A 576716-nucleotide genomic window follows, 5' to 3' on the forward strand; every position below is an offset into this window, starting at 1 on the left:
TAAAAAAAAAAGTATATATTTAGTACTTTAATATTGTGAAAATGAAATATTGAATCTGATAACAGAATCGTTTCGTTGGAAAATGAATTGGGTATGTACGTGTAGCCTGTATAAAAAATTTGGAGATGCAAAATGCACAGAAAGTACTGTTGACAGTAATTTCCAGGTATACTTGTATCTTTTTTGTTTGAAACTTAAACAACTTCTATAACATTGCGTCTTATAACGTGGAATACATTTTACTTACATGTGCAACAAGCGTCTGTTTTCAAAAACTTTTTATCTCGACGATACAATAATTTTGCACTTAGAAAACTTGCGGCTTATGTAAAATTGCTTTGGAAAACTTAGATAAACTTAGACTTCCGCCATGTAGGTTGCTATCGATCCTATCTAAATATTAAGATAGTTAGAAGCTAGAGCAAAGAAAATACGAACAAGCTGTACATTCGAGAATTTTAGAAACTTCGATGTTATGAAACATACCACACTGTAAAACTGTAAAACTGTAGAAAAGTTATTTATGATTATTGCAGATCGGAAACTCCAAAGACATATTGTCAACTTATTTGATTTTCATGGAAAAAAATATTACTCAAGTGAATATTACAGATTTCGTTGGAATTCAATAATACGCATTTCACTGCACTCCAAGTTCACAGAAGCCTGTGTTCAATAAAACAAGAAACGTCGCGAAATTTAACTCTGTGCAAATTCAAAAAAGAATATTCACGCATACGATAAAATAATATATTTCATACTTACAATTCGGAATATCGATCTACCATAGAAATTGTTTTTAGCTATTTTTATCTTTATGTTATACTATCATTTCTCGTCATTGCATTCGTTAACGCTTTAGGCAAGTGGAATCTTCGCAATGTACGTCAATACATCAATTTCATAGCAGAAGAAGAATAAGAAGAGAAAATATAGGAAAACACTGTGCTGTCAACGTGATATGACACGACGTGATGACGATCCTGTTCGATTTATCCTAAATCGACGCAATGGTGCTTAATTGGCCGGACCAAAAATTCCAGGGCTAAACGAAAATTCAGTTTAATTAATACGAATTAACGTGTAGCCGACGCACAACGACGATGAACGGTGAAATAGTTTCCAGTAAATTAATTCAAGCCAGTGTCGGGAATGTGTCCGCCGCGTGTTTCACGGCGAGTCCCATTTTACTCCGCGATTCAACGTCAATTAAATTTGGTTCTGCGCGATTTTCGACGATCTGATTAGCGTACGTTGTAATATTCTGCATTTTTCACATGTTAATAACTGTGAATATCTTGGAATGCTTGGATTTTGCGTAGTTGAATTGAGCCAGTGAACAAACCACAGATCAAAGGAGAAAAATGTGATGCGTGTATTTTTATCAGTTCCCGGATTCTAATGTCGTTTTATTGATAGTATTTTAATACGACATAATTGAAAATGAAAATCACTTGATGGTTCGAATATGTGAGTCTTTTAAAAACAGCTGATAATGAGAGCCAACGACATAAATATTAAGATACGTGCTATTTTAATGTCTTCCGTGTTATAATACAATGACGAGCAATATTTAAAAAATGTTGGAGAAAGAAACACGTGTTTATTTCTTGTATCTAATACTGTAAAATTTCATCAACGAAAATTAAATTACCTTCTAGAAACTCAGAAAACTTGAACGAGAGATACATATATATATATATATATACCCATACTAATAAAAAAAAGAAAAAAATACAGAGTAATTGGAAAAAATGTAATTTGTTAATTAGGTGTTAAAATTTTCAAAAATGGAATTTACACAGTTTAATAAATATGGATAGTGCCTTCACGTTCTACCAAAGCTCAACTAATTTCAGTAATATTATACCGCTATACTACTAGTATAATACCGATACGGATTCCCTTTTTAATTTCGAAGTAATAGAATATCATAGCGTGTTTGTGTGTGACGTTCACGCTTTCGACAGTTTATATTCCGGCGTCAAATTAATTATCTTGGTTTACTCGTTTTGTACTCGATAGTAATGCCATGGTTTAATTCGTTCGCTTTAAATGGAAATCCAATTGATCGTTTTTGTGCTTGCCCTTCCCGCTATCGTACACGTTGCAATCATTTCTTTTTTCGATTATCCTGAAATTTGTTCGGTGTTCAATTAATATCCTCGAAATGTTTTACTCGTTGTACTTTGCTAGAAAGACGTTTATTGCAACTGAATAAATATAATCGAATATTACTGGGCAAATATGATAAGCTCGTTTTTTCTTGATTTTCTGGTCGTAATATCGTTTTATAATTTGGTAATAATAAAACAATAACAAACAACTACATTAACAAATTAACATCAAGAACATATAGAGGAAAGTTAGTCCGATAATAATGTAAACTTTCTACTTAGAAAGTTCTCTTCTCTACTAGATGATAGGACGGTTGTCTCGCGCCGGAAAATTGCTGTCGTCTTATGTATATCAAAGAGGAAGGATAGACAAAGGAAGATAAAGAAAGGATAGAGACAGAGAATAGGAAGAGAAAGCGAAAATTTAGAAAGTTCGTAACTGGGTCTGCTTGGGTCTGGTCGCCAAATGTGTAATAACGAGAGTAACCAGACACGAGCGAATCCTGAGAAAAAATTCAGAGAAAGGATAGGTAAGAAGTATTTAGAAAAGAAAAGAAAAAGTTAGGAAGAGTTTCTTATTTTTCGACAAGAACATGGTAACAAGATAAAATGAAGATAACGTGGTACAAAGCTGCATACTTTTAAAAATAGCTGAAGAATTGACAAAGCTTAATAGAAGTCAAAGGTATAATTATTTAGACAAATACTATTTGAGTATCTTTGATAATGATATATTATGACGAATAATATTTTTAAATTTATGAGAAGGATACAACAAATTTTAATAATATGAGATTGATCAACCACGTAGTGAATTTTTGAACTGTTTTCCTGTAAAAGAAAAAATCACTGTAAATTCAACTTTAACAAAACACAACTAAGACCTTTCCACAATTTCCACGCACGTCGGGAGGGTGAAAGAAGACCGTGAAAGGAAACAAAGGACAAAGAAGCAAGTACATTTGCATGGCGATCATAAAGAGGTCAGATTGAAGCCAGGCAACTCACGAAACAGGTAAAACCGGCGAGGTTAAAGATGACTTCAAAGGCGAACAAATTGGAGAAAGCTTGGGAAAGAGAGAAGATACCAGAAAATTAGAGAGAAAGATACAAAGGAGGGGAAAAGGTTGAAGAGAGTGGTTTAGAGAAACGAAAAGGAAGAGAGTAGGTCAAATGCATGCAGGGATGAAAAGGAAAAGGAAGGCAAAGGGGCGAGAAGCGCGGAAAGAAATCAAAGGGATAAGGAGGAAGAACAAAGGTAGGGAACGAGATCAGGAAGCGAAGGTAACTATTTGACCGTGCAAACGGTGGATAGAATTCGATATATATTGGAATGAGAAAAGGGTATCGGGTTAAAGGCAATGGGATCAGTTCGATTGCATTGTATCCAGACGGTCGAGTCAGATGCACTTATTGTCTGTCGCGAACACGTTCTATTCGTGCTTCTCTTAGCCTCCTGTGCACGCGCGATATCGTGTACACCTACGTGTAAAAAGAATCGATCGAAAAATAAACAGATCGAACAAACAATAGGAAGGATGAATCGATTGAAAAATATTATCGATTTTCTCGCGTTTTACGATTGGTTTTTGCTATATCTTGTATGTACAAGCGTGGTCAATTTTTATCTTACATGGTCAAATTTTTAGAATGTCTATAGACTGTGGATTTTCATGCACATATGGAAATTTCGTCATTAGGACTAACTAACAATTAGAATGTAAAACCTTAGTGTCGAAATACCGAAGAAATGATGAAGTATGTATATGGTAATATGTATATAATTACACTATACTATATATGATATGCAATATGTATATTAAAATATAATTATGTCTAATTCTTCTGTTATACTTATTTGAATGTATTTATAGACATTAACTGAAACAAATACTTAGAAATGTTTTGAAATATCTTAAAAAATAATATTTTTATATCAATGACATTATCTATGTCTTTAGAGATTATACTGAAATCAAAGAAAATCTACATATATATAAATATATCTTGGTATGATATTGATCAAAACATTAAAACATAAATTATTATTTACAATTATAATGACCATATTAAAATGTAAAACTTTAATATCGACATACTATGATGTAAGCCGAAGTAAATACATTTTCCCAACTAGGTATTCAACCAGATCGAATTCCAAATGACGAGCAAAAAGCAAGTTACGTATCTACAAGATTCGCACGACCAGGAACTCGATACATATAGAGAAACTTCATCCAGTTGAACTTTGCTAAACGACTTAGCAAACGTTCTCTGCTAACGGTGACACGAAATTATTTTCTGTTACAGTGGTCAAAGGTGCAGCTGGCGAAATTCTCAATTCTTGAGCATCAAATGGATCCGAGCAGCAACTTTAGCAGCTATCGCAGCACCCTGAAAGCAGCGATGTGGCGTAGCGCCGGCGCTACGGACGAACGACAGAGGATCGTCGTACCCTTCTTTAGTTTGCTGGTCAAGGATCTCTACTTCCTGAATGAGGGATGCAGCAACAAGTGAGTAAAAACCTTGGACTCTAGTATTGATTATTTAAAAGCACTCGAGGAAATTTCTGGTTTCATCAAAGTTTCAGAGATTCGTTCTGATTTCCGATCCTTAAGTAATTAGAATTTCGATCTCGAAACAGAAACGACCAGCTTCAGTGCTGTCTATATGATAATATAACAGGATCAAAGACTTACCAACAAAAATCATCAAACCCATAAACAATTGTATACACTTTATAAAAGCACCATCTCCAATTATAGTACACTTTCAATGGAAACAACAGAAGAGCAAAAAAAAGATAGTAAACCTTTTGTAAATCAGATAAAAGAAGAAATATTCAAACAAATCCACTTCAAAAAATGTCATTGAGCAATTAAGAGGTAGCAAAAGATCTTCATTACAAAGAATTAAAGGTTCTAACATCGCTCGCAATTGCTTATAATTTAAAATATAATTATAATAACGTAAAATTTAATATAAAGTTATACAGAATTGGATACTCAATTTAAACATTGATTAAAATTATCAAAGTACAATCTGCGAATCCTTAATTGCAACTCAATTTTCGATTAAAACCCATTCTTCTCCCTATGGCCCTTAAATTTCAGTTTCAATTATAATCGCCTTTGATCAACGATTTTATAATTTCGCGTTTCCACGCTGGAATATAAAAACTATCCTGAAAATCGTACCAGGTGGAATATTTATAAGGTAATTTAAGTTGGCGATTGGCATGGATGCTGAACGTAAGCTGAGCGTTGAAACGCGATCGCCGATTTCCTGCCGGGGGCCAATACGAACTTTTTGCCGAGTTCTTTTCGTTTGAAGGTTCGATAATTTTGTTCCTGCGGAGGCGATACGTTGACAGGAAGCTCGTTTTCTCGCGAAGTGCCCGACCTTTCGGTTCTTTTTGTCGGCCGTATTTATCACGACGACGAATGTGCCGTGCCATTTCCTTCGCTTTTCTCCGCGCGAGAAACATCCCCTCCGTCTCCCGACGTCATCCCTTCTCCCAGCTGTACGTGTAAACTTATTAAACTTGTAATAGCAAAAGTTGTTTCCTCGTAGCTTGACTGGAAGTTGTTGAAAAGAAAACAGGAAGACTGAGGGAAAGAGGGGTATGTACTAGAGAAAGGAACGGAGCCCTTTCCTTTTCTCGGAGTCTGCTTTTCTATTACGAACTTATAAAAAGACCTGTAAAGTGTGTGCAATTGTTTATCTATAATGATTTTTGTTAATAAGTGACGATATTTCTTAAAATGAGTTAATTTGAATATCTCACGTTTGTTTCTGTCAAAAGATTTATTATTTCTTTTTCTTTTTCATAGTTTCTATTGAAAGGGTGTCTTCATTATAGTGTTGCATAAAAATGTACAATATATGACCAGTATTTCGTAACATGTGTACGGTATAGGCATATTTAAGCGACGAAAGAATATATTGAAGAGGAATGCTTCTAATGTCTGACTAATTACTGTCTAGTACTACTTACAGATTTTGTTTTACGTAAAGTGTATAAAATAGAGAAGTATTGCAATTTGTAGCATGTATTATTTTACTTTATTGATATGTTTATATATTTTAAAATCGAATGTATGAATTTTCTGAATTCCTAAATTTTATTATAATTTAAAATACGCAAAGCGAATTTTCTCTTCTCACCAAGCGAAAGAGGCAGGTATTTAGTAACCGAGAAATACTTGTACTATTTGATTGAATGCTATGTAATGGAGTATTCAGCCGAACAATATTATCGTCAATATTTAACGTATGTCAGAGACCCTCTAAGCGTCAGACGATCAATATATATTGTCAATACAATATTGAGAACTTTACACATTGGTAATGATATTGATCCTCTGAACGCTACCTAATACTACGATCAATCAAATTATGGAAATAAACCAATACAATATACAGTCTCCAAATATTATATACGATATTTCAGAAGTTAATATTTTTCTTCGTTTTTTTAATAATCCGTTAAAATCGTTCATTTTCCATGCCATGTAAAGATTCTAATAATCTCGGTTCACGACGATCGTTTTATGGGTCAGCTCTGATTAATCATCACAATGATGGGCATCTGAGGTAGAACGTTTTTTTCGTTCAAAAAGCTCATTACGCACGCGATAGCAAGGTGAAATGAAACCGTCTCTCGAAAGCGGCCACAAGAAGTTTCATTAGAAAAACAATTTCTATTCGAGCAGAGTGGTTCCACTACTTGAGACGATATTTACTGAATACTCGCGTGTATAATTCTCCCAGATACGCGACTCCACAAAAGTTGGGATTTAATGAATTTTTCACTTATATGCAGATCAACTACATACTCTTATATATATATGTAGGATTTTATATATTAAAGTGGGATTTTTTGTCAGTTTAAAAGTAGAAATATCTCGTATACATACACCTATACATGCACTTTCAGCCAGAAGTACTCATTGAGCAATATTCTTGCTGTTCTCTGTCTAATTAACTTTAAATTCTTTCAATAATAAGATTTAAATAACTTAAGTCGTAACAATGTACTCATATAACTTATGACAATATTAGACAGTTATTATCTATATAACTTTTGCAAAAGAAAATAATTTCCACAAATTTTTTCTTATGTACATTGAATTAAAATTTTCCGCAAATGTAACGTCCTTATCAATTATTCATAAATTAGTTAATCATATCATCATTAATCATATCGACTGATCATTATAATTTGGAATGTGAGTGGAAAAGTTTTAAAGCGGATAAACTCAAGCTTTTGGCTAGTAGTGTACACGTATACATGCGCATGCCCATACAACATATGTACATTAAAATCATAACGGCGTATATTATGCCCGGAATGGCGGACGCACGGTAGAAAATTCGCGGAAAATGCGAATTCGTGCAGACAGGCAACGTCTGAACAGTACGGGAACATTTCACTGAATCGCGCACAGCAGATCGTCGCACAGAGACACGCTGTTACAAATCACTTCAAGACGTATGTATGCAGACTACAGATAAATGTCCACGTATTATGCATTTTGGCCCGATCACATAATACGTAGATCGAGAACTGTGGCTGATATTGGCTCAGAGAAATAACGGGACGCATTGTAATGGCTTCGAAACAGTGACACATGTGCGTGGTTATTCCAGCTTTCCTTCCATTTATGGACGATTGATTCGTATTTTATTTTGGAAATTGTTTTATAAAAGAGACTAAAGCTTCTAACGTCACTATCACGCATTCTGTGTGCTTTGATGCACGAATATTGTGACAGTTTTTTTATGTTAAACCACAAAGTTATTGGGATTGAAGTCAAAGATGGACTAACTTGATAGTTAGGTCGTTTTTCAATCAGAAAAATTTGTTGCGCGAGATTGAAAATTAATAAATGGATAACTAATTGAATTAATTAATTTTACCCAAGTTAGTTTTAATCCTTATAAATTTAAAGAAACAGAGACACAAGGTTTAATATAAGAAAACTGGTTGTTGTATTATATTCTGTTTATTTAAATTCTATTATATTACCCTGATATTCTTATCTGCATATTATTACAAATACGAAATGCTGTATTATATCTCGGCACAAAACCATTCGAAAATTTTCTATCTAAAATCCATGCACGTTGTCACGTTTCCATTGCAAACACGATCCATGTCTCAGTCATTAACGCGTTCACCCTTAATACGAAACGACTGTTCCGGCAAACCGAATCGCGTTATAGTATCAATTTCCTTAGAAAGCGGCACAGCTCCCAATACGTTCGACGGAGTTTAATAAGGGAAAAGAGCCTCCTTCCCAGCAATTATCCTTCCTTGTCGTCCGTGGACCGAATCTGTAATAGAATTTCGATTCTACATAGGACGAGGAACGAGAAAAGGGTAGACGGAGGAAAGATAGGTTTCTCGAAGGCAACGGTGGATGGATATTGACCGATCGAGGCATCCACGAAGACGAATGGCTGCGCGTATGTAAATGTCTGTTACGTGAACGTAACGTGAACGTCGTGCAGCCGGAAGCGGCCGCCGATGCTACGCGAATTCGCACACTTCCGACCCGCACGATAAATTGCCCAAGTTCGACTCGTAATTTCACCCACGCTTTCGCGCACACGTACGTGTCTTCGCGCGTTCCCTCGTTGTATCGTCACATGCTCCATGGTTCGTCACATACAGTGTACAGTGGCTTACGAAAATATTTCAATACCTATTTATAGAGACGTTTCATGAATGTATTATGTGTGTTATACAAAACATTTTGAAATTTCATTAGCAGTATAACGAGCCGCGACTCATGATACGTTGATAACATTTGAAATTAATCTGAAAATGTATATTATCGATTTGGATTATCGAAAAAATTTTCGTAAGTACATTTTCGAAAGTATTTGTTAACCTTCGTTGCAAATTTTTCGCGCAATCTAATAGAAGTTACGAGATATTTACTCGACTATCATCCAACTTATGAATGATACTTCTTTAAACATTACGTTATTTGATAAAAATTCATAATAAAAATACCACAAACTTTTTTGGAAGAACCTAATATACACATTTTCAAATTGGTTCCAAATTTGGCCAATATAATCATGACAGTCGTGTCTCGTTACAATGCTAATGAATTTTCAAAATGTTTTATATAATGATATATCTTCATACAATATATACATAAATATTTTCCACGGTAAATGTTCAAATGTATTCCTGAATCATTACATATACACATACTATGTCTGCTAAGTAGGACGAATTATTTCCTTCTTCAATCGAACTCGTGAGTCGGTAGATGGTTGATGAATTCTTAAAAGTTCTTTTGGAATTGGAAATTTGGTTGAGCAATAGCTGATATTACGTGCATGTATTCGGAGATTTATATTGAACATGATTTGTGGATGAATAGCGTTTTTCGTTTAGTCAAGCTTCGTGAAATTCGTGAACGGAAAATATTACTCATTTTATGTCGATAGAAGGTTTTGATAAAAAGTTTTGGTAAGTTTTCTTTTAACTTTCTTTTAAAAAGTTTCTCTTCGTTGTGATTGCATTTTACTTCGTTCGAAGCTGTCTTACATGCATTTTTTAAGATTTGTATTCGTATAATTAATACATTAAAATGGCTTTTATCAGTATGATAACGATTTTGAAGTAGCAATTTTTCGTTATGATTCATCTTCGACATGGCATTCTCTCTCTTTTCTGCTCGCTTCCTCTTTTCCCTAAGAAAGATCTTAACAAGTTTCAAGATTGTTTGCACGTAAAATTACATTGCTTTCGAAGAGTACATAAAACTTGATGGGACTACTCGGAAACTTTTTGAGACTTCCTCGCGAACTGACCACTTTGAGCCCACTTCTTGAAATTACAAAATGAAGAAGCGTAGAAATACCCTCTTCAAATGAACTTCCCTTTTACCGAATAAAATATTCAGTTTCAATATTACTTTCTTACAGTAAGAATACACGTATCGAACAGATTATTTTAGAGATTCGTTAAATAATTAAAACGATTTTAGATCCACGTGAAACCGTGTACTTTCGTTATGTGTGGATCGACTTCATCCTTTTCCATTATCCTTTTCATGCTATTATTAAATAGGAGATAATTAGCTTTTGCCCATTTACTCAAATGAATAAAATATTTGAAAATGTGTTTCAGAAGAATTACACAGATTCTAACAAATGATAATAATAAGGAAATAAAAAATACAATTCTTCAAATTTAACAAAACTTCATTTTGATAATAAACTACGACTCTTGTAATGTAATAACTTCTGTAATAAAATTGTCTGTCATACTCCTTCTCAACAATTTTCTCTGTTTCAACTTACTTCGTACCGTGCAATATGCATTAATTTCATAAAAAATTAGCGGCTATCAAAATATTGCAAAACACATCATAATAAAATACGACGTATGCGAAGATAAAATAAGAAAAGTCTCAGATAGTAGCTTGAACGAGTTAAATATTTTTCCAAACTCGAATGTTAATTTATTAATGATAAAATACAAATCCAAAAGAGCGAATCAAAATTGATTAAGTCGGAATTAATCAAAGCGTGCATCAAACCGAAGACTGATTGGTGCGTCCTAAGCCTGAAATTTATAGAGCCAACCATTAACTTAACATATCAGCGTATCTCTCACACGGGCTAATGCGATCAGGATTATCCGAAATTAATTTAACAAAATAACAGGAGACCGTTATTCCGCTCAGGACGGCTGACACTGTATAAACACAAGCTAACGTACATTAAAGGATGTAACGTTGTTGCTATCGATCCACGATACTCTGAAGAGACCATTCTTAACCGACAGTGAAACATTCACAAAGCGTTTGATAGCAGTGAAACTTTTAATGATTACATGCGCAGATTGCCATTTAGATCCACGATACTGTGTTGAAAGTATTCTTAACTACTAGTAGAACATTGACGAGCTACTTTTCAATATCGATAAAATTTTTAATGATCATAAAATAGATGAAATTTAATAAATTGGTTAAAAGCTTAAAAGGTTTATTATATCGAGTCACGATACTCTGATGAAAGTATTCTTCATCGCTGGTAGAACATTGACAAGGTTTTAGACGTCAATGTCGACATCAATATTAACGATTATAAAGCAGATAAAATTAGATAAACTTATTAAAAGCTTAGGAAAAAATTTTACCGAGTTTAAATTGACCTACGAGTTAAACATTTCTTAAAAATATAAATACTTTTCATTACGTTGTGCCACGTAAAAGTTATACATAGAATTGTTGAAAGAATATTAAAAGATTTGTCGATTCTTTTTAATTTTTAAGAAACGAAGAACAACAATTTTAAACGCAATGTCTACCATTAAAATAAAATATAAGAACTCTTCAAGCTTTTGATTAAAGGATTCTTAATTCATGATTTAATATTTATACATATTGTATTTTTTTATATTTATTTATACATTAATCCTGTCGTGAAACTGTCGTTTCAGGTTACCAAATGGACACATTAATTTCGAAAAGTTCTGGCAACTGGCGAAACAGGTGACAGAATTCATTGCCTGGAAACAAGTTGCTTGTCCATTCGAGAAGAATCCGCGTGTCATTGCTTTCCTTCAGGCGAGCCCGGTGCTGACTGAAAATGGTAAAACTTTTTAACCTGTTTTTATTCGATTCGTAGATAAGAAGAGAATTAACGAATTGAAAATACAACAGAGAACAAAAGTAATTAAATGAAACGTGAAATTGCTTTTAAATTAATTGGTAAAGAATAGAATAATATTTAAAAATAAGATGTTACTTTCGAGAGCTCGTATAAAGTAAAATTGCATTATTTCGCAGTAAAATTAGGACGAAATTACAATAAATTACGTCGAACGAAATTATTCAAATGCTGTTATAATATTTCAGATTATTTCATTGGAAACTAAAGTAACCTTTATTTTGTAATTAATAAAAGAAAGCTATTTTTAGTTGTTTAGATATTAACAAATATTTTGTTCGTTGTAAGCATCGCCAGTATTGCTCTAATTTATTTCTTTTGATAATGTAGCTTTAGCTCTGGCGTCTTTCGAGTGTGAACCACCAGACAACAATCCAGAGAAAGAACGTTACAAAGCATTGAAGTAAGTGATCTCAATTTACGTTTAATAAAAGTCTTTAAACTTTAAATTTTTATCCGATACTATGCGTCTAGTAAGAATTCAAAATGATGAAATTCAAAGTACTTTTTCTAATATTAAGTGAAATAAATAGATGAAATTTCTACTTAAGTTCCATCTTTTTATTTACATTCATAAAGAAAAGAATTTGCATAAGCATCCGTAGTTCATAACTTACAATTTACATAATGATAATATTAACAAAATGTAATAGAAGAATTTTGATGGTTTTTATTTATTTAATATTTTACTCGACAAAAATCTGACATTTAATTAAAAACACAGCTTTCAGTCGCACTAAATCACGTTCCTTTTCTTCAACTTCCTCTCGGCAGGTCTGAACTGAACGCTCAGTGAAAAAGAGCAATCATGCAACGCGTCGAATGGGAGCGATACTGAGATAGACGCACTCTTCTAAACTTCGTTCCAAACAATAAAACAACCACGAATCTCTCTTACGAAAAGGGAAAACGAGCTTAAGCAAGTAACATCCAGCGAGAAAACAGCGAAAAAGGGAGAAGAACATCGAAGTCGTGAACAGGAGACACCCGTACGTTGACGAGACGTAAGGAAAAGAAGAAAATTCAAATTGCAGCGATTTGCTCGCGAACGACAAACGAGAAGAAGAAGAACAATGATTCGTCGTAGTGATCTCGCGTCATTTAAGGACACCCTTTAGGTGTACTAAAACGATCAGTGCAATCGTCTCGACACTTTCTATAAAATGTTCTCAACTTCGAATTCCATTTCTCTTAACCAGCAATTTATCAAATACTTTATTACACTTTTCAGTCGTATATTACGTAAAACAATATTATACGTATATTAATACGACTTAAATTTTATCGAAATGAAATCTTATCAGACCGAATCTTCGAATCTAATGTAGAAGATCGAAATAAATATTCGATCGTGTTCTATTCATAGTGTTGTTACATTATTATACATAAAGTAAAGTACATCGAAGCAAAGAGCGCTGTTCAAAGGAAGAGACATCATAGGTAAAAACTGCTCGAAGAAGCGACTCTAAGATTCCAAAGTTCGAATATAGGAAACAGAGATCGATTGCACCGATTGAAATCGTCTATCGATCAAGCGTACTTCAGTGTACACTGAAAACGAAGCTGATCTGTTAGTACGAACATGAAAAAAAAAAATTCATTGAACAGTATCGCGTAGCAGTAAGTATAGTTCCTAAGCCCGAGGCCAAACGAAGAATCGTTCCTCGATCGCGAAAACTTCACAGTTGTGGCACAGCCTCGTGAACATTCGTTTTCGAGGAATCGTTTCGTACATTTTGGCCGACCCTTTTTGTACATAGTCCTTTTGATATACGCTAACAAAACTCCTAGGTGTGGAACAGAGGATAATGGAAAAATAATAAAAAAGAAGAAAATAGGTTCGTTCCTGTAGAGTAAGCTCGAACGTTGTCGTTTTTAAGGTTCTAGGTTACACGTTAGTAACAGACGACGGTCGTCGTGCACGTACTTAACGAACGAGAAAGACGAAGAGAGGAAAGGGAAAGATAGAGAGGAGAAACGTTTGACAAGATCAGTAAGAGAGGACACGACCCGGTAGTAACGCGCGCGGCTTTATGCCGTTTGCAGCTTTTCAAAAAGCGTTTCCATTGTCCCAATGTTGACGATGTCGTTTGGGTTTTTTCGAGTGTTCACGCGGTGACGAGCGCGAGATTACAATTTCTCTTTTTTTTTTTTTAATACGTTCGTCTGTACTTTTTTCGCGAATAAAAAAATCCTCGTGTAAGAGTAAATCTTTTTTAGTCTCAGTGAACCGTTTTATTCGCGTCTACCTAATGAAGATATGTTCGTTGGAATTTTTATTTTACATACATATGTATATTACCGCTGAGAAGTATCCAGATACCTGGTTATTTTCAACAGAATATATTTTAATTAGAAAATTACGGATAAATCAATCGGCCATGGTTTTATCCTTTATAATTATTATAGCTACGTACAATATGCTTCGTATTAGCATAGTGCTGTAAGTCAAAATTTTAACGATCACGTGTTTTAGCTTTTAAATGTATTGTCTCTTTAGTTTCATAATTAATTAAGTTCCAGTTTTATTCTCTACCACGATATACTTTCATAATTTAACGAAATACAATCAAGCTTTTATAAACTAACAGTGAACTGACTTACATCATTATGCTCCTTGCTAATCGATTTTTGGAAATCGTTAAAATATATTACTGTCATGTTTTTTAATGGATAATTTAGATTTATGCTGATTATGGTGATTTCATAAAAGGTAACAAGTGCTGCTTCTACTTACTAATATAATAATTCATCATTAATTTGTATACTTTGATTAAATTCATGCACTGTTATCACAAATCGATCAAAGTATCTGGATACTTATGCACGGTGATGTAAATATTAAATCGAAGCAATTTTGGAACATCGTTAAAAGCTTAACGATAAAAGTTTCATTTGGCTTGTGGTAATTTTAGCGGCGACGTTAACGCGCACGTCGTTTGATAGATTGATTTTTAGCTCGCTATGTATGCTATAAGTGATATATTATAAAAAGTTAATCGAAAGTTCAGCGTATCGAGAAAATTTCACTCGAGAACTCATTTTTATTTGTATATGAAAATCAAAAGGGAAAAATGTGGTAAATCTATTTCTCCGTTAGATATTAGCAACGAAAGTTAAAGTTTAACAACATGGAATGTTTTTCCATGATGTTAAGAAAACTAAGTTTCCCCTTCCTATAAAACATCTTTTTCACGACAGAAGAAACCTGTAAGAATTGTCTCAAGGAATACTTGGCTAAGTGAAATAAGCTTTTTAAAAATATAATTTCGAAGCTACTCTTCGAACTTGAACGGCTATTAAAAACGAGAAATACGACTTATCACGTTTTTCACCTATGGTGTCCATATATCTTCGTGTGCTTTTACAAGAATCGAAAAGCTCTTGTCTCTCTACCGAATATCGGTTAAAAAAGAAGAGAAAACATTTGGAACGCGCGCGTCACCGTTAAAATCTAACTTCGTATTTTTGAAGAAGTTTCTCTTCCTGAACAAGTTTAAACAGAGTATGATCGATCTGTCCGAAATCGAGCCCAGTAATAAGGTAATGACTTTCTCTTTTCCTTTTATTTGTTCTCCGAATGAACTCGCGATACAAAAGGAAGAAACGCAAAGATAAATGGACGAACTGAGGGCGAAGGTGTTTTGAGAAAAATATAGGGACCAAGAGTTCGTTTTTTCAAGAAGGTAACCGAGAAATCGTGAATCGTAATCCAACGATCGCGATCTAAATGGAGGAAACGCAAAGGCAGACTATCGAATTTTCCGCTCGCTAACTCGTAGCTTCGCGTACTGAGAGAAACACCTTTGCAGTCATTAGGCATTTAAGGCTAATCTAGACGATTTGCGTCTAGTTATAATTACGAGCTGCGTACAACGTATCAGATAATTTGTTATTTTTATTTAAAATATCTGCAAGATATATGATGTATCTAATTATTCGCTTGATTAATTATTTTGATCGTATGTAAAAAACTGTTTCGCAGTTTAAAAACTATGAAAATACGCATTCACACGCGATAAAATGTATTTGTACATTGTTCTATTTTAATTTAATTATTTATACGAACGTACTGTACGTTTTCTTTTGCACTCCCTGCACGGCGAGTTCTTTAAGACAAGTTGAGCTTGTGTTTGAATAAACGAACTATTTCGTAGGAGTTTTAAATAACGTATTCAGTAAATGTGTACAAATCTTTTGTTATATGTTTGTAGTATTATTTTCGTGAGTTTGTTGTATAAATATTGGGTGAAAAGTATTTAAACGAATCAGAGGCAGCTCTTCTTGCCTTCAGCTTTTAGATTGTAGTCTAGTGTATCTCTTTTCTACTGTTCCTGTGTTATTTATGCGATCGTATCATGGATATAGAAGGAAAATTCTGTAAGTTCTAAAACTGAGGTTTTGAGAAAAATGCCTTTCTATTTTTCACAAGAAATATAAAAATTTCTGTTCTATTATTTTTCATTCTGGAAGAATGGGAAGATTACGTCGAATTACAGGTTGTTGTATAATTTGAAACTATGACATCCTCTTTCAAAAATACGATTATCCATCGTTATATTATATTTTATACAATTTTTCAATTTCGTGCAATCTTGTACATCCTACAATTTCAAAATGAATAACTTCAACTAAAAATAAACTTAACAGATTTTTCTTAAATAGCCACGATGTTATACAATATGTAATATTTTATTATCGCAGAATATTTTTCTATACTTATCTAACGCACGATGTTTATCCGTTTATTTATAACGAAGTATCTTTAACGCTCTGTTTCGTGTTACAATAAACAGTAAACGTTTCTCGTAGGTGTTAGCACCTTCGATAAGTGTATCTCGCTCGCCGTTCTCTCAGTACGAGAATCAGAAAAAGAGAAACAAACGTGTATCATATGCAACAGAGTAGCGTCGTATGTACGAGGACGAACCAGAGTCTACGCGAAGATCGCGTAATAAAGAAAGTATAATTCATTGATCGAGCCACCAAAATCGGGGATATATTATACGCCAGACTCCTTTCTTTAGAAATTGTTTGATAAAAATCATCATAGATGTATATTCCGAGGAATTCAAACGATATTACAACATTCGTTCTAGCGTAGGTTTTTAGTAATATTTGGATAATTTAATTTTGACGAAAATTAATGTACGTGTTGCGACGAAAGTGTTGGAAAATTAGAGTTATAAACATTTAAGGATATTTAAATGATACTAGAACATTGTCTCGATTCTACATTTTCATTAACATTTGGATAATTTAATTTTGACGAAAATTATCGTACGTGTTAATGAAGGTGTTCAAATGTTAAAAAGTTACAAAATCTATGGTGGATGTAATGGAAAAATTTTTACTTAATATTTTGGTGGATTAATTCGATTATAGTATATTATATTAATTTATATAACAAAGTTCATAAAACATTTAGTGACCAGACATAAACCAAACCCAATTTACCCCTGAATCTAATCTAGATGTAATTCAGTCCTAACTTACACCTACCATCCAACATAATCCAGTCCATCATTCGACTTAATCGAAATGTAATTTAGATAACGAATCGATTTGATCATCCCCTTGATCTAGTTCAAATTGAACCTCTAGAACTATTAGGTGTCTGTGTAAATATCTATTTAATCTTATAAACACAATGGTCATATGAGAATATATGTATATATTTTAAATTGTGTAATACAATGTTGCTTTTATCAGGAATACTACCGTAAATTTTATTCCATTTGTAAAAATCGTTACTATCTTTTAATATTAAAACGCTCGTATGAATCACTTATTTGACATGTAACAACAAGAAAAATAATAGACAAGTGTTTACTTGAATAATTTGTTAACAAAAGGACTAGATTACATCCACGTAAAATAGTAACTATTTGAAGTTCTAAAGTAATTCAATACTTCCATCGCAACACGTACATTCGCTATCAGAATCCACTGTTCCATTCGTAAAGTATCACAATTTATTACAAAAGTCACAATTGACTTTTACAATACTTCTTTCACTAAAATGACGTTCACTTTTTACAAAATTTTCTTTATAAACACTTCACCACACCTGTAAATATTCACGACCATATCTCATCTCTTTCTCCATCGATTTTATAAAACTAACACAAAAGTCAACTCTATACAAAAAAAACTCCATCTCAAAAAATATCGCTCAAATAAATCAAGGAATGAGTCTGGCCATCCCGAGAACGTTCTCACGTTAGAATTGTAACGAACAGTCGACAATTATCCATGCACGTTTATCATAAATCATAACACGATTAATCTGTCGAACTTATCGTAAGGAGTAAGTAGCTAACGAGTGTTATCCGTGTAAGCGCATCGCGTTGTCAATATTCCAAGAGAGCAATCTCTGTAATACTACACACCCATCCAAACGATCATTAACTTGCCAAGGTCCGTGATCCATGTCGGAGACGTTCACGTTCTCCCCGAACAAAATATTATAACTAAAAATTATATGCAATTCCCCTAAACGAAAGTATATGCGATACCTTCTTATACAAGGTGATTTTTTCGTTAGTTGAATAAAATTCAAAGGCAGTGATGCCAATCACATTGCGAATCGTACACTGTCGCATTTTCATATTATATGTATACTACATGTATAAGTCGTTTGTACCCTAATCTAGGATCTATGGATCCTAGAAGGTCGATATTGGGTTCTAATCACGTACACTCAGTGTTAGGACATATTTTTTTCTCTTTTTCTCAAATTTGTTTAATCGTCTGTCAAGACCACTTACTCTTCTGGGACTGCTTTCACATTACTTCAGGGTAATGGCTTTCAACTCCTTATCTTTAATGAGCCAAAGGCTTAAGTCGTTACATGCATATAAAATACATACGAAATCTGATATCTCTGACATATATAAACACATATACTATATAAAAAAAGACATTTTATTTATAATATCAATTATAAAATTGTAATCATCTTCAAACTGCTTAACGCTTTCAATGCTGCAGATCTCATCGGTGACACGCAGTGACACTAACTGAAATGTTTAAATTAAAGAAACAATTCAAATTAGGTATGCTAAGTATTAACAGTATCCTATTACGGATGGCAATCTATGCACGTTATGACTTGACTAATTAAAAAATCACCCTGCATCTTATACGTATAATAAGAAGGTACCTTTTGCTTGTATCAAGGGAGAAATGTACGATGATCTCGTTTCGGCAGCCAGACGATTCTTTTTCGCAGCCGTCTCGACTGATTTCGCGTGGACTTAACTTTGATTTCACGATGGAGCGAATGGTCGTCGCGATATTTTCTAGCGATCGCTTTTTTCTACGATTTTTCTAGCACGAAAGTGACGAAGGGAAAGCGTGTTCGAAACGACGACGAGGCGAATTTTCGACGACCAGAGCCAGGGAAATCGATCGAGCGTCGTGTGAAATCGATCTTCAAACGAGAGATTAAAGGGATAATTATAAAAAGGGTGGAGAGTATGAAACACGCTGGCACGCGTCTTTCTGCTCCGTTTTAATGAATCCGCAAGGACATTGAACTACGTAACGATTAACCCTAATAGTTGCGATTCTGTACATAAAAAGGAAAGTCGTGTATATATATATAATTATATGACACATAAACATATGCGTATATCTATGCGTTATCTAGGGTGTAAGGTTGGATAGGTCGTAACCGAATTTAATGGAGGAGCCACGGCGTGAGGAAAAACGAAGGTATCACGTGAAATGTGGTTCCTTCGTGTCTTCTTCGATGCCGTCGTGCGTCGACATAGAGAATCGAGGCCTGTCGACCACGTTAATCGCCGATCGATCGATCCGAGATCGCCTAACGATACCTTCTAGTACACAAGAACTACATTCACCCTTGAATGATTGATTGATTGATTGATTCGGAGAGAATACGAACACACTTGCTTACTGTCTAGTCACTAGATCGTTAGTCGGAGGTCCGTGATCGTGATCGCGTCGCGATTCGAAAACACGAGCACTTGTGTTACGATGTTTTAATTAAGACTTCTTTGATGATATATTTGTGATTCTTCGAGTTGAGAATTTAAAATTTATGTAAAATTCTGTTTTTATTTTGCTTCATTTTGGATTCCTTTTGTAGCCTCTTTGAGAAAAATTTTTACGGATCGCCAGAGGAGAGACTTTTATTTAATATTCTGTTACATATTGATTGTAATATTGGAATTTAAATTAAAAGTATACAGTCATGTTAAAGCTTAATTAAAACTGTATATTTTTGTTTCAAAGATCTGTGCAATTCTGAGATTAGTTTACTTGGAACAGTGTTTTTCAGTGTCAGGACTTTTTATTACATCTTTTACAACGCAGAATTTTTTATTATTTTATTTTTCTTAATTTATTTTTCAAGTACATCATGCAGGATGTATGTAAACTGTAAATGAAGTTGATAAATGGTTGACTGTAAACCAAGAATAACGATTAATTTAATAATCTTTTTATAAGTGAGCTATTTTATGGATTTATTGAATTATTTTATGAAAATTCTACAACAATTACAATCGGAGAAAATTCATGGGATATTCAAAATTGAATTTTTTAAATATCATTCAGATACGATGATCTTAAACATCTTACTACATTTATTTATTTGTTTTCGCTTGTTATTAACTTTTAAGGAAACAAATCTACATCCAAAATGTTGTTTTAATTTCCTTAGATTAAAAAAATCTTTGTATTAAATAATCTTTAAATTAAAATAAGTGCCATGTTTTCTTATCGAGTCAGAACACGTATCGCGTTATGCCTAAATTAAGAGTATTCGAGTTAGAATTAACGTTAAGTTTCGTGTTAAGCGTATTTTTGGTCGACATTCCCTTAATTATAAGGCGTTTATAATTGCACGATAAAGAGTTTTATGTAGGTCAGCGTGTTATTTCATTCGCCGATTTCGCTTGCGTGTAATTTTCTTTATTATATTTCCCCGTCGATTCCATCCAGAATAATCTCGTGACGATCGTTGTTCCTTTCCCAGTGAAGGGTCGAACATTTAAAAACTGAATCCTACTATTAAAAAAAAAGAAACAGGAAAAGTAAAAAAAAAAAATTAAGGAAAATAGGAACAAAATCGATCGTTGCAGATTTTCATCGATCGAATTTAACGATGTTTTTTTAGATTCGATATTGAAATGAGAAAACCCATGTAACTAGTTGAACAATCGACAGCTCGATTCTCCCTTTTTTTACCATTTACGATTCTATAGTCGAAAGTCTTTAAAATAAGAAAGATACTCGTCAATATATTTAGGATATTCAATTTATACAACTAGTTGGAACTTAGTTGGAAAGTAATCGAATTCATAATGTATGGAGAAAATATGGAATGATGCGTGACAATTTGTCTTTGTTATCTTTTCATTCGTCAGTTGCCATTTCTTTCTATTTAAATCTATCTTACGTTGAATATCTTTAAATTTTGTATTCCCAATAGAGAATGTACAATTATCACATTATTTTCCAATTTCATTATACATAGTTTATTCTATAATTCAATATAAAAATCATTGTGATAAAGTTCAGTACATATACCTAATGAAAGTGGAAAAAATATTCATCATCATTGTAAAATTTATAATAATCGTACAGTCCTTTTTTATTCTAGTATTTCATCATCCAATTTCCTGTGATTTCTCGATAATTATTATCTCTATCTAATTTTACAAAGACAAATGTAGTACACAATGACAAGAAGCGAGAATAAATCCATACAACTGAATAACTGCCAATGTTGCGACAAAGTCAATAAAACAAGAATTGTTTATAGATGATCCAGCTGTCGATCGATCAGCCTGAGTAGATTACGTACAACGATTTCGTACTAATGTTACATAACTTTTTGCAAATCTCGTAACATAGATTACCGAAACCTTTATACCATTTTTCTTTCTTTCGTATTCGTCTCATCGTTTGTACATCGATTTTTATTATCCAAAATACGTGGAAAATTTTGCTTTCAGCGCTTTTCGTTTTCATCAAACCGAATATGTTGGGACTATTGTACATAAATAGGCTCAAACATGTAACAGCGACAAGACAACAATTACAATTATTGTAGAAACGATGATGTCTTACGAAATAAACTACAGATTAATGGACGTTTCTCCAATGAGTATTCTTCAAAACACCACCACACCAAAACTATGTTAAATACGACATGAATATATTTAAATAATCGAATCCGAATTGCTTTGTTAGACAATTTTAAATTATTTATAGCGATCAAAACTTTTTAAAGAAATTTAATTTATACTAGTCTTTTCAATTTTATGACCAATTTTCTTCTGAATATTTTCATACCGCACTTTGTCGATGCGAATTCCTGCCAAACTTTGCAACAGATAAATTTGTTTCTTATCTTATAAATGTTTGTTGAAAATTAATATTAAATAATGAAGAATTAATATATTACACAAATTGTACAAATAATTATGGAAATTCTTTATTGCTATTAAGGTCAGACTACTTAAATAACTAATAACGTTTAACGTAATAATAATTATCCTGTATAATAACTTATATCTACAATGTTAATAAGTGTACGATTTAAATATCGCAGACATTTTGTTCGGGTATTTTACAGAACAATTTCTGTCAGTAAAATCGTGGCACAATTTCAGAAATTCCCAATTAGTTTCTATCTTCCTGCAAGAGAGTCTTTAATTTTTCGATCGATCCAGTGACGATAATGAGAAACCCGAACATAAACACCAGGCTTATTGGCTCTTCCACAGTGTTGTCCCCAACTCGTAAGTCCATACAACGTGAAAGCTCCTACATCGAAAGAAAAAAACAAAAAGAAGAAAGATTAATAAATATATTGTTTTACTAATGTTACACGGAATTCAATTTGACTATATAAAATATTGATTCTACTATAGTGATTGAATGAAACAGGATAATATTTCTAATAAAAGATTCATTCCTTAAAAACAGAAGACTCGAATTAAACATTGTAGATCTTTTAATATTCAGTTAGCTTTGATTTAGCAGAATACATTTTCACTGATTTGTTGTTCATAAACCACACAGTGGATTGACAATAAACATTCAACTAGACGTATTTACTATTAAAAATATTACTTTTAAAACGTACTTTATAAATGTATGTAAAATACGAACTTTTTAAATAGTCGTTTCGCTCTATATCGGATACAACATGGAAAAGTTTCATTAATTTGTCAAACTTTCGTAACATTACCGTTGTGTAAGCACACCAATGGTCCACCAGAGTCTCCGTCGCAGGTGTCAATACCCTCATCGAGGTATCCGGCACAAACCATTCCATCGCTGATTGCACCCTCGCCATAAACGTGTCCGGCACGACACACGGACTGATCTAATAACGGTATCCAGCCGTATCTCAGATCTTTGGAATGAGCTATACAACAAGCGAGCAACATATTACAGTCTCGAAGGAAATCCTCGAGTTCGTAGAAAATTATTTTAGACTCAATTTGAAGCTGATTATCCATTGAAGCGAGAAAAAATAATTTCGTATCAATAGTTAAAGGATTCACGCTAAAATTTTCTCTGAATTTTCCTTTGATATTACTTCGTACCTCTGGAATTTAATTTAATAGCAGCTTGATGATTTTATTTTAATCGTTAACGTAATAGTTGATCCATATATTATTACCAATTCTAATATCTTATACCATTTATAATACGTAAATATACATTATAGCAGTCTTAATATACGTATGCTTTTTAAATAATTTTTATTTTCGAACACATAATATAATATAATATAAACGTATTTTCTCTATATTTTATATTTCTATATTTGTTTTAAATTGCATGTTACTGAGCATTTCAATACTGAAATTAATTGACTGTTATCTTACTGGTATATATAGTTCATCATTAAGAATGAAGGCTTACGATAGTCTTGTAAAATGCTAAAAAATGAATTATTATCAAATATTGAAAGATAGATTATTTCGTCAACTGATTTATTATTATAATATCGTGAATCTAATAATTTATTCACTTTTTATTTACATTTTATTTCGTATTTATATTACTTGAGTCCAATGTAACTAAAATTTATTTATTTTTGATGGTAAATCTAATTAAGGAACCATCCACTTAACAGGCTATTGATATCTTTAACGCGCCACTCACTTGATTTCCCAGTCTCGATGCTGCCAAATCCACTAATGCTGCAATTAAGACCTGCCGGATACTCGGTGTTCTCGGATGGCAGGCAAATTGGCATAACATTCTTGCCAAGAGGAATTCCTCGTTTCTTCAGCAACACGAGAGCGATGTCGTTGTTCATTCGATGCCCTTTACGGAACTCTTCGTGAACGTAATAATCTTCGATATCGGCGTCGATTTCAGTTCCTTCCGTAATCTTTTAGTATTCACATAATCATTACAAAACGTATTTATGATATATTCCAACGTGATTTAAACGCATATTTTAACATGAAAGTTATTTAATTAAAAGATTGCGTAGTGTTTCTTTCATGATGTTAACACTGTTAATTTTATATTTGAAGAATTATTAAATACGAAAGTATTTAAGTAATTTTTCTAATAAATAATTTTTACCTAGGAAGCACTCAGAATGAAAGATTTTAATTACCTCTGTATTGTAATCGCCAGCACGAACGAAATAGGTCCCTTTATTGTACCCTTCCAAGCAATGTGCGGCGGTGAGCACATGCAACGGAGAAACAATCACCGCTCCACACCAATGATTCGATTTACTATGTCCTCGTACACGTATACTGGCCTACGAATATTGACAAAAAAATGTTAAAAAGTTACAATAACAATATTCCACTGTGTATAAAAAGATTTATTTTTATATCTGTGGTTAATCCTATAAATTCAGATGTTCGTAAGTGGTATTCGAAAAACAGCGAAAAGAAAAGAAATTTTAAGGGGAGAGAAATCGATTATTAAAAATTTGTGACGCGCAAATTCTATTTAGAATTAATCTGTTTTCATAACTTAATAATGTAAAATTATTCAGAATTATCCAAATTTTAATCGATTCAAATTTAAAATCGAATACTCTATCAAAATGCGAGTTAGTTGACATTTGTTAGTTTTAACGTTAGTAAAACGTAGCTTCTTTCGACTAAGGAAAAAGTCCAATGTACCTGCCAAGGATAGGATCCTTTCGGTGCAATGTTACCTCGCACCACCTTTTCGAATATAAGATCCTCATCCTCATTGAAGTCTTTAAATCGCCTACCGCAATTGCTCGGAAGTATATCATTGATGTCCTTCTCTGGCAAACGCGACACAGTCTCCCAGCGCAACTGCAATTATTTATTCGGTGATTGCATTCGTGGATTAAGCGGACAAAGGAGATAATTAAGGTCAAGGATTCAAGTAAACAAGCCTCGTAATCGTTGCGTAAGCTCATCATTTATTGAACTAAGATTAAATGTGCTATCGATCGTTTACAAATCTCTCGATAGTATACTATTACAACATAGCACCGATTGAGCCATTGAGTATTTTCTTTTTAAACTTTAAAAATTATAATAAAATTACATCATAACATTAAAAACAGAAATATGTCAAATTAATTAATAATTAACTAGTATTACATTATACAAAACTAAGTTTCATTATTGAACTAAGTATTAAGTAACTTTAACATTTAACCTACTATAAGAGTAAATGTTTATGAAATTACTTTTATACAATCCAAGTTTCCTTCTGATCGTATATGAAATTTGTTTTTTTTTTTTAATTAAATCATGAATGTTAGTCTCTATGTTAAAGAATAAAATTAAATTAATTTTCTAATCTTTAATTTAGCTATTGAACCTTGTCTACGCAAGAGTAAATGTTTCTGCAGCCACTTTTATAAAATGCAAGTCGCAAGTTTGATTGTACAAATTATTAATATAAATTTAACTTTACGTATAAGTCTCTACACCAAGAAATAAGATTAAATTACGAATTGATTGACTAATTTTTAATTTGTTCGCAGCACAGCCATCACTTTAACGTCTACAGCCAGTAAAGGATTTGATTAAATATACATCGAAGGAAATTACGATCTGACTTAGAATTTACGGCCTCTGTCGAGAGAGAATGTTTCAATTTACCTTGGAATCGTTAACGTCTCCAGGTGTACAAATCACACCTGCGTCCTCGTCGTGATTGCAATTATGTTGACCCCAGTGATTGTGCTCGCATCGATACAGCTGGGTCTCGTTTCCGTAACAGAAAACCTTAATCCGAAAAATGTTACACTTAAATAAAATTAAACACGAACGAGAAAGTGTAAATTGCGAATTTTTACAATTTACAAACTAACAACACCTTGCACTAACATGGAGCAAATTAGTAACAACGAAGAAATATTCCTATCTTTTAAATTGTACAATTATGTAAGTGACGATAAGAAAGTAAAAATTTAAAAACGGTAGAAAGAAAATATAAATATATGTACACTGAGATGAGTGAAATTATTCTTGAAAAATATTAACTTAACAAAGAAGCTACGTGTTATTAGTACAAAACGAAGGACTGCGTATTACCTAAATTAATTGATAATTGATAGAAATAAATGTTTGGAATTTATCTGATATATATTAGAATATTGTGATAATTAAAAAGCTTCCAACACTGTTCTTCGTTTGACAAAACTTACTTCATCCAGCCAAATTGGTCCTTCTCCTGGACCAAAGTAGCCGTCTTTCTTTGAAGTTGCAGGTCCACCGTATCCCAAGGATCTACAAATCACCGTTGCAGTTGCAATTGAGAAATCGTCGTCACAAACGGTACCCCATATACCATGATGACGAACTTCGACCCTTCCTTCGAGTGGCGAACTTCCATTCGCCAAACGTATCTCGAATGGAGCCTAAAATGAACATTTACGCAAAAGATTTTAAGAGTTACGATTAATACAATTCTACAAAAACATTATTAATATCCGTATATACAACATGAATATTTTCTTTCTTCTTATTTAATAGAATCTCAAATCTGGTAGAATCATAATTCGCTGTCGTGTTGAAATATTGTAAAAAACATTTAAATTAAAACTCTTAATACTCTAAATTGAATATTTTCAAAAACGTATAGATAATTAATAAAACCCTAAGTGAAAAAGAATCTTAACTCCTTATATACTCCACTACCTTATTTAAAGCGAATAAAACTCGTCTAAATTAAAACTTCCACCTAGTATCCCAATCTCTACACTTACAAACCATCATGGTACAACATATTTCGCGAGAACATACACGCGATCCATATTTCTCGCAAATATTACCCTCAAAATTGATTCGTCGTACCAAATCATTCGTAATGTCAAATTCATTTTTCAATCACCAGCCAATTTCACGTATAGAGTCACAGAACAGTGCCACCAACGTTGCAAGAAGCAAAAAAGCTTTCACTTTAAAATGCTTTTTGTTTCAAGTCGACAGGTCTTTCCATTCCTGAGATATCGCCGTTCAAAGCGAGGTGTAATTTTTGTCGCTTTATGCTTCTGCCTCGCTCGCACTGTCGGACCTCTCACTCGCACGCTTCACTGACCTGACCCACGAGTGGGCCACGTGCGCTGGTCAGCGACAGACGTTTAGCCCGCTTTTTTTGCTACTGCCGGCCGGGCGTACGCATTGCCACGAAAAAAAGTAGGTCACGCCGTCTCCAAGAATTTTAAATCCCATTCATATCATATGTTTTGTACGGTATACTTTAAAACGTTATATCTCCGGAACGAATTAAAGTATCGATTTGAAACAAAATGGATTTTCAAGAGCATATCTTCCTCTATCTGCTGAGTATGATAAGTTATTGGTTTTTTATCTTTTTATGAAGGTTTTTCTATAACCTGGGTTAATCTTATATCGAGGGGTTATATCTCCGGAACAAATTAAGATATCGATTTGAAATAAAATGAGTCTTCTAGAATACATTTTTCTATACCGGAGGACGATAAGCTATATTTTTTCTTTTTTTTTTTTTGCTTTTTATTTTTGCAAAAGTTTTTTATGATCGCAGATAATATTATATCGAAAGTAGGTTTACCAGTATTTTTTAACGCGTAAAGTTTCTGTGCTGATTAAGAAAATTGCTACGGGCAGTAAAGACCTTTACAGGCTGTATTAACAATAAAATTATCGATGAATGAAGCGTACAATTTGTACGAAAGAAGACAAGACGAATGAAGTAGGAAAAAATAAATAACGCGAAGGAAAAAGGTATCTTCGTATAAATAGTAACTTCCAATAAACGTCCAAATTTTTGAATATCAAAATTTACGTTTACAAATTCCCTAATTCTACTCACGTCGCAATGTCCAGCACTCTCATCGGAACCATCTGGACAGTCGACAACCTCGTCGCATATAAACGCGGTTGGAATACACGCCGGACTTTTGTCGCACTTCCAGTGACCCTCCTGACAAGTATTAACTGCAGTCTTACAAACGATACCTACTGCTTCTTCTGGTTGACAATTATGCACACCCCAGCTATAAAATGAATCAGAATTTTTATTTAGAAATTCAAACAATTGAATTTTTTACTTAATCAAATTTTCTAGAGTTTCTAAGTGATTTATATAGGGTATGTTTTAAATTAAAATTACCCATCAAAATCGCATTCACGTAAAGAAGTCTCGTTGCCTCGACATTTCAATTGGTCTACCATGAATCTGGTGGCTGGATTCATATTTCCAAAGAATCCTCCTGGGGTAACTTCCAGAGCACCAAGACCAAAACCAAGCTCTTTGCAAATTACCTCGGCATCGATCATTCCAAACCCATCGTCGCACACTTGTCCCCAAACACCCAAAACTGTAAATATTTTTTTTTACGTATAGTGAAGGGTTGATTTTAAAATAGATAAATCTTGTAGGAAATATTATTGTTTGTCATTTTTATACCTGATCATCTTCGGCGTAAAATTCAGTGCACAGTGATTTACTTACTTTTAACTTCAACTCTGCCTTCGTAATCATTTTCCGAGCCAGCCAGCCGAATCTGATAATCTAAATTTTCTACGGTACAAATGCTTTCATCGCTACGATCATTGCAGTCATTTTTTCCATTGCACACTTGTGTTTTATTTATGCACTTGCGGTTCTCACACACGAACATTCCATTGCAATCGATGCTTCTATCCTTCATTTCATAGTAATTATATTCTTTGTTAGGTTGCAAGGATCCTGTCATTCCCACGTTGCTGTCGCTTAACAGACAAATATTTCCTGCCGCCCTGGAAGTAAAATATATTTTTAAAATATTGAAAATTGTACACTGTATGTTTTTGGACTTAACGGTTAGTAACCTTGTACTTACTTATGTGCAAAGGATCGGCAGGTAAAATCAGCCTCTTTGCATCTGAGGGCGCACGTCTTCAACGGTGTGTTCAACCACTTTTGAACGTCGTACCCTTCTAATTTGTGCTCGGAATACTTTTGAAAAAAGTCCATGTGCGAAACGCAATCTCTCTCGTCTGCTCCATTTGTGCAATCCTTGAAATATACCGAAGGTCAATATATATTGCTAATTCATACCACTGTTACTTAATTTCGATTCTATTTTAGTATGGTATATTATGTACTTCTTCTCCATCGCAAACCCATGGTGAAGGAATACACTCTTCCGGCATACATTCGAAATGCTTAGGCTTGCATCGACCCGTTGCAACTGATCTCTGAGAACCTGGAGAAATAATTGAACTTAGACGTTAAAAATAAGACGTACAAAAAACCTGACATATGGAATTATTAAACATAATATTAGCAATGAAAATTAAAAATTAATATAATTACGAAATTTTATTATACAAAGCACACCTGTATTTCCACAGGGTGGGATATCACAATGCTCTTGTTCTCCGCGTGATCCCGTGTAACACCATGGCCTATTTTCTCTGTTCGGATTTGGATTTCTACAGTAGTTGTGGCTTTTCAATTTTTCTCGTACATCTTGATTAAGAACCTAAGACACACAATTTATTGTAACTCCCACGTACGTTGTAATCATAAAAGAAACATAAATCGTAATAGAATGTAACGTATGATTAAGTATCTAAAATAATCATTTCTTATTTCTCAGATTTAGATGAAGAAGAGTAGAAAAATATAAAATAGCGTGGGAGTAGGTGCAACGAATATAAAAACTAACACGAATTGCGAGTGAGTGAGCAACTCTCGGATCACTCCATGACAAGCAATCCTTCCCTGACGCTGACACATTCGCAGTTCCAGCATACTGATTTCCTTTTCCATAAATGCAACCTAAAAAGAATGAATAAAAGCTAAATACGATCGACAGAGAAAAATAATTAACGAACTGAAGTAAATATTAATTTATAATAATTCATAATAATAATAATTTTATTTTAATTAAGAAAGTCCTCTCACTGTTACAAGCATAAAATTTCCGTATACATCTTCGGCTAAATAGTTAATTGAGAATCAAAAGGCCAGTTAATGTATTAATTAAAAAGTAAAGTTCGTACCAATGTCGTCGTAGGGCCTCTCGCAAATGTAAGAGTGACCTTTAGCAGAGGAAGCACAGTCCTCGGCATCCCAAAAGAAGTAATCGGCAAGGCAAGTCGAGTCTGGCCTCTCGTGACATGGAAATTTGCGCTTCATTACGATACAAAGAGGGCGAATACCCGTGAACGGAGGGTGTTTCTTGTCCTCCATCCAACCAGGCCACCATTTCGTAAACCTAGTTACAATTAATCGCTATATGATGTCGACAACTATGGGTACAATGTTCGTATTTGTGAAATAGTTGAATTCCTCGTTTCAAAATTAAATAAACATCGCAACATCGATTTTTAACTTATGATCTTAAAACATATCCATTTAATTTTGATTTGAATTTCACGAATGATAAGACAACGGATTGACTTGATAACACAAGTTGTACAGTGTACTTATACAGTTGAGAAGAATTGCAAGCCATTGCCAAGAAATACCTGGCAAATAATATTAAAATATTGGCAAATAATTGACAAAAATTCAAATTTTTAAGGAAGAAAGCAAATGTATATAAAGAAAGTTTTTAAGATTTTAAAACTTCAGGCAAGAAAGCTTGATGAGGATTCAGAATTCGAAAAATTGCAAACTCTTACAAGAATTTATAAACTGTATCGTAATTCGATGTAAACCACGTTCTCGAACTTAGTCGTTTGATGGAAGAATATCGACCCTTATTGGATGAAATGTAATTTTAAAAATCAAAATAAATAATGTACCTAAATTTCGCGCGAGAAGAATCTTCCCAAAGCCACAGGGTACGATTCAGAGTAGTCAAACCAATTCCGGAAGTCATTATCGACGTGACTTCCGGTCGCGTTTGCAAGACCCATTCAGAAATGAAATTGTTCTCCGCTTGACTGGTAATATCGATGAGTCGTGACTGTCTCTGCGTGCAATAATCGAACGCTTCCTGGTGGTTTAAACCACTCTCCGGTTCAGCTAAGTGATAACATTGTCCTTCGTATGGTATCTCATCCTTACGACAGTGAGAAACTCGATTTAGTACGCATCTTACACCAATCGCGTCCCTCTCCACGCGACATTTTTGCTCATGAGTAAATCTGGAAGACGAAGAATAAAATTTTTGTGTTATTGGTTCAAAAAATGTATATTTAATAATAAATGTTCGGAGATCATAGAGAAAAGCAAATTGTAAAAATCTTGGATCAATTTGATTGATTTAGAATTATATAAATTCTTTTAGACATATTGATTATATGTAAAGTTACCTCTCGTTTATTATAATACCCAAAATTAAGAAATTTTTTTAAATAACGCCAGTGATCGTTTGATTTTGTAGAGTTACCCTGATAATATGATTTAAATATTGCAATATGCTGTTAAGACGGATATGAAAAATTAATTTTATCTTCAAGGACCAACTTCAAAAATGTTCCCAGTCTTGATACTGGAATAACTAAACATATTGCATTTACAATTAAAAATCATCCATAATTACTATTATTATCGCATCAAATCTAAACAGAGAATTTTTAACGCAATAAAACGTCATAAAATCGAAACAAGTACTGTAGACATATAAACTACAAGCAATAAATCTGTCTTCTAAATAAATATTTTTTGTCGAAATTCACAACTCAGCGATGAAATTTCTCAATTCCAGATTACATTTTCAAAAATGTTTTCTCGAAATTTCTAAGAACGTATCATTCGTAATACGCTCCAACGATTTACGCAATATTTGTTTGGAATATCAGCGACGTCAGAAGTTTCTTATCTGAAAAAGATAGCAAAGAATCGTCATCGACATGGCGCCTTACTTGCACGATTGAAATTTGCCCTCGTTGCCTTGACACGAGACAGAATTTGCGGCGATCCAAGTTGGCACTCCGTTTCGAATATTTCTCCCTTGCCAAGCCATCTCGGCGCCTCTGTAAAGAACAACGGAATTTTTATCACTTCGTGTTCACGCATTCATGTATTCCACGTTGTTGCAGAATTTCATATGAGCAACATACATTTTAACAAATTATTCTTATATGGTACATCGTTATACTATATGTGATATATTGAAGAATTTTTGAAAACGGAGAATGTAAATGTAAATCGAAGATATACGTACGCAATATAAATGAGCGTGATAAAGAACGCGAAATATAATCAGAGTTCTTATAGAATTCTTATAAATGCAGAAGTAATTTCCACTGTCGTGCAACTTATATTAGTATAAAGTGAAAGATAGAAAATAAACAACATTTTTATAGAATTATAAATTTAGGAATGTTTCTCAGTACCTTAGAATTTAAGTAAATATAAAAGGAGAATGGGAAATAAATTTTGTCAATTTGAAGGTATATTATAAAATACCTGTAATATCCAAGTTGTTTGCATACAACATGCGCTTCCTTCAAAGTCCAGCTGTTTCTCGCATCGCAAACGATTCCCCAACCAGGATTCGTACCTTGAACTTCAACGTATCCATCGTGAGGACCAGAACCCCCTCTAAGTCGAATCACCTGAGAATACGCAAATTATATTACTAAGAATAAGATACATTCACAAGTTGAAAGACATTCGTAGAATTTGAAGAAAATATTTTCACTTGACCATACAGTAACAAAACGCATAATAGAAGCAAATATTGTTTTATTGAAAATTAATTACATGCTGTATCTCAAGAATAAAATATTTATGTAATAATGATTGTAATGTTGATAAAAACACTGCTAAATCATACCTGGCCGGAAATTGGTGTTGGCAAAGTAGTCTTTTTGGAGTGATCTATCGGTTCTACTGGTGGAATGTAGTACGATGGGAATGGTGGCTCTTCTGTAAAATAATATTTCCATTTTAAGTATTGCATTGTGATTTATAAAACTTTGGGACAACAATACCTTATCATTTTTAAGAATATAATACATAGTCGAAAGTTTCTGTATTTAAATTAATCGATAGTATTATTTAAGATATCCCATAAGTATAACGAGATATGTGTCAATCTTTTCTCTTTCTTTTTTTTTTCTCGGTACATTAATTGAGAATAAAATTACCGAAACCAAAAAATTAAATAATCAACTTATAAACTATCATATGCACTAGAATGTTATTAAAATTTCAAATTGTTTGAAGCGCAATGTCAAAAGATCATTCCGAAAGCAACTCATGCCAAAAGCCAATCAATTATTTAGGAAACTCAATTGTATAAAATGTAAATCAAGAACTTACCTATATCTTGCTGAATTTCTAGTTGAAACGACTGTAATCTTCTTTAAAAACATGAATCAATAGATTGCGGACTTTTATACAATTTCATTTTTGTTTACGAATAGAACTAGTGAAGTGAAACCTACACATCAATTTGTTTCGTCTATTAGAAATTATGACGAATACTTCGCTTTGGATATTTTATACATTTTTGTATGTTACGTGCATCTCTGAGTTTTTACGCTGTTAAATTCGTCATAAATGCATAAAAATCCGCGACCTATAAATCAACGTTAAACTTACTTTCTTCAAACGGGGCGGCCTCGATATTAAAAAGGTCTAGATCCAAATTCTTCTTATTAATTTTCATAACAACGGTAGACTCGGTAGCAGCCTGAGTTTTATTCTCATAAACCAATATCGGCTTCCAAACTTTCTTATCGTCCAACACGTCCACGTCGGGTTCGTAATCAGGCTCAATGATATCTGGATAATCGTTGCTCGGAGGATTTTCATTTTCTATCCACACAGTAGGCAGGTTCGAATCGGTCGTCGTAATTATTTTATCTTCAGCTGCATCGGTACTCTTCTTTTTCTTCTGCGGTGGAGTTGGCGCGTACGTCTCTGGAATTCGTTGAGTCGTACTACTGACAGTGGAAGGCAAATCACTGGATCGATCACTGGATTCTTCGTACGGTGGTTCGAGATTACTCGATGGAACGAGTGGATATTGGCCAGTGACGTTTGGTATGAAATTTGGAGGAGTCAGTTGATTTCTGATTGTAAAATTTGGATTAAAATCGTGGTCTGTTGGTTCGACGAGCGGTGGCTGAAGTTCGAAGGATGGAGCAGGTGGATGTTGCCAACCAATGGAAAACGTTTTGTTTGTCTGAACAGGTTCATATGGCGGTTGCAAATAGATAGATGGTACTGATGGATAATAATTATCGCTTCGTGAGAAATTTACTAAAAGAGGAAAGAGCAAGGACCAGTTGAGAGTTGGATATGGTGGCTGAAGATTCGATGACGGCACGAACACGTGGTTGTAATTAGTACCTGTTAAATAGAGGCCATTTGTTACCATGTTTCAGGTCTTTTGACGTTTCTGTATCGTGTTATCTTTACAGCAAGAGTGCAACATGAGAATTAAAAATAATAATCTACGAATTCTATAATTCTAATTGAATTTCGACAATAAGGAGAAATCACGTTGATTTATATTATCGTCAAAAGATTAACGAATTAAAAATAAATATTACCGGATCCTGATAAATCTCTAGAACTCGTAAAATTCATGTAATTCGTCAATTTTGGACGTCGAGGATTATTCCCGTAAGAATATGTATTTTGAGTTTGTGACTCGTCATTGGATTCAGGTGGACGATTAACTGAAGTAATAGGTGGTGGTTGAAGAACTGCAGGTGGTATGTGATCAAAATTCGTCATTTGAGAGTTAACGTAGAGATTCTCATCGTTTTTGCTGAATTCATTCGGCCCATGAAGATCATTCGGTCTGTAGGTTCTCGTTTTCGAATGGCCTTGATTCACTTCGATTTCTTTCGTAATAAAATGGCCTCTCGTGCCATTTATATTCACGTATATGCCATTTGGATAAGCAAGTTTCGTTGAATTGAACGAAACAGTTTTTACTCCTACAATAAAAATTGATAAAATTATACAGAGGGAAGGTCCGTTTTGTTACGAACTGTTCAAATGTCAAGTGCTATTCGAACTTCAAAGGGTTAAAGTACATTAAAATGTACCCTACCTGGCCCATGTTGCCCTTTACCATGCAGAAAGATATTCATTTTCGACGCCCATGCATCTAACTTTGAATCTGCTTGCTTATCAGCTGTGCTCTGATAAATATTTGTTCTAGATCCCCAATCACGAACTTTGCCATCCTCGTTAGTAAGACCTGAAAGAAAAGATATTCTTAAAATTGTTTATTATTTTATGTTACTTACCCAGAAACAGTAACAACTTCAAAACACCCAGCAAGGCAATATATTGACAAACACGTATGTTGTTTGTTTCCCCTCTTTCCGACATCTTCATTCAATCGCGTGATTTGTTATAAAAAAAAAGTATAAATACAGTTTAAATAATTATATTATTTTGTTATAGTTTGTTAAAATATTTACCTGCTTTATGGCAATCGTAAAATCGATCAACATCTTGATTCGCCCGAAATAAAGATTATAGTAATGAGTTATAGTATCGTAATTTTACTTACGACTTATTGCAAGAGAATTCCTTTATTCCAATGTTTTTACCTAAACTTTTTAGTCGTAAGATTTTTTTATTTTAGTGGATGACTAATAAATCAGTATGATTCAATGATAAATAAGAATTGAACGCTCATACTCATAATACAACAAAACATGCTACAAGAATAATAACCCTCATGCATCAGGCCCTATGTGGATTTTTATTTCACTTAAACATGCTTCATTCGAAAGCTTCAGAAAGCAAAATATTCGAGCAAAAAGTGAATAAACAAATGATCGTTAAGTAATAAACATAACAATGCCGAACAAATATTGGAACAATTAATAGAAAATAAATAAAATATCTCATATATGTACGCAGTATCTATATGCGTGTAACTTTTGTATACATTTTTAAATTCGTTTTAAAATTCGATATAATCACGATAATCGTGTCTAGAGTGCGAATGTTTATGGATTTATGGGAAATTTCAAAGTGTACAAATGTACAAAACGATAATATACAAAGATATATAAAATGTCCACAATATACTTAGTGGGTGACGAATTTAAAAAAAAATGTTGTATAACGTACGATGTATAGTCATAAAAATTTTCTATAGTAAGCATACAAATACTTTTACGAGTCACTGTGTCAGTCAATCAACCCACATCACACAAAGTTTGAAAAAAAAAAGAATTAAAAATCACCTTGATCCCAGCGTCGATTCTGATTCTGATTTGGCATCTGTCCTGGACCGTATTGACTCCAACTGCTAAGATTAAACCTATTTCCTGTTGGCACTGGTTGCCAGCTTGTCCTATTCTCCACAGTTTGTACATTGAATCTCGAATTGTCATCCACTGACGACTGAGAGTTACCATCAACGTAAAAGTTTGGGATGACCGTTTGATCAGATCCCGACTGAGGGAATTCAGGACTATTTCTCCCATACTCCTGCCTGTTAGGTGTGAACTCTTGGCCTTGATTCACATTAACATGACCTCTATTAGGTGAATAATCAAATCTTCCATCGAAAGTCTTATGGTCCTCAGTCTGATCAAAAGGAGGCCGTTGCGTCTGTTGACCGGATTCTTCTCCATGCCATGGAAAACTAGGAACAATCTCTGGTATACCTTTGTTATTATGATGATAATGATGATGCTCGTGTTGATATCCGTGATTAGAAGGCCAGTTTCCAGTCTCACTTTCTTGGTCTCCAGGTCTTTGGGGAAACGAGTGACCGTTTGGAGGCGCAGGCTGCTGTGATTCAGTGTTTTTATTGGGATCATAAATTGGTCCGTGCGGATAGTGATGGTGATGATGATAATGGTGATGAGGCCTATTATTATAATTGTTCTGATCAATCGGTCCGTGATCGTGATGGTGCCATTGGAAGTATGGGTAGCCTGAAGTTGATGTATGTGCTTGAACTTTGTGCCGATGGTGTTCATTAGAAGATCCATAATGTGTGTTGGTATTAGTAGGAGGTTGGCCTTGAGAATAGGGTGGCATGGCAGTCGTCCAAGCACCTGGTTTCCAGCTTGGTATCCACGTCGGTCTTAAAGAATCCCAATCTGTTCCTGAAGGAGTTATTGTTACTGGATGATTGGAATAACCGTGTGAGTAACCTGGTCTGTAATGACCCTGTGATGTATGGTTGTGATGGTTAGTATACTGCCAAGTACTGGAGTCTGTGGAACCGTGGGACGACCAGGGTTTGAAGGTGGTTTGTGAACCGACTGAGTGTTGCGTTTGCGATGGTTTATCTGCGTTAAAATAAATTGTATGTTTATTGTACTTTATAGGAGAGTATTGCTTACTATTAAAAAGAGGGTTGAAATAGTTTTGAATTAATGAATTAAGTAATATAATTTTATTAAATAAAATAACGATAGGTAAAATAACAAATAATAATTATAAATAAAATTAAATAGTATAACTTTTAGGATCAATGCTAACAAATATCTCGAATTTGACAATTTTCGAAATATGCCACTCTTCTAATAAACAGACCAATCCCTTGTGAATACTAGGATGTCATTGCATTAATATTGGTATAATTGATATAGTGGTATAATATTAGTATAATACCAATATGGAATAATATTAAAGTACTTATAATATGGTTTATAATAATATAGTATACCTTTGCTGCAACCAGGTACATTGTATGGCCAATCGCAAACAGAAATTGCAGGATTGAAGGCTGTACCGGGTCCACAATCCATGATAAATGTTCCACCTTTCATACATTGAAGAAATTTCTTACATGTATCTGGATGGGGCAGCAATCCTGTATAATCAACAGGACAAGAGATTTCCCTCGGCTGTTCAGTTGTATGGGATTGCAGTCTTCCGTTTTCATAATCTTCGTAATCGGGAGGAACCATTGGTGTCGTAACCTCTTCTTTAGATTTTAGAGCATCTATTTGCCAAAGGGTTATTGATATTCTTGAATGAATTCTTAATATTGATTCATTGCCTATGTTATTGAGTTAATACACACGAGAAATGTCGTTTCTCTGAAGTTCCAAACTTTTATATTTAAATTTTTAGTCTAATATATTTTTATAACTGTATATTTTATTACCTTCGCAGCCTCTTACGTTGTGTGGCCAATCGCAGACACTTATGGAAGGATTGAACACAGTACCAGGACCACAATCCATAATATACGTAGCCCCGTTAATACATTGTAAGAATTTTGTGCAATCCGAGGCATGTGCTATCAAACCTGTTACATATGGTGGACATCGTGGTTCCTGTAATTAAAATTTAGCATCACTTCCTAATTATTTAGAAATTATATTCTGAAAGTAGGCGTTTCAATCTTTAATTAATTATTCCTAAATAATTTAAATAAATTTTTTTTTAATTTTGCAGTAAATTTTCGTAAACATAATCAAAAGTTCTATTATTACTGACAGATATAATAGACTAAATCTTCTCTCCTAAAACAAACATTATAATTAATATTTTGTAATTTTTAAAGTGACTGAAATACGCCTTAGTTAATTAATTTTATACTAATATTTTTTTCAAATTAATTTGAATAATTCAGCAATCATCGATAGCATTTTTTACCAACTAAACGAATTACTTATTTAGAGGTGTTAATTACCGACCTGTGGTCTTCCGTGCCCGCTGTAATCCTGATGACTACCGGACAACAATGGCTCGCGATTTCCTGAAGAATCCAAATGCTCATTCGATGGAAAATCAGCCACTTCTCCGCCATAACACTTGACTTTGTGCGGAAAATCGCATTCCAAGGTGTCTGGATTGAAAAGAGTACCAGGAGCACATGGTTGAACAAAAGCTCTACCCTTCCAACAGTTTACGAAGAATTTACAATCAGGAGGATACACGAATTGCCCGGTGGAATCGAGTTCCGGACATTGGACACCCCGTTTAACATCGTATCGAGCCACTGTAGATTTTTGAATCGTTGAAATAAGAATTTTTTCTTTCCGGGGTTTCTGGAAAAATTATACAAAGTTTGCAATTATACTCTTAAAGAATATATTCCTCTTTAGATGTTTCTTTCTGTAAAGAATTTAATGTTTTAAGAGAGAAAATAAAAAATAGATTATAAAAATTGTAGAGAGTTTGACTCCAGAGGAAGAAGATAATATTTCAATATCATTAAGAGAAGGGAAGATTCCCTAAAAACTAGAGTCTTTTTGCAATGTTTAAAATTCAGAATGTAAATAAGAAAAAAGTGAATGTATTACCGTGCTATCAGGAGGTACTCCTTCGTAAAAATCCTGGTCATCCTTTATTGTTGTCTGGAAATCATTTCCTTTCGAGGCTTCCTGTTTCTCCCCTTTATCCTTTCCCTCTTCCAAACCATCAGAATCCGGAAAATGTTTTTTATTTTCTTGTTGCTCGAACTGACCGTACTCGAAGGAAGAACCAGCATGTTGATCAAAATTTGTCGTACTTTGAGAATCATCTGCGACCTCTGTCCTTTGCTCGATGTCACTTCCCTGATTTCTTCTCCAAGGACTCCACGTTTTTGCTTCAGCGTCTATCACATACGGTTCCCTGGAAGCAGGATTTTCTCCATCTTTCTGCCATTTTGGAGAACGCGATAAATCTTCGTTGGAATCGACTTTGCCAGGTGTATACCAAGGAAGCACTGACTCTCTTCGTTTCGGCGGTTTTGTCGTTATTTCTCTGCGATCGTAGATCTATTTGTAAATGAAAAATTAAGGAAAATGTGTGAAATAAATTATGAAATATCGCATTAACACTGCTGCGGTCCTTCGACGTTTATGTTGCAATTTAGCACTTGTTTTGACATGGGAAATTTAATCCTTTTAAGATGGAAGAAGCACGTAATAAACGTAGAATGTATTGCCATAAGAAAGAAGATATACGCAGATAGTAATATGCCTGAAATTGTAAAATCGAGAAAATATTGATGAGTAATAATCCTTAGACCAAATATTAATCTCATTTAATCTGATCAGCTTGAATCTTTTATTTTCCTAAATTAATTATTACATGTATAATGTATTAATAAGAATTTGATTTGACATTAAGACAGATATGTAAAAAAATGTATATATTGTTATTAAAATATTTTGTAAACAATGGTAGATTTATGTCAGATAATAATGAAGTATTTTAAGAAATTACACATCAAATACGCCACATTATACGATTTACAAACTTGATGAATTTCGAATTAATGTCACTTAATCAATTTCCAGCTTTATAACGATTGTTCACAACAAGAGACAATATTATGTGAAATCAAATATTATTACACGATTACTATATTTCACTTTGCTTTGAATTTTTTATTAAACAAATATAATCACAGAGACGAATAAAGTGAATCATCATTGAGATTCACTACCAGAAACATCTCATGTTATATTTTTCTGTTTTAATCGTTGGAGACTACATTCTTTACTTTTATCGTCCACCTTATCAGCGCTTATCTCGTCAATACACATTAATAAGCTACTTCTTTTCTACGACGATCATCAGTGCGAACGAAAAACAGGAACTGCGTAGAAGTATACGTAAAACAACACATTGTCGTGATTTAAATCTCTTTCAAGAATGAAATTTTAATTTACGCTACGTGTATTTTAATTTAATCGTTTAATTGTAAAATAATCATTTTGTGAACATCAGATTTTATTCTTTGTAATATTTTCGCTCGTTATTCGGCAGAACTATCACATTTGTCAATTCTTGACTTCAAATACAACAAATACACATTCACAGGAAAACACCTGACTATTAAAACATCATAAATTGCTCATAACTATTTTTAAAATTTCAAATTCATTCTTTGCAATATTTTTTTCCTTTCCAATAAAATCCTTGATAAACTTTTTTACCAATCTTTTACTACTTACAAATTATTTTAAATACTTTCTCAAAACTGACAAGAAGAAGAAACCGAAAGAAACTCCTCCAAAACGAGCCAGAAAAAAATTATTCAACTGTACCAGAAAAAAATGTAGGAAGAAGACAGGAATAAAAAATCTTTTCTTAAATCATACGCAATATTTATACATTACGGTTCATAATTATTCGAACGACTTCAAAAATTAATGGGCATTGTTTAAATAATTGATGTTTAGGATGTTGGATAATTTTTAACCAATGATACGACCAAAATAGAATCTAACAATTTTACTTTACAGATTACGAAAGTTTATATAAATTCATATTTTTACAAAGGAAAATAACAAAATGAAGCCTAGACAGGTTTGTTTCATCCATTGAATTTTGTAACAAATAACTGGATATTTTATATATTTTTTTATATCGCGTTGTTGGGAAAATTCGTAGAGAAATTTAAAAACAATTTTAGATACAATAACTCCATTAAACGCAACACAAAATATGTATATCGGTTGGCAAAAGTATTACAAATTTTCCAAACAATTCAGTACCCTTAAATTCCCCATAAATGAATAAACATCCGCGGTCTAATAATTATATTATAATTATAACACACAATCACGTCACGTTACAGCAAAACATGAATGCATTATTTATCATGCGTTACATTGTATACAATAATAATATAAGAATAAAAAGAAAGTAATTTATAATTTAATAGGCGTGTCGTTCGAATAATAACGAGCGGCACCGTACACGTGACCACGTCAGAGAAAATCGGCTCTTGGAACAGACGACGATCTTCCGGTGAGGTGTTAAAATCACGTGACCGTCCAAGTATCAATCCAATGGTAAAGAACAAGAGAAGAAGGGAGAAAGAGCACGTACCGCGTGTGTGACAACGATGACAAAACAGAGAACAGCTAGAGCAACGAGAAAACGACCGGTATACCGCGACATCATCCTCGACGCTTTGACGATACTGCTGGCATTACGGCAAGCTGACCCGGTTTTCCTTATGAAACTGTAGTTCGCGTTCACAATTGCGTCCCATACTTACCCAGAAGCTGCACATAGTCGGCGTTCTTCGGAGAAAACGAGCTACGCCACGATGAACGGGAAAGGTTATCGGTCGCAGAGGTCGAGGGTCAATGCAGAAATCAGCCGCTGGGAAAAAGAATCTCAAGCTGACGCAAAGGAACGAGCAAGATGAGGAATAATCGAAACGGTTCGAGTGAGACCGGCTGACACAACTGGAGGAAAAGGGAAAAGCTTCATTGCGTTGGGTTGAAGGAAGACGAACGAACGTGCTTTTATCAACATGCTAATAAAGCGAGTGCACACAGAACTGTTTGCCAATTGACTGCAGAGTGAACAAATTGGCCCTCGTTGACAACGATCAGACTCGAGGGCCGATAAAGAGGCCGACTGTGTGGCTGCAAACACTACACCAGCGGAAATACGAAAGGAGAAAGAGATGGAGATGATGATTCACTTTTACTTTTTAAGGGTTTATTCTAGTAGTATTACATTTTCATGAAGCGGATGTACGGTAGACGAACGAATGATCGTTCGAGTGAATCGATCTTTTAAGCTTCTTCGGTGGAAATAGAGAGCCTGATGATGAAATAGCTAGGTCGCTAATTGTCGTGTCATAGACAAAGATATATCGTAGAGTACCTCGAATCCATTGAAATATGATTCGATTCTTGGAACGTTTGAAAATCATGAACTGTAGGTCTTTAAGATTTTGATGAGTCTTGATTATTGTTCTCAGTGATTTTGAGAGATTTAGCTTCAAAGACTCGAAAGCTTAGTGGTTACAGTTAATACTTTATACGAGTATATTATACATGGCTTTTCGATATATCATATTTTATATAATATCGTAAATTTATTTTCGATATTATAGGTATATAATATAAATACTATAATACTATTAACAACATACAATTGAAACGTTTTAAGATTCATCAGAACTGTGAGGACTGAAAACTTGATATAACTTCGGATCCTCAGACTCAACATTAAAAACTGACAGGACTCGAAAATGTTTTACATATCAAATTATATACAAAATGATTCGCATTTCGTTTCCAGCATTGAAAATCTTCGAATCTCGTCGAAATTGAGATTTAAACTTGCATCGATAATGGATCGATGCCACTCCCAATATCTCCCTTAAAATCTTTTAAGTAGCCGTTTCCTCAGTCGAAACATTTCTAATTTTCTGCTCGACTGATTTTACGGCCTTGCTATTTCACCAGGAGGGGCTATACTTCTTTGGCGAACGAAGACCACAATCGACGAATCCGCGTGCTTGATGCGAACAGGTGCCGGCCGCAGGGTCGAACACGTAAGTGGACATACAACTTCCTAAGTTGCACACGCCTTTCCGACATACCAAATATTTCGTACAGTCTCCTGGATATGGCAGCACGTCGAACTCTTTCCCTTCCTGTGAATGAACAAGTACAATGATAGAAATTGTGGTTGGGGTTAAAGCATTAAAAATATTCGTGAGAAGAAATAGTACGGTAGAACTCCACTTATCTGAACTCTGTTTATCGAAACAAAATTTTAATTAATGTTCGATTACTTGATCCAATCGTGTTTTTTATTCGGAACAAATTTGTATAATTACAAATATGTATAATTTCCCATCTTATGTACGTATATGCGGAAGGATTTCTTAAAATATTAAGAATTTTTTCGCCTGTTAAAACAAGAGATTGACAATTAAATTGCTATCAGTTATATCTACTCGTTTGAACTTCTATTTATATGTGAGTGTGTAAAAGAAGAGTAATAAATAATGTAGGAAATAAAATTCAGTCAAATGAACTGTTCTTGCTTCAACGAGTTTACATAAATGGAATTCTGCAGTAATATTATCTTGATTATGTCCTGCTTCAGCACTGAAACTGAAAAACACATCAAAATGACAAATTACATGTCTTTTTGGCAAACATTTAATTTACATTTTAAAGAATTATTAAAAATTATTGCTAGAATATTAGTAGAGATTATTATTTACGGATTACATACATATATACAGGTGCATTTAGAAAAATTAATATTGACATTATAATTAATATTATTCAGATAGGAATATATAGAATTATATATACGTCACACTACTTTAATTATAATTATTTATGTATAATACATATATTTGTTGTAAGTATAATTGGTGAGAGAATTGTGAGGTAGAACTCGTCAAAAAGCAATTATTTATAAATAATTCCTACACATTCGTAAATCCTAAGATATTTTTATAAATTCGTTTACCATATGTAACAAGTGGAAAAATTCAGAACAAATGATTGTGACAGTTAAATATATTTGAAAATTAAGGCGTTATGAATAATTCATGGCATAAAAACATATGTAGATAAAATCATGTTGAAATAAGAAAAACCAATTACTAGGAAATAACTTTAGGTCTATGCTATCAGCATAACGTAGACCTTACGTAATAAAAAATCTGTGATGTAGGAAGAAGCTGATAAATATTACTGAATTATCAATACTATAGTATGGTATATAACAAAACAATTTTTAATGATAATTTTGTATTTCTATTCATTGAAGAAATTAAAAATCTTGTAACGTCGAAATATCATTAAAGATTTGATTAGCACCTTACCCGAGTATAATCGTTTCTAATGGTTATAAATTCATTAATATATGGTGAATATATTTTACAAATAAATAAAAGGAATAGACAGTAAAAATAATGAAAAAGGCTACGAGATAAATTCTATAGTGATATAATACCCTGAAATAGCAAGAAATAAACGTCAAGATTACTCTAAATACCCGGGAATAAGATAACAATAGCAGTTGCGAAAAGGAATGAACATCAATTTGCTTTTAAAGCATAAACAGAATTAGATATACAGTTGCATGAACACAGTGTAAATTTGTACGAGTATAAACTAAAGAAAAGTTACAATCATATCAGCAATAATTATTAATAACAAAAAGACCTTCATTACCACTTTCATTCTCCTAGCAGTGGACACAGTGAAACAGTAACATAATACACACAGTAAGATCAACGATCGAGATGTCATCCTCTTGCATGCAAAATGACTGTTGTATTTGTTATATTTAATTGTACAGTACACTAATGATCAAATTGTTTCGGATAAGCTGTCAGCGTGGAGATCACGTTTCAGTGAATAAACAGTAAAATTATTTGACAAATATTTTTTCCTCTTTCTTTTGTGTGCTATAAACTATTTGGTCGATTATCTACTTGATACGCGAACGAAGGTCGTCTGTAGACTGTGCGCTCTTTGCGAGCAGTAGCCAGCGTGCATAGCACTTCCGGCACTCGTTGCTAAATTAGTAATTGTCAGCGACAGATACTCGTATTATAATATTGCTCATCGATAATTATATTTAATCGTTGAAGATATGTGTAATATTTGCCGAGACATTGAAGTTTTATGAGGTAGATAATTATCTCTAAAGCAATATATCCTAATTAACCGAAAGTGTATATATATATATATATATATATATATATATATATATAGGTGTATATGTATATAAGTAAATACATACACACGTTATACATAAATTTTGTACGATTTAACTGTTGAAAAATTTGTAACCATAATAAGAATACGAAATAATTAATGATGTGAATTGAAAATAAATTTTATTCAATTATTCCACTTCTTCACATTCTCTCGCTGGTACATTTGTTCGTAAAAAAGAAATATATATATTTGATATGGCGATATATTCTATAAATATTTCAAATTGTTGTTGCACAAATTATCCACGTTGCATACAATCCTGACGATTTTGGAGAGGATAGTCGCAGGTGCCGATGTTTGGATTAAATTCCGTCCCTGTGCCACACTCCAAAACGAAACAACCGCTGCCATCGCAATGTTGGTACTTTCTACAGTCGCCTGGGTAAGGATAAACTTCCCCCTAAAAATAATTAAGTTAGAACATGCTGTCATATGTACTCTACGTAAATTAATGAACTCATTAACGCATATGTCTATTTCCTCGACTCATCTGGCATAGCAACTTGTCTATCTCTATCGTCTTATATATTATACTAAATTACAAAATTTATATATGACAGTTATTAAAATATTATGTATAATTGAAAGTATTCTAACAAAATACGCACAGCTACTAATCCACAAAAGAAGATGATACAAAGAATGCTGCACAGCAGGACTAGAAAGAGCTTGACAACAGCCATGACTTCCGCCTGTAATTCGCTCCTCGAATCTGTTGAATCTACTTTAATCCGTTCCACAAAGTACGTTATTTGCCAATGAAATGGATTTTATATATACTGCATCATGCAAGCAAAAATAAAGAACGTAATTTAATACGTTATCTCGATATAAACTATTTCGCCGACTTCACATCTATTTTCATTATCGAACATACGCATGATACATTTTTTCCGACCTTATCGCCATTAAATAGCCAGGATCAAGGATACGAATAACAAGTTCAAATATAATTACATTATATTATGAGAAAAATTTTAAAATGCGATAGGAAGAAATGAGATAGAAGGAAATAAAATAGAGATAGAGATGGTGATACTAAGCGAAAGTACTGTAACCTCTTCATTTGTTATACAAATAAAATACAGTTACTCACAACAACCGAACAATATTTAAAACAGAAAAACTTTTTGAAAATTGGGTCGATCGATTTGAATCTTTTTGGGTAGTTGAGAGGATTAGCTTAATAAGTGACGTGTAAAAAAGATGCGAAAAATTGCAATTAATCGAAATCGCGGAGAAAATAGTAAAAGTCTCTTTTTACAACTTTTTTATCTGTACCTGTAATTTACATAATTTAAATACCCTTTACATGCTTATGTCACATGCCGAGTATTTCATCGAAATTGGTTAATGTCTCTATGAGCTAGAAACGGTTTAAAATAGTGAAAATCGCAGTTTTCCACGACTTTCCGGCCTAAAGTCTAAGAGTGACCTCAGACGATGGATAATATTGTCGATATTTCAACTTTTTCAACATCATCGCGGTTTGTCAATAAATACTGACAATATTGACAAACGATATTTCCCTCGCACGTTCAATATTTATTGACGACACACTCGGTTTCAAGTTAGCGTTTATTCAATGATATCGAATAAGAAGAAAATTTGTGTAGCCATTATTTCAGCATTATCAATGCAGAAACCAAGGAAGAAAAGGACTGGATATGGACTAGGAGGTATTTTTTAAAAAGAGACATGTCTTCATGTATAAATTCGCTAAATGAAATTCGAATATTCACTCCAAAAGGTTTTCAAAATTATGAGTAACACGTTTCCCACTCTCTGATTTTCTAAAAAAGGATCGTACGAGCGTATAACTCATCACATCCTGGACACATCGATAACTTCTTTGTCTTTTATTACCTTCTTCTTCTCCATTGTTAATATTTTTTTCTTCTCTTCGTCTTAATTAATAATAAGACGCTAGATAAAATTTACAGGAAACATTTACGGGATAAATTTGTTATGTGGATAAATAATACCAAAATAACGTGAAGACATAGAATTTATTTTAAGCCACATGTGATATTCAATTCTAGACGCTTATAAACATCCCACGGAGTTTCGATCTTCGATATTACAATACAAATTTTTACATTTCATCAGAAATATTACTGTAATCTCAATTTGATAACGATTATGCATGATTTATTCTAATTATTGTGTTTACGTGTATTAATAGTATGATTATTGTTTATTCGATTTCACTTTATTAAATTTCTTCATATTTAAGCTTGTGTATGTCCTCGTCAAAAGAAAATATATTTATAGCCACCTTTTCATCAAAAAGGAACGTCCTCTGAGAGTAATACAGATATAAGAAGCAGGATAACGGGTTTTACAATCGTTAACAACACAGGATATTGAACAATCATCCACATGTGGACGTAGACCAACTTGGGTATCTGGACCAACCTGAGTTTCCTCCTAAAAATGATCGTATTATAATATGTATTATTATTTTCTATTAATATTTTCTTTCTATTCATTTGCTGGCATATTTTTCTTTCATGTCAATACTTAAGCAAATACCTATCAATTAGAAATATAGCATTATTATATTTCCATTGATAGTTATCAGTTATATTTACCAGAAGTACAATCTATCAGAAAATGACAAAACTTATAAGTAACAGTTATTAAAATATTAACAATAAATCTGTGTAATTATAAATATTGCAACGATATACGTACAACTGCTAATCCACGGATGAAGCTGGTACAAAGAATGCTACAGAGAAGAAATATAGAGAGTTTGATAAAAGCCATTACTTTCTCTGTAATTCGCTTCTCGAATCTGCTAGTCCATTCCACAAAATGCGTTCTCCGTTAGTGAAATGCATTTTATATGTATGTACTATATCTTATAAGAATAAATTAAAAAAAATAAGTCATTTAGATAGGAACTTTTTCACCGAATATCATTGTCTCCACAATATGCCCAATGCAGCTACTCAAATTAGTAAAAGTAAAGAAAATATTCTTGTGCTAAGCACGCGATAAATGTAAGGGACTTCGGCTATTGGTTGAAGAACGATAATCAATTGTTGAATTCAAGAGGGGACTTACTCACCATGGGGCATTGTTATATTATAGGACTTGCTTCGACTTCTCGAGTTTATGACACAGACGACGCCCAGAAAATTATAGTATCTGAAGATTGTGAGTACGCCCCTCCGTTTACTTACTTGGATTGATTTTATAATCACTAATTAAAAGATAGACACTAAAATATGTAATTTTTAAAGATTAATACTTATCGCTTTTGCAAAATCTAGGTTCGGCATGCCGATGATAAACGTACACAAGAAATATAAAACAATGAGTGCCCTAAAAAAAATTCTTGTGTATCCTGCTGCTATATTCTAAAAGATACATCGCATTGATACAATGATATTCACATCTGAATTAAAGAAAGTAAATGTTTCTATATACACCTCTATTGTAAATAACGCGGTTCCATCCTTAAATTTAAATCTCTAATTTTAATGGAACTTATGCACGATATATGTAGGTCCCGAAAAAATATTTCCTACGTTTTTATTTTATGTGCTGATATTTTATGATGATAGTTAATAACACATTGATAATTATTCTTCTTTATTTGACTTCGTACTAAATGATATTACATTCAACATAGGAAAAAAATATTTCATCTTGTTTCTATGCTTTTGCTACGGTTCGCTTTAAAGAAAATTTACCTAATAACCGTTTATGTAATTCTTGATACGGATGCCGAAGGTCAGAATTAGTTTTAGGTATTCTGAGTAGCTTACGGACTTTTGGAGATAGGAGTACTAAACTTTGTAACAGTCCATGGCAATTATTGGTAATCCAAAACAAGGATAAACACTAAAACATTTAATTTGCAAATATTAATAGAATGAATAATAACACAGAATAAAGTAATTATTCATTTTGTCAAAATGTAGATACAACATACCGATGGTAAGCATGCGATGATAAACACAAAACAAACAATGAGTACTCTACAGAAATTCTTGTATATTCTGTTAAATCTTGAATCCTTTATTTTAAATAATACGTAATTTACCTAAAAAAAAGTATCATGTTGATACAGAGATATGTAAACTAAAGAAAATAAATACTTGCAAACATACTTCCATTGTAACTAAGTGAGATAATCCAAAAAGTATAGGTAATATAAAAAAGTGATCTATGTCTACAAGATTTTGTATCCATCCAAAACCACCAGTAGTCAATTCTTGGAAATCCTTTACAGTGGCTAGCATTACAATTTTTAGGATTTAGTTTTGTTGCTATTTTTGTATTAAAAACACTATATACAAAATACATTACTCACCAGGATTTATTTGAGGCAATACATAACACATATTCCTTACTGCAACTGAGAAACTTATCCATATCGGTGCTTGCAATAATACCATTGCAACGCTTTTAAATGGATGACAATTGTCTCTTATATATAATCTTTTTTGTTCGTTAGACATCTATTATGCAAAGCAAAAAATTGATATACTTGATATAAATAGAAGAATATAATAGTGTGTATCCAAATACTTTACATTTAAATACCTCGCGTGTATATAAAGCAATCGCACCTACTGGACTCAATTGGGACAATACTACTTCCCTATCTACTTTCCTTCTTACTTTCTCTGCAATATCCATCATTTCACCTTCCAAGTTTTCCTGTTTTGCCCTATTGTGAAGCTATATAAAGATTACTTAAGAAATATATATTCCAATCTTAACATTAACTTAACTTAATTTGATAACGTAGTAATGATACTCACATCAAGTATATTTAATGGTAGATTTATAAATGTTCTTGTAATAATTGAGGTAAGTATGATACTTGCCCACCATGGTAAACCTGTTTGATAATGCATGAATCTAAAAGCTTCAGTGACCCATTCTACACATATACTTTCAGATATCATTTGGAAAATGCCACCATTGTATTTAATAACTTCATTTACAACTGTGGGTCCTGAATTTGAATATTGTCTAATACTATTTACAGCAGTAGGATAACAATTGCTAGGAATTTTTGAAGTTAATACTACATCCTTGTTACATAGTAATGATCTTTGAAATACTTTTGGATGGAGTTGCTGATGCAAAACAGCATTTTGTGTATTTGAAAAATTCCGCTTATTTGAAAAATATCCCATTAATACTTTACTATTTAAAAAATGATTCTTATACACATTTAGGGGAGAAGCATTGGAAATATAATGAATAGAACGAGGATGTTTCACAAAAATACTTCTATTACATTTAAAATCCAATTGAATTTTTTTAAATATTCGTACATTCATGGTAACACAATAACAATGAACAATTGCTGAATAAGTTTAAAAAGAACCTAGTTTTCTTTCGTATTTACATCTATAAATATAATGTTCCTATATGTACATGACAATTACGACGAATAGGTTAGATACTAAACTAACCTCAAATCGATCACGATTATACATGATTCCTTCTATTCCTTGTTTAAATGTATTTAATAATATAATAAGAGTTAGAATGTTTTATATATTTATTTATTAAAATTACAATACAAATTACATACTTTGGAGAAAATAGGTACTACGTGAAAATAAAAAACCAATAAATATATAACCAATAAAAATCAATCTTTTAACATTTCTACAATTCATTAAAATAGATTAACATCACTGTAGTATCATTATTGTTAACAAACCTAAAAACAAACAAAATACTTTAAATTATACCATTGACGAGGTACAGAATAGATGTGATATTCAATACTTTTTCGTTATCGATTCAGTATGGTAGTGATTTGAATTAAAACTAAATTTTCCTATTAAATTATTTAATTGTAAAAATTATTGTATAATTCTTTAAATTTAATAAATAGGATAGATCAATAAATAGGATTTCTGAAGCGAATTGGAATGTTTTATAATTTATTTTTAACTTTGTCCACCTTCCATTCGCAAGTTAAATAAATTATAGTTAAATAAAATAAATGTAATTAAATAACATTGCGCGTCTTATAATATCCTTATAAATTAATGATCTATACAATTCTATTTAAAAATTGTTAATATTTCCAAAAATACGACAATCTCTAACCTATATACATAATGCCGCAAGTTTTACTATGGAACATGTCGGTAAGCTGTTATAAATGTACGTGTATTCTGTACCTTCTTGGGGATAATTCTTATGTTCGCCATAGAAAATTATAGAGGGCGTAAGAAACACACCGGTTTACTATCTGTAGATAATAATAGTAACGGTGTAAGTTATATGCATACGTTTTACGTAATCTAATAAAACTATAGTTCCAGTAAATGTTTTAAGTTTATAGAATAAAATGTAGTTATAAGAACAATTTCATCTTATTTTAAAGTTATCATTTATTACTGCATAATTATCATCTGTGATAACCGTTTGCTACTTAACTTGCAATGGTAACAATATAGTTTCTTATAATAATGCGACATTTAAAATTCCTTTAAATTCGAATAATATATCCCAGTTTTAGGAAAACTACAAAAATTTGATATGATTTTACCGCGTCATTGTAATAATAGCTGTATATATTACTATCGATGGTACATAATAATATTTATCAAATAATAATCATCAGCGACAAATTAATAACAATTTTGTATGAAATAAAAGTTACAAACATTATGTAATATTTTTTTAAATATATATTTCTTACAATAGACAAAATAAACTGCATCTTTGATTAACCATATCCTTATCGATAAATATATCCATGTAATTATATCATACATTATACCGTTTATACGTATATTATAAATGGCGATAAAATAACTTTTAAAAGCTAAATTAAGAAATATAAATGCGTATATAAAAAGCGTAATTATCGAATGTAAACAATTTTACTTCGATAACGCGTATCATACATGTAATTTACAATTCGTGAAAATGATACCCCATAGAGGACCCAAAACATTGGAAGAAGAAAAAGAAAGATGAGACTAAAGGATCAGGACATCGACACACACACATATATATAACACATCCTCGACAAAAGTTTCTCGAATCGAAGCACAATGTTCATTTCACGGCTTGAGGATTGGAGGGAGGAGGTCGCGCGTCGAGTATCTTTGCATTAACATTTACCATCCCTTCTTTTTCTGTAAACCGCAGTTCTCGCATCATCCTAGCGATTTCCAGGCATCCCCCCGTTCCAGGAACTGGAAGAAACGTTGGCATACCATTTCAACGACAAATGGCATCGCAGCCCTAACAGCCACCAACGACGTCGGTCTAATCTCGAAGCAGCGGTTGGTCGTCGAGATCCTGGCTCTTTTCCCTCGTCGAATGGGCGTGCTGGAAACGCCCATCCACCCTTGCTACATAGATCTGCACCCCTGTGCCGTCTCAGGGGTGGAGTCGACCAATGACACGGTGGTAACGTTCGTCTGACAACGTGGCCTTTGGAGCCGCCCCCGCATTTCCCGTGGCTAACTAGCACTACCCCACTATAGTCGCGTCAGCCACTCGGCCAGCAAGTCCCCGGGCCGTCTAGTCGCCCGTTGGAATTCCCCACCTATCCTCCTGTCACCTTCCTCTGACCCCTCTTCATCGATGCTACCACCCTCCAATTTCAGGCCAACGTACCAGCCACATTGAAGAAGTGGTGTACATCGTGCAATAGCCTGACTAAAGCCGCATTCAGCGATGGTTATAACCTTATCCCTCTTTCTGCGTACGATGACCGAACAATTTCATTTATATGTATAAAAAATTACGTTCATTACTTACGTGATTTAATCAAGCTATAGAATTCAATATCATGTTGTAATGATCCTCTGTTAGGGAAAAGCTGTGCACTTACAAATTCAAAAATCGTAAGTCTCGTACAACAATCCTCCGAATTTTAAAATATATATCTTTTATCCTGCACCGCTTTGAGGGCTGATGCAGCTACGAAATAATTAAGAAATCTGGAAAATTATTATTCCACGCACAGAGTCTTTTGTTACATATAGATGCTACAGAAAAGATAAGACAAATATTGCAATTAATAATAAATATTCATAAATAGTAATTCATAATTTGTTTCGCATAATTATTAATAATTACTCTATATATAAATGACACGATGAATCGTCTCGGTTAACTGTTTAACATTAAATATTATACACAGATCTTTTTCAAGATAACTTAAATTTTCAAGTTAAATTGAAAAAACACCACTTTTCACGATCGATGGGCTTTCGTTCCTTATTAATATACAAAAGCAAGAATGTACGTATAAAAAAAGAAAAAAATGAAATCAAACAATCATCACCAAATAAATGCAAATAGTAGTAAATTCACGTCATCTCAACTTTAACGCTTCCAAATCGTCCAACTGCAAAATCCCACGAAACAAACACCTACATCGCGAGACGATCAAATCTTTCGCTATCCCCATGTCGACGTCATAGCTACGCCGACTCGCGGCCGTTTAGGAACTTCTGTACGTGTGTTAGGGATCGCCCACACCCTGGCCAACCATCCTCTCCTAGAAGCACGTCGAGCGTGTTGAAGAACGACCCGTGATTCCAGCTAGTATGGCTACGGTCAGGGGAGATAGGCAACTCCGACAGCCAATCGGGCAGCAGCCCCTATATACGTGCGTATAACGAACGTACAGACGCACTGTGCACACACATCGATACGAGCAGCTCGTACACACGAACGCGAATCGCGGTACCCGCCCTTCCCAACGAGATGAGTAGCTACGCCGAGGCTCGAAGCCACCTCGTCACGGAGAACGCTTCGAGACTTCGCGCGACTCCCTCGGCGTCGTGTCGGAACGACCACCGGTCCAGTCGTCCGTCTGGGGATGCTCGACTTTGATCAGTCGCGAAGGATGGGCACAGGTCAGTTCGATAAAGCGTGCCTCTCTTGCTTTTCTCGCCAGTGATACGTTGGAGTGGTTCGCCAACCCCCGATCAGGGCACGCGGTACTTAGAAGACAGTGACACACGTGCCGCTTCGTTTCTTCCTTCTTTTTTTAATTATTCTTCGTTTTTATTTATGCACAACATCGGTAAGATGAGACGTTGGTTCCTGTTTTTTCTATATTTGTTTTTCAATTTTTCTTTTTCAAATTTGTTTTTCATCGGATGGCTTCGGAGTTTCGATGACCTGGTGACTTGACAGGTTTAGTTTGAACTTTGGCATGTCGACGTTTGACCGTTTTGGGTGCGCGTTAAAATAGCTTGTATCGTCGGTTTCGTTTACTTTAGCTTCGGAGGATCTCTTTTTGTTTTGATTTTGGTTTTGGACGATTGGAAGAGTTGAAGTTTTCGTTTTAAATGTGTGCGATTATTGGTTGTTCAATTGGTGGCCTTGCAATGGTTTTTGGTCCCGGTGATTGACTTCTGGGACCGATGGTTTGGGATTTGTAATTGAACGGAGATTAGAAAGTTTATTCTGGATAGAGGAGCGGTTATCTTCGGTTCGTATTGTATGGAACTATGCTATTTGGTATTTTGAATTGTACTTTTTGTATAATTATAGTTTAATTGGCTTTTTATAGAAGTGAGATAACGAAACAATGGTTTTTGAAAGCAAGATTGGGTCGCTATGTATTTAATCGGAATGATTTAATTTATATTTTATTAAAAATTGTATCAAATATGTTTCGAAAATCTATTAATTTCATTTTTCGAGATATTTATATGAAAAATTAATATTTATAATTCTCCCAAATTATTTGTCTTTCAAATAAAACAAGATACATGAAATCTAGTTTAGATTTTACGTTTTTTTGCAAAGTATAATTTTTTTTTAATGAAATACGATATGAAATAAAGAATGTTGTGCCTTGTTATTAAAATGAAGTGTTTACTCTCATTATTATTCGTTTCAAAATTACATTCAATGAAAAGAATTGGTAACCAAAGAAACATTGCCAAAGTTTTGTTCGCGACTATTTAATTTTGCTAACTCCAGAATAGATCGCTTTAAAATTCAAGGAATATTATTTGATACTACTTGATATAAAACAATGATAAAACAAATATTTCTAGGAAGATTTATTTTTCTCTTTCTTTTTAATCGTTCGATACAAATTCCCAAAATTGTCCAATTACATAATTAACTTTGTTTAAATTACAACTCGATTTCATAGTAAAAATGAAAGTCTAAATATTAAATTCTAATGTTCAAATACTTCAACGTTCATCCTTCGATGTCATTTAAAAAGTTGCACATCATTTTAAGTTTTCTTTTTCTTTCGACGTAATGTACATTGCGTTAAATATAAATTTATTATTAATAATTTACTATTTTCACAATGTAACATAGCAAATCTAAGCGTTGAACAAAATTGAATGCATAGCGATCTTTTAAACTCTTCCACACTTTCGAAGAAGATACTTCAAATTCAAATATAATAGGATTGCATAAATTTGTAACTATTATCCTCAGATATACTTAATCCCCCTTGTTATTGAAATCGTTTATAGTTAATCGACGCGTAGGACACATAAGACGACGATGTCTAGATATAAGCGTAAACGTCGAAGGAGGTAATCTGTTGGGGTTGAAGCAGCTCGACTGATCGGGTTAGGTTGGTAGGTATTTGGTGTGAGAAGAAGGTGGTTGGTTCCCCAGGCCAGAAACGGAAGCTTTGGTTGGCTTAGGCATGGCTGTGTTTTTCTTGCCGCGGATCATTAGGACGATTAGGGTTCCTCCAAAAAGGGGGAGAACAGATTAACGCTCCAGCTCTTCTTGCGGTCCGCTTTGCTTTCTTAAACGGAGTTCTCTTTCCGCCAGCTTTTCACTTCGTTTTTAGGTTCTCCGGTTTATACGAGTGGCTCGGTGGTATCTCTCACGTCGGATTAATCGCATGGTCAACCATTTGTTCGAGAGATAAATTAAGAAATTTTATTTAACGCGTTTGAAAGAGTTTTCCACTTTACTTGAAGATAAAAATGTAATTCTTTTATTTTATCTGCGTTTGTTTAGTTGTTTATAGTGTTCATCGATGGAAGGTATATCTCAGAAATTGGTGGTTCTTAACGAAACTGAAATTGTATAAAACAGTGAAAATATAAATAAATATTCGTATTTTTATCATTACGAAGCTGTTAAGAATGGTATAGTTTGTAAAATGTACGTAGTATACATGAAACAAAGGTTTCAGAGAAATTTGTTCGAATACATGATGGAATAAGAATTAAGTAGAAATATCTGTATACAGTCAGACACGTTGGACGCAACTTTCTTTTAGCTACAAACGTAATCAATGAATTTGTTTTATCATTTCAATTTCTCGTATCATTGAGAGAGATGTCAAGTAATTGAATTATGGAAAATGTAATTTTTTATAGCTTTCGTTGTATAAAATTTGGAAATTACGCTGGTTCATAAATAGAACACAATGCACAAATCTTCAAAGAAGATATTTTTAATATTTTTAATAATTGTACTTTAACTACAATTATATCTTCATTATCAACTCTTTAATTTCTAAAAGCATTATAAACATATATATTCAATTTACATAATACATATTAATGCATTAAGTATTTTTTGAAAAATTTTCTAAATAATTGCATACTCAATAAATACTGAATATTCGTATTATACAAAAATCAAATATTCTTAGGAATTAGAAACAATTGAACGTTTAATTAATTAATTACAGTTGATCGTAATTTAAACAAAGTTTAAAAACAGAAAGTATATTAAACAAGGCTTTATTTCTGAAAAACATTTTGCTTTCAAAAACAGACAAATACAAAGCGAAAAGAAACAAAGCTATCATTAACAATTGCTAGATTTTCCGTTTTTCCATTAAGTCAATTTCTGTTGTAGGGGACAGATTACTTGATATACCGTGTCTGGTATGCGGTGACCGTAGCTCTGGAAAACACTACGGCATCTACAGTTGCGACGGTAATTATCAAGCTCTTCTGTACTTAAATTTTTCATTAAAAAAACACTCCGACAAACGTTCGTTTATCTTTTATAAGAGACAACAGATTCGTTGATTACAATCCACTTTTATTTAACGATTCATTCTCTTGACAGCTAACCGAAACAACACGTATTCACGATAATTTTCTGACTAGCTTAATGCTTTAGATTTAGATTAGATTCGCTCAAAATGTTTAGAGAGAGAAGATTGTTTAATTATCAATTAAATAAACCATAAAGGTTAAATCTACGTAATGATCGTAACTTATCCGACGGTATAGGGTGTTCTATCAACTCTGTTCCAATGAATGTTGTACAGTTGAAAAAAATATATATGTAATTTGGTGATAGCGGTTTCGCAGATGAAGGAATAGGGGAAATCTGGAGATTAGTTTCGATTTTTAATAAATTTACTTTAACAATCTTACGCATCAATCAAAATTGGAATTCAGGGTTCTCTTGCATAATTAAACTAATATCATTAGTTCGATTTTACACGAATCACAAATTATAAATCACTAATATCATTCATAACAGAAACGACTGAAATTTTACACATTAAAGATCATCTAATTTTTAATCTAAACGTAAAGTTATAAAATTATAAAATATACTCCTATAATCTATAACTTGTAATATATTGTTACCAATATTATTACTCTTTAAATTTTTATGCAAATGTCTACCATCTCGTTACGTATCTTCTTAAGCCTGCAACTTTCACCTATTATACCAAATAGACAGAATTGATAAGACACCTTGTATAAAATTGATTTTTATTTAGCGTACTTCTCGCTAAATTATTTTACGATACAATCGATCGATTTTTAACAGAACGTTCGAATTTTTCTGTGCTGTCCAGGTTGTTCAGGATTTTTCAAGAGGAGCATTCACAGCAATCGAAGGTACATCTGCAAGGTTCAGGGTGCCATGAAAGGGCGCTGCCCCATCGACAAGACCCACAGGAACCAATGTCGTGCCTGCAGACTCGCCAAGTGTTTCGAAGCCAACATGAACAGAGACGGTAAGTGATGAAACTTTTTTGGAAATGTTTACATAGCATCGTGAGATCAGATACGTCTCCTATAGAAAAAGTATCGTAGGTGTGATTCCGCGCGAGGAAAGAATACCACGATATCATAGGACATCGGGAGCGGTCTAATGGCGTGCTTGCTTGTCAAGAGGAAGGCCTCGAAGAGCTCCCAGCAGAGCAGGCTGTGACCGCCTCTGTTTTCCCCGCGGACTCTACACCGTTGTTAATTATAGTAGAGACGAAAGAAATAGGCTTCAATCTTCTAACTACAAGAGTTGAGCTTTTTATAAGATTAATCGAAAGTTTTAACAACTATTTCTCGATAAATACGATGTTTGATAATATTGATAGTATATATAAGTTCTCGTGTTTTTTGGAGTGAACTGGATATTTATTGGTATGAAAGAAACGATAGGAGAATTTTAATCAACTTGTTTTCCCTTGGAATCTATTGTTCTTAATTAATTTTAAAGAATTAGATTGCATTAAAATTAAGTTAGAAAAACAGATTCGTTAGTTGACAATAGATTGATTTTTTTTTATCGAGTTGATTTGTTTAACGATTTTCTCCGTCTCTAATTATGAAAAATACAGAGAACTGACTATGGTGTAATTCTTAAAACGTTGGACAGTCTTCCCATTAACAAAAGAATATCACTGTACCTTCGTTAATATTACCGATACTTGACCATGGGAACTTATTTATACTCCTAGTAATTGAAGGAGAATTTTATCTTCCTCTTTGAAGGATTAATATACCTGGGTTGTTAGATAAAAATAAAAATCTAAAGTGGTCCGAGCGATAAAGTAAAATAAAAGATATTCTATTATATTTGACGAGATAGTTTTTTCGGAAGTATTAAAATAATCTTTAATAATATATTTTTTTTTATATTATTCTTCTAATGGTAATAGCTCTTGTAACGTGTTTTCACTGTTCATGAAGTTTGTTACGACTTTAATAATGTTGTAAATGTTAATTAAAATGTAAAGAATCTCATTAACAGAAAGATGTAATATTGAAAAATTTTTTAAACCGAAAATAAAAATAAATAAAAGTTATGTAATAAAAAAATGTAAAAGATAATGATACCTACAAAATTAATTGATTTTCAAATAAATGGACTTGAGATATATACATATTCAGTTTATTGGAATTTATTATAATTCAACTAATATTCAATGGGATACATCGATAGCAAAGAAGTAGCGCTGATCTTGGATGGTCTATTTCTTCTGTCTGTACTATAGTAACAAAAATAGCTTGTTTGCCACATTTTTTTATGTAGTTGCTTTTTTTAAATCTTACATGACAGTTCACGACAAAATGATTGCACGTTTCAAAATTTTCGTAAACAAATCTAATATTAAATAAAATTAATATGAAAGAATGTACGTACAAAGAGATATTAATTTAAGTTAATATTTTTGAAAAAAATTTAACTTATTCTTAAGATTCAATACAATTATTCATACTACTTCAATAGATAAATCTAATCTTTTAATACTGTAGAGATGTGCTATCATTTTGTGGTGAATTTCAGTAGAAAATGAAGTAGAAGTTGTAACAATTGAATGTCTCTTTGATTTCTTCCAAAGTGTAGTTTTGAGCAAATCAATTATTATTTTGCTAGACTTTCTTGAATCTTTCGTCTAAATTAGCTGGATTTAGATATTAGTAGTCTAGTTGCGATTCTCTTGTGGTTTCACGGGACAAAGATTTTCGAACCGCGAATGCCCCGCAAAGACAGTGACTTCAGTGGCTATTGGTCAGACAAACCCTCCTAAGCAAACGTAGTCGTGGATCTAGTAAAACAGTAATCATGGTTAAATACTCTATTTGTCGTTGGTTTTACAACTAATTCATCAAAGGATTCATTTGATCCATGACGTATGTCGTTACATAAACAAAAGATTGAATTTTGTTAAGTACGTAAATTACAAACTAAATTCTTCAGGTACATTCAAATTGCTATGAGTATCAATATACTGAATATTCCTAAGATCTATAAATAGACCAAAAGAGTATTTTTAAGTTTTACTTAAACATAAAACTAGAAATACATATATGTACTATACATTAAATTCTTTAATTATTCACACAATTAAGCAAGGACTATAAACTAAATTTCTTAAATGTTCAAGTTCCCATAAATATTATATTCATTCTACTAAACATTTTTAACTTAAAAACATGCTCAAAAAATGAAACTGTTTTGTAAAAGAATATCGTAATCCCTCATTCAAGGTTGATTAATTCACGGAAATTCGAAACTTATTACATTGTTATAATTAATATGTTGGAAACAACTTTTATATGAGGTGAAACGAAACTGCATACGACTTTTTTCCCGACAATCTCTGAACGACTGAATTTTTCATCCAACAGTATTAAGTTTCATCGAAATTGCGTTATCACACAGCATGCTGCGTGTCTCTATTAATCGACGACACGGGAGACTTCAATAGAACTGGTTCGAATGTGGAGACTCAATAACGATTTTGCACCGTCATACCACGTTTCGCTTTTCCATGATCTCTCACTTGATCGTTACTTCCAGCCCTCGATATTTCGCCGCAAAATTCACGGATACCAGCGTGTATACTTCTCGACCAACGTTGCTGACCATTTCCATTTAATTAATTAATCGATCGAAAACGTGTAATCTTCTTTCAATGTAGCATTACATTATGTCCCCGATGAAAGGTCGGACAGTAATTAACATTCGTTTGCTGTAAATTTTATCACTCTCCTTGTATAACACGTAAACGTTATGTTTCTTCTACAATGTTTCACCGCGGAATAAATTTTTTATTGTAGAAAAGGAATCAACAATAATAACAGTTTCAACGATGTACAGGGATTCAATATTTCAAATCTCTTTTGTTAGCCTCAAGCATTCGAGCATGTATTGATTTGAAGGTATACATATATTCTGCATGCCAGGGCAAATCGGATTTGATATCGATAAGTACACGACTTTGTGTAATCCTCGTTTGATATTTCAACTGAATACCATGTCATGGTTATATGCGTAATTAATAGGTTCTTGTTAAAACCCGCGATTTACACGGTATATGGAATTTCTGTAAAATATTAATTCCGTGTTATTGTTCCTAAACGAATGCAAAATATTATTCTTAAACTCTAGAAACGTCTAAAATTTAGATTTATTTTTCGCTACTTTCTCTAAAGAGCTTTTCTGTATTTCACATAAGTTTTGGATAGTTTGAGTTTTGAAATAATTCCTACACTTTAAATCACAGCAATATGTAGCTCTTTATTTCGAGTTGCAGAATTGCTTCCAAGAAATTTACTTTTAAATACGACTGAAGTAATACATTTGATATTTTAATAATTCAATTTAAATTCTCATGAGCAACATGCTTCCTCAGAAAAATGAAAATCTTTTTTTAAGCTTTTAAATTAACTTTGAGAAAGTTTAATTAAATGTTAATATGAACAAAAACATGAATACATAAATATGTATATAATAAGCTGACTTTGCTGTATATATATTTTATTCACTCTCTGTAACCATATTTACCGTTTATCATACATCATGTTCATATTAATTGCTCTTCTGCCTTAGAAATATCAGACGATATTGATACCCTGCTCACACTTGAAGTGAACTCTATCGAGTTCTGTTAAATACTGTTTGACATTTGCTAATTGTTATCACGTTGCAATCGGTTCTGGACAAGAAAATATAATACTAAGAAAATACTTTGAAATTATAAAAAGCGCCTTATATGCTAAATACAACCGTTGAATTAAATACTAAACGTGAATTCGTTGCGAGTATAATAACAGTTAAGCGAGACACGGTTAAATGAAACTTACCTTAATAACGAGCTACAATATCATGATCAAAACTTGAAAAAACATTTCTCTAAGTTTCATTTAAAGGAGCGATATGGCCAGAAATAACATCGCAATGAAATTAAGTATTTGTACTTTAAATTTTTCGTTAAACACCAAAATTTTCGATGAGTTGCGAAAAAATGTTCAATATACATATAGCCGTAAAAGGGAACCGCCGTACTGCGAGAAAATGACCAAAGAAGAATGTTATAAAATACTCGGGCAACTCACGCGAGCTTGAAACAAAAAAAGAGGAGAAGATCAAAAACGTTCGAGAAAAGTAAAAAAATCAAAGAAGAACGAGCAAAGGAGGTTTCGAGCGAAGAAGCCCGATCAAGAAGCAGTAACATGAGAGGGAAATGGTACAGACAGTACCAGGTAAATATAAGAAGAAACAGAAATACAAAGAAAGACGAACGAAAATAAGAAAAGAAAGACGAAAGGAAGAAGAGCGAGGAAGGCAGAGCATATTCAAAGGAAGGCAAAGAGCGGGAGGAAAAGCGGCGGATGAGAGATAGAGGTACGTATCGAAAGAGAAAGGCAGCCAGGGGCGGACCAGACCGCTCGATGGGGATGAGGGTGGCCAGGGTGTCGGGGGGTGTTTAATGCAGGACGGGTGCTCTGGTTCCCAGCGGTTGCGGAGGCTCCAGACGCGAGTAAGAGAGGAGATTCAATTAGTGGCAGAGCTTCCTAACGTTAAGGAGGCTCCACACGAAGTGAGGTGAGCCTCTAGTTCTTGCGTTTCTCTCTTACCCCCTTGTTTTTCTCTGTCTCTCGTTTACTCTCTCTCTCTCTACATGATCATCATGCGCGAAAAACGCACGAGTATGTGCTTGTTACGAGACTCCTTCCTCTGCTTGCTCTCACAATTAGTTTCACGGAAATTAACAGCAATTCATGGAGATTATCAACGGTGAGAAGACTTTTGTGTTCACGAAGGAGATGATGGTTGTTGTGGCAGATAAAGAGAGTGGTGGTATAGATAATTTAAAAAATGTCGATTGTTGTCAGATCTGTACATATCTTTAATTCAGTATATAACTAATTGGCTAGATATGAGTAATTAGATAGTTAAAGGTATTAACGAAGACAGTTTTCTTTTGAGCGCAGTAGTATATCGAGTTTCATATCTAATGCTAGAAATAAAGAATAAGAGGAAATTCTTTCTTTGATACGACTAGGATTACCATATAATCAAGCAAATATCACTATACACCGATAATACTGCCAATACTAAGAAACGGATCTTTCACCCTCTATCAGAAAAGAAAATGATAACAATTCTACTTTATCCAAGGACATCAGATTCTCAATTCTTTTATAGAAAGAATTTCTATTTAAGTTGTACCTTATCTTGCATCCTACATCCGACTATCGTCTTTCTTGGATTTTACAAATCTCTATTTAGATTCTATTTCTTTACTTGCATTCACAAATTTACACAGTCTGCGTCATATTTTTCCTTCACACCAACACCTTACCTTATTGCCATTTTTACCATTCTTTTTATCATTTTGCCATTCTTACTCTACATCCTACGTTATCCTTGCGCTATTACCATTTTATTGGCGCGCTTTTACGACGGACCGTGCAGATCGCATAACGAAACATTGTGAAACGCCCATAAGACGTAGGTGACCACTCGGTAAGTGGTATATATTATGTATGCGGTGCTCGGCGCTTCGCGAAACGCCGCCGCAGGCATGCAATCATCCGCCGCCTGACAACCCGGAGATCTCTAACCCCTCACACCAGCGTATACCAGCACCCTTCGCTCGTTCCACGGAAATTCATCCCTCTCGGTGTCATTTGCTCTGCCCGTCTACCTTGCCGACGAAATGCCCCGCACAGCGCGGACCCGTATATTTTGCGAAATATGGCGTTAAACGATATCAGAAGATTACCAAGCGGCTTACCGCGTGGGATTTGTAACTTGTAAAGGGAAAGAGAGGATCCACGGCGACCCATCGAATCTTCCTTCCGCTTCTCGCATCTCGCGAGGGAACCTTCAATTTCTTTTCGCTTTTTTCGCGTATTTGCAACCAGCGGACGAGTTTTCAAGCTCTGCTGACGAAATTATCGTACGGTATATCGAATCATTTTATTCCTTTGCGATCGCTTCTTCTCTTGTTTTCGGTGCTTTTGTTCGATATTCGTTTAAGTCAAAGGAAAATTTACTTTTCTTTACATCTATATGCTTCGATAGTGGTACTTATTCCTAAATGGTATTATATCTTTATAATAATAGTTCGTGATGGAGATATAAGGAGATAAAATTTTTAGGTCAGGAAGTATAAGAAACACTGTTGGTAAAAATAAATATACTGATACTACCGAAGATATATACATATATTATATATTTTGTTGATTGTTTTCATGTCTTAATGTTTTGTTCGAAACTTGTTCCATTGTGCTGATGTTTAAAAAGTTGTTTGCATAAAATTTGCTTCATTGTCTTGTTGTCTAGACTTCACACCCGGCATTTCTAATAATAAAAAAGAAATTATTATGATCGTTTCCATGGGGGGAACGTAGCTATAGTTAGAAATTAATTGAAAGAACTCGAGAAATTCGATAAAAGTTATATTACTCTTCATATTCTCGTCTCTCAATCTTCAAATATAGTAAAGTCAAGATCTTCATTTTCAAATCTTATCACACATTCCTCGTGGATCCATTTTAATCCAAACAATGCTACGAAGCTTTCCAATTAACAACAAGGTGTGAGAGGTTAAGTCTTGACTTGTTAGAACGAAATAAATGAACCGGTTAGTCCTCTCTGGCCTTACGGTCAACATCATTTCCAGTGTACACATACAAATCGAGGCTAGGCCGTTGGATTCCGCAAACTTTGCCTCGTTTCATGCCCAATCGATCGCGGCTCGCAACTTCCAAGTTTAAATCTCTTTGTTTCCGTTCATAATTCGAAGCCACCCTTTCTCTAGAGGTGGCGAGCACTCTGAACCGGAATTAAACCGGCGCGCCCCGTGTTTGCCCCTTTCGTCGGTGGAAAATCGGGATTATTTCCGATACTTCGTTTCCAGGATAACTTTCCAACGTTCACAGTTTCCGCGTCTACGAAGAAGGAAATAATTAGAATGACTTTAATCTCCGTGATGTTACGATTCGATTTCGCTACGCTTTTAATGCAGAATGCTACATACACACGGAATGCATATAACGTGCAAAAACGTACAAAGTATTCAAAGTGTTTATTACATTACTTAGTAGATAAAACAAATTTTTATTTAGATTCTATTTCTTTAGTTATTGTCCACAAAAATATAAAATCGCATAAAACATCCGCAGTCTATCTGTTGCGTTCCTTTGTGTACATTCCGTTAAATTAAATTCTTTTAAATTAAATTAAGTTCTTTTAAATTAAATCCTTTCATATATAAATATGTCATTGCATTAGTTTGCTTTTAAAATATTGAAATAGGGGAAAATTACACGATACTGATCTGGCAACAGTGGCTGACTAAATCAACGCGAACCTATTGGAACGAAACGCAAGGGTTCAGAAATACCGCAAGGTGTTTATGATCACAAGGTGTTTATGATTGAACGATCGTAAAACCATCGACGGACCTTCGTTCGAAAGAAAACCAAAGCATCTTTCAAAGAGCCAGAGAAACAGAAAAGGCAACTGGAGCCAAAGGAGCGAGCCTACGGCGTTACTAGGGTTTTGCTGGCCGATCGGTCGACCGCGTGTTGGCGTCGACCACGGTCGGCGACGAAGAAAGGCGGACGCGGGGGTGAAAACCATAGAGCAGGGGTGAGAACGATGGATGGGGGTTGCGTGGGAGTGGACGGCTGGTAACGCAACGAAGCGAGGCGTGCCGTACACGCGGCCGGCAGCATCAATCCATCCACATAAACGGTAAACTGTAAAGCGGGTCTCTCTGAAGAGAGAGATGCGAGATCAGGGTGAGCCGCGAGGGGCTGAGCGTGCGAAGCGGGCTGACAAGGTTGAAAAGAGGAAGACAGGAAGCGGACGCTCTCCCTCTTGCGGTAGGACGCGCGATGTGTGTGGACGGAACGGGTCGTTGCGTTAAGCCGGGCTTTGATCGTCACCTGTCATAGTAACGCTCAGAGGGACCCCGCAACGGATACGGTTCACGTAACTGCGAGAATTACGTCCGCGAGCTTATGCATCTCGCGAACGAGGAAACGCGCCGTTCCCGTCCCGCGAATGGATCATGTTCGTTTCCCGGCCGCTTTGCTGGCACGTTCGGCACGTTTTCACGGATGCATAATTTTGTAGGATTCTTGCGAGAAAAAAAGGTTCATTTTGAAGATTATGGCTCTTGGCTTGAATTTTATTTGTAGCTTTAAAGCGTTTATCGTTAAAATGGAATGTTAAAGGTACAGTGAATGTACAGTGAATGCACGTATAATATCGGATGTACAACTAGGGATATTTTAATATGTTGAAGAATTGATATTTGCATATGTACATGCTGTTATAAATGTATGATTTTATAAGATCCTTCTGAAAAGAAGAAGGCTTTATTATAAAAGCTATTGCTTGTACCTTTTTTATAAAGCGTTTGATAAGTGAAATGATCTTTTTCAATATATTTTTCACATAATTGATTCGATTTATGCGTAAATGGAGTTCGGTGTAAGAGGAACTTATGAATTTTAATTTATGTTCCTCATAAGTAAGCAAAATTCTGGCTATGGATGGTGTAATTATCAACGGACACATAACTTGTGTCTGAATTTATACGACAAGGAATCTTCATGTACAAGGTCCCTTACACAGGTTCCTATTGGACGCATAATCCTGTTGGACACTCCATTAATCGTTGGTCATCTCATTTACACATATGTGAAATGTCATGCGCTAACCCTCCTCTGTTAATCTGCATAACATACATACATACGTATTCGCCCCGTGAATCGGACAACAATTTCCCGAAGAGACAACAGATCATACCCTGTTAATAGCATACATACATCAAAGAATATAGACAATTTTTAGTTAATTTTCGTGTTGAAATTTATGATTCAAATACACTGTTCATACACTGAACAGTTTATAATTCAATCCGATAATTTGATTTCAAAACCTGGTGTTAAATAATCGACTCGAAGGATTATAATAGCGATTTATGAGATTATAAGCATTTGTAACCCTACCGTTTGAATAGACTATATTATGTTTCAATAAAGACAGTAGTATAAGTCAATAATACAGACGATGTTAGAATCATTGACCATAGCTACTTAGGGACACTACTTTATATCTTTACAGAAACAACTGTAATAACCTATGCCTATAATATGTGTAAAACACTTTAGCATAACTATTGAGATATCTTATATTTATACTTTAATTAATTCAATAAGCAGGGAATGCTACCAACAATAATGTAACTGTTGCACATAAACTCCACAAATTTTCTTTGGACGTTTTCGACTTTAATCTTGCATAAACACAAAATTCTGAACAATTAATCATTTTGTTGATAATCTAAATTGCCGTGTTTTATAAGAGACTAGTAAGTGCCCTGATACATATGAACACTAATATACGTACATTTGAAGTGCAAATTTAAAGTCTACCAGTGATATTCCATATACACAAACCTGATACATACTATACTATTTCAATACATCCCTATATCCTCTAAATACACACAAACCTTTCGATCTTCTATAAACATACCCTCGTGTTAGAACATTCATAGCATTTTCCAGAAGACAGAAAACAAGTTCATAGAGGGTCGGCTCCCTTTCCCGGCATCCGTTTGACACAACACACCTATACGTTCGTGCACTCCATGCATATACACTGGGAGCGTCCATATGAATCTCTCTGGAGCGATAACACGTGTACGGACGCGTCGTACACGCGAGTCCGACACACGAATCGTGAATTCGGCCCCTCCAATCGGCTGAATTCGACGGCACGGAAACGTTGATGGCGATGCTGATGGTGGTGAAGGCGAAGCCTGGTGGTGGTAGTCGATGTATCAACCCCACTCACTCGAGGATTAGCCTTCGAGATCGCTGACTGCTGAAATGTTCACAGATCGGTTTACCGTTTAGCAGGATAGAGAGTGTGAGCCCTCGTGATCCATGGCCCGTGTGAGCACCAAACCCACGCACAAGCACACACACATACACACACACGTACATATACACCATATAGAGAAACATATACAGATCGTAGCGTTCGAATTTCGTTCTCCCGCATACGTAGATCACGCGCGCTCGTTCTCCGATCGTTTCTATCGCTTGTACACTTGTGCTCCTTTATCCGCTTGCTTTTTTCACCGTTCGCTCTTCCGTTTCTCTACTTTATCTTCTTTTCCTTGCTTTCGTTTTTCCTTCCTTGTTATTCTAGTTTCGTTAGTTAACTCGTTAAGTACTCTTTTAGATTCTTCCTTTCCGAAGGACAGAGGAGCTTAAGTTGATTGATTTCTTTAGGGCTTCTTTTATGTCCAAGTTTTATTCCATTTTGTTTGATTCTGGGATAGTTGATTTAGTTGGTTTTATTGAATTTCTAGTACAGACAGATATCTATTGTTCGTTCTTCGATTTGATTTAGTTTGGAAAAAGTAAGGCAATAATACGTAACATTTATATTTTTCGTACACACAACAAACGCTAAAATACTTTATTGTCGTGTTAATTAATATGTAATTTAGATTCAGTCTGATGATTCTGTAAAAAAGTAACAAATGTTGCTTCTAACTACTAATTCATCATTCGTACACTTTGGTAAAATTCTTATACTGTTGCTATAAATTGACCAAAGTGTTCGAGCATTTACGAACGACGCTATACGTGGACATCGTTCTCTATTTTACTTCTAACGATGAATGACAAAACGCAAAGGCTTGGAGGCCTAACTTGGCCACGTCGTGCGTACATAGGCCGAACGCCACTCAACTGTGGGAACTCGCATTGTGGACCGCACGTGGTATGCGAGTATTACGCTGGCTCGTGGCTTCTGTGTGCACTGGATGTAGCATCGCGGACGTGCAATAGAGACAGAAACAGAAAGGAAGAGAAAGGAAAGAGAGGGAATGGGTGGATGAAAAGGGAGCAGGGCGCGGTCCATTCCAGCGCATGCGATCCTAATCCCCGCGTCCATTCGACGTCCGGATCGCGAGCACGCACGTACTCGAAAATCGTCCCCTTAAGCCCTCTAGGCCGGACGAAAAATTGTCCCGGCGAATTAAGAGGAACGTGCGCTCGTCCGCTCGTCGGATCTGTCGAGACACGGCCATCGGGGGTGAAATTGGGGGTCTGTTCTTCAACGACGATCAACGATGTTTATCCACACACGGATTTTCTCGCCTGATACCACTACTCGTGGATTTTTAACCTGTTCTCTGGCACATTTTTCGAGCGAGGAATATTTTTGAATGGGTGTGTAAATTAATTCAGAAGCTTTGTTAAAAGAATTGGAATGCTATTTATGGATTATATAACGTACTTTTAATCGTGAAAATAGACTTCATTATTTAAGTATTTACTAGTGTGACATTTACATTTTTGAAATTTTCTATTTGATAATTCAAGATATTGATTTACGTGCTTCATATTATTATATTTTACATTAAAGATTGGATTCATGCAACTTGTTTATGGTAAAATAATATGTTACTATATCCAAACATATAGCCCTTTACATTTTGAAGAAAATTGAAACTCATGTCGATCTACATTTCAAATTGATATGTTTATTTTAAAAAATTATTTTCTTTGTAAAAATTCTCCAATAAATAGATTAATATACTAAGAACAAATAAAAATGTGGCCTGTATCAAAGAACGAAAAAAATATCCGCTCTATAATTTTGCGCATGCGAAGTAAAGTCGTCAACGCTAAGAAAAATGATGTAAGGTCGTTATTTGTTAATTTATTAATTCATATATGATTATTGATGATATATGACACATGGTAATATTTTAATCTTTCTAAAAATAATCGTAAAATTTCTATATGTATTTATAGTACATGATACGATATTTTACTTTTACGATTCACAATTTTAATAAACTCAATTGAAATTCGTTAATAAATAAAGATTAAAATTCGTTAAAATATACATATAAAGTACATTTATATAGTTCATATATTTATAATTTCAATCGCATTGAAACTTTTTGTATTATATATTATTGTATATTCTTACATACTGCACAGTAGAAGGAATTAACTAACTTAGATTTTCTAATAGTAAGTGATATTGAAAGATTTCTTTAAGATACATCCAATTGATTCGCAAGTTATTGACCCCGAGGATTCTATATATATGTGTGCGCACTTCATTGAATGTTACTGAGAAATAATCAGAAATATATTAAAAAATAATAATCTACGTATTTCTAATATTCAATTCTAGATTACAAAGCAAAATACCGCGACTCATCACGTAATATTGGTAAAGTTTAAAGACTCTGTACTGTTATCGATAATTTAAAAATCAACACGATATATCGAAACGGAGAATGGCTAAAAAAAGAAGGAAGAATGCTTTTAAAAATGAATTTTATATTCTAATATCTCAACTGCGTGTGGCATACGAAGAACTTTGCTTACAAAGCAAACAAGCTCGCGGCTCTCGCTGGTTTTTTCGCTCGACTGAAAATTCTCCGGTGAAAAAACAATTATTACTCTCGGAAAATAATAATATTTGTACCTGTTCCGATGCACGGCCAATTTAGTTGATAAAGCAAATAGACCCGAAGCGGATTTCACCTCGCCTTACTTTCTAACTGATTGCATGCACCCCGTATTTGTGCTTACAATGCTTACAAAGCATTTCGCTTTTAATGAACGTTCTGTGATTCTTAGTTATTTGCAAATTAAGCAAGCTATGGACTACATAGAGAAAACAACTACATATTATTATAAACCAAATAAAACCAAATTGTCCATATTTTCATAAATACAACTAAAAATATCGAACCTAAGTAAGAATTTGTTTCACCACCTAAATGGTATAACAGTACATAAGTACTTTGGCTATTTTATATATTTTTGCATACTTTTACAATATTTTGGATATTTTAGGTTTCTCGGAGAGATATTAACATCCGCAATCTCTTAATTAGGTATGTTGACATTGTGTGAACTACGTCCTTGAATATATACATAATTATACATATTTTCAATTTCGCGATACATTGCAAACGTTCCTTAAAAATCTGAAAGTTTCTTAATAATCCTCAAAATAATTCTCAAGAGCGATAGTTTCATTAACGTTAGAAATAGTTCTTTCATAAGAAACCACACAAGACCAAATTTTCCAATACGTAGCTAAAATATTCACCGTAAGAAACCGAGCTTGGGGAGCGTTAATTGCTCCGAAAACAAAAAGAACGAACTTTGACCTCCTTCTGTGCTCGTTCCTTCCAGGATGTATGCACGCGATCCCATCATCAGGCGGATCAGAGAAAGATATATGTACTTACGCCGCCAATGGTACAAAGAGAGGCCGGATAAAGCGCGGATATTGCGACGCCAGTGCGAACGTGGGAATCCACGGCTGCGATCCGCTCAGCCTCATTAATGATGATGTGCTTGCCACCCAGTTGCAGTTCCATTCTGTCTCTATCTCTCTCTCTCTCTCTCTCTCTCTCTCTCTCTCTCTCTCCCTCTCTCTTCCTGTACGCATACATCCACACGTTCTACATATTTCAACGTGTGTAACGGCTATGTCTACCAGAGTCTATCCAGTCTTGCACCTGTCTCTTTCTCTATCCTTTCTCGCGATGCCTTGACAAGGAGACCCCGTGGAAGCTGACGCCCCGGCCAGCCATCGCATTCACCCTCCCATTTCTATCTTCTTCTCCCTCACACTTGGTAGATTCAACCCTCCTACAGGCTGCTCGACCTACCTACCCACCATCGTTGCTCCCCAACCAGCCAAGCCACGGAAATACAGCTCGTACATCTCGAACAGTACCACTCCCCCTGAACTCAATTCCGCGCAACCTGCGCGGACTTTTTCGCTCCCACCGTTAAGTTCTTAGGCGATATTAATAGGAAACCGCCCGGAGATCGAGCGAGGGGCCATCCTATCGCGAGATGATTTGTGATTCTCTCTATCGTAGTTGAAGGTATATTTGGTTTCTTTTTCACGTTTGGTTGTCCGAAGCTGATGATATTCTTACTCATCTTCTTCTTTATTGGCTTGTAAATGAAGTGAAAGATCGTGACAGGATTCGTTAGTATTGTGTAATGTTATTGTAATATTCGCATAATTCCTGCGGAAGGCATTAACGAGAATCATTGATATTAATTCTGATTTAAATCGACATTAATTGGCAATAGAGAAATCTGTGTTGATTGTGTTGATATAATATTTAATATGAAAGTTTTAATATTGCCCCTGATCTGGATTTCAAGCAATCTGCGCGGACTTTTTCTATTTGAAGTTTGGTTTGGTTTCTTTTTCGCCTTTCGTTGTTGAGGAGGGATAAGGGAATGGTTTGATCACAAATAAGACGCGACTTTTATCGATGCGTAAATGAGGTGAAAAATCGTGACAGGATTGTGTACACAGGAATTTCATTCGAACGGTCTTTTAAAGACGGATGGATGTGGAAGTTGGTTTTGTCGATGCTCAGAGTTTGTTAGGGGTGCTATTAGTCTTTCCTGGGTAAAAGATTTGGGGAGAATTCCTTTTTAGGTCGTGTTCTTTTTGTTATTATATAGGATATGTTAATACATTTATTCAACGTTATTGAGGAACTCAAAACATGGAATTATTTATGTAATAATATTACTATTATGTCATTATATCCGAGAACATCTTTTTTAATACATTAGATGATGACCACAAATAATTTATCATCAATTCTCCATCATTTCTTTATCAACATCCTTTTATTAAAATGTTTAGGAAGTAATTTTTATTCGAAATTTCTTCGAACTTTCATAAAATATTTAAAAATATTGTAAATAAAGTAGTTCATCTTATTTGATGATAATATTTCAAACGATGTGAATAATTCTATAAGGCGTATTAAAGATTGACCCTTTTAACGTGTAATTTATCGTATTTAAAGAAATTTAGAATCCCGTATTCAATCCTTCGCCAGCCTTTTTGCTCCCCCTATTAAGCACTTGAGTGGCATCAATAGAGCCATTCAAGATGATACTCCGGCATTAAGAGATCACTCATGGTTATATCGAGAATGTATTTCGTAAATCAATCATATTGATGTGCTTCAGAGAAACTGGAAAGAACATATTTGAAAAACAATTAACATATACGACTAATAAACAAAATTATGAAAGTTATGAAAAAGGAGAAGGAATAAATTTTTATGTATTTAAATAAATCTACCTTTTTGTCAATTTAACTTCTTTCTTTCGGATTTTGCTACTGATTAAATATCTTGGAAATTTTTATTATTATTAAAAACACTTAAATTTAGGAAATGCATTAGGAAAGTTTTTTAGTAATGAAAACTACATATTATACATGGATAATCATTAGACAATGAGAATCCAACATGAAAATAACACATATTCTTTATAATTGATGTTTAGCTGTACAACACGAACGAGGTCCGAGGAAGCCAAAACAACCTCAACAACAATCACCGATCGCACCACCTTTACACAATGATCGATTAAGAACTGGTCTTGGTTCCCCTTATGTTCTTTTGCACCAAAGGTGTGTATGAAGTTCTTATTAAAATCTGTACTTATATTTGTACACATTAGTATTAGATAGTAAATATCGTAACTTAATACGCTACGTTATTGTTCTGTTTAAACACAATGTCTGATTCATCAATGGCTCATACTACTTAAATTGACGAGGCTTATGAAGGAATAATTCAATTTCTCCTTTCGATGTTGAAGAATTAAAAGATATACCATATTATCTTCTACACATTCTTAAGCCGATTTTAAAATCGTGCCAGAAATATCATACAGGCTATCAAAGATATGTTATTATTCATCCTATACTTTATACATATCATTAATTATTCTATATTTTATTGCTAAAAGTATTTTCATCGTTTAAAATATAATTGAGAAAAAGATCATCTATGATTTTAATCTAAATATTACTGCAAAACCTTACTTTTAGCAATTAGAGATTGATAACTCAAATAAAAGGACGCTAAGGATAATGTGTGCAGAAAGTTCAGGTGCGACCAGAGGTTCTCGCCTTATCCACGGCCAGTGGCACTGGTGCAGAAACCACCGGAGGACTCTTCGTCCCCGGCACCATTGGCTCTACCGCATTCTCCTTCGACCACGACCCTCTACTCAGCACCCCCGAGCGTCGCTCTGACACCGCAGCCACCCCTTCTTCAGATACTAATGTCCGCGGAGCAGTGTCAGGTAAGTAATTCAGCTCAATTTGCTCGAGTCTGGTGTTTCCCCTTTGCAAACTTTATAACCGTCAATCCGACAAATCCTGCCGGTTTCACACTCTGGACTGAAACTGAGCGATCGTGGACCCTGTGTTGACGAGATCCTCGTTCCTTGTTTTGGATTTAGTTTCGTGAAATTAACTTTCCGGTAACACACAGGGAGAAGTTTAGAGAAATGTTTTAAATGTCTATATGATAATTTTGTAGAATACGAATGTAATGTAGATTCATACTATACGAATACGACTGAAAAACTAAACTAAATAGAGATTTTACCTTTCGTGATATTACAATTAGTTACTGAGGATATCTTCTTTATTTTCGCATATTATATGCATTCTTTACATTTTTAAATTTTATTACAGAGTTTTTGTTTAGAGCTATAGCTCAATGTTGCAATATTGACATAATTTTTGGGGATTAAAGTATTAACAAAAGGAATTGATAATTTTTTTTTTTTTTGAAAGAATAGAGAAATTTGTGTTGATTTTTAATAATATAATATTAAATATTTGAAATATCTAGATTATCAAATTGCTTAAAAATAGCTTACAAATTTTTAATAATAATTTATAACATCATAAAGTTATGTTATTCTTTAGACAAAGTATTTTAGTTTTAAAATATTATTCTTAGATGCGTATTATTTGTTTAAATACATTTTCATATTTATTTATAAGGAACTCGTATGGAATGCACCACTGCAATCGGAAACAGAATACTCTTTGGAACAAACAGAAGCTAGTCATAATTCCACTGGGACATTAATAAATCCCAATCCTACGCGAGAACTACTACAGGTAACTATACCAAAAATTTTACGATAATTATTTTTATAAAATATAAAATCTTCAAAATAAAATTAATGACAAATTGATTTATATATATATGAAACGGTTCATTTTCTAATCCGATATAATTTTATTAAAGAGTTTGAAATTGAAAATATATACCTAATGTTAGAAAGCAATTTAATATATTTTATTATTTTACATTTCTAAATATACAAAATGTGTAATTAATAAAGCAGATGAAACAAAAATTTCACTCGGAGAACGAAGCTTATTAATATGTTTCAGGAAACAACTGCGCGTTTACTATTTATGGCAGTAAGATGGGTTTGTTGCTTACCACTATTCCAATCCCTTTCGAAGAACGATCAATTATTGTTACTCGAAGGCTCGTGGACACAACTTTTTCTCCTGCATCTAGCACAGTGGTCTATATCGTGGAATATTACTGGCTTACTGGAGGATGAACAAGTACGAGCAAGATTGCCAGACGAAGCTACAACGAATCAACAATTAATTACTATTCAGGTAATAATTTAACTTATATAAAATTATATTAATTACTGCATAGAATATGAAATATTTTGCAATTTCATCATAAGAAAATGAATAAATAATTAACATTTTCTTTAATATTTTGGACAAATATGAACGAGAATATTTCTATAATTTTAAGTAATAAAAAGTAATAGTGAAAATTTAAAAAAAAGGAATTATTTACGATTTTATGTATGCCTGCATTTCAGGACACGATATGCCGTTTTAGGCAACTCTCACCAGATATGAGTGAATGGGGATGTATGAAAGCGGTAGCACTGTTTACTCCAGGTAATAAGAAATTTTAATTTTTAATTTCGAAAAAGTTGATAAATATATTTCAAACAAATTTCGTAATTTGAATTTATGAAAATATTTTTACTTAAATAATTGAAATCAAGGAAATACTTAAAACTTCGATCTTTCTCTTCTCTTACCTTTAAGCGATATAAAGTAACGAAATATTTTACGTTTCGATCTCGATTGCTGTGTGTTTCTAAACCGCAGATTAAACCGATATTTAAAATCCTGTTTCGATATCGATATGTTCCTTCACAGAAACGGAGGGTCTTCACGCCAGCGAGTCGATCAAAATGTTACAAGATCAGGCTCAATGCATTCTAGGGGATTACACGAAATCTCGTTATCAACGACAACCAGGTAGAAGCGGGACATTAATGCACGTTGTCGGACGTTTGACGTCCATCTTCCCAAAATTGGTCGAACGTTTGTTTTTTCACGAAACCATAGGCGAAATTCCGATTTCCCGTTTGTTGGTTGATATGTATCAAATGAAAGGACACACAAACTGAGATTTGTGACGATATAATCATGTGAAAAATCCCTGTGGCTTTCCAAAACACTGTCGATTCTTTAAGCCAGATACCGTAGAGATCGGGACAAGTTTTTGAAACCTGTAGCTAAAGACTGCAAAATTATACGAAAGATCACTGGTTTTGGTGAAATGGTTATGATCTATGAACATATTTGATTAAACAATACCAAAGAACTATTCAGTTAGCTTTACGTATCATGATTTTATATAATTTTGTATTACAGTGCAATACATTGAATATATTACTTATAATATATTGAGTATATTCAATTTTGTTCGATAATGAATTTCGTTTTTATGATCAATAGGATTTGTTGCTTCTAGATAAAAAGACACGAGAGTCATAAACTGTAAAAATCATTTGATGAAGTAGAATTTTGTGTAAGTACTACTTGTAAAACATTTGTAAAGAACGATTTCATTGTGTTTTATGTTCTTATAATATCTTTGCGATAATACTACCGGGTACTACAAAGACACATTCTTCGTAATGCTGTACTTCGTTCAATTTAATATATGCGCGTCGAAAAAAATGTATATTTATTCTAAATATTATCTTCCTTTTCAGTTTCTATTAATTTGACAAAACATTTCGTATTTCTAATCACAATCGCTTGACTCAGTAGAAGAAAATTTAATCAAACGCATAAAAAATTGTTTAACATCAAAATAAATTTAATAATGTTTGCAGGTAGTATAGAACAAGAATTAAAAATACGTAATTATGGGAACATGAAACACTTTCATATGAAATAAACCACATTAAATTTAATGTTATACCAACAATTTCCTAATTCGTTATAAAAAAGAATACGCTAAGAAAAATCTTATTCGTGGATGTAAAAATTATATAAGAATGATAAGCTTCCATAAGAAATAGATATCTTATTCATTTGTAAATAATTGAATAACCGAGAGTTAACAATGTAACATTAATTATTTACTATTTACCTATAGTCAATTATACATACATATACTTTGCTTTCAATTTTTGTAATATATATTTATATTATTTATATGATATATTTTTTAAACATACATATATACATATAGTATATTATTTATCCATATATCACATATCAATATACAATAATTGTTTTTTTTTCCAAAAAATTTGTAGATAATATTATCTAAGTGTTATTAATTGTAATTTAATACAGTTACATCTTATATTATATATATAATATTTGATAGGTAGTAATATACAATCGTTTTAAAGTTGTATGTGAGTTTACTTCATCGTATTTGTTATTAAATTGTATTTAGTACTCGCTAATATTAACATACATATTTGTTATAAAAAGTATTTGATTTTATAGAATAGACACTATGTTTTATACATATATGTAATGTATATTAGCATACAAATGATTTATATGAACCCGTGGAAATGACGGATAACTGAAACGAAATTATAAAAAAATACTTAGTATTAACAATTGTTTTCCTACTCCATTCCTTACCTATATAAGAACTTAATTTTACTATTTATTAATACTTCATTTAATAAATTAATTGTTACTTACGTACTTGTTGCAACATATTTAAGAATATTATAAATACAAAACAATTTTTTCTACAAATTGTTAAATCACTGCTGTAACAAAAATATAAAAATTTTAGCTTTGTTTCGTCCAAGCAAATAATTATACTAATGATTGCTTCAAATAAATAAGAAATTATATTATTTAATAATTTTTGTTTCTTTATTTTATGTACGTTTCAACAAAATCTAATTAACATTGCATAATATTTGTTTTTTATTGCATTACATAGAAAATTAAATTATACTGTAACTCTATAATTTATAAATGAAGTTTATATAAATTTAAAATATACGTATCAAAAACAAAATCTTCAAACAGTAAAAGTCACTCTCATTAAAAACATAGTTTATGCTTTCCAACATGGACGCACTCATAGGTATACTATCTCAAAAGCATGGCTGTGTATTCTAACGTTATTCTTTAAGTGTATAAAAACATCAGTTTCGTCGTAAAGTAAAGAAAGACAATGGAACACAGTAAAATATTTTTCAAGAATCGCGCATTAGGATATGTCAGTAATCACATTCCTCTTATAACAAGATATATTACAAGGCGAAAAGACAATCTTATAATAACATGCGTCGGTGATACGTTTCTTACGTACAGCTGTACACATTTCACGCTTCTTAACGTATCAAAAACGCATCCAGGCGAAATTACATGTCTCGCGGGAGACCCTTATCACACTTTTACAGCATGTGGAAAAGAAATATACGCTTGGCGGAGAGGAGGAGAATTAAGACATACTTATAAAGGACATGACTACACAGTGCATATTCTGTTACCTTTTGGTCTTTGTTTAGTATCTATTGATGAGAACAACATTGTTAAACTGTGGAATATTAATACAGAAGAGCTGATAACAGAACTTGATTTCAGTGACAAACATTTCAAAATTACAACAATAATACATCCTAACACCTATATAAACAAAATATTACTTGGAAGTGAACAAGGTCAACTGCAGTTATGGAATTTAAGAGTTCTAAAATTAATTTACACGTTTAAAGGCTGGAATACACCAGTAACTGCACTTGAACAGGCACCTGCAATAGACGTTGCAGCAATAGGTTTAAGAGATGGAAGAATTATATTACATAATTTGAAGCTTGATGAAACACTTTTTGAATTAGTACAAGATTGGGGTTGTGTAATATCCATTAGTTTCCGAACAGACGAGCATCCGATAATGGCCACAGGAAGTTTAGAGGGTCACATTGTATTTTGGAACTTAGAACAACGTAAAGTAGAAAGCCAACTCCTTAAAGCTCATTCTAAGGGTGTAACAGGACTAAAATATTTACCCAATGAACCATTGTTAGTATCTTCTTCTTCCGACAATTCTATAAAGTTATGGATATTTGACTTAGCTGATGGAGCTGGAAGACTTTTAAGAATTAGAGAAGGTCATTCAGAACCTCCTAATATTGTTCGTTTTTATGGAGATGAAGGTAACAATATATTAACAGCTGGAAATGATTCTTCTTTGAGGATGTTTTCCACAATTACTGAAATGTTGAATAGAAGCTTTGGAAGAGCATCATTCAACAGAAAAGCTGCAAAGAAAAGAGGAAGACTTATTGAGGATCCTTTATTAATGCCACCAATTACTAATTTTGCTATAGAGTCAACAAGAGAAAAAGAATGGGATAACATTGCAGCAACACATTCTGGTTTGGGTACAGTCACTACTTGGTCTTCTAATAAGACAAAAATGGGAGAACACAAATTAATCCTAGAAAAGTTTAAAAGCAATCGTAACATTATTGCAACTTGTGTATGTATAACAAAATGTGGAGATTTTGTTGTTATAGGATATAATAGTGGCCATGTAGAAAGATTTAATATACAATCAGGAATTCACAGAGCTAGCTATGGTACTAATAAAGGAGCACATCAAGGTCCTGTGAAAGGTGTAATGGTAGATCTTTTAAATCAAATTGTAATCACTGCTGGCACAGATGCATTTATAAAGTTTTGAAGATTTAAACCAAAAGCAGGTAAAGAAATAACTATATTTTATGATACACATGTGAAAATATAATTAATTGCATATTATAATTTTAAGGAGATACTGAACCAGTAACAAAAGTGATATTGGATGAACCAGTTGAATGGTTACGATATCATAATGATAGTTCCCTTATAGCTGTAGCATTGGAAGATTTTACTATTATATTAGTAGATCTTGACACTAAAAGAATTGTTCGACGTTTCGAAGGACATCAAGCGCGATTAACAGACGCATGTTTTAACCCTGACTCTAGATGGCTAGTAACAGCATCTATGGATTGTACAATTCGAATATGGGATATTCCTTCCTCTAATTTAATAGACATTTTTCGGGTATATATAATATATGTTAGTAAAACTTAATTATTGATCTAATTTAAAAATATTAACTGAATGTAACGTTTTAGGTACCAGAAGCATGCACGTCATTAAGTTTTTCACCTACTGGTGAATTTCTTGCTACAATACATGTATGTAACTTAGGTATATACTTATGGTCAAACCGTACCTTGTATTCCCACATTTCTTTGAAAGGAGTAAACAAAGACGATCCGATTCCAACGATTGGTCTACCTGGCTCAATAATAGAAGTTACTGATATTAATGAAGATGAACTTACTGAACCAGAATTGGATTATGTTTCTCCGGCACAACTTCAGGAGGATCTTATTACAATGTCCGGTTTACCACACTCGAGGTGGCAGAATTTGTTAAATATCGATATCATAAAAAAAAAGAACAAGCCGAAAGAACCGCCAAAGGCATCGGAGAGTGCACCTTTCTTTCTACCAACGATTCCATCTTTAGAATTGAAATTTGACCTTTCGGGTGTTAAAGATACCGAAGTCAATAAGAAACTGATTATTCATCCTGAGTTACAAAATCTTACTTTGTTTGCCAAATCCTTACTGTCTATAAAAGATTCACAATTTGAAGAAGTTATTAAAAAATTAAAAAATTAGTCGACTACGTGATTGTCGTCGACCACCCGGGCGACGTCTAATTGCGGTGGATCCTTGTTTTCGTCGTAAAACTACGCCATCCAGCTAGAACGTATTACAGATATGCATATACAGGGAGAATAATAAATTCAAGACTATAATTATTAAATATCTCTAGTCCACTGTCGGTTGACATTGTCATGTTATCATCTTCTCTAAATTGTAGAGAATTTACAGAATTTGTATCGCTATCAGTTCGATGTCTTTGAAGGCAATCAGGTCCGGACATCGATCGATTTAAACCTTTTTCTATCCAACTGTCATCAGTGCTAATAGATCTATTACCGGACATATTTTTCTCCAAGTTATCGAAATATTCTACCCTTCGAAGCTCCATTTCGATTTGGTGTGCCATGGTAAATAGGCGTATCGGTACTGGAAGAACTACCTATACTGTGCGTTGGTGTACTAGTTACGCTACTATCGTTACCACGATTGCTTTGATGGTTCGGACTATCTGCTTCTGAATTTTCGCGAGAATCAGATCTATCAAAACTGGATTGAGAGGAAAGAGGCAGTGGGTCGGAAGTGGTTTGCGAACTAATCGAAGGTAGATTTTCGGGCATCGTTTGGTATAATTTTTTTCCATCTTCAATTTTACGTTCAACCTGGATAATTAAAAATCAGATAAAAATAAATAAAATGAAAAATATTTAATAATCGGAAATTTTAATAACCTATATATTACCTGAAGAAGCTCATCTATTTCGTCCCACTCCATGTTCTTAACGTCTAGTTTCATTGGTAAAGTGAGGCTCTTAAGATGATCAGGTGAGGTTGGTACAGACTTTGTTTCAGTTTCTGCGTCTTGTTCACAAGTTTCTTTTACACAATCTTCCTCCTTTTCTTCATCTTCTATACTCTATTGGCAGAATTTACAAGATATACGAACATATAAAATATTTTAAGTATACCTTTTCATATAAAAATATATACACACATCAGAAACACTACGTCTACAAGAATTTCTATTACGAGCTGTAACTACTGTGCGTTGATCATCATCTTCTTTCAAATGAATCACTCCTCTGACACCCCAATAAATACGAAGTGCACCTTCCAGTATCAATCTTCCATTAACCTGTTAAAAAATGATATTAATTATATGTTGATCTATATTTTCTTAAGCATAAATATAAGATAAATACCTCACGGCTTCTTATTCCACCACTTTTGCCTTCATAATACTGGTTGAAAACCTTCAACTTTGATTCTAAGTGTGATCTAAGTACGAAAAATTATAACAATATAAAACTTAATGTAATAATATGTTTAATAGTATGGTATTAAATAAAACACATTGTCTTGAACTATATACCTGGGTAATGATGGCCGAGCTTCTTTTTTCCCAAAACTTGTATGTGATTCAACTCTTGTTCCATGACCAAACAATTGCGGCCCAAAAAGAGCTCCGTAACATGGTACATGACAATATGGTACACCTTTATGCTACATAATAATTTTTAAAAAGAAAATATAAATTTTTTTGTACAAATATTAAGTAAAAGTTAACAGTAATACATTAAAAATGAAATATTTAAAGTGATGACACAAAATTAGATAGATTAAATATTTAAATATGACTAATAATATTACAATATTTAATTAACAATTTTATAAAATATGCAATGTTGTACCTCTGCATGCTGGCCTGGATTTAAGCGTTTCCCACATTCTTCGCATCTTAAACATGCTGGATGCCAGTCATATCCCAATGATTGCTTGCGTTCAGCTAAAGTCACAGTTTTTCAAACTATTTTGTAAAAAATAAACAAATATATTTATTATCTATTTGTACAAAATACTCACTTTATTTGTAAAAATTTACAAAAAAGCACATATAATTTTATAATCAGTTAAGATTTCACTAATCCTTTAATAAATATATTTTCTTAAGTTTTATTTAATACATGCATTTTGTTTTTATAAATAATAAATTATTAACGTATAAATTAGCATATTAAAATATGGGTTTAAATTAGTATATAAAATACGTAAACAAATTTTTATGTTCACCTGAAGTTTTTTTTTTTTTTTTTTTTTTTTTTTGATATTTCAAATATTAAAACCGTTACTTTAAACGTTTAAAATATTAAAAACGACAATAAATAATCTTTTAATTTAAAAAATAATTTTTAATAATAACAAAGAGCGTGGTTAAAATGCAGAAAAATAATAATAAAATAATATTTCTAATAAAATATATACAAGTAACATGACAGTTATACAGACAAAAAATTGATCAACTCATTATAATGACAGGAAACGGTACTTGTCAAAATTATTACGCCTTTTTAATATATGCGAAGATTGAAACTAACCGAAATATACTGGTTTCCCACATTTATGGCACTTCCACATGACGGCAGACTCTTGTAATATCCATAAAATAATAGAAATTAACTCTGACGAGATTCTAATCCATTTTGTTTATACTATATGAATAGGCCTATTGAAAATGACATGCGGGTTAATTAAAGATGTTACTAGTAAGGCAACCTTCGCTTCGATAATAAATAGTTCCTCTGCGTGTTCGAAAACTTATCAAACACTTGATTTACATTTTTTTTACTAAAATCATAGAGTACAAAATAGAAAGGAAACTGAAAGTATTAAGTGATCGTACACCATTCGTTCATGGATCTTTATTAAATATTCTGATATTTGGATAACTTTACAATTTAAGTACTCTATTAAAGAATTATGTGAAACATTTTTAAGTAATATATTTCTTCTCTTATTTATTAATTGTAAATAGTAACATATACAAATACAACGTAGAATTGATTAATCGGTAGTGAAACTATATTATATACATAGTTACATTATAAATTACATTATTACAAGTACAAAATACATGCTTCGATTCTTGCTTTCTAATGCATTAATATTATAACCTTTATTTGCAACTTTTATAGCACTTTTATTTGGAGCATATTACATAATTCACATTATATTATAAATTACTAATTATTACAAATACATGAAAGAAACTATATAGTTCATTATGGCGTGTTTTTATATTCATATGGTATTTACATAAATTAGGGATCTAAATCTAAACCAATTATTTCATATGTTTTTGGTGAAATAGAGGGTGGTAAAGTGTGTCATATTTTATTTAATGGACAGACGATAATCTGGGCTGCGGATGCAATTTCATCTTTAGCTGTATTATCATTAAATGAAGATTCATATGGAATTGCTCAAAAAGATCTACCACTTATAATCAATACTTTACTTGCATTGAAGCAAGCTCTTGATAAATTACAAAAATCAAATATTATGACAAAGAAACAACATGGAGATGATAAATTTATTAAACAAATCTTTCATTCTTTACGTGCTGCGGCAAAACGAAGTCTTTATAGAATAGTTACATGTTTTGAAATTTATATAGGAGATTTAGGATTAGAAACAACAACAGTGGAACAGTTACATAGTTTTCTTGCTTATAGGGAATAAATTCTCATCGTTCATTGTAAACTTTGATGTATGTATATATATATAAATAACTTTTACTTGTATCTACATAAAATATTTTTTGGTATCAAAATATGTCAATGATTGTAAGATTATTTTTGTAATTGTTATATTTATATACACAAACAAATTATACTTGTGATTAATCTTTCCTATCTTTTCTATTTAACTTTACTTAACTATGGTTTACTGTATAGGAAACTAATTATAAGTTTAAGATTGTAAATGCGCTGAAATAATTTGTAAAATGTGGCAATAAATTATTTTTCAAACATCTATAATTATTCGATCAATGTATTTTAAAAAAATGTTTTGTGATGGTCATATTGCAAAAACATTTAAAAATTACGTAAAAAATAACGTCATTTTTATTACAATAAAATAATTACATCTTCTTCAAAGCTTGTACAACACTTAGATTATGAAACAATTTATCTCTCAATACAAACCAAGACTTTGATTGTATTTCTTGCAATGTGTCTAAATAATTTCTTAACGTTTCGTCTTCTGTTATTGTCGTCCCGTGGCATTTCAAAAATACGGCTAGGTAAGCTTGTGCTAATTCAAAATCCATTTTCTTTTCTATCATATGATATATCATTTTCATAAACTGAAGTAATAAAGTATTTGATGTTCTTTCATCCGCTGAAAGTGATTGAATTTCGAAATCGATAAAACTAGGATTCATATTTTTTAATTTTTTAACAACTTCTTCAAATTCTGAATCTTTCATAGACAGTAAGGATTTGGCAAACAAAGTAAGATTTTGTAACTCAGGATGAATAATCAGTTTCTTATTGACTTCGGTATCTTTAACACCCGAAAGATCAAATTTCAATTCTAAAGATGGAATCGTTGGCAGAAAGAAAGGTGCACTCTCCGATGCCTTTGGCGGTTCTTTCGGCTTGTTCTTCTTTTTTATGATATCGATATTTAACAGATTCTGCCACCTCGAGTGTGGTAAACCGGACATTGTAATAAGATTCTCTTGAAGTTGTGCCGGAGAAACATAATCCAATTCTGGTTCAGTAAGTTCATCTTCATTAATATCAGTAACTTCTATTATTGAGCCAGGTAGACCAATCGTTGGAATCGGATCGTCTTTGTTTACTCCTTTCAAAGAAATGTGGGAATACAAGGTACGGTTTGACCATAAGTATATACCTAAGTTACATACATGTATTGTAGCAAGAAATTCACCAGTAGGTGAAAAACTTAATGACGTGCATGCTTCTGGTACCTAAAACGTTACATTCAGTTAATATTTTTAAATTAGTTCAATAATTAAGTTTTACTAACATATATTATATATACCCGAAAAATGTCTATTAAATTAGAGGAAGGAATATCCCATATTCGAATTGTACAATCCATAGATGCTGTTACTAGCCATCTAGAGTCAGGGTTAAAACATGCGTCTGTTAATCGCGCTTGATGTCCTTCAAAACGTCGGACAATTCTTTTAGTGTCAATATCTACTAATATAATAGTAAAATCTTCCAATGCTACAGCTATAAGGGAACTATCATTATGATATCGTAACCATTCAACTGGTTCATCCAATATCACTTTTGTTACTGGTTCAGTATCTCCTTAAAATTATAATATGCAATTAATTATATTTTCACATGTGTATCATAAAATATAGTTATTTCTTTACCTGCTTTTGGTTTAAATCTCCAAAACTTTATAAATGCATCTCTGCCAGCAGTGATTACAGTTTGATTTAAAAGATCTACCATTACACCTTTCACAGGACCTTGATGTGCTCCTTTATTAGTACCATAGCTAGCTCTGTGAATTCCTGATTGTATATTAAATCTTTCTACATGGCCACTATTATATCCTATAACAACAAAATCTCCACATTTTGTTATACATACACAAGTTGCAATAATGTTACGATTGCTTTTAAACTTTTCTAGGATTAATTTGTGTTCTCCCATTTTTGTCTTATTAGAAGACCAAGTAGTGACTGTACCCAAACCAGAATGTGTTGCTGCAATGTTATCCCATTCTTTTTCTCTTGTTGACTCTATAGCAAAATTAGTAATTGGTGGCATTAATAAAGGATCCTCAATAAGTCTTCCTCTTTTCTTTGCAGCTTTTCTGTTGAATGATGCTCTTCCAAAGCTTCTATTCAACATTTCAGTAATTGTGGAAAACATCCTCAAAGAAGAATCACTTCCAGCTGTTAATATATTGTTACCTTCATCTCCATAAAAACGAACAATATTAGGAGGTTCTGAATGACCTTCTCTAATTCTTAAAAGTCTTCCAGCTCCATCAGCTAAGTCAAATATCCATAACTTTATAGAATTGTCGGAAGAAGAAGATACTAACAATGGTTCATTGGGTAAATATTTTAGTCCTGTTACACCCTTAGAATGAGCTTTAAGGAGTTGGCTTTCTACTTTACGTTGTTCTAAGTTCCAAAATACAATGTGACCCTCTAAACTTCCTGTGGCCATTATCGGATGCTCGTCTGTTCGGAAACTAATGGATATTACACAACCCCAATCTTGTACTAATTCAAAAAGTGTTTCATCAAGCTTCAAATTATGTAATATAATTCTTCCATCTCTTAAACCTATTGCTGCAACGTCTATTGCAGGTGCCTGTTCAAGTGCAGTTACTGGTGTATTCCAGCCTTTAAACGTGTAAATTAATTTTAGAACTCTTAAATTCCATAACTGCAGTTGACCTTGTTCACTTCCAAGTAATATTTTGTTTATATAGGTGTTAGGATGTATTATTGTTGTAATTTTGAAATGTTTGTCACTGAAATCAAGTTCTGTTATCAGCTCTTCTGTATTAATATTCCACAGTTTAACAATGTTGTTCTCATCAATAGATACTAAACAAAGACCAAAAGGTAACAGAATATGCACTGTGTAGTCATGTCCTTTATAAGTATGTCTTAATTCTCCTCCTCTCCGCCAAGCGTATATTTCTTTTCCACATGCTGTAAAAGTGTGATAAGGGTCTCCCGCGAGACATGTAATTTCGCCTGGATGCGTTTTTGATACGTTAAGAAGCGTGAAATGTGTACAGCTGTACGTAAGAAACGTATCACCGACGCATGTTATTATAAGATTGTCTTTTCGCCTTGTAATATATCTTGTTATAAGAGGAATGTGATTACTGACATATCCTAATGCGCGATTCTTGAAAAATATTTTACTGTGTTCCATTGTCTTTCTTTACTTTACGACGAAACTGATGTTTTTATACACTTAAAGAATAACGTTAGAATACACAGCCATGCTTTTGAGATAGTATACCTATGAGTGCGTCCATGTTGGAAAGCATAAACTATGTTTTTAATGAGAGTGACTTTTACTGTTTGAAGATTTTGTTTTTGATACGTATATTTTAAATTTATATAAACTTCATTTATAAATTATAGAGTTACAGTATAATTTAATTTTCTATGTAATGCAATAAAAAACAAATATTATGCAATGTTAATTAGATTTTGTTGAAACGTATATAAAATAAAGAAACAAAAATTATTAAATAATATAATTTCTTATTTATTTGAAGCAATCATTAGTATAATTATTTGCTTGGACGAAACAAAGCTAAAATTTTTATATTTTTGTTACAGCAGTGATTTAACAATTTGTAGAAAAAATTGTTTTGTATTTATAATATTCTTAAATATGTTGCAACAAGTACGTAAGTAACAATTAATTTATTAAATGAAGTATTAATAAATAGTAAAATTAAGTTCTTATATAGGTAAGGAATGGAGTAGGAAAACAATTGTTAATACTAAGTATTTTTTTTATAATTTCGTTTCAGTTATCCGTCATTTCCACGGGTTCATATAAATCATTTGTATGCTAATATACATTACATATATGTATAAAACATAGTGTCTATTCTATAAAATCAAATACTTTTTATAACAAATATGTATGTTAATATTAGCGAGTACTAAATACAATTTAATAACAAATACGATGAAGTAAACTCACATACAACTTTAAAACGATTGTATATTACTACCTATCAAATATTATATATATAATATAAGATGTAACTGTATTAAATTACAATTAATAACACTTAGATAATATTATCTACAAATTTTTTGGAAAAAAAAACAATTATTGTATATTGATATGTGATATATGGATAAATAATATACTATATGTATATATGTATGTTTAAAAAATATATCATATAAATAATATAAATATATATTACAAAAATTGAAAGCAAAATATATGTATGTATAATTGACTATAGGTAAATAGTAAATAATTAATGTTACATTGTTAACTCCCGGTTATTCAATTATTTACAAATGAATAAGATATCTATTTCTTATGGAAGCTTATCATTCTTATATAATTTTTACATCCACGAATAAGATTTTTCTTAGCGTATTCTTTTTTATAACGAATTAGGAAATTGTTGGTATAACATTAAATTTAATGTGGTTTATTTCATATGAAAGTGTTTCATGTTCCCATAATTACGTATTTTTAATTCTTGTTCTATACTACCTGCAAACATTATTAAATTTATTTTGATGTTAAACAATTTTTTATGCGTTTGATTAAATTTTCTTCTACTGAGTCAAGCGATTGTGATTAGAAATACGAAATGTTTTGTCAAATTAATAGAAACTGAAAAGGAAGATAATATTTAGAATAAATATACATTTTTTTCGACGCGCATATATTAAATTGAACGAAGTACAGCATTACGAAGAATGTGTCTTTGTAGTACCCGGTAGTATTATCGCAAAGATATTATAAGAACATAAAACACAATGAAATCGTTCTTTACAAATGTTTTACAAGTAGTACTTACACAAAATTCTACTTCATCAAATGATTTTTACAGTTTATGACTCTCGTGTCTTTTTATCTAGAAGCAACAAATCCTATTGATCATAAAAACGAAATTCATTATCGAACAAAATTGAATATACTCAATATATTATAAGTAATATATTCAATGTATTACAGTGCAATACATTGAATTATAAAGCAAGCATTGATTGCAGCATTGATTGAAGCAAGGATTGATAAAGCAAGAAGAGGTGTATTATTTACACTCAGTCAACCTGGGGGTCATCCTTACAATTGGAACTGTGTTGTAGAAAAATGTACTGGTCTCATCAAAAAATTTTCTGATGATCTTAGCACAGCATGCATTAAACCTCAGGAACCAAAACTACCTCTTGGTGTTCCAAGTTCAACAATGACAGATGTTAGTGCATTTCAGAAACAATATATATATCGTATGCGCAATTTACTAAAAGAAGAAGTACAAACCTGTACAGAACAAATTGATATAAAAAAAGATGTTGACAATGAACTGTTTATTCAAAAATTCATAAAAACAAGATGAAACAACTTCCTTGCATACTTACTTTCTAAACCACTTATTTCATATGTTTTTGGTGAAATAGAGGGTGGTAAAGTGTGTCATATTTTATTTAATGGACAGACGATAATCTGGGCTGCGGATGCAATTTCATCTTTAGCTGTATTATCATTAAATGAAGATTCATATGGAATTGCTCAAAAAGATCTACCACTTATAATCAATACTTTACTTGCATTGAAGCAAGCTCTTGATAAATTACAAAAATCAAATATTATGACAAAGAAACAACATGGAGATGATAAATTTATTAAACAAATCTTTCATTCTTTACGTGCTGCGGCAAAACGAAGTCTTTATAGAATAGTTACATGTTTTGAAATTTATATAGGAGATTTAGGATTAGAAACAACAACAGTGGAACAGTTACATAGTTTTCTTGCTTATAGGGAATAAATTCTCATCGTTCATTGTAAACTTTGATGTATGTATATATATATAAATAACTTTTACTTGTATCTACATAAAATATTTTTTGGTATCAAAATATGTCAATGATTGTAAGATTATTTTTGTAATTGTTATATTTATATACACAAACAAATTATACTTGTGATTAATCTTTCCTATCTTTTCTATTTAACTTTACTTAACTATGGTTTACTGTATAGGAAACTAATTATAAGTTTAAGATTGTAAATGCGCTGAAATAATTTGTAAAATGTGGCAATAAATTATTTTTCAAACATCTATAATTATTCGATCAATGTATTTTAAAAAAATGTTTTGTGATGGTCATATTGCAAAAACATTTAAAAATTACGTAAAAAATAACGTCATTTTTATTACAATAAAATAATTACATCTTCTTCAAAGCTTGTACAACACTTAGATTATGAAACAATTTATCTCTCAATACAAACCAAGACTTTGATTGTATTTCTTGCAATGTGTCTAAATAATTTCTTAACGTTTCGTCTTCTGTTATTGTCGTCCCGTGGCATTTCAAAAATACGGCTAGGTAAGCTTGTGCTAATTCAAAATCCATTTTCTTTTCTATCATATGATATATCATTTTCATAAACTGAAGTAATAAAGTATTTGATGTTCTTTCATCCGCTGAAAGTGATTGAATTTCGAAATCGATAAAACTAGGATTCATATTTTTTAATTTTTTAACAACTTCTTCAAATTCTGAATCTTTCATAGACAGTAAGGATTTGGCAAACAAAGTAAGATTTTGTAACTCAGGATGAATAATCAGTTTCTTATTGACTTCGGTATCTTTAACACCCGAAAGATCAAATTTCAATTCTAAAGATGGAATCGTTGGCAGAAAGAAAGGTGCACTCTCCGATGCCTTTGGCGGTTCTTTCGGCTTGTTCTTCTTTTTTATGATATCGATATTTAACAGATTCTGCCACCTCGAGTGTGGTAAACCGGACATTGTAATAAGATTCTCTTGAAGTTGTGCCGGAGAAACATAATCCAATTCTGGTTCAGTAAGTTCATCTTCATTAATATCAGTAACTTCTATTATTGAGCCAGGTAGACCAATCGTTGGAATCGGATCGTCTTTGTTTACTCCTTTCAAAGAAATGTGGGAATACAAGGTACGGTTTGACCATAAGTATATACCTAAGTTACATACATGTATTGTAGCAAGAAATTCACCAGTAGGTGAAAAACTTAATGACGTGCATGCTTCTGGTACCTAAAACGTTACATTCAGTTAATATTTTTAAATTAGTTCAATAATTAAGTTTTACTAACATATATTATATATACCCGAAAAATGTCTATTAAATTAGAGGAAGGAATATCCCATATTCGAATTGTACAATCCATAGATGCTGTTACTAGCCATCTAGAGTCAGGGTTAAAACATGCGTCTGTTAATCGCGCTTGATGTCCTTCAAAACGTCGGACAATTCTTTTAGTGTCAATATCTACTAATATAATAGTAAAATCTTCCAATGCTACAGCTATAAGGGAACTATCATTATGATATCGTAACCATTCAACTGGTTCATCCAATATCACTTTTGTTACTGGTTCAGTATCTCCTTAAAATTATAATATGCAATTAATTATATTTTCACATGTGTATCATAAAATATAGTTATTTCTTTACCTGCTTTTGGTTTAAATCTCCAAAACTTTATAAATGCATCTCTGCCAGCAGTGATTACAGTTTGATTTAAAAGATCTACCATTACACCTTTCACAGGACCTTGATGTGCTCCTTTATTAGTACCATAGCTAGCTCTGTGAATTCCTGATTGTATATTAAATCTTTCTACATGGCCACTATTATATCCTATAACAACAAAATCTCCACATTTTGTTATACATACACAAGTTGCAATAATGTTACGATTGCTTTTAAACTTTTCTAGGATTAATTTGTGTTCTCCCATTTTTGTCTTATTAGAAGACCAAGTAGTGACTGTACCCAAACCAGAATGTGTTGCTGCAATGTTATCCCATTCTTTTTCTCTTGTTGACTCTATAGCAAAATTAGTAATTGGTGGCATTAATAAAGGATCCTCAATAAGTCTTCCTCTTTTCTTTGCAGCTTTTCTGTTGAATGATGCTCTTCCAAAGCTTCTATTCAACATTTCAGTAATTGTGGAAAACATCCTCAAAGAAGAATCACTTCCAGCTGTTAATATATTGTTACCTTCATCTCCATAAAAACGAACAATATTAGGAGGTTCTGAATGACCTTCTCTAATTCTTAAAAGTCTTCCAGCTCCATCAGCTAAGTCAAATATCCATAACTTTATAGAATTGTCGGAAGAAGAAGATACTAACAATGGTTCATTGGGTAAATATTTTAGTCCTGTTACACCCTTAGAATGAGCTTTAAGGAGTTGGCTTTCTACTTTACGTTGTTCTAAGTTCCAAAATACAATGTGACCCTCTAAACTTCCTGTGGCCATTATCGGATGCTCGTCTGTTCGGAAACTAATGGATATTACACAACCCCAATCTTGTACTAATTCAAAAAGTGTTTCATCAAGCTTCAAATTATGTAATATAATTCTTCCATCTCTTAAACCTATTGCTGCAACGTCTATTGCAGGTGCCTGTTCAAGTGCAGTTACTGGTGTATTCCAGCCTTTAAACGTGTAAATTAATTTTAGAACTCTTAAATTCCATAACTGCAGTTGACCTTGTTCACTTCCAAGTAATATTTTGTTTATATAGGTGTTAGGATGTATTATTGTTGTAATTTTGAAATGTTTGTCACTGAAATCAAGTTCTGTTATCAGCTCTTCTGTATTAATATTCCACAGTTTAACAATGTTGTTCTCATCAATAGATACTAAACAAAGACCAAAAGGTAACAGAATATGCACTGTGTAGTCATGTCCTTTATAAGTATGTCTTAATTCTCCTCCTCTCCGCCAAGCGTATATTTCTTTTCCACATGCTGTAAAAGTGTGATAAGGGTCTCCCGCGAGACATGTAATTTCGCCTGGATGCGTTTTTGATACGTTAAGAAGCGTGAAATGTGTACAGCTGTACGTAAGAAACGTATCACCGACGCATGTTATTATAAGATTGTCTTTTCGCCTTGTAATATATCTTGTTATAAGAGGAATGTGATTACTGACATATCCTAATGCGCGATTCTTGAAAAATATTTTACTGTGTTCCATTGTCTTTCTTTACTTTACGACGAAACTGATGTTTTTATACACTTAAAGAATAACGTTAGAATACACAGCCATGCTTTTGAGATAGTATACCTATGAGTGCGTCCATGTTGGAAAGCATAAACTATGTTTTTAATGAGAGTGACTTTTACTGTTTGAAGATTTTGTTTTTGATACGTATATTTTAAATTTATATAAACTTCATTTATAAATTATAGAGTTACAGTATAATTTAATTTTCTATGTAATGCAATAAAAAACAAATATTATGCAATGTTAATTAGATTTTGTTGAAACGTATATAAAATAAAGAAACAAAAATTATTAAATAATATAATTTCTTATTTATTTGAAGCAATCATTAGTATAATTATTTGCTTGGACGAAACAAAGCTAAAATTTTTATATTTTTGTTACAGCAGTGATTTAACAATTTGTAGAAAAAATTGTTTTGTATTTATAATATTCTTAAATATGTTGCAACAAGTACGTAAGTAACAATTAATTTATTAAATGAAGTATTAATAAATAGTAAAATTAAGTTCTTATATAGGTAAGGAATGGAGTAGGAAAACAATTGTTAATACTAAGTATTTTTTTTATAATTTCGTTTCAGTTATCCGTCATTTCCACGGGTTCATATAAATCATTTGTATGCTAATATACATTACATATATGTATAAAACATAGTGTCTATTCTATAAAATCAAATACTTTTTATAACAAATATGTATGTTAATATTAGCGAGTACTAAATACAATTTAATAACAAATACGATGAAGTAAACTCACATACAACTTTAAAACGATTGTATATTACTACCTATCAAATATTATATATATAATATAAGATGTAACTGTATTAAATTACAATTAATAACACTTAGATAATATTATCTACAAATTTTTTGGAAAAAAAAACAATTATTGTATATTGATATGTGATATATGGATAAATAATATACTATATGTATATATGTATGTTTAAAAAATATATCATATAAATAATATAAATATATATTACAAAAATTGAAAGCAAAATATATGTATGTATAATTGACTATAGGTAAATAGTAAATAATTAATGTTACATTGTTAACTCCCGGTTATTCAATTATTTACAAATGAATAAGATATCTATTTCTTATGGAAGCTTATCATTCTTATATAATTTTTACATCCACGAATAAGATTTTTCTTAGCGTATTCTTTTTTATAACGAATTAGGAAATTGTTGGTATAACATTAAATTTAATGTGGTTTATTTCATATGAAAGTGTTTCATGTTCCCATAATTACGTATTTTTAATTCTTGTTCTATACTACCTGCAAACATTATTAAATTTATTTTGATGTTAAACAATTTTTTATGCGTTTGATTAAATTTTCTTCTACTGAGTCAAGCGATTGTGATTAGAAATACGAAATGTTTTGTCAAATTAATAGAAACTGAAAAGGAAGATAATATTTAGAATAAATATACATTTTTTTCGACGCGCATATATTAAATTGAACGAAGTACAGCATTACGAAGAATGTGTCTTTGTAGTACCCGGTAGTATTATCGCAAAGATATTATAAGAACATAAAACACAATGAAATCGTTCTTTACAAATGTTTTACAAGTAGTACTTACACAAAATTCTACTTCATCAAATGATTTTTACAGTTTATGACTCTCGTGTCTTTTTATCTAGAAGCAACAAATCCTATTGATCATAAAAACGAAATTCATTATCGAACAAAATTGAATATACTCAATATATTATAAGTAATATATTCAATGTATTACAGTGCAATACATTGAATTATAAAGCAAGCATTGATTGCAGCATTGATTGAAGCAAGGATTGATAAAGCAAGAAGAGGTGTATTATTTACACTCAGTCAACCTGGGGGTCATCCTTACAATTGGAACTGTGTTGTAGAAAAATGTACTGGTCTCATCAAAAAATTTTCTGATGATCTTAGCACAGCATGCATTAAACCTCAGGAACCAAAACTACCTCTTGGTGTTCCAAGTTCAACAATGACAGATGTTAGTGCATTTCAGAAACAATATATATATCGTATGCGCAATTTACTAAAAGAAGAAGTACAAACCTGTACAGAACAAATTGATATAAAAAAAGATGTTGACAATGAACTGTTTATTCAAAAATTCATAAAAACAAGATGAAACAACTTCCTTGCATACTTACTTTCTAAACCACTTATTTCATATGTTTTTGGTGAAATAGAGGGTGGTAAAGTGTGTCATATTTTATTTAATGGACAGACGATAATCTGGGCTGCGGATGCAATTTCATCTTTAGCTGTATTATCATTAAATGAAGATTCATATGGAATTGCTCAAAAAGATCTACCACTTATAATCAATACTTTACTTGCATTGAAGCAAGCTCTTGATAAATTACAAAAATCAAATATTATGACAAAGAAACAACATGGAGATGATAAATTTATTAAACAAATCTTTCATTCTTTACGTGCTGCGGCAAAACGAAGTCTTTATAGAATAGTTACATGTTTTGAAATTTATATAGGAGATTTAGGATTAGAAACAACAACAGTGGAACAGTTACATAGTTTTCTTGCTTATAGGGAATAAATTCTCATCGTTCATTGTAAACTTTGATGTATGTATATATATATAAATAACTTTTACTTGTATCTACATAAAATATTTTTTGGTATCAAAATATGTCAATGATTGTAAGATTATTTTTGTAATTGTTATATTTATATACACAAACAAATTATACTTGTGATTAATCTTTCCTATCTTTTCTATTTAACTTTACTTAACTATGGTTTACTGTATAGGAAACTAATTATAAGTTTAAGATTGTAAATGCGCTGAAATAATTTGTAAAATGTGGCAATAAATTATTTTTCAAACATCTATAATTATTCGATCAATGTATTTTAAAAAAATGTTTTGTGATGGTCATATTGCAAAAACATTTAAAAATTACGTAAAAAATAACGTCATTTTTATTACAATAAAATAATTACATCTTCTTCAAAGCTTGTACAACACTTAGATTATGAAACAATTTATCTCTCAATACAAACCAAGACTTTGATTGTATTTCTTGCAATGTGTCTAAATAATTTCTTAACGTTTCGTCTTCTGTTATTGTCGTCCCGTGGCATTTCAAAAATACGGCTAGGTAAGCTTGTGCTAATTCAAAATCCATTTTCTTTTCTATCATATGATATATCATTTTCATAAACTGAAGTAATAAAGTATTTGATGTTCTTTCATCCGCTGAAAGTGATTGAATTTCGAAATCGATAAAACTAGGATTCATATTTTTTAATTTTTTAACAACTTCTTCAAATTCTGAATCTTTCATAGACAGTAAGGATTTGGCAAACAAAGTAAGATTTTGTAACTCAGGATGAATAATCAGTTTCTTATTGACTTCGGTATCTTTAACACCCGAAAGATCAAATTTCAATTCTAAAGATGGAATCGTTGGCAGAAAGAAAGGTGCACTCTCCGATGCCTTTGGCGGTTCTTTCGGCTTGTTCTTCTTTTTTATGATATCGATATTTAACAGATTCTGCCACCTCGAGTGTGGTAAACCGGACATTGTAATAAGATTCTCTTGAAGTTGTGCCGGAGAAACATAATCCAATTCTGGTTCAGTAAGTTCATCTTCATTAATATCAGTAACTTCTATTATTGAGCCAGGTAGACCAATCGTTGGAATCGGATCGTCTTTGTTTACTCCTTTCAAAGAAATGTGGGAATACAAGGTACGGTTTGACCATAAGTATATACCTAAGTTACATACATGTATTGTAGCAAGAAATTCACCAGTAGGTGAAAAACTTAATGACGTGCATGCTTCTGGTACCTAAAACGTTACATTCAGTTAATATTTTTAAATTAGTTCAATAATTAAGTTTTACTAACATATATTATATATACCCGAAAAATGTCTATTAAATTAGAGGAAGGAATATCCCATATTCGAATTGTACAATCCATAGATGCTGTTACTAGCCATCTAGAGTCAGGGTTAAAACATGCGTCTGTTAATCGCGCTTGATGTCCTTCAAAACGTCGGACAATTCTTTTAGTGTCAATATCTACTAATATAATAGTAAAATCTTCCAATGCTACAGCTATAAGGGAACTATCATTATGATATCGTAACCATTCAACTGGTTCATCCAATATCACTTTTGTTACTGGTTCAGTATCTCCTTAAAATTATAATATGCAATTAATTATATTTTCACATGTGTATCATAAAATATAGTTATTTCTTTACCTGCTTTTGGTTTAAATCTCCAAAACTTTATAAATGCATCTCTGCCAGCAGTGATTACAGTTTGATTTAAAAGATCTACCATTACACCTTTCACAGGACCTTGATGTGCTCCTTTATTAGTACCATAGCTAGCTCTGTGAATTCCTGATTGTATATTAAATCTTTCTACATGGCCACTATTATATCCTATAACAACAAAATCTCCACATTTTGTTATACATACACAAGTTGCAATAATGTTACGATTGCTTTTAAACTTTTCTAGGATTAATTTGTGTTCTCCCATTTTTGTCTTATTAGAAGACCAAGTAGTGACTGTACCCAAACCAGAATGTGTTGCTGCAATGTTATCCCATTCTTTTTCTCTTGTTGACTCTATAGCAAAATTAGTAATTGGTGGCATTAATAAAGGATCCTCAATAAGTCTTCCTCTTTTCTTTGCAGCTTTTCTGTTGAATGATGCTCTTCCAAAGCTTCTATTCAACATTTCAGTAATTGTGGAAAACATCCTCAAAGAAGAATCACTTCCAGCTGTTAATATATTGTTACCTTCATCTCCATAAAAACGAACAATATTAGGAGGTTCTGAATGACCTTCTCTAATTCTTAAAAGTCTTCCAGCTCCATCAGCTAAGTCAAATATCCATAACTTTATAGAATTGTCGGAAGAAGAAGATACTAACAATGGTTCATTGGGTAAATATTTTAGTCCTGTTACACCCTTAGAATGAGCTTTAAGGAGTTGGCTTTCTACTTTACGTTGTTCTAAGTTCCAAAATACAATGTGACCCTCTAAACTTCCTGTGGCCATTATCGGATGCTCGTCTGTTCGGAAACTAATGGATATTACACAACCCCAATCTTGTACTAATTCAAAAAGTGTTTCATCAAGCTTCAAATTATGTAATATAATTCTTCCATCTCTTAAACCTATTGCTGCAACGTCTATTGCAGGTGCCTGTTCAAGTGCAGTTACTGGTGTATTCCAGCCTTTAAACGTGTAAATTAATTTTAGAACTCTTAAATTCCATAACTGCAGTTGACCTTGTTCACTTCCAAGTAATATTTTGTTTATATAGGTGTTAGGATGTATTATTGTTGTAATTTTGAAATGTTTGTCACTGAAATCAAGTTCTGTTATCAGCTCTTCTGTATTAATATTCCACAGTTTAACAATGTTGTTCTCATCAATAGATACTAAACAAAGACCAAAAGGTAACAGAATATGCACTGTGTAGTCATGTCCTTTATAAGTATGTCTTAATTCTCCTCCTCTCCGCCAAGCGTATATTTCTTTTCCACATGCTGTAAAAGTGTGATAAGGGTCTCCCGCGAGACATGTAATTTCGCCTGGATGCGTTTTTGATACGTTAAGAAGCGTGAAATGTGTACAGCTGTACGTAAGAAACGTATCACCGACGCATGTTATTATAAGATTGTCTTTTCGCCTTGTAATATATCTTGTTATAAGAGGAATGTGATTACTGACATATCCTAATGCGCGATTCTTGAAAAATATTTTACTGTGTTCCATTGTCTTTCTTTACTTTACGACGAAACTGATGTTTTTATACACTTAAAGAATAAGGTTAGAATACACAGCCATGCTTTTGAGATAATATACCTATGAGTGTATTTTATTCCCACATTTCTTGGAAAGGAGTAAACAAAGACGATCCGATTCCAACGATTGGTCTACCTGGCTCAATAATAGAAGTTACTGATATTAATGAAGATGAACTTACTGAACCCGAATTGGATTATGTTTCTCCGGCACAACTTCAGGAGGATCTTATTACAATGTCCGGTTTACCACACTCGAGGTGGCAGAATTTGTTAAATATCGATATCATAAAAAAAAAGAACAAGCCGAAAGAACCGCCAAAGGCATCGGAGAGTGCACCTTTCTTTCTGCCAACGATTCCATCTTTAGAATTGAAATTTGATCTTTCGGGTGTTAAAGATACCGAAGTCAATAAGAAACTGATTTTTCATCCTGAGTTACAAAATCTTACTTTGTTTGCCAAATCCTTACTGTCTATGAAAGATTCAGAATTTGAAGAAGTTGTTAAAAAATTAAAAAATATGAATCCTAGTTTTATCGATTTCGAAATTCAATCACTTTCAGCGGATGAAAAAACATCAAATACTTTATTACTTCAGTTTATGAAAATGATATATCATATGATAGAAAAGAAAATGGATTTTGAATTAGCACAAGCTTACCTAGCCGTATTTTTGAAATGCCACGGGACGACAATAACAGAAGACGAAACGTTAAGAAATTATTTAGACACATTGCAAGAAATACAATCAAAGTCTTGGTTTGTATTGAGAGATAAATTGTTTCATAATCTAAGTGTTGTACAAGCTTTGAAGAAGATGTAATTATTTTATTGTAATAAAAATGACGTTATTTTTTACGTAATTTTTAAATGTTTTTGCAATATGACCATCACAAAACATTTTTTTAAAATACATTGATCGAATAATTATAGATGTTTGAAAAATAATTTATTGCCACATTTTACAAATTATTTCAGCGCATTTACAATCTTAAACTTATAATTAGTTTCCTATACAGTAAACCACAGTTAAGTAAAGTTAAATAGAAAAGATAGGAAAGATTAATCACAAGTATAATTTGTTTGTGTATATAAATATAACAATTACAAAAATAATCTTACAATCATTGACATATTTTGATACCAAAAAATATTTTATGTAGATACAAGTAAAAGTTATTTATATATATATACATACATCAAAGTTTACAATGAACGATGAGAATTTATTCCCTATAAGCAAGAAAACTATGTAACTGTTCCACTGTTGTTGTTTCTAATCCTAAATCTCCTATATAAATTTCAAAACATGTAACTATTCTATAAAGACTTCGTTTTGCCGCAGCACGTAAAGAATGAAAGATTTGTTTAATAAATTTATCATCTCCATGTTGTTTCTTTGTCATAATATTTGATTTTTGTAATTTATCAAGAGCTTGCTTCAATGCAAGTAAAGTATTGATTATAAGTGGTAGATCTTTTTGAGCAATTCCATATGAATCTTCATTTAATGATAATACAGCTAAAGATGAAATTGCATCCGCAGCCCAGATTATCGTCTGTCCATTAAATAAAATATGACACACTTTACCACCCTCTATTTCACCAAAAACATATGAAATAAGTGGTTTAGAAAGTAAGTATGCAAGGAAGTTGTTCCATCTTGTTTTTATGAATTTTTGAATAAACAGTTCATTGTCAACATCTTTTTTTATATCAATTTGTTCTGTACAGGTTTGTACTTCTTCTTTTAGTAAATTGCGCATACGATATATATATTGTTTCTGAAATGCACTAACATCTGTCATTGTTGAACTTGGAACACCAAGAGGTAGTTTTGGTTCCTGAGGTTTAATGCATGCTGTGCTAAGATCATCAGAAAATTTTTTGATGAGACCAGTACATTTTTCTACAACACAGTTCCAATTGTAAGGATGACCCCCAGGTTGACTGAGTGTAAATAATACACCTCTTCTTGCTTTATCCTTTTGTGCTATTGTAATTAAATCTAAATAGCCTAAATGTTGCATTATTGGCACTTTGTCTGTAGATAATGCATCAGGAAGTGTCAATCCAGATTCAGCAGTATTAAATACATTACTTTGTTTGAATTCAAAAGGAACCCATTCTGTCAAATATATTTCAAATAGTAAATACATACTGTTAATTGTTAATACAAACATCAGCTGGTACAACCATAATTGAAAAATCAATGGCAGATTTAGCAAGCTAGGAATGCTACTCAATGGTTCACTTTCTAATTGTAAGGATGACAAAAATAATATTGTATAACAACAATAAGGACCCAAGAAATAATAACCAATTAAATAATATAGAGTTGGCCATATGCATTCAGCCATTAATGATGGAAGCAGGGAGCTGATTCCTGCTTTAAATCGGAAAAGCTTTGATGAAGATATGATAGGAAATTTTAAATATTTCATATGAAAGATACTAATCTTTAAGAAGAAATATAATCCACTCCAAAATCCACTTAAGAATAAAAAGAAATGTTCTTCCATTAAACACATTCCATAAATTATGTTACATTCTGTCATTAAAAAACCATATTTGCCTCCTTTGATTGATAAATGCAACCAAACAAGGAGACCACCAATGATAATGTGCAGGATACCCATCAAAATATTTTGATATGTGAATATCCGAAAAAATTTAATAAACCTACTTTTTGAGTAGGGTGGAATGTTAGAGTAACTTTTGCTACAAATAACTCCTTGAAAAAATGTAACGGTAGCAAGAACACAGAAATAACTCCACATTTGAAAAGAGGTTATCGCTGTCCATGTGTTTTGAATCCATGACATATAATCTGTATTTAAATTTGTAATTAAAAGTAAGCAAGTCACAAGTAAAAATTGTACTGTTATACTGGAGATTATAGCTAAGAACATTCTTTGCATTAGCAATTCTTTGCATCCTTTTTTATTCATCTGTATCATTTTATTTACTTGTAACGGTTAACCTCCACTTTCTTGATAAAACCGCACGAATTGAGCAATTCAAAATTCTTGCCAACAAACTTAACGTAATAGTTAAACTTTTATATTTTTAATAATAATAACATTTACGTGAATATTTTATACGTTCTCAACTATTTAACTTTTCAAATATGTATTTTTATCAAGGAATAAAAGTGATATACATAAATTCCTCGTTTCAAAAAGCCGGTATGATTACGAATTTTCTATTAAATTTAAGCGCGCCAACATGGCAGTCCTCATGAAAAGAATATAAAGGATGATATTTATCACTATTATCAAATTTGAATTATCTTCTTGAACGAAATATATTACTTATCGAATCATTATCAACAGGATATTTAACATTAAAAGTTTTATGTATTGGCTTTATTAAAGAAATATTTGGAATTGATTTACATCTATAAAGTTTCCTTATTTTCCAAATCAATTTTTGACAAATTTATTAATACTTTTAAACAGTATTTTTTGTATTGTTTTAAAAATAAAGTTTGTTATTTATAATAATTATCATACTATATTTCATATACTAAATATATATATTTTAAAAAGAGACTACTAGAAATACAATCAACTTTCAATAAAATTCTAAACAATTATTCATGAAATAACAAATTGTTGAAGTTATAATATATTATTTCAAACACTTGATGAGTTTAAGAAAGCGGGATCCCTAATTTATGTAAATACCATATGAATATAAAAACACGCCATAATGAACAATATAGTTTCTTTCATGTATTTGTAATAATTAGTAATTTATAATATAATGTGAATTATGTAATATGCTCCAAATAAAAGTGCTATAAAAGTTGCAAATAAAGGTTATAATATTAATGCATTAGAAAGCAAGAATCGAAGCATGTATTTTGTACTTGTAATAATGTAATTTATAATGTAACTATGTATATAATATAGTTTCACTACCGATTAATCAATTCTACGTTGTATTTGTATATGTTACTATTTACAATTAATAAATAAGAGAAGAAATATATTACTTAAAAATGTTTCACATAATTCTTTAATAGAGTACTTAAATTGTAAAGTTATCCAAATATCAGAATATTTAATAAAGATCCATGAACGAATGGTGTACGATCACTTAATACTTTCAGTTTCCTTTCTATTTTGTACTCTATGATTTTAGTAAAAAAAATGTAAATCAAGTGTTTGATAAGTTTTCGAACACGCAGAGGAACTATTTATTATCGAAGCGAAGGTTGCCTTACTAGTAACATCTTTAATTAACCCGCATGTCATTTTCAATAGGCCTATTCATATAGTATAAACAAAATGGATTAGAATCTCGTCAGAGTTAATTTCTATTATTTTATGGATATTACAAGAGTCTGCCGTCATGTGGAAGTGCCATAAATGTGGGAAACCAGTATATTTCGGTTAGTTTCAATCTTCGCATATATTAAAAAGGCGTAATAATTTTGACAAGTACCGTTTCCTGTCATTATAATGAGTTGATCAATTTTTTGTCTGTATAACTGTCATGTTACTTGTATATATTTTATTAGAAATATTATTTTATTATTATTTTTCTGCATTTTAACCACGCTCTTTGTTATTATTAAAAATTATTTTTTAAATTAAAAGATTATTTATTGTCGTTTTTAATATTTTAAACGTTTAAAGTAACGGTTTTAATATTTGAAATATCAAAAAAAAAAAAAAAAAAAAAAAAAAAACTTCAGGTGAACATAAAAATTTGTTTACGTATTTTATATACTAATTTAAACCCATATTTTAATATGCTAATTTATACGTTAATAATTTATTATTTATAAAAACAAAATGCATGTATTAAATAAAACTTAAGAAAATATATTTATTAAAGGATTAGTGAAATCTTAACTGATTATAAAATTATATGTGCTTTTTTGTAAATTTTTACAAATAAAGTGAGTATTTTGTACAAATAGATAATAAATATATTTGTTTATTTTTTACAAAATATTTTGAAAAACTGTGACTTTAGCTGAACGCAAGCAATCATTGGGATATGACTGGCATCCAGAATGTTTAAGATGCGAAGAATGTGGGAAACGCTTAAATCCAGGCCAGCATGCAGAGGTACTACATTGCATATTTTATAAAATTGTTAATTAAATATTGTAATATTATTAGTCATATTTAAATATTTAATCTATCTAATTTTGTGTCATCACTTTAAATATTTCATTTTTAATGTATTACTGTTAACTTTTACTTAATATTTGTACAAAAAAATTTATATTTTCTTTTTAAAAACTATTATGTAGCATAAAGGTGTACCATATTGTCATGTACCATGTTACGGAGCTCTTTTTGGGCCACAATTGTTTGGTCATGGAACAAGAGTTGAATCACATACAAGTTTTGGGAAAAAAGAAGCTCGGCCATCATTACCCAGGTATATAGTTCAAGACAATGTGTTTTATTTAATACCATACTATTAAAAATATTATTACATTAAGTTTTATATTGTTATAATTTTTCGTACTTAGATCACACTTAGAATCAAAGTTGAAGGTTTTCAACCAGTATTATGAAGGCAAAAGTGGTGGAATAAGAAGCCGTGAGGTATTTATCTTATATTTATGCTTAAGAAAATATAGATCAACATATAATTAATATCATTTTTTATCAGGTTAATGGAAGATTGATACTGGAAGGTGCACTTCGTATTTATTGGGGTGTCAGAGGAGTGATTCATTTGAAAGAAGATGATGATCAACGCACAGTAGTTACAGCTCGTAATAGAAATTCTTGTAGACGTAGTGTTTCTGATGTGTGTATATATTTTTATATGAAAAGGTATACTTAAAATATTTTATATGTTCGTATATCTTGTAAATTCTGCCAATAGAGTATAGAAGATGAAGAAAAAGAGGAAGATTGTGTAAAAGAAACTTGTGAACAAGACGCAGAAACTGAAACAAAGTCTGTACCAACCTCACCTGATCATCTTAAGAGCCTCACTTTACCAATGAAACTAGACGTTAAGAACATGGAGTGGGACGAAATAGATGAGCTTCTTCAGGTAATATATAGGTTATTAAAATTTCTGATTATTAAATATTTTTCATTTTATTTATTTTTATCTGATTTTTAATTATCCAGGTTGAACGTAAAATTGAAGATGGAAAAAAATTATACCAAACGATGCCCGAAAATCTACCTTCGATTAGTTCGCAAACCACTTCCGACCCACTGCCTCTTTCCTCTCAATCCAGTTTTGATAGATCTGATTCTCGCGAAAATTCAGAAGCAGATAGTCCGAACCATCAAAGCAATCGTGGTAACGATAGTAGCGTAACTAGTACACCAACGCACAGTATAGGTAGTTCTTCCAGTACCGATACGCCTATTTACCATGGCACACCAAATCGAAATGGAACGCTTCGAAGGGTAGAATACTTCGATAACTTGGAGAAAAATATGTCCGGTAATAGATCTATTAGCACTGATGACAGTTGGATAGAAAAAGGCTTAAATCGATCGATGTCCGGACCTGATTGCCTTCAAAGACATCGAACTGATAGCGATACAGATTCTGTAAATTCTCTACAATTTAGAGAAGATGATAACATGACAATGTCAACCGACAGTGGACTAGAGGTATTTAATAATTATAGTCTTGAATTTATTATTCTCCCTGTATATGCATATCTGTAATACGTTCTAGCTGGATGGCGTAGTTTTACGACGAAAACAAGGATCCACCGCAATTAGACGTCGCCCGGGTGGTCGACGACAATCACGTAGTCGACTACGGCGTCGTTGTTCAATTAACGGACATTTTTATAATCGTGAAACCAGTTTTTTTACACCCCCGCATGGATCTCAAATGTCCGTTTGGATTACAAGTTTAGTAAATACTCAGGAAGTTATCAACCTTATGTTAGACAAATATAAAGTTGATGCTAAACCAGATAATTTTGCGTTGTTCGTCGTCCGCGATAATGGCGGTGAGTTAAATTATTTTAGGAAACACATATCTACTCTTAATCACTATTTGAGAAAGATAATTTTCTCTTTTATAGAGCAAAGAAGATTAAGAGACGATGAATATCCGCTGGAAGTTCGCGTAGTATTAGGTCCGCACGAAAATGTCGCGCGACTTTTTTTGGTAGACAAATTGTCGACTCCGGAAATTAGCTCTGACGTTGCGCAATTTCTTAATCTCTCTTTGGTAGAGTGTCACGGTATATTGCAGCGTTATTATTACGAAGAGGAGCGTCAGATTCTTCTTCTAAAAGAAAAGTATGTCTTTTTAAATATGTACATAATTCTTAATTTTGATTATTTTATTCGAATATTTTAGACACGTTTTATTTATCTAAAGAGTTATTTTTTAAAAAATACTGTCCTCTTATATTTCTGTATTAATATCCATCTTGAAATCTTTCAAAATAAATGAATCTATTATTTAAATTAGGAAATAAAGAGTTAATTAAAGTGAAATATATTGAAATTATATTCTCTTTTTTGTCTGAATTTTCAGATATAAGGAGATGCGGCGAAGAATACGGCAAAGAATGGAAGAGCTAAAGGTTCGACTATAGTTAGTACGTATTCATAATAAACATTTAAATATCCATATTATTTTTCTATTAATTTTCACTCGAAGATACATATGCATATATATAATTCCTTCTTTTTTTATGTAAATTATTTGTCGTAAAATGTGTTATCGTAATTGTCCTCAAACATTCAAACGTATTAAAACCACTTACTGTCGTCATTTCTTTTAGCTCTCTATATTTATTTATAACTTCAAAAAATAACTTCTGGGAAAGTTCGATTTTCTGCTTTGAACATTTTTAAACGCGAGAAAGAATAAAAGTTTCGGAGAATAAAATCGAAATAGATCAATCAAAGTCTTTGTTGAAATATGCAATAAAAATATTTGATTTCATAATATATCTGTCTTTTAATTAATTAATTAATTAAAGAAATATATAGAAGTTTATAGAAGATCAAACTTTTGTATGAATTTGTTTTTTGAAACTGTTGTCAATAAATGTCGTGAGTTATAAAATAGCACCGCGACCATGGAAGCAAATCTTGCACGATTTATTGCGGAATGACTCACTATCGGAAAAGTGATTTACGTTTGAATGTGTCGAGCGATAACGTACTAACATTTTCTAGATTAACGTCTTATGGTTACATTATTCAATTGTACTCATTACTTCTGCATATTTGTTGCATTTATCTGTAGTCATTAATGCGCAGCTACTATTGAGACATTCAGTGCAATTTAACTAGAAATTCATGTATCAAATTAAGTGATATATACATATATTGTTTAAGTCTCGACTGTGCATCAAACGATAATTACACAGTCACGCGAACCATTCTTTAACACGATATCTTTTAAATTGTTCACTATAAGCTAATTGTTGTATGTATAGCGTTTCATTTGATTTTTTAACATTAAAAATGAACACTGTCATAATTTATTAAGGGCGATCAAGTATTGTATCTGTGTAATAGATAGACACCGATGTCAAGTCAATGATTGATACAAGAGATGAACATTTTATGAAAGGGAAAGAGAAAAGATATTGTTCACAGTTTAGATTGTACGATTGTTAGAATCTCATGCAAGGCTGTCCAACTTCTTACCTCGTGAAGTTTTTCTAAATTTTCTGTTCACGTAGGTGCCAAAAGAAAAACAGAAATAATGAAGATAAAAAAAAAAGAGGAAAATGAAAGAAATTATTATATATTAAACAATAAATGGAAATAGAATTTTAACGAAGGAATTGTTGAATGTAAAATGGAAATGTTAGAGAAAGCAGAACGTTTTAAAAGCTATATGTAGATGTATATATCGTCTAGATGAAAATTACTATAAACGATTGTACCTTGAATTACAGTTTTAGTTGGACAGCTCCGAAAGCCATAGATAATTGTTATTAACCAATAGCAATTTTCGACACTTATCACTGCCGTAATTGCTAGATCATGAATAAATATTTTATCTGTAGAATATAGTACGAAATATTGAAGAAAGGATTGCATTGAAGGTAACTTGGATTCTAGAATTTGTTCAAGACGTATTTGAATCGATACAATCAGATTATGAGTAGCTTCATTTGAATGGTATTTTCGGGAACCAAGTTGTTATGGTTAGCAATTTCGTGACATTATTGTCGATGATGACTATAGTTAAAATTTAAGAATTTTAATTCGACAGATTTTGAAAAATCCTTTCTGCATAGTAGAAAAGAATCGTAGTATGATTACATTTTAGATTTAAATTAAATTGATAGTTACATTTACTTCCGCGAGATCGTTAGTTTTAACTTTGAGGAATAATTAGATTTCCTAGTTTGTTAAAGCATTTTCAATATAACAGTGTAATATGTGAAATGTGCTTTAGTCGAAATAAAAGAAAAAATCTGTTTGTTTTCATAATATAAAAATTATGATATTTTTATTGTGGATTTTTTTACATTAAAAATATTTCGTTCCAAGATAGAAGGAACTTCAAATTCTATTGTGATGATCAAATTCTATCAATTCTATTATGAAGTTCCAAATTTTATTACACAGTTTAAAAAGTTTCGAAACAAATATTTTACATGTCTCTTATCCACATTGAAAATCATAATTTAGGTGCAAAAATTATTTTTTAGGATTGATTACTAATTCGATCGAAAAAATAGATTTTGACTTACATATTACGAAAGTAGATATTAGAAATGCATATCACATACTACACCTACTGACGTTAGGATTTCATATTAAATTTTAAATTTACATGGATTGATCGAATAGATCCATATTTAAATAATTCTTCTCATTGAAAACATCAAGTAAAACATTTTACAAGAGATAACACTTAAAATAGTTTAACTTTGTTAAATAATTTTGGTGCGGAAGGATCTTCCAAAATTTTTGTTATATAAAAATTTTCGCGAATTTCTAAAAATCGTGCACATCGCAATAAAACCATGACATTTAGTTAGCATTTTTCAGCATTCCGATTTCTACTCAAGAAAATATCATACTGATCGTATTTTTTGAAGAATTTTTAGAGATCCCTTTCCAACGGATGCTTCGAAACAAGTGAAATATATAGTTGCTAAATGAAAACAAGAAAAATTATTAGTTCCTAACAACAGAAGAAATTCTCATAAAAATGATACATTATTAACAATTTTAACGAAACATTGAATTAAACAAAGAGCACGTACGAAGTAACTTTTAAATAAATTAAAAAATAACGAGAGCAGAATGCCCTTTGTAACAGAGAGAAATAACGAAAAAGTTTCATTTAGCAATTATTTTGTGTGACATTTACTTTGAAGCATTCTGTATATCTATGTATTTCTAGCAGTTGTTATGTATTTGAAAGATTTCTAACTTCTGTGTGTAGACGTGGTCCAGAGAACTGGAGGTATTTGCGCACAGTTACGATTGTACAATCACATGCTTAATATTGCACAGTATAACTGGTTTCCAGTGAGAAAGAACTGTACAGTGAAGAATATACATACAATGGTATAAATAAATGTTCGCCGTTGTTTATGACAATAGATATCGATCATATAATCATAATTTTAAGCTAGTCACATTTCATAAATAGTCATACATATTATACATAATGTATGTTACGAATGCGTTCGCGATTCGAGTGTTTAGACAGATAAATATCATTGTCGTGAACGAGGATTCTTGAAATTATCCAATTTGTTAACGGTGTCTGTTTCATTATAGGAAAAAAAAGAAAGGATAAAATATTGGGTGAACTGTATTAATTTGTCAGTTAATTAATGAAAATTTAATTATTTCTATAAACTGAGGTGTAATTTATATTTATAGTTTTATCGTTGTATTTAATTTTTTGATATAATATTTAGGTGGAAACATTTGTTTATGCAAGTTTTAATATTTTAAACGATGATTAAAAATATCATAATTTTCGTGTTTTATAGAAAATCGATTCTTTCCTTTTAATGGAAAATTACTTACATAAATATTACTTTAATTACTTCATAAGCTCTTTTTATTCCAGTAGATTATTTAACGTAAACAAACTTTAGTTCGGTCCAATAGCAGTGGAAACAATCTAACATTATCAAATTATACAGTTTACCTTGTCTTTCATTTCCGTCCATTGGTTGTTTGTCGATCAAACATTGTACAGGGTGATTCTACTGTAACTACTGTCACCTTGGTGTTTTTAAAACTATGCAAGTCCACGAAACGTTTGTTCATTAATACCAAAAACGTCACTATGTAGCATATCCACGATAAGGAAAAGATGGGAAGTACAAGTAGAGAGAAAAAAATTGAATCATCTTCGACTTTTATATTTCATTAAACATCCGATCTATATTTTTTTAAACATTGAATATTATCTCTTTTAAAAATTAGACATAGTTATGATTCATTTACTTGTTATTTCTTTTCCCAAGAAAAGCAGACAGGAATAGGTAAAGAAGCGAATTCTCTGGCAAAATACGTAGTGTCTGACCATAAGAACGCTGAAACTACTTGCTCCGCTATCAGACTAATATCTTAAGTGCTAGATACATACTTGTATTTGTTTAGGAGGTGTTTCAATACTATTTCATGGATAGAAACGTGGATAGATCATCGTATTAAAACAAAACAGAATAAAATGTAAAAATACTGATACTCATATCGTGATAATAGGTTTATTAATAATATTTTTTGCTCTGTTAGCGTATCTGAGTGTACTAAGGGTCTCGCCGTAATTATAATCGGACTAATAGGAGCATCATAATTGTCTTCGAATTAGCTCCAAGTGAGTCCTTCAACAACCATGTCAGTACGCTATCTCGATAAGGTATAAAGACATTACGCTTAGAAGAGGAAGACATGTCGCCTGTGGAACTAACTTCCGAAAGAGCTGATATTACAGATCCTAATGTTACGAGTGACTTATTAATATGCGCACCTTCTTTCAGTCGTTGACCTGTTGCACCCGTTGCATATGCATATTTGCTTTCAGCCAATCGATAAGATGCACTTTCGAAACGGTTTCCGATGGTATATTGCCTTCGGATAGTCCAGCTTGTACGAACGTGATCGTAAAAATTGCATGGCTTCTGTTGCTCACATCGTTCATATTCGTACTTGCTGTAGTTCTGTGCGCGTTACCTCTCATCATGCATTCCTGAATGTTTGAACAATCGTACGCGAGGTGACTTGATAAATCTTGCACATAAGGTCCTCTTTTAGGATGTTCACGCACTCGGAGAGAATGGGACTATGACTGGTCCAGTTTCAATAGATCCCTCACCCTTTCATTGTGTATTTCTAGGAACGATACCTCGGTTCTGTATGACGCTCCGCTCTCTTTACCAGCTGTCATTCTGGCAAACAGCGTATTACAAATCCGTGGTATCAATCCTTGTGCTTCCGGTGTGCTCATCATGGTGAAGGTCTTTCCAGACCTTGTTTGGCCATAAGCGAAAACGCAGGCATTGTAGCCCTCGAAGGCACTTTCTATTACATCCGTACCAAGATCGTAGAAGACCTCTTCTTGGGATGCATAGTTATCGTCATTTGTGTCGCAGGATCAATAAGAGTGATCAAATGTGAAGTCTTTGTATTTTTCTCTATCCATTTCCTTACAGCTGCCTGGCGTCTTAGTGTTGAAAATCGTGTTTTTTTGCCATCCATTTGTATAATCATTTTCGCATTCATCGCCAACTCCCTTTTATTAAAGGGTCGAACTCTTACGGCTACCTTCACTGAAGCCATGGCTATAAGAAACGCATAGATTTTGGCTAGAAATGTTGATGTACCGCGATATATTTCGTCACTTTTACGTTTTTACAACTCGCGTTACGCGAACATGAAGTATTTCGCGGTGCTGCGTAGACAAGGCATCGTCGACGGGTGCCACCGTATTACGGATGTCGTCGTCGTCGTCGACTCTCGCGCGTAATGAACAACATCATTCTCAACACGGTCTTCACAGGCGGACGACTCGATAGTAATTTTATCCATAGGAAAATAGTGCAATTCTTATTAATCCTCTACAGATTCTCTTATTTCTGGAAGTTACGTAAAATTCTAGTTACAGTGAATTAATTAAGCTTTCTTTTATCTTGCATAGTTTCAGAAACATTAAAAATTGGTAACTTGAAGATAATAGTAATTAATAATTAATTGTATATAGAACAAACAAAAACATAGTCATTTGCGTAAAATAAAATGCTTTTACATTAATAATGTCGTAACGGTCAAAATTAATGTAAATGGATTTTTTTTACATGACCAAACGTGATTTGTACAGTTTCCGAATTCATCTCTCTATAACCTCTCTGTCTGAAACACGTTGTTCTCTGAACATTTGACATGACACTCGAATTGCATCGCGGTATCGGTTTTTGTCAAATCTTGAAATAGATTTTAGCCAGAATAAAGAGAAAGTAAACAAAAAAATACAAAATATAAAAAAAAGCGTGAAAAAAAAAAGAAAACGAAAACCAACATTGACTGGGCCATACGAGACTGTTCGCAACGAGGCGGTACATGTTTTGATTTTTATTGTTTTACAATGAAAAGTGAAAAAGTAGAAAAACGTATTCGAAGTGCAGCAATAGCGTAACAATAACGAATCTCGAATTTTTTCTCCGAGAGCTATAACGATGGATTTTAATCGATTGTAAGGCAGCTTCTGCTAGGTATTATATCAAAATGAAGTTGTAATAGAGATATTATGTAAGAGCGCGTCATGATCTGTATCGCACCTGTCTCTCTTTGGTTTTCTATTCTTGAATGATATTTAATAGACGTTATGCGAAATTCTGTATGCGAATGCGTGAGATGCGTTTCGACGAATGTAAAATGAGAAAGAAACTGGCGAGATAGAAAAATAGGGACAAGGGAAAGAATAAAGAATGAGTGTATAATAAAAGCGATGGTGTTTGTTCAGAGATTAAATAGATTTAAAATACTCCGTACCATGACATATTGAAGCGAATATCGAAAGGGCACAGTCCAAAATGCGAAGTATATTGAATGTGAAATTGTAAAATATGTAGAATGTATCTGAAATATGGAATCGTTGAGGAAGATAATAAAGTGATTGCTTCTTTTCATTGATTTTTCTTATTCTGTATGGCTATTTCTTTTCTACGTGTTAGCACATTTTATAGGACATCCACGTTATAGGACATTTCTTAAACAAGCTAAAAATGTTCTAGCGTTTTATAAAATTGAGATTGACATATTCGAGTTTATTTATTTCAAGTTGATGATATACAATCGTTTATTTTTTATATATTTTATATTTTTAAACTTCACGCTGAATCTTTTTCAAATATAGCTCCGGTCATGGATAGGTTTTCAAGTATATTTCATTTATGAATTCGTTTCAGTGGATTTATAAATACAATGCATTTTTTTAGATTTTATATTATCCTCCGTTTCCCCTAATCTATTGTAATATTTTTAAAAAAAGATCTTGAAATTTAATTTATAATTGCATTATACAAAGAGTCTACCTGTTTTGTAATACTTAACGATCTTTCTTCTCTTTTTATTTACTTCATCAACGCTGAAAAAATAAAATTATACAGATCTTTAATTTACTTATCGAAACCAATACCTACCTTATATATATATATAGTATATTCCTTTATTTTCTATTTTTTCCAATTAAAACAGGAAAAAGCGAAAACCAATTTCAAAGGAATTCTTGTCTTACCTATAAAGGATATGTGGAAAAAAATCGAATACCAGCAATCGTTGAGATTGGACAGAATGTATTTATTTATCTTTGAAGTACGTAGAGTAAAGTAGATCAATGCAATGTTATGAGTAGTGTATCGAGTAGTAATTGTCATACGAGTTGCTAGGAACGAGTATGTATACCCACAACACCGAGGAGCTCAGCCGCTCAATTTTTTTTTTTTTGCACGACACTGATATACATTAAACGTTACAAGATAGCAATAACGATTATCACCGTTGTTTATCGTTATCATTGACGTTACCATAGTACCTTAGCCACAACTTTATTACATGACTTACATCTTTGGCATCGTGGATACCAGGATTCAACAACAATACACGCGTTCACGCACACACGTACACACACGCACGCACACACACGTACACGCACCAAATCTCAAATTCAATATCGTTTCTCGCGGCTTTTTTTTTTTTTTTAAAGTAACGCGAAACGCGGCATGCTGCTTACAATTAGTAAACTTAGGCTTCCTCGCATACCAGTCTCACCGACTGGAAATAAGTATAGTTTCGACTTGTTTCCTCCGTGACGATTCTCTCCTCTCCTTTTATCGTTTCTAAGAGACATTCTTTTCTTTATTGGCGATTCTTCGAGTTTACTTTGCTCGGGTGTTCAATTCGCTGAAAAGTATTGCCCTTTCAACATATGAATACGAAGAAATAAAGATAGATTTCAGTAGTAAAAAGTATGGAGTCTGACACATTTTAATCATACTTTTGATGTTTCTTTCATTTCGTGGATTTCGGTAATTAAGATTCTTGGAATTTATATACTGTTTGTGTAATAATAATTGAATGAATAATTTCTAAGGGAAGTAGTGTACGATTCTATTAATTATTGTATAACAAATCGTAAGTTTATGTAGGATATTGCAAAGAAAAAAAGACTAAAAATTTAATTGAATTTCTTAAACTAACGAAACTATTAATTTTATAGATTGCTAACGAAACTTCGAGTCTTAAAAAATCCCAAAATTGTACGAAGGGAAGAAAACATCTTAGTGTCTTTGACAACACCAAGTTCCAACTCCATGCTTTTCACGATACTAATTACACGTTGCTTTAATACGATTCTTTAACTGCGACAATTCAAAATTATTTAAAATAACTTCATTAAGGAGCAAGATAAAATCGTCGGATCGCAAAGTACAGAGATTTCTCTTTTTTCTTTTCTTCCACGGAAGAAAATCGTCACGATTTAAAAGAACTCAAGCGATCCCCCGTGCATCTTTCGTCCAACGCTCTGTCTAATCGACATTTTGTTTCCCTCGCGCCGGTGGCACGCCGGCCCATCGTCATCGTCCATTTAATCGAGGATGCCGCGGACTTGGCTATCACAAATCTGGCACGAACGAGCCTTACAAAAAATACAATACACGCCCGCGACGTTTTGTTTCTTTTTTTTCACATTTTTTCTATTTTTTTTTTTAGTTTTTTTTTGTTTTATCACAGACCAGCGCGCCGCCCGACATTAGCATTCTTTTGCTAATTACGCGTCGCTACCGCTTTTGTTTCGCCTCGCATCATCCATCTACGAAAGCTCAGGGCTAGGAGAGGGATTAAGGAGAGGAGAAGGGTCTGATCTATCAATTAGTCTTTGACGGCCATCGATTCGTCGATCGTCGTTTCTGCTACACGACATTTGTCCTGATAAATAAATCATTTTTCATAGGATTTCTCCTTTGCCTTTTTCCTTCATATTTTTGTCCGCTTGTATTTTCTTTTCGTAGAATATGATACTATTGAACTATAATTATGGCGAAGGTAATAAATAAATGGGAAGAGGATAGATATAATTTGCAGAAAATTAGACTCTTCTCTTGTTATATGTTGCTTTAAGAGATTGGTTGCCAGTAGTGAAAACTACGATTGGTCAGACTTCTGTCAAGCTATGGTGTCTGTCTATTCCGGCAATGTTCTACTCGAGTGTATAAATGTTGCCATCTGTGGTGTACTTTTTATTGATTTTCAAGCTAAAATAATAATAATAGGAAACTATGCGCGTTTATATACACGAGTTGTATCAGATTCGGGTTATAAAACACGAACAATAAATCGATAAAATTAATTTATAAATTTCCAATATTTGCCAATCAAATTTCCTTTAAAACGCTTTCATATTATAAGACGTATAAATATAAAAAATTTTAATAATTTTAATCTTCCTTCTATAAGAAAATATTCCACAGTAACAAGTACCTATACTTTACAGTCATGTAGTTCCAAAATAAATTATATAAAGCAAAAATAACACACGACAAAAATAATGGAAAAATGAATTGCACGAACTCTAAGGATATTGCCAATTACGAAGACCAATCGAGAAAGAGAAAAAACGAGACATGAAATTATAATCACGCAGTAAACGAACGATCGGAAGGAATGGCGGCCGTATCGGAAGTAGCATCAGGAGTAAAGGTGCAAAGATGTGCGGGATCTACGCATACAGCGGCCGCCTGCTAGGTTCTCTCTCGCTTCTTCTTCCCTAAAAATTCTCGTGTGTGCCCTCGTGTTTGTCTCTCTCACGCTTTCTCTCACCCTCTCTCTCCCTCTCGCTCTCAACGATAACAATTGAATATGAATTAGAAAAATAACATTATATCGTAGACAACAATTGGTTACAATGTATATAATAATGTACCAGTAATAGTGTATTATTAGTTCCTTTTTTTTCTCCCCCTTTACACAGTATTTTTTATCCCCCGTTATTTTTTTTCACCGTTTTTTTTTCTCTTCTTCCTTCTAAAGCGTGCCATTGACGTGGGGCGCCGTGACTGGCGGTTCATGGTAACGCTAGAATTAAATTTTACACGCCGCTTCGTAGTCGTCGTACCGTCAGCTTGGTCGGTCGATCGATCGCCGATCCGTGATGATCGACGATCTCGCGGTCGATGGGATCGGATTCAGATGAGACTCGCAGCTTTGTACCACACACACAACGGCTATTTATACATACATACGTAATATATCGAACGCGGTTACCGTGAATGGGCTGACGGCATCCTGTTGCCAGTTTTGACGTCTAGCAAGAAATGGCACGAAGAAAAACACGCGTGATATTCTTTCATTTTGTTTTTAATAGCTAGCCGACAGTTTTGTTAACAAGTTGGAAAAGAAGAAAACATAAATTCGTTGATAAAGAGTCGCGTATCGTAAGCAAGTTTGAATATGTAGATGCTGTTATAGACATTTTTTAACTCTTGAGGGATGCTGACATAATATGTATATTAGCGTTAAAATTTTAGCCAGGATTATAATAAATTATAATATGAATATTAAGTGTGTATCTTTAATTTTTGTTTAATCCAAGCAAGGTTTTTAAAAGATAGAAAAAACACGATAGGCATGTACTTTTAGTGAACGTTATTCTACTCAGAAATATTTTCCAATATTATTTCTGGCTTGGTACTGATAAATGAGAAATAATTCTTCTGGAAGAGGTCAGAAAAGTTTTACTAGAAACAGAATTGATCTTACGATTATCATTGTTCTCTGGCAATTTTACATGTCTCGTTTAGTACGTTTTACAAGCTTGAATTTAGAAAACTAATTCATATCGATGAGTTAACTCGTCTCAAAGTTTCAAATTAGATCTAATCTAGACAAAAATCGAATAATATTTACAAAATTCGATAAAAATTTTTAAGACAAGACTTAATCTCGAGTTTATCGCGCATCGATTTTCCTCTATGTAACTTGCGCGTATAAAGGCAATTCAGCCAATTATGCGCGTGCATGATATAAATTTAAGTAACAAATAATTTCATTAAAAATTTGTAATCGAGTCACGGTTAAATTAAAATAGAAGAAAAGACATGGCTGCAGTTCGTTCAGCCCGTTCCGGCCAGTTCCCTAATTAATTAATTAATCGATTAACCAAGAAGCGAGCGTGGCACGTATCTCGAAGACAGCGCCCAGCGTCATTGGAAAAATTCGTGGACAGATTTCGAGACGGCCTGCGATATCATCACCACTGTTTCCTCTCTTATCGCCTCTTTTTATTTTCTTCCCACGCGTTTCTCTCTTCTCCCCTTTGTCTCTCTTTTTTTTCGAAGTTTTCTTCTTGTCTTTTTTTTTTTACTTATAAGCCTCTCGCTTGTACGTTACGTAGAGAAAGAAACGTCGTTCGTTCGCTCGACATGTGTACAATCAATCAATTAAGCTAACACGTAACTATTTACGGTAAAACCTATTCACGGCTTGTACAACAGACACGTATTTATAATATATATATAATATATATATAATATAATGTTTATATATATATTACAGTTAGATTGCTCATTGTCAATTCATCGGTTTATCACATTTAGTACAAGTTGAAAAATATCTCTAACATCCACGTGGAGGGGCGGTATGGCCACGTGCGCCGCGTCGCGCGTTTCCAATTTCTAATTCCTCCTGGTATTCACCCGTGGCGCACGTGCCGCCCCCCTCAATTCGTCAAATTACGCTAATTATTACAAGTTACAATCATTAATATCTAACAGTAGGTACGACAAACAATTACGACAGTACGGCCACGAAATGTGTGTATGTGTTGTGTGTGTATTCATCCCATCTTCGTCTTCTTCCATTCTTACGTTTTTCATTTTTCATTTTTTCTTTCTCGATCGCGCCGTATTACTCAAACATCCTCGCGAACCGGCTAAGTGTGATTGCAAAATCGACTTTCGTTAAAGCTTCGACATAGAAGGGTGAAGGCGGGGGGTGGGTTTTATCGACGGGTCGGTAGAGGGTTGCCTCGGATTTAAGGGGCAGAGACGAGTGTGAATTTCGGCGGGGCTACTCGAACGAATCTCACCGAGAACGGCGAAACGATTCTTCTTTCGTCCCCCTTATCGAGTTTCATCTCTTTTCAATTTCTCGTTTTCTCATGGATCCTCGTACTCTTTACGCTTCCACGCACCTCTGTTTCTCTTTTCTCCTTTCTACTTGGCGGCAGGATTAGTAGTGGGACGATCTCTATTTCAGCAAAATTACACGACGAAGCGGCGGACATTCGTGCCATGGATTTACAAACAGTTCCAGCAGCGGGAAGAACGTTCGCTTTTCGAGGACGAAACAGCGACAGCCGTAATCGTTCGTTATTGCTAGGGTAACGAGAAGTCGAGAGAAGATTAGGAAAAAGGTTTAGCGATACATCTACGATTAATTTTGCCGAAATAGCGTGGGAACCGTGGCGTGCACGCGCGCCGCACCGCTTCCGCTTCCGCTTCCGTCGTTGTCAGAAGATCGGGATCTTCTTTACATCTATGTTTCGATTTACGAAGCTTTTCGACCGCCTCAACAAATTTTGTATATAATTTTGGCGGAACAGTCGAGGATTATTACGCTTTTGGTGCAGACGCGCGCGCGCGCGCGCACGCCTCGTCGGAACGTGGATGTGTTACGTTTTGCAACCACGCCGTGCGAACGGGTTCCAAGGTATCTTTTTTATACGTTACTCCATTCTCTCTCTCTCTCTTTTTTTGCTTTTTTACTTTTTTTAGCGTTTCTTGAATCTCACTTTATTCTTCGAGACATCGTACGTACTATTACACAGACGAAGCTAAACGCTGAAATCGTTCGCAGGGTTTTTTTTTTTATCCTTGTCATATTTATATTTATATCTATTATATTTATATATTTTTATATGTACTATTTAATTATTTTTTTTCGCTTAAATCTCTTTAGAATAGACACCGAAAAGACATCGAGAGACTCGAAGGAAGGTTTGAAATAGGAGATTAAAGTTTCCGTTTCCGGCTATTACGTTCGAAAATTGTCTGGCTACGTTAACGAGTCGAGCTAGCTACTACTTCTGCTGTTCTCTATACACGAATTACACGCGCGTGCGCGCGCGCGCGAGTGTGTGTGAATGTGTGCGGATGTTTGTACCGGGAGAGAGAGTGCGTGTGTGTTCTCGTTTTGTGTATGTGTGTGTGTGTGCGCGCGTATGTGTGATACTCCGTGTGTGCGATCTGTCGTTGTATCTGTGTCGTGTATGTATGCTTCGTTTTAAACCTACGAGTAGTCGTTCCGTACGGACGGACCGACGGACACCGAGGATTGAGCAAACTGTTATTGCACGGAACGCATAAACTCGAAACACTCCCCAATTGTTTCTGCTTCTTTCTTTTCCCTATGAACCTGCACGGTTCGCTGTGCTTCCGCGAGGAACTGGTCCTCGTCACGAACGATCCGATTTTCGCAAACCCGATCGAAACGCTAGCCTTCGGGTCGGAAAATTTTCACGACTTTGACTTTCGTAGAAAGACGATGATACTTTGAAGGATGATTTTCGAAATTTTATTTCAAAGCGTTTTTATGAATCGAATCATGTGCTGCATTTTGTTTGCACGTAATCGATAACCGAGAATGGATTGGTAAATTAATATTAGTAATTTTATGTCGTTGCTTGAGTTTGAGTAATTTTTTAACATAAAATTTCGAATGAAAAATTGACGAAAATATCATCACGCGTTTCGATGTAACAGGGTGTAGTCCGAAGAATTTTACAGCTTCCCTTCTTACGATTTTCTTTACTATTTTCGTACAAACAAACTTGAAACGCATTCTGCTTGTCGAATTCGTTTTATGAATGAAACATGATTCATTATTGAAGGAGAAAACTGATACATAAAGGTTCGATAAATTTCGAATGATTCGGAAATGTGAGACGGGTGACGCCTCTTTGAGAATCTTACATAAAAATTACAGGTGAAATTAATATTTCCAATCAACTATTTTTCTGCTTTCCGTTCTACTTCGTACAATTCTAAAATCTCTGCAATTGTTAAATTTGCATTAAATGGATTTCTCTGTTATTTCTGGGCAACGTTTGAAAGAACCGTCGTCTTCCTGGTAGCGAGACCTGAACAAGAAACCGATATATAATTAAATAATTCAGAGGAACAGTGGTATTTTCGTCGCGAGGACCGGTTCGTCGCGGTTTTAATCACTTGCGTGGTCTCTATCGATTAAACATTAACGCCGAGAGACCTTCTTACAACATCCTACCTAAATACACTTAGCATATATCCTCGGAACATAGATAAACCAGTTAAAAACATTGTATATGTTCCTATCTACCTATACACAATATATAGATATAATGTTTGTATATCATAACCATATTAATAATATTAATTACATATATATATATACGATTGGAGTAAATAATTATTAATTAATCCTTATGCGTATATCACATCTGATCGTTCAGTCAGTATAGGAAGACCCTCGCCTCGTCACCAACACACACAAACCCGCTTTCAAGCATTCTTCCTCTAACCTTCGTCTAATCTCAAAATTACACGACGATCGATTCGAAATTTCGAATCATCGAGGCTCGTCGCGTATTTTATATCGTTTCTTCGTCTAACCCTTCTCTATCGTTTGCATCGATATCATTCTTCGTCGCGTTCACTTCTTTAGCCTTTCCCTTTCTCTCTACCTATCTCCCTTTTTTTTTTTTTCGTTATTTTTCTCACTCTCTTCCGATTCATTTAAATTAACCCGATAGTACGGCTACTATCTAAACAGACATTTAATTTTTTTATTTTGTTGTTGCTTGGTAAAAACCTGAAATCGCCATCGAATATCAATATAATACACTTAGTATGTACTTATAGTATAAATATAGGAACATTCATTAAATATATTTTCATATATATATATATAATATTATCATCGTCATATATATATTTATATATATATTAGAATTTGTATATATATATATTTATATATATATATATATTACTTGGTGTTGTATAGGTAGTTATAATTTTTAAACGTGGTTTAAAATGCCCAATCCATTCCATAACGCCTGGCCATGGGTGCTGCTTTGTTCTAGGATAATGTACGGAATTAACGTTACTCTTCGTTCGGGTAAATCGGGTTGTTTCAGTTCGAACGCGATTAAGTTCGAACGTGATCATCCATCGGTCCGCCGCGAATTGCCTGGAATTTCGAATTCTTCCGCATCCGAATTAATACGCGTGATCGAAGCTTGCATTCTGTTAACGTTGTTTCGAGGTCCAGACGAGGTGCCCGACTTTATACGTTTCAGTAACATGCGTATTTCCACGATTGAAAATAACAAAGATAGCCGTTTATTAGAAACTGTAGCACAAGTTGTTTAACAAGAAGTAACAATTCTTTCTTAGAAGTCCCAAGGTTTATCCATGACATTTAAAGTTCGACGAGTTGTTTAAAACAAGGAATAAAAATGTCGTTCTATAAGTTCGAGGATTTATCCACTTAAACGATTTTTTAATCTGTATTTCTATATTCTAATCGTATCATAAATTTACTATAGAGTGACGATGTCTTGTTAAAGATCGAAATCAAATGTACAGTTATATACTTATCTATTCAGTTTCAAGTTTCTCTATAGTTATGCTCTAAAAGTTTTTAATAATAAATAATAATTTATTGGAAGAAAATCACGATCGTAAGAAGTAAGAACTATGTGCGCATGCAACGTCGCATAGTATGGTGTACTGACAGCAGGCTGTGTGTACACGAAAAGCCAATAATGCATCATCAATGGTGTGCATCGCAGCGAACATGTTAATTATCGACACCGCTACTTAATGCGAAACAAACATTAACGTGTTCGCTCGCTTTGCAGCTTGCCAGAATACGGTAATGTACGACAGTGAACGGTATTAAGCCTTCCTGAATAAATAAACACTTAAATTCGTAATATTATCGGTCATCGAAAAATTCAACCGCGAAAACAATTTTATCCGCGGCAAAGGTTCCCCTAAAACAGAGACAACATTTCGCTCAAATTCAAATAGGTTCGTCAATATTATTTGAAGCTGCTGCTAAATTTCAATGATGAAACAAGTACAAACATAAATATACCGAAAGGAGTCCCTATATAAATACGGTCTCTCGCGCCATCGAATGACATAAAAAATTCGATTAGTACAATTAATTCTATAAAACCTATAAATAAATAGGTTCTCATCATTAATTCAACGCTAACTCGCATAGTTCGGTGAAAGTCGAATGGGCGTATCAATATTACCTCAAGCTCGTGTTAAATATCAATAATGAAACAAATAGAGTCGTAAATACAGCGAAGGGAGTGCAAATATTTATATATTTGAATAAAAAATTAAATCAATAGAGCTTGTTCGAAAAACGAAAATGAGTAACTTTTAATCGTTGATTCACTCTGTATACCCTGTCCGTACTCAAATATTGTTACCGCGTGTCCAAACATCTACAAACAGTATTTCTACACAGAAATACCAACACGAAACAAAATGAAATACGAGATATTCGAAATTTCGACCTCGTAACAACGTACTTAGACAAGATACCTAAGAATCGCGCGAAGGCTTTCGACTCGCGGTTCCCGTGTTCCTTCATCAACACCGATTTCCTCCCTCGCACATTGTTCTCGTATAGGCCATGAAATAGACGGATCGCTTGGCGTAAATATATCCGTAAATATAAATATCACTCGTAGGTAAACTATAAAAAAATATCACGCGGATATATTCGTTAGTGGACGTATGACGGAAAAACCAGCTTCGCCCCACCCCATTGGGCTCGGGAACCGTGCCGAGGCCATACGCGCGCTCGCGCGCCCCTGGAAAACCCAGGTTTGCTCCATTCCGTTTTGCTCGCGATCCCTTTGTGCCGGGACACACAATCGCGTTGAATATATTATGCCGTGCACATTTCGGAGGTACGTTTTACCGACTTCGATTGAAAGACGGTTGGCTATCACGCGAACTAACGTGATGCGGAGTCACACGCTCGGTCTATCGCGCTCTTTCCCTCTTTCCACTTGGCCTGCGTTTCGTACTCCGCTTGGTCTGCCCTCCTCTTCCCCTCTTTGTTCTCTATTACCTTATTCTCTCTGTCTCTATCTCTCTCTCTCTATCTCGCTCTCTCTCTCTCTTCCTCTTTCTCTCTTTATGCACACTGACGCAGAGTTGCACATGAACGCGCACCGCGTCACGATTAATTGATTCCTGGAATCCCAGTCGTAAGTTCGGGGCGAACTTAAAACGAGGATCCGATGCATTATTTCGCGATATCGATGCGACCTCGCTCGACCAACCCTGCTTCGGCGAAAGGAAGATCGCGAGGTTCGTGGACTTTTAAGGTTTCTCGCGGTGCTGGCTCGATAAAGAGCGGAGTATAGAGTAAATTTGGAAATTGGCGAAGAGTAAAGATAGCTGGCTTTTCCTCTTCCTTTTGGAATCGAAGTTCGCTAGGAGTCGCATTATCGCATTCTTATTTCTTAACGTCAAGGTTGTTCGGCGAAAGGAAGGTCGCGAGGATCGTGGACTTTTCGCGTTTCTCGTGGTAATCATCGGTGGTCGTGCTTTGGTGGAAAACGAACGCGTTGGAGAATGTTAGAAAGTAAATTTGGAAGTTGTACTTGTGAAATAGAAATAGGTGGTTTTTCGTCTTCTTGTTGCAATCGAAGTTTGCTAAAAGTCGCGTTACTGCGTTATTTCTTTACATCGAAGCAACTCCTGCCTTAGCAGAAGGCAGATGGTAAAGGATCATGAGACCCGCGGTATTTGTCGCGGTAACAACGCGTATTGGTAGTTTGATGGGAAGTTAGCAGAGAATAAAGATAGGTGGTCTATGGTTTTCTTTCTGCGATTGGAGTTCGGCAGAGGCCGCTGAGGATCGTGCGATAAATAGGAAGAAAGACCGTCTTACTCGTGACGACGAATAGAATTCGACGCTAGAGGTGGAGCGACAGAAAGTTTAAACGAAGGAAGTTTAAATTATTTAGAATGGTGGGTGTTACGCACTAACTTCCGAGTTTTAGTTCGTCGTAGTGAAAGGAAAAGCTCGGCTTAATCGTGTTTTTCTAACATTAAGAAGCATCTCAAGTTTCAACAAAACACGAACCAATTGTTATTTACTATATTACAATTGAAACATTACAGGTGTTTATAGATAAGACTGTAATAAGACGAAGATTAAAATATAAAAATTCGAGAACAGCGGTAGAGTAAATCGTAAACGTTGGAATCCATATTTCGTTACAGTAGAGGACGGTAATAACTGAAGGACCAAGAAAAAGGATCTCCTTTTGTACGAAGGATAATGACGATTCTTTGAAGAGAATTGTGAAAAGTCTGTAGATTCCCTTGAGAAAATCCATACACGTCTATTTTAAAATAATTCTAACGATATTATGTAACGTTTGATCGTAGGAAAAATGAGATCAAATGGAATTAGGTAACCTAAATTTCACCTAGACGATAGATATTCATGAGCCTCTTTTGGCATGGGAAACTCGAACTACGAGACATTCGATTGGATATAACACTGTCAATGGAAAGATTGATGGCATTTCACAACGGGACGTGTCGAGTGTCTGTTTTTGCTTCTATTCGTGGAAATTTTTGGCTCGACGCGGTGTCAATACTTCGTGATCATTTTTTCAAGAACAGAATGCAGCTACCTTTATTTTCTTTGTTACAAATCGGTGCATCGCGCGTATTCGATCGAATCGGATTGTTCCGAATCACAGGCATCGTTGATAGCTATGAATATCGTAAAATGATATTATTACTATGAAAATATCGAGAAACAAACCGTATGAATTTAAAAATTAAAATTTCAAGGTCAGAAACAATTATCACATCAAACTCGCTGATATTATTAAAGTAAATAAATTATTTCAACATTATATTTTGTTCGTAAAGACTATAAAAATTAAATTTATTTCAATTATACGTTTTTCCTAAATCTAAATACTAATCTCAATTCGACTTCCGAATAATCGCTTAAGATATCGTCTGAACGGTTACCGTTCTATTTTTCGAACAATCGTATTTTGAGAATAAAAATTTCATAGAACAGAAGCAAAAATGTTGTAAACTTACGAAAATTGAAAGCTTCCTATTTTAAAGAGAAATGTCTTGTATTTTCTCTAAACTCCCCTTTCTTCATTTTTTATCTGTCTCGTATTAACATTCTTTTTATTAATCATCAAATGACACAAAAGTCAGAAGATTAACGAAACCTGACTTATCATATTCTTCGCATATAATCTTAGACCAAAAATAGACATGAAAATTTATTGGATTTAAGTCAACGACATTTTTGACGATTTTCTTCTTGCACTATATCATTCCTTCGTATATCTTTCGTTAAAATTTCACTAGTTACAAGATTTATGCTTTAGTCGTCGATAGTTTTATATAGTAGCGTTAAATTTCCCATAAATGCAGAAACACATCCTCAGTTTAATTATTACCAATATTCTCCCTATAAGGCCATGGAAAACAGAAAAGGTAGACTTTCGAATGTGTAAATTGACGATTCCCGTAGAATTCCTACACTGCACAGAAAGAATACATGAAATTTCAAGTGTAAAACCGGAAGTTTTCACGTCTGTGAAAAACGTGACAACGCGTGGCTCATCCTCTTCTCCGTGACATCTGTTTTTCTCGTTCCTCTTTTGCCGGACACACGGTCCCGCGGGAATGTTTTTTTCCGCGGGATATGAAGATTTTACCGCGCCGTCACAGAAGAGTTATCGGAAGAATCTTTGTGGGCTTTTGTTTTCTAGGTCGAGTAGAGAGACCGGCGAAAAAATCGCTCTCGTAATTTGGACGGGCTGCGAAACCTCGACTAGAGCACCGTTGACGATTTTAACTTTGTGATTTGGCAAATTGGAAGAGTGCGAGGCGACTTTCGCCCTTTGATTTTCTCCCGGTCAAAGGACTAGTTTTCGCTATCGATTCACTCGATAGAAACACAACTGTGATCGAGTTTCATCCACGGTGGCACGTGAAAGTATTCCAACATTTATAGAAACCCGTTAGAAATATATTGCGTGTGTTATACGTAATATTTTGAAATTATATTGGCGCTATAAAGAGATTCGAGTATTACGATTATATCTGTCAAGTTTGAAATAAATCTGAAATTGTAAATGAAAGTTACAAGATACACATTTGGTACAGAGATTATGTACAGAGATGATACAAATATTCGAATGGTCAATTATTCGTTATATTAATAAGCCTCGATATTCGGTGGAATACTTTTTAATATTTATTATACGCTTAAGACATTTATCCATGCTGCATGCTAATTATATTTACCAAATATATGTTTAATGTAAATATTTCGTAATACCTACATTTTTCAAGTTGCTTTTAAATTTTATCAATATAAACGTGACTGTTGTGTCTCGCTGCAGAGCTAATGAAATTTCAAAAAGTTTTACATAATGCATACAATAGGATGTCAAAGTTTTCTATGATAAATGGTCAAATGCTCTCGTCAGCTGTATCTTTTCTTCTTTATTCCACTTAAATATTACGAATAGGCTCGAATGAGTATAATTAAACTTTATTAACTAAGGTTGAAATGATAGTAGGTAGTTTGACTATGATCGAAATTTTCACGCGGTTTCTAGTTATAAATTAACACATTGTGTAAATCAGAGACGAATTATATAATCAAGTGTTGTAGACTATTGACAGCTAGCTATGTTCGTTTTAACGTTAAAATACGTTTCGTGTTATCTTTTGTAAAATTCGTAAACTTATTGGTGAATTACCATTCAAGATTTCCGCAAGATAACAAATGATTTATCTTTTTAACCAATTATAATTTCCCTTCCAAATTACGCGACACACAGTATACTTTAAAATATATTTTGCAAAGAGAGAAGTAATTATCAGCTGTGGTATATCTTCTCGATATATTCTGCTGCTTTTGCTTCTGAAACATGTAAACTTTAACATCTGACCTGTTTGATAACCTCACTATATCGCTTCCATCAATTATATATCTACAAACCATGCGATGTCCTGTCTCGTCAAAGCATTTACTTTACTTTGTATATCTGACCATATTTTAAAGAAGCATTAAATAATCGCGTATGACATTTATATTTACACAAATCCCATTAAAATATATGAAAAGTAAAGTAAAGAAATTAATTTTTAAATAGACAAGTGCGTAGAATTTTTATTAAAAATTCTTTGAAATACGCATTATTTGAAAAATATCTAACTTCGATACACAATGTGTTATTTGTTATATAACATGAGATGCTGCATCTATCGTGCAAGGATACAAAAGTGACACGCGTGTTTTTAAATGAAAAATTGCTTTCACAGTTGGTGAATTAAATTCTTGTAAAAATTCTCGTACGACCCCTTTGTTCTTGTACTATTTGATATTATCTATCATGTTATCACAGTAAATCAAACGTTTACTTAGTACCTTGATAATAAAAGCTAGCTAAAATTCGAGTCGATATTTCGATATCACATATGTAATAGTAATCGTTATAAAATATTATCACTGTTGCATATGTCGTTATTACAGATTGTGCTTGTAAAAAATATATATATATATATCGTTCGTTGTCAATCAATATCAAATTATAATAGTTACGCAACTATCAAATTAGTCGAAAGAATCGAATTGATCACGTGAAATGTATTTCGGAATTACGATATATTTAAATAGTCGATATTTAAAATAAATCGTAAACAAAATTTTCTCGAAATTAATAATGTAAATTACTTGTTATTCTAAGACCAATCTGTATGCAAGAATAGAAAGAGTAATTCAGTTAGTGAAATTAATAAGAGAAAACGAACATGACTAATGTAAAGATAAAGACATAGATCTCTTCTGTATTCGTTGATAAGTTTTCTGAACACGCTATCTAATGCATAATGGTGTTCATGTTAAGCTTTTAACTAAGATGATAAATGCAATTTCTTATCATTTTACGTATGCACGATCGAATGGCATAATTGCTATTCGTTTAATATCTAACGTTCCATTTCATTGCAATATTTGGCACTGTTGTAATACCAAGTTTGTCAGAAATTCGTATCGAGCAATTTTGAATATAAATCAGAAGACTGCGGATTTTTATGCAAGTTCGTATTTTTATAAATACGCTTAACTTAAATTCAATAGAACTTAGAGCGTCATATTTTGACAATTTTCTTATATTATTTGCATTCCGTGCATCTTCGCACTTTCGCCTTTAAATCTTCCCATATATTCATAACAATCCGCACACTGTAAATTTAACGATAAATCCGATAATAATTATCCAATAAAAATACTCCTATTCGTTTCATAATGTTGTATCTCGACAAAAATGAAACACGCGATCGGGGTGTTCGTTTTATCGGACAATTTTCGAGCTGTTTCCTTAGCACGTTTCATTTATTTCCCGTTATTATCACTATATATATTTCCATACCAAATTCTAGCTGTCTAAATATTTGCACGAGTATCTGTCGAAAATATTTGCTAATATAACACCGTTTTGTGTTTCGATTTTTGTAATCATAACTCTAACACATTCATTCCCACACCGTTTAAAAGGACGGATGGAAATAAAGGAGGTGACGAAGATAAAATAATGCTACCAGATATGAAACTCATTTTTCAAGCTATACAGACTAAACTGATCTAAATATTCGTTAGTCATTCCAGACTGAACGACACTAGTACGCTAAATAAATATTTCTTTTATCATTTAAAGGTATCGATATCACAGTTTAAAGAATATACCTATAGATAGCTTTCGTTGCACAAGTAATTTTTAAAAATCACTCGTTTCTCTTCCTAATATCGTTACAACCATCGTTCGATATTCGAATCGAAGATCTACGGAATCTATCGAAATTCAAGAAAATACTTTCTTATTCAAGATACCGGTATCACAGATTAAACAATATCGTTTTCATCACAAACGGTGTAGCTTAAGAAGTAAACGAAGGAACTGGCGTTAAAATGATCACGAATTCTCGAAATATTTGAAGAATACACGAACTTCAATCTCAGTGAAATCTTATCGATATACACACTGGTAGCCGACACAGTGTTAAAATTAAATATCCTAAAATTATCCTCAAACTCTGTTACGGTAATAACCTACGACCAATGATTCGAGTTAAGATCAGACCAGAGTTAAATAGGTCACCATGAACTCTATCACACGATCACCTAATCTATCAAATATTCGGCAAACTCGCAAACTCGCAAATTCATAAACCCTTCGAATCTATTAAAAATATGTTAAAAAAAGGAAGGTAATCGGATGACGTAAGGAACGCGATCGCGAATTGCAAGGGGTAGTTTCTCCCGTACAGAGAACGATCCTCGAAGCACGGTCGGTCGTACCACGGCGGAGCAGGAAACGTCAAGCACAGTCGGTCTTTCAGTGACAGAACGATTTGCAGCTTCCCTCGGCCGTCCATAACGCAGTAAATCTGGCGTGCAGTGGAAATGGAGCGGCAGCGGGCGGACGTGGCTGCCTGTATAAAAGCTAACAGAGGCATCAGGCGTCATGGAACTATTTTCCTTAATCCTTGGATCGTTAATCACGCGCGAGAGACGGACACGATACGCGGTCCTGTCGACCGGCGCGTTTTTTTTTTCTTTCTTTTTTGTTCTTTTCGAGAGACCGCACGAGATGGACAAACCAGCGTAAATTAAAAGTCTCGCCGTGTTTGTATCTTCTATATTCGCGCCTCTTCATTCTCCTTCTCCTTCGTTCGTTTTATTTTTCTTTTTTTCTTAGTTTATCATTTTCCTCCGCTACTTTATCTTTTAGCTTCATTTTAATTTCCTCTATTTTTCTCTTTTCTCCCTACGCGCGCAAATGCTCTTATTTTTCTTCGTTTCCTTTAATTCTGTTTATTTGTTTGCTTGTTTGAAACTCGTTGACATTCGTTGGACATGTTCTCTATTCGCTTATATCCGCTTCTTTCGTTTATTTTCTCTTCTTTAATAGTTTCTCCCTTTCGGTTCACTTTTTCAAGTCAACCTAATACGTTCGCCTTCCTTCGTTCATTCGTCCATCATGGGACGATGATTATATTCGCTTCGCGTTGTAAAACTTACACCTTTAATCGACTCGACTATATATATATATAACATAATATACGTAATTTATCGACTAAATCGATTCATCGCGGCGCCGGACCAGCCCGCTCGCTGGGAAATGCGAGGCTCGAAATTTCTTTCTCTTTTCTCCATTATTTCTATTATAGGTCGACTCTGTTCCTCGTCTAACACACGAGCCTCTTTCGTGTAATAGGTAAGTATTCGTTATTATAGTCTTTTTCTTTGGCACCTTCTTCCCGCGAGCGGTTATTTTGTCTTCGTCGTTCCTGGCTGCCGGGCCACGATCATTCTATTCTCTTAGATAGCACCTTCGTTATTCGACTTCGTTTCACGAATGCGCGATACACACAGCAGCAAGTACGTCGTAAATTACTAGCTAAATGACTAAACGTTAATTCTGACGGAATTTGGGCAAACTGGCCTCGCAAGAATCGAGCTCGGTTTACTTCTTCTCCATTTTTCTTTCTTAATGTCGTTCCTCGTACATCGTGGTCGGACTCGCGAGACTTTCTTTGGTTAACCGGTGCCGCATTCTTTTCCCATTTTCGCGGGTGCAAAGGCGCGCGACGTAATCGCGTGTCCCCGGAAATTACAGAAGCGAAGTGCGCCGCGACGTGGGATCCATGCGGGTGAAAGATCGACTTGAACTTGGTACGAAACCGCGGTTGATCTGGGGATTTTGCTCTTTGCGTTCGACTTGGCGATATTTAAATATTCGACAGAGAAAATATCGGTTAACGTTCCTTGGTTTCTTCGTTCAAATAATTCGTTAATTCGGGTAACACGTAGTGATGAAGAAATTCAATATCGAAAATGAATGTTGATACTACTACGATTTGATTACTTCTGAATTACAAAGTTATTCTTTACGACGTTATACTTTCTTTGTCTATCTGCGTGTAGAATTACATTTTTATATGCTGTAAAGTCTGAAGCATTTTCATAAGATAATCTTTGCAAACAGTCAAGGATGTTAATATTTTCTTAATTATGTACAGAGAAGGAAGCGTCTAAGCGTTAAGAGTTAGTTAATATCCGAAAATACGCGGTGTAAACTATACGTACGTTGTAACTCAGAAATAATTGTTGCATCAATATGTAATACCTGCGACTAACGAAAAATCACAAAGGACAAACCCTTTTAAATTCGCTAGGATGGAACGCAAAAAGCTATCAGTCTCCCAGCATTTCCGCTCTCGGTTTCAGGTTTGAGCAACGATCACGAAATCACAGCGTTCGCTAAAACGAGGCAAGTTGTGTACAAGAATAAAATATAGAAGAACCTTCTGTTTACGCATCCTTCACAGCTATATCATATCCCACGTTCTCCCGGGGACAAGTAACAGTCGCGGTATCCCGCGTCGTTAAAAACAGCTCAAATCGCCCACGATCGAACCAAAAATTTCTCTCGTCGTTCCTATATCACGCAGCTACTCCAAAACAGATCTCGATCACCAAGACGGCGAAAGATCGACGCAAGCTATGCGGTAACTTTCACGAAAAGTAAACGAGACATTGGCATTGGGACGGCACGTTTGCAACAACGATCGCTGTAGATCTCATTACTTATCCTTAATTTAATGTCTATTTTAGAAGACGGAATAACGCGCCGAATAATTTACCATCCGTCCGAGTGATCGATCTTCGTTCCCACCGGTGGACGCGTTCATCGTCGACGTTTCTATCCACGGATCCATCTCTCTCTCTCACTCTCTCTCCTTCTCGTTGTCTCGATCCCTCTCCCTCTCTCTCTCTCTCTCTCTGTAACCTGTTCACCAGGCGAATAGTTATCGTAGCCTTGTGAATAGTTAAGACGCGACGAGAGGTTCAATTTCGATCGCAAAATCCCGGTCAGGGAACCGGACGGAAGTTGTTGGTCGATCTCGCGATCGACAGCGATCCAGCGTCCGATGGGAGATGAGCGAACGCTATACGAACGACTAACAAGTGTAAATGTATTTTCGGCGAACCTCGAGGATTCGAGTAGCGTTGTTTGTATATGTATGTATGTAAATACATATATATGTACGTATATATGTATACACACAGATACATATATATACATACATACGTTGTATGCTCGGAACCCTCGGAATTACGGAAACGAGTGGAACGACGATGTGAACTCGCTTGCGAGACCAGGTCCCAAGAGAATGAGCCGGCACTCTCGTTTCTGCGCTCGCGCATATGTGCATTCTGGACGATCTATCGTTTCATCGATGTGTATATGTATGTATATGCATGTGTATGTATATATATGCGTACACGTATCAGGGACATACATATATATATACACGTAAACAGCAAAATGGACACAATTGGCTAAGAAGAGGTTTTTGGAAGAACCGCGGACACCGTGCGATAATACATGGTGTCCTGGTCGGTTTTTTTTTTCTACTTGCGTGACGGCTAGAACGGAAAACACACGCTTTATTGCTAGATCGCTAGGTTTAAAAAGGATACACGGCTGGCTTTCCAAGGCACCGGCAACGCTTCCGAGAAGGGCCTGGCATGATTCGCGCCTATCCTTCGCATCCATGCTAACGTTGAACGCGTCGCTGCGTCCTTTGGACCTGAAGTCTATCGTTTCTTTGAATTGTATGCAACGTCTTTTGACCACCGGCGACAAGAGTTACGATCGATTGATCGTAGAAGTTACATAGATACCGTAGCACAGAGCTAGAAAAATAACTAGCGGGATAGCACTGGTGCAAAGGAAGTAAGTATTGCTCCCTGTCGCTCATCGTTACGCGTTGTTACGCTCTCTTATTTGCATATATGACACGTTCGGTCCATCACATCCCTATTCCTTTTGCCATCTTTTCATCCCTGTATTATAGGTACATACAATAGTTCAATGGATCGATTGATTATAGAGAATGGTATTCTTTGGAATATTTCGAATCATCGTGCCGGTCGCTTCAATGTAATTTATCGTTTAAACAATTATTGTTTTAATTTATTTTTCTTTTCGTATTCGGTAAAATGTTTTAAATCTTTGAGCATCGATGTTGTTAGATCGAAAGGTGGCAGTTTCAATGTAATTACTTTTTACATAATTATTTGTTAAATTTAGTATTTCATTGAGTTGGACTAATTGATTACATTAGGAAGATATTCTTTGAAATATCCGGCTGTCAGGTTGAGAAGCGAAGGTTTTTATTCGATTATTTCTTTAATTTGGTATCTCGTAATGGTACTTAAGTTAAGCTAATCTCGCGCAATAGAATATCTCGTTTGGTTAATGAAACAAGTTCGAGAACAAATTAAGAAAATAATTATAACGTAAATTGAATTATTTTTCTGGTAATTAATCGACTGCTAAATATCACGGTATTTGTTCAACCTCTGTCGTTCCTCCTTCCACGTGTGACGTGTCTTTATTATTTGTTTTAAGGATAGAAAACACAAAGACGCAAGCACACGCTATTTCAGGTGAAATTGTGAAGGAGGAAACTACTCGTGATATTCGCAGTCTGGGCTGTAGACCAGAGTGGCTAATTAATTTCAGAGGAAGAATAGCAAACATGATTGTTTCTCGTGAGATGCTGCTGCGAGAATCCTCCACTTGTAACGAATAATCTCGAGCTACACGTATAACGCGGATTATGTTTCTAGCGCAGCTTTTGTTAATTAATTCTTGAAATTCAATATTTCGCGATACTTGCAGTCAAACAATTAAGTAGTTTGTCTAATCCCTATTAAACTACCACCTAAAACTCTATAAACCGTGCCTTTTGTATCCATCATTACATATTTCTAAACAAGAAATTTACATGTATTTCATTTATTTATCTTCTCGCCACGATTTATGATTTTTTATTCAAATAATAGAATCTCAGATTGAAACGAAAGAATCAAATCGAGAGGAGTTCAATTAATCCTCATATATGTTCCTCGAAATTTTTTAATAACGACTCCTTCACAGGTTTTCTTGGAATTTAGGGAATTTACGAACAATAGAGGAGCAAGATCGAGTTGGAAATAATGCAAAAGACACAGTAAGATCAGTTAAAGACTAGTTAAAATTTTGCTCCAATAAAGATAGATATCAATCCGGTCCAAAGATACCACTCTTCTGCATCATTATACCAGCATTTCTGCTGTTTCTTTAGATTAATGGAATAAAAAGAATTAAACTGTAAGGATGCGAGTAAAGCAAGTTACCCTTAACTAGTTACAGTGAAATAGAAGCATGTTAACTCTCTACCGAAGTTCTAGGCTCGATAAAAAATTTAAACCTTCGCTTGTAAGTTATAATTGAGTGGCTCGGAAGCCACAACGATCAACCTCATAAATTAGAAGGTGAGAAATACGATGATGTTACAAATATTATTTCTTTAAATTTATATTTGTTTTACTCTCTTGATAAATAATATTCACAAGATGCGCGTCTTGTTTCTTTAAGACATTGGATATTTATCGTACATTCGGGTAATACGATTGAGAAATTTAGAAAAAGAGCATCCGTCTTCCGGGATACACAACTATAAAATTCGAACCGATCAAAAATTTTCAAAATATTTATGTCACATATTACTTGAGAGTGAAATCATGACAATATTTATAACACACAAAGTATCGCAGGATCTGACAGTACTAGTTAAGGGTTAAATCAACTTGAAACATCCAATTGCACCTAATGATTCAAACGTTAACTCGTAAATATAAAGAAAATCTTGCATCGTGTTCGTTTTCTTTCAACTATTCTAGGATAAAGTTCCATAAAAAAAATTTGATCAAAAGGGTCACATTTTTCATATTAAATTGTCACGGAATCGGGGCCAATATATCAATCATAAACGTTATACTAGACGTTACATATTTTTCCACTAGATTTCCATTCAGGAGATACTTCCCGTCCAACCAGGAGTCGCGACGTGTCCTCGACTGCGTGGCATACGGAAGAATGATCGTTATCGCGTGCACTGTATAAAAATCGCATCGATTACGCTGACAGCTATTACGTAAACGAGTAGATCGCTCGTCGGTGGTGCACGAAGACGAAGAAGACAACAAAAACGAGCCGTCATCGTCGACGTCCGTCGCGTTCTTTGGTTTCGAATCCTTTATCACAAATTAGTCTCACTAACGTTAAGTAGAAATCTTCGACCTTCTTCCACTTTCGTTTCTCTTCGTTCACTTCGTCCTTCTATTCTCTCACACGTTCGCGATGAGATTACAATCGCGCATGTACGGCCATCGTCGTCGACGATTTCTTCATTTCCACTCTTCTTCTGTAATTGACTCGTCTCGATGGGCAAATGGCTGGATGGATACATGGTTCTCCTCTTCTTATCGCGCTCTAGACGTTTCTCGAATCTTCCTTTTCTTCGATTACGCACCAGAGAGAGGAAAGAACTCGTGAAAAAAAATCGCAAGTTCAACGAGCCTCGAAAAATGGATCCGAAGACGCGAAGTTTACGAAGCGTAGTTTAACGTTATCTTAAAAATATGCTGATCTCCCGCATCCTCCGAAGTTTCACGCCAGAATTTCTCTCGTTCGACTCTGAGAAGAGCGGACATCTCGCGTGGACGAACCTTTGAAAACTACCTTTGCGTACGTTGACGTTCTCTCACCTGTCTGCTCGCCCCTTGTTACGATCTTGTACTCGATGATCGGGCGAATTCTATATGAATGAAGCTTCATTATTTTTCTTACGTCGTTGTCTCGTTTCTTCGAGTATCTCTGACACGGGAAGGGTGTTCCAAGGGATGTAACAAACGCGTTTAACGATACACAATACGCAAGCATCGCGGTTAAAATAATTCGTTCTTCTACGATCGTTGTATACAAGTGATTCGCTGTCGGTCCCTGAAGCGGTGCGCGTAAAGCAAGAATCGCCACGATTAGCCACTACCTAAAGAAAAACTTGCAACATTGAAAAATCTTTGTGGCGATCGCGTACTTCGACGAGTCGATTCGCTCACAGTCGAAATTCATCCACTTAGAACAACCCTTTTCGCTATCACAGAATCCCTAAACACCCGAGCTAGAAGACGCCGCAGCAAGTGACAAGAACGTCCGTACAATCCACGCAGTTTAGCGTTGGTGTATATGGGTGGTGAGATGCTTGGACAAATAATCCGCCCTGGCGAAACATTTGCCGCACATTTCGCAGTGATACGGCCTCTCTCCGGTATGGATACGAAGATGCCTAGTAAGGTCGCTTTTTCCGCCGAACGCGCGTCCGCAGAAGAGACAGACGAACGGCCGTTCGCCGGTGTGCTTACGTACGTGGAGTTTCAGGTTCTCCTTCGAACGGACGCACTTACCGCAAAAGGGGCAGGCGAAGCGACGTTCGCGCCTGTCAACCTCGTGACTGCTGCGAGCCAGGCTGATCACAGGATCCGTGTGCTCGGAACGATCGTCGTCCACAGCGTTGTCATCCGTGTCGCCAACTTCGCTGGTACCACCGGCTGATCTGCTGTTTCCTGTAGGAGCCTCGGTCATCTGAACCTCCACAGCCTCGCCAGGATTCTCCTGCACGCTGGCTGTCTCAGAGATGCTCTCTTCGCGAGCATTTTCATTGAAGGTTCCCCGCGTCTCTTCCTCACCTGGATTGGTAGTGGTGTCGCTCCCTGTCTCCACCTGCGATGGTTCTCCCGTGCTGGACACCTGGTCGCTCCTCTCTGCAGCCGCGGACACCGTCATCGCGCTGCTCTGAGGCTCCGGAGCTCGTTGCAATCGTTCCAACGCATGGTTCAGTCGGTGCTTCTTGAAGGACTTTAGGTACCTGAACTGCATGCCGCAGACGTCGCAGGTGAAAAGCTTATCGGCCGGTAGGCGGGCCCGATGGTTTTGCTCCCGGTGTTTCACGTAAGCGGATCGGTAACGGTAGCGTTGGCCGCATTGCTCGCAGGTGAATGGTTTGTCGTCGCTAGCCTGGCCGGCGTGCTGAAGCAACGCGTGCCGTTCCAGCAACCAGGCGGAAGGAAACGTAGCCAAACAGACGCCGCAGCGACGCGCCAACCCCGCCAGACCGGCGAAACCGCCGTGACCTAGCAGGGAACCGCTTCCGCCGCCGCCACTCGTGCGTTCCACCAGGGCACCCCAACCTCCTGCATCCAAACCGAGGGCCAGCGACACCTGAAATGATCGTGGTCTGTTAGATGGAATTCGGCTAGGGTTGATTCGTGTATATAGCGATGTGGATGTGAGATGTTTTTCTTAGGATTGGTGGATCAAAGGACGAAGGTAGATTTTGGGGGTTGAATGGCGAAGCGTTTTTATGGACTGTGGATAGCAAAAGTTTGTTAAGACGACAGTTTGTAGAAACGATGAGTCGATTTCCAATTGATATCGTTCCGTTGTACGAATGATCTATAGAATCTTGAATTTAAGCTATTGGATTTTATTTAATTTTATGCTACTTTATGTATATTCTATATTTTACGCGACAAAGAACACCGGTAGCCTTTATGATGTAAGATATGCGATAGAAATAAAAATTAAATAACCTAATTCGAATCTAATTTAAATTATCGTGGTCATCTATGAATCTACATTGCCAGGTCAGGGTTACGATTCCGATTCAAGTATATGATTCATATAAAACCATATTGATCGTACTTGTTGCTATCTTCTATTTTAATTATATATTCTGAATAACAATTAGTGATATGCATGTAACTGTAATGAATACGTATATATGTATAAAAATCGAGATGCAAGCTAAAATTTAGATAGAAATATAGAAAGGCATGCAGTATTAATATGTGTTATAAGAATAGGTAAAAGATTATCTTCAAAATAGGGCAAACTTACCAATATCATTTCTGTATATTTAGTACGTGAGTTATTTCTTCGTTTCATCGCCTCTGACACAGACACCCAAGTGATAGTATAATATGTACATCTTAATGTTTGTTAAATACGTTGAAATCAAATATAGAAATAATAGGAAATTAAGGATAATCAGTGTGTATTTCTAGTTAACTCCTCGCCAAACGATTACCTTACTATTTATTCATTTGATAATTTTGATTCTTAAACTGCATTATAAATTTCATAGAAAATATTATGCCAGGCAAGGAGTTAAACAACGACGAACGTTAGAAAACGAAAATCGAAAGCAAACCACCGCAGGGAGGAAAACATCAAAAAGGAGCAAGCGATAAGAAGCTATTCTACGACCAAAGAAACGGGCAGGTGTGAATTATCCCCCCAAAAAAAGACATCAAGGTTCAATGACCTATTGTTAACACAAACAGTTTGCAGCTTTTATTTCACAAATCGTTAATTTACAACTATGATATGCATTCGTTCGCCTAAGAACCGAAACAAAACGTCATTTTACACGAAACAAGGCGTAGTACCCATAATGATCAAGAACGCGTGTCAACGTGGTGAAGTTAGTTACGGACAAGTCTTTCTCTCCGATTTTATTTCCTCAAACGTCGAGAGATCCTGGTAATTATAATCGTGTTATACACGTGTACAACCTGTCGCCTCGAACATCACTTTTTCTCTTTTCTTAATTTTTCCTTTTTTTTTCGCCACGCTGTCATAAACATCTTAAACCATTACACGCATATTTCCTTCGTGTTGAAACACGCACAAGCTGCGATCGACAAGTTCCATCGGAGGCGAATCTCGGTTAAAATTAACCAAGCTTCATCCGACGCGTACTAAATGCTTTAACCGTCGATTCACGCAAAAACGAAACGTTCTCCATCTGTTTTCTATTCGCACGGAAATTTTCGCTATTAACAGCTCAAAATTATAAACGTTTCGTTCGCGCGTCTTATATTCCAAAAAGAAAGAACTCGTCGTTTTCCATTTTATCATGGGAATCGCAGCTCGAACGCGTCTTCGAGCAACCGATGGACATTGTGTGTTCTCGTGAGCGGCGTATGATCCCTGTGTGCACGAGAGCTTTCTTTCTTTAGCGATTTTCTGTGTGTACACATGTGTGTTGTATGTTTCTTTTCGTTCTCTTTCTCGTTTCTACTCATTTATATCGATTCTCCTCGCTCGCTCGAGGAGCCATCTAAAAACTTCTGAACAACGCGTAGAGATTACGTTTCTCACCTTCGCCATGCTTCTTTCTCTTCCTTTTTTACCTTTTAACATCCGGAGACGATAGAACGGCGGGAATCGCGAGTACAACGAACGCCAGAAAGACGCATAAGCTTTCGGAGCACCATCTCTATTTTTCTTTTCCGTTTCTTCTTCTTTCGTGTTCCCTTTATTTATCTCTATCCTCTGGCTGCTTCCCATCGTCGAGATATCCCGAAGATTTTGTACGAGATATTACGGTCGATCGAGACAACGAACGATGTACATGGCGGTCGTGTCGCGTCCGTTTGATCGTTGCGTCGATCGAACCGTTGCCTCGAGACGACCGCCAGCAGAGGAGCGAAATGCGAAAACGAGACGCGTCGATTCGTTCGCGCTACCTGTTCCTTGTCTACGAACGTAGCGATGATCGTGCCCCGATAATTCATGTACGTGTCCTATCGCGGCGCATAATATCTAAGATCAGCAAGGTCGCGCTAGAGTGTTTCTAGGCACATCACGCGATACTTTGTCTGCGTACTGGCTGGTACTCAACTTATGGAACGAGTATGACGGATACTGTATTGAAAAATACGAAATTGATTGTAAAATCGCTTGCGATAGTTGCTTGCAATAGTCGATTGCAATTACAGCACGAATATTGCTTTCTAACTCCTTGTCTTACGACTTTTTCTACTTTTTTTTTACGTGCTATCTACATTTCGAATGAAAAATTCGATGGATAATAAAGAACAGAATTACGACCAAGTATTTAAATAAGTAACTTTGGAATTAGCTTTTCTTTCTTTCGCAACTAATCTTTTCTAGCGAAGACTATTATTTATCGTTACTTATTTTACTCCAAAACACATTACTTAATTAAATTCTCAAAAAAAAAAAAAAAAAGAAAAAAACACAATAAGATAGATGTAATAGACGCAACGAATCTTACTGGTCACGCAAGAAGAAATTTAATGAAAATTTCGATGCAACATCAGCTCCTCGTTCTGCAATTTAACGGTATCGAACAATAACATTAAAATTAACACGTCGACTGTCGTAAATCGAATGAAACGAACAATCGTATCTGTAAAATTTTCGATACGCTTAACGTGCCTGTAACAACGTAAAGCACTAAATGCGGCATAAAGCGCTCGAACAATTTCATTTTTTAAAAGGTTACGTATTATATATGCGTATTACAATGAATCTCTCTGAAACAAGCGAAAGCACTTCACTCGCTATGGGTGAACGCATAAACTTTGCCCGGAGCTGCAGTCAACGTGTTACTTATCGTAGAAACTTCCGTACATATATCGAACGTTATACGATACCACCGAAGTTAAGCATTAAGAAGCAATTTCATCCGATTCACGTGAAAATTGTGTTCGTATCGCGACGACTACGTATTATTTCATAATGGAGATTCCGTTGTTCGGGAATTCGACGTTTACGTCACAGAGGCACGCGGATAAAATTTTAATCGTGCAGGATGGGGCGAAGATTACTCGTTCGAACATTGACGTACACCGTACGTGACACAGCTCGTGTGCTTTTCACGTCTCGAGAAACGTTCACGCGGAAAAAGAACTTGTCAACCGGCTTGCGAACGAATCGGAACACGTACGTCCAGATAAATCCTTTAAACATCTTGTTTCCGTCTTCGTGACCTCTTTCGATGTTTCTTTTCAAAGATGTACGTGCTCCAATAATAGCCCCTTGCATGATCTTAGATCGTTATGCGTTTTGTTAGGCAATTTTGTAGGCTGGAGGTGAATTTTCAGGAGAAGATGTTGCAGCGATGCGAAAAATTACAGATATTCGTAGTCGGCTTTGTTCGATCGAATTGGGTTAAGGCTTTCGCGAAGTGAAATCTGTGATTTCTTTGAACGTAACGCAAGTGAAGAAATTATCGAAATATTAAAATTAGAGGCTTCTTTTACCCATTACAGAATACTATTCGTAATTGTTTTGTTGATCGTGAATATCAATCTTTATAATTACTTCTTTTAAATTAAGCATTTTATTTAGCAGAGATCAACGTGTTTTCACGTATTCAGCTATTATAATTATTGAACTATAACAGATTCTTGAAAACATCTGCCATATATGCATAATTATAATAGTTGATAATTAATGTTTTATTATTTCTAAGACAAAAATTCGGATTCAGCGAACGTAATGTAGCTTAATGTACACCGATATTGTGCTTCACCACAGCTGGAGATCAGAATTCAATAAAGTATAGAAAGCAGCATACGAGTATTGTAGGTCACTAACTGTTGGATCATGATACGTGCATCATATCGCCTCGGTTAACTACGAATAGCATTATGTACGCTTAATCTCCATACGTTCAATTAGACAAGGAAACATCTGAAAACTATCGTCTCGTAACAGAGTACGAGATTGATCAATCGAAACAGCCTTAACCAACGACCAAACGACTATATCGATAATTAAGAGTACCTTGTTACTTCGATTCTTCCCTTCCATATTCCAAAAAGCATCGCTGTACTCACTTTCAAAATTCCCGCAAACCTCCAACGTTTCTAAAAATCACACTTAATCAATTAATTCAACGAGCCAATTCTTCCATCTTCTTAAAAATTTCATTTTGGTTTCGCGAACGACGCAGCGTCTCGCGCGAAGCCAAACTTCTGGCGCGGGTTCGTTCGTTCGAGTGGTTCCTAAAAAACGGAGGCGACCGAGGCAAACTAGCTACGCGCATTACTTCTCTCATAACAATGTCACATTATCTCGTCTCTAATCACTAGCGTTTACTCGATTAAATCAAGCGATCTGGACGTCAGTGCTGGGTGTCGAGGTGTAAGTGCTGGAATGTAGGGTATCTTCGTATTATTATTTTTTTCCATTTTTCCATTCTATATGTTCTATGTTGCTCGCGCTCTTTCTCTCTCTTTCTTTCTTTCTCTCTTTCTCTCTCTCTCTCTCTCTCTCACTCTCTGTTCACATTTTTGTTCATTTTTTCGAAACGGCAATGGGCGTCGATCGATCTGTAAGTTCGCGACCGAGAGATTCGGGGACGCGGGTCGCGCGCGCGTGTCACACATCATCTGCAAAGCAAAAAATCTAAAATCTCTTGGTTGGCACACAAAACGAAACGATGTGGCATCACGCGGGCCTCCGGCATTGTGGCGCACGGATCGCCCGCCTGACTTCGTTACAAGTATGAAAAATATCCCGGCTTGGTTTTCCTCTTTCTTCTTCTTTTTTTTTTTTTCTTTAACTTCATTTAAATACCGTTTAAAAAAGTTATTGCATCTGGGTAACCTATATTGTATAGGTACGTAACTTCATTTTTTCCATTATCGTATATTGTACAAATATTGTTGTAAGTCGGTACAAACGTTACTGTAGAAAACATAACAATTCGTAGGTTCCTCTCGTCTCAATCTTCCACTCTTTGCGTGTGTGTTATTTTACTTTCTCTCTTTCTCTCTCTTCCTCTCTTTCATTCTATTCTTCCCTTATTTATCACTATTTTCGTTCATTCGTATACATTTTCTCCCTTCTATCTCACCATTTCTCATTCTTTCTTTTTCGCTAATTCTCGCGCGCTCGCTCTTTCTCCCGTTCCCTTTCGCTCATTTTATGTATTTATCGTTACGGAAAGCTTAGTTAAGTGTTATACAATCTGTTTAGTACTATGCGAGATTCCGATCTACAGGGTGGCTTTCATGGTATTTGAACACTGCATTGCTCGTGTCGTCTCGTACGTTCCTGCGTGTATCTGTGTACGTGTCTTTCAGCGTATGTATTTATAAGTGTATGTGTGTATGTGTGTGGGTGTGTGTTCTGCGGGTATCCGGAGCAAACGAGAAAGAACGAACCGAGGAGTGAATGTGGTGATCGAGGCTCGTCGACAGGACCAGAAGAAGCGATTGTCTTCTTCCTTATGAAATAATACGAGAATTAGAGAAATAGCGCGTGACAGATGGATCGTTTTCCATCGATTCGATCATTCGTATACAGTACAAGAAACAAACAAATTCGCAGTAATCTCTTGTGAACGATAATAACAATTATACGATTTTTTCGTATTAAATTGCCTATATTGTTTGTTTCATTATTAAATTAGAATATAAGCGCATCGCTATGTTTCCAATTTAGAGAAAGAAATTTGCTTTCTGCGTATTTTCTCAACAGATCGTAAAACTTTAGATAACAACGTATTTTATAATCTTCTGATAAATAATGAATTTTGCAAATGTAAATTCTGTTGATCTTCTAAGAAAGAAATCGAACTAATTGTCACTTGGTTTCGTTAAATTGTTCATTATACTTAACACCTCATTATATATAACTATGAAATAACCGTGAAATTTCTTAATATAACGAAATTAAATCGACTATTATCCCTGTCCCTGATAACATATTCACGTATTATCAAATCACAGCAGACTTTCCTAAACTATTCAGTTCTTCGTTCTAGAGAAGAAAAAACTTAATCTCTATTCATTACCAACGTATTATTCTTTATTCGCTATCAATAAACACCAACGATTTATTAATATATTCTATATTTCTACAATTTTCCAACCTAAAAAAGGCACGCTAATTATCAGTTCCAAATGCAACAAATTTCCCTAATGTATCAAACGAATTCCCTAATAAATCAAATCTCTTGCCTTAGAATATTTTATCTATCATTAGAGAATAACTAGAATTTTCTATTGTCATCGTACGTCTTCACGCGTTTCATCCACGATATTTCATCGCGACGAATTTCGTAAAAATTTTGAAGCGAACTCGACACGAAGTGATTTGCATCGAGCATTCGTGGACCTTGAATGAGGTGCTTACTAAGTACTGTAAAAGTGCGAGTCTGCATAACTCCCTTCGACAATTGCAGAAACGGACGTGTAATGGCCAAAATATGCGACGAGTGCATAAAAGCGATCAACGAACGTCCGGCGTCGTCGATCATTCTCGGTATCCTTAGCTTTCGCAACGTTCGCTTTTGCCGAAGTCAGGTGACGGACGAGTTTATCAACTTCCCTTGAACATTTAGCCTTTCGTGTCACATACACGGGACTCTTAGTTATTAATTGAGAGAAGAATTATACATTTATTCCATTGATATATTTTGAAAGGACAATACGATTCAAGAAATTAAGAAACTGTTAATTTTCTGTGACTGTGGATTATTTAAAAAATTATCTAATTCTCTCAGTAATATTTTGGATTTTGCGTATAATTCTTTGCAAATAAAAGAACGTAAGATATCAGTGGCAATTTCTGTTCGTGCTTCGAATATTGAAATATTAGAAAAATCGCGAGAAAAAATTAGAACCTTTCTATTTTCTGCAGAAATATTTTATACTTTCGCTAAATTTCAATAGTTAAACGGAGTTTTGAAATCAATAAATAGGAGAACTAATTAAACTAGGGATTGCACATGTGTTCCGTGAGTTAAGTGAAAATAGGAGTAGAATAAAAATTTTGTAGAATATTTTGTGGAGCAGAACATGATCTAGGAAATTAAGAAACATTCATTATCAATAAATATTATTTATGTATTATTCGTATCGCAATCATTCTGCAATTTAGATTCCAATATCGATAATGAAATAAACTGTTTCTCACGGAATAAAGTATCGGTTCGTTAAACAGTTCGTAGAAATTAATAAATGGGAAAAAAAGTAATTAAGGTATAGAACGTACGCGTATCCCGCGAATTAAATAGAAACGTCTTCGCTGATTTAATTTCCATTCGTTCTCGTTTTAATTTCTGTTAATTTGTTTATCGAGAATCGATGCGTTTATAGGGGGAGTTGTATCCCTCTAAACGAGTTTATTTCAACAGGAACGAATCGCACGCTTTGCTTTCTCGGCTTCCTGGTATCTCCCGTTAAATATTTAATATTTGTTCTTGTAATTAATGAATGTTAAATTGATTCCACGATGTTAAACCCCGATAGATTAAAGTCTGATTAAAAACCATTCCATTTATGATGAATTTAATTTATGTTCATCAGTCGAATTAAGCTTTTAATAGAGTTAAAAATTAAAAGGCCAAGTTTCACTTTCTTCGCTTTATAAAATATTATATAGATACTTCCATGAATATTTAATGAAATAATCCTTCATTATATATGCCGCGGTTGATAATATTAACATTGGATTCTAACGCTTAAATAACTGCCGTGTAATTCATTTTCAACGATAGAAATTCGAAAATGATTCAAACATCTTCTTGCAAGTATGAAGCGCTATGAACGTGTAATAAAATCACTCTTAACACGTATTCCGTGTTAATAATCTTCCAGCATAACGTTCGTAATTATTGTTCAACTTGTACTTCATATTGTTTTTAGTAAGCAAAGTTTCCTTCAAATATTTATTATTTGTACGTACGTATTTTCAAGTTCTATTATTAAGATACTGTTTTAACCATAATTAGAAGATACGATAAAGCATAAGAGATAAAAGCATTAGTCCTGTACATTTCTATATACTCGTGTATGTCTTATATTTACTGTACAAAATATTTATAATTAATATTCGTGTTGTTTAAGAAGTTTCGTGGTATTTAGATAAAAAGTATAGTCATGGCAAAGTAAAAATGGTATAATTAAGAACATAGATGCAAAGTACTCCGACATTTATTCATCTTTCCCACGATATAACTTTGTTAGAAAATTATAGATGAAAGAAACTGTAACGATATTATTCATTGTTTTATTATTACGATTATTATCACGAGAGAGAAATAATGATCTAATAAAAATTGCATTCGTAGGTGTTACATATTTATCGAAGCTCTGCTATTTAAAATGTACTTCATTATCACGATTAATTCAAATAATGATATATTTCAAATCGATGGGTGTATCAACGAAGCTCGTTGTTAATTTTAATTGCATTCTTGATAAATAATTTTAATTGATAATCTATTTACGTTGTTTGTTGTTACGTTGTAAGTATTGTTCTTAATCTTTAATTTATCATTGCTTTGTATATTTTGACAACGTTATCGATAACATTCTGCAAGTTGCAAGTTATTAGTATTAATAAACTCTCTTGTTTCGCAGAAGGAATTTTGATAATAAAGCAAAAGAAATTTCGTAAGTAAATATTATAAATTACGAGATATCTGAGAAGCATCTTGCACAATTGAACGAATTACGAATTACGAGTATTAATAAAAATCGTCGAATAGTATTAAAAAATTCGTAACTTCTCAGATAATAAAACAAATAAAATTTTACAAGTAAAGTTAACAAATTACAAGTTTCTCGTCTGTAGCATTTGACGAAGAATCGTAAAAAAACATGTATAATCTAAAGCTTGCAACCTGTCAATTCGTTAGTATTAGTACAATAAATTATCGCGGAATGAAACAATCTACAACTGCCCAATCGATCGAAATTCCATTACATAACAAAGAAACCAATCTAAATTAATTAACTTTGTAAAATATTTCCCAGCTCCATTCCGTAACGAACTCGTCCGTTAGCTAATATTTCTATATACTTGCTAAATTATTATATAACAATTGAAAGATGACCAACCGATCAGAATTCAATTATATAACCAACAAACGATTCGAGATTAATGAAATCCACAAAAATGTCCGTGATCTCTTCGTTTAAACGAGCGAGTCTCGCAAATGAGGAAAAACCAATTCCAAGATTCGCGGCGGGGAAAAAAGAGAAGAGCGACGGTTTAATAGAAAATTTCACGAACCGTTTGTGGCAGCGTTCCGTGGCGAGTACCGGAAGAGAAGGTCGCCCGTTTGAAAACGCTACCATGCCGCAACTTTTCGCGTCCAATGAGCCGTCGCGCGACATTTTTCAACCGGTCCGCCTGTTTCCCTGTGGAAAAAGTTGCCTCGCCGGTGCCGGGATAGGCGTAGACGAATGAGAAAAGGTGAAAGGGGCAGAGGGTAGGATCGAGATCGTGATACACGCCCCTATTAGCGAAATTCGCTGTCGAGAAACGGGGTGACGAGAGAAACGACCACGTGCTCCGACGAGATGACGCGATATGCGACTCTGTTCCGAGAAAAAAGAACGTTTACGACGCGAGCGGAAAATCCCTGCCCCAGTGAGCGATATCTCAACGCGTTCTTCGCAAGTTTACTTCAGCTTGCGAAATACTCTCAATTTTGTACACATTTCTTTGTCCTTGTTGTCGTTGTTCGACTTCGGAGTATTTTAGAAGATCGCGAGTTCGTGGAAGTTAGCACAACGGGTTAAATAATGTAACAGATTGTGTAATAAGTTCATTTACGTAACTTATTTGTCCTTACGTTACTTATTTGTCCAACGACGCGCGAATATGCAAATACGTATTCTTTCGTTCGATCGATCGTACTTTGCAATTTTAGAACAACGATTTTTGTATTCATCGAGTTATTTGATCGTTACTGGTGAAAAGAATTTCTCTATATATTAAAACAATTAATAATTCGATATTAATAGTACAGTGTATATATATCAATGATTTCAAGCAAATTACTTCGAACGAATCTAGAGTTACTTTTATCATATTACGACAGACGTTTGTAACATAATACGTTTCTTTGCTAATGATTGCTTATGTTTATTTTTCCTCTGTTAATCAATGAATTACGCAACTGTAAGCAGTATCACTCGTTTCTCTTACTGCAACTAACATAAATAACTTTTTACACTATTGCTTGAAACGTAATATTTATATTAGCATAATAGTTATGTTGCATAAACGTTCATTTTTAACACAATCATCGATACGTATTCCCCTCTTTTAAAAATTCGAAAGTATATGCTTTTTACATCTGACACCATAAATACGTGAAATCCAGATCTAAATTCTTCATCATTTTATTACACGACCAAAGAGTTAGTAACCAAGGCTGAGAAAAAGAAACATTTAAATCCTTCGCAGTATAAAACATTCGATAATTTAAAAGAAAACGTCTTTATTCCGATTCAAGCAAATATCCTCTCCAGAAAAGGTTAGCAATCACGTCATCTCGTCTTTCGACACGTTGACTACCACGCGAATTTTACATATTTTACTGCCCCCTGCGAGCTGCGACAAACGAACAAAGTACGCTACGTCGCAACTTGACTGCGGATATTTATGCAAACTTGTATTTTTGTAAATACAAATAATTTAGAGGAATGAAATTTAGCTAGAAAATTGTTTTATTCGTCGAATTCGATGCAAGCTACTGCATTTTGCATATCTTACATTACTTTTGCATATTGTGCACACGTTCTATGCATTTTTTTATCTCCAAATTAATTCTTGCAAGATATCAAATTGTATCTACGTGCTCGTTCTCTGACAACGTTGCCGAAATCGTTCACATCGCTAAGAATTTTCCAACCCATGAGATTTACCTTACTTTAGTTCTAAGGGATCTAGTGAAACGCGAATCTGTTCGATGTCTGCCGTGGCGGTTGGCGGTGTCAACCAAATAGAAACTCGATCTAAAAGTTCCTTCGAGACAGAAGCAGAAGAACGCATGTGGCCCTGCGGTAGTCGCGCAACCCTCCACTAACTTCGCCAAGGTTACAGCCTAACTTCTCTCTAGGTAAAAGTCCGAGCATGTACACACGTATGCATAAACCAGGTCGTTGTATGGGATAGACGTAGGAACGTGTCACCGGGTGACCCGCTCCGCAAACTCGCGAAACGCGCGTCGCCTCGAACTGGGGTAGTAGGAGCAGTCTCGGCGTGATCGGTCGCACGGGGGTGGTAGGCGTAGGCCTGCCACCTTCCACCTACCACGCTCTTACACATACACGATCATATACACGTTCACGTACACGAGCAACCTTCGAACGGGTTGTACGTGTCCCTCGGGTCGCGGCAACGAGCGCTAAGCGTTCACCTGTCGGTACAGTCAAGGACAAAATTGAAAGAGGGTCAGTTGGCGGTACTTGCTGGCTCGCCGAATCGTTCGTTATGCAACGCTCGGGTTAAACGCGGCTGCAAAGCCCACGATATTGATTCGGGATTCATTTTTTTTAGCCTGTTTTGGGGTAGTTACAGGAGGTCGAGGATTTTGTTATCGAGAAACGGATTGAGGGGGTTGAAGAATGATTTGGCGAAATGTGTGAGCGAGTCGGAATTTGTGGTTTATTGGTGGCTTTGATCTTAAGCTGGCATCGGCAGATAGATAGAGGAACGAGGGCGTTGGTTGAGTTATTTCGTTTTAGCATTGGTGTTTTCGATGTTGGATTGCCAAGCGATGTAACTGATTGTACCGAGATTCAGTAGCGCGAGTTTTATAATTTGGAATCTTTTAATTATTCAGGAAAGCATGAAAGAATATTACCGTTATAATTATCGATGCGACGATTGAAATACGACACGAAACTTGCAGCAAAGAAATCGAAACGAGAGATACGTAATGTGATCATTTGGGAAACGACAAATTTGACTAAGGTTCAATTATTTTTACAACTCTGGTACTTACTCTTAACATTCTTTCATATATTCGTACTATACAAAAAAAAAAAAAAAAAAAATCAAAATTGCAAATGAAATATTATTTTAACGCAACGTTAACCCTTAATGATTTCGTTCGTACCAATGGAACACGAGTTAACGCGTGACATTATCAAGCAAACTGGCTGGCTAAAAAGTGGAAAAAGTCCAAAGTTCGCGTAACACGAGTCGTTATGCGAATCACGAAGCCCGATTCGATAAATCCCCACTCGAATTAGTGGTGGAAGCGGTTACGACCGATTCGTTTCAGAGAACGTCCAGAGGCGAACCAACGTCCAGCGAATTTTGGTCGAGACTGTATGTAGGTCGCGTAGGTGGGAGCGTGGCGGTGTATCAGTGCACGCGTAGGCGTGCCTGCCTACGTTTGGAATTGCGCAGGTAGGCGTGACTTGGGGCGGCGCCAGGTGAATACACCCCTGACCTCGGTTCCGCAACTCCACGCGTGTCTTCGAACCTATATCGGCTTTCGATTCCCATGTCCAAGCCATGCAGTAAGAATCATCGATGCTGTTTCCTACTTTCCTTTCTTCTTCGTCCAATTAACAGGTATTCCATTCTTTTATTTATCTTTGTTTTATTCTTGAAGCTTTTTTAAATTCGTTGATTTTTCATATATGCATATTCTTAAAAATTTTGTTTAATTAATCTGAAATTGGAGTAGATTCTAAATTTTGTGATTTAACCGGGCTTATCCTTTTCTTCGTTAATTATTTATTTCTTGAATTCCCACAGAAGTATTAATATTCTTATCGAGTAAATTTCTAGAGATTGCTACTTCAGGAGAAGGAATATTTGTTTTGTAAGAAATCAAAGCGTAATTAGTTGATAGTGGAGGACAATTGATGGATTTAATGGTTTAAATTTGGAATATTTTTAAGAAATCTATGGTAGAAACAGAAAACAAAAAAGCGTTAACTGATCCTGGTTATTTCCAAATTTGCGAAAGGAAACGATCGATGTGAAAATTTCGTTCAAACGTGTACGGATCCCTTTGATTAATTCTACGTTAATTAAAGTTCTCTTAGATAGGATATTCTTGAAGTTATTAGTCGGCAACAACTTTTCTTCGAGATATTTTTCTAACAATGCACCAGTGTGAAGATACAGTAAGATACATTTCCTGATATATTGGTTATCGAATGAGTCTGACAACAGACAATCCGTTTCTCCTTACGCTTCACAGGTAGATAGATGGTAAGTATATTATATTCTCATAGTTTATTTTTCTCATATCGTATATTTGTAAAACGAGTACCCGTGTAATTTTTCACATACGTGTTATTATTAGAATTTTCTCAAATAAAAATTGCATCTAAAATATCCCAATTACATTATCCTTACTGCGTGAACCTAACGTGGATAATATAATTATTTTTATTGTAAAGTTATATTTGTAGATTAAACGGGAAATACACGATAGGTGTACTTTTGTTGGTCTTCTAACTTTGATATCACTATGACTCATAAGGAGAATACACAAGGTATAAAACTTCGACAAATATGCATGTAAATATTTTAAAAATACGTAATAACCCCAGGAAGTTTTCTATGAAAATACCAACCGTATAACTAATTTTACTACAATCGATATTTTTGAAATAAAAGTTCGAGAATTTGTTAAAAATAGATATTTAATCCGAAAACCAAATAAAAGCACAGCTTTGATAATGTTTGGTTAGTTGGTAGAATATTGAATTTTAAAATAAACAATGTGATCTATCATGTTTCCCCTCTTTAGTTTTTATTTTGTAATCAAATCATATATGTTCTTCATTTTATTAATAGCATGGAACGAATACTAGCTTCTTAGTGACGTTATTAAATTAAACCATTGTTGGCGATTAATTCAACGGAATAAGTATCGTAGTAAGTAATGATAAATAAATATTGTAAAATGTACAAATCGATGATTCTTACTGCGTGTGATTTCATTCTTGGTAGATTTTCCGAAAACTATTCTAAGCTGTTTTCAACTCGCTCGTATACTTTTACACTGCTACCTACTTCGAAATTACTTTGCCAAGTTCTTCGGCTACTTAGCCGACGGAATCTCGGGTTTTCGTGAAACTATTCTATTTCTCTGTGCAACTGCAAAATTACCTCAGATAATTTCACTAGTTGAATCGAACTGTTTCACGAACAGATAACATCCAGCGATATTCACGCTATTTAGCTTTCTTAATTCCCTGTAATTCTATTCGTGTCGTTTCCTTCTTAATTGAAACGAAAATCACTTTCCTTTTCCTTCGGATATTATATTAGCTTGCCCCAAAACTTTCTTTCGTTTTATAAGGAAATAATAGATGCACAACATTTCTTGTCTTACGTTTTCGTTCTATTGAATGTTGTTCTATCGGGGAAAAATGAACCATACGTAATCCAATAAAATAATATAAAACAAAAAATGTTGCGCATCTGTTATTGTCCTATAAAACGAAGGAAACTTTTGGGCCAATCTAATGTTATACAAGAATTAAGAAAAATTGCTCGAAAGAAAAAGAAGCAAGATTTAAACTTGCATTGCTCTTAAAAGTAACAAAACTGTGATCAACAACAACGATCAAATTTTGCCTGAATATGCTGTCATTGTTAACCCTCTCGTTTCAGAAGCTGACGATTGAATTACAAATAAATTACAAGTAATTGTAAGCGATTTACGAACAATTTCTACGTATTTCTAAATATTAAAATCGTTTGCATTTGTCAAACAATAGCGAAAAACATGACAGAGGTGTGCTTGTCTATTCAGTACCTGATCTGCGAAGGAAATGGTTAAGGAATAGTTTATGATACAACGAACACGTAATTAATTTGTAAAGTGTGCTTCTCTAAAAAGCAACAAATTACAAAATTTGATATGTTACTGTCCTATGACAAAAAATTCATTATTTTACGAAACCCCGTATAAATATTTAAAATATCATCGAAGAGAATCGCGCGCACTTCAACAGTTTACTCTTGAACGATAAAACCTATGAATTATTAAGATATGTTTCGTCCCTGTAATTTTGTTAACTAACATTTTAACTACCTAAATGGAGATGGCGTAGATCCACGAATGTTCACGCACCTATGATTTATTTATCACAACATAAAATACGATTATTGCTCTCGTTAGTAGAAGCTTACTCTTCCTACGAATATGCAACGCTTTTCTAAATGTAACACGTGGAAATTACTGTATTTCTACGTACAGTTACATTAGGAATTTCTCCTCGTATCTAATTTCATTCGTCAATATTTTTCCAGGCTACTATCCATCACGTTTTCTCTTTTCCATCAAAATTCTTGGATATTTTATACGATCACATCTTTTTGCTGGTATCAAAGGTTTAAAAATTTATCTCAGAAACTCTTTTAATTGTTCTAATATTCCTAGAACCAAGTGACAATTAAGCACCTTTCTTCTACGCCCTTTAAAATTTGTCTAAACGAATGTTTAAAAAGAAAAATTGCATTCGTTGCAATGACAGATCAAACATTTCCATATACTTTTAGATTTAATTCCTCTTGCTGTTATACCTTTCGACGTATAAACGCTTCCAAATTTCCTTGTTTTTTCGAGAATTTGCAAAATAATATTAAAAAATCATATATTTTGCATTAAGTACTCCTATAAAATCTACCCATACTTCAAATTCAATTCCTTCTTTCCGTCAATAAAAGATTTGTATTATCTCTCGATATGTGAATTGTCCTCAAAATATCTAATTACTCCGAACCAAATTAATTAAATTTTTCATTCTCAATTCCTCGCTTTCCTCCAAGATTTGCACTTTACGCGCAACCTAAATTCGTGCATTTCTTCTGAGAATATCCTATTAGTTTATTTATCCTTTACTATCTTGCAGCATGAAAATTAAATCAAGTAGATATTTTTAGCCGATTTTCTGGAACTGGCCTATGGACGAGGATCGATCACCCTTAATTCGCACGGATTCTTGCGAATATACTCGCGGCGAGGGTAAATTCCGAACAAACGCATCCGACCGCTTTTTCCTCCCCTAATACGTTATCTCGCCTCTTTTCTATTTTTGTCATATTTCATTTTGAATTGTTGAGCCAAAGCGTGAAAGCGCAAATACGTAATGGCGATATTGCTAATCGAGTGTCCGAACGTCGTCTCTCAATGTCGCTTCGCGGGATGATTTGCTCCTTTCATCTCTCCAAAAATTCCTTCTTTTCGTCATTTTACTCAATCATTTTATTTTTCTCCTTTCCTTTCCTTCTACCACGCACCGGAGAAGCAGCACCTTCGACTTCGCTGCTCGTTTCCGCGAGAATTATCGTCGCGAGAAGATCGGTTTTTCCGATCCAAAGCACCGCAAATGATTGGTACGACCGCGAGGATTCTCCCGTATTTCTTTTATTTTTCTCTCGGTTAAGGAAAAGTACAATTTGCGATTATTTTTCTTTCCTTTAACTCCGTGGAATTCCACCGTGTTGCGGAGGAATACGAGCTACGAGTGCACGTACCGTCATGGCGTCGCGACGATAATTCCGTGGAAAACCGCGGTGTGTAAGAATGAACACGATGTAATGGAATTCGCGTAGTATAAAAGCTCTGAATTCCCGTGAAAGTGGGTTATGCAATCTTTTTTTATTTTTTTATATTTTTTTTTTTTGGTCGAGACGCGTGTTCCCAGGGTCGACGTTAGCTTCTTTCTTTTTCTCTGGGAATGGCAGATTAGTTTCTTTTCTTTATCGCGACGGCGCTCGAGATCTCTTGAACGCGCCGCCGTGTTGCTTCCGTTCCGCGCGTTTCCGTTGCCATCGATCGATTCGATGAAAAGAACGAACGCTGTTCTCGTTCGAACTTCTTTCTTTCCCGGAGGAGTAAAACGGCGAATCGAGGAACTTGAGCGCGTCGATAGTACGTAAAATTGCAACAACGAGTCTGCGGCGGCTTAATAGTTGATCATATTCGGTGTGATGTAAAAATATCGTGCGAAATGGTTACGAGGTGGCTGTGTGTATGATCCAGCGAGAAACGTTTCACGGTACGTTTCGCGGAAGCGGAAGTGTGATCGATTGGCGGAAACACGGGCGAAACGAAGACGCGGCTAACGTCGATCCTGTATGTGCGGTGTGACTTTGAAAATCGTACAAAACACGGATCACAGTAAAATAATAGAGCATTCGTGCCCAATGTACAAACAATTAAATATATATATTATATATATATATCATATATAATATATATAGTATATATAGTTTTCTACCTAAAAATTTCGTCAACATGTTTTCATTTTCTTTTTTCTTTTCCACCATTTCTTTCTTCGTCGCGCTATGTTGTCGATTCACAACTTTTTCCTTCGCTTCTTTTTTCCTTTCTGTCATTTTCTTCCCTTCTCTTTCGCTCTAATGTTTATCATAATGTTAATAATTATGATTAGGTGTCCCCGTAGTTTTAATGCCTATGCATCTTTATCGTGTATATATATTATATATATATGTATGACGCTTCATATATATATATAATATAATAAACTTCAACTTCTTAACCTAGATATTCATACCTATAGGTAATTTCAGTTTAAATTAGTTCCCCTATTCACATATTGTTTCGTCTATATCAATATGCCGGTGTATACAATAGTTCTATGTAATGTATCACTAGTCATATCCAATGTATGTATATAATATATATATATCTATATATATATATATATATGTATATCATAGAATAATATTTCTATGTGTGTATGTATGTACAACGCCTCAGTATCTTCTTTATCTATCGTTTATATAGTACAATCGCTCTCTTCCTCTCTTTTTTCATAATATATATATATATATATATATTTATATTTATATATATATATATATTGCATTATATACTAAACTATTAAAATACTAGTATAAATATCTCTCGACATACAATATATATATTTTTTCATATATATATGTATATATATATGTATTTATTTATTTATTTATTTATTTATATATGTATAGTGTAGCGTGATTTTGGCGGAGCCGAAGAAATGGTTTCGAGTTTATCGATTATTTTTATTCTCTTTTCAGATCTTTTTTGTTTCTTCTCAAAACGATATATGTATGTATATATGTACATGTACATATATAATATATACGCAGCACGATGACATTTCAACGTCTCCGCGACGTTCACTTCTTTTCTTGCTACTCCGCTCTTTTCACCCCTTTCGCTTCCATCTTATCGTCTTCTCCCCTCACACACTCTCATTCGCTTTCTCTTTCTCTCTCTCATACTCACTTGCTCTCTGTCTGTTTATACAGTTATTGCTATTGGATTCATTGCATAGTAGGTTCCCCCGTGTGAACTGATATTACTCACTTGTTTATTCCTTTAGTCTATTTTTTTCTCTTTTTTTTTTTCACCCCGTCTGTCGTGTTGCTGCATTAACCATTTAACGTTCCGTTTTCCACTGCGTTCGTACGCGAGCGCAATTCTTCCGCGTTGCAGAAGAGAAGATGTCGAGCGACGCCTTCGACTTCGGTTCGCCTCGTCCGGACATCAATCGCAAAGGAAAAGTATTTCCTTGTTTCGTCTCGAGTCCTCTTAGCCGTACGGAAGCCATACACGAAAATGTTGGCCACGAAAAACGGAGAAAAGTGAGTCAAAAAGAAGCACCACGGGAACAGATGACAGCTACGATTTTTACAAAATTCTCGCTCTACAGTTTTCACATTTTTCTCCGTCTCCGGGGGCAGGATATTCCCTTTCGTACGGTTTCACGCTGTACCGTATGCTTTTTCTATTATACTCCGCTAGCTGAAGAACCATAAATGGTTACAGAAATATTTTCTTGTGAAACGAGTCGTTGAATATCGAACGAAAGTAGATACCGTGAAACGAAAGTGACGAGGGTTGCTTCCGATCGAGCAATCAAAGGAATTATTCATTGACCCCGGTTGTATCATTTCCCTCGGGTTTTGGTGATTGTCGAGCACCAAATGTAAGTTAAAATCATTCAACTCTTTTAACCCTTCGTCTTATGCATCTTTTGCAGCTAATCGACTCTTTCGAGAGTAATCCGTCGTGAGATAAGTTTTACATTCATTTAAATTTCAGTATATCTTATCGTTGCACGCGTTATTAAGAGAAAAATTCGTCTCGAAAGGGTCTAGAGTGAAAGTTAGCTGTTTCCTATCGTAACGTTCTGTCGGATGATACAACGACGATTATTAATTATACACAAATTATATACAATTTGCGTTTATAATAATCCTCGATCCGAAAAATTGAAATTAAAAGTGAAAATTTGTTACGGATAAAATCTTCCTTTATCCTATGGAAACTATTATTTCTGACACGAGTGTGACTTTTTTCCTTAATCCATTCGCTGCTACTAAAATACGGCTATCGCGCGCCTGGAATTTAATGTTTTCCCTTTTTGCTAGAATGTGCTTTTATTTTAAGCAATAACAGGTATTCTAATATACAGTGCAACCCACTGCTTCGTTTAATCGTTTAATAAATTTTGTTGAAGCGCATAAAAAATAAAAGTACAATAGTAGATAATTGCATAGGTGCAACGTGTGCGCCAATAGCAGCGAATGTGTGAGAAGACAAAGAGCTAAAAAGGTTGCCAATAATAATTTCTTGACTTTGCTTTTAAATAAAACGTATCGCTACTTGTTTCGCAGCAAACATAGTTTCCCATCCAGGTGCATGGAAAATGTATTTTTCTAGGTCATTTAGAAGAACTACCTTCAGGAAGGATCCTTAGGAAAAGCCCGAAAACTGCGTCGCTTTGTGTTACCATATACTCAAAGTCGACAGATTAAAAAATGTTTCTTTTTCTTTTCTCTTTTCTTCCGCTTTTCTTCTTCCTTGTTTTCCTTGTTTTGTTTACGGCAACCTCTTTGATCACGCGGGAAATTATGAGATGCGTTCCCGTGATTTTCGCGGAATTAAACTTTTAAACGTTGCCCGCTCCGTGTTTATTCGTCGCTCGAGTTTCAAAAGCGTAACGCAGTTTGCGGTATTAATTAATGTAATTCGCAGATATTAATGACGCGCTACTCGTGTTCGCGACGATTACCCTCGAATAATTAATCGAATCCGAAAATAATGCCGCTGAAATTCATCGAACTGGTACACATAAGTTTCCATAGGAGCGGGAATAATTAAGAACAAATCCGCCACTGAAATAATCCTTTTTAAAAAAGTAGGATGAAGACCGAAGTAACAAAAAATTCCATCGACAGATTCAGCGATAGATTTTCATCTGCAGATTTCTGTGTATTACGAAAGGTTTCCGATAGCCATCAAACACAAAATATTAAAAAAAAAAAGAAAGAAAAACATACTTTGACGTGTTTCTAAAGCAAAGATAACCAGAGGTAGAATTTTCTTCTATCGCAATTTTCAACAAATGATTATTTCGTTGGAATATTCTTTTTGAAAATTTAGATTTGTTGGAACTTTCTTTCGAAAATATTAATCCCGACGGAATATTCTTTGTAAAATTTTCGTTCCCTCGAAATCTCCCTTCTAAAGATTCCATTCTCTCGGAACTTTCATCATAAAGTTTTTATTCCATTGAAAGCTCCTTTCTAAAATTTTTATTCCATCGAAACCTTCCTTCTAAAATTGTAATTCCATCGAATTTTAAAGTTCGGGAAAAATAAAACGGTTTGCTCGTTAAACAAAACGAATTAGTTACGCGTCAGAACGCATCAGAAAATCAGGAGAACACTCCCAATCGATGATTCATCGTGTCTCAAGCAATTTCTCCGAGCACCATAAGCGTTTCAATATCAACGATCAACAGCATACCGAGGCGAACGCGGGGATCGAGAAAACGACGATAAATTTCTTCGCGTTCAACTCTGATATACCGTTTCTCCCTTTCTCTTAATCAGTCTCTCGTTAAAATCTAAAACACATCAAGAGTGTCGCAGTCGAAATTTATCGTCCTCGTCTCGATGAACCAGATCAGTCGTTGGATCTGTCGATCTCCTCTTCGAAAAAGCAAACAACTTGCTGTCGCGACGAACGAACGCTCTTCCTTCTGTCTTACAGCGATTGATCTCAGTTCGAGCAGCGTGTATCGTACGTTTTTTTCATTTTTTTTTCTTTTTCTTTTAAATATTTTCCTTTCCTCGAAACTTAGTTACGTTAAACTTAGCCCCTAGTCTACTATTGTTCTGTCTCGCGCGCTTCTCTCCCCGTTTTAACAGCGATTATTAATCTGCCAGTGTCAGGGGCAGAGATTCAGAGACGTCGGCTGTCTCCACGCTTAACACTAGGAACACAGTTACTTCACCAATGTGGATGCCAGTTTGCTTCACACCCGAAAATCTGATCGATTCGATCGAAGGAATCGTGTTAGATTGCTGCATAAATTTTGACCGGCAGAACACGTCTTCTAGAAAACCAGTTTCAAAAATTTGCTTGTGTGGATCCATGTGGACATTGCGTTACGTATCTCTTACAAAAATCTTCGAATTCATAATTAAAGAAAAAGGTTTGTCGTGTTTTTTCCGACTTCGAAATTATCGTGCTTGAGAGAATGAAAATCTGTCGATTTTGTAGTTAACCGAGTGATAGTGAAAACATTTTATTCCTATTTACTGTATGTTCTAGAAGCACGGTTTTTTAATCGACTTATACATACAGCGATGTTATAACATTGTTATGTTTGTTATAACACCGATAGGTTATCTATATAAGCGAAGATATGGACAGAGAATTTATGTAGCGACCTAATAGGATTAAAGAAGTTGCGTGACTGATGTTTCGAGAACTGGCGAAAGAAATATTAGAACTATAACGACCAGCTAATTTTGTCCTGGCTATTTTTCATACAAAGGATCAACAAAATATAGTCTTTGCTATGTTTGCAGAAAAATTCAATTACTCCGAATATTTGGAAAGTAAAAGATCAAGAGTACCGTGTATACTTAAATTAATAAATATATGAGGTATTCAGAGCAAACATGCACTGGACTAACTTCAGTACTCAACAAACCGAGTACTTCGTTGTTTAAAATATTCAGCGTATCGACTGACTCTCTTATATTAATTGGATTTCGTAATAAATTAATGCATTAAAGAATAGTTAAGACTCATATGATCTTAGTCACCGGTCATCATTGTGTAAAAAGTAACAGTATAGTAAAATTCCATTTATTTCTAATCGTTGGAGGCTAAATAATACACGTAATAGCGATACTTTGATTCTCTCCGTTATCTATAATTTAAACAATTTTATTTAAATAATAGGAATTCATGTAACAAAAATTTCGTTCCAATAAATGGAATTCACCTGTAATTAGTATTGACAAAGAATAATTTAAGGGGTCTGAAACGAGAATTGATTCAAGAGGAGTTATCGGTGGCTGAATCGTTTGAACCTATTCCATTGAATTGTTACAGTAAAATTAATCTATGCGAATGTAAAAAAAATACCGAGAGTATAAAATGGTGCATAATTAAAAAAATCAAGAGTATGCGTGTTTAGTATCTTAATGTAGCGAACCGATTAATAGAGGATGATGCAATTTATTTCGCTTGTCACTCTCTGATAGCTACGAGCTGGGGGGTAGTGCGCTAAATTTCAGGCGTAAGCCTGAGATACTCGTGAGAGCTTAGGCTCGTAACGGCAAGTGGTGGCTGAATTAGAAGGATATAAATATGGAACTATAATGGAATATAATCGACATTTGAAACGTTCGTTGCAAAAATTTCGAATCAAATATCACGACACGAAAGACGAATTAAAAGTTACGAAATTTCGAAGAATTCAAATTCAAATTTTATAATTCCTTAATGCGATACTTGACATTTTGTCTCGTGATCTTCATATTTAATTTATCTATATGGGAAAATGTCTTCTGTCCTTGGACCTGATATAGGAAAAACTGTTTAGTAAGTTAACGTCGTAGAAATAACAGAGAAGAATATCGAAAGAAGAATGGAGAAATAGAATTTCAATGGCTCGCATCGATGGTTAAATTGATTTGTAATTCTCGATTAGTTTTCGCGAAACTGAATTCGAGATAAAGGTATGTTTTCACGGTAAATGTTGAATGTTTCTACGGTATGTCATTAAACGAAGGCATATGGAAATTAAATGTAAATCAAATGAGGTTACTTTAATACGAACCTATGACGTGTTGTTTACAAAATCGATCAAAATTAGTATTGGGATCGTGGTTTTCAATTTTGTAATTAATGAATAACGAACCGCTGTGCGGCAGAATTTTGAAACGTTGCCAAGACGTTTCCGGTGCTAGCAACTAGTTCTTGTAGTAGCTTTCCAATTCAATTTAGAAGATAACATTAATTAACGTGTAATAAAATACGTTGGTAGAAGCGATGATATTTATTATGGAATGTATAATGATATTTCGCTTGATAAATTACACCGCGTCCCATCGTTATTAACATTTCAATTCGTATAATCGATGCGCATGAAGGTGATTAATTATATTCCTCAAAAAGCGTTAGCCATTAATTACGTTTATGAAGTCCTTTGTAAAGAGATAGGTACATGATTCTTTTCATCAAAGATAAACTCAAATTATTTAATCCATACGTTATTTTATTTGCCAGTAGAAACCACGGCGATTATTTATCGATCGAAAATTCTACTACAACTGGTCCAATTGCAAAATTGCATTCATGGTTAAATTTATGAACAGTGAAAGGAAAGACTAAAGAATCTCTAAGTTTCTTTTAAAAGACTATTTTCCATAACAAGATCTAATTTCTCCGCAATATTTCCAGTCATTCTCATCGTTGCTAATAACAACGTACGAGCGGTTGATATTTTCCCTAAAGTTAAAAAATTCCTTCAACTATAATAGAAAGACGCGTAAAAACTGAAAACGACTCGACGAACATAGCAGAGTTAAATCAAAAGAAATAAAAGCGATATAAGAAAAAAAAAAAAAAAAAAGAGAAAGGAATAATCCAGCCACCAATAAGTAGTCGACAGAACCAGTTCTGACCAAGAGACCAAATCTCGAAACAATTCAGAGGAAAAGGATGTCAGCCATCCGATGTCCGAGCCAGCAGTCAAATTCGCAACGAAATTACGAGCCGCGACACGGAAACAAGAAGTTGCGACGCAGTCGCGACAATCGATGAAACGATTCGAGGCGAGCTGTCCTCTCGGGCGCGAGCATATATCATCCGGCCGTCGAGATTGCTCGATAATTTCAATTTCACGCGTTAAGCGTGCAAGCCCTCAGCCCCTGACCTGGTTTCGTTCGGCACCGTTCTGCGTACACGTACTCGCCTCGAACAATGCGGCGCCACTCGAAACGTACAAAAGGAGACGCGGAATCGGGGCGCCAACACGAGCGTGACCGCCCTTAGCTCGTCGAGAACGGGACGCCAGAAAGGGAATCGCGCTGCTACCAAGGAAAACAAAAGGAGGAGTCGCATCGATCACGAGAAAGTCGCCTCTTGAAACGCGAGCTCTGGCTCGTTCGAGGGCCCGTCCCGTCGTTGAGAAACAGCGACGTTTAGCCCTCGCGTTGCATCACTGCAGCGTTTTGATGTTTGGAAAATTTTTTAATTGGCCGTTGAAACGAAATATCCCAGGAGACTGTTGCTTCTTCTTTCGTTTCTTTTTTGGTATTAAATGATCACGTGGTTGAGAGATTTTGTATTCTATTTTTGCAGGATTTGGATCAAGTTCGAACGATTCTTTATTTTATTTTTTTTTGCTTCTTTGGAGTAAGAAAGTATTTTCGTTAATGTAGAAATGAACGTATGTTTCTTCTGAAAAGGATAAGCTGTGTATAGTATGGTATACTGGATGACGAAGTGATGAGATATATTTAGAAATGAAAACTAAATGAAAACTAACTTTGACTTTTACAGCTACGTAAATCTATATGTACTTCCTAAAACGAGCACTCTATGCTTCAAAAATATTGCTAATGTCTTCACGAAAAATAAAAAACATTACACACATATATAGCACCCTTTTCAATTATCTTATACCTTCGCAATAAATCTCCTGCGTTTCCTTCAGAATCAGCATCTCTTAAAAAAAGAAACAAAAAATCGAAAGGAAAGTACTCTTCCCTTTATTTTCAATTTTCAACGAAATATTCTCCCTTCATCCGTCATAAAATCCTCGACAACTTTCATTTAGAAAAACCCGCAACGCAAGCACGATGTAAAAATAAAGCAGAGAAAAAGACAAGCCTCTTTGAGATTTCGTTCAACTATCGGCCAGGAGGATCTTTTTTCGTTAGCAGGGAAACGACTTCTCATCGTTGGGTGGACGATCGAAGGTCCGAAGAGGTGGATCGCTTTTCGCGGCAAAGTGTCACGGATGGGAACGGGTTTTCGCGAGGAAAATCAGTTCGATCGGTTTACTCTCGAGCGGTCATCGTCGTGGGCGCGTTTTTGATACGAACCATAACTGATTTGGGAACAATCGGTTTACACAAATTTCAATATCGGCTCCGTGTAAACGCGCGACTCGCCGCTGGCGAGTACGTCGCAGAACGGCAAAGCGAAATCGTCTCGGTTCGCGCGATCGAAATCGTTCCTGAAAACCGTTTCTCGATTCCTGACACGCGCGATTGTGATCGACGATAAACGGCCAGGTGAGTCTCGTGCAAAATGAAACGACGTAACGTCCAGCCGATTTAATTACCGGACAAACGCAACAAATGATGCCTGAATAATCTGAAAATGAATTTTTATTATCGAACACCGGTTGTCGATGAAAATCGGCTGTACGAACGAATGACGCGGCGCAACCTTTATCGCGGGACATTAATTTCCTTTCGCTGCGCGCAAAAATACCGAACCTTGGTAACTATGGTGGCTAACACCAGCGAGATTTGACACGATGATAAAATTCGCTGAATTCAATCGAAGTTTCACTGGTTTTCTAGGAAAACGTGATCGTTCTTTTTAATAAGTTGATTTAATCCTGGGATATTATAACGGAGAACTCTACTTATTTTTGGTTCAAGTATATATATATATATATATATTTTTTGAAACAGCTTTTTATATTTTCTGGACATTCTTGCGTAATAATTTAATAATTAAGGATATTAGAGAATTTACAAGCTATCATTTTGTTTTTGTAATCGTTTGTCTAATAGGATAATTAGATGACTCGTAACTTCTTTTCATTTCTATCGTTTTATTTGTTTTATCGTGAAACTTTTGTTGCTATGCAAAAGAGATTATTAATGTTCGTAGGTTGTAACTTGTAATAGCCACCTGAGAATATTTTACTTCAATTGTGCGAGAGAATCCCAGTAATTGAAGAAAACTAATCAAAGGCAATAATTGAATAAGTGAACTTAATCTCTAGTTATTGATGAATTATCTGTGACGAAATACTGAAAAGTTATTGTAAGAAAATATCATTTGAAACAGAGAAGTTGAAATAATATTAGCCATAAGAATTCGAATCATAAAAGTTTCAAATATTGCATTTAGTTACCAAGATTCAGCTTTTCAGATTAAAATTATTTCCATCGATGATTGAATGATTCAAACGATTATGGTTCTATTTTAACTCGACACAGTGGCTACCGATATGTTACAGGTAAACATTACACTGCACAGTGAACGCGTTTTAAATGAGATTTTCGTTCCCATTCTTCCCTTCGCTTTGCCAGATTTTTTGCAAAAGAAGCATGACTTGAAATAAAGTACGTCATTCGAAAATCGAGTCACTACTCTCACGAGATGTCTATACATTTCAAAAAGATGATAATTTACCTCTTCTACGATCCTCGGACTTTTATGTCCCAGTTTCCTTCTCGTTTGTTTCAACGATAACAAAAAAGAGACTATTAGTGTTTCAAGGAAAAATTACAAGTTAAAAATGTTTCAAACACGCGATTGGATCGAAAATGAACCGAAGAACGTAGCAATGCCCAATCACCATTATCAACTCGTCAACAGCCACTGCATTAATTATCCAAAGTAGAACCACGAAAATCAGCGCGATCAAATTCATAAACCATTTTAAACTTCCCATATATCGACAAACATCTACGAATTTATTCGCATAAAAATCGTCAACCCCGCTCTTCATCTTATAAACTCATTTTTATTAACATTTCACAACGCACTGAAATCTCAAAAGACAACAAAACGATGTATTCCAAAGCTCACCATAGCTTACATCGTAAAAATATCGTGCATCGTCATTTCGGTTACACAAAACGATCGCGATCGCGATCCCGCGAAACGCGTGGCCTTGTGCACGCGTGCACGAATTTTCCAATGGCCTCGGTGTATCCTCTAAACACGCCTCTACGTGTGTAATCGTAACTCTATATGCTTCGCCTATGCGTTTGCAATAATGTACTATACGTAAGTATGCTTATGCCACTTATTTCCTGCCTGTCTCCTCGTGTACGTGTTATTCGCGCGCGCGCGTGTGTGTATGCGTGTGTGTGTGTGTGTGTATGCGCGTGTACACGTACACGTACGAACGTGTACACTTGTGCCTGCACGCGCGTCTTCTACAGACGCGTGTATACGTATGATCGCATGTGTCTTTTTTTTTTCTTCTTCCACTCGTTTTTCCCGTTAATCATTAAAGCCTACTTTATGTTACAGTCGGTCGAGTGCGCCGGCAATCGTCAAAGTGTTTTCTTTTTTCCTTCCTCTTTCTCCCTCTTTCCTTTTATTCCGTCTCTCTTTCTGCCTCTAGTCACGTTACGCCGCGTTCGACGATTAATCGAGTCCGAGAAAAGCGAGAAAAGAAAAGCGTCCGAGTTTCCCGGAGTTCCAAAACGATCGACAAACAATTGTGCATTTCGCGGACGAGCACGAGAAAATCATTCTTCGCGCGCCTTTCTGTTTTTCCAAAGGATCGTCGCTTTTCGAAATGGAGCTGTGATTTTCAGATTCGATATTCGATGGTCGTCCGAGAAACAGAAGCTCGTCGTGGAATTTTTTTCCACGATATCGTGGACATGGAACTTTTAAAATTATATTCCCTGATCGCCTTCTCGAAAATTGATTTTTCGGAAAGGTCAATTATTAATAAGTAGCCTGAGTTATTGGATTTTACGTTAGTAAACTATATCAAGTTATACGATATTATTGGAATAATTAAGTCGAAGATGTAATCTTTCATTAGTTGAGAAATTCTATAAGATGAGAAATTAATTTATGAATTAGTATTCTGTGGAACATTGACGGTTTATAATGTTTGTTGAAAGTAGAAAATTTCTTCGAGAAAACGTGTATAATATATACGTAGTAAACGTGTGTTTTTCTTTCTCGTAAAATAAATAAATTTCACATGATTGGTGCTTCCTTATGATAGTTACATACTGCAGCCTGAGTTTTTAAACTATTTTTGCGACACTACAGGAAACAGAAAATTTTATGCTATTTTGAATTGATTTAAATTGAGATTATTCCAGACCTTCTGACTAACTGAAAATATTCGTTTGTATTTTCCTTCGATAGTTAAATTGACATTCATTATTCACGATTTCTATATTTACTGCACAATAAAGTTTTATTTTCCTCCTAAAGAACTGCCAATATCCGTGAAAGGAATATCGATTCAAAATTACTTAGCTTGCAAACGAAATAACAAAATTAGAAATATCTGATGCAGAAATATTAAAATTCAACGATGCCTTGCAGATTTCCTTTCTCAATTAACGATATAATAATACCGTAACCATAAAACAGTTGATCTTAAATCAATGAGAGATAAAAATTTGTTTTATCCTGTACGCTACAAGTCTTGCTTTCATCTTTCTTTCGCACCTTCGTGAAACAATTTTCCTCTCTGATTAAAACAAAAGTTTATGCAGAGAATTAATAATATTCTACTCGATCGAAGACGAAAGAATTAAACGAGCGTGGAATAATTTTCCAAGACATTGTAACTTCTTTGTAAAATCACCCAAATATGCGTTCCTACGAATAATTAGTAGAAGATCATTTTCCTGACAAACTAGGAAAAATTCGATCCTAAAAAGACTGATAATATCCTATTCGATGCCGAGCTAAGCAATCGAACGAGTGTAGAATCATGCCGGATAACATTTATCGAGCATTGGGTTACCGATATGGCGGAGAAAACATGAAAGTCGTGGAAAGCGAGTGTCGCGAAAACATAAAAATTCAACATAAAAATTCGCGGTCGCTAGTGGAAAAAAATAATTCGCCATATCCGCAATATTTCTATATGCGCCATTCGCGAGACGAGTAATCGGCAATGCGTGTCAGTGGCAGTCAACCGCATCTTTGTAATATATTCAAAAATTTTCCACGAGCCAACTTAACACTAGATCTACTAAATCGGTGAAAATGGTAGATATCAAATTTTTGGATTTTCCAATTGCTAAAACCACGCACGACATTTTTTATAATATTAACGTTTACTTTCATCGTGGCAAAGATTAGTCGCGTTGAACGTGTTTAAATATTCGTTAAATATCGGTAGTTCTAGCGTTAAACGCGAATAGTGTTGTTCTCGAGCTGTATATCTAGAATACGCTGAAAATCTGCAATACGTCGAACGTTGCTCGACTTCGTTGCAAATGAAAACTAAATTCTCTCACAGTACTAGGCTGTGCGTCTGTCGGAAAATGAATAATTAATGACGATAGTGGTGTCGTAATACTGAAAGGAAAATGACTGTGCGTGATTTCATATTTTATTTCTTCTCTATTTCTTGTTTCTTCTTTGCGGAAATTGACGTAACACGCTTAAAGAATTCAATTAAGTCACGAAATTATACACACAGCTTAATTTGTCGTTGATGAGACTATTTTTTTTTTTTTTTTTTGGCGAATATTTGTTTTTGCCGAGAAAAATTAAATAAGTCCACAGTGGAGAGTAAAAGTCGTTCAAATTGAACTTTTCCGAAAGAGAAAGTCGACGACGAGCTTTTTCGATTCCAGAATGTTTACGTACTAATACTTTAAATTACCACGAATTAGCTCGAGATCAATTTAATTCGCTTTAATTGAAGCTTAATTTAACTTCGAAGTAACTTAAAATTAATGCAGATTATGCTTCTTGCATTAATAAGTTATAATAAATCCGAAACGAATACCATATACTCGATGTTTTCTCTGTTTTTTCTTTCCAAGTCGTCGCACAAATCACACAAATCTATAATCAAGAATTGTAGTTTAACGACTAATGTTCATAAAGAAATATTTTACGTAATATATATTTAGAAACATAAATCAGTCTTCATATTATTATGCAAGAAATAAAAACTAAAAGTCGGAAAGAAATAGTAAAATATAGTCAAATATAGTTAAAATACAGATATAAAACTTGTAATATTGTCATATCACTAGCCAATCTCATTTATTTGCGCCTTCAAACATTTACCACTGAACAAATGACGAAACGATTTCAAAGAACGTTGTTATCGACTCTAAAACGAGGGGACGAAAGGAGATCGTAATTGAGCAGATAGTTTCTGTTACCAAAAGGAAAATGTACGTGGATTCATTGATGAGGTAAAAAGAAGTCCATCGTTCGTCGTATCTGCAATTTGACCTGTCAAGCTACGCACGAGTTTGCTAATTAAGAATTCATTGAGTAGATGGAACGAGCGATCTAAACGCAAAAAATACAGTAGCTCAGTACGAATGACATTGTAATGATCCTTCAATTGGAATAAATAGTTTTCGTTTCATCTTTTTCTCCATTTTTGTCTTCTTCATCGATAAATAAATGAAAATGAAAACAATTTTCGTCGATCTATATGGCTGTCGACTATAAATCTATGATCTCGAGTGGCCTTTAAATCTTAGTATAATACAGCACGGCACGTGTACAGTGGTTCACGAAAATATTTAAACACTTATAGAAACTTTTTCTGAATATATTATGTGCATTATACGAAATATTTTGAAATTGTAATTTTTGATAAGATACGAGTATCGTGGAGCCTCTGTAGGGTCAATTATTCCGGTTATTCGTTATTAAATTGCAAATTTTTATACGAATTTATATGTTTATGTACGTGACTAAATAAGTAAAATTCAGATACAGATTCGCTTCACCTATTAAAAATTGCAACAAATACTCTTGTTTCGATATTCTATATATCTTTGTATATCGTATGAATTCTCTGCTTTTTTGCATCAGTGCATAAAAACCAGCGATTTATTCGTTACATCGATAAACCGCGATATTAAGGTCAAAACTAATTAGAAATTTGTAAGAAAAAAAGTTGCAACTACCTTTTAAACTATTCTGTTTTCTTCTGATTGATGTAATTTTTCACATATTTGTATACGACCAAATACAATCGTGTAAATGGAAATAAACTTTTATGGAAATTTCAAATGATTTAGAAAATATATATTTGTGGGACTATTTTTATCGTCAATTATATGTTTGAGACATTCGTTATTCATACTGTGTATCGTTCTGTTTTTCCAACTGCGTATTTACAGACACGAAAATAATGAAATTTCACAAAGTTTCATACGACAGATACGATATAGTTAGAAAAATTGTCTATAATAAGTGTTCAAATAGCTTCACGAATATCTTTCAAATGCGAGTTTCTCGTTTGGAAAGTATCCATTCGACTTTTCTAATGTTTGTTTCGTGACGATTTATTGCTTTTTTCAGTTCTGCAGCTTATTCCTTTTTGCTTCTTCTGTTCATCGTATTGATTCCCGCGATATCTCACGCGATGTATCAATCGCGAACTACGCTATTACGTCCGTCAAACGAATTGTAATACTTGTGTTAAACAAGATTTATCGGAACGATACGCAGAACTAATCCGGACGATCAACTATCCGGTTATAGTTGATGTACTATTCGCATGAACGATTTATAGACGATGGAGCGTAAAGACAAGTCATATATTGTTTTGATCGCAAATAAAAGATAGTAATAAACTGAAATTGGATAAGTTTAAACGTAATAAGGCGTTTAACTCTGTTCAAGATTTTTCTTTTTTAAACGGAAACGTACCTTACCATTTTGACACAGATAGATTCTTTCTCATCGTCTCTTTTTAAGTAAGACGCTCGACGAATAAATATTTTGAAATGCATCTCTGATTTATTCATTGTTATACTACTTTTAAGAATATGCCAATGTTTTATAATTAAACAGAAAACAGTTTGAACTAATTTTATCTTTAAACTTAGCGATATTATACGCAAACTGGAGGGAAGAACCGAACACGAATGAAATTATAATAGAACGATGCAAACGATGCATTCTTTTCAATCTGCTGCTCGATTAATAGCACTGCGTGGCTGAATGCAAAACTAACAGCTTCTATATTTTGACATAACATTTTAAGATTCGAATATAATTAATCATTCCTAGTATTACGTTAACCAGCGGTATAATATCAACATACGATTTTTATCTAACGAAGATATACCGGTCTAAATTAAGCTTCGAATCATCGACGTTAGCACCGCACGTAGGTTTCTAAGCCAGCCTATTAAAATATGAGACAGTAACTACTGTTTAATTGTGCCCAACGCAGCTTGACTTCGACGATCAGACGAGAATCGCGGCGTTAACAGAAACGAACGTTCGAATAAAATCTATAGTTATTACTAAATTAATCCGTACTAAATTAACTAATCTGTAATTAATTCTAGAAACGACAAGGAACGGTAGGAAAGGGGAATGGCAAGGTTCGAAATAAGAGAAAATAAATGACGATTTAAATGTACACAACGAACAAAGATATGTCGTGTTTGAAAATAGGCATTCGTATATTTTAATAACGTATGTATAAGTAAACGTAATAGTATATCGTAAATAATAATAATAATAATAATAATAATTAATAATAATAATAATAATAATAATTAATAATAATTAATAATAATAATAATAATAATTAATAGTAATCATATAATAATAATAATAATTAATTAATAATAATAATATTGTTAGAATAACAAAATAAATTCTAAGTAACATAACTATACCGCTTAAGGATGATGAAAAATCAATAATATAGTTCTAATTAAAAGAGAAACAAAGCACCGTCATCACATCGGGGTGGCTTCGGTTCGAGACACGTACCAAACGCGTTACCCCCAAGGAACTTTAGTCCGGAAAAAAACATTAATTAATCGCGTTAATCGTTTTATAGGTTTCACATGTATGCCTGTGTATTGTACGTATATATATTTATATATACACACACGCACACATATATACGTATATTTATGTGTATATAGATATATAGATATATACGTATACACGTCTAAAATAGGTACCTAAATAATTATTATCGTACATGCAACGCCCTTGTTCTCACTCCTGTCTCTCCCCTAACCCTATAATTAAATCAATCTTTCTCATCAAGTATACACGCAGGATCGTTCCGCGCAAAAATCCTTTCGTTTTTTTTTTTCGACGTTTTCTTCGTTACGTTATTTTCCACGCACACACCTACGCACATACGGACACACACGCACTTCATACACGTCGTATCCACGTATCCTGGCCCACCCACACACTGGAACACGCGCGTCACATCCGGTCGGTACTAATAAAATCCTATTAACGTCTTGTACTTCGTAAAAAGTGCTTGCCAATTACGCGTCCTCGTGTTGTATCTCTCGTAGTTAATCCGTGTACATACGTCTATAAATATATATATATATATATATTGTATTATTATAGCTTTCCTTCGTTTAGTATACGCGTACTATTATATCGTGTATAATAAGTATGTGTGTATTTTATATATTTCTTATATGTATATATATATATGTATATATTATGTGTTTTCCGTTTTCTGTATGTTCAATGTAATTTGTGTTTTTCGTATGTATCTTGTCGGAACAACCACGACACGGTTATCTAAAACTCTTTGTAACTCTTTTAATACTGTCAATACCATCCGCTAAATGATAATTAAGGGAAATCAGCACGAGAAATGATAGAATTACGGTGGTCGCCTACACGACCCTCCGATATTCTCATCTTTGCACGTTCGTCGATTGCCTGTTTAATGTACGACTAAAAGCGGCACGGCAATTAAACCGATTCTTCTCTCGATTAATTTTTCCATTAAATATCCGATTTTACATCCGATATACGTATTATATAGCTGATAAATCTAGTAAAGATAATAACCACCGATTTCTCTCGATAATTCTCTAACGCGTAACATTCTCCGCAATTACATTACTAATATATAGAAATCAGCAAATCGGCAAACTCTCTCGATAATCATATTTCTAACAAACACCAACGAAACAATTTTTTCAACGGTTTTTCAAGAGAATTCGTAACTTCTCCCTTATCAGATCGACTGTTGAAATGGTTAATCCATTGAAAAGGACGATCACCGACCAGTCGAAACGAAACGAACCGGACGAGATTCGATTGGTAAGCGTCCAGCAAAGTCGATTTCCGCTGGCTACGATCGTTTTAACGCGCGTTCGCAAAAAAAAAAAAAAAAAGGGAAAGAATATAGAGAATAGAGAGTCCACCCCGTTAACAAACGGTAAGCTGCCTTCAACAGGAACTCTAATTAGGAATTAAATCTAATCGGATATGTGTATGTGTGTATTCCAACGTGACACCCCCTGGCAAGAGATACGGGCGAGATATGCTACGGCGTTACCTTCTATTTACAAATCGATCCTAATACAATTTCTACGCTAGAAAACCCTACCAAAGTACAAGTCAAGAATCTTCGCCAAACGTACTGATCAGTGTTACGCGAGGTAAACTTAACTTAATAATGTGTCACAACGTTCGTGGACGGAAAGGGTTCGTGTCCCCCCTCGCACATCTTTCTATTTTACAGACAAAATCGTAGAACGAGAGTTTGAAGAATTACGAATAAGCTGTCACCGAAGATTTACTCTTCGTCTTTCCATATAATGAGCAAATGATTAATTTGGAAGATGTTACATTGTTTTTATGATTTATGTTCCCATCACCGTTCGAAGGGTTGTTTGATATTAAATACACGAAAGGAATAGTAGACGATCAATTTTTAAACGCAGCTTGTATGCAGATGTATAAAATATTTTAACGTGTTCGAATCAGTAGCGATCAATTTGGCAAATAGATCTTATAACTTTTCAATTATTTATATTTTTTCGCCATTTCGAGAATCGTTGGCTGTTAAAAAGTATTTAAGAAAAGTTAAAAGATCGTTCGCCATTATTCTGATCAAACGTTCAAATTTCAAGAATAAGTCGTTCGTAGTTTTAGTCAAATTCCTTTAACCAAAGCGCAATAAAAATACTAGAAAAAAGTGAATCACATAAAAATCAATTCGATCCTATAAAGACGAACTTTCAATCGTCAATATTAAAATCCAATTAATCGATATCGTGATCAAAGTATTGAAATTTTGTTAAATATAAAGATTAACATTTTCGCTTTAAGCAAGGGAATTTTAATATCAAAAATAAACATCGATAGATTCGAAATTTAATATCGATGATCTTAAGTACATCGACGAACAAGACTCGTTATGTAGGTGCAAAGGTATTGGCTAGGCGTGGGAATATTTGTCAACAATTATACGTTTATAATATCGTCGATGAAGGCCATGTGCGAGGGGAAGAGTCAAAGTAAGATAAAACGAAGAAGAACGAAACGCGCCTAGATAAATGTTAAACAGCAACGTTTCAGGCTCCGCGTCGGATTTTGGACATCTCGAACGTTCACTTACGCGCTATCTACAAACGATAGGACGTTTACATTTAGTTACGCTATTAAGTACGATCTATCGCCTATATATTATATACAATTGAGTTAGAACGAGTCTTTAGGAACTTGAAAACAGAAACTCGAGAGCTACTTCGCCGAACTAAGAGCTAAGGGATTCCAAGATCTTTAGGAGCCGAATCGAAGCTTTCCCCTCTTCTTTAAGTGTCCAGTCTTGCATCTTAAAGAACCAGAACGAAAAATTTCTTACTTCCATTCGTAAAAATAATAATCAACCATTCTTCAAGGTTTCTATGTAAGGATAAATCAAACAAAGTAATAATAAAATAAAAGTAATAATAATAAAAGCAACGTGCTTCGTCGCCTATTTAGAGAATTCGTTCCCCAAGATGCAACGTAACTTATACGCAAGTAGAATACGGATATTTATGCGTTTATAGAAAATTTAAGTAAAATAAGACGTAATAATATGAAATATTCGAAGTAAGATATTCGAAGTAAGATATAGATGCTACGTTTTTCTTTCGTCGTATTTATAAAAATATCGTTTTGCACAAACATCCATAGTCTATCTATGATATGATATAACCTATAATATACAGCATCGGTCAGAGTTGCGTTTCCTTTCTTCTTTCTTTCTTCCTTTTTTCTTTTTTTTTTCTTTTCTTTTTTTCACCTTTTCAGTATTTTTGGCGAACGATCATTAAACTAAAGATTAACAAGAGGATCTAAGTATCTAGGTGGAATACTTATATCGCTTACGTTCATTTTCTACTATCGTATATACATATAGAGGGACCGGTGTACGATAGAATTCGAGGCACGTGCAGTTTTCACGACGATGACGAAGATGAGATCGAAAATCGAATGGTCTTCGCGAGGTTCGCGGTTAGAATTCGTTCTCGTACCGCGTGTTGCTTCTATTCCGTTTCGCGAGTCTCGAAGACAAAGAGGTTGAAAGGGGTGGCGTTGCGTCTCGGCGAAAATGTGGACGTTCGTGTCAAAAATGCTCACATAATAACATAATAAATTATCGTTTAAATAAAAGAGTAATACGAAATACAAGTAGAAATATTCGATTTCCAGAATAATAAATGCCCCTCGACGAAACAAACGAAAATTAAACGTAGATAACATAGTTATTGAAGGGAAATATAAAGATACGTGCGTGGAAAATAAGGAAAACTACAACCGACCACGGCTGAGTCTCGTAAAAATTTCTTGATTTTTAACAACGTTCGATAAATTGCTCGAATAATTTATCAAATTATATTGCACATTTTTTGAAGTATAAATTATACAGCTTGAAAAGCTTCCTTGTCGGTATTTCAACGATTTAACTTCTAAAATACTCGTAATCGAAGAAAAAAATTCTCTGATTAACTTCTAAATATGTTAAACAAATTGAGAGAGGTTATACACCTGGTTTAAGAAAACGATTATCTCTAGAAAAAATCATCCTAGTTTTACGTAAATCTAAATAATTTTTGTACTATAATAATTCGTTTTAATTTCTCACTTTCAAATAGTAGAAACAACAAATTAGGAACGAAGCGAAGAGAAAGATTTCAAATTTGCGTAATTATTTCTTTCCTATTCACTCGATTAAAACGACTTTTAAGATTCTTTCTGTCGTTGTTTGTTCCTCAGAGCTTCTATACTTGCGCGCTTATTTTCCACTATCCTTAAATTGAATCATTAATTAATCCATATATACGTAGAACCAATGCCTATAATTTTAAGTATAATTATTTCCATCGAATCTTCTCGATAATTAACAAGAAAATATTTAGAAACCTACTATCGAGCCTCTAAACCTTTTCGAATAAATACAACTACCCTTTTTTTAGTTTAAATGTCCTATCTACGACGTCGAAACCGAAGAAAACGGAAGTTCTATCATTTAAAAAGAAACACGGAGAACTTCAAATATTTCAACGTACGCAAATGTATTTCAAAAGTTGTTACAACCCAAAATAATTCAGTTCTGCGTTAGAAGAGCGTAAAAATCGTCCAAGTAGAATTTCAAGGGCTAAGAATGAAAGATTATGGAGATAATATTTGTCCACTACTTCGTAGAGTCTGTTCCCCGCGTCAATATTATGTGTTTAGAAAGTAATTGGTTTCTAAGTTTCCAAACGCTTGTTCACTTTTCCTGAAAGTTTGAGTCGTGTGTCTCTTACGAAGTGCATGCGCGATACTTTGAAAAATGAAACGATACTAGATACGACGTATTAGCTACCAGCTAGCGACAGAATACCTGCCCGAAAATTCCTACTTATCGAACCAAATACAGCAAATTGCTCTCCCTAAACCAAACACAGAAGATCTTCCGATTGAGGAGACGAGAACGTCAAATGGATCAATTAGCAAGAAAAGAAAGAAAGAATAAACAAAGCAAATAATAATGTAGAGGAAAATTGGGCGAATTCTGGACGAATTCTTTGATAGACTCGGTTCGATAAAATTGAGGAAGCTGTTCACGCGATGGGATCTTAATGGTCGCGAGAGTGCGGAAGTCGAGGCCGCGATCAGTCGATTCGGTGCACGCGGCAACCATCGGGATGACCTAAAACCTACGTTAATTGGAACTTTACTAATTGATTGTACTCTACGTCAGCGGTGCGCGGCGTTCATTAATTCTCTTCTCGATTGCACTTTACTGGGCGATCGTTGTTCCGCGTTTCGCGGCGTAATTGCGACCTCGAACGTGTCCGTGCACCCATCAAGGGAAAACTGGCGCCCTGTGCGTGCGTGTAAATAGGACGACGTCGACGACGACAAAGATGGCGTTCGAATTACGCCAGCAGTTAGCGACAGCCAGATCCTTGAAATCGTTCAGCGTCAGCGATCAGAGTTCGAACACGGATTAAAAGATCGTTTTCTCCTCGCGATACAATTAACGGCTCTTCGATACCGAACAGATTAGTCTTCTCTTTCACCTGGCTTCACCTCGTGCTCGTCCCTGCTCGAATGGCCACGATGATTATCCGGAATCGTGGCCCGCGATCGCTCTCCGTAAATTGGTAATTGAGTCGAGGAGACGATACGTCGCGTCGCGTCGTCGAGAATCACCAACGCGTGAAAATGAAACGCGCCGCGATAAACGAACGAGAGAGTGGCCCTCTTAGGGAAAACGTGGAAAACGATCGGCCGTTTCTGTTTTTTCTTTTTTTTTTTTTACATGGTCGTTTGTGTGTGTGTGTATGTATGCATGCGTAGAAGTACACATGGAAGTTTCCGCTATCTTTCTTTCTTTCATTCGGAGAATCGCAATTAACGAGGTATAATTCTTCGCGCGATAGGATGTTGGAAATGCATAACGCTCGAGAGGCTGAGTACTCTTGGTCGACAAACAGACTGTTTTTTAATATGTAGAATCTTTGCAATTGATTTGGTATCGGGTTAATGAAATGTAGATTTTCTCAAGTTCGAATCCGATGGATCATGATCAATTACACGCGTACAACTATATTGTATTAATTGCAAAAATTGTTGGGTCGTAGAACCGATAATCGTTATATATCTGGAACAACGAATTAGTTAATGTTTGGATAAAAGTATTCGAACGTTCGAGAGTTACTTGGACCAAATGTATGATGTTTCAAAGAAACTATTTGTGATTAGAGATTTATTCGGAAAATACGTTTCGTACGCGCTAATTTTCCTCGAGATCGTTAATGGAGTTACTCGACAGTTATTAATACAATCAAGCAGTTTTTATCACGTTTATCAGATATTTTAACATGCATGCATATAAACGGCGTTTTGATCGATTACTTACTGAATGATTCAATAAATAATAACAGATATCCAATCTAATTACCGTTTCCAATTTATGACGTAGAAATTATTGAATTAATTTGCAAAACTACGTTCATGCTCGTCAGCATGTTTATCTGTTTGCAATTGCTAAAATTATATCGATATAATTAATCAGTAATTAATAGCAGGACAAAAATACATAATTCCATTGAACAAGAGTACAGAACGTTCCGCAATGAGGTAACCAAAAGATAATATTCAACGCATCTCTGCTCCCAAATTTACACAAAATTATACGCAGGACATGTACATACACGAACAACGTGTCTATGTTATCAAGAGATCTAAAAAGTAGCTATACAAATCTAAATAATCATACGTTTAAATTAAAGAGATATCGTGTGATGAAATTTTCATGTGGAAAAAGAAGATTTTATGGCTGTTTCACGCAAAAAGAAACGAAAATATACGGTCATGAATTTTACATCGAACAGCAAGTAAATTTGTATTCTAGAACTTGCGCTCTTTAATTTTTGAAACAGCTATCTAAATTTATGGGAAAATGTAATGTCCGTGGTATCGTAAAATACGTCTGATCACAGGCGATCCGTTTCCCCTTGCGCTTACAATGTCCTCCCTTTCTTTGCGTTCCGCATGCACAGGACAATTACCCTTCCCTACTTTGCGTACGTCATTCCAACAATTGTTCCACGTAAAAGTTGCACGGTCAGATGTGCAAACCTACCGGCAATTTCATCTAAATTCTCAACCGCTATCTGTATTCTTTACTATTACGCCTTCTTAAGTGCAAATTATTCTTTCTACGCGCTAACGATTTTCTTACACCGCATACGTATTCGTGACAATTTATGGCCACGCTTAATGAATGACTTCGTATAAGTGACAGGAACAAATAAAGTTTTAACGACGGCGAAGGAAACTCTTTGGTACTCGTTACATAATGTTAGACTCTTGAGAAAGTTACGCGCAAAAAAGAGTTCATTTTTTTTTTAATGGGTTCAATTGAAAAGAACTATAACTTAAGAAATCACAGCTTTTAGAATAACTAGGAAATTTATAGTCAGCTAAGCTTCGCTAGGTAATTCGTGTTTGAAATAGAATTCTGAATGAATATCGACTTAAAAAACGATAATGTTATTCAGAAAAATAATGCTCTGGAAATCTCGATGAACTTCGGTCAAACAAAATACAAAAATCATTGCATACGCCATCGAATATCTGTAAATTTCATTGAACCGATCCATGTTTGATCATCGGAAATGTTCAACGTCAAAATTGACTAAATATCTATCGGTATGTAATTACAAATATTCCAAATTTTCATCTAATGTCTTTCAGTATTTCCATCGCTACAGTCGATAGAGATTTTTCAGTGTAGAAAATTCAGTTAACTTTTTTACTGCCACATCGTCCACGTTTGTGCAGCGAACAAATTTTTGTACAGGTTTCGTCGTCGAATTTACCTCCCACGAATAATTTCGAAAATACGTTTCTCTCCTCGTGAGTCAACGATGGCTCATAATAATCAGTGGAAATAGAACTTTCATTGCTCGAACAAAAATACCCCACGCTATATTATTCAAATGAAGTTTTCACGTGTAATTGGAGCGATCTAGAACGAAGTGTCAGAAATCTGACAGAGATTCGGTAGTAGCGTTATTTTTCTCCAGTCGAAGATATCTATTTTTACGAATTTAACATTTCGCTAATAATAGCTTAAAAACTTACTTCTTTCTAATTGAAAGAGACATTAATCCTCAATTATTAATCATTAGATCGTAGATCATAGGTGATTCACTTGACTTTTAATCTTTCATAATTTTAGATATAATTCTATACATTGATTTATATTCTATGTTTTACACAATAAAGATAATGAAACGTATCTACGATATAAGATATGAAATTTAAGTAAAAATTAAAATCACGTAGTTCAACTAAAATATAACTTAAATCGCTCTGTGCCAATGGCCATTAATCTGAGAATACAGTGACTACGAGAAATATTTGCAAACCATTGTATATATCACAGCATTGGCAAACCAATTAATTAAGTCCACGTATACTAAATCTCGTATCACTTAGCGTGTCATTTTCATATTATTACAAAATTTTGATACCACGACAATGAAATTTACATAAAACAGAATATAGAAAACTGGTGTACCAAATATAAAACTTGATAAAGGAAAGTTTCACTGGAAAACAAGGATACGAGCAAATACTCTCTTGTAGCCACTATATATCATATACTTGAGACATAAAATTTCAATTAACATTAAATAGCTAAAAAATGAATTAAACCCAGCCCGAACCAAGCACAAATCCTTCCAAGATCACCTACGATCTAATCAGGCCGAATTGACGATTAAATGTAATAAAATCCAAAAACAACGTTACCATTTTATCACTTATATCGATCAAAGCTCCACATTAATACATACATCTGTCTTATCAAATTGCAAATTCGTGTGACTCGCACATTCGAAATTAGCGAGCCAGCCTCTAACAAGTGTTGACTGCAAAATTCGTAATTTCCACCATTCAACGTGACAACCCCTAGTGGTATCGCGAGCGAGGGAAAAATTCGCGACGCGGTTCGCACGCAAAATTGAGCGTCACTGTCCAATTTACGATTTATCTGTCGTGACGTGCACGCTGTACATACATGCATGCATGCATGCTCGCTCGGTGGCTCGCGAGCGCGATAACGCAGCGCGCAGTTGGGTCGATGCATTATGCAGTTTTCCGTGCGTTCATTATATTTTTAGACCTTTACGATTGCAAGGTTACGCTCGTAACGGCCGGCTCTTCTCGTTAATTGCGATTTTTCCGCGGCAATCGCCCGCTAACCGGATAAGGATTCCGCTCCTACGAAACGTTCGCCTCGCATCGTACAGACCAATTTCTCTCTCTCGCTCTCTCTCTCTTTCTCCCTTTTTCGCGCTCTCTTTCGCTCGCGATCGTTTCGCAAGATTGAACGACTCTGTTCTTCGTTGGCAATATCGATCGTTTTCTGGCTCTTCTCATTCGACGTTTGTCGAATTTTTCTCCGATATCGAGAAACTCATTGACTGATTTTTGGGGGGGATCTTTTTCTGTTTTTTTTTTTTTTATTATTACAGAATCGAGTTCGTTGTAGCTGTTTAACTTGTGGCTTGTTTGTTTGAGCTTCTGTTTGATCGAAACTTCTTTCTTTGTTACTGTTAAAATTGGAGTTTACGTTAGTCACTGCGTATCACGAAGAAGAAGGAAGCTTCTTGAAATTGTTGTTCGATTTTCTCAACTACAATTTTTACACGAACATTTTTTATATAAGCAACGAGAAGCCTATTATCGATGGAAAAATACTTGATCGTTGGAACGAACGAAGAGATCGTAACGAAGCAATACAGAATTAATGTACAAAGTGCCTTGTAAGATTTTTATATGATTCTTTACAGAAACCTGAGCGTAAAACGAAGAAAGTTCGTTTAAATGAATCATGGTTCCTTAAAAAAATCGATTTTACTTCTGAATAATGACTTGTAATTAGACGTTCCCTGTCATCTAAAGGGGCACAACCCAAATAGGAAATGTAGATAAAAAACACCAAAACGAAGGTCTAGATTTAACGCTAGAGATATCACTTGGATAGTTTTGCCCAATTGAGTTGAGTATTTTGATTCATAAATACGTTTATCCGTAAGTCTTTAAATTCAGGGATGAGAGAGTGCCGTTTTAATGTTCTGTTTGAGCTAATTGAAAGCTGTAAGTGTTTCTTTCTAATCGTTTCTTATGTAATTATTTCTTTTACCAAAGAAAAAACTTTTTGACTATTGTTTAAATAAAATAAAGCACATCCTACTTAATGATACTACACTTTGCAAGGCATCTTGTATAATAATTCGCACTGTCACGACAAAAAGAAAACTCGATAGCTTTGTCACCGAGAAGCAAAGTACTTGAAACAATGTGCACATTATTTTGCAAGTTATCAAAGATATCTATCCTTCGACGGTGTACGTGTTCCCTGTTCGACAAATGTTTCCAGGAATTGTCTCTGACGGTTAATCGATGCTCGTTATAAATTGATCGAGCGTTTTGTGTCGAGTCGATCGAATTCGATTGGTCGTAGGGTTTGGGACGAGCCGGGTGCATCACTGAAAATTAAAGCTCGATTAAACGCAGAATCACGCGCGGTTTAAACGTCGATCTGGCTTATCAGGGACGATCAGGATTCGCGGAAAATGCGAGGTGAGAGCGAACGTTCGATGCCATCGCGCGGAAACTTACGTGACAACGCAAATACGAAAAACAGAGCTACCTAAATTCGGTAAAACGCTTGTTCCACGCTGACTTTTTTAAGAACAACGAGCCTGCAAAATTCTATTTATTTTTTAGTCGAGAAATTGCCCCTCTTTCTTTCTCTCTGATACATTTCTTTGGCGCAATTGCTTGAAATCTCGCGCGAATTTTCTTATCGAAAGTGGTGGATTCGTGCGTGAAACGGTCTAAGTTGGAACGATCCAACTGTCAGTTGATGATTCATATAACGATAAATTTTGTTGGGAAGGTTATTCGATAAACTTATTGGTTGCATAAGTCGTCGCGAATTATAAAGATTGATAAAGATTCTGGCTCGATCGGATGAAAAATTGTACTGCGACGCGTGTGTATGTTTAGATTTCACACAATTTATCTAAGCCTCGCTGCGTTCTGCGTTACAACTACCTCTTGGCATCGAGGCTTGTATCGAATCGATAGATATTCGTTCTTGTATTTTGTTTTTCATTTAATAGATAGGTATTTGTCAATTGTTTTTGATTAAGAGAAAAATCGTTCTATTTTGAAAAATTAATATCTAAAATTAGCGTTTAAAATGAAAAATAAATAATAATTTCTTCCTACATTTATTATTTTCAAATATGTCACGTCGTTCTATATATATAATTTTTCAAGCTATTGGAAGAAAAATGGAAATAGTAAAAATCGAGAATGTCGCTTTAATAAAAGCTTATCAATTTTCGACACGAATGATCATATATGATTTTTTCGTTTATCTCTGAAAATTATTTAGTAGGAAATTTCTGTGAATCAACAAGATCAAAACATCGGCAATTTCGTCAATTTCTGCAACCTAACGAACATTACTAGCACGATTCTTTGTTAAACGATCGGTAAGACACGTTCTGTCCTTATCGGGAACGTATAAGTACAATTGCCATAAGTTAATTAATGATACCAAACTAATCCGATTATAGAGAATTTTATTTTAACTCGATTCCTTTTATTAGTTGAAATCGAAATTCAATGTCCAAGAGATTTTTCCAATTCTTGATATTAGTACTTTTAACGCAATGCGTAAAATTTGATCATCTACGTGAATAAAAACTAAGATAGTATTTTTAAATGGAATGACCGCTCGATCAACTGAAACGAATCATAATGCGAATCATCTCCGAATATTATATTCGTATAAAAATAACAAATCAAATATGTACCCTTTTCAAGTTCTCTATTTCTCGATTATTCCTTTTTAATTGTTAATTGTTTAGATCCATCGAAATTCCTCCTTTCCGGCTCGACTTATATTCGTAATAATAAGCGTCATAAATACGAAAGAATCTTATTGTTCGGTTAGTCCTTTTAAAATGCTTGGAATGAGATTCTTTGCCTACTTTTTCGCTCGTATGAAAACAAATGCATACCGAGTGGCAAAGTAAAATAGAACGAAATGCTGATTGCTTGTGAAAAAGTATCAAGTACTGTACCAGTTGTAGTAGCATTGGCAAAATTGCAAATAGGTCGGAATGCAACCGACAACAAGCCGCGTTTTAATGGTTCATAATTTCTTGGTGATCGTGTATTTATTCATCGTTTGTTAAATTACGCGAAATTTATTCCTCGAAGGGTATTTAGCCCGATAAATACGTAATTCCCCTATATTACCCGAACGTGTAAGGATTTCATAAATTTTAACGAAACGAACAGGTTGAATCAATTGCGATCGTTAACGTAGAAATTCGCGAGTTTCACGGAGGGGAAAGGGTTTACGAAACTCTATTTGGAATGATTCGCAGAGATAACAATAGATTATCCTTTAGCAAGTATCGATAATGCGAGTGAAAATCACATTTGAAAAAGAAATATCATTTTTCATGTTGTAATTGAATATAAATTGCAGAGCAATAACACATTTGACTCTCTCCTTCTAGTTATTTATGTGAAAGCTTGTACGTGTATGTTTCGAGCAAGAAGTTCCGAGAATTTAATTTCATACTGCAAAAGATAATAATTGCACCATTTAAATTCATAAGAACGAGTAAAATTGGAAATAAATTCCATGGAAATGTAATGAAAATATCGCGAAGTAGCTAATATTTGAAAAAGCATTCGAAATTCGTGTTATTGATCTTCAATTATAGAAATAAAGCGCGTAAAAAGCTGATCAAACTACGACCGATCGATGTTACAATTTCGTTTTGAGAAATTCGATATTTATCAAAAATTTCAGCGAGATATTCACGAAAATTGTGATGCCACTGAAGAAACGAGTGTGAAGAAATCAATGATAATTTCACATTTTAATTACTCTATATTAAACCAAGTATTTCTAGGGTACCAACGCGAGGAACCAGAATTGGTTTCTCCAATGCAATAAAATTTCCAAACAAAAACAACAGCGTATGTGGGAAGCGTTCGGACGCAAACTTCGTCAAACTGGATGCAAAGACGACAACCAGCTCACGTACACTCGCCGGTAAAGCTCCATGATCGACGTACCGAGCTTTTTACGCGGCTGTCAATCATCGAACAAACGTCGATACTTCGATTAAAAACGTAGCCAGAATAGAAACGCAAATTAAAAGAGTAAAAGAAAAAAAAGAAAAATAAAAGGGAGCAGGGAACAACAACAAAAAAAAAAAGCGAAGAAAGACTCGCGTCAAAGTGTTGCAAAAAGTGGAAACGAATCGTTTCCAGTTTACAAGCTTGAAACTCCCTAATCCCTTCTGGAATCAGATCTGGCGGCCAGCCAGGAAACCAAATGGAGAAAAGGGAAAGAAAAATAACAAGAGACCCGGGAGTAGAATTAAACGCGAGGAAAGGATTCGAGAGGATTCGAAATGAAACGCATTAACTTTTGATCCCTCGTCGTAACCGCAACGGGGACGAACCGAGGTCTGGTGACGGGATTAATATTCACGTTTCGTCTGTGACGACACCGAAATCGTGCACGGCGAGCCTTTCGATTAATCGATAGCGACCAGAGGTCCCGTGGTCGAGTCCTTCGTTGCAGTACCACGGGCCTCCGCACACGGAACACTATGAATATTTCACGGATCGATCGATTACCAGGGACTCCATTCGCGAGGGTCTCTTGCGAGGAGCAGGAGGACGGTGGTGGAAAGTAGCCGGCTACTAAATATACAATGCGTCCGAGGAAAAAAACGGAGTTCGTCCTGCACGACTGCATCGACCGCAATTGCGTTCCAAATGTCGAACGATCGAAACGAACGTTTCGATGAAACCCCTGCCGCGCCTCCACCCCTTCTCAAGATTCCTAGAATCGTTTTTTCTTCCATCTAGAATCAAGAGCGCAACTGGCAAGTTACGCGTGGGATGAGTCACGCGATTCGAACGATTAAACGATTACGTACATTGTTACAAAGCAGGGAAGAAAGTATGGAAAAAGAATCGTGGAAATTATCGTCGGTTTCGTAGAAGAGCGTAACGCGATAGAAATAAATTCTTCGAGGAATTAGTTTGAAATAGGAAGTTTGAAGCAGACGGTTACTAATTGTACGATTGTTTAGTAATAGGCAAATTTGTTTCCATTTACAATTTAGATAATATTTTCTTGAATTTTGAAACTTTGCTATTAACAAACAAACGAAGTAATATTTGCCAATGTCTGATTGTTCTTAGCCTCTTAGTGTTTCTACTTATTCAGGAGAATACGTATAATTGGCCCGATAAAGAATCACCTCGTAACTTGAAATTGAGCGTAAGAATGTCAGATAGCGTAACGTGCATTATAGATACTTCCGTAAATTTCTGTTATCACGTGTACACGTGTATTTCTTTCGGAAACCAAGGAAAGGAAATTGACGATTCCAGCTTTGTACGTATAATTTTAACGATATTGACTCGTTACCTCGAATTCTTAATTTACTGCGTAAACAGTTCACTGCAGCGAGGAGGCAACTCCTAACGTTTAACTTTTATTTATTAGAAAGAAATAAAAGTATACAAAACAACGAGTATAAATAATAACGAATATTAGTCGTCTATTAATTTACAATAAATTCCGAAAATCGAATGCGATTTTCATCGATCTTTGTTGATTTATTCAAGTTACTATAAAAGCGACGCTACCTCCTTATTACTGCAGACCCTTCGAATCTAGATCAATAATTTACCAAAGCTACATCGTCATCATTCGTTACACTCCAACACCCGTTAATTACCTTATCTAAACTAATAGGAAAACAAAAATAAGCAGCTCAAATACTGGTTCTCGTATCACCCGAACGCTCGTGAGAAACGCGAGGTCATCGTGCATCGCGCTCACCGCAATGCAACGTTTGCTTCATACGTTTTGTACGAACAGAAACAATGCACTAACGCGTGTAAGCGCGGAACAAACGAATTTACGACGATTTTTTGGAAGCAGAAAATTGTCAAATCGTGGAGAAAGGTCATCGTTTATGAGATGCACCGTGAAAAAGCGTCTCGGGTTATCCTGCGCAGGACGTTTCTGCTGCGAATCAGCGATTCGATATGGCGTTGGTATAGTAAGCGCGATATTTTCAAATCGATGCTGTTCGAACGAAGGACGAACAAAAGAGCGTCGTAAGCTCGTGAAATATATAAGTATAGCGATTTTCTATATTAATGTCATTTTATCACTACAAAGGGATATTTTAATACACGAGAACGATAAAATATCTGCGAGCGAAAAGAACTTGTTAGCTCGAAAAATGTTATCGAGCAAACGGAGAAGAAAAATTGTCAATTTTACTTTTTTTAATTTACCTTGAAATTCGAGATTGTCTATATCATCTTCCTGTAATAAGTAAATTCATGAAAATAATATCTTCGTTTTTGGAGACGAAGAATATTAATCGCGCACCCGACTAATCAATTGAGAACAACAATGAATTTTCACACAAAACTTACACTACTCGTATAAATGTTAAGGCAAATAGTATTTCCATATCTTGACAGGCAATATTTTTAAAGGTACGAAGAGGCTGGTAAAATACGCGTTTAGCCGCAGAAACACGTGTAACAAAAACACATATATAATGTTTAACGCAATTTATAAAATTTCCCTTCTATGAACGATCATAAATATGATCTATCGTGTCTTTTACCTGTGGTCTTGATATGGAATATATGCACGATAGTAATGGTACAATATTCCCACCGTCGAAACAATCGCGTTATTGAAATTATATTAAAACAGAATTTTCTCTGAATTTTTGATACGATCATTTGATGCAATTAGTTTGTTCCCCATAGAAACTTAATAAATTCCTAGAACGCAGCTAATTTTGTCACAAATTACGCAGTTTTCCGATTACTATTTCATTTAGATTCCACCGTTTAAACATTCATAAATATTCATTGTTCTCGAGTAGCAAACCTGTTCTTAGATCGTATAATTTCTGTATGTATATTAACTTTGGCAATTTAGTTTTCCATTTATATTTGAAATAGCAGACACACGAGGACACTATTGAATATCATCGGTATTAAAAAACTAATACTTGGGATAGATCAAATGGGAAAATGTATACATTATATATATATATATGTTGTATATAATGAATCGCGATTACGGATAAACGGTAGGTACTAAAATTTCAAATGAGAATAGAATTTGCAATTTATACGATAGGTTATGGAGATTTCACTGTCCATATATTCACTGTAAAGAAAGATATTAGCGGCTACAAATAAGTAAGAAGTACAAAGAAGACATTAAATGGGAAATAAGAGAAAAAGAAAATTCAAAGAGCTACGTAATTAAATGTCTCTGCTTCTCATACCTCGATGGAATCTCCGCCATGTCGATCCACGAATACACGGCACACATCCTGCTTACAGGATAACGTCGTGTTTTCTCGAACAGGTATGTTTTCTCTGTACGTTAAAGTCACGTTCTGCCTTCCGTTTCCGTTTCTTCGCGAATCGTTTAAAGGAAGGTGAAAATTTCGTACGCCGATGGAACTGGACAGAAACGGCGCGCGAATCAACCGAAAGGTTTCTTCCGTGTTTCAAAGAATCATCTCGTCTTCCGTTCACATATCTTTTTTCTTCTTATTGCACTATCTTCGACTCGGAAGGAGAATCACGAACTACGTAAAATACAACCACGACTCGCCTTTCCTTTATAAATAATTCGTTTCCTTCGTTTCCATCCGTCAGGTAGATTTCTAAAGTTGGCGTATAAATCAGGCGAAAATCGATCGATCGATCAACTTTGACTGGCTACCGCTTCTTGGCTTATTATGCAAGCTTGTACACAACGGAAATAAATAAACAAGGAGGAGCAAAAAGTCAGCCGCAAACACGGGCAAATGCCACGGTTATGGGAAACGTAGAAACGAGAAATTAGGCTAGAAGATTTGATAGAATTGCGTCATGTCATGAGTTAGATATTGCACTGGTTCGCTGGCCTAACACACCGTCGTTAGATACACGCGCCGACTTGGCTGTCTCCGATGCGTTTGGCGTGCTCGACGCGCGCTCTCGATATCGTGTTTATGTCGATGCGTGATAGGAATTGGGTAAGAGCTCGCGAGTAATCGTGAACACGCGTATATATGGACGACTGCATCGAAGCAGCTCCGGGGACATTTCCCGAGACAGACGTTCGCGAATGATATTCGATAATCTCTCGTTAACGCGATGTAATTAACTATATAGCTCTGTTAAATCCGATGAAATGCACGAGATCGTACGGTTTCAAGTTCTGCTTAGACAGACGTTTTACAATAATATTTCTTCCACACCTTTTTGCTGTCTAAATGATATTCTGCGGGACTTAGTCCGAGAAAACTTTCGAATATCCTGAAAGTGTTTTACAAACGCTTCTGTTATACCTGATAAGACATACGAGATACTATGATCTTAAATCTTGCTTAGACGAAGATTTCGAGATAATATTTCTTTCGTACTTAAATCCGCTGCCTAAATGATAACCTGTGAATTAACTTAAGAAAACTGTCGAATATACTGAAAGCGTTTACGGATAAAAGAACGAAGAATGTGAGAATCAAAGGTACGTTGTACGTGCATAATTTTCCTCGACGAGCTTCGAATAAACAAGACAGCAAAATTCAGCCAACGATGGCAAGATGAACGTCGCGTACGAATAACAAGAAGAACGAAATAAACACGCGACGGACGAAGAGGCAAAAAACAGTTTCGGAAAACCGTTATCGACGCCGGCGCACTCGTAACGCGACTTAATTAGCAGCCCCGCGCCGCGCTTAAAATTTTGTTTTCTTCGCTTTACTACGTCGTCGTGTTTGAACCGCGAACGTCCACGAACGCAAACTGAATCGAATTTCGCCATGTGTGGACGTTTCTCTACCCTCCCTTAACCCCGTACATCCCTTCCCCATCGTCAGTCCTAACCCAACCCCCCTCCCCAGACCCCCTGTAGCCCTTTCTCTGTGTCATAATCGTAATCGTCGGCGCGCGAATCCCAACACCCTTCCCCTTGTCAACTGTATAAAATATTCTCAATCGTATCAACAACGGTCACATCGTACATCGTACAACGTTATTACATTATTACAATAGTTTATAGTTAATCGTAATCAATATAATATTCACAGCATTTTATGAAAATCTCTTAAAAGCACCAACCGTGGCGGCTCAAATTTTTTTTTTTCTTATCCATTCGTCCTCTTCCTTTCCTTCCTTCCTTTCTTCCTTCCTTTCTTTCTTTCTTCCTTTCTTTCTTTCTTTCTTTCTTTCTTTCTTTCTCTCTCTCTCCCTCCCTCTCACTCGATCTCTCTTACACTGTCCGTTAATTGTATCTCGCGTAATTTATCTCGATTTAAAAACCCGATCTTCTATCTTCATCATCCTCTTCATATTCATCTTCTTTTTCTCTTCTTTGTCCCCTTTCTCTCCCACCCTCTCACTCTGCTTTCCTTTCTCACTTTCTCTCGCTCTTCCTCTCACTCACATATATATATATACCTTCAATAATTTATCGATATATATATATATAAGCTAAACGTTTCGTCTTAAAGCACTGATTAAACGAGGGAGCTCGTTTTAACGTGTCCCTCCCTCTGAACACGCGTTTACCAACCATCCTAACCAAAATCACAGGACTAACTAGAAACACCGCCGGCTTTTTGCCTCGTCGCTCAGTGGGGATCGATGAACGCGAGGTGTACACCCTCCGTGGAGACGAACGAAAAGACAGGAGAGACCAGGAACGATAACAGGGAGAAGCGATCACGGGAACTACTCGAGGAGACGAGCGCCCTGTGACACAGCAACGGAGGAGGCGCACGAACGTTTCTCGGCCGTTTAACACGACGAGCAAGAGGCTGAACGACGGAACCTGGTGTGCCGAGAGAAGGACACGATGACAGACGACTACCAGGAGAAGAAACAGTAATAGTAGTAATAGTAGTAGTAGTAGTAGTAGTAGTAGTAGTAGTAGTAGTAGCAGTAGTAGTAGTAGTAGTAGTAGTAGTAGTAGTAGTAGTAGTAGTAGTAGTAGTAGTAGTAGTAGTAGTAGTAGTAGTAGTAGTAGTGGTAGTAGTAGTAGTAGTAGTAGTAGTAGTAGTAGTAGTAGTAGTAGTAGTAGTAATAGTAGCAGTAGTAGCAGTAGTAGTAGTAGTAAGTAGGAGTTGTAGTAGTAGTAGTAATAGTAGGAGTGGTAGAAGTAGTAGGAATAGTAGGAATAGTAGGAGTAGTAGGAGTAGTAGTAGTAGTAATAGTAATAATAATAGTAGCGGGGATAAATAACGAAAGAAATACGAGAAACAACGAGCGAATGAGAATGAGGCACCACTAGTAGTAAAACTGCTCGTGTCCGTGTTCCCCTTTCCCTCGTCGAACCGCATCATCATCATCATCATCATCATTATCATCATCATCATCATCATCATCATTCCCGGCGTCACGCGGGCAACGACGTCGATTCTCCGGTAAATCGTCGGATGCGCGATCATTCGCCTCTTATCGAGAGAATCCTCCTCCATCGCGGTGGTGGCGATCGATGAGACTATAACGGCGTTGATCCCGTCCAAGCGGTACAAGGACGCAGGGAAACGGAAACGAAGAAGGAGAAGAAGAAGGTGTATCGATCGGCGATTCTTCCTCCGGCGGTGGTGAACGTGGCTGTTGTTGCACGGTCTAAGGCGAACTCAATGATGCGGCGGTGGCGGCGGCGGGGCCTCTTCCTCGGAGGGGTCCACGGGGCTCGGGGACAGGAACTTGCGCACATACTTCGGATAATGTGTCTTTTCGTGGGCCTTCAGTATCGTCGACCTCGAGAAGGTCTTGCCGCACAGCGTACACCGGAACGGACGTTCTCCGGTGTGCACGCGACAATGGTCCTTCATGTGGTGGCGTAACTTGAAGGCCTTGCCACAGAACTCGCACTTGAAGGGCCTGTCACCTGTATGCGCCGGTAGGTGGGCTATCAGAGAGCCAACGTCCGGGAACGACTTGCCGCAGAACTTGCAGAGGACGACGCCGGAGGTCGGGTCCGAGTGGGCCGCGAGCTCGAGATCCATCGGCTCGATCGTACCTGCGGTGGGGTAGTGGGCCTCTGGCGGCAGGTGCATACCGGGTTCGAGACCCAGCTGAGCCTGCAGCTGCAGGTGGGCCGCCTGCTCACGGTACTTGAGCGACTCGAGGCTGTGCGAGAGGATGTGCCGCGCCAGCTTGCTCTGGTGGAGGAACGAGGCACCGCAGTACATGCACGCAAACATCCGCTCATCCACACCCATCAACTCCTGCAACCAAACAAACAAGAACATCAACTTCTTGTCTTCCCTTTAGCTCGTCCGTAACACCCCCACAGAGTAATAATGCTTCTCGCTCTCCGCTTTCGCTTTCGCTTACGCTTACGCTCTTGCTCTCCCCCACTCTTTCACTCTCACTCTCTTACTCTTTTCCCTTTTTTCTTTCTTTTCTTTTTTCTTCTTTTTTTTTTTAATCTATTTAATCATCTATACATCTACCTATCTATTTATCTATTCATCTATTTTGTTTGCAAAAAAAGTTCCCGTTTTCATTTCCTCTTTTTACTTTGAAGTGATCGTTTCAAGCAGAGAACAGATATCTCGTTCCGTCTTTCTCTTTCCCTCCGTCACTTATGATACGTGGACGCTATATGCACGTTCCCGCTACTTCGCCGCGACAAATCGCTCGTTTCGACGCTACTCGACTCACAGCGTACACAGATACACATATATCGTATATATACATATATGTATGTACGAGCCGCGACTCGCCGGGCTTCAATCGGCGCACGTTCGAAAAAACTCGTGTCTCACTTTCTATTTTTTCTCTTTTTCCCACGCTCTTTCTCTCTCTCTCTCTCTCTTTCTCTTTCTTTCTCTCTCTCTCTCTCGCTCTCTCTCTCTCACATTCTCTCCGTTTTTTTCCCGTTGCCTCTTGCGTGTTCTCTTTGCTCTCTCAACTTTTAACTACTTCTGCTTGAATGTATTCTCTCTATCGCCACTAGACCGTTGGTTAAGATATAGAAAAAAAATGTAGTAGAGAAAAAAAAAAAAAATAAATAAAGAAAGAACAGGCAAGGCTTGTCTTCGCGAGACCACTACTTTGTAAGAAGCGCGTTTTTGGCATGACCGGATGTTACGCGTGTACGCGAGGTTCTCCTCTGTCTTTCCTTCCTCCTCTGTATCGTCATGATCATCAACCCCTCTCGTTTTTCTTTTCGGTGGAAAAAAAGAAGTCCCTGAAGGCCTGACGAGAAAATGATAACTCTCGACGGCATGTAAGACGGTAGCACAAGAAGTTGACGCTCATTTTTGTTTGGCACGACGCGCACCCCAGAGATATCATATGTATAATGACATAAGGAAACTGTCTGATTTGTGTGTGTAAAAACAACGTATAAGGAACGTGTTTTATATATACACACGTATATGGGGATTCTTATACGTGTCTATATATGTATAGACGCGTATATGTGTCGTATCTGGGATAGTGGGTGACACATGTACGGGCCAACTGGCAACCCCCACAGCCTCGCTCAAGAACAACAACAGCCCACCCGCCACCCCTCGTCCCTCCTCCGATTTTTCTGTTCTTTTTTTTCATTTTCTTTTTGCGTATCTCTTTTTATCTTTATATTTTCCAAAAATCTTTTTGCTTATACACGATCATTGGTAGTAACGGGGGCCAAGATGGCCACTGCGGCGTAAAAAGGGCTCGCCGCAGCAAAAGGCATTGCACTCAATCCAAAAAAACGACAAATCGAAATACAAATATTACAAAGTAACAAATGGTAATATAATGAATGTCAATATAATTTGTATATGTATAAACGATAGATATATATATGTATACATATATATGTATATCGAACGTGAGAATATATATATGTAACTTGCACATAATATCAGTACATGTATGTAACGATATATATGTATTGCGTATATATATGTCGTGTATATATATGTATATACATATATATATATATATATATATAAAAATGTAGTAAAAAACAACCATGGCCAAAAACGAAGGTCAACTTCTTGACAGTGAGCTAGCAAGACAGGCTGGCAGGATGGGACGAACAGGAAGAACGTAGTACGTGTTACGCGCCGGTTTTCCTTCGATTTCCAGAGGAAGAAAGAAACGTCCGAAGGTACTGTCACGGATCACGATTTTATCAACGTGATTCGTTTCAGCCCGTCGAACCGTGGAAATCCAATTGGAAGGCAGGATTCACGATTTCAATGACCATCGGGATGGGGGCAGGTTTCACGATTTCCAAAGGATCATATGGGTTATTACGCGACTTTCTTTTTCCGTTTTCACGAGAACAGAGAAGAGGCAGGAAAAGTTAGAGCAAGAAGACGAAGAGATACAAGAAGATCGATGGAAAAACAGCGCGCTAAGGAATCGACAGACGCACGAAAATAGCGAAAAGAGAGAGGTTGGACAATCGCGTAAATGGATTAGTTAGAAAAGAACGAGAGGAGCGAGATAAACAGAGGAATGAAAGAGAAAGACAGACAGAAGACAGGACGTATGCACGGAGCATGGAGAAGTGAATTAGTTTGGAAAAGAATATAATACGTTCGTCAAAGATAGACGAGCATGCACGATTGATCTCCTTCTGCGCAGCGCGTCTCGACGAAGATCTTTCTTACGGGGCACTTAAGCTAGAACGATCGGCAAGCGGCTAGGTCCAATTTGTCATTACGCTTGTCTCTTTAGCGAGTCTGTTCTTTTCTTTTTTTCTTTTTTTTTCTTTTTTTCTTTCTTACTTTAAACGTCCTATCACGTCTATGCAAGATTCTCAAAAAAAGGAACACGAGATATCGTATATGCGTAAAGTCGGGTGTATCGTAACGTAAACCTCGAATCTTAAGTCAAGGAAGGATGTACGTGTGTACTTCTGAACTGTTCTTCTCGTGAACGTCGATCGAATTCGAGCTCGATCAGGATCGAACTTTGCGCTCTGGTCAATGAACCGTTAACACTGTCGCGTGATGCATCCTTGGAAATCACTAACACAAATACAAAAGTCCCATCGTACTTCAAAGGGGGAATCAACGGTTTTTCTTTGTATCGTATTCTTTTTTTTTTTTCTTTTTTTTTCGTTATCGAACATCTCCGATCACACTCTACTCTCGGTCAGGACGACTAGCGACTCTGTTAATGACACGATCACTTTCAAAATTAGCGGGGAGAGCAGCAAACAGCAAAGCACTTGGGCACGCATGCAATAGACCCACATGCAAGTGAACTCGAAATATAATGTATGTCTGTCTATCTATCGGCGGTGGATAGATAGGCAAACAAAAAATAGATATAAATAGATAGATAGATAAAATGGATCATGTTGAAACGTTGTTCGAGCTAATCGAACGACAAATTCGTCATTGCCCGAACGATCTTACGGACTCTTGTCAACACCAGTGGTGTCGTTAACGAGTAGCACGTGAACGAACGATTCGTCGTAATCTTCGTACGACGCAAGATGCATCGAGATCCAACAAATTGCAGACGTCTCTATTTCTCTATTTTTTCTTTTATACTTTATTATTAATATCTTAATATCTTTTTCTTTCTTTTTATATTTTTGAAAGATTCGCATCAGCTCATCCACAATCCAATGGTAATGCCGTCGTGTGTATGCGATTGCAGATGAGTCGAGCGCAACCGGCGATACACAACCGGCGATAACCGTAATCGATATATAAATGCAGAGTAAAGAGAAAGTACGAGAATAAAAAGTAGTCAATAAATTGGAATATATAGTACGGAGAAAGAGGGAAACTCACCGGATCTGGTGGGAGTCTGTAATCCGTGGATATTTCGCTGCTCGCACTGCGCTCTTCGGTCGACCTTTCCCAGTCCATCTCTTTTTTTAACGACTGCAAACGAACATCGGGTTCACGTCAAAGTAATAATTGGATAGCTGTCGATGCTATTGGGAAAAGTATGAACTGGCTTGCCTGGGCCAACCGCGCCCCAAATCATTAGCATTTATGTATTGTACTACGTTCTCGAAGAAGCCCGAGTATGATTAACTTGATTAATTATTCCAGACAGATAGACAATATTATGTAAACGGGACAAAGTTGTTTGATTGGAAAGCAAGCGGTTAAAAGTGTTTGTATGTACCTCTTGGCTACATTACTTAACGTTGGGTAGAAATAACGTGTAAATTAAACATGTAATGACAGTAGAACCTGCAGTATATGTATACATCGTCCAAAAACTATATCGATCAAACGTATAAGTTAAAAAATGCAAAATATTAATTTTTATCCATCTACTTTTTATGAGAAATAATTTCACAACTGTAAATCATTGATTCCTGAGATACTGGGTACTAAGCATCTTGGAGGTAATTAAAAATTGCGAAATTTACGAAAACAGAAGTTAATTTGTTTGACTTCAGAATGCTTTACACGTATCAACAGGTACGTTATTTACTGGATTTTCGTTGCTTATTACTTCACATGCTAATCAATAACACTGATACAAAATTTATGGTTTAAAATTTCACGAATGCCTGTCATATGAAATAACGTCGAATTTTTAATTCTAAATTCCATTTCTAAATTTGATGATTTTTAATTTGGATCCAGCGTTCAAGTCGCTATCATATACATATCGTAAATATGCGTGATGTAGACGGTGGACGTGCTAATACACGGTGTGTAATAGCATCAAAGAGGCAACGTATGATACTAACTTTTAAAACGAAACGGAAGATACTTCAAAAGGTGGGAAATGGTCAGAGTGACGCAAAAGTCGCAAAAATGTATTACGTTGAAAGCATTCTCATTCCGTGGCACTTATATAAGGTATATGATACTAGAAAAAGAAGTTTTACACAGTTTGAGATACAATTTAACGCGTCAAAAGGTTACCACGATTCAGCAACAGAAAGAACAAAAGTGCTATAAGTAATTAATAAAATATAAATAATTAATAGATTTTATTACACATCCTAGCGAAACCGATACTATTCCTTTCGATGTATAGAATATAAAAATTCTTTTATCCGACCGACCATGCTCTATTTAGAAACTGAAGGTTCTACTATATACGTTGTAGAATGTCTGGAAATTAAATATCTATGCGTTATGCAGCGTTATGCAGCTTTCGTGTTAAAAATTTATTAACAAAATTGATCGCTCCGATCTCGTTTATTTATAAAATTTGTTGCCAAAGAATATTTTGAAATAAAACTTTGCAATGATACACATTTTCAGTGATGGAATAAAATACACGTGCAACGATAAAATACAAAAATGCATCCGACATATAAAATTACAAGTATTACTGCCAAAAAAAAAACTTCTGCAAATACTTCGTAATCTCAAATCTATCCACAAAATTTTCCATTTGAAACGAAGAATGATTTGCAAGTAATAAGGATATAATAACTCGTTGTTTAACAAACTATTAAATATTCCTCCGCAATCTACTACTTCCAGAACCTACACGAATTAAACATCTCTATGGTCTTGATATATTCTATAAAGCATTAACGTTTTACATTCCTCTTTTTAACACATTCGCTGCGTCTCGATCATAACGGTCGTCCATAGTAACGTAAATATTCCATCAGTTGGTCTCTTTCGCGGCAAATACGTTAAACATTCTGCTCGAATATTTCAATCCATAGATAGACTATACAGATATAAAGAGAATAAAAATTGTACTCACAAGTGGAACTTGTTGGACCGGGGGTAACCCCGACGGACCCGCGAGAGGCTCTGTACTGTGCGGGGACGGAAGCCGGCTCTGTGGTAAGTTCAACGGTAGCACGCCAGGCGTGCTTCCTGTATTGTTACTTAGACTCATATCCGACGGTCCACTGTGCACCGAGATCGGACTAAGGGAACCCCTCGTTTCTTCTAAACTTGCGGCATCTTCGGAATCCCTCCTAGGTCGATCAAGGGCCAAAGGTCCTGGACAAGGGCTACCGGGTCCGGTGGGCGATGCCGGACAATCCGTCATGTCTACCGCCTCGGTCGACTCGCTGGTGGGTGGTTGGGCTACGTTTTGTTGGGGTTGCTCGCATTCTTTCGCTCCTGCCGATGGCAAACCCGTGCCACCGGATGTATTTCCTTCCCTGTCTCTCTCCTTATTGCTCGCTTCCTTTATACTTTCACGTTCACGGTGATGTTCTCGCGATGTCTCGCGTTGTATACCCTCGGATGTGCTCGTGTGTTGTTGTTGTTGCTGCTGTTGTTGCTGCGGTTGCTGCTGCTGTTGTTGCTGTTGTTGTTGCTGCTGCTGCTGTTGTTGCTCGTCCCTCGACGCTACCGCCGCGTTGATGTTCGTCATATCCGCTAGACCCTTCACCTTAAGGCTCTCCGCTGTCTTTAGGAGGGCCGATAGCTGGCAGTACTCGACGTTTACTTCGCCCTTGTACATGAAGTCGACGAGGGTACGTAGCTCGGCGAAACGTACGTCCTTTAGGATGACTATGGGGTGGCGGTTCGGGTGGTCGAGGAATAGGGCCTGGAAATAGCTGGAGCACGCGGAGAGGACTACCTTGTGGGCACGTATCGAAGGTCCCTCCGTGCACGCCAGTGTCACGTCCACCAGCGACTCCGACTCCAGCAGTTGACTGAACACACCCAGCAAGTTGCTCTGATGATTGTTCCACCTCAGGCAGTAATGCTCACTTCCCATGTCTGAACTGCACCCCGCAACCCTGCTGCAGAAGAAACATTTGTACCGGTCCGTGTGTTAACTCTTCGGCTCTTGTTGCGTTCATCTTGAACGTTTCTCTCTCTCTCTCTCTCTCTCTCTTTCTTTTTTTCGCTGTTCTTTTTCATCCCACGTCTCTACTCTTTCTCTCTTTTCATATTTTTTATGCGTGTTTCTTTCATATTCTTTTTTCTTTCCCTCATTTTACGCGTCGCTCGCGTGCTCATTGTCGGCCGCGCTGTTCACTGCTTCGTTGTTGAAGTTTCCGGGGTTAGTTGCTCGCGCGACACCCGTGTGTTTTCATTCGCATTGGGAACTGCGTGTTCATCAGAGAGAGGTTTCGATCGCACGGTTAAAAGGAAAGGGAACTGGGCGATCGGCGAAGCTCGGGATAAATTGTACAGTCCGGGTTAATTAGTTAGTCGATCAACATCCACATGTTCTGTTTTTGCGTAGTATTATCGCGTTAAATTCAATATTGATACTTCTGAGTTACGTGAATGCAATTGTTTGAGTCAGGTGATTTAAGTTGAGGCTACTTTATTTCGTATATATTCTACCTTGTACGTGATGAACGCTATTAAAACGAGGTATCGTTCGATTAAATAAGTCAACCCGAATGATCGCGAGTCACCTACGATTCAACGATGCCAAACTAGTTGAATGGTATCAATAATTTTACGCAATCACGTAGAGTTAGCTTTTATGTTCCACATAGTCGACTAGTTTTTAATACTTGATTAATTAAAATAGTTGAAAGTAAACATTAAATTAGAACATCTTGGATATCGTTTAACGAAGATGGAAACAGTAACTTTGCAAGTTTCGTACCAGGAACGCAAAGAAGTTGATACGTTAACGCTCGTGCTTGTGAAAATCAAGCTCGAGCATTGGTGAGTTTCGCGCGATGGTCGACCATAAAACACCCTTCTCGAGGCACCAATCTCTTGGCGAGGTTCAAAAACGACTTTGTTCCAAACTCAATTATACAAACTACGCGTTACGGTGCAAACGTGCTCGCAAACTATGAAAACGTTGCGCGAAAAATCCTTACAAACCGTTATAAGAAAAAACGTTAGAAATTTTCTATTTGAGAAATCTGAATGTTGAACGTGTTTGTTCCTTTATAAAAAATACTCGAACGCAAGTGACAGTTGCTGTTTTACCCCTTCCTACGACTCGTCCAACACTCCTCCTCGCACACCCACCTGCCAAGCTAACCCAAAATTCCATCCACTGATTGCCGATGTGTACTCTGCGGGTTTACGACACGATGTTATTACGGAGGGCACAGAGCAGATGCGCGATTTCGCAGCAATGAAGTAATATCCAAGCCTCGACTTCGTAAACAAAAGAGATGAAAAACAGATCCAAAACACTTTTCAAAAAGTAACTTTTGTGCCAAAATATTTCTTCTATCGCACCGATGACAATCGTTTATGCCGTATGTGCGTATCGTACATTTAAAAAAGTTAACGATATCGTTGTATACTTTCTCTTTTACGAGCGTTGTTTCGTCCACCGTTGTATAATATTAAACATATATTACGACTGTCTCTTCAATGCAAAAAGATTAACTCGAGTCACAAGTACGTTTAAAATTTAAGTTAATTTATCGACTAAATTCTTACATCGTTAGTCATCGATAGCCAACATAGCGCCATTAGCAAACCAACTATCGGTCACCAATGACCCTCACGATATCCAATATATTCATCTTCTTGGTCCGTAGAAACATAGAGGATCTGAGTGAAAAATGTAAATTTTATTCCCAATTGCCGAACTTCAAAGCGATCCTAACGTTCATTAGCCATTCGCATAGTCGCTGATAAAACACCTGTGATCGTGCCAAAACGGTCAGACACCGTTACGCAACACGGCCGATCGTTCCTCCACCGGTAAATCACGATTTCCTCGCGAAAAAGTACCGTGGACGTCTAAATTGGAATTCCCTGTCCGCATGGTGGAAAAGCGCGTGTAGTCGCGGCACCGTCGCTATCGCAATTTCCTGCGGCATAAATCAGCGTCCGCGGAAGCGCGAAGTACGCGCAGTCGTTCGTTCGTTGGTTGGAGAGGCGTCGCGGGATTTATTCGAACGCGGCGCGCGTTTCTTAACTACGCGCGGTCATCGTTTAATTCTGGCCACGGAACACGCATCCGCGAAAGATGCACGACCGATATCGGCTGACGATACCGCGCGCTCTTATCTTTCGTTATTTCTTGGACGATCATGAGGCAGTCAGTTTGCTATTTATTCGCTGGCATGTCCAAAGTTTCGTTGAGTTCGTTAAGTTATACGCGTATGCATATGTATGAGTATATGTATGATTCATGAAAGCATTCAGACACTTGTAGAAACTTTTTATAACACTTATGAAATGTAAAATCTTTTATTTTATGGAATACATTATCTGTGCTGCACGAAACATCTGGTGAAATTTAAAAGAAACTCACGAATGAATGACTGTCAAAGGTGACTCCAGTGAATACGAAGAATTGTTTATATAATGGATAGTTCACTGTTCAAATATAGTTTTGCGATTTTCAGATTTCTTTCAAACTTCATCTATACGATCATGATAATTCGGTTTTCTTACGGTGCAAATGAAATTTCAAAACGTTACCTACAACACGTATAATATGTTCAAATACTTTGACGAGCCATCGTACACGTTATTTCTATTTAGGTGATACGAAACCGCTTTACCAACGTGAATCTGCTATTTACTGTGATATTCCATTCATCGGAACGAAATATTAGCTGCTGTCCGATCAACGGAACTGGTGTTAATTGAATCCGCCTATCGGAACGTGAACTTGTACTATAACGATGAAAAATTACAGTCACATAGTCAGGAGAATCGGTAAACTCTAATTATATGATCTATTTAGCCCTTGATAAGTTTAAACGGACTCAGCTTGAGGTATGTCTTGAAATTTCTTTAACTATTCAGATAACTCGCGCGTTAATCAGATTTCAATTTCTATAATCGATTAATCGAGAGTAAACTTTAATTCTTCCAAATACAAATATAATACAGCTTATTTTTAACAGAAAATAAGAGAGATAAAGATAAGAAAATTACAATTATGTCCGAGAGAGATGGGAAACCTGACTGACGAGATAACGCGTCTTCTTCGTGTAACGAAATAAGCTGGAAAGATTTCAAAATCAAACGATACGTACATCTGACTGTCAAATTATTTTAAGTCTACCTTGAATTTAGGCGACATAACTAATCCGAACGAGACTTAGAACGCGTGAACACGGTACACGCACGTGTCGCAGCCATGTGCACTTACACGTATGTAATTATCCGCGCCACGAAGCCCGCGTGGACGCGCGTGTTCGCGTGATATATCGGCGGATGGATATGCGCGCGCGATGGCGTGTGCTAGCACCGAGCGATGCTCGCGTGATTCCTCTGGAACCTCTGATAACGCGGCACAACCTCTACGTGATAATACACGGAACGGTGTATCGTAATAACAAAAGAAAAAAAAAAAGAAAATAATATTTTAACGCGTGACAAAATTACCGTGGGATTACCGGTCGTTCGACGTTTGAATAATACGCCGAGAAATGCCTAACGCTTGCGCGTTACTCGACAACAGCCTTGTTATTTGGGTAATGAAACTTTTAATTAAACCGATTTACCAAGCTGCCTTGTATCGCTAGATTATGGAAAACAACGGCAAAACGTTCAGCATCACTGTGATTTTGGAATCGCAACAGAATTTCGTTTATCTGAACTTTGTTCGCTGTAGCGAAATCTTAGCGCATGATTAATCGATTAAAGATCAAGCGTAAAGTAAATTTACAAGTCGACGAGGGAAATGATGTGACGAATACTCTTTTTTTTATTTATTGCCAGATTTATAACGACTGCTCTGTAAATAAGCTTATGGAAGTTAATCGGTTGTTCTCTTTCGGAGATTGAGCAATAGTGGCACATACAAGTGAGAAAATTGGGAAAATTGAGAAGGATCGAGTACCTGATATTTCAATTTCTCTAAATTCCATGAAATCGTATAATCTAAATGGAAGAAATAGCGACGAAAGAAATATCAAGCAAATTCCCGGAATTAGCTTTCATAGTTGCGATATTAAAACGTAGAACTCGATAATGAAACACGTCGATTGGAAAAAACGTTGAGAATAAATCCTATTTTTTGATATTTCGCAGCAAGCTACTCTCGACATCCGTTCGGAATTTCTAGACTTGTTTCAAACTGTCTCGACACAATCGCGAGAATCGGGCGTCGTTACGGTGCTGGTAAAATTTCAAAATGTTTCGTATAACGCGTAAAAAACAGCCAAAAGTGTTGGAATGCTTTTACGAGCAACTATAGGTACGTGAATAATTTCTAATAAGATTGTAAATAAAATCTAAAATGTTTAACAGGGAACAGATTTCACGCACTCCAACAACATTTGCAAACTCGCTGGCTATGCGTTCGTCCATGAGCCGCGTGAAAAACCGCGTTGAATATTCTTCGCATGCTCCGGAAACTTCGGCGCGTTTTAATTAGAGCTTGCGGCTAAATTTGCCCGGCGGCTACTTCGCAAACTTTACCCGCGTGAAATCCGCCAGGAATGCTTACTATACACGCGTGTTGAGTGCCATGGAAGGAGAAAAGAAACGATGACGCCGCTAATTTGAGCACCGGCATCGACTGATACTCAAGGGGTGTACGAGCAAGAAAAATGATTTCATTAAAGTTAAACATCGGCTTTTGCGACTCTATCTCTGCCACCGTCCAGGTATCAAGCGCACTACGACTATCATAGTTATCGCCCATCTAAATATAGCAACATGCTGTAATTACATTGATCATTTTCAGACTATAACATTCGCTACCACCGGAAACTTTCAAAGTTACGATGAATGCACAGCAACAACGTCATCGTTGAATACCGTGTGATTATTTCATCGAGATGCTCCAGCTTGTGTCAGCGACATGGTAAACAGTGAAACGTTAAGCTGAATCATTAATAACCTACTTCCGAGTGAATCTTTTTGAGACAGTTTTTTTTTAAATAAAAAATAGATGGTCTTTACATAGTTTGATATGTACTTGTTTTAACATTAATTAATTGATTAATTAATGTCCATAAACTCATAGGTACCGAGATATTTATCGATTTTAAAGCAACCTCGATAATCGAATTCAAGAGAAGGGATGAGCTCGTTAGAATTTCGAATTAGTACGTGATAACAAATCGAAGTCCATTCGAACTACGATCAAAAATATAAAAATTGGTAAACGTAAAGTTATTGGTATGGTACGAACCTTTTTACTTCTCGCCTTAGGATTCATTTTAAAGTAACGCATATATATATATGTGTGTGTATATATGTTTAACGTTGGTACATTCAAGTAAAAAAAATGTTATCTTTTATTGGTAGATAATAAATTGTCTTTTGCCAGAAGGTTGGGTAATTATAAAAAATTAATTGCTATTACTTGATTAAATTTATAGTTCGAATTTTGGGGTCGATGATAAATCGAAGTTGTGGGAAAGAGCGTTTCCGAATTCCGTTTAGGGACAGAGTGGATAGCGGTGGTCGGTTAATTATTTTTGCTCCCCTAGTTTGCTAATATGTTGTTCGGAATTAATTATGATGAATACGATAAATTTAGGGCGAGTTTTATGTAATTTAGTGGTAATTAGCAAGTTTTCGATGGCTGAAAGTAATACTTGGTAATGAAGATATTTTGGCAAAATGCAAATGCCCGCGTGTCTTTAAATTCGAAACTAAATGTTAAAATTATTAGCTTTTAATTGAAAGTTACCGATTGCTTGTTTACCACGTTACTCTTGTATTTTTTTTAATAATTAAGCGTTTTCTCGAAATGACGAATTTAATTAATACACATGCATAACCGAATATCCTGCGATCAAACGTTACAAAGAATAATAAATCAAACTTTATTAACTATTATTACTAGTTCGGTTTTTCATTTAATAACCTGAACTCTGCATGTATAGGAGTGTTGCGTATGTATTTACACGTTCGTAAAGTTTGTTATGAGAAGCTACCTCTGCTAAACACACTTAATAATGGTTGAAGCAATCGCAAGCATTTATAAGAACTTGCAAACTCTAAATTACGACTGGTTCGTAACGATCCCTAAGCTCCGTAATATTTATACTTATACAACGTTCGGTGTGTATGCGAATAGTGTTTAGACTAAACTTATATGACTACGCGAATGTCAAGAATGCTATAATTTATGTTTCTTCGCTAACTTTAGCGAGGAATTAAATATGCGATTACAAAGTTTCTAACGATAGCATTTTGTATGACTTATTATGTTGGTACGATCAAAAAAATAACTCTTCTTAACGAAAATAATTTTCCGCGTGTGTATAATACGCGTGTGTATAATAATATGTGATGTATAATACGCTTTAAAAATAGTACAGTGCTTCGCTTTGTTGCATTTTTTTTTTTTATACAATTTAACATTTGTAATATTTTTTACATAACGTAACGTTAGATCTATTATGAGTATCCTATAGTTAGTGCGATAAATTCGAGAACAGATTGTTATTTAACTAAATTTACTCTAATTTTTAAGACACATGGAACATCTGCTGAGAAGCAGTCATGCATATTAGATGAACATTCTAAACGTTAGAATATTCTTATGGACAAATTTAATTGGCTTTAATTTAACAAATATCACCAAAATCTATTTTACTTCATAAAAATTAGATAGAAATTATTTAACTGTGTGATTAATATAGAGTACGTGTTGTGAGAATTGGTGATTTTATAGAAACACAGCACCCTGTCGATGGCAACCATATCGTCACCATGTTGCGCTGTGTTCGCAGCAAGGAGCTACTAAAGAACGCGGTTGTAAAACCATATAATATCGTCGTATATTTCTTGCAAAAATTAATGCTTCATGAAACATGAACTTTACTTGGTATATTTTAATGTCCTTGGCATTGTTCGTACACAGGTTTCAATGTTTTTATTACCTAAATTCATAATTCATTTTTGATATTGCAGTTTTTATCAATTTGTATGTTCCCGTGTATTTCTTCGTCCCCTTTCTTCTCCTTCTCATTTTCATCAACACATCCTAAATTATTGCATCAGGAACGTACTCAGCGACGTAAACTTAATTTTCCACAAATTTGCTCAAAAGACACCTGCAACGAAACAAAGACACGCGAGCCGAGAAGTAAGCTGGATGTATAAAAAGCTGTAGCCTTTAATCAGGAGAAGAATATCAGGAACTTCCAGGCTTCTCGCAAATTAAGCGTGCTACGATGCTTCTAGCTGACCTTTGCTTCACGCCCCTCGCTCTATTTCGCAATCTTCCCTTTGCACTTTCCAACGTACAACTCTTACGAGTCTTATTAAAAAAAAGGCACACATTTCTCCACACTTTTTACGTTTATACTATCTGTCAGTTTACACGTTTATTTGGATCAAATGAGTACAGAATTATTATAACATACTTTTGCCAACCTACAACCGTTTGAAACAAATATCGCTTGTAGTTCAACATGCAACGTATCGATTGAAAAAGCAACGAGAGTGTCATTCTTTTAACAAGACCTTCTCTTCGCTGAAGAATATAATACTTGAAAAGCGTGCAACATTCATCGACAATTTATCCCACGTTTTGATTTTCAAGAAGCATTTCGTTCACAAGAAGACCGAGTAAAACGTAAAATCTTTCCGATGAAAGGAAATCCGATGAAAGGTATTGCTAATTTGCAAAATTCCGCTAATAATATCGATTAACTGAATCGTGCACGAATATATAACTTTACTTGGAAGTGGTCGAATTTCGCGAATGAAAGATCACGAGCGATTCAAGAGAAGACAAGAAAATTTTCGAAACCATGGCCAGTAATTCTGATTAGCGTGAGGCGAAATTTCATTTTTCTGGAGAACGGCCAGTGGCTGCGGTGGTTTCGATCAAAGGTGTTTCTTCGTCGGACTTTTCCCGCGGCTTTTGTACGTACATCGCGTTACATAAGCCGACACCGTGTGCATGTCTCCGTTATTTATGTCATTTCAGAGGTTTTCTTTGGGTCAATCCGTTTAGAACGGCGCGCACGCACGCGTGTCCCGACGCCGGGACTGTGACTAAACCGTGCAATCGGTTTAATGTTAAACAGTTCGCCGGCTAGCTACGCAATTAGATTATGCGCGCACGATAAACGGCTACGAGCCGCTCTTCCTGCTCGCGAATCGGCTTTCACGAAGCGCGCGCGCGCGCGCGAGGAAGAGAGACTTTTCGCGAGACCGGCCACGCGATCGGCTCGTCAGCTGCGCCCGATGGCGCCTCGCCTCGCCGCGGGTACCCTAATCCCTCTGCCGGTTTATGGTCGTTCGGCTTTAGCAAATTTCACGCAAGCTTCGTACGTGTATCGGGCTATTCGCAAAGTTCGCGGAGGAATTTAACCATTCGCGGCTTATCCCAGGAAGCGGTGTCGATTGTGCGATGCCTGGGACCAGATATTCTGCGTATCTTTCTACTAAAGCCGAATTTGCATTGTTTCACTTTGGTGAAGCACGGTGGATGCTGCTTTCATCTTTGATTTATCCGCGTACGAAGAACGAAAGTAACATTCATCCGCCGTGCTCCACCAAAGAGAAACAGCGCAAATTCGGTAATTTGGTAAAAAGATGCGCAGGATATCTCGTCTGAAGCGTGGCACAATCGACACCGCTTCCTACGACATCTCATTTACGATACGAATGAAACAAGAATGAAAGCAGCGTTCGTTCATTCGCCGTTCTCCTCCAAAGTGATACAGTGTAAATTCGAGTTAAGACGCGTAACGTTTCAGTGGCTCGCGAGAGTATTCGAACAGTGCTAGAAAATTGTTATGCGCATATCGTACAAAATATCTTAAAATCTCATTAGCATCGTAACGAAGCTCAACTATATTTATGTGTATTGATAAAATTTAAAGCTGATCTGAAAATGAGTAATCCATTGGATAAGCGTTGCTGGATGTTTAGTGGAAACATGTACTTCGTGAAGATTACCAAAGTATTTGAGCAGTCAATTATTCGCAATATTAATAAGCCACGATACGTAGCGAGACTACTTTTAGCGCTAATTGCGCGTTCGAGACTATTGTTTGCGTTGTATGCTAATTTCTAACCAAGTACATGTGTGTAATAACTTCTTGTCTTGCAATTTCATATTCTAATTCGGCTACGAATTTAAATATGATAATTCGTTTTTAACAAAAATAACAAGGCACACTGCAGATAGGTGATGTTTAGAAGTAAAAATAGTTACTTCCTGTAATTGACGAATTGTTTCATTAATTGTATATTATGCGTTTGTTTGTTTTGTATTGTTTAATCTACGATAAGTTGGAACTTTGGTTTACACATTTAGATAATTGATAATTAAGGGATAAATTTCTCATAATTGTCGTTGGATAATCCATGATTCGATTATTTGGACAATCGAAGCATCTCTAATATTCAATGTCCTACGTAAATTTAGCAAAGTTAAACATATACTACTTAAATTAATTAGACGATCGCTCGACAATGAAATGTTCATGTTAGTCAATAACAGAGAAATTATAAAGTACAGTAGATTTTCAATTTATTTCTCAATAATTAATTTAAAAATAATAACGTACAATGATGTTCTTTGAAAATTAACAGCCGCGGCAAATTTTCGGAATACGCTTCTTATAAATCGATTAATACCATTATACTTTCGAGATAAAACATGTAAATGATGATTCAAAGTTAATAAAAACCAATGCAGTGGAATTTTTGTATAATTTATTAATAATTCTAATCGCACCGATAGTTATGAGCAAATAATAAAAAATACCGTGCAATATAAGTATTGTACTAACGTAACGTACAAATATAGCACTTTATAATGTATAATGGAGGATAAGAAACTACTTACGAATCATTTATGACAATTATATCATTTTTACATTATTCCGTTTTTATTCTGCAATGTTATGACAGATCTGTTTCAATTGCATATTTTTCACTTCTTTTGCGTCATTAGGTGAACGTTATTGCTTCGAAAAGGAATTAATTAAATGTAATTATCAGCGATGTTTACATGGGAATAATTAAAATTCCACGAGTTGTGAAATCAAAACAAAAGATTCATCGATTCGTCGATTCGATGTATATAATATGTATTTCATGCTAGTAATTTCGTAGATTTACTAAATTGCAAAGTGAAATGAAATGAAGTGAAAGGTGTTGAAGTATAAAATTGGAAAGTGTAACAATGGGTTACAAAAGCGACCAGCTAAGAGAAAAGTATAACTTTTAGATTGCTATAAAAAGAAAGTACAAGAGTTTAAGGAGGTCTAAACTTTTTTACGAGTTCCTTAAGATTCCAGTAAGCACATATTTTATTGTAGTACGCAGTTTGAGGATTTTTTATTTCACAAATAAGAATTTCACCTTTGCTCGTTGAATATTTAACTGTAATATAGCCGATGTCCCCTATGTTAATGAACATACGAACAAAATTAATCAAAGTATGCGAAGTTTTATAATCTAAATGAGCAATTTTCGGTGATTCTATTCGCTGGATATAAATGAAATATAAATATTTCTAATTTGTATCAAACAACTATGAATTCTTTGTGGGTAATTTATCATTTGTAATATAAATATATACGTAATATAAATATATTTGTAAATATAAATATTTCTAATTTGTATCAAACAACTATGAATTCTTTGTGGGTAATTTATCATTTGTAATCCATATTAATAAATGTATAATTTATAAATTTTTATCTAAATTATAAAATACGATGATGATTTCTTAATTTCTTTAAATTCGATCATTACGGAGATAAATATTTCAGAAACGTGTAACATAACTACGAATTACTAACGAAAAAAATAACTTAACTGTCGAGAAAGATAGAAATAAATTTCATGAATAAAACAGTAATGAAATTAAATTAGTTTCCAGTAACTATAGATTAAGCATATAATAGTTCCATTCAAGTAATATCAAGATTTTTCCACGACCATTTGTATTTCATTAATATATATAAATAAGGAGAAAGATAACGCAATAGATAATATTAATTAATATTAATGTTAGTAGATAATCTACATAGATAATGAAAACCTATATAAACGCGGTATCATCGTCTTTAATCATCAAAGTGTATCGTCGAAATGAAGTACCAACGATATTTATAATTAACGAACCGAACTAACATTTCGATATTCTATTTTCAACCGTGTAATACCTAACATTATTGCTACGATATCGATGTATAGGATACGATGAAAATTTCAAATAACAAAAACACATTATCTACTATAAATAATCTTCAACATGCGCAAAGTATATTTTAAAATTTTTCCAATATTAATTACAGATCGACGCTTTTTAATAAACCAAAAATGTTTCCACAATTGCCAAAGATCGAAATATTCGAACTCGTAATATTAAATGATAAATTTTGATAATTCGATATCGAACATTATTGCAAGCAAAATCCTTACTATCGATTAAACCAAATTTTTTTTATTAAACAATCGATTTGTTGAAGCAAGGTAAAAAGAGTGTTTGTTGAATAACGAAGCAGTGATATTATAAAACGTACGGTGTTGGTATTTTAATTGCAAATGTTCAAATAGCGTGGTTTGTTACGCACGAAATGAAAGGAATGTAAAGAGGCACGTTGTCAGTTTGAGATTTGGCTCACGCAGCCAATGATATACATAAGTACTCAATTACAAGCAATAAGAGATAAGATGCGACACGCCAACTATATTTTAACATTATGTCTCGATTTGGCAGCCTATCTATTATAAACATTTTGCGTTATATAGATCGCTGCTTAGATTGCGTCTATCCACTTCACACACACCAAACTACACGACACGATAGTACGTAAGTAGTTCGCTTCGAAGAAAAGTTTGAAAATCACGATTAACCACACGAAACAAAATGCTATCGTTACAGAATACAGGCATATTTTCTAATCTTTTGCAGAAACTTCTCCAACAAATTCGATACTAAAAGGTCGACGACGATAGAGCTGTTTCAACGTGGACGTACAAACTATCATAGCAGGTCTATCAGATATTCTATACAATGGCTACAAAAGGTATTTGTACACCACTGTATTCATGACAGCATTCGCATATTAATCAATTATGTCCAAGTATATCAAATTTCGTGTTACGTAATGGTATTTGCGTATGATTACCAAAATATGATATACCATAAAAACGAAATGGAGAATCCGATAAAAAGACACGTCACTGAGAAACGATTTTGAAAAAAGGGAAATTTCTTGTGCTATTTACAATTTCATCGATTTTATTAATTCAATTTTCAAAAGTTACACGCGTCTGATAACGATAATATCATTGATCTGTCAAAATAATAATTTCGCTATTTTAAACATCCGTACTTAAGCATTTCGAAAAAAACCACTAATCCTTTATTTTGCTACGTATTATATATCTAACGTCATTTTGAACGTCAATAATAAGATTACCTTTGTTCGTTGAAAGAAGTATTTAATAACATAATGAAGACACATAGTAGTGCACCGACGCGCATATACGAGAACAGGCGAAATTGTTCGCCGACTAAAAAGAAGTATTAACGCAATAACGGTGAAGCAAGTTAAACTGTTAAGTTATCAACTTAACACGCCGTAACGGTGGCGTACAAATAAATTCTTAACACAAAACGAGTCACACCTCGTTTCGTTGGCGCGGATTTACATATACATGCTGGCAAAGGACGGTTTTTTAAAAAGTTGCAGAATTCCGGGGGGGAAATAGAACGATAAAAAATTCGCATCCGCGTGAAAGACCAAACAGTGTATGGTGTAAAATTGCTCGGCACGCTTTTTATACGTCACTGAAAGTTAAACTTGGCTTAATTGCCCCTTTTCATACCGCGCGATCGCGAAAGTGTTTCGCTCGACATCGAAATATTTACAGTTTATTGTTATTTTTATAACCGTTTCCATTTAACTTTTTATTCGAATGTAATTCAACGATTCACACATCCACGGTGCTCCCACCACCAGCACCGGTTAGAACACGCGGCGAAGCGATATTTTTCGCCCGATTTTCACGACGCGGCATGTTGAAATTCACGCTTGTTCACGCAACGCACGCAAACACAGTCCGGTTAAAATATCGTGAAAGATAATTCTATTTTTCATATGGTGCGATGCACCGTACCAAACGTTACCATGTTAATGCGCTATCTGTTTTTCGTAACATTTCTTGCGGCCGTAGCTACAGTAAATTTTTCTGCCCGAGAAAAACATTAACGTGCTCCTTATCAGCAATGGCTATCGAATCGTTTTAAATATTTTTTCCTTTCTTTTTCTTTGCTGTTACTCGCGGAAGTTTTTCCATTGATTAAAAGACTTATGTATTCCCTCTGAGAAGGATAACGTAGATTTCAGATTCTTCTGTAATTTATTCTTTGGTAAATATGGCAAGTTTATGCTAGGTACATATTAGCTCTTAGTGTTTTTCTCGCATATTTGAAAAATCTATTCACGATATTATGTCGTATATAAAAGAAGAAGGAAAACTTTATCCCAGTCTATTTTTTTTTTTTCACAAATCTATCTATTTATCTATCTTTTTTTCATCTATATATGACATAATATCTTAAATAGATTTGTCAAATTTGTATAATTTTATAATTTGCTAACATTATTACCATTACGTTACAGATCATAATTCATTCATTTACATAATTAAAAAAATAATAATAAGAATCTAAAAAAGGTAATTAAAAATCTAAATAATCCATTTAGATCAACATAGCAGGAATTTTATCTGTTTTTCTTTCCATTTTCCTTTTTGAGGGGTATCTATAAATGGAGAGGTTCCAATCTTCGTATCCATAATGACTGGCGTCGCAAAAGAAGTTTTTTAACTTCTTAGAAATGTGAAATCGAACGACAAGCATTTTCATTTTCCCACTTCTCACCCCGACCAGACGAACCAACTTGGCGAGGTGAAAATAGAGGCTTTAGCCTTGCAAATGAACACGAACGGATGACTAAACGATTACCTATTTCCACAAAATCATAAAAGTAAAAAAATCGATAATTTTTCGACAAAAATTTGGTGGTTTTTTATTGTCGAGTACGTAAAGAAGTAAAACAATGTTCGATTGATTTATATTGTTACATAAGCACTGATGCTGATAAAAATTGAGAAATTGACATTTGACCTTGATAAACGATGAGACTGAAATAAAAGAATTTTAAAAATTTTTACTGTATGAAAAATACTGTATCTCGGTATTAAAAAGAAAAAAATAATACGCTTCATCCAATTCCGTTTAATCTTCGAATTTATCAACGATCGTACAATTTCATATTCAATTAATGTCTTTATTTATACATATAATTATATAAGAACAGAACAATATACCTTCTAATATACTTTTCTTTTTATTAACGAAACTTGCATATAAATACACTTGTTGCTGTTCACAGATTGATTTTAGTACAAGACATATATAGAAAGAAGTGTGTATTTTGCACACGAAATGCGTTAGCAAATAATCTTTTAATAAATGGATAAGAATATTTATGTTTCGATATCGAGGTGAAATAGTCTTCTGTGTTTAACTCTTTCACAGTGCAATAAAATGAAGAGAAATATAGAACAAACGAGATAAAAAATATTTGTTTTCATGTCAACATTTTTTGGATTCTTTATTACAGATACTATAAAGTTTGTAATTTTAGCTGTTGATGTGTAATAAATTCCTATGTTATGTATACTACATTTAAAGATAAAACGTTTACGGTACTATACATACATATTACACGACTGGTCTCTCTTAAGAGACTAGTTTGCGAAAAAGTTAAGAAATATAACAAAAATGCACGTGACAGATATACAAGAAGAAAATAGAGAAATCTCGATTGCAAAACTTCCTTGCATAATTGAACTGATACTATGATACGGTGAAACTTTACAAGTTATAGGTTGTAAATTATAAATTACCAGTACCAATGAATTGTCTTTTGATGCATATAGCAGGAACAAATCTGATGATAAAGCAAATGAAATTTTACAAATTACAAATTATTTAATTTCTCTATTTGCCTTAAAATTAAAAAATTATAAGAGAGAAATCCATAAGTTTCAATTCGTAACCTATCTATTTACTGGTATTATTAATTAATAAATTATTATACGACGGATAATAAAGTTACTTTATAGACAATAAAGTGACTTTATGGGCGAACGATAAAACGTCATAATAGACGAAAAATGTTGTTTGAGTCGTTATAGAAATTTCAATACCTTTTACTATTAAAATTTCCATTATTGGAAATTATTCAATTACTCGTCCTACACAAATCGATATCGATTCATCTAACCTTTTGCAAAATTCTGCTCCACAGCTGAGAGAACGATTTGATAGCAATCTGGTTGCCATTTTAACGACGTTTAGAAACATCAACGTCAATCAATATTGAAATATCTATAATCCAATCGTACGTACAACAAATTGAACAAATTCAACAATTCAGCACGAGATCAAATATATGATGGTAATAAAAGAGAAGAACTAATAAAAGTTTACCAACATACATATCTATCTGCACCTTTAACAAACACACACGCCAGTAATATAATATATATTTACAGCTACTATAAAAAGTATTGGCACATACTCTTACTTTACAATGAAGTGTTTTTGTATCAGCCTCTATATTTCATAACATCAAATGATAGTCTAGCAACGTTCTTCGTCTAATTCCTCTAGAGTTGATCTAATAAAGAGTCTAAGAAAACACACGCTGTATCCACGAGTATCGGATAGTTTATGAACCAGATATTGACGCATGTTCTTAAGTATATCGTTTTCTTAAGACGAATGTAATTTCCAAATTTAAGCTTTTTATAATTGACGTTTCAAAAGTCACGCACCAAAGCGAAAAATAATAAAGTTGCAACGTAAGAACTTTATGTAAAAGCTAACGTAAAGTCATATATATAATTCTTTACGAGGAATATTTTGGAAGTTTAATAAATAAAAAGAAAGAACGTCAAATTATCGTAATCGTACGAAAGTTCTATTAAACGATACGAAGTTTAATAAATTTAGACGTAATTAGCTAATATGTAAATGCTGTGATAAATACAACGGTGTATCGATACGTTCTGTAGCCATTGTACATTGAATGGTGTGTAGTATGATCAATCCCGGCCTCGAAATAGTTACCAACAAACTACGATTTCAGGGAACGGAATTCAAACCGTGCGGTATCAATTAACGAAATAATTCTCCTAAATTCGACGCTTCGTTTCGATGTTCTGCAGCGATCGTTTCGCATCGACTCGTCGCGATTACCCACGTTTACGCGATACTAAACTGGCGTCATAACGCACGCGTAAATCTCCGTAAGTATCTGCCCCGCGATTTTCTGCGTTACCTACGATCGTGGATATATCAATCAACGAAGGAAATAAAAAAAAAAAAAAAAAAAGGTAAGAAAGTAAAAGACCTATCTTACCCAGAATGTCTTTGCACGATTGAAATAACACTATTAGTAGAATTTTGTGAGAAAATCGATCGATCGACCGATCAATTTTCTTAAGAGAAATTTCATAATATTGGAAGGAATCAAATTTTGTATGTAAATTTATATGATTTCACTCCAAGCGTTCGTTTATAATAATTAACATTTATTATTACTCGACATCCAACGATCTTCTCGAAATCCAAACGGAATACACAGGAAAATATTTTCTTCGACAGCCAGAATATCATCTTTGATCAACGAATTCGTTGAAATTAATTGAGCAATCAAACGATAGATTAAATTATCAAATGAGTCGGATAATCGAGATAATACATAATATCTTATTTCTGTTCATGCTGTTTAACGTGAAAAATTATACTTTACCGTAGAAAGTAATGGCTTTTTTTCTTTCTCCCTTTTGTTACATTCTTTCTTTCTTTCTTTCTTTGCAGTTTGTCGAGCTACAAAAGCCGACGGAAACCGTTCTCCAAAGGAGAAGCTGTAAACATTGCGCGGTGACGCTAATGAAATTAAATATGACGAAATAATTTTCGTTTTATTAACCCTTTTAAGTCGGCATTTATAAGTGTAAATCTTATATGCCCGTTGCAAGCACATAACGCGGGTAATTAATTGGTGGGAACTGTATTCCAAAATCTGCGTTTCTCGTTAATTTTTAACGATCGTATTAGTACCTCGTTAGCTTCGTGTATATTAGTACCATGTAATAATAAAAATTTACATAAATTACACCATCCCAAGACTCGAATAACACTGCTAATTAATAACTGAATCGTTATTTCATTGGAAAGATGTCTTCGGTATATATATATATATATACGTGCTATAAGTAAAAGTTGTTGCAACACGAAATAAAACGTAACCTACCTAATAGCTTTGTTAACTGATTTCATTTTATAGGGTTTTAAGCGTGTTTATTAATTTCCTAATAAACGTAATATTTATATGCTACAAATGGCAAGACTAGTCTTTTGCCTGTTCATTGAAATAAAATAGAACCTGGTAGTAGATCGAGATAATTTTTACAAAATAGAATAAAATATGAAAAGGCGATGAAAAATACATTTCGTAGTGAAAATTAATGTTATTCCAAATTCTTTTTTATTATTTGTCATCGCATATCTTTATGTTCTAGAGTTTAAAAGTATATCAATTTTATAATAGAATAAAAAAATTTATCAAAGTAATGGACGAGTGAGGAGCAGTTACGATTATTAAATAATAATTTTAAAGGTCTAATCGAACAATAACTGTTTCATTATCCAAAATGAATAAATAATCGCTTATCGCACTTGTTTTAGTGTCGTAACAAGTGTAAGTAAGAAGAGGGAAAAATCAGAAAGTGTGGAAATTATTGCGTAAAATTTGCAAGAAGGTAGAATTGATTACGATAGGATGAAAAATTTTGCCTATGGTAAACATCCATCTGTTCCTCAAATACATCATGATCCTTATCGATCAAAAGTGACTTGATCAAATCACAGCCAACTAGAGGCATTAAAAAATACGCGGCTCGTTTATCCGCGTCGTGTTTTTCAGGCGAAATTACACGAAAGCGTGTCCGCGTTAACGCGCCTATCAATTTTCCCTCGGCAACTTAATTATCCGTTAATTGCAAACTTAAAATCACCGATAAAATATATCACACGTCGGAGATAAATCAGCGCGATATTTATGAGTGTACAATTACCAGGCTTAGCGTAAAACTATCTTGCCATTTTCAGAATGGATCGCATATTAGTAGACGTTAGACGAATCAGTCGGTTCGTTTGACGATTTAAAAATCGCTATTTTCCCTGACAATTTTCTAACTAATTTTTCTAATTAAGTTTTCTAAGTTATTAATCTAATAAGTTTTCTAAGTTTTTAATTTAAAGAAAAACAATTGTTTTTCTGTTTTTTAATCACCTCAAACACGAGCCTCTTAGAAGCTGAATTAATCAAATCCATTGTTTACCATTTTCTTATTTTCTTAAGGAACAAATGAATCGTTCCCTTTAGATCATTCATGCCAAGAATATGACACAAATAATAGCAAATTCTAAAGCATACTTTTTGTCATATTCTGCAATTTTTACCACGCTACCCGATAATCTTTGCAAATCGATGTAAATATTTAATTCAGAATAAAGCGATAACGATTTATTCGTCAGTAATCGTTCTTAATTTATGTAAAAAAGGTATATAGACATATTCAAGAGAAATATCAGAAAGAGAAGGATCGGATATTTCTAGTGTTAAACGCGACTACAAATGACTTTATAAGCCACAACAATTTTAATACTTCAATCGATAGCTCAAATATGCGATCGATAAAATTATTCGAAAATTAAAGGTTTATTAATGCGCTGCACGTAAATTTATCCCAAAGAGTCGCGAAACTGAAGTTAATTAACACGCGTGCATCGCTCCTGTTCAATGCATCATTCGTTCATGACTTTGGTGCATCGTTATTTCGAGCAGCGAAATAATGACGACAAAAGCCAACCGAACAGCTGTTGGTTTTTCTCGTACACTTGTAAGCGTTTAGAAAGCAACGGGTAATTATCGATTGTAAAATGTTCCATTCGAGAATTATGGATATTCATACAAATTCTAATTATCATAAATTTTTATAGTCACAGAAATGGAACCTGAATAGAAATCTCTAATCTATTTCTACCTTTTTCAGTTTGATTGTTTTTATTATCTATTTCTTACTATCGGTACAATACTACCATTACTATTGGTAAAACCTGCTAGCACACTATTTGTATTACTATTGTTATCAAAAACACTTTACATCGTTAAAAATACCGATTACGTTTTTTAAAAATAGAGTGATACAACAGATACACTATTTATAATCTATTATATTACCTTTTATTATATTATTCTTTTGAATCGACTTCTTGATAGAACATTATGTTCAACAATGCTATCTTGGTTTCCCCAGTTCACTGTGCTTTTCTTAGATATTTTGAACGAGAATAAATCATCGATCGATGCGTGTTAATAAACTAACACACACGAGACTAGTTACCACGGGACTGTTTTCCAGCGGAACACGAGCAACATGGACCATCGGTCTCGATTTTTCAAAATTATCCCCTGATGATGTCACAGAACGCGACGTGAGATAGACGAAATTCCGTATCATCGTAGTGCGTCAAGGCGCGAATCAAACGATTTCGCGAACGTAACGAGACCCTGATAGAAAGGATTGCATGGCATATTCTGCAACGTCATTTGTGTATTTCCAAGAATTCTCCTGCTTTTAACTTCACTTTGCGTACTTTATCGTGCACGCTGCATCTCTCGGTGATGAGAACTTGACCATTACGTTCTACGTTTTACTTTAAGAAAGCAGACAGAATCAGTTCTCGGTCTTCAAGCCATACCACGATGGACTAAACGACATTTATATTTCTACTTTTCATTCAGGTATTTTTAAATCTTCTATCTTTGACGTATCGCCGTCAAGATTTAAGCATTGGTGAAGAACAACGCGGACAAAAACCATAAAATACGATATAAAATATAAATCATAAGCGATACTGTAGCATATACAACAAAGTTACTAGTATTTGAAGCTTGTTTAATTATATCGTTTATTTCATTCGATTCAAACCTACTGTATGACTTACGTAGGTACTTTTGCGCTTGAATCTTTCGCTTCGATTCTCTCGAAACATTAGGAATCTTTTTGTCCGTTGAAATAACGAGAGAGATAGAGAAACTGGAGAAACACAGCAGGGTTAAAAGAAACGTTATTAAAAAAAGGAAAGAACGCGTTTGAACGTAACGATGAATCAATTCGTGAGATAGAAGCGGCGATCGAGAGGATTATGAAACGAGATCGCGCGAGCGAGGGCAATATCGAGAGGTGATGGCCATTAGGACCGCGGCAAATATTAATTAAACGGTAATTCTTGCGATCACCGAGCCAGTGGTCCGCGACGATCGAAACCGCAGAGAGGCAATGCGTAATCAGCGGTCGCATTAATAATTTTACGCTTTGTTTCTGCGACGCGTAACCGGCTTTTGCGCTAAATCTCGCGAGCACGATCGATCGTCGAGGTTATCTTGTGCGCGTAATCGAGAGAAAGTCGCGAGAATAGGACGAGAAACGACGCGAATCTCCGCGCGATTGTTACGAGGGCAACGCGACGCTCCGAATTTTTCTATTATTCCTGTAGCTACTGCGGATCTTTTTCATTGATCCTTTAGGATCGTATCAACCGCTACGATGGATTATCAATTGAAATCGACGGTTTTCTTTTGTAAGTTTTCGACAAGATTTTACTTTATCTTTCAAAATTATAATTCTCAGAATTTTAACGAGCAAAACTTTTTAATTCGAATTCCTCGGATTGTCTTTTTATAGAAAAAGAAATTCGCAATGCTCGATGGAATTGTTATTGGTACGCTAATATCGATATGATAATTAGTTGCTTGATAGTTGTTATTCCAATCTTACGCATAAATGTTTTTTACTGGCGGTGAAAGGTTCTTTGTTTATTGAAACGAGAGTGAAGTCGAGATAGAAAAATTCGAAGACAGGGTTAACAACATCGATTAATCTTTGCTCGTAAGATCAACTCGCACTCCCAACAGGAATTATACTTCCTATTCAATGAAGGCAGACTGCATTCCCACTAAAGTTTCATTCGAACTGCAACTTTAGTTTCAAATTATGTCTTCTTCTGACCAAGGATTATCAAATATAAATTATGTATAATATTTCAATATTATGTCACCTGACACAGGATGTTACGACAGCTTAACGCTTGCTTAAGTGGCTACTAAAGAAATCATAAGGTTAATACAACCAGATCGTGAATAAATCACGGTCCCACATTAATTTATAAACGAAATTTAGTAATTCGACGTGATCCAAGACAGATAGCGATTTGTCAGATTACAGATTCGTTAGGCCAACGATCTCATAATTTATAATTCAAATGGTAACATAATTTTGTAGTCCTTAAGAACGTTTCGAAATTTTCTCACTACTAAAATTAATATATACTATACTATAGTATATATGTCCTATCCCTTCATTTAATTCTAATATATAATAAATCTGTTGTTACTAGAATTCTCAATCGTTCCAACTATTTTAGACCCGAATCGACTTTGATCTTTATCTTTTTGATCGTCGTTTGGCATATTTCCTATTGATATCTACTCCAGGTATCGAGCCACGTTGTAAATTCCAAATGACGCGAGGTTTAATCTCGAGAAACTTATCAAAGATAAAAAATAAGTCCGATCGTATCGACAACGAATCAAAGACCATCTAATACAAAGATTCACCGTAAAGGTACCCAGGTATCCTGGCAAAACCGGATATTAAAAATTTCAGATACTGACGCAAGAATTAAGATGTAGGTTTTTGGATGAAACAGCGGTAAGTTCAGAGTTTTCGCCACGACTTCGTACGGAAGATTCCATGGGATAAGAGATGTCTGCCAGCACCCAGTCGTCGTTAGCCAGTCGGTAACGACCGACCTCTCTCCCACCCACGTTTAAATGCGAATCAAGTAGGAAATCCAGGCGGCGCGTGTGCAAGAATAAAGGAAAGAGGAAGAGAAGTACTCGCCAAGTTCAGGAGGGAGAGCAAGAGAAAGCAGGAGGAAGCTAAAGTGTTCTAGAAGGAGACGAAGCGCGAAATAGAGGATAGGAAAAAGGAAAAAAAAGAGACGAAGAGAGGAAGAGAGAGCTAGGGTAAGCTAGGCGAAAATAACGATGGCTCGCCATAAATCAGGCAAGGCGACGGTCACGACTGCGGGAATCGCCTCGCTGCGAAAAAGCTCGCTCGGTTACCAATGACTAATCCCCGTGGTAAGCTTTTTGCGACGGCTTCCTTTTGCGCGCACGCCGCGCCCGTGATCGCCGGTGCTTATCGGCCGTTGCACGCCGGAAAAAAAGGCTGCGGCGCGGCGGCGTGAGCCGTGGCCGTGGAAAAATTATTTTCGAGCTCCACGGAGAAACGGACACGGAGAAATGAAACCTTCGGCCGCGACTTCTTGTCACGGGACCGCTCGCCGACGCTGTCCGCGTGCTTCGTTTAACCGAGATCGCGCGTATTTAATTTCGTCGCAACAAATTAATTTGTAAGATCCATCGAACGTATACACCGTGGCCTTAAATTCGCGGTACAATTTGTCCCGTTCCCTGATCGTAGATCTCAGTCAATCAGAAATACCAAGAGCGTTCGATAGAAATCTTTAAGATTGCCTGCCAAGTATCGCGATTCTCCTATCCCATTTAATTCCCACAATTACGATGATATTATTAGGAGTGTGAATCTTCGAATCTTAATCGATAGGCGATACATGAACGATATTACGTTCGTATATAAAATTCTTAGAAGCTCAACAACTTGTGTCCCTAGATCGTACACTCAATCTCCCAAAATGTTTACCTTCGAAAGAACGCGAGATTACTTGTTAAACACTGAGCACCTTGCATCGCTTATGACTACCATAGCTATTTTAATGGGATAATGAATTTGACCAACTTCGTCAGAAGATTGATACACTTAGTCGACCTATGGAATCTCTAAGATCCCTCTTAAGAGACATTTTATAACTTTTCTATCTTAATTGTCGATTTTATACATCAGCTTCTTGTTCCTAATTGTTACTTATTATTTCTTTTCATTTCTACTATCTTACGTTTTGCTATCCTTCCTGTACCAGCTACGCTGTATCGTTCCTTTTTCACTAATGACATTTTCCCCGTGTTTCTTTCCGGTGACACTAATAAGTAAAATATAATATGAAACACGACTGAAGTCAGAGAGATTCTATGGCTCAGATCTACGGAATAAGATGCAGATCGAGAATAAGAAAATTACGTTAGAAGCAAATCTGTCTGGCTTCAACTAGACAGAGTACAAGAATGTATTATTAAAACGTCGACAAATTCAACGAAGATACACGCTTTGGTTACACGAGACTCTCGATTCTACCTAAATCGCTTGATTTTATTCTCCAATAGGTATTTATACAACGTTCGAAACAAATTTAGTATTGGCAAAGTGAAATACCAAGATATAGAATTATATTTGAATCGTGTATTTAATTTTGATATGAAAATTTATGTCAACGTATAAGAGCAACTAATGAATATAGTTAAACTGGATAATCTGGGTAGATATATGCTAGTTTGAAAATTGTACGATGTTATTCTATAGTGACGTGAAACGTTTGGCAATGAAATCCGATTATGTATATTCGTGTCGTGCATGTAATTTTACAATGGAAAATAATTGTAAGATTGGATGAATGTATTTCAGGTAACTGGATAATCTTGAAAGATACGTGTTACTGCGAGTATCTTATTTTGTTATTATACTGATATTATATTAATACTGGCGTAACACTGGCATAGAAAATAATTGTAAGGTTGTTAGAATATATTTCAACTGAATGGATAATAACTGTGAGGTATATGCTACTTTAAGTAGTACGTAAATACCTATTTCATAATTGTTACTGATAATGTAACTTCATTAGAATATCTGAAAATTATAATTGCTGTTGTAGATAATTACGTATATTGGAAAGTATATCGAATCATTAAAAAAAAAAAGAATGTATTCCATAACATATTTGTACCGATATATACATCACTATACGATACTTGTGAAAGCTCGAAAGCTCATAACAAAATCTAAATTAATATTCAATTTCACGTATCATTTACTCTAAGTACTTATTATATGTGTTTCGTTGAAAAATACCGAATTATAATTTTATACGTTGTAGGATTAGCACATAAAAGAAATTTACAGTATTTTGAGTCTTATAATATTTCACTGACAGCGGAGAGCCTAAACTTTCAGGTAGACTATCATAATTTCCAACCAGATACAACTGATACTGTGTGAAAAGAACAGAATTACTAATTTCGACGACGTCTTATCGGTTAAAAATTACATGCAGATTAACTCAGGGGATATTCTTTTACAGATTAATATGATACTTTCACGCGTTAAATTCAGAAATACTGCTAGACCGTTGTCATTTCAGATTTCATTACTTAGATGAATAAAACTGATAATTAGAATTAATTTCCTCGCTATCTTTCTTCGCATACATGTGACAAAGCGTATAATATTTTTTTTATTAAATAACTAGAAATAGGAATAAATGAAATTTTTTATTTTTTTTAAACATCGAATAATAATACGCGTTTAAGTAATAATACACGTTTACCTATTCGTAAATATTGCACGAAAGAAAGAATTTGTCATACAGACAGATACATATTTAAAAATTATCTAAAGTGTATGTCATCGTAGCTGTTAAAACGTAGCGTTATCTTTTCAAAATATCTAACGTCAATTTCCTTCTTTCTGCATAACATTTCGCAATTCAATGAAGAACCATAAATCGATTATCGCATTGCCAACGACCTAACAAGACCAACGTTACGAGAATCAACACGTGTACCGGCCGTGTCGACGGAATTTGAAATTTTATCAGAAATTTCACGCAATTTACGATAACTTATAAGATATTGTACGCGTACAATTGCTTTGATTACTGCGTTCCTTCATAAACAAGATTTCTGCCTGCAGAATGATTTCATCTCCTCTGTTTTGTTCCTGTAAGAACTGTTGCTTGCATTGTTCCTCGATTCAAAGAAAAACTCGATGAGCTTGAAAATGGAACAAAGAGAAAAGTTAGTCAAGAGAAGCGTTGTAACAGAAATGGCTTTATCCTAACGGAAGACCGTCATGTGGCATATACGATACGCGTTCATCGCGTCACCACTTTCGCACGATGTTATAATTAAAATTACTGACTGCATATTAACTGAAAATATAGTATTAATTTCTAGTTTGCTATGTTATTATGCCAAAAATTGAAAAATCAATAGTAGACTATGAATGTTTATGTAAGTTTGTATTTTTGCGAACGTAACTAAAGGAATAGAATCTAAACGGTGATCTTTTCAACATCCTCGAAATATTATCACGAACGCTACGTTTTAGATAATTTTTATATTTCTACGATTTATATACATCCTCAACATTTTTGTTATATTTCCTATTACAGTAAACATATTTTTCAACATTACAATAAATTCGGTGCATCGATAATGTTATCAGTCGAACCACCCATCAGTTATCTATGTATATCAGAGTATTAACTATGTATAACGATATATTGTTCCTCTATGAATATCGTAAACCGAAAAAATTCCCACATATACATTCAAATTTCTCAATCGCGTACACCTTTTACTCCAACTTTACGACTCGCCTTAACAAAGATTTCTCCGATCCAGCAAATAAACCGTACACCAACAACTAACTCGTCCCAGGCTCGAACAAATGTCAATACCATAAAACTTAAACCAATGTAATCTCTTTCAGAATTTAAACTTTCATCCATAACAAACGTCGGAACTTATCATCGGATAACAAACGCATACAATATTAAAGAAAAAAAAAAAAAAAAGAAATCGATATTGACTAGACATCAGATGGGTAGAAACTATCGAGACAGGGGTGACAATTAATACAGGGTTGCGGAACAGCGAAAAAAAGTTTGTCGGATCTAATTAAACGGCCGCCTTGCCGTGCGTTTCGCGCGTTTTAAACGTATTACCAGCATTTAATGGCACGTATCGATTTCGACAACGATGAATGGCATCGAGAACGCGGCGTGTTTCGGGGGCACAGAGGTATACAACGAGAAAGAGAAAGAGAAAGAGAAAGAGTAGGAGTAACAGACAGGAAGAGAGAGAAAGAGGGAGAGAGAGAGAGAATACACACGAGGGGACGAACGCTGCGGTCCGCGAATGACATTTCAGCCCGAACAGCGACGGAGACCGGAAAACCGGGAGGGGAAAAACAAATCTACGGGTCGCGCGAATGACGTTTCAACAGTGCGGCCGACTGGAGCAATTACTAACGGAATATTGCAATCATTACGTCTCTATCTCCCACGCAGGCTGTGCCTCTGTGCCTGTCTCGGTCCCGTTTCAAAAAAATGATCGCGTATCGATGTGACCGGGGTAGACAACCGCCTCGCGTTGCAGATCGAAAATCATTCGCGGAACGCCGCCAATCAAACCGTTTCCACGTGAAACTTGATTTCGGCTCTTCCCTCCGCCTCTGCCTCCTACGCCACGCGCGTCTCCACCCCCGCGGGCGCCCACGAAACGACGACAACCACCGAGCGTCGACGGCCTATCCGTTACCGCGCGCTCTATTCTTTTTGCGTTCCGTCGGCTCCATTTGTTTCGCGATTTCGATACGCGCGCCTGTACTCGATGGGACGCGTTAACCGAATGCCGGTCACCGTTCAGTTTGTTGTCGTTGCATTTCCCTAGTGTTAAACGACGAGCTTTTAACTGTATTGTCCGTAGTTTTTTGCGAGTGGGGAGGGGGGGGGTGGAGGAATCGATGTTTTGGGTTGCGTAGTAAGAAAGTATTTTCCGATTTACCGAAAGAAGAGTAATCGCACAGACTGTGTGTGACTAGTACAGATAAAATACAAAATATAAACGTCTTAGAGCGGAATTTCTGTTTAATCTGCGGGGAAAACGTTAACTTTATTAATTGAGACTAATAGGGCAATTTTTGTTTTCGTGGTAGTAAACGACGAGCTGTTAACTGCATATAGAAATAAAATTCCTCTACTGAGACTGATATTTAACGACATCATAAATGTTTCCTGGCTAAATAAAATACGACATTTTCCCTTAGAAAAAAGTAAACAGTTGATTTTTCATAAAAGGCATTTTTAATTAAGCATTCCATTAAGATCACAGAATTCTTTCTTCCTGCGCTTAACATAACGTTCTAAATGTTACGGAGACTACATTCCTCACAAGAATGGAAACAGAGATTAATGAAATCATAGATGATACTTGAACACATAAAATATAATACTTCACGTTGTTTTGTCAACATTCTAAATCTCTGAATGCTTAAAAATCATACTTCGAATCCGTCCTCTAAAAACTAATAGAAAAGAAGAATTTCGAACAAGAATGAGAACAGTTATCAATGAAATTATGAATTGTACGTAAAAATACGATATTTTTACTTGAAGATTTATAAAATCTTCCTCGACGAAGAAGGAAATGGTCAGTTTTCCAGAGAAAACCATTTTCAAGCATTTCATTAAAATTCTGAACGAATTCTTTTTGAAGAAATGGTGAATGACTGGAACGTTTGAAAGGTATCAACAGATAAATAACAAATAATTACAGAAATGCGTTAAAATTCATTATTAGTAGATGCATAACTGATACATATAAGAAATAAATAAGTGTTGCACACAAATAGCTAACATTCTCACGACGTTACCGTAGCGTCATCGGTCGCTATAATAATTTTAAATCTAAGTCGAACTGCAATTTTTCTCTGCAAATAAAAAACGTCATGCAGAATTTAGCACACAAGTTATCAAGCAATATGACCAAGGTAAAAAAAATTCTGTTCATCGTAATTTGCAAGAACCATCCACGCGGCGGCACGATAATTTCGAACGATCGCACAGGAACGATCACGCGCGACGGCTGATGAAAAGCGCGCGAACGCGATCGTTGCGAAGTGTCGCGTACAATCTGCCGTTCGCATCGAAGTATCTAAATATCTATCGAGTCAGGACGATACGATGTTTTACACTGTCGCTGAAACGTCGTTCATTTGCGAGCAGCGTTTTAAATGAACGATATCTGCGCAAGCGGCTGCCTCTTATCTGCTCCGATTATGATTATAAATCGATAACCCGCGGTAAGAATGTGGATAAATGCACGTACACTACCGATCGTAAGTATTGTTCAAATACTTTTTTGCAAGTGTTCAAATACTTTTGCGAATCACTGTGGGCCTATATTTGTGTTCAGGCCTCTATGTTCTATCGCGATTTTCTATCACGCGTAGCCACGTTAATTGAAAAGAATAAAATCATTTCAACTCGATTTATTCATAATTTTATAACTAAAACACATGTTGTTAAGAATAAGCAAATATCCGGATATTTTTAAACGGTAGTATACATCGATTTGCGTGTGCTTCGTGAGAACGACCGTCTCTTGAAACGGCGATATGTTTTTTTTTTATCAAAACCTCTCTGTACCTTTAGTTCTTCATTTTTTTCTCTGTCGTTATTCGATGATAATTTCGTGCAGTTGGAAATGAGACTAGATCGCGGATGGTATGCGGTTTATGCAAATTTCTCGCTACGTTCTCACGCTGATTCACGAATACCGCGAGACAGTCCGATTTTGTATTATCGAAGATCTCTATTGAACGCAAATGTTTAAAAATATTTCGTAGGAATTTAATCGTAACATCGATGTCGCTGCTCGTCATTTTTTCATCCAAACGTAAACGACGTCCTATGACGTGGCTTTTTTTCGAATTTTGCGTAAACCAACATAATTTGTGCCGTTCGTCTTCTTCATTGTGTGTTTAAAAACACGTTAGTTATTAGTTATCACAGGCAGAATGCTCGTTTTATATAAAACCCATATCTCTCAGAAAGTCTAGAACTTTCTTGCCGTAGTCTCCTTTCGGTAACACGTTGAACGAATTTGATGGGTCGTGGTTTGTATTTGGAACAGGTGATTAGGATATGATCGATAGAGTTTTGTATGCAGCAAGTGTAACAAATGTTTGGTTCAGTTTTGACGATAAAACAGGAGCGTGTCCCATTTGTATGAACTATTGCATTGTTTTCGTTTGAGAAACATTTCGTATTTTATGTTAACAGTGTTCTTTATAGTTTTAGGAAAATGAATAAACGTATGGCCATACTTAACTAAAATTGAAATTAAAACTATAATATACTACTTTTATTATTTATTCCTATTTGTTTTATTAAACTATCCTATTAAATTAATACTGCATTTCATATATAAAACTGTATCGTACACTGACAGTATGCGCGAAACTACAAACGAATCCTATTAGCGCTAGTCAGATGCCAAGAAATCAGAGTACTAGACACGTGTACCACGAAAAAATTGCCACAAAACTATGCCTCCCATCAGTTTTTCCTTATTTCTCAGTGGTTAATGACCCGAATGGTCGGCCAAGGAATGTCTTCGCGTATTAATCAGTCCAAAAAATGTACAAAACACCACGCTATTTTTCGTAACGGACCAGCTGACGCTATTTTTGTGTTTCCACAAAACGTGTTGCCGTTCGTATTCTTCAAGCGACGCGCGCCTCTCTAAAACGCATGATTTACACCGACCATCGGACGTGCCAACAGCTGATTCTCTGACACGCTTCTGTCTGAATCTATTCTGACCTGCTTAGTTAAAATATGCTATCTAGCATTTTTTGCATTTTTCAATGTATGTTAAAATATTTCAAGTTCGCCCTTATTATCTTTTAAGTAACGTTAGGTATACGTGTTTCTTAGAGATCTAACAACAGTTTAATTTGTTTGTACGTATAAATTTCTAAGTGCTTTTCAGATGACTTTGCTAGATTATAATCTTCTATGTATCTATCATCTACCAAGTTAGATAGTTCCAAATTTAAACTCAGATATAACATTTTATTGTAGCAGCATGTTACCGTGGCAAGTATGAAAATTCTTCAATTTGTCGACGAATTTTTCCAGCTTTCACTTCTATTATCTCGACATTTTTCTCTTTAATTTACATATTTAAAACTATGAATTAAAAACAATCCCAAGTGTTTTCTATATTAAAACGCATACCTGGGATATTTAATCGTTACTTAATTGTTACGTTAACGCGAACGTTCTTTCAATCGTTTACCGATTGTATTTTTCTAACGCTAAAAAGTATCTCAAGTTTCGTTACCGATATGCATGAATTTTCGCTTCGATTTTATGTTAAATATTTTCTTCGAATATTAAAAATCTCCTTTGGATGGTAAAGCGTGTGCAAAATTGAAATATCAAAATTTGAAAGTGCCAGCAGCGTTAATAATAGGTGCCTAAAATAATTTAATAATAATTTTTCCTGCGTGCACGCGTATAATAATTATCCTATAGGCTATGAGACTCCGGCTCAACGAGATGATAAATCAATATTTTAAATTAGACAAGAAAGAACCGAGACGATAGAAAGAAAATGGCGAAAGTACAATTCTCTCGGATATTTCGAAGTGGCGGACAAAACATGTAACTAGTATCGGCAGTATTAATGTATAAGCATTGTATATGATGCGAAAAACCGCGTTATCGTTCGATAAACCGTGGCCGACTCTGTTATCCTCTTTCTTTCTGATTTTTCCCAGTAAAAATCTCGAGAACTTTCTCATAATCGCGGCCAGTTTCGTACTGTAGGAGAAGTTTCGTACTTTTCATCAAGTGTGTACGTACTTTTCTTCGAGTTCTCGCGGCGAAAGGAATTTAATTTGTGGTTTTTTCTTTCTGCTCTTCTTTTGAAGCGGCGCGGATGGAATGCGATGCTCGATTAAGAAAAACCAAAATTAGACAGCGATGCAACAACTGTAATTATCGTGCTCTGAATTCTGATAAGATCGTACACGTTCGTTATACATACATTGTTACATTCGGCGCACGAGTACTGTTAGACAGGCGGTTTTGTTTAGTTCGCTTTCGAATCGAACGGAATGTAAAATGTTCGTAAGAGTCGGCAATTACGTTGCGAGATATGAAAATGTATATTTAACAGCGAGTATCAGCGGCTAAATAAAGATTCACCGTGCTATAGAAAGGTATGATTTCGAGATTCAAAGCTAAGAGATGTAAAATACGGTTTCATCAACTCTGTAATGTTTCGATAAGTCTTTCGGGGTGTGAAACTTAGCGAAAATATATTTGCTATTTCGTACGGTATGAAATATCTGTGTTTAAGCGTTGGACAACTTTTGAACCGTTCAAACTTTGCAACGTTACGATCACTGGAATCCTAAGGTGTTATAATTTTTGCACTTTCATTCGGAAAAGCAACTGATTTTGTTCTGTATAACGATAACTTTGTAACGATATAATTTCCTTTGAAAATTTCTATATTTCACGTTAAAATAAAATCACGTTATTGTGCAAGTGCAATAGGTTTTTACGTTTTCAATATCGTATGAACTGCTTGAAAGGTAAACCGATCAACTTTATTATTTCTGAATTTCTAAATTTCATTAGTATTAATATTCTCAAAGAAAACGATGACCTAGTTATATAAATTTATTCCTTGTTGGCGGATGACATAATTGCACACATGCACGACAATGCATCGAATTCATTTGACAATAAAGAACACGACAATAAGAAATATGAGAACTATTCGTCGAAGGAAACATGACTTTAATTTTCTTTCAAAACGTTATATTTAATCAAATAGATAAGATTTGTCTCAAACTTTAGGTACTAACATGATCAGGACATTTGAATATATTAATAACAATGATAATGAAATTTCAAAGTGTTTCGTACAACACGTATTTATAAAAGATGTCTACAAGTGTTTGAATATCTTCCTCAGTCATTATCTAATAAAAATTGCCTAAAATGTAAATTTTCTAGTATCCTAATAGCTCAAAACACGTCAATTCTACATTAATTTCTTTTTCTCGTGAAAACTAAGATCGATCTAAACTCACGCAACTCGTGCGGTTCCGAGAGACAAGTTTCCTCGATCCCGCGACGACCAGTACTGAACGTATATAACTTTCTCGACGTCGAATTTCTCAACTCGACAAATACTGTTTCGCATAATATGTAACACAGCGTGTCAACGTAAAAAGGGCAATATGTGATACTACATCTGTACCAACGCCTCGTATATCGTAACAGATTTTCCTGATTTATTCGGCCGCGTAGAAAGTGAATTCACGGAGAGTGTGGGCTCTAACTTCGCACGAGTTTCCCAAGCCGCTGCAACAATCGCGAACGCGGTTTTCGAAACGAACGAAAGTGCTTTCTAAACGTATCGTCATAATCGAACATTAACATCGATCGAACGTTGCCATCGATTTCTTTTGTTGAAACGTGTAATCAATGAAAAGCTAATTCTAAACTGAGTCATGAATTTAGAATACTTCATTTGGAAATCTCAAGCGAAGAAAATGATAAATCTTCTATAAAACATTAATGTTTATATTCAATATTTTGTCAACTAATTCTACGTGAAAATTATCCTCTCATTTGACTTTAGAATGAAATACGTGTTTTTATCATTCGTCGTCTTGAGCATTTGTTAAATGTTAAGAACGTTAATGTGATCTAATATTACTAATACGATATGTAAACTACCATCGTTTATAAATGGCATATCTTTGAATCTATCAGGCCATTTTTTTCCAAAAACTTCATGTTGAAATACTTTTTTGCGGTCACAAAGTGATAAAAATTAGAAAATCAACAAAAATGAACTTGTCATATTTTCTTCATTTGACACGATAAAAGGAATACCGATTTTTTTTTTTTAATTCTACGTGATAATTAGATTTACGTGATAAAAAAATTCTTCATGAAGTTTGATACAATAGGAGCATGTTAAATGCTACTTAAAATGTAATAAACGTTAAATATCTACGTAAAACAGAATTGAGGGGCTCGTAACGAATTGGTCGTAACAATTGGACGTTCGAAAAGAACTGTGAATACTCTAAGCAGGACTTATGTATATCTAGAAGCCTAGAAAAACCATGTTAAATAATTTATTACCAAGAAGGATGAAATATTTTTCAACAAGATACTCTTAAGTTGCAGATAATAAAATGTCTGGTTCTACCTAAATTTTTCTTAATTTTCGAATTAACTACAACTTTCCCAAACAATCTGATACTAACAATCAATGTTAAAAAAGATAAAAAAGAAAAGAAAGGAAGAAAAACAAAACAGAAAACTTTTCGTAACGATGAAGAAATCTAGACCGTCCGGATTTTGTTAAGAAACGATATTTTTATTGGCGTCACCCTGTATAAACCGCGCTGCCAACGATTTCCTCTGAAGATCTTCAATGTCACGTACGCGTCGATAACGTGAAAATCCGCGTGGGGACGCGGAACGCGCGTGCGGCAGCTACGGGACGCGGCAACTTCGTGGAAAATTCGCGGAACTTCCCGGAAAGCAATGAGCCGCGACAATTTCAACGCGTAACGATCGTTAAACGTCCAACGGTAGGTATATAACGTGTGCGTGTATGTGCGTAGAACGAGACGGATGGACGCAATAGACGCGGGCAACGGAGAAACGACGACGGAAAAGACGTGGTAGAACAGAGACGGTTAAGGTTGCAGCGAGACAGATAGAGGGAGAGAGAAAGAGTACGCGATAGAGACGGTGTGCATGCGAGAGAGATAGATAGAGACACGGTCGACGGTGCGAGAAGGAAAGTGCTACAGCACGCGACCTTCACGAAACGTCAAACGTCTATGCTGTTTAGCATGCAGGGCCGTACGACTGAAAGAGGTTCACCCACGCTCTCGCCCTCAAATACGTTTTCTCTCTTTCTCTCACAGAAACTAGACTATCATTTACCGATTCAAGATTCGCGGTGCTTTCCGCAACGTCGAGGAAATCGCATTTCGTCACTGTTACCATAATCTTGTAGAAACGGAACGACAGAACGTGATCTCTCGACGAACGAGAAATCGTAGGTGTATATGTATACGTATAAGCTTTCGAACCTAACAGTAGATGTTGATCGACTTTATCATTAGCGGACGACTGGTCTCGCGTGTCGGTTAAAATTGAACCGATCGTGGGCGAGCACGAGTCACAGGAATTTCGAGCTGTCAATAAACAGACGTGTCCGAGAGAAGCGACTCGAGGATGCAGAGAAACTTGTGTGACAGCGTGACACGCGAGACTAACCGTCCGATTCTCGCGCTTTGGAGGAGAATCATCTTCTACCTGATACCCCACGAAGATTCTTCTCCTTCTCTGGTATTCAGAGAGATTTTTTTAATTTGTTATTTGGTCGCTCACCCGAAAAGCAGTGCTCACCGATCGCCCACTTGACTGGCGTCGTCTTCCAAAAATCTCAGCTTACTCTCCCGACGCACGTGTGATATTTTCGTCCCGCCGTTGGCGGCTCACGGAACACGCACTCTTTGCCTCACGTTTTCGCTTCAACACCAATCGAGACGCGTTTCGAACGAACCACGGGCTGCCTCGCGTTCTTTTCCTCGTTCGATTCGATCCGATCCAGCATGTCGTTCGTGACTGGTTTTTATACACGACATTTCGTTCGCAATCGAACGCAAAACTCACTTGTCGCACGCTTGTCAGCGGCCAAGCCGCATCGTCGAGTATAGGTTAGGTAAGAAAGCTTGCTAGGTTAGAGAGCTTATTACGTACTGTTCCAGCCAACTTTTCGAAAGCTATCACTTTTGACGTCTCTCCGGTTGTCATTTCAGGAGATGCGTCGTCGATGCGTTTTTCACCAAGTTACTCATGTGCGCTGTCTCATAATGTGTGTTGCCGACGCACTCCTCTCGATCCGTCACTCGACGATCTTCGACACTTTGCATCGAACCGCGTCCCGGCCACGAAATTCCACGGGAATCTTCCTCTACGTCAATGCTGCTTTTAATCGGTGACACGATCGACCGACGTTGCTTTCACGAGTGCGTTTAACTTTTGTTTACTTTTCTCCGCGTTTGAGCGCGCCGTTACCGCGCCGATATGCCTTTCCGATTGATTCGCGGCGCGTTACGCGATCGCGGAAACGCGCTACTTTTTCAGATCTGCGACAAATCGTCGAGATATCGCTAGAATCGCACACTGTCGCTGTAATCGATTATCGTACTTCACTATTCACTTGTCACGTGTCTTCGTGTATCGATGCGCGGCGTAACGAATTTTTCCTGGCCAGCCTATCGCTCGTGCCAAAAACGTTTTTGGAGTCGGTTTCCGAATCGTTCGAAATGATTCACGAGTGTTAATCAACGTGTACGATGCGTTCGCGATCTCGTGCGTGGTGAACACTTTGATTCGTAGCATGACAGTGACAAACAACGATTGCGTCGAAGTAATCGAAGAAATTGGCGAATCATAGACGGTTCGCGAATGCTTTGAAAAATTTGTTTGGCAAAAGTTAAACAGCACAAGGTCGATCAACGTCGAACGTGGTTACGATGCGTTGCGAGAAACGATTCACGATCCACTGGCGTCCGCGCCACGGGTAACTGTCAACCGTGGGATTTCACGTGTCTCGGGCGCGCTGTTCGGCCGACAGAGACGTTCTCTCGATGGGAAATCCAATGATCGTGCACGAGAGATCTGCGAGCGGGTGCAAAGTGCGTGTTCCGTGTCCTGCCGTGTATTTGTATTCTTTTTCTTTTTCGCGTATCGCACGATGGAATCGAAGAAAATTGTAGCTGATACGGTGCTCTTTTTCTTTTTCTCTCTCTCTCTCTCTCTCTCTCTCCCTCTCTATCTATCTATCTGCTTTTTCCACGGGTATCGCTCGTGACAGCAAACAGCAGCGGCGACAACAACAACAACAGTAGCAGTAGCAATCAATGTCGTGAAATGTAACAGGAACGGGCACGTACGAGGAAAAAAAACTTCTTTTTCACACCCCGGCAAAAGTGTTTCGTCGTAAAAAAAAAAATTGAAAAAAAGGAAATAAATAACGAGAAACGTGTAATCACAGATCGCTGCCGACAATTGCACGCACTTGGAGCCACGAATTCGAATGGACACTCGCATAGAAATATTTACCTTGCTACATGTAAAATGAATAGAGAGCCTGCCTGAATCGAACGAAGGAAGGCTCAACCGGCCCACTGTGACGTCGCCGGCCTACTGTCAGCTCAGCGCTCGCTCGGCCCCGCGGTCAACTAACCTACCGTGTTCGCCGCGCAGACTTTACCGACAAAATAAATCGATTCGGTACCGCCCACGAGCATAATTCGTCCACGATAAATCCTATTCGGTTATATAACTAATTTACGCAAAAGTTTCACGCCGATATCATTATTTAATAAATATCTAATGTTGTTTCGGTCGCTCGCTTGACTAGCGTAGTAGTCAGGTGTGAAACGCTCACGCGCACAGCCACACATACAGAGACGGCGCACGTTTCCCTCGCAGATCTCGCGATTCGTAGAGCCATAGGCGTCGTTGGACCAAAAAAACTCTTGTTCGTCGTGTTAAGGGTGGGAGGGGAGATCGTGTAAGAATATCAAACGCATTGACGTCTTACGCAGCACGGAAGGTAATTATTTCGGACGTACTTTGCCGCACGTCTGACCTCGAAATTAGAAATTTCGCACGGTTTGGACTGGCGTAGCTCGAATTTACGTGCGCGACAGAGACAGTATAGGAGTAAGATAGCGCGAGACAGCGCGTGTGCGTGCATACAAGAGAGAGGAAGATAGAAAGAGAAAGATAAAGAGATGCACAGACGGAACAGATATTCGCGTGCAATTCCGCCCCGATTTGTCACAGGTATTTTCCCCTTCCTCTTCCTTTTGTTACATCGCCTACGCAACATCGAGTCGAGGATGCTTTCCTAAAATTTATATGCAGATTTTTCTTTTCGCGTTAAGCTCGATAGTTTCGCGGGCTTTCAAAAGCTATCGAGAAACGTTGTCTCCCTCTCTAAAACCGATTCTCATTTTTCCATATTCGTATCGAACAAAAGTCCACGTATTTTTCCTAACCTTTCTTAAACTCTTCTTCTTAAAAAAGGGAGAGAGAGAGAGAGAGAGAGACAGACAGAGAGGGGGGGGGGAGAGAGAAAGAAAGTAAGAAAAAGAAACAATCTTTTGTACAGATATCGGAGAAAGGATCGGAAGGAGCTCAATACCACGAGAATCATATCGGAATACGAAGGGGACCTCGAACGCGCGACACGTGCGACTTCGAATTAGAAAAAGTAAACACGCGTTCGGCCAGGTGGCGCGGAATGTCGTTGCTATATCGATGTGCGGACTCCACGCGCGCAGGTAAGTACGTATACTTTTCGTGCAATATATAGTTGTTACGATACGTCTGGCTATATAGATTCTTAGGTAATACTAATTGCGTCCGACTGTCGACTACATCCGTAAAGCTCGCGGCAGCCGCGTGCGTGCTCGAGAGGGCGCGCGCGCGCGCGTATTTGCTAGCGAGCCAGCTCGCGAGATCACGCGTCTATATACGCACACGTGGACCTGCACACAAGTACACCGCCGCGGGGAATAATTTCATTGTAGCTACTTTAATGCGATCGTCGCCGATAAATTATTCCTAGGCTGATAGCTCGTGATCGCCGCCGTAAGAACCGGAATTTACGGCGAGTCGTGCCGTCTCGGTTTAAACGCAAATCCATCGTGCAAATTGAATTGCCTCAATGTCAATAGTTTCTTCATCCGATGAAAGAAGGCCATGCGGTGGCACGTTAACGCACGTAATCCTCCCCCCCAGCCATTCTTTTAATGGTGTTTCTCGATCGATCACGATGCAATTCTTTTATTTTCGACGTTTTTTTACATAACGTTAAACATAGGAAGAAATGCTCGAGATAACTGTAGTCGCGACACTTTTTAAGTTTGTAGAGCATCCTCGGAACGATTAATAAATTATGCATTGTGTAGACTCGGAACTAGTTATGCATACTTTGGCTTTTTCAAATCTTTCTTCTTGTGTACACGTTGCACGAACATGAGTTATGAGCGTGCTATAGCGAAGCACATTTGATACGCCAACGCGAAGAACTCTGTGTGAATGGAATTACTTTGTTGCGATTTCCGTCAAATCACCCGAGTTTTTCCTTTATCGATCTTCATCGTTACACGCTGGGACGTAGAATCGCGCGTTACGTAGGTGTTCTGTAGAATATAAAAAACGTCCGATACCGACATTCGAAATATAATTCAGAAATCTTTACTCTACAAACGAAACAAATAATAAAATGTGAAAATAAAGATATTGAATATTACAGATAAAAGTACTAACAATCTCGATTAAGAATTTAATATTTCTAAAATTGATAGTAATCGAATAGATATCATTTATTAATTCCAAAAGTTGTCGATCAAAATTTCTTTCGTTATAAAACCTTGGCAAACAACAATTAAATCGCGCATTAAACATCCGCACTCCTATAGTTCCCATTATTCGCGGTTTTTCCTGGTCGCGAGGAAACACAATCGTGCCACGTCGACGGCGTTAGTCCAGGAAAGCGACGCGCGTCTAGTATCGCTGTAACAGGATGAAACGACGCGGTGGTGGTGCACTCGGAGAAATTGCACCGAAAAAGGTAGAAAAAGGGGGAGGAAGAGAGAGAACATCTAACCAGCTGGCTTGATGCTTCATTATGGCTGCTGGTTTTTACGGTGACCCTCGTCGCGCGGTACTCACCGGGTATTTTCCCGCGTGATAAACGCGATTATTGTCTGGTGTTGTTTGCAGATCGATCCGGTGTTGCATGCGCGTCCACGTGCACGTTGTTTTTCATAGATCGACCGCATCAGAGGGCGGCGGAGGTAGAGCTGACGGGATGATCGGTTGAAATTGCGCGTCTACGCTTTCTTAAGTAACGCATTGCGCGTTGCGTGAACGGAACTCCACGCAGAAAGAGAGAGATAGAGAGAAAGATAGATAGATAGATGGATAGATAGATAGATAGATAGATAGATAGATAGAGAAAGAGAGAGAGGGAAGGAGAGGGAGAGTGAGAGAGAGAGAGAGAGAGACGGCTGGTGTGCCAGCCCGTGGCAATTGCTACACTTCGTCTCGCGCACCTTTATTTTTGCTTTGCGTGAGCGCAGGTGCCTCGTCGAGCACGTGACGTCGCTTGTGTATCTGCATCCACGTAATACGCTATTAGGTAACGCGTCGATAGTGCGTGAATCGGATTTGCCGTCGTAACGCCTGCCTGCCGCCTACAGTACGTTTCATTGTCCGCGGATACCAGCGAACCTGCACAAAAGTCGGTTTTCACACGGGACTCGAACACAACACACCAGCCGTCCGTGTACCAACGATAGAAAAACGTTTCGCTCGCCCGGAAGGACGTTTCGTCGTTTGAATTTTCACGGTGCGTCATGGTGTTCGCGCGCTTTCCACGTCTCCGGATATAGTCGAGTTCTCTCTCGCGAAATTCTGTCAATAACGCGACACCGCTGCGCGGATTTCGTTGCATTTAATTCGCTCTGTGCATCGATATTTATCGTTTGATCCTTTTATCAAGCTTAAAATTCTTTCGTACACTAGCGTCCATAAGTGTTTCTATACTTCCAAATTATTGCAAATATATAAACTGTACATAACTATCGGTCTCTGATCTCATGTCAAGCGACCACATATAATTAGTACATCGATGAAAACAATAGTTAATATATGAATTAATATAAATAAAAGAAGAATTTGAAAATAATAGAAGATAATAGTAGAAGATTGCATTTCTTCATAATCTAAAAGTTTATATTGGTTTTGTGAAGTGTCAGCTGTTTATTAGATATAAATACAAAGATCGAGTGATGCAATTTTTATTTGTTGTCCTTAGTTCTCTCCTTTCGCACTTGGACGGACTTCTGGATTTACGCTGTATTACATTTTTTGCATCTCAATTACAGCCAAAGGCAAAGAATTAATCATAACGTTGAAAATACAATAAAAATCTGAATCTTTTCATCGAATTACGCCAGATGTCCAAATATTTATCGACAGTAATGTATATATATTATAGTAAAAGATGTATTGTATTATAAATGTTACTTTTCTTTAGAGTTTCGTTTGCGTCTGCTGTATTAAAACATTTATAAGACACTAAATTGCGTATATGGTAATTTATTTCTGTACTTCGTTCAATAGGTCAGCTATTCGCTAGCTAGATCTTGTATATTGCTATTGTGAAAAAACAATGGTTACTAGAACGATCGTAAGGATGCACATCGATAACCTATTTGCAATATTTTTAATGAACGTTTTGCTCGTATCATGCCGATAAAGTACAATTCTCTGCACGTGTGTATTGATACCGCAACAGCGTATTTTTCCAGCATCGTTGCTGATAATATTTGAAAGATCTAAAGAGTTCTATGTTATACCGTGATTCGATGAAATCTGTGAAACATTGATTAATGAAATTGCAACACTGTGTGGTGACTGTGATCGTTAGAGCTTGGCGTCGTGAAATAGTGCAGAAACAAGCGTTAACTGTAATCTCATGAAAGCATCCTTGGGTCAAAATGTGCACGCCTATTCCTGTTACATACTCATTAAGCAGGTATCTGTTCACGTATCTACCCGCACGTGTTCGTTTCTTTTTCTTGGAGAATCAAATAAACAACTTTCAAATACAGCGAACACAATCACTTTATTACTACGTGGATAAAAAGAAAGAAAAGGCGATTAATCTGAGACCTTAGATGACCTATTAAAAATGCTCATTTTGAGATTGTGTAATAAGCACCTCGTGACATTTGCATCGGTCAGTCGGTTGTCATTGTGCTGGGAAATTTTTCATCTAGCGATAACACATGACGGACGATTTCTTTTTTTTCTTTTTTTCATAAATCCAATCTTACGGTCTAGTCTCGAGTAAACAATGTGGATGGTATTTTAAAATGTCAAACGTTGGAACGTTCGCAAGTTCGAACGTTTCTATATTATTCGACTAATTTTTAACGTATAAAACACACTTACTAGAGTAACCGTTTAATCATCTGATTGCTCCCTTTGAAACAACGTAAGAAATGTCGGCGTGTTTTCCCTGCTATCCTCTAAATCGATAACTCATTTTTATGCTAGACCCGTTTATTGGTCCATTCAATTAATATTCTATCGCAAGAACCAGGCCAGCCTGTATCGCGTGATCTATGTCTGATATCGATGGTGTCTCACCACTTATTATCATGAATTCTCCGAGAACCTGTGAAAAATTGAAATCTGATCTTTCGCCTTCTCGAACGACTAAAATTTAAATACGATATTGTTCTGGTTATTCTCTCGACCATTTATCACGCCAACTTTTAATAATATTAATTATAATTCCTTTTTTAATGTTATCGATTATAATTCGTGAAAAACTTGCTTAAAACGAGATATATCGACCAGTTAAATTTTCGTTCGAAGAATGTGATATGCTCGTTTATTGAACTATATCGTTGACCAAATTGTTTATAATCGTCTGGCGACAAACGCGATCCGCGATACGTCTCAATTAAAAATCCGCAGTCGGCGTCGAGGTGTCAAAACATTTCGCACGCTATTAATATAAAAGCGCGGCCGCGTAACACGCTCGCACACGCTCACGTGCCAACAAAGTTACTCTAATTAATGGTAGCACGTTCGGTATTGTATAATTCTGTTTACGGTGGTTGCTGGCCTCGTCTGCATACGTCATGCAGCATGCGCGTACCAATTTCTACGGCTGATTGTTAAGTTCCATTTATTGGAATGTAACACTCGAATGAATGCGCGACCTGTGAAAACGCTTTTTAATATGATGAATAATCTGTGTGCATTGCTGCACGCCGCTCGATAAACGCAATGTCATCAATCAGGGATACCGAACGGAATACTAATTTCCCAGACGATTTCAAAGATGCATGGACTGTTAAAGTTGCGAAGGGTTACGATATTAAATGAAATATTTTTTTTTTGTTTTCCCTCTTTTTTTACGTATCGTCGCTTTAAATTGTCGCTTACGATTCTCTCAATTATGCTGCTATTTTAATAAGCATACATTTTATTAAAAGCGCCTTTGGAAATTTTAAATAGCATTATATCTATTCGTTAATTTCATAGAAGCGTAATACGTGGTAAAACACGTTGACCCAATTTATATAAATCTTTCGAAAAATCTCATTGAAGAAAGTTTGTTTAAAATTCTATTTCTGTTAACACTGTGACGATATTATCGATTTTTGTAGTCGTTTTAATTGAATATAAAAAATGAATGATTTATATTAATTAGATGATTACCAATCAATTTGTATTATACCAATAATCTTGAATATGTAAAATGACGTATATTCCATTCGAATGTAATTTATATCGTTTGTAAAGTAAAGTTGTGCGTACTAGGGATCGCTAGTGGAGGAATTGCGTTTCAGAAACCGACCACTGAAACTCGTACGAATCAAGCATCTGCGTTGCAAGTCTGCACCCATTAAATCTTCCAACCTGACTACCCCAATACACAGCTATCAGTCCCATTAAAATTAACAATGTAACAGAACAATGTGTGGTAACCACAGCCAATTGTCTCGATTGAATTCCAGAAGTTGAACCCCGGCCGTTCTAATTGGGCTTGGTCTTTTCTTAGATAAACGATAGGCATGTTCAGCGGTATCTTTCTGCATTGTTCGAATCGATTAAAAAGAATTCCGCCACCTACGTGTGGTCACGTACGTACGTGCGGTTTCAAGGCTATGTAAATTCTGAAATATCGATGGTGGAGCGGCGAACGATCGTCACCTTGGTTTTCCTAGGCGGTGAAAAGACCAAATTTCCTTTTTCCAACGACGCGCGGTAAAGGCTTATACTTTCGAAGCGGTACCGGTGTTAGTTTCGAAGGGACGTGTGTACCTGTCACGTCACAAAGCGTCGGGGTTCCAATCAAGCGTTAAGGGGAGACCACCGGGCGTCGTGGCATAGAATTTGCAACTATGCTAATAAGAGGCGAGCCGAACGGACAGCTAATGGCTGCCGAGAGAAAAAGGACGAGCAAAAGTGCACAATGAATTCGTGAGGTCGTGACGCTAGGGAGAAAGAGGGACGGACGACGAGACAAAGAGGGCCAGCGTAGGATGAAAGGGTAGAAGGGAGAAAGAGGATAGGGAGGACGGAGGGCGACCACGGATCAATCGTAGCCTTCCGTGTTCCCTGCCGCCCCTCGGTCGCTTTCCACCCCTCGTCCTATTCCTGGCCCTCCCCCTTCGTTTGCCCCTTCACCTACCAGTCGACTTGCACCCCTGCAACTCGCCTCCACCTAACCCCACTCCATCCACCACTTCTCACCCCGCCGATACACCCTTCTACTCGCTGCAACTCTCAACCCTCTATCGTCGTACTTGCACCGACGTGCACGCGTCGTTACGCAGGCCCAGACCTGTCGACCAGACACAGACTCTGTCTGTCTGTCTCTCTCTCCCTCTCTCTCTCTCTCTCTCTCTTTCTCACTCTGGTGGTTTCTCCTCCTCCACCCTTCTCGTCTTCTTCCCTTTCTTTCTTTCTTTCTTCCTTCTCCACTTTTCCTCACCGAGTCCACCATTTCTCTCCCTTCGGATATTTTTCTTCCACCCTTCCCCTCCGCCCTTTTTTTCCCTCTTCACGCTCGTCCATGCGACTTTCTTCGTCCCTTAGTCCCTCTTTTTCCTTCACTCTTTCCCCTCTCGTCTTTACCTACTCGTTTCACCCTCTCGTTTCACCCTCTTGTCATTTTGTGGCTGTCTTCCTCCCACCGGTCACCCTTTCTTTCCCACTCACGTTGGAGGGCTAAGCGCGCCGCACAGAGTAGGTCAGTGGCGTGAATGATCATCAGTATTCGCGCCCGTGTGTGGGTGCGTCCGACTACGCAGCCGCTCGTACCCTCCTACCATTTGACGCGCACCCTCGCGTGTCCGCGAAAACCCAACGACGTTGTCTGCCCCGCTTACGAGATGATTTCTGATTTACCTTCCTTTCTCCGTTACCTCGTGTGTCAGTATGTGTATATCGTTTATTGTAGCAGCTGTTATACGCTCAGCCAGTCCACTGGCGAGCAATACCACGTTTCCAACCATATCGCGGTTTTTTACTGCCTATCGATTGCAGATTCGTGGCTTACCGATTGCATCGTTCGCTTTCGATTTGACATGGTAGGGGAATTAAGTACATGTTGCTACAATTTTACAATTTTTTATGTCTCAGTCTGAAAGTAGTAAAAAAAAAAGTGTTCGATCAAAAATAATTCGAAGAACGCTGTTAGATATCTTAAAGCGTGAGTTAAGCGCGTTACGTAATTATTACGAAAAATCATTTAGACGCTCTATACATATCTAGCGTCTACATAATAATTGTAAAGTCTGAATAGAATACGTTTTAAATACGATTATCATTTCAACTACATTCATAGGATAAAAAAAACGATGTTACAATAAAATAGTAGATAGAAAAAAAATATAACGACCGCGAATCGCAATCACGCATTGGAAAATGTTAAAAGAAAATTACGATGTCGATGAAATCGTAGATTTTGATAGCTTTACATAGTTACGAGCAGGCATTGCATAAGCTGAACTGTATCTTGCAGCCTGTCATATCCGAGCGAAGGATGTGTGCGCAGAATTGCACCGTGAATTGGACGAGTTTCACGGTCTCGACCTTGGGGCGGTTTAACTAGTTTTCACAACTTCTTGCACTACGTTCCGCGAGATTATTTTTACTTCCTGGTTAAGTATACGTGTATGTATGCTTGTGCATGCATATATATCCGGCCAAGATCGTAAAATACGCCAGCCGCGATCCGACGACTTCTTTTTAATCTTTGTTTCTTTCCCGTGATTCTTTTTCTTCAACTTACATACGTACATAAACCAGATGTAGGAGAGGATTCTCTGCTTTTAGTTTCGTACTTTGCACGCAGCTGTGCACAAATCTTATCTACACTTTCAGTCGACGCGTTTTTTCTAAAATTAACAAATGTCTTAAATCCGAGAAAAATTCAGAAATAAAGAATAAAGAAAGATTCATTGCTGTGAGATTTCTTATTTCAATTCCATATTAAATATAACCATAAACCATTATGAATCTTCTTGATTCGTTAAAATATTGAACAATATTGAAATATAAAAATATAAAGGATATCAATGATTTTCTTTCCATTTTCTAACCATTTCGATCCGATATTTCGATAGTTCTTGTAGCTTTCGGATTGTCAGCTTTTAGATGGTAAAAGTTTGACAAATGAATGAATTGAGAATAAACAATTTCGAAAATAATTATTCTTTATCGTCAAGATTTTATCCATTAGATACAGAAAATCCATATTTTCCACTTTTTAAATGCGAAGACGTGAAGTTCCCATAATACTTGACTTTTGTCTTTTTCTCACAGTAAATTGTAAAAAGATAAAATATACATTTAATTAGCCGTTGTATTCACAGTTACTTTTTCGATTTTTAAAATTAAATCGTTGCATTAGACAGCGATACGATACCTAAATTTAATAAAACATATACAGACACTGAAACGACTCAATAAGATACAGCATAGAATTGAAAGCACAGAATTTTCTCTACTCCTAACACGTATCTGTGTACTTTCGTATCTCGGATAGTCTTCGTTCGTCCAAACGATTAATTACAAACACGATCGACTTGGATTCGGCCTGGTACAGCGTTGATGTTTCGCGACACACCGAATGGTTAAATTTTCATGGCGCGATCGACGACGTAACGCGGCGAGTTAAATCGTAATGTTTGAATGCGCGCGACCAGTCGCACCGCAACGCATTGTCGAATGTTGAAAGGCCAATTTGCCCGCGCTTTCGAGTCGTTCTAAAGTTTGCACGGTTCTGTCAGCGGCCCATCTCGCGAATTAAAAAAAAATCGTACGCTCGCTAATTGGAAAAGAACGCGAACAAAAGGGGAAAACCGTGGCACGGAAAGCGACGCGTTAGTTTCGGTCTCGCGATCACGCGGCGCGGATTCACGCGCAGGAAGATGCATCAGGTCACGTCTCTTTTCGCATGCGTCTAAAAATAATTGAATCTGCGCGAGTAATGGTTACGGATTAAGACGCATAGGCGCGCAGGTGATTTCTTTCTCGCTTCGAGTTTTCAATCTCTGTCTGTTAGGTTCGTTAGGTACCAACGGCTAATCAATCTGTTCGATTTTCTTTGTACTTACCGGTTGCGTAGCACGAGGAAAGGATGAAAGAAGAGTTGCATGTTGAAAAGGAAATCGAGAAGAGAAGGTTGGACGTTTTTATTCCAGGGTTCGAGTTATATACACAGAAATAGAAGAAATTTGCAGTTTAATGGATGTATGTGTTTCTTCGTGCAGATCAACAAAAATATTAAAAGAAGGACGTTTTTAACGTATAATTTGCGCACTCTTGCATTATAATTTGACAAATGGGTAATAAGATTAGCCAATATCCAAATTACAGTAAATTGTGGACTTGTGCTGCACAGATAGCTAACCCAGTTTTGCAAATTAGAAGTTAGGTCACTAATAGTATCAGTATATATTACAAGTGTTGATTGTACGATTATTAGTTGTATTATTTGTAAGATTTATACGTTAACGCGTATAACGTTTGATATTCTACGCTTCTTAAAGAACCAAGAGCTGCATCCGAAGAAAGAATTATACATTGACAGCAACTTTATTTTATCAATTCAACGTTCCTATGTATCTATACGTCAGATCGGATTTCATATAATATTTTCTCACAAAAATGAAGACGTTAATAGTTCGTTAAAATTAATTTCGACACACGTAATCTTCGTAAGAGGACATATCTCGAAGAGTACAAAAGAGAAGAGAATATACTTTTTTCCAAGTAGAAGCCCAATGGTGGTGGCTGCATCGTCGAGTCGAGTTAGTTTATGGGGACCGGAGTCTACGTAGACATCTCACGATCTAACCTTACCCAACCTCCATCCCAGCCTTTCCTAGCTCTAGCCTAGCCTAGAGCTGTGTAGGAGAAGTGCACTCCACCACACTGCACGGACGTCTGCCTAGTATTGATCCTCGGCTCAGCTACTGGCTACCTTCACCCACTAATAATTCTTGTCAGTCTCTCACAGGCTCGACGATTCAGGCCCACCTTCGGATCTGTTTTTCCAAGACACGGCTGGAAAAAATTTATGAAAGTCAGCGGTGGAAATGCTGCCCTTTACACGAGCCTCGACAACTACATCATTTCGCATCGTCTCCTCCTTCCTTTGTATACTTCTTTCTTCTTTCTTTTTTTTATCGAATTATCAGAAGCTTGTATATAACGATGCATCGTAATAATAAGCATTATAGTTTGATTCGCAGCTTTACGTGTTTCGTACAGAACGGTGTAATTGTTTCGAGAGTATAGTTGTTTTAATTGGGGAATCTGAGGTAGATGTTTAAATGGAGTTAATTACCCAGACTTCTAAATGTAATTTAGAAGAAACTATGGAGGATTATTAAAGTTATAATAGACTCTCGTTTAGCGAAGTTCTTTTGTTAATAGCATCCCTTTTTTCTTACTAGTCTGCGTGTGACATTTCGATCGTGCAATCGCTTCTATTTTCAATAAAAAACAAAACGAACCGACCTTTTCCAAAACATAATTTGCCTAAATCGCTTTAAAAACCTAACTTATTTCAACTAATTCGACAAAGTCGCCAATAAGCTACGGTAATAGTCGATGCGCCTGCCAACGATCAGTTAAAAAAATATCACGTCATTAACATTAAATCGTTCGATTTCTTTACAAAACTACTTCAACATATTCTTATCCCGATCTTGCCCTTCTCTAATCATCATCTGGAACGAATCTCGTTTCAATATGCTGCAAACATATATTTCAACGTAACAGTCTAGTCTTAGTCGTCTGAAATAATATCGAAAATACTTAAATAATAAAAGGTGTTGAAAGAACGTTGGAATCAGTCACGGCAATTAAACGACAATCACGAAACAGTCGACGTTCCTGGTTTAGCTTAAAGTTCAGGCTTTCACCGTATCTTCTAGAGTTCTGCCCACCCACAAATATCGGTCGATTAGTTCCAATAACGACGGTCTCGATATTTCGAGACAACGCAAGCGACATCTGCCTCGAGTGGTGGTTAGATCTCGAGGATGGCGACGACGCTGGTACATCGTCGTCGTCGTCGTCGTCGTCGATAGACTCACGTCCCTTAACGACGTTCTGTGCTGCGGTGTCGAGACTCGAGGTTCTATATCACGATGCTGCAAAATGTATGCCTCCTAGTGATAAACGGAGTCAACCCATCCGCCACCTTGCCGTACCACCATCGGCGTCCCTAACCCTTCTAACCTCCAGTGGTTTCCCCACTTTTCATCCTACGGTTGCATCTCTTTCTCCCCCCATCGAACGTTTCACACTTATGCAACTAACCACCCTTGCGTGGTCCCAGGGTAGCTTTAACGCCACACAATTCGCTAATAGAAGCGTAGTAAGCTTTTTGCGTGACCACAGGAGTAGTTTCCCTGTTACAATTGTTTATCCGTATTGCTTTTTGACACTTTATCGCGGCTTTAGTTTATTTTTTACTTTTATCGTTCCTTGTGCTTTATTTACGGATGTTTTCGAACGTACTTTATACATCGCAGGATGGTGTATTGTCCTTTTTCGAGTTTCAAAGGATTAAGGAAACTTGAACATTTTTAACATCGCAGTTTCTACAATCTGCCAGTATTTTTTTAATATTTGTCGGTATCCGCTCAAAGTAATTTACGTTTACTATTATCTGTTAGACCTACCATAAGCGAGATTGTGCCGATGGCTCGTAATAATTTCATTCCTTCGAGATACACGAACGAGATAGTGATTCGTCGAGAATAATTCTACGTTTTCCATTCTACAAAAATATGCCAAAAGTATATACCGCAAAACCGCAGGCCGTTTTCCCAAACATTTTGATTCTTCAATTTCTAACGTTTTCAAAAATTCAAAACAAAAATTCAAAAAATTCAAAAAATATTAAACAACCCGACCGCACGAAAAATAACAGAAACATTTGAAGAAAAATATCTAAGTCCCTTCGTGAAATTTCCAAAGAACACAAAAATCACCGAACAATACAACGACGCGGATGATAAGAAGTAAAGGAAAAGGAAGAAAGAGAAAAGAACGCGTGGGTGGTTGTGGTGCTGATATTAAACGCGATCAAAGTGCATCCGAGTAAGAATCGAAGAGGAGCCCGCGTGGTGGCAAGCCTGCGAATCGGATTCGCTTTCGGAGGTCGTATGCACATGTGGCTGCTTATCGCTCGGCGCGGGTGCATGCACGTGGGTGGGACCGAGAGGGCGATATGCACACACGCGGGTATCCGGTGCAGCACGTTGCTGCACCGTCGAGAGAGAGTACAAACGGCTGAAAGCGAAACGTAAACAAACAGGTAGCTCTTCATCCAAACCAAATAGCGGGGGAGTAAAACTGTGCGCGGCGCGCTGTCGGCAGTTGCCGACGCGAGCACGGAAACTTTCTTCCCTTTGTTTCCCATTATATTTCCACATTACTTTTTTAAACGCCCCGTTAAATAGTAAGCGCCGCGAGTCTCGCGCGCAATTTTAGCCATTAGAACAAAACGAAGGAAAAGAGCGAAGGGCGGTGTGGAGGGCGGAGAATGAAAGAGACACGTAAACAAGACAGGCAAAAGGGTGAAAAAGAAGGGAGAGAGAGAGAGAGAGAAAAAATAGAAGTTTCAACGCCGTGAAATTCGCGTACCCCGTAATACCTGCTTGTTTGCATCCCTGTATTCTACCATTTTATTACTGTAAGATACAAACAGTTTCTAAATTGTTAAAAGCGCGGAAGAATTTTGTTGAAATAGATATTGTTTCTCCGGGATAAAAATTCTGAACCGTTGTGCATTATCGTTTGTTAGGAAGCTTTATATTGCGAACGAGATTTATTTAGAGTCGTGCGACTGGTTACTTTTATATTTCTGTATATTCTTCATCTCGTGTTTCGTTGTAAACAGTAACGTTTGTGTTTATATTAAAAATTATTATATACGAACCAACCGAATTGAAATAAAGAGTTTTGTTATACGACGAATATTTCTCGAATTTGTTTTCTATAGATTAACGTATCTTTGTACAATTAGATAATTTTCCAAGTGGGGACGATCTTAATTTCTTTTTTTAATTGGGAACGCTATTTTTATTTCGTACGACTGTTGACTACGTATTTTTTCAGCCTCTTGAACGTTTCAAGAATATTAATCGCCCTAAGACTAATTTCACACCCAGTTACGTTTAGTTTCTACTAAAAAGCCTTGTAGATTTCTTTTCAAAACGATTATTCCGGTTTTTAAACATATTACGTTAAAAAACTTCCTTTCAGCCACCACAAAGTAATATGAAAAACTATACTTATCGTGTCTTTCCTCTGTAGTGTTCAATTTAGAGATGTAAATCTGGTTCGAGTCGCTTATTTCCTATCGTGCTACAATTAAATATAATTTTTTTGGAATATAATATAATATTATATCGCGTAAAACGATGGGAAGTGTTTCGATCGAAGAGATAAATCGGGTTCGAAAAAGTGCGTTTTAAATGGACGTTTCCGCAGATGGAAGCGCCGTTGATTTATGCGCATCGTTATGAGGTCTGATTTAATATCTTGCTGCTCCTTGTTCACCGTTCCTTTTCTTTTTGTCCTACTATTTTTTCTTCTTTCTTTTTGTTTCTCTTCTTAAACGGATCCTATTTTCAACGAGAATATCGTTCGACATTGATCGGTGATACAGGAATTTTTAATGAAATCGTCGAGAAGGTTTCAGTATCCCCTTGAACGAACTTCTACGTTTGTCGTCGATCGTCGATATTCGGGATTGTGTTTAATTTATCGGTCGCGGGAACGAGTTGAAGAAGTGCTGCGAGCAATCGTTAATGTGACAGCGAATGCATTCTAATGGAAAGCTTCTAATAACGAGTCGATGTATGAAATTTAATTAAATGCAATTATACCTTGCTTGATTATCTTTAAATTTCTATTTTCAATACCTTTCTTTCATTCGTATTTGACAGTAGCATAGTTGATTTATAATATATATATATATTTCTTTTATTTTAAACTTTAAATATATATGTATTTATTTATATTTAAAATTTCAGCAATCACAGACATGCAACGAGAAAAGTAATCTCATCTTTTATCAAACTAAATAATTCGTGGCCATCGTTTAATCTATACGAGCGACAGCAATTATATTTTAAATTGTTATGATCGTGCTGAGAATGAAATTAGTCTCGAATCGATAATTTATACCGCTGTTCAGAAATAATTACATATCTAAATAATTACGTACATTTTATTCGATATTTTCACTATTATCAACTTACACAGCTATATATTATCAACTAAAGTTAATTAACGATTAGGAATGTGTATTACGCATGGATTCATAGCGTTCCAAATGGTAGCATACAGCATGCAGATACGTACATGGTTTCACAGAGCTCGGTGAACAACTTTTTTGAAGATTATAATACCGATTCATAGCGCTGGAAAGGTTAACCCTTTCACACTCGTGTTACGTATAACGCAACATCATAGTTTAACAGATTATTAAGTAAGCGATGAATATATCCGTTTTTGATAAAACCGGCGTTAAATTTTATTATATCGTATCATTTTCTATAAAAGCATCAGAAAAGATGTATTTTCATTATAAATAACATCGGTTAATAAAGTTTTTGACATAATAGTACCTATCTTTGTACTGAATTCTAATATGTATTCAAATTTGTTTCGTCGCCTATAGTCATTACGTGACTGCATTCTTTATTACTAAATAGTTACCGATATAGTTACACTAAGAGAGATTTAGCGTGCAAGATGTCTTTGAAAATGTCTATTTGCGAGATTCTCAGCGAAGTTTCCACATACTAGCTAACTACTATTGGATGCGTTAAACAGGATAGTTTTCAAATCAAATGTTCCAGGAAGTCGTCGATCATCCTCAGACAATACTTTATTAAACTATGTGTCACTAAAAAATCCTGTATGACGAAACCAGATTTCACATCTAAATTCAGCACGAGGAATGCGATTGAAATGACGTATCAAAAAATGCAAAATAATTATAAACCAGCGTATCTAATCAATGAAAAGGAAGGAATCGCCTTCAACTAAAATCTATAGCTCAACTATAAAAAGCTATACGAAAGCTATATGACTTTTGAACGAACCCATCTCTCTCTCTTACTCACTCACTCTCCCCTTCGGTAATTTTCACGAAATTAACCGAAGAAAGTCGTTAAATTGAACTAAAGAAATTGGAAAATTTCCGACTGACATTTTCAAAATCGTGATCAATCATTTTCTCCGAAAGGCGAACCGGGTGTTCGGCATTCGTCGAGTCCGATGACTGAGAATACAGTTGCTTTTGTGAACCGTTAAAGAATTAAAGAGCGTGCAGTTTTGCATTGCGCGCGGCTACGAGCGGCAACGACGAGCGAGGAACGCGACGACGACAATGCAAACGCTTCCACTCGCAACGGCAATTGTTCGCGGAATAATGTCCCGCTAAGATACAAAGAAAAACTGGTATCTGCAGTCGATTCCGCGTAACGGCCAAGGTAAACGCCTGTGCAGCTTGCAAAAAGCACGAAAAGGGATTGCGCGTGGCTCGTCGATAATCGTACGACAACGCTCTCTTCGACGCGTAACTCTCTTTCTCTTTGAGAAAGCTACGAACCGATATAATGAACATTCTTCTTCGCGTACACGGCCGTTTTTTTTTCACATCGCAAACCCTTTCCAGCGGTGGCTCTTTCGCGTCTAAATCGGCGTTCTTGCTCGATTTTACCCACCGATCAAAGCGATCCTTTCGTTTGACGAGTTTAAAAACGGCCGCTGCATCGCGCGTTCCGAGTTTCGCCGTTCCAATGAAAATTTACCCACGTAAATTATTTCTCGTTCGTGTACAAGCGTTAAAATGTCTTTCCTTTTTGGTTGCAAGCTCGTTTCTTTGTTTCTTCGCGAGGAGAAAACTCTCGCGCGGATATGAATATTCTTTTCGAGTCCGTAGTTTGAATGGTTCGCCTTCCTAACGGATCGACGATCTTCTGCGTGTAGATATAGCTACTATCGTTGACACGGAATCTACCACCAAATTTTGGTACACGAAGTTTTTTAAATTGAGTAAAGAATACGTTTTACAGTGAATTGCTATTCTTTGTAGAAAGGATACAAATATTTAAATAATTGATCAAAGGAAATCAGATAATGGTAAATGGACAGTGCAAATTTTATGCGAAGATTCCTTTTTGCTTACGCACAAATCTTAAGTGACATCTGTGCTTTCAAAATACCTGCTTGTTCGGTTTGTTTGTTTCTTTTTTTTCATTTTATGCCGCGAATTAATAACATGTAAATTGCAATAGAGCAAAATAACGCGTTAATGATGGAAATAAGTCAGAGGTAGAATCGTTCGAGAATCTATGCGGCTTAATTAATTTCTTTCGTACGATAATAAATAGATTATGACAGGAAGATGTCATTAAAATGATAGTTTTTATTCAAATATCTATGAGAATATATTTAAAGTAATTCTAGAACGACAGAGAGCATTTATTTGTTGCTTTCGTTTCGCGCGACGAATATTCTTGTTTGTTAAATAATGATAAACGAATCACAACGGAAAGATATTAACGTGAAAATTTCAATACAAAGGCAACGGTTATTTAACTTATTATAATAAAAAGGCCAGGTAATAATAAACGGATAGTGTATATAAAGAGCATTGTGCTTGAATACTTAAAAACGCTTGCCTGAAATTGTTATTACTTAAAAGAAACATTACCGATAGATAAATTACATGAAACTATTTCCCTGAAAAATAAGAAGAGCAAGAATGAGAATAAAAATTACAATTCTTCGCCTTTCTCTAACTTTCTACTTAACAGTTCGCTTCCATCGCTATACCTGTTAACCAAATACCACGATTTATCATTCATAAATATCGCATCGCCTATTCCTATGGATCCAAATAAATCCTATTAAATTCACAAAAATTCTTCACCACGCTCACCACAAATCCTATGAAATCGTAGAAAAGAACGTTCATTAGGGGGTCGAATAAAAAGCAAGGGCGATCAATTTTGCGTCTTATTAGGTATACCCAATATATCATGGTAAGCGAGTTAATAGTAAAAAGAAATGGTAAGAAACACCACGATATCGAGCACAAGAACTATCGTTTACGTGCGTCACGGTGCCAAGTGTGATGGAAAGGAAACGAGTCCTCACTCCGCTCGATTTTATGTGTCGACCAAGGTAAAGCAGCGTTACGAACGGTGCGTAGTTACTCAGGAGTAAATGAGTAGGTCACGAAAGGTTATGAATCATCGTGCGAAACGAATTTCGCGGCGTGCGTCGCTTCGAGCTTGAGATCGAAAAAGTGCCGGCCGAAAAAATTTATCCGCGGAATATGGAGATGATTCGGGACGGGGTACGATAGAGCTTCGAGGGAAATTTATCGAGATAGAGTGCGCAGGAAGAGAAACTACGAGAGCATGAGAAAAATTTCTTTCGCTCCGCTGCCGGATTTCTTTTAGGAAGCTGATTCGCGTCTGCATTTTAATATGGATCATCGGTATGATCGAGGGAAACCAGTTTTTAATCGCCAGTGAAACTATCGTAGTTTAGAAAGAAACGGAGAAAATAAAATTTGCTATTTCTTACGTGCTTTCTTTTTGGTCTGGAAATGGTTTGGCGTTAATAGGGAAAGTGTCATTCTTGGCTTCTTTCTTTAATGATCGGTAAATGTTGGTGAGAATTATAGCAACGACGATTAAAAATTGTAATATATAGATATAATATTGTGATATTGTACCGAATGATAGTAAATTATGAATAAATTACAAATGAAATTATGATTTACCGAGATTACTATTATCTGCAACAGTTTGATATTTTTCATAAATTTTCAAAAAATAGTTGTTTAAGAAAAGATCTCTTACCGTGACTTTGTATTTGCGTATTTCGCTCTTTATCTTTTAATGGAGGGTTAGAATAGGAAAATGATTGATCGTAAGTAACGAATTTGATGAATTTCGACAATTTATTGACCACGTTGCATTTCCACTTATAATTTCGATAACTTATATCAAACTTTCATATCAAATTAATAGTCCAGTAACACTATCGAAGTCAATAGGATCTCTATTAAAGTTTATTAAGTTTTAATCGTTAGTATTACGAAATATTCGATCGACATTCCACTGATATTTTTTACAGTACATTTTTAACAAATTAGTTAATCGCAATAAGTTAAGGTCAAACAAAACTGTGTGCCTTTATTTTCAAAAGGCAATGGAGCTTCTTTTATAAGCTAGTTTTACAAGAACGAAGTAAAACTATGCACTGTAGTTATCTCTGTATGCACACGCGATTAACTTAATTCACCTCTATACAGAATAAAACTTTTGAAACTTTAGCGGTTCCAGTTCTCGGACTTAGCGTTGCTTAAAACTTCTAGATATCCACCACCTTCTCCAACTTCCGATGAAGCTAGCCACAAACGTTCCAAAAGAAAGATTCAATTCGCAAGACATAAGCTAAAAGTGCCTATTTCTTAAATAGGAACATGCTCGTTTTTAAATTTGCGTAGACCGATTTTAACAAATCTTTTTCAAACGACCTAGATAATATCGTGAGAAAAACGTGGTATAATATTCTGCGGAAATGAAATGTTATGGTGCGGTACGTTTGAATCCATTGCAGCTGTCAGGGAAAAATATATAAAATTCACGTAGCAGTCAACGAGTTAATAACGCCTGAAAGTTTCCATTTAGCCAAGAATTTCCCGCAACATTCGCTATCCCGATCAATCACTCTCGTTACCAGGAAAGAACGATCGAAGCTAGGACGGCCCGATTAAAACGAAGCCAAGGTATATACTGTACATATATAGGTATAGTATGTACGTTGAAACATTTTCTGGGATTACGAATCTCGCTCAGTACGCTCTCGTCGGTTCCGTGGAGGAAGCGGCTGCTGACAACGCGATTCACGGAGTTCCATGGAAGTCGAGGCAGTGAAAGGAAAGATTGGAGAGTAGCTGGCGGGCGAGTACGGCGGCACTGCTGAAGAACTTGTACAGGACAAGGAGAGGAACAGGGCGGTCTTCGTGGCGATTCGTTGACGCAGGGCAAAGAAGTGGCTCATCGTCACGCTGTCTGCCATCTGCGTGCTACTGCCTCTTCAAATGACCGATCCGCAGCGCTTCTGTTACGGGGGTAGGCGCAACATCGCGTGAAAGATCGCGCGAGATAGTCGGGAAAGAGAGGTGAAAAAAGAAATTTCTTCGCCGAGTGGAAACGCGACGGATGTCGTGCGGTTGGGAAAAAATGTGTCGTGCGGTTTTGCGAGTATAATTGATGTAAATCGACGATTAGAACCGTCTCTGGTAGTTTTATTCGGTACGATTAATGTAACGAGCCAGATACTAAGATTATGAAGAGCTGAAATTGAATTCGCAGTTGATTTAAATCCAAATGATCATTTTATCGCGTAGACGATACGTTCAGAAATTTATATATAATCGAAAAAGTGACAAATTACAGTATTATTTAAAGACTAGTTGATAATATATAGATGACCAATTATATAGACAGAATGCTTCACTGGAGAATTACCGGAGAAGGAAAAAGCGCTGATTAAATTGCCTATAATCCGATTTCAAGAGGATGAAAAATAAGATACAACGTAATTATGTATATTATGTTTATGTAAGAAAATAGTTATGTATGTATGCAGAGCGTTCATTAGAATTATACAAAAGTAATAATTGTGAAAATTAGATATATTATATATAGAAAATATGACTGAATATGAAGCTCCGAAAGGGTCGAATTGATTTAAGGCATTATAAATACTATATTATGCTGTATAATACTGGTAATATACAAAATGAAAATAATATGACGTAACGTGAAAGAATATTTCATGTCAAACGAGTGATAGTTTCAGCCTGGTAAAAAGATTTCACGTTGCACGAATTTTAATTACTGGAATCCACGTACGTTGACTAATTTGCACGAAGCTTTAAAAATGAACGAGATGGCGCGGAGGATATTTTATTTGGATACATACCGTTCGTGTTTATCTTTAAATTGCGATTGTATCGCCAGCTATTGTTCATTGTACCGCTATCAAATGAAGTTGTAATGTTATAAATGATGTATAAACGCGGTACAACTCTGTTATGATTGTAATTTATTATTATGCGTCGAATGTATGGGTAAATGTTGACGGATACTGGTTGCTATACAAATAATCGTATATAATTTCGTAACGGTCGTTTCGGAATATTGTGTTCACAGAAATTATTATATATTTAATTTTCAATTTGCTGTCAATGAAATTCGCATTATGTATTATTAATAATAACCATTGTATTTTTTTTTTTCGTTCGTTCTATCGCTAAATGATAAAGGTTTAAAGTTTATGATAAAGCACCGCAAAATGATTAATTCGAGAATTATGGTCCGATTATGATAATCGTTATACATGTGTTACATTAAGAATCGATGTATTATAGGACTTCTGTGTCCATAAAATCTATAAATACTAATAATAAATGGCGAAGAATTTATAGATATTCGATATTTATGGTTATCATGTAAATTATAATCGCGATTTACGTTATTAGCAATTCATAAAGGATGAATATTAATTCACGAATATCGATTCTTCAATGTTTCAGTTTTCAGTGATACGTCTAGCCGAATATACTCTTTGGTCGTATTCTGGTATTTTCTTAAATTCTACGGATTATTCAAAAACTTTCTATCGTTACGTTTAACATTTCATTGCCTTTGTACTTTCCAGTAAGGTATTTTATTCTATATAAGCGAGAAAAAATGATAGACAAATAAAATTTTAATTAATATCTGTATATATAATTGTTTCCGGAAACTCATTCTTAATAATTAAAACTATTCTTTATATAAACCAATTTAAACGAACAATTAAGATTTTCATATATGATGAGAAATAAATACCTAGAGTTTTCCTTTACGATCGTATTTTTCACGCATAAAATCCCTTTTTACTCAATCCTTATGAGTTTTTAAATATACATCTGCATCATTATCGCTCACTATCGTGCATATCGAATTTCTGATTAATTTTCGCGACAATCACGCTGTAACGTTTTACCAAAATTGCGTTTGTAAACACAATTTCGTCGAAATAATAATTCGTTACATTTGCGCCGATGAAATTTCAAATATAATTCTCCTGCGCGTTGCAAATATCGTTTCCGGTCGTAATCAATACGACATCGAAACATTTCAACATGATGCGCGTATACATAATACGCGTGTAAAAATAACTAGTCCTCGCTCCTATAATTGAAACAAAGCTTTTCGAACATTTACCAATTCTTCTAACGTAACCTGGCACCACACGCGTTCTCCAATATCTGAAAAATAGAAAAAGATGATACGAAACACAGCGTTTTGGAATTTTCAATGTTACACGATACGTAGAAGATACGCGTATTATTTATTCCAACATTTTTACAAGAAGTATTAGCTTAGTCGATAAATTCATTTGCGGGGAATCCGTGGTCCGTGAAAATAATTTCACGAAAATATAGTTAAAACGTTATCGTTAGAACGACAAGAAATCGTATTATACGAAATAATAGGGAATTTATTGTGGTAAATCAAAGTAAGCTTTAATTTCGTATCTCTTATTGCCTTTTTTATAATTAAAAATGTCAAGAGGATGATATAACGTATAAAAATCGTGAAAAATTTGACTTGTTACATCATCAAACTTATTACGATATATAATAGAATTTATCGATACTAATAACTTATAATTTACGAGTTGTAAAGTTTCACCGATAACATTAGTTCGATTCTGCTTTCCTTGGTTAAAATATTCTGTCTATTATTTCGAAACTCGTACTGTTTCTGCTTTTATTCGTACGATTAAAAATATTTATTCGTTATGTCGTAACGGTCTGTGTAATATAATTTTAATTAAGAAGATAAAACAGAAGACTTCGAATACATACTTCGATGTATCCTGAATAACGAAGAAACATTAATTGGGACATTTCGTCCAAAAAAGGTAGAATTGCGTAAGAAAGGTCGCAGAATCGTGCAGGTCGTGTCGCTTAAATGAGAATGATTAAAACACCGGATGGAATTAAAAAATCTATTAATAAATTGCTTTTAATAGCCAGTACCAGGAAGGTTGCGTCTCCGGTTCTCGGAGATTACGAGTCCTTGAAAAGCCGAAGGGAAACGACGCCACGGCAAAAAGTCTCGATCCGCGCCACTGAACCGTCACCAATGATTGCACAGAATGCCGCACCACGTTTACGCCGTGTGATACGCGTTAACAACGATCCTGTGTTCATTATCTGATTGATGGCGTTCTTGAAGGCAACGCCACCAACCCCAGCCAATGGACCTGTTCCATCAATTTCTGATACGTTCGCCGTTCATTTCGATAATGTTACGTTAATTGCATTAATTCATCATCTAATTATCCGGTACACTTTTCCACCAATAGTTGATGCGAATCAAATGATAATAAAGGATGGTTGTTTGATACGCCTATGTATATTTCTTTCGCGTTATTTTAGCAATTTTGGTAGTTCGAACGGAAGATAATGACCAGAGTGGAAGGATTTGTAATTTTAATCAAATACAATCCATCTTTGTTGAATTTCTATCGAATATTTATATGACAAGGGTTACTCAATGTCGTAAGTCAACTGCGAATATTTATGCAAATCGATACGAATAAATTCATTTCACCGACACAACCGATGAGGCGGAATTTGCAAACAACATTATTTTTAACAAATATTACAACAAGCGCTATATTATGAATATTTTTAATCGCAAAAATTTCTGCAAATTATATTCAGAAGAATTTACATAAATATCGGCGGTATATCTGGTCGTATGTTTCGAGTTGTTCTCTCGATAAGTCGAAATAAACAAGAGGAAACCACCGAAGAGTTAGCAGAGGGGAGATGGTTTTTTTAGGCAAACAATTTCACGTAGCCGATCGACAGAGGCGTCTATGACGCGAGGAAGAGCCGATTCGAATCGGTACTCGCGTTCTGTCGGCGTGTCTAGAAAACGGGCCGATACGTTCGAAGGATACTGAATCGCGAAGCCGAGACGAATCGATTGCGAAAAAAGCTGTTCGAACCGGTTTCGCGGTTCCGCAAAGTTAAGGAAATTGCGGGACAGATCGGCCACGCATACGGAAACACATCACGGGAACCCCATTATCATTTGCGTACAGGAACTCGATTCTATTAGGTGGTAATATATGTAATGTCCGATTTCTTCTGTTGAAATGAACGTGAGTTTGCTTTCGATCGGAATAAGTTCATTATCTTCTTGCTTCGTTGTTAGCCTCTTGATATACATATATTCGTTTATGGCAAGTACAAAGATGCAAAAAACACGTAACATGCAAATATATATGGACAGGAAGATTACCGATAAATATTTGCGGCTAAACAATTCGGATCTGTTCGTTATTATTTTTTAAGAATTTCTTTGTAATCTGTGCGATATATTTTATTTAGCAGGCTACTACCTTATAATCTTTATTTTCCGTAAAATTTTAATCTGTGTTCGCTCAACTGCGAAGGAAATTTTTGCTCAAGTTTCGTTTCTTCGGTCGCTCGTAGAAATAAAAATCTGTTCAAACACGGATCGATTTCTGCTAACAACGACGCTGTGTATCACAATCGCAAATATTATAGCCATACGACGACTTTCGGATGATAGATTTAACCGAAGAAAAATTTGATTGTTGCCAATATGACGACGTTAAAACGAAGAGCAGAGTTTCGAAGGGGTAGACAGCGTTAACCATGGATCTCCATGGACGTATCATAAAATTTCGGTTCGTTCACATTGTTGCGTCGAAAATCTCTCTTCTACCGACTACAAAAGGAATCCTGCTGGGTACGGAGGGGGTGGGTGGTCTACGGTGGCCACCAAAAATTGCAGCCGTTCGTCAAAATTTCGTTTCACACCGTTTCGTTGGTCGCCGCTCACACGGGTCATAGATCTGTGTCGAAACCGAAGTTAATAGACAAAGCATGGGAAAAACATAAATTGTCTCGCCCTCCGTCGAATTTCAATGGCCGTTAAAAATATCGAAGGAATAAACCGATTTATGCACGAAACACAGGGATTTATATAAAGTTCGCGTGGTCATGGTTAAATATTACCCGTACTCGCGGACATGAGTTATACACTTCGGTTTCTACTTAGTTGCACCAGCCAATTTTTGTTTTCCACTGCGGCACGTTAAACACAAAAGGCTGATTTATAATTCTACTTTTTTTCTCCCGATGAGAATCGGCCATTGAATATCGCTTTTTCAATGGGTTCAATGGTAATCCCGTTTTCTTGGATTACCGTCGATCCCTTCCACGTCGCTCATCGATCATCTTTCGACTATTCGTGTATAGAATTTTCCTTTATCTTTCTCTCTCTCTCTCTTTCTCTCTCTTTTTCCCGTTTCGATATGTAACTTGGTTATTTCGCGAGGAGAAATCACATTTGAAGGGGGATCGAAGTTTTTCCAACGGTGGTATTAAAAGAATATTTATACGGTGAAATTGGTTGGTATCGCGCGCTACGAGAGCATTGGCAGAAAGGAATAACATTGGCAGGTATGAGTTTTAGCGAGATTTTTATGTTTTTCGCGAAATGTTCGGGGAAACAACGAAAATGATACACGGTGGATTGAAAATCGCGGTGGTAGTGAGTTGAGACTTGGAGAATTTGAATTAAGTCACGCACCATGGACCTTTGTATTTGTAACGAAGCAAAGAAAGATGTAACGTAACGTTCTAATGAGAGATGTAATTTTTAAGATACACTGAAAAATGTTGGGGGAACCTGCTAATGTACTGTCAGCTAATGATAAAAAGAAACAGAAGTAGAAGAATGGAAATTTTTCATTGGAAGGTTGCAAAATTTGCGGAACAACAAATGCTATCCCGCGAACGAATTAAATTATGCAACTATTAAGTCGAACAAGCGGTTTCACCGTCTTTCAGCTTTTTATCGGGAAAACCTTGAGAAATTTTACGCACGATAGGCGTCACGGTATATCGGAGGACATACAATCTATTTACTGGATCGTTCTGCTATACTTCCTCCGCTACTTGTTTAGAGAAAGAGATTAAAAGTTTCGAGAAGATGACAACGTCTCTTCCTACACGCTGATGCAATGATGTTTTCTGCACGATGAGCTACCTTTTTTTATATAAAGAATGGATAAAGATAATATGGAACGTGTAACGTTACTTCGTTTTTTCGATCGCTTTTTATTTTCTCAACCATTTTAAAAATATAATTCCAGTTGTATCGTTCTTCTAGCAAACTCCATTTTATAATTTCCAAATGGGCTTTAGGACAACCAACGAGTTAAGTACAGCAAAATTTTGATTATCGCAACGCTGTTCATTCGTTGCTACAAAATTTTCTTCTGATTTTCTTCTGAATAGAAGCAGCCCCTGAACTAGTTACCAATAGCATTTGTCTTCGATACTTTTATGAATATATCATAGTATACTCTTTGAATTAAAAAAGACTCTATTTGGTTTTATCGACAATCGAATAATCGTAACAAATTGTATCGAGCTTCGTGATTGTTTAAGGAACGATTGCTTTGATTTCACAATTTTAGCAGTTGTAATGTCTGATAAAAATTGTTTACTCTGTCTCTTATAGAAGAGAAATTGTCTCTCGTTCAATACCAATATTTACAAAGTAGTAAAAATAAATAATCTTCCCTTCGTGCGAAAACAAAGTTACTATTCGTTTGTCCAAGAAATTCGATCATCCAAACTGGGTGTGCCGCAATTAATTTCAAATAATCAACATTTTAGTACACGATTCTTCTAAGACTAACGTAAACTCCTGCTCGTTAATAGCAATCATGCACGTAATCCTTGCCTATTTGCATTGATTAGTCATCGTAACGTAATCATCCTACGCAGATGAACGACAACCTCGTCTCGAATTATCACCAGTTTCCCATTCTGACGTCAAATTCGACGAACGGTTACACGCGTATAGCAGCGTGTAGCGATTCGCATAGGCCAGGCGGATCAGACTCACGCGGCATGGCATTTCCTCTTCGCTTCGTTCCTTCGAAGGACTTTCGTTTCTCAGATTAATGGTCGTGCGTGCGTGAAACGGCCAAAGGAAGGGAAAAAAAGGCAAGAGGGAGAAAGAAGGGAGAAGGATAGGCGGAATGGACGAAAGCTTCTCCGCCACCGGTCCAGTTTTTGCGGCTTTTAGAACGCAAAAATACCATTACGCCTGGCCTGCACGCAGAATGCTTGGAAAGCGCCCGCGGCCTTTTTCTACGTGCAATAATTATAATCATTCGAGACGCGCTTAGGGCTCCGGAACGCATCCGACAGCTGGAATTCTCAACGTCGTCCGACTCTTTCTGCGACAAGAACGCCAACTGCAAGGGAATTCGGTGTTAGAGTCGCTGAAATCCTGGTGTTACCGATGAATAGAACGGTTAACGATTGAAACTGTAATCAGCGAGGTTTTTGAGACGTTAGAAATTTTGATTTTTATTTTGGAAAATAGATTTGTCGTATTTGATCGTGCGTAATGGTATCCGATAATAAGATTATCTTAGCTAGGCTTTAAACAAAGTAACGAGTGCAGTGCAAATGTTCATGCGGATTTATATTTCTCTACATGTTAAAGTATGTTAACCCTTTCGGAACACGCGCACTTATGTGACGCACTAGTTGCTTTTCACAGCGACGCGTATGTCACTCGAAAAGCCCGTTTGGATCGTCTGTCTATCATTTGATTGTCGGTAAAAATATACTGGGTTGTCCGAAAAGTTTCTTTCGTTTCATAAATAGATGAACAACAATTTCTGTTTTGTATTATTTTATTGAATTAGCTGTGATCCATTTCGTTCTATTTCTATTATTACGTTCGCGCGTAATTCAATAAACTAATTTAAAACAAAAAACATTGCGCGTCTATTATTTCCTTATAAAACGAAAGAAACATTTCGGACAACTTAATATGTCGTATTGTGTATGATGTAGGACAATGTTGACATGTAAAGAATAATTTTCCCCTTGAACGGTGGTAGCGAGAAGATTAAGTTAATTCGATTTTAATATATATGAATCGTTGTAATTTATAAATTGTATATGAAATTCAAACGAATGAAATCGAACGAAAGTGAAAAATTGCGGATAAAATGTATTACTGCTTCTCGTTTTCTATTTAATTTACAAATATTAATATGATATCGTGGAATATGTAAAAACAGTTTAGTATAAAATGAACATTTCTATCATTGGAACAGCTGTTTTCTGCTTCGAAAATTATCGATTAAACTGCGACGGCAGATTTCAATAAAATATCCGATTCAAAAGTAGTTCCCGACCATTCTATCGCACGTCTCACTTGCGCGAATCTAACGTTATTAAATCTTTGAATACTTAATGACACACTCTGGTCGTAAAATTCTTCATCGAAGTATTGTCACAAAATTCAATCGGAAAATTGGATTCTTATTGACAGAGGAGCATGGAAATTACCAAGAGAACTGGATTTATCGATTAGAAACGCTTTCGTGTCAATTTCAATAGAAAAATCTCATTACGAAATCTCTTAATCGTAAAGTAAATTCTACCTACCGTTCGGGCTAACTATATACTCGACTCGTTAACTGACTGTTAACATTTTAATTATTCTACGTACACGTAGAATCTTTGATTCTTAATAAGCTTTGAAATCGCCTGTTCCCACAGAAGTCGGTAAAAAACGCTTTATTAAGAGGTCGTAACAAAATAAAACAGGTAACTTACTCTGTGGAAATATCCAGACAATGAATGAGCGAAGAAATCTGCTTTCGTAGTAATTTACAGAGGATAACAGTACGGCTGCGTTTATAGTAAAAGCAGAAAAGAAGGAAATTGTCCGACCGCTGAGTAAGAAAAAAATACGCTTCTACTGTAATGAGAGAAAGAATGTTTCATGACTACCATCTTTCTCTTGCATTAACCTTGCCAGTTTATTTTTGTCATCTGATTTATTAGTACATTATCGATATCATTGTAGTATTAATTATTACAGTACGCTATAAGATTTCTTCAAAACAAACTAAATAAAGATAAACGAAAAGATAAAGATAACAAACAAGATAAATAAATTCACGGGGTTACTGCATGGGATTACTCTATCGATAGAAATGGCAATAAAAGGCAATTATGCAAATACGGTAATACGTAGCAACTCGCTGAGTCTGCTGCAAGTCCTCCAAAGACGAAACATCTAACCAGATTATAAATCAAATCCAACATTCGATCCGTGATGCAGATAAAATCAAAAAAGTTGTCGCGTTGAATTATTTACCACCAAAAGATAAGACCGGAAGACGAAAGAGTAAGCCTAACTAATGACACCTGATTAATGAACTAACGACACGAAGCTACAAGAATGACAATCCAAAATCTCAAACATACACGAATTAATCCAGGACTTGATCTTTGAATTAAAGGATAACGAAATAAATATAAGTGACAAAGTAGTCGTAACTAGACATAGAATCGGTCACACAAAACTTATCGGTGATCATCTAATAAAGAATCCAGTACGCTGTTTACCATCGGACACGTATTATATAACTGCGCCAAGTTGAATAACTTTAGATACACTAACACTGTCGGTATTAAGGTAATGTCAATAAACTTAGCACGCACGCACGCAGAAATCAATCGGCTGTTGGAAAAACAATCGTTCTACTCCGAGATCTGATGTTAACGTGACCTTATTTGAGTATACGTAAGTCCTGCCTTTATCCGTATACAATGAATGAACTCTATGTATTATGTAATAACTACATGAAAGAAGAAAGTAAGGTACACGCATGTATCTGTAATTCGTGTTGCTAATAGCTTCAGCAGCTGATGAGACGTTAATTAACAAATAAAAAAGATTTCTTCAATTAATTTTTTGTTAAACGTGAGTTGACATATTCCCTAAGAAGGTAATTAATATTCTCCGTTATAATTATATTTTATTTTATTTTGTTTTGAACATTTTATATATAAATTCCATTGGAATATTTAAATATTACTTAGCAGCTTAAATATATAAATTTAATTAGGAAATCTTTGTAGGACGTTAGAAATATGTTTAGATAATTTTGTGGAAGAAATTGTTTTAGAGAATATTTTAATAATTCTCCTTTACTTTTCCGAGAATTTAAACGTAGCACGAATTAAAAATCACGTTCATATTACCGAACTTAGGTAACTATGAAACTTAGATAAAAATGTTATTGACAAACCAATAGACTAAACGTATACAAGTACGATAGAATTTTATTTTTGCACGATATACGTATATATGCGTCTTTATTAAATGCCTCTTGTTAAAATCGTGTTTGAAAAATGTTTTTACCTTCAGATATTAGAAATTGACAGTTGAAATTACAATTTTATTTCTTGATTTTTATTAAATCGATAAATATTCGAGTGGTAAAGTATGAATTATGAAAAATTGTAGTACATTAAACGTGGAGTAATTCGCAGTACTTGTAAACAAAAACATTGGAGCAAATTCATCCGAGGAATGTTTGCATTTGGCGAGAACTCGTAGCACCGAAAATCTTTCGAAAGACGTTGACGCACTGTGAGTTAATTACACGAATTACGTTCAAGGCTCCTAAGGAAACCTTGAACCGTGCGCCTTCTCTTCGTTCGCGAGAACACTGTTCGCCGACAGCTATGTAACTTTAATAATCCTCCATGCAAAATGTTCGCCCGCGAGCAAAAGTGACAATTATTCTGCTTCTTACAACAGGCCGTAGCTTTTTCTTTTCCTTAATTGTTTGATGCATTACAAAGATACGAAAAATGAAATAGCTGTTTTACGTTTTTCAAGCGAAAATCACAAAGTCCCTGTCTGTCCTTTTACGGTTAATAAAGTATACTATTTAAATTAATTAGCGAAACACGAAGCGTGGATTGTTAAATTGCGAATTAATTAATAAAATATAACGCGAAACATTTTTTAATCGTCGTTGTCATCTATCGTAATGATAAGAATATAATGCATATTGCTTACGTAACTTTGTTTAAAGAAATTTCTCTTGTCTAAAGGAGCAGTTACGAAACGTGGATCGATATAACTTTTCCTATCCATTTTTAATTTACAACCGTGTTACTTATGACATTTCTAATGTTATTTACTCGACAGATTAATGGCTTAATTACTGAATACTTAATTCATAGTCAATTATGCAATTTATACAACACATCATTTACATCTCATATGATTAATTACTTCTATGTTTTCTACTTAACTTTCATTCGTATCTTCGTAACGAGATACAATGAAAAATATTGAATAGAAGCATACCAAAAGTATATTATTATTTAGATTATTGTTTATCGATGGAACGTTTTCTAATCTCGTTTCCTGTTCACTTGGCAACAGAGTACGTATCAGACGAAAGTATAATCGTATCGTGTTTGTTCGCTAAATGGAACCAATCGTTGAGCATTAAACCCATCTAGCGTTATGTTCTGCGACAAGTTTGGCAACTGTTTTCAGCTAGGTATCGATCACGAAGTTTGACCTGGCATGCTGAAACGATATGCGTCGGAGAACAATGCGGCAAAAGATTCATTGGAGTCACATGTAAATTTGAGGAAACGTCATTGTTAACGAGAGACGTTCGTCGTGTTATTTACGAGCCTGTTTTCGATTTTCAACTTCTTAGTTGATAACAAGTGGTGAAAATAGTTGTATGAGAAAATTGTCTTTTCTCTAATAAACTTGTCTCGAGGCAATCGTTATTTGAAGAATTTAGCGTGGTAATATTTTTGCATAGCGACTATCTCGTCATAGTAGTTTCATAACAAGTTAAAATATTTTCACGATAAACAGATCGATTCATAATATTTACATAGTAAACAGTTCGTGATATTTTTATAGTAACCAGTTTGATATGGAAATGTTTTTATAGCAACCAGTGCAGTACAGTAATGTTTTTACGCTTTCCATATTCGATAATGTTTCATCGTTGCATTAATCTGTTTGTTAAACTTTCGCTCTTTTCGGTCACATTTATCGTTGTCTATTAGCTTTCCCAGAAGCATAGAAATTGAAAGTAATCACATTTCTATAAAGGAAATTTTCGTAACTTGATATTTCACGAATTAAAAATGAATAGACGCTATTATACAGTATCTTTTCCATACTTTTTCTTTCAATTAAATATTTTCTTTATATTCTATATATTATTAGCATGGATATCCTAAATTTTACTACTATCATCTAATAAGCAGTAGTATAATATAATATAATAATGAAACAACATAAATCATTGTCGACTAGTTGACGACTCCATTAATAATAAATTACAGAATCCATCAGATAACGTAGTTAATATGTTTCTTTTAGAAAATATCCGTAGAAAATAATATACAATCTATGAACGTAAGCGTGTACATGGTTTCATAGATACAATGTAACGTAGTACTGTTGATATTTGATACTTGAATAGGTAATGAAAGGCGATTAGATTGATTATGTTAACAGTTGTCAGTGTTAATAACAAGCAATTAGAGATTAATCAAACCGCAGGCGCAGGTTCAGCTTTTCATCTGTCCGTCACTAAGATGCGTTACATCATGTTACATATAGCTGAATCTGGATTCAGTCAAAGTGATTGCTTAATTAATTTAACGGTACAGTTGGCGCATTTATCTTGTATCTAGATAAAACGACAGGCTGTGGTGCATTTTAATTAAGCCTCGACGCCATGAATGAATCAGAAAGTGGACCGCGTATGACGTGTCACGTGGTCGAATGTTTTGTTAATAATATTCGTATTTTTTTTAACATAAGTATGTTACAAATATTGTTTTATTGTAGTGGTCAAAGAAAAGATTAAAATTGATACTTTTGTGTCCGAGTATGAGTAAAATAGACATTTTTTATCATATTTATTCTATTTATTATATTCGTTGCTCTTATCAGAGGATCTTCTTGCATAATAATTTATTAACAGTAATATCAGTGAATTAAAGTTACAGACTTCTTCTCCATTTTACTTTGGCAAGACGATATACAAATTACTGCGTTCTTCGACAATATCGCGCCAAATATCGTATAGTATTTCAGGACTTAGCGTTTAACAGGATAAACGAAACTTCGATAGTACGGAAATCGAGGGAAATGTTCATCCCTAAAACAAACTTCCATTTACATACTTTCGTCCGTTTTGTAGCGGCACATGAGTTACATTGTTGCTTTGCCTCGGAGTATCAAGATCGTTAGGATACACGTAACGTAAAAATAAATAAACTCCGAGCAAAACAACGTCGTCGCTACGCGCAACAAAGACGAATTTGAATTTTCCGACTCTCCCCCGACCAGTAAAAATAAGCGGACGCGATCGCAAGGAAATGAGTTACGGTCAGTCGTCGATCAGTTATCAAACAGTTATCAACGAATTATCAGCGATCTAATAAACGAGTCATTAGCGATCCTATTTTACGACTTACACACTGCCTTAGCGAATCGGTTAGTACGAGCGTCTTTGCGAACATTATCTGTATACTAATTTATCATTTTAAATATATTCGACGGTTTCAACAACGAGCAATCTCGTCCATCGTCTAGGCATAAACCTCTACAGTTTAAATATCTTCAAAGTGGAAACATTCTGTGAATCTATCGTCTGCTACTTTCATAAATTTCAATAAATCACAACCTTATAATTGCCTTTAAACTCCACGTATACGCAAATATACGCAGACTATTTCGCCACGCGTACTGTTAAAAAACCGTCTCCAAAAACCGAAACGTACGAGAAGAAGAAGAAAAAGAAAAATTAAATTTCCCAAGAAAAACATGAAAACGCAATCAAGAACGTTGGAAGTAACAAGCACACACACACACACACGTGTACGGTGGCAGATGGACAAACTAATTTCTCCCGGCAGTAATTTTGCCTGACTCACGGTCCACCGGTAATAAGGATAATAACGACGCTGTCCGTAACACACCTAACGCGCTGTAACATTATAATAAAACGCATATACGCAACACGCGTAACGTGCGCCTCTTTCCTCGGAACATTTCGTAACTGGAGCAAACGTTCGAGCTCTCTCCTTTTGCCTCCTTTGAAAAAGAATCGATCGCGGCTTAGAGATAGTGGAAGCATTGAAAATAGCGTAGACGAACGAAACGGGGATCACCATTTTGCGTCCCTCTTGAAACGAGCTATCGGCCAACAGCAGACTGCATTGCATCGCGTGTCCGCCCGAGCACACAAGAGATCCTGCGAGGGCGAACCAAGCGGTCTCGGTTGCTGCGTGGTCGAAGGACACGACCGTTATATATTAGGTTAGGTATACTAACCAGTGCAGATAGGATAAAACGAGTCAACGGCCCGTGCCATTCTTTCGCCCCGAGGTCATTCAAGGATTTCTCGTCCTTTCGAAAAGCTGTATCTATCCTTGGCGGAGTTTTCTGGGTTTGAAGATTGCCAGTGTATGTTGCACGAGCGTCGTTCGCCAAATATTTAGAAGAAAAATCGTGCAGGATGACAAGAGGATGAGGACGAATTTATAGAAATTAAAGTGGTTGGGTTAAGGGAGCGAGAGATAGTTTATTACAACGTTGTATTTTGGTACTTAATTTTTTTAACAGTTCCACAGCCGTACGAATTTCACGCTTTACTCTGAGCACCAAACGTTTGAATATTATACATCGATATTTAATTTCACGTTGCAGTAAAATTTTGTTGCTGTATGTACGTATTGCTGAATAGCGTATTTTTATTAATTCGCGATGTTATCTATCGTATTTTAATAGCAACGTTGATTACTAGCGACTATCGTGGCAGTCAGTGCGCTAAATTTCATAAAATTATAGAATCTTCATGGAAAGAAAAATATTAAGCGAATCCTTGCGATTCTTGTTTATAGTCACAGTGTTAAAAATCTGGAGTTGTTAATGTAAACTGATTGGAAAGAAATTGTAAATGAAACGTTGCGTTGTAATATCAAGCCATAATGGATTTAATGGTAGAACTGAACAAAGAGTGGACGAAATGACTGGCTAATAATCGTGATGACTGCCATTTGAAAATTTGTATTGCAAAGTATATGAACAAATACTTGTAAAATGTGTGGCTTGCAGTTTTCTTCTTGCGATAAATATTTTTATATGTAAATTTCATCTTGATTTTATTAGTACAATCTGTATATACGTTTTTATATACATCGTCCCACTTTAATTATATTCGTCTATATATAGTATATAATATGTAGGTACTCGTACATTAAAAGTTGGCAGTTGTAATGTTAGCGGTTGGATTTGAGGGTTTAATGGGATTGTAATGGTAGTACGGTTTGTCGCTGTTTATGCGAATATGTAAATAAGGAGTGATACGTATGATACATAATAAGGATAAGTGGTACGTTCAGACAGTGCTTTTCGCGTATAAAACGAAGGAGTGTACATAGGTAGAAACAGATGTTAAACGTTCTTCAGATTAAATTAGGCTAATTATACACTGCAAGAGGAATAAATATGACTCGAAGGAACTAAAGTATCGAACTACATATCGAAGACAACATACGAATTTATTTCGTTATTAGCATATAAATGCAATAAATCGTGATATAATTTATGTTATATCATTTACAACGAATAATATAAAAATAACGATGTTTCAGATCGACGCATACAAGTGAATTTCCACGATAATATATCCTAAGCAGCTAAAAAGTCAATCGTATACGTATCTTTTTCAATTCTCTTTCAAATTAGAAATAGCAAATTAACGTTAGAAATTTATAAGATCTCAAAGTTATCATTTCTGATTCTAAATTTCAGCCTTAAGAAAGGTACTACAATTAGCTTCAATTTTCGATACATCAAAATGGTATTCTTTCTTAAAATTCTCTATCCAATAAAACATAGAAATTGCAAATCAGATAAGAATCGATAAGATATCAAAATTCTCTTCTTTGATCTAAACTACTTGAAATGAAAATATTCGAATAATTTAATCCAAAATTTAAAATAGCCTGTAATCTTCTAAAGTCATTAAAAAATGATATTACGACTACCCCCAAGTACGAAACTATATTAAATAGTTTTACAAGTATCGCAAATTCAGTCTTCTTAAAAACTACGTCGTACATCCTCGACGTTCCAAGGTATTAAAAGTCAAGTGGATGTCCTGGAAGATTGTCCTAAAGTTATACATGTATTCGATTTTAATGGAACCGTATACGCCTCGTCGATCAACGAAACGCATTCACGCATACCATTTTCAGCGAGAGAAGACGAAGCAGAATTGCCGCCATTGCATCTCTCACGCAACATTAGCTATTCAAACGCAGACCCGGAGAGTTTCGAGCCGACTCGGCTGAATTTTTCGTTTTTAAACACAGCCTCTTCTATCCGTGGCCCCGAGCGATCGCTCTCGACGTCCAGACTCTGTCTCAAAATCGTTTACGATCATCGCTTTCACCTGCGGCAGGCCATTCTTTCGCCAGTTTCGCCCTCCAAACTGATCCTCTTTGGCTACCAAGCTGACGATCGTTTCCACTGAACTAGGAAAAGTTTCTTGAAACGAAGTCCCTCGGAAGAGAGGCACGGAACATCTTCCAGGGATTTCGAGAGTTCATGAAATACCGCGGAAATCTGCGATGGTTGCTTTATTGGAATATTGGTAGAGAAATCTCCTAGACAGGTAACAAAAGATGTGCCTGTAATTTGGAAAAAATTCGCAGCTTCTTAAAAGACGAAATAGTTGCAGGAAAGAAATCTAGATTTTATATCCGCCGTATGATTCAAAACCTAATTCCAATAATTTGTGACAGAGACGAAGATTTTTATAAGCTGTCGATATTTCTACGACACGTGGTAGTAGGATTTTCTTACTGAGTTTTCAGTTGGCATTGATAATTATTAATCGGAATAATTATAGGAAAAGAAAATTGTATTTGGCGTGTTTATGAGATTAAAGTATATTTAAACATGGACTGTCGATTATTGAAAAACGACATTAAAAGAATATAGAAGGTACAGATCCATCAACTTCTGTAAAGCAGCAATTGAGAAGCTAAGATGTCATTAATTAAATCCTTAAAGAATTTTTCATACAAACGCACCGCAAACAACACGAGACTCGTGCAAAATGATCCGAGAATTATACGAATTATTTTGTGACGTGTCTCATTGCGGTGTTATTAATTATTCGCAAATATCCCGTGATATTTTTCGGGGGATACAATGGTGGGATTATGCGACTGAATGGCGACACAACGTTCCTGTTGTTAAATCGAGGGACGAGGAAAGAGAGATCTGCTCGTATGAAAACGTTAAACCGGTAGGGGCGCGCGATCTCGCGATCCAATTTCGTGTTTCGATTTAAGGTTGTTTTAATTTCGATCGTGAAAACGTCGAATACTCTTATTAAGGAACATGCTAACGCGCAGCGGGAATTTAAAGAAAAGGAAGAAAGTACGGTGTTTCGAAGAGAAACAGCGCACAGGAACGCGTGTTATTGGTAGCAGCGGTGTAGCTCGAAACGAGCTGATGGCTCTTGGAGCAACGCAGGATAGTAAATCGTATTATTGGATTAACCATAATTAACACAGACCGTGTGTGTACGCCTGGAATCACGCGTCTTCGCGTGTCGTCGCAAAAAGAAAGTGACGCTGCCGCATGTTACGTAATTGATGATACCTCGACTATTATTAATAACCCAGAAGAAGTTTCAACGCGCGTGTTCTGAATCTTGTCTTCGGCATTTATTGGTACTTTTCGCTCCAGTTTCTCTTCTATCCAGAAAAATTGCTCAAACACCTACAAGAACAGTTTGAAACCAGCGTAATCTTCCGCGATCACCTTTTCTCGCGAAACCACCAATCAAACTAAGACTCATGCGAAATGATTTAGAATGACGGACGGAAAAATGTTTAATTTTTAATGTTAATAGCACTCCTCGATTATAATTCACTTTAGTAATATTTCCTTTGCTTTAACTTTTAAACATCCTCCTGTCCACCACTGTATATACCAATCTTACGCAACTATAGGAATTCTTCGTACAACCATGGACCTACGACCGCCAAAGTATCTAGAAACCACGAGCCAAAGCCAATTAACCATCGATTTACCTTGCGACTCTGTAAAATTTAAAACATGAAAAAAGCTGCTATTCTGCGTTCACAAAACGGAGGTGTCCTGTGTCACGAGCAAGCACAGTGACTTTGTCTGGCGGACAAAAGAGCCGAAGGAGCGGAGCGAAACATCGGACGTAAAAAGGAGAAGCAGGAGAGAGTAGGAAAGCATAAAAGAGGAAGAAAGAGGCAGGAAGAGAGAGAAAAAGTTGGTTGGTCGTGGGGTGGAAGGCAGAGGAACGGCGTGCATGGCCGTGCGACTCATGCACGCTCGATTAAACGTGCATTCACGATCGATCAAAGGTCGATCGAAGTCGACCACGAACTGAAAACAGTAGTCACGAGAGGAGCGCGGAGGCCTCGGGAACTATTTGCTCGCCTCTGTAAATACCTGGCTGTGGAACGACGTCGGCCAGGAGGAGGGCCGAACGACCGCGGCTCGCTCGGTGGCTGTACACGTGTGCTCCGCGTTGCAAACGTCGGAGATGTGCATGCACGTACGTACATACCGGGTACCAACGGGCGTAATACGCGGGCTCTGGCCTCGATTTTTCCTTCAGCACCGGTGGAATGCGGCCCCGGCTCTCGCATCGCGCCAATTTTCAAAGATTATCGCACCCGCGGACCGTGCGAACCGAGCTCGACCAAACTCGACATCGCGTCCTACGCTCCCTTCCGGAAGTCCATCGGCTACCATCTTTTACCTAACGATCATCGACTAGACGATCAAGCATCGTGCTTTCGATCCTTCCCTCTTTGACGTCAGTCAGTTTACAGGCAAGGAATGCCGAACGTAGCCTACTGTTTTCGAGTTATCGTGCATAGATTTGCTCGTGTGTCGATGCCAGATAGATGCACGTTGCATCTGGCGGGAAAATTAAGAGAAGATTCTCAGGCGTTGGTTATACATGTTCTGGGTTGCTGGGTAATTTTCTGATGCTTTTTCTCTTTTTTCTTTTTTTTTTTTTCGTTGCGAAGGTGGGTTCGGTTTAGGAATTTAAGGATATTTTTTCATTTAGTTAATAACCTCTGTAAACGTGCAAACAGTTTGTCCGCTGTACTGACCAATTTGTTTGGTTTACACGATTTTCGAAATACGATATGTAACAAATTCAAAATAGAGTACTTGTAACAACTGTAATAAACTACCAAGGTTCTATTGTATTTATATAAAGGTATATATAAATTTGCATAAATATCCACTGTATAGCTATGTCATAGTTTTTCCCAACTACGTGATGTTCGTTTTGGATCACTCTAATGATTTTATAAATCTTGGTGACTTTATAAGCCGAATATTTTTACTCTGCAGAGAATTTGTTAAGCCTATTACTTAGTTTTAAGATTCGTTAGGACTTTTGTGGATTTTTGTTTAAAGTGTGAATCATTAATGGATTTCTACTTAAAATTTGCAAGCGGAAATATAATTTATAAGTAGAAAAAGAGGAAGTAATATGTAAGTACACTCGTACGTGTATGTTTAATTTGATATGTTGAATTTAAGAAACTTGCGGATAAATTTAGACTTTAATAACAGTCCTTTGTATGCTTGCAGGCATCAAAACGCATTGGTGTAGAAATTCCTTAAAAAAAAAAAAAAAAAAAAAAAAAAAAAAAAATATTATCTGTCTAAACAACCAATTTAGTATTATACAATCGTTATAGTCTTTTTGGTAAGTCATCCATTTTACGTGGCTGTGCCTTTATAATGTTCGTCTAATAAAAACATACGTTTATCGATGTTTTAAGATCTTAATGCCAGTATAAGGCAAGAAATATTGATTATTTATGTTATAACCGGTGTTGAAAAATTAGGCATGAAAATTCCTGGAAAGGGATCGTAAGAAGTGCGTTGGAATTTAATGAGATTATACGCGTTATTTAGATACTATCAGTAATAAAAAACACGTTTCATAAGAGGAAGTTTAATCCAAATACGCATGTATTACCAGCACGCAATTTGTGAACGTTACTTGGTATCATTACAGTATGTTTGCATAACGTAGATTTACTACTGCGTGTCGGAAAAGTCTGCATCAAACAATAATTCCACACACTTCCAGTTTATTCTTTTTTCTTCTCTCTTTTTTTTTTTAAAGATTCGCCGAGGAATTGTTTCCATCGACTCTGAATACAGACGTGACTCATCGAACGTCAAATTGTAGAAAAGACTCGAGAAAAAGTTGCGCTTAATCCGTCTGTTTCGATAAAATTTATCGATCATTTTTATAAATTGAATTTTCGGATATTCCTCTTTTAGAAAGAGAATTTATAAATTAATCGTCTAAAAATACGATACAGTTTATGTTACACCGTAATATATACTAATATTATTCTTCTATATTAAAAGAAAAATATTTTCTCACTTGGAAAACAGTTGAACGACGTATCGTGAAACTTTGAGTTACACGTTTACCTATTCAATTTATAAAGTGTTTCCCTTTCAATGGATTTGAAAAGGATACTTTTTACACATTCTTGACATTTTAAGAGATTTGTGCTGTTGAATGAAAAGAAGCAACGGTTTGCAGTACACGAATGCCAGAAGCGGCATGAAATAAAAATGTACGAGGTACGTACGTATCGTAAACAGGACAAATAACGATAAAAGAATGGGCTACATATTGATAAGAAAAGTTTCATTTACTACTTAACGCACACGTACGTGCACCTACAAATTGTATTTTTACACAATAATCAAACAAATGATAGATAGATGATAAGCTATTCTACTAGAATATTTAAATATTATTTAATAGTAATTTTTCCATCAGAAGTCTTCTATTAATATCAATATTTTTCTAATGATTATCAATAATTTCACGCACGCAAAAATTAATAACAAACCTAGTTGTTATTAGTTAATGTAGTAATTCTTAAATGTTCGATGTATCAAATTGATCCACGATTATTACCTCTCTGCTAAATTCTTGAATTTCGAATATTATTCAGTTTCAAACTTTCTTTCTTTTTAAGCACCTGAATCTTCGAATCAACTTACAATACTATTGTAACTTAATACTTTTATTATAATTGACACAATTTGATTTTTACGATACTTCTAATCCTATCATTCACCATATTTCCATTTATCCGTGTATCTTTCTCACGTTTCACACACAAAATAAATTCGACGCTATCCAAACATTTCGTTCACCTACCATATACAGCCAATTCCCAAAATTCACCTCCGACCTCCGCGATGTTCACGATCGACCTGGTGCCCCGACGAAAGTCCATTAACCAAGAAAACGGCTGAGCCGTAACAACGCGAAAATCCTTCACGCGACGCGAAGACAGACACGCACGAGCCATCGATCGTCCACGGAACCGTCTACTCGACGAAACAACATTATTCTTCTACGCTAATATCCGTCGTGCCTAATTTCATTCCTCCAAACATAAGCCGGATAATAAAAAAAAAAAAAAAGAAAAAAAAAGGGAAGAATCAAAATCCAAAAGAGAAGAAGAATCCTCGAGAGAAAAAAGAAATAGAAACCTAAAAGACGAGAAAAAAGGGAGGAAAAGAATCTGTCCGAATCACGATATCGTCGATAATACGCGCGGAATCCCGCGAGAACGTTTAACGCGCACGAAAATGACCCTAGGGATCCAGCGGGAAGAGAATCGCGGGCCACGGTTGAAAGAGGGTGAGAAGTATGGGCGATAGAGGGGGTGGTAGAGGATGGCAGCCTCGGAACAGGAAACTAGAAGAATCGATAAAAACAAGGAAAGAAAAAAAAAGAGTCGGTGCTAGGTGGTTCGTCGGCGGCAGCGATAAAAAATTTATTCGACGATCCGTCGGTGCCGGTGGCGTCGCGATCATGGAAAAAACGGGGGATGAAAAAAGAAGAAGAAGATAGATAGGCGGTGATACGAGTTGTAGAGCGTGGATGAGGCGAGGGGAGGAGGACAGCAGCCGGAGAACCAACGGAGAAACCGGAGAAATAATAATGTTATGCTATATATGTGTATATCGGTAGGAGAAATACTCGTGTCCTTGTTCGACTCGGTGGATTCCAGCGGAAAAAAAGGACGCAGGATACACGCGTGTATAACATCGCGTTGCGCAACCGCGTTACGGAATGCACGCGTGATTACTAATTGCAACGATCCTCGACGAATCGGTCGATCTTATCGCCACCGGAAATGACCGTGTACCGTAGTGTTTCCACCTATCTGGATTGATACGTGGAAACGGAAGAGACGGAAGATTCGATCGTTGGTATGTACATACGTTAGTGCTTGCTGGTATCTGCATGCATTCGTAGGTTTGTACGTTTATATTAGGAGATATTTAGAAGTTTTATTATAATGGGAATATGATATAACGTGGAATTAATAGCGAGTAGAAGGAGAGAGAAAGAGAGATGTTTGTAAAGTTAAGAAATTATGAATTAGATTATTTATTAAATAACTTATTCTAACGATATAATAGAATAGAATATTAATTATTCTATTGACAATCATGGATGGAAAAACTGTTGAAGATCCTTTTATTTGCAATCTTCGAGAATAATACACATACACGATACGTACGATGAACATTGGATGGTGAAATCAAGATATCGTAATAAAAATATAAAATTATGAGGAGAAAAAGATTAAAATTTATTACCATTCTACGAGTACCAATAATGTCAAAAATAGTCATGTACCTACGCAATAATGTATTTCATAATCTTACGATCTTCCAGAGTTTTTTTTTTTTCTTTTTTTTCTTTTAGAGATTTCTCCACTCTGTTTGCCGATCTCAGAGACGTAGAGGGATAGAAAAGGGGTAGAAAATTGAATCGTGAACACAGGGGTTAATACTCTGTCCTGGGCCTGGTTCTTGTCGAATTTATTTAATTGATGAAACGCTGAATGGAAACTGTGTTTGGTCAAATGATTTGCTTCTATTTCCCCTCGTAATGGGAACTTCGATTCTTCGCCGTGTAAATTGAGTCCCCGACTCCCGACGGAACGTAACCCGTTTCTAAATGAATGAAGCGGCTCTCCGGCTGGATTTTTGATCGGACTGGGCGTCTGGGCGAATAGACCGTTTGCTGGTTTTGTATTTGAACTGTTTTTAAATCGTCTACCTCCCACGTCTGTGTATGTTAGTTTTATATGAAACGATGATGGAATGCTCTGTGTTTTTCTGCGGTAACGAAGTTGCGTTAAAAACTTTTTTATTCGTTTATCTACGTTTTATGCGTCGATTACTCTTTTATATGAAACATTTCTATCTTTATTTGCGATTGAAATGGTTATTAAAATTTTAACTCGAGGCATTCAAAATGTTGCGGTAAAAATAGGAAATTGTAGAGACAGGAAGTGTTATAGAAATTGATACTGTAAACATCGCACGTGTCTAATTCATGTCGTAATTTGTTTTTCTTGTTTATCATTTGGGAAATGCCTTTAATATTTATAGTAGATATGTTCTATCTATCTACAAATATAATCAAGGGAATAATGAAATTAAATAAAGTTCAGGAACGAATGCTCTATAATTAGAACTTTGTTTATTCGTTAGAGAGGGAAATTGTTATAATTACGTAAAAGTTACTTAATGATACGTAGCGTAGACAACGTCATATTCTATCAACAGTGAACGCATTAAAGTGTTTAACTCGTAAAATTACGCTAAACGACACTGAGCTGCAGAGTCACAAACGCTATGTTGAATCAATTCGTGGAATGTACAATGTACATACGTATACTAGTACTAGTGCGTACATATGTTTAATACGTACGCTAATAGTACGTTTGCACAGTTAGCGTTTGTATATTCACACAGCCTAATGTATGTATGTACTCCAAGTATTCACGTTTATTTGACATATTTGCATTCGAGATTCGGTAACGCGGGAAGAAAAGCGAGCATACAGGATAAAACGGAGAGAATCACAGAACCATGGGAAGCATTGTTCGATGAAGCAATTTACGTCTTAATTCAACAAACTCGCACGTGAAAACAAACGGAAATCAATGCCTTCTGATGAATCGTACGTAACTTCGCGGGTTTCCCTACAATTCGCACGTTTACCATATCTTCTCTTAATCGATCAAATATAGTACATATCGCGATTTCTGTAAAGAAATGGCTCAACTCTGAACAGCATGAAGCGTATGTTTAAAACTATGTCGAGAGTTTATACAAGGAGAAAATAGGAGGTTCTGGATGTTCTCTTAATTTGTAATTAAGTTTCGATCATGATGATTAGCACGTGTATCGCGATGAATTTTGATTATCTTCTTTCCGTAAATATCTTCTCAGAAGAAATTTTTATTCGTTTCGTGTTTCACATTTTATAAATACGATTATCGCTACGGTAAATGAATTCTATAATTAATATATCATAATACTTATTACGTTATCGACTGTATTATTGTATATATTGGATAATATATATGATAATTATAAGATATATGAAAAATAAATAAATTACCGTATTACCAGTTACGTCCCGAAAGGAATTCATTTTCCGATCTGTCATTAATCGTGTTTTATATCGTTCGTTTATAAGCAACAAGGAACTTAACAAACTTGTTCCAGATCGAATAAAAGAACATCAAAATGTTGCGAAGAATAATACCATTTAAAGAGAAATTCATATATCAAATTCAAAAGATTCTAAAATATATCTACGACAAATTAACGAAGAATTAGGTTCAATTATTCACTGAAATGTGACGATAATAAGTTGTTGAATATCTATTAAAAGTTTACCACTTTTTAGAAGAAAGGGAAAGATATAATATTCTAAGAAATATTATCCTTTTAATTATTCTGTGTTTATTGTTTTTACATTTCACTTAATACTTGATACTCACTTTATACTTAGTTAATATATCTTTGATTATCTCATTCCCTAATAAACAAAATATACAATAGAATCAAAAATTCTATTTATTCTACAAGAAGAACCGAGTGTTTAAATAATTTAAATAACTGCTGTATATTTAACGTTGATAATGTCACCTTCTATTTAATCTTCTCCTTTCGACATCCATCTTTCCGCTCTTTTACATTTTCCATTGCGTTTTTCCCTTCGTTCATACCTTACACTTACTTTTCTACATCCGCTCTATTTCCACACGCACACACCGTTCCTCTACCAATCGCGTAACGCACCCCTTCATTCGGCTGAAACATTTTTAAATTGCCAACTTACATATGCGTCGTAAAATCGTACAAAGATAATTTTAACATCCATTTGATAGTCTTGCATCTTTTACTTGAAAAATCTTTTTATCTGAAAACCATTGCCAATGCATAATAAAAAAATAATTCGCTTGTAGACAGTGCTCTTTGCTCTACTATTATACTGTGATGCTATTTATAACCAATGATATTTCCTCCATCGGGTAAACCCAGATATGCTTGTAACGTTTCCAAAGAATAAATGCAAGGTAATTTATATTTTGCGATTTTTGCACAACTGTTTACATTGTCCAATATTCTTCCGATTGGATGACCATCTTTTGCAAACGTGCTAATACGTAACCCAAGCGTCTCATTAATATACTCAATTAAATTAGAAATATGGGGAAAAATGGGGAAAAATTCTTTCAAATATACAAATATCGGCTGTTGCACGTTGACTGTCGCGTGAATTTTGTACATTTTACCGTAGCGAGGGCCGCAATAGATTCAAATATGCTGCAGAATATTTATATACATTTAATTTCTGTATAATCATTAACATTGTTGAACATTTTTTAGTCCATCCAAATTTATCTCGTTGTAGGCGTTTTAAAAAAAATTTAGTAAAACGCGAGGCACCGATAACCGCTAATGACAGTGACAGCGAACGTGTCAAAGATCATGTAAAAGAAAGGTTAGAAAATCAAAGAACTAGAAGAGTCGTTGCGTTGTACGTTTAGCTGCGATCTCTTCGATAATTTCGCTGGCTCAAAAATATCATTGCCCCTAACAAAGGGGTCATTACGCGTCGCGATGCTTATCCCTCAAAAAGCAAGAAGCCACGTTCCCATCGGCATTTAATTGACCCGAATCCGGCGCTCGTGGCGCAGGAACGTTCACCGTTTTCAACGACTTACTCGCGGACAGACCGAGCCAAGGTTTCTCCGCGCGTTTTAACGAGTCCGCGAGTAATTTTCTGTAATAACCACGTGCACGCCGCCGCGAGTTATGCGATGCGCGCATAAACAACAGCGAGGAGCGTCTTCGGAGGCGAACGCAGCGACTTTTCACTGGAGCATTGCATAATTTTTCCGCGGTTGCGCAATCATCGGGGGCTGTTGCGCAATCCTGTCACGCGGAGACGCACGATGGATCCAAGGAATCGCGATTTTCGGAACGATCTTATGAATATCCGTGGGTACGTGGTATAGGTCGACCGAATCGTAAATCGCCAAGATGCAAATGAGCTATAGAAATGTTGGATTAACGTGTATTAATAAACTTCGAATATTATGTATATATTTATACAGTATGTCGGTTTTAAAAGTACACACGTGATCATCTCTGTAAGGATATACGAAAAAATGTTCGAGATGAAAGTTGTTTGACTTCACGAGGAAAGCTTGATCAGATATTTCAACCTTTTTTACATTCTCATTTAAAGAGATTTCAATGACGATACAACTTTTTCAAATCGAACCACATGTCTTTTATATATCGTTGGATGAATTTCTCAATTTTCTACAGAAAAGTATGTATTAAGGTACTTCCGTCGAAAAAATGATTAATTCAAAAGATATGTTAGTTTTAATCTTGCGAAACTTATCGTATGAAAGGCAAAGAAAGATAATGCAGATATTTACGTTTTGTTGAAAAGAAATGGTATTAAGTAAAATGGTATTAAGCGTCGTCTTTGCCATTTTCAGTTTATAACTTTAAAGGATACCAAAGAATTTTTTAAATATTTGTAATAATAATTTTTATAGCGGAGATACAATGTGATAAAATAAGTACACACGAAGAAGAATATCTGCCAAGTGTAACGGTTTCTTTTTTTGTTCATTCTTTGAATAGCAATTTTATCAAGATAAATAAAGTATTTCGTAATAAAATTTTTCTCATAGTTTTCTCTTATTTAAGAAGTGTTACATCTTCTTCGTTGGCAATGACGTAATAGATGACATCCAGATTATTAAAATATTTATTTTGACTGTGCTACTTCTGAGGTACTTCCAGTGTACAGTAAGAAACACGAAGTAGTTCATATTTCGAATATTTAGCATCGTGAATATTAAAAAGGACGTGCATAGCTCGACACGAAAGTTCGCCTGTGCACAAAGTTAAGGATAGCTAAAAGAAATATGATATTTCCCTCAGAATCCATCTCATTAACAAAGTTTGTTCACCTCGTGAGTATTTAAATCTTGGAAATTTCTTCGTCGTATTATACGTACATATATTAAAATTAACAGATTCGATATAAATTACGTATTTAACTAAGAAGATGACATTGTACTATTATTTTTGCAAATTCTACTGGAAAACTAGCAATAAAATTATCTGCACTACTACGTATGTAACGAAAGAAAAACAAAAGAACAGCAAGGCAAACTTTGTTACACAATCAAATTTTTTCAAACATGAAATACAACAAACCCATTTGCGTGACCTGCTTCGCGGAAAATTAATATCTTGTCATCTCCGACAAAACCACGCTACTGTAACATATGTACTATTGTTAGCAAATAATATTGTTACCAAATTTTACATTCACTGTATTTCTCTAGAAACTATTTACGAGACGCTTTAATTACGTCATTAATTTTTTATTTTAACTGTCCTTCTTGAAATCAAAGACAGGTTCAATCACGTATATATTGTACCATTACGTATTAATTATAACTCGAGCATTACATATTACTTACAAACTTATATTATAAATTTAAGTTGAAACGAATAATGCTTGACTTACGATAAAAGAATTTTAATTGGAAGAACGAGTTGGTAACCAAAGCCCATTTTACTCAGTGGTGATAACTTATACGTGAATAAAACTCTCAAAATCAAGTTGTAACCAAAGAAACAACTTAGAATTCGACATAAATTATGAGAGCTCTACACTGAGCTCTAACTGAATTATCCCTGTCGTAAATTGCCTATCAAACTACGAATTAAATAAATCACGCGTTTAATGTTAGAAATTAAGTTATGATTCACCTTCGATATACATATAAATGTATTCGATAGATCTATGAAATTGAATAAGAATCAAATTACTAATTCAGAAATCGCCTCAACCAACATATTCCCAAGTTAAATTAGCTAAAAGAGCTCAGAACCATAGGAATTTTTCCAATCGTGTATCGGTGTTATTGATTTCAGCAACTATCTCGCTCATCGACACCCAAAAAAATAATTGCAATCGAAAAATCATTTCAAGCTCTAAAAACCACAAACTCCTCGATCTCAATCGTTAAGATCTCGAAAGTTTAACACCAAAGGTATTTCGTAATCGCAATACAACTGCTACCAAACGACAAATTAAACCTGACCCTATCTCGAGTACATCCCTAAAGCGATTCACGGTTTCGAGGCGCCTCTAATCCTGATATATCGAGGCCGCGAAGAAGCGAGCATAAACGAGCGAGTTGCGCGTCAGGTCCGCTCGTTTCGATCGTACCTACAATTATTTTTTTCCCGTTCCGCGCTGCGTGCCGGCAGATAATAATTACTTCGGACGCGAGGCTCCGTGATTCTTCGAGAAGTCGTCGCTTCGAACACACAACACGTGAACCAGACTTCGTTCGATGCACGTACCTATACGTATACACCTATATAGGTACGCCATTGTGAACAGTGTGCACGTGTGTGAACGCTCATTCCGCTAATCTTGCGTAGGCACGCATGTTGCTCGTGGTTGTCGGAAATGCGACATCGTCGACGTCGCTCGTCACGGAACAAGAAGGCCTTACGTGGCTGCGCCTGCATATACATCGCCAGAGTGTGTATAACAGTCGTTGCACCAACACGGCCATACTATTATACAGTATGTAGTAAGTACAGGGTGCCTCGGTCGAAATGACGCGAATTATTTTCTGGAGACTCTTTAGGATGTTTGTTCAGGAGTTTGGTTCTTTTTTCTTTTTTCGTCTTTTTTTTCTTTTTTTTTTTTTTTTTTTTTTAGTGATGTATATTACGAGGTTTTACGAGTTTTTATACTCTCGCGAATTTAAGGAACGGAACGTAGACAGAAATCTTGTTTCGCTTATTGAATATTATAATAAATATTTTACTTCTTAAATGTTTTGTACATTTTTGTCAAATATGTGAAACACGCGAAAGTTAACATTATAAATTATTTGAAAGCGTTGAAATTAAAATGAAATAATTGTTTTAAATGAATTTCAAGTAATTACCTTATCTTAAGAATATATATTTCTATATTCTACGAAAGTATAATTTAATTTCAAAATAAATATAAGAAATTACATTTGCAACGCGTGATTTTATTCGTATCTCAAATTTCTTCTAGTCCGATACAATCCGGCGCTATAAACAAACCATTTACTCGTTAATTTCCTGCTATTCGTTCGATCTGCAATGTTTTAAGCTTCTCGAACTTCAAATTCTTATACCCAACCCCAGGGAATTTCGTTATCCATTAAAATCTCGGCAATTTTCTTTCCTTAAGCAAATCGGAAAAATGATGATATTCGAGGCGAGGAGGAATCAAATGCCACGATAAATAGTTTAAACGAGAAAGATACGTCCGCGGAACGATACACGATAGTCGACGAATCGATCGGCTCTGATTATCCACTCGAGAGTATTCATCTCTATTATTACGCGAAAAGACGGATTTACCTTGTTCTCAGTCATCGATTGGCTTGAATATACAATTTGATTGCAGACATCGCGTTCGCGGTTACGTCGAATCGCAGATCATCTCGTCGGAACGAAGAAACATAGAGTGAAATCTTGGATTCGATACGATTGTTCCGCTTGAGGAAAAACACGCAGAAAATTTGTAGATGATGCATAATTTTGGTTGAATATTTTACTCGTCAGGACGTTTCCATTTTCTGTTTCAACAAAAATCTGATTCTAATAAAAAATAAAACCTTCGTTCGAATAAAATAAATCCGCTTTGAATCGAAGGTATTAAGAACAAAATATCCAAAGGTTTTCTATAATTATTTTTGGTACAACACGCGGTAACGTAGGATTATTCGAGTCACTTATGCTTCAATATCATAAAATACAGTCTTGGACTTTGCTCAGTACGATCAAACTTGTTTTAGTATAATAACCGGAGAATGAGAAAATATCGTACGTCTTAAAACCAGTAAGAGAAGATTTCAGAAACGAGAAAATAATTTGGATAACTCTATGGTAGAATTATTTTGATCAACGAGAAACTATCAGGTATAAAGGTATCGGTAAAATGAACAACAAACTTACTTCCGCAAATAAGATAATATACATACGTTATTGAATTACGAGAATTGCAGCTGAGAGTATTAACATCGAGCAAACTTCTTTCCTTTTGATGAGCAGAAGTTATATCCTCGTAGGAAACTATAGCCATCGAGCTGTCAATTTAAGTGTTAGATATATTTCTCTGTTTATCACACCACTGATAGCCTGCAGGTAAATAATCTACTTTCAAGTATAGATCAGAGATGATTAAGAAATTGTTGATAATAGAATTTGCGTTAAATCTGCATTACGTTACGAGGCAAATTACTCAGCTTGAATAAATTATTCTTATTAATTAGACGACTATTCTATACTTACGTAAATTGAAATGCAAATGGTTCTAGATAGAAAAAGAGAATGAATACACTGATGATCGAAGATATATTCCTTTTCTGTAACATTATGTCAAACGTTTAATAAGGAGACGATAGAATTAACGAAAGGAACAAAATCACGCTAACGAGTTAACACGTTACGCAAAATGTTCGCTTTCTCTTCGGAATTTTCGCTTGTCGTGTTAATTTATATTCGAAGACTGCGACGACTCTGAAAAATCGGTGATATAATTTATTGTCACATTACATGGTAACAACGTCTGATATTGGCGGATATTAGATTTGTAACACGATAGTTTGGAAAATACGTCGGTGATGAACATAAATTCATTTATTCCCGCGAAGCATGGGTGTCTGAAAATGTTTTTTGGTGACGTTTGACAGTTTGTTTTATGGAGATAGGTAACAAAAAAATGTTTCGTAATTATGCAGCTGAAAAATGCTTTATCACGGAATCATGGTGGTAGCAGGAGCCGTAAGACAGAAAGTCGTTCAATTTTTTCGTCGTTTCTCATTTTTGTATGACATGATACACGTTCATGTTCGAAAGAAATATTCGATTCGCACGGAGAGTTCGTAATTAATATATTATTTTTCACTCGAGGAAAATAAGTACTTCGCGAAATTTACTTCTCTGCGTAAATTTTACTTTCCACCGGGATATTTTGTGTTTTAATTAAGTCTCGTTGGTGACAAATATTTCCGTAATCGAATCAAAATTTTCATAAAGATACATTTTTAAGTAGCCATTCGTTCTGGACATATGTCATACTGTTTGTCACAGTTGTCGTATCAGTTAGCTAACGATATTATCGCTAAGGTAGAAATATATATGTAAGACGATGAAAGTATATGAGAATAATCATATACTTGGTGTTAATTACCGATTTATTTGCACGTTTAAAGGTTAATCGTTTAAAAAAATGATTGTAAATAAATAGATGACTGAAAGATACGATTATCGAGCAAACGTAAAATACGAAGGACGTGTGCTGGATCGAAAACAGGATGACTTGAGAATTCGAAGAAGATAACAGATCTCTGTGCAATATGTGTGAATGCGTGTACATGTGTTGTAATAATTCGTAACATTTTAAATCCACTGAAATAAAACATTAATAGAAAATATCCAAGATTCTTCGTAAGAATAAAATCGACGAATCTATGAACAAACAAAGAATATACGCAAAGACAATGTCTTTATTTCTGACATCGCTTGGATGATAATCGCTAAAAAAAATTACTTCAAACACAATACAACAGTTAGGCAACTTATTCGATCAAACGTCACAGACTTCTACAGACAGCTATTATACAATGGCACAAATCAACCTATCATCAAAATTAACGATAGCATCGACAAGTTGCATACTTCTGCCTGGCATAATACATCTGAGTTTATCACCAGCGCGAAGATTCCATCCTCGGCAAAAACTCGACAGGATCCAGTGAAAAGCGAATGATTCAGCTGCCAAAAGAACACGAGCCTTTAAGCAAATCGGTTTCCCCCATGTTCTCCTTTATCTCTACGCCGTCAGATACCTCGTGTCACTTTTTTCCAAAGAAACACGAAGCCATCCTATTGTCAAAGCAACCCTCGGCTCGTATCAATGCCGGAACTTCTCTTACACATCCTTCATCCGCGTTCGTTTTAATTCCTCCTGTCGAATCGTTCGGATACGCGAATCGTCCCTAATTGTTTTCGACCAATACGTACACATAAATGCACGTACATACACGTACGAGGTATATACGTTCGAAGAGAGAATATTTATCGGGAAGCAGCGGAGCAGCGGGTGGCGCGCAACCGTGCGTGTTTCCGATCAATTAACAATCTGTCGGCAAACCCGGGCTGGTTCGAGCCGCCGGTAATCCGGCAGAAAATCTGAGCCTGCGAACAATGAAGTCTCAGCTCGGACTATGAAAATAACGGGCGTGTTTCGTCGGGGCTTAATTCATCAACGATATTCCCGCTGCTTCGGTTCGAGTCCTACGGAGCGACGACCAGACGTGTACGTTGTACAGGATGTTTCAGCTGCAACAGGATCATTTTTGGCGTACAATAAGATACGATTGCGTTTTAAGTTGAATTTATTTTAAGCGAATCAGCTAGATGTTTGTAGAATATATCGAAACGTGCCACGTCAAATCACCGCAAATTTAGAACGGTTTTGCATATTTAATTGAAAGTATATGATATATTGACGTGTTTCTAGCGTGACTGTTCGTCTATTGTCTTCATGTACATATAATTATTATTTTATTATCGTGTCGTATTGTGTGTCGTATCGTATAATAAGCAGGATCAAGCAGGTATTGTTCCTTTTGTATCTGCATAGAAAATCTCTTCGAAATACCGGTAGAAAAAACAAACGTTGGCTGGGGCATTTAGTGAATCGGTCTGGCGTATTTTGAAAACTGGGAAAATTGAAGTCTCCTCAACCTCTCTCTAGCAGCGGAGCAATGGCACGCGAAGAAAAGAAACGCCGTTGAATTACTCTCAATGGCGGTGTTTAATGGGTGAAACGATTAATTTCCGCGCGCGAAAACGATTCGCTTATTGAATTTGCCCGACTGACTTTGCGTTTAATGGACTCGGATTGAGCATGGAAGAAAACCCGAGAGCGTAGGATAATTCTTCAGAAATACCCGGCCGAATCGACAATTAGCGGCCGATATTTTCCACCTTTTTTCTGATTGCGTCGCTTCCAGCCGAGTTGCCTACGAAAATTCGCGCCGGAATGCGTCCCGATCACGAGAAATCTCGAGAATCCAGCTGAATGTAACGATCATACTATAAATACACGATTCTCTTTTTAAAACTAACAACTTCAGATTTATATAATGCATGAATTAATGTCACTTGAGTTTAAGTGTTACATTCATATTTTTCTTTTAGAAAAAAACAGATACATTTCAAACATTTTTGGATGAACCGTTGTAATAAAATAATTCTGGAAAAATGGATTTTACTTTTAAATACTTTGAACGTATCGAGTATCAGATTTGGCAATTTATGCAGGGAACGAATCTTTTCAGGTATATCAATTATTCTCTTTGCGTGTTAATTGTATTAAAATTGTGTATTAAAATTTCGAAGCAACGTGTTACTGTAATAATAAAAGACACCGTTTCGCTCCATTCGCTCCTTGCACAAGTACATTAAACTCCGTTTCAGTGACTTTAAATGTTTGTCTCTCGTACTGGAAGTACAATGCGTTCGTTCGGATCAGCAGTAATATCTGTTTTTTATATAAAAAAGACGTATTACCTCTTTGCAGTTTCAAATTGAAAATTAAATCGATATTATTCTCTGCGCCGTCATCTTTTCACGGTAATCAAATTATTCGAAAGAATAGGTCACGCAACTTTCGACTACGAAACTACCAGTTCTATAGCAAAGTAGCTGATCGTAATAGTAGAGTTGGAAATCAATTGGAAAATGAAGTTATACAGAAATTACAGGACGCTTGTTGCAAACGTACACTTAGCCAAACACTGTTACATACCGTAAGTATTAATTTTAATCGTAGAATTATCACTAACGATAGTCTCGCTAAATATAGTGGCTCGTTAATTTAGCGAATAACCTGCTGTTCCAATACTTTGGTGATCTTTGCGAAGTATATAGGTATACGTAAAAAGTGTCTAGGAATGTTTCGTCAATCATTGTAAACACACATGTAATTGACGTAAGTTTTTGAAGAAACAAATCCTCGTATAGCCGCGTGTTGTCGTATAGAGCCACGTACGTACGCTGCTCAAAGACCAAAGGATCGTATCCAGCGTCACGATCAATTTACAGTTTTCAAGTTGACGTACACCCTCTGGCAATAGCAGATCGCTCAGAGGATCGAACCGACTCCGTTTACGATTGTAATTCTAATCAAGGTTTACGCTTCGCCCTTAATTACCATTCTCGATGGGTGGATGCAAATTGAGCGACGCGAGGCCCCAAAGTTTTCCATGGGTACCGTGAGACAAGCTGCAGAAGCTGTTGGTGCGGCCGTAGCTGAAACACAGGACACCATAGGAATGTACGACGAGAATATAACGTCCGTCGAGGTATTTTGAATCTTGGCCCGAGGCACTTTCGGATCGTTAATCGGACAGTTTTCGAATATCTCGCTTAGACGGTATTCACTTTACCAGCCGTCTACGATACACGTACTTACTCACTCGACCAAGTCTCTGTGTATCCAATATGATATTAATTACACGAACTCTAATGGAAAACAAAACTTTGACAATGATCGACGATCGTCGACCCTCGTTTTGTTACAATTGTTCCCTTCTTTTTAGTTTTTCCCGTATTTTACGACTGAGAAGAAACTTAAATGGCAAAGCGAATAAACGAAATTGTTGCACAGCTATTTAGTGTATAGCGACCTTTTTAACGTAGCTTTCTTGCGAATGCTCCCTTATGTGGCTCTTCGCAACTTCGGTATAATAATCGAATGACATTCCTAATGTTCTTAATTTATTAAGGTATTCTTTTTCAGCTAATCTACGTTTCTGCATTTTGTTCTTCAACTCTTCGTGAGTATGAAAGGAAAGATTCGTTTAATTTTAGGAATTATTTTACGGAGTTGCCAAGAAACTGAGGAATACAGAATACCACAACAGACGACATTTTTCAAACCATCCGGTTTATACTGGGTAAACTGTTTTCGATTATTATATATTTTTATCAATTTTTACATCTTCATAATCGATAGCGAATAAAAACTGACATATTACTACCAAAGTTATAACATAAAATAATACGTACATTTTAAATGTTAAAACTAAGAAGAGTTGAATAAAATGGAATGTTAAATCAAGTTTCACGTGGCAAATGAACAGTATATCTATCTATGCATTTAACTCACATCCTTTGTTTTCTTTCCTTATATCAAATCTGATTATTTAGCTACATAAAACTAAGAAACCAATCTGCAAAATTAATTAGGAAATCGCGAAAATACGATATAACGAGATTAAATCGAGGCAAAGTCGTATCGAGACGATTGCCCAAGTCTTCAAGTATCGACGGCTATTTAAATAATTATAATCAAACTAAACGGAGCTGTGTGGTGGTTAATCGAATAAACAAAAGATATTTTCGGTACGGTTGATCAAATTTCGACAGATTGGATAAATCGAAGTTCGATGCAACGTTTTAGGATTAAATTCTCCAAAGGAACGATCGGCAATTTTCAGAAAGAGACGTCGTCCTCGCAATCGATGCTAATTACGCGCTCTGCCGAGCAAACAAGGACGAGTTTGCAATTTTTATGGGCTAATGTCTGAGCGATCGCGGGATTTCGACCTGGGCCGTTGCCGTTTCCAGAAAACGGATATGCACTGATCGATGCGTGCGCCATTACGGGCCGGTTAATTGAAATTCTAATTAATGCTCGCGGCCTCATTGTTGTTCTACGCGCGCATCACACGCGGCATAAACTCAGTGATACGCTCGGAAGATTTTATTGGAACGATCCACAAATCTGGAAATAATTAGACTTTTAAAGCGGTGCCGTCGAATGGCGCTCGTTCGTCCAACGAAATGGCAGAGTCGTTGCGGTGACCACTTTAGGTCGTCGATCTACGTTCCAACGTGTACGTCTATTTTACGATACTGTGATTAAGTGTTTGGACGTGCTTACTGGTTAGAAATAACTGGACATTTATCGATCTTTGATAGACTTGACTATTCTTTCGTACATTTAAAGCAACTACGTACGATATAATGGTTGGAAAGAAGCAAAGAGAGAACGCAAAAGTTTTATATCTGTGTCATATCCATATTTTTCTGTGCAACATGCTTCGACCAAATTTTACGTTTCTTTCTCGACGAGGTCAAATTTTTGTGTAAAATTACATGTACGTAGTACGTATATGTATATAATAAAAAAGTACTTTTTTTTATCGAATCATATATATTTTAGCAACAACGTATTGATAATTTAGTGCTTCAGTTTGGCCACGAATTTCAAAATTTGCATAATTTCCTATCTTGTTGTGTAACAATAATGATATAACGCTGAGAACAATGAGAAAGTAAAGCACTTGTAAAACACATGCAGATATTATTTCCGCTTTAATTTCAGAACGCTTATTGTAATTTCAGCAGCATATTAAATATACTAATTAATTATTCGGAACCAGAATGAAACGAGGAGAATAAAACCGTGACCATTTAAATCATCAACTATCAGTTAGGCCTGTTTCACTTTTTTCAATTTATCAAGCTTCATTATCTGCTATAACACTTGATTTAGAATTTCTTCATCGCGCATCTAATTTTCCGCCTCTTGATTTCTTTTCTTTAAACACGATCATTACAACTATTTGTTCTTTTTCCTTTGAAATACCAAGATAATTCATCCAGTAAATTACTAAACGTCGGTTAATCGAATTACGTTAACAAAATCGTTTCGATATACGAAATTATTTTACTTTGATTAATTTCAAAATACGTACGGATCGACGAAAAATTTCAGTAAAAGATAACAGAACTATTTATTAAAATTGATCTAGAAGTTTAAGAATTTCTTATTAAATCATAATTCAACGTTGACAAAATTCTATGAAATTTATTCAAAATCTATGCTACTACTAATACTGATGAAACCTACTGTCAATGATACAGCGATTTAGGGAAGACTTCTGTTTTCTATCACGTTAAATCACTATCGTTGTCCATCTTCAATCGATATAAATTTCGGCGTTATCTTTAACTCGCAACGAATACGAACTAACCATCCAGTGGACCAACAAATTCCGATAGATCGACCAAACGAGTTACCTAAACTTTATGCAATACAATTAAAAATGGTACATAAGCTTTTTATTTTGAGCCAAATAAACTTCTACTTTTGTAGCACGCTGTAGCCCCACCGCGGACGTAAGTCCTTCCTATTCTCGTGACACTAATGGCGAGGCCAGTTCGAGCAGATAGGATCTTCTTTGGTTCTTCCTCGCTTCTTCGGCCGGCTGCGTGACAGCGCACTGACTCACGCACTCACGCGTGCACGCACGAATCGTTACGACGGAGTTAGCGTTTCGCTTTTTCCTTTGCAACATGATCGTTTGATCCTTCCGCTCTTCTGCATCCCTGGAAATCTTGCACGATAGATATTTTAACTTATATATCTCCAGTTACCTTGCTGCATTTTAGAAATATTTTAGTCCAATTTTCGTGTTAATTTCGCGATGGTCTTGTCACGATGCAAATTCATAATTTCATCGATTATAAGGAAACTATGGCGTATACCGTGCGTGGCAATTCTTGCGTTGCGATTTTTCCTACTTTTTATTCCGAACTACCTAAACATCATGATTTTGGGTATTAATTCATCCGAGTATTTCAAGTATATAGCGTTTAGAAAATTTGTTAGACTTTCAGAATAATTTATTAGACATTTCAGAATGATTATGGGACGCTATAAAAGTTAGCATGGCGAAGTTGAGCACATTTAATATTTTCAAATGATACGCATATTTATCTTGCGTTACGAGTTATTAATCGTGTGCCATTTGCGCTTTAATTATTTTATAGCCAGTAATTTTCCCTTGCCTAAAATCTTTCAGAAGGAGTAAGTTTTAAATTACTTGTTACGGATTCTTCCTATTGGAAGAAGGATATAGGATCAGGTTTAGTCCTTTAAATTTTTATTAAATGACGCGTTACAATAGAAATACTAGGAAAGGATTTCTCGCTTCATTCTCTCTTAATATGCAATTTAATATGTTGCGAAAAGATGCAATTCTCTAATCGTCAAAATATTGATCATGCTCTTGCTTTGTCTTTGCAAGATCTCACTAAATTATTATTCATTTTTATAAAGCTTCTCAGCTATATCGTATCGAAGCTGCTCTTTCAAACCATTCGATAACATTGCAATCAGAAAGTCAAGAAAATCGATCGTATCGCATTTTCTTCGCGTGCTTTTAATATATTTCAATACTTTGACACTTCGATCAAATGTTAAAAAACTTGTAGAATACCGAAACTGCTGAATGCGTATACAAAAATTCTCGTCAAACACGTACGAGTAAAAAAAATACTCGAAGCGGAGAATTTTTCTGCAGAAGCGAGTCGAAAGAAAGAAACAAAAGGAGAAAATAAAATCGTGGATCAACCAGTTTCCCTTTAATCCTCTATCCAGCCGATTTCTTCTGTTGTCACTCTTCCCTCTCCCACCAAAAAAAAAGAAAAAAAAAAGAAGAACGAAAGAAAAAAGGAATTCGGAAAGGGAAATCCTGCATCAACCAGTTTCCCTTTTAGTCCTCGATCCAGCCGACTTCTTCGATCGTCGACCAATCATCGAAAACGTTCTCGATACTGTTCGCGCTTGTTTCGTTGGCGTTTGAAACGCGAGAGGTTTTCGATCGGCAGACAAGAGAATTAAACGTAACGGGCTGAGAGTAATAAATCAAAATAAGCAGATGGGAAATCCTGGGATGTGTCATCTCGTTGTAAACGATGTCCATTCGGTGTTACGTTTCTAGTTTATTGCCGGTGGAGCGCGTCGGTCCGGCCTGGTAATAAAATATGGCGCGACGGACAGCGAGAAAATATTTCCCTGGATATTGGCGGAAAATATTAAACGTTACAATGAAACTTGTTAAGAGATGGACGCGGTATGCTCGATTAAGGCTGATCCGATTTCGGCTTCTCCTGTCGGATGATTATTCGCTTGGATAAAACCATTCGATCTAACACGCCGTACGGAGGGATTCGACTACGAGCGACAATATAGAAATCGGTGATCTGCACTATCTAATCGGCTTTTCCTTTTTCTTTTTTTTTCCATCCTTCCTCCTGGTTCCTACTTTTTTTCTCCTACTCCTTCTTTTTTTCGCTCTCCTTCGATCCGAACCATACGTTGGGAAACTACGAACGTTTAACACGTTTGCTGTGGTCCTCTTGGATAAACTTATAATACATTTCTTACAAAGACATAGATAGAATTTAAAATAGAGATTCGCCTTACTTATTAGACGTTAAAACGAATAGTCTACTTTGGATATTTCTTATATCTGTATGCCTTTGTTTCTGTAACTCTTTTTCTGAACGTCGTTTTCCATTTGTTCGAGTGGTTTCGCCGATGCATTTCGAGATGCTGAAACTCGTATGAAATAAATCTAAACATATTTGAAGATAATAAACTCCCCGAATTTGACGTAACTTAAATAGATAAATTGAATGCTTCTTAATTAGTTGGAGGAAAAAGTTTGAAATGAAATAAATTTCATTCATACGACTGCTATTTAGGTGTTGTTTTATTTAACGAAAAGTATCACACGTTTTAAACATAGATTAAACGATATTATCTTCTTTTTTCAAATATATAAATGATATTTTTTATAAAATACATGACACGTTAGCTATACCTGTGGTCAAAAGATCTGATCGGTCAAGGACGTTTCTCCAACGGCGTTTTCAAGGACCCTATGAGCTCCACTTAGCAGAGTTTGCATATTTAATTACTTAACAGATCAAAGCGGTTGATTTAGGGCGTTATTTCTGAACTCTAAGCCACAAGAATTTGATCTTTGTCATTTTCTACACGACACTGTGCCGTTGTCGCCCTTTTCTAACACATTCGCTGCACAAATAGATACGGTTTCACAAATCAGACCTAAAAGCAAGTACGTATTTCAATAATAAAATATATTACGTGTGATAACGACTTCGATGCAGAAAATTATAAATCACGAAATGTAGAATATACATCTCGCTATAATTAATTAATTTCTTTAAAAAAGAAGCAAATATCTTGACCTACATAATCTATAACTTAACTTACATACTTATGGCTATCTTATTGATATTTTAGTTATTTAAATACGTATCGAACATATACGCGTTTAAAGAACGAATCGTGGATATTAATTTTCTCAAAAAGTATATCTCGAACGAACAGACTGTATCTTACATTTTTGATTCATTTTCGCATAAGAACCTAGCCACTGTCCTTTCTCAGCTTTTACGATATTTCCGACCACGCTCTCTATGGAAAATATTATTTAAAATAATGTGGTACAATATTTTTCCATCTCCCTCTGTTAAATATCTTACAACTTTGTCGTATAACGTAGATATTATGTTATGGCTTTACACGCGTGTATATGTACGTAGCAAGTACGAACGCTTCGAGACGGTTAGGTTACGTGCGCCTCTCGCCAACAGCCATTCGAATCCACTCGAGGGGATCGAGATTTTACGACTGCGTGCATCCCGGATAGATCTTTTTGTGCGTAACTTCCACTCGGCGGGCACACGCAAAAGCCACGCGGAATCCTCTATAAAAGGTGCTCGTGTCCGTGCTTGCGCGACGATGAACACCGTGCTCGACACGAAACGATCTTTTATTACGATCGCTGTTAATAATCCACTGAGCAATACTTTGTCAACGAGAATAATTTGTTGCTCGGATTTTGGCGAAAATCAAATTGAAAAACTTCATTTCGCCAGAACGAATTGAAATGGCTCGTCGATATAATTTATGTTCGCAAATATCGTTGCCTTCTTGCGGCTAAGTAGCTTCAATAATGTCGTCGATTAACTTTTACAATCGTAAAATTTATGGCTCTAGTAACCTCGCGAGTTTATTTTCTTTTAAATAATCTTATTATATCGCTTTATATAATGGCACGTCGTTTGAGGGAATGCGCCCTCAATTAGAATGTTCTAAAACAGCGTCTTTTTGTGATTTTTTAAAACTTTTTTTCGACTTTTTTCTGCCGTCGTTTAGTTCACCCAGAAGAAAAATATATAATAATTTAATCCTTTTTTGGTTTTTTGCTTCAGTCAAGAATTACGAGGTGGATCTTTCCCGCCCTGCAGCGACAACACGCCCATGAAATAGGCTTAGAAATCTGTTACAATTTTTTTTTTTACTATAAAAAGAATTTTTTTGTTTTCGTTAAATATATAGAAAATCGTATCTCAAAATTCAATAACTTCATTTCTTCCTTTCTCTTCTAAAAAAAATCACAAACAGACGCTGTTTTAGAACATTCTAATTCAGGACACCACCTTAAACAATTGTCGCTTACGATTCTCTTATCCTTTTTTAATATATTTCTTGTTACGTGTTAAAATGTGACCGCTCCATCTCTACAGTTGCATCTTTTTTTCTCACCAAGAAACTTCTTCGTTTTGGATAATATTTGTTCCTACACACTGTACGTTGTTTCCGTTGTATTTTTAATTGCAAGCCATTTCATCGAAATACGCAAGAATAAAAATGCAATAGTTGCATCGATAGAGCATACTGCTTGCGGCTAAATAATTGAAGCGATAGAATACCATTGTACCATTCTCTTGTACCATTCAGAATTAATATTCGCATTAAATTTTTCTAGAATAATGTGCATACAAGCAATGTGCCGATATTAATAACCAAACCGATTTGTTTATTGAAATCCGTATAAAACTCGAATCAAACCTTCTTAAGGCGACGAAGTGTAACTCTTCCGGGATAAATTTTCTCGTTAACAGTGTGACACGTGGTGAATTTTCCAATAGCTTGTCATTTCGTAACAGACCCTCGAATCTCGAGAATCACATCTCGAAGATAAAAAATATCGTACGCCGAGTAATTTTCATCGATACGCAAAGATATATTTCATCCGCGACCGCTTTCTTCCATCCCGACGAGTGTCTTAAAATGTCTATAAATGGAAATCTTATCCATTTCGCGTATATAGATCGTCTGGAGTCGCATGTAAGCAGGCGCTTCATCGTCTGCATGCACTCGATCACCCGCATTTCCTTTTCTTTCGGCGTATCAAAGGAATCAGAAAGTTTTACGACACAGCTCCGTCGCAGGATATTTTATATTGCATCCAGATTTCTCAAGAAAACGTCGACGAATCAGAACCGCTAACCTACTTACGTCACCGCTATTTCCCCGGCAAGTGGAGTTAATTTATTGTATTAAAAATCAATATCTCGCTTCGTCAAAATTTTTACGCGTTTCCTTCTTCGCCTATTTTTAATACTACGCTCGTTACAGTACAACGTTTAACATAATTTATATGTATATACACGGATACCGAATCTTTTTAGCTTTTTACTTCCTGCAAGAAATATCTCGATGGACCAAACATAATTCTTTATGTTCGATTAGACGCGGAATTAAGCGTATTGCAAACAGGCTCGTTGAATGGATTAAAAAGAGATACTTTCAATTGGAAGATCGTACTTAAATAAGAAAAGACGTAGCTGCAGACCCACCATGTGTATTTGTCAAGTACATTTGGAGATTAGAATAGTTTTTAAACTCAACAGTTTTAGGGTTTACGTAGTTTATTGTTCTGCGAATTAGTAAAGTGAAATTTAATTGGTTCGTGTAAAACCTTCGGTTAATTCTTGCAAGTAATCAACCGAAATGATACTTACAGTGACAGAGTAATTTTAATAATATTTCTTTGGCTCATTTTTACTTATTAGCTTCTTAGCTGCCTCTTCATTTTGTTAATGGAGTATACTTTCTTAAGAAAGTATCGTAATTGGTTAGTATCGACAGTCGAATTGAATATTGCTTGCTTTATTACTCCGACTGAAATTTTGTTTGTCGTTTACGTTGCCCATATCGCAGGATAATATAGGTAACCAAGGATCGATTTTACTGAAATTAATTGGACTATGAAGTTCAATTGTTTCGGTTTTGGTCGAATGTGGACATATCGTACGTAATAGTCGCGAGTGATTGAAATTCTGGTTTAACGTCCTTGTTCAAGCATGCGTTTTTTTAGAAGAGAAATTTATTTGCATCCTTCATTATTCGACAGAGTAATAATTGTTTCTGCGGATGTTATCTCCAAATGTATATTTATTTTTTTTTTAATATTACGAAGTACCCGCAGGTTTTTGATAGCCGTCAAAAATTTTTATTAGTATTACAAATGTTTGGAATTCTATTTTAAAGAATTATGATGATCTCTTTATCTTCGAATATTATCTCTACGAATTATCTTATATAATTGAAAATATATATTGATTTATTTTCTACATTTTCTCTCTATATAGACAAATATATTTGATTTTCTTTCCATCAACATTCTTTCCATATAAATAAAAATATTAATCTTAGCCCGCATAAACAAAAAATTAATAGAATCTGGGTATAATTCCTCTCCCGTGTAAAACCTATAATCCTTATGAAAATATCATTCAGATAAAATCCGAATATCAAGGACAAAATCGTTACGCGTTTATTCGTTCTATTTATTGTTTCTTTTTTTCTTTTTAAAGTGCTGGCGTTTGATATCGCGTAGGTAGAAGGCAGAAATTTGATATAAATTTATTTTCCGAACCCATCAATAAACGCCGGGAGTTTGGAAAAAATTCGTGTCTATTGTGTCGAATCTTGCGCGTTTTGCACACTCGTATTCGCTTTTTTCGCACCATTTCATCTCTATATATTTTTTTTTAATTTTCCATATGCTATTGCTCTTCCAATATAGTGACATAAACTTCCATAGCACATCGATCTTATAATTTATAGTTTAACAATAATCCATATATCCCAATATCTTGTCAATTCCTTATAAACTAACGATAGACAAACAAATAAACAGATTCGCAATAAAAAATTGAAACGATTCACAAAATTGACGACAACGATTCTTAGCACCGGAAACATAAAATAAATAAGTTATTAAATGATTTCCTCCTTTTTTTCTTTTTATCTTTAAAACTTCAACGAAGCTTTATTTCCACTATAAGCGCACATAGACACTGAAGACGTACAATTTATATAATTTAATAAATGTACACACTAATTAATCGGTACGTGCATCTACATAATCCTTTAATAAAATTATATCTACCAAACCTCTACTAAATTCTACGTTATCCTACTTCAAATATTTTACATATTTTCGTATATTATATGTATTGGTTACACTTTCAAATTTCCCATAAATACATAAAAATCCAAGGACGAATAGAAACAGGTAGCAAGAAAGTTTGGTACGTAATTAAATGATCGTGTAGCTGCTGTTAAACAGGAGCTACGGGTAGACGAATGACTGGAAAAAGATGAAAAATAAGGAAAAGGAAGAGAATTAGAGGAAAAAGATGGAATACTTTAAACAAGTAAAGGAATTATGGACAGGAATGTAGACAGACGAGTATACGCGTCTGAGAAAGAAGACGCGCGAGATACGCGTGATTTATATGCTGCGATATATTCGTAATATCGAAGTAGCTGGCCAGAGTGTACGTCCAATTATCCAAATTCCTTCGTCGGCATGAGAAAACAATCCAACATGTGTTAATAGCGTGCATTACGCGGCAGGATTTTTTTCTAAGTGAAAGAAATCGACTGCGTATTATATCTCGTAATGGACCGATCGCGGCTTCCGTGATCCTTTTTCGCCAATCTGCTATGAATCTGCAGATTTTATACTTCTCTGTCGTGACTTTTGGCTTTTTCCTGTTCCGAGGTGTGGAAGCGAAACTGTTGGTTGTCGTAGACGAATTTGTCGAACGAATGAAGACAGGAACAAAAAATTATTCCTATTAAATAATAATAGCAGATATATTGTTCATACACTTATTAAATTAATAATAGCAAAAGCACAATAGTATAATTTTCCTTAGATAATTACGACCTTCGTTTAATATTATTTCATAGTTATTCGAACATGATTGATGATTCGTTTCGCAAATTATTTCTCTGACGATCAACGACCTAAGCCAAACCACCAAAAGAACCAAGCATTACGGAACCGATCGTGTGTACGGGGATCTCTCATGCGATTATCATGCCCAATCGTTCTCCATCTGTTCACGGTTGTCCATCTCGTGGCGAAAGAGAAATTCCATTCTCGTGGCCGATCTGCCCGGTCGGATTTTTCAGTGCGTAGCGTCGCTCTCAGATGCAATCTCACGCAGAGGAAGTCGGCACGTGGTCACGCATCACCCGACCACCCTCGCGACTGTCATTATCTCTGCTGCTGCCGGAGAAATTCCCAGAGGTCGAGTAGAGTCGCGCGTGGAACGAGAACGAACGAGACGGACGAAAAGGTTAGACTGAAACGAGAGAGAAGGACGAACGAAGAGGAAGAGAAAGCTACGAGCTGGATGGACGGAGACGCGGAGGAAGACCAACAATAAGCGAAAACAGAAGAGCAGACGCAGAAAACGCAGAAAGAGATCACGGAGAGGCAGAGAAAGAGAAGTTACGAAGAAGCGAGTCGCCTCCTGGTGGTAATGACAGCTCCCCGAACGGACACTTCTACCCACTGGGAAGAGCTGTTTGTTATTAAGATCGTTTTGGTTGTGTATAGTACGCCTCGGAAGCTAATAATTGCTGCAGAACCTAGGGAAATTAACGCTGGAACCGTTGGACTCAAAATGACCAGTTTCAGATTCTTTTCTTTACATTAACTTTTGATGAATTTCTTTTCTCTATTATTCTCAAATTTTTCATCCGCCCGGCAACAAATATTTCTCGTAAGATAAGAACGTTAAAGAGTAGCAAATCGTAACAATTGATCCGTTTTTCCGTTTTAACGCGTCGATATTCGTTAGAAGGATAAAGACAAATCGATCATTTTTATTCAAACATTTGATACATGATTGCGTTTCCGATCTCGTTGTTCTTCTTGCTACCTTATTCATATATCGAACAAGAAAACGTGTTTCGATATCTCTTTCGTAACAAAAATCTCATTTCCAGGATTCAAGCAGAAAAGCAAGTAAAACCTTGGCAAACGATGCTCACCGAAAAGAAGCAAACGACGCATCGGTAAGAAAAACTTTCTTTGAGCGATTTTCCCTCTTCCTTTGCGCGACTTTGCTTCACGAGAAAAATCAATCCGACCAAAAGAATACTCCATCATACCGCAAACAATCTTTCGTCGAAGACGAGGAACAAAAGTTTCCTCGTTTTCTCGTAATTTTCCCAAATTGTACGTTTGAGGAATCCGTCGAACGTCGATGTTATTAAATTTCTCCGGCCGAAATAAAATATCGTAAGCGGCATTAACAAAAAATTAATTAGTGGCCCGGGACAGGCAAACGTCATCATTACGCGCCATAGAATCCTGACGAAGTCAACGTTTCATTTAAATAATCGCCGAGCGAAACGCCCGAATAAGAAAATCATTCGTTCAGTCTGTGGGCTTCTGGGTATGAGATGGCCGCGTGAAATAAGTTTAATAACAACGGTCAGGGTTCTCAGTCACCAGAGGTGTTCGCAGTTGGACTGTCATTATCTTCAGGAGAGAACTCAGCCTTTCATAACTTTACCCTTTTGCCTGCTCTTTCGTTCTTTTCATCCTGCTTTTATTACGCTGTATTTTGCTCCTTCCACGCCGATTTTATCTCGGTAAGCTCGCTTTGCGTTTTCTACTTTTGCGTATTGTTTTTCCTGGTTATGCGTTTAATGGGTTTAATGGAAAAACGGCGCAAGCGTGTTGTTTCTTAAAAATCGGACAAATACGATATTGGAAATTTCGTGTTTATCTAGAGGATTTTATTACGAGTTTTTCAGCCTCGTTGTTGCAATTAATCGAAATATTGGAATTAAAACATTATTTATCCACATTTTTGAAAGCTGTAACACTTTTATTATTACCGAGTAACGATGCAGCATATTAAACGCACTAAAAGGAAATTTAATTAATTTTCTCCTTTTATTGAAGTATGTATATATATATATATATATTTTTTTTTTTAATTATGTATAATCGTACTGAAGTAACCGGTAATCAACTGTACAGAGAACAAAAAAATTTCGATAAGTTCAAGCGATGAAATCCAATAGTTACGAAAAAAAGAAATAGAGAAAGCAAAGGGTGTTCGATAATCATAGTCATTTCATAGCATAATTGGCGATTAATTATTAACATTGTATAGGCTACATTAGCCGGCATTAACGTTTCGATAAAATATTCACGTAATCTTTCGTAACGTGTTTGATTAATTACTGGCATACCATGCTACTCGCATTTGCTCGTGCTATTAAACTTCATCGTATCCATAAAGATCGAGATCAACCTTATTTGCATATTATTATTCGTTATACCCAGAGGGGTCATTAAGCATGATGAAACTGCAACGCATATTGATACCATCTGAATGGTTTCTGTCGATATCAATGGATCAGAACCGTAATGAATCAAGTCCAAAATCGTCTCTATCTGAATTTATTAACTAGCTACCATTGATCAACTTTTCGTTCGGTACCTAAACGAACAATAATCTTCATTTTTTTTTTTTTCAAAAGTGCTACTTTCTGTCGTAGTTACGATTCTATCGTTATCTAGGAGTTCATTTTTCTATCCTTAATTTACAAAATCATAGAATATTTTCGTAAAAATTTCTCGTAAACCACCTTTGGTACGTCCTTGCATTTAGTGCTTGCTCCAGACAAATGAACCTAGTATTTTCAATTGCTGCTGCCGCTTTATCTTTCTCACAGAATTCCTAAGACACAGAATGGTACAAACCGACGTGATTAACGGAGCAAATATCTAAAAAATGATGCAATTAAAAAACTAGACGTCTAAAATACAATATGATTAAGAGAATAGACAACTAAGAAATAACGTAATGCCGTTGGCAAATAGTCGACGATACTTCAATAGTCGAAGATCGATAACGAAAAAGACATTAGAATTTATGGAACGACCAAACTCATTCGTTAATTAAAATCGTACATGGTCAGTGGCGTAAGGTAATTAGCAAAAATTTCAAAGGGACTTTTACATGGACCTGACTCCCAGGATGGTTCCTTGCCGTTTCAACGGCCGCGTCCCTTTCTCTTCTCTCGCCGTTTACCAGAGTCGGCCAGGAAAAACTCATGTTATTAAGCCACGGCAAAAGTGCTCTTCGTCCCTCCGTCCTTTCTTCAACGCCGCTTCTGTTCTCCGTGCCGCGACTCGTCTTCTTTCTCTCTGTCGGTGCTCGCTAGATTAGTTCATTACCCGGCTAGCCGTGTCTTCTGTTTTTGCATGCCGTGGAAATAGATTTGTTGCAAGATCGACGCTGCGTTCTTGCGTACGAAACGTTGTGTACAACGCCGCTCAAAAGTATCCAAACGCCTGCTTATTTATAGCAATATGTAATTTAATTACGAAATTATTATATACCAAGATGATCAACGATGATTTTACTTTTAATTATGATTCGTTGCGGTTGTATATTATGAAACGTTATCGCGTGCCTATTACCATTCAAGCTTTTCCTACAATCTCTAGAAACGCAATTTTCATTCGAACAAAACGCTAGAAAATTTAACTGGGAAAGATTGACTGCGATATAGAAATTGTAAATCAATGCACTATTAACGCTAGAAATACTACATTTGCAAATAGATTACTTTTCTCTGCAACTGGTTAGAACGTTTCGCTGTTTTTGATAAAACTAATTATTTTATCGAAATCGAAACGTGGCTTTATTGGGTATCTATTCTATGTACAATGTCGTTAATATCGTTTCAAGAAACACTGAACCGCACAATAAGCCAACTGCAACTATCGGATGTAGAATTTTTCTATTCGTTTGTAAAAAAAGATGCGAAAGCAACTTTGCGATTAAAACCCAAGACCATAAATTTCAATTATATCTATCCTACCTACCTACCTACCTATTCTATCCTATCCTATCCTATCCTGTCTCTACCTACTTAGAAAGGTCCAAAACTAACGTCAGAATTAGATCGCGAATCGCTAAACTTCGTCCCACGAATTCTCGCAAAAGGAAACAGAAAAGAAAGGTCGTTCGACGACTCCCATAACGATTATTTCTCCGCGCAAGTTCTTCGTTCGCTGTTTCAATCTTGAATATATTTCACGCTAAAATACAGTTCTCGAAACGAAGGTTTTCCGCGCGAAATGGACGGTGTGCGTATACCTGCGTCACTATCGTCCGGTCATTGATCATTTTCGTAACAATTTTGCTCGCGGTCCGATAATCGCGCGAAAGATATCGCCCTCGATGCCTTTCGCTTCGGCTACGTATTACTCCAGTGGGTTTAAAGAGGGCGCGTTGCTATCAAAAGCACTAAATCAGTGGCCAGGACGCGTGTAACAAAAACAAGCATCAGTAGCGGCGAAGCATTAACACCGTTTTCGCAGTGGAAGAAGTTATGCAGATTGTGTAATTACTGATAAAAGTTGTAGCTCCGCGTTTCTTTCATCCAACGATAGAGTCGGCTCAGGTTGCGTGTTCGAAATAACAATAATTGCGTTACGTTTCGCTAAAATGCGTTCCTAATCACGCTTTTCATCGTAGCCCTTAAGCAGCGTGCAAGAAAATGAAATTACCAAGATCAAAGTAGCTGTAAGGTGTGGCCGACACACGCGCGTAAACTTCCACGTATCGGCCCGAGGAAAGTGGAATTAAGATTTTTAACGTCAGACCCCTAGGATATCTTCGAAATTGTAACATTATTCCGAAGGGCGGCTCGCGTGGTCATTTCTCACCGTCTATGATAACTGTCGGCACAGATCCCTAGTTAGAATAAGGCCCGTTTACAAAACCAGTGCTTCGTGGGCAAATAAAATAAAGTTGAAGTTAACGTGCTCCTTAAAGCAACTTTTATATTAGCTAGAATTTCAGATTAGACGATTAAGTCGATTCACGTGAAATTATTTAACGCGGCATTCTGGCGTAACAGACGTGACTGCGACTGATTCGCGCGAATATTTTCTCATATTTCTTTTATTGAGAACGTTATCGATAATACGAAACTAAAGTAAAACGCGAAGAGACGTTATTAACACTTAACAGCTATTATAAGTGAAATTTCATCTCATGAATTTTGTTTTAACATCGTCGTACTAGAACGAGACGATCGCGATGTTGTAATTATCGTAAACAGTAATTTTTTTATATTCAGTAATATTTTTATATTACACTTAGTGGTTAAAGTAGACAAAAATTGTTTTGCTTCGATCTGTTTTATTATTTATCAGATCATGTACGATCTCGTGAATTATCGTCAATGTGCAAGATGACGATCAATTGGAAGCGAGAAAAGAACAATTTTCCCAGAGTTTGGAAAGGAAATCAATGTTTTTCGGCAGACAGATTGTCTTATATGGCTCGTTGTAAAGGTTTATGCCACAGCTTCGTCGTCCATTTGTATCGTTCAACATGATTATTGCATGATTATCGCACACAGCAGAGCAGCTGCTGTCTCAATCGCCGCCAGATACCGCTTTGGAGTATTTACACGATTAACTATAGCTTGGAAAACCAGCATCTTCGTAACCAGAAATAGCCAGAAAGATTCGAAATCACTTTTGCTTCATTCAAATCTCGTATACAATTAGTCAATTAAAATTGGTCTGATTTAAAGATAGTTCAAAACCACGTAAAGCGAAGCGACCTAAATATGGTGAAAAGATGGAGGGCGTGAGAAGACAGAAGAAACGTGGACGCGTGTGTTGATAAAATACAATAAATAGCGAATTTGAATAGCTTTGGCGTTTGCTCCAGGCGATGATACCTTTCACGCGAGAATAGAAAAGCAGCGAAATTTTTCTTACGCTTCGACCAACTTCGTAGTTTCTTTGTTCTTCGTGCGCCAGTTTTTAATAATTTGAAATTCGCGCGCGTACAGGCGAGGATTCTTTTCAAATTTTATAATTTGTATTATTCGTATTAATAACGAGAGAAAATCAGAGAGAGAGAGAGAGAGTGCAAAAGATTCGTTTTTGCGGTAAGGCGCATGCGGTTAATTTTCAAGAAAATTGAATTAACGATTGTTGGTAAACATTGGAATTAATTTAGATTGGCAATATAATCTTCTGAATTACCCTCGAATTAGTTCTATATGAATTCTCCCGTTGAATTGTAGATGTAATCTTGTTAAAAGAACGATCGAAAATTTTAACGATTCCATCTTTATCTGTAATTTTTAATTGCAGGAACTGAAATTTCATATTTATGAGAATTGTACCGTAGCCGTAACGGAATACTGTTAATCCTTGTCGAATTGAATGAATGGAAATTATACAGAGCAGCTACTAAAGAGATAATTAAGAATCATTTACATTTAAATAATAACGAGATACGAACTGTGCATTACGGAGCATATTTTCTTTCATTCGTTCTATTGTAACGGGTATTATATTCTGGAAAGATGATTTTTCTTTTTGTAACGCGGTTATTACAGTGACCTATATAGGCCAGTGATATTTTCAATTTCGTTGATAAAAATTGGCATTCACACCGACTGCAGAATTAACCAACGAACAATTCCCTTTTTTTATGCATTATTGATTCAACCGTTGGCTGAATCGACACAGTTTAAGATTCGTTGTCAGTATTAAATCGTTTTACCACCTGAAGGCTGTAAGAAGAAGAACGCGATGATAAAATGCAAATAAACGATATATTACGTTTATATATTTTGCGTTTTATAGTGCTGTTTTAGCATTTGAAAAGTCAATAAGTCGTCAACCTATCGATTCGTCGTACTATTTCATTTCGAGACTAAATATTTTGGGATTGAAAATACAGATTCCAACGCCCTCGGAATTAATGCTCCGCACTGAAGAAACTTACATCAACGTAAAACATAAATGTCCTTATCCAACGATAAACTGCAGACAGAATCTGTCGATCTCTGGTTGCCGAGAGTGAGAAACGAAACGCGTAGATTCCACCGAATGGCAACCTCTTGGTTCCATCGCCGTGCAGATCACCGAACGCGAGTGAATCGGAGTTGGGGTAGCGTATCACGAAAGAGGGCAATAGTCAGCAAGTTTGGTGTATCCGGGTGTGCAGGTTGGCTCCTCGCAACGTTTCGTTTCGTCGAAGCGTTCAAGCGCGATCGAGCGAGGGCCGGTGTAAGCGGGCGAATCGTCGGCCATTATGCACCGACAAAACTGACACCGGTTTCTCGTTAAATTGTAATACGGTTATCAGCCGGAACGTTCGACGCGCTTCGCCTCTATTCCCACGAGGGGGTTTGGTACGCGATATAGACGATAGAACAGGAGAGGGAATGGAGACAGGGTGGAGGAGGCAGGCTTCGCCACTCGCAAGTGCCGGCCTGTCTGATGGCGGCGCCATTTTTGTCGAGTGCGTATCATTATCGATTCACTTTTATCCATAGTGAATGAGCGTGTGTATAGCTGACTCTTTACACGAACAGGAAGTCAGAGGTTATTACACGGTACGGCACGGATAAAGTGGAGTACGCGTACCGACGCCGGGGCCGCGGCTCTTTAAAATATAATATCGCGAGGTTGGGTGGCCTGTGTGCTACGCCGCGCCGCCTCAGCCGCAGCTCGCTCACACGGCTCCGGCTTCTGCTCTCTCGTGTACCCGTGATTAGAGCGGTTTTTATGGTAATGCATTTCACCGGGGGCCCCCTGATCGTAAATTGCGCCGATGACCCTTTACTTGTTTTGCGGATGATCCCGCGTGGGTTTTACCTCGGTTCAGAGTAATTATGAAATTTCCATCGCGGCTACCGGGCCTCCCTTCGACCGTCCTCCGCACCAGCCAGCTACCGAACTTCGTTATTAATCGCAGCTCCTCTCAACCCCTTTCCGTGACTTTTCGGCTTTTCTCAATACCTCGCGGGATGCTCTCTGGTTCAGACGTGTTTCAAAAAGGTGTTTGTGGGGTAGGGTGGTTAAAGCCGAAGTTTTCGTTCGTCGTTTCGTTCGGACGTTCCAGCGACCAAACTGTTAATTTCATTTTTTTTTTTTTTTTTGTTTTTTAGTTTCGACATTCGAAAGTAGCGTCGCATAAAGTTTAATCGAATTATGTTACATACGTGTTAGAGCGTATCGTATATCGTATCGCATGTAACATAACGATGCAACAACGATGTGCGAATATTTACAGGATCGAAGGATAATTTTCCTCGATTCAAATCGATAACCACGTACCGGATATTCCGCTTGAAACAATTCAAGAATCGTTGATTTAGTAACCAGAAGTAATTTAGTAAGTAGAATTGGAACACAAAGTCTTCGTCTATCAAAGTTGCAACTTCATTGGCCGAATGATCTAGATCAGTAGCGTGCCTTCGAAGAAACCGTTCCCTCGATGTGATGCGATTAAACACATTGCAGTGTCTCGTCAATTTCTACCGTGGACTTTTCCCATTTCAGGAAACTCTGGTCGCTCTCATCGATAAACCGAGAAAGTATAACGCGTCAATTTATAACGCGTATACAAAAATATATTTGCTTAAATATAGAAAATGGAACTTCTTAGAAAACGGGTAAATAAATAACGACATCTTTCTTAAATTATCTTAAAGCTATTGTAAAAAAATAATTTTCATCATAACTGCTCTACTTAAAAGTTTTGCGAGGCAAGTTTGCAAAAGTACTTCAAATTTTCTTCGTAATTTGATCTACGGGTGTTGTAACCAAGAAAGCGTAGCATCAAACGATCGATTATTCCTCCGGTTCTGCATTATTCTTATAGACATGATGCTCGTGACTATGTGAGCAGTTTCGTCGTAGAACAAGACTATAGTTGCAACGAATGTAGGTTTACAAGTTTTAATTGTGGATATGCGTATATGTAGTATACATAAACAACATATGTAAGTTACATTTGCTCTAACATAAGCCCTTTTCGCGTGACATAAGACATAACGTTATCGCAATAATATTTTCTTATCAATGATTAACGTTGTTATACAAGTTTAAAGATAATAAAAGTTTTTTATTACTTGTTATTATTATTATTAAATACTATACGTAGATCTTTCTTAAATAATAAAGCACGTTGAGATTCTACGGTGAATTAATACGTTTCTACGTTGCCATAAGGATACTTCTAACGTTAATGGTAGCATACGTTTTTAATTATAAAGTACATGAAAATAATGTTGTTCATATTTCATGGTTGAAAAATTTTAGACAGCGTAACACTACCGTATTCTTATTATCATGTGCTGGATTCAAACTTGTTGGGCAGAGTCAAAATTCATGTTCAAAGATGAATTAATCTCCACGTTTCATCAATTTCACATTTAATTACGAACTAATTAATTTTCCAATTACTTTCAAGCGTTTCCAAAACTTTCACGTAATACGTACCACGAAACATCATATTGCTTCATCAAAGACTGTTTGCGTTACCATTTTCGATTATTAATTACTTATCACAATCGTTATACAATCGTTTTATCAAAAAGTTCTCGCACAGTGATACTCAGGAAATTCTTTTCACAATTATATACAACTACGACTCTTTCCACTCTGATCTTTTCTGACAAAATCCATTAGCAGATTAGTAGCAAGATATTCTTTAAATAATAGAAATATAATTATTTGCAACGTTTCGACTGCCTCTTCATAATCGAAACGTTTCAAATACGTTAAAATGATTTATAAATTGATAGAAAAGTATGAATAAATTATTATGGATGCTTTCTGATCGTAATATGAATGAAATATACCAGTCATAGATACGTAATGTACGTGCATTAATAATTAATGATTAATTAATCTCTGATTGATAGATGCATATACCGTTCGTCCATTCAAACATCTACCACAACGTTTGCACGCGATAACTACCGACCATTTATTATTAAACTTTATCTAAATTAAATTATTATTAAGTTATAGTAAAATACGAATTTACACAATTCGTATTTCTATTCGCTAAACCACACGATGACACTAGAGAAACCACAGCAACAGAAAACCACAAATAACGAAACACCCTGTATACCATCCGACATTTAATGGAATATGCATAATGATACATAACCGAGCGTAATATCCACGCTTTATAATAGCTTGCATAGATCACTGGATATCCAACAATCCTTTCCATAGCTCGGCACGTCCCTGATCAATCAATCGTAAATTCTTTGCCACCACTTTATCGCCCATGAATTAAATTCCATGTTGCGAGAGCCGACTCGAAGTTTACAGCTGGTCCCTGGCTGTTCGTGGTGTCAATGTTGCGCGTTAAGTGTACGGTTATCGTGTAGTCTACTCGCTAAACGCGATACGATCGGGGTCAAAAATAAGTGAACAGGTAGTGGAAATAGATGTCGATGAAGTTTAATCGAATTAATAGATACTAGCGTTACATACTTAAGTTTTATTTGTTATTGAACTGCGGATTTTTATGCATTTACAGGGAAAATACAAAATTGCGCAAAATACACACGATATGAAAAGATATATAAACTGTCCAAAATATAGTGGTTTTTATAATTAATGAATAGGTAACACAGTCTTCCACGGAGGTTCTACTTTTTCCATTATATTCTAAAAAATATGATTTTTTACAAAAATTTGCAGTCTATTTGTTGCATATCCTTGCAGTGCACGAATTATATGGTAAATAATTGAAATTAATATTTACGGTTTTGAGCAAACAAGCCGTATTTAACACGTTCAACTCGATCGTGTCACGTGAATTAAAAATTCCGAAATTATGAAAAATTCTACGATAATTTACATCAACCAGCATCGCAGTAAATAAAAGTCGAATCCGCGGCGAACGCGTTAATTTCATTGATACATATTTCCATTATTTGTGAGTTATTTTTGTTACTCGCTCGACCGTGTCTCGCCGGTTTTACGGGAGACCTTCTCGGAAAAATTGCACACGGCCACGTTGGCAAATCGAGCGTCCGCGATCTCATCTTTTCCCTCTGCCTTATCCGCGATTTTACGTTTCTTGACCGGTTGCAAATAAGGAAATTACAGATAAGGGTTCGTAATGCCGGGGAACGTTCGATGTATCGATGGAAACGTTGGCGGGAAAAACGCGTTGGATTATAGCAGCGGTGCTTTCCAAGTTGCAATTAATCTCAGGTGCAGCTTGGGTGAGCGTGGCTTAACCTTTCGGTTTGCTACGAGAGAACGGTGCAAGAGTCGCATGCAACTTGGTTGCTTCAGACAAATCGTTCGCGTGATTTCAGTAACGAAATTATTGTGCGAGAGATGGTGCAACTGTGTGCCGTGGAAAAAAATTGATCGTAAAGTTTAAAACCGTACGATTTAGCAGAGGGAGTCGCTGATGTATATGTTTTCCCGCGCGAGTTATGCGAATTCCGATGTGCTGTTAGATACCAAGTTTTGTATATAGGATTAAATTATAGTTCGTGTATTTTCCAGTAAAATAGGCAAGTTTATAAATCATTAAAATCGTCGTGAAGTGTCTAAAGAATTTTTCATTTATACGTAGTTCAATCGCTGGTTTACTAGAATAATTTCATCGATACGATATATTTATATTTATTGTAAAGAATTTTCACTGTATAAACTGACTAAAATAATTCTATTAGGACGAGGCTAGACATATTTCGTAAAAGTGGTTATAGAGATAAGTGTATTAATAAGATCTGTTTTTATGTTAACGATACATAATCCTTCGTCGTGATATGATATTTTTTCGTCCGCTCCTTAATTACTGTACTTTCAGATTTTTTTCCTTCATTAACATTTAATGACCAACCAGAAACCAGTTAACCAACAGCTGCTCTTACATATGTATGATACTTGTACATACAAAGTTACAATTTCAAAAAAATTAATTTACACGTATACCTATAATTTAATATATGAATGTAAATATACGAATTACAACATATAAATTATAATTAACAGCCGTCTTACCAACACGAGGAAAACGCATCTTCCCTGCGCAAAAATAACGCAAGAGTAAAAAGTGTGCGAACAATTTAGTTTCTTAAAAAAATGAACTCGATTCTATACTCGAACAATCGTACGGTAAAATCCGAAAGAAAAGTGTCTAGTAAGCAACAATGTTGACATCGAAGAAAAATAGAAGAATCAAAAGAATGAGTACTATTGTACACGTAGTAGCTAACGGGTCGAGCTTTTATTTCACGTGCAAGGTAAGCGTCGAGGAAACTCTGTGAAGGGTTGTGGTGGTTTCGAGAAAACGAAGAGTAAAGTAGGAAGGCAGAGAAAAGGCTGGTGGGTGGATGAAGAGGCAGATCGACTCGTCGAACGAGTTGTAACGCCGTCCTGTTACTCGCGCGCTCGCATGAAATTAATCAAAGTCGAAGTAGGTGTTCGTACGATTTAACGAGTGAGAGAGAGAGACAGACAGAGAGAGACAGACAAGCAGACAGACAGACAGAGAGAGAGAGAGAGAGAGAGAGCGAGACTCGAGTGGATCCCCCTTTTCTTCGGAAATTTCTCGCGATCCTGGTCGCTTCGTTCCGCCTGCCCTTCGCCTTTCGCGGCTCTATCCGGTTCCACGTGCATGTAAATGAAGCCAGAATGAGTCTGCTACCGGGCGGATTGATTAAATTTCAAGGTGTGATAACGAGAAGCATGTAATAGTGCGGCGGAGCATGCAACACACTATTACAATGCGGCATTATATTTTTAATTACTGCGTCAAACCGATGGCAAACGCGGCGGTCGAATTTTGTACGAAAAAGGATTTTGCGTTCGGCGAATAAAAAGCAGAAGTTTGGTATATCAAGGGGAAGAAGAAGTGGGAAAGTAATTGCGACTTGGTATTAACTTTTTTGCCATGGGAAAAGTAGCAGTTTGTGTTTCCGTGACTGAAACTTGCAGGATAAAGATAAAGAAAGCAGATAACTGAAACGAAACGATTTGTGTATTGGATTTGTGGGAAAGCGATGTTGGTTTATCGCGAATGTGAAATCAATTTATATACTGTGTTGTTTATTGTTTGTGCCATTTTGTAACGCTAAGAATTTTCATTTGTTATAGAAGACACTTTTTAGTCGACTTTGTAGTAAAAGAACACGCGACTCGTTCGTCGAAATGAACAAGCAATTCGTTGGAATTAGTATGAAGTTAAAATAGTATTAGATATTCGTTCTGAAAATAGGCAAACATTTTCTCCGGGTGGGCTGAAACTTTTGCACGGTACTGTATCCTAATGTCAGTGGAAAATTAATTACAGCGGCAATAGCAAAAATAATCAGAATTCCTGGAATTTTGTATCCCCGTTGCCAAAGAAACTCACACGTTTGTAAAACGTGTGTCGTGTTTCACGAATACTCGCACGATTTGAATAGCGAGCCACGTAGAATCCACGAGACGAGAAACGTGTTTTCACATCTATAGAATATCAACGATATCAACGGTACGCTATTCTCGATGACTTAATTCGCCGCAAGACAAATGTCTTTTCTCCTTTTGAGAACTGCGGAAACCTAAATAACAGTAGAAAGACTCGCGAGAACGTGTAGAAGGTAGGGAAAACACGCAATTAAGAACTTTCAGAGCGTGTTAAAATGATGCATTCAGTTCAAAGTCCAAGTGTGCTTCTACTCACAAGTACGTGGACAATTTGATCAGTTTGTATCAACGATATTACTAAACTAAATGTTACTAAAATATAAAGATTATATAAAGGAAAATCTGACAAGTAAATTTCTGTTATTTCGTTGATTTACGTCACTTTATGATTAAAAAGGAATAGCGAAAAATGAAAAGAGCCTGTTAAATCCAAGTGCATAAGCCCTTTAAAAACAAGCTTGTGAATCGACAAAATTTCGTAAAAAGCTAAAATTGGCCATTTATGCGCTAAAGAATAAAATCCTAAAGTCCTGAGTCTAATTTTGGAACTGAATTACATTGTGTCAAAAATACGCAAGTAAAGTGCGTTTTATTCGTCGATCGATCCGCAACACCTCGGTATGTCCTCGCTGAATGTAAACGCTGCAGCTGACTTTGCAAACTTCCGGCGAGGCTAGCTCATAACTTCGCGCCGGAGTTTCTGTTTCGAACTCGAAGGGACGTCTTAACGTACTGCCTGTCTTAATTGTTGGCATCCGGTTAGAGAGCGCGATTTCGTTCGCGAAAAGTGTCACCAACTGCTATGCGTTTTGCTAACATTGAAACTACGAATGATGATGGCATTGTACAAGTTATTGAGTGGATTAAAAGGAGACAGATATGGAAGAGTAGAGAAAATTTTATACTATTGTGACTGAGACACGTTCATCTGGAAAATTATTAACCCATCGATCATCAAATTCATTTCGTTAATTAACTTTTCGATTATATCACACATCTAATACCAATGCTATAGATATTATATTCTCTCCCGAATATTTCCTCTAACTTTTGAACGTATCATCGAAATTAATTAAAACACGGTCGATAGGTATATATTGGAAACGATAGTTCTCGGCCTAGCGTGACAGTATTGTAGAAAATATTTAGAGATCAAAAAATGAACGTAGAAATCTTCCAAATTTCTACATCTCCAAAATTTGGAAAATCTCCAAACTCGTCGCTATATTTCAACTGGGAAATTGAAATTAAGAATAACAGAGACACCGAGTTAAAACTAAAGATTTAGACACCGGGAGATCCTAATTTTAAGAATTATGGATGGTAAGAGCAGTCAACTAGTTAATGGGATTGTTGGAACAAGATTCGAAGTTGAATTTCTCGTTTGCTGGACCAAAGCCATAGCCAATTAACTTGTTAGCTGCGTCATACGGATTTTGTTTCCTTCAATTTAATATTCGAAATGGTTACACATGGAACCAATGGTTACAAATGGAACCATTTACATACATTCTGATATCGAGTGTTCTACTTTTCACTTGCAAAGAAAGCTATTCACTTGTTTACTTAGTTGCACGACTATAATAATTAACTCTATATCTTCATATTTTAATAATAATATATTTTACAAATATTTTTACCCTTCTGTTATCGTCGTTCTCTTCGTACGTGAAATTTATCAAATCGTACAAATGTAGGAAACTTGTTTCATCTTTTTACTCTCTTCGTTCCTATTGTTATTATATTTTATCATTCTTTTTATCACTACATTAATCAACTTTATATCTTTTCAATTCAAGCAATTTTCCACCTCTTTCTAAATATTTTTACCTTTCTGCTATTATCATTCTTTTTGCACGTGCCATTTATTCAATTAAAAATGGATTAAATCGATCCTGAAGCTCGGTATATCAAATTATAAAAAGTGTCGAGAGGTTTTCTTTTTCCTCGTTTGCTTTTACTTTTATTTTGTTCGTTTCTCTCCGTAACTGGTGTTCATTGTTAACAGGATGACAGTTTCAGGCATCATTTACCCCAGCTGTACTATTTAATTTTTGTCTCCCGTGCATCTCAAGAAAATTACTCACTGAATATGCAGATGAGCCATCTTAAAGTTGATTAGTTGCATTTAAGGAAGACAGGACCGTGTTTCCCGGTATACACGGTAAATTTGTCAGAAAATGCAGCGCAGAGGAAATTGATGCGTAATATTTTATAAAATGCTCGGTTAAGTTGATTAAACAACAATTGGTGAAACAATCTAACGAATAAAATAATGCAATGTACCCTTGAGATAGAAAATAATATCCATTTCCATCGTGATTTTTATTAATATTAATCCACACATTCCCCTTTTCATTTTTATGAGAGATTCTCTGATATTTTATTGGAATTCAATATTCGATATTGTGATAGCCCGTTATTAAATACTGTTCATAGAATATTTAATTGTTCAATCATTTTTGTAACATGATAAAATATATTTAGCATCGATGATAAATGTGTTTATTCAGTGACAAAATATTTGCAGAACAAAATCTTATGAATCCAATAAATTATTGTATTCGTTAAAATTGAAATTGGCTCGTTCGCTACAAGCAAAAATGCATATAAATTTTCTTTACGAGGGTGCTGAAAATATAAAATATTTATTTTTGTAATGAAAGCATCGAATTGAAATAAACAGTTGTATAAAATGTTTGTTTGCTCTCTGCTACTATGTCATTTCGTCCATGCACAAGTTGAAGAACATTTGATACGAGTATGGCGACTCAGTTGCGATAAGATTTATTAATAATAAATAAGAAAAATGCATAACGTAGCAAGTAAATAAATAACTGATAATTACTGACAGAAGTAGACTTATTGAATTAATAAGCTGTTTTAAAGAATTTTGATTTTCTCAAGAAACTTTGACAGCTGTTTAATGAATTATCGAATTAAGATGGTTCAAAATTTTGGCCACAAAATATGAAATTGATGATTGATACATGAAATCAGTTACATAGAAGGGACTAAAACTGTGGAAACTTGAATTAAATACAGTCCATTTCCAATTTGTCTTTAATTAATTAAATTAATACTTAATTAATAGTTTTATTCCCCCCAAAAAAGAAAAGAAAATAATAGAATGTGAGCATCTAAAGTCCACTGCTCAATTTAAGTAAAAGTGCAAGTTAAAATAAAAGAATATTCGTACAGATTACCTTGCATCGTTTCAATGAACTATGGTGACTCTCACGTACCGGAATAACTCAGATAGAACGCTATCAAACCTACAACAATCGTATCAATACATAAAGAAAAATTATTTGTACACACATTGGCAGGAAAGATCATGTGTACAATTTATTCCTTATTTTCCAATGAAGCCTTTTCTTATCAGCTTTTACGTTCCATGTTGATAGTATCGAATGTTTGTAGACATACATATGCTACTATTAAACGATGCAAACTTTAATATCACAATATTCAAGTCCAATCCTACAACAAATAAAATGGTGTGGAAATATTTTTTATAGCCGTTGTATAACATCAAAATCGATTAAAAGTTAGAATTCGTAGATCCCAAGACGTAATAAAGTTGGGCATTTTTCTCAAAAACTTGGGTTTTTGTCCTAGGTCATGAACGCCCTTGGGGCTCCTCGCGACCCTCGCCGCACAGCGGAACATCCGTCGCGTGGGAACTCGGAGCATGGCGACCCGCTTATACCTTGTGAAAGGTTAAATGGCCTCTTTAACGCACACTTGCGGCAACTGCCGCCGCCAGAGACCTTTCTATAGTCGGGAAAGCGCGTCAAGCGTTGTCGTTATCGAACACTCGTGTCCGTTCTTTCGATCGATTCGCCAGATATCGTGCGTTCGCGGATCGACGACAGCACCGGTGCCGCCCTTTCGATCGCTGCCACCGTTTCTTCCTTTTCCAAGAAACGAAACCGCCGTAACGTGGCTGCGGGTATAGTGGCCTCTCCTTCTGCGAGGTCTTTCTCTTCCCCGTTGATCGTTAGATGCCGTTGCCGATTGTTTGTTGGATATTGACAAGTTAGCGATAATATCGTCGTGATATTTTGCGCAGGAAATCGCTTCAGAAAAAAGAGGAGAGAGCTAATTGAAATTTTTAGATTTTCAACTTTCACGATGAATAGATGACATGTTCCGGGTCTCAGTCCTGTTACAGGAGAACTCCATTTATCTGAAATTGTCGGAGGACAAACAATTTATATAATAGGAGTTCGCTTATCTTTCCTACTTATTTATTATTATTATTTTCCGTTCACGTAATAATTGGCTTACTCGGACATTAACTAAAATTTCGTTCCAACGAACGAGACTCGACCGTATTAATACGTTGAAACGTCGGCCAATAAAGTGCAATGTACAAGTATTAATAACACGATTGAAACCCGAAGGATCACAAATATGTCGAGTTAATTCAACTTTATTTTGGTTGTACCGTTTTTCGTCACAGTTTGATAGAAGAGTGACATATTTTATCACTTTGTTCGTCGGGGGGATTTATGCAGAAAGTAACGTCTGCGGCCGGTTATTTTCCGTGTAAACCAATATTGAAACATCCGCGTGTGACATGCAAAAAGTCAGAAAAAACCTAACGTGACAAATGACGGGGGATAAAAATAGTAACAAACTTTATAATGAACATTTTATCAATTTTAAGCTGTAACAAATTTAAGCTGTCTCTAAACAAGTCTAAATACGTTCCCGGTTAACAACAATCACCGAAACCTAATGGACGAAAAATCGTCAATTTTGAAATGTCTGAAAAGATTAAGCGTAACATCGGCATATTTTCCTTGCTTCAATTTGTCTCTTAGGTATCTTCGTTAAAGCAGAATAATTTTCTCTGCAAAAGTATTGAGAAAATACTACGATGACTCACGCTCGATATTTGTTCGTACATTGAACAGCGTGATTAATTTAATTCTATAAAGGAGGTAGAAAGTATCAGCTGCATCAAATTAATCATCTCCGACGTGGCAACCGTTCTGCAATTTTTCTTTTTGTCTTTATTCATTGAGGTAAAAAGACGTGTTTACATTACGAAGAAGATAATATTGCGGTTTGACATTTTCATTACTTAATATCTCGATTCTGTGAATAGACTAAGTAGATCCTTTCGGCAAAATAAAGATAAATGAAAATTCTAATGGCAACCTATATATCAAACTGAAGCAGCAAATTTCATAAGAAACTATCACAAATCGTTTCAATGAATGTATTCCAAATTCTTACATTTGAAGTTGCGAGTGTGAGGAGGTTATTAAGGACCAAGTTATTATAAATTACAAGATCGATAACTTTTGGAGAAGATATGCAAATTCTTATAGCGAAAAATTACGAAAACAAGCGATTAAATTCTTATATCCGAGGTTTCAAAAACAAAAAGGACAAACATTCGAATTCTTGTTCGAGATATAGAGATATAAACAATATAAAAATTTTTATATCGAAAGATGAAAAAAATTCATAAGGATTGCAGACAACAAACTGTTCCGATTCTAGCGGTATGACCCATTTTGCAATTTTTTACGGTCAGCTTCCGCAGTTCCATACTTTAGAGATAAAGTGACACGATCCAATTACGGATATAGGAAAATTGTTACGTTATCGACGTTGCTGCAATAAAAGTTGTTCGAGTGGTAGACGACTATCGTGAATTTTGAGTCTCTCAAGGTTGAAACGAGATATGTGTAACAACGTACAATGTAGCAACCGTCGAGTACTTTCTCGTTGAATTAGTAGAAAGTTCGTGGCATACACGAGCAACCTAAAAAATATGTTGCAAGGTGCCGATACTTGTTTGCTCTCGTTTCGTCTCGATACTTTTGCGTGCGACCAACGCATTTACGATTAGCAAATTGCGCATGAACATCGAAGCATCTTTTTTATCTTTTTTACTGGACATTCTCCAAGAGCTGACGCGATTTTCGATTCTATGAAATATCATTTCGCGAATTTAACAGTTTTGCAGAGAATTTGTTGCACGCGAACATAAGAGAGTTTTTCTCGATATTTCAATTTTCGTAATTCACTTGGTTCTCACCTTACAACTTTTACATATCGTGTAAGTCTTCACTTTGCTTGGTCATTAATTAATGGGTTATCTTTTCATAGTAACTTTATAGATTTAGAACGATTCATCTTTGGGAATTTGAACGATTTTTAACAAAGTAGATATGCGGAAAAAGACTTGTTTTTCTCATTTTCCAATATACACATCAATTTGTTTGGTTGGCGTTTTACACTTGACTTTCTAGCAGTTCCAGTGTCAGATTTGTTAATGACGCGATATATTATACGTATGAAGTTTCTTTCAAAAAAATCTTTGGCACACGCGTTATGTAAAACTACGTTTCAAAACTTTCCCTTTGTAAAACTACGTCTGAACAAGAAATGCCTATTAAAGTATTGATTTTTCGCGATACTAGGGCAAAGAGATATCGAGATCGACGATTCTTGTTCGTTTTGTAAGAAATCTAGCATAATAGAAGTATACCATTGCAACGGCTTGTTTCGTGACTTCGGATGTTGCAAGTTTCACTTGGTATCCCGTGAAATGAAAACGTAACAGAACGGGACAGAAAGATTCAGCTTTCCGTGAGAAAACTAAACATCGGACTTTCAGACCAGATAAACTCGAAATGCAAGTATCTTTCATATTTCGAGATAAAGGCAACATCATAGCGAGTCTAGTAATTTATACGATTTGACGTAAAGTCAAATTGTTCAACGAACTCGCGATTCTTTTTATTATATATTTTTTCGCGATCTTTGCTCGTTATAAATCTGTTAATCGAAACAAAGTGATTTCGTTTGACAAAAAAGAGAATGATTTGCAAAATGTCAAATCTTGATACGCGTCCTGAATCTTTCTTCACAGAAAGCTGACAAAGATATACCGATAATGTCTGAGAGTTATACATTTATTCTTTAAATTCGTTTAACAACAGGTAATAAAATAAAATGTAATAACGCCAAAATGGAATTTCTTTTTCGGCAAGAGATACGTAGGAATAAATTTTTTTTTTCTGAAAAATCAAAGAGCGAAAAGAAGAAAAAATATGTAAAAGTGTTCTACGAGCTATACGCGGTGAAGTAAAAGTAGAAACTGCAAGAGAATTGGACGTTTACTCTTTCAACAACGCCGACCCACTTGCAACGATATTGTTGGCAAAAAACGAAAACCAAAAAAGAATCAAATCTAACGAACAACTCCGCACTCCGATCGAGAGATCAACGCTAAATATTCTCTTTGCACGCATTGTCGGTGGGACGTGGACGTTTTTTCGATACCAAACAGCGGCATTCGGAAATTCGATCGAAAAAAAACCAGAGGCTCACCCGCATATGGACTTTGAATGCTTGTCGCGGAACATTTTATAGTTACAGGAAAATCGGAGCGAGGCGCAGTGAATTCGACGTATTCACTGACCTTTCTATCAAATTTCATTCATTGCAGCGCGACACACCGGCCGCGGCGTGTCGATAGAAATAATTGCTCGAAAAACGTTCCCAACGAGATTCGAGTAAAAGTGTCATATGTACCTTTAATTTAATATCACGAATTGGCTGATGATTTTAAATACGATTTATCGTATAAAAAGGCTTTAGTGTATTTTACTCGCTACAAAAGGAAAGATAAATATTTATTTAATATTAAAAGGTTTTATGCGAAGTTTATGAATGCCAATGATTTTATCAAATAAAAATTGATATTGCTTTCATCGTTATAATTATATTTAAACGTACTGTTATTTTGATACGAGTTACATTGGCTCGAAATAAATATTGATTTTTCAAATGGATTACATTTTTAACTTTTTTTTTTTTTTTTTTTTTTTTTTGAAGATTTGGAAGTTATTTATTACCTGTGATATTTATGAATAGAAAATGAACAGAAATAATAGCGAATCATATTAAATTAGACAAAAAGTGAGAACCACGTTGAATAATGAAGGTTTCGAAGCAGTTTGACTAAATTTATATTTGTTGAAAGAAAAACAGACCGCGTTTCGTAATATTGCACTTTGAAAGAAACGGGGCATAGTTATTTTAAAAATGAACAATGGGCGGAAGTCTTCTGAACAAAATACTGCAGAAATGAAGACAACTGCGAAATCTTTTATGATTTTAAAATAACTCGTCCGAAAGATACATTTAATATACAAAAATGTAATATTAAGTTGTAACTGAATTCCGATAAAGTCTATATACCTGCTTATTCTTAGCTTTAGACGATATATAAAACATTTACAAAGACGAACATATTTACCCACAAAGGAAAGATGTTTGTAGAAAATTGATCCAATAGAAGCGAACACTTTGTTATGTTACAACCCGGTATACTCATAAATATACACTATCCAGAATAAATATAAATATCCGGATACTTCGGTCGATTCGTAATAAAATTTATCTCTTTTTATTTAATCATTTAAAAGGATTCTTCTTAATTTGATTTATAATTCAGAAATGAAAAAACCGGGAGATAAAGAACTTGTCGAGTAACAAAATAATCCTACCAGATATGACAATCACAAACGTCAGTTCTCGAACGTAATTCTAAATAAATTTAATAAAACTATTATATTATGCACTGTCAATAACGAAAAATAAAATCACTACAGTTCGATATATCTGCGATTTTATAGTTGAAATGCAACTTGCGAAAAATAATCAAGTATCCAGCTACGTTTGAACAGTGGCATACATTTATTTGCATATTATATGTTATACGTTCTACCGTTAAGTACACCATGTCTCGAAAAGGGTTAATCAACTTATCGGATTACGAAGATTCGCTTCAAAGCGAATAATCAAAATTTCCGTAACGTGCTCACATTACGCGATCATCTACAGACCAACGAGGTCGCGATCTACGCGATATGAATTTGACTCACGTTTTACACGTCCCCTGTTAAGTTAACTCAAACTTTGACACGAAGTTACGCCGATCTCAAGACCGAAATACCAAACTGTCGTGGCGTAACTCCGCGTGTAACTGAAACGGACGTTAGTTCCTCCCCCTTTTGCATACCTTGTAACAATGCTGCGCTGAAACTGCCACGTAATTTGCAACTTCTACGCCCGATACACATTTTCAGTATTTCTCGTCGGATCTGGTTACCGTCACCGACACGCCGCTTCGCCGTCCTGATCACCGTCAAACTGCAACAATTATAGCTTTCTGTTAGCAAAATGGACACGATTAATTTCCCTTGGCTATTCTCAGCGTCTTGATTTTCGGATATGCGAAGCTCCTACGAGCTACCACAAAGTTTCAAAATCATAGACGAAAGATACGCGTTGTTTTCGACTGTTTTTGGTGTTTGAGTGTTCTCGAAGTTGAGGTGCTTTGTATTAATTCGTCGTGGACCGAATTCTTTCTGGACTGTTGGAGAAAAAATGTTATTTTATCATCTATTAACGATAGGAGCGGATTTTTTAATAATGTTTTTGTATAGAATGTAAGGGACTAAAACTGTAAAAACTGTTTGATACGGAGGTGCGATTGTGTGCAGTGAGTAATTACTTTTTATATGAAGTTGTTGACGTTACGTAGATATATGTTTGCTTTTGTTGAACAATATTAGGCTCCATAATACATAAATGTTTCTTGCCAGGTATCAATAACGATTTAAAAAACGATTTAAAAATACAAGAATATAGGAACGAATTCTTCGCGTATTGGGAGATCATTTTCAGGAATAATTTCAAGAAAGTCAAAATATGTTTCCTCCTTCTCTCTTTTTTTTTTAATACCTGAAGGCTTAATTATCGTTGTTATACTCTAGCACATTTCCCACAGATTACGAGAGATTATCAATTGAAATTTCCATTTACAATCTTATCTCTGGTGGCCACGAATTCATAAAAATTCGCCTCGTATACGAGGTTTTTACAAGTAATTGGAAGTTTAATACAAGATAGAATATCCTTCGGTATAATGATAGTAATAATTTGACTATTATCGTTGGGCTTTAGGATATAACGGCGTCTAGTTATATACTCTCGACTGATCTTCGTAACAAGATATGTGCTTATTTTTAATTCTTCATGCTATATTAATCTCTTTTAACTTGCGGCTTTCGTAGCATTTCACTATGATAAATGTCTGTCGTTACCGTTGTCGCTAATGATATTGTTATTTATTGCGGAATAGAATAGGTATTACGAGAGAATATACATGCAAAGTATTGTAACGTTTAATCCTTTCAAGTAACGTTTAGAATATTCGTTTTATATCGTATACACATCTCATAGAATATATTCTACGTACATATTTACAAATTTTATTTCAATTTCGTAGAATTACTTTCCAAGTATCGCAGTATACTAAAATCAAGCCGATCAATCTCGTCCACGATATCAAATTTAAATAATTTTTACACGAGAAATCCCAACCTGCTAAATTAAATACCCTATTTGTTATTCATAAATTTCTCTTACAAAATATTCTTTCAACCGCGAAAAAATCCACATTACCGTTCAACCATCAACCAGTACGCTGAAAACCCGCAATAAATAACCTCGAGTAGAATCAACCTGCACATCCTCATCCATAAACCTTGCAAACATCCAAATTCCTACCGCAGCCATTCACAATTCGAATTCCTAAACGCCCAAATCGTGTCAGCGAAATCCTTTCCGCGAGTCTTTTCCCGCGACGGTTTTCCTCCCCTTTCCCGCCATCGTTTAAGACTTCCTTCGTTCAGGGAGCAGTCCGTAAATACGTCGACAGAAACGGGCCGTTCGAATGGCGAAAGCTTAAGGTCCCGTGGAACGTTCCTCGGTTGGACTGGCTGTTATTTTTCAGTCCAGTCACCGAGACGCTTCTCTGTTTCTTTCTATCTTTCTCTCTCTCCCTTCTATCTCTCTTCCCATTCCTCTCTTTCTCTTCCCTTTCTTGTACGGCGCGCCGAAATTTCGGTTGCCACTTTATGGAGCTGTTTTCCTTTCCTTCCTCTCCGCCACGAGGAAAGTTTTCCAGCGGCCCAGCCGGCGTATCTCGACAGGGGGTGGAACAACGTAAAACCAGAACGAAGAAAGATTGGCGGCGGAGGGGGAAGAGAGAGACAGAGGGACAAGTTTAAGGGTGAGTCGAGGGTGTTAGGGTAGGTTGCGGCACAGTGGAATTCGGTCACTATTTTAATATCGATCCGCCCACCGCGTCTACCAACCCCTTCCTCGCTCCATCCCCCTTTTCTACGCGATTCTGCACACTTGGCTAGCATGCATAAAATGCGACACGTACACGCGTCTCTATAGAGGCAAAGGCGTATACACGGTGGTTCTAAATTCGTGGTACGAACCAACTCGGCAAGATTCTATGACTCGAAAGAAGACGTTGCGTTGGAAGTTTTATTTGCGAGAAAATCGACTTTCAAAACTTGTCGAACGCACGTGTATTTCACTAATCTCCGACTGGATAAGAATGGACGATCGGCAGCGGGTCACTCTATTTACATGCGAAAAGAAGTCCGAACCGTGGAATAAAATTTTCTGGTTTAATACGTTCGATGCGGAGTCGATATTTGTCTCGAGAGGGGAAACTCTTTAGCGACGATGTAGACATATTTAATTTTTCCCAGCAGTGTAACGTGTGTTCTAGCTATGTCTTAGCTAAGAGGAAGTACACGATTTTTTCCAATCTTTTTACGTCAAAGAAGGTACGAATCGTGGAAATCCTGACAAGAGAAAATAGAGTTGGAACGTAAGTATTAGGAAAAACTTAGCTCGGTACTCTCGTACGCGCAAATATTAGGCAAATTTTCAAATCGTGCTTTCTCGAAAATGAGGCTTTAGACAAAACAATGTAATTCTACATTTCCGTAGAATAACCTTTTTGGAAATTAGACAAATTCACTGCACTCGATAAGTTTTCAAACTCGATTTTCCTCTTATTCTTAGTCACGTGATCTTCCAGACTTTGCTTGGACTACGAATTTAGAACCACGGTGTATATACGGTGTGAACGAATGTACGTAGAACGTATATATGTGTGTGTGTGTGTGTGGAAATTCGTATACATGTAGACGACGTATGCGACGCGTAAGCAAGCTCGCTTCTACGGAGAAGTTCCGTTCGGTTTCACCGGTTTTCTATGCGACGCGATACGCGCTGTGACCGCATCGATGGCCTCTCGGCGCTGTTACAGAAACGACAATTCCGGATACGGGACGGAATCGTCGATCGATTTCGACGTGATTCTTTCGAAAGGAACGAACCGGGTTTATGGTCCTCCCAGGCGACGCAAGAAGCAAGTCAAAAGTAAGTGGACGGTGTATCGGTTCCAGGTTAATTTTTAATGGTCCGTTTGGTATTTTTAAACGAGGTATTCTAGTTGCTCCGGATTGTTTTAGTTTGTAATTTCGTTGATTATATATTTGCCTTTTTCGTATTAAACGTTAAATCGCGAGCCTGTGAGCACTCTCGTTTTAACCGATTATAAAAATATATTAGCCGGGACTGAAGCTTTTCGACAAAAGAACGGGACAAAAATTATTATGATAAAATAGGAACGACAGGTACCACAAAGTTGTATTATTTTTCATACAACGCTATCAAATGTTAAATATTTTTGCGATTGAATTTCCTTTGACAGAAATTACTAACGATGAGGATGATAATCGTCAAATAGAAATTGCCAAAAATAATACGTTCTTCGAAATGTTTAATAGCAAATTATTCGTCGGTATTTAGTAATTTTGAAGAATTCCCAGAATAACTACTTTCGGAACAGTAGTTCGTTCTTCTTCTCTAAAGACACCCTTCTTATCTAGATTTCCCATCGGGAAAGTGGAAGTAAGTCCCTTAAGGAAAACACATGTAGATACACGTTTGTTTCCATCATAATACTTTTAAAAAATAGTCGTGTCCATCATTGTTCATAGCCGAATACAAATATCACGGTAAAGAATTTCTTCTTTGCTTGCACGATGTTTACGAAATATTTTTGCATTTGTAGAAAACCAATTCCGTTTGTAGTTTTATATCATAAATTAATTTTGTCTTTCCTATAGTGCCATTACACGTATCTATTCTCGCTTTATATAGTATGGCAGGTACCTTAACTTCTCGTTCTTTAATTTTTAAACTACCAAATGAAAAGAAATATTTTAATGCAAATAGTAAATATGTAAGTATATCATAATTTGTCATAATTTTCGTATTAAGTGAAATTGTTTCAAATATAACGATGCCTAATTGTACGTATCTTCTTAAATAATGTGATTTTCATACGTGTTATTATATCGATAAACATTTGCTCGAGATCTCCCGGAATTCAAAACGATATTCGATAAGAAAAAGATTAGAAATCAGTAATTTAGTAATTTCCATATTTCACTGTTTTTTCAGGCTGAAATTGCAATAAATGTCAGCGTACGAGCATTTACGTTCCACTATAATTTACGACAAAGTACAAATAAAACAGAATTCCACGCTATTTCCAATGTTCCACCTAAAACCATTGGATCTTTTCAAGCGAAACGTTGGACCTTCTTTCTTAAAGTATGCAAAATAATTTTTCTATCTTAAATGCCATGGCGTATCACGTAAAACGCAGCCGTATAGCGAGATCGGGTTGCACGATGTTTATAGTAGAAAGTAACTAATGATTCTCGCAAGAGAAGCGGATCTACGAGCTGTAAAACCTTTACGCTTGCTTTGCAGGCCAAGCCGGCAACTCTTTACATCGCGATAATCATTAGAACGTATTACCAAGAATACTAACGAGCGTATTCTCTTCTCTAAATCCTCAAAAACGGGACTCTACGCGACAAACTTGCCTTCATCCTGCCACCCCCACCTTCCTCAAAAGATCTTTCCTCTGGACGAGGTATTAGCTTTCAAACGAAAATTTTTCCGCATTTCGATCAACGAACCAGGCGCTCGTCTAATTAACCGTTTACTTTTGATTCAAAATTCTGTATCAAGTTCTGTAACATTTAATTATAAATTCTTTCAGATTTCAAGCAACAAACCGTGTGCTCGACTAATTAACCGTTTACGTTGTTTGCAATCAATGAAAATGTGAATTGTTAATATAACGCAATTCTGAATTAACTTGAAAATGTAAATTCTTTTAGATATTCAATAATAATCTGTGTAATTGCATTATGTTTGAAATGAAAATTCCTCCAGATTCCAAGTAACAGTGTGCGTAATCCGAATGCAGTGCCCCTAATTAACCATCGATGTCGTTTTCAATCAATGAAAATGGTAATTATTTGTAATTATATAAAAAGCAACTTTCTGTTGACGATCTCCGTTGATTGATTCCTCGCTGGAATGAAAATTTTGTGGTGTAAACGATCGCAAGCGACGAATCATGGGAGAGACAATGTTATGGTAATGATCGATGGAATAAATAATGAATAAATAATAATATTACACGTTGACAGAAAAGGACGCATGAAGAAAATTTATAGTTTAGGATACGCTGTTAATTAGTTTTAAGTTCGTAGTCGATTTGATTATACTTTGTTGGAAAGAAATCTTTCATTATCAATAAAAAAAAACGAATAATTTTTACTTACATATGTATCAAATCTATTTGTTTTTAGCGGAATCTAACTGCCAATTATACTAAATATTTTAATCTTCTTAATAGTATTTTATGTTATACACGACAAATATTTAATGAAAAATATGTTATAAAAGATCTTGATACTAGCGTAACGATATAACATTATTTTACTACGTAAAAGTATTCTGCCTAAGTAGATTACAATAGAGTTCTAACGACTCGAGCAAACGTTAGGAGCCATAGGCGTTCTCCATTTTTTTCCCACAAGGTAGGAGAATTAAAATTATACGAAAATAAAACGAAACAAAGAACCAAGAGAAAAAGAAAAAAGAAAAACAAATGAGAATGGTAAAAAAGAGGAGCACGCTCGTAAAAGTACGGCGAAGCAGTGATCGCGAGTAAGCGGTTGAATCGTAAAACCACGGTGCATGCAAAATGAAATCATGAGCTAAAGCGGCGGTTACACCTTCGGGACATAATGCTTCGAAGAATTAAAAATTACCACGAGTACGTTCGAAAAATGCAAAAAAGAAAAAGTAACATGGTTGGCCTGTGCAGCTCCTCGCGCAACTTATACATTTTTATCGATGTACCATCGAGTGTTAGGCGCTCATTAATTAGCTTATCCGTAGATGGGCAAGCAGAAAAGGGAAATGGTCCGAACCCCTATCGATTCTTATGTATAAAATGAAGCAATTCCATCGTCTCAAGACGCATACACGTTTTATTATAATTTTCGAGTAGAATGCTACAAGATGTTCGTTTTAATGGGTGCAAATGGTAGATGTGGAACTTAATTCGTTAGCAACCTTGTCTTATAAAATCTGGGCTGTCACGCTCGAGAGCTCTAATTAGAATCGTTATTATTCCCCTTCGGTGCTACCGGCTATCATTCATTTGCTAACTCAGTCGAGCAAAAGAGGAAAACGAAACGAAAACGATGGAAAGGGATATCTACTTTTTGTTTCGGGGAACGTTGATTGCTCGTCGTTTCTGAATTAAAGTATTACAGCTACTAAACTGGCTCGTAATAGTTCCATCAATGAGAAAAGGTTTTTCTTTGCTTAAAGGTTTGTTTTGTATCGTCGGCGATTTCAATCGTTCATCGATGTTGTTAATAATTAACAGATTACGAATGTTTATGCGATGTATTTTTACGAATATAGCCAGAGAAAGAGAATATATATAGAAATCTTTAACCATTAAATTCTGTATTGTTTTCATTCTTGTATTGTTTGCAATTCGGTTTCCTGTTTACAATTTTATTTTCCAAAATGCTAGAATTCTTATAGTATGCCGCGTGCCTCTATAATTCGCAAAATTCTCAAGAACCTTACGAACCAACAAATCTTGCCTTTCACCTTCCTGCTTTTCGCACAATTCCTCAAAATACGTTGAAAATCTAACACATTCGCGTCACTTCTATCTTCATTTTTCGTAAGGTCGCCAAAAAATGCGCAAAACCTGCCTCGATGTTTTGCAAAAATCCCGCAAATTCTTAAGAACTCGAAATCCGACAAACTCGCAAAATCAATCTTCTTCCTTCGCCGTGGACAAAATTCTGGGAAAATTCGAAAAAATCTTACAGATCTTCGAAAGCTGCGTCTTCTACAAAATCCACAATTCCGTCTCTCTGAAACTACCCCACGGCAAGTACGTAATTAGAATATTTGTAACATCGGTAGGGGTGATACGATTTTCCGGATGCGCGATCGGGCGTCGCGGCGCACAGCTCGCCGTCCATTCCCATCGTGATAATCGTGGTCCGCGGAACAGCGGCGGCACACACCGGTCGAATAGGTAGGAAAAGTCGCATGTTAAGCCTGATAAACGAAACATAAAAGCACGGAGGTGGCCGAATGGGTGGAGGAAAGGGCGGAGAGGTTTGGCGGCGGCGGCGGCGGCGGTTGAAGGGTGGTCGTAGTCGAGTCACACACAGAGTAGCTGTTGTATATCCAACACTCTTCCTTGTCTCTACCATATCTGTATGCCTGGTATACGTATATATGGTGGCTGGTAAAGCTAAAGCAGCCTAGACGGTGGTAGGATGGCTGTTGGCGTGAGCTTGCAACGCACGTACATACATACACATAGGCGCATAGTAGTGGCAAAACGCGGAGGGCCGCGTGTGCCAGTGCCTGGCCGTCGACTAACTTTTTCTTTCTTTTTGCCCGGCCCGATCGATACCGACGACTTATTTTGGATTATTTTCAGCGCGGGCAGAGTGTGCGCGCCTTTTCTCGGCAAAAAAATGGGAATTCGCGCGGACCGGTGCATGGCTTTCTGGTAAATTTTGCTGCGACCGACGTTCTCCAATGAGCACGACACGAAAAAACGTATTAGAGCGTGTAACCGGCAATTTTTGTTGCGCCGTCGCCGTCGAGAAAAAAAGGAGCACCGGTATACTCTGTGCCATCGGTCGACGGAGCGGCGCCATTCTCGAGATTATGTAAAAAATGCGGGACCAGCATTGTGCCATTAGACACCGCTGTCCAATGAAACGCTGTAAACTGTTCCCCGTGTCCTGCTCTTTCGCTTTTTCTCTTCTTCTGTTCGACTGCCTTTCTCTCTTCTTCCTCGTAGCTTTTTCCTTTTTCTATTTCCACTCTCTCGTTCCCTCCGCCGAAAAGCGCGTAGCCGCGTAAATGCCGCGGCATGAAAGTGTCTTTTGTCGCGGATGGAACGCGCTGTTTTCCTCTCGCTGCGGTTCCGCGATCTTTTCACCGGTGTTTCGCGCTTTTGATCGTTCCCCGGTGAAACGATTACGCGATACAAATTCGCTCGACAATGTATGTTTTTTCTCTTTCCTTCCTTTCTTTACACGCGAGTAACGCTATATGTGTGCGTGAGCGCGTGTGTGAAGCTATGGCGTGTGTGGGTGTGTATTTTTTTCCTTTATTTGCTTTAATGACGCATGCGAGGAAAACTGTGACGCAAGTATTCGCGTTGTGGCAGACGCTGGTATTGCGACAAAGGGCTTTGTAAAATGGTTGACTCTCTGATCGATTTTGAAATTAGCGCTCCGACAGAATGCTTCTTTTTCGATCGTTGAGTAGATGTTTAAGGCGATTTTTAAACGGAGGCTTCCGGAAGAAACGTCGTATCGTTAAGATAAAATTCCTGGAAAGAAATATCGAAGGAAAAGACGAAATAATGTGTTGCGTTAAACAGTTCTATAATTATAATTTGCAGATTAATTGGAAATTTAAAACACACGCAACACACGTATCGAATACTTTTCATTGCCTCGTTACTTACAATTTTGCAAAGAACCATTCAGAATGTTACGTGTAATCAAAATCTTGCTTCACTTTCATAACCAAAAATTTCATAAAAAAGCTTCCTCGAAACAAAAGATTTAAATTTTATTACCAAACAAAACCATCGTGAAATCCTTTCAATGTTTTATGTATCTCACAGAAGCAAAACTAATTCATTCAAAAAATCCTCACTCGTGTTGGTCCGGCTATCCATCCTGAATTTTCTCCAGTCACGTCCATCTACAAAACACTGGCCTATCGACCATCAAATTCATCTCGTTAATTAACTCTTTCACACACGCACAAACACACGGCCGCGCGCACTACACTATATACATCCAATACCAATGCTATTTTATCGAATATTTCTTCCAAGTTTTGAACATAACATCGAAATTGATTAATACACGTTCGAGACCGTATGTATTGGCAGCGAAAAAGTGTTTAGTCTACCGTGACGATACATTTCATGGCGCGAGTCGATCTACAAGGAATTTATTAATTCTTTCAGTTGCAATTAATTCGGAATTGAAAACGATCTTTTGCGCATGAATCGAAGCAATTTTTGATAATGAGGAAATATTGTAGGAATGTTGGATCGCAGATACGTTGACGTATTATCGCGCAAGTACGCGTTGGCGCATTTAGGCCAAATTTTAGTCCACGAAAATGTACAGAATCTACGTGATATGCAAAAATATTTATAAATATTTATTGTAATATTTAGTGAAACAAACTACCGCGATCCTTTTCCTTCAAAGGTACCTACAAGAATACAAATTTGCAGGAAGTCTCCTCGTTAAACGTAATATAAAATAACAAAAGCTATATTATATAACGATAAAATAGAAATAACTCGCCATTTAATTTAACTCTTCAATAACTTTCGCTTAACACGACTCGATTATCTCAAACTTCGTCTCCTTGAATTCCGACTCTCACTTTCAACTTTTCCACGACTTTCCACGAATATAATACACATATGTACGAATATCGAAATTCCTTGTGTAATTAATTAATCGTAGTACATAACCCGTACGAATGAAAATAAAAATGTTTCTACATTAGCCTTGATTTAACACTAGAATCACTAGAGAACTATTAAACTGAAACTATTGAAACAATCGAGATGACTAATTTTTAACTTTTCACAATAACCTTATAAACTGACAGTCATAGATTTTTGGGGTGTATATAATATATATATATATATTTTTAATATATGCGTTACGTTAATTCTGTTCTTTACATTTTTCCATAAACCAACAGCTACAACCGTTACACTCAATCATCTACTGGTAATCCTTTCACGGTATGATAAAATGACAAAGAATTCGAGATGATCGATTCAAAGAATAATCGTCTCTTTATCTTCGAGAGTCTCTGCATTTCTGATACCAAATATAGCAAATACTCATCTGTCTCATTATCATCGGTATCTATAGTCCAGATAGCCTTATATCCACGCTATCCGCATCAAAAGGGTTAAGCTTCTCGTTGGACAAGACAGTAGGTTCTTCGCAAGTGGTAACCATGATCAGGAAATAGCGAACGTGCTATTTAAACCACGGACGTATCAATAACGGAGTAGTTTTTGGCGGATTTCATTGATTTCCGATGGAGTTGCGCTGATGTGCAAGGGACGAGAGCAGCTAGGCTACATGCACAACATTGTAATTGATTGGACCTGTGGCCTGATAACCGCTCGGTGACCTCACCAGCCGTTCGATACGCGTACTCGGTCATGGAATAATTATTTCTTCTTTCTCCGCGTCCAACTCCCGGCTCTATCTGCCGCGGAACGCTTTAAATCGATTACACCAACGATCTGTCGTTCGACGCGGGAACAGATCGGGCTATCGACGCGGGAACAGATCGGGCTATCGACGCGTTTCGATATCGGGAAACGTGGATCTTTCCAGGCGGAAAACGAAAAAGCGAAAAAGACAAAAAAATTAGCCTCGAGTGTGAGGCGAGCCAGAACGTTGTAATTGCACGGGAATGAAGTTTGACCGTTTTAAAAATTTTTGGACAGACTGTGCGTTGTGGTTGGATCGTATTTCCGTCCCATTTTCCTTTGTGTTATATTCGGTCCCGGGATAGTATGATCGACGAACGTGTTTTCTTTTTTTTTTTCGAAGATAATCGCGTTCGAAGCGGTAAATGATTAAAATAATCGTTTAGAGAGTCGAAAAAGAACTTTGTTTCAGTGATAATGGAAAAAGCTTGCTGATTCAAATTTCTACTTTTCTCAACGAGATTGCTTAAAAATTACACGGAATATCAGGTTCGTTTTTATTGGCTTCCTAATTTTTATGCCACTTGGTGGTTAAAAGGAAATCAGCTTGACGTGGTAGATGCAATCGAGTATCGATATCTAACCCGAAAAGATAAAAAATATAGTATTATTGATATTATGGTATTATTGAAATTTGTCAAGATTACTCTCCTATAAAATCCGAAAAACATGACTTGCGATGTTGTATCGGAGTAACGGAAAAAATTTCCTTGCTCTTAAAATATTGACAAAAACGCCCAAATAACGTCGTCTCATACGTAGAAGGCACTTTCCATTCAGAACATTCATCCAGCGACAACCGTTAATCAAGACGGGTTTCTTAATGTCACTTGGACGAATAATTAACATGACCAAGGAATATTGATCAAGGAATAATTAAGGAGCCGCCGCCTTCTGTTCCTTCTTTAAATTATCTTTCCGACACGGGAAATCTCATTAAAAAAGAGAAAACAAAACCGACGTTGACGTGCACCTGTTCCACGCGCGTAGTAGCACCGTTACAACCAAATCTGCAACGGGGCAGCCAAGAAACGCCGGAAACCCGGACAGAACAAATCTCTTAATAGCTCGTTAATAGCGGAACGCGGCACGGAAAATCAAGCGTGCGGTTATCGAACGTGCCGGAATATTTGAAACTGCGTTTAATGACGCGCTCGCGGTAATTACTCGCTTTCCTGGCTAATAGACGTTCAAATAATCGAGACTCTATTATAATATAACAGCAACTAGGAAGCTAATAGCGTTGGCACGCGCCAACGTACAACTCGCGTTGCTACATTCGATAACTCACGTCGCGTTCTTTACGCCAGGTGCAAATTTCCTAACGATCTCGCGGCTGATTGCCACTTTGGTGGCTATGCTAGGTGTTGAGGTTGACTGATAAAAGAACGAGTGGATGAATTTGTAATAGAGAAATATATTGAAATAAATAAAGGTACAAGTATAAGGTGCAAGTACAAGTATAGTGCATAGCGTATGCTGATCCAGATCCTCGCTCTTACAGTGTTACAATACGATAGAAGAAGCCATGATAGGGAACACGTTCATATATTTATAGCAAAGGACATTATCAAAAAGTTAATCTTGTAGCTCTAGCTGAAGGCTACAAGAAACACTAATAGAAATCTACTTGTAGCTCTTTTGTGTCTAGACCTTGTAACACAAAACATAATTTATATTCAAGGGCACAATAATATGCACCTCTCCTTATTTCCCATTTTTTCTTTCACTAAATTCTATTCAGCGGTCTCCAGGTCACGGATATACAAAAGTAAAGATGTAGAGTTTTTCTTGAAGTAATTACTTCGACACTGGCAATTTCGAAGAGTGTTTAGAAACGTATTGAAATTATTACACAGGCAATCGCAAAATATATATGAATTTTTTAATATTTCTTCGACTTAAATATTTAGTACGATTGTTCGCTAGAAGCGACGTAAATGTATTTGGTGGAAGAAAATAGCTGATCACTGAACATAGCAAATATCTAGTGTAGAGGGCGTTAAGACGATATGATATATTGAGGAGCGGCTGTGTAGTTTAAATTCTAATGTCGTTACGTGTATTTTAGCGGATACGATGCGATACATCGAACATGATGCACGAGTTTCGATATAACAAGATGAAATCTCAAATATAGAACGATGTAGAGAATGTTGATACTCGCGTTTCAACGTTGCAATCTGAATTCCCGTGTTCGAATTACGTACGATATATGCGTGTAACTTCTGTTAATTACGAATGGTAATTAACAGTAGCACATTGGAGAATTAAAGAGAAGCTGAAAGCGAAACACGCGAAAGAAGAGGATGAAGTCTGGCAAAGGGCTATTAACTGCAGGAATGTAAAGAAACCATTGAATGAAACAACCACGTGAAAAATATTATAAATCGAGGGTGTTAGACTAATTTATTTAGAAAATTATTCTGTTACGTCACTATACAGAAATTTTAAGTTTCACGCGAGACACAAGCTTATTGCGGTTAGCTATACGCCTGAGGTGTGAAATTGAACACATTCGCGGTAGCACAGCTGCAGCAGCGTGCGCTATATAAAACGGAAAAGCGGATTCACGTGATAATTAAGAAAGGATATACCGTTCGACAGCTTCAGGCTAATTAAACATGTTTCCGATCAGGGACGCGTGTTCAAGACGTGTAATCCTTTTTAACGAGCGACTCTACATCCTCCACTCCTCCAGATGCATTGTGTATTTCTGTTCTAAATACACGCCACATCGATCAACACCGTGTCGCACATACATTTGGAAACAAAAATAAGTAGAAAGGTAATGGAAGTGGATGTCAATGAAGTTGAATCAAACTAGTATCAGTTTTTCAGACGATATCAACTACATTACATAGTTGCGCTTTATTTATTACATGTCCTTATAGATACATAGATCGTTTAGAAAATAATAGAAATTAATATGTAAATTTTTGAATAAACAAGCTATACGTGGTGTTTAAGGAAACTCCACTGATATCTATTTCCATTACTTATTCATTTATTTTTATCGCAGCCACATCAACATACAGACAAAGAAACTTGCGATGTTCCAGCGAGAGTAACTTCCCGGCAGAAAATAAATTTTTGATTTCTTCGAAACTACTTCCTTCTACCTGGAGCGCGTGCACACACACGTTTCGCAGTGCGTGAACAAGCCAACTTTCCTGGAAGTTACAGGATGAACGAAGAAGATACGCATCGTTCGTGATGTACAGGAAGAGCGCAATTCCGCGGACTTAGCAACCGAGTCCTGCCATCTTCGGTTAATTCCGCGCGATAAACGAACATCTCGGCCTGACTTCCGCCATTATGATCGAAGATAGACATTTTGACGGCAGCCTCTATCGATCTCTCGGCCCGCAAACCCGCGGAGTCATCCGCTTTTTCCTTTCGAGAAATTTTCCGCGTTGATCCGAATTAACGCGTGTAGTGTAGAATTTTGTTATTAGTAGACTGTAGATTCTCATGCATTTATGGAAAATTAGAAAGTGTATAATTCCACAGAACGCGCATACTATGAAAAGGTATATGAACAATTGAAACTATGGTGCTTTCTAATAATATTTGGTAGGTAAAACAATCTTTTACCGAGCTCTTACTTTTTCGATCGTATGCTGAAAATCTTGGATCTTGGATCAGAGAAGTTGGAACTTGGGTTACAAGTTAGGCGTTACGTAGGGTTTGCTATTGGCGAGTTACTCTACGCTAGAACCAACACCGGAGTAGTCAGGATGATCAATTTGTGATTCTTCGTTTAAATTTTATATATAAAAGCTTAGATCTGAGATACTTTAACGATCCTTCGCTTAAGCCTTAACGTCTTATATTCTTAATTTATTGACAGTCGTAACTTCTTCCTTTCGTCGTAATTTATCAAGGTATTTAAAAATTACGCAGAACGTAATGTTCTTTTTGTAAATTAATGCCTGTTGTTCCTTATGCCAATTAGAAGATTCTTAGTAATCTTTAATCTATTCTACGGCGAATCGTCGAACACGATTATAAGATTGCGCCCAGACTTATTTAATAAGAGGAAACAAATAGGGAACGAGAGGTGAATGTAGGGTGTACATAGTAGCTAATAGCTATAATAACAATAATGGACATAATAGTAGTAATCGTAACAATCATACCTAACAATTCCGTGAAATACGTGATTTATGTATATAACTTGTTAAAGCTGTTCCAAAGTGTTGATTACCCGGGGTAATAAAATAAGAGATAAAATCATTTGAACAGCTGCACCACTATTCTGATCATGATAATTATATATATGTATAAGTAAAATACATTCATATATTAATGAGGATTATCTATGTACAACGCGTAATTATAGTTAAAGAAAATACTTATTTATTAGATCGGTGCATACGCGTGAAGAATCGTTTCTCACGACTTGTTTTACTTAACGAGTCATCCGTGAAATTTTGTCTTCTCGTCGATTATCGATGACAGGAAAAAAGAAGAAATTGGAGCAGCTCAAATATAGCGATTTAATCTCTGACAAAACAGCAAAATTATAAGCGAGCGTGTGCGGTAGCGCGAAGGAATTCGAAAATAAACCGTGAAGAAGGGAGTCGAGGATGCTTGCGCGTGTAACAGGCCGGTCGGCCTATTTTGCCGATTGTTTGAAGAGAAACAATCAGGCACGAAGGTAGGTACCCGAGCGTCTCGAGATTGCGCCTCGTTCCGCGAAGCGGCTTGGCGCTGAAATCCTCGTATTTATCATTTAACACCCGGCTGATTACCTAATTAGTGAAATAACTAAATCGTACGTAGGACAATTTTCATCCCGCCGACCCTCCCTTCCTAATGGACAGAGATTACACGGGCCGTCATTCGCTGTCATTAGGGACGAGAAAACGGCCGATGCACGCTGAAAAGCATGCCTGCAGTTTCGCGGAGGCTTCGTTTACAGAATACGAGCCGGTAAATGACTTAACCGTTAGCAAAAACTCGCGTAAGTCATATTCCCTTTCGCAGAAGAAGAGAAAGAGGCGGGTAAGATGGTCGAGAAAAGCGGCTCTCTGTGCCTGCGTATGTATCAGGGGAATAAAGCACGCAGGGAGCGGTCTTCGGTTATTAACGGAATTGAAAGCGTTTTCAAATTTTAACCCGAATCATCAAAACGTGGTAGAAATAGAGGATAGCGCGGGCGCGCGTATGTGTGCCCAGGGAATTTAATTCTTTTGGTTCGTGACCTGAATACGGTTTTGGTCGAGTTTACAGAGGAAAGGATAGATAATCCTTGAAAAATAGAGCTCTGGTTGTTCGATGAATCGTCATCGTTCTCTATCGTCGTCGTCGACATTTAATTTGTTATTGGATTTTTATATACTGTCGATCATTCCTTGAAACGAAGAGAGAGGAGATACAATCTTACGATCGATCTTCTAAAAATTCAGAAAATATTCCATCTATTTCGAATAAAGCAAGAAGATTGGTTATACGTTCGAAGAAAAAGCTATGCGAACGCAAATAACCAAGTACCATCCACGTGATTAACACCCGAAGCGAAACGTACGTAACATCAACTCCAATCTCAAACCACCCTCTTAAAATACAGCCCCTGCCTTTAACCTCCCCTCGAGTCGAACAACACGTTTCCCCCCTCTGTCAAGCCCAAGCAACGAGTCATTCACGACGTAAAAATCCAAGTTCGTGGTAAGACCGCGAAACGTGGCAGAGTCGATCAAGCAAAACTGACGAAACTTTCTTGCTAGTGCGCGGAATCTTGTCGGCGAACAATGAGCCATCGTTTCGCACGAGTGTCAGAATTTCGATCTCCGGTTCGTAAATCGTTGGCGAAGGCCTCGCTAATCGCGGCGAGAGGAAGAAGAGCCGGAGAGATGCGGGTATCTGTTCGCAGAGGCCGTGGTCGTTCGTTTACAAGCTACCTGGTTGTAAACGATTTAACGGTTGGCAACGGATCGGCGAGAGGTGGGGAACCGAGTGGAAAAGAGAGTCGGAGCATCGGTTTGTCGTACAGAATCGACAACAGCGCGGACCTTTCCTCGCTGGATAGTTGCAGAGCAAAAAAGCCAACCGATCATTATGGTATGCGCGTTAGGAACGGCGTTAGCCTTCTGGAATTTCCTCCGCGAAAAGCAATAGCTCGGCACCCGTCTGTAAACCGGCGCCAAATTGCCACCGTGGAGACCTGCGGCTCATCGAAACCCAGTCCGAGAGCTGCTTGACTTTTAGCGACTCGCCGAACACTGTACCGATAGAGATCCGACCGTTTATAGACGGTTTTCATCGCGATTTCGGTCACGGTTCGCGCGTAAAGCTTCGAGGAATCGAACACAAGTGCGCGTCGCTAATTTTAAGTGGAATTGGGAGAGGCGCGAGGAGATTCGTAAACGTTTCGCCGAAGTTGCGAGGCAAAGGTTGCGACGAGGAAATGGTTCGGTAACGTAAATTTTGGTTGCGATCGTTAGGTCGCGGATGTTGATAATTTGTTGCGGGGCCGAACAAAGAAATGGGACTCTAAAAGAGAAATTCAGTTTATTCTCTAAATATTACATTATATTATTTTGGATATTATTTTCCTAATAAACATTGTATGTGTTAATTGTTCGTTACTAATAGCTTTTTTATGCTAATTAGTTACTTATGTGTATTTTTTTTATAGAAATTTTATCGTTTTTAAATTTCAAACTTGTTCGACGATACGTTATTTTAGCCGAAATAATCGAGTACAGAATAGAAAGGTCGAAACGGTGGCAGATGCAGCGTTTTACGCTGGTGTTCGCACCGGGTTTACCGGTGTGATACAACTTCCGGTTATTTTTATTAAATTGGAGGAAGACGGAACCTAGGCGATAAAAGTATGATGCAAACGCTGTCTACCGTTGCATCTCGCCCACGAATGCACGCGTGCGTGCATCTGCACACGAGGACGGATGCGTTCCGAACCGTAACCGTCTTTCCTCGTCCGTGCTCGATGCACAGAGCCGCCTTTTTACGCGAAAAATTCACGCATATTTTTTATTCCGTTAATATTTATTCGCTGTACAGCGATTTAAAAAACGCACGTGCACTGCTTCGATTTAATTCCTTCGATCGATTCGATGGCAGGCAAAACCGAAGAAATAAAGACCAGATACGAATTGACATTTTTACAGATCTTTTTACATTCGATCAAAGAACTAAAACTTAAACATATTTTTCTTTAACCTATTAAAAATTATAACAAGTACTCTGTCTTTCTATATGATATACGTATTCTGTTCCAAATTTTTAAACTTCCCATAAAAATCCCCGCTCGAATTATACTGAACGAAGATCATGAATTGTATTACGATAAAAACCCATACAAAAAAAAAAGAATAATAAAAAGAAGCGCCAAAAGCTCGCTGTATATCCACCATCAATTATACCATCGCGCATACGCGGACGAGGTGTACATTGTACATACATGCGGATCAACGTGCGCTCGCGATAATAATTATCATGCGGCGGCCAGCACCGGCAATCTTTGAAGGTCGACCCGCGCCACTGCTTCCTTATTGTGAGCGAGGCTAAACAGAGGCGGGCAGAAGAAGCAAGCCAGAAGCGCGAGCAAGAGGAGAAAGAACTCTGTATATTAACTTCACGGCACGCCGCTTGTACGCGCGCGTTTTACCCGCTACTGTCTGCGCTCATTACGTAGGCACAGCGATTTCAGAAATACGGGGTTCGTCGGGATTGCGAGGCCGATCTTTTATTTCGCTGCCTCGTCCCTCGCGCGTTCTCTATCCGACGAAAGATTGGCAGACACGAGCGAAAACACGCGGCTCAACGAATTCCAGGATGTTGTCTCGATGAAGATTCCACCTTCTTTTTCTCGTTTTTGCTTCCCGTTTTCGCCAGGAGAGGGGTTAAATGAAAGGAATTTTGATGAAATTTTGCGGCGTTGTTTGAAGGGATGTTTCCAGGCTCTGTAGATTCCGTGTTTGTCGCGTGGATTGACTATCGGGATATTGTGTTGGTAAAAGTATAGTTGGCGTCGTATGGGAAAATAAATAATTCTTTTTTGGAACTGTATTATAATGGTTTAAAAAATTTACGAGAAGATTTATAACGGCGACGGAACAAGTGGAATTTTAGAAGCAAACTCGTCGGATTACAGGTCGCCCGATCTTCTTGTTCGATTTGAAATCGAATAAAATCGTAGAAAAGAAGCCTATAACCTTCGATTTGTAACTTGTTTATTCGCTAATTGATAGTTGGTAAATTATTACGCGAAAGAAGTATAATAGAAACTAAACGACAAAGTGTAATCTCACGCGATGGAATATATTTTTTAGGAGATGACGCCAATAATCTTGTAATCGATACGATGTTAACGATTAACTGAAAACAAAAGAATAAAGTAATAAGAGTGTCTAACGAAACGCGTTCGATAAAAATTAATTATTTTTACCATACTCGACGCTAAAAGCAAGGAAGAAAACGAAGAATTGCACGTAAATTAACGTATACTTCCTTTACTCTGTTTATTTCCCCATCTCCCGTTAAAAAATCAGTTTTAACCCGGTCGCATTAAACGGCTGCGCAACGAGTCAATTCACGGTCGTTAAGTGTTTCTCCTTTTTTCACCCTTCCGATAATAACTCACGTCAAAACGAATCGAAAATATATTCTTCGCGCTCGCCGATCGGTTTGACTGGAGCTTTCATCATTGATATGCATATAAGCAGCGCTTGCGATGAATAGCAAGATCGATATCCATCGGTGAAGTGACAAATAATAAAAAAGAAAAAGAATAAAAAATAGACGGTAGAACAGGGAAAGAGAGAGTTAGAGAGAGAGAGAGAGAAGGGGAGAGTAACCAGCGATGCTCCTACTCTTCGAAAGCTTTCATTGTTCGCGCGAAATGAAATTCCAAAGAGAACAAATTCCATCGCGTCCCGTTCTTATTCGGTTAGCCATTGCAACGGAACCACTTAAAAGATCTCTCAAGCGCCGCTACAAGCGAAATCTTGATTCCCACTCGTTCGGAGAAGATCTTTGTAAGGTTTTCGAACGCAAGAACACCGAGAACAATGAACGTCCTTTTTCTTCATCGACTACCCAATAGCGAAACTGTATCGACTGTAATGTAAGCGATGTATCGCTTATCGAGAATTATAAACGCCCCCCCCCCCTCCCACTTGGACAACCTTTTTTCTTTACGTGAAAAATCATCCGAATTCGTGTTTCAGATTACTCGTTGCTTCGAATTCTATAATTTTCGATAATCGAGCGTTACAGATCGATGATTATAACGAGAGCGATACTGTAAACGAACGTGTACGTATATTTTAATCAGTATTGTATTATAATACGTTAAGGTATAATTTTAAATTAAGGTGGAAATTAAATTTTTTTTATGAAGAAATAACCAGCCGATAAAGGGATATACGTATTTATAAAATTGTGTACTCGAATACCTATTCATAGAACATAATATTTGTACATTTATTTGTGCATTAATTTGTTACTAAAGAATTCTATTACTTTTTTGACATTGATAAAAAGACACGTGATTTTAATATACAATCAGAATATGAAGCTTCAAATATAAAATGATAGATTTTTGCAACAATATATTAAGCAGGTATGTAATTATCGTTAAGTGGAATTCAATTTAACGACTTGATTTAATAACCTGAGCATTTAATTTCTGTGTCTTGAGTTTGAAAATCTTGTTTCCCACACGTTCGAGCTTCTTTCTTAAGGTCTTCGAACGCAAGAACACCGAGCATAATGAACGTTCTTTTTCTTACGACAGTGGGACTGGTTCGACTGTAATATAAGCGATAATACAACGATGTATCGCTTATCGAGCTTTATAAACGCACTCCATTTGGACAATTTTGTTCTTCACGTGAAGATGTATCTACCCTTCGAATTAATATTTCAAATTGTTCGTTGCTTCGAGGCCTGAAATTTTAGGCAGATCGTCGAGCGTTGAAGATGAGGTTCGATTGTGCTGATGAGCAGTTTCGAGTGATTCGAGACTCGATTTCAGGGCTCGGCGTAATTTGCGTAATGAGTACTTTAAGGTACAAGCAGGTTTCTTTCGGCAATATCGTAGTACTTGCTTCTTCTGCATTTCTTTTTTCTGGTGTGTTTTAAGAGTTTAATCGTATGTAATCGCTTTCAATCGTCAATCGTTAAAGAGTTATGGCTTCTGAATATCTGATAATTGGATGAAGTTTTTGCTCTGTGCAGATTTTCGAGATAAATCAAGCGCGTACGAATTATAAAGCAATTTTCAGGCAAATTAAATTTATGCGTTTTAGTTATTGCAATCGATGGTTGAGAATAACTGATTTTGCTGCGGTATTTTTAACCTAGCATGTAAGGGATTATTTCGTGGAAAGTGTATCGAGAAAAGTGAAAAGATCGCATCTTACGCATCTTCAAATTGCTTCACCGCAGTATCAAAATCTTTATAACTATTTATTTATTAATTATGTTTACGCTTAAATCATATTTAGATAAACAAAGCAAAGTAAATACCGAACAAGTTACCAAATACGTGTATAATAAAATCATAATTATCTAATAATTTTAAACTAAACAACTACAAATTTACTATGCTAAAAATATTTTCAATTTTTTCCAGGTGCGTTGGCATTCGTTTTTAAGATCTACGTTTTAGCAAATCCCGAGGAAAGGTGAATAGCGCGAAGAAATAAACTTTCATAAAGGCGCGGTGAATACACCTGAAGGAAACTATAAAAATGAACGAAAAAATAGAAAAGGGCAAACAAAAGGGAAGCAGGAAAGAGAAGATAAAGGTGTGTAAACGATGAGGAAAGGGAGGAAGGTGGAAGCACGTCTAGCGATTCGCGACAGAAAACGAACTTTGGGGTTTCGTAGCGCTCTCGCTGCTTGTTGCTGCTGGCGTGATTCAAATTTAAAGCGATGTTTACCCTCCGATCTATGCGCAGCACACCCCACAACGCAACTAATGCGAGCTACATGGTTGCGTGCATGGATTTCGAGATTCTCTATGACTTTATTCTATATATGCTTCTTAGATAATAATCGAGAAGCTGGAATGATAGATGGTGTAAATATTAGAAAGACGAAGTCGATTCTTTAACGTCATTCGATTTATTAAGAATATGGTAACACTGTCGTAAAATGTAAAGTAAAATAAAATTTAATATAAGCTACATTAATAGAATGGTGTAACGCGTAATATTGAAATTAGAAATTTGATAATTATAAATGTAACTATGAAATCTTTGTCAAACAATACGTTTGAATTTGCTTCGATACGTCACATACGAAAATCTTATTTTCTCATCTTACAGTAGAAACCTACGAACGAGAGATCGAAATACGAAGAAATATCAAACTTTTCAAAACGACAAGCTTCGATTTTCTCTTCCCCGCAATTACTAACGATACGTAGATGCTTTCGATAAAACCAAGTTACCTTTTATCCTAATCAAAATATGATTATCTATTTCTATTTCGTTCCCATTGCACCGTTTTAGTCGTAGTTACTCGTATGATATTTAAGTCCAAATTGGATACCTGTTGGTCAAGCGGTGATCTCGATATACGATTTTTACCTATTACGATCAATGCACACTAGGAAAACGAAACGTTCGCTCCTGTAAGATTCTACTTTCGAAGAAAAACAACTTCCGAATTCTTCCAAATAAATTAAAAAGAAAAAAGAAAAAAAGAGAAAAAACTGAACGAAAAAGGAAAAGGAAGCGCAAAAAGGCCAAACCTGGAAGGAAACGAAATTATCTCCACTTTACCATACAAGCTCAGAGGTATTAACCTGTCATTTAAACCATCAACATTGTACCACACGGGTTGCGCTCCGGATCACGCGATCGAAAAAGAAAGCGAAGCGAAACGGGCAACCTGGCGGTCCCTTAAATTACTTTTTTACCCCTGAAGCGTACTTACAAACTGGACTACGGTCGAGTTATGAAGCAGATCGCAAATCTTACACGCGGTTCCTTGTCAACCGGGCGGCCGATGATCCGTCGAATATTTAACGGCGATGATAAACGGGCCAAGCTCGATTAAAGGTAATCGTCGATCGGTGGACTCACACCTGTATTCCCGGTAATAGACGGTTGTCCGTCCCTGCGGACAAGACCGGTAGCCGGAGCGTACACGCCCATCGTACGAACGGCCCGTTTCTCTCCCCTTGCGATCCAACAACACGCCGTGTACACGGCAATCCGTGGCGATACCAAGGTATGCGAGCTGCCTCGCGCTTATGCATGCTCGCAGCATCTGTTGCTACAAGACAGACGTTCCCGGCATTACGTTACGAGTTACGACGTTACGATCTCCGTAGCCTACAGTGGGCCACATATGCCGCTTCAAAGAACACGTGTGCATCTCGACTGGATCTCGTGCGACGACGACCACGCTCCTCGCACGCTTCCACGCTGATTTTTTATCCTTATCGTGTTTTTCTTTACTTCTTTCTTTTTTGTTTTTTTTTTTTTCTTTTTTTTGCTTAATGTTGAGGTTTGGGGCAATGGCTGCTAATTGATCATTGTGCGAAATTAATCGATGTTTGAAAGTTTTGTCGTATTTCGTTTCGCTGCCTCTATCGTCGATCTTTTTTTGACCGTGATGGTATTTAATCGATCATCGTATGAAATTAATTGGTATATTTGTAATACTTTGATTCTTCTGCCTTTTTTTTAGTATTAAAGATGGACCCATTAAACATTGATATAACGATTAAACGAACGTTCGAATGCTTTGATAACCTCAGCTAAATATATGCTCGCAATACGTATCTCGCAACTTTAATACACATTTCTGTAGTGGTTTCAAGTTTTACCAATACAATCGCGATAGTCGTGTCTCGTTACAGTGCCAAGGAAATTTGAAATTCGCGCAATATGTTCGTAAAATATTTCTATAATTGTTCAAATACTTTGGCGAGCCGCTATGTATCCAATACACAGGTGTCCTATTTACATCAATCAGAAACTGTATCCGATTCGACGCATTAAACTCTAACACTGGCAATTCTCTTCCGTTTGGCAAAGTATCGAGCTCGGTTTCTTTTCGCTCGTAAAGATACACGGTACGGTGTATCAGTACAGTAAACTACACTGTTTGGAGGTAAAGCTTTCCGCGAGGCTGCTGATACGCGTGAACCCGACGTGGTCGTTCGTATCAGCTTTGTCAAACGTCGAGTTCAAGGTGGAGACCGCTCTGACAGTCATCGTCGTTCGTTTCTATTTTTCTCGTTTTTCCAGGGACATTTGCCCTGTTATCGTGTGTTCGTCGACATGGGAACAGGCGTCGTTTACGACGTACGTACTTACACGAAATACCGGGTTCCCCCGAATCGAGCAATCAACGAATCTCGTTCTACTTAATGCGTTTTAAATACAGCGACGCCGCGACGGTCGTTTCGCTGTTGTGCAAGTTGCCAGCTGATAACGACGCCGGACGCCTTGTAATGGGTCCACATGTAAATTACAACGCTGCGACTCTTTTCCTGCCGTTTAGTTTCTCCTCTTGTTTTCCTCTTTTTCCTTTTTTTTCTTTTTTTTTTTTTTTATGACGCAGGATATAGAATATACAATTTATAAAATTGCTGAATCGTAGCTTTTAAGCTGTGACACGTTACGTTTTCCTATTAACCGTTTCAGTTTCAATTTGTTCGGATGAAAAGATTGAACGCGAAACTGGAAGTCCCGCGTATACTCCCTGAAAAGTTTACAGCAATCTTTGCTGTTAGAACGTAACGAACTTTCTTTGTATATTCTTCTGAGAAATAAAGCTGTCGTAATTATAACGTTCGTTTTTGAATATAATCTTAATTTAGGTATTGTAAAAGAATAATATTTCGCGAATAAAATGTGTATTTATCCACCGAAACGAGTCGTTATTTCTTTTGAAACGCTGCCATGCTCTGCAAATATAACACGTTCTCTTTGAATTTAGAGAAAAGTAACAACACTTGTAATAATATTAGTAAATTTGAAATATCGATTGAAAATAAGCTTCCTTCGTCTGTTTCACGCTTCTCTTTCGTTCTTTCTTTCCGTTCCCACTTTTATGGACTATTTTCCAAGGTAACAATCGTTCGGCAGATCGTTCTCGCCTCTCGCACCTGTTCCGCGAAGAAATCACTGCCAATGATGATTGCGCGGCTCGTAACGACGAAAAATAAAAGAGAGGGGTAATGATTCGCGCGAGCCGAGCGTCGAGCGTGCGATTCGATAATATCCACGGCTGATTCAATCTCTCAACGTGAAGGATTATTAGGGAGCACGAGCGGAGTAACAGCTAAGGATGCTGAAAGTTGGGAGAAGAGCGTTGAAGCTTTGGTCAATGACTAGTGCAGCGTTTAAGGAAACAGTTGTTTAGAAAGATGAATGGAGAATTTAGAGTAGCTATATCTTTATATTATCAAGCGTTAAAAACATTTGTGTTAGGTGTGTTTCGGCTGTACACGTATATACACAACTAAAGCCGATAACGATTTGTCTTTATAGGAGAATCGAATTTTACAGTGACTTTTTCTTGATAGGAAAGTTATTAAACGTAGAAATGAAGCCGAAATAAATATTTACTTTTACTCTTTAAATATTTGCTCGAAATATTTCATGAGCTTTTGTACGTTCCACATAAATGCATAAAAATCAATAGTTTACACCCTCGTTCAAAAATTAATAAATCTAACTACTGTGAATTATATCAACAAGGTATCTACCGACCATCTTCCTATTTTAAAATTACTTTCCATCCTAAAGTTATGACGCGCGTGAAATATTTGCCGATAGAAAGGTTTGAAAAATGTATAAAAGTTAGTAAAAGCAGGCAACTAGTTACATTACTAGTTAGTTTTCATTTTGTAATTATTATGTGGTATTGTGGAAGGTTCGCGTCGACTTATAGTCGACGAACGAATCAGCGACAAAGCAACTAGCGTGTACCCCTCAAAAATACGAAATCGTTCGACGAGCGGGGCCAGTCGGCCGGAAACAGTATTTCTCGGGTTATAAAAGGTTCGCCAGGTTCGTTAAACGAAACGTTGGCCCGCTGCACATGTTCATCTCTTCTTAATTGCGCGCTCCTGGGGGCCGCGGAAACAGTGAACCAAGGAGATTCTGATGAATCAGAGAGAGGCTTGGAAAAATGAACGGCGCGACGCATAATTGGTGTAATGGAGGAGCTGATGCGACTGTTCGACAATGGATAACGAAACGTGAAAATTTTCGTTGGATCGGGGGACGAAAAAAAACGAGAAATGCGTGTGTTGCTACCGATAGTCAAAAGTTTCGAACGACTCGAATATTTTACGAGGGGGATGATTCACAGCAGGTGGGAGAAGATTTACGAGTTTAAATTAGTTTGGATATTAATAATAAGGAGTATGATAATTGAGTAAACTGTTGATGTTTGTGATATTAATTTTAAAGAAATATCAAGTCTTTTGTTATTTTGTTTAAAAACACACAAAGTAAATTTCAAACTTGTCTGTACGCTGTGTATATGATTGGCAATATACTTATAATTTTTATTATAAACACATAATTTAATTAGGAATAGGTTATGATTAAATGAAAATTATTTCTACGTAAAGATGGTGCAGTAAAATGGATCGATTTATCTATTGTTGCCGAGAAACAGAATCAATAAATTAAAAGAATTGTACGTACGTCTTTGTATGAAACCAATATCGATTTATTAATCCAAATACCGTCGTTCCAGTCGATATGCAATTTCTAGTACAATTTTTACAAGAAAAGTAATTTATCGATGAAATTTATCGGTACGTGTATATACGAACGAGATAATATTTTTGCGAAACTTGCAAAAGGACGATTAAAAATGAATTACGATTAAGAAGTGTATAATATTTGTGAGATAAAACACACGGATGCAGCAAATCTGATCGGCACTAAAAGAGATTCTTAAGAAAATCTGGCGTGACCGAGTCACTTTTTCCCGATGAATGCAAGCGGTTTCACGCGTTGGTCAACGAATAAAAACGAGAAGGCCTGTAGATCTTTGTTCGATGTTCCTGGATCCCTATGCAATCAAGCGTGCAAGGAAACGATTTAATTTTGCGAAGGTACCGATCGAAAACGTTTACGCATCGATTAAAAGGGTGAAACGTTTTATTGAACTCGAATTTAAGCCACGAAAACACGATTCGTTATCCATGTTTAAAGAACATTCGATGAAACATTATCGAACGTTAAAATCATTAAACTAAATTAATCGTTTTCACCATTAACCAAATTTTAAACCATCGACTCGCGTTCTTGGAAGGTACAAATTTTTAGCGAGCAATCAGTATATGTCAATTTAGATTGTATTTATCGAAAATAAAAAAGAAACATAGGCTTAATCCAGTCATGAAATTAATTAATATCAATGTTATCTGAATATGAAAAACAATATGATTTTTAAATCATCTTCTTTTATAGCTATCTTTTAAATCATCTTTCTTTATAGCTATGACCCTATTCAATTTTTTAACATGTATGTAAGCTATATATATAAGCCATGAGTAACAAAATTCAAAAACATTAATTTGTTAAAAACTCCATCTTCAAACGTGGTAACTATTCGTATTAATTAATTTATCAGTGAGAAGAGTAATACTCGTAAAACATAATCAGATACTGTTTCGTATAGTTTCTAGTTTATGGTAATAAAGAATACCAGTATTTTCTCGCAATGGTAACCAAAAACAACAAAAATCTATTGACATGTAAGATTTATCAAAAGCCTTGTAGCGAAGGTTTCTATAGTTTCATCAAAATGAAACGTGCAGAGTTTCCGAACTTTATTTCAAATTATACTCGAGTTTCGTTGACACGGCTAAAATTCATTACGATTCCGTTCATCAAATTCGTACATTTCGTTCAACGTGTTTGTCCTATCCGCAATAATTCGCTGCGAAAGAAACAACAATTACAAAGCTACAAAAATTACACATTCAAATTGTTAGGACAGCGACATTTTCAAAACGAAAAAGGGAAATAGTTAACTTTACGACATGATTTTCACGTTTTAAGTGGTTGAGTAACATAAATTCTGCTTTTATCAGAATCAGACATCGTCGACCCGTTTTTAACGCAATTGCGTACGGGGCTTTAAGCAAAGCCGTAACACAAAGTCCCGACCGGATGAAAGACGCTTTCTAGACTCCACTTTCGGTTTGTTTTATTGGCTCGTAAAAGGTGGTAGCCGTGGCTGAGCGGAAGTCAGCCACCATTCTGTCTTTCCATCTACGTATTCTGCGTCTATTCGCGTCCTTCCAATCGCGTTTCGCCCGGAATTCCAAGGGGATGGAATAAATAAGAACGAAGTCGGAGAAACTCGTACGTAATCGTTAATGCGCTAGTCTCACTGAAATCTCAAAAAGTTTCGCCTAACGCGCGAATTATATCGATAAAAAGATTCTGCGACAACCGTTCGAATATTTTCGCGATCAATGGTACGACTTGTAACAAACATGGCGAAAGTTTCAAATCTATAAAGCTTATTAATTCTTTCTCGTTTAAATTGGAAATGCCGCGTATCAGTTACGTGGTGTATCAGACGCGTTACGGCATCGCACGACCGCAACAGGCACGAGCAAAAGGACGCGAATCGCTGTGAGAGCGACGCGAAACGAGCGAACGCGGAATAATTTCGTCGGTGGAACGGGCGACGAGCATCGGGAGGAAAGTTGAAATCCGAAAAATCCGGCGTCTGGTGGCTCGTTCCGGTCCGTAACGACGCCGAAAATCGTCGCGGTTCTGTAAGCGCGCTCTGGCCCGATTTACGAGCGTAAAACGCAATCTAGCCGCGTCGCCGGTTAACGTAATAATAATAACGGGCACGGCTGAGCTCAGCTTTTTGCATTTTACACGGGGCCACAGAGTCGTGGTACACACGACCCATCCGTTAAGAAGCTTAGCGGAGATTCGGCCAAAAATGGCTAAGCATATTGACGGTGCATCTCCGAGGAAACTTTTACGAGTTTCACCCGCGTAAAACGCGATACGTATAAACGTGACCCGTTCGCCTTTCACTCGGTCTCACTGAAAGCTTCCAGGATGATCGTTCCTGAAATTCCTCGATTCATCGTTTCGTTATGGGAAATATATAGAGGCTGCGTACGGAGAAACCGGCTTTGCAATTTTATTCCAGTCTTTTGGTAGGTTTGAATGTTCCGAAAGTGGTGGAAGGCGTACAGTGAATTTGGTATTTGGTGATTTTTATGCTATATAACAAAATTTGTTTTCACACGATAGGAATTGATAAAAATTTAGAAAATATTAGAATATTTGCAACGCGCCAATTAATTTGCTCCTCTCCTTGCGTTTCTAACTATGGTAAATTAAGGTGACGCTTATCGACGTTGTTTGATTATAGGGTACGATATTATAAATCGCATAAGTAGAATATTTCAACAAAAAGTGAAAAGTTTAGCGAGTATCAAAGTCTTCGAATTAATATAATATGAAACTAATAGGAGAGAAAAGAACAACAATCAAAATGATTGCATCTGGAATTCTAATGCAAAGGCATAAATACATGCAAAGTAGTATAATGTCGTTTCATTTAAATGTAAAATACCATTTTATAAAGTCAAACCACAAGCAAGTACCAATACAAATGACAAATCAATGTCCGACTAAAGATGGGGCATTCTACTGTAGGCTGGATCGATGATTCCTAAACCGTGAACATTTATGCAAATTCATATTCTCACGAATACAACTAAAAATATGAAATCCAAGCAAATCTCGATTTCATTTACAAAATGATACAATGAATACCATATACATACATTCTGTTTAACATGCTACCTTCAAAATCCTCGTAAACACATAAGCATCCACAGACATACAATCAATCTAATCTATGGTAAAATATGCCGCCTTTAATCAACCATCTCGTCGAACAACGTCAAACCTCTTCATCGCGTCATCGTACAACAAATATTTATATTGCCACGGCAAGCATCGAAAGCACGCATAAAGAAGCAGCGCGAAAACCGCGCCAACGGAGAAGAAAGAAGAAGAAGAAACCGGAACCGGTTAGCCGTCTCTACTAAAGCGGACAAACGCGTCGATTCCGGCCAAATTTCCGCTTCGAGAACGTGAAAAAACAAAGAACGAGGAATGGAAGAAAAAAGACGAAAAGCGTGAAGAGAGAGAGAGAGAAAGAGAGCAACACAGTTCGTATCGCGGGAATAGGAAAAGCGCCCGGGCTGGCGACGGAAAGGGGATCCGAGGAGTGGGGTTGGCGGCGAAAGAAAGCAACAAAGAACAAAAGAGTGGAGAGCGTGAACGAGGAGTTTAACCATCGTCCCGTAATATTCCGTCGCTGTGGCATGCAGACGAGAAAGGACGGCTGATGGCGGTGACAAAAAATGGAAACTATTTGATCGTGAACCACCCTCTCACACGATATCCGCGCGCGCGTACACTTGCCTCGGATGGCGATACACACACGATACGCGGAGAAGGATTGAGGCGAAAAAGCGGAGTGCTCGTACGAGGCTGAGGGAACGACGAAGGACGGGGTGCAAGGCAAGGGGTGCACTGTGATGGGAGAAAGCGGGAGGGGGTTGAAAGGTGCAAGAGGATGGGCCGGGCTACTCTGTCCACAAGCGAGCGACTGTGCACACGCCTAAAAGGGTTTTCGTTAGATTTCATTTCACACCCAATTACCTGGCACACATTGGGGCACACGGTAACGCTGTGGAGAGGGGGAAACAGGTTGAGAGGGCGGAAGAGAGGGTGGAAGAGACACGGAGGCGCAACGCGCGGTTGCGGTGTAAAAATACACAAAATGTGGCAGCCAGCCGGCTAGATCACCGGATAACATTCGCGCGCTATTCTGTTTAACCCGCTACGAATTCTGCGCCGTGTACTGGCACGCGCGCGCGGATACCACGCGACACGGAACGTGTTGAAACGACCATTTGACTGTGAAGCGGACTAACATCGCTTGGCGTTTGCTCGCGAAAGTATTTGAACACTTGTAGAAACACTTTGCGAATATACGCTGAATATACACTTATGAATATTTTATGAGTATGTTACGTGTGTTACGTGCGTTATGCGTGTAACACACGAAACGTTTTGAAATTTTATTAGCGTTGTAATGGAACCAGTCTACCATATTTATATCGGTAAAGTTTGAAAGAAATCTGAAAATACACATACAGGCTACAAGATATTCGGTACAAGTGTGATATATTAATCTCGCGTTGAATATACATAATACAACCTTTATATATTTTTTAAAATTGCTTTCTTTCGCCAATATAATCACGACTGTAATCGTGTCTCAAATCGCGCAGTGCTAATGTTTCCAACTATTTTATGTAACGCGTATAATACATTCGAGAAAGTGGTCTACGACCGTTTCCATATAGATACACTGTACACGTGTTCTTGTTTGTATAAATACTTTGCTTAAAGATCCTTGAAAAAATATAAAAGCTTTAGGTAAAATTTAGGTAGTAAAATTATGACCTTTTGTTTGTTGGACAACCGTTTTAACACATTGTGCGACACGATAACGAGAGACCGTTGCTGCTGTTTCGATCTCTCGTTCCGCCGATGTTTCTCGCTCACTGTTGTGATACTCTGGCAGGCCGCGGAGCGTATTTTCAAATCGTTCGATGCGCTTTAGATTGACGCGTTAGATGCGTTTGCTTTATTGTATTGTGCTGTATCGCGGTATATTGTGGATTTGTAAGGGGGGTGAGGCAAGTATATTTCGCGATTGGCTCTCTCGTGTAGTCGATTGATTGGCTAGGCTTGTTGATTTCGACGATTGTAATGCACCGGTTTCGAGAGATTTCGTTTTGGAAAATGGAATATCGATAATTTGGTGAATATCTGTGAATCTCTAAAGATCGATGAAAATAATATTATATATATAATAATTTTGTATAGATACGTTTACGCGAAGATTGATTATACCGTGTTACACGTGGATATTTTGTTCGAAGCGAAATGTTATCGTGTAACCTTTAGAAACAGGAATCTCTTGTTTTGTGTCTCGATAATTATGAAAGTTTTGCTGTGACTTAGTGGAAAAAGCTGATTGATCAGTTTAACATAATTACTACGTTTACAAAGAGCTATTTGTTAGCTCTGGCCGAGTTTGTGATAGTTGCTTCTTTGGCAATTTTTAACTATTCTTAAGCGAGTTGTACAATTTTACACGCTTTGTTATCGACAGGTTAACATTAAAATTAACTAGGAGGAAAAACGTACTTTTCGAATAATGTACTAGAATTTATATATTTCTACCGAGAACAATTTACGTTTGGCATGTATACGTTCATTTTGATCAAATCAACAGCTAATTACTTTCAGGCAAAATAATAAATAATATTTACATTTTTCAACAAAATTCTAGAAAGATATCTAATTAACAACGATGCATACTTTCTCGGTATATATTCTTATATTTAATACGTATCTTATAAGTATTTAATTAAAACGAGTATTTACATCGACAAATGTTTCATAAACGAATAATTAATGTTATTAATATCGCATTATATAATTATATTATTATATAATATATATTATTATAATATTATTAATATTATATTAATTCTTCAACACAAATCTTCAGCGAATATATTGCAATATATTGCAATACAATAACTCATTTGAAGGAAGTATAAAATGATACAATATAATAACAAGGATAAAGTTCTATAATGAACTCATGAATTGACTGAATTATAATTAACGAATCGTACGATAGAATCAATAAACACGAGTCACAGCGAAATATATTCGCGTTACGATATTTAATCAAAGTTTAGTTAATTTCTGTTTCTATAGTTACGCGTGTTTCTTTATACTTAAATATAAACCTATTTGGTAAGCATAACACGTGGATGCGCTGTGTAACGCGTTTACTTAAAATTAAAATTAAAATTCTCACGGATGAGATGGAACAGTAAACATACACCTTTGCAGTGGTTTTAATGCCAGTATTGTTTTACTTTGTTAGAAAAAGACTGCCATGTCTGCAATTATACTACGAAATCAGTTGTTTGGAAAGAATTAAACGAGATACTTGATGTCGTGAATATTTGGGAAAACCGCTCTTCAAATTTCATTTTATTCGACTTTAAAGAAAAAAAGGAGAAAAGGAAGAGAGAACGGCGAAGAGAGACAAAGTAACAAGCGTAACGGTAGTTTTTATCACGTCCATCTTTTTTATTCCAAACAAAACGTTAGAAGCTCAAAATAAATTTCGAGGCAATTATAATTATAAAATAACGCTGCTCGTTTATGCTGTTTTCGTATGACAAAGTTACAAACGTTCCTTTCTTTTTATTTTATTTCACACGTGTTTAACTGTGTTTTATGCACATTCCTTTATTACACGCATATTTTCTATTTATGCTTCTTGACAAAAGAGATCATAGTTACGATATTTACATTGTTTCATAAATCCCACGTTTTATTTCCACAAATAGAATAAAACTGGGCTGCGTAACAAATAGACGAGTATGTTTCAATTTTATATCTGTTTATCTACGATTGAATCATAAATTCAAATAGAAAAAAAAACGCGCACGGGAGAAATAACATGGAAATTTATTAAAAAATCACAAACTTAAAAAACATGCGTGTACGTAAAACTACATTTTTTTTTTTCATATACCGAGTACTTTTCGATTGTAGCAACATTTTTACAACGTTACTTTAGATCGATAGAATATAATATAAATTATTTTTGTTATGGCAATCTCCTTTGAAAATTTAAATTCGGATACAACATTTTTATATGAAAAGGCTGTATTTTCGTGTGATTGACAGTTAACCGATAGCACGGAAAACATATATCTTTACGTATAATTCGTACAAAAGATGTTAAAAAACACTCCTCCTACGATCTATCCTCTAAATTCACATTATTTCGCACGTTAATCACAATATCTGCCGAAAGGAGACTATTTTGTCAAACGAGACCAAACGAGATACACTGGTATAATTCAAGGCGCTAATTGAATGTTAGAATTACCACTAGGTCGTGACAGCAACAAGGATGTGTAACAACCTTCATAGAAATCCAGCGCGTGATTCTTACCGTAGATAAAATCGTGGATCGAGAGTGGATCGAGAGTTCTTGGCACCGGTGGCAAAGATCGAAATCGTTAAGATAAATGGCCAGATATTATAACAGAGCGAATATCGGCGCGATCAATTAATCACCGATTAATATTAAGCCAGGCCAGACGCTAATTAGCGATTAATATTAGGCCTGGCTAAATGTCGGGGCCAATTTGTGGTAATTACTTAATCGTCGCACACAGGACAACGGAGTCTTTCGATCGGCAATGGAGTCAAACCTGTTCCGCGCTGCTATCGTTCGAATCGCGTGTCCCGTTACGTATTTCTCAAGTTCACCACCGACCGTACCAATAAAGCCTTCTCGCAATATCTTGCTCTTTGAACTAATTAAATCCGCGTTATTGGAGGTTTCAGAGAAACTACGCGATCGCTTAAAAGTAATTTCACTCTCGTATCGTTTCGAGTTTGATAAAAGACAGCAGAGTTTGTCGATCGTAGAAATAATCGGATTTTATTCAAATTTATCGTCGATTCCTAATTTTGTATATTATTTCCGTATATAATACATCCATTTTCCACTTCAATCGATATCTAAAAACCTGTTATCCATGATTATTTATCATAATATGTTTAACGTCATAAAAATCCATTTATTCTAAGATTTCGTCAAATCAATCTCATTTCTCAGTTTCTATTTATTTAACAGTCATGAACGTAATAATTATAAGCAGAAGCAAAACGAATAATCTAAGAGGATTAATTAAAGCGACGAAGGACACTGGATAGGTCCCTAAAGCGATAAATCTTTTGAAGTCTAACGATAGAAGCGGGACAATAAGTATCACGGTTCATCCATCTTGTTTACGATCGAAGGGCCAAGCTTAATTTTATCGAATAATTAGTCGTTAGCGTAGCTGATTACGCGCATAGGCCTTGGCTACTCAGGGGCTGATACACACGAAACTCGGGCACAAAGACGTCGACGCAGTTCAAAGAGCTTGTAAATCAAGGGCTTTCAGCAACGGCTTATACCACGTTTATCACGTTTAAAGTCTATTTCCTGTCTGTGGCGATCCGTAACAGCGTGAGCATTTATCGATGCTAAAGATCATGTTTCGATACCTTGCACGTTCTTTTTTCATTGTTGGATAAAAACTAGAAAATTTATTAATCTATAATTCATAACGAAAGCTGTATTTTCTATCTGTTGTACGACAAGAATATTATACGATGCTGAGACTTTTCGACGCTTCTAAAATCAGATATTTTTAAATAATTTGAAATTGTTTGAAAAATTTCGAAGGTCAAATTACGTTGATCTCGCGTAGAATTAAAGTCTCGAGAAAACGTGATCGATACGCATCAGTCGTTATTTTCATGTTAAGCAAACCGAAAGAATTTGCAATACGTCGACAAAACGTTTAATGTAAAATCGAAAGGAAAAATCCTGCGCATCAATAAGAACATTTTCATATTTTTTGCGAACTTGACATATTTTATAACATTGGAAAAATACGATTGGGTTGCAAATGATTAAGAGAATGCAGCGGAAAGAATTTCAATTATTATCTATTCAAGTAATTTATATCAATTGGTTAAACATAGATAAATACAGGTCAATATACAATTAATACGCATATCTTAATTAACTGAGACGTATTACGCATGGATAATAAATAATACAATAAATTTGTTGACGTAATAAGCAGAATTTGTAGAATTCAATTTACACCTATTACGTTATTTGTCCCCGGAGAAAGTAATAAATCACGTAAGGTAGCGTTATTAGTAATGTCAGCGATTTTCCGACGAGTATTAATTCTTCCAACACTGATGGCGATATTTGCAGGATTACAAATCAATATTGCAATTACCATCTATCAAGAAAACCGTTTGTTGTACGTATAATCGATGCGTGAAATGAATTACGACGTTTAAAGTGCGCACCGCGTTTCGTGAGCTATAATACAATCGGGACGATAAATGGCAACGTAATGCAAGAACATGGCGATTCCATTCACCAGCGTTTCTCACAGAAAAAAAAAGAACGCTATGCTTCGACTGTAATACGTAGAAGCAAAAGTCACTGGCTAAGTTCTTCGACGTAACCATGCCAATCGCTGTACTAAAATGCTTTCTGTGATTTTGTATTTTTATATCCTATAGATTCTGAAAAGTTAGATTCGACCTGCAAATCTGCATGTAAGTCGTAAAGTTATTATGAAACTATTCGCATATTTCTGCTTGGAAGTAGATTCCTGCGAATACGAAGAATGAAACAATATATAGGAAATTGAATAATCAATCAAAATCCACAGCATTGAGATTGATATTGTAGAAATAAGCTCATATCTAGTTTGGTTTGTAAGCTTTCCAAATATTTTCTCGAAAAAATTCTTAGAGAATTGATAAGAAGAAACATTTTTGTGTAAATACCTTGTAATTTCGTCAATATGTGAATCTATCTCGTTGGCAGTCGTTTTAAATTGTAAATTTAGACTGTTACGAACCAATATGGTTAATGATCCTTTCGAGATGTAAATGTAGTCCCCAAATAAAAAGACCTATATGTAGAGTTATCTGATATGCATAATACCTATGCTGAATATTGAAATTTGGCTCATGAATCATGAATCATGAAATATCTACGTAACGCAGTAAAGTATCTACAGGAAATATAGGAATAACATGGAGAATTATCAGGCACCGTTGGTAATGTGGTTTTCATGTATTAGGCTTATCGTTCAGATAAGGAGTTAACACGTGTTTCGTGATTAATTAAGTAATCCGTGTCCATAAATTTGCATGCGAAATAATTTAATATTCGATGTAATAAAATCTACCTGAGATTGTGCGATGTAAAGAAACATTAAAGCGTAGTGTAGAAGAATCGATAGTTAGATAATTAGATAATATCGTCCACAAACTTTTTGTACATAATGCCTATGATATGTTACAAAGCACGAATTCACGTGTCAGAGCTTATGGTATTTATGGCATTAATGATATTGCGTATTAGTGTCATAACAAAATTAATATTGCAACATCACACTAAAGTAAAATAATTCATAAGATACGTCAGAAATGTTATCGCCTTGATTGTTTCATCGACCATTAAAATCGCCTACGACAACGTTTCAATTACTTCAAACCTTAATAAACTTGTTATCTGAACAGTTACAAAGGTCGTGAAATTGATGATCCAATTGCGTTACACGCCAGTTGATCCCACAAAGCTACACTTTTCGAAATGAAAAACGAGAAACAACTAAAAAAAAATCAATACTCCCTCTATTTTCTGGCGTATCATTAAGCTTCGTCCGAACTCCGAATCCCATAGGAAATGGTCTGGCTAGAAAAGTATCAGGGCCGATCGCTACTCTGGACGAACGAAGCAAGCAGGTTCAGTGATCCGATGAAGCATCTTTGGGGGGCATAACGACGAGGACGACGAAAGAGTGGCAGCAGCAACATCAGCAGCAGCGGCAATAGCAGCGGAAAAGAGCAACGGGAGCGTCAGTGGCAATAGCAGGAACAGCGCGGCAAAGGAATAATTCTCCGTGTTTCCGAGGAACGCGTTTCGAATTACCGGCGGATCGCGTTGCATTCTGTTCGTCGCGCTTGGCTAGCACCGAGCAAATCTAATTCCTTTCGGACTCTCGGTGCCGATCTCCTCTCTTCGTAGTCGCCTCTTTTCTTTCCAGTCGTCGGTCTTTCGCTTTGTTTTTCCGAACCGTTCCACCGATGCCGTTGCTCGAACCTCTCTTTTCCGTTTCTACACCTATTCGGCTGTCCTTTGTTCCTTGATCATCCTTTCTCTTAACTTTCCTCCCCGCCAATCCTCCAATCTCCTTCTTCGTTCCATTATTCCACACCAATCCTTTCTCCTGCACGCCGCTTTTCATCGCTCTCTTCCTCCGTCGTTCTACCATGTTCCAGATGCCTAACCTCCGCGACTGCTCTTTCCTCATCGTCCTCTATCTCCGTCCAAAGGTTCGGCCTGGCCAGATTTTCCGGATTCTCCGGGGACAAGACGTCGAATCTACGGACCGATCGGCGTGTACCTTTTAGCGCTCAACGTGCTCCTTCCCCCGGGAAATCCACGCCCCGAATGCTCGATATTATCTCGATCGCAGAATTCTAAGAACGAGCCTAGCCCGGTTTTCCCGGCTCCCTTTCCACGAGGTCCCGCCGCCTCTCGATGCCTTCGCCGCAGCAAATCCGCGCCACGCCGACCCTCGGACCACGATTTACGACGACCAGCCTCGTCGAATCGACGACCGCATTCATCTCGAAATTGCGCCCCTCCAAGCGGGGAAAGTAACCTGGCTGGCCGATCTCGCGACAATCGGGATCAATGATGATGATGCCAACGATCGCCTGGAGACTATACATCGTCGAGTATACGGGTCGAAGTTTGACGGCGGATGAATCGCGTGCTTGTTTTTGAATGTGCACCGTGGAATGATTCGGATTCGAATAACAGCAATGGTGGTCGTTCTCGTGGGTGGTAATTAGATTTGTTTGGGTGTATGGCTATGTCAGGAGGGATCTGGGGGAGGGCTGCTAATCTTGTATGAAATTTGATAATTAGCTCGGTACTGGAGAGTTAGGGGAACGATTATTAATGGTTGGAATTTTGTGTCCCACGTAGCATGACGATTTGAATTACAATATTGGTAAAGGTATTTCGAAGAATTATAACGAGAAGAATAAATCGATGGTTGTATGTTCGTTCTTACGTGTACTGTATGTAAATATCGTTTAGAGGAAGTTAAGTATCATTGGAAAAAATTAAATGTCTATTGACTGTGAAAAAGGAAAAAGTGAATTATAAATATATGTAGGTACATAGGGAACAGTGAGAAGTTTACTCAAAGTGTTAATCCGACGTGAGTTAATCCTTGAAATTGTTTTTTGAAACATTTGAAGTAAGATTTAATATATTTGAATGCAGTATACTGTGCATGTAAGTATATATCGATACGCAGATCTTTACTTTGTAACGCATTGCGATAATCTTACGGGAACTGAGAACTAAGCTTTGCTATCATTATGGGAAAGTTTGAAACTTCGTGACCTATATTTACTTCATCCCGCTGAAGCAATTTTAATCAAATATTACCTGCATAGTCTACTTTTAGAAAGAAAGTTACGTAGCGGATAAAAAATTATTTTGAGACTGATAAATGATAATTTTTAATTAGTGTTCTCGAAATTCCGTTCTTGAGAAAATACATCAAAAACGGAATTTAATTTGAAAAATAAAAAGTTGCGCAGTTTTCGTAGTGGAAATTTAAGAAAAAATATATCAAAATATCCCGAAACACCAATTGCCAATTAAAAGAATAATCTTTTTCAAGCCTTGTTAGTTACAAACAGGAGATTTTTTAATGACGTGATTGCAAATGAAAACCACACTGTTAGGTTCAAAGATGAGATCTTTGAAAAATACATAAAACGTAGATATAATTACTACTAACCGATACTATAGTATCTTCAAGGTTTTAGTGTTGAGTCAAAAAACATACGTTTAACTTCAAAACTAAATGAAAGTACAATTTTGGTAACACCAGATCGATTGACGTCGTATCGAGTTCTAAAACTGCTTTCCTATAAAATGTAGGAGACTTGACTTATCATATCCTCCTACAGTCTACATATGAAAATAATTTTATTAGACACAGTGATAATTTTGTGTCAAAAATAGAAATTTCATACGCATCTGTTAAACGTAACTAGCAAGCGCGTTTAAAACATTCCATACCTGACTGTTTTTCCCTTAAATTGACAAATGAAGATATCGTGACTGCCCTACCTCGAATCAAATATAATACACATTCTACTGCATTGCAGAATCTCAGTAATTATTACAGTTTATGCGTGTCATAAGATAAAAGACATTGAAAATCGCGGAACAAAACTACAGATGTTTATCATTTGTTCTGTAAAGTGTTCGAACAAAACCTAGCAAAAACGCAGTTTCCACGTTTCCAAGACCCAGTTTCTTTCAGCGCATCGCGGTCATCGAGACTTCCTCTGAGACTGTAAAAGTGTAAAGAGACGCTAAATTATAGGACGACAGAGATTCCATTCGGGGACACGTTCCATCCAGGTTCAGCCAAGCGCCATAGGCGATGTTGCGGATAATCTCGGTGCCGCGAAGCGCAGTCGCATTTTCGTAAGATCCCTTTCCCTGCTCGGCGTGCAATCAATCTGCTGCATCTATCCTTTCTTTTTTCCCGCTAAGTAAACGGACGCCCTGGAACGGCACGTTCCCAGACTGCCGTCTCGACTAACGCAGAGACGCAACGGCGCCACCAAGACGCACTCCTTCGATCGGATTCCGTGTCTCCACTTACGTTGCGGGAATTCCTCTTCAGCTTCTTCGTTGCAGCTCTTCGTTCAGCTCTCTGAGTTCGTGGAACGACCGACTGAAATTCGCTGGCCGACTAGCTCCAGAAAATGCATGGCTGGCTTAATTGCCGCTTCAGACCGAATTCATCCACCGTTCCTTCGGCTAATCGGCGAAAGATTTCCCCTTCCCTTCTCGGCTCTCTTTCTCCGTCCCGCGTCTTTTTGCTCCATTTTTGCCCCATTTTTGCCGGCTATTTGAACGGAGTTAGTGAATCGGGGGGGAAACAGTTCTTCCGAGGCGAGAGGAGCAAACTCGTTTTTTACTTGCTCTTCTGGGGTAGCGGATGGCGATGAAAGAGATGTCGCTTCCGATAGGTACCGTTATAGTACGTACTTTGTTCTCTAGATAAACCTGTTTAAGCCGCGTCGCGAGCAAGACGCGAGATTTATTTGGTTTTTGAGCGTTGCCTCTCGCCTCCTTTTCTGCGTGAGATGGTAGAACTAGGTTTCTCGTGATCTTTTATGTAGGCGAAGCAGCGTGCAGATACGATATAATATATATATACCTACATGTAAATATCTGCGACTTGGTGCAAGAAGTAGCGACCTCAGTATTTATAAAATTGAGATATTAAAACTTAGAGGAATTCGTGTAAAAAAGATTCGTGTTTAAGTAATTTCCGACACAGAAGTTTCTGCTGTTTCAAATTTCTCTTCTATGTTGATTTTGTAAATTTATTTTATGAGAAATTTTGAAGTTGAATATCTAATATCAACGCATTACTAATTCATTTGCAGCATTGTAAAACTATCATATATAAAACTGAAAGTTTATCGAAAAGGAAATCAAACGTTGGAAATTTACATTACCCGTAATTATAATAGTATTCCGCAAATATGATACAGCGGCATTTTATGAGACGGAAACATAAAAAATTTCCATCGAACCCGATATATTATCAAGAATTAAGAGGCACGATGCATTTTAATGGCGGTGAGTTTTTTTAATTTAAATAAAAGGTCGCTCTACCAGCAGAGTACTGAATAGAATAGTTTAAGAAGTGATCGTTAGACGCTTGAACCTCGCAAGAATTCAACCGTGCTCGACTTGTCATATAATTAAGCGGACTTCGTTAAAGGGAACGGGTACAAAGCCAAAAATTTTCAGCAACAACGTGCACAAAAACTAGTAAAAGAGCGAAGAGAAAAGGAGGCGGGTTCACAGTAAAGAAAAAGAACGGACGAGGTGCAAAGAAATTACCGTGGAAAGGATTGTCACGGAACGAGATCGACTTTTCTTTCGTCCCTCGAAAACGAGATCGACTTTTCGAAGCGAATCCTTTTTAGAAAGAAATCCTTATTCCGTATAATTGCGCGGAAGAGACGCTACCAAGAGACCACTGTTAAAGCCACAAAATAGTAGGCGAAGAATGCTCGAGTAGATGAAAGAGCATACCAATTTGCTAAGAGCTAAGCAGTTACTTGAAAGTGTAATAATAAATTAAGTTACTATTATTGTTCGTAAAGAGTTTAACAGAACATCCTCCTTGATGTTTTCTTTAACAAATTTTCATTTATTCGAGAAATATTTTTGCTATTTGTTAATTCTTTCAATCTCGTGTTAGTGAAAAAAAACGTGAATGATCATAAGATTAATTTACTTTAGAAGGAACTAAATCTTCCTACAATTCATTTAACGTACATACCACATACCGCGAGTCAGTGTGATAAAATTATAAAGGATTGATAGCACGCAATAAAACAATTTAAATTGAAGTAAATTCATTTGAGAAGAAATCTGAATGACAGGCTACTCGTTTTGATGGAAATTAGCTCAGGAAAGTTTGATGTGGCTACTCTGACATGCAAATTGGTTAACTCTTTGCAACTGCGATTTTGTTTGTTTACGAAAGAGACACATTATAATTAATGGTAGCCTTTCGTTTCGATCTAACAATTGGCATTTATTACCAATAACTGTTATAAACGAGCCGCCCGATAATAATACCACAATAATGTATTAATAAAACACATTAGATGATCGATAAATAAATTAACGCAAACAAAAATTACGTTAAATTATACCAAAAACGACGTAGTATAAGGATTAAAAAGAAACGATAAATATAATCGACTAAAGAGTACAAGAGTAAGAATATAGTGTAAATATGTTATGTATAGAATATCGGGAATAATATAGAAAAATAAGAAAAATGATACGTAGAACAATGATACCAGAGCGGTTTCTAAATCACAAAACGTTACACAGGGTCAAGACACTTCTATGCAAATTCACGCGGCATTCTACGAAACGTAGTTCTACGTCGAAGCCGTGACCAAAGACATTCCTAAGCATAATTTCGCCTGGAGGAACGTGGCCTTACATTTGTCGTCAGCGGGCCAACCTGAGCCTATCCTCAGGTACTGCACGGTACACGTACGTATCTGGTACACGTTATACCAAGCTGAACGGCGTGCGTAGCCGGAACTCACGCCTCTTCCCGGAACTTAACCCGCACCGTTCTGCTGGCGACGCGTTTTGCTTGGGAGCACGGTCGAGCAGAGATCTGGTATCTAATAACGCGATGCCTGCCCCTCTTCTCCTTTCTCGACAACGTCCACCCTCTTCCTTTACGAGACATATCCTTTCTCACGACGACGACGCTCGATTTTCGAACAATCTCGCGAGCTTTACACACGCTTTCGCTTGTTCCTCGTCGATACGAAAACTTTGGATTATGGCGGGTATTTGACGAGGGTGAATTTGATGTTACCACGAGCTCCATGACGAAGAGGTTTCCAGCTTTTGTTATTATGCCAATATGCTGCGGATATTTGAGGAAATTAGCATAAAAATTGGTCATATTTCTGTTTTTTATATGGGAGCAACTTTTTAACGTAGATTTCGTAAATTCAACGTTGAGATTGTTTTTAGGAAATATTTGTAAATACAACAAATCTTTGCGACTCATCGACGTTGTAAAGTTTAAAAAATTGTCGGTTCTTTTTTAGGCGATTTAAAAAAATTGGGAGAAAGTTTTCTGGATGGCAGAAAATATGTGCGAGTCATAAATACGATGCTGGTTGTGTTGCACAACGCTGTGTGCGTTATTCGTACATCGTAATTTAATTTAATTTCTAATAGCCTAATCTGGTTTTAAGAAAAGAAAGTATGCTTGTAATTTAAACGCGAAACGAAGGTATCGAATCTTTTTGATTTAGAACTTGAAAACCGAAAATCGGCGATTTACGAATAATTGAGTGTGCACTGTACAGAATCATTCAGCTGCACCAATATCGATATGGAACACGAGCCGCGCGAATGTGCCATCCGGATTTCGAAACTTCATATAGTTCGTTATAAATTTACACTTTAGTCACCCATTTCGAATCCAGGAATTGATTCTACGCAAACAGTAAAACGCGCAGCGCAAACCAAACTCCATTTTATACGGATGCTGTATTAGAAAATAAAATAGAATTATCCCTTTCGTCGATGGAATTAAAATAGCTTAGCCAGGCAATATTAAAAATTGTTATGTCGCGTAATTTGACATTCGTCATTTATTTCCATAACTCTTCTCATAAATGTACGCGTTCCATCAGAACGAGGGCGCCGAGTTCTATTTCTAAAACATAAATTAACCGGCGATTCATCGTGCAGATATTGAACTAAAAATTCCAATCATTCTGCGAATATGTTTTAGGGCTTCAATGAGAAAGAACTTATAAATCGTAGTCTGTAAATGCACAAATGCACACTCGTCTATCAAACTATTTTCCAACTATACCAATATATAATAATTCTAATATATAATATTTCTAATCATTTTCGATATTTCAAACGACTTGTCCGAATTGCCTGGTACATCCTGTATGCTTGCACGCGTCTGCAGAGACGCGTGGCTCGTGCTCTGTGTGGCGGCGGAGAGCCCTTGCAGACGCTGTAAATTTTATCGGCCGGATAAGAGAGCGAACTTGTAGAGAATGCTCGTAAAGATACTTTACTGTATATTTACATCCCGGCATAATACGTTACGTGAGTTAATACCGTCCGTTAAGTGAATCGAAAGACGGTTCGATTGCGTTTCCGGCCGCGCCGCTTCGATCTCAGACTCCGAGGAGGGCGGATAAGGGAAAACGCGGAAAAAGGAAAAGGTAAAAAGAGTTATCGACCTCGTATATCCACGATTGGAGTGTCGGTGATTTCCTACCCTCTCGTGACGCTGTTTCTTCCACGCGCTACTACTTCCAACTAGAAGAAGGGTTAAACTCCCCTCCGACTGTGACTCTCGTTCCAACCATTGGTCCGCGGTGACTCGAAATTGGAAAATTATCGGCGCCCGATTAATCGCTGTGATTCGCTGAACGTATTGATACACGGATACCTAGCGCGAGACAGCTCGTTTCCGGTATTCGCCCCGGATGACGTCTGGACCTGCTTGCGTTTGATTTAGTACGGTGTTCGGATGACAAAAGTCGATTGGCCGGCCGGGAAATTGACGTGGATCACGTTCCTGTTCAATCATAATCATTTCATCTTGTTAATCATTCCTGGCCACCATGTTGTTACGTCGAATTGTTTTAATATTAATCGTCTGCGGGAAATTGGTTTTGGTATGACGGCGTGGTATTCGGTTTTCCTTAATCGTTCGTATTAATCATGTGCGGAGGACTGGAATGATTTTTCGGTTTCGTTAAGTGAAATGAGAAATATCGTTGCGCGCGATATTTGTAAGGAAGATTGCATTATTGGATAATAATATTGGCTTTTAAAATTGCGGAAGTTTTCGAACGATAAAAGGCTTGTAATTTTCTCTATATTTTGTTAGAATTCGTATTACTCTTAAAATATACTCTCTGCGGTTTCTTTAAGAATCCGTGGTAACTTGAACTTGTTATCGATACAAGTAGATAATGCGATTTGAATTGTATCATGAAACTGTAGAACACGATGATAAATTGGATTAATATCTAAGATGGCAGAAGATGAATACGATTTTGAAGACATCAGCATGTGTATAGTATTAAAACAGCATGATCCTACAGCGTATTATGTACTTGATTTGAATAGCGTAACAAAAGGTTTATTAGAGTTCTAAATTTCTTTCGAAGAAAAATACTCGACTCGACAAAACGATTTTACAAAATATCTTCGAATTTTGACGTATTATTCATGGACCATTCTGACATGGCCGAATAGAAAATTCAAATTATTCAATGAAAAGAAATTGATGAAGATTGATACCACTTTAAAATCTCGTTTGTCACGATATCGATTTCTGATCAAAATCTTTTCTCTGTGCGAGTACGGTGTATCAAGAAATCAATGACCGACCTCGTTATTAAGTGTGACCGTTTGATATACGCGACTGACAATCGTAATGACAGAAAAAACCTTAGACATGCATGGATATTGGAAACTGATCTTGTTGACCCGCGACGCGACACCTGACCTTTGATTTAACTTAAATCGTATAACGAAACGCGCAGATCGCCTAAATTGCATTTACTTTAATTCCTTAATTCACCTGCTCAATTTTTAAAAAGAAGCGTCTAGCCCTGCTGCTTTAAATGAAACGCTTTTAACTCGGTTCATTATTCTTCGATATTTTAAATTAATTTAACCATTGATTTACTTTTAAAAAATAATAAATTCTTTTAGTTTCGCTTAATTTTCGTCCGATGTATGTGCCTCTGACAATAATAATGGATTTTCAGTTTCGATGTTGCATCAATATATCAAAGATTTCAAATAGAGGTAAACCTTTTTTTTTAATTTATTTCCAGTAAAAAGATTCATCCATATTTTTCGGATTCCAGTTTTCCGTGCCATATAATACGAGTCCGCGTTTCTCTCGTACAATTTTTATATAATTCCGCTAATATTCAAACCTCTTGTTGATCTTTAGCAAAATGATCGGATTACATCATACAAGTTAACGGGATTCCATTAAAAAGCTTAGGGTATTCCAATATACAACAAACGAGCATAAATTCTTTAATGAAAATATATTTATAAAAGAATAACATTTTTCAAAACAATTGATTTTTCTCTCTTTATCTTCACGGTATAACGCGCTTTCCTTATCAGCGGATTTTCATTTACTTCGATCATTACAGAATGCTATAAAGAGTAAAAAATGAAATACAACTATTTCGCGAACATTTTATATGAAAATTTAAACAGTCGTTTAATAGAAAATTAAAATACGATACAGGAGATAAAACATAGCTTTACTAAACAAACAAATAATAAATTATTTATCAACAGTTTTACAGTTGAAAATTTTATATTTTAAACTTCTTTCATGTTCTCGAGTTGTCAATATGTTTACTTACGCGAACACAACATTATTTATGGAATAACCTAACGATTAACGAGACTTGAAATTATCTGCAATTTCTAATTATCCAAGAAAGAACTCGCAAGAGTCACTTTATTTAAATAAATCTATCTCCTCGTAAAAGGAGAGAGAGAAAAAGTAAAAAAGAGAAAAATAAAACGAAAAATAGAAGCAACTTAGAATCCATGGCGGATTATTCCGTATTACTCGTCCCTTTCCGGCGGGATGTTCGATTATAAATATATCGGAGCACACGTTGACCGCGCGCCGGTGGTCTGATCAACGGCGCTGAACGGAAATACAATTATCGGCGAGATAAAACGGGGCGAAACGGTGACAGGGCTGGAAATCGGATGGCTGAAATATGCAACGCGGCCCAGGGTAATGGAGGAAGCGCGCCGCGGCAAACGGGGGAACGGGGCAGAATGCAGAAATCGGAATGTACCCCGCGGGATACTCGACGATGGAACGGATCGACTCGCTATTTAATTACGTATTTCGCGAAGTTACGTCAACGGCGACGCCGACGTTCCAACCCGAGCCGTCCCACCTCCAACCCCCTAGCCAACCCCTTTTTACTTCCACCCCCGCACCAGGGTATGCCGCTCTTTTCCATCGTACGCTGTTTATTCCTATGAATCTTTCAGCGCGCCGCTTTGGAATCTTGACAGCGATGCCGAGCTGGTTCGGGACTTTTCATTTTCGAGACTCGTCGTCCCAGCTCGAGCAGCGACATTTTGGAATTAGCAACCGGTTGACCTCGATTTTTCTACGAGTTTTCTATATAAAGTGGTTCACTAAACGTACCCGAACGCTTGTCACAGGATCGTTTTACGAGTATATCGTTCGCATTATAAACGAAAGTTTTTCAAAATACCGAAACGCTACAACGAGATGCGACAATCGCGTTTATAAATAATAAAATTTTCAACAAATCCGAAAATTTATTACGTAGACGTTACGGGATATTTATTGTAAACATATGCTTACAATCAATGAACAATTAGTACAACAGCATGAATAATAGTCTTAAACGTACAATTAGCGTTGAAGATGTAGTTTCGCTAAATATTCTGGTTTACCATCGTGAACAATTGAGTGTTCAAATACTTTGATGATTTTTTCCAAGTGTATGCTTCTAAATATCTTGTAACTCGTGAAACCCTTAAAAAACCGAGGTACTACAGTGAAGTACGAAGCGAGAGAATTTAACGTATACAAATAGCCAGAGAACTGAGCACGTGATTCTATCGTTTACACGTACGTACGTATTAGGTAGTAAAGATCGGAGTAAAATACACGAAAAATATTTACTTATGCGTATTTATGTGTCATCGATAAGATATATGTGTTTTACATTCGAGATTGGACGATCATTAAATTTTATTAGTTTCGTATGAACAAACTTGTTACGTCTTTCTAATATACCGTTCCGAAAAAAAGTGAGTGATTTTCAGTAAATTCATTCCACCCACTCCTTTGCGTCAAAAGCGGTAATCTGACAAATACAAGCTCCGGCGTACAACCTTTCCTCGACGTCCTGTAAAACAAAACAACGTCCCACCACCATGTCCATCCACTTCCTACACTGTCCACTCAAACGTTCTCGTTCGAATCCATTAAATCATCAGTTTTGTTAGCCGGATTCTTGTAAACTTTCTTCGATACGAACCGATGAATCTCGCGGAGGGGTGAAGAAGTATCTTGGTCCGGGTGACCGGAATGGAACTATCAATTTTCAGGTTTGAACAACGCGACGAAAAGGAGAGATCGAAGGAAAAAGAGGAAGGGGTCAAAGGGCCACGGGGAAATTAATTGCAGCGCGCTCAATTTGGCATTGGTGTTTCGCGGCGGAGCAAAGCCACGAATCTCCGCTCTCTCGCCGGTGGTGGCTGGAGGGTAAAGGAGAGAGAGACTGTTCTCTCCGGCTTCTGAAAATGCAGGCTCGCTCGCAAGCAGGCGAGCGTGGCCGGGCCGCGACGAGGAAGAGAGATATCGGACGGACCGCATTCCCGAAAAGCATTCGGCGACGTTGGAGAGAGCGGCTCGATATTCGGGGTGCGGTTCCTAGGTCCGTAGGTCCTGGGTTTGCGTGAGCGTGGGAGTAAGGGAGCGCGATTCGAAGCGGAAAAGGGACGGACGCGGAAAAGGGAAGGAGGTTGGAGCTGGAGGTGTAGGAGGTAGCGGAGGAGGTGGACGGAGGTGGAGGAGGAGGAGGCGGTTGGAGTAGTAGACGACGGGCTGGAAAGAGGACATGTGTGCGTGTGACTCAGCGCAACTGCAACTACGTGCGTGCTGGCGTGAAGGTGTGCGGGTACGTCCCTCGAATGTACGAGCACGTGTTCGGTCTTGCGTGTACGTGTGTCGTAACCGGTGGAAGAGGGTCGAAGAGGCGACGCGGGGCGACGCAGACAGAGAGAGGGGCAACGAGAAGGCCGTGAGTCAGAGACGAGGGAACGTAGAGAGTGGGTAAGGTTGCCGGTAGGTTGGTGGGTGGTGAGGCGGATTGCACGCGTTGTGCAGTGCGGTTAACGGCGTGTGCGTTGCGCCGACGGCCAACGACGCTGCTTTTCGAAAAGGGAAGAGCGAAAGAGGAGGAGGTGGAGGATGAGGTGGAAGGTGGAAGAGGCGGCGGAGGACGAGGAGGATGTGGCGGCAGAGAAGGTGGTGTGCCGAAGGGAGAGTAGGGGGGTTAGCAGCTCCGACGGTAGCTAGCAGAAGCATCAGCATCAGCGTCAGCAGCACGAATGACGAAAGCACGGAGGACGAAACTGGGCACGAAAGAGAGACGGAGAACGAGTAAGATAGGTAGGAAGGGAGTAGTCGAAGAGAAGAGAAGAGAGAAGGAAGGAAGGAAGGAAGGAAGGACGCGGGCGTCTCGGCGTTCTGGCAGACGAACGCATCGATCCCAGGCGGGTCAAGCACGGAATCTGTCTCCTTCTCTCTCTTTCTATTCCGCTACTTCTCTTACCTTTCCCTCTTTCTCTTTCTCTTTCTCTTTCTCCTTCTCTTTCTCTTGCCCCTTCTGAGCCTTCTCCCCGTCACTCTCTTTACCTCAACCCCCTTTTCCGCTCTTCTCGCCACCAAACTCTACCACCCGTCCACCACCCAACCGACCACCCTACAACCACCTTCTCCTCCCATGCTGCCACCCTTCACCCTTCTCCTCAGGCCGCCCTTCTCGCCGTTACTGCGCGCTCGCCCCCGCCAGACAAAGACAAATTACGCTGCATTTTCAGAGCCCCAAAGAGCCCCACCGCCCTCCACCTCTTTCTACCTGCCTCCTTCTCCGCCACCCTCGATCCTCGTCTTCCTCCTTCCTCGGAACTCACCTTCTACCACCCTCGCACCACTTTCGTCCCTGCCCAGACCATCCCGACCGCCACCCTCTCCGGTCTACGAGACTCTCCGCTATGTAGGGCATCAAACGGGTGCTCAACCCCTACGCACTCTAAAGGCGTCTTGCCTATCAACTGCGACGTGCTTCTTCCTCCTCGTTGTTTCCGCTTCTACGGCTGCCACCGATGATGCGCCCTGCGATACCACCCGCCAACCAGATACAACGCGCTGCTTTCCAGAGGCCAACGCGTTTAATGAGTCGCGTACGATGCTCCGTCCTCGAATGCCCGATATAACAGGCCAACAGGAAACTTTCTTGTCCCTTCTCTTGGTTGAATCGTAAGCCAGCTTTCGTTCCATTCTCGTTGCTAATGCCCTGTGCTCCTCTTTCCCTACTTCGTATTGTATTTTTCTTAACACGAGATGTTGACGTAGCGGAGGATTCGCGAGATGAGACACGGACGTTTGCGTACCGATGTCGATCTCGCTATTAGCATAGTGGGAGTTTGATTATCCGTGCTAGTCATCGCACACGCTGTTCAGGAACTCGAACAGATTCGTTTTCATACGCGAACGGATCGTTCGTTATATGCTCATTCTTTTTTACAACAGTCGAGGATGTTCTTATAGCAGAGATGTTCTATCGCATTTTTCTTTGATTCCCATTTTGTCTCTTTAACGCGATAGCTCTGAAAACAATTTGCGAGATACGTAACAACCGTTTCTATGTTGGTATTAATTGTGGTTTTAGCGTCATTTTTGTTCTATCGTATTACCATTGTTTGAAGAAGTTTGATTTTTAGAAAGATTTACGAGACAAGAGGCGTTCTATGTACTAGTAGAAATTAAATCAAAGGGGTGGGGTTTGTCTTTGAGTGTTGGCACATTTATGGCCTCTTCTTTTGTATTCAGATATCACTGTGAAGCGATGTTATCCTGCTCTACCGAGTATTCTTTTTGTGTTTTCTAAAAACAGAGTTAACGAGATGTAATGTGCTACTCTACATATTCTATGTTTTCCTAAAAGTTTATGGAAATTCGGCTTGGAAAAGTGAATTTTTATCACTTCTATGTTACTTATATAGTTATGTAAACAAAATTTTAGATCATGATATTGTACTTTCCGAATCTGTATTTTATTTGTACTTTTGTAAAATAACTAAGCGATGAATCGAAGAAAATGGCAAATACGAGGTATGCAAAAAATTCTGATTATTAGTTCTCGCAATTGGAATAATGCCAATGGTGATAAAAAGAGAAAAAAATAATGAAATTGTTGATAAAATTGTTGAAATTTTTACTTAAATTGTGGTTGAGAGGAGCAAGCCTGTTCCGAAAGAAAAATACGAAGACCTCTTAGCTCGTAAAAATTGTGCTGCCCTAAAACTCGGCGATTATATGAGACGTTGTCTCATGCATAATAAGTGAGTGAGAAATTAGGTATCTGAATATTAATAAAATAATAATTGAAGTACCTACAACACTAAATATTCATCGAAACGAAAGAACCTCCTACAGAAGGAAGATACTAAAGATGACCAACACCGAACAATTTATTTAAAAAATAATCTTACTTTTAAAAATATTGAAATATCTCGTACTCTGTCACGCTATCGAGCTAATACACAATTTCTGTTCTTGTACTACCTTCGTTCAGCTACATCATCCACTGAATATCTATCAGATATGATTGCTTCATAAACAGAGAACCATTGTTTCGTTCGCTTCCGCGTGCTTCTCAGGGAATGTATCATTAAAGGGGAAAGCATTTTTGCCGCGAATTTAACGTGACGTGACGTCTTCCAGCGTGACATGGTAACGGCAGTATCAATATTGGTGATTCGAGCAGCTGCTCGTGCCTTACGCGTTCTCAGAGCATCTTGCTCACGAAGGACTCCTCCTTAGGTCAGTGGAATTGCCGATAATGCAGGGTAGTTGTACCGGGGACGTCAATAGGGGATGAGAGCGCTCTAAGAGCATCTCGTCCAGGAGAAACGATGCACTAACCGCTTTCTCCTTAGGTCATCGCTACTGACGATGACACGTGAATACGTTAGGTCGATGACGACGGCCAGGGGTTGAGTATAATAGCTAAGTAACCGTTCTGCGATCAGTTCTCGGCAGTACAATAGAAATTCGAGTTTATTACGAAAGCAGATGAATATGTAAAAATGATATTAACTTGTTTGTGTATTTTTGATATTATATTTTTCATCGTTTTTTTTTAACAAGTATCAAATGTATGTAAAATTTAATAAATTAATCAGTTGTATTATGTTTGATAATTTTCAAGGTTTGTAAATTATATTTCATATCAATGTCCTTCTTTTGTAAAATGTTCAATTACATTGTACAATTTATGTGAGTTACATTGTATTCTGTTTTTTTTTTTTTTTAAATATCGTGATCGTGAAGAGGAATTTCACACATCTGCTTAATATCTCTTACATCTATTACATAGATTTATACGGTATTATTTTGTTGCTATCGGAAGAATTAATTTTTTCTCGCAATACCTATGGTAAATTCTAAAAAATTTATAGCGTTATAAAATTTCACAGTCTGTGAAAAGATAGAATAAAAAATTTGTATGATCGAATAAGTTTCATCGCCAACATAAAATTTCATACCTTTTCCTTTTGAATACGCGGTAAAGTGATTTTATAAAGTTAGGAAATAGGCAACTACTCTGATATTGTCCTCTTTTCGTATTAGATATACCCTCTTATAAGTAACATATTTTAATTTCTGACACTCACAAACTATTTAAAACATCTTCAAACTGAACGAACTTTATCTAAAGAATGAGTTTACTTAAAAATGTAAATAAAAACACAACAAAAACACATGTATGTATTTTTACTAATTTAAAAAAAAAATTGATTAAAAAATTTGACATATGTTCTGCAGAATAATTCAGTATACCTACATATACATATATATATAACTAACATATCTCAAATACAGTCTTCCTATTTAATATAATATTTTATACTGGATAAGATCTATTGAACATTACATGCAAGTATAATTAATGGTAATCCGTACCCCATGTGGCTATTAAAATTTAAAAAAACTTAAGAAACATAAGTCTACCGAAAATACAGGCACTTTTCTGGAAGGAGCGCCTGACACGAAACTTTACACTTCGCGCATGCTAATAACACTTAAAGAGCCAGTCACCTGGCCATTAAGAAAGTTGGATAGTCCCCGGGTGGTAGTAAGAGCACGTCGTGTTCGTGGCAGAAAAATGTCAACAATGGAAGTCCAGGAAAAGCGGGTCGAAGTGCGTTAATTAAACATTCCTGACGATGCAAGACGAGGGGTTGAAAGTCGACTGGCTTGTGTTAAACCGCGAAAGATGGATGTAAACCACTTTCAAGTCCACCAGCCGCTTCACGGCCCTCGCGAACAACGGAGTTTTAATACCGCAACTGGGTGTGCACGATACACTCCGAAAGAAATCGTGTCTCGTCGTTTCCCATTGTTTCTTTGTCTGGTCGTAGATAAACCGTGAATCCACGATCAAACGTCAAAGATCTCTAGAGTCTCTAGAATTTAGCGAGGAATTATTTTGTTAATATTTACAGATACATGCGTGTTTCATAACATATTTCATAATTTCTCTTACAAATTCCTATATTATCTTCTACGAATTTAATTAATATGATCACTGAAATTAGCATAATATATTTACAGACACGTATGTGTGTATTATAGAAACGAACATATTTTACAATTTCTTTCATTAAAGTTTCCCTATTATTTTTATTTCGTATAGAAACATTCGAAAGTCGAAAGAAAACAAATTCGTGTCAGCTTTATACCGATAACACGTTCGATGAAACAACAAAATTATCAAGGACGGGCTCGTGTAACGCATCTGCCCATTAAGAAATTCCTTGAAAAGTTCTCAAGCACTCATGCGCGGGAAGTAGGTACAGTAGTAGCGGACGTTAAGGCACAGACGCTTGGCTCGAGATGGGTGCCAGCCTTTCCCTGCGACTGTCTTTAAGAGTTTCAAGGTAAACGATAGTTAGTAAACAATGTTTACGACGTTTTATAAAGTTACTAATCTCGTTACGCGTCATTATACATCACAGCAACGCTACGCGTCTAGACGACCTAAGGCTACTCCGCGTCTCGATGTCGCGCCTCTCAACCTCTCTCTTTCCACCCCTATTCTCCTTCTAATCGCATTGTCACCCAACGTAAACACGGTTATGGTATTAGAAGCGATATGTTTCGCAGCGGAAACGCGCCCGCGTCGTCTGAGCCGTACGCGGTTAATAATTTCGGAAAACGTTGGCGTGTATAATGGCGTTAACCTTCGCCGACCGGAATGAAATATGCGACGCGACAAATAGAAGCGTTACGCTGCTCTGTTTTGATACCTCGTTACGCCATTGTGTCTACTCCGGTAAATTCGGCAAGACTCTATTTGTCTCACAATTTACAAGTATATACGGGACCGACCTGTTTGCGAACTTATGGCAACGTGGGTTTATTAATACAATGGCGCGAGCGAGGGGAGAGGAATTTTGCAGATTAACTGTAGTTACTATATATTACGTGGATATACGAAAATTAAAATATAGTATTGGTAATTAATACACCGCAGATTTTTATATAAATTTATGTTTTTAAATATACGAATAAAAAAAAAATGGGACCCAAAGGAAGACTCGCTTCATTCGCTAAAAATAGAATGAGAAGTTTCAATTGTCGATTTTATGTATTTCTGCAGATTTAATTTGTACATTCGTTTTCTGATTTGTTAATTGATCAAAATGATCAGAGTATCTTTCTAATATCAAGTACGTAAATATTCTACGATACGTTATAAAATATTTTACTATTTATACTTTGTAATATATACATAATATGATTAATTTAAAATATTCAATAGAATCGAATAAAATTCATTGGAAGTTACTTCTGATGTTATACATCGTATTTAAACATTTACACATCGCTTCTTAGGTTTTTACAATAATAAATAAGACAAGTTAATCTAATTAATTCTATCTCGATCTGTCTCTTACAAAGAAATTAATATTTTACAAAAGTAAAATTCGAGCAACGGTATTTTTCTTCCAACGATATCTCGCAATTCCACTACCGCTACTGTACGTGAAAGATCACGCGTCGAACATAAAACGATCCAGAAATGAAGGAAACATCTTACCGCGAGGGTTAATATCGATCCAACAAGAATGTACGGGGAGCGGTATCTATACGAATTATTTACATCGATGCAAACAAAATTTGAAGACCATCAATCTCGACGGTTCGGTAAATTATCGAGCTAATTGCGGAAATACCAGCAAGTTACTTGAAACCTAATTCCGTCGACGATAGAGGGATGGCCGTGAACGCGGGATTCCCAAACAACTCGAAACCCCTGGCATTTAAAAGCCGTGGTACCGTTGCCGGAATGGTAGAAAACATTAAGATTTTTTGGAATTGCCCTAGGTTGCGGAACGGCTGATGGGCAAATGGGTAAGAGGGGATCGCAAGGGGGACATCGAAGAGGAGGACGGCAGACGGGACGAAGTTCTGAGTGCGTGTAAGTGTGTCTGCACTGGTTGAGAAGGTTGTAGCGCGGGGTGGTTTGAGGGCCGAAGGACGGAGGCAGGAGGACGAGAAGCAGTAGGTGGATGAGGAGGAGGAGGAGGAGGAGGAGGAGTAGAAGGAGGAGGAGGAAGAGTACGGCGGTAGGTAGCAGTGGGTGGCAAGCCGAGGGTGGTAAAGGAGTCAGAGGATGAGAAGTAGGAAGAGATGGAGGAGGGATCGGGAGTAGGAGTAGAAGGAGGAGGGCGGTTGGTTGAGACGCGGAGGTGCAGGCGAAGGAGAGAGAGTCCGTTGGGTTGGGTTGGTTTGCACCAGCACCACCAGCACCGACATGGCTCCAAGCGAAGGAGAGGATGGGGTAGGATGGCCGGGCCTCTGCTCGCTCGATAGAGGCGCGTCCCGTCGTCCCATGATTGGAAACCAAATCGCCGCACATCCATCCCCCTCCTCCTCCTCCTGCCTCCGACCCATCCTCTGCCTCAGCGATTCTCTTCCACCCCCGAGGACCCCCTGGCCACCGACTATCCACCCTTACTCTCAGTCCTCGCAACCCTATCCAGAGCTTACTCCCTGCAACTATCTCTCTCTTTCTGTCTCTCTCTTTATTTCCTATCTTTCTCTTTCCCTTTACATCCTCCCTTCCCTATCTCCCTCTTTTCTATATATCTGCTACACGCGCTCTTTCTCTCTCTTTATCACTCCCTTTCTCCATCTTCCTCTTGCGCCCTGCACAAACTAACTTCACCTTCCTCTCCGGCTACCTTCGCATCCACGTCCACCTCCACCACGTCCTAGCTCACCCTCCAGGGACGCTAATGTCGAGCTAAGTCCTTAAAACCCCTCAGCCGGAGGCCGGCGAGCCCGCAGACCGGAATGGCCTCCATAAGTAACCGGGTTTACACACCCCAAGACCCTATTTCTCACCGTGGAAAAACTGCAGTCAGCTCCGTTGCGAACGCCCCCCCGGTTCGCTACTCGAACCACCCTATAGCCCCGGTCTCGCCGATGCCGGATTGCAGATTCCGCCGGCGGGCCACGGTATCGACAGCCGCACCGAGACCGAACGACGCTCTCAAAGAAGATTAGGAAGATGAGCGCGGTGAAAAACGATGGAAATCTTTTCCGGCGACTGCTTTGGCCGGTCCGGCCGTAGTCAGTTTTCGTTGGGCCACGGTTGAAACCGAACAGCGCAATGTGATCTTCGCGCGCCATTTCATTTCACATCGATGTCGATCGATAGACTCTCACCGGTCTTACCTACATTTGGAAGGATACTAGACATCGAAAATTTGAATTCCGTTGTATTTTTCATTGTTTCGTAGAAATATCGTTTTTACGTAATTTGATGATTTATTATTTTTAGCGATTTAACCTGATGTACAAATTTTGGGATACGTTTTTAGGGTAAACACGATGGTCCTGAAGATGTATAAATTAGATATTTTTCAAAAATATACAAATGTAGAAAATAATTGTCGTATACAGTCACGTATTGAAACTATTGAATAAAATTAAGAAATAGTTACGAGGAATTATTTGCACAATTATTTACATTGCTTTAAATTCCCTATGTTAATTTAAAGTTTGTTTTACGTACAATGTGTGCTATGAAATAAACCAGCTTTTCACTCAATCTTATCTCATATTATTTCTACATTTTTAAATACGAAGAAATCAAATTTTTTTTTATTGTAATAAAGAACAATTACAATTGGTACGTAAATGCTTAATTACCAAAAAAAAAAAAAAAAAAATAATATTGACAATTAATTAGATAATCAGAGCATCGCTGAATGCAATCAAAATGGAGAATTAGATAGGGAGATATAAGTCGTGTCGCTGTGTGGGAAGATTTTCGAACGATATCGAGGGTGCAAGTACTACTGTCCTACCTTACGACGAAACTTTCCTTTAGTGACGCCGCTACTTTCACTTTTGCTCGTAATGTTTATGCAGAACACCGAAGAAACTTTCTTGAGGTGCAAGTGTACCGGTAACTGCAACGGTGAACGTGGCGCGCGGGGGTTGAAAGGGGCGCAAGAGGGGTGCACCGAGAGTATACACAGCGACGGAAGAAAGTTTGAATCGAATATCCGTAAAAGAGGTATTAAATCGATAAGTTTGTCGGGAATCTTGTCACTTTTGATCCGCGTCGATTCTCATTTTTAACGTTTAATTAGTGGAAAGTGATTTAGATCGACGTAATGATATGATAATGATCGATGATCTATACAAAAGCGTGACTCTTTTTGTGTACTTTCTTCTTTCGTTTCTTCCAACATTTTTTATTTTGAGAGTGCTCTTTCTTCAAGAGTCTTGTTGAATTATTTAAATAAAAGAATGAAAACAATTCTACCATTTTATAAAATGTTATATAGATATCGTAGTAATATGTTTATATCGATAAATCGAAGACTCGCAATTGAAATATGTTATAACAAACATTGTGTTATAAATAACAATTCTCATCTATTGATTAACAGTACATCATAAATAATATTTCGTGTTTATTAAAATGTTTTTAGAAACGAAACAACGAGCAACGTCGACAAGCATACAGCAAGGAAAAGATATACTGGCGTCGCTTCTAAAAAAATGAAGCAACGTTGAATAAAAAAATCATACCTTTCGTACTATATTGTAATGCATAAATTACATTATCGTTCGAAGGAAATAGCATTGATCTAAATAAAAACGATCTCGATAAAACGTAAAATAAATATGGGCGATTTCAAATTAGTCAACCATCGATTTCATCGAAAATGACAAAATTCCGAGAAATTTACCTCTCGATACATTCTATTTTCGCCATAATTCCATAATTCATCTATAAAACGAACCAATCCTTAAAATCCACATCCCAAAGAACACGTCCAATCCAATGAAAACCAAAAGAGGCAAAAAGGAAAGATTAAACCCGAAAAGAGTTGAAACGCGCGCGACGTACGTATTCGAGAGTGAACAGGCCACATCAGAGGATGGAGAGCGGTTTAATATAGCCGGTTTCTAAGCAGCCATTAAAATGCTCAGAGACGTGTACGAGGCCAGTATTACCGCGCGTCCGTCCCGTCTGATCATACCTTTGAATCCGGAGGACGACGACGACGACTGCGATGACGGGCCGGGGAGAGAGGGCTTTATACCCGAAAGGGAGATCCGTCGAAATCGTGCGGCAGCGTGAAACGCTGCTCTCCTTAAAGGTACCTACAAGCGATACCAATATGTCCGTCGTCGAGTCGTTAGTGACGTTACTGGATGAGCAAGCACGGAGAGAGAACCCGGAGGCGTTGAATGCCCAGAGGCCCGTAGGATATGAGACTCTGTTGGCCGCAGGATCCTCCGCAAGAGCCAGAGGAACCAACTCGATGGAACGTTCCTCTACCTTCGGCAAAGTGTATTGACGGCTAGAGCGACGTTCCAGCTTACGCTAAGCGGCTGTCCTCTCTACCATTTACGCCATCCCTCTTTCTCTCTCTGTACAGGGTGTACGGAAAATTGTGATACAGTTCGAAAAGGGATGATTCTTTGTAGAGAAATATAAGACGTAAGCGAGAGATACAAGTATTCGTACGGTTGCGGCGTAGAAATAAAAAGAGATTTAATTTTCATTTAATTTTTTAAAAACATTACACCGTATTTCGTATCTGACAATGTTATCTCATCTCTAGCGATTCGCATCGTTGAATTTAACAATGTGAAATTCTAAAAGACATAGTGTATCATTTTTTTCATTAAATATATGTTTCCGGCACACATGTGTCTTGTAACTTTCATACGCATTTTTAAATTTCTTTCAAATTTGGCCAATATAATCGTCCCAGTCGTGCCTCGCTACAATGGGCGAAATTTCAATTGGACGAACGGAATATTCGACACGATACGTCCAATGTAGACTCTTCTGTATTAAGTATGCGAATAGTCACTAGAGGCGATGTACTTTTCTCGATTTTCTGGAAAACGAGAACTCGTATCAAAAATTGTCAGTCTCCTTTTCCGACTTACTTCATCACCCCCTTCCGAGTCGTACCACGATTTACCGTACACCCTGTATGTCTTCTATCCTCCTCCTTTTCTTCATCTATCTATCTGGCTGTCTTTGTCTCGTTCGATCGCACGAGTGTGTACTCGAATCTTAGAACGTTGGATGCGTGGTCCATGCATGTGTTTGGGTACGTGGGTGCACGCTATTCCAGAGACACGTACACATACAGAGGGACGTGGAACGAGCACGTAGCGGAGATTCACGTATACCTACACACCTATAGGATCGTGGACGAGCGCGTGCATCCGTCTCGTAGGTCTCATAGGTCGAACCTCCTAGGTTCGTGCTGGAATTACGTCACGCTGCGCCGTGGAGGATAGGGCACGGCAAAGTGGAGATAGGACGGGTCAAGACGCTCCTATCGCCTCGGATGGCTTCGAAAGGGTTAAAGCGCTGTCGTGACCTCCTTCTTCCCCGTGCTCGTTCGACGAACTTGCGCGAGAGGAGAAACTTCTTCACCCGACCGGCCGGATTTTCTTCGAACTGACATGACGCGACGCGGGCCTTTGGGAACCGACCACGGTTCCTCTGCTTCCCTCGGCCCCGCTTGCCCTTAAAGAGATAACAGCGACGACACAGTGGCTTTTGTTTTACGGCAGATTACTGCAATCGCGCGTCTCGCTTGTGTAACGGTGTTCTTCTTGGAGGTGGGAGTAGACGATGGTGGGTAAATCGACGATTGGAGCTGCTGATGCGACCAACTTAGTGAAAAATGAACCGACTGTTGAGAATTAGCGAATACGTCACTAGCGAAATTTATACTCGAGTAGTATAGAGAGACGCGCTATGGGACGTGTGCAGTCGAAAGTCGAAATTCATCTAAGAAAATACTTTAGCGAATACGTTGATCAAAGGGACATACCACGATATATTTTGTATTTGTCATATTTTTATAATTCTCTTCAATTGCTCTCAAAGTAACTTTGCTCGTATTCTTTTGCATTCATCTAGAGCATTGTATTGTTTCTCTAAAACATCGGTTTCTATCATTATTTTACGAATCAATTAATCCTTAACAAATCAATCGCATGCGCATCGTTTAGACTTTCGATAAGAAAAGAACATACAGAGTGTTACATTTTTTTACTCCATCTACTCCATACGCATAACGATTAGAATGCTTTGAAAATGATAAGAGCATTCTATGTTATTCATAAACGTAATTATAAATAATAACTCAACTACAAATAATAAAACGTAATTATAATTTAATAATATAAATAATTGTAATAATTCGCAGAGGTGTCTCTAAATTTGTGTACAGGAATTTTCTCCTCTGTCCAGTTCTTTACGATTTTTATTGAATTGACGCAGTCTCCATTCAGGTTTCTGTTTCGTACAAGATGTAATGATAAGCTTAACAGAATTAACTTTGTTACACGCGACGCACGTTGCTGGACGTTCCCTAATTATAAGATATGAATGCGTGTAGTTACTCTTGAATGCTCGTGAATTACTCTCACTTGCCAATGCGTATATTACCGTTGCTAGGAAAATTTAGCGTTTTCTATCGAGTAATGTAATATATTACAGTATAAATATTCTCTTGTTCCACTTATTCAAAGTCGTGCATTTTGCCAAGTACTTAGACACGAGTAAAGTAAAGTTTCCAGTGGCACGTTGACTAATTATTAACGTCTGTCAGAAAATTAATAAAAAGAAATTGCACGTATTTTATTAAAATTTGTTCGATATATCGTACAATTTATGATATCGGCTACAAGCTGTCACAGAGTTTGGATTAAAATGCCGGACATTAAATTAAATTATCAAGGGTTCGGATCGAGTTAACAAATTTTATGGTACAATATTTCAGTTTGTAAAATGACGTAACTCAAATAATTCGAGATCATACTAGATGGATAAGTAGATTGAGAGTGAGTTTTATTTTAATCTAAAACATAAGACGTAGAAACATAAAAATTTATTGAACTATATCCACGTAAAAACGGTACACCTCTACATACTAGAACGCAATCCAAAAACCGACGATTAAATCGTACAATAGAAAGCATGCCAAAATTGACCCACAAAGCGTGTCGTAAATTATCTCGCCCTAATTTCATCCCCGAATATGCATTCACTCGGACGCACCGAAACACTTGCCAACGAAACCTCATTCCCGAAAAACGAGCCCCACCCCGGAGCCAGCGGAGAAGCAACAAAAATCATCGCGGTTTCGATGTCCTCGATTCGAAACAAGCACGCAAGTTCGAACGCAGAGCAGGGGAGAGAGAGAGAGAAAGAGAGAAAGAGAGAGAAGGAGCAGGAAGAGGGAGAGGAGGAGAGAGAGAGAGAGAGAGAGAGTCGACTCGAGTCCGCGGCGATCGATCGAATTCGGTTTCGCGGCGAGCCGGCTTTGCCGAAAGAAACTAACGTAACGAAGCGATTACCATTTCGACGCGACGAATCCATCCAACGATTTTCGCCCGAATATCCCAGGCTCGAAGCTCGCGCAAGGCGAAAGGTCAGCGCGTGTCAGTGAAACGAAGTTCGCGTTCGTGCCGTTTCCATTAATGGCGACAGACGCGCACGGCCACCTTAGTGAGGAAGCCACGCACACAACGTGCCCAACTAACTAACTAACGAGCGAACGAATGCGATTCGAGCCAATGCAATTCCAACGAATACAAACGAACGAGCCGACGAGAAGAAAAAGAGAAAGAGAAAGAACGCACAAAGGTCGCAGGAACGTTCGTTGCTTGTCTTCCCCCGCAATGACTAATGAGACGGTGATGGTTAAAGGGAAGTACGCCTGAATTGTACTATTCAATTTATTTGAATTGCGAGTGACGAACGGCGACGTATGGCAAAAGTTCGTTTGAAGTTTCGTGTATCGGTCAACGGTAATTATAATAAATATGTTATAATTATGATGGTATTATATTATGGTATTATATTATTATATAATATCACGTTCAAAATTTCCACAGGTGCATACAAAATCCGTCGCTTATTCGTCTCTTTCAAAATTTCATTAATAATATTAGTTTAATTATATGCAAAAGGGTCCTGGGACACTTTTACGCACGATGCCGCGATACATCGAAATACATCACGCCATAACATCTAAGTTTTGTAAAATACAACTTATTTGTGAGGTTTCTAATGGTTCCTAGTTAGCTTACTTTTCTGTTTGTTTCTCTGTCTACGTTGAATTTTGTAGATGAAACTTTTATTCGTTTCACGATCAGCTTGGAAGCTGAACTTTGGAACACGTGCTCGCTTCCGATGACAATAGAACATAATTTTAAAAAATTGATAACTAACATAAAATCCTGTCGCGATCATATCGCAATAGTTTAGTTGCAATGTTTTCTGAATCCTAATGCTTTCAAAGATTCTCTATTTGATTAGATAAATTTCAAATTCATAATTTGAGCCAAATATTCTTCCAGTTTTACCTCGCAATCATTAGAGAATTGTCTTCCTTGGCTTCGTTAGAAATTCTTCATCCAAAAGGTTCATCCAAAAGAATAGAAGAGATATTGGCCGCACGGAGGATGCGTCGCAAGGTTCTTGCAATTAGATCGTTTTTATTTTTAGTAATACGAGTTCAATAATCGAGTGATACTCTATTGTATACTTATCGCTTATATATATAATACTCAATTACTCATATATATTATGCTTATATATAATGCTCAATTACTTAATGATACCTAACAATGAAAATTATTTTCTTCTCTTTAGTACTTTTTAAAATAAAAACCATTAAGAAATTTTTTTAATTTATACTTTTTTTCTGCCAATGTGATCTAAATCATTCACATAGTCGAAAATACCTCTAGTCCATGAAACTTATTTTATCTTAATCATTCGAAAAGATTTAGCAAAATCTGGGTCACCGATGAGAACCGTGACAATTAACGTGACAACTGGCATACTAACAACGTAGCCCCCTGGTTCTCGATGGCGAAGAAGATTACAAAGCGGAAGGAGGGTTACGAATCAGAGGGGCTGGGCCGCGGTAAAAGTGTGTCTCTGTGACACGAGGGCTGACGTTTTGTTGCTGTTCCCCTCGATACCCTTCCCACCTCGTGCTCGCCCTCCACGTGGCCCCACTTTCAACCCGCCCAACGTCACTCAGACGTGAGGCAGGTTAGGGTTGTCTGGTAGGGCGGTAGGACGAGTCAGCCGATGTGTAGGGGGTTTTACGACCCTCGACTCGTCGGCCTGTGGATGGGGTTTCCCTTCGTTCCCCTCGGTCCACAGCTGTCTACGTTCTACCCCTTCGTATCTATCCCCTTTTAGGTCGACACAGCGGGCTCCATTGGGGTAGGTCATGCTGGCCCCATTATTATATTATACGAGGAATGGAGCGACCCTGAGCAACTCCTTAGCATGGTTATGGCCGACGGCGGTGGCAAGATTTTTTCCTTGTTTCCGCCTACTCTGCGATTTCGTGAAGTTTGCGTTTGAGTGGAGAAGAGTCGGAAGTTTTCCGGCAAGTCCGGTAATGCGGTTATTGTTGAACGAATGGCGAAGTTTGCGAAATGTAATTGGAGTTTTGGCTTAACGACGTTAACGTCTTTTGATGCCTTTAAGTAGAATTATTCCGTGATCAAGCGAACGCTAATGACTGTGTTTATGTTGAATTTATATAGAATTATATAGAATTAGATTCGTTAAGAGGATTTTTGTAGATAGGCTTCTCTGTCTTTGTTTGTGTTCATAGTATTTAAGAATTATGAAACAAGTTCTACAAAGATTTGTATAAAGAGGAATTAATTTAAACGTTTAGTTGCACTTATTATTCAAAATTAACACAATTATGCTAAATGAATACAATAATTTTTTTTAACGATTATTACAATTCTTGGAATATCGGTTTGTAGGTTCAATTAAATATATAATAAAAATGTAATACAATTTTTCTTTCGTAGAATTGTTTTATTCCATTAGTGATTCCATTCTTCCATAAAATTCTCTATAATAACTCGTGTCACTATGATTACGTGGTATTTAAATTTATCAATGACGACTTCCTTACGTTAGAGAAAATTATTTGGGTTTTTCTCTAATTGTTGTTTTAATTATTCAGCAATTTAGTCGCTTTGTATTTCGTAGTTGTATTTCGCTTATTTTAAACCGACAGCTCTTTCGTGTTAATATTAGTAATTAAAAGTAACCTATTAAAATGTTTAGTACAATATTTTTATTTTTCCACTCAATCAGGATTATTTAATCCTGTAGAGTAATAAATTTAAACATACATGTATATGTCAGTGTCCTTCAGAAGTTACAATATTAGGTTGTCCGGAAAGTGTCTTTCTTTCGCAAACATGTTTTCTACAACAGTGCACCTTCATACAAACGAGAAACCAAGTCTGTGAAACGTCGCCGTGTTTATCTCGACAGAACAAAATCGATCGTACGTAATTCGACAAAATAATATAAAACGAAAAACCTCGTACGTCTATTATTTCCTCATAAAACGAAAGAAACTTTTCGGACAACCTAATAAGTAAGTAGTAAATGAATAATGCAAAAAGTAGAGACAATTTTCTTTGGGAAGCTATTTTAACCGGACGATTTACACTGTCCTCCGCTAATCTCTCGCTAAAACTCTATTAAGTTGCCTTAAAAGCTGTCGTTGAAAAAACTCTTTCCAAAGGCTCGTTCAGAAACTCTACAACTAAACTCTTTTCCTAAACTCCAGCTAAAGATTCTTTTTCTATGATGTACCTATAAGTAGGTACTATAATCCACGAACACGTTATACAGATTCATATCTGTGACATAGTTATATATTTTTAGATGTGTGCACATATAGATACCTAAATTCGATATTGCTTATAACGGTTAATCAACAATAAATTTATAATGACCTATTTTTTTTCGTAGAACTTCGATCCTCCTGTAGAATAAAATTTTCTTTGCATGTAAAAATAAATTTACATATTAGCTGCTACTTATTGCTTTCGTGACGGAAATTTCTTGCTTTTGTTTCTTAATTTCTTAGATTCTAATCACAAACTACACATTTGTTTCTTCGTATATTGTATTCATACATTTTTTTCATATATTGCTAATAATAGATCTAATTAATAATAGATTTCCTACAAGAAATCTTTTTAGTTATCTCTTTCGCGTGTTCACTATGTTTTTCTTTATACTCTATCGATATAGCCATTTTACCTTTTTATTAAATGTACGCAAATTCATCCAATTACAAATGTTACGAGATGTGAAATTAAATAACGCCAAGAAAAAACATTTATTCGTGAAATAATTCTAAACGTTTCAAAATTCTTTTCTAGACGCCTCGAAAAACGTTATTCATTGCTTATAATAAAAGAACAATCTTGTCTTCGTATCTACGTTACATTTTTAACCATTACTCTGCTACGGGACGTTCTAATTTCCGAAGAAAAACCTAAAGGTAGTGAAACGAAATTTTGGTGCACGAAATATTCAAATTCCACTCTATATTCATAATATTATTTGCCGAATCGCTAATAGAAAATAAGAACACTAAAAGAAGATTCGACGATCCCTTCTACATTTCCCGAGAAACTTCACTTACAAAGAACCGTCCTTTTCTCCGCGTATCTCCTTCTTTCTCAGTGTGACGCGTTCCACTTTAACGCCAAACAGGCTGAACTTCATCGAAGAAAAATCGCGCGCGGTAGAATCGATGAGGGCGGCGACTCGGTCGACCCTGTTTCTTTCAGCGGAATTTCATGAACGTCGGGCGAACGCTATCGAACGTGCCAATTCATGGCGTACGCCGGAAAAGAAGTGCAAAGATGTGCAAGAGAGACAACGACTGAAACACTACGAAATAAATAAGGACAAAAGAATGGAAACGCGTAAAAAGACAAAGAGAATAGGAAAGGCGGAGAAAGAGCGGGGAGAGAAAATTTTTCGGACGTCTTGCTCGACCTTTCACAGCTAAATTGCCGACGACGAGGGATAAAAGTTTGGCGTGGCGGGCAGAAAACTCTGACTGGTAACGAGACGTGGAACAACGAATTCCGATGCAGAGTGATACACGGTCCTGGCCCAACGCCAGGGTTTACGCTGCAAAATTGCACTTCCACCTCGGCCCTCCGCCACCACCGACCCTCTTTTTCACTCTCCGCCTCTCCTCCCTTTTCGTCTCTCGCTGTTTCGCCGTCTCCTCGATAATGCAACCTGCCGAGATTCCGCTTATCTACGACACCGATGCCTCGTAGGCCACTGTTCGCCACGGTTTCGACGCGGTTGCACGAAATTCGGGCATTATCTCGACCCCTTCCAACCCCCGACCAACCCTCTCGACCCTCGCTACACCACCGTCCGCAGCGAATATACGCGACGAAGATGGATCGTAATTTGAATGCAACCGCACGAGGCTCACTGATTTCGTTCAAGGACAAATTTCGCAACTTTTACGAGCTGAACTTCCCGACGATAAATTGCGGGTACTTTCGCGGAAATCGCTTTGGAATACGAGCCGTGTCGCGTTCTCAGCCGGATTAAACGAGGTTGGTGATTGGCCTCGTGCAAACGAAGAATTGTCAGTGGTTAAGGGGGAGGAGGGGGTTATTATGTAATGTTAGGTGCAATTTCGGCATGAAATTGGCACTTTTAGAGGTACTGATGTCGTGATAGTTGCACGTCTTTGTGTAAGCCCTTGCGCTATTTACATTCTTACACGGATTTGTAACAGTGTGATAGTTTCTTACATTATTTTACAATATCAAAATTTAGAAAAATGTTCGTATAGTTCGTTTTAATAATCGTGTTATTGGTAATTTTAATATATCGATTCTGATGTTTTAATTCGTTACTACGTTGCAGAAATAATTCATTCTTCAACTTTCTCTACGTTTTTCATGAAAATCTTATGAACTGAAATAACTGAGATTTGAATTCTTCTCAAAATCTGAATTTAGTCTAACATCCAGTCAATAGAATTTTGATCAAGCCTGCCACCGTTCCCGGAACTTAATTTGCAAAGGAAGTTTCATCGTTGAGTAGAGAAAATCCAGTGTCAACTGCGAGATAATACTCAAATTCCTCTCGAAGATATTGTCGTCATTGGCCTAGAATTATGACACATCGTGCATGTGGTAGAAAGTTTTGTAATTTCCCTTCGTCGTTCTCCGTTACAAATGTGGCCCGACTATCTAAAGTCCTAACGGAGTTGCTGGAATTATTCTCAAACTTACTATGCGTTACTATGTATTCAAACAGTACCAAAAATTCCTTTGGTATTTCCCTACACCACCGCATTACAAAAAATTAAATATTCCTTCTTACAAAATATGTTGTATAACAAAACATTAAACTTCAATGAAAATATAAGCCTTTCATTCTCGCAAGAAATTAAAGATATAATACTAGAATTTCACCGAGTACCATGTCTTACGTCTATTCCTGGGCAAACAAAGAAAGATTTTTTAAATATATATAACCTATGGGTAATACATAATCTTTGGCTTTAGATAATTTCTAATAAAAAAAAAATATATATATACAAACAAACCTTTGAACTGTGACATTATTCCTGTTAAATAGTATAATTTTATCAAATCAAATAACGATACTCTCATCCTAGCAAATAATTCGCTATCAGAGCTCATATTTGCAGATATTTCACAAATATGAACTTTTCAGCTACGTGTGTCACTCTGCTGGTAAATTAATGCCACGTAATTGCGAAGGCAGACGTTATAGAAAACAAAATTATAAATAGTTACGCGCTATAACAGCAACGATATCATATTAGCAAACCATTGATACGACCGACGAGAAAGCAGGAAAGAGTACGAAAGAAAAATTTAACCGAAGCGACCAATGATCAAGAAGAATGCAACATCGAAGAGTTTTGTGGTATTCTAAATAATTCAGAGCGCAGCTAGTCGTCAAAGACGGTGAACAAGAAAGAAAGTTCGCAACAGCGGCGTCTCCTGCGAAAAAGAAATGACAGACAGGAACGAAGCTGCGAACTGGTGCACCTGCGGAAAGAATAGCACGCAAAAGTAAAAGTTGCATGCGGCCACAGCGATGTGTTGCGCGCATTATCGATAAGGGGAAGGCGGAGTATAATGCTCCCGGCGCGGTCTAAGGCTTCCCCTTCGTTTCCAACGAGTTCCAATGCAACTTCCAGCGTGTTGCAACAGAGAAGCCACCCCTCGTGTTTCCTCGGTAAACGCCATTTTAGAAATGGCAGCATCGTGCCAATTCGAAACGCATCGGCAATAATTAATGCGTTCGTTTTCTATGGAATTTTATTGCATCAAGCGATCATTTGGAATCGGAGCGAGCCCCTTTTTAAATGATACTAAATTGCCACTTTAGCTTTCTTCGCAGGATAATTGCTTCGAAGAAATGTTTGTAGGGGATTATTCGCGAAACGAAGTAAGACGTTTCAACCGTAAGGATATGATCGAGTTATGACTGTGAAACGTTAATGAACAGGCTGCAGATCTTTGTACGCTTATGAGAAAATCGATGATGCGATCGAAAATGCACATATGTTTGTAATTTTACTTTATGCTTCCTTCTCTTTTTTCTTTTTTTTCTTAAAAAATCATCTGAAACAACTTTGGCGGACGGTAGAAACACTGTTTATCGTAATCGAAGATATTTGAATATCATACGTTATAACGCAACGACATAATGTAACGATATAAATTACTCTTCCTTTGATACGTATAAAATTTATTCGTACAAAGGGTGTTGCTAGAAAAGCAACAAGAAAATTGTGATAATGTAGTTAAAGAAATAGGTAATTCAGAAAGCAAAATCTTAGCCTTTACGTCAAAGGATAAAGCTATAACACTCTTAAAGCGAAGGGGAAGCTTTGCTTCTTTATTAATTCAAAGGGATAAAGTTTAAGTATTTTGAAAACTTGCGTGATCTAAATACGCAAAGGTACGTAATTCTCGTGCTAAATGAATCCAACAAATAGCAAAGTAAATTAAAATGATTCGCGATTGAAAACGAAATTAGCCGAATCCATCGTTATCGTAACTACGAGACTCTGTGAAAATAATGCGAGTGCTTCGTTTGCTAGATAGCTTTTTCTCTTGCACCGTTATGAACGGAAAAGTGTTTTCCACTCGTGAAACACTTGCTAGAAATACTGTTGCGAACAAGCAAGAGTTTACGAGTGAAGCAAATTTTCTTTATCTACAAACTTCGGAATTGTCGGCGAGCCACTTTTCCACTCGTCGAGGTAAACGACAATGAAATAAATTGAACGCCGGTCTCACCGATAATCCAATTCATTCGTTCGGTCTATAAATCTAATGGAACTTTATGGTAAACGCAGGAATCTAGTTTTTTAATGGCCCATAGAAAGTAAAGACGAGTGTTCGATGAAAATTTACTAGTCACGACGTTACATAGTTTTGTTGAAAGTTTATCAATAGTTGTATCAACGATCAAATTCTCCATATGTTCAGAGAACATTTACTTTACTATATCCTTACGAAATATTCCACAGTATTCTTATTTTATTAAGATTTAATATTTCGCGCGTAAGAACATAATCTTCTTCTCTCTTACGCTCAGCTATTTACCATCGAACAAAATCTGGTCTAAAAATAAGTACACCAACTCGCATTAATATTTGAACATGCCGTGCTATGTCTGTATCTGTTGCTTTATACAGGACTGCTAAAAATCTATCGTACAGTTAAACGTCGCTTTTAGGAAGAAATTATTTACATATTTTCAAGCTACGATAAATGATTCATATTCTTTTGTACAAAGCAACAAACACGGAGACGATACCGTGTCCGAATATTAATGCGACTAACCGTATCTATAAATATATAAAAAATATTCTTTATTCGTATAATACAAATATAAGACAATAAGGACGAATAGAAGGAATTTCCAAAAAAAAGTTGACGAAAATTCGATTTTCTCGAGGACGAAAGCATCGGGTATTGTTTAGGCATCCGAATCTTATCGCAGTGAGATTAAGTTGCCGATAGAGAGAAAGGAGAATCATGGAGGTAGGACGCCGACGTGGGTATGCTAATGCAAGAGTAGCCTTCTGGGGCCTCGGAGCCACAGCCAACACGCGTTCCTGACCCGACGCTGTCACGACTTTAGAACAATGGCGTCGATATACATGTCTCATTTATATACACGTATTCCTCGATACGGCGTACCGCGGTGCACAACGTTCGCGTACCACGGACCAGAGAGATCTTCCTCGAACCCTCCGCCCGATAAAATCCCAGGAATTGAAATCAATTCGGCGAGAGCCGGGTCATCCATGATTTAACGCCCCGCTGATACCGAACAGTTCGAATTGTTTCGTTCGAACGTCTTTTTTGCTTGCAATGCGTCACATCGAACCAGGATAAGTTTGCTGGTAGAATATATAACGATTCGTTTACAGGTATTTCACTTCTATTTCTTTTTCTATTTTTCTTTTGTGAAGTAGTTTCGCTGTGAGAGGATTTGAAATATCGAAGTATCAGGTTATTTCGAATTGTTTTTGTAGCTTTCATTTTATTCATTTTGTTTTTCCTTCCAGCGGTTTCTATAATATTCGATATACGTTTTTTTGATAATATATAGAAGAATATTAATTTTCTGTATTGGACAGATATTATTCGAATTTCTAAGAGAAAGAAACCTATTCTCCATATCGTTTTGTTTTGTAAATCGGAAAGACAATTTCAACATTTTTTTAAGTCTATCTTGCTTAACTAAACGTTCAAACACCTCATTTACGAATGTTCTATCTACCATCAATCTCGTTAAACGGACAAGTCGAAAGAAAACTTAACAACATATAAGATTGCAATATCGATTCGATGTAAATCAATATCTGTATAGAAAAGAAAAAATTGCTGGTGCAAGTCTAGATCTTCCTGATCCTGTGAAAAAGAGAAGTTGAAGAAAGGTAGGAGATTCTGCAACTCGTTAACTCGTTACTCCCGATTACTAACAACGTTCTCACGGTGCTTGGAAACGTAGCATCAAAGTTACCGTAAAAATTTTAATAAGCGGTGCCCAGCGGGGCAATCCTGCGAAGTTAGACAAGCGCCTATCGATTCCTTCGACAGGGAAGTTTCCCTTAAAACGAGGAACGAAAAAGAGAAGAGAAGACGGAGGAGGAGCGGAAAAAGTGTTCTTCGTTGCACTGAGAAACTGGAACGTGCGATCAGCTTATTATAAGTCAACCGAGGAAGAAGGCCACGACTGAAAAGTTTGAATCCCCCAGCTAAGAACGTTTCTGGGACAAGGGACTCTTGAGTAAACTCAGCCTGCAAGGAACTACCTGGTTCCAGAAGCGTCCATGGTTAACGAGCCTGAGCACCAGACATTTCGATGGACTCTTCTTTCGAATTCAATAAACTCCGATTTGCTTCTTTTCTTAAACAACTCGATCGCAATCAGGATGGGGACATCCATTCACTTTGCGTTACCTTTTAACTGATTTTGTCTTTAACTTCTTCCTAAGCTTCCATTTATCGTTATTACGTCGTTATCGAGATTTTATGGACTATCGTTATACCGCGGATTTTTATGCATTTATGGAAGATGTAAAGCTGCAAACAGAATATCTTATCAGAATGCATACACAGGTGCATGGTACACAGATACGTAGAAAATAAATGAAGCGCAGCAGTTGTTACAATTTTTAATTAGTAAACTGAATCTCGTTAAACGTGTATCCAAAAATACCACTTTGCATAAAGTTCCGCAGTCGACTTATTACGTTGCTTAACGTCCTAACTAGTGAAAAACCTTGTCTATGATCAAACATTCTCGCATCGATAATAAAGGATTATTAACAATCGATAAGGAATTATCAAATTGGATTGGCGTTCGAAGTTAGTTTCCTAATTCTGGAGCGTTCGTTCTCTCGTGATTGCACGTGTCACAGAGAAAAGAACGTCCTTGGACGATATTTAATTCGGCGATGGCGACAGCGTATTCGACGACTTTTGGCAAACGTTCTTTCTTTCGAAAATATCAGCCACGTTTGCCAGACGGAAATACGCTTGGCTCTGGGATACCCAGACGCGTAGATAAAAGAAACAAACGGATACGAGGCAGGGAAAATGAAACGAAGAAATATGAGAGACAGAAAAACCGTGCGGGACCGTGACGAGGAAGCTCTGCAAGATGGAGGGAGAGAAGAGGAAACGCGGATAGAGTGTATACGTCTTAAAGGAAACGCACTCGCCGTAAGCTGGGTACACGAGAATAGAAACGAAATAAACAGCTGGAAAACCATTTCGAGATAGGTAACACGCAAAAAGAGGAGAGGCAAGAGGAGGACCGAGCAAAGAAAAATGAAAACCCGAGGACGTACTTGAAAAGAAATTGCCTTCAATTCGCGGGTAAACATAGGGGGAATGTTGAACGCGAAACAACACAGTGTCCATACAAATAGCGAGAAATCGTTGAGTTTTAGATACTACGAATCTTTGGCTTTTTTAAATCTTCCATTGGCGAAAACAGAAAGTTCCTAATCAACTCTGTTGTTTGTTAATTCTACAATTTCATTGTTCAGATATATTATCAGTGTCCGACTTTGTGAAAAACAATCTACATACTTTCATCAAGTTATTTATTGCTAGAAAGTGGCGTAAATATCCGTAAATTTTAAGAGGAATTTTACCAAATACTGTCTCTATTTGGAAATCAACTGTAGCAATTATAAGGAAAAAATTGTGATTGGTCAATAGAAGAAGACAATGTTAGGCAGTATTTATCGATAAAGTGCAAGAAAGGACGTTGAATCTTCGTCGCTTGATCTTCATCCCCATCCGTTTCGTTATTCTAGTCACTGTAAAAGTACTTTGTTTGCAGGAGGTTGAGCATACGTACACGCTCCAGACTGTAAAAATTTGAAAACGCTATTTCAAAGAATTTATCCCTAAAAACAGAAGTTTTTGAAGGAAACCATGGTGAAGCTATCCAATAAATATCACACTGATAAAAAATAAATTCAATTCAATAAATACACATTACTACCTTTTAATATTTCTTAAATTTTGTTCGGAATTTTTCGAACAATCCAATAATTGATCGAGTATAGATATTAAAATATTTAGCAATGGTCTCTGTTCGTTTCTATAAAATAAAAATTAAAAATGAAATACTTAATAACGATCTATGTGAGAATTAAATAGCTGATAGATCCTTCGCATTTTCATTCGTAGCGGTTACGATACTTATATGTAACATATTTTATAAAATATAAAGTCGTTTCTTTTTCGAAAAATCCGAGTACTGATTTTTTTCCAGCGTTTCGACGAATTTTTCCGCTTAACCGAAGAACGTTTTTAATATTCCCACCTGAGGGAAATGGTAGTTGAAAATGTACCGTCAGCACAGTAACGCGTTTCAGACACACGATGAAGCTGGCCGCGATACTGGCGAAACTACAGAGTCATTTTCACAAAGAACGCGACTTACGCTTGAGAACCTTTAGCAGCCCTAGCACATTTTCCGTCACGTCAGTCATTAATGATCGACATAAAACCATTGGTTCACGGTGCATCGGTTATGGATGATCAGTGCCGATAACTTTATAGTGTATCAAGTAAGAACACAAAGATTTTGAAACCGGTGCTGTAATCAGCTTTAAAATCATATACTGTAGACTTCAAAGACTAAAACTATTGGTGTAATATTAAAGGCAGCAAGGTAGGCTATTTTATATTATTTTTCCTATTAAAAGTAGTTACAAAATTAAATTACAAAAAAGTGCGAGGTTTTACATAGATTATTACAAAGTATTATATATTTTATATCGCCAATTAAAATTCATTGGAGTTTCAAATTCGCTTAATTTAAAAAAGTTGATTTTATCTTTAATTATCGTTCAAATTGACACGATCCATTAAATTTATTTAATTCGAGTACTAATTATAGAGTTATAGTTGGTACGGTAGAAAGAGGGAAAGTAGATAGAACAGTTATACGTCTGTTATAAACTCACGAGCAATTCACGATAACACATTCATTTGTGTTAGTGAGATTTTGCGACAAATGTATGCACGAATGTATAGCTATTTTATCGTTTTATTTGAACAAAAGAAATCTGTTAAAACTCCTGAAAATGTTGAGTCCCGCCAGATCTCCAGTCTTTAATGTGTCGAAAGTGTTGATCGTCCGAGAACTCTTAAAAGTTTCGATAGGTTCTGAAAGCTTAATGAGTATTCAATATCTTACAAGCTTCTTGATGACTCTTGCTCAAACAGTACCAACATAAAATATTAAAGAAAGTGTCGAAAGTTCGAGTTACTATACACACGTTCCCAGATGACAAAGTCCTTCAAGACTTTAAATACTCAAAGCCTATCAGTACTCGAAATTTGTCAGTACGCTGTGGATTTTCATGCAATTTCAGATCTTTACGAAGAGAACTAAAATGCAACTTACATAGTAATTTTCGCCTACTAAAAACTACGACGAGTACGTTCCGCTTCGAAGATTTTACATACTTCTGTATATTATATTACGCATTTCGCGAATGTCTGCACCCTTAAATTCGTCACAGATGCATAAAAATCAGCACTCTCCTTATCGATATTTCCAAGAATTTTAAGCTGTGTTCGAAGTGATTCGTATTTTTTCCCATACGGGTGTACAGATTCGAGGCGATTCGAAGTGTTTTAGATTCCATCACTACCGGTGCGTACGTGAAGGGGTTAAACGATGCGAGCAGAGAAGAACGAAGGGAAAAGAACGCGGAAGGTAAGCGAGAAAAGGATAGGAGGGTTGTTACGAATCGACGTAGCGTCGCGTCGCGGCAATTGAATCCGCGGTGCATGTACGCGGCACGGGGTACATGTTAGGCGCGGAGGCGGAGGCGGAGGACCTCTCGCACGTAGCACGCCGTGGGGAGGCAGTTGAAACGGTCGTGGCGGGGTCCGCGTGCGATGAAGAAAGAGAGGAACGTATATAAGAGGGGTAATTTATTAGGGCCAGAGGCAAGCGAGGTGTGCTTTCACGGAACGAGTCCGCGGCAACGGGTACTACGGCCGTCTCGCTACGGCACTGCACGGCACCGTACGGCACCATAGTACGATCTCGCGTGTACGAACGCGCTGCTGGTGCACGCTGGTGTTGGTCGGCGATGGGGGCAGCCAGGGGAGAGATCTCGTTACGTGCGAGAGTTCACGGGTCACGCGAGAATCGTGAACCTCCGGCACGGCAGAAACGGCACCAAGGTACCAGAGGAGACACGCGGCCCCCTCGCGATAACTCGCGTAAACCCCCCGCTTCCCCATAACTCTGCATTAATAATCCTTCAGAGACGGCTCGTACGCGCGCCTCACGGAATTTTCTTCCCCGATTTCGTTAAACTTCGCTTTGGGCCATACCGTATTTCTGATATACTTTTTTATTGCACAGGGTGAAGTTTAGATTGCAAGGGTATTTGAACCGTGTTCGGTACGTTATTTGTCTCGAAATTCATAAAATACGATAATGAACGATTTTTATGCGATTCGCGTTCAGAAACGGTTGACTTAACTCGTGATTAATGGCGTGACAACGATGACGGTGCAGTACTGTTACATTGATAGTTCGATGGTCATAGATTTCCACCGGGATATAATTATCCTTCGTTAAAAAAAAAGTTTGTTCGACTACTTATCTTTGTTCAAGTATGTTAAAGCTAATCGTTCGTTCAACTCGAAGTATTCTCTGCTGTAATTATCGTAATAAAATAGCGTATGTATATTACTTTATTTTTAGAAATTATTTCGTTGTTGATTTTATTACAATTCTAACAGTTCTCGTAGCGGCAAAGTATCTTATAATATAGAACAAGTTTAAGCAAAGACGTCGATCTCTGTCTTAAGACTAGCATTTTTGCGGTCTGTTCATGGAAATCAATCTGTTCTGTGGCGCAGAAAACACACAAATTCGGAGTGTTTACAGTTCAAACGCCGATTTTCTTTCGTTTCAGGCCGAGCTTCTACGATAGTTAGATTTCGTTGGTTTGGATCGTTAAACGTCGTTCGCGTATGATCGCCTCGAAGTTCGTGCGAGAAAGTATGCATGCGAAGTTCGTGTTCAAAACTTGGGAAAATAAGAGATGTTAAAGAAGAGGCGAATGTAGCTGGTGGAATACAGTGGCTGGAAAATATTTTCCTGTCTTCTGGTCGTTGCTTTTGCTCGCTCGTAAATTGTGTAATAGGGTTTGCTGCGGTTTGGATACTCTTGACGGGTTTCGTGCAGTCGTAAGGAGACGGGGTTTTAAAAGGATAAATTCGGTTTAGACTCTCGGACTTTGGAGAATACGGTTGGTCCGTTCTGACCTCCGTGAAACGTTTTTTCTCTTTCGTGTTTGGTATTAGTTATCTCGTAAGATAATTAAAAATGATATTCGATGTATTTCGTTATTTTAATTAATTATTTATCTCTGTACTGTAATATATACGATATCGAAGGCACATAGCAACGTAAGACCTTTGCCACGTGAAATGAAACGAAACTCTACATGCCAATCTGGTTAAAAAATGACGTGTGCTTTATCACGAACATATACATATAAATAAAATACTCGGTAATGTTATTGAGAATAACAGTAATTAAATTACTATCTAACTATTATATCATTTCCCATTGAATATTTTAATAATAAAGATAATTTCGTCTCTCAGGAGACTGGCAAAGATAGAAAATCGAATTTATTTATTATGCTATAAAACTTATATCGATTTTATACCGCTGAACAATGATTCGTTATACTCTTCGTATCATTTGGCTACACGTATTATACGCACACAACGTTCTAATAAAGTTTGGTTAAAGAGACCTGCAACATCCTGTGTATCTGAAACGTGAAAATTGGATGTTTCGTGGCGATTGGCTCATGGTTCCGTTCGATTTCGACTGTTCGTCGTTCGATTACGCAACGTGACTAACTGCCGTGAATCTGGAGAAGTCCACAGTGTTCCCGGAACTAATCTCTTCTGGTCGATTGCGACGAATTAACGATTCCAGAGAAACGATTTGCCGGTGCTCACGCTGGTACAGCATAGTCGATGATTCGCGGAGGGACGTTTGCTCCAAGAGGTTGTAAATGTCGTTTATGGTTGTATAGAGAGAACGCGGAACGTTAGGTAGTGTTTATTACGGCGTTTGCTTAAAGCTCGCATGTGCTTGATGTATGGTTTGCGTAATGACGTATTTGGTAGAAGCTGTCGGTAATATTGCCGGGTAATCGTGCTTAATATTATGTTGTTTTGATATTGTAAGGTGTTTAGGTTTGCATTTCACACTTGTGTCGTTGTTCAAGAATTAGTTTCTAATTCGAGCATTATACGCGAAGTAAATGTAGACAATTTTCTGTAATATACTTTCGTGTAATATACACGTATCTGATATATTATTTTCGACGAACTACGCTTGTTACTGCACGTAAGTGAAATTTAATTTGAATAAACGAAAGTTTAAAATAATAGTTCTTATAGTTACATGTTACATACTGTTTGCTAAAAGAGCGATACAACCAAGAGAAATGACAATTTTCTGAGAATCGACTCGAAAGAGAAAATTATTAATTGTGCAACGAGCTAGGATTTTTTTAGAAATTCTCACAGATTTTACACATTTCTAAAATCGACCACTTTTTTAGCTATAGCTATAAAAAAGCCTTGGGATTCCTTTTAGGTCAAATTTATAATTTTACGAATAAGGATCGTAATAAACATTAGGTTGTCCGGAAAGTTTCTTTCGTTTCATAAGGAAATAATAGACGCACGATGTTTTTTGTTTTGTATTAGTTTATTGAATTATGCACGAACATAATAACGAAATGGATCATATCTAATTTAATAAAATAATATGAAACAGAAATTGTTGTTCATCTATTACAACCTTATGAAACGAAAGAAACTTTTCGGACAACCGAATACTTAACAGCAGTGTTACAGAAATATTAACTGATCAATTAATATAGTAATATTAAAATAAATTTCGAATCTTATATATATATCACTTTCCTCGTTTAAATGCTCAATGCTGCCGTAATCAAAAATTTGTATCTCAACTGAATTCAATTAAACGATTAAGATTTAACTCCGATGAACTTTCTTCGCAGAAAGTGAACAACTGGTTACTTACCAGTTCCCTGATCGTCAATGATATCATCGGTGTAACAGTAGTAAATGCAATTAACGGTACAAAATCCCGATTCACGATGTAAGATACTGCATGTAATTAGCGTAAGAAAATCTGTACGCTATGTCTAGACATGGTGCGTATATCTCTTAATGGATAGAAACGTGTCTGCGAGTACCAGATGGAAGAGGAGCAGCTGATCAGGAAACGCTAAGCCTAGCGCCTATATTCAAGGAATCCTCCTCGTTTAGGTATATGAAGCGCTTCGAGTAGTCCATCCACCTAATCAGCACTATCTAACTGCGCCGTAGAGATTTAAACGATCAACCACCGCAATTTTGTGGCTTCTCTCTGCATTTTCTTTCACTAAAAAATGGAGCATTATTACAAGTAGCATCGGGTCGGAAATTTCTTTCGTTACATCTTTTTTGGATACGTATCTGCAACTTTATTTGGAGACTTTCACAAATCGCGGATAGATGAAATATGAAAATATGTATTTTACGTACGAACCAAAAACAGTGCAGTATCGTGTGAATAATCAACCGGTGCTGAAAATTTAATTATCATGAATCGTTGTATAATAAAATATATCTCATGATGTATATTGAATTTTCAGTGTACGAGTGTTACAGGAAAGAGACGATATTGGAGAATCTGGTTGTAGAGACAGCGAAATTATATTTTAATAACAAAGGTGAATGATTCAATAGTGGTAAAATAAATGAATTGTCAAGTGGATGGGAAAGAATCGTAAGTAACAAATATTATATCGAAGACTAATGGAAATAAAAAGGAAAGCAAAAGCTATAGAAGCTTCATATTATGAAATTTGTATTTCTGTCGTTTGGAACTTTCTATGGTTTAAAAGAATTGGTTTGATATTCTATTTCATTAGTTTTCAAATAAGATATTAGTAAAATTAAAACGTTATAGGAGCAATTTATTTTTTAGTTGTTAGTAGAGAATTGTGAATTCCACATCCGAAAGAACCGGTGGAAGCACAGCGAAACACAATTGTGGAAAATCTTCTAAATTAAAGATGCAAGTAACATATCCTGCTTTCATTCTAAATGCTCTCTGCAACATACTAATGAGGTGTGCATGCAAAATTCAAGAAACCACTGAAAAACATTCTTTCCCTCTTTTCTCCGGTATTCTAGAGAATGTAGATCGTATGTAGATTCCACATATTACGTTAACCCAAACGTAAAACGAAAAGAAACAACACCTCCAATCTTGCGCGAACCTAAACTCTTTCACTCTTTGTTTACTTTAAGAATTTTTTAATACGACCATCGGCTTTAGCCCACTTTTCTAGTGCAACGAAAAATTTCGATTTCAGAGAAAGATGACCACGGATATTCGTGAATTTTCATATTAATCAATATATGTCCGTGTATAATTTTTCATATCGTCAATGTCGTTGTAAAAGCACCAGCAAAGTACAAAGAATCAATTTTCCTTAACCCTACCACGTTTAACATCGGATGTATGTAAAATTGTATCGTAACGAGTCATTAATTAAATAAACGATAAATATATCTGTTTTTAACAAATCTGATTGTAAATCGTAATGCAATATTTTTACATAAAAACATAAAGAAAGATGCGCTTCCATTATTGATAATCAGGCCACAGACGTTTGTGCATCTATAGAATATATAATGTGCAAAAATATTAAATGAAATATTAGCTATAACATTTAATAAACAAAACGAATTTCTATCTATTTCCATTCCTCTAATTATATTTATAGATTTTCATGAACATTCATCTCTCAACGACGAATGAACTAAACTTTCTCCGTGGTCGAGAAACTTTCAGTTCTAGATTTGTTAGCTCGATAACTTAAAAAACTCTCACTGTACAAACAGACGATGCGCATTAGTAAAATCTGTGAAACTCATCCGTTATTAGCAACCCAATTACGTTTCCCTAAAGAGCTGTCGATCAGTCCACCGTACGATATTATTACCGACGATTGAATAGGAGAATTTTCAATCTTCCGTTCACCTACGGAGTCTCGTTAAAGCTTCAGCACTTAACATCTCACGCGATTGCTCGTTAAGGGACCCGAACAGAAGAAGAGTTCACCTAAACACCGGCTCTGCATACGCGTGCGCGATCCCACGTTACAGTTCGCCACGACAGCTCGTTACGTAACTCCTCGTGGCCGCGGTTCGTTCGCCGAGGATCGTTCATCCCGAGAACGACAGCGGCTGCCGGGTGCTTGGTACGGGAAGACGTTTCGCTAGTCGTCCTTAATCTCTGGCAGCGTTCCGCGTAATCGGTCGATTGCTGAAATCGCCGTCGATGCGTGCACCTGTTCGCGAACAGTAGCAGATTCTCTGGTAGAACCTTTGGTATATAAATACGAAGATTTAGCACCTCGAAATATCCTATTATCCGAATAGTATATTTCCCTGTCTGGATGTCATTTATTATCGAAATAAATACGACACAATACGTAAGTCACTTTCTGAGCGAGAGTAATAAAATATGAGAATCGCACGCTCGTCTATTCGTATTATTAAAGTTCTCGTCTGTGCCATTAAAAATACAATCCTGTCAAATCGCGCAACATCGTCGCACGTTGCACGGCCGAAAATTCCAATGACGTAGCGCGCTCATCTGCATCGATCCTCGATCTTCCAGAAAGGGGCGGCATCAATCGGTACCGCCTTTAATACGATAATTCACGACCTCTCTATTCCTCCGCCAATTCCGATACGTCTAATTTGGCGGATAGGCTGGACGAGCCTAGAAAGTCGTGGAAAGAAGACGTCCCGAGCAGAAGAAGATAAATAACGGCAGAAAGATAGAGCGAAAGCCAGATGACAGGACGATAGAACGAAAAGGACAGTGGTGTGTAGGATGGTGGCAGAGAGGCGTGCAGGGGATTACCCGTTAGCCCGGGTCGACGTAAACGTCGAACCACTTTATTCGGCGTCGGTAACTAGACGAGGAGATAGCCTCCCTCGGCGTAAGAGCAGCGAAGTTGGAGAGCGTAGGATAGCGATGAGGAGTAGGCGGAGGAGGAGAGGAAGTCGCGGTGCGGTAGGTGGAATAAGAGAGGACAGAGGTTGGCGGAGGTGGTTCGATAAAGATAGAAGCATAGAGTAGGAGATAAGAGAGAGGAGGATGCCACGTACGAACGGACGATGCTGAAGGTGGTTCGCTAATGTCACGCCGCGTTCCTAGAACCCTCCGCACGCTGAAATTAGATTACCGCGAGATTGCTGCCCTTCTACCCGCCCCTCCCTTCTTCAGCCTCTCTGCGCCAGCCTGCTCGCCTTCCTCCTTCGCCCAACCAACATCCTCCTCCTCCTCCTCAAACCACCTTCTCTCCTGCATCTCTCTGCCAGTGTTCTCCTTCGGCCTCCTCAGACCTCCTCCTCATCCACCTTCGCTACGTCGTTCCCAGAGTCCTTCCTCTCGTTCGCATCGCCTGCATCGCCACTGACGGCAGAACCTACCTGGTGGGCTCTTTTACCTGTGTTGCCAACTCCGCCGTCGAAGTCGCTTTTCCTTCTTCCTCTTTCGTCAGAATCCTTCACCGTTCGCTTATTTCTCTCTCTTTACGTTAGTTGGGTTTCTTTTTCTTTTTTTCTTTCTTTTTTCTTTTGTCGGGGTTTTATTTCTTCAGATCGCTTCTTTCTCGCTCTTTAATTTTATTTTTGATTTTGGTTTTCTTTCGTTATATAGTAGGATTTTTTTAGTTCCTTCAGCTTGGTTTTGTTTGTCGTGGTTTACGAGTTCTCGTTCGACTTTTTGGGTTTGTTTCGTGGGTAGTTTCGTTTATCTCCTCGTACCTCGCTTAGCCATAGCACGCACACGCAAGCATGCGTGCGATGGATGCGTGGAACCCTGCGTGTCTGTATCACCTACGCAACTGACGGCATGCAGGATGGAACGGGATGATACCGCACGCCATTTCTAGGAACTCATCTCGACTGAATCCTCATCGCACGCACGCACGCACGCACGCACGCACGCACGCACGTACGTATGCACGCACATCGGGGATCAGGTTGTGACGAGGGGAAGCCCGCAAGGAGCTGCGTTTCTGCGCCCAGTTTCAGTCAAGAGCGACGAAAACTCTTGGTTTGTTCGTCTTTACTGGTTTTTGGACGATTCGACGTGTTTCGTCGTCTGGCCGATTTAAATTCTTCGGGAATAAATTAACGAGTGACAGGAAATGATATTTCTTTCCGCAAAGAACATAACCTTCTCGTTCTAAGATTTGATTGATTTGACATTTAACAGTTATAAATATTTTAGCGTCATTTCTCTGTCTATTTGATAACGAATAAACGATTTATAATATGGTTTGAACTTTTAAAACTGAAATAAAACTTCTCTGTGATTATGTACACGATTAGATTTTAATGAGACACAGTACTCTGTTAGTTGATAGCCCGCTTCATTTTCGTGAAACGTGAATTATATCATATTTGTATCTGCGTCGATTAAAAACTGAATTGTAAGTGACTCATTTTTATAAACTTCAAATTTCATAGTTGCACAAGTTTCTGATAAAACTAATATCTTTAAAAACTACTCGATGGAATTTATTATTGGAAAGAAAGAGACAGTGCATTTATTTCTTCAATAAAATAGACATTTTACAAAACTACATCGCTTTTAAACATTTCTTATATTTCGCTATGAACTTTCCAACCTATGTATATTTGTTACAAGTGGAATTAAACCATGCGTTGAAGTCGTTGGATATGAAATATTCGTAGCATTTGCCGAGGACAATGCATACAAAGTGTCTACTCACTTTCCCCATTCACCTCAATGACTCCTTACTTCTTCGTAAATTTTTCCTCTCCTGTGTCTAGCATTGTGGCTAATTCTTGTATGAGTTATGTGCGATCTTGCTCAATCTTAACCTTCAACTTCTCCGTAATAGTCGCAGCAAAGTTTCCCTTTCAACCTTTCTTAAACTTACTCTTCGGTCAATACGCGAATTCACGGAGCATCAACGTGTTCTTTAAACTTCGATACGTTGCTCGTTCACATTCTTATGATTCATTTCTGAATATCACGAGGATAAAATGAACACTGTGCCTTGGGCGGCTCATACGGCCGACCACGTCAATCGTTTGGCAAGTAAGTGAATTCTTTCTCGTATGTCTCATACGTTTCTCATACATATTAAGTATGAGTCTTTCTTCTTCGACGCGTTTTTCGTATCATTTTCCAATAACGAATTATCCACTCAACATTCTCGTAGATTTAGGTCTCAAAATAAGTATAGTATTGTACGGACTGGCAAATTGTTTTATAGTTTTTCAGAAGATTATAGCGTTACGGATAAAACCCTGCAGTAACTTTTTAAAATATTTATTTAATACAAAAGTATATATCTTCGGACAAATCCTAATCTTCTCATAACTTTCCGTTAAATTTTTACCTTTAGGCAAAATGCTTTAAACATTTGACCAAAGTGCCACTTGTATAGTAAATTAGGTACTATAATAAATACGGCAGAATATTTTCAGACCTTTTAAAACACAGAACAATAAGACATCGGAGTAGGGATTAAGAAATCCTTAATGCCGGCCCAAAAGTATATTGTATTCCTCTCGATGGAGTGCAATTTTTATCCGAAACATTTTTTCGTATGATTCGTGTTTTTCGAGATATTTAAGCGGTTTGAGATAAACCGATCAACGCGCAAGTTTAAAATCTAAAAATCCGTCAAAATACTTTTTTAAGCAAAACCTGAAAGCTTGCATAAATAACTAGACTGCAGGTTTTTAATAGTATTTATAATAGATTTTAAGCTGGAAAAATCCTCAGATTGCGTACAGTGTACCAAGACATATAAAATATTCAATGCGGTGTACTCTGTGATTTTCAGCGGACGAAACAAATTCCTATGTAGGTTCCATTTCTCTGATTCTGTTTATAGAAATATGAAATCGCGTGAAAATCCGCAAGCCTGTTAGCTACAGAGAAACGTGACACGTCTTGCAGATTCTTCTTACAGCAGAAAGCACCCGTTTGCCGGACGTAATCGACGAACTAATGGAATTCGAAAATAAATGCGCGCGTACACGTCAGAGAAGCACGTTGCGTTTCAATTCTGTCGTAGGGAAGACGAGAGAGAGCGTACATGGGTTAACGTTTGCGGTACGCTCTGCGGTAGGAACGACCAACATCCGGGACGAACTATTAATTTCCTTTCGGTCTCGCCGATTTCCGCGGGCACCCACCGCCTAATCTTCTCGTAAATTCGGATACGATGACAAGTTTTGTCGTCAGCCGTTCATCGACCACGACTGTGTCAACGAGAAGCTGCGTCTTCACCGAAGCAACGACGAGTTACTTTCTGTCGGTGTTCCATGTATCTTGAAAATATTGCTGCATATTGTCCAATGTTCCTTTGTTTCCGTTCGAAGTGGAAGGATTAAAGAAACACATCGCGACAGAAACGAACGAAGCTTTAACCCTGCTACAATATTTGAGTATACACGAGTATTCGTAGCGATTTAAGAAGATACGTAACGTGGCATTAAAACTAGCAATTATGCTCAGCAATAACGATTTCTTCGTAATTTGTTCAAACTTGAAATAATCTTTAACTTTACAAAAATAAGATACAGAGTTAAAGCCGAAGAGAAGCCAAACTATTCCTCCGATTAAGTTACTTCAGCGAAGATAAAATATTCCCAAAAAGTTGCACGTTGTTGTTTCGGTGAAGACGCGGTTAAACGATCCGAACGTTTTTATCGTTTGACGATTCGTCCTCGAAAACACGGCGGAGAGGGAAAGGTAATTTTCTAATTAGACGAGGAAACGAACAGGAGGCCGCAGAAGTTCGTGAGTCTATGCCACTGTTGCATGAGTTTCGAGGGGAAATAACGAGCGTGAATAGGGCCGCATTGTTTCGTGCACGAACGTTCTCGTTATTGCCGTCGCCTGCGCGAATATCTTCGCGCCGACGCGCGACGTGCGATAAACGTTTAAAAAAAAGAAGAAGAAGTAAAAAAGAAGCGTGTTTTAGTCCTTTAATACCATCGATATGGAATTTTCTTCCAACGTTTCTCTTTTAACCTTGCAATTATATAACGATATACAGTAGATTATAATACACTGGAATTTGTAAATTTCAGCTAGATACTTGGAACTTTACAAGCATAGTTAAAGATTAATTCCAATCTTTGATAATCTCATCTTTGTATATAATCAATCACGACTTTTCCGTTTTCGAACGTGCAATGCTTTCGAGTTGTGCCGCTTTCGTAATAAGGAGGCGATACGTATCTTGCGAAATCTCATTAGTACAGATCTTGATATCTGTGAAGTAAAACAAACGCTATCCTACGCTCTTACACGAAGAATAGAGAATTTTATATAAACCTACGTAACAAAAGGAAAAAATCAAAGTAGAAGATCAGAGCTTAAACGTGTAAATTAATATTTTGTTATATCGTGGAAAATATCCATGTCCGTGAAGTATATGATGCTTGAAGGATTAATTCCGTTACCCTGACACGGTACTGTTAATCGCGTGATGATTTTCTTCTGAAATATGACGATACCATGGTTTATACTTGCAGCGTTGGAACCAAAGGTATGTTTGCAACGTAGAATCGTAAAGGAAAGTTGCGGTTGAATTCTTGATGGTCGTACTAGATTCGCGGATCTGCGAACGGTTGCGTCTAACGGAGGTTAAACTTGATGCGCTCCTCGTTTATTCTGGTCGTTAAAGCGAACGAGTTGTTTGACGATGCATTATCGTGGATAATGTATTCTATACTGTTGACGTTTTTCCATATAGAAAGTGATAACTTCGATGTCTGTTACTTGTGTTTCTGTTTGTTTGATTCGCGTATGTATTTAAACGATCGATACGTATCAGCTTGTCGTTATATTTTTTTCTCTTCGAATGATCACTCTCTTACTACTTTATTATCAAAGTCTTGATAGGAGTCTTAAAAATATTTTTTTTTATTCTTAGTATCTGTTAGGTTGTTTATACAAACAACGCGTGTTTATACAAACATGAAATCTAATCCGTCGAACGTTGTGATCTTTATTTTAATAGAAGAAAATAGATCATCATACGTAATTCGATAAAATAATATAAAACGGAAAATGTTTTGCATCCGTTATTTCCTTATGAAACGAAAGAAACTTTTCGGACGACCTGATAGTTCGAGTATTTCTTAATATCTTCGAAAACGAATGGGTTTATCAAAGTAATTTATACAAATAGTAGATAATTACGTCACTTAAGTGCATTCGTATTTTCCATTCTGATCATATAGGTGTGGTATATAAATTTATGCATTATTTGGTTACACAAAATTAGATCGATGTTATTATCAATATATTACTAGAATATTACTGTAATCTATACTTCATTCGGAGTTATTAATTTGATAATTGCGCTATTAACCTATCGTAATATTCCGATAAAATGAAATATCTTACGATAGATAGTCTTTCGTTCTAACTTTATGCAAAGAAAAAAAAAAGAAACGCGTCTTCTTTTTACTAATAAAAGATATCAAAGTAATTACATTTAAGAATGCATTTAACATCGCAGTTTAAAAAAAGCTCATGTTCTTAAAATGTTGCTGTTTCGAATTCACAAAACGTATAGCCCTGAACTTGATTCGAATTCTCAAACATCTGTACCAACTAAGAACTAGTTTTCAAACTACATAATAATTAACTTTCTATTGTATATCTATCATCGCGAAAGACATAACTAGTTCAGTCGAATTAACAGCTGTTTTGTTGCTAACTAATCCGCGAATACATAATGGCACACTAATACGAACGATTCTACGTTCGCGATACGGAAGTGGCAACGTGACGCGTCAAAATAGTAGTTCGTTCCCTTCTTCCGAATTAAAAATAATGAGTTTCAAGTTTGCGCATGGTTGTGGCTCAGAATGCATGCACATGTTTTACCTAAAAAATCGCAAACGCGTGCAGAAACGCATGGCCTCCCATTGATGTTGAAGATCTCAGCTGTTTCCAACTAAAAATTTCCATCGTTACGTACGAAGATTTCATCGTTATTATTGTATTCTATATTTCATATTTTGTTCTACCTATGAAATATGTATATTACGCGCATTATATTAAGCGTGTTCGCAACAGCTCTGTGTCCCTCTACATAAAAATGTTCGTATTTATTAGCAAAGAAAGAGCACACCTTACACATAGAGTTTGCCGCTAACGAACATCTAAACCTCTCTAACAGCAAGAAAATGAACGAAGTAAGCCATTAAATCCTTCTGACAATAAGACCTCGTACATAAACATATTACGAACAGTTAAGAATCTGACAAATATACCTTTCACGAGCTTTCTTCGTGATCCTTAGTCAACATCTGAATCTAAGTAAGTGCCACCACCTTACAACTTACATTTCTATATTTCACGCTCTGAAATCAAGCGACAGGCCTATCTAACCAATTCATAAACTCCTATCTAACACGGTCGATCTCGCTCGAATCGAACACGCGAACGAAAAAAGTGGCCATCTGTAAATAACGCGTGCGCATTACTCCGGCAATCTATATAGATAAAAGCGTACGGTGGAAAGCGTTTAAATATCGTGGGATATCTGACTCGCGAGGGGCAGCGTATCGAGGCTCGACGAGCAGATATCTTCGGCGAACTGCGCGCCGGGTAATTTAAGCGCGAAACCGGGAAATTTATTGTGTTCGAGGCCGAAGATACTATTTTACGGCGTTCCGTTTCCGGCGCTGCACGACGCGGCGCGACGCTCCGCGTTGCGGTGGCGCGCGGTTTGTATTATGCGTGCGTTATCGTTTCACGTTTCTGAAACGCGAACTGCTTAGTTAACTCGCTACATAACGCGAGTGAGTTACGACGAGCCCCGTGGCTTCGTTTCCTAATACACGCGATCGCAGTCGTTCCTTCTATCCACCGGGATTCACGGCTCGCTCTTAATAACAAAAGTTTCGCGGTGCATGCTCTCTTCCCTTCCGCTGCCCCCTCGCGACCTCACCTTATCCCACCTTCCTTCTCTACGATCTTCGTCCTGGCCTCATCAACGAGAAGTATCATCTTACAGCTTACGAAGATTCCTGCTTGTAACACGCTCCTGTAAAGCAACCGCCGCCACCCCCACCCGCGACCAACTTCTATCTGGCCAGAGACCGCGTTGTACCCAGAGACCAGACTCCGAGTACTCACTTTCTTCCTCGCGCGTCGTTTAGCAAAAGGTTCGAGGCTTCTCGCGGGAATCGGCCGGCGTCGAACGCGTTCGATCGGACGTCATCGCTTTTGAAAAGGTTGATCTTGATAACGGTTCAGGTATTTGGAAAAATGCGGATTTTTCAAGTTCGCGTCGATTTATTTATTGGTGACGTTTGCTAGAAAAGGATAAACGTTGATAGGGTGGAGTGGGTTTGGCGAATGGTGTTTTAGAACTCTGATTGTAGGTAATTAATGCACACGTACAGCAATCGCAGAATGTAGATCTCGATAGCGGTTGACGTATTTGGAGAAATACGAAGAGAATCTCCAAAGCTCCGATTGATTTATTTATGGCTGAGGTTTGAGACAGATGGTAAACGTTGGTGGAGCTGGATGGGTCTACAATGACGTTTGGTGATTAACTCGTGTGTAGAGTAAACGCACTTAACAACGTCCAAACGCTGTATTCGGCAATGAACGAAGAACAAAAAGAAAGATGAGGAAGGAGGAAGAAGACAGACCGATTTTTGCGTGTCTTTCATTCTTCCAGTCCTGACGGAAAATCCGTAGATCTTGACAGCTCGGATATATGCAAAAGGCAGAGGAAGTCTGTATCGTTCAAGACTAATTTCATACGAAAATATCAATTATCCTTTAATTACAAACGATTTGAATTTTGATAGCGATATTAGCAACATTTGCTTGAGACAGCTATGCGAAACATAATAATTTCCAATCTCTAACGATACGTAAAAATCGAGCAGCTCTTTAAATTCGTTACATAAAGGATACGCGTGCATAAAGAGACCACGACGGATAGAAACGAGATTGAAGGAAACCCGTTCAAAGTAGGCTGTTCTTTGAAGCTAACTGATTGAGAAGAACACGATTTTCGATATAATAATATTACAGGAAACGATACTTAAATAATTTCCCGTTAAAATCACTTTTAATTTTATTGTACACTTAATGCATTGAATAGAATCTAGTGTCTGATGCATTACAGAGAGGCTCGGACGAGGGTGAGATTAAAAGCCATACTTTTAGTAATTAAATCAAAAACCTGTGGTCGTTTTACAGTTTTCTCTTTTCATCGGTAAAGTTAATGAACGATACTTTGATCGAAATCGTACGATATCTATTAAATGAAATATTTCAAGAAATCTAATATTCGACAGAGCTCAGTGAAAATGAAATAAAGAAACTTATTAGAAAGGAGTTTTATATTACGAAACGTTTAACTGATAATTTCTCTGCCATTTGTTCGATGTATTCACTTTCCATTTTAAACTTCGTTCCACTACATAAACGCTGATTCACTTGGGCTTTCAAAAAGCGCATGATTTCGACTAAGTTTTGCTCGATTAACATTTAAATCGTATTACAAAGTTATCGAGTCGATTTAACTTCCTAACCCCCTTGCGTTTCACACTTTAACACTTACGACTATTATTAAGATACTTTTCATTTTACTCTCTGTTTTCATCTTTCAATTCTTTTTAAATATCCTCGGAAGAGACGATCCAACGGAGAATCCAGCTTCACGAATTTTACAATAAAAACATTCTCGGAGCATCCTGAAACCTGATTGTTTACTAAAACGATAGATACCTCGCAACAATATGATCATGGCAATCGCGTCTCCTTAACCATATGCCAGTGAGATTTCAAATTGTTTCATACAGCACGCTTGATATAGCCGTAAAACTTTTTTACAGCAGGTGTTCGAATTCTTCCAACATATACATTTCATCCCTTTAATCGTATTCGCAAAGATATGAATTTTCCTGAATATTCCAAGTGTATTAATTACCGAAACAAACGTGGAAATGAAACGACAAGAGAAATCTACGACCAATTCTACCCTACGAACACATAGTTTAAACCCTCTTGGCGAGAACTGATCCGACGATCATCCGATCGGCTATCCATCCGTTCCAGCGAAATATCGAAGGAAAAACAAGAAGGGGGCGAAACGAGCGCCGATCAGAGTTAATTAAGCGTCGCGGGTAGGCGATTGGCGCGGAAAGATTTATCAGAGGTCCCGCAGCAGCGTCGATGACTGGCGGGGTCGAATGAATTTCCGTATAGGCTCGCGGTCGGTCGCGTCTACCGCGTGCTGTCGCAGAAAATCTATTCGTCAGGACAAAAAATATTTACCAACAGCCCCGGGGTTGGCACGGGAGCATGGCGTGCATCCAATAACCGTTTCGCAAGGGACCCTGGCCAGCCGGTCGCAGAGAGGCCGAAGCAAGAGGGAGAGACAGAGAGACAGAGAGACAGAGAGAGAAGAGAGTTGCAGAGAGCGAGGGCTCAGTTTTCAACTCGACGCCGTATAACAGCACATATCCATTTACTGCTTCAGAGGATTGTTTATAGCGTGCGTGTCATAGGTCAACGGTTTCTGCTCGCTCGAAAGGACCACACGCTCCCGTCCACTATTTATATACGTGGGTGTCGTCCTCTTAGCTTCGCGTACCTTCCGATATGGCCTAACGTAAGGCCAACGCGTAATTCAAAACCGTAAATTGTCGCCGTATCTATATCTACCGGCGGACCTATCACACCTGAATTAACCGGCGCTAGTTTATTTACGGCTTGGTTCGTTCCGACAGAAACGATGCTTTTCTTCTTATAGTTGTGCACTTCCTCTATCCGCTGATATTACCAGTGGTGTTTGGACGCCAGTTTACCAAGCGCGTCTTTTAGCAGGTACACGCGGTTGATTTCTCCGGGCTGATAGTTTTGTTCGCTCGTGGTGAACGGTGGTTGGTAAGGTTGGTAATCGAAACGCGGTAGAATATCGTTGAGCGATCGACTGGTAGGGGTAGGAGCTTAAGAAACGCAAGTTTAAGCTCACTTTTCTGGCAAATGGAACGGCGGATGGCTTGCATTTGCGTTTGCACGAGGTCTCTTACTGATTTTGTGATCGCGTGAAGAGGGAAAATAGAGAATAGACGAGACCAATGTACCAACTATCCTTATTATCTGGTAACTGTCTTGATAGAGCGTTAAAATTAACTACTAATACTCGGCAAACACGACACTGCCATACGGATTTCTCATTCCTAGACATATGTATACGTAAGTAGTACGAGTCAGACGTGGCAAGACATTACGATCTGAAAGTACTACATAATTGCAACGTCGAACGCGTTAATACGTTTCAACTTTGATTACGTTCAATCACCCGCTGGAAATAATTGAACAGAAGTTCGTACAGGCCGGATAAACGGAGCAATAAAACATCGCTTGTCGCCTATTAAATTATAGAAACGACTCGTGTATGTACACGATACATCCAGCTGTTTTATTGTGCAGAAAATAAAAGAAATAATCGGTGCTTGCTCGAACTGTTTGATCGATCAAGTGAAAAGATGTTGGTTCGCGATAATTGATGGGGGGAAAAAAGACAAGGGATTTTCTATTTGCAGAATTTCGCTTTGAATCGCGAATCACGAAGAGGATGGAGAACCTATGGTGCGAATATAAATCGAAAGGAATACGCCGAATGAGCGTACACCAGCGTGATAATTAACAGCGATAATCCTTATTATCGAATGCTGAAATTCGATCGTATATCGTGCGATAGATTGTTCAATATTCTCGTTGTTCAAACGAATGTTTCTAAATGTGAACGTTTCTAGCCGCTTGGAGCGACGTCACGAATATTTTAGTATCGAGATGTACGATGACATTGCGTTGGAACGATACGTCAGACTTTAGCGTAGCTCCGTATCTTTTTACAGTTTTAAATAATGAGCGCCCATTTTTTGCGAAATTTTTATGTGAACGAAAATTAAAAGTGATAGAGAAATGTCATACAAACGTTTCCTACGATGGAAAATGTTTCGGATCGCATTAACACTGTACAGATAGCCGTTGATCTGACAGACACATGCAAAATCTTTTATGAAAATCATAATGTTTATAATACTGCACATAAGACATATGTTGTTAATCTCAAAAACATTTTATCATTATTAATGTAATTAATATTCTTTAAATGTTGATACTACCAAGCGTAAAAACAAATAAACACTTATCCCAATAAAATAAATAAAATAATTAAAAGATAATTTAACAAAAGATAACATAAGATTGGCTGATGCGTATGAGATCACAAAATTACTCTTCTATACGAAATGGGAAAGACGACTTGTCACGATTTTCTTATACTTATCGTCATATATGACGTATAACACGATACAGATGCTGCTAATTAACATAATACTTGACAACGACGATTATTCAAGCTCGAGTTAGAGATATAAGATCAAGCAGTTATCGATTTATTAAACTTCGAAGAATAATTAAGTTAGTATGACTCATCCAAAATGGAATTTTCACTCGTCGTAAAACAGGAAAAATAGTATGAAGTAGAACATGAAGCGAAAGATGAGAATGAAAATAGAGAAAACGAAAGGTGCAAAGACGTGGAAGCAGAGAGTAAAAAAGATACAGAAGAGATTGCACGGTTGACTGATTACTTCACAACTCTCATAAAGATTTTCATTACACGAACCTGTTTATTAGGTATGCACGATGCGTCACGTTGCAGCAATGTTAATTTCTCATCGACGTCTTCAGACCGTCGCAGCTACCGGACTTTCTAGCCGATTCTACGAACGTTGCATCATGGAACTTCTGAAACACGATGAGAGTTACCGACATTTCTTACGAACAACTTCTTTACACGCATAAAGATCTTCTCATTCGTATTATTATTACGGTATACTATCAAATATCGTGAAATAGATTAAATCGCAATAATTTAGAAAATGTTACCTCAACTTTCCTAACATCAATTTTCTAACTTTTGTTACACGCAATTTCTATGAAACAAGAAACGAAAATTCGTTTGATACGTCGCGTTACGATAGAGAAGAAAAGATCGATGCTAATGCGATTAATTAATCGTCATAATTTATAACTTTCTACGTGGTCCTGCCACATGTGATCTATCATTACGCGTTCGTTATTAACTTTTACAAACAGCAATTTTTTAATGCATTCAGAGTTAAACGGTCGGTACAAATATAAAATGATAAGAGGCAAGAGATATCCCTTAATATTTATAAAATACGATGTTGATACACATTAAACAATTTTCGAAAGGATAATCGTTAAATATCAAAGGTCCGGAAAGAAAGATAAAACGCTAAACGCTATGAGGTGTTTAAGCGTGCGATATAACGCGAAGAGCCTGGAACGAGAAAAATCTCTCATTGAAAACTGTACGGTAAACACAGTGTAAAGGCGCAGCTAAAAAAAGGATAATAAAAAGAATCAAAACTCGTGTGAGGGAACCTTGCAGTACCGAACACGTGATAGCGCACGGTTGTGTGCGTGCATGTTCCTAACATACGAGCCGGGCAACGTGCAATTTTGCTACATTCGCGAAGAAATTGTTACCTCGTGGTCATCGTTAGCAAGCACCACTTGCCGGTAGCGGATTGATCGTTCTATCAGCCTCGAACTACAAGCAGAACTGCAACGGGGATAGCACGCATACTAAATTGGCCAAATTTTCTCCGGCAACTTTTTTACAACAGGCTATTCAGATAAAAATTTCGCATTTACTTAAGGTACATGTACACGGAACGGAAGGTGCATGAAATGTAGCTGCTTTCTTTAATACCGATTTTCATCAATGAAACGATACTTTCCATTATGATAATGCATTTTTTTTCAAATATGGTAAAGTTTCGCATACTAACGATTTTTTACTCGAATAGATCACGTTAAACGATCTGCGATACCCGGTTCGTATCGTACGAATTTATACTTTAGAAATTAAATTCAATTGGTTATAGTTATAAATGTTCGTAATTAATATTCTGATTAATATTAATAACTATTTATCTATATATTTATATTTATTCTGTGTCAAATGTAAAGGGAATAAGGCGAACCACAACGTCGAGTTGAGGGTTGATAAAACTTATTTAAATAAAAGATTGTTAGTGCATGAAACTACATCTCGCTTTAAAAGAAAAAGTATAATTTCGCGATAAGGTAATTAGTACATAAGAATTTCGAACGTTCTTTTAAGACTTGTAATTTTGGTTCCGATAAGAGAATATTAATAGGTAGGCGACTAATTCCGCCAACGTTGTATTCGAGAGCTAACGTCATTGCCAAATGTTGTATTTTTTTCGATTTAGTTTAATTACGTGGCAAAGTATTTGATAATAGTTATAGTGAAGTATTGAACGAACAAGAAATCTCTTATATTAGTATCGATATTTGCAAGTCGCTCTTTATGGATATACGAGAAATTTATGTTCATTGAAACTCACAAATGTTAATCAAAGCCAACCAATTGCGGTATCTTTCGAAATTTTCATTTTTTGAGAATATTCTTCATCGAAAATGATTAACGTTAGTCTAATTTACTTTATACGAACATACACTTTGTATATACGCTTTGATAGAAATTTTCTTGAATTTTGTCGAGTATTACTTCGTTAAGTTACTACTTACTGAACGACATTTGTACCATTGAACTATATTACCTACTTGTATTATATTCTGTTGATGTTAACCATCAGTGCTCGTTAAAGTGTGTAATGAAATTGCTGACGGAATATGAACATTCCTATTAAACACTTTTCTCGTTTCGAAAACCGGTAACTGTTGTACCGTAACCGAAACAGATAATATTGTGGAATAAACCGAAACCGACAGAACTTCAATTCTAATTACGGAATAATCAACTCACGGTTGTATACGCATTACATTTATATTAACGCAATTTATCAAAGCACATTAAACGCGTACGCATTTAATTTCTAACACACGTGCGGCAAATTATTAAAATCGTATTATATTCGCAAATTAACGCAAAAACTTGCATCGATAAATTATCATATATCTTAAGGCATGACAGTAAACAGATTTTCCACTTATGACGGACTTCATTCGTTAATGTTCTAAACGCGACAAGATTGATGAGGAAGGTTGCAAATATCTTATCTGTAAACGAGTTTCCATTTGAATAAAATATCCTTGTAAAAAAAAGTTTCAACCACTAATAGACGTTAATGTATACTTTGTATAATTGAGTTTGATAGAATATTATAAAGTGTTCAATACTATAATTCTGTAAACTCGTGCAGATACTTTGGATAATTAAATTTACCAGGCTCGAGGTTTAATTTTGTCACAGTTACTCGTAAATTAGTTAGATATGTCATAGATGTGTTATTAATCTTTCTGTAGAATTTAATATAATTTGTATTAAATTCTTAACGCCAAAACTGTACTGAAGATTAATTTAATGAAATGCTTAATAAACGAACGAATTAAGTAAACTCTTTTCTCGTCCTCGTCCATTTTAAACCATTCAAAATTTACCTTCATCGCGGTACAGAGCTTCCGTTATAAACTTTTACTCCGAAATGAAAAGTTGATAGGCTAAAGACAGCGAGGAACATACTCGACTATTCCAAACCCAGATTAATTCACTGGATCATCCGAAAACGAACGGCTGCTCGATCAAAGTCGCGGAAAGAAGGGCGGTGAAACAATTAACCCGGTGATACGGGAACTGGAAGGGGACTTTCCCAGCGACAGTGGAACATCCCATAAATATAGAAACCCCAGAGAGCAAGGGTATCTACCTATAACGGTGCAAGAAACGAAGTGCCGTAGTATACACAGAGAGAAAGAGAGACGGGGGATTCGGGACGTTCGTTGGAAGCAGGACGCTGGCGCGATCGATTCGAAATTTAATTTGCAGCTAGGGAAAAAGCGCCATTAGATATCGTAGATCGTGGTGGAGCGCAGTCGGCCCGATAAGGAATTTATAATATCGTGCCATCGATATTATCGGCTCGCTTGTTGCCGATCGGTAAATAGCCGCTTAAATATCGTCGTGTAAAGACGAGCACGGGGCGAGTGTGAGAGCGTGCACAAGCGTAAAGGGGGAGGAGGGTTAAATGAATTGCCGTGGAGAGGCCGGAGCAAGAGAAGAGAAGGCAGAGCACGAAGCTTATCCGCGCGTGCAATAGCGCGAGTATTAAAATGTCGGCTAATTTAAAATCGAGCGAAGATCCGCGCTCGTGTGCGCGATCGCGGGGCTGGCTCCGCGCGTACATAAGTATATACTCGCCTCTAGCCGCGCGGCTGACTCACGATCTCGGTGTATCCATTGGCGTGGGTAGCCGTAGCGGAGAATTATCTTCGCGACGCGATCGCGAGCTGGAATTCGACGAATCCGAAGTTTCTGGCCGCGGATCGATTCCGTGCCCGGCCGTTCGAAGAAAACGTGTACGCCGCCGTGTGAAACACGGGTCGATCCACGCGATATACGTAAATTCTCCGCGATCGATACCCCAGGACGGTGAAACAGTCGCGGGACCACATTGGTTGCGGGTTCGAGTCTCGAGAAAATTATAGGCGGCCGAATCACACGGATGGTCAATCAGTTCTGGGAGATCGTTGAGGAAGAAATGGAGCGACATAATTTTTATTTCTAATAACGTATAACAGGATTTATTAATATTTGCACGGTATTTCTAGCAACAATATTTCCGTTCAGGCAAACTGTACCAATGAATAATAAATCGATGATCAACGAGAAACGGTATTTTCTATGGTTCTATGGAATCGATCGATTATAAATTGAAATTATCTGGTAAATAATACTGAACGATGATTAGGAAGAATAAAATAATTGCAGTTTGATTTGCCCAGAATTTCATAGTCGAAACATATCTTGTCAAAAATAGGTGCCGCAGATATTTTTTAATGGTATTGTACAACACTACGACAAGAGGTTAACAATGTAATCGTTTCACCGAAGAATTCGCATTTAAATTCGCGTAATTGCGTCTGTTCTCACAAATCTGCCCAGAAATGTCGATGGCTGTTACTTAACATCCATTTCATCAGCCAATACCTACAATACACAATTTGAGGAAAAATGGGATACGCGTGACATTTATTACTCTTGAGTCACCGACGTCCCACGACAGTATCACAGAACAATATGTATTTCATTCGGATATTTAATTAAATTAAAAGCAAAGAAAGCTGAAACTATAGTAGCATTAGCAGGATCGCGACTTCTTGCGCCTACATATTGCAATTCCTACAAACTTCAGTCGTCATCTACCAATAAAATGTCACTGTCTTCCAAAGAAAATGGAAATCATATCCATCGTCTGATAACTGCCCACAGCGATTGGAGTCTTAACGAAGGATTAAAATCACAAGAAACTTAGTCAAATCATTGCTTCTTCTTTCCTACGGTACAATTTCTAGGATTCCCATCTTTCATACAGATTATAGATAGTTCGTATACCCATATATCTCGAAATAACAACCGCCATATCGTATCGAAGAGAAAGGTCGACTGTTCGAATCCTAACAGAACACAATGAAATTACATCGTAGTAAACTTAACAAGATCGTTGTTTCTTTTCTTCTTCGTAACTTCTAGAAAGCCCAGCTTTCGTATAACATCGAACAACGTATCCCTATGAATAACAAGCATTGCGTTTCTTTAAAGAAGAAGAAGAAACACCTTCTATCGATGACTTGGCAGCTCCTTAGCGATTCGAATCTGGACGAAACGTCTAGAACGGAGGATGTACGCAACCCTGAACGGGTCAGCTCGTTGATCTATGCCTGCATAATGGCGGAACACAGGCAAATACGCGTGCATTATCAGCGTGGATCGAAATGATCGTTTCGCGTCACGTCTTCATCCGCCACGGTCGACCTTAAACGCGCGCAACGGCTGACCTTGATTAACCCTTTACCAAGCCCAGAGAACGGGGAACGATTCCTCTTGGTGAAGTTGGCTCGCTCGTTCCACGCACACAGACAACGCACGTAAGATGGTGCCGGGGACCGCTTGCAAATGACTGAATCCCCATAAATCAGCGGTATAAATCGATAGTTCGACTTACGGGGGCCCATTAAGCGAGTGTAGTAATAAAGCTGTATCGGTAACGTTATTGGTGTCCTCTTAATAACAACCCGATCGAGGCTGAATAACAGAGAGGAGGTTGAATTATGGGTGTAAACCGGGCTCCACCCCTTTCTCGCCCCAGCTCCTCACGCGTGCCCAGGATACGACTCTTCGTTCCACGGTGGACAAACTGTCTTTCGCTTCGAAACCATTCCTCTTCCTCGTCACAGTCGAGTAACTTGACCTTTCGCGACTCCGTGCTATGGTTATGCGAAAACGATCACTGTGTTTTATGAGTTTTGCGCTGGTACGGAATTACGAAGGGAAGAATAGCGCGGAATATCTTCGTGGTGTAACGTAGAAGCGATTGTTTCATTCGGAAATTGGTATCCTAGTTTCTGTAGATTTTTTTACGAATATGACGTGTTCTTCTTCGTATCGAGACAATTAAAGATTCTACGAAGCGATGATTTTGCAGTTTTTCTTGCAAGACTGAGCATTTGTTCTCAAATAATTTTTTGAAAACAAACAAACGACGACACTGTGGGTTTTCAGATGCAGAATATTAACTACTGCTGTTTTTTAGAAGCAGAGAAGTAACTCGATTAGACAACTGAGTCGAATTAATTAATCGAACAAGCCGAGTTTCTTTCATCGATTGCATTTGTCACGTAATTTGTCACGTAAAGCAAACGTAGAGAAATTACGGACAAGTGTTCGCCGAACGACATAAAAATAACAGAATTAACAAGATTGTGATATTTCTGAAGTTTCTTGAAAGAATATTCGTAACTTTTCTTATACTTTCGTTTTTACAACGAATGTAATCGAATTGTATCTAAAACATCGTTCGTAAATCAATGTACAATCGTAGAAAAACAATTCCAAAATATAATGTCATCGCTTCGTAACTATTGTAATCTTCGTATTCCAATTCGGTAAACGCAATCGCAGTAAACAAAGTGCAATAAGAAATCCAATTCGATAGAAACCTTATAGAAAATTCATATACTTTGCTTAAAAGGGACAACTTCTCATACTGAACCAAGAAACTATTCTGTTCTGTTGGAACAAAAAGGATCGTACGTGATTCAATAAAATAATATAAAACAGAAAATGTCGCGCGTCTATTATTTCTTCATAAGACGAAAGAAACTTTTGGGGAAATCTAACGTTAATCTTTCACGACCATTTACATTTTCCATTCGCCAAAATCCCTTCAGAACCACGAGAGGCAGAGAGATCTTTTTCTGCCGCAAGTTCTGCATAGACCGAATTTACTGGTGCGCAGGTTTCAGCAGTCGTCGAGCGAAGAATCGAACGGACGTTGACGCGACCACGTCCAGTTCCCGTGGCGCGTAAATCATCCGCAATCGGATCTCGTTCGAAGCCAAGGGACCGCTTTTCTCGGTTCACCGCAGTACAGACACGAACGCTCGGGTGAAATGATGAAAGAGAGGAAGAAAAAACGAACAAAGAGAAAGACAAAACGAAACAGCTAGAAAAAAAGAAAGAAAAGAAAATGGAAGGGGAGAAAAATCGAAGAAAAAAAGAAGAACGGGCATCAGATACGTTGCAGGAATGTTCGTTCTGTACGTGGCTCGGGGAGGATATAATAATAATATCGGCAAGTTGTAGAGGGGGATATAGTCGTCACGACGGATCACGTCGAAGTCGTGATCTTCCGCGGCGTCCAGGGACGGCAAGATCGCGCTTGTGATCAGTTTGCGAGGGAGTCGAACGAGCAGATCCTCGGCAACCTCCGCAGAAAGTTCTGGTGCGTGCAATGCGAAACGTGACAGAACCCAGCCGCCCTTCGCCCGCCTTCCTAACAATACCCTCGTCTTCTACCGCTTCTTCCACTCCCTCTTCGTCTCCTTCGATATCCTCTTCTTCGTCCTTTCTTCTCTTCCTCCTCTTCTGTTTCTTCGTCTTTGTCTTATCCTCGTTTCTCTTCTTCTGGAGCAGTGTTTCCCAACCATTTTTCAACTGCATCCCTTCTTCGTAACGATCGAACAATTTTCATCGACGAGCCACATAGAAACATATATTTGACAAAAAGGAAGAGAACATATATAATTTTCAAGTACGGTATTTAACTAGAGCTTAAAATCTTCAACTAAAAACAATAGCAACGAGGCGCTAGAAAATAATTGACGATCCCTTTGGAGGTAAACTGCCGATTGAGAACACGAGTCGTAGCCTACAACTTGAAAGCATATATTATTATAATACTTATAAACACTTGCTTAAATTTGCCGATCGAACAATACATGCATCGTTTCTTTCGCTAACTTTGCTATTCGCTACAATGACGGAACGATCGTAGACGCAATTGTCTGAATGTCAGCGGATCTTAGAATTTTAATACCGACATATGTCTGTCGAGTAAAGTACTTATCTACTTTGGATCGCTTATCCCGAGCAAGTGTACTCTGTCTTTCTGACTATGTCGCAGTAGGTGAACACTTATATACGATATATCTGTTTGACGAAAATGTCTACGAACTTACGAATAAACAGCAGATTTTTATGAACACAACGAAATAAACAGAATATATATAGAGATTTAATTTCCCTGCACAATTTTATAACGAGTACTGTCGTAGGTTCATTCGTGTTTTCTTAAAACAGCACATTAGCGTTGTTATTTTCCCATAAAATTTATTTAACCAAAGAGTAATTTATTTATGCCATCTCGAATACATGTATTTTCATATTCTCTGCTTTTATAACGTTCCTCGTCATTTTTTTAAAATACACCAAAGTGTATACCATTAACGAAAAACTTGCCGATTAACTCAATATTTTCGCATGTTACGCGTATTCTGTGCATTTTTGCGTCGTTAAATTTTCCACAAATTCCGCAGTTTTCTTATATCTCCGCTACGGTGTATCAATGCAGTACAGCTGCGCTGTCTCTCCATTGCCTCGTCGATCATGTTCGCTCAACATGTTCCTTGCCACGGTGGTCATCGGTGATCCACGTAACCAACTCTTTCAGAACGATTAAGATAAAATCAGTTTTATGATTAGAACATTTTTAACAATGCGAAGAACTTGGATAACATTGTTAAAGGAAATACGCGTACACGATATATAACACTTCGTAAAAATTAAACGTCATAGCGTAGTAATACGTCAATCTGTCGCGACTCCCAATGCAAAATACAAAATTCGCACGACGATCAACGCGTTAACTTTGTCCTCGACTTTCTTTCTTCTGCTCGTCGCTCCTATCATTCTGAACTCTGATCGCTTTTGCTGCCTGGGTCTCTATACCCGAGTCGTCCGTAGAATCTTTTCCCGTGGAGCAAGGAAAGGAAAGCATAACCGGAATCTGTTAACGCGACGTCCAATTTCTACCGGGGACCAGTTGTAAATCGGCGAGCAAATGGCGCGTAAACGTACGCGTCAGGGATATTAACCGTCGCGGACTGACAGAGTTCACGTTGACCACGGTAGCTTACTTGCTGGCCGTTCCATTATTTATCGCCGCTGGATTTGTCAGGTATTATTCGGTGATTTATGCGCCGCATCGTAATTCATACGCGCGTAAACAAAGGAACGGACCAACGTTTGTGGGAGAACCTTTTCGAACGATCCCCCGCGAACTGCTGCCTCTTCTTCGAGATTAACGATAGGAACATTGTAAAATGGGTTCGTCTACCCGCGCAACGATTTAATCCTAGGTGAATTGTTGTCGTTTCTGTTTGGTCATTACGCTTGCGGAAATAGGACACATCGCTTGGATATACTGTTTGAGAAGAATGAATATTCCTGTGTTTTTGTACGACTTTTTATCGATCTTTTCGCGGTACCATCTACGTGCATAAATCCAGATTGATAAATTCAATCGAGCTTCATAAGGATATCGAATCTTCTATATAGAATTATTTTAATTGTTTAGCAAGTAACTGTATATAAAGTAACTAGACTGCATTTACATTCTTATAAATATGGCTCGAGATATAGAATCTAAATAGACATTTGTTTATACATGTATCTTTGTACGTAAGTGCATAAGTTTTCTACGTTTTCATACATTTAAATTTCATGTAAATGCAGAAACATTCTCAGTATATAGATAAGCAAATTTATACAATTCCTATTACTCAAAATGATACATTAACATATCTAAATTAATTGTAAGTAATGTTCTTAATTCGTGACTTCACGAAACAGCTAAATGTTCGTTAATTTAATCGTATTTCTATAAAGCTACCCTGACGTTTCAAAAGAACCCTGGTAACAAATCCATCATGTTTTATCAGTGCTAATTAGTGACATTTACTATGCATTTATGGAACATTTAAATATCTCCAATGCACAGGGTATGCTACATAAACATTTTAAAAAATATTCAGACTAAAGAAACAAATCTTTAATTCCAATAAATCTACATGGCGAAGCGAATTTTTATTTTCTCCATTATAATTTAACCCACTAAGGATCAGGCAATATTTTATCGTAATATTACGAAGAGTTCAATTTCTTTAAATTCCATAGAATTGTATAATTTAGATGGAATAAATAGCAACGAAAAAGATATTAAGAAATCTTTGAAATTCCACTTCATAGGCACAATGTAGAAAACAGCACCCAACAAAGTAAATTGAATGAAAAAGAATTAAAATAATATTGTTGATGCAACGTTAATCCTTAATAAGTTAAAAGAAATCTTTTTTTATTTGCGTAAAAATCCCGAGTCTGATCGTAACGAAACTTTTAAAATCTCTAACGAAACTATCAACGAAACGCATAAAAACATCCCTAAATTCGTGCCTTACAATTTCATCTCATCAACGTCAACAATTTCAATCCACGTATCGAGTGCAGGAAATCTTCTATAAGGTAGCGGTCGATTGACGATAAGTTCCAACTATCTATCAGAGAATGCAACGACACGTTCGGCTTGTTCGTTTTCGGTTCGACCGTGAGATTTGGATCGGCCCGTAGCGCGCACGAGCGGCTTATGACGACGACCTCGACTCGCCATCCTGATCACGATCACGCACGCACGTCGAACCGCCCACACCCTCTTTTCACTGTAAGCCGCGAATACTCGCCAGCTACGGATTTCGTCTCCGGCGACGCGGACGCACGTGCGTGAGCTCGCATAACGAAATCGTTTCGTCGGATCGTCGCCCCAGCTTCTTCGAGGCCTGAAATCGCGTTCCGTAACACGCGACAGAATGGCTGGAGATCGCACGGGGAAAGTGGATTCCTCGAATTCCTGGGCGAATACGAAAGTTTGTTTGATCTTGTGATTGGAGCTCTCTTGCATAGCATCGATACTATTATTTTAGCGCTACTTTTCTATCGTACAAGTTATAAATTATGAATTATTCGCAGATACATGATAGCGGCGAATTTGACGATGGAACGAATTTTGCGATACGTTTAAATGTGGTTACCATAAATACCTGTTGATTGGTTTATTAAAGAGACGAGTGAGAAAATTGTAATAGTCGATGTATATTAAAATCACTTTAAATACAAGTACAGAGATACTATATGCTGGTCGTAATCGTCGCTCGTTCAATGCTACCGTTCGATTCTACGCTCGCCATTCGACTGTGTGACTCGTTATGATGATCGTCCTAGAGAGCATGTTCGTCTATTTGTATCGATCGGTGGTATTACAAAAAGTTCAAATAACTCTGGTTGACGATTACGAATAACAGCGATAATGTTTTGCTCGGAGTTTGTTTACCTTTAAACCTAGCAAATCAAAACAACGTTGGCGCTCCAAGGCATAACAATATCAGTCTCTTTCGACTCGAATCTTCCATTGACTCGTGTACATGTTCGCTACGCGTTTCACGTAATGTTGTAGAAATTGCGTGTGTCGTAAGAGTCTATAATCTAGGCACAGCTTATAATTTATCGATTCATTAAAGTTATTAAATAGAAAATTATTATATGTATGTAAAATCGAGTAGATGAATATCGACAACATAGACTAGAAAACGAAACCAGTGTTTAAATTACCTGCATAGAACCTGTTCTATATGCATTAATTCTGGAGATAATTGTGGCGTTGGAAAATAAATTCAGAGGAAATGAAAGTGCGTGGATGAAATCCGTTCTAATTATTTATCGAAGACCTAGTTTCTACAAAATAAACTTTCTTCTCTAGATATTTCACAAAATTAACGAAGCTATTAACGAAAAATACAGAAACGCGCAAAGAAACGTCACCTTACCAGTTTCAAAATTAATTGGCATCGTTGTTAATAAGATTATTTTGCTTATTAACAGGGCAATGGAGAAATCTGCTAAGATTTCCTACTAAAACTGACTTCAAACGTCTAGGAAACTGAGAGAACAACGGACCATGCATCAAATCATCGAATACGTCCCACGCCTCTTTTCTTCGAAGATTACATTATTCGTCTTCTTGCGTGTGTACGCACGTGCGTGAAATCGTATAAGAATGGCGCATAGTTTGTCATTCTGCTTTGAAATTGCTTCCGCGGTATCGTCTTCACGCATGGCTTCCGGTTCGAACGTATAAGAAAATTTATTATGTAAACAGAAGTTAGAACGCATCATTTAACGCGTTACACGTTACACAGATTGGAAATTCAATGAAATGCAAGCAATTGTTTATGAATCGCGAATTAATGATCTTCGCTGTAAGCTGCTCGTTGTAATTATTGGAAAATAATGAAATGATCAAATTTTTACTACAAATATCCCCTAAGAAGAGATTTCACTTGATATCTATTGGAAAATTGTTGCTATTAGTCAATGAGATTATTAACAGTACCGTTTTAACGTAACCAGACATCGAATAAAATTTATTTCGCTATAAAATGTTCCATTAACCATCCACAAAAACATTCGTATGCTAAAAATACAGACGAAGCAAACAGAAAATTGGAACAAACAAACTTCGAAGAACCAAAGGCTAGAGTAAAAGTCAATACAAACGAAATAACCACATTCCACCTCGATCCTCTAATTCCAATAATCCCCTGTATTGGCAATAAAAATTGCATTCATACAGAGTCACCGAACACAAACAACGATTCACATTCTAACCAGGAACGAGATCAAAAGGGCGCGTGACCATGGGCAACGTGGCAAAATTGCGGAACACGAGCTAACGCATCCTATCGCGTCGCGTCGCTATACCGTAAAGCTTAATGAACGACAGAATTATTCTGGAAGCGAGGGCTTGTTGCACGCGGGCGTCGCGTTACGGAGATCTTTGACCGGAGCGGAGCGAAAGGAGCGTTATCATCGCTCAAACAAAGGGCATTACTTATCCACTAGTCATACGTTTTCCATCGCCCACGCGTTTGCACGCGTACACGCGTGACCGGGCACGAGAGTACGCTCCTTGCGCGCGATTAACGGTGCACGCGGCGATTTTTCGATTCCGTTCGCTTCCAACGTGGAAGCGATGCCATGCCGCGTGGGAGGGAATCGCTCGAGCGTCGCCATGACCTGTCGTAACCTCTCGACCAGGCTGCCGATCCGATATCTCGGATCGAGAGACGCGATGCGAAATTCCCGATTAAGTGGTTCCACCGCCTCAGCCGCCGTTCCTCCTCTACCCACCTTCGAGTCCTCTACACCTCATCCACCTCCTTCTCTCTATCTCTTTCTTTATCTCTTTTCAACGATATCGAGGAGCGAGAAGTTTTCTCTTGTCCGCCACAAATCGAGAAGCGGTGCTGGTCGCCATCAATCGAACACCATCGATTCCCCCGTGATCTGTTTTCCTGAGAACACCGTATCTCCCAGCGGAGCTGGAGCAACGTGAACCTTTATACAGCGGCGTACAGTTCTCAGTTTGACCTCTGTTGACCCCCGAGGACGGCCGCGTATTCGCATGTGTATACTCGAACCTACGTATTTACACAGCACGATGCTTCTCTTCGTTTTCTTTCCCGTCTTCTCACCCTCTTCTCTTCATCGTCGTCGTCGTCGTCGTCGTCGTCGTCGTTGCCGTCGTCGTAGTTTTCGTCTCTTCTTCTCCCTTCGGTCGACTTGCTGTTTGCGTACCTTTGTACTGGTGGATGGTAGCAACTGTGTGCGCGCTTGTTTGTTGCCCTCAGGATGGCAGGATGCGCCACGGAACGAACTGGACGAGGTCGTCCTACGTTCGTAATTATTGCCTGGCCTCCCGCCCTCGCGTTGTCGCTCGTCCCTTATCCATCGCTGCTTAATTAGGTGTCTCGTGAAAATTTACTGTCGATTGCGGGGGGACGTCGCGCGTCAGAAAGTTGCTACAGCCACGACTCACGTCCCGAACGCGGAATTGTATTCAGATGAGGGATCGAAGATTTAATGCGTTGCGTTGGCAATACGCTAGCGGCAGATGGGATTTGTTCCCGGGGCTCCCGTAGGTCTTAATTCTCTTCGTTAACTTCTGTCAGAACGGCACGGCTCGGTGAGTGCCACGAATGGCTGCTTAATATGGATGGCCGGGGCTGCGACTAGCTTGACCTCTCCGACGTTTCCACTTCCTCTTAACGTCGTAGAAAGAAACGGTTAATTCTCATTCTATGCCGGTTATTAACGATGTGGATATTTAATCGAACGCGTGTCGATCTGCCAACCATCGATTCCGTCATGCTCGAGAGGAATCGTAATGTACGAATTACGGTTGATCCGATGCGTGAAAAAGTGCCATGGGGAATTCTGTTCTATCGCGTGAGTGTGTTCCGTGGTGAGTTGGTGAAGTACAGTTAGTTTACATATCGTAGGATCGTCTTAAGAAAGAAACGTTCGTTTTACTGACACAGAATGTACAGTATAAGTAGAAGAAGAGATTGTCGCGAAATATAGCATAGGAGAGATACCTCGTCTTCGAAGAAACCTATTTTCTGTTGCACCGGTGTAAAGCTCCTCACCCTTATACGATCGAAATTTTATGAATTTTCAGATGACTTGATCGATGAATTAAACGATTTGCTAATTATTCCATTAATTCGAACTGTTATAGAAACATATTTGAGTTTGCAAGAATTATTTTTCTACAACGGTAGAAACGGCTAAATGTAAAAACGCAGTGAAGTATTTTACACGTTTAATACCTATCCTGTGAACGTATATGCACGTATAGGAAGTTTAAATGCTCAAAAATATACGAAATACTCGAAGCAACATTTTCGTTATAGTTACGTTTATCTCAGTTTACTGTAAGTCTGCGTAAAAATCCACGCTCGACCAATACCCAACACACGTCTGACAAAAACAAATATCTAAAACGAAACTCTAGGTACGTCCTACATCTTTTACGTGTTCGTAAAGACATTGTGTAAAAATCCACGATCGACCAATACCTAACGCATGTCCGATTCAAAATAAACAGATTCCCATATCGGCCACGTCTCTCAAAATTCTCTCACACTCGGTGCTCCTTAAAAGGTGTCCAATCTCCGTAAGCCAAGCCGACTAACGCCCAGCGAAATCGCAACGAGGCATCAAGATACGCTGTATAACCTCTGACCATTAGCGCGGTTAGCAAGTACGCCTAATGAATTACATATCCGTCAGGATGAAAAAGATCGGGGACCGAATCAATCATCCAGCATCGCGAATAATTCGCACGCAACGCGCACCGGGCCTCTTGCTCTCGAAGAATCCATTAATATGAGGAGAAGCGGTGGAGCCTTGCAACGTTCGTATGGTTCCGTGTATACGCCTGATGTATCTGGTTAATCGCGAAACGTTGCGGGAGAAACGCGGCGCGCAGCTTAAAAGCTTCGGCTGTGTGGCGGTTGTAATTATAAGTAACGAGAAACGAGCAGGAGAGGCCCTCCGTGGGAGTGGACGACTTTTGCTTTGTCATAGGCTGGTCATGGCCACGGCGATGACTAACAGGGAGGGATGCGGGACCTTCTCGTACGGTGGATGCGGCCTCTACCTCACCGGTATATAAGGTACGGTAACTGCAAAGGTACGGGTAGATCATTAGCCATGATTTGTTGTCGAGCAGGCTGCCCAATGACCCCGCCGGCCGGAGCGTGAACTCCGGGCGTGTCGAGATCTCCGCACGATGATCTTGTACGCCTATAACCATCGACTTCTCCCTGTCGATGCGCATTGTGCGGAATGCGCGTTTGCGTGGATGAATATTATGTACGCGCGTTAACAGCGTGTCGCTTCTGGCAGACCGGATAACTGTACGGTATTGCTTCTGAGTATTCATGGGTTCCCATTGTGCGCTACCCTTGTGTGGCATAGTAAAGAATCCGACAGATTCTGCGCTACAAATGATGCGTTTCGTGCGGTAGATAGTGCCCTTGGGGATTGTTGTTTCGTTGTAATTTTTAATCCTCTCGTGTGGGATATTGCGTGTACCGTGGCTCATGGGGCTGTTTGGCCACTTACCATAGAAAACTTACATGCGACGCGCTCTAACGCAAACAGGATTACGCGTGAAAACGACTTTTCCAGATAAATGCGGTTAAAGTTATGCACTCCGTAGTGAGGATGTCTATCTTCGGCTACCGTTGTCAGATTCGGCTATCTTCGTCCTCTACAAAGAATAGTTGGTTTTCTCATTTTTTATTATGTGTTTTGTAATTTTTATTAACGCGGTAAAAATAATCGTCTGCTGGCGTCGTTGATACGCGAGTTTAATTGTAAATTGCGAAGGCAACGATTGTTCCAGGAAATTGGAATCGATCTCACTGCAGAGAGCATACTTTTGCCTCTAAAGGAACATGAAAATATCAAAATCGATTTTTTCACACCTTTACCTCTTTTTTCACATACACCTATTATGTGTCGTATAAAATGTATCGAAATTTCATTGATACTGTACCGAGGTACATGCTTCTATTTCTCTGTTTCTATTAAGCTTCCTATTTGAATAAAATAGAAATAGAATTCCTATTGCAACGAGTTCTATTGTTGCAAGTTTAGCTCTAAAGAAAACCGTGGTATTTCCACAATGATCTCATTAAATGACGAAGTAGACGACACGTATTTCGGAGTCGTATTTGGAGAACCCACTTAACTTTTAACTACTGTCGTTAGGTCATAGACGAACAGAACAGTTTGGACTAAATTTAGATCAGGTTATAAATAACGATGGTCTTTCTAGAACACGATACAGCAGGTGATCGAAGAACGTATAAAATGCGAAATAAAATCGAGTATCAGCTGTCGTAGTCATTCATGATTCAACGATACTAAGTGATGGTTAAAATTGGACAATCCAAATCTGTAGCCAAATCAACATAGTTCCGCTGAACCTAAAATATTCGATGTTTTATGTGTCTCGTAATACACAGCAAGCTGGATCATTCTGTGCGAAGGTCAATATTTCAAGACGCTAAAGCCTACTTGATCCGAATAATCTTGCCATGTCGCGAATACACCAGGACCAAAATCCATCGCATATCCGCGGTGCTTTTACATTTTAATTTCTCTACAGACAAATCCTACTAGAAGCCTATACCGACGATTTTTCATTAACTCGCGAATTTTGATGTTCCGCAAACAACGCACGCGTGGCATCGATTTCTTAGCCAGTTGGCCGAAAGATTTTGAGATTTAAATGGAGCCACGTTGTAACTGTTTAACCGTTGTAAATATTCAAAAGGCTCGACCGGTCTCGGGCCGATTTCCATTTTATTGAATAAAATTGTTTTCGCTGCTCGATATTGAAATATTGATAAGCTTCTACTTTCTGTCAATAGGACGCTCTCGAAATATCGGCCGGCGAAATATTTCGGCGAAGTAATCCCGTGCACGCGTAGGTATGCGCGGTTTACGCGCACGTATTATATGTATTTCTCTCTCTGTATCGGGCTCAGCTGTTCGAATACGTAGAACCACACCGCTCGAACGCTTTATTTATTTTCCGCATTATATTTCTTTTCATTCGTTTCGAAACGATGGAACGCGACGAGCTACGAAGAATGCGCCGGAAGGTCCGCACAATGTTTTCGTTGAAATATTCACGCGACTCTGAATGCGGAACGGGATTCGGTATATTTTCCTGTTCTTGCATCCATCCCTGTGTTCACCATTAGAATCTCGACTGTGCATCTTCGCGTGCTTTCCGCGTAATTAGATCGCGAGCACCTCGGTCGAGATGTAGCCCCGATTTCGAAAGGTTGCGAGCATCCATCAACCAGGCGATCACCGGCGGAACTCGCTTTGGTAAACCATCGTGTACCGATACTGTTGCTGGACATTCCGAAAACGGTGACGACATACACCTGTGCACGTGAATATTAGGATGCTTACGACAAAAGTGGCTGAACCTAATGTATCGTTAAGATTGAAATCTGCAATTTCCTTATGAACGTTGACTTTAATCGATTATCAATATCTATCGTTACGCATCGATTTTATCCTTAATGTTCATTAGTCATTCTGTGAATGTACGTTTTGTAGATTGAAAATACATATAGACCGATAACATAGTAGTACATTAGTAATCGTTCGTTAGAAGATACGTGTTAAATGAAAATATCTTGCATGCTACATCGACTTCGACAGCCGGATAATACCACGTACAATATCGAAACGAACATACGAGAAGAATAATTATTGCAAGAATAACATCGATTTTCATCGTGTAAAATACTCAATACTAATTAAAATCAAAAATATATTCTAAACTTACACGTAATATTATTGAAACTCTTACGAGCCACCTAATGACTCAACGATATCGGAAATTAAGTGCCCAAAAGCATCTGGAGTTGCCGCAAAACCACAGAACGTACGAACTCTATCTTCCGACAGATTTTACAGCCACGTTATATCGCTGCTACTTAGTACATACCTGTGTACGAGATAGTTGACCAGCCAGTGTGTAAGTACACGGCAAGCAGGAAGCGCGTCATTAATCGAAAACTTTTCGATCGTTCTGGGGTCCGTTTAAAAGCGGCGAACAATGTTAGAGCATAGCGAGGATAGTTGAGCACCAAGCCTTCCCGTTATCGATGCACGACGAACCTCGATGGAATCCGAGACGCAGACCCGAGAGGATGGAGCGGCCCGAAGCGGATGTTGGTATACGCAAGTACTCCTATATTTCCAGCAGGCCAACCAGTGAATTTACGTTACTACCGTTCACCGATCGGCAATAAAAAGGAGCGCAATGCGTAATGGAGCCCACGGTATAACGGGTACACCGAGAAAGGTCAGGGGTTCGCTCGCATTTCAGCAGCGAGCGAAGGCGAACGGAACGGAATGAAACGGAACAGGCGCGCGCGCGCGGGCGAGCTCGTGTACCGGCTTTCGCCGAGAAATTAATATTCCTGGATATTTACGGGTCCATTACGTAACCGTACTCGACCGATTCACTCGTTTTCACGGTGTTGAGCCTCGTTCGGATCGGTCAAACCACTTGACTCTAACGTCGTTGCGTTCTTCGGCTCCTATGCGCTAACGAATAATTTCTTAAATTTAGAGATAATACAAAAGAATCGTTAGAGACGAGAGCGTGAATTCTTGATCCAACTTTACACGAGCAAGAGTTTTCTGAAAATCGCGGGATTGAGTTTTGTGTCAGAGTAACAGTCTTATTAACCTTTTGAAATTTATGGGAAGAATAACATTTGCCAACATGTAAAATCTATAAAAGATAAGAGAAAGGCAACTTGTTACTTGGTATAAATAAGTAGAATGAGTTGAACGACTTACCAGACAATTTATTCGAACCAATCGCTATTACTAATTGGTAGAATAATTAGGAAAACGTGTTCACTTGCGATCAAATTGAAACGATTTCAAATACAGTAAGTTGATTTCTATGGGCACAAATTTGAAGTCAACTTACTGTATTTAATCTGGAATTCAACGAGACTAACCTGGACGTAGAGCTTTACATTGCATGGAACAGGCGTGAGAGTTAAAAATTCCATCGTTTCTTTCACGGATCATTAAAACGGTGGTTCGATATATGGCTAGTGAAACTATGTTTCATGCCTTTCTGTGTACGCGCTATTAAATGATCATTTTTGCCTCAGTCTCTTGGGTAGATTCGCTGGATGAAATAGATGCGGGAACGCGATTGGCCCGCAATAAAGATGTATCGACGGTGCACGCGATACGAGCCGCATCACAGACCTTGGACCTCGTTCGAGTCTTTAAATCGTAAATCTGATTTATAAGTTCATCGAGAGAGATTCGTTACATGGTCGAGCCTCTCGCTTGTTGCTCGAAATACCGTGCTCGTTATCCGCTATCGTAAAAGCGAAAAAATTTATATCCACTTGAGGTGCGTAGATAAATACTTGTTATAGACGTAGCGATTTAACTAGTGGCGTACCAAGGTAGAGTAATAGACGATTTTTTACAGTGAATTTTATATCTTTTACCCTCTAGTTGCTGTAACTTATATCACGATGTAGAAATTTTGTTAATTTCTGGCTAATTTCTTTCTTGATTCCTCTATTCGTACGAAACAACAGGTTGAAGAATTTATCTCGAAACATAGTGGCGAACGTATAGATAGAGAAATATCTACTTGTAAAATAAACAATTGCATCGTAAAGTATTTTACTTTGAATTTTATCTGTATATAGTATTGAGAAGTAGATTTTTCTACTTTGAAGTATTGCAAAGATAGAGCAACTCTCAACAAGACGAGTTTCGTTTATACTAATTGAGAGGTAACGTAAAGATACAGTTTATGATATAAAAAATGTTTGCTTCGAAAAGTAAAAATTCGGTTAAATAATATAAAGAAAGAGGTACGGTAGACATAAAGAATAAATATATAATAATAGCAAAACGTTCTGACTGCGTTATAAACGCAGCGAGAACGTAATAATTCGAAGTGTTCGGTGTTGTAAATTACTGATATTATGAACGGTGTTGTACACATTTGCAGCAACGCGGAGAACGACGTTGCTATTATGTATGAGAAGCTTTCGAGCTAAAGTACAACCTGATTCGATATCGTAATAAAATACTAATTCAATAGACGAAAGTTAAGAACGAATAGATTTTCCAGGAATTCGAACCATTTTAATACGTAAATCGAATCATTTTAATTTTACCATTATCGTTACTCGCAATTAATCTAATCCAAAGCTGCTGAAAAATTGATAAAACGTTTATAGCACAAGTTGCTCTATAATTATTTCGAATTTCAAACCCAACTTAATTAGGATTTCAAATACATTTCGGGCAGCTCGATCAATCGAAGACATTGATTTCTCCATATTTCTCGTCATTTCACTTTCGCCATTGTAAAAATCCGACTGGAGAACATAACAAACAGCGGAACGACCGTCTCCGGAAACCACGCAGCCCTTCGTTGCCGCGTATAATCGCGCCAATTTAGTCACCAGGAAAATTAGCGCCATTAAGCTGCCACGTGAGTGGAAGAGGTGGTATTAGCCTGAAGAAATTGACGGATCAGCGTTACACGACACCCGGGCGAAGAATCGTGGCCCGTTCACGGAGTCAGGGGCCGAGCCAGGGGGGCCACGAGCACGAGAGTTCAAAGGGGAGGATTCTCGTAACGAGGCTACGATAGCGCCTACACGACGAGGAAGACGAGGAAAGGGACGCGAAGAGAAGGATCGGAGTGCGTGAGTTCGCTGGACGTGTCTCGGTCCAGTGCTCGTCCCGAGAAATCGACCGCGAGAAAAAGAAGAACGTATCGACCAGAGCGAGTAACGGACAGAGAAGGAGACAGCGGACAGGAACGAGGAGGAACTAACACGGTGGCCTCAGGGTGGCGTTCGTTGTAAACGTGGTGGTAAGTCTGGATACCCGGTACTGAGCACCCAGTACCGAGAATCAAGTAGTCAGTTGTTGGGAGGTATTATAGGTGAAAGGAAGAAACGAATTCGGAGAGACGATGATATGTTGTGAATTGAGATGGATAATGGGACGGACAGTCGTTTTTCATGATTGGGCAGTTGAAATAGTAAACGATGTTTAACGGTTCCTATTATTATTCGGATACTATCGGGTTTGGAAGGTTATTGTTCTATATATTTGCTTACGATAGCGTTAATTAATTGTTTTTGATATGCTGGACAAATTATTTTAGTTGATAGGAACGATAAATTTTATTTACTTAGGGCACGTAGGTAAAAAGCGTTCTTGCGATCTTGTTTTTCCAAAAACTAAATCTTCGAACAGGACTTACTCGGATGTTTTGTATTAGATTCTACACATGTTAGATAACGAAGCTCGTCACTATGATGAATCGTGATAAACTCTAGCTAACAATGCTCGAAGAAATGCAGCTATTAATCTTCGACGCTAGGTACTATCGACCATTGTGGTGCGAAACTGATAAAAATTCGGATGCTAAAATATCTAATGCAAGAGGAAGAAACAAGCCCTTATACGCGTATTGTAAAAATCTTTTAAATCCGCAAAAATGAACACGTTGAAACAAGATAAGAATCAGCGTGCCCACTATCACGCGTATACGTAACAAATCTTTACGCTAAGGCAAAAAGTTTCACAGCCTGACAATGTAACAAGGGAAAAGCCTTTGATACAAGCTCGCTACAGAGAAGAAGGAAGAAAAAACGCGTTCTAAGATCAAGAGAACCGAAAAAAAGAGAAAGAAGAGGAAGAAGGAAAAGCAGCAGATAGTCCAGAGGAGAATATCGCGAGACTGCGAAGAGAGAAAGAAGAAGAGATGAAAAGGAAGAGAGAGAGAGAGAGAGAGAGAGAGAGGGGGAGAGAAAGGATCAGAGTAAATCCAAGCGAGGCAAGCAGGCAGTCAGGCAGGCAAGCAAGCAGGTACCCCGTTTTGCTCGCGATACGCGCTCTCGATGGGACCCAGGGCCTCTTCGCCGCGGGTTCTTCGGCTCACGCGGGACCGCTGATCTGTGACCCGGATCCTCCCTACCTCAGCAACCCCGAGTACGGGTTTCACCTTAACTCAGGACGCTCAGACACATGCACGCGCGCAAACAGTGAACGTACTGTGTACGAGCGCATCGCGTACATACATCCTCGCCAGGATCTTCACGGAGCACACCCATATACGAATACATCGACGATCGAGAAGAAGAAGAGGAAGAAGAAAAGAGAGATGGGAATATATAGGAGCGAGAGTAGAGGAAAAGAGGAGAACGCCAGCGTGCACGCCGCACGCATCGTCCGTAAAAAAGCTCTCTCGGCTCTTCCTCACGAGCAGAAGGGGAATTTTTTACCGAATACGTAATTCTACGGTCAGGGTTCAGCCAATAATCTGGTTCATTCCAGGGGAACGTAGTACACCGTGGAGAAGAGATCCTCGGCGTGGCATGTACTATCGAGTTGGAATCTCTGTCTTCCTCCTCCGTCCACCTTCTTCTCTCCGTCGGTCTCCTTTTCGTCCCTTTCCTTCCTTCTCCCTTTCTCCGTAAGCGGCAATCTATGCCTTCCAGGCGCCCGTTGCAATATCTCTACGTACATCCTTCGTGGATACCAGCCAACGCAATCTCTGTCTCTGTCTGTCTGTCTCTCTCTCTCTCTCTCTCTCTCTTCCATCTTCTTCTACCTCTCGACTTTCCTTCTCATCTAGCTTCGATCACGCTTCCCCTCGTTCCTCTTCTACTTCTGTCCGCGACGTTGATCTCCGTGCATCCTCCGACTCACGCATCCCGCCGCATCTATCTTTTCCCTCGTTTCGTTCCTCCGCGGCGTTCCCTTTGCTTTCGTTGCTTTTTCTAACGCTTAACCGTAAGGATCGTACGTCCAACGATCGAATTGTCGATCAGTCTCTATCGCGAGAGAGAGTGCGTAATACCGTTCTCGCCTCGAATACTTGCATCTTCTCTTTATCCCGTCTCCTGATCTTTCTCCTCATCCCCTCTCTAACACGCCGATGTTTTTCTTGCCCCGTTAGATATCGCGTTCTTTGGCAGTTTGCGGTCCCGTTGCTCCTCTTCGGCGCTGCTTCTTTGGCGCATTCTTCGGTGCGATCATCGAACAACCTCGCGTCCTTATCCTCGCTGAACTTCGAACGTTCGAACGTCAGACGGAAGAAGATGGACTGATCATTTCGTTGCTCTTCCCTCGACGTATTTTGGTTAAATTGTGGTTAAATTTGGTCGAATTGTAAAATCGCTTCTTTTATTTTCTTTTTCTTTCCTTGTCCCGTCTCTCCGCTTTCCCTTTCTTCCTCCTTTGCTAGCAGTATTTTCCACATTTTCTTTTAATTCTTTCCATTTCTCGTTCTTTCCTATTACCCTTTTTTTCTCTTCTTTTCCATTTTGATCTTCCGTTCCCTTCCAATTCTTTTCTTTCTTCTTTTTTGTCCTTGCTTTTGTCCTTTTTTTAAATCAGTTATAGTACATTATATGGACATTTGAGCTGGAAGGAATCGAACTGATTTCGGGATAATCGGTCCTCTTTTTCTTCCCATTCTGGTTTCTCGTAATTATTCTAATAAGTTCAGCAAATCCATCATCATACTTCACAGTGTTTCATCCATCCTTTTCATCGGCCTCACCGTACGCTTAATCAACCCATCAAGTCTCGAATCGGCTATTCCCAAAGAGGTTAAATGGCGAGCTTCTTGATTTTCTCGCTTTTCTTCTCCTGTTTCCTTTAATCATCGCTAAAGCGCAATTCTATTACTTCATCCTCCTTTTTTCCCTTGATCGTTCTTCTCTATCGCTTATCGCCAGAGTTTCTCGCCAGGGAAAATAATTTGTAAGCGTAAGGCAAGATACGTAATGCAAGAAAATCAATTTTGCCTTTCCAATATTCTCCATATATTTCTTGCCTAATTTAAAAATTCTATAGCTTGTCTTTCTTTTATCTCTTAATATCATTATATCGTTATTAAATATTGGCTTATCGCACGTAATCCACGTATCCCGAGAAAAGAATTATCAGCTTGAATAAAAGAAAGTTAAACAATAGCAATCTTTTTTATCGATTTTTAATCGCCTGTACGAAACAAAACCTTGTAGAATTTTGCAAACTTAATACGAACTCGGTGAAATGCTCGCGTAAAAATAATTAACCTTAACGAATAGCCAGAATTTAGAAGTTTTATTCGCGCGACGTTTCTATTATTATCTCTGTTCTAATAAACGTACCAAGTATCACGGAAAAGCTTCAAATATCAAACTGTGCCACCGTTCAAAGGTATCCCGCTAACTATACAACGTTCCAAAGAAACAAGTCGTGATCAAACTTCAATTTGAAAGACCACTAACCTAAAAACAGACTATCTATTCCTATCCAATAACAAGCCTTGAAACGTCAAACAAAATGATCCAGATCTCCAACGAGAGGAAACAAAAGCTGAACAATTACAATCGGAATATCACTTGGCGAAGTCTAAAGGGAAATGAAAAATCGCGGTGAACCGCGGTGAACTCTAGGAACAAGCGTTACACGACAGAGCGGGTAATGTACCCGCTTCCGGTATCTTCTTTTGCTTCAATCTGTTCAGTCTGCAATTAAAACGAGGCTTTCCCCATCTATCTTCCCGGTCTGGCTCGCATGTTCGCCTCTCCTTCCTCGCTGGTACGCTTAATCGAGCGAGCAAGCTCAAATCACCGATTTCTGTGCGGTGCAACATCCGCGTAATTGCGAATACTCGGTGCGCGCATAATTGCCCGCTCCTCGATCTTCCACCGCCTCCTCTGTTCCTCTATTCGCCACGTATGTGTATACTTGGATCGTGTTGGCTGTCTCAGTCGCTCGCACACGGCGTGGACGTAACACGTGGCGCGATGCAACGTCGTGTTCACGCAGGATAACTTTGCCGCTTCCTTTTTCTTGCCTCTGAGCAACTGGCCGTCCCCCGCGTCCGCTTTTCGCGCCGCCACGACCTCGTTTCGCTCGCTGTTCTCGCGATCCAGATCGTTAACGACTTTTCGAATTCAGTAGATCGTAGGCTGTTAGATCTTCCGACAGTTCTAGCGATGTAGATCATTAGCGATTTTTCGGTGTTTCGAAATTTAGAATTAGGATCCGAATCGGTGGGGTGTTTTGCCGTGGTTGTCTCCGTGATTCAGACTGCGATTGAATTGCGATTTAGATTTTTAACGACTTTTAGAAATTGATATATTTCACTTCGACGTCGATCTTGAGAAAGTTCCAACGATGTAGATCGTTGGTAATTTCTGGAATTTTTAAGGAGACAATTTTGAAGAGGATAAAAAGACACGTCATCTGCAAAAGCAAATATAAAGACGACTCTAATAACGCGAGGATGTTCGGTAACGTAATGAACCTAAAACCGCTAGGAAGTGTCACTTGTTTATTCTCTACTCTAATCTTCGTATCATTATTATACACATTTATAATATTATTTTATATTTAACGGAGCAAAAGCTTGCGTAACCCAACATTTGCAATATTCGCGCTAAGAACTTATTCACACGTGTATACTCCACTGAAATCCATACGTCTGATATATTTTTATATCACTTTGATGCATACACGTACATATGTAAGTACATAGATCCTGGTAACTTTTCATGGTTTTGGCGCACGACGCACAGAAAGATTTTCGATAGTCGTAGTTTTAGCTGAATGAAGGCGAGCCAGGCCGCGGTCGCCATTAATGCATATTCTTGCTACCGTACAAAATTGTCCGTATCCGTTGGACGAATCCCCAAAATGGATGTCACACCGATGTCACCGGCGGCTGCCGCGTATTAATCCCACGGAATTATCGTATTCTTGAAAAAGCGAATAACGAGCGGCAGCAGGCTTCGCAAAAGGAATTCATGCCAGTAAGGACTAAGTGGAAGGGGGTCAAAAGTCGAGAGTTAATCCATGTAAATCTAAATTAAGTCCCGCGAGCGCGAGCTCGTGCACCACTGCTAGGATAATTAGCTTCTCTGCGAATTCAACTAATCTGTGCCCCGCGCAGAAACGCTTCAGAATTTGACCATGTCGAAGTTGTCCTCTCCTTTCCATTTCATTATGTACGTTAAACAAGAATTATTCGAAGCGACTTTTCCTCTTTTTATCCTTGTCGCGAAAAGTTTTGTATCGTTTTAAAAGAATTTCGTCTTACGGAGAAGTAGTAATTGAGTGATTTTCATACTTGAAAGATTTTTATCGTAATAAAAATAGATAGCTTTGCATGTTTTATATATAGCTACGTATCAGATGTACACACACAGTGTTGGTAAAATTGTAAAATGTCTTAAGCGATGTATTAGGTTGTCCGAAAAGTTTCTTTCGTTTAAGAAGGAAATAATAGACGCACAATGTTTTATGTTTTACGTTAGTTTATTGAATTACGCACGAACATAGTAATAGAAATATAACGAAATAGGTCATACCTATTCAAAAAAATAATATAAAAGAGAAATTGTCGTTGATCTATTATCGTCTCATGAAACGAAAGAAACTTTTCGAACAACCTAATATAATATTTGTAATATGGATATCTTTCAGATAAATTGCGATATAGCAGAAGTATTTGATGAACGCGAGCGTAACGAATTGCGTGGTATACGTAGATTACAGGCAATTCGGGCATAGGGGATGATCTTGCAAAAGATTTGGTATTGTGTTTCCCCGTAAGGAAAAATTAGTTTTCTTCGAGCATGTTTCGCGTGCATCCGTGATTATCTAAAACCTCGTGTCTACGTAATGGACTTAGGTTAACTTGGTAAACAAGATTAAGATTTCAAGTGGCCCGATATGATCTTTCCTTAAGAACTCAATTACACCGACCTCTTCTCAGGTTTACACACAGAGGCGAGAGAAAGCTCACATGAGACACGAAGATCCCAATTAACGCGATATGCCGTAAAAACCATTGTAAATCGTTCGTGTACGTTGTAATTGGAATAATCTTCAAACCAGATTATACTAGATTTGAAAATAGTATTTGAAAATATTTTTCGAAGATATTTTCATCTATTTCCGTTCGATTTGCTATATTCTAGCTAAACGCTAAACGGTACTTAAACGAGAATTTAAAATACAGTCAACTTAGAATTCTACGATGTTAGAAAATAACTTTTAACTTTAACTCCCTTAAAAATTTGTAGCTAAATTCAACGATAAACAAATTCGATAATAAAACAAATGACACTTATAACGTTGCAAGTTACAGAACATCCAATTTTGACATTATAAAAGTGAGATCCGTAAACTATAATTTGTCACTTGTCAATTTCCCGATATTGTTAGTTAATAAACTACCATGTAAGGTGGTTCCGGATATTAAAAAAGACGTTTCAAAACTTTGATTTCAACAAAATAAGAAAGAAATGAAAATTATGCCTCGTTGATCCCTTTACTCTTCGCTAAAACAATCGAATCTAATTAATTTCTTTATATTTTAATTTACACGTCTATCTACGAGTACCTGCAATTAGTAAATTATCGTGTAAAGATGCCAGCTATCGGCACAGATACAAGCGAAGAAGCGACCTACATTTTTCACTGGTAATCTATCTAACAGATCGGCCGCAACTACAAGCTCAAAACTAAAAAGTCCAAGAAAATCCCAGCGACGGCAACACACTAAACCAGAAAAACGATGGTGGAATTTCAGCTGAACACGGACTGAAAAGAAAAGAAAAGGAAAAAAAAAATAACAAGGACACTTCCGCGTGATTGGAAAGTATATTAGCCGTAATTCCGGCGCATCAAAGCGCGGCAATATTTCACCGTTTGCCGATCCCACCTTCGCTTCGTCGAGGGGGATTTAAGGCAGAGATACGTCACGAAAAATCGGTCGACTCACGATGGAGTGGGGGGGGGGGGTGAAGGTGAGGCCTATATAGATTCACGGGGTCGATAGCCTGCAGGAGCAACGTTGAAAGACGAGGAGAAGAGGAGCCCCGTTGGAACGTAAGCAGCGAGAAAGAGAGAAGAAGAGGTCGAGGATCGAAGAAGGAAATCGGAGGATGAGAGCGAGGGTGAGATCGCAGAAAACGGGAAGCACGAACGACGGTCAGACACTGGCCCGGTTATAAATGAGGAAAGCAATTTCCAAGTTGGCGACTTGACGAGCTCGAGGCCCATGCCCGTGCTATTCGATGTGGAAAGAGGAACGTTAAAGAAGGTGGCAGAAGGGGGCAGAAAAGGATGGGAGGGTCGGTGGTCCCGGTACGAAGGCGCAAGGTGCTGAAACCGATGGCGGAAGACTCAGGAAGGGATGACTAGACGAGGTGGGCAATATGGCGGGCGATTAATGGCTTTAGTTACTGCCGACCTGGCCGTGTCCTTCCCGAACGCGTCATTCTCTTACCTTGCCAGACTGTCTCCAGACGTTTCTCATTACTACCGGCCAGTTAATAGCGCGAACGGTGATCGTCTGGTTGAATAGTTCCTGAAAGTGGCTCGAAAATTTACTACCCCATTCGATAACGCGCAACGCCCCGCGGTACCACCGCTTTATAGCTCAGTTTTCCAAGCTTTAATCGCTCCCCAACGAAAGGCTTTTCCTTTGCATCTCAACGACCAATAACCAGACGAAATCTGAACGTCGGAGACCAGGTTGAAAGATCCAGCGACAGCCTACAATGAAAGATCGAGAAACGCGCTCATTTACGATCGTTGCATATTGTTGAATTTTTGCAATTTGTAATTTCGGTAAAACAAAATGTCTCTGTATGCTGTTATAGCATGTTAGTATACACTGCTACTCGAAAGATCGTGAACATTTCGCTGTTCCTGGTGGAATGCCTAGACTGCCGATGCTTATGCAAATTCATATTTTCGTGAATACGAAGACGTGGAAATTAGGCAGAGATTTGTTTTATTTAGAAAGTGTTGTAACGAATGTTTGATCATGAAATTATCATTAATTTATATATTCTTAGCAATATTCGAGTATTATTAATACGAATTAAGCAAAGTGTTACGAGCAGCGTATCAGCGTGTGTATATGGCTAAATACAGGTTGAAACGACTTTTAAGAGATTTCGCGGATGCTTAAAGCGGGTACTTTGTATATACAAAAATATTTTGCGGGAAAGCGAGTTTAAGCGCTTAATGTAGTTTTAATCTATTAACTGAGAAATAGAGGAAAGAGCGCAAAATTGCTAAAACGTATGGTGCGTTTGGTGAATAAACATGAGCTACTGATATTAATTTTAATGCATTATAATTGAGCTCCAAGGAGTAAAATGTTTCGTATGATTAATTTTAATCGCTGTGGTATAGGTTTGCAGATACAGGTGTACATTTATTTTAAAATGCAACGTTTCTAGCAAAAATTAGTACAGTATCTACATTTTACGTACGGTAGCATTTAAAAGCGCTACGATACTACCCGTATCTAATTGTTTTTCGTCACAAATTTATTTTACTAAACTACTCGCTATGAAATATTAACTAATCGTTTAACAAAATTGAATATGTATCTCTGCCGAAAGTTACAATTATTTTCATTTCTAGTCATATACGTTATACCGTAATTAATCATACAAAGTACTTAAATATTATATTTAAATGGTACAATTATAAAAAAATATTTATGAATATTTTTACTTATAATATATTCGTCCATTGCAGCTAACATAACTAACACAACAACAACAACAACAACAAGAGGCAAACAAACGTAATATCAGTATTAATTACCATCATTAACGATAAAGAATTTCTAAGGCAATATAAGTTTTCCTTTCCTATACATATTTCACTTTTTATTTCATTTCCACACTCGCAGCATGCTAATCATTTTTCGACGCCGTTAGACCGAACGAAAGCTACTCCATGCCTCCCTAACCAACGTTCGATTCGACCGGATAGTATGATTCGCCATAATAAATCTTATCCGAGGAGAATCCGGTAGCGAAGCACCGGTAGCACAATTTTAATCCGCACCCATCTTAATCGTGGGTGTGGTGGAGCCGCGTAATCAGCTCTTTAATTCTTGTAAAATCAGGGATAACGAGCAGCTTCGTTCGTTTCCACGTCGTCGGTACGTCTCTCTTTCTCGCCTTCCACTTTTCTTTCGCTCCTTTTGTCGGCTGGCAGACCCTAACTCAGCGCCACGTTCACGGATATAGAGGCGATCGTTACGCCGAAAGATCATCAATCACTACCGCGTCGGTTTAACTCGGCTACACGCAAAAGAGCCAGCTCGTGCACGCTCCGATCTACTTTCTTTTTTACACTCGGTTACGCGGAAATGAACGAAAAAAAGAGGAAGAAAGAGAAGGGAAAAAATGAAGAAGAAACGAAAAAGCGGACGAAGACAGGGTTCGAACGCGAACAGAGATCGCCGATCGCGTCAAAATGCAAATCTCACTGCCACTGCGTTTTCGAATACTTATCGTCTTTTTCTTTCGTTTTGTTTCTTTTTTTTTTAACGCTGATTTTTCGATGAAAAGACAAAGACGAATATTTTTACTTTAATATGGATCTATTTCGTATAATCAAACAAACACGATACTCGAAAGAAATATTTGATACGAATTCGTGCGTAAAACAGCGTTTTTGTCGAAAATCCCAAAACTGTCCGAAATATGAAAAAACTACTAACGATCGGGGAATTGAAACGATGTAAGGATCGCAAAGGTAAACAACAATCTTTCCGCTAGGAGTGACGTAAGTTCCATGCGGTGTACAACAGAAAAGTTCTAGCAGCTAGAATGATTTATTTTAGCCCCTTATCGCGGCATAAAGCGGTAATTCTAAATAGAAATTCTGTTGTAATTGAAAAAGAAGAAAGTACAATGTTCGCAAATCCACAAATTTAACTACTCCGATACATATTTTATCGTTTACGCTCGCTCCAAAACTCTAAGGCTGATAAACGATAGTATCTCATCTCATTTCCGTTCGAAATCTTCGCTTTCGCTACTTACATCGTGCATCGTTTCAACTCGCTCAATTATACAAGCTCCCTGTCCTCCGTCATCCTAACATTCCCGCCAATTTCCGTGCAACGGTATCCACCAGCCGCGAGCCAAACAATCCCCGGCAGGGACGGTCAATTAAGAGAGAGAGAGAGAGAGAGAGAGAAGCAAGCATAGCGGATAGCCCGCAGTGAAACGACGCGGCGCGGACGGCCCTCCATCGAGGTAAGTGGTGGAATGGCTACGAAGAAAAGCGCGAGACGACGTCACCGCTGAATGTATCCATGAGATTCGAGTCCGCAGCTTTCAACTATTTCCGGTATTCTCGTGCGCCGTACGAGGAAGGAGGTAGCGACAGCGTGTCCTATACGCGATGACAAAAGGCGAAATATGGGTTGGATCATCCGAATGTTCTGGCTGCCTTCTCTACATACTCTGCCCTGCCACAGACCTCGTCCGTTCTCTCTCGTCCCACCCCCTTTTCAACCCCCTTAGTGCTCGTAATCTCCGCTCGTGCCTTCGTAATAAATATAAAAGTACCCCGAGCAGCGGCTGGTCCGGGCTATAGCTGATAGTAACGCGACTGTTGCCTTGTCAGGAAAGACCGGATGGCGAAAAGCGGGGGTGGACAGGGTGCCAGTATATTATTTGGCGGGCCTCCAGCCGGCCGCGAGGCTCACTTCGTGCTTTTCATCTTAGGCATAGACTCTTTTTTTATTTTTACCTTTTTTGTTCCTTTTTTCTCCACGTCTTTTTTTTATACATCGAACAAAAGGAATATACGGGCTACACCCGGGCAGCCAGGTGAGCGGACGGGTATCGATGACGGCTGCCGTTCTGTTCTCTTGATTCCACAATTTTTCTTTTTTTTTCTCCCCCACGTACGTTGATTTGACATTTTCGTCCGTGCATTGTGAACCGACGACTGAAAGGCCTGAATGGCCGGGAATAAAGAACTCGCCTGGTGAACGCCGCCCGAGGAAAAGGACGCGCCACGATTCCGCGCTGATACCGCGACCACCTCTATATCCAACGCCGCCCCCTCTCTTTCGCGCTTTACAATTTTCAAGCTCGCAAGACATCCGCGGAACTTTGCCGCACTGGTTACCGGACACTGTTGCTCCCTGTTCGAACGTTTCTTTGTACGGCTGGTTCGCTCTTGTCGTTGATCGTTCCTTATTAATTGAGAATTGTTCGTGCGAAGATAAAATTTAAAAGTATGGAGACGCTGTAAATTACGGTAGGGTCCTGTTTGAGTGAACCGAAGTAGGCGATACAATTTGTTCGTCATGAGAATTTTACGGTTTCCAGGTTTAAGCGTGTACGTCTATGTAAAAGACGAAGAAATTTATCATGTGCAAGCTGTTCGATTCTACCGAGAAAGATCAATAGAATATTTATAGTATTTTGCTTAAATTGTTTTTATAGGCGCTTCAATATCAATGTATTTTTTTAACGGAGTTATATACTTTTACAAAGCGTACGACTTATTAAATATCTTTATGAATATTGGTAGAGTTTCTTGGGGGTTACGCAAAACAAAAATTTGTTCTATATCAGCTGATAACGCTATAAGACCGTGTCAAAGAACAACTACTTGATGTGCAAAAATGTGATATAAAACGTTGAACGGTTTCGAAACTAAATCTTTAAAGAAGTTGCAAATCCGCGTGTTCAATAATAAAAGATACGTAAAAGAACGATAACGTAATACGTATGCGCAAAACATATAGAACTGTTTTTCCCCAAGTTATATATTTTTACTGTTTATCCTGTGTGTTTATTAATCCAGATTTTGATAATTGACGTATTACGTCGTACATTATCATTCCACTGTTTCTACGTTATTTATAACAGGTTATTCGAACTTGACATTTGCCATCGATACATAAAAATAGCCGATAAAATACTCCTCGAGTGTTACACGAGATATACACTTTGTTATTGAAAGCCATTTTAAAATATAAATTGCCGATAATAAATATATATATATATTGTATATGGTTTATATCATATAGCTATACACATATATAGCTTAATTAAAAAATGTACTTCGACATGGAAATCTCTATAATCTTTGTTAAATCTTTTATACTAAATCAAATAGTTTCTATACAAAAAATAATTTCGAATTTTTAACAAATAGAGAAATAATCTCATTTATACGCTTAAACTAATAAGTATACTACAAATAAACGACACTACAAATAGAAAGATATATATTTGAAATGATTTTTCCATACTTTAAGAAACACGGAAGGTTGTATTGGGAAAATATAGTTTTGGAAGCAACATTGCCAGCTTGAACAAGTAGCAAGCTTAAACTTTAGCTTTGGTTCTTTTATTATCTCGCACGCCTAAAGATCTTGCGTTTGTTAACACTCGAAATTAAAGTATTCGCGTTACGATCATCGATCTACCATATACCACCTAGCAAAATCGTGTATGAAAAAGTAGCTAAATAAATCATGTTGTTTCAGTATTAGTTGTTCGTACTCGCGAACACGTCTACCATAAGATATTTGCATTCGATATCGTTTCTGTCAGATAAGCGGTTACCTGCCTACCGCGCGTACCGTCTAGACACTCTACGATAGATAAGTACCGACACACCGATCCCGTATACACAGATTTCTCGGTTCGATCGTTAATGTACATCATTCGGATAAGGATCAACATATCATAAATATAAGCCGGCAAAAGCGTAACTTATAGCTTATTAAACATGATTTACCACAAATCGTGCACAATGTAAAGTAAATAACGATCTCGTGCAATGACGATGATACCGGCATTCGTAAAAAAAAAAAAAAATAGGGAAGATGGAATAAAAGTTGGGGTAGATAAAAAGAAGAATGAAAAAGAACGAAGACGAAGAAAGGCTATTTAAATTGACAAGCGTATTTGCTCGAAGCAATTTGTAGAACCTTAATTGCCACTCTATTTCTGCCAAGATTTCTTCAATGGCTCGTTGTGAATATTTTTTATGAGAAACATCGTTTCCAAGATTTTGTCTAAATGATATCGAAAAATACGTAGGATGTTATAAAAAGAAGGTCTAATATTATAATGTTGTAGTATTCGTGAGAAGGGCTACAAAGGCATGTACATCGACATGTATACGTGCTAAGCTTAATCCTTTGCACGCTGCGTCGTTTTCTAGCCACTTTATATCAAATCCTTTTCTCAACTAAAGATACAAAAGATACGGAGAATTTCTCGAATTGATTTCCAACGATTTCACACTGATTTCTATTACGTTCAGAGATAGCATCTGTGGATTAAAGTATATAGAAATAAAGTTCTTGAAAATTTACATTTAATCACGTTTTCGTTCTACCGCGAAGATAATGGGCAACACGTGTTACGTTTCGGACAAAATACGTAGCGAATCAACAACGTGTTAAGAATCATCATTGAAGAGCGATACAATAACGAGCTGCGTTTCCTGGTCCGCAAAAGGCGTTTGAGGATGTTAATGCCCGAGTAGGTTGCACACGGTTGTAGCAGAATGGGTGCGTAACAGGAGCGCATAAAAGCGGTCCATACAGACAGAGCATACTCCGTATGACTTCCACCATGGAGAACCCGCTTAGAGAGTGCATAGCCTCGGTTGCGTGGGAACTGGAGCACTCTGCATACGGAGAATGGTTCGCTGCACCACGACTCCGGCGACCAAAGACGACGAAGACAACGACGAAGAGGAGGATCTGGACGATGCCGGTGCAGCACGAGGCGCACGAGATCCTCTCTATAAATCACAGGCTGCGAGCAGTTTCTCTCCGTGCAGGAGGTGGAACAATATCCTCTTCTAAAGTCTTTGCCTACCGTGCGCCTACCGTACTCGCCTCGTAAGCTTCCCTCCGCCGCTACAATAGCGTTCGCGAAGGATTCGCGATGCGCGAGCACCGTCTGATTAAATACAAATGGAAAGAACGGACGTGGAACGACCCCGGATTACGAACCATGTTCCGATTTCGATCGCCAACCAGAGAATCTTTAAGAAATTCCATCGGGATATTTCTTGATGGATTTTTTCCTTAAGATGGAGGGAAATATTTATCGGCGAACGTAGAGTTTTCGAAGATGCGTTTCGGAGATGGTATCTGCTATTTAAACGTCGAAGAAGATCCTGGTAACTTTATAACAGCGCGAATTTGAAGTTTCTTTGTATCGTAAGGATGACTTGTGCGATTTAACTCATCAAACTCTACGAGCTCGGTTCCTCCGCTCAAAGTATCGGAACGATTATTTTTAATCGAAGTTTATTTATTTATTCTAACACGACTCTGTTGGTATATTCGATAAAAATTGCCATATCTCATTAGCGATATTTTATATGGAAAAGGAGACGCGGATAATTTGATTGCTAGGAAAAGGTAGAAAAATGGGATCGCGACTGAAAAAAGTAGGAACCACTAAACCAGACTAAGCGTCACAAACGAGCCCGATCTCGACCCCCCAAAAACAACCTACCTATGAATCATAGCATTTGATTAAGAAACTGGCCGAGAGAAAACAAGATCCGTACCGGTAGATTCCCCGTGAGATTCGCGACGTGGGTCTCGTTAGCGAAGGCGAAGCCGATATGGGGTTTACTTATCGGCGGGCGCACGTCGCGTCGGCGGTGGCGGCGGCGGTGGCGGCAGTGTGCAGAGGCCAGGGTAAACGGTTAAGCACCGTTTGCAACGGACAGTTCCACACACATCGCGTCGGAACTGTCTGCCGCTGCCGGTTTCGCAGCTGGCCTGATATATCCTCTGTGTTCTAGTCGCCCTCCTCCCACCCCCAAGGGTCCGCTATTTTTTCGCGCGGCTCGCCGTCTCGAGCGGCATTATTAATGACCGCGGAAACCGCGTCAAAGATCTCACGAGCGTGCGCGAGCGTGATCCGTCCGCGTGTACGATACGCATTTTTTAAACCGCGCCACCGCTGCCGCCGCCGCCGCGTGATGAATGGCGGTTAACCGGAGTCGGAATGTTCTTGTCCCACCACGGAGAGAATCGGCCAGAGATCCGTGGATCAGCTACTAGACGCATCGTGATTTAACGCGGTTCGCACGTATGACGTGCCATTGTGATTTAGGTGTTTAGATATTAACGGTTCTGCAGACCGATACGCACGACCACTGCCACTTCGCTTCCCAGAACCTGGGAAATAACGCTCGTTTCAACGAGTATTTTTTACCCGGAAAATGGAGGATTCCAGTGATACAGAAATGTAGTACAGAGGAAAGACTGCACCGCAAGCAGTGTTCATCGCGATCAATTCGCTCGATGCGATCGTGTTATTAATGGATCGGTGATGTGTATCCCGGAATCTTCTGTATCGAAGGATGCACTAATATGAAAAAAACCGTCCAACTTTGGACGGAGATACATGGTGTATTGCTATATCGATATCGATAATGTTTTTTTTTTCTTCCTTGTATGTTATATGAAAAGATATTTCGCGAATGATTAAAGCGGAATAGTACGTAAAAATGTTTTCAGCGTTGGGATTCTTATTTTACCCTAAGTAGTCTAACGCTATTATATAATGCTATTGCACAGGAAATGTACTTAACTGTCGTTGCTTTTCCGCTTATCATTATCTAACTAATTATTTCTCAGAATATATTTCTCGGTGTTTTTAGATTTCATTATTCATCGATATAATCCAACACAATACCAGTAAGCCTCTGTCTGAAACAGTGGAGTATAAACTATTCGTATAATACCTAGGAGTTCATCGATTCTATCTCTATAATTTCCGTTCAAATAATAGGAATCTAAAGATAAGTAGATTCAATCTGTTCGGCAAAAGTGCATTTAATCATTAAATACTCTTACAATGATCCAAACTTTCGTTCCAACGATCAAAGTTCAGATAAACGTAGGTAATTCTACTTTATAACCATATTCCAAACTCGCATTTATACCGCGAAAACGGTTAAACCGTGAAAAGAGAAATCAAAGGTACGATTACATTTTCGATTTCTTCAGCGTTGCTACGTCAGCTTCCAAGTTAGAAATCTTCTGAGTAAGTTCACGAACTTGTTCGTTCAATCCAGCCACGATGTACGGCAACGTATCGGACGATCCAACTCTCCTATCGACGCATTTATTCAAAATGACGTCGTCCTGTTCCGCACCAGGTTCGTGAGCCAAACATTCCTCGATTAACAGGTCGCTGATACTCCAATCCCTGACGAAACGGATATGATTGCTGCCCAAATACCAGGTCATCGAGGAACGACACCTATAAGACCAGGGATTGCCGGCGATTAAAATTTTACGTAGTTTCTTCAGCTTCCTCAACATGTCCGGAGACAGGCATGCGTTCAGCTCGTTGTGAGCGATGTCCCAAACTTGCAGTTCCGTGAGCAGATCGTAAATTTCCGGATCTATATCGACGATCCGATTACGCCACAGGATTAACGCTTTCAAACTCGATAATCCTCTGATCCAGGAGGCATCGATCTTCCGGATCTTATTGTTGACCAGGCCCAACACTTGCAATTTCTTAAGACCTCTGAAAGCATCTGGCTCGATATCCTCCACGCCACATCCCGTTATGTTTAATTCAACGAGCGAGTCAGAATATTTGGAAAATGCGCCAGTCTTAATTTTGCTGATGTTCGAATTGATGATATTGATCCCGGCTGCTCCGGCTGGTATCTGTAATTGCTGTATTCGATATTTTCTATCTTAGTTTTTGATCGTATTTTATAAGTTTCAAGTTTCGTTTATATAGATCGTTCCGAAGATAGTCGTTGCTCGTTTAGTTAGTTGTTACTTCGTTTCATAAAGCACACAGCGCTTTCGATTATTATTCTTCGTCGATCTTTTTGAAATTTTTACGTAGCAAAGGTTAGATATCAAGAGAATAACGTGTATTTTACAGGCAAACAACGATATCTCATAAAACATGGATAATAAAAGAACGAATATACAAAACGACCTAATAATTTATGTTGCTCTATAGTCTCATACTTTTATAAAGATAATTAGAGAAATAGAATTTAGGTAAAGACTATACAATGGACATTTTATATTATTTTTGCATGTAACGTGTATTCCGTATATATTTGCGCCTTCAAAATGCATAAAAATCCGTAACAATCGAAATCGTAACAAAAGAAAGACAAGTACGGATTAGATTAAATGGATTAAGCGAAAAGATCCTGATTCCAATTATTGCCAAAATACCAAACGAAGAGAACAAAGAAATTGGAAATCGTGGCGATAGAAACGCGCGACCGGCTATTCCTCTAACAAGATAGTCAACAAAAGCAGCAATTTCTCACGTTTAAATCGCTTAATCCCTCGCACTGGTACCAATCTTCCCGTCCATCCAATCCAGGACGACAGATCGCCGTGCAGGCCGCCAAACATGTCGCTAAGATTATCGTTCCGAGCGAGCCTCTCATGTTCCGCGAAATTTCAGCAAACGACTATCCGTGCACGCGTCGACATTCGCCTTTTATACCGATTCGAATCGGTTGCCACAAGGACGTTAATGTCACGGTCGTCGTCAAGGAAAATATAAAGCGGGGAAATACGAGGAAATACAGAGACCCGGCTACACACGCTGATGCATCGTGCGACGCATGCTGAACAGTCAAACGCAAAACGATAGAAGTGGCGACGAACAGTCGGAAAGATTTCGTTTTCCCTTTGCCGTGTAAGGAATCCTTGCCATTTTTTTTCTTCGACAAACGACCGGTTTATTGGCGGACGACGCGACGCGTTGATTGTTATTGGGACGCACGCGACTTCTTGGGATGTTTCACGCTCGACGGACGCGTAAGAACGTAACGAGCCCTTGATTGAATAATTAGGATTCTTCGTGCCGTCCCTCTTTAGCCGGCCTCGTGTCACCGATGTTAAATGTCTTGTAACAGACGGAACCGGTTTTGCCACGTTGCGCTCGACGCAATATCGATCGCGATGCCTGCTATTTGACGCCTTTCAGTCTGCCCCGCTTCCACGTTCGGTCCATGTGGAAACATTTTTAACACCTGTTACGATATTCTTAATGACACGCGTTTCACTTGCTAGCTCTTTTCTTTCATCTAAATATAGTTTCCTTCGTATCGTTTCATATTAATTTACGAGTAACAACGCATGAGTAGAAATCCAACATGATTCAAATAACCTCCTCGTTCACGCAATCCTACCATAGGATTATTCGAATCGTTCTCTTGCTACACAATGTTATCTCTTTTTTCGTCACTATGATAAAAACTGATAATGTCTCGAATATACAAGTTTCATTGTTCTATGCAAAATTTAAGATTAAATTTGAAAATATATAAAGTAATTACTCTACTATTTTCCAAAATCTTACCTCGCGAGTCTCCTTCTACGACTCGCGTAGAAAATATTTGCTGCTAAAACGAATACACGCGGCTAACTGCGTTTGTTAAACCGAAGAGCTATAAAAAGAATTAGAAAAGCGAGAAGAACGCGTCTTAGTAGACTGTACGATGAAAAGAACGTGACTGGAGCAAGGCGTGCTCGGAAATTGCAAGTTATAATTGGCGAAAAATTCGGCGGGATAATCTCGTGTCAGACATCGTTCGAATTCCCATCGCGCTATGATATATCGAATGATGTTCGTTCGTGATAGCGCCTACGTGTTTTACAGACATTAAGCTCCGACGAACGTGGTACGGGGCACATAATAATAAAACGCGTTACTCGTCGATTCTGCTGTAATCACCCGAATAAAGCCAGCTGACGATGCCTTCGATATGGCTGCGTTTGTCACTCCCGTGCCGCCCAACAAAGTGTTTGCATACTCTTATGAAACGATGGAATACGACGATAACAGGCTCGTTCGATAAAGCCACGATGTATCTGGCATGTGCGTCGTGATAACTAGAGGCTGCAAAGCGATCGGAAATGGCGAAAGAGTGCGTTAACCATAAGTTATCGCGCATCGAAGTTTCCCATGGAAAAGCAAAATACAACGTAGATTTAGCGTGTGGAAAATTTGTTCGAATGATAAAACAGTTGTTTCGAAAGCTGGCTTTTGCTTTCGTTATTTCAGATTGTCAGTAGATAGCAGGTGTTTTACGATTCTGGTATTCGGTTGGTCGTGAATGAATGTATCGACATTTATGTCCTTAAATTGTTAAAAGATCGTTATGATTTATGATTAGTTTATTTTTAGCAACAGAGATCTATTTTACGACTATGGAATTTGATAATTTCATTTAAATGAAACTTTTCCTATGTATTTCGTAGTCTATTTCAAAATAATTGGTCGAAGCTAAAAGTGTGGGAATAATTTTTCGAAAAAGACTGAATTTTTCTTCAACTTTGAAATAAAAGGAGTAAAAGGAATTGCCGATAACGAAGGAAACAACATAATTTGTTGTTCAATCCGCTCGATTTTGCTACCCACTTCGATATCTCTTACGATTTCCGAAGAAAAATCACTATCTTATAAAGTCTGCTATTCTGTCTTATAAAGTCTGCTGTACGTGATATTCAAAATCATATTTCAATTGATCGTTTACCTCTTATCAATTTAATACTACGCGATGATCTTGGCGTTGGTCAATCGCGTTGCAGAATCGTTAATTCGTAAATATGACAAAATTTCCTCGACGGTCGAGAATCATAGCTAGATAGGGACTTTATTCTTTAACTACATCTACCTTATTTATTATACGTGTACTTCTTTTTCTGCTCGTGTATTTTTAAGAGCTTTTATAATTCTTCTACGGCACTCGTGGCGGAGAAATTCTTGAGATAATCCAGTAGAAAAGCATATAAAATTTATTTACTCGTTTATTTAGCGAAAGACTCTTTACAGTACACGTGTACTCTAAATAAATGAAATTGCAGACAGCAGGTGTGTCAGAATAACTACGTGGCCGTAATAACGGTAGTAAAGTAACCATCTATGAGGAGTGAATATTAGATAGCACGAATATTAGATGCTTGAACGCAACTCAAAAAATGCATCAACCAGGTCGTATCGAAACCTGACGTTACGATAAATAACAATTCGTTGCTACATAAGTAATTTAATATCTCAGTATTGGTAGAAATTTTAATAACACTGTTTGATAACTGGCATCTTCTAAGAATTTTGTTTGCTTGCTACTTATATCGAAAAATAGAGAATTTCTCTGATAGCTCCAGACATGCATTATGTGAGTTACAAACGTCGAATATGATAATCAGCTGACTCTCGACATGTAGGTACAATGTACAATCAAACTTTATCCGTTTCGTTGTTCTTATTACGTAGGAGAATTTATTAGCATTGATCGTTAATAATACCGATCGCGCTAAAAGACTCTGCATCTTTACAAAGACATATTTTTCTTCCACGAATCGTGACCTCGGATAAACACATGGATATCATATATTCGAGTATCGGAAATTACACGAATCGAAATTGTGTATTATGGTAGCCCTTAAAGTTCAAAAATTTCCATAGATGCATAAATATCCTCGATTTAGCGACGAATTTATTTCATCCGACCAAACTCCACATAACCGTTCCGAAATATGAACGAAAGGAACAAGAGTTATTTCGTCGTCATCAGATTGCCTTATACATCTCTAGATGACTCGAAAATGTAAAATTGCACAGAGTCCACGTCATGTGAGAAAATATAGAAAACATTCAAAATCCTAGTGCTTTTTATAATACCTGCTAGGTAGAACAATCTTCTACCGAGGTTTCATTCTCTTAAAATTATATTCTCAAAAACTGTGTAAAAATCCTCGGTCTACTTATCATATATCGTCGATAAAGAAGTTACGAGACAACACTTGGCTGCTACTAGATGTATTTATACGTCGCTACCGTAAGGAAATTCTTTGCCTGTGTATATTTAAGTTTTTAACATGTGTACATACATTTGAAACACGATTGTACACGCGCGGAAGAGCGCATGAGAGGTCTGCATATATGCATAAGCGGGGTGCACGTGGAGCCGCGGCAAATCGTAATGCTGTAATAATGGATGCACAACCAGCAACAGTTGTCCAGCAGCGTGAGGGGACGACGCGAACGAAGATATGCCGATCGAAGGGAACGAGACAGACGGAGAAGGGCAACGGAATAAGTAGCCGGAGGAGTCTGTTCGTGCGTGTTTCGCACGTTCGAACGGTCGTATAAGTGTTTGCACTTCCTTTGAGAACGATCAACGGATGCCACTTCGTTTTATATCGCGCACGAACCAACGACTTACTCTCGCCATTTCATTGACCAACTCTGAACATTATACGATAAAAAAATTGACTATGATTGGAAATTAAGATGGAGTATCGTTTAAGGAACGCGATGATATCAGGAATGAGTGGGATATTACAGAGAATAGGGCGATAAAATCGAAGCGTAGGAAAAAATGCAGTTTTTATGCATACTATGTAGGTAAGACTGAAAGACAATGAAATTTATACAGGCGATTTCATTGGAAAATTTCTCACATCGAATAGCGGGAAAATACTGATTTGATTTTAAATAGCCGCGAGCATTGTTGGGAAATACGATAATATTTCTAACGTGAATGCAATTCTATCAACATGTATTTTCATTTACTTATTTCGATTTCGTAATGAAGAGATGTTTGGGTTAACCATTCGCTGCTACTAAAACACGATTCGTTGTTTCATCAGAAATTGCAATTTCTTCTTTTTACAAGAAATGTCTTTATTCTATATAACAATGTTAGTTCCAACACACCGATGCTCGTTTTCTTCAACTTTCTAATTCGTTTTATCGGAATGCATAAAAATAAAAGGTATAGTTGCGTCAACAGTATCGCTTATCGTGTGCGGTCAATAGTTACGAAAATATTACACGAAGTGTGATCATCGGATATATTGCAGATACAACTACTTGAGTAATTGATTCAAATATTGAACAATCAATAAATCCAATATTCCGGCAACGAATGTTTACCTACGATCTATTATTGAAATAGATTGTTTGAGAAACATCAGTGTCGGTTATCTTAGGGAATTCCCCGTAGATAACAGCTAAGCGAAGAAACAGCTACTACCGCGTGTTTGGAAATCACATCGCGGTGGTATCGTCGATAACCACGGTTTTAAAAGAGTAAAAAAAAAAAAAACGGCAGAGAGGGGAAAGTAAAAATTGCATTACGTATAAGCGGCCCGTATTTTCCTAACGTATAATATCGTAAAGGGCCGGTATCTCGGTTTTAACAGCGAAAATAGGTACGCCAGTATGTGCGGCGCATAAAATGATAAGGGTTATATATCAAATTACGAAATTTGATTGTGAAACGTGTTGCGTGGCTAAAGTAAATACATTAGTAGGTTTCGTGATCCGAGAAAACTTACGTCTCGGCCTCTGACAGCATTAAAGAATCCATTAAGAAGGTACGAAAGTCTCGTTTATAAATACATGTATCTAACCATAAGACCAAATAAACACTTGTATTTAAATTTACGATCGTATCAGAATTCGATGTTCCCTCTGTTCTTATAAGTTGATCGCGTGCCATAAGAAACTGATATTAACGCGACATGCGACTCGGACGAACGTTTGACTGATAGCGATTTTCGTTTCCTCGTATCTTTCACGTTTGCACGGAATCCGAAGAAAAAAGCGAATTATCTCGGCCAGTTATACCAATGTATAGTACGCTTGCACTTCCATGGTTGGATAAATGGATAGCCATCAGCAAAGTACCGTAATTTTCACGCGGTCACGTGGTTAATTTTGTGATATTAAACGATACGATGGCTTTCCTTTTGTTTCGTAATCGTTTGCAGAGAAACTGTAGGTTTGATTTTAAGTCTGTTGTGCTCACCGATAAATTATCGACGCTGGTAAATTATGTTTCATTTTTATTGAAATATTTTGGTAATCGTTCTAGGAGGTGATCGTTTCCTATTCCTTACGAGAGATATTTTATATTTATATTTTATAATATATTTTGTAGTACGGCTACCAATTAAAGAATCTGTGATTGAAAAGTGTTAATAGACGATGCTGAATAAATTTAGATAAAGTACTCGCGAAATTATTAATTTCGAAATTTATCGACTCCTTAGGTACTACAAATTATCTGAAATATATATACGAGTGAATGTACTGCGGAAAATAGGGAATAATATTTTATATTAGTCTTATGCTTTCTTCGATTTAAAATCGTATTCTACGTGCTGTATTAATCGGGCATACTCGTGCAAAGAAAACTAAATTATTAAGTAATCACTTTTGAACAAATTTTAAATTAATTGTTATCGTCTTTCTGGTTTATCAAAGATTTAAAAATAAAGAAGCTAGAAACTTTACGTATTAAATGATCTCTAACTTTTAAGCAGTATCGGTAGATCGCAATTGAAACCATTGGGCCATGGGTTGGTGGGTCAACGAGAACCAGGCAATTTCACTTCGTGTGTATATTTCATGTACTAAACACAGTTAATGATACCTTTAATTACCGCCATAAAAACTCTGTTAAAATACATTACCGTCTAACGAAAAGATGTAGAGACGCTGAGAGTGTAGATCGTAGATGTTGCGTGCGTATCTGTAAAAGAAAAAAGAGAAAATGGAACTTATAAACGGAGAATGACATTCGTTATCCGACAGCAAGTACATGAATGTAACAACTATTTTTTAGGTTTACATATTTCAATTTTTCGATAAGATTTATTTTAACATTTACAGTCTGTGAAATATTAAAGATAGTATCAATTGATATTTGATAAAATATCTGATTTAAAATATCATTAATAAATGTATACGCTACACAATGCAATTTATGACATAGATTACAAAAATAAAAAAACAATTAATTATACGCGTGTAAAGTATTTCTACGGAGATTCATCAGTGAAAGCGAAAAGTCACTGAAAGTCATTTTGTGACAAAGCTCGTCGAGGAACTGGAGTTGTACCGCAAATCTTAACACGAGTACCTACGCATAAAGTTGGCGAACATGGTGATACGTTTGAAAAATTGATTCTTGCCCACAATCGAAACACATGTTACGAAGGGGAACGCAATATTTCAATACGCGATTCAACATGAATGAACAGTTACCTAAGGATATATGGAAGCAATAAACCGCCTTGCACCGTGGCAAAGTGTGAATCTGCTTTTAAGCTGATACCCACCAGAATACAGAGCGAACAACGGCGCTATAGACTAGTCATAAACGAGTTTCGACGTCAGATACTAAACTGCTTTTGTGACGTACACGTGCATGAATCGCACGCGTGTGTACTTACACGTGTGCATATATACCTTTGAAAACTGGGTCAAAATCGAGAGGAGACATTTTTGATTTTTCGTTTTTCAATACGCCTTTCACACGCGTAACTCTAAAATCAATAGAAGAATAACAGACGGTGGAACAAAGGATATAATTCGATCGTAAAATAAAATACGTATGTATATACTCGTATTTCTCTAAATTATCGTTGAACGTAATACGAGTTTAATATGTTGGATCTTTTCACTGATCGTTTAAAGTCAAATAAACTATCACGAGTTCGTAGTTATTAGCTAATCAGTTAAAGCGATTGAAGTTTATTATTTTTAGAAAAGATTGATTAAAATTTGTCGAGTTATATTTTATGAAAGAGAGATTGATATTAAAGTAAAATATGATTTAGTAACGACGAATTTTTATATATTAATTTTCTGTGTTCTGTATATTAATTTTGTCAAAAGCTCTTACGTTTAATAATTTTGTTCTTTTAATAATTACAAAAAGACAGCTAATTGAATCCCGTCAATTTTGATGGATTTAAATTTGCTAACATATCCATAGGTGTATATGACAAGTATAAAGAAAATAAAAGTATTAGTAAAAATAACGAAATAGAAAATTCAAAGATTTGTCGAAAAATGTAAAGAGAAGGCGTGAAAACGGTATCGATGAAAAGTTTTACCCTGTTGCAGTATCTCTAAGAAAATTTCTTGATCGTCATAGAAGAAGGGCCAGGATAAGGACGGATCTTTAGTGTCGAGGATACCCGTTGTAGAAAAGATAAAACAGGGATAAGAATGGCGTAACTATGGTGAAATAACGTCGTAAGTCGCATCTTTACGAGGTACCGAGATGGCTTGCAAATTATCAGCAGCAGTTTTAAATAGTGGCGAGATAGAGTCGAGTCTTTTTATCCAATTCGATAAAGCAAAACATCGTTGGGAAAATGATAAAATTTATGCATTTAGGAAATCTTGAATATTCCCAAATTTCGTGAAAACAAAGGAAAATAACATAAAAAAATGATATTGAGAAACACGAAAACATTTTTGACCGTCGCGTAATAAATTCTTGACACGTATTAAATTAAAAATTTGAGTTGCGAAAGTTGCGAGAAATTTTACAAACGTAAAAAAGTAATTCAATTCGTAGAGCAATTCATAATTTTTCATTGAAATTTTAGAAACTTACAGTGACGTATTTTCCGGCATTAGTATAATTTTTTCGTACAATACATGATATGTATAGATGAAAATTTGTTCTTTTTCTTTTGCTATATTTTTGTATATCTTCCATTCTGATTTCTTTGAAATTTCATACTTTTCGCGTAACCTTGTATAACTTATTACGATAGTAAACGATAATTTTGTAAGAATAACGCGATATTTCACTAATCGACTCCATCGAAATTTCAAAGTTGAATACGTCTAACCGTGAGTTTCTGTCTCCGAACTACAGTGCCGAACAACGAGGTAACTTCTTGCTGCGAAATCTTCTATAATTCTAAGAAGTCAAACGTCGACAGAAACTGAGCTGAGTAGTTATAACGTGTCAAAGGGTGCCCAGCCCTTCCCACGAACTAGCTCGCATTACGGTAGACAGTAATTACACGTGCTGTTAATTAGTTGTATGATATATGGGTTTAACATGCGGAAAAAGGAGGCTTAAAGCGCCGATCATTAACCACGCACACGTGGCATCTTAGACTATATCCGTTTGTACGTATATGTAACGTCTAACACAACTAAATTACAAATTATCTTTTCCTTATTCGCGATGAAAAACGCTACACTATAGAATTGTATTCTAATATTTCTGTTATAAAAATGTATGAACTACAAAATGTTAATTATTATTCGATGAAAGAGATACATACATACATTGTTGATAATAATTAAAAGTTTTAAGGTTCTCTGTACTGTGCAGAAGTAGATCGTAGAACCGAAGATGTTACTGCAAGTAGTTTACGTAAACGCGTTATTTATAAATGTTTTGTTCGAATTACACGTATCTGTACAGTTAGAATAAGTATGATTTATATACATATATCGTACGTACATTACATATCTATATTCTAAAATGTCCTGTTAAATAAAATGTCGAGTATTACGACGAACAATTAATCATCGTAGGCGATGATAAAATCTCTGGAGAGACGATTCTACGATTATTATTGCGGCAAATGTAAATACTCGTATTTCTTCGCTACGCTTCTTGAACTCTAAGAAATTATGATTATTATTCTTGAAAAACATCCATTAATCATGCACAAACCGCTATGCGGAAATTATCATATCTTTTCTTCGTTAGAACGTTTCGTGTTCTACATTCCAAATTAGAACTAATTATCTAAAACCGAATAATTCTACGTTCTGACTTTGAACGTACGAGACCACCCTTTTCGTGTTTTCTTTCTATAATTATTCCGCACAAGATCAACCGTGACGTTTTATCGTAGAAACTGGCTGTCTCAAACTCTGTTTACTGCTCGCAATCCTATCTTCTCGATTTCTCGTTCATTTTAAACTCCGGTTTCCATTCCAACGAATTATTCCCACAATACCATCGACACCGAGCGAAGAATCGCTCAAGCCAACAATAAACGACAACTCCGACATAAAAGAAGCACGATCGTGCGTTCAACGTCAATGACGCAACCATCATCACCGTGCTCTTCCTCTCACCTTCTCTCTGTCTTCTCTCTTCCTATTCTATCCATCGTCGTTGCACATTGCTGCGTTTCTTCTTCGCATTTCGTGCTCCTGCGATCGTCGGTGGATCGCGGCGCGCCGCGAGAGCAGTAAACAACCGGGCCGCCCTCGGAAACATCCCCATAAAGTACATTTTATCTATCGTAAATCGATGGCGCGGCGTATTTCACCGGCGCGCTGTTATACAATGCAGCTCAATTAATGCCAAACTGTTGGCCTGATTTATTTCTTAACTCGGACAAGCCGCCGCGACCGCATCGCGATAATCGTCGATCCGTATACGGCGTAAGTACGTGTTTCGCCACGAGTGCGTGCCTCGTTTCACCAACGAATCCGCCTGGTATGCGCTCTATGCGGCCAACAGATTAAACCGCCGTTTCTGCCACATTAAAATACGCTTCTACACACAGGCTGGCCACCACTCTTCACCCTCGGGAGCGTGTTAAGAGACACCATTGGTTTTACGTTTGCGGAAGATTCGCCGCGAAGATATCCTTCTCTCTGACGGCGAATAATAGTCGATTGTAGTGTCCAGGGAGCGAAACCTAAGCTCGCTTGCGATCCTTCTAGCTGTTTGTTTGCTGAAAGTTGTCACTGTGACCGATATACCGAACGGTTTTAGCGCATAAGTCTTCGCGTTTATTGTTTGCTAAACGTTCCGCCAATGTAAACATTGCTGCTTGTGTTTGGGTAAATGCTTCGTACGTGTGGTAATGGGGATTCGATGCCGGTGGATTTATACACGAGTACTCGATGGCGGTTGACGTAGCGGAAACTACGAGCTTGCAGAGCAGAGGAAAGTTTTTTGAGAGGGTTCCGGGAAATGGGATCTTTCTGAGGTTTCTGCTAGCACGTGAAACGCTTCTAACAGAGTTGGTATGACGGTTTGGAAAATTGAAAATTTGGAGAGTCAGAGGTTTACTTCGTGCTACTTTACACATTTTTTAGTCCCGATGATTTGACGTGATTTATAGATCGTTTCGAAAACCTTCGAAAAATTTCGTTTCTCACGACGATCTTGTCAAGTACGATCGATCTACCGGCGATATTCCTTGCTTAAAAAGATATTTTCATTACTTAAAAGTTAAACAGACATTCGCTGGTATTGTTATATTAACTAGTATCGTTTCAACCATAAGTTCTTTCATCATAAGTCAATCGTCGACTGCTTGAATTACCATTCGACCTTTAACCCGAACAATTTCAATTTCTCTCGTGATACAGTTATCATTTCGCCGTCATCAAGGTTCTCTCGACGTGTCCGCGAAATCCAGCAATTAAACAATTGGAGACTTCATTTCCATCGAGCGAGAGAGGGAGAGTGAGAGAGGGGAAGGTTCTCCGCTCGTAATTATTTGCTCGGTGGTCTCTTCAATTATCTTAATTAAATTACGCTCAGGCACAAGACATTTTTCTGCGTCACAGATCGCTTCGTTCTTAGTAATTAAATCCTTACCCTTCCGCGAAACAGTCTTCGTAACTTTGTACATTCGTTGTACGTTGCACGTACGAGTTGCACGAGGGTGCATTCTTTTGCGTTCCGTGTTGCCAAGGACAATGCAGAAGAAGCGACACCGTAATTAACGCGTTCGCGAAATTTGACTCACCAAATGTCGATTCCGGTGCATTGAATATGTCAGACAGACGTGTTGCTCGGTGATGGTTCGTAGAAATCGATGGACAATGAAACTTTCTACTTTCAAATGGAATTTCTATACAGCATGGCTGATAGGATGGTAATGCTGCGTTTACGTTTATCATGACGTTGGTCGAGGTGTCATTGTTCTACTTATTTCGTGGTCGGTTGGCAGCATACGCGGCAGGTAAGGCGAGAACGCGAAAGCGTTTAGCTTCTAAGAAAGCAGAGTAGGCCGAAGATAACTGGGATAAGCCATGGTTACTCGTATTTAATGCGGAGCTTTGATTATTCGAAGACAACGCGCAGGGACGGTTGTTCGAATTGTTTCTTTTCCGGCGTATTTGTGGAAGCGTTAGGTAATATTGGATGTATCGAAACGTTCGCTCCTTTTGGTAGAAGAAAAAATGAAATTCGAAATCCTCGTCTGTTAATCGTTATTAGTAACTTACGTTTCGAAAAAAGTTCAAAAATTGCCAGCAAGATGTTGTATAATTCTCATGATCGTACATTCTACAGAGTTTATGCATTTTCCAAGAATAGACTCGTAGCTCAAACTCAAAACTGATATTATGAAACTCATAGCTAAATTCTTTCTTCGATCTAATTTGTAAAATTAAATATCTTAAACAAATACTTTCTAGACACACAAGGCATCTACTCGTACATGAAATTACTCTTGTATGAAAATTAAAGAGTAGAAAGTAAAAGCTATTGAATCGAACTTGATCAATTCGAAGTAATTTGACGAATTCGAACTTTATGCAACGTTATTAAGAACGTTATACAATTATGAAATATAAATATACATTGATAAATTGAGAATAGGAACTAATGTATCTTAATCACAGAAGTAAAAGTTAGTTGCAAAATTTATTCAAGCAAATCCGGTTCTTAATTACCAAGTTGATGCAAGGGAACGTTATAAAATGATTGCGAGTGCGAAGGGTTAAGCGACATCAGTCAGTGGAATATTCACGAGACGTGTTGTGTTATAACACTTAAAGGAGCACGCACAAACATCGTAGTCGCAGTTAACCTTTTCCACGAAATGTAACGACGTGCAATCACCCTAACTGCACCGAAGCATTTCCACGGTTTCCAGAGGCAATGTCAGTCACAGATGCAGTTACGGCGCGACGTCTTTCACGGTGAATGCATAGACGCGCGTGATAATAACTCGCGTGATAATAACTCACGTGATAATAACTCACAAGTGACAGCGTTACCTATCTACCTAACAATCTCTTGCCCTAGCAGAAATTAATTTAATTTACTACAAGAGTACCGTCATAATATTCAAATCAGAAACACATTATGTTTAGTTTGTCTATCCGCACTAGTGTAATTACATCTTTAATTCATATTATGTACTATGAAATATTACACACGAACGAAAGTAACGTAACGTGAAACTTTATTTCTGTGTTCTTTCTCTCATTAAGATATCATTCACTGATATGATACAACTTTTCTGTCTATGATCGTTTTAAGCCATATTTATTTTTCCTGTTTTGGGCAAGAACATAAATTTGAAGTACTGAACTGTAACTTAATTAGTGACGTGATGTTCAATTATTTTGCCTCGGAAAGGAAACCCGTACGACTTTTACACGATACTATACTTACTTACAAAGATATTAGTTCAAAATTAATCCTGTATACAATCGTTTTATATTAGATTTATTTTTCCTTTTAGAACTATTTCTAGAATTACAATTGCAATTTCATTAATGAGTAAAATTTAATTATTTCGCTTTGAGAAGGAAACTTTAGTGACTCTTACGTAATATCGTATTCTTTATGTTTGTAAAATATTTATTAGAGATAAAGTTAGTCTTAAATTTTATCTAATAAATTAAATGTCGTATTATCTCTCTCGCATTTCGTTCGATCAGTGATTCAATCAAAAAGCATATAAAGTATAAAATATATTTCCTTTTTGGAAATAATCGTTCTCGATTTAATGAAGAGTTTGATTCGATTTCGAAGAGACTGTACACCTCTTGATCTTTGATAGTACGAAAAAGATATTATTCACGATCGAATCAATTTCTAATCGAAATGTATATAAATTGTAAGTAAATACCAAATAAAATGCAAAGAGATAGATTCCCGAATACTAACTTCCACCAAAGCTCTGTGTATTTATAGGAGAATGAAATAGTTCTGACAGAAGAAATTGATTGATGGACAGGAATTTATTGATTCAAGATTAACATTTCATTCGATGAAATTTTATCAATGATACATAGAAACGACTCTCTCCCTCTCCCTCTCTCTTTCTCTTCGTCAAACTTTTATAAGCAGAAAATATCAAAACTGCAGGTCCAGAGGTATTTACGTTCCAAGTGGACGTGTATTACATTTTTTTTAAATATCGCATATTTTCAGAAACCAATTCTCTGCATACGTATAATCTCCGCCAATTTCACCAAGAGGTACTATATCATCGCGCAAGCCGATCCTTTTATTTTGTTCGCGTTGTAAGATGCATACGATGTACGTGAATTTATATGTAATTAGAAAATAAAAGCAACGAAAAGCGTTCGATTCGCGCTGAATACCTTCAGGGTATTAATTTATCACCTAATAATATTAAGGAGCCGACAAGTTACAAGTTGTAGATCTTACGCTACAAATTGTTACTATAACGCGTGATAATTTGTTAATAATAATAATAACTCGTAGCTTGAAAGTTGTACTAATTAAGTTCTATACTATACTATACTATCGTTTGAATCGAACAAGAGAATCCTGATATCCTAGTATCTGTAGTCGACAATTTAATTCAAAGCAGCTTATCGTAAGAAAAATAGCAATAAACAAAACAAACTCGATCACTCTCGATCTCACCGCATCAAACGGTAATAAATCTGCACGTGCTTGAGACACGTGAAATCTTAACGAGAAGCATCGATACATTCAACGACACGGCTGGCGACGTTCACCACTACCAATACCTACAAGATATAGACGATAAGTATCGATGGAAGGTGGTTGGGGTGGTGCACGCAGCTCGGTAAAGAACGATCGAACGTAATTCGTATCGCGGCCGAAACAACAAATACTTTGCACGTTAGTGACATCGCATCGAGCACCGATACGATTGCTCTTTAATCTCGATCAGAAATCTCCCTCGGAACCGGCAACTTCGTGTACTCTAAAAACACTCTTGCGCTCGCGATCGGGCAAGGCGAGCTGCGTGGGAAATCGCGGCCGGCTGGTAATTTCTCTGGCCTGATTCTGCCGACGGTGCGGATTATCTACAGCATCCCGCTCTGAAACATATAGGTATACACGTGTACACGTGTCTGCGTGTACGTGCGCGCATGTGTGTGAAATATATATTATACAGAGTGTACATACCGCGAAACACGGATTGGCCGCGCGCAAAGCCACGATTCGACGTGTGCACGTACTCACGCAGCGCTCGAAGGCGCATTGAACAAACAGAAAAGAATTATCGGCACGAGCGTGGATGTACCTTACAAGCGTCGGAGATGTAAAGAGATTTTAATAACGCGATTATGATAAATATGCACGGTGACTCGCCAAAGTATTTCAACGTCTGTCATGGAAAACTTTTTCATACGTATGTTACGAGTAGAATTTTATGCGTTTGTGGGAAGTTTAAGGGTAGAAAAATTTACGGAATGCACGTAATATGCAAACATGTACAAAAGATCCAAAGTACGATGGCTGTTCTAACAATACTTGGTAAATGAAACTAATCCCTGGCAGGATCTCACTCTGTCAATTCTATTCGTGAAAATACGAATTCGCATAAATATTCAATCCACTTATAAATTTTATATAGAATAATTCGAAATTTTGTTAGGACCGTAGTGAAATGCTAGTATCGCGGTTACGGCGAGAATTTGAGACTAACGTGGAATTGTATGTAGAAGTCAGAGGACGTTTGTTGCAATTTTACAAATATACATAGATTTATCTCTTGAATCATTTTCTTTTCCTCGCGTTCATATTATTATCAACTTTTTTGCTACCAATTTTACTTTAATTGTCAGTAATTAAAATATTAATTAAAATTCTTTAGGGCTTTTAACAAATGCGTACAACAATCACGAATTATTAATTTATTAATAACGAAGAGAGTGCGAATCAAACGAAAGTGATAATATCACAAGGCTTGATAACTATATTCTCAGAACAGCAACATTTTTCGACAAAATTCGTCTTATTGTTCGCAGTAATATGTCCAAAGCAGACATGGTAGTTTATGGACGTATGTTTGACGTTTTTTGGTCGGTTCCATTTCAACCACTTTTTTGAGAAAATTCGCCCTGGATGGAAGGTCACGATCTCGACCAACCAGGGGATTGGTATCCCGCTGTTGCTGCACGCTCGAGAAGGTGTCTCGTATCTACGTCCATCGCTAAACAGCCCGAGCGTGAAATCAGACCAGTGATCTCCGTCTCTCTCCTTCTTCACCTTTTCTCCGCCATTTCTCTTTCCCTCCAGCTTTCTTTCTCTCTCTCTCTCTCTATCTCTCTTCCTCTCTTGCCCTCTCTCTCTCTTTCTCTCGTTGCCTCTTTAATTTTCACTGGAAACCCAGAACGACTGGCATTATCCGTACGAAGGAGATTCTAAACGTGATCCCGGTCGAAAGTCGTATTTCAGGGGCCAAATCTTCTGGCCATTCTGTACATTCAAATGCGGAGAACATCAAATGCCGGGAGAACCCGGACGCAGGCTGAATTTTCTCTTACGAAAGAAACGCTATGCCCTATTTTCTAAGAATTTCATTTCGATAGTCGTTAACTATAGAATGTAATTTTACTCGTTTAATGTAACTTAAGGAATTGTGTGTGCATTATCTGGGGATACTTGATCCCTTGATGATTAATAAATCGATCGAATTATAAGCGCACACTTTGTATCTTTTGGTGTCTCATATTCGAGCAGACATTGTGACTTATCTCCTGTTAAAAAGTTATAAATATTTCAAGAAGAAGATGCATTCGTCGAATGTATCGAGGGAGAATCGCGTGAACATTTTACGTTAGTTATAAGTTAAAATGTCGTATTAAAACATCAACTTTGATAGAGTCGATATTTTAAGTGGAAACTTTGATAAATTATAACTTTTCTATATTAATTCACAATTTACAGGACTAATTTGTTTCTATATTATTTCCAAACAAAAATATGGCTCACGTTCATATAATCCTTATTTGTAACCGAAAACAATTTCTATCGCCAACAATGTTTACAGCCAGTCAAACAAATCTTGACCATTTATAGTGATTATTGCAGACCAAAATCGTTTAAACTAACACACTAACTCATACAGTATAACTTGTTTTATTCGATGATCCTCGACGAACACTGATTCTATGAAAACGTGTATACATTACGTAGACATTTTTCTTAGACCTTGTTACGAACTTTCTCAAATATCCAACAAAGTTTCATTTCGATGAACGTAGCAAACGGTACTGCTACCACCGTAACAAACCATAAAAACATTGATCATAATCCCGAAGAAGCATGCAGAAACTGGTGCAAGCGGCGAGATGCATCTGACGATGAGCGCGGATCTGCCGGAAAGCGTGGGTTTACGCGAGAAATCAGCGAGGAATCCACGCGGCGAGGGCGTTGCCTCCTGGCACCCGCGACGTTTCACCTTAAGCAGGATTTATAAAAAGGCATCGCATCTCCTCGGAGCCGAGCTCCTTGATGACGAGCAGCGTCACGTTTGCGGCAAACGACGCACATGGCGCAGCTGGAGTCTCTGCATAGAGACTCTACGTGCCTTCTATCGTGGCACATGCGTTGCTCCGTGTCCTCGTCGTCCCTGTCCTCTGCCCGTTACGCCTTCCTTCGCCCTCTGTCCTTTGCACCCACACCGTAAAGCCACGTAATACTCTTCGGATCCTCGAGAACTGCCGAACGGGCAAATGGGACACGTCCGTGAACGCGTAGCCCGCAATTGTCGCGGTTGTACCCGAGTATCCAACTGCGTTTGTACACTTGCGGCCATATGCCTGTCACGTACACGCGGACTTGCACGATACACGTGAGTGTGCGTGCTGGTACGGGCGAGCGATCATCCTCGTCAATGTTGCACACGTAACACGAAAGTATGTCTGCGGCTAGACGCGCTTCGTGACACGGGGGATCCCGAGAAACCAGAGTATTGGCGTTCCATCCATACTCCCCCTTACAAAGCATCCGGACCGATCAAACCTTCCGGAAATTTCGAGGCACCGAATATACGTACGTATGTGGGTAATATCGAAGCACCGGACAGCTTCTTGCGATGGACGAAGGAAGAGAGAACGAGTTGTGTTTATCGCGGATTGATTATTAATGGTGGATATAGAGGGTGTTCCGAAAGAGAAAATGGTAAGAAATTACGTTCTATGCGAGTCGTTCGGAAGACAAACCGAGAGAATTCGTATTTCGTAGGTTTTTATATTTTGTTATCTTGGTGTGTAATTAGTGGCCAGCTTCTTTAAGAAGGCAGCTGATTCGAAAAGTTTCTTTCGCGCAGTCTCCATTCTGGTGAAAATACAAGCAGAACCGATATTCAATTATGTTAGGTTTCTCAAACGACGAGGTAGAAACTGCAATACCGTACGAATAAACGAATGTATGCATATGAAATTCCTAGCCTTGCTCTTCTCTTGCTAATCCAATCACACATAGCTACGTATATATTTTTATCTGTTGCACTTATCCTAGCACGCGTTCATAGCACGTACAGAGTGTAATCGAAATAGGTGGCCAAACTTTAATACGGTATCACGCTGTTTCTAAAAATGAAAGTATAGATAAACATAGGTTTGGAAACTCTGCCTTCTCGAGATTGAAACACATTTTATTTACTTTAAAATCACGCGTAAAATCGAAAGTACCGCGATCATTTTCCTTTCCATCGGAAATAAATACACAGGAACAGTCGTTATTTAAACATTTGACAATACCAAAATGTATCTACGTATTTTGTTTTCACCCTGTATACCCCATCGTTTCCTTCATCCACTCGAGTTGCACGCGCATTAATCACTGATCGAAACTCTGCAAAGTCCACGGTTGCGTGAATGATCGCGAAATGTCGTAATTCCCATGAATCAACATCGGCCTTTCGTCACCGTTAAACTCCTAAAGCCGAGTGTCTTCGATCGTATCGGTAGGTATCAACTGCTACATCGTTTTCACGTATATATACACGTATATTCATATAGAAAGCGAGCTAGATGCGAAACAGCGAATGTTTACGAGGCAAAGAGGGAAGGACCCTCTTCCTCCCGCTGCGTGTTTCTCGGTCCAACGACGGGGAGGAACGAGAGTAAGGCAGGGTAGATAACCCTGCATCCTAGTGCTAAGATAACCCGACTTGACCCGCGGGTCCTCCTTGCTGAATAATTACGGGGAAGCCTCCTATACCCATCCTCCATCCTCTAACTATCTTAACCTTTCTGTTTCTCCTCTATTTCCATCTCACTCTCTCTCTCTCTCTCTCTCTCTCTCTCTCTCATCATCATCATCCTTCTCACCCTTTCTGGATGTTCGTCCTCTCGTTTCTCTGTCTCTCTCATTGGTGCATAGAAGCAGCGGGAGACCTGAACCTGGTGGCTCTTAGCGATGGTATCGACCTGCGGAGAGTCTTTGCCTCCCTCCTGGCCCTCCTCTTTCCAAACCGTCGACCCTCTTGCCCACCTCTTCGCCACTTGCCTTCTCCCCTTCCCTTCCTCGCGGCCGTCTGATGCCATCCTCGCCCTCCTTTACAACCTCGCCCGTCCCCCCTGGGCATTCTAACGCCCGCTACAGCAAGGGTTGCTCCGTGACTGCTCCTTAGGGCCGCAGGATCGAAGACGAAGGAGCAGAAGGCACGGGTGTGTATACTGTTAACGTTCGTTCGTACTGTATACCGGTGCCTGGGTTCGTTCGCTGACGTTGCTGGTGCCGATGTTGGTGGGAGACGTTAGCCGAGAGAACGGACCAGGCCCAGGATCCTAGGCCCGACCCAAGTCACGAACACGCACGGACGAGGATAGATCGTGTGCTGGCCGCTCCACGTCTTGCCTACCCGCCTCCAGGGGCGGATGGTTTCTGTACCGCGCTCGACCTTTTCTACGAGGATGTAGATTACCGTTTACGTAGCCTTTTGTTGCACGCTCTTCTGCCGTTTCCTTATCTGCTGATTATGGGAATGATTCGTTGCCCGATGCACACTCCCAAACAGCCATCGCCGGTGTATCACTCGGGGATATGATCGTGCTACGAGGCTAAATTGTCTCGATGGTTCTGCAGCATGATATGTCGTAGCTTGTTCGGTAATTCGCTTGTATAAGTTACTCGGCAGCGAGAGATCAACTTTGGTTTCTAAAATCTTTTCACTCGTTAAGTGCCAACCTTACGATTACGGAACATTTAATGTCATCGTTACGGGTGGGAAAACGTGAAACTTTTGTATATTCAGACACGCGATTCTTCGTGTCGTTTGAAAATAATAAAACAACCAGAGAAATGACGCAAAGTACGGTTAAGTTTAATCGATGCATGTCCTTTATCTGGTACAATCTGAAATAACTAAACCATGCTCTTGAGTAGCGCAATTACTGTCGATTTAATCGTCAGAGTGATTTAAGAAATCGATGTTTTAACGTGGAACGAATCGACGAGATTTTATGGAAACAAATAAAACAATGGATCGTTAATTAGTTCCTTAACTACGTATAAAATAAGAAATTAGAAAATCAATGGAATACTCTCAAGAAATATAATAGGTATAAATCGATTAATTACTTTCAAAGTGTTCTTTACGATAATACATCTAAGACTGTTCGTAGCTAATAAATTATATTCCGATAATACTAGAACGATGACATCTCTGGAAGTACGTCACGCGACTAATAATTACAATTAAAGCTTTACGTAAAAGAAAATTACTACATATGTATATAATCGCATCGTGCAATCGTACACGTTTGTTTCACCGTACGATGGACATACCACGGTGCGCGAATAATACAGATAAAAATTACTTGACCAACGTGACATACTTTATAGCTTCGCACGTAATTTCATACGGTGAGTGAAACGCGAACAATTTCTCGGGCCACTGGTCGAATCAGCATTACAAATGGCACTGATAATACAGTACGACACCAGTCGTCACGAAAGTTTTACACGACCATTCTTTACACCGCGACTGCACCCTCAACGTGCGTTTAGCATTTCATTACAAGCTAGAAAGCTGTTCTATCCCCTTTATCCCTGTCGTAGCGCTGTGACGTATACGCATTATCCTTCATAAGTATCCGGACACTTTGGCCAATTTGCAATAACGGTGCTTAAATTTGCTCAAAATATACAAATTACGCGTGAATTAATAATTAGAAGCTCTTGTTGCCTCTTTATCGAATCAACGGACGATAAATTTCATCCATATGAGATGAACTTTTCTTTCGACGGTGAACGTAATGATATAATAATAGAAATTTGGGAATTTGTAAAAACGTATACGACACTGTGCAAAAGTCTCGATTCATGTACCAAATAGATACGTTTCGTTTTTAAAAACGACATCTAAAGATATTGGATATTATTTGAAATTCATTCGAGAGTTATCCGTAACTCCATAAAATAATACTGATCAATTTGGAATAATTAACATTTGGTACGAACTTTTGTTTCCTCTATAACGTAAGATTCTTCCGAGAGTTTTGTCAAAGTAATATTTCAAACAATTTGTTTCAAGTTTTTGATTTCTCATGCTCATTTTCCTAAATCATTCTGTATATGTTTCCAATTTGGGACTTTTCGTGGAATTATTTCCAAAAAATTCTTAACTATCAACTACCAGCGCTGTGAGAAATTAATGGTTAATTCCAAACTAACAAGAGTCAGAGCCGATGTTCCAACGGATCTTGTAGCAGTTAAGCCCTCTATCGCTTCGGTAAGTCTCATTTAATTTCTTCGCGTTGTTGCCCAAGCTAAATCCGAATTTTCCATTTGGACCACGTTGTAACTCCCTCGGCTGCGTGATAAATTGTACCTTCGAAACTTCCCATGTCCGGTGCATTACGCCGAACCAGAAATTCCAAGTTACAATTGCGAAAACCGTAACGCGAACCTCCCACTGCCGAAACAAGTATCTTGTATACAAGCTCGAGTAATCTGTTGGCAAATATGTTACAATTCTTCCTTATGTACACTAACGATAGACGGAAACGATAGGATCTTGAAATAATTGACAGGCAATTACAATTGGTTGTTCGATACCGAAAGTACCAGCCATTTTATAAAAGTTAACTTCCTTCATCGGCATCTGTAATGATACTAAAAGTTTAAAAGATTGCGCAGGTCGTGCAGCTAAGAATTCCATCGTAGCTCGCGGTGTATCTGGCATCCTTTCATTATGAAACGCTGTACAATTGAATAAATTAATTCTCCGTTGATGAATGTGTAAAACGTCTATAAGTATTCACTATACATATGTATTAACGCGAATAATCAATCTCGCTGCTTTGTTTCCATATTTCCTTTGCATCATATGTAAATATGAAAGATGAAATATGAGAGAAATTATCGGAAAAAGTAATAAAGGAGAATCAGAAACAAAATGAAAACGATGATTAACTAGCCGTTACTAAAATTACTGCCAAGAAGTGCTTCATTAATAAGACATGTAATTGTTTGTATAGCTATTCTCTCTTATTCCTATGTATTGGTAGAAAAATTGCTTCCTTGCGGCTTCGCATTTATCATCTCGCGCAATCGATAAACAAACACCACAGAAGACACAAAATTATCGAAATTTTGTTATAATCGATACTACTCAAAGAAACTAATACGAATAGTTAAGAAAGGAGACTCGGAAGCCGACCGAAAACACGTTTGATTAATCGTTACTAGAATCGCTGTTAAGAAGTCTTTCCTTAACGAGACACGCTCGTGTGGCTCGTTGTATGTGCCAATGTACCTGCTCATACGTATGCATTAACACACACACGGTATCCTAGCGGCAGTCGTCGTGGTAGCACACACGAAGACGCGGTATGTGCGCGTTAAACCGCTCTACCGCGGAAACGCGTTAAACCGCTCTTCACCCTCTGGCTCGGCGTTCCTCCCCCGCGCGGGCATCAACCCTACTCGTGAACTTCCGGTCCTCGACCCTTTCACCCTTTTCATACTCGTGTCCTCTCGCATCCTTCAAATCCATCCCTCACCATCTACCATCCCGCTGTTCCTCTTATCCTTCCATTAACGGTGTAAGCTCGGGCCCCGTAACGCATCCTTAAAAATCGTCCACGGCATATTTAATGTTTGCACTTTGACGCTTCGTTGTAAAGCTTCTTTCGGGATCTAACGGGACTCTCCATTAGTGCTTAATTACGCGTCCGGCCTTTCTTTCTTTTTTTTTCTTTTTTTTTTTCTTCTCACGGAAACATAATGCCTCGTGAATATTCAGGCTGGAAAGTTTAGTAATAACGCGGTGTCACAGTGGCTGACTGTTTCCCCTCGGTCCGTCCATTCTACTTCGTGCAACAGATACGCGAAAAGTATACGCCAAGGCGACTCGTTTTCAACCTTCCAGCTGATTCGATGGGATAATCTCTAATCGTATTTTTTTAATATCACGCGCTATTGATCGTCGTATCGTTATCTCTTTCACGATACCACGATTTGATGTTTAAAATCGTTATTAGAATTTTATCGACGGATCGTGTTTATGTTGGACGATGATATTATTCGAATTGTATATTTTAAAATACATTTATAAATATATTTATTAATGGATCTGGGACACAATCTTTTTAACGATACGAAACACCGAGAAAAGGGTGTTTGACATAAGCCTTGGAGCAAAGATAAAAATTGAAATAAAAGTTTGCAATTCTTTTATCCCTTAAGGCGTAAAAATAGTTTGGAATTAAATAGATCTGATTACTATTTAATTACGAAGATGTTTATCTGTTCAATCGTATAGCTAATGCACTTTTAGAATAGAATTTATCTTTATTACAACGCCATGTGCACGCAATAGCAGTACAGAACTGTGTAAATATTTCCACAACACTAATAGCGTGAGCCATTAAAAAACAATTTCATATAATTATCGTGATTATAATAAACGATCATAATGTGTTATATTCTTAATATGAAGAAATAAATAAAATTTGCATACTATTTAAAACATAAGCAATCTCGCATGTATAATAGTATAGCGTAATGTGTGAACAATTACTTTATCAACTTTTTTATGCTACGAAATTCGTAATAAACGAATCATCGTAGATATTATCTAAAAGACGTTCAAAGTAAAATTAATTATTTCGAATTAAATATATATTTTTGTCATTCTATCGAACGTATACAAAATTTTGATACTCGTAACATTAGTCACGCTACATGCATATTACCTATTTTTTATTACTACTGAAAAGGGACTCTACATCTTTATATCTTTGGATTATATCTTTAGACAAAGAAATAGTTCCACATTTCAACTATATCACATTCGAATGGTTCGTAATGCTTGCGGTCAGAAAGTGACATAAAAATTCGAGAATGAACAAAAATGGACTTCCTATGTTTTCACCCGTAGACTTCGAACACTGATTCGTTAATCAATATTTTCACAGAATTTCACGCTTGTCTAAACCAGAATGTGATTGTAGAAAAATCTAGAAATAGAGAAAAAAAATTCGATAATCGATGACGATTTCGTCTGCAGTTTGAATGAAATATACATCTCGCCTTGGATACCGTGGAAATCTGATTTGCGTTTACAAGGTATCTCGAAACGAACCTCGTGGATAATAAAAGTCAAAGGTGAACAGAGGTAGGAAAAGAAAAGAAGAAGGATAATACTTTCGTGATGCCCGGGTCATTGAGACCGAAGGCAAACAGGGATCGGTTCTTGATCGCGATGGATAGGGCCTTCGTGAACATTTCCAGCTGGGGTCATCGTAACGAGGTCTCGTGTTCTCGCTACGATATAGACAGGAGGAGAAAAAGAGGAGGAAAAATGTTAAAAAGGAAAAGAGACAAAGACAAAGGTAAACTAAAAGGAAAACGAGGAAGATGGAATAAGATCGAAAAGGACGCATTCATAATGGGATCCCAGGAGGATACGATGAAATGACGAAACGAGTGAGCCCATTTACGCAAAATGTATACATACATTTACTTTATAAGTTGCGTCGGTCTTGCGGTTATACGTACTTAGCGATAAGTGGTTGCTCGTCGGAGAAGAACTGGTACTCCTCGAGCGATTTTCAGTTTCGTTTATTCCATTAAGCGACGGAGAACGTTTTATCAAAGACACCGTCAACTTGTCAAAAGTTTCCATCGTAGCCGAGTATCTCGTTATTTCTCGTGTATCGGTAACACTTTTCATGGACCTTTGTGTCTCTAGTTTCTTTCGCGTACAGCGAATAAAGAATATATTCGGAAGATCGAATCGTTTAATCGGATTATAGTAGATCCTATTGGTCGATCATTTTCAACCTTTTGTAAAATAATTTTGGTGATATTTAATCAGCCATTCTGTACAAAGAAAATATCCAAACGGTCGGTTATTCGTATACATAATGGAGATGCAAATGCAGGAGTCCCTATCGATCGAAACCTAAAAGACAACCCTCCCCTTAATCATCCTAAACACCGTCTCGTAACTTGCCGTGAAACGTCCTAGAAACGAAACTCGTGTTTCACTTGGAAAAGACCTAGCTCTCGTAGGTGGTCTCGCAACTTGGACGCTTTTTCAGAGCGAAACAAATCAACAGCTCTCTGTCGGGCATCAGTCCGTGGCACATTGTTGCAGTCTTCGTCCGTATATACGTGCACATAGGTACGTGTAAACGATAACCGAAGCGGATTCGGAGCGAGCGTATGCATATCCGTATGGAAAGGAGTTCCCGTATCTCACCGGTCAGAGCCACTTAATTGACACGCGGCGCGTCCCTAACACGCGGCGACCTCCCATCCGGCGACTGCCAACGTCTCTCCCTCTTTCCCTCCTTTTCTATCTCTCTTTCTCTCTTCTCTCTGCCTCTTCAACGGCATATCTGGCTTTTCTCTATCCTTCGACCCGTTCCTCATGCTACACGCGGGGAATCACGAATCTCCATCTGTCGCGGCGGTACACGCGGCCGCCGCCAATTCCTCGTCGTCGGTCCAATCATGGAAATGGAAATACTTCATACGCATACGACGACACGACATCCAGCGCGACGACACGAACGATGGCATAATTAACGGCTCGATGCTCGCCGGATATTGCTTTTTTGACTGCACCGTTACTGCACTTGCGCAAGATTCTTTGAGATGAAAGCTGAAATTAACGAGAAACCGTATCGATGATACGACTGACGTTCAGCAGGCGTCTAAACGGCGCGCTGACAACTGTTTACGCTCGTGTACATTTTTCCGTGCATTTGTGTATGTTACGGTTATGCGTAGTGATGGGTGAATTCGATCCGCCAACGTATAGCTCGTGCTCACGCCTTTTGCGCATAATTGTGTTTGTAATTGGCGTGCTCGATGCGTAACGAGGCGAACGTTCGTACGCGAGATTATCAAGTGGCAGATGCGATTATTTTCGCGATGCAACCAAGATTCGGCTGTTATAGAACGTTCATAGACCTATATCGTTAGATATACGAGGTGGGTGCAGAAATACTGACAGTTTTTTCGCAGTAAAAGTATAACAAGTACTTTTTTACTTCGATATATCGGATATTTAATTCTACGATCGTTTCTTACTCATCTCATAACCGATGCGGTCTCACGCAAAGAATTGTTGGTCTACGGTTAAACTCTATGAAGACATGAATGGTTTGCTTCTTAAAATGAGTTTCTTAAACTCGTATAACACGAAAGATATCTTGTACTTTTCTTAAATTCATATAACATGTAACGACGCATACAAACTTTAATCGCAGACATCGCCCCCCTTCGATCGTTGGTACGAGATAACTAAAGAGATACCAGTTCTCGTGTATCGTTGAAACGGTACCATATATCTCTAGCTATTACGTAGAGCTAGTTTCTACATCCATCGTAATTTATTTAAAAAAAAAAGAAACAACGCTATTGATGGATAATGCAGATAGTGTACGTAGAAATATGAGATATTTCTATAAACATGGTTTATCTCTTCCACAATTGCCCTAACATGAAACGATACCGTAAAAAAACAAATATTTTTCTTCGAGCAAGATTTTAGAATCATCGTGCGATGTCAAAATGTAAAACTCTTGGAAGAAAATCCTTGACGATCCGGTGAATTATCTGGCTGATTATCGTCGAATCGACGTAGCCGAACAGAGGGATAGTTAGTTGCCCAGTACCACAGACGAGCAACCGAAGGAATTGCATCGCCCGTAAAGGTAACTTCGTGCCGCGACGAAGCGATTTGCCTTATAAGAGACAGCACGTGAGTGCGCCTCAACGTGCCACCTTTTAAGTGCGTCCCGTGTAGCCCCTTTGAACGGCACGAAAGTCGAGATTCTACACGCAAATTCTGATTATGTATGCGCGCGAAACTAACTACCGACGCACATACCCGGGATGGACTTTCGCCTTTTCCCATGGCGCTTGTTAAGTCTTGCCACTGTGATATTCTCACGGATACCGAGATCTTCAAGCATGGTTTGACAGTGATTCATCAAAATATTGCGACATGTTACCAATACGGTTAGTAAGAATATTACGTAATTAATATAAAATTATAGGTAAGTTGCTAGAAATTTCAAGTACTTTATGTACTTAACTACAGATTAACGAGGAGGTTGTTGCGTAAGTTGATCGGAAATTTCTGTTTTCGTTCGTTTTTGTATTTTAAAGATCCCTCTCGGATGATTAATGAGAATATCATTGTGCGATAATTAATGTTAAATTACGGGTAACTTTCAAGCTGTTTGATGAATTATACGTACATCTGGACGATGGGAATAGAATTTCTTGACAAAAAATTTCTGTTATCTTTGTTCTGTGAAAGGAAAGAAATAGATCGTTTTAGAATAGAAGAAATAGAATATATTGTCTTTCATATAATTTTTATTGTTGCTCATGATTATCTCTTCTCTGATGCTGTTGAATTTTTCACTTTTTCGCTGTTGTTCAAGAATATTTTTCCAACGTTTCTGATAGTCAGATTCGGAGCATTGAACTCGCATATTAGCTATTAGCAATTAGTATTATGTAATATGTCTTATTAATTCAAAAATTTCATATAAAGATATAAACAAGCTAGTAATCGATTTATAGAAAAACTATTTTTATTCGGTACGCGTACAAATTGCAACGTCTAAGATTATATATAATACTTTGATACGGAACAATTTGTTACTCAACAACAGATAATCTCTTGGGTAATATTACACAGTCTTTTTATAGATTATGCCTCGTTAATTAATATATGCATATATCGATTAATAGCGGTTTGCGAAATATCTTCAAATAAGATTATAAATATAGAGGGAAAATTTGGCGACAGAATCTTTCGATTGATTTAATAATTTATAATTATTGATCGAAAATCGTTAATTGGAAGCTGGAGGGTGTCGAGAACGTCTCTAAACATAGATCCATAAATGCGCTCTCGAAAAATTATGACATGAAGAGGAAATAGCAACGGATTGATCTCTCGTCCGATAAAATGCGAAAACGGATTGATGACATTCGATCTAATTCCATCTCAAAGTGTTTTACTACTTCATAGAGAAATTAGGCGTTAATTTTCTTTTATTTTAACACATATTCGTAAATATTAAGGATTCTTCGTATCAATTTCTAACGCGAATTAATTCTTACTCGGCGAATTTTCTTCCAAATAAAAATTCACAGGTGTCACTCTCGTGTTTAACATATCTATCGTTGAAGGTAATGGCTGCATAATTTGTTCCTACATTGTGTCGTAGGAAGAATCAGTCCGCTGCTATTTTGTTACAAATTTTTGATAAAACTTTCAACGCCTATATTTTTATTTCTTACTGTTCAAAGAACATATTTCGACACTTCTTGTTGCTAGGTATGTCTTGTACATTTAAAGTACGCAAATTCTAATTTATTCGGATTATTTCGTCGTTTGAAAATATCGTTAACAGACAAACGAAGCGGAAGTATAACTACCACGGATAATATGAATTCTGCATTGAATTTACGTCCTATTTCATTGAAAAGATCCTTTTCTATTCCATTGACGTATTCCATTTGCAATTTCAATTCTTTCATTGCTAAATCAATTGACGTAACAACATTCTCTTTCCGTCACCGTACAACGTTTAATCGTCATCCTCACAAATAGTCAAATATAGTAAACAACGATCTTGCCAGAAAATAAATCAAGCGTATCAAGTCCGTACGAGTAATCGCGGAATCGATGCCGGCTATTTACCTGTGACAACCGTGGAACCATCGTCAGCTTCTTCCTCGGAGATCGATTTACGTTCGAGCGGTCCCTTCCCCGTCGTTCGAGGAGCAGGATCGCCTTGCAATGACACGGAAGACGCGAATTTCACGTGGCAGTTTCACGGTATCGTCAGAAAGAGACAGGCGAGTTTTGCCTGATCCCTCGATAGAGCAGGATGAACGGAGGAGGGAAGGTGAAGGGTTACACGAAGAACTGACGGTATATAGGCTTCTTACTTGGCATCGGGGAAAAAGAGGATCACGAAGGAAGACGAAGGAGGAGTAGTAAGAGTAGAAGAAGAAACAGAAGAAGAAGAAGAGGAAGAAGGAGAAGAAGAAAAGGACGAGGAGAGGGCGAGCAGGTAGGTAGGTAGGTAGGTAGGTAGGTAGGCAAGCAAGCGGTCAAACAAGAGGAACTTAGAGGAAAGAGGGAGGGAGGTACGGGAGGGAAAACGAAGGAGGGGATAGTTTGCTCTGGATTCCAAGCGTGACCCCGTGCTGACCTGGCGAGAACATCTCCGCGCATCTTTCTTTCGCCCTCGCAAACACACGTACATACCATCACCTGCATCAAACAGCTCACACATACACGCATCGTTACAGTACGTACACGCGTACTGTATTTCTCTCTCCATTTGCCCTCTGCAATTATATATCCCCTTCCACCCCCTACGAGCGTAGGTACCACAGGCTATCTTATCTCACACGCTGTACGTAAGTACAGCTACGTACGTGGTTGCAAGAAATACATGGACGTGAGTTACTTCGTGCAAATATGTGCTCACTACGTAGCCCTCCGGTATTCGTGTGTCCATCGTACGCGGGCCTGAAAAACGAACTGTTCCCTTTCTTTTCTTTCCTTTTCTTTCCTTTCCTTTCTTCTTCCTCTTTTTTAGTTCTCTCTCTATCTCTCTGTCGTCGTCTTCGTCTTCTCCTCTTTCTTCGATATCACGTTCTGATAGTTACCGCAGTCTTTTAATCGACTGTAATTTCTACATCGAACGGACACTTTTAATCGAGTCGAAGCGTGGCGGGCATGATACCAATCTGTAATATTTCGATGTCAATGCAACCAGCATGCCATGGTGTGTTTACGTACCGTGAGTAATGTGCCGGCTGGAACGCCACTTGCAGTAATGAATAAATGTCTGATTTGCCGCGATTCTAGGGAGATAAAACGAGAGCACCAAGCATCTTATACGTATGTGTGCCAGTAAAAATATGTTTCTGTTTTAAAATGCGGGACGTAAGAGCTGTTAAATTACGGTTTGTTTAAGAAACGTTTCGTTTTAAAAAGTCAAAGAATTTAACGTACGCGAATGTACCGCTTATTGAGTGTTTAAGCGTTTCGAAGACAAGTGAACTACCCTCGTTCATCCTTACATATTTACTCGTTCGTCACGAGGAGGATACGACATCATTTTTGCGTACTCTATCGTGTAACGGGCTTTTGGGACATATAATCTGCTCACAACTTATCTGTTATATCTGTTACAGCTGTTACATAAACAATGTTTCGGCGGAAATGAAGAACATTATTAACGCGTTCGAAATGTTTCATCAGATCCGAAAGAATCGTACATTTGAGAGTGAACAAAAATTGGTATACTTTTTTTCTGTTTTCTCCGTTCCACACAAAGACACACGCGTATTTTTATTGTGCATGTCACGATATTTTATAGAGCCTCATAAATGTTGCAACCGCCTACGGGTTAATTTATGATCTGTCCAATATATCGATACACGCCCTTAGCGATCATCCATAATCTACACATCAGTCGTAAAAAATGCACGGTACGCGATATTCGAGGCTCGCATCAGAACTTATGACGGCCAGTAAGTCTCTAATTGACTGTAATTTGCGTGCGATGCCTCGAGACTGTAAACAACCGAGGCAACTCGATGAACTTCGAGAAAAGCATATGAGCACGAGGTCGACAAACCCACGTGCATATAACGTCGAGAAATCGTACATAACTGGAGGTAGACGAGGATAACCTTAACCCTGAATATCGTTCATTTTTAATTTTACCTACATAACTTACTTCCGTAATCAATCACGTGCAAGAAAACTGGCAATTAATCGTAAATTTATGTAGTATCATATTTTAAGACGAAACGATCGTTTCGAAAGAGAATAGTAAGATGTTTCATTTGGTTTCGAGCTATTGGTTTGAGAAATAAATTTTTCTATTTTTTTTTTCTTCGCTGGTTTATATACTTGATAGTATTTAAAAAAATGTTGTAAAAGCTATAATACGTAGAATGTAAAAATGCTCGTATTGCACTTCTTCGATGAAAGATAGAAAGATGCCTATTTATAGAGAACTAGAATAAATAAGTTTCTCCTTGCTAGATTTTATATCACGTTACGTATTATTAAATGAAAATCCATGAAAAGAATACACGTACCATATTTCTATGCTCTCGAACGTAATTAAATGTATAACCTATGTCAAAATGTAGTTACGCGACATTTTCGAGCATACTGCCACCGTTACTTTGAATTCGGGGACGTTCCGATATAGTTTCCGTGACAATCTGGGTTAAAACATCCGAAAATACGAGCTACGGCATCGGTTGGCAAAGCGCGGACCCTCGTCGATATATTCGCCAAGCGATCGCGTATTTTCTCTACTTTTAATTCCCAATTTCGATAAAAGCGACGTCAATTTTGACGTTCGATAATAGCATCTATAATGCGATCCGATATCGCGCACTCGAGGAACCGAATCGTAAAACGCACTTGGCTTCATGACGCGAGTCTCGAATCGTCCATTAATACATCTGCAAGAATATTTACTGCTTGATTCTAGATACTAATTTTTTCGATCAACGTTGAAATATATCTCTCGCGCGTCGAAACATCGTATACTATGTTCGTTTCCCCTGTGCCGATCATGGACACGTATTGAAAAATGCGGAGCATGATTGAAAAATTCCTTCCTAATTTCCGTTAATCTAAGATACAATTTTTAAATGAGCGTGAAATTGATAAAGGATCGAGAAAACAATATACCGCCGAACGATGGAAACAAGATGGATACACGTTGCAACCTAATAATATTCGTATTTTTAATTTCCCATCTTTTTTTTTGTAACATCATACGATCCAACAGTTATTCGTCATTTTCTCGTGCATAAAGCCTCCTCGACAAACACTTTTATTCGCGTCACAAAGCCAAGAAGTCGCAAACAAGAAGCAAACTCGATTTCCGAATCCACGTAGATCTGTTTCCCACATCGATCGGCGCAAAGTTTCCGAAAACTCGGTCGTAAAATAAAAGGAAACGGGATCGAGATAGCGCTCGATTTCCGGTGGCAACCTGATACGCCGCAATAATTCAGCCACGAACGGTCATTTCTCAATGTTTTCTTGGTCCAGGTCGAAGTGGAAGTGATAAGTCAACGACAAGGATTTTTAGGAGGACTATTAGAAAGTCGACAAAAGCCAAGACAATAATCTATCGATCAGAGAAAGGGAGGGAGGCCGTGACGGGCTAGCTCGCCATTTGTTAGGAGCCAGGAAGACGGGAAAAACAGAGACGCGACGGGTATCTCGAGGCTCCTTAAAGAGGGTCTATTAATGTCGGCTGCATTTTTCTTACCGCCTAATCACAGGGTGTTCTCTATGTCTGCCCCTTTTCTACCGAGTTTTTCCCGGCGCTTCCGCTACTTTGTGAGAGTCGAACAATTTCCGGACGCGACGAAACCTTCCCCTACTTCTTTTTTCGTCCGACAGCTAGCCAACAGCAGCATCGGTTGAGGTGCCCCGATGCTTTTTGCCTGTTTGCTACAAGCCACCGTCCATCCTGCCGATTTAAACATGCCCATGTCATCTAAATGACCTAGCTGTGTTGTGTTAGATCCTCGCCAGATAGACCTTCTTGCGCGAAATTGTTTAGAAGAGAAATATATCGTCGACTAACAGCGTTTACAGATTACCAGGCGTCTGTTATTTTTGCGTAATTTATATCTTTGAACATTGGTAGCGAAGATATTAAAGTATCGTAAGGAAGCTGCTTTCTTCTGTTCTATTTAAGCCGTCTTGTGGTTAGTAAAAAAGACGAAACGCTGTATTTACGTCTATTACCCCGTTCAGATTGAAGAACTGAAACGTATGTACGTGTGTACGCGTATCTTCATGTTTCTGTTTCACAACGTTTTATATTCCGAACCTGTGTCCTCCACTTCGACGAGTTCGATAATATCGATAGCTACGTCTCACAGAAAATCTATTCGAGGCACATGAATGATATCCATTCGGTGAATTTATAAACGTGACTATCGCGTAACGGTGAATTAAACTTTCAGAGAAGCGAGGACGAATCTATAGGACAATGAATCGGAAATTCTTGCGCGGCATCTAGTCGATTCATCAACAACAGGACGAATCAATCGAAAGATATCCTCCGTCCTGACATTCGAACTAATAAAATCAACGTCACTCATCGTTACCCCCTTTCCAAACATAACCGTACATTTCCCTCGTACATCGTTCTCCAAGAGTACTCCTTCCGGTGCAGTTTCTCGTCACAGTTCGTTATTGACGTTAATTAACTTGTAGACGACTATATCGTTACAACACGTTTCACGCGCGTTTCCACGCGCGAAGTCGGTTAAAGTCAGCCGAAATCTTGTCTCGCAACAAAGCATCTGATTAGTCAAACCGGCACTCCGAAATTAGTTACAGCCCCGAAGACAATGGAACAAACTGCGTCTAGTTAAGGAAAATGCTTTCTCTACGAATTTATTCCTCTCTGTTTATAATATCGTTCGTAAGTATGTGCCCGGACTCTTTGCTCGATTTGTAGCAACGATAGTACATGAATTTTATCAAAATATACGAATTAACGATGAACCGATAATAATTACAGGCAGCATCTACTTCATACAACTAATCCATAAATCTATAAGTTTATGAAAATGTAACCTGATCTATCGACTATAAATGTAAATTATCTATCAAAGAACGCTATATATGAGAACGCTATATATAACGCAGAATGATATATTTCACTCTTTGCTGTATATATGTATCAACATTGATTATTGAAATTGTTTGTTAATATCAAATGTCCTAAGTTTAATCTGACTCGTAACTGAAAAATTGAGAAAGATAAAGATAAGTAATTTGTAGAGCGAAGAGCTTAAAAATTTCTAACCGCCACGAGCAAAATAACAGATTTGTAATAAAATACTCTTCACAAAGGAGTTTCTTTTCAGAGTGGAATATGACGTAGTTCGCTTAATATTAGAAGCATTTAAGTCATCATACGGAACTTTATATCTTGCAAATATTTCTCGATTTTCATGAAAACAGGTTACACTTGTTGAACTTTTCATCGTTGCACTTTTCCTGATTTTAACCTGCAAGATTCAGCGTATCGAAATAATAGCTTTGTTAGATTTAAAGAAGAAAAGTATCTGCATAAATACTAAATAGCAGCAGATACCCTAATACTTATGGCCAGCGATGTATACCGTACAGCTGAAGCTTTCTGGCTGGTTTTCAGTCGAGGTGGAAAGCTCGTGTACGAGTTAGGAAGATCTAAAACGACGGATGCGCGCGATTGGATGCAGATGCAGGGCGGAGGCACGTCTGGCTAGAGTCTGGACATTTTCAGAGTCTGGCCGATGTATAGGTGAAGCTGACCGAGAATGGGATGAGGAGAGTTAACGAGCCAGCCGCCATAAAGTCTAATGCATTTGTTGTCGTTGACGATGCACGAGCCCGGCCAATGTTGGTCGTCCGCGACTACGACGCCCGTAGCAAGGCCGTGGAATTTACGCAGTGCTCGTAAAACCCTGGGACGGATTGACACGTCGACGGTAGTAAACGTTGCCGCTTGCTACCCGCCAACAATGCAAAGTGCTGCATTACCGACTGCATCGGGCCTGTGCAACGAGACGTCGACGTAACTCCGCCGTCAGTGGTTTGCGCTCGTCGACAAATCCACGTGTCCTTGCCCATTCTACAACGAGGACACCTACCAACAACCCCCTTCAACCCCCTCAGATTCGCGGCTCGTTGCATCTTGTCTACCTTATCACGACTGCTCCTGTCCCCTTTTATTCACCATTTTACCCCGTGAAACACCGTCGCGTTCAATCTTATTCTACTCGCGAAACCGACCCTCTTCCACCTATCTTTACGACATCGAATGGAAATGTCGTCTAATGAATCGGTTTATCGTCTCTCTTTCTATTACTCGTCGAGCTTTTACACGTTTTTAAGATCGTCTAGGGGCTACGTTCGTCTCCAATTTTAAATGGGTTTCTTTGGAATTCTGTGAGATCAAAGATTACGGATGTTTTTGTTACGAAATTGCAACCACTTCTGAAGAGATTGTAAGCGTTTAGAGAAATTGTATTTTAAAGTAAGGACAAATTTCTTGGTTTGTCTGTGCGTAATTTTGTGTGTAAAATCAATGTAGTGCCAATACTAGAAAGAGTATTAAACAATTTTGTATCAATCGCTCGACTATTGTTACGTATAATTTACAATAAAGATGTTTAATAGGACAATCAATTGACTAGTAATTTCTCTAAAAGCTTCGTAAACTAGTGGATTTATTAGGTCTGATAAGTCGTAACTTTTGATTAAAAAAATTTTACTAATTAGTACAATTGCAAAAATTGATCAGATGACAATTAAATTAAGTATACATCGGATTATGATATGTGATTATTTATATATTTAGCACAAATAACTTTTTCCCATTTAGTTAACAAATAATATTTGTATCTATCGTATGTGATGCGCGACAAATTAATGCTAAACGTAGTCAAAGCAAATGAATTCTATTCCTATCTATGGTATTCACGCCATCATGTGAATTCAATCTTGTTTCCGTTCATTCGATACCTAGAATTCTCCTCAACATTTTCTAAACCCTTCGGTCCTACGACGGAAATTGAACTATTTGTGTTGCAACAACGAATGAGACTTTCTACAAAGCTATTGAAATACGAAACCTGCTCTTTCCATTCCGCCATTCTGAAAGACATTGTAATTAAATCGATCAACGTGCTTTACCCTTTGATCAACTAAGTACCTGAAAACTTGATCTAATGCTCACAAAATCTACTGTAGCATTTCGTTACATTTCAATAATAATATCACATTTACTCGGAATAAGAGTCATAAAACTTGATAACGCTATGAAATTAAATGATAGAAGGAGTTCAAAGTTTCTTCACGGATCTCGATATAATACAACTTTTCTCGTTTGAAAATAAAAAGAGGATCAAACAAAAGTCAAAAACTTCTCGGAAGTTAACGTCAGAAATTATCGGTTCTTAATATGCATCTGAATATATTATACATTGTCGATTAGAATCCATTGACAGATTATACTGCATATCTTTAGTATATTACAAGAACAAGATATCTGAAACCCCGTTATTTTGACTGGTTTAACGATCTACCGTTAAAAGCCAATTTCTTGCATATGATTCGTTTGAAACTATTACCAGCGAAAATCCAACATTAATTTCCTGCTAATTCGGAATAATCAAGTTTCTTCTTTAATAAAACGCAACGCTAGTTTTGCTAAGAACATCTGCACGCGTTTAGTGTATTGGAAAACCGAAGTACCTGGAACCCATCTTTTTGAATGATTTGGTATTCCACCGTTAAAGGACAACCATCTTCTTACCTAAGTGCCAGGTTATCAATCTCAGGAAAAGATTACAGAGGACGATTTAACGGGGTAATCCAACAGGCCCTTAACCAGCTATTTCGTCCTCGTTGTCAACCGAATGGTACGTCAAAACGACGCTCGAGGACTGCGTGCAGATTATGTGTGCGTGTCACTGCATCAGACAAAACGTGCATACGTCTGCTCTCGCGTGTGCGATCGTGAATACGTTGCGTTGCGTGCGTGCATAAATTCGTTCCAGTGTGTGTTTGCCGCGTGTATGCCTGGGATTCTTGGCCGCGTGTGCGTGTGTCGGTGTGTGCGTGTATCGAAGTCGGAGTTAGGGGCAACGGAAAAGGGAGTAGGGGGACAATAACAGAGCCGCGTTTTCGGGCAACGACCCGTCGCCATCCCTTCAACTTCCACCCCCCCCTCCCTCATTCCGTGTTCCAAACCAACCGGCAATCCACCCCTTGCTTCATCTCCTTCTCTCTTCTTCGCTTCTTCCTTCTCACGCTTCACTTGTCGAGGCATTATGGCCCTCTCGGCAAACGGACAAAGACGTAAATTAACGAATTCTTGGCCAAGACGAGAGCTGGATTAAGAAGGAAGGATCGCCGCTTGATTATTAATTTTGATTCGAAGTCTCTTCTCCCTTGGAAACACGGAACCTCCGTGTTGGCGGTGCATCTTATTGTCAGGTAAGAAAAAAGATAATTGTACGATAACTAATAATCTTTAAAGATTGGTATTGTGATTGGACAATATTTTGTAATTTTTTAAACGTTATGTTCATGAAGAAATTTAGAAGTAGAATTATATTATCGTCATTAGGACGAAGGTGTTTTTGTTTAGATTTTGAGGATTCATTTTCATACGGAGGACTAGCTTGCACGTAATTTGATACCGTGTTGTTATCAAAGAAAAACACGCTGATGAATCTATATAAATAATTATAGTGCTCTATTAATTATAGCATATAGGTGGAACTAGAAATGATTCCAATATCATGCAATACCCAAATATACATTCTTCGTAGCGAGAGCCTCCGAATTTAATTTCAACTATTTACTCACTTTGGAAAAGTGATACTTAAAAATGTTGTTAAACTTTTATAAAATTTGTGTTAGTTTTAAGTATACAATAATGTAATGTAAAAGATTGTTCCAACTGCTGTTATATGTTAAAGAGAACACAATTTGAGAGGAATAAGTGTTTAGTTTTTATTTCAACGAAATTACGCTGAAATAGCAAAGCCATCGGATTATCAGTTTGAGTTGGTATTATCAGCCAAATTTGTTCTATGCTTAGGGACTGTAATTCTTTGCAGTTTTTGCGACGGAAATGAAAACGACAAGATATTTGACGTTTCGAGATTACTTTGTACGTTACGTGCGGATAAATGAATGCATTGGCAAAAATCTGCGTGACTGGTACAAAATCGGCAGTTGTATACAGTGATTTATTAAGGTACAACCCTCTGATGAACATCAAAGCATTAATGCCAAAACCATTATTTCGCGTATATGCCGCTTTTAAAAATATAGTGTGAAAGGGATTTGCATGTGCCTCGTGTAAAATCTGATAGCAACACCTTGTGCACTAATAAAAGATCTGAAGACAGATATAACGCGAAAGAATTCCGCGAAGGTCTAAGCATTCAGGGAAATATTCCGTTGAAAGCGTGATAACAGAAAAATTAATAGCGAAGAAGAAGAAACTAGCATTATCAGAGAAATGATTAGATAGCAGCTAGTTGAATGTTTGATATTTAGCGTTTAATAAAGAAAACCATTAATTTAATATTCGAAATCATGTTCATCAGACGGAATACCCGCAAATTTTCAAATTTTTTTTTTTTGTTTCTTAAAGCTCTGTTAATTTTTCCAATATACATTTCAAACAGCTTTTCATAATCTCTCAAGTTCTTGCGCAGAATATTTCAAACTGAGATTTATAACCTTTTAAGCCTTGGCTTAGTGCGCTTCAAACTGGTTTTTATAGCCTCTCAAGTCTTTGCTACATACACATCAAACAAGTCTATGCTCAAACTGATTATCGTAACCTCTCAAGTCTCTGCATGATACGCTTCAGGCTGATTTTTATAATCTCTCAAATCTATACGACATATGTATACCTGCATCAAAAGTTTCTTGCCATGAATATCTCTCTAGACTTTGCGAGTATACATCCATTTGGTTCCTTATGATCCTTGCCTGTGCAGCTGCAGCTTACACATCAAACCTGATCTTTGTTACGTAATAACTTGGATTTTGTAATGTACAATTTACTCGTTGCGACATGTACACTCATTCGAGTTTAACCATCAATTTAATTAATATTCTACCCTTCGTTAATTCGAGCTTGTAATTTTCAAGTACAACATACTGAGAAATCCGCAACTTACGATCGCTATGACGTATCGATACCACATAGATAAAAGAATAAATCTATTCTTCGCGACTCGTCTCCTTCTGCAAGCTGTTTAAAAATGCCAAAATCCAGTGACCTATTGCTCCACATTCTTCCTAATTACCAAAACTCTACTCAACTAAAAACTTCAAAGGAACATCGGTATGAAAACCTTTCAACACAGCAAACTCCTTGTTAATAACGTTAGTGCATTGCTTTCAATCTTCGTGTCACAATATCAATATACGCCAGCCGTAAATCGTAACAAACGCAAAAGCGATAACCGCAAAGAAGACGATGACGAGGACGTCTATGGGATCGAAGACGTAGATATCAACGTCGATGGCGTCAGCGACGGCGACATCCTGGAGAATTTCTGAGGGGCCAATTATCTCTTTTCCTGGGGCAAAGTTTTACGCTCGATCCCGAATATTATCGTTCCTCGAGTCCGTTGTCTGACGAGGCCGGTGTGAACGAACTCTAGTTCGGGGGTTGTCCCTCCCCTTGCCAGTCCCTCTTGAAACCGCCGCTATCCCCCGGCTTCTGGGTAGTAAAGTTGGGCAGCCAGACGGATATTCGGCGTCGTGCGTGCACCGTGTCCCCAAGGAGGGGTTGATGGGACGACAGACGGAAGGAGAGAAACGGCCCTGGCGAGGATGAGTTGCGTTTGTCGACAGAATTCGACCTCTTGCGCCAGCCTGACAAAGGCTCGGGCACTCTGGATTAATTATTGTAATTATATCATCTCTCTCTTCCGCGAACGCCGTGCTCCGCACGAGACGATACGGACAGTAATTGACCAGAGACGTGAGCGCGATCCTCCAGAGAGGGTGGAAAACAATATCGACAGACGCGTCGACGGTGCAACTCGATTTCATGTCGCTTTAACGAATCCTAAATATGCCGACCCGTTCTTTCCAGTTTGACACTGTGTAGAATTGTGTGTTATAATACGTAGAATGATTGATAGTTGCAGGAATAATCATTTTCTTCTATTGGCATTAAAAGCGCGGAGAGACGGAAAGATGAATGAACGATATATTTGTGCTGGAAATATTTTTGACGGTTTGTAAGAGCGTTGTATGGAAAAAATATTGATTAAAATAAAGTTATTGCAGGGAAGAAACATTGTTCGGTGAATGAGATTATTCGCTTCTTATTACGAATATTTCTTTTATATAACAATAAGATATAATGTAAAGAGATTAGATAATCGGTTAACTATAATCGATCAGAATTTCCTTCCCTATAAAGACGAAAGATTCTTGCAGTATAGGATTAAAATAATTTACAGTTAAACGTGTGCGAGTCAGACGTACAAAAGTTCCACGTGAAAAATGAGTTACACAAATGAAATACAAAGGAAGAAAATGGTCTCAAAAGTCCATCGGTAAATAATAGTCGCGCGTTATACTATCGAATTAACATGCGTAATATAAATGAATAAAAAAGACAAATATTTTTCATACGTCTAACAGTCTACAACGAATAAGAGAATGATTCAAAATCGGACTTCTACTAGTCTCAACACCGCGCCTATGAGAAAAGTTAGCTGTTTTGTTATTCAAAGGGATGTGTAGAAAAGACGAAAGGAAAATGCAAGATTGACAAGACATCGCGATAATAATTCGAACAAAAGAGTCGACTATTCTATCCTCGATTCCTGACACCGCCCGAGGACTTACGTTCAGGAACTGAATTCTGGACACGCTCGAGCGGCCATAGTGGACGAACGATAAAAAGCGAAAAACGTGGCGCGTTTTATTTCTCGGCCGACACCAGTATATCTACTTACGTGTACGGAAGTCTGTGTATGTGTGTGTGCGTGCGCTCGCGCGCGCGTGTGTGTTGTCCGTTCTCGAAGCTTCGCGAAAGCTCCAAGAAAATTCCGTTTACGGACAACGTGCTGTGCGAACAAAGTTGAGAGCTTGCTTGGCGAACGCGTATCCATGGTGCGTGCGTGAAACCCTCGGGATTGCACTACCTACAACTTCTCACTCTTTCTCAGACAAGTAGGAGGATCCAAGGTAACACGGTGAACGCGAGATGGACTGAGATTTAGACGGCATAAAACCGGACATAAAAGTTAGTGAAGTGGAAGAATATAAACAAATGCACTGTCTGCAGAAAAATTGAAAACTTCTCAATAACGTGAAACTTCGTGGTAATGCGTGGAGAAACGTAAGTTGGAAAGTGCTGCAAGAGAATTTTCTATAGTGGCCCTTCAACAGTGTGTCAAGAGCTATTTATAAGGTTGAAAAAAGGTATAGGGACGTGAATGGCGTTCAAACCATTCGTCAAAATTAAATCGCCCTCGTGCGTTTGATACATTGAACCGTTTAAATAATAAATACGTTTTCATGATAATACAGTCGGTATAAAATATCGTCTGTAATGTAAGCCAAGGGGAAAAACTCGTGAAATAGAATCGGGAGCCGTTTGTCATACATGCTCGGTGCGCATGTAAGAAGTCGCAGCGAGTGGGCAACCGCGATATAAAGAACGCCAGACCGGGTAACGAAGAATCCGATAAAAATCAAAAGCGGTGGAAACTCGTTGCAAACTGCGACACGACGTCTTGGAAGCAATTAATGCCATTAACTGCTTCCTGGGAAAATATGATTACTTAGGTAATCGTCGCGATCGAATAAAAGAGCCTGCGTTGTTTCTACGATATTGTCAACTACGTAACATACGTAGGTACTTGCGTACACTGCTGGCCAGAAGTATTAGAACTAATCTTCACATTTAACTCTAATTTTAAGTAACTCTAATTCTTACATCGCAAGGTACATTTGATCCTCGAAATGATAGATTTATAAAAAGCTGAAGTAGGAAATACAAACACGTAAAAGGCATCTATTCGAGAATTCTCTTCTACGCCAGTAACAATTTTGTTGATAAAACAAAGTTTCACGCGTAAATTTTAGAAATTATAATTTCTCCAAATACCTCGTTCTACTTGTATTGTAAAATGATAAAAGATAAGCCTAGCACCTGTCGATTACCAACGTAATTTATCAATTATCGATACTTTCGGTTAATAAATTATTATAAAAGGAAGCCTAGGTATCTTGAATGCGTATGGCCAGCGGTGTACATTCTTCGTGAAAATCACGATATTATGCAGCAACAACCTAAAAAACATTCTACGGAAAACTGAAAATCTTCGTTTACGTTATTACATAATTCCTTCTTATCGTCCTACCACATCGAGTTACCAAAGTAACCCCCGAGTTCTAATGCTGGCACGATCGAAACCAAGGGTCCGCGGTGTGAATCAATAACTACCGACAAACGAGCGATCAGCTCGAAATAAATCGGCGCTGACCACCGCCGAAAAGGAGAACGGCAGGGGCAAGAAGCAGGAGGAGAAGGAGGGAGTGAAAACCGGCGATAAGTCGTGGCCGACCATACGAACCGGGGATGGGGACGCACCGTTCGCAGTGTGTGCGTGAAAGGTTCGCTGGATGGGTGACCACCAGCCACCCCCTGCGGGTAGAGAGAAGGAGGCAAAGGTAGAGAAGTGGGCAGAGGTTTGGATAGGACGTAGAGAAGGAAGAGGATGAGGAGGACGAAGCAGGGGGTTGGCAGGGTCGTCTGGATGAGAGGGGTTGGACGGGGGAGGGGACGGGTGGGAGAGCGGGTTGCGTCTGGTAGCGCGACTTGACCCCGGTTGACCCGAGACTCCTCTTTCCTCCTCCTCCACCTCCTCTTCTTCCTCCACCATCCTACCTACCGTCATCCCCCCTCCCCGCCCGCGGTTCCCTCTAGCTTCATCCACCCCTGACGTCCCCCTTCGCGTCTTGCCATCCCTTCGCTGCCATGGGTAATTATTGATGTGTCCGCCGCCGTCGCTGCCGCCACCACCACCGACTACACGCTCTTCAGGATGGTGCTACAGAAGGGGGAGGGGGTGGTGGGAAGCGTAGGGCGAGGCTAAGTGCGTGTACGCATCCGGCCTGAATGGATGTGTACGCACCAACACCCTCCCGGAGCATGTGAAACACGCTAAGTTCAGGTATTTCCTGCCGCGCCGTGGCGAGAGACTCGACGTACCTACCTACGCCACGTCTGTCTCGCGGGATAGAGATAACGCGACGCGGTCCGCGTTACCGTTTTCGCGTTTTAAACCTTTTTGTCTCGCCGATGCGCTCGACCAGCTATCGCTTCGATATTCGGTCCGGTTAATGGATAGTTTACGATCTTTCTCTGAGACGTTAATATTACAAGTTTTTTAGCAGTGCGTTTAGCATTCGATTTGAAACGAATCGTTATCGAATGTTGATAGAATTTAAGTAATTCGAATGACGTGACGAGATTTGCATCTCTCTCCTTTTTTTTTCTTTTCTTTTTTTTTGAGGACAATATTGCATTATGCAGGAGCGCAAGTCATTTACGTAATTACGTGTCGCGCACAAAGTTTAAAACTGCCTGTTTTCCGAGTTCATCCGTGCAGATTCCTTTGAAGAAAAAAAAAAAGAATTAAACGACCGCTTTGATGTTACACATAATTTTTTCTCGTTTCTTTTTGACGTTGCTTGTTAACAATACTGCTACGGTTGGCCAGGAAAGTGGAAAGAGAGGTCTAGACTCGAGACTAGACGTGGTGCGTGTACGCAATGATATGCACTCACCGTGAATGATTGCATGCACTTTAATACCTTTAAAGATAGTACACGCTGTTCAACCATTTATTCAACCCCTTGTCCCCTGTCGTGTACTCGACATTCGCCGATAAGATCCTGATAAATCTATTTAAATGTAAACAACAAGGCGCAGTTCAACTCATTAACCGTATTCAACGAAAAATTTAACTTTCAACCGGCTTCCAGGCTGCGTGAAACACAGAAATATTCCCCCTACAAAATGTTTGTTTTAAATGCAGAAATTACACGTGCAGTTGATCGCTTCATTTCTAGTCTATGTTAACTCTTAACCACCACTTCTTCCGCTCTCTTGCTTCCCTGAAGGGTGAAACGTGTGTACTTGCCACATCTGGGAAAAAGCCGAAACCTGAAAGCCTCAAATGCTTATTTACCACAGCGATATGTTTTATACCTTACAGGCGATACATACAGGAGAAAAATATTATATAAAATCAATTTCTTATAAAATGAAAATTATTAGCAAACTTTCCAACATTAAGAAACGAAATCTACGATCAAAGATATAGTGGCACGAGATAATAGCCCGGCCTTCTTTGTCAGTCTATATGAATGATTATCGTGACCGTCATTTGGCAACAGAAGAAGAGAATAATACATGCCTCGCATCCGCGTGACGACGTGTCGGCCTTCGTGCTTGAAAAGCAGGGTGTAGGCACGTAGTTATCGATCAAGTTAAGTCGACAAAATGGGTAGCCTCGTTAAGGAACTTCGTTACACCCCTTCCTCCTAGCGCCACTTGCTCTCCTTCCCTAACACTCTATAGTCAAAGTAGCTTTCAAACTCGCAACTTTCCACTCTGCAGTAAGTAGTGTATATCAGTCAAGTAGCAAGGTTATTAGGCGTTGTAATCGGCTGTTACGTTGCAAAAGCTTTCCGTTCTGTTCATCCCACTTTTACGAAGGTAATTTCAACAAATCCCTACGGTTTAACGACGCCTTGCAAAATTCTTCGCTTCTCTACTGACCGACGAACCACACGATATACGTTGCAGACACTTTCGCAAATTTCTCTAATTCAACCATACTGTCGTTATTTAATTCGTAAAATCTCGTACCGTGCTCTGAAAATAGCAGGGGATATATTAGTTGAATTTACTCTCTTGAATGACTCTGCTCGCACAGTATTAAACCAGCACGTTTAAAATCTACATTTTATCGTTGCAAATTCGGAAAAGTGGGCCCCTGTGTAAACCTGTCGCCTATTGTGCGAGAGCTCGACCTCGGGATGGTTCGTGTTCCGTCGCTCGCAAGACGATGTTTTAAGCGGCATTAATGTTGCAAACTTCGAACATACCTGCTCTCTCGCGGAGAAATCTCCGGCACACGTCGTCGATTTGTCTCAATTTCGCGTTTCCTCCCGAACCAGGAATGTATTTCCGGGAACTATACTCCTGTGTAAACTTTCCCGCCCTCCGTTTCCACTACCTTGCCAACCTGCCGTCAAAACCTTCCCAACTTTCTCCGCTGTTGAAACAACTTTAAAAAGGGTTACGTTACGAGTACAGCACGCGCGCATCGCAGCATCCACGAAAGCCGGCCAGGGAGAGAGTTGGACACGCGTCCATTCATCCCCGTGAATGCCACGTTTACATGCATAATGCCGTGACCGTAATGCGTTTACCACGTCAGCCGTGGAAGAATTATGCTACTGTTTAAAAAGAGCAGTTTCCCAGTGCTACGTTGGAGAGACTGCGAGAAAAGAAACGGAACGAGATACCGTTAGAAAGACAGAGAAGAAAAGTGAGTGTACGAGGGACTCGTTGAAGATGGGGGTAGAACGTAGGTGGATAGGAAGAGGGAAAAGGGAAAAGGGGCAGAGAGAACAGCGTTAAATACCCACAGCTCGACGCGACCCACTGGCACACTGTTTCCATGCAAATTCTGTTTACCGTCTCCTCTCTCTCTCTCTCTCTCTCTCTCCTTCACCCTCTCTCGTGAAAGCGGAGCGACGCACGTGTGCATATCCGGTTTGCACCATGCACACATCCCTTCCCTTTCTCCGCAGCCCTGCGGTTGATCTACATTATCCCTCATTTCGTGTCGAATCCATCACCTTCGTCTACTCCATCAACCTTACCAAAACAAACTTTATACGAACGTCCGTTAATGATCCGACGCGATGCAAGTTGCTAACGTCGCGCTCTCGATGCACCTGCACAATTTTTCCTAACAAGCTGTCGCTCTACCTTTGTCCCGCCGCGCCAAGTATTTTCGTTCGCACGAGGTGAACGGTTTATTGTCCATGACTACTATTTACTTCGTTTTCGGGCTCGTTTGTTTACTTTTACTTCGTTTCAGTCGCTATCAGTGGAAATGTATAATTATTCTTTTAGAGATATGGATATTAGAAAATTGTACTTCTTATAGTAGCGAGTGAACCGCATCGTCCGTGAATTTGATTGAACAAATTGAGTCATCGATGATCCTATTATCTTTTGACCTGTCTTATATTTACTTAAGCATTCAGAATATTCAGCAGTCGAATTGAGAAGTTGAAGTGGAAAACTATGTAAATGCCAGCAACGAAGATTTTCGATAGAACGTATTTCTGTTCATTTTAGCATTTACATCATTTGTCACTCGAACGCGATGGACTTTTAACTTTTGTTACTTTTACAGATTTAACAGTAGAATAAAGAATAAAAAATGTATCAGATGAGTTAAATTTACTCGTCATATTTTTCGAATCACGATCTAGTTGGAATTTACGGTCATAGCTGTATCTTGTAACGGGTGCAAATAATTAAATATACGAGTCGTATTCCGTTTAGAATTTCCATTCTTCCCTACCAAAAATGTAGTTTTTAATTCTCTTGCCATTTAAACAATACATCGAAACATTTCAGTCTTTAATTGCAAATTGCAAAAAGAAACGTTGTAAAATAAAATAACTAGAGAATGATATTTTCTGCTTCCAGTTACGAAACATCCAAAATCCTTAAAATATCGAGTTTACGATAGCGCAAACACCCCTCTGTTAACTTACGCTTAAACGAGACACCTAGCCTCCCCTCGAAAGTCGGAAACCGCCAGTTGCGTCAGCGTTGGCGCCTAAAAGACACCTACTTCATAGACCCTTCGTATTCTCTCGAAAACTCTTCCTGTTTCTCCCCTCGAACAACCGTCCTTTCAACGATCGTTCCGGCTGTCTCGGATCCACGATCGCATGACCTATATCGGCGTTGCTTCCAACGTACGAACGGACAGACGCGAGACTATCCGTCGTTTTACGGCTGCCTCAGCCCGTCGCCGCTTTCGTAACGTTTAAAACACAACCGTGCAATTTTCTCGCGTGGTCGATGCAGCCCACTCGTAACGTCTTTCGTGCCGACCGCGCGTCGTATCGTCGACTCCAAGAGAAAGAGGCGGCGGTGGCGGAGGAAGAGGAAGGGCGACAAGAAGGGGACGGGGGTGGAAAGGGGCTGAAATGGCATGGTTAGGATAGGACGAGGGGTCTACGGGGCGCGGTATGAGACGGCGGGCCACGTTAGGTACCGTTTCGGCAGGGTTGCGTGAGAGCCGACGAGGCCTCTGCGTGCGTCGCTCCGACGCGAGGTGGTTGAACCCCCGCAAAAAGCTGGAAGCTCAAAGCTGCTCGGTGGTGCGGCCGACGATGGTAGTAGGACGGTAGCGGGAAGAAGAGAGGTTGGAAAGGCCGAGGGTGGAGTCGGAGACGAAGGAGAAGAGGGAAGAGGAAGGCCGTCGACTTTCTGTCTTTCTTCGTCCGCGTTTCTTTCTTTCTCTTTCCTGTCCTCCCTGTTTCTCTGTCCTCCGTTCCTCTTTCTACGTTCTATTTCTGTCCTTTTCTCGTTCTCTGTCTCGCTCTCACTTCCCCGGCGGTAGTGCTGGGTCATAGAAGTGGCTAGGATCTAACCTCATGGGACGGAGGATGAGGGTTTTGTGCGGTGCTTTCTACGCACACACACTCGCCAACGCACGCACGCACACCATACCACCGGGTATAGTGTATACACACGTATACAGTAGTGTAACAAGATCGCAAATTTTTGGGCGGTCTTCGCCTCGCGTCTGACCGATCGAGCTGTGCTTTCTCGTAAAAGAAAGCTAAGAATATGTGTCAAAGTTTAAAGTTAAAGCGTTCTCGGTATCTGATTATCTACATCTCGCATCAGCGTCCGTACGTTTCATTTTGTTTTCAATAATTGCACCTACCTAGCTCCGCCAATAATACGATAACGATCGATCCACAGAAGTTACATGAAAAACATTTACAATTCTTCTCTCGATGTAGCGTCAATTTCCGAATAGAATGGTTACATAATCCCAGTTCGCCGTACAAACGCACGGCACCAAACAATCGTTAGAGCGAACCAGTGTTGAAAATGAAGATACATACACCGACCGGTCAAAACTGTCCCTGGTTACGTCACTGCACGCAAGAGACACGGACGACCATTGTTCGAGTGTGTACGTGTAGATCTATACACAAGGGAAAGCTATGCTTTTCACCCGTTCCTTTTACCTCGGTGTCCTTACGAAAAGGACATCTTTATCTCAGTCGATAGGGGCGAAGCCCTCTGTTCCAGAGTGAAGAACGAGCACCAGCGAAAGAGTAAGAAGAAGAACGAAGGGGAAAAAGGGGAAAAAGAATTACGAGCGAGGGTAAAGGGGAAGTCGGCGAACCCGGTTCGTCGTTCTCATTATCGTCTCGGCTTCGATTGTTCCGGCTCGGCGGGTACAGGTGCAACCAGGTACACGCTCTATTCCGCTTCCGTTCGATTCCTCGAGATCTACAGCGAGAAAGAAAGTATACACACAGGCACACACCCTTCGTGTTCGTGGACACACGTATACGTATACAAGTATATATATTGTTATCCATCTACGGGTCTCTGTTCGTCGAGGAAAGAACGAGGAGAAGGAAAAAGAGCCCGCCAAGGTATGTCGGTCGATCTTTGATTATGTCCGACAGAGAATCCGTGATATTAAAGACAATTATGGTCTCTACAGGGGTAATCTATATTTCTCTCTCGGCCGTCCGCGCGACCGCCCTTCCCACCTTCACCTTCTTCGGCCTCATCCAGTTCTTTTGTAACCTGCAGAAGCGCACAGGCAGACCGCCAACGCGGTTCACTCGAAACAACGACCGGCCAATGCTGCTAGCCCCTTTCCACGACTCTTTAACTACCTCGCATTCAGCACACTAACTCGCCCGCGATGCTATATTAGCATCGTACTGGCATAACGTATGAAAAGGTGATCGTTGTACTGGTAACGACACGTGACGGTTTTTTTAGAACGAGGCCACTACAAGTTCTCTACTCCTCCGTAGCCGAGCCAAGGCAGTTTCACGCAGCCACATTCACGGCATCTATAATGCGCGAGGAGTTACTTCGAGCTTCCACTTGGTTGGAAAATTATTGAAACGTTCGATATGCACACGGATGGTAAAGAGATGGACGAAAGGAATCTATCGAAGTAGTTGGAGTTTTTAATAGAATTACACGACCTTCTTCTACGAGTAAGAGGCATGTAACAGAGTCCGGGAAGGGTTGGCGCGTTCCTTTTAAAATCAACTATACCGAGCATTCAACGGAAAGGACAGTCTGCGAACGAAACGCTTGAAGATCAAAATTATGCATAGCACGGCCGTAGACAGTCTACACCCACGTTTAGGTCGCTACGTTTCCATCTGCCACTTCAAGGTTGAAAGTTCTTCCGCGTGTGAATAAATGAACAACGTTCTGGACACGATGTTACCGAAACGACGCCGCCTATGCCTTTCGTATTTATAAATTTAAAGTGCGCCGCATACATACGTATACACGTGTATATAGCCGACGTTGCTAGACGTTGACCCATACTTCTGAGGTAAAAAATTTCGCGGACAAAACTGCGTTACGAATGTATAACCCAATTTTCGGTACATACCTCAAAAAAAGATGTTTCCGCTGTTTCAAAGCAACGGGAGCCGTGCCAAGTCTGAATAAGTGAAATACAGTCGAGGCGCGATCGCACGCCTAACGTTACCGGACACGCGGCATTCTCGAAACCTGCTACGTATTTAATACACAAAACGCGATCAATTTTTAAGTCACTGCGAGGAAAGCAGCTCGTAAGAGGGGACCGTGGGACCAGAAAGAAAAGCATGCTCAACGAGTACACGTATACATACAGTTCCGTGCAAAAGTTTTAGATCATTCGTCGGAAGAAAACGTTTTGTCATTTTCTAATTGATTTCGTGAATATATCAAAATATACGCATAAAATTTATTCTATGTCTTTACGAATATTTCATGCTATTTTAACTCTTAGTTGGCGTTGTTACCGTGTACAGTGGTTGTAGGAAATATTTGCATATTATTGTATTTATTAGCATTTACATTTCACTTAATTAGATCCATGTATATTAAATTTCGTACCATTTAATTGCACTTTCATACGACCACAAAAACTTGCTGCTATGAAAATGAAACGTGGAATCTGACAAAAGAATGCTTTGTTGGAAAATAAGCCGTCCTCTGTCGTAGATCGTATAAAACGTCATCTTAATAAATTGTTTTCAGACTAATAAAGCGAAGCAAGTGTAATGCTTATTATCGTAAGAAATGCTAAAAAATTCACAAATAAGTAGCAGAACGGAAAGCGTGTCTAACAAAGTCATTTCCATGTTACAGTTTGTAAGAATATTTCCCAAAGTTACGTTTAATTAACATTACAATACAGATAGTCTAAGATTTTTGTACAGTACTGTATGTACATATGTACGTGCGCGTATCTCGTTCCTTGGTCACAGCAGAAGGAAACTTCCGCCTACCGTTTCGTCGTTGGAGGTTCTCCCACACGTGAATAAGTCAACAGCATGGATACACAACTGTGTGTCCAGCGCATTGCTGTATACGCAGAGACGAGGGGAGGAGGGTATAGATAGTCCGTTGTACGTGTATATATATCAGTGTTGGCGAGAGAGAGAAAGAGAGAGAGAGGCAACTGAGGCCGAGTCTAGGCTCATTAATAATGGAGACAATTCTATTACAATGCGAAAAAGGGGAGAAGGGGTGGTTGCAAGCGGCGCACGCTACTCTCCGATGTCGTCTAGCGTGTGCGTGGCTGCGTGAATATCTAAATACGTGTGCGAACGTGAGCAGCCGGAACCATCGTAGACAGAGAACTGAATCGTTTCAGCAAATATTGAAGGACTGCACGAAGAAATTGTACTACATATGATAAAAATAGGTTTCAGATTGATGATACGGGACTGGTAACCATAAATCAGAATTCATTTTTAATATTCCTCTGGTTCTACGCTCACGACTAGTATCATCGAGTTATCGATGACCATGATAAAGTTTGAATTAGGTTTGCGTATGGTTACTTAATTTTAATCCCTTCGGAATCGAATTCTTTTTACCCTCTGAGAAATATCGGTACTCGTCTATTATATATAATGGAACACATTTTCTGGAATGAACAGTCGCTACAAAACGTATTTGCGCACCATTGCATTTATTATATCATTTACGTACTAAATAATTAGGTGCAAGTACATTAAATTTCGTGTTATTTAATAGTATCCTGTATCACTACAGAAATCTGACGCTGTGAAAATGAAACGTATAGAAGAAACGTAATTTCTTTACGAGTGAACCCCTTTACAAAACGATTTTACGATATTGCTTCATAGTATTAGTAGGATATGAGCAATTTTTAAAAGTATATATACTCGTAATTAAGATATCTCAGTAAACGTTTCCTGGATTCTCTCGCTATATAAATAACGATACGTAAAACAGTCATAAAATTAAATTATCCATGAGTAAAATCGTTATAAATATTTGAATAACTGAATCCGCATATCCGAAAACTGAAATCGTAATAATGAAGTGACACGGCGCTTATATGACGATTTAATTGCGAGTGGAGAATACAGAGGCGTTCGTTTGAGTGACACGTGTAAAAGTACGGATGACATAATGTGCCATAGCGAAACGCTATGAAGAATTGTCGATGAGAACTAATTTAATATATCGTATTTCGTCGCAGAAGGAGTTTATCGTAAACATTTTAAACCGCGTATTATCTTATTAAAATTAATCACCCGCTACTAACATTTCCAATGTCTAAACTGGCAAGTTTCTCACGCATCCATTCGTGACTACGCGTTCTCAATCGCGAATTTCACAAAACGAGCGTGCACACGCGAAAAAAAGCAGCGCAATTATGAAGATGGGAAGGGAATCGATTGGGAGTGAATCGGCAAGTAGAAAGAAGAGCTATGCGTACGATACGCAATCACGGGTGTATACCTATTTACAAGAGCCTCACGGGGTTACAGGAGGTTAGAACATGGGCCGGTCAAGACGAGATAATTGCGTAATGCCTCCAATTTGAAGAAACATTTTTATACCTGTGAACGGCAACGATACGAGCCTGTGTAAGTACACGGATAGCCCCGGCACATACCTATATATAACTCGTGCGGGAGCTATCATCTTCTACGTAAAGCAGCGTAAGCACTTGTACGCGCCGCGTTCATAAGATAATTGCGTAATCTACTCGTGCGCCACAATCAACCCCCGTGGACGCCTCTTTCCCTCCTCTTCTACTCTTCTCTTCTTCTCCTGTCAGCATATGTATGCATAGCCCGTGAATATACTTACACATTGACCAGTCGCATAGAAATACACGCAGGATCACGTAACACGGAGTAGAAAGCAGAACTTGCCATCTTCATCGTACAAGCGGGCAGCGATTGTGCATTCTACGGCTGGCTAGGGGTTTAAGAATACCATGTCCCTAAAACGAACCGGGATATTTACGGGAACTGCGAGAACAATTTACCCGTAGCGAATTGTTCTACCCGATACCCTCTTCTCGATAGAGACATTACGATTCCCGTTGGAAATGAAAGATGCATCCTCTCGAATGTACGTATATTCTAATTAGCGTAGGTTTTAGTTAAGATACAAGATATTAGACGGCTACATCTATTTTCATAATATCTTTTGAAGCTTTTATCTTTGAAATGTTTTTGGTATTATTTGTTTGCAAAGAGTCGTGGATAGCATAAATCAAAATATATGATTTGTAAAAGTATATGATTCGATTTAAAAAAGCAAAAAGATGGAAATTTGTTAGAAGATTGAGATTAAATAATATAAGATTATGATTCCTTTATTTAAAATTCCTATTTTCCTTATCATTACTTCATTTAAATACCACCCTACATAAATATATAACATACGTAATTTAAGAGTCTTAATTTTTCGGTTTACTTGCAAGTTTGAAAGAAATTATTATGAACATTTTATTTGAAATCTAAATTTCCTTATATATATATATATATATATATCTGTTTAACACAGACATGCTCGAATCTTTGCGATGTTTTCCAAGGTATAGTTATCCACTCTAAAGAATATTGAATAATGTGCAAAATCACAGAATATAATAAAATTGCTTAAAAAACATCCTTTCGAAAGAATGACAAACGTATTTGAACTAATCCTTTGTCATAAACGAAACTAAGTAACAATTATGGGAAAATTGGAACTGATAGAAAAATTTTTCCAAAAATTGTTGCAGGATGCATAAAATCTATGTACATTAGAAAATCACATTTATACTCGCGTTATTCTTGATTTACCACCATGTTCATCGACGCTTCGATACGAGAAATACGTTCCGTGAAATAATCATGGAAAATTGATTACCATTTTCTAATGGAAACTTAAGGATCGGCGTAGAGAAGAATCGGAGGATCATTCAGCACGTTTCGAGGCCATCGAATAAAGAACTGCATGTTGCACGTCGGCGAGAACTGCATGAAGAAATCGATTGGCTGCGCTCCTCGTGATCGGCCGATCCGCTCAAGTGCGTTCGAGTGTTTCGACACGCGTATCTCGTGCGTTTCTCGTAGCACAAGTCTTGCTTGTCGAATCACGAGAAACTGAAAAAAATGCAAAGAAGATCCCCTGCGCGGCCCGATAAATCGTCTTACATATTTATTCACCTCTTTCTACCGAGGAGCCCGGATGAAATCACGTTCGTAAGCGTTCGATGAAACGCATGAGATCGAAAAGAAAAGATCGAAAGCCTCGGTCGTAAGGTGGTAACGTGTATCAGTGTAATGGTATGAGTGTAATGGTATCAGTACCTTCTCGTTGATGGACGAGCCGTCGAGTAACGCTTTTATTATTCAACAAGAGAGTAAAGCGATAATGCAGGGTACTAAGCAGCTGGCCAAGAGAAACGCGTTTTCAAGAAACGCAATATCCGCGAATTTTCATGAGAATAAGCTTAAGAGAAGAAACGCTGCAGGATGTTAAACCGTATCAGTCTGAAACTCGAAAAGATTCAAGAATGCACACAGTTACGTTTAATGATAGAATAATAAACCTTTTAGAATTGAAGCAAAAACCTTATACTCGAGACGCTTCCTCTTATTATTCGTTCATTCGTTTCTTCTCTAAGGGAATTAATATTAACCCGCGAATAAGCGTGCAACCTAATCAGCTAATAGAATTCAGCCAAACACAAGAATCATAAGAATCTTCCAAAATCGATATCTCTAACCATGTTCGTTTCTCTAACTTGATCCAACGATATATCGTAAGCTATACAATGTGTACAGTGTGTTACGACAAACGCTTAAATCGATCAATCTAGCGAACCTCGACTTTTACATGCTAATAACCGATAATTAAAATCAACTGTTACTTGTTCACAGACTAAATTACCTCTCTATAGTCTCACGACTATCGATTTACAAATTAGAACTAATCATCTTTAGCGACACTATTTTCCGTCCCTTCAATCAACAACATCAACCCCTACGGTTCGAACCTGCAATTTACTTCCACCCTATACAAAGTCCGTGGAGCCTGGAAAATTCTCGAGTGCACGAGCAACTCGCTCGATGTCTTACGCCTTACATTTAAGATAGGGAATCGTCGAAGACTGGGAGGCTGATGACGCCAGCCGGACCCGGACCTAGGTGGCGTAACGGAAGGGAAGTGGAAGTCTGTGGAAGGAGGCGCGCACAGACGGTGGTATCGACCGCTCCGGACCTGCCCCACGCCGCTCTCTAACGCCGCCACATCGCCACCCGCCGCCATCCGCCGTGCTGCCCCACTACCACACTGCACCGTCTTGCCTTCCGTTCGCGCGTCTACGTGCACGCACAACCGTACACCTTCTACGTTATAAGTTATGAGTTCTACACACATCAGTGTGCGTCTGCGGGACATGTTAAATCGCTTCATAAATTCTGTCTTTTCTTTTTCATTCTATATTTCTAACGGAGTATTGCTTCTTATTTGTCAAGAGTACGTTGTTTTTTAGTCAAATGGTCTTTTACTCGATACTTAATCTTCACCCATCGAATGACAGCTTCGGTTTTTAATTCTGAATTGTTACCGTTGAGTTATCGGTACCAATGGGCTCAATAGATTGGGTTATGTTTATTGATAACAGATTGAGGGTGTATTAAAAACATTATTCATCCTGTAAAATATGAAACACAAGAAGATCAAGTAATCTGATCTACCCGTAACTGAAATTCTTGTAATCATTTACGATCCAGAGATACTAATCGATAGGTGCAAATATTATCCGCAAAAAGATTATAGGGGATAGGAATAAAACGTTTGTTTTTAAATCAGAGTGATTACAAGCAGAGTAGAATACATTGCTGTGTCAAATCATAATGTTTATGTGCAGTTTTATGTCCTTTAAAAAAAGAGCACAAAGTTTGTGAAAAATGATCTAATAGTATAGCATAAGTAGAAAGAGCATCTAATGGATAGACGATTTTGTACTCTGTATTTTGTATGTGAATGTCAGGATGACAAGTATGAAGCTTGCATTTTTAGATTTTTCTACCATCTACAAATCTAATAATTATTCTACCTATCTGGTAATCTACGTTACCAGAAAATGATACTAAAATCGAGACTTTCAAGAAACTACCAGATTTTTAAAAGGAACGATTTATCTTCTCGATCCGTTCATTTACAACGGACAGGATACGTAAAAATACGTAAATTTAAATCACAAGAAATCAATAATTATGCAGAAAATAATTCTTTTCAATGAGATATTTCTTCCTCCTAAATCACTGTCCACGGTTTTAATCGCGTAATCGTAATACGCGGGAACATTGTACGCGTGAGTGTATCTTCAAGAGTGCGCACGAAGCACGCACACGTCCGCGGAAACGCAAACACCTATACGCGAGCATAAGTTTCGCCTCTTCAACGTGCACACAGGTGCGTAGCTTTATATAACGCACGCGAACGCGTGCACGCGGTGTATTTACGCGATGACTAGCGGCGTATTCATATGTGTTCGAGTATCTATGCACGCACTGTTACGTATCGCGAGTATTCATCATGCAAAAGTATCGACGTGTACTCTTGATATCGACCAATCCGGAATTATCAGACCGAAACGTATCGCGGCAGTCACGATTCTTGCGACAGGCTTTTATCCAATGGAATTACGACAGTTTATTCTTCCTCACGAAGGAAGAAGAAACTTCGTTAATGCGTCACGAACGACGTACATACATGGAATAACGTCCTCTCGTTCGACGCATATTTCACGATCGTTAGCAAATATCTGGCCTATTTGTGGCTCTTGCTCCTGACGCTATCATAGAGAATTAGCAAAGCGGCACGCGATTAAACATCAACGCCATTTGCAACGACACACGCGGCCTACACACATAGAAATCGTTACACGTTCGAAAAGTAAATGATATCGTAGATAATAGTTGCGCGTAAACTTCATTTAAATATTGACATCGTTAGGAACAATGGGAATTGTACGCGAGGTCGCGTTAAACAATTCGGTCGGCGTAAATAACAAGGTGCGTGGCAGTTACACGCGAATTTCAATTGACTAATGACACTCCGGTAGCCATCGATGAATGCGGTCTGCTTCAGACCATTGTACATTGCCGGTGCAACAATTCGTAATAATTGCGCTTTATTGAAACCTTTCTCTCTCTCTCCCTCTCTCTCTCATCCCCTTTTCCTTGTCAGCCCTCTCTCAGCTTGGAATTTAAAGGGAACAAAGTGCCTTTGACGACAAAATGCTCAACATTGAGTTCGGTTATTGTGAAAAGAGGGATAATTGAATCGCGAGCGAGAAGAGGCAGAGAGTTAAAGGCCAGATAAATCTCTCCCTTTAAGATTGCGGTTAAATGAGTATTCTCCTCCGTTGCATCGAGCTCTAGCTTTACAACGCAGTCTCTCCGTGGTCTAGACACACTTTCTGTATTATGTAAGATAATCAGTACCACGCTAATTGCGGGGTAAACGTTACAGCCACCGTTACGCGTTTAACTGCACGGTTACACGAGTACAGAACAAATACATATAATGGCTATTGCAGCCTGTTCATCCATTTTATCCCATATACAGACACGTCATATCATATTGCCTTGTTGAGTTGCACGGGTTAGTATCTATCTACTCAGCTTCGAAGCACATGGCAAAACAGAGTCCCACCACTTTGAATTATTATTTAGCATAAATTCAAAAGGACGGACGATTTGCGAAGGCAAAGCGTAATTGTTAACTTATTATGCATGTAATCATATTAAAAGGGACGGAGGAGATTTGGGTCAACGGTTGGTCGCGTTAAGTTACCAACTTGCAACGGAGGTTGAAAAAATAAAACGAAAAGATTAATTACGGCCGATAACAAAATCACCACTGCCAGTAAAACAGACGTCCGACAAATGTATCGCATAAAGAGGTGCAAAGAGACTTGCGAACTATTTGCGCGGCAGCCTTCCGTTTTTCACCCGGGGCGCCGTCAAACGAGCTACTTCATCCTCGCGATAGCTTATTGCGCGTTGTCAAACTTTTCCCGCGGTTTCGCGCGGCGCGCTGTAATCCACCAGCGAGCGTAAAACACAGGAGCAAAGTGAGAGAAAGAAAAAAAAAGGGGGCAGAAAAGAAGCGAAGGAAAAAGGAAAATAGGACAAGGTCGATCCGCAAGAGGCACGAACGCGACCGAATAATTTCCTTCAAACAGAAACATTCAACCCTCCCACCCAGCACCACATCCGACACTTGGTAATATAAAAGCGTTACGATGAAGTGGTAGCCATTATTTCAGGCGACGGTCGTCAAATCTCGGAGAGTGTGCTCGTAGGAGGGCAGTTTCGGTTTTCCCTAGGCTTGCGCGTACGTAAGTTTAAAGGGAGCGAAATATCGGCGGCAACAAGGCAGTTAACGCTGCAGCGGCTGTCGTAAAGAGCGTGGGTGGTAAAGAGACGTAGTAAACGCGGAGAGAAGGGAGAGCGGTGGCACACGGGCAGGTAAATTCCCATCCCTCGATAGTCTGTCGTTAAACAGAACCCCGCGATACGGGGCCAGGGTTGTGACGCAGTCTCTCCCCAGTCTAGACGCACACTCTCTCTCTTTCTCTCTTTGGCTCTCTATCAGTCCACCGCTCACCGACACGCATCCATAGTCATTCCGCCTCACTCACACGGCCAAAGATTTACTGCCCTATCCCGTTCCTCCCCCGTCTGCCCCCGAGCACCCTCTCCTTTCGCCGTTAATGCCGCGCCACGTACTCTCGAACACGTACACGCGCATAAAGATACGGGCCGTAAACCCCAACAAGCGCGAAGACGTGCGTTTTGCTGTGTGCGCGGCCGACTCACCGACACCAAGAAAACGATTACTACCAACGACTGGCGCGGCTGCCGCCACCGCACCGCTGGGATAGCTTCTACGAGCATAATGAAAAGCAGATTAAAAACTTTCGTCGGGGACGGCCAAGAACGACGCGAGATGATTGGGGGATGAGAGCTTCCGGGCTTTCGGTCTCTGGTTTTGTACTACTACCTGCTCCTTCTTCTTCTTCTTCTTCTTCTTCCTCTTCTTCTTCTTCTTCTTCCTCTTCTGCCTCTTTCTCTTCTTCTTCTTTCTCTTCTTCTTCTTCTCCAGCGCCGACTCGCGACCGCGATACCAGCCAAGAGTTATTGAGTTGGGCTAGGTCAGGTTTATGATGTACTACGGCCGAATACGAGTATACCCAAGCCAACCCGTGCCCGGCTACGGATTTACCTTCGACCGGGTGTAATCGTTGTAACGCCTCGCGATTCTTCTCGTCCCGCCGTAAATTACGCGATACACGTGTTCATGAAAATTGAATGAGACGATGCTACGTTTCAGTGGAATTTTAATATCTCTTTCCGGAAGTTATGTGTTTCGTGGTAAATGATCTCCGCGTGGTTCGTGTCTATTGTTTTCGATGCTTGATGTTCGATGTTTATTGTTTCAGAAGAAAGGTTTATTCGAAATTTGTTTCGATGCTTATGATTGTCTATTACTCTTCCGTTTATTAATTATGTAAATAGAATAGTACAACGATATTTCAAGTTTGAATATTTTAAGAAAATTGAAATTTTCTTTACGTTTGAGAATTCGTATCTGGTTTGTGGCAAATTGCCTCTACGATATTATTGATCTTACGTATATATTCTATATTTTATTACGTTAAGTGGAAATGTAAAAAGAAGCGCAGCGATATAGAATCATTTAGTTTTCAACCTCTTACACATACGTTAACTTTCTTTCGTTTTTTTATATCGTTTAGTGAAAACAAAGATAAACATGTAAAATTATTTGAACAATAATATCTTTCCTTGTGTCGTATTCACTTTTTCTCGCTGCAATATATCGTGGACTTTCGAAATAAAAATTACGATGATTAAATTATACAATAAAAGACATCGACCTGGAAAAGAATAAGTGGCACTCGTTACTTATTAAATTAAAATTGGGAGTGTTTACAAGTCGTTGAAACGTTATGCAAAGAAGCCATCTCATCTAATGCACGTAATGGATGAGCGGCGGCTTACGAAAGAAGATAAACCGTCAAGCACGAGTCGATGCAAATGCAAAAGAAAAGGAAAAAAGCAGCGTGGCAAGAGTGATTTTTTATTGTCAACTTCGATGCTAGTCTGCTTACGTCCACCTGGAAGTGGTTCCTGCCGCGTCGGCCCGGCATACACAGTAGCTATGGGCTTTATTAAAACGGTATATCGGCTGTTTTATCTTATACCTACAGCCTTGTATTTAAGGTTTTGAAATTCAAATGAAGCGGCCCGGTGCCTGCCATCCGCTATTGATATGCGAAATATCGCGAGTCTACCAGGCCTGCCTGGCCTCCTATGAACGATGCTATAAAATCACAAAAGAATATACTCGCTACATAGAGAAACAGTTGATTGCGCGCACGGGTAAAGACCATTCCAAAGATTTTCATGATAAACCCTTCGTAAATTAATTACCTAAAATACACGAATAATTTAATACTTAACATTATTCGTTAGATTTCTTTTTAATCATGTTTTTTAGTAAGCATCCGTTAAAAAAAAAATTTGTTACTTTGATATGGCGTATCATAAATGAGTTTCATCCTGACTGTTAATTTATTTATTCTTTATTCTTCTCTGTTAATTTATCATTGTATACTTATACATAATATTACCCTAGAATAAGTTTAATTTTTAAATTGTAGATAAGTAACATACCTAGTATCTAATATCAGTCGGATATGTATTAAAATGTGAAATATATCTGTATGTTGTATTATAATTCGATCAAAAGTTATTCGAAATAACGAGTTTGGAGGTAACCGTATTATTTTAGCGTATGTGTAGAACAGCAGAGATTACGAGACAGAATTTCATTCTTTCCCATCTTGCCCGTCGTGAAAGGTTTGGGGTTAGAAAAAAGGGCTGACGTAAGCTAACAGAAACGTTGCCCCAAGACAATTTCCTTGCTACGCATAGTATCCTTTCCGGTTGGTAGACATAACAACGAAAATACCAACGAGATCCAGCGAATTTCGCACGATCCGTCTCGCCTGGTAATCCAAACAAACTCACACTTGTACACGGACAAAAGGTATCCGTTGCCTTCGATTGATCGGGATACTTTCATCGAGGGATATCTTTCGGACACGTAGCCGCCTAACATCCCGGCAGACCGAATTTTCCTCCGTACGTGTGCCCCGGAATGACGCACGTGTACCATCGTGCACACGTACGCGGCACATGCATCAGCCACTCTCGCACACATGTTCGCACGGACCTTGCAAGAACGGAAAATCGAGAGAGGAAGAGAGCAGAGGGTGGAAGGAACGAGGGGAGAACAAGAGACAGGAGGGAGTGAGAGAGAGAAAGAGAAAAGCAACACGCAGACACTCGCGAAATTACGACCTTCGCTTACGTCTGGATACATCGCTCGAGTGAACGAGCTAGCGCCAGCGGACGACCAGGGTTTATAGGGTTGCCAGAGGCATGATGAGGGGTAAGAGGAAAGGGCGGACAAGTGGCAAGAGGAAGATGGTGAAAGAGGACGAGCGTGCAAGAGAAACGCAGATAGGAAGGGAAAGAGGAAAGAAGGGGATGGGATTGGTTGGCAAATGGTAGGATGGGTTAGAGTAGGATGGTGGTTACGGGGACGCACACACCGGCGTGGTTTTACTGTTTCGGAAGTCTAGCCGCCCCCAGGCTATCCACCCCCTTTCCGGCAGTGCCGGGGTCCTACCATCCACCCGACGACCACCCTTCATCCTCCCATGGGGGTGGACCACCCGCTTATACGACCTTCCACCCCCTTTGGCCAGACTAGCACACACCGAAGTCGTAAACCTGCACCCTGCTCTCTGCCTACCTTCTCTGTTTGTCTCGTTCGCTTCCTACCTCCCTCCAACTCTTACTTTTGCACTTGCTCTTGCTCTTGCTCTTGCTCTTGCTCTCTGTCCCTCGATTCTCGTTCCACCCTCTCTCACGCTCTTGTCCGACCAGCCTGCTTCCACCGCTATCTAACCCCCCGCGCGCGGCTACCTTCAACCTCGCGCGCGGATACCTCGAATGCACCAGCTCTTTCTCATCGTCTGTCTGACACGCACGCACGCCATCGCTACCGTGCTCGATGGATATAGACACGTATTACACACGCGTCTATCGCACAGGTGTGCACCACCGTACGAACGTGTCCCTGTCCCGCTCCATGTATGTATATACCATCTCTCGTAAGAGGTATAGGGGAAGGACGTAATTCCATCGACACCGCCGGTGGTATCGCGCGCCAACCGACCAACCCCTTTCTCTTTCCGCCGTTTTCAGCCCCGTGAGCGGTCGGATTACGAATTCGTTTCGACGAAATTGTTCGAGTCCATGTCCAGAATTATCAGGCCGCCAACGGTTAAACGGCAATCTTCTCACTTCCTGGCTACGTCCCTTTGCATCTAGGGACGCGCACTGTCTGCTTTATCGGACTACCAGCGAACTTTCGATATCGCGAACGATATACTTGCTAAACTTATCAATGTCGGAGAAAAGCATTTATCAACGATTTGGTTTTCTTCTCGCCTAAGAAACGAGCGAACTTACGAAAGACACCGCATCGATATCGAAGAACAGAAATCCCATAATTAGCGATTAATACTTTCCCAGAAGAAAGATTGATAAAAAGATTATATCAATTTTTAAACTAATCCAATCTTATCTAATCTTATCCAATTAATCGTATTACGTAATACGCGTGCTTTTTTCGTAAGTAAAACCTCGAATTTTTCTGTATCGTAATCTTGAGCATTGCCAGACACAAAAATACAACTTATAACCCTTTCACGCTGGAGACGTAGTGGGGGAATGCAACAATAACTGAAATTCAGTTCGCGCCGACATAGCTAAGTTTATAGGGGATTTTAGGTGTGTTTTCATGGAATTAATACAGAGTTTAGTTTTGCGACCATAAACTAGATCCAGACGGCAGTAAAGCGAGCGAAATGGCCGGGGACAGTGCTGTCTCGCCGTGGGCTATTAATGGATCACGAGACGCGGCTAACTATAAATTGATAAGAGAACCTGACCTGCTCCATTAAGACTAAAAACTTTCGTAGACTACTGCCGTTCTCTTTCCCTCTTCTTTTTTTCTTTCCCTCTTTTCTCTCTTTTGCCCTCACTTTTTAGTTTCATCGTGGCACTCTAAGTTACGGTTGTAAAGTTGTTCGCTGACAGACGGGAAGATAGTAGCGTTTTAACGATCTTAAATAACGTTTAACCGACCAGTTTGCGGTATCCAATTTCGTTCTTTGAACGCTCTTTACACGAACACAATTTTTTTCTCTAACGAGCTTGAATAACGAAGTGTATAATTCATTAATTGATTATAATTATAAATTACAACCAACGAGAAAAGAATACAACGATGTTAAAGCAAAGACTGTTTCGATTTAACATATAATTATTCTTAACGCTTCAACTATCGCCGATCGAAGCTTACGATTTGTACTAAAAGAATGAAAATATACAATGCAACGGAAATAATCTTTTATTCATATATTTCGCAAAAAGATCATTCAAATGCCTATGCTAGTCGAATTCGCCGTTGTAAATTTATAAAATTTCTACCAAAAATTGTAAATTGGTTATTTGATCAGTCTAATAGTTCCAGTATTAATGATTCAAAGTGTAATTAACGAAACAAAAATTATATATCATATGACGATAATCTATTTACAATCGTAACATCGGTACATTTTCTCACACTCGGTTATCACGGTTCCCATGAATTAACCGAACAAGTTTTCTATGGAAAATTCGACTACACCGGTAGTCGTAATAATAACGATTTAGAAAAAAAAGAAATTACAAATGAAAGGAAAAGAAATCCGTACTCGATTATACCATCAACGTGTGTTCTAAGAAGCGTGTCGCAGATATTATACGTCATTCGATGACAAAGCTGCAAACATCACAGACACATACATAAAATGTAGCGGAAAGTAAAATCTTGTTACGCTCAATTATCACGAGCCCCATGAATTATCCCAAAGACAATTCTTATTCATCGTTTCGCAACAAGTTAATTTATGTATAAAGTGCAGCGTTTGCCGTATACGCGATCCCGTCGCATAAATTCCAGCCAAGTATTTGGAGCATCTCCGGCGATGCGAATCCAGTGGATTCTGCGGGTCGAGTGGCGTCTCGTTAATACGAGCCCGGAAGATGATAAACGAGGCCAACTTATCAGCAGTCTACGGTCACGACCAAAAAGTTTTCACGGACCAAAGTGGTGGCGCCGTGAAAGTCGGAACGGAGAGAAGAGTGAGAGAGAGAAAGAGTGAGAGAGAGAGAGAGGCCGGGACAAACGGAAGTGGCAAAGGGAGAGAACGAGAGACGGTGGAAGCAAGAGCGGGTCGGTAAGTCGGTTTTCGACATTGACTAAACGAGACACGGAGACATGGCGTCCGAAGGAAGGATGGTAAGTACATCGACCACCACCCTCCCCCGTTCCACCATCCCCGTGCCAACCTATACCTTCTCTCTTCGTGCCCACGTCAACCCCCTTTTAACTTCCCCTCAATTTCTCCTCCCGTTCGCCAGGAGCTCTAGGCATGTAACACCCTCTGCTCCAGGCTCCTGCCCACATTCAAAGGGCACTGCCTCGCACTGGAAAGGAGCCCTTCTTCCTCTGATGCCACCCCTCGGACCCTACCACTCTCAGCCTGTTCCGCACTCGCGCTACTTCTAGACCCTTTCAACCGCCTCCGTCGTCCCTCTCTCGAACCCCATTGGCAATCATACTGCCATAGTATCTTCGCTGCAAAATGGCCACCTGACCTTCTGCCCTCTTAACATCTATCTGATTTTTTGGGGGGCAAAAAAAAGCAACAAACAAATCGGTTAGATTTATCTGTAACGATCGGCGCCAGTAATCCAAGCGGCTTCGTGATCCGAGTCGGTTTTCTTCTTTCATGGTTTTGAAAATAGTATAGCTATTCGAGACTTTGCGTGGCTGCTGATAGTTTATGGCTGGGAGATCTTAAACGGATTAAAGTGACCAAGCGATGTAATAGTACCGATTCAGGGTCTTACGGCTATCCGTGGTGCAATTATAATTCTATTATCGGTATACGATGCGTTATCATACCGTGGGTATCTTTTAGCAGAGCGTATATAATTATCGGGAAAGGAAGAAATTTCGTTTTATTTGGGTAGTTTATCTTTTATTGAAAAGAGGGATGATCCTGCGGGGATAAGATCAAGGTCCCTTCGAAGCGATATATGGAGATCGCGGGTTCTAAATAAGATCGCGCCCTTGAACTCTCATTGAATCAACGCGGGATTTACGCGCTCGTTCGCTCCTGAAAAAATTGATTTTCCCATTTGGCTCAACTTTCGCGGCGCGGATAACGCGTTGTAAAGTGCGCGAAGACGATTTCTCTCGCGACCTCGATTCTCCTCGCGCCTCATCGTCGCCCTCGTCGTCGACTTTCCAGAGTGGATGGGGATGTCGCTGGCGTTACGTGCCGTGAAAAAGGAATTTGTGGCAGAATTTCGGATTTCTTGGCGCGACGAACGGTTGTCAGCGTATTTCGCCGATCTTTGCAAAAGTGTTAACGGTTTGGAAGGGCGAAAGGGGATGCGAAACGTATCGGCAACGCGGTTTGCAGAAAATATAGCACGGAATAAGTTTTACAAGCTACAAACAAATCCCAGCCACGTGTCAAAGAAAGAAAAAAACAAATTTCTATAAAATTTTTGTAGACACGAGCTTTACTTTTATGCATATGTCGTATCTGAGAATCATTGTAAAAATGAGAATATTTGAACGAAAGTGGAATACTACTTTGAAGAAATATCGCGAAATCGTTCACGATATTTTTCTCCCTTTTTTCTTTTTTTTTTTCCTTTTTTTTTTTTTTTTTTGCTTTCCACAATATCGTATTTTGAAAGGATATTCTAGGTTTTCGATGAACGTTCCTTCTTGCGTCAAATCTACCGTAGAACGAGTGTTTGAATTGCGAATAAAACGGAGCTCGATGTGACGTATTGCGAAAAGACAAGGGAACAAAGTGAATAAAATAAGTGGAAAAGAGAATTGTCATAGATTTCGTACTTCTTGGCACTTGGTAACTGTCTCGAGAACCACAGCTTCTTCCTTTTCCCGTGGCACTGCTATTTTCTGCATGACGGAGTGACTATGGTCTAAAAGAGAGGTATGCATAAATGCAGTGCGAACCGAATTGGATGTTCCTATAAGGTACTTTTCTCTCTACGATTGGTGTAAAAAACCGATCTGTCGAAAGACATTTTCTACATTTTTCTACAGGAACTTTGAACGTAAGCGAAGATGTGAAAAACGTTTAAATTTCGTATTACGTGTAAGGATAATTCATACCTAGTTTTACTAGGTATGAATAAATAAAATAAATTGTCAAGCTCGTAAAACCGTAGAAACTTATTCATTTGTTGTATCGTTAATTTCGATGAATAGTTAAAAATTAATGTTTACCGATCGATCGACTAGAATATGAAAATTACGTAGGAGAAAAATTCTTATATCGATTCTGATGTGATTAAGACGAAGTACTTTAACACGAAACAACTGGAAAAAGGAGTAACCCGATAGATTCGAAGATTAAAAATAGAACAGAATAGTTCATCTACGATCTTTTCTATAATTTAATTTAATAGATATTGATGTGTATAACTAATGTTATTACGATTTGTCCAATGTATAAAAAGACAGGAAAAAAAATTCAATGAAAGATAGCGAACTGACGTGCAATTGATCGACGAAATATCGAATTTTTAAACTACCCTATTGTACGAGAAATGTGACTATCGCGTCTTTCACCTACATATAGGGATTAACTGGTAGCATGATTTTATATATTGGTTCAATCTCGTTTAAAAATGGGCGAATCGTGTTTACGATTGAGATTTGAAGAAGGGGATAATGGGAGAAGAAGGAAATGAAAGTAGGACGATAATGAGGAAGAAGGAAAAGGCGGTTACCAAAGTGGTTCAAAGAAATTGAACGAAATCCTAATCTCATCTGAGAACATCAAAGAACAGTTTGGAAAAGAATGTTTTGCCGTTCTTGTTTCAAAAACAATGGAATAGGAGCAACAAAGAACGAGCATTACATAAAGCAAAATATTATATCTGCTTTATGGTTTTTACGGCAACATGTATAATTCTAGGACAACAAGTCAAAAAGGAGAGAGATTGCAAAGGATTTAAGGCTTAGAACAAACCCTGCCTGCGGCTGCGACGTTTTAATGTTATAAGCTCTTTGTCCCCTTTTCTCTTCCTATTTTACTGTCATCCGCTGGATGCGAATAATTTACACCAGGTGAACTAAATAGATGAAAGCAATGAGCGGACAATTAAAATTAAACCAACGAGAAGGATTCGCAGGGCATGATCAATTAGCCGTCATAATCGAGTCTGCGAAAGAACATAAAATGACGTAAGTCGGAAAATAAGATTCGTTCCTTGTACCAACCACACGTTTTACGTCTTAATCTCGCGAAATCACGTGAAATTAATTTACACCGCTCTCACCCCCGACGATTCAATTACATTTATTTGCATGCATTCTGTAACGCGATGCAATTCCAGATCCGAAGACTGATTACATCTGCAATTCAATCGAGAACAGTGCAACTAATTCATCAATACGTTCGCGTCTCGTTATTACATTCACAGTTCGAGGAAAGAGAAAAAAGAAAAATCTCGACCAGTTTCTCTTCGGTGTACGATAATATCATTCCCGTAAGCTATACCGTTGGATAAGAGAAACGATCAGAGAGGAGCTCTATATCCGAAAGGAGCGCGTGATGTAATAGAATAGAGCTACGCCGCGCCGCATCCTAGGCGATCGAATTACGTAAGACGACGGCTAGAAGATAATGACGAACGTATGAGAGAAGGGACAGAGAAAGGCAGATAGATAAAGAGATAGATAGATAGATAGATAAAGAGAGGGAGAGAGAGAGAGAGAGAGAGAGAGAGAGAGAGAGAGGACGACAACCGAGTGAGCGACGAGGTGGATCGATGCAATCGATAAAAAAAACTTGGTCCCTCCTCTCGGTGAGTCTAGAACTTTTTGGTGTGCGGTGTAACCGTCAGCGTCATACCTTTTCTTCCTCCGGTTCCGGTAACGTTGCTCTCTCCTAACGTTGTCGTCGTCGGTGTCGGCGTGACAAAGCAGAAGTGGGTGGACAGGGTGAGTGGAGCGCGGTCCAAAATGTGGCTCCTTCTCGCAGGACGCTGAGGACGAGGACGAGGACGAGGACGAGGACGAGGACGAGGACGACGACGACCGAGGGGGGTTCTAGGGACTAGCGCGAGGGCGGATCAATACAATCGCTAATCCGGTGCATTGTGAGGCGAGGCGTGGCGTAGCAAAGAGGCGAGGTGAGGCGGTGGTGGTCTTGCTTGCCTTCTCATCCCCCACGTCTCAACCGCCGGTTTCAACCCTCTCCACCCACTCTCTCTCTCTTTCCCTCTGCCTCTCTCTCTCGCTCGCTCGCTCTTTCTCTCTCACCCTTCCATCCCAGCCTCCTCCTGCCCCTCTCTACGTTTCAACCCCTCGACGAGCCTGCCTCTGCCTTCCTTCGTAGCCGTTCGGCCCACCCGCGCCCCTACAACGTCCGTTGCCTTCCACCGCCGGCACCGTCTTGCCGCACTTCCGTTTCCAACCCTTAACCTAGCCGTCGACGAACCAACAACCCCCTTGGTGAGCAACGCCGTAGAATCACCCGCGCTCGCCTACGAAAACGTAACTTACGCCCGTGGAAGTAAATTCGTCCTTCGGCCAGCCTTACTACCCTTCCCTCTTCTTTTCTCCTATTCTCCTCTTCCTTTGCCTTCTTTCTTCCTCTCTTTCCTTCTTTCTTCCATACTTTGATTTTTCCGTTCTTTCGTTCCACCGTTCTTTCTTCTCTTCTTTATTCCGTAACATTTCCAACTGCCACGCGGCCAACTTGCCATCGTTCTCCATGAGCACCGACAACGAAATCGGCGATAAGGGAATTGCAATGAATTAGAGCAATGAGGGATTTCGGTCGTACTACAAGTTTTACTCGAACGTAATTCTTTCTCAACGATGACCCGGTCCCTTTAAACTTCCTCGAAGAAATTACATCTGTTTGGTATTGGGTTATATCTATTCTTTTCCTTTCGTTTTTTTATCTCCCTTGAGGAGAATCTAATTCGATTCCATGGATATTGACTAACATCTTGGTTTCTTCGGATTATTACATGTTGCGATAGTAGTGCGATACGTAAAAGCGTTCGGGAAAAAGAAAAGGGAAAAGGTAGTTTTTAATATATTTTAAAAAATACGGCACTGTGGTAATTAGAAGCTGTGTAAAATATTCGTTGAAAAACGAAATAGTCATTTCGAGTATAAACTTATCTTTGCAATTGTAAAGAACCGCTCGGATCAGAAAAAATTCAAAGGATTAAGGACGAAAAAGAGAAAGGATAAGAGTGGTTAGTTGTAAATCTTAGCCTCGTGGGAACTTAAAAGGTAGATATTTATTTGCCTACGTTTTGGCTAAATAATTAGGTACACGTTTTTTACATCGAAATTAGACAAATATTACTACTTCCATTCTGAGTTAAAATTCAAATTCTTTCCTTTGGACATGTATAATTGAAATGTTATTTTCTTAAAAAAGAACTCGTGGGATATCGTTGATAAATGCAAAAATATATTTTACTTTGAAGAAATAGTCATTAACGAAAGAGAAAGCTTGTAAAAAATATTCTCAACTTTCCTTACTAATATGATTTAAAATATTCATGTAATTAACAAATGTAATATTTAAAAATGATTTCAAAGCGAATATTGGTTGAATTCACAGAATAAGACATTACGTCGTTGCAGTGTTTTGCTGCACACGTCGTTGTTATTTAATAGCAGCTTTGCAAAGACAAAGCGTAATTGTTACTCGCACGATAGCGCGAGCGAACATAGCTGCAAATAAATATATTTGATTACAACATTGTCCCTTTTCTATGAAACGGTATCTCTGTCCTCGTGCTTTTAACAATTCGTTCTCCCAATACATATTTTATTGAAGATATTCTCTGAGTATGTTTCGACACAAACGATAATTGACGTTATTCCGTGTTAAAAAAGAAAACTCAAGTTAGGTCAAAACTTTTAATCGACTTATATTTAACTCGCAAAGAATAAAATTTCAACGATCTCTTAATAAAGAATCGACGATAGCAAAGTCGAATATTATGGCGTGTTCCTATATCTTTCTCTTCAAAGATTATTATTATTACTTATAAATAAAACGACGAACATATAAATAAGAACGAATACTTTTGACAATCTCGTCGAAATTACGGAGCTTCTTGGAAAAACATTCCCTTCGTTGTAATTTAAAAATCTCTAATCGAACGTTACAGCTGTTGAAATTTTAAAGAAACCAAAAATTATGAAACTCAACTTGTATGATTTCGACCGAATCGCTGCTTATTATCGTCGATTCGTGCTTATAACACTTTGGAACCTTACCTGTCCGTTATACAATTTTGAGAATGAACAATTATGCGTTATAATCTCCAAATCGTTCCTTCTAAATTCTTTGTCAAATTCTTAATGAAACGAAGGATAAGCGCATCGCGCGCGAACTAAAATAATTGATCAACGAAAAGGATGAAAAACGAGATTCAACTAACGTGCAAAACAACGAGTAGCATTAGCAGCCATGCCTAAGATAACCATACTAACGAAGCGAAAGTATTTCCTGGTAAAAATTAGTGGGAAACGATCTAAGGGTCCGTGGAAAGATTCGCTGCGCTCTTGGCCGCAAGAGTTCTACCATACTCCATAAATATGGAGAAAGTATGAAGCAAGGGGAGCGAAGACGAGGGGTAAGAGTGGTACGAGAGTGGATCGTCCAACCCGGTGGTTCTAGCAATATCAACCCCGCATCCTTCGCAGGACCGCCCACTCTTAAGCGAGATGGACCCAAACAAACTCGTTCACGAACAGCCGAAACTGTGTTACTAGAATAAACTCGTCTCCGACGCAGAAGCAATTTACCAGCATACACGAAGCTGCTCGTAGGCAAGTCGGCGCGCGGGCATGCTCGCACTCGCAACTTCTATTTGTAAGAGCATTTGCGTGTAAATGTATGTACAAGTTGCGCGGCCGCCACACCACACTCGGGGAATTCCCTTTCGGTTGGCATCAGAAGTGGAAGAAAGTGCAATAAATTCGGCGTATAATACGGCTAGGAAAACTTGCGCGAGTGACCTGGTGCACCGGCAGCCGACGCCGGTATCGGGGTACCAGGCAAGAACCGAGCAACAAGCGTCCGTTTTATTGTTTCTCGAAGATTTGCTCTTCGCCGTGCGATGGAAAATGGGAACTTGCAAAATTCAAGGGAACAAATTTGAGAAAGTATACGTTTCGCTGTTTGAGATAATCGATAGCGTCTTGCGAATCGAGGAATTGAAACGGAAAACGATATTGTGATAATATATCGAATTTTGTCTGATGGATAGATTGACGAAAAATAAGAAAGATTTCTTAAAAGAGCGCGTGTATATCAAAGGTACGAAGTTTAGAATCACTGCGGTTCCTATAAAATTTGTGAATTTAAAGAGAGAAAGTTAGAAATTTTATGTTAAAATATATTTTTATCAAAATTCGATCTTTCGTTTCAATTTATATGCTACAGTTCTTCTGTAAAACGTCGAAAGTATACTTAAATATTGAAACAAAGTTATGTATTCTAAGTATAATATGTTTTATTACATATCTTTTAAAGTTCGTATAGAACAGAGAATATTCCATGTTGCTTTCTGTCCAGTTTTCATTTGGTCGCAACGTCAATGCGTGCACGCGATAAGTAACGATCATCTTTCGACGAAACAATTTCAACGTCCAATGCAGCGACACGATAGGGGCGTTTTGAAAGCCCAAAATACGTCTGTGCGCAGAGAGCAATAAAAATTAAACGAAACGGAAATAACAAGATGTTCAGAGACCGAGTAATTTTCATCCTTCAAATCGAATGGCCGTCTGAGGACATGCGCGTCGATAGGAAGGCATACGTACATGTAGTGGAGCCAGCCAATTATCAAGTGATTGCTCGCAGATTATAGGAAATGCAGTTCCACAAATGGGAGGTGTGCATTGGCACGTGTATGCGCGACCACTCACACATCTACGCGATTCTCCACTTCCTCTGTCGTGTCCTTCGCGAATTGCCTATCGGTGTTTGCTGTCTGTCAAGCAACCATCCAAAATCCTATTCTCCCTCACAGACCTTCAATTTTTCACGCGGCACGTAATGTTACGTATGGGATTATTCGAAATATTTCTAACGAAATTTGAGGATAATTTAAAAATAACACGTATATATTACATATTTTTATAGAATTAGCATTTTACTAAATGGTCTAAATGCTATTTACTTTAAGTGATTTTTTTATTTAAGGGATAGTTTCGTGATCATTTTTCTCAGACTTGTTTTCAGTAACAATTTCTTCGAAATACACCAATTATATAAAAAAGACAAAGGAAGTTATAGAAAAATAAGTTGAGATCTTTGTTTGTAGAAAGAAAATATCGCGTTATTTCAAAAGAATAAGCAATAGATAAAAATGAAACTTGAGACGTGTTTTTTTCCTAATCAAAGCTACTGGTTCATATAAAACTATATTATCAACATCGTTTAAAAGAATATCTGATTCTCGACTATTACAGTTATTAATTCCTCGTCGCCTACCGTTGTCGTCGCCGTTAACATTCCCTTAATTTAATTTCAATCGCGCCATTCATTCAAAATTTCTGGATCTCCACTGAAACCATTTTCAAAAACTTCTTTACTTCTCCCCAAACTTCGCTCAATTTCCCAACCACCTTGCGCTGCGACGAAAACGATCAACCACCCAAAACCTCCCACCAATCATCTAGAAAACGAATCGTCGGAACCGAATAAGCCTGAAATTACACGAACGAAGAAAGAAAAAAGAAGAATTTCGATTTTCCCCAATAACCGGAACCAGCTGTTTTCGGCAGGACATAAGGCTGCGTCCACTTAGAAGGAGGGTATCGGTTATTAGACGACCCGGTTCCAGCAACCAGCACCGTGTCCAGCCTGTCTGCGCCAAGTTCTGCAATCGGTCCTCTCTTTTTCCGTCTCACTCGCGACACGGATGCTCTGTTCCTCACGCGAGGAGTGCTCTTTTCCCTCCCTTTGCCCGCCCCAATCGTAACCGGAGGCTGGCTCGTTCTGTTTCTACTCTGCTTCCGGGTTTACCTCTTTCTGTACGGGCGGCCCGTTGCCTCAGCCCCTTCATCGCTCGCCACTCAGACTTCAATTAATTTCGCTGGTTCTGGACCGGCCGTTTTCCAATTTCGAGTTTCTCCGGTGAACGCGAAACACGGCCCTCGATACGATGAAATGGTTGCCGGTGAAGATCCGGCCGCATCGATGTTTATAGAGGAACGCGCGCGCGCGCGCGCCTCAAGAGGGACACAGAGCCGCTTAACGCGAAAAATTAATTACATATGCACCACCGTCCTGCGGTTTCACCGGTTATGTCCTGTAAAAGCGAGATTTCCCATAAACGGCAGAGGCGAACGTTTACGGCAAAGACGTACACAGCCTCGCGAAAATATTCGGACGTTCGACAACGTCGAAATAATAAAACATTTTGAAATTTCGCTAGCGCTGTAACCAATCTCGACTATCGTCATCGTATTCGTAATGTTTGAAAGGAATCTGAAAATGTACATACCGTGGCTACGGAAATTATATTTGCACACCATCGTATCTATCAGGGCATTTACGTACTAAACAATTAAGTCCAGGTATACTAAATTCCGCATTATTTATAGTATTATTTTTATATCATATTTCGATGTTGCATAGATGAAACGTGGAATATGGTGAAAAATCGCTTCGTTGCAAATTGAGAATATGCGTAAATGTTTAACGCAAATACATATATACATTTCGTAGAAATCGAAAAAGTATTTAAATAGTCGATTGTCACGCTTTAATCCCTTGACGATTTAATTGGTTATCAAAAAATTTTTTAACCGATGCGTATATCATATTCCGTTGCCTTGCAGTCGATGATATCGATATCAAACAGATCTATAAATTATTGGTCATTTTAACGCACGTTGCATATTACGACCGACTTCGATCGAAAGAAGAATATTTCGAATACAGAAAGTTAATTAATTAACAGCATAGCAAATCCAGAACGCGTAAACTAACTTTTCTATAGTAATCCTAAGAAACATACACTTGTAAGGCATAATCGGAAATTACATTCGAAGGCAAAATAACGAAGCTGACAGGACACCAGCGAATATTAATTTTGATGAAAATACTCGAGTTTCCCGACTTGGAACAAACTGAGCTTCGAACAAAAGAAACCAGCGAAAGAAGTCAGATATCCATCGAGGACAGTGTTCGTCGCAGCTTTCGAAACGAGTGTTACATCTGTGAAACGTAAGGTAGCAGAGAATTAAAAGGAACCGTGAAAGGGGATGAAGAAAACGAAACGTTCGCGGTCGGGTTAACCTTCGAATTACAAGAGACCGGACGATACACGAGCGAATATATCGGACGATGGAAAAAAGTTGCATTAAACTCGTGACGTACGGATGATACGGGGGGAAAATTCCTGATAAAATCTCGCGAAACTTTTCGAGCACGCGGCTCGCCGCCACGCTCGTAAATCGGTGGTTTCCGATGCGCGCCGTTGACGGAGTTTTATGGGCCTTCTGAAGCTGAAACTCGCCACCCCCTGCCGGTCCTGTTTACTGGCGTTCTCCGTGTAATTCGACGGGATTCGCCGCTCGCTGACGAACTGTCGCATCGCGTGAAACCAGCTGATGGATGCGTTCCACTGTCAAGACGATCGAGCCGCTGAATTTATTGCGCAGCGGATATGACTTGGCGCGGAAAGGCTGTTAATTGGATGCTTGTGTCATTCGGGAATAAATGTGCAGGGTGAAATGAGAGAACAGTGTTACGGAAAAATGGGTTCCCGTATGGATGTTCGAGCTCGATGAATTATAGAAAAGTAAAGGATGGCGTGCGGTGTTAGATAGCGATTCGATATTATTCTTTTCGGGATATCGTTGGTTATGGGCCGTGAGACATTCGAAAGCACGGAAATGCATAGAATGCATATAATATAGAGAAATATATAAAACACCCAATACGACAATATTACTCGACTTATAACACGATGTCTAACGGATAAAGCAACTTTTTACTCAAGTTCCATCTTTCTAATTGTAAATATTTGTAGAGATATGAATTTGAATGGAAGAAGAAATTATAAGAACCCGCTTATCGTCTGTAATCGTATACTAAAACCGTTTAAACGTATCAAAAGTCACTCTAGCTCGTAAAAGTTTATTACGGAAACGAGAAAAAAAATCGGAAAAGATATAAGTTATAGGTGGAGCCAGAGCCTTAGCCTTAGCATAATAACGAGCTTAATTGTTGTCGTTACTGAAAATGCTGCTGAAACTAATAAGCCGCATAAAAATTCCACGAACGAACGCAACCGGGTCTCTCCTTTCACGCGAAACCGCAGACTTACTTATTCAACGATCCCTTCGCTTGACCCAACAAGATAACAGCCACGAAACACGAAAGACACCTACTCAAGCACCAACGTCGATGCAACGTTAACCTTTATTTGCCCGAAACTTCCAAAGTTTATCGTTCCGTGAAACGCTCGCTCGGTATCTCTCTCGACGCTAATAAAATCCCTCGAGAAACCTCCAATCGTTCAACATTTACACGAAATATCCCGCAATTTCCTTACAACGGTCAAAGATCAGTATACACCTAAGGCAGAGTATGTAAACATCGAGCTCGAATGAGTTCAGATAGGCGGAACAGAGTCGTCGATTGATTCCGTGGTATATCTACGTTATTTCAGTCGCATAAGCTTTAGCGTCTTAAAATTCAATCTTGAACTCTGCACGGAATAATCGAATTTGTTGCATATTATGAGACATAGTTAGTCCGTAGCGCGCTCATTGCCACGAGAACTTAATATATTTTACCTTGGCAGCCAGCAACGCATCGAAATGTAAGATGGAATCGTTGAAAAATATTGTATCGTGTTTGCGCACTGTTTCTTTGACAATTTCAACTAAAAGTCACGCGTATCGTTGAAAATTTGTTAGTGCAAAATTTAGCTTACTTTGTCGCTCTAATCCTTCCAATGGATCCAGTGATTTGGTAGGAGAAAATATAAAAATGTCGTGTTGTAAAAACACGGAATAAGTCTGAAAGGATAGAGTGAGATCGCAGAGAAGGTCCAGGAAGGTCGTAATAAAATCATAGCGAGTATATCGATACAGTGGCTATGAAAAATATTTGCACATCGTTGTACTTGTTATAGCATTTACGTTCTAGTTGATTAGGTCGAAATATATCAAGTATATTAAACGTAGAAATTAGATACCGTGAATGGAACATAAGATAAGGGTATGTGCAAATACTGTGGCCATTGTATCAAGCACAGAAATGACGCAAAAAGAGCGTAAAGAAATTCAAAGTTGAGGAAGAAAAGATGATAACGAAGGTACGATGAAGTACAAACTGACGGAGAAAAGTGGTTAAAATATTCAAAACAGTCGTAGGGAAAGTGACAAAAGCGGTGAAAAGAAACGCAAAAGAGTCACTGGGAAGACGTAGAAAACGCATAGAAGATTCGTACAACAATGGCGGAAGACAGAGGAAAGACAAGAAAGGTGGGAAGATACAAAAAGTTGGCAAACGAAATGCAGAAAAGACGTAGAAAAGTCGCAAGAAGTACGGAGGGAACGCGGAAAGGCGTAAAGAATGTGCAAAAAAAGCTACAAAAAGCGCGCAAATAAAATACGAAGAAACGTATAGCGAAGGATGCAGAGAAGATGAACAAAAAGAGCGAGAAAGACGTAGAAGAAACGGAAAAATGGCGAGAGAAAGGAGCGGGGAAAAAGACATAGAAAAAGCGTTAAAAAAAAGTGGTAAAAACACGGCAAAGGCACAAAAGGTGTAAAAAAAGAAGGGTAGAAAAAAGGAGATGAAAGGCTTGTGGTACTTGGTCGATCCTTCTACGTCGAGGAGTCCCGATTGATTTACAATGGACGAAGGTGTGGCGGAATCCGACACCAATATCACACCGATACTCGGCCGCGTGGACAATTATCCTGGTGGACAAAGGCTACGGGGGTGTACGCGGCTATCCCACACGTAAGTAGGTACGCGGCGAGAGCTGGCCTACGGCTCTTTACGCAGCTGACGCGGCTCGTATTAGGAATCGCGTGGGCACACTCCGTACGTGCGTGGGCAAACACCCGCACGTCCTGGCGCACGCAACTTCGAAGAAAACTCGAACGTTCCTCCAACGCAGCTAGAGGAGGTGCAAGGACCTCCCGATATTTATCTGCCATTGAAAGCTGAACGCGAGATCGCCTCGAGACCAAACATACGAGACGCGCTCGTCACCTCCTACTCTAGCCGCTCCATTGAGTTCCTTCATTTTTTATATTGACGGAATAGCGGAACAGAGGATGGAGAATGGGTCGATGGAAAAAGAAATTTGGTTAATTTGTTCGAAAGACCAAATGCGCGTTATAGACGTTGCAATTCGATATTTCAAAAAATCGATAAGATAAATAAACGTATAAAACGTCTGTATCGATTGGAGATAACATAAGCCGAAGCGTTGTTTTATTCGCTCTTGTATTATATTTAATTAAAGTATAGAGCGATATACAGCGAAGAGCGATAGGTGAGAATTAAGAACAATATGGTGTTTTTTGCGACAGACCGTGGAAATCATTGATCAACGTTACGAGTCGAAAGTACGAAAAGTAAAAGGAAGGTACGGTTACTATAGATATTTGCGTAATTTTATATTTTCGTAAGCGTAATTAAGGGAATGGAATCTACGCAGAAATTTGTTTCATCCGCTTGGTCTCGATATGTGATTTCCATTTGATAGAACTCGTAATTCAGAGTTTACGAGAGAGCTGAATTTTTCGAAATGATTTCAATATAATTATAATTTTCACTCGTTGTAGTTGGTTTCAGTAATAACACGTGGAAGAGAAGTTACGCAAGGTAAGGTGTCGTAAATAATCAAGTCGTCGAGTAATAACATCGTAAAAGATCGAACCTAGCTTCTGAAATTTGAATACAACGCTAGTTAAAGGCAACGACGATTCTACATACTTCGAATGTAAAAACGATTACGTCGTGAATTGTAAGAAGAAAAATCTAATTTTGATAGGGTTGGTCTCACATCGAACCTCATACGTTTTAGATCTAGATAAGAAACGTTAAGGAATGGAAACAAACGCACAATACGACAGAATACAATGGCAATATCGGACTTACGCATCGACATTGTCCGATACAATATCATAAACTATTTCTGATTCATAAAAATAATTCCTAGTTACAAATTGAATAGAGAGATTAGCATTTAATTGTAAAGTGGATGGTGACTGGTCGTCGCATATTCGCATGAACCACCGGTGCACGCTTTTCGTTGTTTTCTTTCGCCTATCCCTATTGTTCTTCGGGTGATAATGAGCTCATAAATACTGGCCAATCATCGAATAAGGCGCAAGCATCGTAAGTTCTTCAGGGCATACATACTCGAGTAACAACCAGCCGCCTTCCTTCATGACCGGCAGGTTTATGTCTTCGCTCGTCACGCCTCTACGTGCTGAACGAGACAACCTGACCTTCCCCCTCTCGTCTTTCTCTTCCTCGTTTTGTCAGTTTCCACCGGAAGAAGAGAACAAGGCGAAACAAATTTCAAACTTATGCTCACATGTACGTCGTATATTTTCTGAATACCGTGCGACTGATCACGAGCTAATTACTATACGCGACGATAATGTAATACCAGAACGATTCTATAGACAGAAGAACGGAGCTCCTAAAACATGTCTGATTTTAATTTTAGTTTTCCATTCCGTTGTTTAAAATTAAGTTTTATTTGAAAGCTTCAGATAAGTATTAAGAGTTGGAGAATGAGGACGTTTTACGTTCGACCAGAGAAAAATTCTATAAGCGTACATTAGCTCACGAAGGTCGTATAATATTTTCAATTTTAGTTGTAGCTCCAAATTTCGTCGCTTGATAACACCGAGGTGACGGATGTTCTTTAATTATTTGAAACATCAGATGGATATCAAGAGCCGAAATATAAAAATGTTATATTTCGCTGGTATGTTTGGCTTAAAGCAAAGCATTCAATCAAAATATACAAAAATAATAATCATAATACGTCACAGAGATTAGTATCGAATTGTTGGGTAAAGTAATGGAAATTGAATTAAAATCAACTACGAGGATCATTGAAATGTATTCTTTAATTATATATTTTAATTTACTGTTATTCTTTTCTATTTACCATTTCTACATATTATGTTATATTGGTATTTAGTTCGTTCACTTTTCGTTGTAACAATATTACACTAATTACTACTACTAATTCTTTTGTACAATTTATATCAATGAAATTCCATACTTCTATAACTCTTTTTTCTGCTAATATCAGCGCCATTTATGTCGTATATCAATTAAGGCTTAATATATTAAAGCAATTCGTTAAACTTCTTATAAAACGTTTACAATAAATGGTGCCATTAATAGATCTCAATAATTCCTTTAAAATGCCAGAAATCTATCGCAAGAAAGTTCAACGATTGATCATGAAACCGAGAAGTACCGTGTTATTACAGTTGTCTTGTTCTACGAAAGTAGAAACTCTTTAATGTTTCCTAGTCTCCAAAAATCGATTACCAAACGATCTGCGAGTTTCCTATCGGTGTAGGAATCGAAGCGAACAATAATGCACGATCTGTACCGCGACAAATTAAATTATTCGAAAACTATTTTATCCTTGGAAGACGGGAACAAGTACAGCAGCGGCCTGTACGGTCGAAACGATGTGCAATGCCAACGGTATTGTCGTTACGATATCGTAGTAACATCGCTACAAACAACGCTAGGTTGGAGCCCAAATAAATTTAAAGAACGAACAAGGAGGATCACGGTAAAATCCAGGCTTACACGACGAGTTTCTCTCACCAGAGACAAGTTTAACACCCACGCGAAATTTCTTTGTGAAAGTAACATTAAATGCTTTTTCACTTCAGATATCACGCATCGTTGCAAAACAATGGTGCAGTTATATTTATTGTGGCTTTTATTACCAACAAAAAACGTATATATGTATACGTATATGAATTAAGGAGTCGACGATTTATATTGATAATTTAATAAGGTTATTTGTGTGCAATGTTTGCTATTAAATTTATAATGGAAAAAAGGAGCAGAGTTAGAAAAACTAGAAAAAATTGATGATACCTGTTGTAAAGTACAAAGTGCATTATGAAATGAATTGCAACGCCATCTGCAGCTGCAACAATGCAGTAGGTGCATGGATACATTGCTGATACACACATGAATATCGCTAGATCACTACATTGTCTACTGTACTTTGCTCAATGATTTTTACTAATGAATGTTTTTACCGATAAATCATAGGGTGAACATTCGATAACTTACAATATGTATTTACCATAAGCAATTCTCTCTTCTGATAAGAAAATTGAAAAGCATTGTTATCGATGTAGAGGATGATCCTAGCTCTTGAGAATAATATTACCACGTTATTAGTGATTGAAATTAAAATTAACGAAACTATGTAAATTATTTGATGAATAACTATGTACTATCCTTAACTGTAAAAAGGAACGCCAACTTTATTATTCGATATATAATTACTAACTGTATCACTAACTAATCTGATTAAACATTTTCGATAAAAAAATTTCGTATTATCGCGTTTGCTTAAAAACATTTTGTCCAGGGTTATAGTTAATAGCCATAGTATAATTACAAACTAGATTGCAAATAATATGAACTAATTAACTATAATCGCAACTATCTTTTACTTTTATATTTAGTTTCAGTTCCAACTGTTTCAAATGTTACAACATTGACTAATAATGTTCGTTTCCAGTATTAAAACTCAAATACCGCACAAACTGATGATCTTTTGATACAGATAAGTTAATACTTTTTTTTAAAAGATTAAGAACATAACCATTAATGTATTAAAAAACATATGATTTTAGTAATATGTACATCCTGTCTGTATCTTATAGTAATACATATCTTTTAAGCATTTTCTTCTGACCAGAACATTCTTTGTAGATATAGATATCAACAGTAAATTAAAATAAAGTTCCTCATACGTATAATAGGTATTAAATAAAAAAAATGTAACTGTAATTTGTAGAAAATTTACGAATGATTAAGCTATAGCGATATTATTCATCGATACTTGTAATAACTATTTTAGTGATCAAAAAAATAAAAGAAATGACTCACCCACAACAAGAAAGGTTGCCTCCTCTCATTATAACACTTACATCTCTCGCGTTATTTCACCTCACTATTAGAAGATTAGCAAGGACATGTAAAATTATATCCAAATAATTAATCTCACTTACAGTTAATTAAAAACACTAAACTATACATTATTACTACATTCGTTTGACATTATAATGCCGCAATATTACACGAAATATTTCTTTCGAAACACGTTTTGAAATCTTGGTCATTACACTGGCCAAAAGTACGTTACATAAATATAATCGATTTGAATGAATTATTTTAAACCAAAACATATCGATTAAAATCGAATGAATAACCAACGACATTTTGAATTATCGATACTATACAATATACATGGTCCTGAAAGTCTACATTTTTTTAAATAATCGAAAGAATTATTTATATAATACAAAATAAATATAAGGATATATTATATTACGTATTAATTGAATCATATTTATATTACATATTGGCTAACGTATAGTATTATGATTCAAGAGTTTAAGCAGGATGATAAAAACAATATTTCCACAAATTTAAACAGAAAATATTTCTTGAAATATTTCTAAGATAAAGTAAATCTAGAAATTGTTCTAAAAATGTAAAATACAGAAAAGAAATGCTTTATAATAACTATGTTTTTTGTATCTTATATCTTGAATGATATGTTTTTATTATAAACAACAGCAATCAATAACGTAACGTACAGCATAATCTTTTGTGATAAATGATTGATATTCATTACTTATAAATTTTTTGTATAGATTATTTATAGAAGTGCACTTGATGTCTTTCACAGCCAGTCAAAAATACATATAATCATAATAATTGGCTTCAATATCAATATATAATTGTAATTTAATATATCCTTCAATATGAATCAATCTGATTAAATTTCTGATTACATTACCTACTTAAAATAATAGTTACCATTGCTTTCTTAGTTGTAATAAGATTTTAAAAATCATATATCCCCCAAAAGACATAGTAATATTTAAATAGATTAATAAATGCAGCAATAATCTAGTAATAAGAAATAAACAATTACTATTTTAATTTTGTTTTATTATCACAGTTGACATTAATGCAATGGATTTGTAATAATAATAATATGTATATTGACAATTACGGTCTGTATACACTTGAAATCATAGTTATATTTTCAATATTATAGTTTACATACAACTGTTATAAAATATGAACTTAACATTGTTGAAAGACAATATACTTGAGATAGTGTAAAAAGCTTATTTATAGATTTATTACTAAATTTTCTACATTACGCATAAATTTTAATTAGACATTGTTTTGGAAGATTTTAATCGTGCCATCACAATGTTATATTCTTAAAGTGCAATATAACACTAATAATTATCATTAAATTTCTAGTATCATCAATGAAACATAAAATCGTTACGATTAAACATCTTAAAATGTAAAAATCAGAGAATAGTTCAATTTATTTTTCATTTCAAATTTAAACATTAGGTTCTGTCTCGCTCAAAGTGATTTGTTTAGGAGGAGCGAAATCGGCCTTCCATACGTTTTCTTTGCAATGTTCAACAGCCTTAAAAAAGAAACATAAAAATATTTATTATATCATATATGTATATGTAATTTCATTGAATTACTTCGCACTAACACACACGTGTGACAGCGAAAATTCTACCTAAAATATTACGAGATGGCTAAGATAGCTTTAAATGCTTTACTGTGACATGCTATACTTTACATATATTGTATGGCATTTTGTACTGAACCTTCATCGCTACCCATTTGTATTATATATGGAACAATGCAACGAAACTGATGACATAAAATTTATAATATGTAACAAATTTAATCACGTTCACTTACCTTACATTCGCGAGCTGTTTCATTAGTAGAACACCAGTAGACAGGGCCCCATGTACAGTGTTTTATACGATTTTTTTCGTACGATCGTTTAATTCGCGAATTTTCCAAAGATACTATTGAATAATCATTGGGTGCACAAAGACCTATTTTACTACATATTTTGTAAATATTTTCGCGCTTCTTGACAATATTTATTATGCTTTGCCCATAGGAATTAATAAGCGTAGTACACTAAAAATGGGTAAATGTTATTATTTTACAAAAACTTTTAAACAAGTTGACAAAAGATCTAACCAAATTACCTTATGTTCTTTGTCTGCTGGTACATGTTTACATACTTTAGACAACACTTTTGTAATGCTGTTATCAATATCTTGTACGTCCAAAAATTCATCTATTACTGATATAATAGATTTGCACAATGCGCATTCTGTTACAGAAGCTATTAATACAATAAATTTCTGTTACGAACATACATTAAAACTGATATTTTAATAAGTAATTAATATCTTAAATATTTCTTAGTCACCTTTGATTTCCTGTATGTATAATGAACAAAGTCCAAGCATAGTGCAAACTTGCTTTGGTTTGACATCTTTTGTGAGGACATCAATTACAGCAGAAGCGTATTTACTAACAAATTGGTTACATTCTTGAGAAACAGACTTTGGAAGATGATTACATACTCCGAGTACTGCCTTTTCAACTTTACTTCTTTCCTTTTCATTACCAAGTACTTTGTCAATATAATGCATAGCGAATTCACAGATTACACAATATGGCCCCTGTGTATTTTCTGATACTTCAGTACTTACTGGAGAATTAGGAATTTCATTTGTTACTGAAACATGAAATATATTTTTGAAATACCCCAGGAATTCTATAAATATTGTAGTTTTATTAACTCTTTGAACTCCTTTGTCGAGCGTTCACAGACACTCTTATGTCGAGTCACACTCGACGTTTTTAAATTGCAGGTTTAACTCACAAGATAGTTCGGAAGAGCGTGTTAGAATTTATCTATGATTTGCGAGTATCAACAGCCAAATTAGGAAGACTAGAAACAAGTGATGACAATGAATGACTAAATAGAAAACCACATTTCATATTTCTGCAATCATAAGGATAAACACATTGCTAAAATTATGCAGTTTGCTTCAATAGAAAAATGCCCAGGGGAAGAAAAGAAAATAAATAAAGAAAACAGAAAAGAAACTTCAAATTGGTTCCTATCTACAACTGTCTTTGAAACACATTTCAAACCAAATACTTAAGATAATAAAGAGTTTCTGAAAAGGAGATTAAAAAAAAAAAAAAAAATAGAAAAATTTAAAGGGATAACTTATAAGAAATTTTCATGCAAAACACTCAATAAATATATGTATATACATACAAATTTCACCATCTTTATCCGTAATAAAATCATCTCTTGGGCCAGGATTTTTTGAAGCATCGCACAATTTAATATAAACACATACTTCTTGAGGTGTTAAATCAGCCAGCAATAACTCTATAAGCTCTTTACTATAACCTTTAACTAAATCTGTACATTCATCAACCAAACTCTGTGGCAAATGAATACATAGCTTATCCAGTTGAGCTTCTATGTTTGCCTATAATATTAGGATGTATTTAATGATATTATATTTTTAAATATGTTAAAGCATATAAATGCAGTTTGCTTGTAACCTCGGTCTTGTTATCTTTTATAACTTCATAAATTTGTGACACAGCAAGTAAACATAGTGGACAGCTAGGTTTGCTCTTTTTTTCTTCAAGCATATATTTTGCTGGGACACTGTGCCATAGTGCCATCAACTTTGCATCTGGACACAGATGTAACATTGGACATATCTGTAATTAATACTTTATGATACACTGTATTTATTAAATAATCAATACACAATGAACTTCTACACTAACTTGAGATGGATCAATTTCTTGAACCAAAATAGCTACAATAGCATCTGCATAAAGATCGACAAACTGTGTACATTGATTTTCTATAGATTCAGGTAATTCCTTACATACTTTTCCTAATGCTTCCTTTACTTTATCCTAAAAATAATAATCAATAGCATCTTGATATAATTTTACATACTTTTTTTATCAATACCGCATTATGTAAAATATTATCGTAATTATTACCTCTGTGGTAGGATTCGTTATAGCTTCTTGTATAAAATGTAATATATATTCGCATAACGCACATGTTTCTGTTCCTTTAGTGTCCAATAAACCTTCTGATACAGGGAATGGTACTGTTCTTTCAATAGGCAATTGCATTGCTTCAACTTCTGATTTACTCAGTTGTTCGTTACTATCATCTTCTATATTCTTAGTGTCTGGCAGACCCTGTAATTGATGGAACGGTACTACCATTCTTTCAATAGGCAATTGCATTGCTTCAACTTCTGATTTACTCAGATGTTCATTCTTATCAACTTCCATGGTCTTGTTTGCATTTTGGAAAATACGTGTTCCTATTGCAGCCGCAGATTTAGGTACTAAAGGCCAAATTGGCCCATTCTACATAATATAAAATATTTTCATTAATAACAATTCAGAAATAGTAGTTATGTTAGAAGCATGTGTCTAATTAAAAAAAGAAAGATATAAACCTGCAATGCTTTGTCTGGAGTAGGACATATTCCACCCATTTGACAAACAATATTAGAATTTAAACCTTTTGTAAGATATTCATATATTTCTGGATAATATTCATCAACTATAGCCAGACACTTAAATAGAAGATTTAAAGACATGTGATTAATAATTTGAGATATTCTATAGAATATTTCTACAATTGATAAATATTGCAATATTTACCTCAGTAGAAAATGATTTGGTTTGTTTACATAATCCTTTCAGAACTTCTTTAAATTCTGCTTCTGTAGTATTAGCTACTAAAAGATCTCTCAAATGCCCTACTAGTTGTTCACACAGTTTGCATGGCAGGTCATCATTTACATCGACCATACCCACACTTGAAAGTGGTCTAATTTCTACTTTCAAAACCTAAAATGCAATTTTCATAAGTAACTTAATCATGATATCTCAAAGTTGTTACATTATATTACTTTCTAAACTTACTTTATCAGCATCTTCATGTTTGTGAAATTTACCACTACACTGACCAGATAAATGACAAACATTTTGAGCATTGAAACTTTCTTGCAATTGAGCATATATTGTATCAAAGTAAGTTAGGATTGTAGCTGAACAAGCATCTGAGTAAGTACCAAGTTCTGCACATACATTAAGCATTTGTTGTAACACTTTATCACGAGGAGTATTATTTAGTTTATGTTCCATATGAGCTGCTACTGTGTAACATTTTGAACATTCATCAGGTTCATATTCATCTTTTTCCAAAGATCGAGGTTTTACGTCCTTAGTCTAAAATTGTAATATATTTAAAACAATAAGGATATCTTTTAGTATAAATAATTAATACAGGGAAACAGTTCGCATTATTAATTACCTTAGATTCAAGTTGCCCATATTCCATTAACAATTTGTCCATATGAGCAGAATTACAAAGTCCCGCAACAGAACAAACAATAGATGGATTCATTTCAGATGCTAATGTTTCAATAAGTTCTGGGATAAATTGATCTACAATTGTTATACATTCTTTCACAATTACATTTAGGCGAATAAGCCTACAGCTTCCTTCAAAAACAGTTTTTAAATCCTCTTGGGTTTGATTGCTCTCTAGTTGGTCACGAGCTTGCCGAACCATGTCCATACAAACATTACATACACTATCATTATCCTTTGGTACTTTCATATCCTTCCATATCGTTTTGATACAATGTGCAGTTGCATTACAGCCTGCTGCAGTTCTACATTTATATAAAATAAAATGTTTTAGTACTATTTTAATTCTTAATGATGTTATATTTAATGCAAAATTTTATGAATATAAAAGTTTTTATCATGTTTCAAATACAGAACACAATTATACACATATACACAAAAATAATGATAGCTATAAACTTGTAAAGTGAGATAAAGCCAAATGTATAATATCAGAACTTATAAAGTATGTACTACTGCAAAATTTATCATGCAATCTAAAATAACGTGCAATGAATATTTTTCTTATACAAATATCTATGATAATGTAATAATATTAGTGGCGATATTTTATATTGCTTATTTTATTATATTTTATTGAACGCACTTGATATTTTCACACCAGTATGAAGGTCCCCATGTACATTCCTGTTGACCCAAAAGGTGCAAATTTGCTGGACCCTCAGCATTAATAACTACCCTTGCTGTAGATACTAAAATAGATATGATAATTATTGAGCATAATAAAATATATATCCAAATATTATAGTTATTTATTTTTAATGTTATATTAATGTTATAAAACATTATTTATAATATTCACAATATGTCTATGGGAATGAATTAAGTAAAGAAATCAAACTTTTGTTTCCCAAGTTATATTATTTTAACAATAAATATAAAAACAATATATTCAACATCTTTATCTAGAACAACATATCTAACAAAAAATATATATTTAGCAGATTGAAAATACATGGAAGATTCTTGTTAATCATGAACTATTCCTCAGCAATTGTTAAGTACTGACTCATCTTATTCATCTGAATAAGCAAACTCTGTCTTTTGTGCGTAATAATAATGCGATTATAGGATGTAACAGAGGAACCAAATTAATGTTATTTCTCAAGTGGTAGATATTAAATATGTAATAAGCTGTGCCTTTACAAAATAATCATAATATTATGGTTCCAAGGTACATTAATAATATTGCGTGTTTTCGATAAGACTTCAACAATTAAGGCGTAAAAAATACGTTTCGAAAAGGTAAAACAAATAAAAATATAACGCAGGAAAAAAAATTTAACGTTCAGTTACGGTGCAGTTGAACAAAGGAAATGAACAAATTAAATGCAGAATAATCGAGATACTTACCAGCAAGGATCGCGCAAAGCGCGATCAAAATCTTCATCTTTGCTGTGTAACTTTCCAATTTGTTTGCGTCAAGGGTACTAGTAAGAAAAGTTCCCGATTTAATCGCGTTACTTCTTTGTTGCTTTCTTATCCACGATAATGTTCAGTGGTGACGTGCAATTACCCTTGTAACAACGTAGTTGCAGAAAATATCGACAAATTGTTTAACAGTCGGACACCAAGCGCTGCTGTCAAGTGACTGTTTCTAGCGCTTAAAGGTATAAAGATACGCAGCTACGCATTCTTTGACTGATGAGTATTCTCTCTCCCTCTCTTTCCATGTCGCTAAACAGCCAATAAGAACTCTGTATCTAGAGCCACCGTTTCCATCACGTGATATGAATCTCCTTTCTTACTCATTGCATACAAGGAACTTGATAGTTTATGCTGTTGCATTCTTAAAATGTGAGGCATCTTTAAAAATTTCGTCGAATTGAAAATAGAATTATGCATGACCATTTTTCAATCAAACGATTAGGGTAACTATGTTTCGTCGCTAATTAATCGTTGAATTGATTTTAACTGAAACGGACGGCGTTCGTGGTGTCATCTGTCGGTATGTATAAAAGAAGCGTACGGTATGAGAATAAACGTTGTTTTGATTGTGCTATCAGGATATTATCGATTCCTAGATAAAAATCAGCAATTATTTAATGATTAGTATAATTTATTTCACAGTAGAAAGATAAAATGGATTAAAACAAGAGAATCGTTTCCTACAATATATAAAAAAATGTTTATATCAATTTGCAATTATGTATGATGTATGTATAGCATACGTCGATAACAGATACGTAAACGAATTCTAGATAAAGTACCGACATTGTGATTGATCGCGGATTTGATATTCCTTTATGGCGAAATAACGCCAATGTACACAAAATCACTCTCTTACTTCTTTTGTTCAATTGCACAAGCTATAAAACTTTTTCATTAAGTGTTTCCAACGAGTGTCTTGTAACTTTTACATATACATATATATTTTCGGATTGATTTCAAATTTTACTATTGTAATCACGATAATTGTGTCTTACTACAGCACTAACGAAATTTCAAAAAGTTTCAAAAGTACAATGCATATAATATATATGTACATTTATAACAAATTTTCTGTGGCAAGTGTCCGAATATTTTGGTGAATCACTGTACGTATGTTCGATGTACATATGTAGATACATATCGCAGTTGCTTCTTTTATTGTATATCATAATAATCATAATAAGGACTATAAGTTTAATTAAATATTTCGCGCAAATTTTAATTGATTTATCTTATCATCTTGATACTCTGATTATTAATATATCTAATTAAATATAAATATTAAATATTCAAATATGTAGTAGACATGAAATACTACTACATTACTATGTATTAATTGGTTATGTTGATACGTTATCAATATTTTAATTATTAAACAGTCACTACCTCGAAATTACGAAACTCATTACATTTCCAAATTTATACAACTATTTTTAGGTTCATTTCGTAAGTTTTCATTAAAGCAAAAAAGCAATTCAACCGAAGATAAAAGTAAATTATATTACAACATTAAGGTTCTTATGTTCGCATTATCGGTTCACACTTTGCCATGGCTGTGACAGTCATTGGTGTTGAAAAATAATGTTCACTGATATAATAATATCATATGAGCGTTTATTATTAACCATTGTAGTGGTTTTGCCATAACATATGCCACATGTATGCCACGCGTAAGTATGCTTCATGTTTTCGTGTATCTAATTCGTAAAAATCAGTAGTCAATTTCGAGATGAACAAATCGAATCATCTATATTCGATGTGTATTAAGTCATCGTTTATTTTAATGGCAATACGCAAGTCCAATTTAGCGAACATCGTTATTATTATTGTCGATACAGTGTCAAACATAGAATCAGGCGCTTCAGGCGAAAAAGGTCAATTTTGTACAACGCATTTTATTTTCGAATTTTCACACGATCAAGAAAGTACTCTAATTACAAATCAGAATGTCAAAGTTCAGTCGTGTTTGAAAGTCGAAGGATATCAATTTGCAGTAGATAGAGCGCGATACGAATATGTAAAACGACTCTAAACAGTAGTGTCGTCTTAACGCATCGCTATCTCGAAATGTTTTAAAAACTTCCTGTGATAAAACCGTGTGTAAAGAAGCATTTCTAAAGAAATAAAAATTATATAATTTAATTTAAAAGTTAAAGTCTATTGTCCCTATCTCTTTAGTTCAAGACTACAAATACAGCACAGATTGAATTTACACTTTTTTCATTTTGTAATTTCATTTAATATCACGTAATTTTGCTACGTTGTATTTGATGGCATCGATGACTATTCGCAATTAAAGGCCACTATCACCTGCCCATGCTATTGTTATCGATGCAATTAAATAAATAGGTCAATGTTTAGTAACTATAAATTGTAATTATGGTTAATAATTTAAAAAAAGATGTATTTTCTTAATTATGTCATTATTAATGATAGTTTCTATTTAATCTTGTTCTCGATATATAGTACTTTTTGAGTTCTGTAAACCTGAGTACTTTGATAGGAGATGTCCAAAATGACATCCAAATGATAAGATGATAATAAATATTAGCTTAATATAACGTACGAGTTGGAATAATTGAAAATTCTTCAATTAGGCATTTTCTTATGTGAGTGTAACAAATGTAAGTTATATTAATTTTCTAAACACATGATTAAATATTCTATTATAGAAAATATTATGAAATAATTAAATATCACATGTAAATTATATTAGTCAGCTAGTTTGACGATCTTTTAATAAACAATTTTTAAGTAAATTGTACTAAGAACTATGGAAGTTCCGAATTTAAATTTACATATGTTATTTTTACTTGTGAACATGTCTGAAATCCGTTGTATCCGGAATACCAGTTGAGGTAAGCATTTAAATGAGTGTGTACAGAATGCATTAGAGAATTGAATTCTGAAAACTTCGAGTAGTACCAGGAATTATTGAAGAGTAACAGAAGATCAATGACAAAGCGCCTTGAAGTATAAGCTATAGTATTTCTGAACATCTCCTGTGCAGGAAACCAGATAACAAATTACAAAATATACAGCTTGCAATGTCTCATAAGCAAGATTAAATAACATATACTTTTATAGCATTACAAACTCCACTTATCGCTGGACATCCTGTATAAGTATACACAAAAGTATAGGAGGAGCACCTCACTTTATTCTTCACAAGATATAATTGGTATTCTAAATAATTTTTATAGATTTTATTATTTTTTATTATTTTTAAAATAAAAGCTTTTTATTATTAAAATTGAATTTTTTCACGTAATTTGAGAATTATGCATATTACGTAATATAATGTTGAATATTGTATTTGTTTTTTTTAATTTTAAATTTAAGAGTGTCATAAATATTTTATGAAAAGAGTACCTGCCACGTGTTTCCGTGGTGTAGTGGTTATCACATCCGCCTAACACGCGGAAGGTCCCCGGTTCGATCCCGGGCGGAAACATTTCTTTTTTTTCTTCAATTAATATTTTCTATAGTAAGAAAATAGATCACAATATTTTAATCGCAGACAGACATACGTCTATGATTTTAGCAGTCTATTCTTAAATATTTCTACAAATGTTTATAAACCTTGCAGCAATACAAAATATAGAAACATTTTTACCTGTGATAGGAATTCTTATATATCCATATCTGCAATTTCTATCAAATAAATTTTCAAATAAATTCCAAATTGTTTGATACATATACAATAGTTTATTTGTAAATGGTTCATATCGTCATATACCATATCCTCATCACTCACAATGTTATCGATCTAACCTAAAATAAGAGTGATCGTACTTAGTTCCACTTTTCTCCGTAAGGTGTGTCGTAATCTTATTCCGTGTAGTTGATAATATTGTAACTGATATAATAATGAATTAGATGTTACGTGGATTTATTTAATATAATATTGTAGATCATAATCGTCCCCCTGTCTAGGATTGTCTCCAATATGATATTTTATTGCATTAAGAAATAACTTTACTTAAGAATATCTCATTTACTTACTGTAAGTATTAATTTAATATATTCCTTTTATCATAGATGTCGCTGATCGTTAAAAATATGTTAATTCGTAGTAACAAGTTCAGTAATACTGTTTCCATGGAACGCTATTGACTTAATTTCACTTTTTAGAAGTTTATATCAAATACTGCTACTGATTTAATAGTCAGTTGCTAAGCAGATTCAACTAGCTGTTCATAGTTCTTTACCGTGCATTTTGCCAAGTGGAATACTCTTCCTCCGTAAAAGGTATGTATCAATCATATAATTCACCGTGACATTTTAGTAGACCTCTTTTGATTGTTTCTTCTATAATTTACAAAGTACATAAGGCGACATTGTATAGTACAAGGAATACTAGAATAAACTTCACCAACACAGTTGCACAATTATAACTTATTGCTATATGTACTCTACCTATCCACTTTATTTTTCATTTAACCTATCGAACCAACGCGAACGAACCACGATTGCAATTGAAGTGCAACTAACAGCATATTTACGCATTCGAAGCTGATAAATATACACATGCGTAACAATAATAATTATTAGTTGCAACGAGACAAATGCAAGATAATAAGAAATGGTCGATAGAAATGATTTTATGGAACAATTTTCTCAAGACTCGTTCACGAGTGCTGTCAAACGATTAGCTTCTTCGTCGATAAATTCGAACTAAAATAACAGGAAAAGGAATTCGCCGATACATATTTATTAAAGATATCAGCGATATATCGTAGAATCTTCGCGTTGCGCGTCGTAACAGAGCAAACGGACAAATTGTAGCCATCTTTGGAAACACGATCGTCGTGTCAATAACAATAAGACAATATCTTGTTCTTTCCGTATTATCGTGGAACGTGGCGATGTAATGACGTGTTGCGAATACGAGCCTATCGCGATAATAATATTCACGAAACAAGTCCCACAGGTGAAATGATCAAAGTTTACCAGGCACGTCGTTGCTGGAGGCTGTCACCGTCAATTTCTAACTAATATGTCACGTGGAAACTACGGAATTGGCCGGAGGGCGTCTTTGATCTCGCAACAGCCCCCCGGAACCAGCGTGCTTGTCCACCTTCCGAAAACTCACCCTTCGAGTCGCACGCCACGTACGTGCCACGAGGGTCGCTAAATCCAATTTTATTGTTTGCACGCTCAGGAAAGCCGGAATTACTCGATTCCGACCGTGAAGCGTAAATCGTTCCGTCGACTCGATTTCGGCTAATTTAAGCGTGTCGTAATCATTAAAAAGATCCGAGAAGGAATATTCATTTTCTGCCTCGAGTGTTTGATTACTATTAAGTTTCTATGGAAGAGATTTCTCACGGGCGTGGTGTAATCTACGTCAGATTAGAACGTGCTGTGATCTATGTAAGATTAGAACGTTTATGGTCTTTGAAGAACCATCCGATGTTTTTGACTAGCGAAATAAAAGTTATTGATATAATATCTAGAACGTTGATATATAGATGGTAAAAATTCTATCGATTAAACAGTTTCTAGTGGCCGTTTGATATTTTTCATCGATTTGACGCAATTCTCTAACTAGTAGCTACAATTTTAAGGAATTTTTTTACTTGTTTTCCGAGTTGAGTAATTTTTTTTTTCTTTTTTGAGAAAATCACGGTAATATACTCTATTGTACGATATATTATTCCGAGATCTATCGTTTTTTAAACGTTGTACTACAAATAACGATTCAAATGCTCCTCGAACAAGAAACAAGCCGTCTAATTGAAAAATCGAAAACTATTCTTTTAACAAAAGACTAACGTAACAACGATGAAAGAAAAATGAAAGAAGAATCAATTTTTTCCTAAATAGGAGTAAGAAAAGCTCGGAACGAGCTGGTACACGAATAGAAAAAAAAAAGAAAAAAAGAAAGAAAAGATGGCAGAAGGGCGAAAAATTGACTCGGCGATCCATGTTTGGCACGATCATAGATCATTCTATTGTATCAAAAGGGGGTGTGTGTACACATTATAACAGGGACATAATGGCGCACCAATGTGTACACACAACGGGGACAGCGGCGACACAGAATGTGCGGTGTTTGGTCTCCATTAATATCGGATCGACTGGATGGTTACTGCAGGCCATCTCTTGTATCTCTGCCGCTTTTTTTTTTATAGGGCCATATGTCTCGTGCGTGGATCGCGTCCCGTGGCGGGACGCTCATTTGTCAGCACGGAATCTGCCATTGTCGCGATTTGATGCCGGCAGTCAAAACATGCGTGCGATTTTCCCGCGATCTAACGTTTCTTTTAACGCGAGAGATCGCAATTACGCGCTGTTGTTCATCGATAACGACGAACACAGGGTCTTGTTAAGTTGCAGGTTTCAAGGAAACTCGATCAGCTGACTACGGATGTTTGTGCGCTTAGAGGAAATTCTAAGGCGCGAGATTACACGGAATAATGTGCGGAAATATGCTTCTTTATAATATTACTAAGAGAATTAAACAAATCACTGCTTGAATTTCAATATTTTCTAAAGTTTAATTACGAGAAACGTTAGTTATAGATCGTTATAGAGACAGAGATATTTTTGAATAAAATAACCGCAGCAATTACAGGTGCCATTTTCCGCTTCGCTCTATCAAATTTTTAATCTGCGATATGACATAATAATACGTACTACACGGTATAATAATAGAATCAGAAAATTATTCTACGCGAGGCATGCTATGTTCCACCGAAATTAAATGTCACCATTAAATGCGACAATAAATAATTCCACCGATATAGCGAAAAAGTCAACCTTGAGAAAAATAGCTCTCTGTTTCAAATCACGGCTTGATTTTCAATATTTTCTAAAGTTTAATTACGAGAAACGTTAGTTATAGATCGTTATAGAGACAGAGATATTTTTGAATAAAATAACCGCAGCAATTACAGGTGCCATTTTCCGCTTCGCTCTATCAAATTTTTAATCTGCGATATGACATAATAATACGTACTACACGGTATAATAATAGAATGAGAAAATTATTCTACGCGAGGCATGCTATGTTCCATCGAAATTAAATGTCACCATTAAACGCGACAATAAATAATTCCACCGATATAGCGGAAAAGTCAACCTTGAGAAAAATAGCTCTCTGTTTCAAATCACGGCTTGATTTTCAATATTTTCTAAACTTTAATTACGAGAAACGTTAGTTATAGATCGTTATAGAGACAGAGATATTTCCGAATAAAATAATTGCAGCAATTACAGGTACCATTTTCTACTTCACTCTATCACATTTTTAATCCGCGATATGACATAATAATACGTATTACACGGTATAATAATAGAATGAGAAAATTACTCTACGCGAGGCATGCTATGTTCCATCGAAATTAAATGTCACCATTAAACGCGACAATAAATAATTCCACCGATATAGCGAAAAAGTCAACCTTGAGAAAAATAACTCTCTGTTTGAAAATAGCCCAAAACCCGAAAAACAACAAATTGAAACTCTGTCTCGTCTAATTATCACGCGCGTTTATTTGCAACTATCGACGCGTCGAACGAACCATACTCGTTAAATGTTAGTCAGTAAGCATAGCTTGCAGAAAGTTTAATCGAAAGAAAATCACGCCAGAGAATACCTACGGTGGTTGAAAAGAAGGGAGATTGACCACGTCGTATAATATCAATGGGCGATAGAGGTGGATGGCGATGATCGCATCGCATTAGCAACGGAGCGTTCTATGAGCGACTACCGTCGTGGCCACCGTCTATGCCCGCTTAGAACCCCACAGCGTATATATTATACGCTGGAAGTGTCACCCTAGCTGCTGTGTCTCGGTGTAAAATAAACGATACCTAATTATACGCGTCCCGTCCGCGTGAAAGCCGAACCCGGAGCAAGTGTGTACGAAGGTGGCCTGCTGCTTAATGGGATTACGAAATTACAATTTAGATTGATTGTCCGTGCGCCACTGCCTCTGTACAAGCAGCAACTTGCTATATACCGTGCATTTAAGAGGCAGGATAAAGTCAATAGCGTGAAAGATGCATTTCTAGGGAAACTGATTCCTGATGGAATTAGTACTTGATTGAAAGCAGAAGTTCCGTGATCTTTGTGCTGTACGAGGCAAGGAATCAGTTGTTTCGGACGAACTTTCTGTTTATTTTCTTTATTGATTATTTTCTTCGTTGAATAGTTTTTTTATTAAATAGTTTTTTTTTTGTGAAGATCTAAGTTAAGAATCTATCGAACAAAGATACTGAAAATCATCCGTAATTCGTACGAGATATAGTTTCTACTTGATGTTTAAGATATAGTTTGTTGTATTATATTATTTATATCACGTTGAGAATTTTCTTAAACGCAATTAAACAAAAAATAAATGTTTTTTAATATAGAGAACACTACCTATCGAGGATCACGGCATTGTTAATTTCATATTTGTAATAAAAGTATAGAAAACTGAATTTACGATTTTAATCGAACAAATCGTAACGTTCGCGATACAACGTTACATTAATTTTACGAAATACATTAATTTTTCTAAATACATTAATAGACGTATTATCTTGTACGAAACATGCTTAAATTAAAACCTGTAATTAATCGTATGCTAATTTCTTGCGACGTCAAACAAAAGCTGGTGAACTCGTGCCTCAAAGCTCGAAAATTTCGTCTCCGGTGATCTAGGCTTCGTAATTTTCCCGGTAATCCAGACAGGCGCAATTTCAGGCAACGATAAATTTTTGTTATTCACCGCGATCGTTTCCGATGTTGTCAATTCCATTTAAAAATCTCGCCGGTTTCGACATCTGGATGCGCCCCGTAATATATAGAGGTGTCTGCGTTGCGGATATCGTATTTTTTTTTTTTTTTTCACCAGGCTTCGCCTGCTGCCAAGAGGGTGGCTCGCAGTGGGTGTGCCTGGCGATGATTAATTAGCGTTTGATGAATATGTATGAGAGAAAGGCAACCAACTCCGCTAACACGTACACACAGCCAGCATCCCCTGTGTTACAATAACGCGACCAACCCCCTTCGCATAGCTCGTTTCAAGCCTGTGATAGCCCTTTCTCTCTCTTTCTCTCTCTCTCTCTCTGTCTCTTTTTTCTCTCTCTTTCTCTCGTTTTCTCTATGCTTCGCCTCTACGGATTCTGCGACTCTTCCGTGAGCTGTATAACAATGCGTTTTCGGGTAAAAATTTTTGTTACGGAACGAACGTCGACCCACGGCCATCCATTATGATTTACGCGGGCCTCGTGCATACGCAGGTTTACATTTACTGGCGAATTTCGTTAAAATATGTCGAGCAATGGCAAACGCGTCAAGTGCACCGATGGCTGGAATCTTGGGATCTAGCTTTCATATTGATGGATTAGTAGCAAATGTAGGAAGAAGCGGCGCGGTTGAATTTAACGTATGCGTTCGGTGACCTGGTAGCATATTCACTGATATTGACACGTACGACCGGTACCGCATCGTAATAAAAGTAGAAATTTATTTCGAGAAGTTTATTTAAAACATTAAACGGCCAGCATAATATCCGTACAAATTATTACATTTTGCTGTGTGTTTAAATAAGGTATCAAAGATCGGTAGTTTTAACGTTGATCATAGTTCCAAATATTCTAAAATATTCCATTTCCACTGTTCCTCGCAAATAAATCCAAAGAAGATGGAACAAAATTAAGGGTAGTTGGAAAATTTCTAAAAAAATCCAATCTCCATTTTCCTTCGAAATTAAATGCAAAAGAAGATAAAACAAAATGTAGCATAATCGCAAAAATCGCGTTTCTATTATTTCTCGAAGCTAAATTCAAAGAAGATAGAACAGTATCGAGCATAACCGAGAACTGTCTAAAAATATTCATTGCCGGTATTCTCGAAAACTAAATCCAAAAAAGAGGAGAGAAAAAAGGTTCGGTTAAAATAACGCGGAACCATGCTGTCCTCGTGGTATCGAACGCGTGACACATCGACTTTCCATGCTGTGCGTCCGATTGGAGGTATCGGGACGCGTTCTACACCGATATCCATCAGTATCGCATAAACTGGCTGGTTGTATCGCAGCAAAATATCACCTCTGGTGCTGCGGGCAGGGCGCGAGGGGTTTAGATTTCGGCGAAACGCGAGGCTGAAAGGCCGACGGTGAGCGAGATCGCGCGCGCGCGCGCGCGCGCGGATTGTTCGCACTGCGAGGAGAACAATGCAAACAATGGCGGGGCCGAAGCGCTGTGGTGAGACCCGGCTTACGCGGTGAATACAATTACATTATGAACTCGATTACCATTTAAATGGAAACAAACGTGAAATGCTAAAATACACCGACGACTCTCCGCCTCTGCCAGCCAACCAGAGCCGTGCCTCTCGGCGCAACGCGCGCGAAAATGTGCAACCGCCTCTCGAGTGCTCGATCATCGGTATGCAAATAGCGTGCACGGGTATACACGTGTGTGCACAGCGTTTCGTCGGGAAAATATTTCGTGCGAAGGGATTGGATCGGCGAAAGATCATTTTTGTTGCTAGATTGCTTCGTTCCGTTTGCCTTTCGTCAGTTCGTGCTTCGGTGATTAAGTAAAGAGCACCGATATTTTTCGGTTGGCTGAATATTTTTCTCTTTGATCGATTATTTAGGAACAGGGATGGAATTAACGGGTTATAGTTTGGAAATTATAAATTATCGTGCGGAACGTGGCGGAGAGAGAATTATTCATTTTCGTATAATTAATCCTTTCGTGTCGGATGTTGGATATAGCCAACATCCTACTCTAACATCTTATTAATTAACGATAACGTGTATTCTTCAGTGAAATTGATATAGAGTTTTGCAATTACTTCAACATATTTTACGTTTATTTAAACGCATCTCGTTCTCTCTCTTAATATTTTGTACGGTTGATAGCAATACCTTGACGACATTTTTAATTAAATTAGATTTCTTGGTATACTTAATTAGATTAAATATTATTATAGATAAAATTGTATTGTTTCGTTCTAATCCATTCCACTAAAAAATGAACTTTCCGCTTGATGAAAACAATCTGTAGCTTACAGAGAGAGGTATCTTGATAAGTGATATGAATTATAATATCCTTCTAACAATAGTACCTACAATTATAGGAACTAAATATGTAGAGATTTGCTCCACCCTCTATAATATTTTAATAAGTACTTTAATTTGAATATTTTGTATATTTTCGTATATTACGTGCACTTCGTACATTTACATTCCTCACGAATGCGTATAGTCCAGTCAATAGAGCTATTACGGTGAATTTTATCCGATTTAACGGGCTTCTTTTACATAAATAGCCGCTAAATATCACAGGAAATGGAAAATTAAAAGGTATATTCTGACAGGGAGCTTCTAGTAGTTTCAGCGCATAATTTTTCGCAAACGTAACATTAACTGTTCCTATGGAAAAGACAATTTCAAGAGCGCGCTTGTCACTCGATTTTTATCGCTCGTTTTCTCGGTAACTGTAGCACCGAGAAAAATGATTTTTCTTTTTAATTTTAATTCCATGTGCCGTGGAAGACTAGACGTGATTTTTGTACCAAGAGCCACGATATATCCTTTGCGAAGTACGCAAGAACCAAACTTTACCTAGTCTCGGTCTTTTTAAAGGAACGCGCGGTTCTTCATCGTCTGTGTCGCTTCCTTCTTATTCTTCATCGACGTAATTATTTATTGTTCTCATTTGCGAAGGTCACGTTATGTTCAGGGGCTGCTTCGACGGCGTCTCAAAGTGAACAAGAAGTATACGTAACTAAGATGCGTTTTCAGAGGAAATATTTTAAGAAACGCGTTAGAGAATTTCCACGAACGTATAACCTCTTCAAGTGGTGCAAATATTCATTTTCATTTTCTACTATATTCGGCACCGGTTTATGTTAAAAACGTCCTGGTTAAATCAGATCAAATACATCGCAACAGCTCTATTGGACCGATAAACGTCCGCGGTATATTCATATGAAATTCGTCGTCCACGCGTTTAGCTACTCTCTGCTCGTGTCGATGGCCGTGGAAGGAAAAAAGAGTTCCGTTTAACGTGTCCCATCAGCACCCCAATTCTAATTATTATACACTTAATTTCCTAATGAACCGTATCGAACGGCAGGCTCGATGGAACGGCGCACTCGTGCACTGATTTCACGGGCCACCTGTCGCACTGCTGTCCTACCCACCCCATTGGTTTCGTCGAATTGGACACGCAGGGTGTAAGACATTATTCTACGCGAAGGGTCACGGGGGCTCGATGAAGACACGAGTATTATTTCTCAGACTGTATTTTCCTACGATAAAAAGTGTTTCCTTCTTGCGATGGGCAGTCGACTGAGAAAAATATCGAAAAAAGTATTCGCGTAATACATGCTGTTTGATGCGAATATACAGAGACCACGAGAAACATTTGTATAATACAAGTTATGCAAGAAACGTTATTTTCAAGGGAATGTCTGTTTATTAGGCTCCACGTTTCATTTTCATAGCATTACATTTTTCTAATTATATGAAAGTATGTAGGTACTATTAAATGACACGAAACTCAATATATTTGAATCGAATTAATTGGTATATAAATGGTATAATAAATATAATGGCGTATAAATAATTCTTGCAATAATGTACTTTACCTTGAACACGTTTGCTGCAACGCTTGATTAAATCGAATTTGCTGAAAAACTATTTTTAAGTTTTCTCCATTTTTATATTAGCTGTATATTTTAAAGTAACGTTTTAATAAAAAAAAAAACTAAATAATTTTAAATGAAAATTCATATTAATTTCTCGTCTTTACATCGTCTCATTTTCTACAGTCAATTACAAATTTATTATTACAAATAACATACATATGTACATTTTTTTAGTTTAATGATCGACTATTAAAATTTTGTGAATATCGATGTTCTATCGAGACTTGATGTTGTGTTTATTTCAAAAAAGGAATCTTCACAGGACATAGTGATACAGCACAAGCAACATTACCTGGTATTCGGTGACCCTATGTAGAATGTTCCTTTCTGTAGAATTCATGAAAGAACGAAAACCAGGGGCGTGTCGCTTGTACTTTGCTGTTTGGACATTTTCGAACAAAGCTGTATCAATATTTCTTTCGTTTCTGTGGTCGTACGGCGTGAGATCTATACGTTCCTCGCACCCTTCAAATATCGTGTGCAACGTTTCCAACGTTTGTTGTGGCTAGCCACAGGCTTTCCGTTCAAGCAGTTTATTTCGATTCAAGTTGTCATTATAATAGATAAATTAAACAATGAATTTTTAGTCTGTACGTGTTTCACGAAATTCTGAAACTTCGTTTTAACTCCTAACTTTGACATTAATAATCGCAAATTATTTCTATAGATTTTTGCCAAAATTATTTCCTAAAAATAACGATATTCTCAGCCAACTTCTGCCCAATTTCTATACACTCTATAAACGTTTCCCGCGAATATTATAGAAATACCATCCGAAGCTCGGTCGTACATTCTAAACGCGTCATTTAAATAACAGAAAGCCACATAAAACGAGACCAATATTTTACAATCAGTAGAATCGTTAAACTGCGGAAACGCATCGCACCTTCGGTGTGTGACCGAGTTTCATAGCGTTCTTTCAGGTTTCGCTTGAAATCCTAATCCCATAATATCCTCGAACCGATATATCGTCGTCGGTAATGGAATCGTGCATTCAAATGGACATCGTTTCCCAGCGAGTGTAGGAGGCAGGTCGCGGAGAGAGCAATGCCGTGGATGATATTGCCAATATTTGGTTTGATTCTGGTGCGAATGTGCAGGGTGTATGCCAAGGGGGTGCTCGCACCCCCTTAAGCGCGAGCACGGGGGTCGGAGGGTCGGTATATGTTAGACGCGCGCCGATTACCATTTGAATGTTTCTACCCCTGGTCAGCCTTTGTCAACCCTCCTGACAGTGACCGCACCTATCTATCTAGAAGGGATCCATTCTCCCTTTTCTTTCTTTTTTCCACCGCCGTATGTTCGCTGCTAGCTCTTCGATATCGAAGGACAGGCGACTTTAACAACCTTCGAGTCTTTTTCTTCTGTCGCATTGTTGTTGCTCGCCTGACTTTTTATTGTGACGTGTTCCGTTAGGTTGGTGTTCCGAAGAGAAAGAAATAATACTTACGAAGCGAGGGATTTTGAATATATGGTTTTTGCTTAGACGTTTGTTCGTATCATTTATCGAGTTATTTATTAGAAAAGTGCGCGAAAGAACGATAAAAGGAATTAATAACGCGTAGATATGAACTTTATAAATTATTTCAGCTTCCTTCAAATTCGTTCGGTCTTTTTCTCGATACCCAATTCTTAATCGTTTCCCAAACCAATCCACATCAGCTAATAATGTCTCTCGTTTAAATTAATTAAAATTGTTGAAAATAACAACGTGAGTTCTCGCTCGTCATCTAGTTACAAAAGGAGTAACTAGAAGTTATTCCTAGACACGGTCGATAGACCTGATCGATAGTTTTAGGACCTCTCTTGCCTTTTTTCTTTCATTCGTTTGTGACCCTTCTAAGTGTGTGCAATAAAGGTTTTTCTGCTGCGAGAAGTGTGGATTTATTATCTATATAACATAATAATAACTAACGCGATCCTACCTCTAAAACATAAAATAACGACATAAATTTTATGGTACAATTGAATCTATGAATCGAAACCGAACCAAACGATGTTGAAAAAATAAATAATCCACATCCACAAGTCTTTTTATCACAAAATGACGATATAAATGATCCTAAATTCCTAGATCAATTTTACGAAGTAACATTTGTCACTGTCGAGGCTTTTTCTCGACACAAGAAGTCGTGTTTTCGACTTGCGCAGCAACGTGACTTTTGACCGCTGCTCAATTAACACTAGACCGATAATCATTGTCACCCTTCGAATCACAGGTTCAACAATTTAAGTTTCTTCCATTTAAACGGTAGCTTGTTATCTGGTCGCTCGCCGTTACCGGAGATCAGATCGTCGGAACAATTATCTCGTAAAACGGTTGGCAAGGGGTTTGCCGTTCGTATTCACGGATAGGTCTGTGATTCGCGATCGTTGTTGATTCAGTGCGTTGAACATCGCACGTGCGCCGATGTAGACGTACGTAAAGCTCCCGCAACCCGAACTTCAGCACGCGCCGCGATTATGCGATTACGCGATTACGTGTGTCGGTTTCTGTACCCTAGCTGGCCCATCCAAGGAGAGGTCCACGAACGATACCCTACGTGTCATCGATGACACGAGACATTTTTTTTCTCTACCTACATCCAAATAAAGAAGAAAATGCTTCAGGTTCGATTTTGTCGTTTTTAAGTTGGAAATTTCGTGTCGTTCCTTTTTTTACACGACGAATGGGCTTTGAATTTTTACGAATTTATGGAAAATTTAAAGGTACAAAATTGCATCTTAATATATAAAAAGTCTGCGCAAGAACGTATAAAATTAAACTAAATATTGTAATAAATTCTATAAGTTAATGCGTAAAAATATGTGAATTTGTACAGATGTCAAAAGCTTAATGACGATTTATAGAATACACGGTCATGTTCTACTAGAAGCTTCGATTAACTCTGTCGTGGGAAATTTTAAACCCTTCGAATTTTCATGCCTCGATCTTACTCGTGTTTTAAGGATCAAAAAGATTTTTAAGCCTCCGAGAAAAACTTTAAAACGAGATTGGAACGAAAAATCGTCGCTTTCCATCTTCTTCTTCAAATTCATTCCTTCTCTAAAAAGTACTCGTGTTTTCAAGTACCATATTAAAATATTATTCTTCATTGGCAATAAATATCAAGTAAATTCTATACACATTTTCAAACTGGTTTAACAGACCAACAGAGATGATTACGACATTCGTGTTTCGTTACAGTCCTAACGAAATCTCGAATATTTTCATGACTCGGTACAGGTAGAAGCTACAGGTCGTTAGCTCTAATATTAAACGCTATATCGTACGAATGATACGCTATTATCGTACGCGAGAAATGTCGTCGAATTTTAAAGCAAGGCGATAAATCGCAAAGAACGTCGGAACACAATGTACCACATCTTTGGCGCATAGTTGGAGAACATTTAAAATCGCATAACGCGTCCACGCGCATTGCCTGCGTACCAGCAAGAATTAAGGGAGGTAGGAGTGATACGTAGCGGCACGAGCCGACACGTGACTGTGCCGCTTTATACAAACAGCATTATGCACGCTCGTGCTAACATAAATTACTGTGGGTTTAATATCGGACGTCGACGTTGGCCATAGCCGACCACCTCCTGAGCAAAACACGTTAAATGCGGCCAACCGAGCCCACTCCTCTGTCATGAAACGAGCTTCCTTTGATTCTTGCTGATCGCAGGTGTCAACAGGTTCGCCGGTAATCGAATTTTACATATCGACAAATAATTTTTGTATTTTTGCAAACCCGTTTTTACGGTGTAAAATTTTCTTTCACCGACTCACGAGAGCAATCGAACATTTGTTATAGAAAATTGTATGCGTATCTTGTGCATTTTGCTAAACTTTAGATCGTAATGCGTGAAATGTACGATCTTTTGCATTAGGTAATTTTTACAAATTTTCATTGGATTTTAATTCACGAATGATTTCAATTTCCAAACGTAAACTCTCTTCTATCCTAAAGCAACGATAAAAGCATTCAACCATTTTCGGAATTATTTCATCTGCTTTCCTTTCAACCCATCAGACTCAAGGATCAACATCCGGTTTCGATTTTCTATTTCGAAAGATCAGAACGCGTCCGCCACCGAACAGATCAGCCACCCTCGAAACATTTACTCGGAGGAATTTCGATTCTGATCCCGATTCATTGATAAACGAAAGGCTTTAATTCATGCAGGCGGTCTGCATTCCGTCATTCTCCGCGGGGTGTCCACTTATCGAGACCGTTTCATTTCCTCTTTTCGTTCATTCTCGCCTTTACAGTCGCTCAGGCTGCTTTCCAAGGGCATCTCGTAAGGCTCCCTAAAGTCGCTTACAAGCGCTTTCACGTTTAGAAGTCGTGAAAGAGCTTATTGTGAAATTTAACCGAGATTTTCCCCGAATGCTGCCATTCATATACGACCGCCTTTCTGTCTTCGTTTACATTCAACCAGTCAGCTGTTTGTACCGTGCACGATGCACTGATTATTTAATTAAATTCTTTGTTCCGTTCGCTCGACATACGTGACATTTTTAATTAAATTATTACAACGATTCACAAAGCTATTTGAACGTTTGTACGAATATGTTAAGTGTTGTAGGATACATCGCGAAAATTTCAGTAGCAACATGATCGGATTATCGTTATCGTATTGACCAGGTTTAAAGCAAATTTAAAGATATACGCAGAATTTAGAAAATATTTAGCACGCGTATACGTACCTCGCAATGACCGTAAAAATATTTAAACAGTCTGTCTTTCGTTATATTAACGAGCCTTGATATTCGCTGAAATCATCCCTTACATTTATTACACGCCTAAAATGTAAATGTTTGTAACAACTATTTTGCGATTTTTGTATCTACGCGAGACGACGATTCATAATGAGAATATGAAAATGAAATAATTTGGAAATTTGAAAATGTAATGATCCAAATGATCGGTAATTTGGGAAGTAGGAAATTTTAGTATGTCGTTTTACGCCAAAGTTATTCAACACATTTCCAATGAAACGTTTTCTCAATGTACGTAATTGCAATGCCCGCGTCCTACAGCATAGTTCACGCTAATCGCACGAAATTTTATTTTCATTAATTTTATAATATAGCGAAACATAAAGCAAGTTTATTTTATATGGTGTTGCTACGCTTGTATCGCATTTTACTACAAACTTAGGAACGTTTATAGTTACAGGTGGTGTTAGAATGGCGGAAGTGAGCTACATTAGAAACCCTTATCCTGTGCCGGATGTAGTACGCGAAGGAGTTTGGCTACGACGACCTGTGCTAGGTAATAAAGTTTCACCCAAGGACAGAGACTGGAGTGCCAAGTTAAAAGCGCACGAACGTCTCTTTGCTCATCATACGCTAAATAGTATACGCAAAGATAATAGGCTTCTGAGGTCACAGGTAAAATTAAATACGTTAACCTAAAATCTTTGTCATTATTTCTTTATTTCACCATCTTGTACAATAGAATCTCGTTTTTTATTTTTTTATTATGACAGTACATGCGTGACACGTGTCTAAATATTCGTGTCACTTTAATTATATACACGTGTAGATGTTAACTTTGCCAACGTATCGCAAGTTCCACGCAATTTATTTCCATATTTTTACAAGCTATATATTTTTGAAAAAGCTTCTATGATATGTTTTTTATTATCAATTTATAATTAAATATTCTGAATATATCTACTTTGAAATTTAATTTATTTCTAGGTGTATCTTTATTTAATCTTTTCTTGTATGATAAACACGAAACAGCAAAATATTGCAAAGTTTTTCATATTTGATAAAAGTTACATTGTTTCAAAATCGTCCGCTATTTTCACAATTCTCAACAATTTCTTCCAATTTTTCTTCCATTTGTATGTTCATGTTATCGTGCAGAAAAATAGTTACAACTTTATTTTGCATATTACAAAATTACGTTTTTGACTAATCTTTGCGAACGTGTTAGGTACCAAACGACGCTCTGGATCTGGCGCTTACAACCGTGTACATTCACAGCAAAGATACGTTGGTGCCGAAGAGCTACGTCCTAGTGCAACCAGAAACTTTAGGAAAGAAAACGTGGCGTGTTTTAAAAAATCAAATCGAGGTAAAACACAACGCTCGTTGTGATTTATTCTATATTTTTATTAAACCTTTTATCTGTAAGGTAAGAATCTTTTAAATCGTTAACGATGACATCTTTCTCAATCAAGAAATATAATTTAGACGTTCGTGTTTATTTTCATTGAATTAAGGTTTCCAAGACACCGGATATTCCAGTAACGGAAGATCCCGTTTCGTTGCTTGTGGAAAAAGCAGAATGTTATCGTGGTCCGGTGCCAGAGAGACGAGTCCATCCGAGTAGCGTGAAATTAAATATCTCCGGACCTCACTCGGTTCAATCTAATCCCGGATACAGTCGCAAAATCGACGGAACTTTTTACAGTATTTAAACAGTATTTAAACACGGATCTGTACGGTGTTTGAGATGGAAACCCGGCAGACAAATCTGTGCTAACAATCGTATTTGAGGAAATTAAATCAACGATTTTATGATTATCATCGGCACTGTCGATCGTTTCTATATGTTTATGAATACGTATCGTTTTACCGTAATATCGCCGATAAATCTATACGGTTCGTGTGCGATTAGTAGACTACTTTGTTTCATACTTTGTTTTATATATCTTCTTAATTGTAGCGAAATTTCGAAGAAAAATTGCCACGCAACGTAATATTTAAATTGTTGTACAATTATTTTATATACGTATGTTGTGTTAAATGTAACGATGCAATAAAAATTACAGATTCTACGTAGAAAAGTGGGTGATTTCAGCAAATTGGAAAATATTCGTATTGGAAACAAAGATGCGGTATAATTAATAGAAATAGTAACAAACGCTTGGAACCCGAAACGGAATTTTACAACAGTTATAGAAATTTAGTGTATAAGAAAATTATTTATTAACATACGGCATGTAACGGAAACTCTATCAACGACGAACATCGTATCAAGGAAACGGCAAAAAATATCCGAAAAGTGTCGAGCTAACCCAAATCATGGCAATAACTGTCCCTTACTTAAGACACCCCCGAGGCCGATGGTATCGGGCCCGAACAATGTTGACAAATTTGTTTCGTAGATATCTCACGGCGTCGTGATGCGGTATCTTTGGAATCTTGGCAGCGATCTGCCGCGTGCAGCATCGGTTTCGCCCCTTTGGACATCGCTGTGACAAGAAGCGAAAGCGTGAGTCAGTGCACGGTGCGTTCTCACTGTCGACCAACCGAAGGGACAGAATGTCCCATTACCCGGGTAATCCTTGTTTGTAATAAACCAGCACCCTGCTGCCAGGGGGTGGCAGCCACCCTCGCCGCATAACGTCGCGGAGGTGGAGTCATCTCCGCACGCATATGCTCCTCATGGAATATCATTTATGTTTCGCCCCGTGCAGGCGTCTATCTTGCCCCCGCGTTTGACCCGTTCAACCCCTCTGACACCCTCTTCCAGCAGAAACTACCCTCTACGTCCTTATACATACGCCTAATCCGACCATGATTGTCGTGGCGACCGCCTCGTCACGAAAACTCCTCCTCGACTCGTGCACCCGTTTTCTCTTCTTTTTTCTTTTTTATTTGGTCTGCCACCATCAGCTCGACCCCGTTATCTTTTTAACGACATTGGTAGGTGAGTCGAAGGGAAACGGGCCGCGAGATTATTGTTTCGCTACTATGGCGAGAGATTTTCGAGGGTTTCGACGGACGGAATTGGTGAATTGTGAGGTTCTTGAATGGGGTAGAGAGTTCTACGGATTTAAGGAGGCAGCTGGTTCAATAACAACACGATTTGTAATTGTTCAAATTCTGTTGTATCGTAAGATAAAATAAAAATGGAAGTTTATAGGTAGTTGGAAAATTGATAAAGTTTCATTGCGTTAATCGATGCTAAGACGACGTAAGATGTAAGATGCAGGATGAAAGAAGATAAGAAGATAAAAGCTAAAATATTCGTAAAGTTTATTACAGGACATATTTTTCACGATAGATATTATTCGTATAAACGGTTGAAAATCAATACACTTGTAAGTACTTATAAAAAGAATCTTATAAATTTTACGAGAGAAATTCGTAAAGTTGTATAAAGGTAAGTATTCATAAATATTTTCCTATTGAGTAAGCGTAACCTACACCCTCGAGTAAACATTATTCGTCCACGACGAATCAAATAACTCCCCCTGTAGATTACATCACGTCGAATGCCTATCGACGTGGATTCTTTTTCTTTCTCGATTAGGGGGCGTACAGAAAGTGGCAAGAATAAGGGTGGAGCGATCTGAGGCAGTGATGGGTAACGAGCGAGGTAACCAGCCAATTACTTGGCTGAGCGATTTTATTTGTATTTAATTCTTATTTAATTTACTTTTTACGGTTGCCTTCGTCAGAGCCTCCGTTAACGAAATGGAAGATTCGTACGCCGTTGCAAATTCGTAAAATCATACCGTGGTGCATCGAACGCAATTAATTTAAACGAGAGCAGTAAACTGATTATGCAGCGTTCAACGTAGTTTTCTGTTTAACAAACACCTCGGAAACGATCGATAGAGGTTTGGCTGATCGTGGTTCGATAAGTTTGATCGGAAAACCAGATCAACGATAAATTCATATATTTATATTTATACAAGGTGACTTGAAAATAGCAACGGAAGCAGAACGTTTGTGCTACTTCTCGCCACTTTGTCAGATGTAATTTTTAAATTCCATTTCAGATTTTAACAAACGCGTCAAGATGCACTCGATGAACTTGCGACCGATTTATCCTAACATTGGAAAATTAGATTTATAATAATATTTAACGAGATTTTAATACTATTTTTTAAGCTATAGAGTATTAATTGCAAATTTGAAACATTGCGGTTATCGAACGTGTTCGACGAATAAATGGTAACAGAAACAATGATCGATTTGCTATCTTCCCAATTCCTGCTCGCATACGTTTACTCAAAAGGAAATTCCGCGTAAAAGTCGCAGCAAAGTCTCATTGATCCCTCCGGGATGAAGTTGTTATTCCAGTGAACTTGTTACGTTATATTTATCAGCGCGGTGCACACTGCCACCACCCGTCGAGCTTTATCGTTCCTTTCGGTCCCATTTTTGCTCCCTCGACTTTATTCACCTACGTACTGTCAAGACAAAGCCGCAAACGACGTTATAAAGGACAGCCAGAAATAGGCTGTATTAAACGAATGATGCGAGTGATTTTTCTTGACGTTTAGCATTCCAGAAACGAAATATGCACCTGCACGGAAAGAAATAACGGCATGCTATTTACGTACAGGTAGTTTAGGCATATGGAGATAACTTTAATCCTCAGAGTCGTCGGTTACTAACTATTACTAAATCTCTTCGAAATTTATTTATTATATACCGCGTGTGAAAGATTACGAATATAGAAGTTCATTTTGAAAACAAAAAAAAATTAGAAATTTCTTAAGAGAAAAAGAAAATTGTATCCGTGCAATGTTTTATATAATAAACGTTTCATTCGTTTCGTACACGTAGAAATTGAGTTAGATTGGATAAAGGTTAAAATTTTAAACGTAGAAATCAGATTAAAGCGGATATGAATTTTATCAAATTTCAGATGTAAAATTTACATTAGAATCGGCGTAAATTTCTTATAAATTCTATGAATTATAATTGCATTAATTTTGCTCGTAATTAGAACGAGCTGTGTTTCAGGAAATATAGAATCGTAAAAATTTAATTGAGTTTGGTCGTTTCTGTTCGTAAGAACAAATACAAAAGGAGCTCGAAAGGTACGTGGTTAATCAAATAGTAGAAGCTCCGTGGTTGGAAATTTACCCTCTATTCCAGTCGATCTGGTTTCTCAGTCCCTTTAATGTAGAGAGAAAGCCACCCTCTTTGTAGGAGGTCAGATCTATATGAGTGGTAGCTTATGAAGCTTATTTTTTAATTTCTGTTCAATATGTTGCCGTGCCACTCGAGTGTTTGTCCAACGTTTTAAAGTTATTTCAAGACAACTTGCCACCAACATCCCACCCGTGGGGGTTTCAGCTGCAATTGTCTTTTCTATTAGAATAGGGGAAGCGAAATCACGGTCGTGTGATCGCTGATTCTGTGAGAACTCTCGATCCTTTCGTTACCTTTATTATTTAAATAAACAAGGCTCGCTTCATTCTTATTTTTAAAATGTACGCAATCCGAGATTTTTTATAACGCGAGCTTCGAAAGCGAAACTAATCAATTCCACTTTTTGTAAATCTCTTAATTTCACCATTCAGATACCTATTTAGTACGACGAGTATTTTAAGAAACGACCGATTTATCTTCATAAATTTATTTATTATAAGGAGATTACACAAATGATCGCAAATTCCAAAGCACCTTTTTCTGCGTTCCAATTTACGAAGTTGATCGGCGTGACTTCTTAGCGGCTCGTAGAATCTGTTTAAAAATATAAAGTTACAATCGTTTTTAACGTAGAACGTCAAGTAGCGTGGATAAATTACTCTTCACCAAAGTAATAGATATTCCACACCGAATGGTGGCATGTTCCTAGTGCAAGAACTGCATTGAAATTACAAAAAATTGCTAATTTCTTACCTTCGCTATCGTCGATGTTCCATGTAATATTCAATTGAAAACGTTCGCTATTTATCCGTTCACGTTGCACGTCAATCGACGAATAAACGAAATTCAGCAGTAAAATTTTACGGAAAGAAATTCATCTGCGTTAATCTCCTATCGCCATCGCCAAAGAAACAACCGTCCCTTTACACACCCAGACGCATTTCCGTTCTATTTCGGTGAATCGCTGTGCACAAAAAACAGTTAACTATCGCTATTACTTCCTGCACACGCAGGTTCTCTGTTCCTTCGTTCTCTCGGGGCTGAAAGGAAAGAAACCGGATTAAAAAAATGAAACGGCGAAAGAGGAGAACAAAAAAGAAAAGAGCCTCTAAACGATGGTGGAAGGTCAAGCCAGAGATTACGAAAGGCTCGTGCGACGTTTGCTCGTTAATTAGGGAGTTCTAATTATAGTAAATGCGTGAGCAGAGGCAAGGTACGCGGAGATCGTGCCACGGCAGAAGCTCCAGGGATCAAAATGCAACCCTCCGCGAACGAGCCAAGATTACCTTCGAGGGTCCTCGCCGCCCCCTTCGCTAAGGCCAGGCCCAACCTGCGACGACGATGAGTCCTCTCTCTCCTTCTCTCTTTCTCTCTCTCTCTCTTTCTCCCTCTATAGAGCTATTCCGTTCCCTAGTGCTCTCAGCCACTCTCTCAGATATCACCTAAAATAACACCAGCCTGGAACCACTCGCCAGGATAGATTTTACTGCTCGGTGTATAACAAATGGATTAGTATTTCGGTAGAAGGTCGCTAATCCCCTTTCGTTATGAGCTTGAAGATTATTTCGATTATCGTGCATTGATTTCGGTCAATCATCGCAGCTGGAAATTACGTCGACGGACCGTGAGCCAAGAAAAATGACGCTGCTTGTCGTGTAAGTTACAGAAAATCGAGGGTTCGCTTTGGTGTTGCATTTGTATTTATGTATCATGTAAGGCGAAAGTCTTTCTTCGTGGTGAATTTTTCGATTTTCGAGAAATTGTAATTTGGATGAACGAAGATTGATATTAACTCCGATATAATAATATGTTTGATATATAACTCTTAAATATCATATATGCGTAATATAAGGATCCGTGTGCCTGTTATAATTCGTTCTAATTTTCAAATCATCGTGAGAACTATAATCTCCAGAGATGGAAATATTAAAGAGATTCATAATCACCGAAACGCTAACCGCTATCGCGATGGAGATAAGGGACACCGCTTAAATCAAATCGAGACACGTATTTTCGTTACTCGAGCTAAACCAAGCAGCACGCTTAAGCAACCCTAAGTAAACATCATCTAAAACACGTTTCAGACGGGTAATCCACATTATGCTCGCGGCACGTCTACTTGCATCGCGAAGAATTTCTCCTAATTGCAGGAAAAACATGTCTGTGTACAGATTAGAATCGACATACAAACAATAGGATATATCGTTTCCCGGGGTTGGTTATTTGCTGAAAATTTCAAGAATCTCCTTTACCTGGGCCATCCGTCCCACTTACGACTGCGAAGTGAGCAAATATATGTTTTGCATCCGTACGAGTGGAAAATGCGACAGTACGGGCCACACACTGGGGCGCGTTCGACCCCCTCCGTGCGAAGATTCTGCAACGTCGTCACGTGGGAATTCGGACACGCGTTTCTGTTCCCCGTCAGCCGACCCTTTCGTACCCCTGTGCTGTAACTCAGACCGTCGCTGTTAACTTTTTTGCCCTCTGCTTGACGTTCGCAAGATATTGCAACGTCGAACGACCACCGTTTCTACGCGACATCCACCCCAAAGGAGAAAAATTCGAGGTGACGTTTCCTCGCCGTAATCATTACATCGTGCACGCTTATAGAAATTTGTATTTTATTTGTATTTTTACTTTTCAAAGCAGCATTGGAAATATCGCGTCCTCGAGTTATAAATTTCCATCGAAAGTTCTACAAATATTGCGTATACGATTGAACTATGATTACTTCGAACGTTTATTTATATCAAAGTTGTACGAAAATAACAACTAATTGTGAATAAGATCGAAAAAGTATATATATTTACTTGTATATAGGCAAATATCCTTGGCAAATCTCTTTGATATTTACAAAATAATGTTTCTACAATAATGTCCGATATATTTTGATGTATTTAGGGTTGCTATAATTCTCCCCTTTATTTTTTTTCCGATTGTGACATACGCATCGAGACAGACGCGTGGAAAATATAGCGCAAACGGATATAATAGACCTATATGTAACGAATTTGACTGGAGAACATGCAGGCTACAATTACCACTACGAAAGTGAGTGACGTTTACGTCAGGCTATCCCGTTTATCCGGAGGGTTGCTGCCAGTTCCTTATCTGACGATTTCGTGCTCCGTGAAACAAATCAGGCTACGTTAATACGTGTTCTACATCATGCGGAAAATGCGCAGGGTTATGGACAGATAGAGATATAATTGTTGATCGGGACATATTGAATTTGAATAGGATATAGTTGTTTGAGAGGTACGCTCGAATTATTGAATTTACGATCCTCGATATGCTGGCTTGGTTAAACAAGAAATTAAAATTTTGTAAAGAAAAGACGTCGTAAAAGATCGATCGACGATTTTACCAGCATTAACGACTCGATATGCAGAGACAGCCTTACGATAAAGTAATCGAGATAATATTTTATAAAATTACGAAGGAAACGTTCGCGTGAAAGGATAGAAATGAAAATGAAGATCGCACGTTGCTTTCTACAAGGCTGTAAAAGTGACTCCATTTTTGTAAATAAACGAAATGGCAATTTGATCTCATATAATTTATATTCCAAATTAGCAAAAAGAAGGGTAGTACGAATTAATAAATCTTTGTAACGGATTATCTAATATTCTTTCGAAATTTTGCAACATCTTAGCAAATCTGTTCTGTAAAAGAAAAACGTTAACTTCATCCAACTGCAAACATACGTACAATCCGTTTATTATAGAATTATAATTAATATAATTCACTCTTAAAATAAAATCTCACGGCGTATAGACGATCCTATGCCATAAATCGTAGATTTTATCGCTTAAATAAGATTAATTACGTCGAAACGAATAAACTTGTATGGTTCGATCGATTCAAATATCGCGAAATTAATTTCAGTCAATAACTATATGGTAGGTATTTTTCCAAAAGAACGCTATTTTATAGATTATCGGATAATCAGATAAGACTGGAGACCAATTAATTCTCGAGCAATAAATTTCATTTTCTTCCCTTCCCTATCGCCGATCGGCAACCCGATAACAATATTCTTTTTAGGTAGGTTATTCTTTTTAGTTACGTGAAATTTCGAAATGTTTCTCGTGCACATGCACGCGAATACCCTTTAGCGAATCGTATTCACGGTAACCCACGCGTTTCGCATTACAAATAAATTTTTTCACCGGTTCACGGTGTTTGCGGAACGTGCTGCGGTAAACTTCGCTCGTTCACCAACTTACAATCTCCTCGTGCGTTTTACACACACGCAACTGCAAACTAGATGACAACGATTAGCGATAAGATTATTCGACGTTCGATTGCGATCAAGCGGATCGCGATGCGCGTCAACGCAGCGTTTTGGAATTTTTTCAGAATAAGATGGAAAAAGAAGGATCGTACACTGGGCCAGGACGTAAGTTCATCGGTATAGGATTTTGAATAATCGAAATGACTGAGAATTTTTCACTATGGGATTTTCATACCAAGACTATAGGAAAGGTATAATTTTTTATTTGAATGTCACTTTATAACTAAAATGGAACGTTTTAATATAAAATACATAGCCAGAATTAAAAGTTGCTATCAGATATTAATTAGTATTAATTTGTTATTCGTTTCACTGCACGTATCTATTCACATTTCTATCTTTTAAAGTCCTTTGAATGTTAGTAACACGATCAATCCGAAAGAGGCTTCTAGATTCATGGATCTAACAATTTCATGTTCTTATTCCATCGTCAGTGAAAATTTAATAACGTCAAACGTGCACGACTAAGTGATTACACTTCTGGTTATTGTATTATAGCAGAAAATAGGAAAATTATCGTTTGCAATGGTTACGGAAGTAATAATACGACACTATAATGATAAAGCAGCGTTTTATTGGTGATAGCATCGAAGGTGTAAAATTGTATCGTTACATTATGACGTTACGAGGTAATGGTGCGTGACTGCGACTGAAAATTATGGAAATGGTTTGGAAGAAGCTCCGATGAACCTACAAAATAATAAATCATGATTTCTTCAAACGTTGAATTCTTTTTGGCGAAGCATCGAATTATTAAATTTCTTTTGTGGATCATGTCGGGCGAAAAGGGGCACAGGAAGACGCAAAGCAGGATTTTTTCGTGGAAAAATGTTTGGAAGTTGACAAGATCGGCCACGTTTAATCGTTTCTCGTATTTGCGTAAACCGAAAAGAAGCGATAGCGACGGGAGAAACCGCTCGCTTGTGTCTGAACAACACACGATAAGGTTTTATGGCCCGTCACTCATCGTCGAGACGAGCCGCGCGAGTCGAACCGAGTGAATTGATATCATTCAGCCGACTGACGTGAAATTCACTGCTAAACCAGAAATACCGAAACAAATTTCTTTCGTATATAAAAGAAAGAAAGGGAAAAAGGAATGGAACGGAGGAGGAAGCGGAAAAAATGGAAGCGTTTCGATTCAAAATGGTCGACGAATATATAAGCACTCAACGAGTTAATTCCCTCGCGAGAGATAATGAACGGCCGCGGATTGGTTTATTGCCGATTAAATTAGCGAAGCACGATGGATTGTTGACACGTTCTACGTTTCTCGAAGGAAATTTCGTGTTTATGTTCGCATACGAAACATGGCGGATATTTGCTCGTTCGACGTTGTTGGAAATCTTTCGAGCTTTTTCAGAAACGTAAAATTCACGTCATGTTTTGAATTCGACGAAATGGTCGATGATGTTAGAAATTAATTCTAACAAGAAATTGAACGCTATTTAAGATCGTACGTTTCTCTTAGACTCGTTTTAAGATACCGCGTATCGATGGAATTTACGTAAAAAAAGTTATAACGGAGGGAAAATATGTGTTCGATAATTGATTACGAATCTATTTTTAATTTTCTGAAACATTTAGGTCTAAAAAAGATTAGTACAAAATTTTGATATCACGTCGTATATTATCTTATTGAAAATTTCAGTAATTGTCATAGTCGTATGATTATTTTTGGTTCCAGTAAAAGTGGTTGTTGCAGATCGATTAGACGAGCGATCATAAATTTCGCAAAAATTGCCTACCTCGCTCGTAACAGCAAGGGAGGGATGGACCGCCAGTAAAAATTTAATTTCCTCGTTCTGAGGTTATTTATAAAAATATTACGTTCAGATCCTTGGGTACATACTTTAGGAGTATTCGATTTCCGAATATTCTTAAACGATCCATCTCTCTCGAACTTACCCCACGTAAATAATCGAAATCACCAATTGGTTACTCTTCGCGTGGATCGAGAGCGAGGAATTTTTCAGAAATTGAACGATCTTTTACAAAATAGGCGAATAAAAAGTTGCTCTCTGCTCGCAGTATCTACAAATTATTCGTATCTTTAATTTCGATCTCTTTGATACAAGTTTTACGCTTCAGTCGTCGATAGATTCAGTATCGATTCAAATCCAAACTTAAACTTGCCACCTCTACGTTACAAGTCTCCTAAAAAATAAAATGCTCATCTACCTAAATCCGACATCTATTTCATTTTCTATCGATCAAAACGCGATTCTGTTTCTCGGTTCGATCTTGCATCCTCAGATTTCACCGTTGCCACGATATTCCGCGGATGATTCGTTACATTTTCGGTCAATTATATGAGCGCGAGGCGTACGACTTGATTTTGATAAATGACGAGTATAGGGTGGCGCGCGGCAGGGTGTTAGAATTTAAGGAACCGATGGTTCGGTTCGCATGCCACGCAGGAGCAATTCAACCATGAACGCTCGTCTTTTCGCGACAGCGAAAGACGACTATGCATCGACGGGGGTGGAGGGTGTCGTTCATCATTTCATTGCGGAGGCAAGCCAGAATATTCATAGACTACGCTTCTCAGCCCCCTCAAACCCACGGCATCCCTCATCAGAAAAAGAGCACGGTCCCTTACAGAGAGAGAGAGAGAGAGAGAGAGAGAGAGTAAGAGAGAGAGAGAGAGAAGGAAAGTAGAAGGGGTCGTGATATATGACAGGCCAGCACGTGGCTCGTTTCACACCTTCTTACAATCTTTGTCTTCGCTGTCTTCGTGGAAGGAACTTATCTTTACGTCGGTCCTTGAACGTACTTTCTGTCCACATATAGCTGCATAATACGTGTGTATATGTCCTCGCATTCTTCAGCACGAGGAACATTATCGTCGTAACGCTTGACTCGCTACTCTCCTTTACTTTTTTCCTTATCGCCGCCAGTTAAATAACACCCGCGTAAAATCGCGTACCTTTGATTCCACTCTACGATTTCATGGTTTATGTTTGTTACTTCTTTCAGACTTTAATCGGTGTGCGCCAAGTCGTTGCTGGTTGTAGCTTGACATTTCTCTAAGAGTGGACGAAATGATAATGGAAAATATCGAATGAAACTGGAATTTACTATTTTTCATTCCTTTCGATACAGGTCGCAAAATTTGCCTGTGTGGTTCGAATCATTTATTACCATTGTTTATGTTCATTAAGAAAATCGATCGCAGTGCAAGCGTGTTTATCGAAATTACTTTACTTTCTACGAGTCCTGCGAGTGCCCTGGTCTAATTTTCGATCGCTTAAATCATCATATCTGTCGACAGTGTTTAGGTAAGTACTTTTTTCAAGTGGTAAAAATCCAATTTCCAGTGTATTGATCTTTTCAACCCGTTTCGAGCATGTCAACAGTCCGCAATATTATTTAATAAGACGAAATCTGCGCGTATCGGTCTTATTTTCAGACTGCGATACAATTTACTCTCCATGGACATGTAAAAGTTGGACTAGTTGGAGGATCCGACGTTCCGGTACATACCGACGCCGTGCATGCTGATTTGACGTTTAGAATCTACTAAAATTAATTTACTAAATCACTTTAAGATACTTAGACACAGTAGGTACCTGCTTGTTTTCCTATTTTATTTGAACTTTGTACGGTTTATTAAATTCTTCTTTTTCGCATAAAAAGAAACGTCTGAAACAATCGAAGATCTTAAAGAGGGTAATTAAGTAACATTAGGAAATTGCTTAATATTATCGAGCTAACAGCAAACACTGTTATGCTTTAAAAAGACATTAGTCAAGATACAATTTTTTATAAATATTTAGAATACATTTTTAGGGATTCCAACTACATATTCTAATATCCTCTGATACAAATTTCATATACTTCGATGGTTCTAATATTAAATACAAAATGAATTACAATTGGGAATATTTTTTAATTAATCCTACGTATCGTAATCTATCGTAATATCTGACAATCACGAATTTTACCCGCTAAATCGACAATGTAAAAAATATTACTCTCATAGGCGAATAGATATCGCAATTTCAACTGGTACCATCATCCTTAAATGAGACTATTATCAAGTATAATCGGGGGGGCTGTGTTTAATTGGCAGCAAGGGTTAAGTATACCAAGTAGAGATATACTTTTTAATGCTTTTTATAGGAATATTAAGATCAGTGAAAATAGGGTGGGGATAATTATTTTAGGTATAGGATGCTTAATCCAAGGCACGGACAAATAATTTGCAGCATCACCTAAGCCATTGTAAGTTATGCGCAGCTTCGGTTTAAATGAATTCTCCGGCCTACAGGCAAACGTACAATGCTTTTCCAGTCATTATTATCCACGTAAGAGATTACTAGGGGACCATTACAAAACTGTGGCTGCAACGTTCCTTCAAATCCCGCAATGATATATCGGTAACCAGCGATATACTTACGTATTTGTATTCGCACGAGTGGTGAACCACGAGCAACAAGATCTTTCTTTTTTACTCCCATAGATCCTACAGAACAATCTTTACTTATAGAAATGTAGGTCACTGGGATTTGACGTTGAAATAATGGAAACATCGCAGAGAATAAATTTATTTACCTATCTATAATTTTTAAATTAACGCTTTGACTATGTGTGATAGGTACGTAGGGCGTATTTATGCACTTACAATCAAGATTTCCAAAATACATAATTTAGAAAGTAATTAATTTTAACAATCGCTCGTAGTTCGGGCATCAGATACAGAAATACACGTTTCCAATTTTCTCTAGGAAACGAATATCAATAGGTTAATTGCGTTTCATTCTAGTATTTTTGCAAAGTTTTGTCGATATTATTAATAATTCTATTAGTGGTATTTTAACGACGTTTGTATTAGATTTCTATAGGACTTGATAGGTGGGTACCTAAATAGGTATTTAAAAATAATACTTGGGAATTAAGAACCTGAGGCTCATGGAATGGGGGAAATTTTTAAATAAATTAGCAAAGTCGCTGGAAACAGGCTGTTATAGTTAGATCTTACTATTTGGGGTAACTAATACAATTTTTTGATTTGTTACAAGACGTTTCTTTACGTTCTCCGTTAAAAACGATTTGTAAAAGATTTTCTAAATGCCTCTCGCGAGTATAGTTATTAAAATATGTTTGAACGAGTCCATGAACAATTTTCTTAGTTATTCGCTGCAAAAGATTAAAAACCATACCTACCTAAAACATGATTTTTTTAAAAACGTAGGTAAGTTTAAAAAATAATGAAATAACAGTAATTATATCTTTCCAACCTAATACATTTATTTCAAACCCAAACTTTTGCACACGAACAAACGAAATTCAACGTCCGTACAACATGGCAAATATATAAAAATTACCATAACATCGCTACAAAAAGAAAAAGACAACGTAAAAATAAGCATAAATTTTCTCGATCCAATGAGGCCGATCAGCTAAAAATCATCTACAAAAAAAAGCAAACAAAATCATCGCAAAAGAAATCTGCATAAGGATCCACACTTCCGTTCCACCCAAAACAGTCATGCCCTTAAAACCTTTCGAGAACCAATTATTTCTGCAAATTCGTTACTTTCACTCGCGACCTTCGTTCGGAGAAACAAGTGCCGTCCCCGCAAGAGATGCCGGGGACGTTTCACTCGGTCCGTTTCGAACCTGTTCGCTGATCGACGAGTCACCAAAAATGGACAGAATTCGGATAACGATAACGACAAGGTCAAGAATAACAACGGAAAGGAGAACGAGAGTATCGACGAGAGACCCACGAAGCGTTTCTTCTCCGCACTGTGTTCGCCGGCACCGAGAAAGACAGAGCGCTGCCATGCTGATTATCGTGCGAGGCACCGCCCCGAACTCGCTTTCCGATTGGCCAACGTGGTCACGAGACCAACGCGCCGCGGTGGGGGTAATCGGTTTTCCTCGTTGCACGCTGCACACAGTCGCAGCGTATTCTCTGTCGCGACGTTGTCACGCGCACGCACACCACTGCACCTACACTCACACACGCGCTAATTTCATTCTCTCATACAAACGCGTGTCTTTAGGGCAAACTCAAACTGAACGTTCGCCTACGTACACGCTATTGTAGACGCGCGTGTAGTAGTACGGACACATTGTCACGTAAACCGAGAGACGATGCGACTGCGAATGTGCGCGTGTACAACCACCTACGACGAAGTAATTTCGTGAAGCTTCTCCTCGGGTTCTCAGGGTCGAATCGAGGGCAGGAACGCGTCTCCAACTGGATAGATGGTAATTTCGAGGATGCTTCGTGCTTCGCTTTCGCGGCCCGCTCGCAGAATCCAAACGGAGATTTTTGTTTTTCGAAGCGACGCGTTGTCCCACGTGGCGGTTCTTTGATGTTCGTGGTAAGCGAGGCGAGGCGTGAGGTGAGTCGGAAACAATATCTCCGAAGGATTCCATAATATTCCACCTTGTCGCAAGTTGTTTCGGTACTTTCCTTACATTTTATTCGAGTAGCGTAACGATAAGTAAATATGTTGGTCGTAGATGAATTACGTTGCTTTCTTATAACGATATAGTTGAAGGATCGCGTAGTTGTATCGTATGTGCTGAAATTCATTGATTTATTTAGTAGCGAAGATGAATTATGGTTATTACGGGTAATTTTTGTGATACAAGAATTGGACAGATTTCAATAACCGTGAATAATTGTCAAAGGTAAATTCGAATAAAAAGATTCAATACATTTCCATGGATAATTCCATATTTCAATAATTGGGTAAATCGATCGGATAATTTGCAAATACGAATTATGCTCGCGGTTAATCTACAGCCAGTTAAGTTTTCCATTTGATAAAATTTTTCATCCCCAGTAATTCTTATAATCTGATAACTACGATATATATGGCAAAGAAACGTGGTAAATATCAATCAAATACATTTGTATCCTGCAAATTTTAATGACCAAATTTACGCAATATTTCTATTTAAATAGAAAAATTAATCGACTTACAAACCCGACCACCTGATCTTACGAATCAAACATTTCAATACCTATGTTTTAAAGTAAAAGTTACAAAATTATCCTAATAGCAGATTTTACCGGCAGGCCGAAATTCATTTGATCGATTCGTTCGTCCATAACTCTGTCACGACTCGAGGACATCGCTCAAGCGATTCAAAAATATCCATTACCTACATTCTACCTACCATGGATCGGAACGCTATGGATGGGAACCTTTTAATCCTACATGAAAAATGGAACGACGTTAATTTTGACAAGACATAGTTACCAATTACCAGTTTTCGTTCTAATTAAACAACGCGTTCATCCAAGTTACATCCGATACGACTACAGGCTGAACGTTTATCGACGTGAAAATTCAATATTGAATGTTTACCATGTAACGTAATGTTTTATGATCTTTGCCGTGCGATGATAGAAGAAACTCTATCACGGTAACAGTACCTATCTATATAGGCATGTAGGGATTTATAGTTACAAACTTGCTTTGACTTTCCCAATAATTTTATTGATACCTTTCTTAACGTCGCGTCTTTAAAGTCACGCTATGCAAGAGGAATTTACCTAAAATTATTGCGTGTAATTATTACATCGATTTATCACACTCGCTACATATAACAATTCTTTATTCAACTTTGTTCAAGTGGTTTCCCATAGCAGATTGTTCTTAAGTGTAAATTATTCGTGATACTATTTTATTGAATTACGCAGTGTCAATTGCGATATAATTCCAGTTGCTTTTTTTTAAGTAATTTCATTGTTAGAGAATAATAGAAGAACAGTAAATATACTTGGGAATGTAAAAAATAAGATATATTTATTTATCAGTGATATTGTATTTTCATCGTACGCTCGCGAAAGCTATGAAACTATACAAGTTTTAAGTTATGGAAATTGCGCTGTGTAGGTAATAGAAAGCGTAGAAGCGTAAAACTATGAAACAATTATGACAGCTACCTAGATCGTTTAGTGAAGATTATGGAAGCTACCGAAGATATTAAAATTATCTTGGACGATTAAAATTACAATTAAAATTAAAATATTACCGTTAAACGGGCATCCAGGGAAAAAGTGCTACGATTTTCTGAATCTCAGTTTATAACGCTAATTTATCTGCATTTAGCTGCATTAGTCATACAAGAACAGAATTTATTTTTCTCGAATCAAAGCC

General features: G+C 37.2%; 18 protein-coding genes, 3 long non-coding RNA genes, 1 other non-coding gene and 1 pseudogene across 37 annotated transcripts in view; 10 read left to right on the plus strand and 13 right to left on the minus strand.

Annotated features, from left to right (window-relative positions):
- LOC100645439 overlaps window positions 1-21946 on the plus strand; it is a 707019-nt gene extending 685073 nt beyond the window's left edge. The window contains exons 11-14 of the mRNA XM_048405181.1: window positions 4428-4630; window positions 11590-11741; window positions 12150-12222; window positions 12594-21946. Coding sequence (XP_048261138.1) covers window positions 4428-4630; window positions 11590-11741; window positions 12150-12222; window positions 12594-12615 — 450 coding nt within the window. The 3' untranslated portion in view covers window positions 12616-21946. The remainder of the gene's footprint in view (window positions 1-4427; window positions 4631-11589; window positions 11742-12149; window positions 12223-12593) is intronic.
- Window positions 21947-22265: 319 nt separating this feature from the next.
- On the minus strand, window positions 22266-43341 carry LOC100644923. 3 transcript variants are annotated; one of them, XM_012307760.3, is made up of 28 exons: window positions 42145-43341; window positions 39449-39907; window positions 38840-39193; window positions 38305-38476; window positions 37861-38139; window positions 36422-37480; window positions 35269-35418; window positions 34760-35152; window positions 33804-34556; window positions 33034-33125; window positions 32664-32812; window positions 32117-32227; window positions 31052-31396; window positions 30305-30519; window positions 29968-30080; window positions 29637-29781; window positions 29402-29502; window positions 29137-29312; window positions 28767-29053; window positions 28425-28632; window positions 28125-28308; window positions 26476-26688; window positions 25928-26053; window positions 24965-25126; window positions 24442-24591; window positions 23976-24207; window positions 23050-23229; window positions 22266-22622 (listed from the first exon to the last, which is right to left on the minus strand). In XM_012307760.3, exons 1-28 carry the CDS (start codon window positions 42157-42159, stop codon window positions 22486-22488), a joined length of 6960 nt encoding a protein of 2319 aa, XP_012163150.2. In that variant the 5' UTR covers window positions 42160-43341; the 3' UTR covers window positions 22266-22485. The 3 variants fall into 3 exon arrangements, with proteins under 3 accessions (XP_012163150.2, XP_003394859.2, XP_012163151.2); XM_003394811.4 differs by lacking the exon at window positions 42145-43341 and adding an exon at window positions 41973-42136; XM_012307761.3 differs by lacking the exons at window positions 33804-34556; window positions 34760-35152; window positions 35269-35418; window positions 42145-43341 and adding an exon at window positions 41973-42134.
- A 2389-nt stretch (window positions 43342-45730) lies between these two features.
- LOC100645163 (chitin binding protein) lies at window positions 45731-46406 on the minus strand. Its single transcript, XM_003394813.4, has 2 exons — window positions 46246-46406; window positions 45731-46037 (listed from the first exon to the last, which is right to left on the minus strand). Exons 1-2 carry the CDS (start codon window positions 46318-46320, stop codon window positions 45876-45878), a joined length of 237 nt encoding a protein of 78 aa, XP_003394861.1. The 5' UTR covers window positions 46321-46406; the 3' UTR covers window positions 45731-45875.
- A 1221-nt stretch (window positions 46407-47627) lies between these two features.
- LOC100645046 (cytochrome c oxidase assembly protein COX18, mitochondrial) lies at window positions 47628-51261 on the minus strand. 7 transcript variants are annotated; one of them, XR_007223824.1, is made up of 8 exons: window positions 50419-51261; window positions 50198-50335; window positions 49965-50112; window positions 49762-49886; window positions 49584-49694; window positions 48714-49492; window positions 48335-48371; window positions 47628-48067 (listed from the first exon to the last, which is right to left on the minus strand). XR_007223824.1 is itself a non-coding variant. In XM_048405183.1 (7 exons), exons 1-7 carry the CDS (start codon window positions 50944-50946, stop codon window positions 48853-48855), a joined length of 1215 nt encoding a protein of 404 aa, XP_048261140.1. In that variant the 5' UTR covers window positions 50947-51227; the 3' UTR covers window positions 47628-48852. The 7 variants fall into 7 exon arrangements, 2 of the variants coding, with proteins under 2 accessions (XP_048261140.1, XP_048261139.1); XR_007223825.1 differs by lacking the exon at window positions 48335-48371; XR_007223823.1 differs by having other exon boundaries at window positions 47628-48371.
- Window positions 51262-54357: 3096 nt separating this feature from the next.
- On the plus strand, window positions 54358-77043 carry LOC100645749 (protein dissatisfaction). Of its 3 annotated transcripts, none has more exons than XM_012307757.2 (9): window positions 54358-54507; window positions 57455-57535; window positions 58419-58580; window positions 73984-74110; window positions 74586-74790; window positions 75503-75622; window positions 75902-76141; window positions 76360-76441; window positions 76709-77043. In XM_012307757.2, the coding sequence occupies exons 1-9, from the start codon at window positions 54471-54473 to the stop codon at window positions 76960-76962; spliced, it is 1308 nt and encodes a 435-aa protein (XP_012163147.1). In that variant the 5' UTR covers window positions 54358-54470; the 3' UTR covers window positions 76963-77043. The 3 variants fall into 3 exon arrangements, with proteins under 3 accessions (XP_012163147.1, XP_048261197.1, XP_048261198.1); XM_048405240.1 differs by having other exon boundaries at window positions 74595-74790; XM_048405241.1 differs by lacking the exon at window positions 57455-57535.
- Window positions 77044-78816: 1773 nt separating this feature from the next.
- On the plus strand, window positions 78817-81511 carry LOC100645627 (WD repeat-containing protein 36-like). 2 transcript variants are annotated; one of them, XR_007223853.1, is made up of 3 exons: window positions 78817-80532; window positions 80601-80878; window positions 80953-81511. XR_007223853.1 is itself a non-coding variant. In XM_048405239.1 (2 exons), the coding sequence occupies exon 1, from the start codon at window positions 78999-79001 to the stop codon at window positions 80511-80513; it is 1515 nt and encodes a 504-aa protein (XP_048261196.1). In that variant the 5' UTR covers window positions 78817-78998; the 3' UTR covers window positions 80514-80532; window positions 80601-81511. The 2 variants fall into 2 exon arrangements, 1 of the variants encoding a protein (XP_048261196.1); XM_048405239.1 differs by having other exon boundaries at window positions 80601-81511.
- LOC125384971 lies at window positions 80530-84094 on the minus strand (annotated as a pseudogene).
- Window positions 80819-81491, plus strand: LOC125385048 (WD repeat-containing protein 36-like). The gene is made up of 3 exons (XM_048405623.1): window positions 80819-80878; window positions 80953-81419; window positions 81485-81491. Exons 1-3 carry the CDS (start codon window positions 80819-80821, stop codon window positions 81489-81491), a joined length of 534 nt encoding a protein of 177 aa, XP_048261580.1.
- Window positions 84095-85374: 1280 nt separating the features above from the next.
- On the minus strand, window positions 85375-88400 carry LOC125384969 (WD repeat-containing protein 36-like). Its single transcript, XM_048405237.1, has 3 exons — window positions 86690-88400; window positions 86344-86621; window positions 85375-86269 (listed from the first exon to the last, which is right to left on the minus strand). Exons 1-3 carry the CDS (start codon window positions 88221-88223, stop codon window positions 85415-85417), a joined length of 2667 nt encoding a protein of 888 aa, XP_048261194.1. The 5' UTR covers window positions 88224-88400; the 3' UTR covers window positions 85375-85414.
- A 294-nt stretch (window positions 88401-88694) lies between these two features.
- Window positions 88695-90831, plus strand: LOC125385049 (nucleoporin NDC1-like). The gene is made up of 3 exons (XM_048405624.1): window positions 88695-88706; window positions 90037-90289; window positions 90461-90831. Exons 1-3 carry the CDS (start codon window positions 88695-88697, stop codon window positions 90829-90831), a joined length of 636 nt encoding a protein of 211 aa, XP_048261581.1.
- Window positions 90832-91194: 363 nt separating this feature from the next.
- Window positions 91195-94220, minus strand: LOC105667016 (WD repeat-containing protein 36). Its single transcript, XM_048405236.1, has 3 exons — window positions 92510-94220; window positions 92164-92441; window positions 91195-92089 (listed from the first exon to the last, which is right to left on the minus strand). The coding sequence occupies exons 1-3, from the start codon at window positions 94041-94043 to the stop codon at window positions 91235-91237; spliced, it is 2667 nt and encodes an 888-aa protein (XP_048261193.1). The 5' UTR covers window positions 94044-94220; the 3' UTR covers window positions 91195-91234.
- A 294-nt stretch (window positions 94221-94514) lies between these two features.
- On the plus strand, window positions 94515-96651 carry LOC125385050 (nucleoporin NDC1-like). Its single transcript, XM_048405625.1, has 3 exons — window positions 94515-94526; window positions 95857-96109; window positions 96281-96651. Exons 1-3 carry the CDS (start codon window positions 94515-94517, stop codon window positions 96649-96651), a joined length of 636 nt encoding a protein of 211 aa, XP_048261582.1.
- A 363-nt stretch (window positions 96652-97014) lies between these two features.
- Window positions 97015-99945, minus strand: LOC125384970 (WD repeat-containing protein 36-like). Its single transcript, XM_048405238.1, has 3 exons — window positions 98330-99945; window positions 97984-98261; window positions 97015-97909 (listed from the first exon to the last, which is right to left on the minus strand). The coding sequence occupies exons 1-3, from the start codon at window positions 99861-99863 to the stop codon at window positions 97055-97057; spliced, it is 2667 nt and encodes an 888-aa protein (XP_048261195.1). The 5' UTR covers window positions 99864-99945; the 3' UTR covers window positions 97015-97054.
- Window positions 99946-100828: 883 nt separating this feature from the next.
- On the minus strand, window positions 100829-103098 carry LOC100646971 (nucleoporin NDC1). Its single transcript, XM_012320060.3, has one exon. It carries the CDS (start codon window positions 102852-102854, stop codon window positions 101121-101123), a length of 1734 nt encoding a protein of 577 aa, XP_012175450.2. The 5' UTR covers window positions 102855-103098; the 3' UTR covers window positions 100829-101120.
- Window positions 103099-104055: 957 nt separating this feature from the next.
- Window positions 104056-113980, plus strand: LOC100650678. Its single transcript, XM_003394776.4, has 10 exons — window positions 104056-104293; window positions 104884-104978; window positions 105167-105297; window positions 105392-105467; window positions 105535-105675; window positions 105754-105927; window positions 106008-106505; window positions 106573-106855; window positions 106931-107150; window positions 107392-113980. Exons 1-10 carry the CDS (start codon window positions 104254-104256, stop codon window positions 107450-107452), a joined length of 1719 nt encoding a protein of 572 aa, XP_003394824.1. The 5' UTR covers window positions 104056-104253; the 3' UTR covers window positions 107453-113980.
- Window positions 113981-114629: 649 nt separating this feature from the next.
- On the minus strand, window positions 114630-235057 carry LOC100649403 (zinc finger protein 628). Of its 4 annotated transcripts, none has more exons than XM_048405121.1 (4): window positions 234968-235057; window positions 197783-198779; window positions 195883-195975; window positions 114630-138597 (listed from the first exon to the last, which is right to left on the minus strand). In XM_048405121.1, exons 2-4 carry the CDS (start codon window positions 198755-198757, stop codon window positions 137551-137553), a joined length of 2115 nt encoding a protein of 704 aa, XP_048261078.1. In that variant the 5' UTR covers window positions 198758-198779; window positions 234968-235057; the 3' UTR covers window positions 114630-137550. The 4 variants fall into 4 exon arrangements, with proteins under 4 accessions (XP_048261078.1, XP_048261077.1, XP_048261076.1 ...); XM_048405120.1 differs by having other exon boundaries at window positions 197783-198782; XM_048405119.1 differs by lacking the exon at window positions 234968-235057 and having other exon boundaries at window positions 197783-201565.
- A 213-nt stretch (window positions 235058-235270) lies between these two features.
- LOC105667202 lies at window positions 235271-347301 on the plus strand. 2 transcript variants are annotated; one of them, XR_007223794.1, is made up of 4 exons: window positions 235271-235696; window positions 236025-236196; window positions 301532-301600; window positions 344042-347301. It is a non-coding gene; the product is annotated as an uncharacterized LOC105667202 (long non-coding RNA). The 2 variants fall into 2 exon arrangements; XR_007223795.1 differs by having other exon boundaries at window positions 235272-235463.
- Window positions 321713-460530, minus strand: LOC125384942. The gene is made up of 3 exons (XR_007223796.1): window positions 460466-460530; window positions 415924-416045; window positions 321713-323015 (listed from the first exon to the last, which is right to left on the minus strand). It is a non-coding gene; the product is annotated as an uncharacterized LOC125384942 (long non-coding RNA).
- On the minus strand, window positions 452801-454456 carry LOC100642443 (leucine-rich repeat-containing protein 70). Its single transcript, XM_003394790.4, has 2 exons — window positions 454297-454456; window positions 452801-453676 (listed from the first exon to the last, which is right to left on the minus strand). Exons 1-2 carry the CDS (start codon window positions 454417-454419, stop codon window positions 452972-452974), a joined length of 828 nt encoding a protein of 275 aa, XP_003394838.1. The 5' UTR covers window positions 454420-454456; the 3' UTR covers window positions 452801-452971.
- Window positions 460531-535941: 75411 nt separating the features above from the next.
- On the minus strand, window positions 535942-541999 carry LOC100643798 (prosaposin). The gene is made up of 14 exons (XM_012321308.3): window positions 541711-541999; window positions 540944-541049; window positions 540239-540602; window positions 539848-540153; window positions 539584-539772; window positions 539376-539495; window positions 538903-539283; window positions 538678-538812; window positions 538444-538608; window positions 538148-538367; window positions 537284-537595; window positions 537057-537196; window positions 536755-536985; window positions 535942-536464 (listed from the first exon to the last, which is right to left on the minus strand). The coding sequence occupies exons 1-14, from the start codon at window positions 541745-541747 to the stop codon at window positions 536375-536377; spliced, it is 2796 nt and encodes a 931-aa protein (XP_012176698.2). The 5' UTR covers window positions 541748-541999; the 3' UTR covers window positions 535942-536374.
- Window positions 542000-545038: 3039 nt separating this feature from the next.
- Window positions 545039-545890, minus strand: LOC125384816. Its single transcript, XR_007223607.1, has 3 exons — window positions 545794-545890; window positions 545405-545562; window positions 545039-545270 (listed from the first exon to the last, which is right to left on the minus strand). It is a non-coding gene; the product is annotated as an uncharacterized LOC125384816 (long non-coding RNA).
- TRNAV-AAC lies at window positions 545170-545242 on the plus strand. The gene has a single exon. It is a non-coding gene; the product is annotated as a tRNA-Val (tRNA).
- Window positions 545881-561238, plus strand: LOC100650956 (protein CFAP276). Its single transcript, XM_003394700.4, has 4 exons — window positions 545881-546039; window positions 559609-559829; window positions 560383-560523; window positions 560672-561238. Exons 2-4 carry the CDS (start codon window positions 559626-559628, stop codon window positions 560867-560869), a joined length of 543 nt encoding a protein of 180 aa, XP_003394748.1. The 5' UTR covers window positions 545881-546039; window positions 559609-559625; the 3' UTR covers window positions 560870-561238.
- Window positions 561239-576716: the final 15478 nt, after the last annotated feature.

The sequence above is a fragment of the Bombus terrestris genome, chromosome 4 (genome assembly GCF_910591885.1).
Source record: "Bombus terrestris chromosome 4, iyBomTerr1.2, whole genome shotgun sequence".
NCBI classification, from domain to species: Eukaryota; Metazoa; Arthropoda; class Insecta; order Hymenoptera; family Apidae; genus Bombus; species Bombus terrestris.

Coding starts and splice junctions, on each gene's coding strand:
- LOC100644923 (XM_003394811.4), bottom strand. CDS start 42,047: ATGATGTCGCGGTATACCGGTCGTTTTCTCGTTGCTCTAGCTGTTCTC. Junction 38,477..38,839: donor GCGGGCACGGAAGACCACAG/GTCGGTAATTAA, acceptor TTTTAATTACAG/GAACCACGATGTCCACCATA. Junction 24,592..24,964: donor AAGGATCCTATCCTTGGCAG/GTACATTGGACT, acceptor CAATATTCGTAG/GCCAGTATACGTGTACGAGG.
- LOC100645163 (XM_003394813.4), bottom strand. CDS start 46,320: ATGGCTGTTGTCAAGCTCTTTCTAGTCCTGCTGTGCAGCATTCTTTGT. Junction 46,038..46,245: donor TCTTTTGTGGATTAGTAGCT/GTGCGTATTTTG, acceptor AATTATTTTTAG/GGGGAAGTTTATCCTTACCC.
- LOC100645046 (XM_048405182.1), bottom strand. CDS start 50,946: ATGAATGTACGAATATTTAAAAAAATTCAATTGGATTTTAAATGTAAT. Junction 50,113..50,197: donor TTGCTTTATATACACGCGAG/GTATTTAAATGT, acceptor TTTGCATAATAG/ATGTCTAACGAACAAAAAAG. Junction 49,493..49,583: donor TCATCGCATGCTTACCATCG/GTATGTTGTATC, acceptor TAAATGTTTTAG/TGTTTATCCTTGTTTTGGAT.
- LOC100645749 (XM_012307757.2), top strand. CDS start 54,471: ATGCTCGACTTTGATCAGTCGCGAAGGATGGGCACAG. Junction 58,581..73,983: donor AGCCAACATGAACAGAGACG/GTAAGTGATGAA, acceptor ATTGATGTTTAG/CTGTACAACACGAACGAGGT. Junction 75,623..75,901: donor CTACGCGAGAACTACTACAG/GTAACTATACCA, acceptor AATATGTTTCAG/GAAACAACTGCGCGTTTACT.
- LOC100645627 (XM_048405239.1), top strand. CDS start 78,999: ATGGAACACAGTAAAATATTTTTCAAGAATCGCGCATTAGGATATGTC.
- LOC125385048 (XM_048405623.1), top strand. CDS start 80,819: ATGGATTGTACAATTCGAATATGGGATATTCCTTCCTCTAATTTAATA. Junction 80,879..80,952: donor ATTTAATAGACATTTTTCGG/GTATATATAATA, acceptor GTAACGTTTTAG/GTACCAGAAGCATGCACGTC.
- LOC125384969 (XM_048405237.1), bottom strand. CDS start 88,223: ATGGAACACAGTAAAATATTTTTCAAGAATCGCGCATTAGGATATGTC. Junction 86,622..86,689: donor GAGATTTAAACCAAAAGCAG/GTAAAGAAATAA, acceptor TATAATTTTAAG/GAGATACTGAACCAGTAACA. Junction 86,270..86,343: donor ATTTAATAGACATTTTTCGG/GTATATATAATA, acceptor GTAACGTTTTAG/GTACCAGAAGCATGCACGTC.
- LOC125385049 (XM_048405624.1), top strand. Junction 90,290..90,460: donor TCAGAAACAATATATATATC/GTATGCGCAATT, acceptor TTGGTGAAATAG/AGGGTGGTAAAGTGTGTCAT.
- LOC105667016 (XM_048405236.1), bottom strand. CDS start 94,043: ATGGAACACAGTAAAATATTTTTCAAGAATCGCGCATTAGGATATGTC. Junction 92,442..92,509: donor GAGATTTAAACCAAAAGCAG/GTAAAGAAATAA, acceptor TATAATTTTAAG/GAGATACTGAACCAGTAACA. Junction 92,090..92,163: donor ATTTAATAGACATTTTTCGG/GTATATATAATA, acceptor GTAACGTTTTAG/GTACCAGAAGCATGCACGTC.
- LOC125385050 (XM_048405625.1), top strand. Junction 96,110..96,280: donor TCAGAAACAATATATATATC/GTATGCGCAATT, acceptor TTGGTGAAATAG/AGGGTGGTAAAGTGTGTCAT.
- LOC125384970 (XM_048405238.1), bottom strand. CDS start 99,863: ATGGAACACAGTAAAATATTTTTCAAGAATCGCGCATTAGGATATGTC. Junction 98,262..98,329: donor GAGATTTAAACCAAAAGCAG/GTAAAGAAATAA, acceptor TATAATTTTAAG/GAGATACTGAACCAGTAACA. Junction 97,910..97,983: donor ATTTAATAGACATTTTTCGG/GTATATATAATA, acceptor GTAACGTTTTAG/GTACCAGAAGCATGCACGTC.
- LOC100646971 (XM_012320060.3), bottom strand. CDS start 102,854: ATGATACAGATGAATAAAAAAGGATGCAAAGAATTGCTAATGCAAAGA.
- LOC100650678 (XM_003394776.4), top strand. CDS start 104,254: ATGTGGAAGTGCCATAAATGTGGGAAACCAGTATATTTCG. Junction 105,298..105,391: donor GCTCGGCCATCATTACCCAG/GTATATAGTTCA, acceptor TTTCGTACTTAG/ATCACACTTAGAATCAAAGT. Junction 105,468..105,534: donor GTGGAATAAGAAGCCGTGAG/GTATTTATCTTA, acceptor ATTTTTTATCAG/GTTAATGGAAGATTGATACT.
- LOC100649403 (XM_048405121.1), bottom strand. CDS start 198,757: ATGGGAAGTGAGCATTACTGCCTGAGGTGGAACAATCATCAGAGCAAC. Junction 195,976..197,782: donor CGGTCCAACAAGTTCCACTT/GTGAGTACAATT, acceptor GTTCGTTTGCAG/TCGTTAAAAAAAGAGATGGA. Junction 138,598..195,882: donor ACAGACTCCCACCAGATCCG/GTGAGTTTCCCT, acceptor CGATCATTTCAG/GTGTCGCTGGCCCTCGGTTT.
- LOC100642443 (XM_003394790.4), bottom strand. CDS start 454,419: ATGAGAGGCTCGCTCGGAACGATAATCTTAGCGACATGTTTGGCGGCC. Junction 453,677..454,296: donor AGGGATTAAGCGATTTAAAC/GTGAGAAATTGC, acceptor TATCGAATACAG/CAATTACAGATACCAGCCGG.
- LOC100643798 (XM_012321308.3), bottom strand. CDS start 541,747: ATGAAGATTTTGATCGCGCTTTGCGCGATCCTTGCTG. Junction 541,050..541,710: donor GCTTTGCGCGATCCTTGCTG/GTAAGTATCTCG, acceptor TATCTATTTTAG/TATCTACAGCAAGGGTAGTT. Junction 538,368..538,443: donor TAAAAGATAACAAGACCGAG/GTTACAAGCAAA, acceptor CTAATATTATAG/GCAAACATAGAAGCTCAACT.
- LOC100650956 (XM_003394700.4), top strand. CDS start 559,626: ATGGCGGAAGTGAGCTACATTAGAAACCCTTATCCTGTGCCGGATGTA. Junction 559,830..560,382: donor ATAGGCTTCTGAGGTCACAG/GTAAAATTAAAT, acceptor CGAACGTGTTAG/GTACCAAACGACGCTCTGGA. Junction 560,524..560,671: donor TTTTAAAAAATCAAATCGAG/GTAAAACACAAC, acceptor CATTGAATTAAG/GTTTCCAAGACACCGGATAT.